The sequence below is a fragment of the Symphodus melops genome (assembly GCF_947650265.1).
Source record: "Symphodus melops genome assembly, chromosome: 13".
In the NCBI taxonomy this organism is placed as follows: Eukaryota; Metazoa; Chordata; class Actinopteri; order Labriformes; family Labridae; genus Symphodus; species Symphodus melops.
The window spans coordinates 3,874,895-4,422,478 of NC_136703.1; the positions used below are offsets into that span (position 1 = coordinate 3,874,895).

The 547,584-nt window shown below is 41.1% G+C and overlaps 23 protein-coding genes and 1 long non-coding RNA gene across 48 annotated transcripts; 14 read left to right on the top strand and 10 right to left on the bottom strand.

The window, feature by feature from the left end:
• The first annotated feature begins 3,400 nt into the window (after positions 1–3,400).
• mtor (mechanistic target of rapamycin kinase) lies at positions 3,401–93,687 on the top strand. Of its 5 annotated transcripts, none has more exons than XM_079360448.1 (60): positions 3,401–3,597; positions 4,047–4,189; positions 4,812–4,920; positions 5,039–5,271; positions 6,439–6,639; positions 6,766–6,900; positions 6,980–7,255; positions 7,754–7,862; positions 8,114–8,297; positions 8,497–8,625; positions 8,796–9,040; positions 13,365–13,574; positions 13,821–14,026; positions 14,514–14,636; positions 15,472–15,555; positions 15,795–15,971; positions 16,307–16,399; positions 17,322–17,456; positions 18,432–18,561; positions 23,859–24,109; positions 24,216–24,302; positions 25,859–26,026; positions 30,281–30,393; positions 30,745–30,907; positions 31,368–31,460; positions 31,819–31,965; positions 33,013–33,155; positions 34,720–34,882; positions 36,875–37,020; positions 57,787–57,862; positions 60,279–60,418; positions 63,000–63,100; positions 63,636–63,751; positions 67,200–67,277; positions 67,847–67,954; positions 71,618–71,743; positions 72,442–72,573; positions 74,611–74,726; positions 77,258–77,293; positions 77,901–78,018; positions 78,572–78,769; positions 79,162–79,262; positions 79,423–79,519; positions 79,671–79,769; positions 79,849–79,971; positions 80,339–80,521; positions 80,680–80,814; positions 82,757–82,931; positions 84,226–84,361; positions 85,535–85,682; positions 87,521–87,643; positions 88,173–88,255; positions 88,328–88,400; positions 88,482–88,556; positions 89,070–89,205; positions 90,209–90,274; positions 90,371–90,451; positions 90,711–90,791; positions 91,565–91,670; positions 93,103–93,687. In XM_079360448.1, the coding sequence occupies exons 2-60, from the start codon at positions 4,061–4,063 to the stop codon at positions 93,116–93,118; spliced, it is 7,764 nt and encodes a 2,587-aa protein (XP_079216574.1). In that variant the 5' UTR covers positions 3,401–3,597; positions 4,047–4,060; the 3' UTR covers positions 93,119–93,687. The 5 variants fall into 5 exon arrangements, with proteins under 5 accessions (XP_079216574.1, XP_079216575.1, XP_079216576.1 ...); XM_079360449.1 differs by having other exon boundaries at positions 15,804–15,971; XM_079360450.1 differs by lacking the exon at positions 77,258–77,293 and having other exon boundaries at positions 3,402–3,597.
• angptl7 (angiopoietin-like 7) lies at positions 40,402–43,993 on the bottom strand. The gene is made up of 5 exons (XM_079359720.1): positions 43,376–43,993; positions 42,007–42,107; positions 41,708–41,902; positions 41,261–41,456; positions 40,402–41,155 (listed from the first exon to the last, which is right to left on the bottom strand). The coding sequence occupies exons 1-5, from the start codon at positions 43,734–43,736 to the stop codon at positions 40,986–40,988; spliced, it is 1,023 nt and encodes a 340-aa protein (XP_079215846.1). The 5' UTR covers positions 43,737–43,993; the 3' UTR covers positions 40,402–40,985.
• LOC306834543 (uncharacterized protein) lies at positions 86,329–250,699 on the bottom strand. Of its 7 annotated transcripts, none has more exons than XR_013780503.1 (5): positions 250,563–250,699; positions 248,943–249,486; positions 248,637–248,703; positions 248,450–248,534; positions 86,329–86,340 (listed from the first exon to the last, which is right to left on the bottom strand). XR_013780503.1 is itself a non-coding variant. In XM_079360523.1 (4 exons), the coding sequence occupies exons 2-4, from the start codon at positions 249,484–249,486 to the stop codon at positions 248,168–248,170; spliced, it is 705 nt and encodes a 234-aa protein (XP_079216649.1). In that variant the 5' UTR covers positions 250,563–250,699; the 3' UTR covers positions 248,149–248,167. The 7 variants fall into 7 exon arrangements, 2 of the variants coding, with proteins under 2 accessions (XP_079216649.1, XP_079216650.1); XR_013780506.1 differs by lacking the exon at positions 86,329–86,340 and adding an exon at positions 248,149–248,261; XR_013780507.1 differs by lacking the exon at positions 86,329–86,340 and adding an exon at positions 248,149–248,370.
• On the top strand, positions 147,255–205,191 carry tafa5l (TAFA chemokine like family member 5, like). The gene is made up of 5 exons (XM_079359412.1): positions 147,255–148,433; positions 163,751–163,900; positions 180,206–180,333; positions 199,008–199,050; positions 203,304–205,191. The coding sequence occupies exons 1-4, from the start codon at positions 148,337–148,339 to the stop codon at positions 199,029–199,031; spliced, it is 399 nt and encodes a 132-aa protein (XP_079215538.1). The 5' UTR covers positions 147,255–148,336; the 3' UTR covers positions 199,032–199,050; positions 203,304–205,191.
• Positions 250,700–254,297: 3,598 nt separating the features above from the next.
• On the top strand, positions 254,298–266,015 carry mapk13 (mitogen-activated protein kinase 13). The gene is made up of 12 exons (XM_079358668.1): positions 254,298–254,540; positions 257,341–257,470; positions 257,631–257,689; positions 258,824–258,929; positions 259,387–259,416; positions 261,074–261,121; positions 261,890–262,004; positions 262,566–262,637; positions 263,068–263,147; positions 263,984–264,062; positions 264,508–264,681; positions 265,038–266,015. Exons 1-12 carry the CDS (start codon positions 254,428–254,430, stop codon positions 265,121–265,123), a joined length of 1,092 nt encoding a protein of 363 aa, XP_079214794.1. The 5' UTR covers positions 254,298–254,427; the 3' UTR covers positions 265,124–266,015.
• A 1,174-nt stretch (positions 266,016–267,189) lies between these two features.
• brpf3b (bromodomain and PHD finger containing, 3b) lies at positions 267,190–277,056 on the top strand. 2 transcript variants are annotated; one of them, XM_079358918.1, is made up of 13 exons: positions 267,190–267,545; positions 268,973–270,537; positions 270,867–271,029; positions 271,128–271,259; positions 271,381–271,509; positions 271,934–272,246; positions 272,552–272,848; positions 273,546–274,136; positions 274,690–274,771; positions 274,859–274,947; positions 275,105–275,199; positions 275,379–275,533; positions 275,683–277,056. In XM_079358918.1, the coding sequence occupies exons 2-13, from the start codon at positions 268,997–268,999 to the stop codon at positions 275,864–275,866; spliced, it is 3,771 nt and encodes a 1,256-aa protein (XP_079215044.1). In that variant the 5' UTR covers positions 267,190–267,545; positions 268,973–268,996; the 3' UTR covers positions 275,867–277,056. The 2 variants fall into 2 exon arrangements, with proteins under 2 accessions (XP_079215044.1, XP_079215045.1); XM_079358919.1 differs by having other exon boundaries at positions 270,867–271,023.
• A 1,795-nt stretch (positions 277,057–278,851) lies between these two features.
• Positions 278,852–287,428, bottom strand: nr1h5 (nuclear receptor subfamily 1, group H, member 5). Of its 2 annotated transcripts, none has more exons than XM_079359413.1 (10): positions 286,759–287,428; positions 282,577–282,975; positions 282,352–282,492; positions 282,111–282,235; positions 281,074–281,172; positions 280,889–280,985; positions 280,069–280,185; positions 279,892–279,981; positions 279,684–279,794; positions 278,852–279,411 (listed from the first exon to the last, which is right to left on the bottom strand). In XM_079359413.1, the coding sequence occupies exons 1-10, from the start codon at positions 286,853–286,855 to the stop codon at positions 279,209–279,211; spliced, it is 1,479 nt and encodes a 492-aa protein (XP_079215539.1). In that variant the 5' UTR covers positions 286,856–287,428; the 3' UTR covers positions 278,852–279,208. The 2 variants fall into 2 exon arrangements, with proteins under 2 accessions (XP_079215539.1, XP_079215540.1); XM_079359414.1 differs by lacking the exon at positions 286,759–287,428 and adding an exon at positions 284,138–284,330.
• A 5,221-nt stretch (positions 287,429–292,649) lies between these two features.
• Positions 292,650–300,065, bottom strand: slc66a1 (solute carrier family 66 member 1). Of its 4 annotated transcripts, none has more exons than XR_013780485.1 (9): positions 298,853–298,959; positions 298,150–298,340; positions 297,921–298,050; positions 296,940–297,027; positions 296,388–296,542; positions 296,204–296,296; positions 294,788–294,973; positions 293,384–293,724; positions 292,650–292,766 (listed from the first exon to the last, which is right to left on the bottom strand). XR_013780485.1 is itself a non-coding variant. In XM_079360252.1 (8 exons), exons 2-8 carry the CDS (start codon positions 298,335–298,337, stop codon positions 293,629–293,631), a joined length of 936 nt encoding a protein of 311 aa, XP_079216378.1. In that variant the 5' UTR covers positions 298,338–298,340; positions 299,890–300,065; the 3' UTR covers positions 292,791–293,628. The 4 variants fall into 4 exon arrangements, 2 of the variants coding, with proteins under 2 accessions (XP_079216378.1, XP_079216377.1); XR_013780486.1 differs by lacking the exon at positions 292,650–292,766 and having other exon boundaries at positions 292,791–293,482; positions 293,578–293,724; XM_079360252.1 differs by lacking the exons at positions 292,650–292,766; positions 298,853–298,959 and adding an exon at positions 299,890–300,065 and having other exon boundaries at positions 292,791–293,724.
• Positions 300,066–301,371: 1,306 nt separating this feature from the next.
• trim33 (tripartite motif containing 33) lies at positions 301,372–327,587 on the bottom strand. 2 transcript variants are annotated; one of them, XM_079360473.1, is made up of 20 exons: positions 326,955–327,587; positions 321,619–321,737; positions 320,653–320,806; positions 320,216–320,348; positions 318,641–318,757; positions 318,370–318,484; positions 316,969–317,115; positions 315,683–315,800; positions 314,990–315,324; positions 314,449–314,643; positions 312,320–312,520; positions 311,580–311,712; positions 311,312–311,375; positions 310,833–310,986; positions 310,104–310,516; positions 307,188–307,299; positions 307,028–307,102; positions 305,628–305,780; positions 304,205–304,255; positions 301,372–301,954 (listed from the first exon to the last, which is right to left on the bottom strand). In XM_079360473.1, exons 1-20 carry the CDS (start codon positions 327,529–327,531, stop codon positions 301,733–301,735), a joined length of 3,588 nt encoding a protein of 1,195 aa, XP_079216599.1. In that variant the 5' UTR covers positions 327,532–327,587; the 3' UTR covers positions 301,372–301,732. The 2 variants fall into 2 exon arrangements, with proteins under 2 accessions (XP_079216599.1, XP_079216600.1); XM_079360474.1 differs by lacking the exon at positions 304,205–304,255.
• Positions 326,782–328,657, top strand: LOC306834548. Its single transcript, XR_013780508.1, has 3 exons — positions 326,782–326,911; positions 328,092–328,116; positions 328,579–328,657. It is a non-coding gene; the product is annotated as an uncharacterized lncRNA (long non-coding RNA).
• Positions 328,658–329,204: 547 nt separating this feature from the next.
• On the top strand, positions 329,205–333,037 carry bcas2 (BCAS2 pre-mRNA processing factor). Its single transcript, XM_079358718.1, has 7 exons — positions 329,205–329,415; positions 330,483–330,575; positions 330,669–330,739; positions 331,621–331,782; positions 331,875–331,925; positions 332,010–332,090; positions 332,194–333,037. Exons 1-7 carry the CDS (start codon positions 329,323–329,325, stop codon positions 332,318–332,320), a joined length of 678 nt encoding a protein of 225 aa, XP_079214844.1. The 5' UTR covers positions 329,205–329,322; the 3' UTR covers positions 332,321–333,037.
• Positions 333,038–335,096: 2,059 nt separating this feature from the next.
• Positions 335,097–340,412, bottom strand: otud3 (OTU deubiquitinase 3). Of its 2 annotated transcripts, XM_079358920.1 has the most exons (8): positions 340,283–340,412; positions 338,731–339,036; positions 338,035–338,183; positions 337,388–337,500; positions 337,170–337,292; positions 336,683–336,815; positions 336,252–336,445; positions 335,097–335,810 (listed from the first exon to the last, which is right to left on the bottom strand). In XM_079358920.1, exons 2-8 carry the CDS (start codon positions 338,934–338,936, stop codon positions 335,646–335,648), a joined length of 1,083 nt encoding a protein of 360 aa, XP_079215046.1. In that variant the 5' UTR covers positions 338,937–339,036; positions 340,283–340,412; the 3' UTR covers positions 335,097–335,645. The 2 variants fall into 2 exon arrangements, with proteins under 2 accessions (XP_079215046.1, XP_079215047.1); XM_079358921.1 differs by lacking the exon at positions 340,283–340,412 and having other exon boundaries at positions 338,731–339,053.
• A 3,657-nt stretch (positions 340,413–344,069) lies between these two features.
• tmem240a (transmembrane protein 240a) lies at positions 344,070–362,388 on the top strand. Its single transcript, XM_079359225.1, has 4 exons — positions 344,070–344,886; positions 345,279–345,385; positions 350,774–350,982; positions 361,232–362,388. The coding sequence occupies exons 1-4, from the start codon at positions 344,830–344,832 to the stop codon at positions 361,384–361,386; spliced, it is 528 nt and encodes a 175-aa protein (XP_079215351.1). The 5' UTR covers positions 344,070–344,829; the 3' UTR covers positions 361,387–362,388.
• Positions 362,389–364,057: 1,669 nt separating this feature from the next.
• LOC306833937 (ATPase family AAA domain-containing protein 3-A-like) lies at positions 364,058–372,579 on the bottom strand. Its single transcript, XM_079359578.1, has 16 exons — positions 372,256–372,579; positions 371,300–371,376; positions 370,528–370,629; positions 370,356–370,415; positions 370,205–370,274; positions 369,734–369,899; positions 369,498–369,567; positions 369,211–369,366; positions 368,580–368,636; positions 368,327–368,452; positions 367,761–367,885; positions 367,512–367,563; positions 367,355–367,425; positions 366,998–367,165; positions 366,584–366,692; positions 364,058–366,506 (listed from the first exon to the last, which is right to left on the bottom strand). The coding sequence occupies exons 1-16, from the start codon at positions 372,452–372,454 to the stop codon at positions 364,770–364,772; spliced, it is 3,345 nt and encodes a 1,114-aa protein (XP_079215704.1). The 5' UTR covers positions 372,455–372,579; the 3' UTR covers positions 364,058–364,769.
• Positions 372,580–374,452: 1,873 nt separating this feature from the next.
• On the top strand, positions 374,453–378,875 carry LOC306834076 (succinate dehydrogenase [ubiquinone] iron-sulfur subunit, mitochondrial). The gene is made up of 8 exons (XM_079359838.1): positions 374,453–374,624; positions 375,679–375,812; positions 375,911–375,996; positions 376,122–376,258; positions 376,544–376,660; positions 376,854–376,955; positions 378,223–378,345; positions 378,433–378,875. The coding sequence occupies exons 1-8, from the start codon at positions 374,559–374,561 to the stop codon at positions 378,511–378,513; spliced, it is 846 nt and encodes a 281-aa protein (XP_079215964.1). The 5' UTR covers positions 374,453–374,558; the 3' UTR covers positions 378,514–378,875.
• Positions 378,876–380,177: 1,302 nt separating this feature from the next.
• Positions 380,178–397,782, top strand: atp13a2 (ATPase cation transporting 13A2). 3 transcript variants are annotated; one of them, XM_079358922.1, is made up of 29 exons: positions 380,178–380,350; positions 384,829–384,905; positions 385,301–385,468; positions 386,418–386,476; positions 386,569–386,644; positions 386,730–386,809; positions 387,555–387,632; positions 387,707–387,776; positions 387,876–388,010; positions 388,096–388,162; positions 390,730–390,861; positions 391,262–391,423; positions 391,857–391,967; positions 392,095–392,141; positions 392,238–392,426; positions 392,503–392,709; positions 392,927–393,037; positions 393,237–393,393; positions 393,556–393,667; positions 393,812–393,936; positions 394,033–394,211; positions 394,803–394,895; positions 395,098–395,177; positions 395,598–395,750; positions 395,836–395,932; positions 396,135–396,358; positions 396,673–396,824; positions 396,932–397,104; positions 397,456–397,782. In XM_079358922.1, exons 1-29 carry the CDS (start codon positions 380,338–380,340, stop codon positions 397,621–397,623), a joined length of 3,495 nt encoding a protein of 1,164 aa, XP_079215048.1. In that variant the 5' UTR covers positions 380,178–380,337; the 3' UTR covers positions 397,624–397,782. The 3 variants fall into 3 exon arrangements, with proteins under 3 accessions (XP_079215048.1, XP_079215049.1, XP_079215050.1); XM_079358923.1 differs by having other exon boundaries at positions 386,569–386,635; XM_079358924.1 differs by lacking the exon at positions 380,178–380,350 and adding an exon at positions 384,028–384,104.
• Positions 397,783–398,382: 600 nt separating this feature from the next.
• szrd1 (SUZ RNA binding domain containing 1) lies at positions 398,383–403,704 on the bottom strand. The gene is made up of 4 exons (XM_079358925.1): positions 403,533–403,704; positions 401,468–401,517; positions 400,779–401,048; positions 398,383–399,942 (listed from the first exon to the last, which is right to left on the bottom strand). The coding sequence occupies exons 1-4, from the start codon at positions 403,575–403,577 to the stop codon at positions 399,831–399,833; spliced, it is 477 nt and encodes a 158-aa protein (XP_079215051.1). The 5' UTR covers positions 403,578–403,704; the 3' UTR covers positions 398,383–399,830.
• Positions 403,705–404,722: 1,018 nt separating this feature from the next.
• On the bottom strand, positions 404,723–405,460 carry smim1 (small integral membrane protein 1). The gene is made up of 2 exons (XM_079360430.1): positions 405,286–405,460; positions 404,723–404,993 (listed from the first exon to the last, which is right to left on the bottom strand). Exons 1-2 carry the CDS (start codon positions 405,444–405,446, stop codon positions 404,870–404,872), a joined length of 285 nt encoding a protein of 94 aa, XP_079216556.1. The 5' UTR covers positions 405,447–405,460; the 3' UTR covers positions 404,723–404,869.
• A 2,037-nt stretch (positions 405,461–407,497) lies between these two features.
• Positions 407,498–419,596, top strand: cdk11b (cyclin dependent kinase 11B). Of its 2 annotated transcripts, none has more exons than XM_079360530.1 (20): positions 407,498–407,579; positions 408,850–408,980; positions 409,415–409,554; positions 409,637–409,764; positions 409,869–410,013; positions 410,139–410,314; positions 410,667–410,792; positions 410,903–411,001; positions 411,225–411,353; positions 411,458–411,532; positions 412,168–412,394; positions 412,470–412,560; positions 412,647–412,768; positions 412,859–412,964; positions 413,099–413,220; positions 413,723–413,830; positions 414,075–414,191; positions 415,286–415,434; positions 418,220–418,409; positions 418,982–419,596. In XM_079360530.1, exons 2-20 carry the CDS (start codon positions 408,864–408,866, stop codon positions 419,072–419,074), a joined length of 2,460 nt encoding a protein of 819 aa, XP_079216656.1. In that variant the 5' UTR covers positions 407,498–407,579; positions 408,850–408,863; the 3' UTR covers positions 419,075–419,596. The 2 variants fall into 2 exon arrangements, with proteins under 2 accessions (XP_079216656.1, XP_079216657.1); XM_079360531.1 differs by having other exon boundaries at positions 410,178–410,314.
• Positions 419,389–431,001, bottom strand: mmp23ba (matrix metallopeptidase 23ba). The gene is made up of 8 exons (XM_079360532.1): positions 430,484–431,001; positions 426,134–426,270; positions 425,248–425,387; positions 424,587–424,754; positions 424,296–424,460; positions 423,308–423,418; positions 422,186–422,312; positions 419,389–421,066 (listed from the first exon to the last, which is right to left on the bottom strand). The coding sequence occupies exons 1-8, from the start codon at positions 430,616–430,618 to the stop codon at positions 420,892–420,894; spliced, it is 1,158 nt and encodes a 385-aa protein (XP_079216658.1). The 5' UTR covers positions 430,619–431,001; the 3' UTR covers positions 419,389–420,891.
• A 3,124-nt stretch (positions 431,002–434,125) lies between these two features.
• ubiad1 (UbiA prenyltransferase domain containing 1) lies at positions 434,126–440,770 on the top strand. Of its 2 annotated transcripts, none has more exons than XM_079359226.1 (3): positions 434,126–434,495; positions 436,735–437,344; positions 439,801–440,770. In XM_079359226.1, the coding sequence occupies exons 2-3, from the start codon at positions 436,792–436,794 to the stop codon at positions 440,286–440,288; spliced, it is 1,041 nt and encodes a 346-aa protein (XP_079215352.1). In that variant the 5' UTR covers positions 434,126–434,495; positions 436,735–436,791; the 3' UTR covers positions 440,289–440,770. The 2 variants fall into 2 exon arrangements, with proteins under 2 accessions (XP_079215352.1, XP_079215353.1); XM_079359227.1 differs by having other exon boundaries at positions 434,126–434,403.
• Positions 440,771–443,864: 3,094 nt separating this feature from the next.
• On the top strand, positions 443,865–489,462 carry mib2 (MIB E3 ubiquitin protein ligase 2). 4 transcript variants are annotated; one of them, XM_079360353.1, is made up of 19 exons: positions 443,865–444,038; positions 457,714–458,112; positions 458,982–459,153; positions 467,299–467,405; positions 468,758–468,952; positions 469,397–469,539; positions 469,881–469,988; positions 470,076–470,180; positions 470,837–470,999; positions 471,605–471,738; positions 472,633–472,781; positions 473,335–473,491; positions 474,352–474,506; positions 481,983–482,109; positions 482,302–482,562; positions 484,904–485,082; positions 485,188–485,381; positions 486,273–486,338; positions 486,714–489,462. In XM_079360353.1, the coding sequence occupies exons 2-19, from the start codon at positions 457,890–457,892 to the stop codon at positions 486,953–486,955; spliced, it is 2,880 nt and encodes a 959-aa protein (XP_079216479.1). In that variant the 5' UTR covers positions 443,865–444,038; positions 457,714–457,889; the 3' UTR covers positions 486,956–489,462. The 4 variants fall into 4 exon arrangements, with proteins under 4 accessions (XP_079216479.1, XP_079216480.1, XP_079216481.1 ...); XM_079360354.1 differs by lacking the exon at positions 443,865–444,038 and adding an exon at positions 447,776–448,662; XM_079360352.1 differs by lacking the exon at positions 443,865–444,038 and adding an exon at positions 450,920–451,188.
• Positions 489,463–526,004: 36,542 nt separating this feature from the next.
• On the top strand, positions 526,005–536,307 carry ttll10 (tubulin tyrosine ligase-like family, member 10). Its single transcript, XM_079360365.1, has 13 exons — positions 526,005–526,643; positions 527,325–527,597; positions 527,785–527,941; positions 528,188–528,306; positions 528,463–528,583; positions 529,715–529,800; positions 531,098–531,287; positions 531,494–531,665; positions 533,207–533,347; positions 535,412–535,528; positions 535,611–535,704; positions 535,886–536,071; positions 536,138–536,307. Coding segments are annotated over exons 2-13 (1,608 nt in total). The 5' UTR covers positions 526,005–526,643; positions 527,325–527,374; the 3' UTR covers positions 536,140–536,307.
• Positions 536,308–537,529: 1,222 nt separating this feature from the next.
• Positions 537,530–546,886, top strand: LOC306834462 (putative pleckstrin homology domain-containing family N member 1). The gene is made up of 11 exons (XM_079360368.1): positions 537,530–538,477; positions 541,067–541,190; positions 541,801–541,947; positions 542,188–542,274; positions 542,944–543,031; positions 543,117–543,253; positions 543,335–543,481; positions 544,292–544,378; positions 545,304–545,379; positions 545,473–545,549; positions 546,158–546,886. Exons 1-11 carry the CDS (start codon positions 538,383–538,385, stop codon positions 546,284–546,286), a joined length of 1,194 nt encoding a protein of 397 aa, XP_079216494.1. The 5' UTR covers positions 537,530–538,382; the 3' UTR covers positions 546,287–546,886.
• The last annotated feature ends 698 nt before the right edge of the window (positions 546,887–547,584 follow it).

Here is a 547,584-nt window from a genome sequence, read left to right on the forward strand (position 1 = left end):
CAGCATCCAGAAGCAGATGTTACCTAATGAATCTCTACCCAGGAATCTGTGACTCATACTAAAAGCCTCCTTCTGCTTCATAAAAAATCCCTGAGAGCCGGTGGAGGAATGAATTTGAGAAAGGGATAAATTGGGGTGATGGAGGGTAAATCATGAAGTGCGTGACAGTGGGAGGGGAAGGATGAAGTTCGGAAGCCATAACGGATGGATGGACAGTCGATTATGGAGGTGGGTGGAGGACAAAAATTCAGGAGTGAGCACTCTTTTTCTTCCTTCCCATCCTGCATCTAGATAGAGTGACAGGCTCCATCATTGGAGGAAATATTTTAAAGGCACAGCTGAGTGAACAGGCAAAGCGGAAAGTAAACAGGAGCGACTGCAGAAGAATCAAAGGCTCGGACTGATGAAAGTGCTCCTAACATCCTGTCTGTCACTTAGCAGGGAAGGCTGGCTGCCTGTTAGGACATGAGCCTTTTTTTTGTAGCTAGCTGCCTTTTGTGGTGTTGGAGCTGAATATGTGTTGAAGTTTCTGAATGTTTCATTTCCTTAAAACAACCCCTGCACCAGTCTTTCTCAACTAAATCTAATTACATTTAAATCATTTTGATATGAAATCGAAGGCCTTAATAGGATTTGAAAAGTTACGTTTCTTTCTAAAGTGGCCACAGTTGGTCCCAGAAGCCGCTTTTCAACGAGCCAATTGTCGTCTGCATTTCCTTTGCACACCTGTAAAAGTAAGGCAAAAAATAAATAATGTGCTGTACCACAGTAGTAAACCACTACAGGCCCACCTCAGAGCACTTCTGGTAAGTTCTGACCCAGGAGCAGCAATTTTAGTGGTATAATGAAGTCTCTGGAACCTTATTAAAACCTGGTTCTTGTAGTTGTTGTCGTCCTCCAGCAATGAAATCTAAGCTTACTTTTTAGAAAGTAAGCAAAACGGTATGACAAAAAAACATGTAATGATGGGACATAATTTGCATCTCTTTATATATAAACCATATGTATATACAGTTTGTATTTTGCATTATTTTGGGGTCCTGAGGGTTGGACATACACATAAACACACAATGGGACACACACCAGTGAAAGGACCTGATGAAAAGAAAGGTGAGTGTTTGTGTTTGAGCTGATGTCTCATCAGTGAAATATGTTCGGCTGAGAGAGAGGGAGAGGGGCCCTTGGGTGTTAAAGTACAGATCTGCACCCCTTCCCCCGCTGTTGTAACATTTAATTTCTCTTTCCCTTACCCTCTCATTTTCTTCATTTAAAGGTATGTAATGATGCTGGGCTCTCTTTTTGTTTCTCCTCCCTCTGAAAAACCACATCATAAATATTCACTAAAAAAGGCACATAGATATGCACACTGCTGCACACCACCAACAAGCTTGATTTTGGAGTTTAATAAACGTTTATTTTACATTTTGTATACTCAACAAACAAGTCAGTATGCTTTTGACAAAATGTGTTTCATAAAAAAACAATTGATTCAAGTCAATCCTTCAACTTGGGAGGAACTTGATTATTTTAATCCATCTCAAGAAGTCAAACCACCTTGAGTTAAAGTTTGACATTCGTTTAACAGTGTAGAGACTCGTCCTCAAAGCGAGAATCCCAGGTTTGAATACGAATGGTGAATCCCAGGTTTGAATACGACCTGTGGCTCCTTTTCTTCCCTCTCTTTCTCTCTACCTCATTCCTGAATAAACTGTCCTGTACCTCTAATAAAGCCATAAAGAAACACACATATAAATATTTTAGAAAACGATTTAAAATCAATCAGGGTACATAGTTTTGGTGCAACTTACCTAAATAAACTTTTTTGTGGACCGAATCCAGATGCTTGTATGTAATTTTTCACTTTCACATCTGGTTGTGGTTTGTATGGATCATTTTTTTGAGGTTATGAAATATCACCTATTTTCTTACATGTTTCTCTATGCTTTAAAGCTTCTGTGATAAAATGCAAAACGACTTATGATTTAAATTTTTTTCTTCATGATGAAACCATGGATATTTTACTCTTACTAGAGTAAAATACTTACTTTATTCTTGTGAGATTGCTGAGACTGCAACATTCAGAGGAGTCTGAAGAAATGTTATCATATAGCTGTCACGTGTTAGAAAAGTGTTGTGAAAGAAAAGGAAAACGTTTCCTGCAATTAAGGTACCTTTAAGGATAGCTTTTTTCACCCCAGAAGAAACATACATTACAACTTTAAATCAGGGTTCACTGTTGCTTTGCTTTGGTTGTCTTAAATCAAAGTATTTACTTTTGTGTGTGACCTCCTCATGGTCCGCAGACCCCAGATTGGGAACCACAGGGCCTTCCTGTGTTTCTAACAGTTTCAGTTAGCCTAATTGTTTGTTTCCCAGAGGAAACAGTGATCACACCTATACTTTTAAATGTATGATGGCAGAAATGTTAAAGAAAGTGTAATTATGGTTCACGTCAACGATGAAAATGTTTTTGACATTTAGGGTTCAATTTACTACAAATGAAAATAAGAGGGCATGAGTAATTGATGTGTTTTACTGTGGTAAATGTCAGTGTTCAGACATTGCCCAGACTTTGAGGAAAAAGAGTTGCTTGTTTACAAGACAGTGTCTCCCTCTAGAGGCTGAAGTTTGACGGTGGCAAAAAAGACCACACGCATGCATTGACCTTAATATTTAGTCTATGGCATTGACAGCATGGACGCCTTTTATGAAGTGTTTAAATTATAATAACTCATAAATGCCTTTTTTTCTCTATTGTATCCCCTTAATGACAATTTCACTAAAACGTATTTTTGTGTTTCATAGTCACAATGTTGACAAATGGTTGTTTGTACTTTGTAGTGTAGTTTAATTATTTTTTATGAATAATGATAGTTTAATTAATTTAATTTGATTTACAGTGTGTCATGTATTACAAGACAATATACAGAACAAGAAAGGGAAAACATTACAGATAAAAACATTTAAGGAATCATTGACAGATCAATGGTGGAATGATGAAACACAGACAAATATTAGCCTAAGTTAGGACAATGTTGATCGAAGCATTCAGTACTGAAAAGTGTTAATGGAAAATAATTTCCATAAATCAAATTTAAAAATAAAGTAAGGATGTGAGGCAAGAGATATTAAAAGGGCAATAATCTAGATAGTTTTTCTGTTTATTTCCATAAATTAAATTAAATGAAACAGAAAGACACAAAAAAAAGAGTGGTGGATGTTTACCATTTACAAGTATGTATTTTCCGTGAAATGTAAGTATTCAGCGTGTCTATATAATAGTTAATATCATGTAAGAAAATGTAGGAATGTTATAAATCTTTAAGGACAGCCAGCTGTGGATATCCGTCCAAAAGATGTTACTCTTTATTTGGGACGTGAGTGTTGACGCATGCGCACAGCTCTGCGCAGTCTTCGGAGCGCAGCTCGGCGCTCGTGAAGTTTTCTGTTTGCACCCTTTTGGACACTTTCCACCTGAACACAGCGACTAAACAGTTAGCTAAAACATCGCCTTATGCTGCCAGGGCAGATGTACAATGAGATATATTTTACAGGAGCCGAGTAGTAATAACGTGGCCGACATATAAATAGAAACACGTAAGTGGTGAATTACATTTTCTGTGGTTTCAAACATTAGATAGCGTAACAGAAAGCGCTAGCTAGCATTAGCTAACCGAAGCCAGCATGATGATATGAATGACACTGGGTCCGACATATGTCACTTGAACGTTTCAGTTTTCTACCAGCAGTTCAAAAAAGTACATTTCTCATTCGTAATGGTAAATGTTACGTTGCCAGTCCACACTTTGTTTCGCTAGCTTAGCAGACTCGTTTGCTAGTCCTAACGTTAGCTGACAACAACATTGACCTGTGTAAACAGTTCAGGACACACACACTTTTCTTCCCAGTCTGGTAGTTTAACTTACATGCTATATGTTATAGTGAACGCATGTTTTAGTGAACGCATTTGTTCACTGTGTGTGTGTGTGTTTATGTGTGTGTGTATGTTTGTTTTGTGTGTGTGTATGTTTGTTTTGTGTGTTCAGATAAGGCCATCCTCATGGTGATCCTGTCAGGCACAGCCACTGTGCTGCAACAGTTTGTGAGTGGTCTAAAGAGTCGAAATGAAGACACCAGAGCAAAGTCTGCCAAAGATCTCCAACACTACGTGACTACAGAGCTCAGAGAGGTAAAAACAGTTTACACACATGGGCACACACAATTTAAAGATTCATCGTAAAATCGTCCTAAATCGGTGCCATGATTCACATCGATTCTCTGAAAAAAATTAATCGCAATATTATCGCAAGCATCAGCTGTAGAGCGAGATTGTGAAATTGAGTAGAAAGTACCAGGGATACCTGTGTAGGGAACTACACAAATATCATACCTGACATGATGCAGCATTTAATCGTCAGCACGATGAGAAGCTCCAATCACCTCCCCTTATTGACAGTAAATAAACATGAAAAGGACAAACCACACTGACGCAGATTCCTTGAAGAGCTGATAACCTGTTTGTCAGTCATCATTTGTCTACTGTCTCATTTTGTAAAATAAGTCGTGAGACAATCGAATCAGGAGCTGAGGGAACCATTACATCCCTACATGTGTATCCCGACATACATTTTTTTTAATTGCCCCCCCTTGGACAAAAAAAGTTATTTGAGTTGAACTGAATCCCTATTATTTAACTTTATTTAGAAGTCAATTGCGTAACTTCACGGGTATCATAAGTAATGTCTCTCTTCTCTCACAGATTGAGACGTCCCACTTCATGTTTTACGATCGTGCTTTTGTGCCTTTTACAGTTAAGTCAAGATGAAGCAACGACTTTCTACGATGAGTTAAACCACCACATATTTGAGCTGGTATCCAGCTCTGATGTAAATGAGAAGAAAGGGGGGATTCTTGCCATAGGTAAGATGAAAACATGAATTTTACAAGTGTGTAAGAATCTGTCTCATTAAAACATGTGCTATACTTGACACTATTCTCAGGAAACATTATTCTCATGTGAATCAATAATATGTTCCAGTGAGTCTTATTGGAGTTGAAGGAGGCAATGCCACCAGAATCAGCCGATTTGCCAACTACCTCCGAAACCTGCTCCCCTCCAGTGACTCGGTGGTCATGGAGATGGCTTCTAAAGCCATGGGCCACCTCTCTATGGCAGGGGACACCTTCACCGCTGAGTATGTGGAGTTTGAGGTGAAGAGGGCCCTGGAGTGGCTCGGAGCAGACAGGAATGAAGGCAGGCGTCATGCTGCAGTAAGTGACGACAGGGACGGGTTTATTTGTTGTTTAAACGGCGACATGCCGTGATGGAGATGAGGGCATTTCTGAAGACAGTTAAAGTAAAAAAAGAAAACCTCCTACCCTCAGTCTCTTAGGAGAAAGGAAACATTTATCATCTCTACCAATCAAATGACTTTTACATGAAGGGTTTGTCTTCACACTCTTTTTTATTTTGTTTGTCAAATAGAAACTTCAGTTTGAAAAGTTTACCACCTCACAGATTCACATTGAATGAGAGGATCTGTGTGTGTTTGACACTTTACTTCATGTAAATGATCCATCTGTTACATCATTAAAAATGTATTACCTATGTTTATCTCACCACTTCACTGTTCTCTTATTTAGCCTTGGACATCTCAGTCTTTGCTTTACACGTTTATTTTTACTGTCATATTTTTGGACATAGAGAGATAGTTCACTGAATACCTATTCTTCGTGTTTCGAAGCATCATGGTCAATAAAGCTGATTCTGACCAAAGAGTAACTGCCTGAATTTCCCTCGGGATCAATAAAGTATCTATCTATCTATCTATCTATCTATCTATCTATCTATCTATCTATCTATCTATCTATCTATCTATCTATCTATCTATCTATCTATCTATCTATCTATCTATCTATCTATCTATCTATCTATCTATCTATCTATCTATCTATCTATCTGTTGAGTATAAGTGAACACATCTTCACCTTGTTTAAATCTTTTCTGAAGTGATTGACTCGTGTTTAGGAGTCTGTTGTTGAAATTTAGCATAGTGATAATCATAATTTTTGACTCTAATTTAGACCCTTTTTATTATTTAAATTTCATGTTGAGCAGGTTTTTAACATGTGGAGTTTTTAGTTGATTAAAGAATAATAAAGTTTCGAATTTTAAAGCTTTAATTTTGCTTTCTGATGTTCTGCTACAGAAAGTATGGATCAATATTTTTACTATTAATGAGCTGAGATCCTGCTGAGGGGGAGCAGTGCTTGTAAAATTACATTTCAAGTACACATTTAATTTCTATGGTTTAACATTTAAAGCCCAAAGAAAAGTACGGAAAGTGTTGAGACTTACGCATCAAAAGGTTTTAACTAAAAGCCTGTCGAGCTTGACCAGCTATAACAGCTGGATAAAACAATTCTCTCCTTTTTCAGGTGCTGGTGTTGAGGGAGCTGGCTGTGAGCGCGCCCACCTTCTTCTTTCAGCAAGTTCAGCCCTTCTTTGACAACATCTTTTACGCAGTGTGGGACCCCAAGCAGGCCATCCGAGAGGGTGCTGTCTCTGCCCTGCGGGCGTCTCTCATCCTCACTACTCAAAGGGAGACCAAAGAGATGCAGAAACCACAGTGGTACAAAGTAAGACATATCAGGATATCATTTCAAAGTCCACTTTGTCTTTTACTCTTAAAAAAAAAAAGCACCAGGGGAACAGTCGAGTTCTTGTCATAGGCAATGATACAGTGTTCTTCTTTTGTCTAACAGCAAACCTTTGAGGAGGCAGAGAAAGGCTTTGACGAGACATTGGCGAAAGAGAAAGGTATGAATCGTGACGACAGGGTCCACGGGGCTCTTCTGATCCTGAATGAGCTGGTTCGCATCAGCAGCATGGAGGGAGAGGTGAGAACTTACTGCACTCCTCAAACTTTCTCACACTTACAAGCAAAACTGACCGCCAACTGTCCTGTCCTGGTTCCAGCGCATGCGCGAAGAGATGGAAGAGATCACGCAGCAGCAGCTGGTCCATGACAAGTACTGCAAGGAGCTGATGGGATTTGGAACCAAGCCCCGCCACATCACACCCTTCACCAGCTTCCAGTCGGTGCAGCCTCAGCAGTCAAACGCCCTCCTGGGCCTGCTGGGCTACAGCACGCCGCAAGGCTTCCTCACCTTCGGAGCTGCACCGGTACCTGCCAAGAGCTCGCTGGTGGAGAGTCGATACTGCCGGGAGCTGATGGAGGAGCGGTTTGATCAGGTAGATATTATGTTTACTCTGCAAACTAACACATAAGAAGATTATAAAATCTAAAAACGGCTTGAATAGAAACAGTTTTATGGACGTATTCACTTCAATGATCAACGTCTTAATGTGTTGTACAACTTCCTTTAAAGAATTAAAATTATGACATTTAAGTGAAAAGTCAGATTTCTCTGTACTCCTGAGAACCACAGAATGATTACTGCTAAAAAAGTCCCGCTATATTGGTAACTGATAAATAAATTGGGTAGAGATGTCACACACTTGCTGCGTGTTTTTCTCATTGTTGACAGTAAGTTAGGAGTTTTTGAGTTTTGAGCAAAAGACAAAAGAAGGGATTTTAAGATATCGCTCTGATCTCTGGAAAATGTTGAAAACTTTCACAGTTCCTTGACACTTTTTAAGCTAAAAGTTGGTGAAGTCCTTTTAGGTTGCAGCCTTTTTAACAAATAGTCGGGATAACATAATGAACTGTTTTTTATGGGACTTTTTTAGGTGTGTCGCTGGGTGCTGAAATACAGGACCAGTAAAAACCCTCTGATCCAGATGACCATCCTCAACCTTCTCCCTCGCCTCGCTGCCTTCCAGCCCAACAACTTTACAGGTGGGTCTCTTTCATGATTGAATATCTTCAGTGACACACAGCCTTATTTTTCCATCACTCTGTCAACCAGACTTTATCGTTTATAGGCAAAAAAAAAAAAAAAAAAGTGGAGAGATTTTGAACCCCTCTCTGCTCGTATTGAGGGTTTGCTGTGATATTGAATTTTTCCCCGTTAGTTGGCTTATGTGTTTAAGCACAGAGACATCTGAATCGCACTCTTTTTAACTGCGTGTATCCCGTCCACTGTTCAGACCAGTACCTGTCAGACACTATGGGCTACCTGCTGGGCTGTCTGAAGAAGGAGAAGGAGAGGACGGCAGCCTTCCAGGCTTTGGGGCTGCTGGTGGTGGCCGTCAGGACAGAAATCCAGCCATACCTGTCCAAGGTCCTTGAGATCATCAAAGCTGCTCTGCCACCCAAGGATTTCGCACACAAGTGAGTAACAAAACACATAAAGCTGTTATTTATTTATTCATGCTCTACACTTTAGGATTTTTCATCTTTGAATATTATTTGCTTACTTCATGAAAACTTTCCCTTTTCATGACTTGTCATAGTTAAATATTTTAGTCGGTGTCTGTGTAAGATAAGGAACTTATCATCTGGCCTTTTTTCTGCTCCTTCACGTTTGCAGGAGGCAGAAGACGATGCAGGTGGACGCCACAGTGTTCACCTGTATCAGCATGCTGTCGCGAGCCATGGGTCCCACTATTCAACCGGACATCAAGGAGCTGCTGGAGCCCATGCTTGCTGTTGGCCTCAGGTAGGACGCAAAGGTTTCCTAACCTATCGCTATACTTCAACTAACAAGGTTTGCACCTTTCCTCAATGGATTTTTCTCTGTTATTGTACAAGCAGAATGATTTAAACACGACTCAGACTCGCCTAAAGATGACGGGTTGTGACAATGCATTGTTTGTTCCATTCGTCTAGTCCTGCACTGACAGCCGTGCTGTACGACCTGAGCCGACAGATCCCACAGTTGAAGAAAGACATCCAGGACGGTCTGCTGAAGATGCTCTCCCTGGTGCTGATGCATAAGCCCCTACGTCACCCCGGCATGCCCAAAGGGTTGGCTCACCAGCTGGCCTCGCCAAGTCTCACAAACATCCCTGAGGCCAGTGACGTTGGCAGCATCACTTTGGCCCTACGCACATTGGGAAGCTTCGAGTTTGAAGGCAAGGACCTTCCAAAACACGAGGCTTTAAAGCAGCAGTATCATAACTCAGGGGTCACAGAAATTAAACCATGGACAGATCCTCTCATCTAACTAATACAACAAATTCTATTAATCTTAAATATGGACCTTTTTGTCGCTGTGTAATATCAATAATAATCTGCTAACAGCGACAACTTCTCAAAGTATGAAAGATTTCATCCTTCCTGACCGCCAGAGGCGTAAGCACTGACTGATACCATATTGCGCATGCGCAGGTGAGTAGCTAGCCCAACAAAGTCACGTGTGACCCCAGGTCTATATCTTGCGGTGTTATCAGAGAATCTGTTCATTTACATCGTCTCGCTCGCAGGTGTTGGACTATCAGAGTAGCATTGAATTTGAGCTTGTTGCTTGTAGCCTTGTGACTTTAGTCGGAGTTGTGTCTTCGAGTCGCCCTCCAAGGGCTGCAACAAGTTTTGGCATTCGGCATTTACCTTTGGATCGCAGTCCCTAAGGTTTGTCGCCGCCTCAATTGTAAGTGCTACAGTTTTCTTCTGATGCTGACGGTTGTGTGTTTTCGCCACAGCCAGTATAATTGAGTTAATTTGTGTACAGGCGGAAACAGCGCGGTGTGTCCGCCTGAGCTAACACGCTACGCGTGGGCTAGAAACTCGGTTGCGCCCAGCCGTATTTGTAGTGACGGCCCTTATTGTTTGGCGACAGCGTTCTCGCTTGCGCTTACTTATTATTTACCGGCAGCAACTGTTGGTGGTGGCCCTTTTTCTAAGCAGACTGAAGGCGGCGTTTACGCGCTTACTCCCCATTAATTGCGCCTTGTTAGCCAGAGCATAGACCCTTTGTCGGTGACGGCAGTGTGCGCGGTCCCTCTCCCGTCATAGGTGGGTCCGTTTCGTGGTCTAGTGAGGGTGTGTTCGCTCGAAGCCGGCTTGTAAGTGACGCGTTTCGCTTACCTTGTTGGAGAATAGTGTTTCCACTCTTATCCCAGCAAGCGTGCGTGTTATGTTGTGACCTCATCTGGCAATAGTGCTCCCGCTAGTGCCTGGTCATTATTATTGCGTAACAACTGGTTACTGAAGACAGTGTTTTCACTTTACCGCTCCCAGCTCGTTGTTTCCTCGGTCAATGTTGGCTATGTTAGGAAACCACTGCCCGGGGGCTACTACTCAAAGTACTTTCTGGGCACAAAGAAGGACGGTGGACTTTGCCCTATTTTAGATCTGCGGGGTCTCAACAGGTTCATAAAGGTCTTGCCCTTCCATATGCTCAGCACAGCGGAGGTTCTGCGTGCTGTGGACAGGGGGGAGTGGTTTACTTCCATCGATCTAAAGGATCCATACGTTCACATCCCCATATTTCGTCAACACAGGCAATTCCTCCAGTTTGCCTTCCGAGGGCGTCATTTTCACTTCCGGGTTCTTCCGTTTGGCCTCTCTCTTTCTCCCTGAGTGTTCACCAGGTGTGTGGCAGCAGCTCTGTCTCCCCTGCAATCCCAGGGCCTGAAGGTCCTCCCCTATCTGGACGACTGGCTGGTGTGTGCGCCGTCAAAGTTGCAGGTAGCCAGGGACACTGCAGCTGCCATTTCCCATGTGGCTCAGTTGGGCCTCAGGGTGAACTCCAAGAAGAGTTGCCTTGTCCCTTCCCAGACCATCACCTTTCTCTGTGTGGATCTGGACACTGTCCGACTTACCCATCACGTCGGCGGGTGGAAAGCATTCTGGGCCTCCTTCCCCTCTTCCAGGGGGGCAGGAAGCTCCCTTTTGTGAAATTCCTTCAGCTCTTGGGGAAGATGACGTCAGCCGCAACCGTAGTGCCTCTAGGTCTGCTGTCACTACACCCCCTCCGACGGTGGCTCAACAGCTTCCATTTAGATGCAAAGTGGCACAGGCCACTCACGGTGTCTCAGCGGTGAATCACGGCGCTGGCTCAATGGCGAAAGAAGTCATTCATGCTGAGAAGCGTGGCCATGGGCTTGATTCCGGCTCGCCGCAAGACTGGTTTGGCAGCACTGAACAGCTCAGGGGCAGTTGGCACAGACCAAATCAATGTCTTGGAGCTACGGGCTGTGCACCGAGCTCTGCAGTGTTTCCTGCCAGGCCTCCGAGGGAAGCATGTCCTTGTGCGATTGGACAACATCCCAACGGTCACTCAGATAAATCATCAGGGGGGCACATGGTCCGCCCGGTTGCTATGCGTAGCTCGGAATCTCTTGACTTGGGTAGCCCCCCGCCTGGCAAGTTTCAGGGCAATGTATTTACCTGGGGTAAGAAACCAGGTGGCAGATTTCCTGTCTCGAGGCAGGCCTTCTCCAGGGGAGTGGCGTTTGCACCCGGAGGTGGTGCTCAGCATCTGGGACCACTTCGGCAGGGCGACAGTGGGCCTCTTTGCTTCAGAGGCAACATCTCAGTGCCCCCTCTGGTTCTCCCGCACAGAGGTGAACAGCCCTTTGGGTCAGGACGCCCTGGCTCACGACTGGCCAGGGGTTCCCCTATATGCTTTCCCCCCGCTTCCCTTGATATAGACGGCGCTTCAGAGGGTTCTCCAGGAGGGCCACAGACTGCTCCTGGTTGCCCCATTTTGGCCAGGGAGGACAATGTTCCCACTGCTGTCTAGACTCTGTCACAGCCAACCATGGTGTCTCCCAGACAGAAGGGACCTCCTGTCCCAGATGCGGAGGGGGGGGGGGGGGGCGCAGATCTGGCACCCAGACCCCCGTCGCCTTCAGCTGTGGGGGCCCGATTCGTCGCTAAGGGATCGCTCTGCTGCGGTTCGCTAGACGGTGTAAAACGCTAGGGCGCCATCCACTCGCATCCAGTACGAATACAGGTGGCAGCTGTTCTCAGTCTGGTGTTCAGGCAGGAATTTGGGTCCTGAGTGCTGCTCTGTGCCATCAATCCTGGAGTTCTTATAATCACTCTTGGATACTGGCCATTCCCTCTCTACCCTGAGGGTTTATGTCGCTGCCATTTCTTCTCGACATGTTTGGGTAGAAGGCAGCACTGTGGAGTGCCATAGGTTGGTTTCTCTCTTTTTGAGGGCAGCTATGAGGCTTCGTCCACCTGGAGCCCAGAAAGCACCAGCTTGGGACCTGCCCCTTGTGCTCAACAGTCTGTGTTTGCTTCCCTTTGAGCCCCTGGCGGAGGCAGATCTGAGATGGCTATCAGCAAAGACTGCTTTCCTCCTCGCCATTACCACAGCAAAGCGCGTGGGGGAGCTCCACGCCTTATCTGTAGATCCTTCATGCCTGAGGTGGAGCCCCGATCAGTCAGGGGTCACCATGTGGCCGAAGGCCACATTTTTGCCTAAGGTTCTGTCAAGGGCCAACCTTGATCAGCCAATACTTCTGGCACAGTTCCAGCCCCCGCCAGGGGATGACTGCAGCAGGACAGCACTGCTCTTCCCTGTGTGGGCCGTGCGGGCCTATGTCGCGGCTACTGCCGGTATGCGTGGATCCGACCAGCTATTTGTTTGTTATGACGATCCCAAGAGAAGTCGTGCTCTCTCTCTCGAGGCAGCGTTTGTCCCACTGGATTGTGGACGTGATCAACCGGGCATATCAGGCAGCCAGTCGTCCTATGCCCTCTGGAGTGTGGTGCCACTCCACCAGGGGTGTCTCCACATCATGGGCAGCCCTGAGAGGTGTGCCACAGCCTCTTGGGCATCACCGAGCACCTTACTAAGGTTCTACAGCGTTAGCATCCCCAACCCCCATCCACTGGGTTTGGTCCTGCTACCAGATCATCAGCTCACTGAATGAGGTTGGTATGTGGGGATTCCTTGTGACTGTGTTGGTATGTGTCATCCAGTGCTTAAAGCACCGCCTCTGGCGGTCAGGAAGGATGAAATAGAACGAAAGTTACGTATGTAACTACGGTTCTATGAGTCCTGGATGACCGCCAGAGCTTCTGCTCCCTCGGAATCATCTTGGCTCGCAAGAAGATTCTAAAGGAACAGATCCTCTGATGACACCGGAAGATATAGATCTGTCGGGGTCATCAGGGGTCACACGTGATTTTGTTGGTATAGCTACTCGACCTGCACATGCGTGATATGGTATCATTCAGTGCTTAAAGCATCCAGGATTCATAGAACCGTAGTTACATATGTAACTTTTGTCATGTTATGAGTGCTGAGAAGAAGTATGGCTCAAATTTAAATCCAAATTATTGAAGTAGTGGTCCTTAAACACGACACTAGACGTGTGAGGAGTTTAGTTTGAAATGCTAAGGGCGTGTGGGGAGAGATGAATCATCGTCAGGTAAAATCAGACATTAAAGTGAAATCAAAAACATTCCCAGCTCATGAAGTGTTTTTACTCCCACCAGGACACTCGCTGACCCAGTTTGTGCGACACTGTGCTGATCACTTCCTAAACAGTGAGCATAAGGAAATCCGGATGGAGGCAGCTCGGACATGCTCACGCCTCCTTACCCCCTCCATCCACCTGATCAGCGGCCATGTTGTCAGCCAGACAGCTGTGCAGGTGGTTGCAGATGTGCTCAGCAAGCTGCTAGTTGTTGGCATCACTGACCCAGGTAACAGAAGAAAGAATAAAAAGGGGCAGGGATGGGGAGTTTTTTTTTTGTATAGCCTTCTTAAAATATCTGATAGATCAAATTCTCAAAAGAAATTGGAGCTCATTATTGCAAGAACTGGCATAGATCTTATTGAACTGTTTTTTGAGCTCGGCCTGGAAATACCCACTGATCTTATATTCTGCTGACCCATGATGATCAGCATGATAAAGCACCTGACCTTTTCCTGTCACTGCTCTCCTGCAGATCCGGACATTCGATACTGTGTACTAGCGTCTCTCGATGAGCGTTTTGACGCTCACCTTGCCCAGGCCGAGAACCTGCAGGCCCTGTTCGTCGCCCTGAACGACGAGGTGTTTGAGATCAGAGAGCTGGCTATCTGCACGATTGGACGCCTCAGCAGCATGAACCCTGCCTTCGTCATGCCCTTCCTACGCAAGATGCTCATCCAGGTAAGAGCGATGCGACGGATGACGCACCATGAGTAGTTTAATGATGAGTTTTGTGAAATGAATTTTATTCAAGATTAAATCATAAAATAACTTTTCCTCAGATTGAGTATTTCTTACATTTTTAATTTTTTTAATTTTTTTTTTAAATTTTGGTTATTTCTGTCAATAATGTAAAATAAAAGTAATTAACTGGGATTATTAGCTTCATCGGCATCAACCAAATGTTGAGTTCTAAATGCAAGGACTCCGTTTGTCAGAAGTTTCACATGCTTTCCTCTAGGGGGCAGCAAAGGTCCACTTTCTTTTTTCTTTTTTTTTTTTGGTCAAACGTCAAAACTCAAAGCATTTCTTTATGAACCTAGTTAAGGTTTACCATACTGTGATTCTTCCATTCCACCACTCTTTTACCTCAGTAGTATGTATTTCAGACGTAGAAGAGCAGAGATGTGTCATGTTAAACTAAACTCTGCTTTCAATTTTTTTGCAGATCTTAACAGAGTTGGAGCACAGCGGTGTCGGCAGGAACAAAGAGCAGAGTGCTCGAATGCTCGGTCATCTAGTGTCCAACGCCCCTCGACTCATTCGTCCATATATGGAGCCCATCCTCAAGGTACAGCTGTGACGGTTGAGTCTAAAGTGCATCGCTACATGAACGTTTAGACTTGGTAGACTTCTCAGAGCAGGAGAAGTTAGGAGCTAAAATTCACATCAGTCCATCAATATACCATTAGATCTGCTGCTCATGTGGAAAAAGTTAAGCTTGCAGCTCTTTCAGCTGGAGCTCCAAGTAATCTCATAAGTGACAAATCATGTCAGTGTGAAAATGAAATTTCACTCCTCACCCAAAACGCATTTTTCAAAACTTGAAAATCAATGACTTATTAGCTTATAGACACTTTTATGAGGCCTTTTTGTTTTGTATTGTAACATTTGAGCTCAAATTGAGTCAATTCATTTTAAGTAGTTAAAGTAATCACAGCTTCAGACATAAATAGTTTTTAATCAACAAACATTGTGCATCAAATTGAACCAAATCGATTAACTCCAAAACTTGAGTTAAGGTGAATTGTGTGGTAAAGAAATTAGTTTGCTTCCTACATCAATATAAAACAGATCTACTGAAAGCGTCTTGACATCTGTAAAGATTAGGATTGTTCTTAGTCAATATCAATAAAATCAATCACTTTAAAAAACATATTCTCATCCCTACGTCTCACCCCTGAGTCCACGTTGCCTTTTGGAAATTGGAAATGTAGACATTAGTGTTCAACAAGATGGAAAATGTATAAAATAAACCGGGCATAAAATGTTTTGCTGCATTAATTGTTTTGCTTGATTTCATTTCTGTCCTTCCCAACTGGGAAGCTCTTTAATTCTAGCCGTCATCAAAAATAAAATCCAGGAGGGCAATTAGTTCTTAACCTCTTAACCCTTTTTCTTTGCAGGCTCTGATCCTCAAATTGAAAGACCCAGACCCCAACCCTGCGGTGGTCATCAGTGTCCTTGCCACAATCGGGGAGTTGGCTCAAGTAAGATCCAGTTTAATGTTTCGCTGCCTTGAAGAAGATTATTATTAGCCTGTGCGTCGTATTCATAGATGTCACTGCTGGCTGTTGAGCAGCATTGTTTGCCCTGTGCACATAATGACACTATCAGAGTATCTCACACAAACAGTTTTGGTTCAGGCGCTTTAATCTTGTCAGATTGTAAGAAAAGTCGAGCGCAGTGCCCCACCCATCGATGCCTATCATTGCTCCTGACTGTCCAGGCTTTTCAGGGGTGTCATCAGAGGAGCCGGGAAAACAAAGGGAGAGGCAGTCAGACGCTGCAGTTCAGACACAGTGCAGGAGACGCTCAGGCACACCGATTGCTCACAGTTGGCTCAGTGCAGGAAGAGGCAGGATGCCAGCTGGTCAGGAACCAGCACAGAGAGACTCAGGAACATGTAGGGAACTCAGATGAAAGCGATTGAATGCAACATCAAAAATCAAAGATGTATCCGAGCTCGAGCCTGTATGTGTAGAACAAAAAAATAAATCTCACCGTAACTTGAGCTGAGTGCAGCAAAGCAACCCCCCTTTACCTTTTAGAAGGTGTTCAGTAGACAGCACAAAAAACAAACAGACGTGCTACCAGAATAATTTGACAAGGCTTATTAACGTTGTAATTCTACACATAAGGGCGAAGGTTTAATGTTGATGTACGACATCTAAAGATAAAACAGGACAGAATATAAAATCTTCTTAGTTTTTATTTGTTGTCTTCCTTCTCCCTGTTCAGGTCAGTGGTTTGGAGATGAGGAAGTGGATGGACGAGCTTTTTCCAATCATCATGGACATGCTGCAGGACTCCTCCTCTTTGGCCAAACGACAGGTATGTTCAGGAAAAGACTCATCTTCATCTGGTTGTAATTCTTTTTTTTTTTTGTCTCGTTTCTCGTCAGCATTGCTCCAAGTTCTGAAAAATATTTATTTCTTTGGTACAGTAAATGCATGACTTTTTCTGTAAACACAACTGGATAATATTTCTCTAAACATTTCAAGTCCCATCATTAAGTATTTGAGAGCTTTATGCTCCAGTTGTTTTCAGTTTAAACAGGATTGTGGGCCTGAAGCTAAAACACAGAAGGATCATTGAAAAAGGATTTAAGAATGGCTTATCAATGACTGTCTGAGATGAATGTATTGTTGACAGGAGAAGAAGAACAAAATACTCAGTTGTGATTATTAGAATACGTTGATACAGTAGTAAGGTCCCTCGTCCTCCTCGTGTTTTTATCCGGTCTGAAAAGCGCTGGCTGTGCGCTCAGGAGTGTTTGCATGAAGGGATTGCGCGCTGAGAAGAAAAACGCTGCACGTCCGTCTTGTCTCCATGACAACAGTCTGTTGACTGGAGCGGCTGTGGCTCTGTGGTAGAGTGGTCGTCAGGGTACGATCCCCAGCTGCTGCAGCAACATGTCCGATGTAACCCTGGGCAAGAAATGCAACCCTAAATTGCTCTGAGGCGTTTGAATGGGATTAGTTACATCACATAGTAACCACATCGCATCGTTGATGTCAACAACACCTTTCTGGAAAGTTGAAAGGTTTTTAACTTTTTAACTCAGCTTTCGCAAATAAAAGGCAGAGCGCTTAGAATAAAAGACGCTTGTCCTCATTAAAACTTGACAAAAGACACTTGTGCTTAGAATAAAATGCTTGGTGGACACAAGGCCAAAGAGTACAATGCATAACATAAATACATGTGTCTATCAGTCGCCTTTTAACAAGACAGTCTGCCTCTTATTTTCCACCAGGTGGCGCTGTGGACACTAGGCCAGCAGGTGGCGAGCACAGGTTACGTGGTGGAGCCCTACCGCAAGTACCCCTCCCTCCTGGAGGTGCTCCTCAACTTCCTGAAGACAGAACAAAACCAGGGCATAAGGAGAGAGGTAAGCACGTGAGCCTCCATCTTGGCGCCCAACTCTTCTTTTTCCCTTCAGTTCACCCAACAGTGTCGCTCAGTGACTTACTGTGCGGCCAGAAACCCAAACTGTCAACATTTAATGAACACATGAAGTTCTGTCTGGATGTATTGACTTTGACTGGTGACTTATAATAGAAGGAGAACATGTGTGAGTATAGTGTGAGGCTATACACATTTTCCATCATTATATGGAGCTGTGTCCTCAGTCTTGAGCTGTGATGTAAGTGATAATTGTCACTTTTTTTTGTTCCTCTGCGTATAACATCCTGTGGGTCTCAGAGAGCACATTGTCGCTGTGCGTGATGTGAGGCACGTGATCGTTGGCTCCGTTCTAATGCATTTAAATGTTGTTGGGATTATTAACCAATCGTATACGAGCACCAGCAGGCTAGTATGGCTTTATACTCTGTTCTACAGACATTGTATTTTTTAACCTGAAGATCATCCGACTGCGGTCTCACACTATCTAGCAGCTATTCCAGAGGGAACAAAATGTGCCAGAACATCCATTCTCACATCCACATATGCTCTATTTTCCCTTTTATTGGTTGTTTATTTCACACTTGGTTCCAACAGTCTTCACTTTGCTTCAAGTGACTCATTCGGCTACTTCAACATTGCTTCAGAGCTCTGAGGACACAATAACATTTTGTAACTATTTTGGGAAAAAAAAAAAAAAAAAGTTGGGAAAAGTGCGTAGATTTATTTTACGTTTCCTTTTTTTAATCGAGCCGGCTACCTCAACACACATCACTTTGGATCTTCTTCTCAGACTTTTAAAGAAATGTGGAGTACTAAGAGCACTATTCTATTCCATGCCATTTTATTCCATGCTATGCCATTCTATTCTTTTGTATTCTATTCTATGCCATTCTTTTCTATTCCTCATTGCAGTCAGTCTGAAAGTTCTCTAGCGTGGTGCGTGCTGTGTGTCTTGCAGGCTATTCGGGTTCTGGGTCTTCTTGGAGCTCTGGACCCCTATAAGCACAAGGTCAACATCGGCATGATCGATCAGTCCCGAGACGCCTCGGCCGTCAGTCTGTCTGAGTCAAAGTCCAGTCAGGACTCAGGTAGGCCTGTGATCACATAAACACTCAAAGTTTTTACAATCGTTGGTTTTATTTTTTTCACTCAAATATGTGGAAGGTGTCTAAATGAAAAGAAATAGTTCTTTAAAACCTTGGATGATAAATTCTATTATTAGTGCTTCTGACACCTTTCAGCTGCTCTCTCCTAAATGACATGTTTACAGGTTGGATGTGTTTGAACATCTTCAGGCCATGTATAGAGTTACATTATAGATGAATATAAACAACAGTAGCTGCAGGTTGCCTGGATGTAAACCCACTTCACAAAGGTTAACTGTGAGGTCATTTATGTTTCAGTTTGAAAGGATAGAATACTTGATTTAGAGAGAAGCATGTAAACGTCCTTTACAAAAGACTTCTCAGCTCCTCTGTTACATTCTGATCAACAAAATGCCAGCTAGACACAAACAGCTGATGTGGAAATAAGAGGAGTCGGATCATAAATACTGTGAAGTAGCTGACAATAGACGTGTGAAGTCTTTCAGTCGTTTCTGTGCAGAGAAGTGTGAATAAATAAACCTGCAATCCTGCAGTGCTTTTTTCTGTGGTAAGAATCGGATCGCTCTTGAGAGGAGCAGATTTCATCCTCACTTATATGATTTGTTGAATCTGGCTGACTTCAAAACCAATGACATCCTCTCCGGCCAGAAACACTTTACTGCTTGGCCGTTTAATATTTGATAAATCTACGGCTCATTAGAAGTGTGCACAGGGAGGTTATGCATCTGCACACTCTCGACAAAAACACACTTTTTAGAGGTATTGCCCGTGCATTTGGGTTTTCAATTCAGTGGAGGCCTCTTTCTTTCAGGATTGAATTTCTGGCTTCTGTCTGACCTGCACCCTGCTCATCTACCTCCAGAGTGAGGGTCTGCCAGTTCAGAGGGAAATAGCCCCACAACTGGATTGAATTTAAGATGACCCACTTTAGACAGACAGCTCTTAGAGGACTTAAAAAAAATTAGACGTGTCATTTTCATTTGTTTCAAGTAATGCCATGTGTGAGAGCAGATTGCTGATGCAGTCTACATTCATTTATGCTTAAATGTGCATCCATATCTGATCAATCTTTTTTTAAGTCCAATTCAAATGTTTTCTACTTGTTTTTTTTTCTATGCTGTCAAAGTCTATTTAGCCTCTATTTGTCGTCACACACTAGCACGGGCTCTCGTGAGGCATTTTCTTACCTCTCCAGTATCTGCTTGAAAAGATCAAATCTTGTCAAAATACCGTCCTCAGTAATTTATACAGGTTTCACATCTGGATCTAATTTTTTTCCCCACCATGCTTTCCTCTTTCCTGCTGTGCTGACTTTCACCCATTCAATAAACTATCAAACAATGAGGCTGCGATCTATCCAGGTCCTGACCCCTCTCCTGACCCCTGATGGACTTTGATGAGAGTCTGAGCAGACTTCATGATTCTGCAGTAATATTTAAAGACGTTTTAGATGTACATTGTTTAACAGTCTGATACACTGGGTGAACAGCACTTCCTTTCTTCTTTTTTTACTCCATTTGCTCCTTGGAATGACCCAATGAATGATATGTTCAGGACCTGCAGTGATAAGATGCTTCTAACTCTTCAATAATTGGCTCTATGAAAGTATCCCAGGTTACGTCTCACGAGACATGAAGTAAAAACAACAAAGCTGACCCGGACGACGCAACAGGGTCTATTATATGAGAATATTTGTCTTGATATCGATAAAACCTGTAGTTCAACATCATCACATTATCAACAATTAGAATAACATTTGGTGAATAGACGTGTCATGATAGTTATAATTACATGCACTTCACACAGTTTATGAAAGCGCCAAAGGGGCCTGGTAGGAAAAAATCAAGATTTAAAAAAAAAAAAATTCAGGTAAAGTCGAGATAAAGAGTGTCCGTTTGTATTCACAATGATGACTAACCAGTAAAATGACATACATTGAGTTTCAGGTGTTAAGTGCATTTGTGAAAAGAGTCTTACATTTGATTTAGCCCCTTTTTAAAGTCTTCTTCATGGTGGGGTCAAAGCTCTTACTGAAGGACATAGCAGCAACATCACATCAGAAATAAAAAGCCTCTTCTGTTGACTGTGACTTAATGCAAACACTCTGACGGTAGTTGTGGAGGCTTTGACATGGATGGAAATGTTTGACCTGATGGTGGAGCACAGTTAAAGTTCATGCTGTCACTTGAAGCTCGTCACCTGCCGGAGATTTTGGAAATTCATAACAAGGGCAATAAAACGGCTCATCTGTCTGTCGTCATGGGCGCTGTGTATGGAGAACGCAGGACTTCTCTTGTCAGATCCAGTCGTGTGTCTGCGACTCTGACCTCGGACAATACGGTAATGGTTTTACCAGGTTGTTCTCCTGCGAAATGGACTGTGACCAGAATTGGAGGCTGTGCATCTGTTGGCAGATTAGTCAGGGTCAGTGTCTGGAGCTTGCAATATTTGACAGCATGTCTTTTGTTATGTGGGAGGTCATTGTCTCGGCCAGTCTCCTCACCTGACTTCAAACAGGTCACGACAGGCAGAAGGGGTAATAAAACAGATGAAATGTTGTGTATACCTTCTGAGTGTTTACATAAGTTTTTAAGGCATGGAAGCAGTTCCGTTTTCTTTTCCTACACATCTGAAGCTTGAGTTACTGCAGTGCTGCCGCCTCCCTCGGCTGTTTGTGGGCTGTTAGGATACAGATGTGTAGCCATCTATCACGACCATTAATCTAGACTTGGTGAAGGCTAGAATAATAAAAGATCTAACAACAAAGCTACCCTCTTTAGCCTGACAAGCTCTGTGCCAATCTGTTATGTCTACAGCCCAGGGTCTTAAGGGAAACTGAACTGGAGCAGCTGAAACTGTACTCCAGCAGAGGGCCGGTGAAATGCTGAAAATCAGACGTCTGTGCTCTCAGATGCCTCGTAAAAGTCAATAGCTCTGCAGAGAAAAAGGAACAGGCAGACCCCATTTGCATTTTCTTTCACAGACAAACATGCCGAAAACTAGTCATTACAAAGAGAGAAATGCATTATACAAGTAAAAAGGCTGCAACTACCGTAGTTTGCTTAAATAAGGATTTTTTTTTTTGCTCTCTAATCCTGTGCACAACTATTCTTAACTCTCATGTGTACTGTCATTTCAACTGTCATGTCCCCTGCTCGAGCTTGAGTCTTAAAAAGCGTTATACACATTGTAGCAATCACTTTGACATCTTAATTTAAGGGTAAAAGTGAGATTACTGGGTGTTCCCTGGTATAAAGAAAATCAAAGGGTTGTCTTGGCGTGGGTGTGTTGATGAAGGTTCAGACAACAAGTCTCAAGTGATCTTAACACTGCAAATCATCTCAAGCCCTGCTCTCCCCCTGACTGCCCGTCCTCAGCAATCGAGATGTCGGTGTGCAAAGTTGACCCAGCTGTGGCCTTCTCAGCTGGATGACCTCCTTTTCTGCCCGAACATTGGCACATTAGGGAAGCACATCTGCATCAGTTTCTCTTGCTGTTCCATTGCAGCGGTCTTGTTAAATATAACAGGAGGATTCATTTTTTTACTTGGATTAAAGAAGGTTCTGTTAAGCTTTGAAGGGATGTATCATAATCAGTCATTTCTCTTTTCTTATTTGTCATATCCATCCACATCCTGTGCTTAGTGGAAATGGATTTATGCTTTAACTGACAACACGTTGAAGTAACCAAAAAGGTTTTTTTTGTTTGTTTATGTTGGCAAACAAAATATTTGTTCTTTTGTTCTTGAGTCTAAACAAGGCTAAATACATAGAGTACATTCATCAACTACTGTAATCAAGATTTGGCTTATTAGACAAAGAAAACTTTTTTTTTTAAATTTGTTGTCCAATGATATCATAAATGATTGTGCCAGAACCGACAGCAACAAGCCAACAATATCAGCTCTTCTCTCCCATCAGAATATTATTGTTGTCAGATTTTATGGCCAGCACCAGATGCATTTTCAGCAGTACTCCAAGGACGCCGTGTTGATTTCGATAGCACAAGGGGCCGTCAGAGACGCCATAAATCACCGTTAATACACTCAGAGCTGCACACTGGAGGACTGATGCCTGACTAATGGTCTTTTAGTGTGGTGACGGCACGATTGGCCATTTTATATCGTCACCAGGGTTGGATTGATGAAGTTATAGTTGGAAATGGATTTATAGTCATAAAATAAGCTCCATATTAGTGATGATACCATCACATTTGGAAAAAAGCGAGAAGTAGGTTATGTGGAAGCTTTTATTTTTAAGAATCAAGCTGGTGGAGCTTTTTATCGTCTGGCTTTGGAAACGGTTTATTCTACCAAACTCAAGTTGAAGCAAAAAAATAGTTTTGTTTTTTTCTATCTTCCATGATTCAAACCACAAGTTGCATGTCATGCACTAACATTTGACAGTATGTTCCTTTTGTAGGTCATCGTTTACCACGCTTTTTTAAAGGTCACATATCTTCATTTTCATTAAGTTTTAATAAATCCAGAGGTCAGTCAAACATGTTTGTGAAATGTCTTCATAAAAACCTATTCTGATCCTGTATTTGTCTATGCCTATGAACCCCTCAATTTCAGCTCTGCTCAGAACAGGCTGTTTCTGTGTCTGTATCTTTAAATATGTAAATGAGCTGTGTCTGAGAACGCCCCCTTTGTGGAAGCGCTCGGGTGGCTCGGGCTTTCTCGCTTCGTGACCCATTGTTTACGGTGAGAACGCAGGTTCAAACACTTGGCCTTGGGATAGCGCAGTGGCACTGTGCGCGTCCCCATGTATTGACGCTCAGTCCTCGCGCGGGCGGCCCGGGTTCGAGTCCGGCCTGTGGCGATCCTTCCTGCATGTCTCTCCGCACACTCTCTCCCCACCTTTCTACCCTATCCACTGTCCTCCACTCTAATAAAGGCTATAAAACACCCAAAATAAATCTTAAAAATAAACCCAAAACAACTAGCTTTGAAATGTCACCCACATGGGGGAGGGGCTTTGTGATGTCATGAAGGGAAAATCTCCAAACAGCCTGTTTGAGCACACATTTTCTGAAAAGCAGGGTTTGTAGACAGACTAGGGACATATATTATTTAAAATTAAATGTATAATAATAAAAACCTCCTTCACTGTTGTTTCATGCAGTAAACAATACATTTTGTCCGGGCAAATTAAGTTCCTGAATAAGTATTTGCATTACACACCATTTAACACGTTTGTCAATAAAGGAGATGTTATGTTGTTCGAGTCATATTTAGCAGAATATAAGTCATTCCCTTTGTTTCGTCTCCTCCACAGCGGACTACAGCACCAGTGAGATGCTGGTGAATATGGGCAACCTGCCACTGGATGAATTTTATCCTGCCGTGGCTATTGTCACTCTGATGCGCATCCTGAGAGACCCTTCACTCTCCAACCATCATACCATGGTGGTCCAGGCTGTCACCTTCATCTTTAAGTCTCTGGGTCTCAAGTGTGTCCAGTTTCTTCCCCAGGTCATGCCTACTTTCCTCAATGTCATCCGGGTCTGTGACACCAGTATCAGAGAGGTAGTTAACACATTACAAAGGATGCCCTCTGCTTCAATGCTTGTTATTTTCAATGCAAATCTCTCACTCTTTTTTTTTTTATTTTTTTACCGTTCTTGTCCTCCAGTTCCTTTTCCAGCAGATGGGAATGGTGGTGTGCTTTGTAAAGATCCACATCCGTCCCTATATGGACGACATCTTCACACTCATTAGGGTAAGTGCAAGAATCAACAACGATCACCCAACCCCTCCTGTGTTTTTTTGAGCCAGGCAAACAGCTGCAAACCCTTAATTGTGCTCAGTTGTGCTAGACACTTTTCCCTATTAGGAGTAATGTGTTCAGGGCCTGTGGTTAGTCTGGCCCCCTGTCACACAGCAGTGTACATCATGTGTGGTGTAGTATTTAGCTAACAAGATTAAAGAGGCTGCAGGACTGAGAGAATGAGACAATCATGGTGTTTGTGCTGGATAATATTCTCTTCACGCTGCTCTTTTTTTTTTTTTTTGGCTCATTGTTAAGAACGACACATTCTCAAAAACTTTCTCAGCCATACAGCTCTGTGCTGTGTTTGTATTCACACAGCGTGATTAATTGTTGAAGGGAAAATATTAAAAGAGAAAAATGGTGGCCCCTGAAATTCACTTTTTTCACGTGGTGTGGAACAGTTACTCAAATCATGGCACTTGCAGTTGCTCAAAGACACTTTCTTAACACATAATCATATAGCACGGCACAAAATATCATATAACTGTTCTCCGTTTGGAATATTGGTAATACTGTTTCTGACACTTTTGCGATGGCGGTAACTCCTCCTGAAGTAAGTAATGGAGAGAACTGGACCAGTGCTCCTCGAGTCCCCCTGAGTTAATAAATGGCGAGTGAAACAAAGAATCTATTCATTTTTGCTTCAGCTCTGCTCCTGCATCCAGATGAGAGGGCTGGAATAACCATTCAGGATGTACACTCACTTGCACTCTGCTCAGCTGCCACAGGCAGGGAAAGCAGGAAGTTGGGGGCTGCTCGAGACCTCTGGTCCCTGACAAAACACCTCTGCCAGATCTCACAGCTGAAGTCCATTGACTGATTGACGCATTGCGTGACTTCAAGTCTTCCACTGTAACTCCAACTGCCATTATCTCTAATGTACACACAGTTGCAGTGGCTAGTTTTTTTTCTTCTCTAAAACGGTGTCATAAGCCACACAGAGACGTGATGTCAGTCCCACATGACAGGAAATTGTCTCCATTCCTCGTCATCCAGTATCATGATTCTCCCTCTCTTCGTCTGGCACGTGAACATTTTGTATTTCCAAAGGGCATCCGTCCAAAAGTCACACTCACATTCAGATCATTGATTGGAGCAATTCTTCTGACCCAGTTCTTCACAACAAGAAAACCTTCTGTGTTTTAGGAGAGCGAAAAGAATGATGTAGTGCTTTGGATGTACCCGCTGAATGTTGTAAAAATTTATCTTCTGAAATTGGATGCACCTCAATTTAGGTCAGTCTTATCCAGAACAAGAGTTTAACAGACATGGGCAGCTGTCTGCAGGATTAGGTGATAGTTTACAGCGAACTCACCTTAAATGTTTTACCTGAAGGTCAGCGACTTGGTAAACTCATTTTCAAGTTCAAAAGCTCGTATCAAATCGACTCTCTCTTGTGTGCTTTATAGAAGCAAAAATAGAGATTTCCGTCCCGTTTATCAGCTGTAAAAGAACTAATGTGATGTCACTTGAACTGCTGTCACATATTGTGTTGTGCCCTGTAGGAGTACTGGACACCAAACAACCCCATGCAGAACACCATCATCCTTCTGATCGAGCAAATAGTGGTGGCGCTCGGCGGAGAGTTCAAGCTCTACCTGCCTCAGCTGATCCCGCACATGCTGCGTGTCTTCATGCACGACAACAGCACCGGACGCAGCGTGACCATCAAGGTGAGTGAGACATTCAGGGTGGTGAAGACACCAATGCTGCTGTGTGTCCCAGAAGAGTAGTTTCTAATCTGCCTTTGCTGTACTGTGGAGGGTAATACTCCAAAGAGCCTTGACTTTCATTCTGGAGACCATTCAGGTGACCTTTTGACCCATGAACAGTTACTAAACTGTATATTTTCAAGTGTAAGATAAGCACCAAGAGTACTTCTAGGTCAAGTAAAAGCTCATAGTTTGGCATTGTTCCAGGACCCCAGGAAGAACGGCTGAGCTCGAGGGCACAGCTTATCGGATCTTTACAAATGAACAGAACAATAAGTCAGCGTAGACACTAACCGTGGTCTCTTAAACTCAAAGTTAAAAGGTATTTCTGGGGGAAAGAAGTCTTTTATGCAAGAATCCCAGCTCGTCACAAGATGCATGAAGGAATACAGATCCCAGCCACTCCAATGTAGTTCATGCATTGGAACAGTGTTTTACCAAAGACAACGCGCTATCCAAGGAAACTAAGACGAGAGAATACAAGTACAACCAATTAGAAGATAGATTATGTATTAGTATCATTAGTGTCATGGCATGGGCGCATGACTATCAGAAACAAACAGTACTTTGTTTTTGTTTGTTTACATCTATACATGTGAGAATTTTAAGTTTTGTGTTTGTGCAGTTTTTAAAAAAATTTTTTATCCCCTCCATGATTAAAATAACTGTGGCCTGAGCCTGAAACTACGACCCCTGGAAGTTTAACATTTCAAAATCACAGAAGGGATTGAGTTCTTTTAACAGCAGTTATTACAGCAGGGACTCCTGACAGATTTAATCAGGGGAAGAAAAAGGAGAATTTAAACAGCAAAACTCAGACGAAAATCAAAACAATAAAGTCTTGACAAATTGAGTGGTTACAGAAATGAACTCGGTGAGGCTGAAATTGAAAGTGTGGTCACGGAGCTGGAACAGCTTTCACAAAGTCGCTCGCGAGGAGCCTCAGCAGAGACTCAACAAATAAAAACATGGAACTTTAAAACTGGTTACTGCTGCCATGAACGCTGACTCAGCAGAGTGCAGAGAAATAGCAGAAATAAAAAAGAAATCGAGACCTTATAAAATAATACTAATAAAACAGGCGCTGCTGCCTGCAGTGGTCGAGTGCAGTGATCATCAGCGTGTTGCTCTTTAATGATGCTCTCGCTTTTTGTGCCAAGTCCTCCAGCATAGCAACATTTTCACTTTTCTTGTCGCCGACTTTTACATTTTTAACAGCCAGTCAAACTTCTTTAAAATTCTTGCTTTCTAGTTGTCATGTAAACAAATAATTTAATCTTGCCTTTATCTCTGAGAAAACATGCCCACTTTTTTTGTTTGTTTTCTTTACACTGTCTCAAAGTGTTTGGAAATAAAAGCAGATAAGGAAGGTAATAAATATAAGAACATTCATTGGAAGACATCATGTCAAAGAAATGTAAACAGAAATAGCTTTCAGCTTTTCTAGTTGAATGTGTTCGAACACAAACCTTTCAGTCTGATTTCTGTCCATCGAAGTGTAGGGTGGGGTCAGCTGTCTGTACGTCCATCAAGGCAGCACTGTCTGGTCCAAACTGAACCTTGTCATTCCTTGATTTCTGTATCTTTCTGCAGCTGCTTGCATCCAATGTGATTAGACTGTATTTTGCTTTTGCCGTCTCCCTACAGGAATCTCACTGTTGTCATAATGAACGCAGGAGAATCTTTTGTGTTGATGTTTTTGCTTCCTGTCTCACGTTCAATCCTTCTCAAAACAAGACAAGAAAATAAGCCAATAACAAAACAAAACACAACCTTAAGTTTAGTGTTGTTAAATAGCTAAATGCGTCTCTTAGTCGAGCATGACCTCGTCTTTAAGATAATGCAGCAGGCTTTTCTTAATGGTCGGAGTTGATTACGCTCCTCTCTTTGACATTTGACAGCTGTACTGATAAATGGAAAAAAACCCGCAAGTAGTGAGTCATAAATCTGGTGGAGAAAGCTCACTAATCAGATTGAAAAGATCAAATGTTAGCTTTGAGTTGTTATTTGAGTAGACGACTTCATTTCGCCAAACTGATTTTGTGTTTAAAATGCCTTCCCATCGCCCCACACAGTATCAGAGAGCACAGGAGCTCAGTGCAAGGTTGACTTATTGGGGCCGCTGCTTTTCTGTTCACCGTTTCCGTCGATATCCATCAAAATATCTGCTCAGCTCCAAGCCGCTCACTTGTGTTACAGCAGTTTAAAGACTGCATAGACTTGTAGCTAGCACACTCTCACGTTTCAGCAGCTGCTGCCAGGAGTTGTCGAGTTTTCTCTCAAACTTTAAATCATGGTTTAGACACAAACCACAAACACAGAATCATAAGAAGCTCAGTCATTTAGGGCTCTCTAGTCTGCATCTGTTAGTTCTCAGAGTGTGCTGTATTAGATAACCCTGCAGCCCACAGTCTGGATAGTCTTTGACTCAGGCCAGGGTCTTGAGCTTAATCTTCAGAACAGGATGAGGGTCATGGAATGGTGGGGAGGTAGGAGTCGAGTTACCTTCGAGTCCAAAGGAGAAGAAAAGAAAAACATACTTCCATCATTCAAGAAGCTGTTCTGTCCAGCACACGCACACACACTTCTCACTCCTTCACCTCGGCTTCCTGCTGTCTCGCCGTGCACAATTTAGTTGTGGGGGTAGAAGTGCTGGGAAAGAGCAGAGGTGGTCATGATGGGTGTGAGGGGCTGGGGTGAGTTTGTTGGCTGCAACTTATGTCATGCTTTCAGACCACCATCTATCCGAGCACACGTGCTCCACACTACATGACGTGACAATTACACAGGAATACAAACTTTCCCAAAGGAGAAGCACACAGCTCACTCGGGAACACCGTGAGAATCCTGCAACCATAATGATTCATGTCAGAATGTAATATTCTCAATATTACATAAGGGTTGGGTCTCAGTACACAAAGTGAATACCTGTTCATCTTCCTCTACCAACAAGTGATCAGATGCTGATTCTTTTGAACTGCTGTATTTTGCTGAGTCTGTATTATTGTGACATGAAAGCTGTGATGTCTTCGTGGCTTGGCTGTGTCTCACGCCATTTGTAAAATATCAACAAATACTGAGAAAAAGAAGTGAATGCCCAGGATCTTTTATATTTAGTATGACAGTGGATCATAGCTGAAAAGAACTGTCAATAAATCTGGGAACAAAAATGTATTTGGTTGACGGCACAACATTTCCTTTTCTGAGAGAGAGAGAGAGAGCGATGGGACTCTGAGCCACAGGTCGGATTCGAACATGGACCGCCCGTTTGGAGGGACTAGTGTACCCCGCTAATGAATTCAACAATGAAGAAAAACGCGACACAGTAAATGACGAAGGCCAATGATGGAAGACATCCAGCAGTTTATCTACTCTGTCACTGGCATGTGGCTCTTTATTACAAAACTCAATCAAGCTTTGTTTCAGAGAAGGCTGTGTGCCCAGGGACAAATACAGCCGGAAAAAAAAAAAAAAAAAATTGTGTATTTAAACATGGCTGGGTTTTCTGCTGTCGCACGCAAAGTCACGATTTTTTCGACCAATCAACAGGCTGCAGTGTTCGGCTCCACCTTTCCCGGCTTTAGTCTCAGGGAACGCCACAAAATACGTATCTTACCGAGATGAACCGAACTGAACCGTACCACCGGTCTCCGTACATTGAGGCCCGTTCACGAACCACTGTGCTACCTGCGCCCCAGCCCAACATGCCTCACACCTTTTGTTGGCTTAAGTTTGTGAAAGCTTCGGATAGGGGGACAAATATATTTTCAATCTGCTCTCAGAAATATATATATATTTTTTTTCTTTCTTCAATCCTTAAGATGGCTTTGTTTTCACCCCCATTTTCCTACGTTTGTGGCCAAACTCTAAACCTCTTTACTCGTATAATATATGAGCACTGGCCCATCAGCAGGCCTGCTGTGTGTGTTTCTGTGTTGATGTACCTACAATATGCCTTTGTAGCTCCATCGCTCTTTGTGCTGTGTTTTATGGTCTCTGGGCTGGGAGGTGACACTCAAAGACACTCGCACTTTATTCACTTATAGCAAAGTGGAATTTTCCTGGAAGGCTCATATGTGTGCCAGCAGCATGCTGAATAATAAAAAGCCAGCCAGCTTTTCTTTAAGGACTCCTGAAAAAGGCTGTTTAACAATAACTAGCTCATTAAAAAGGACTGCTCATGTTTACTGTTGCAGTGTGTGCTCTACTTTGCAGCTGCTGCATGCGATCCAGCTGTTTGGTGCCAACCTTGACGACTACCTGCACTTGCTCCTGCCTCCTATTGTGAAGCTGTTTGATGCCCCTGATGTGCCTCTGCAGGCTCGCAAGTCAGTATACTCCACACGGTTGTCTCTTTGGTTTGGATCTTGTGTGAAGTTACCCTTATTTCTCACAGGATTCATTCAACGTGGATATATTGTTTTACTAACTCACATTTTAATTGAAATGATTGCACCGCCGAAATGGAAAAATCCAAATGTTGCAGCTTTATATTTCCAGACAGAGGACCTTGTGTCTGCTGGTAGAATGATTAACAGCTAAACATTTAATGATCGTCTGGCAACTACTTAAAACCTTCAAATATCCTGCTTTAAAATGTCATCTGAAGCAGCGATGGCCTCTGTCCTGCTAGTGTTCCAGTTAAACTGAGAGTTTTGTTTTTTCTCTGTGTGGCTCAGGGTTGCTTTGGAGACGCTGGACCGGCTGACAGAGTCCCTGGACTTCACTGACTATGCCTCGCGCATTATCCACCCGATTGTTCGCGCACTGGACAGTACGCCTGAGCTGCGCTCCACCTCCATGGACACCCTGTCCTCACTCGTGTTCCAGCTGGGCAAGAAGGTATTTTTGGCTGTCCCGAGGGCTACCTTCAGAAGTAGCTGTTACTACTGGACGACCGCTTCCAGCCTCCCTACTGCTGGCTTCTCATGAACAGCAGTTTCGGCAACCCTCACCCCCCACAGTCTTTATTACTTCCTGCCAGACTGCTGATGTCATTGACCGATAGGCGGCAGGGGGTTGTGTTTATGAGAGTGGATGAGGTCACATTTACCTCTTCTTATCCCTTAAACCCTCCTATGGTTTTCCAGCACGGCCACAGAACCACCAGTCCACGTGCAGCCACGTCTGGCAACCAATGTGCAGGGGAAAGCTTTTGATCTGGGACTCATAATGGTTAGATACAAGTGCAGGGTCCCGAGGTTTGTGGCTTAAGGCGAGGGAAAAGCGGTAGCCAAGCTTAACCACATAAAGAACAAACACACCCTTTTATTTACTCTCCTTCCCTTCCCTCTTATATCAGTACCAGATCTTCATCCCCATGGTGAACAAAGTGATGCTGAAGCACAGGATCAACCACCAGCGTTATGACATCCTCATATGTCGTATTGTTAAGGTAAGCCCCCCCCCCCCAATATAAATATATACTCTTTAAACACCATGCTGTTGTCATAACGTATTTACTGAATAATGTTCTTTGCCTTGTGCACAGTCAGGTCTAAACATTATAACACATGACGCAGGGTAAATGCACAGGGTCACGCCACAAATGACATAATCATAAATAAACAAAACAGTTTTTAGACACAGTGCGCCATAAGAGAGTCATTATGTTTGCCTGTTTATCAACAGTTATTCCCCGGAAGGAAATGTACTTCCTAAAACATGTTTTGAGAGCCTGAATCAACAGTCAGTCTGTGTGTGGCCTGTGTGTGTGTGGCCTGTGTGTGTGTGTGTGTTTGTGCCTTCAATAGGGCTACACTCTGGCAGAGGAGGAAGAGGACCCTCTAATCTTCCTGCACCGCCAGCTCCGCGGTTACCAAGGCGATGCTCTGGTCAGCGGGCCAGTGGAGGCCGGACCCATGAAGAAGCTCCACGTCAGCACCACTGCACTCCAGAAGGTCAGAAGATATAACTGACATTTCACTTGGCTCATGAATTCTCTCATCGTGAGAGGTGACACGCACACAACTGTTGTTTGTTTCACTCGCAGAGCTGCGACTGCAGGTCTTGAGATTATGTACAGTAAACAATCCAGTCTACAAGTCATTAGTTTACTTGTTTTGAACTTCAAACCAACAAGCTGCTGATTAATTAAAGGGAAAACAAAGGAGCAGGGAAACACGATGGATACAGATGCTTCCCTGCAGGCCAGCATGGGGTCACTGTATGGTTTGTAAAAAACCCCATCTAGATAATGTGAATCATATGTCCTTCAAAGTCATCAGAGGCCTTAACTGCACACAGGAGAGCTGATGAGCCAGTTAACTTAATGGCTTCGACAGCAGTTCACAACTTACGTCCCTATGGTAACTGTGTTGGAGCAAGTTAGCAGTGCAGTAAATGATACGAGAGACCCTTATTAAAGATCCAGCTACCGGCCATCCAATTATTTTAATGTCAGAGCTGAACAGCTCGTGAGAAAGGAGAAGGTTGAGAGTGTCGGGACCTTTTTAAAGTCTGTTGTGTTTCAGTGACGATGTCTTTGTGCTATACACTCATCTCTTCTTACTACACAGAGTTTAGCTTGTACTTAAGAGATAACAGAGTAAGCCTGCATACCCATTTAAAAGATGTTTTTGCATTCCTTGGGTTTCTCTATAAAACAGTCAGGGATGCATCTGAAGCAAGAAGGTTTCAATTATCACAAGTACAAGTCATTTAATCATGGAATACACTGATGTTATCATTATGAAATCTGCTGGTGTGCTAATGATTGTGCAGTCACATCATAATCCTAATTGAACTATAACACAGTCCAGCTGTGCTTACGTCTTGATTATGTGTTTAACTTCTATTTCATTATAATATCTTTGCTAAGTGTTCCGCTCTGCTACTTTTAGACTTGTCCATGTTTGTTATTGATGATATGCTGAAATGGTAAGGTGTACGTGACGGCTCCCAGTGACTCCTGAGATGCATGACTTCCTGTGTGTGTCTTTCAACAGGCTTGGGGTGCAGCCAGGAAGGTGTCTAAAGATGACTGGCTGGAGTGGCTTCGGCGCTTGAGTGTCGTTTTGCTCAAAGAGTCTTCCTCCCCAGCCCTGCGATCATGCTGGTCGCTCGCTCAAACCTACATCCCTTTGGCCAGGTACAACACTTCTGTCATGTCTGCCTCACTAGCTCACTTCCTCTTTGCTTCATAATGCCTTACATCCATGACAGACAGCTGAAAACATTCACATAATTCATAGAGCTCATAAAAACCAAAGAGGCAAAACGCATCCCTTAAACTCTGTCTTTGTACTTTGCACATCTCGTGTTTTAAGAGCTGAGGGGGCAAAGCAGCGAGACATCAGCTGTTGTTGTGATGATTCTCAGTTACCAACAGTACAAGACTTGGTGCACTAGCTGCAAGTTTCCAGATGTTACAGTGTGAAGCTGTAAATGTGAAGCAGATTGTTTCAGGAAAATATTTTAAATGCTCTGTTTTCAAATCTATTAAACAACATTACTTCAGTGATCCTTGCACACCAGAAAGAAATCTAAGTCCTGATTGATTTGCTTGCCTAAATTGATTCAAAGCCTGATTCAACCCAATAAATAAATGTTACAGTTGTGTCAAACACGGTAAGCCTGGGAACCACACTGCTCTGCAAGCTCGTGTTTTATTTTCTCGGTCTGATGTGTCTGCTCCCTTCTTATTTCAGACAGTCATTCTGTGCCAGATGAGCTGAGCTAATAGATCAAATGCAACTCTTTCCCCCACTTTCACTCCATATATTTGTCTTCTGTGTGAGCAAATGTCAAAGTTAACTCAGTATTTCACTTTGTTTTTGAGGTTTTTTCTCCAATCTAACCGAGTCATTTTGCAGCCGAAAACACATCAAGAAGATGGTTAACCATTTGGACACGATCACAGTTTGTTCAGGTTGAGGCACCAACTCTAGTTTCATTTAGATCAGGGCTTTTTATAAGGGAGAAACAAATTTTTTCAGAGGTCCGTACCAACGATAACTTGAACTCTGCTCAACGTTCTCTCGCTGTAAAATACAAAATTATATATTTTGAATAGCTGGTACTGGCAATCATAAAAATAAAAATAGTCGAAATAGGCTTTGTTAAATTGTGGTTTACAGGTCAAATAAGTAATATCTTTCAAAATAAAGTGTCAGAGTTGTATTGCATGCACGGTATAAATATACAGTATATTTTGATTTATGATTGGCATTGCGCGGGCAGGACAAGGACGCACAATGGGCCAGGTGTGGCCAACGGTCCGTAGTTTGCCCAGGTCTGATTTAGATCATGCGTGGTTCAATCAAAAGTATCCTTGACTACTTTGTGGAAGAAAGACGAGCTTCATGTCAGTGAGTAACAGGAGGTCACAGATGATTAGTATAAGCTGCTCACAGCACATTGAGGCTGACACTGAAAGGAAGGTCACGAGAGCTAAGTTCTGGCTTTTACACAATGTCAGGCCACACAAAGTGTTGGCAAGCTAGCTGTTTTGTACTTGAGACTTAGCAGCCTATCACTATGTCACACATCCTGTTGATGTGATTGGCTGTTGTTCTGTCTGATTATATCCAAAGGGATTTCACTTTTAGTTATGCGAGTTCTTCAAGGTCTTCAAGGTAGGCGTTCCAGACGTATACGTGTTTGTGATTTGCTACCTTGGTGTTATACGTCTATTCTACTCCTTCTGTCCACAGGGATCTGTTCAATGCCGCCTTCCTGTCTTGTTGGTCTGAGCTGAGTGAAGACCAGCAGGATGAGCTTATCCGCAGCATCGAGCTAGCTCTGACCTCTCAAGACATCGCTGAGGTCACGCAGACTCTGCTCAACCTGGCCGAGTTCATGGAGCACAGTGACAAGGTGAGCTCTGAACGGCAACAACCACTTCTAACCATAGAATCACTGCGGTACCGTTTGGGGGGGGATTCCTCTTTTTTGAGTTTTGTTTGGGTGAGGACCGGACTGGATCTTACAGATCTTGCATTATCCTGTTCAAGTTTGCCTCAAGCTTTTCATACAGTGCATGGATTTGACCGGGCTGATTAAGGAAGCATTTTCTGCAAAATGAAATGTAATCTCAAATCACCCCTCTAAAGCATCAAACAACAAATGAGGACTTGGACGTCCTTGTATAATCATTAAGAATGCAGTGGACACAGATACAGGACAATGCATGGAGACATTCTGATGTACAGCTAGGACATTTATTTGAAGCAGTCCTGTTTTTTCGCTTTTCATCTCCTTTCTCCTTTTGAAGCCACAACATAAAAAATACTTCTCTCCATACGGCAGATAGTGTCATGTTTATGAGGAGTAAACATGAGTATGAGGAGAAGCCAGCATTTAGTTCACTCTTTTAGCGCTTGATGTTATTTGTTTTCTACCAATGGCTGAACAACAACATTCCCCTATATATATATATATATATATACACACACACACACACACACATACTGTACATATATATATATGTGTGTATATGTATGTGTATATATATGTATGTGTGTGTGTGTGTATATATATATATATACACATACATATATATGTATATGTGTATATATATATGTGTACATATATAAATATTTTTTTCCTGAATATCTTTTTATTCGACTTCACACCTTTAATATGTACACATCTCACAATGTGAAACGACATTCCTATTATTAATAAAAACTGTCCATCCCCCTTAAACCAAATAGGGCTAGTCTGTTTTATATGATGTTGAAATAGCATTTGAAAACATGTTGTACTTACATGGGTCTCCAACGGGCAGCCACATGTAAACCTCATCTGTTTTGGTGTTGTCTTTGCAGAAACGACAACGATGGTTCACTCGGATCAGTTCATTTTATCTTTTTTTTTTCTTGTCGTCAACATGTCTTCAGACTACACTTTGTGTCAGTCTGTTGAATTTATGTGTTGAGCCAGGTGCTAAACAGTTTGTGATGGCAGAACGTGCAAAGATATAGTCAGGAAATGTGTCAATGTACAAACGAGTGAAGGACCCAAGTCTTAACAAAGGTCAATGATGTGCCAAAAGTTACTGCAGCCGAGTTTACCCTGTCACACTCCTGCATGGCAGCTTGAGGCACAGTAACATTCAAATACTACTTTTAGAAATACTTTTACTGACGGGTGTTTCCATATAATTGAAGACACCCTTCCTTGCATCGTACTACTGTATGAGAAAAGAACTGATGTACAATCCTTGAAGAGAAGGTTTGTTTTTGCTTCGGCTGATATTTATTAGACATTTATTTCACTAGGAAAGAAACTTGTTTGGATTAAAAAGCTCTTTTTTAAGATTGTCCTGGCCCTAATCTGTCTGTTATATTAGTCGTCGTTAACTATCAACCTCAAAACCTTTATTGGTTGGACTTTAGATTCATGCTTGGGTTGAAAGAAAATTCCTTTTAACAGAGTGCTTTCATTTTATTCTTTATTCTACGGTCTGACCACACATGCTGAGCTAATTAGTGACGATACTGTTACGTTGAAGGTGGAGACCTTCATGGTCTGATCATAATATATCAATTCAGCAGGGTTCCCTCCTGCTGTGAGACTGCAGTAAAAACACATATAAAGTGTCGTATTCCCAGCCAGTGGAAAAGAGGCTCTTTAGATGGTTTCTGTGGGCGAGCAGACGACCACTCGCAGGATAACTTGACCAGAGGTGCATTTGTACAAATCATTTCAATGAAGCAGGAAGTGTATTCAAGTCATTCATTGATATCAATAACTGTATATATGAGGGTTTAAAAGAATAATGTTGACGTTAAACACTACTAATTGCTAATCGAAGGAGATAAATGTCACCAACAACTCGTCATTTAAATGTTTCTTTCTCTTCAGGGCCCTCTGCCTCTCAGAGATGATAACGGCATCGTGCTGCTCGGCGAGAGAGCTGCGAAATGTCGCGCATACGCCAAGGCTCTGCATTACAAAGAGCTAGAGTTCCAGAAAGGAGCTTCTCCTCTCATCCTGGAGTCTCTCATCAGGTAGGCCAAAACCAAAAATTTTTTCTTTTTTTACAGTGTATTATGGTGGCTCAGTTGGAAGAGTCAATCATCTCTCAACCTGAAGGTTGGGGGTTTGATCCCCAGCTCCTGCAGCCACATGTCCTCGGGCAAGACTTTACCCTAAGTTGCTCCCGCTGCTCTTTGGCAGTGGTGTAATCAGGTGTAATAAATGGGATTACTTCTGATGGACACTTTACATAACCACCACTGCATCAGAGTGTGAATGTGTAGGTTAAAAGAACTACACAAGCTCAAGTAAATTTACCATATGAACAGTACATTCATGACTTTACTTAACAACCCGCCTAACCGCTTCAAACATACTGTGTTCTCTGTCCCTTTTTCACATCAATGTCCTGTCATCGTTTATGAACTGTAACGAAAACACAACAGTATGGGGGCAGTGTAGGACAAGGTGTCTGTCAGAGAATATACTTAGATCTGGTAAAGTCAGTTAAAAACATCATCTGACATGACATAACTTTTTGTGGTAGGTCAGGATCAGGGTCAGCTGTCGTGTTTGCAGGAGCTAGTAAGTGGCGAAAGTAGTAGAAAAGTACCATTTCTTTTTCACTGTTAAAGCCTGACAGAAACATAAAAACTGCTGAATAAATGTGTCTGCTACAAATGCTAAGTTTCTCTTAACGTCACCGAGCTATTTTGCTACTAAAGTAGCTTAAGAACTGAAGCAGAACCCTTTGTGAACGCAACTGGGAATAGAACAGGGATGTTTCAGGAACTGTTGTGCTGTGTTGACTGAGGCTCAAAGCATAGATGAAACTTTATTGCTACTGGCCGCCCGCCTACATGAGACAGTAAAAGGCCACACAGTGACTTTTTGTGACTATAGGCCATCATTAGGGCCATTGTTTATGCAATAGCTTGTATTGCATTTTTTTTTTTTTAAACCTTGTGTAGAAAAAACGCAATACAAACATTAGGCTCCAGTGTGAAAAGTAAGAAATGGCACATTTCTCTCTGATTCATTTTTGTGAACAATTCTCTGTGATTCATTGTTATCACATTAGAATTTATTGCTTCGTGACAACATTAAACTACACCCTCAAATGTCATTTTGAATGTAATACATTAAGCAATTGTATTTCACATATCCTCCCGTGCCATAGCCCTTTGATATCATCTGTCATATTTTCCATCGCTTTCCCCTTTTCTCATCCTTCTTTATTCTGGGCCTTTGGCATGGCATGGAGAAATCTGTTTTCCAGGCATCTAATTGGACGCTTGCCCCCTTTTCATCTACGAGTGTCTGGACTTGTGTTTCTCTGGGGCCTGTTTTCAATTTCTCAGGAGCCTTGATGATGATGAATGATGGGAGCCGGCGCTCTGGTGTTTTCAATATCCCCATCTGGTTCTCACCTCTGCAGGATTTCCCATAAAAGATCTAGAGGCTGGTGTGCAAAAAGCACTATGTAAACCTGGCTTTATCAAGTTGTTTCTGCACTTAAAACAATCATTTTATTTGATGCACAATTTTGATGTTGAGGGAGAGTGCTCAGTGCTTTTTCAGTGCCTGATGACTCATGATGGACTTAGTGAGTTTGCAAGAATTCAGGATTCAGTGCTATAAATACTCTCAGATGGATTCTTAGTTAAAAAATGTCAAACACTTACCGCTAAAAGGTTTGAGTTTCACCTCGTCTGAATAATGTGTGATGGACACAAATTACATACAAAAGGTTGGTGTTGTGACTTCATTTTAAAGTCTTTCCACTTCAGATGGAGCCATGCAATTGGTCACAGTTTCCCCCAAAACTCCCAATAGGAAAAGAGAACTGTTAGTGAACAGTTGGTTGTATGTTTCGATGTTAGTGGACTTTAGTGGACTTTGCAATTCATTCTTTTATTAAATGCTGTTGAGTATTTTGTACGATTTTAATGACAGGATCAAAGCTGTGTCTTTGATATGAGAGAGTCAGAAAAACAGTTGTATTCATTTTGGGCTTTTATTAACACTGGAGCAACTGAAGCTTTAGGCTAAGTATTATCGGTAATGGATGTCATTGATTGCTCATTAATTGAAAATAGAATTTTGTAAGTTGGTATAATTGTAATGAGCAGACCGGGGTTGACACAATAGTTGGATAACTTTGATTGAATTCAGTTGTATCTGTGTAGCACATTTCATTCAAATATAAACTCAATGTGCTTTACAGATGACAAAACTAAACAAACACGGTATACACTCCTACATTTCTTTTCTTGTTTTTCTTTTTTTTTTTTAAAGCACATTTTAAATCCAAAACATTTCTAAATGGACCCTGCCCAATCCCATGCAACACATACACCTGTTCCTACTCAATAAAACAAACCAGAACCATACATATAATATGTACAAACACAGATAATACCAGACTGTAGCTTAGTTAGCATATGATACAGTCACCAGAAGTACCACACGACTACATGAACACCTGCTGCTCAGGCTGAATTGAGATATTTAAATAAACTAAAGATAGATTTTTAGTCTCTGTTTCTGCACCATTGTTTCTTCCAGTCTTTGGTTTGAAAAGTGATTGTGGAGCTCAGAGGTCAAGTAACACTCAGTTCATACAAAGTCCCCATCCGTTTATTGCCAAGGCTATTGGCAGTCCTGTTTACTAAAGTTCCAGAACATATCGTCTCCGAATTTCAATAAATAGACTTTGGTACATTTGGGTTTCCTAAATGATGCTTGCTAATCATTAGTACTGTGCTGCAGCAACTACTTAGACTTACAATCTTCTGCCAGTAGTAACTTAGCTGCTGTTGTTGCACTTAATCACCCATGACTGTTCAAGGTCTGCGTGTGTTGTTGGAAATGTTTGAATACTTTTTAAAACCTTAGAATAGAATGACCGGGTCATTTGTCGACCTCTAAAGGTCTTTCTCTTATTGCACTGTGGTTAACTCTTCTTGTAGTAAGAAATGACTTCCCTTGAATGAATTTCTTTTATTTGATGTTTACGCTGACTAACACCTTGTAAACAGATGCGAATATGACTAAGTCTACCACTAAGGTTGTTTGTCGTGCTTTCTGTTTGTTGGTATTTGAATGCTTGTTGCCTCAGAGGGAAGCAAAACGGTGCCATTGTTTTCAAGGTCGTGAACTGAGAGGCATTTATCGTGATAGCAGAATGTGTGTGGTCTTCATTCCTGTGTTTGGCTCAGATGGCCCAGGACCTTTAGCCAGGATGTAAGGCGTTGGCCCAAGAGTCAGAGGTCAGCAGCTAAAGGCAAGTATGTCACCATCATTGGGCATGAATGGACACAAGACCTTGATGTGCTTTTAGACTTCTGTCACGCTTAAACCTGGCCTGTCAGCCTTTAAGGGGAGTAATGTAGACACGTATTGCACCTTGATTCTTTTAAAAAATATGTTTATTTTCTATCACATGAAAAACATAATTACAATACTGTACACATTTTACAAATAACACATATCCATAATCAATGGATATGGTTTCACGATAGAAATGCAGCGTAACTCATAGAAAATACCTTTGGTGATTGGTCTCATTCCAATCCTTCTTATTAGTTCCTACCATTCCTTGATGATTTAAACCTGAACCAAACCAGTCTGAACTGAGTTTTGGTATTATCCATAAATTGCTTGTATCACTAAAAATACACTGTAGTGCTTTCAAGACATATGAAAGAGAAAATTATAATGCAGTAACCCTTTGGGGACAGTGGTAAAAGAGCATCAATCGAAGCTTTTAAAAAATAAAATATCTTACTGATAAATACACAAAATGAACTACAATTTACAATCAAACACAGCTAAAAACACAACACATTCATCTGGCAGAAATGGAACCATCACAAACAACATTCTTAATCCTTTCGCAGTCAATGCAAAACCCACAACTTGTTAACACAAGTATCAGTGAGACCTTTCAGTATTTATGCCTATGATCTTGATCCAGGACACACAGCTGAAGCACTTATGGTTGGAAACCCACTGGCCTCACCTTCATCTCCACTTTTTTAAGGGAGTAGTTGGACCCATGCCAGCCATACCAAGTGATCCCATCTGAGCTCTTTGTGTGCTCACCGTAGCGGTAAAACACTCCGTTCAAGTTTGAGTCAGTGCAGCAGTTATACCAGTAACCACCTGGAAGGAAATGAAGAAGTATTAGACACTATGTAGAGAAAGTAGTGAAAACTTTTCGTGTACCAAGCACAGTCTATTAGTGAGATTAGTGCAATTAGAATTAACCTTTGCGCAGGGAAGCACAGTCATCCACACACTTGTCGTTGTCCTTGTGGAGGGTGCTGAAGTTGGTGTTGTTGTGGTAACGCAGTGAGTCTCCAGCATTCCCACTGTAGTTGGCGATGAAGAGCTTGTAGCTGTTGAGTTCATTTCCCACATTGAAGAAGCCATACTCAGCATAGCGTGTCTGTCCTTCCCAGTCCTGCATTGGAAAAGACATAAAAAAGGGATTTAGAGACTGACTGTTAAAAAAACCCTGAGAATATTGGCTCTCGATCTGCCTGATGTCTCTAGAAGTAAGTTTGATTTATTAAAGCTAGTCTTGCTCTCTATGTATAAACTGGCTCTGTTTATTCCCTCCTACTTTTGGCCATCCAATTGTTAGCGCATTTTGATTGCACTCTTACTCTTTCGCACCCATGCCTAACAAGTGCCATGCTTTCCGATACGTACCTCCATCTCAATCCTGAGCACGCTGGGCTGCCTGGTGAGACGGAAGATGTGGTCATTGCCAAGCCAGAAGTCTCCCCGGATGGATCCAAATCCAGTTTTGTACTGCTTCCATTCCCGGTTGAACGATGTCAGGCCAACCTTGCGTCTTTGGATCAAAGTCCAACCACCTCCATTTGTCTCCATATCACAGAAGACCTGAAAGCATTTTTCAAAATGTTATAGAAGGTGGAGACATAACCATGCTCCACCAAAAGGCGAGCCAGTAAGTCCTACTGCACACAAAGCCATGTATAACTTACGCTGATCTCAGGTGTACCCAGAAACTCATCCTTAGGCAGTTTGTACTCTCCAGAGATCTTGTAATTCTTGCTGTAGAGGGATGCACAGTCATATATGGCATCTGCAAAAAAAACAAAAAAAACAGTCTTCAGTTATTTCAAAACCATGTGCAGTTTTATGAGCAGTTTAAAAAATAAATTGACTGTCATAAATTCGAACAACTTAATGGACATATGAGTGATTGGACAGATGAAAAGAATAACCTTTACTCCCACCAAAAGCAAAAAAAAAGACCTAACCAAAGGGAATATGCTCAGCATGGCTCAGACTTTTATCTAGTGTTTCTCTTTTTGTCTTGTTATATCATTGATGCCATTAATGGGACTATGAGATCACTCTGAAATAAAGAGCCCAATACTTTAAAAAGTCTGTGTTAAAGGAAAAAGTAGTGGAAACCCTCCACTTCTTCTAATCTTTGCATCCCTTCCTGTTCTGCTCTGCTGCTTCCAATTTACTCAAGTTTTAAAGAGCCCTCTGTGTTTCCTTTGCCAGTGACATAAATGTGGCCCTGTTAGACCACACAGTTAAGGTATTGAAATAATAAACTACGTCATGCCTGGTTAACCTCTCGACAGCGGCCAGCGCTGATTAGTGGATTTTCAGAGTTGAGCTGAATGTCAGAGATGATTGTGCTTTGATGCGGCGTATTAGTGACAGCCTTTCAGATGGGACTCTACAGCTCTTAATTAATGCTACCCACCCAACTGATTCAAAGCAGTCGCCTGAAACTCACAAAGCAAAAGACAGTGCTGATTATAGGGGTTCACAGCTAAAACAAATTGTAGTGTTGTGTGTGCATTATAGTTGGCCTTTTTGATGAGTGTTTTGGGAAATGTTGGTACTCACATTCCAGTGAAATTATAGCTTATCGCTCGCACTTTATACACTAGAGTTTAACTTATCAGTGTAAAAATGAGTTCCTTTTACCAGAAGCAAAACTTACTTTTTAGTTTAAACTAAACTTCAATAACTTTAAGAACAAGCTGCAAAGAGTGGTTGGCCATTTATTTTTAGATCTATCATATCTTAAACCTGTCCATATGTGGAAATGATTTAAACACATGGTGCTTGAATTTGGCCAGAGAGAAAAGACACAGGTGGATCAAATCTGCTCTTAAGCCAGTGATGGATCATATTTACCATGTGTGAATGTTTAAAAGAAAACTCTTTTCAAGTGGTTTCACATGGATCACATTTAGTAAAATAACCGTCAAGTTCAAAACGTGTTTGTGCACATGTTTTAGATGTTATCACCACGACTAGCAGCACACAGGACTTTGCTCAGTATTTTATATTAATCCTATTTCTAAAGAAGCTGCTGATGCTCACCTGATGAAGTTTGGGTAGCAGACTGTAGAGTTTGCAGTTGCATGATCTCCACGCGGTTGTTGATCTCTGAGTACTTGCTCTCAGCCTCTGTGACCCGGGCTTCTTGCTGCCGGTTGTTCTTGTCCAGCTCCATAATTTGCCTCACAACATTCATCAAGTCGGCCTCCTGCTTGCGGCTCATCTCCTCGAGGATACTGGTTAGATTGGCCACCTGAACCTTGAGAGAGCGAACCTCGTCGCAGCACTGACCTTTGGGAGGCTTCGGCGGAGCCAATCTCTTCCTGGGATTCTGGGCCCCGGTCTCTGACAGCAGGAGAAGCGTGACTCCGAAAGCCACTAGGATTAAACTTACTTGAGCCATGTTCTATACAACAGTTCTCTATTTTCAAACAGCCCCAGGTGTGTTGGATTTCAGTCAGTCTCAGTTGAAGGTCTTGGTCTTAAATTGGAGCTCTTCTTTGACCGGCAGGCTCAGGCGTTTTTCCTCAATGAAACCCTGCTCTGCCTGAACATCTTAAATATTTTTGCATTTGGGTCCTCCCCCTCTCTCCCTGTGTGCACAACTCACCGGGCTGACCCTCTTCAACCTTCAGGGTGGGGGACAATTCCCGTCACTCCTCCCCCTGCACCCCCCTCCACCTCTCCCCTCATCTTACTTTCACTCATTCCACAGAGATTTGCCCACATTTTACCTTTTTTCTTTTTTCTCAGGTGTTGATGCTTTGTGGGCTGGGTGTTTTTTTTTTGTCTTTGCCTGGAAGGGTAACAAACCTCTGGCTTCTGTATGAGCTCATTGTACTGCCAGGATATTGAAAAGAGATTTCTTTGTAAATTATTGAGCTATACAGAAACATAGCTAAAACATTAGAACACTTGTTTTAAGCTCTAGAGCAGTTGTATGTAATTTCCCGTCCCTGTCTTCACGCCTAAATTGCCCTTGTAATGACAGATTTTACTGTATCCTTGGGCTGAACATTTCTTCCCTAAATTTGGTCTTCACATGCCAGGAGACGTGTGAAGTCACTAAGTACTCTTAATTGTAGGTTAAGTGTTCTATTGATGCTACTCTCTTTGGCAGATGTTGAAGCAGGCATGTTTTCTGCTGAGCAGCATCACATTTCAAACGGGGTGTTGATCCGAGAAGGCTTAGTAAAACCTTCAGGATAAAATATGACCCAAAGTCTGCATTAAGAGCTGAAGTCTAAAAATGGTTTCTACATGATGAGAGGATGAACAGTCTGCCACTAAACATGCACGGCTTGTTTAAGGGTCTTACATGGCAGAGGGCAACATGATATGAAATTGTCTCGTGACTTGCCCGGAATCAGCTGATGTACTTTCTCATCTGTTTAAGCACAGACTTAGTGTTGTTACCACGGCAGGATTTACATTTTGAAAACAATTTTACAAGGAACACAATAAATATTAGAAAGCACAGTAGTTACATGTATACTGTGTGATGCAGCCAATCAATCAAAAGAATAACAAACGTTTACGCTAGTAAGAGCAGAATATGAAAAAAGAGGAACGCAAAATAAAGAGAGATTGACAACTTGTTAAAGTCAAGTTTAAATCTAATTTAAATGTATGAACAGGATAGACCTTTAGGATCTTTTATAGTCTTGTGGAGGTAGATGGGCAGCCTTGGTGCACAAATAAAAAGGCTCAGCTCTCGATCTTTTATTTGTATAAAAAGAACATTACTTTTTTTATTGGGTGGAAAAACTCAAAAGAACCGACGATCATTATGCATTACTTTACAGCGACATCAGTGAAGAATACAAAGCAGTGTTGTTGTAGTGAAAGTGTAATCCTTCCTGCTGGCTTGACTTTGAACAGAACATTTACAAACTGTTACTGATTGTGCTACCTTTGGGCAGACTAATATTGCCTGCGAGATTTTTCCTTTAGGGTGGTCTTCTCTTTAAGATTTCTAACATGCCAGTCATTGGCTGGGTGAGACATCATGGAGGCTTTCTTTTATTTCCATTCAATGGAATCTCTATCTCTTCCCAAGTTCCCCGAGGAGCCGCCAGACCTGCCAATTTAGAAGAGATTCCTTTAGAGATCAGTCCAAGGGTGGGGGAGGGGAGGGGAGGGGGGGTGTTGTTAAAGCAACTGCCTATACATGACCTAAATAATACTCTGCCCTGCGTGATTATTGTAATGCAAGACAGAAAACAATGCCATAATGAAGTGCCAGACTGAGCTGTAAATACTGTGTGCTGTGCCTCGCAGATCTAACTGAGACATGGCTGAACCAGGACATTCCTGTCAGTTTTTACTTAAACTTTATGGGCTCTCCGTTCTCCACATGGACAGGAATGAGCTGTCTGGAACAGTCTGGAAAGATTTGGACCACTTGTAGTTCTATGGAGCAATGTTTTTACAGGAGAGTTGGTATCGCACAAAATCTACAGTCAAGGTATTTCAGGCTCAACTGCATGCATTCTCATCAATGTTTTTTTTTTTTTTTTTTTTTTAAATACCAGAAAGTCCCAGAAGATTTAAATGCCTCTTACAAGGGAGCGCTGGCCAGAATTGCACACTGTTAAATAAACTTGAGACAACTTACGTTTATTGTCCTACAACCTTATTGAAGAGAAATCACATTAGTACCACTCAGCTCCTGCTGCAGCAGGGAGCACTCTCAATGGATTCCACCATTTGCAGTTTAAGACACAAGATAATTCCACGTCTTGACTGAAATTTAAATTTCTTCTAAACATGCACGCTCATGTGCAGAACAGGGAAACCTTGGTGTGGTGAGTGTGACTTGCAGTTCCTGAGCAGTAATGTTATTCAGTTACATAAATTTATATAACCCATGAAATCACACAGCTGGGAGCTAAATTGTAGTTTGGTCTGATGGAACATCTCAACTGTGGAATAGAAATAAAACATGACACATCCACCCTCATGCTTATTATTATTATCATTATAATCTTACATAATCTGGCCTCCCCCGTGAGATCTATCTTTTTTTTTTTTGTTAAATCTTAAGCTTTCGGTTTTCCTCCTGCCAAATGTTTCGCGGAAAACCTTCCTAACGTTTCCTGACTTTGGTTAGATGAATAAATAAGGAAACACTTTAAATGGTTCTGCGCTTCATCGTCATCATCATTATCATGGTTGCCTCTGTGTGACGGGAACAGCAGTGTGGTTCAGAGAACACAAATAGCACTTCTTTCCTTGAACTTGAAAATATTACATAATGACGAGATGGTGTGTGATTGTTTTGATGCCTCATGGTGTCAGAATTAGACGTGAATTTGTTCATGTTCTCTTCTTTTCCCCAGACATCTCCCTGAATGATGCTGGCCACTTTCGACCGCTACTCACTGCTTTGCAATTTCCCCTTTTACTTTTTTTTAAGTGTTGACATGTGCTTTTAATTTTCCAGTATTTATTTGATTTTTAAGCTCCAAATGGAAGTCACAAACCATTTGTCATCTTTATACAAACATAAGACGCTCGCTTCGTGTGCAGTTTGCTGCAGCCTTTTAATTGTCCATCGAATTCTGAAGTCGTGATTAGACTCTAAACATGATCCTTCTTTCGAGTCTCCCATTTGTCAAAAAGGAATGACAACAACTTTCAACAATGTTATTGTCAAACTCAATATTTATGTGGCTCCTTCACATGTACCCGCTTGTTCCTCCTAACGTGAAACAGCGCACAAATGTGCTGATCGTAACATGCAGTGAGCTCATAATGTTCCTCTGGAGGTTGGGTTTGAATTTTCCATTACATGTTGCAGTTCTAAAGATGATATCTCTGAGAAAGAAAATGAAATGAAGGAACAAAAATGTTATTGCCAGAATTACGCTAAATATTTTTTCAGCTGAAGATGGGATACATTCAGCATCTCCACTCCATGTTGAGAATTAGGTGTGCAATTGTATTCAGGTTGGGATATGATTCCCAACATGGCTGCCAAAGTACAGACTGCCGAAAGTTTAATGTTCTTGCTTTTAAAGAATTTGAAATAATTTAAAGTATTTCCACCTTTCACCTCCATGCATCGTCTTAATGTTTTTTTTCCACAGCAGGAGGGTGTTTTTAACTCTTCAGTGTTGTAATGTTTGATGCTGGGTGTTGCCTTTTGACATCCCTTCGATGTTTTGCCCTGAAGTCATTCATATGCGTCAGTGTCTTTTGGAAAAATGTGAATAATTCACCTTCCTGGATTTTCTCATTGCCCTCGCTGCTCTGAGTCGCAGCTCACTCTCCAGCGATGCATCCCAGCGGCATCAGTTTCCTCTGGACCTGGACTCTGTCATTCAGCTGGATGCTGTTTTATAAGTTTTGCTTCACGCTGTTTTTTCCTTCAAAACAGCTCCTTTAAACACCTTTTACCCTCTAACCAAGTCTCACCAGGCTCTGTGTGAAGAATGCACGGCTCCGTTTAACATTAGAGAGATTCACTCAACTTTAACCAAACACCCCGTCTTTATATGACTTCCCCACAAACCCACACGTTTCTTTGAAAAGGCTTTTTTATTATTATTCCTTTTCCCAGTAAGACAAGTGTGACACCCTGCTGCGCTCATTACAGCAGTCTATCTTTGATAGGTGTGAGTGAACTCTAAAATCTCTTCAGACAGAATCCGCTCACAGACGGCTTTTGTGTCCCTAAATACACTGGAAAAACCATTTGCAATCAAACAGTGACCACCAGGGCCAAGCTGTCGGCAGAGCGCTCATGGGTTCAATTACAGGAAAGGCAGGAGGTGAAAGCAGGAGCCAGTGGATTCCAGGGCTTCTATCTTCAAACCTAAAAATTACGTAATCTTTATTAACAGTAACCCCTTCCACCTGTCAGATTTGTCCGCTCAAGAAGATCCTTATTTTTCCTTGGACAAATTTTTCAGTTGGTTTTGGCATCTTTAAAACCATTATGCGTACAATATGTATCATATATATCCTGCTGGGGCTTTTACTCAGCATTTCTTGTCTCGTTAAAGCAACAACATGTAACTGTTAAGTCTTGAAATAGTAGTTTTAATGGTCGATTAAATAGCACAATAGCATTCAACAAGGAGAATGGCGTCTCTCCCGTGTCCACAGATCAGCGGTTTGTTTACTGCTGTATGTAGCTTTGGCAGCGGGCTGAGGTCATCTTGTGAGATATGCACACGGCTTTACAGCTAGTTAGAAAAAGCCTGAGCTCGTATCTGAATGTTGTTTCCAAACATATCAATGGCTAATGATCTTTAACTGAATCGAACCTGGTCACGTAAAGGGGTAAAATAAACACTTCCATATTTCCTTTAATGAAGAAGACGCTATGCACCGGAGCGTCCTCCAGCACTCAGTGGACTTCATGCCTTGGCAGCCCCTCCAGAGGTCTGGTGTCTGAATCCAGTGATGGCTCCCAGGTGGCATCTGTTGTCAGACTCCACATGCAAGCCAGGCAGCGGGCATCTGCTCACCACGCGACACAACAGTAGCAGGGACAAACAGTACTGGAGGGGAGGAAGGTGGATTAACCACTATCCTTTTGGAATAGTTTCCCCTACTTTGGCTAAGCCTGAGTGGCACTGCTTCACAGAGACGTTTCGTGACACTGAGATGTCGAAACAGTCAGAAAACCCCCCCCCGAAAAAACACTCCTGCAATTCTTCAGAGCAGTGTTTTCAATCCCTTAAGTATTTTTTAGCTTTAGTGGATTTTGTGTAAAACTCACTATGAACTGTTGTTATGCTGAAAACTACAACAGCTGAATGGACTGCACATACTCATGTCTACATGGAGATGCATTTACAACCCATTTTATCACTGAATTAGAATTTCAGTGTTTTACCGGTGCAAGTTAAAATACCATAAATATGCATATTACTTCCTCTTTGAACCAGTACAAATTGTTTTCAGCTTCTTTATTTTGTGTAGAGATTCAAATAATGGATTGAGGTAACATGTTGAAAGAAAACATATTTGATTATTACAGAGAAGCCAAACGAGAAGCTATGACTTGAGTGATTGCTGAAAGCTAAAGAAAACAGAAGACCCTTCTGTTGTCCTTAGTTTCGTTTCTTTGAGGCCCTGTCAGAGCTTCTCAAGCTGTGGACAGATTTAGAAGCTGTTTAACTTGGGGCGCTGGTGGCACAGTGGTTAGTGCGCACGTCCCCATGTATCGAGGCTATAGTTCACGTCCGGCCTGTGGCTCCTCACCCGCATGTCAATCCCCACTCTCTCTCTCACCCTGATTTCCCTCTCTATCCACTATCCTACCTCTGAAATAAAGGCACAAAATGAAACTTTAAAAAGAAAAAGAAAAAAAAATCTGTTTACAATCAATTCCAAAATGACGAGATAGCCACTAAAGAGAAGCTGAAAGCGATAGATTTGATCATGCCTTTATGATGTGGTTAGACATGTCTTTATTTCAGACAGCCTGAAGCTGTGTAATCACGTGTTGACAAATACACTCCCTCCTTTCTTCCATTGTTTAGGGAAAAAAACAATTATTGCAACAATCAATTAACAGTGGGATTTAGTGGATGAAAAGCAAGTGAATATTTCAAAGAGCTGGCAGCTTCCATTGGAAATATTTAATGGATAATTTCACTGAAAATGTAGTCAATATGTAGCCTGCAGAAACTCAAGACTTTCCAAAACATTGTATACGCTTTTCTTTTTCGCCCACAAAGCCACGGCAGCTTTCCATTGAGGTAACCGTCGGATGGCTTTTTGTGTGTTTTGAGCCCACTGGAGACCCGTTGTTCTGTTGGCCTCTTGACCCTGAAGGTGAGGAACTCAGGAGACACATTCCGCAGCCGTGTCCCAGTGTGCAAACATGTCTTCCAGCTGATGTCTCACACGCTTCACTTATAAGAAAAGAAAAAGTTTTAAAAAAATACATTGAGCCATCATGCTATTTACTTTATGCTTCTTTAAGCTCCATTTTGTACGAATAAAATTTCGAGCAGCATCCCACAAATGTCTCATATTCAGTTTTTCCTGTAGGCAGCTTCATGATTCACCGAGAGAGCTTGGTCATTTCGAAGAAATAGTTTCAAAGTGAGCGAATACTAAGTGTTTCCCCATGCCGCAGCATCTGCTGATGGACCAAACAACCACTTTTTTGTCTTTACAAAAACGAGAGACAAAGGGCTAGTCACACGTGTCACACATGAGTTCAACTCTCCTTCAGCCTCACACGTCCCAGGAAGGAAGTCCGTTACTGAGGTAACCACTTCCTCTGCCTACATGCTTATTTCATGCATGGGATACTTCAGACACATGGAGGTCGAGTTCTTTGTTACGTAATCACATGTTGCTCATAGTGTCCAGAGATGTGCACCTAACATGTAGATTTATGTCGGTCTCATTTAAAAGGTGTTTGTTAAAACTCTTCAGAAACATTGCTGCTGGTTATGTAAGATATTACCCGAATGAGGGATGGAGCACTGGTCATTTCAAACCATTTATCTCCTCGCTGCAGCGCTCAGACTTGAGTGTTGTGAGAGAGCTGTGCTGATTGCTCGTTCTGGACTTTTAAAGCAAGATGTCAGAATCAAGCAGCAGTGCTTTGTGTCAAAATGTGCAGATTGGCTTGATCCTGTCATATTTCATTTCTTAACATGTTTTTATTCACTTTAAACCAGACTTTAGGTAAGTCCATCTCCTCCCGTCTTCCAAAGTATCTTTGGAAACTGAACTTGTCTTCTCTTGTCCCGCCTTCGCTCTTTTTCTGATTCACGTGTTGAACAGTCACTTGGATCAAATCATTTTCTTTCAAAGCTCAGATCTGCGGCGGAGAAAATGATCCAGATGTCAGTTGTTTTCTAATTGCCCATGGCTTGATGTTCCAATAGGATTATTAGCGAAACTTTTTCTTAACTATGAAGGAAAACTAAGCAATACATTGATCACTGGGTATAATGAACAAACAAGGATTTTTCAGAAGGTTAGTTCAGGTTAAAAGTCTGTTGGGTGAAATGTTCAGATTAATTTATTTTACTTTTTGAATCTGTCACAGATTTAACGCAGTAGTAAAATGCCTGATCACGGTGAAGAATACTGGTGTTTATATTTCCAACATGATTTGCAGAGTTCAGAATTTTACAGCTTTGCTTTGAACATGTACTTCTTTATCTGTATATTTTTGAGTGTCTGTAGGAGTTTAGATTTTTGAGTATTTCCTTTCATACGTGCCACCTGTTAGTCAGAATAGAATTATTCTTGTTTTGTAAAGCATGTTTTAAATCCAAGCATCACGTAAAGACCCCCCTGCTCGGTGGAGTTTCTCGTAAACATGAGGTCATTTAAGGTGGACTGTTTATTTACTTATCCTGATCATGGCCTGTCCCCTTAAGAGGTGTTTTGTTTTCGAGACAATGCTCGGTTAAAGTTGTGTGGAAGGTAATGTCAACAAATTTCTAAGTAAACCCTTTTTCTCATCTGCATTTCGCTCGGATAAGTTTGTGTAATGGAACGAAATCCACGTCTTAGATTGTTTCATTCTGCCTGGGAATTTGTTGATTGCGTTTTGGCTCCCCCACCGGTTGAGTTGTCCTTTACGCACGGAGGCTAGTCAAGTGTCAGGCAGCGGCGTCCCTGTTTTGTTTTAAATTTGGTCACATTTTCTTTAGTGGAGCAAGTGTAACGCTCAGGACTGTTATGGATTTACCCCAGTGATGGAGCAGCCAAGTTTGGCTGCTAAAGCAACAGGCCAAATTCCCACTTTCCAAATTCATGTAACCAGCAATCAAACAATGAAAAAAAAAATCATAATGTATATGTGTACACATTTTTCTCTCTTTTAAACTGACTCAACTTGCTGCTTTCCAAACAGCGCCAGTAGGTCAGCTACAACTCCAAGCTTTCGTCATGCCTCCTTCACTCTGTCCTTACCCGTCCTCCTGAGCTGCAGATGTCAAATCACAAACAAATGATAAACAATCATGATAATATAAATGCTGTCAGTTACAGAAAACAAAACACAATCATAGGAAGCAATAAAGCGAACAGAACATTGAGTTTTGACATCATAAATTGGGTCATATAAATATTAAATTGGGAATTGTACCACATTTTTGTGACAGGGCAGCCTGTTGCTCGTCTGCTGTCAGAGCTTGAACTTCTAAACAAACCAGAAAGCCAATAGTTTGCATGACTTTGGCTTATCATAGGTTATACAGCTGCATGCACAGGCAAAGGGCAGAGAGTTCAAAAAAAAAAAAAAAACTTCTCCTGAGTCGTATGTTGAAAATGACACATTTTCCATTGAACAAAAAAACCACTCATGACTGCTGATCCCTCACAAATGTGTTGACCACGTTCACATTTAAAGTAAATCAAGTCAATGTCCTTGATTAAGCTTTTCTTTGAACAGTGTTTAGACCATGTTGAAGTTATATGTTCAACATTAAGGATTGGAGTCAGTTCTTGTTGAGCAATGGGCCAAAAAAAATCAGTAAGGATCAAGTGGATATCTTCTTAATTAGATTAGAGCAGGTCCAGTAGTGAGGCCCTGGTTTTCCTTTTTTTTCTCTTCTCAATGAAGAAGCCAAGCCAAATGAAAACTGTTCAGCTGTTTTTTATTCTCCTATATTTGATTTATACATTTCTACTCCCTCTTGGTTCTTTCTGACCAAAGGTAATCATGGCTCGAAGTATTACAAATCTAATATATAAACGTTGGTTTCAAGTGTGCAGTGACATAAATTTCATCCATAAGTTCCACTCTGGAGACACAGAGTGAAACGTGAGTCGTTTCTCTCTCTGAGCTCCTGAGGTTTCACATTTTTATATTTCAAAACCATTGGCCATCGAGGTCCATATTTTAAAAGTTAAATGCCAAAAGCCAAATATAAGGACAGATTCTTTTCACCTCCTGCCAGAGATGTGTGCATGACAATGTAAACGTTCTTAAGTTTTATCATTGAAGAAGTAAGGTTTACTGAGTTAGAAATCAGTTTGTTCTGCATTTGGTAAAGAACATGTAAAGGATTTGTGTCTGTTGTTTAAAGTAGCCAGCTGTGTTCTTCAGGCAGTTTGGCTTTGTTTACACAATACACTCATTTAAACAGTGTTATTGCTGGATTGTTCATTTCAGATTGTACCGATTTATCATAATGTTGTTGTAGTTGTTGTTGGCTTTATGTGTAAGGCCACACAAAGATGTCGGAACACCTGCATTGCATGTCTTATTGAAAGTAATTTTAAAAAAAAAGAAAAAAATCTGCCTGGCAGACAAACAGGAAGCAGCAACAACTGTCCGTTTCTTTTTAAAAATTAAAGGCAGGGTTGGTAATTTTAGAAAACTAGCATGATTTTGAAGGTAGCAGTCCCTCGGCGCTCTGTCTGCGGCCACCCTCCCCCCTCTGTGCTCGCTCTAAAGACACGCCCCTCACATATGCACAAGCGGACGTCAGCTCATGCTTTGAGTGATGGACGGTGGAGAACGAGCAGGGAGACAGAGGGGCGTGTGATTGGTTCATCAGATTGGTACCTTGTGGCAGACATTGGTCAAAGCTTGTACAGGCTTACAGCTGGATGATGATTTTCTTGGTTTCTTTTTCAGAGCATGGGAGTTATTAATTTGTGTCGGGACCTATAGACAATTTCAACCAAAATCTTAAAAAGCCTATCTGGAGAAAAAAGACTTACTCTGCCTTTAATTGTTTTAAACTGAAGTGTAAGAATTGTACTTCTGACCATATAGGAGGAACTGCTCTTGTCTGAACGTCGTCATGGAGACGATTTGTGGGCACTTCTTACAGTTTATTCTTCAAAGTGAGACTGTCTGAGCTGAACACGTTTGTTGTTGTTGTTTTGACGTGGATCAGTGCCGTCAGTCTGGTCTGAAATATAAATAACGTCAACATCAGACCTGATACCAATGTTAGATCAGATCTGTTCCATCCTGTCGGTCTAGCTCTGATGGAAAAGAGTCACATGCTAACCTGATTCAGGGTTTGGAATGAAACCTCAAAGAAGTCTGATTTAGGATACACAGCAAACTGTCTAAAGTAAACGGTAATAAATCATGACAGTCTTTCTAGCTTTTAGTCACCTGTGCATCTCCGAGTTCCAGTTTGGAAGCAACACTGTGGCTCTGCACTAGAGAGAGACATGACAGGGACTTCGAGAGGTTTTCTGCTGGCTCATAGATTGATAGAGAACGTTATGCGAGTCTTGTCATCTGGATGTGTTTAGACTGCGCGTGCTTGGAGCTGGCAGCCAGATGGCTTTAGCTGAGGGACAATGAAATCTCCAGGGTAAGAAGAGAGAAAAGCCTTATTCTGATTTTTGCCTCCTCCTAAGAAACCACATCTGGGCGGCTTTAGCATACCTCTGCACCTTGTGTGGTGGGACACTGAATCTGTCGAGCTCTTTGTTCGACTGCTGCTCGAGCGTTGAATATTTGTCAACAAGCAGTCGATTAATAGTTTGATCCCAGTCAGACAGCATGCCTTCACGTTATTGTCAATGTAAGTTTGAATACTGGATGCGTTTATTGAAGACTTGGAGATAGTTATTTAATGGGATGCTGAAACAGTGCATGGAACGATCAAACCCCACAGGAGTCATTAAAAATGTCTATTTGCTGAAATGAGCTCATTTTCTCTCTTATGTAAGCACATTCTGTCCAATCTGATTTCCTTCACATCTTAACGTTTTGCATCCTTCTTCATCGGTTTCAAGCCGTGCATTTAAAAAAAAAAAAAAGACTTATAATGTCAGAGTTTATCAGAGGACACGATTCAGTCCCTGTTTGTGATGGTTAATGAATTTGGTGGATTACAGTAGTTGCACAGTTTAGTCCAGTTCAGTTTATTGCCATTTGCAGTATAAAACCATGTGAAAGCATGTGCAAGAGGTACAACAGTACAACTGGACAAAGACACAAGATGGTAAGTTAAAAAAACAGACAGTATAGATATAAATCATAAAAAGGAGAGACAGTAGGGCAACATGAGAAACAATTTGATCATATGTAACGTGTGGGGCAGGACAATGTCGCCGTGGATCTTTGGGTGTGAAACGATTCGATCTGATTTTGATTCTTGGGGTCACTCTTCGATTCATGATTCTATTGAAGTCCATTTTTGAATTTGCACATACTGCAGGATCATCTGTGAGACTGGATGCATTTCTTACTGATGATCATCCTGTTCAGAGTTGTATACTTAGGAAAGAAGAAAATGACTGTTAAAATCTCGGTTTAATGCTCAGATGGTTGACATCACTGTTATTGCCTCTCATATACAGTCTGTGTATATGACCAACACACAGCAGACCCTGACAAACTCCTGAGGTGGATGACAGGAGGATCATTTTGACTTGTGGGGAAAAAGCTTTTTTTCCCAATACTGGCCACTTCACAACATGCGGATAGTTTTGACAAAAAACCACAATAAGGAGACAACGTTACCAAAATAACTGCAGTGGGTTTCACCACAAGATGAAAACTACGTATAAATCATAAGAAACCAACGGCCAGGTTACAGTTCTCAGAGAAATACTTCAACAAATCCGTCGAGTTCTGGAACGAGATCTTATAGTCTGATGAGACACAGATGAACTTCTACCAGAGTGGTCGAAAGAGGAGAGTGTTGGAGAAAAAGAGCAGCCCATTATCCTATGCATACCACCACCCCGTCTGCCGGAGGGAATATTAAGTCCAAAGAAGCAGCATGAACTCTGAGGGTTTTACAGAGCAACCCTGTCTGCTCCACAGTCAACCCAGTGCATTTTAGAAGTCTTCTCCCTGCAGACGATAACCTGAAACATACTGCCACTTCAAAAGTAGAAAGTTCACTTGTCCTGAGTCCTCTTACCTTTGGTACCTTACAATGTGTATGAAATGACGTTTTATTTCTTTGTCATGTGCCTATTGAACACTTCTGTCAATACCCTCAAAATAAAGTTGAGTGTCTGCATTGAAAACACGTATGAACAGGTCTTACAGTTGGTCATATCTGTTGTCACTGACTCAGGTTGATGGTACATGATTAAAGCTAAATGGCTAAAATTGCCCTTATTGCATAGACAGGCACATATGTTATAGACTGAAGCAATATCTACAACCCTATGAGCTCTGGTTAAACTGTCGTGCAATGATCGTTCAGGAGTATTACTGGTTAAAGCTATGTTATTTCTGCATTCAGTCAGAATCAGTATCAGGGTTATGTAAATTCCTTCTTGGGTCAAACATTGACCCCTGAAACTTCAATATTTTTTGGGGGGTTAAAACGAGCACTACTTGAAAGTTGCTTTCAGTCGTCAGTTTGTCGTCTTTTTCCAACATCGTTCAGGAAGGCTCCTGTTGGGATGATTTGCTATTTTACCTGTCATCATGCCGGCCTGCACCAGCAGCTCCCAAAGCTTTGGCGTGGCCACTTGCTGGGCCGTTTCATCACATTTCTTGGCCTTTACCCTGTGTCAAACCAAGTTTCTGACACAATACACTGAAGCATTCTCCATCAACGTTCGCCTGCTGTCCTCAGGAACTCCACTGCATACCAGTGCTCTTCAAACGCTACATTTTACAGATGTATTGGCCGTGGCTGCATACAGGTTTAGCAGTTGAGGAAATATAATAGACTTAAGGTTCCTGCGAGTGTTTCCAGATGTGGTGATGCTGCGGCTGAGTGGAGGGTGTTCAAGTGTGAATTGCGTTGTCTTGACAGATAGCGCATCATTTGTCAAGAAAAGCATAACAAATGTCAAACGGTGCATTTACTGTAAACACCTAACGCACACTGACAGTGCACAGACAAGCCTCACTAACTTTAGGACGAACTTTGGGTCACTGTCTGGTCACAACTTGTTTATTTCTTTTTCTTTTTTGGGCATTTTTGCCTTTTATTAGATGTTCCAGCTGAAGAGCGAAAGGACATGTTGCGAGGAGAGAATGGGAGAGGCAGCAAAGGGTAGAGGTCGGATTCAAACCCACAACATACATTGGGTGCACGTCATAACCTCTCAGCTATCAGCACCCCCACAGTTTTAGTGATTTTTATTGGGGGCCTAATGAAGGACAAAAACTTCAGTCCGACTTTTTCAGACCACTAAGCTCAGCCGTCATCACGTCTTTCTACATCGTATTGACATCATGATGGTTGTTGCTCGGTCTAAAATAACCTTCATGTTGGCTGGTTAATTGCCTGATGTCTACACCATCTACAGGTGGAATTACACTGAACATTTGGCAGAAAAGATCAGTTTTATTATAATTCATGTGAACTCATGTGGCTTTGTGGAAATGCTAGAAATGTACTTTGAACAGTTTGCTGTTTTTCGGTGAATGCAATGAAAGAGCTGGACCACCTGAATGCTTTTTTTTTTTTTTTTTTTAAAAACATGTTACTTCCCTTGTAGTGACTCGGACACCTACATCTACTCATTGAATGTTGTCTTCAGGAGTCTGACTGTGTGTTTGTATCTTTATCTTGCAGCATCAACAACAAATTGCAGCAGCCAGAAGCAGCATCAGGGGTGCTGGAGTACGCCATGAAACATTTCGGTGAACTGGTGAGTTTTATTTTCTTCTTTAGGTCAATTTTCTTTTCTTTACATGATCAAATATTTAGTTTTATATGACGCTAAATAAGAATTACCCGGGGGACGTGCAAGCTTAGCCCTCTGGAGCTTTGCTGCAGCTTCGTCATCATCAGCTGAAATCACATTTTGTTTGTCAAATACAAACATACAAGCATTTATTCCAGCTGTAGCACCAGCATGTAAGTAGGTTTAAAACACTGCCTCATACATGAATGATCTATATTGCAGTCTTGCTGCATCTGTTCAGCCTTCACACATGGAGTTTAAAACAGGGCTTAGTGGCTCCAGATCCAGACCTTTACCAACTTATATGCACTTCCTCATTTCTTGAACCACCTCGTCATCATTTTTTCTTGGTTTTTTTTGCATGTAGTCTCTTGCCTTGCTGAACTTCTTCCCAGGCTCTTTTCTTTATACATACATTGAAAGATGGGAGTGAGCGTCATTGGAGATTCAACCACCAGAACACCGTGTTCTCTATGTGCAGCACGTGAGGAAACCATCTGCTATACTGATCAGTAGAAAAGGGCAACCAGCAGAATGATGGACGTCATGACAGGATGTTTGGGTTTTCTTTAATACTTTTATGTGACTCAGCTGTGTTTTTTGAAACTTACTGGGATTTTACTTTCTGCTTTTTTTTTTTGCACGTAATGATGCAATGTTTTTTCTTAAAAGAAAAGAAAAGGTTCTTGTGTTTTCAGGTCCCTAAAAAGCATCATTCACTCCAGCTCCCCATGTGACTTTGAAGTTGAAAGCCACATAATGTATCAATCCCAAATGTTGCTGTTGGTGCTGATATTGAGCTGATGCCCGGTCTTTTGATTTCATCATAAGAGCCTTATTGAAACCTATTTACATTCTCTTACGCCATGACTACTAGCAGTGTATCAGTCTCTGTTTTACTAACATTTCTCAAGTGTTTCATGTCTTCTTTACATGAACATGGACATGTATTGTATATATTCACACAGATTCTAAAATCTTCTCAACAACTGGACTACCACAAAATAAATTCTGCATGAACAAGATTTTAATTGAAAGTTTTTACAAGTTTTTTGGACTCCGTAAAAATCGTATGAATTTTTTTTTCTTTTTAAAATCATTTGCACCGTCTGCTTTTCATTATCTCCTATTTTTATTTTGTACTAGTTGTACTAGAGGTTGTTTTAGGAACAAAAACAATCACAAAGTAAATGAAAGACAAACGTAATATTCTCCAATGTTCAAACACTGATTTACAACCGTATGTTTTTTATTTTTTCTTTGACTAAGTGTTCATTTTCTTCTCCTTATTCCCTGTACTGACTCAGTGATAAAGCGTATTTTGCCATACCCCGTCGCTCCACTGTCTACAGCACTGGTTCTCAACTGGTATTCAGTGGGTCGAGAGCGTTTGCCTTGAAAAAATCTGCTCTCAAACAGTCTGTCAAGCACTTAAGACGTGTTAGTTTTCTTCAGCTTCCTGCTTCTGTCAGATGTTTTGCACCATCTGAGGTCCAAAAACAGTTGATGGAGACTGGTGACCTCTGAATGTGTGGACGGCTGTGCTCAGAGAAGCACCCACGTGTTTTTATGACAGCGGTCAGTTTTAGTACAAAGTCAAGTAGAACCTCTTTTTTTTCCTACCATAAGAGGACTCTTATGGAAAAAGGTCCCTCCAGCTGCCTTTGTGAACTGCATTTGTGTTTCTCTTTGAAAGCGTGGTAAAAGTGAAAAGAGTCATTAAAAACAGGTTCACTGTGCATTCCCAGGAACCTTGTTTATGAGGTGACCATTTGGAAAGCTTTACTGTGGGAGGATGTGATGTTTTTCTGTTTAGTAGACCAGTCAGTATTCATCTGTACAGCAAAGGTTCAAAGAGATCTTTGTGCTCCCTTCAGAATAAGTCAAAAGCAAGAACTCCCTTTGGAGAGGAGAGCTCAATGTTTGGATGAGAGACCGTCCACCGTGAACACTGTCTTTGTCCGACTGTAACTGAACGACAGACGAAGTTCGATATCTCTTTGATCAAACTAAGAACTGTTTAGCATATGTTGAAGTACACAAGATGTCAAATCATATAGCTTTTTTACCAACTTTTTTAAAATTGTTTTCACAACATAACAGAGGAACACGAAAAACTACAATTACATGTATTGAACAAACTTGTCTAACCTTTCAAGTGATTCCAAATCTTGTTTGGGCATCAGGTCAGTGATTATAGTCCATTCTGGTTTATTACATAAAGAAAAACAAAGACATATTTCTGCATTCTTCAGTACTGCAGAAAAACACTCTTTGTGCCAAATCTGTCCAATCATTTTGGTGATTTTGTGAAATACAGATATTCATATCCTGTAGTTACACATGAACCTCATCGATCGTTTTCCCCCCCCCCTACTAGGAAATCCAAGCCACCTGGTATGAGAAGCTCCACGAGTGGGAGGATGCCCTGGTAGCATATGACAAGAAAATCGACATGAACAAAGAGGACCCGGAGCTGATCCTGGGCAGAATGCGCTGCTTGGAGGCCCTGGGAGAATGGTACGTCAGTACAGATATACATGTTGTGATTTCAACACGACTGCAACAGTTTGTTTGAATCACCGCTCAGGCCTTCCGGTCACAGGTTCTTTGAAACGTATACATTAAAGTCAGATTACGTATTTGTTATGGTTTCTGACTGTATTTAATTTACATGAAGTGTGTTTTCTCTTACAACGCCTGGCCCTGGGCTCTTTGATAGAAACGCTGAAGAGATAAAATAAAGAGTTCTCTGTCTCACCTCCTACGATTCACTCGCTCAGGTTGTGTATGAAGACTGTTACCTAATGAATCCTGACGTTAGCTCTTTGATGACAGGACGGACAAAGAGACAGAAAAGTTTCCTTTAAGTTGACATAGGTCATTTTTTCCGGGAAATGCGTGAGCAGGCATCCAGTGCGAGCAAGAGGCGCCGCCACTCCCATGAAACCTCACCACAGCTGAGGCTCGACTTCAGAATGACCGCCCACCCTCAAAGAGCGCTTTTTAGGGAAAAAGAAAGTCACAAGATGTCAGAGGGATCCAAATATGTGGATCGTCATGAAGCTAAGCAGATGTTAATTTGCTTATGTAACCCGCAGTCCTTGTGCTATTGTTGTATACTGTGACGGATTCCTTTCTCAAGAAATGAGTCAATAGTTTTGCAAGAAAACCATTGAGCTGAAAAGAGGCTTTGTTTGAATGTTTGTGTGCACAGTTTAAGGTTGGGAGGTTATGTAACAATTGTCCGAGGCAGGAGTCAAAGGAGATTAGACTTGAAAGAACATAATGTCCCCTGATAGGTAAAAGAATATTGTACTTCACCTAATGTCTCTGACACTCAAACCAGAGCTGAGTGTTGAACAGCTCTGAAGCAACCTTCAGCCATAATGTAGTTATTCAGTCGCTTGATGGAGAGGAGTAAGAACACTAAAGGAGTGACGATCAGCTCGACCCTCCTCATTCATTCACTCATGTTTTCAGCATTCTCTACATGATGGTATTATATAACCATCTTTGCCAGCTGGGTTTGTGGGTGCATGGGATACTTGATCATTTTAAAAATCACCTCCCTGACATTGTAAATGACTGTGTGATTATGTTTAATATGTGTAGCATTTGTATTTTTGTTTCAACTGATTTGTCAAGATCTCATTTACAAACAGCCATTAGGTGCTACGGTTACTGAAACGTGGGCATTTTCCAGCTCGATTAGGAGAAAGCTTTATTTTTTTAGAACATTAAATATTGATGGAAAAGGTTTTACACACACACACACACACACACACACACACACACACACACACACACACACACACGTGCATGTTTTGTTAAGTATGATCTGAACAACATGGAGGTACATGTGAAGGATATTGGGTGCCAAGATCAACAAAGTCCTGTAACATTTAGTGCTCTGCCTCCCCACACAGTGTGGCCACTGATTCCCAAACACTTGATCCACCTTTTCTTTTCTCGACATGTCAAGTGAATGTTTCAATAATATTTTAGAGACGGATCAGCTACATGGCCTCCTCTCTGTCCTATCTCTACGATAAAGTCACATGTAGCCCAACAATAATAAAAAAAAAACAGTAATCATTAAGCGTACTTTAAACCAATTAAAGTCCCAGGATGTTTTGCCCATATTTTACCCCAACGGCCTGCTGAGTATACGGTAAACGGTGGCAGTTGTTTCAGTTTTTGCTGTAGAAATAAAACTGCTAGTTTATTTTTTGCTTTTGTGTCATTTGATAGTCTGACAGCTGGAGAACAGCTTCACCTGACTGATCCCCGTCCTCCCTTTCTCTACCTCATATAGCTGCAGCATCCTGCCTGTACAGCACATGTTGGGTTTGAACTTCTTCTGGACAATGCTCCACTGATTGTTGTTAATGACGAATTAGTCTTGGTTGGATGCACCTAACTTCAAGGGGAACAAAGCATCCATCTGTCTGCTGCGGTACTTGAGTCCATCAGACCGTGGCGGCACGGTACTCCAGTTTAAGATGTTCATCCTTAAGAGCAAATGAAGAAATAAATAATGGCAGATGTAATAAAAAACACAACTCTTATCTCCATCTCATCCTGGGCCAAAAGTTCCAGGCTGTTCTGGGGAATGAGTTTTTCCATCGATGCCAGGCACAGCAAACGTTCATTTATTGACTCAGCTTTATGGATGCTGATTAGGACTGGGAGTTTGATCTGATGAGTTTTCAAACCTACACTCGTCTGGTAATCAGACTCAGTCAGGAATGACTTCTTTTCTACCAAAGAATGTTTCACCATCTTGTAGGATGTCTAATTAACTGTGAAATACCAGCAATTATTCGCACCTCTTTCAGACACAAAGTTCTAAAAATCCTTTCAGACGTGTTTTTTTAATGGGCCGTATGGAGAATTTCTTTTTTGCACATGAGGGAGTACCTTGTTAGTAACCCATGCAGTGTGAAAAAAATGTTAGCTTTTAACTGAATTTCCTGATCAACTTCGAAGCATGTTGAAAGTTTCTGATTTACTGATGTCACCGCTCTTCTTACCTGGGGGGGAAAAAAATCAGGATTTGTGTTTCTGCCATCTGAAGCCTGTGGTTCATGTTTTTTAGGGGCCAGTTGCACCAGCAGTGCTGTGAAGAGTGGACACTAGTGAGCGAGGAAACCCAGGCCAAGATGGCTCGAATGGCTGCTGCTGCCGCCTGGGGACTAGGTAAACTAAAATCCACTTGTATCCTATATAAAACACCTCAACAAAAACACTATCATCCCCCCACGTGCATGGAGCATTAATGCGATCCTCTGTCTGACTCGAGCAGCAAAGAAAACAGCTCTTGCCAAGACTTGCCTCACACAACCAGATGGGAGTAGTATCCAGTCATAACATTGACTTATCGTAACGTGCAATGGTGGAGAAAGCGTGGACCACACTGCAAAAGCACCCTCTGAGGTTTGCGGTCTGTGGCTTTGACTTTGCACACTTAATCGTAAACCCTGAGACCAGGCCGGCCTCTCTGAAGAGCCAGACACTCGTTCAAACGTTGTTGTGGGAAACAAAGTGTTGACAGTCAATGCTGTACTACACCAGACATTGCTGTCTGGTGTAGTACAGCATTGACTGTCTGCTGAACTTCGATCTGTTTCAGTCTCGGGTCACAGGACGGCAAAATTAGAAGATCATTGCGGTCGCTGTTACAACTTGCTGTTTTTGTGCTTTTACTTCACTTTGCTGTTTTTTTTCTCTCTAGGGCACTGGGACAGCATGGAGGAGTACACGTGTATGATCCCCAGAGACACACATGATGGAGCGTTTTATCGAGCAGTGCTAGCGCTGCATCAGGACCTCTTCTCATTGGCCCAGCAGGTGGGTTACATCACAGCATAAAATTCCCTCCCATTTATTGTACATTAAAATTGTATATTTTTGGAAAACATCTCGTAAAGACAGGCAGCATGGGAACTTTCTCTTTGCTGTTCTAATGGTTTCTGGAATTTTCATCACTTTTATTGCATGTTATGAAAAGTGAAACTCATTGGAAACCGACGCTGCAAAAAAAGAACATAAAGTAGGTCTACAGCTTTTCCAGACAGGATCCAATTCCCCCATCAGCTCAGGCTTTTCATTAAAAGGAATAAAATGCACACCATTTGTTTGTTTTCTTTTCTTTTACAGTGTGCTACCTCCCTGGTGTGGAAACGTTACGTAACTTTTTAATTATAAGTCATCACGGCCTTCAGCCTGAAACAAAGAAAAGAGCCTATTACTCCTTCTATCAGCCTGTCAACAAGCTGCGCTGGAGGTTAGGGTGGTGTTTTCCTCATTTAATGAAGGTTGGGATATGAGATGAGCTCATGTTCCCTGGGGACGGATTTGTTCAAGCTGGATGCCAACATGTCTAACGAACACAAGCGCTGACACCAGTAAACACCTGCGCCTTCAATTTCCCTCGGCTCATCCTCCAACTCCTCTTTTTCACTACAAATCCCAGGAGCCCTGCTCCCTGTGCCCCCTCATCCCTCCACAACCAGCCTCGCTCTCTCCTTTTAATTTGATGATTAGATCCAGGTGTGGCCTATAGGATTGTTCATGAGTTGAATAGGGAAAGCAGACTCTGGACTCTTGGCGACAGTGTGTATGCTCAGAATGAATGGAGAGGAATGAAAAGCAGATGGTGCAAGGGTTAAAGCTTAAATGTCAACATGAGCTCAGTCTAGTCTTCCGGATGTGGTTTGTAATCCTCGCACTTAGGTTCCTTTGATTTCATAGGGCTGTTCTTTCCTCCCACTGTACCCCCAACAACCAGACGTGCTCCAGCAGTCTCAGTGTGTGGAAGGTTTCAGTAAACGCTGCTTCATAAATCTCCCTTGTTTGGTCTACTCCAGTGATGATGTTGACACACAGCAGTCATGGTCTCCCCAGTGGATCAGTCCCAGTCCTCCAGTGTGCATTACATTTCTAAATTGTGTCATGCTTTTCTCAACCAGAGAAACTTCAGCACTTGGTTTCATGTGGTTGATTTGGCTTGCAGGCATTGACATGGAGACCTTCATGCATCTCTGCAATGATAATGTAATATCACTGGACAGTTACCTAATTCAGTGTTGTAGTGCTTTTTATTGAACAGATCATTTTACCTTAAATAGTATAAATGTTTAAACTGATAAAAGCAAGCATTTACTGACGGTTGCCGGTTAGCATACGTTAGCATTCTTATCTTTTCTGTTTTGTGTTCATGTTGTTCATACAGAATGTTTTTTTGGTCAATGTTGCATCGTAAGGTTAGACATGTTATCTGGAGAAAGAAGGTCGGAGAGAAAGGGACTTGCACAACAAGTAGGGCTGCAGGATATGTTCTTTCAGCATGAACCTGCACTGATACTCCTTGACTCAAAAAATAATGCTGCAGTATTTTGCCACCTGATACACAGATATACATACAGATAAAGTACTGCTTTTCACCTACCTATTGAACATGTGCGTCATGCAGCTGCTGATACAAAGAGGCCGAGGTGTGCAGGCAGATTCCAGAAGCAACTTTGAGTTCATACTGTATATTACAGTTATCGGTGGCACCTGTCCTCTTCACCTGTCTATGTTAGTGTCTGTCTGTAGCTTAGGACTCACACAAGGGGTCACAGAAGTAGGAGGAACTTAAAGAATATAAGTTATGTTACAATATCAGGTATTTAGTGCAGAAACAAAAGTTACTGCAACACAAGTTTCTAAAAAGTTGCAACCCTAGCAGGAGGTATGATGAGCTCATCTTTGAAATGTTTCGCCTCTGCTCTAAGCGTTTCTGCTCTTTTCTTTGTTTCAGCCCTGGGAAGCGGCTAAGAGCACGTTCGCAAGAGATAACCCTGCAAGTGATTTGTTTTTCCATCATTTGTAGGAAAAAAATATTCAGAAAAAGTCCGACTTCTCTCCTTAGTCAGGAGTCTCACGATACACGAGCACACGAGTGCAACCTTTTATGTAAGAGATAGGAAGATTGGGCCAAGGTTTGTTTGTGATGCCAGAAGCCAGACACTGCATTTATCAGGAGTCGTCTGGACTGCACATTTCCAATGAGGCCCCAGCGCAGTAACTCAGGAGTAAACAAGACCCTGACTGTGTGGAGGCTGTAAAGAAGCAGCCTCATTGTCACTTCGCCCCAACCACCCTCCCACAGCCCTCCTCTTGTTGTGCATGCCTGAAGAGGCTTTGGTGCACGCCATTCCTCCTTTCCCTCCCCACAAGAAAATAATAAGTGGTGGGAGTCGGTCTGAAACAGCTGTGCGTCCTCGCCTCAGAGAACTTCCTTAAGTCATCCTACCTCATTTTATCTTCCCACTAATAACAGCTCCCAGGAAATTGGCCCAAGAAGTCGAAGAAATGGGCCGTAATAGTCTCGTCCTTGTTTGTCCCTTTTGCTGCTCTGGATCAGTTAATGTTTTTCCGTCCCTCAAGGTTCACACTGGTGGTCATGGAATGTCTGCAGCATCCTCGAATTTCGGAGAAGAGTAGTCCTGTTCGGAAAGTCAAGGATTTGGAATGTGTTAAATGACTCACTTGAATATAGTGACACTCTTTGAAATAGCAAGGAAGACATTTCTGATGCATGAATGTACTGCCACAGTTGGTTGAACATCAGGTTTTCAAACTTTGCGTCACAGAAGTGACAGGAACTATGACTAATAGCTCCATTTTGGTTTCTTCCTCATCGCCCTCTAATTCTTTTCACTTCCTCCTTGTATGCCTACATATCTGTGTTTTAAAAAGAAATTGAATATGACATCTACAACCACGGTTACATAACTGTCACATTGTTGCAGACCATGTAACTCATCCCATAAAACACTCAGACCATTCTGTTATACAAGCAGGCGTTCTTCTTCTAGTTGCACTAATGGGTCACTGTTGGCTGCTCTTTAAGGGAAAAGGGTGTGAGCAGCAAGCAATAACAAGCCTTCTTCGTCTGTACAAAGCGTTTCTTATTCCCTGGGTGAAGTCCAATCCAAGCTGGTCCTGATGCGAGGGGTTTTTACTGGAGTATAATATTGTGTCATGGTGCGTTTGGGTGTCATGCTACGTTGACATGGTTGTTTGTCAGCTTTCAAAAAGAGTTTAAGAGGCACTTTGGGAGTCGACAAAGTCAAGTCATGGAGTAAACCACTGCTTGTTAGTTTGGTAGTGAAATAAAAACTGTATCAATGCACCATTCATGAAAAATCCATTAAAGAGCTGGAAGAGAGAGATGGTTGGGAACAAATGTGCAGGCTAGGAGTGAGTAATAACTGTTAATATATCGTCATTGTTTGTTTTTTCTATGCAGTGTATTGACAAAGCAAGAGATCTCCTGGATGCTGAGCTGACAGCGATGGCCGGAGAGAGCTACAGTCGTGCCTACGGGGTAAGCGCTCCTCTGAGACAGCCAAAAATATCCAACACCTGGCTTCAGTCGACCGTCTCGTTTTTTTCCCCAGAGCATTCACGTGCACAGGAAGGATTCCTCTGTAACAAAGTGTTCCTCATAGGGACGACTTCAAAATCTGAGATGAGTTTCTCAGAGCACCACGGTCTCCTGTGTCATTATAAAAACAAGTGGTGCTATCAACAACATATTTCAATCACAAGTTAAACCTCAATGTCAATGCTCCGTCCAGCATTATGCAGTCAGGTAACATCATCATGAGGCCCATTTACTTTTAGTGGATGCTTTAGATTTTGACCATAAAGATTGACAGAAGGCGCTCTGAGGTTTTGATCGTGGATGATGTTCCAAATAACAGATATAAATAAAGTCAAGATGAGGCGATGGCAAGCCTTCTCCACAACACAAGGGAGCGTTCAGTGGATTTAACAAATCTATTCAGCTGAAGATTCAGATTAATATACCAGCCTGAATAATTAAATCATTATTCCCATCTCAGCACTAATGCAGCACTAAGGATAATAAATGACCTGTGTGTCTGTTCCTAGGCCATGGTGTCTTGCCAGATGCTCTCGGAGCTGGAAGAGGTGATCCAGTACAAGCTGGTACCAGAAAGAAGGGACATCATCAGGGATACATGGTGGGAGAGGCTCCAGGTAACTACAAGGGATGATACATGGACACACACACGCACACACACACACACTCTTTCTCTCTCACTCACTCTCACGTGTGCAACCTCCAATGCAAAGCAGATGTTGGCAAGGCTACTGTTACTAATGGGAAACACTACAAGGCCGACACCATGCATACATGCAGAGACGCACACTGACGACCTCTGAGTGAGGAGTCACCTTCACAGGCACAATCATATCTACTGATTAGTGTGATATCCAGTGCTTGTACACGCGTCAGGTCAGTAGTAATTAAGGCAAATATATTTACTTCATTTTCATCACATTAACACCAAAAGGCCACACCAACCCAAATGGCCCTTTCACTCTACCTTTAAAGTTTGTATTCCAACACTTACAGTAACTTGTTTTCTGACTGCTCTGACAATCCTCTGCAGAGCAAATGGAAAGTGGGGCAGACTAAGGAGAGTGGAGGTGGTGGCGTTAAAGTGCTCTGTGGAAAAACTACTCGAATAAGGAAAAGAATAGCGCATGATTAAAACGGGGATGTGAATTATAAACCAACTAGAAACAGGGTAAGCAGAGTGATGCTTCTCACAAACAACAGAGGGGATCATACCCTGTAATGATTCATGATTGAACCTTGAAGTAGACAGCATTATGCTACACACCCATATTCTTCATCACTCTGAGTGTTTGTGCTTCTAATCAAGCAACAAGCTGCACTGAAAGACTACACTGGTGCCAGTGGAGGTTGATGTGATCTGCATGGGTGCATCTCATTAAGTTTTGGTCCACAAGTGATGGTCATGATGACTACAGGTGACAACATCCGTACCAGACTGCTGTGTGGAAACGTGGCTTTGAATCTAAATGAAGCGGATCTGTTTGTGTTGAGCCAAAGTTTGTCCTGTTCAAACACGAAAGAATCAGCCCGCTGCCTTGAAAAGAAATAAGTCTTTTTGGCTTAATAATGCTGTTGCATGCAACGGCTTGAAAACTCTGAGAAACATTGTGTCTCATTTTGTTAAAACCAAAACTGTAACCAAATCGTCCTATTTCCTCAGTCTGATTATGATTACTGTTATTATCATTATTAAAGATGAGTTAAAGAACCACGTATCCTCAAGCAGTCGGGATGAATTGCTGCCTGCCAAACCTTTAGAATTAAAGAGAAATGCCATCCAATCCTAGATAATAATGTTCGAGTTCATCTTTTCCATACTGACCTTTTTTTTTTTTTTTTTTTTACCACTGAATGGAACAGGACAGCATCTGGAGTGTTCTCCAACGTGCATGTTGATTTCATTGAAGTCGGACAGATGTGCGTGTAAGCCCCCGATCGGTGATGCACCATTCCTGATTTTTCTTTTCATGGTTTTTAAGTTTAATACAGCATCCATTCCTCTAACAAAACAAAAACATTCAGCATGCTCTGCCTTCCCTTTAGACCCAGAAGATTGTTTTCAATGCTCAGTACTGTATGCATGTACCAGCTCAAAGGCCAACAGTGAACTCGAGAAATGTCCATAACTACTTAATAATGTGCCAAACCAGCTGAACACACAGATAAAGAAAATAGGAAAAACATGTTCAAGGTTTGTTCAGGTTTAGTTTTGAAAGCCATTAGATGATCTTCAGAAATGAGAGGCTGTCCAGCATTTTTATTTTGCATTTGGTTGCACTTGAAGACATTTCGAGGCATTGGAGTGGATGCTGCTTCATATTTTAGTACTGCTCTGTTGGCCAGGTCTCTCCTGTATTTCAGCCAGAAGATTTTCTTGCTAAAATAAGAGTTAAATGCTTCAATATTGCACTCACTCAATCCCTGTGCAGTGAAGTCAAGATGCTGTTGATCATCTTGACTGTTTTCTGTTTGTGGTTTTGGTCGGAGGAGGGGTCTCCCTGACCAAACACACAGGGTTCATGATAACAGCAGCGGGGCTGCAGAGGCTGACAGCTTTCTCCTCTCTTTAGTGATTTATTTGAGGTTGGCCTCTCACATCTGTCAGGGAGTCCCTCTCCTGCTCCTTTACATGTTCTCTCTCTCTATAGCTGCCTCTCCCTGATCAAAGGATCTTAGGTGTCGTTAAGAGTGAATCATAATCATGCCTCCCACTCTTCTTTTGTTAATGAGTGACTGCCAGCACTTCCATCACTGTGAGAACCTGATCGACTTCCACTCTCAAAGCTGGATGTTTTCCTTTGAAACTGTGGATCTTAATTTTCTCTGTACCCCTTCTTTCTTTTGTCTTTGCTTCTTTTAACTTTCCTCCGTGTGAAAGTCGAGTGCATGTAGTCCGTCCTCTCCTCTGTACACTTCTTCAAACTCTTGAATTGCTTCTACTCCACCTGAGCATTTGTTGTTGCTGCTGTAGTTTTTCTTCATATGTGCACATCTTTGCACAGTTTCTTAACATTTTTTGTAATTATGAATTTTTATTTTTATCCTTTATATTTTTTAATTGTCTGTTATTTTACACCGTGGGTCAAAGGCAGTTTTTTTTATTCTTCTGTATTCCAGCACATCTATAACATCTAGAAAAGCTTTAAACAGAAAGTCGATCCGAGTTTGGTTTTGGCTCTGAAGTCATTGAAAGAAAAAGAGAATTTAAAGCAACAACATTGTCCCACTTTAAAAGCAGCTCACTCCTTCATCTGGAGAACAGAGATCTGATGAAGTTAAAAATATAGTTGTAACCACAGAGGCAAAAATGCGTGTTTTGTTGTCTTAAGAGTGGGTGTTAATTTAAGGATAACGGAGGCTTTGGCTGAGAGCTATCATCTTTAATGATACGTTATTATTCTACCGTTCACATTCAAGAGGCAGCGAGGAACAAACAGAGGCTCCATATCAAACTCAAAGAATGGAGGAGTGGGATACTTGGTACAGGTTTCACACCGCTTGTCCGGTCAGTCCTCTCGGTCGAGCACGATGAACTTTCTGCTGAATAATGTCGCCGTCCTTCCTCGCAGTTAGATCCACTCTAAACTGTTTTAGTCTTTTAATCACATTGGTTCTTTCTTTCAAACTTCACCGCACTCAGCCCTTCATCCCATCATGTGAAGCCTCCTTTCAGATATTTTGCTGATTTCTCAAACACTCACTGACGGGCTTTCTCTCGGCATACTTTGCCATTTAAGGGAAATAGCAACATGTTGGGGATAGTTATCTGTGAAGCATCCCTGCTGAAAGGTTTTGAAAAGAAGTTCTGATGTGCTGCTACCAAACACGACCTCAACATGTGGCCCCTTCTTGTATCCGTTTGTAGTAACACTCGAGGTACATCAGCAGCCCTCTTTATGAAATGTTTATTTTATTTAGCACACCAGAATCCTACATAGTGGATCATACAGCACATACTGTCTTTCATCAGGTTACTTCAGTGTCTTGTGTTATATCTGGAGAATATTTAATAGAGGAGTAGTAGGTTGTACTCTGAAATATATGAAAACAGACTTGTGCTTTGTGTTTTTTGGCACGTGAAGCCGTGCTCACGTGGACATGTTTAAGACAGGGACCACTGGCAGCTGTAGTAGCCCCCCTGGGTTTCATCTGTACCCCCCCTCTCACGTGCTGGTCTTCCTCTTTTAACGAGGTGGTCCCTCTCTTTGAAGGGAGGACGAGAAGAGTCAAGCGTTTAAACCACCGCTCTCCCTCGTTATTTCTGTCTTTTCCTCCAGGGTTGTCAGCGCATCGTGGAGGACTGGCAGAAGATCCTGATGGTCCGATCGCTTGTCATCAGCCCTCACGAGGACATGAGGACGTGGCTGAAGTACGCCAGCCTCTGTGGGAAGAGCGGACGCCTGGTCAGTACATTGACATATGTGAAACAAAAGGCCCTCAGTTTTCTCTAATCTGCCCCCTGATCATGCCCAGCTAATCATAATCCCATACCGTTCAGAAGGAATAAATCAGAGGTGATTAAATCAGTCTCATGAAAAGGAAAAAGGGAAGTCGAGCTCTGACGGAGTTAAGTGCACCCATGAACTCCAGCCATGAAACTCGACTTCATTTCAACCTGTTCTCATATGGCCTAAATCAAAGTACCACACTTTCCTCAATCACACTGTTTGGAAACCTGAAGCTGCATATCTGCACCTTTTAATCGCTGCAATTTTTCCATCCTTTACCTCACTGTTGTTCTCATTGATTGCACAGGGGGGGAGATAATTGTTCAATATTTCTCTTTCTGCAGACACACACACACAAAACCCATCATCTGAAACTATGATGGCATTAAATAACCAAAGCTTATTGGTCAGTGTTTAACATAGAAGGAAATGTGATTGCATGGTTGGAAAGAATGAGACACACACACACACACACACACACACACACTCACTCCTTTTTTTAACTTCCTGTAAATTTGTGTGAAGGTAGAAGTTTTGACCAATCCCTAAATGTTTCTCAGCCGCTGAAAAGTTTCTGGTTTTCTTATTAAAATAGAAACCTCTTGGCGTTTCATTTGTTCCCTTCGCTTCTCTCGCCCTCTGTGTCCCAACAGGCACTGGCCCACAAGACCCTGGTACTCCTTCTTGGTGTCGACCCCTCCAAGCAACTTGATCACCCGCTGCCCACAGCCCACCCACACGTCACCTACGCATACATGAAGTACATGTGGAAGAGCACCCGCAAGGTAGGAGCAAACTTGAGTACAGTGCATGGCTTACTGATTGCATTTGTTCCATAAATGTTTGCTTCAATCTATTCAACAGTTTGTCAAAGTTAACGGTAAAGTAAAGTGAAAACTTTTGAGAAAACAGGACAGAGCTCAGCTTGTGTTTGTTCTCACATTTGTGTGCAAGCTTTTAGTGCAACATGAGGCAACAATCAGCTTAAAATTTGCCAGAAAAGGGAGAGCGTGAATTACTGCCATCTCAGTGACATAAACAGCTAATTAATTTAATGTTGTGAGAGAAACAGCCTGAGAAACATTAACACCAACAAACCACATCTGTGAATACAGGAAACCGGATGACTGTTAAATATCTATCTGGTGACAGTAAAGTCAAGGCCGAATAGTCATTCCCACCATGATCTCCAAATGTTTTTGTGATTAAAAAGTTTGTGACTGAGCTTTGAGAAACAACAGAAAAGGCTCAAGGGTAAAAATAAATGAATAAATACCGAGCTCCCTTTTTTCCCAATTCTTTCTATAAAAGCGTGACCACCCTTTTTGATCGACCTGTTCATGCACACAGCTCCGTGGGTGGAGTACAAACGGCAATACATCAAATGTCAAAATTGGCAGCAAGAGTTGTTACTGAGCCCGTTTTTAAGTCATTTATATCCACTTGAAAGCACCAGCTGCCCAACAAATCCCCCGCTTGTTAATATGCGTAAGATATTTGTAATGAAGTTTGTTCATTGCAGTTAATGTCAGATTAGATTTAATTCGGGAGCCTTACAGATGTCTGAATTTAATAGATAAAAACATTGTAGTGTTTTTTTAATGACATTCGCAGGTGGGTAATTCAGGAGTTTTCACAAACACAGTCGGGTTCACAGTATGCGTTCATTATGTCGTTCTTGGAGGGTCTGATATAACTCAGTCTGAAGTTAGTTTCTTAAAGGTTCGGATATAAAAGAGTCTGAGTTCATCAGTGAAACAAACCCAACTCAGCTTTCTGTTATTGTTATGAATCTGTCATGTCCATGGTGATGGTGGATGAAGTAAGCCTCAGTTAAAAGGCTACCAATAAATGTGAGTAGTTATTTATCAATGTTTGTGATCTTTTATTGTGACTGAACATCCAACTCAACACAACCTGCCAAACCTCCTGCAGTGTTGGCCTGAGCAGCATGGGACCTGCACTGTGCCATATACACCCATTCACAAACAATGTAGCTGCCCCCAAGCTCACATAAACACAGCCACTTTCATTACCAGGTGTTGAATAATGTTTGCAGCTCTCATTAGGGGACTTAGGTAAGTGTGAGCAAAAGCTTTGCAGTAGCTATGGCCAAGTGAAAAGCTCACCAGTCATATCAGAAGAAAGTGAACACACACACACACACACACACACACACACACACACACGGTTCAACATGTCATTCGTCACACTTAATAAGTATAAACCCTGTGATCGCAGGTCCTCACTCGGGGATCGTTAATATGAAGTTAAGATGAAATTCAAACTCGGAGACTGCTGTATCACAGTCATCAAACAAAGTAACCATAACAGAGGAGTGTTTTTAACCCAATGAGCCTCATGTGAGTCCAGAAACACCAATATGACCCATCAAGAATGTCCTCTGTCCTTCCTCATTCAGAAAGCACAGTATGCTCTTGAGAAGCAGTAGGATGACATCAACAAGTAGCAGATGGTTGTGCTGAGGATGGGCAAAGTTATAACTGGTGTTGTGAGTGATTGAAGGGTGGCCTGTAGTCCAGCGGTTAGAGTGTGAGCCTCTTGTACAGAGGTCGGAGTCTCTCTCCCAAGTGTCTGACTCTATCCACTGACCTCCCTCCATGTAAAGGCACAAAATATAATACATTATAAAGTAAGTGTGTATTTCAGTATTCAGGATTCTACATTGTGTAACAAATAGGAAAAAACAAAATATATTTGCTGTTTATTGCCAGCTGTTAAAAATACTATTAATCCCAAATCAGTCCTGTAAGTTGATCAGTGTCTCGCTTAACGTTGGTTCCTGTGTTCTTTCTCTGTAGATCGATGCCTTCCAGCACATGCAGCACTTTGTGCAGGGGATGCAGCAGCAAGCCCAGCATGCCATCGCAGCTGAGGACCAGCAGCACAAGCTGGAGCTCCACAAACTGATGGCCAGGTCTGTTCACTGATTCCCGTTGTGTTTGCAGCAGATGAGTATGCACAGAGCTGGATATTATTGAAGCTTTGCATGCTCGGTGATCGTTTTTATAATTAAACATGAAGTTATCTTCTAGTGTAGGATTTTTTTTGAATGCTGTAAAAGTATTAAAGGCATATGTGCATATGATTCAAACTGAGCTATTTAAAGAACTGCCAGGCTGAATGCCAGCGTACACTATGTTGTGTTCTGATACGAGCCATCGTGTCCACAAACTGACTCCAGCACAATGGAGTAAAAAAACAAAGCAGCATGCTGAAATAAGGAAAAAGTAACCTCATGTACTTTCTTGCCTCATGTTGTGATCACACAAGGTCGTGTACAGTGTGTTCTGCTTCTTTTCCATGAGCATGACCAAAGTCTGGCACATCACCTTTTTCCTCGTCCCATGGCGCCCCCCTTTTTTTTTTCTTCCCTTTTTTTTTAATGCTGGCAAGATTCTTTGATGTCTCACCTCAAACCTCTCACCAAAAATGTCCGCATGTGACAGTGTGTCCTGAACACCTCCTTATCTTCAACCTGACACAGTGAAAAGGTTTTTTTTTTATTTATTTTTTTTTTTTTTTAAAGCATCTCTACCCACTGGGTGATGTTCTCTTCAGCTGACAGGCCTGGCACAACTCAGCACCTTTCCACTATTATCACTGTAACTGATAGTCGGAAAAGATGCAGTCTGTTTCAAAAGGCCGTCAACGACACGCCCACATTTTGAAAACCTTGACATTTTAATAACCATCATGTGTATTTAGACAGTGATTAAAGAAAATGGAAATGTTCCTGATAATTCTTTGGAATCACTTCAGAGTCTTAAAAAAGTAGTTGGCATCATCTTGTCATGGAATGGAAATATTTGAGATGGAAATCAAAAGTGATTTATTTTGATTAGTTAGCTGCCTGCACGTTTAGCTGAGAGAAATATTCCAGTTAAGAGAAGGTGTCTGCTATACATTGTGTTGGTCAAACAACTCTAAACAAGCAGGACGTGTGACCTGGGAGCAGACAGGTATAATCACTGCACAGTAAATCATACAGTAGTCTCATCTGGCCTTGTGCACAAACATACACATGTGCACCCTCCCATTTCATAAATCATACATCTAAACACACAAGCGTGACAACAGACAGCATCTTCCCAGAAGTGACTGTGACTGCCCGAAGGAATGCATGTCAGAAAAAACACCTGTCAAATGTGAATCAGTACGACTTCTCTCCAGACATGCTGACACACTTTTTTGAATAAAGGTCGGCTGTGTGGTATGAAGCACACCTGGACTGCTCAGTCAGCCGCTAACGTACATGCGCACACGCACACGCACGCACACACACACACACACACACACACACACACACATCATATCGATGCCTCGACTCTTCCCCAAAAGAATCCAGAGACATTTGACTGCTTCTCAAAGTGAGATCTGTAACTGGCGTCTCCTGTGGAAATAAACATGTTGTTCTGAAGTTCCTGATCACCTCATCCTCCTGCTGCTTCTTCCCCGACAGTCCAACCTGTTACAGTTAGCTGAAACTCTTTTGGCATAGCTGAACTCACGCTACACACACACACACATGGAAAAGCACTCAGAACACATGACGTAACCCCCAATGAAAAAAAAATCAATTTATTGGAGGTTCTTAGCAAACAGTATTCAGACAGCTGATGACTGGGTGGACAACACGGTGCTTGCCAGTCACTCACTTGGATTTGAATGATATGTTTTGGCCCTGCAGGATGCGACTAGTTTGACTTTTGCCTGAAGCGCTGTGTTTGTGGAGAGATGGATGAAGCAAAGTCTTCCTCAGGGAAGTCATAGAACTTACTGCTGTCAGCTTAAAACCTGTTGATGTAATGTCCAAATCTGTCAGCAGATAAATGCCTGAAGCAGCGATCGTTTAGATGAATGCCTGTATGATTTTCTAACTAGCCCTGGCTGTACTGAGTGTTACTGCCAGCTCTTAACTGGCATGACAACACAGGCCCGTTTTTAAACTCTCGATCAGATGCTTCAGCCCCCTGCCTGCGTTTGTTGTCATACAGTCATTTTAAATTCATTGCTGAGCTTCAATTACAACATTGTCCTCTGACATCACTATCTTTAAGATGTGTGCTTTGCTGCCTCAAAACGTCAGTTAGTATTTCTTAAAGGGGGGGGGGGGGGGTCGGGGTACTCTAGACTACTTCAGAGGGTTCATGATTGTTGTTTTACGTTTATTTTAAAAGTATCAGCTTTATCCAGTGTTTCCCCTAACATCCATATGGACCCACCACCACTTAAAAAAGCCAACATGTGTGTGTCAAGTTTGTGTGCATACACACAAAAGATCATCATTACCAGCACGAGGACCAGGCACCACACCTGACTGATCAGCCGAGGAGAAACGCTCATCACTCAGTATTTTATGTTAAGAAAATGAAAATATAACTTGAATAAATCACCTCCTCTAACTATTAATCCCCCTTTTGTTTTTGCATCTTTAACTGTCAACAGTTGCAACAGTGACATCAGAGAAAAGGTTTCTTTACGGTGAGCTGGAAGCCCGTTGTCTTTGAGAATGATTCTCTTTTTGAATAAAGAATTTCACAAACTGATGAAAAGACAAACAAAAGAAAGAAAGAAGACAAAGGCAGATCCTGCAATACACTTTGAAACTTTTTACCAACAGCTGCATGGAGGAAACACGTCTCAATAGATGATGTGTGATGAATCAGACACTAAGCCCTTAGCAAATGGAGATTTTGCGCACACACACACACACACACACACACACACACACACTTACACACTTACACAGCACTGTTCAGTCCTTCAAGCTGTTCCGTCTCTTTTACTTTCTGTGATGCCGACTTAACAGTGGAAAACTTCAGCCCACCATAACACTGTTTAGACATTTACATTGCTGGCGAGGTGCTTGGTGAAGTCATGTAAAAGGGGCTCTTGATGGTGCAGCTCTTTATTGTATATTAAATAAAATCCTCTTTTCTATACTAAATATATTCTTCCCGGTCTGAGGGACTTTACTGAAATGACTAACAATTACAGTTTTAAAATAAAGTTGAATAATCCGTGATTTAAAAAGACTTGTTTTATAAATGATCCCGTCTGCTTTTCTGTCCCTCTTTCTGCCCTGCAGATGTTTCTTGAAGCTTGGAGAGTGGCAGCTCAGCCTGCAGGGCATCAATGAGAGCACCATCCCCAAAGTCCTGCAGTATTACAGCCATTCCACCGAGCATGACCGCAACTGGTACAAGGTCAGTCGATCCCACTCAACTCCAACCTTTCGCTTTGACTTCTCCCTGGCCTTGTGAAACGCCTGCTGTGACTCTGAATGTCCCCCTGACACTGATCTTTCACAGGCAAAGAATATATAAAGACTCTGTTGTATTTCCCTTCTGCCAAACATGTCATAAAATATTGTTGGATTATCTTCTGGGGGTTTTTCCTCCTCTGTTCGCGGCTTGTTTATTTTGCTCATTAGACTGTTTTACTCGTCGCGCCTCTTGTGAAACATCACAGTTAGGAATCGATAGCAGAGCTGAGAAGATGTGCTGCAGGATAAAAAGACTTCACTCACAAACCTTCTCACCAGTCACCCTCAACAACTCCCCGAAGCTCTCAACCTTAAATAGATGGTTGTTAAATACAGCTTACTCCAAACTCTTGCATTTAGTTAAGAAGAATAATGACGGCCAACTGCTGCCTTCTGAGTCTGTGTTGAAGTGAGGCGGGGAATCAGGCCATCAAATACATGGCTAGCGCTTCTCAGAGATTCACATAAACCCAGTTTGTTCCGTCTTCTCACAGGCGTGGCATGCATGGGCGGTGATGAATTTTGAAGCGGTGCTGCACTACAAGCACCAGAACCAAGGACGTGATGAGAAGAAGAAGCTGCGACATGCGAGCGGCGCCAGCGCAAACAGTGAAGCTAGCAACAGCGACAGCGAGGTGGACAGCACTGACCACAGTCCTGTGCCGTCACCGGGCCAGAAAAAGGTCAATGAGGTGAGAGTTGCAGGCCGGTGATCGACATCAGTCATGCAGTGTTGTCTTAGCACTCCCAGTTAAAATGCTTACATTATGTACATGTCGCCCTGTATGCAGTGTTTGAGACGGACAATCAGAATGCCTTATTCTCTGCAACTTAAACACTTCATATATTTTTTAAAGTCAACACATATCTGTAGCAAGTAAAGCACTCTGTTAGTCCGACTAAATATTCTAACAGGAATTTTTTTTTTCTTTGCAGTCCCAGGTAATGATCAAATGAGGCACTTCAAATGTTTTAAGGATGCCGACTGTGAAGAAAAACAGCCTCAGTACTGCATGTCCTCCTGTGAAGCTTTCTCTGTCATGCTTGATGTTGACTTCTTCCTCTCTGGTCTGTGCCTCCACAGGACCTCTCAAAGACGTTGCTCCTGTACACAGTTCCTGCTGTTCAAGGTTTCTTCCGCTCGATTTCTCTGTCCAGAGGAAACAACCTGCAGGATACACTCAGGTTAGTTACAGTTACATCGGAAAAACACATGCACCCACAATCATAACAACACATGGTTTGTGTGTATACGAGGACATCTAGTGGTCGATTGTGAATGTCTTGATATGTAAGAAGGCAAGAAAAGATTCAGGTTTTATTTCATCTCCTTTCTGCCTTTCAGGGTTCTGACTCTGTGGTTTGATTATGGTCATTGGCCTGAAGTGAACGAAGCTCTGGTGGAGGGCATCAAGACCATTCAAATAGACACCTGGTTGCAGGTAATGCATTCACGCATGCCCTATGAAGTGGAGTCATCTGTAAATAAAAAAACTGGATGAATTAAATTAAATAAATAGAATTTGGTTAATTTTCAAAATTAAATTGAAGATAAAGGTTCTCAGATCTTAAATCATTCTCCTGCCTGTTCAGGTGATCCCTCAGCTCATCGCTCGAATCGACACTCCTCGAGCTCTGGTCGGGCGTCTCATCCACCAGCTGCTCACAGACATCGGACGGTATCATCCCCAAGTGAGTGTGCTCACGTTGCTGCTAACGTTGATCCACTACTCGAAGGACAAGCAGGCAAACATTTATTCTCCTCCTCCAGGCTCTGATCTACCCGCTGACTGTGGCCTCCAAGTCCACCACCACAGCCCGGCACAACGCGGCTAACAAGATCCTGAAGAACATGTGTGAACACTGCAACACTCTAGTTCAGCAGGCCATCATGGTACGGCACATTTGATCATTTATCAGAACTCATTAGATACCCCATTTATTAACAAGACAAACCATCATGAGGTTTACGAACATGACCTGAATTATCAGCCTATCAGCAAGAGTTCCTCCTCTTTGTCTCTTTTCTTTTTTGTAATAGTTAACTGTGTTTGCGGGTCACATTAAAAAAAGAAAGTTGCAGCATAAGAAAGCAAAGAAAAGGACTGTTTAGAGCAGGTTTATGTGTGAGGTGAGCTCCTCTCTACTTGCTGATCTTCAGAGGGTGACGCATCGTGTTACCCGGAGCTTGATGTGTCATATCGTGAAGTTGACGTGCTAGTGCACACTCTGACCTGATCGTCTTTGTCTTCCACATCAAGGTGAGCGAGGAGCTCATCCGAGTGGCCATCTTGTGGCACGAGATGTGGCACGAGGGCCTTGAGGAGGCTTCACGCCTTTACTTTGGAGAGCGCAACGTCAAGGGCATGTTTGCAGTGCTCGAGCCTCTGCACGCCATGATGGAGCGAGGACCGCAGACCCTCAAAGAGACCTCTTTTAACCAGGTGGGTCTCCTCAGGCTGGGCTTTAGACTTACACATCTCAGACTGAAGCTTCTGAATGGCTTTACGTCCAGCAGAATGTGAAGCCAAAAACCAGGCCAGTTACCCTCTGTTTAAGAAAATACTGTCAGCTATTGTGTTGGTCTTCTTTCATGCTGCAGGCCTATGGCAGGGACTTGATGGAGGCTCAGGACTGGTGCAGGAAGTACATGCGCTCTGGAAATGTGAAAGACCTGACCCAGGCCTGGGACCTCTACTACCACGTGTTCAGACGCATCTCCAAACAGCTTCCACAGGTGAGAGAAACTTTTTTTTTTTTTTTTTTTACCTGTGACAGCCTTCTGATACGCATCGAATTGTGTTTATTATGTAAATCAACTTCTACCAGTGAAACAAAACCCAAGAAATGTGAATCAAACGAAAACCTCCTGTTGAGGCTTCTGGGAAAAATTCACCCTGGCATCAAAGCAGTCCTTGCATTCCTTTGTTCATACAAATCTGTTGTGAGATGTGATGACATGTGTTTTGTCTTTCATGTCCTGATTAGGTCTTTGGTCTGACGACAGCTTAATCTGTACACGCTGTCTGTCTCTTAGACATGTGAAAGTGAATTTTTGTTTGGAACATGCAAACAGAGAAACAAGGCTCTTCTTCCATTCATCTTTCTCCGTGTGATGTCATTGAATCACATGCCAAAAATAATGTTGAAAGATGTTAAAGGGATTGCAGGATGTGATGAGATAAAGGGAAGATAGAAGCCAAAGAGGAAAGGCAGAACGTCTTGGGAAAGCATCGCTCCTTTAAATATCATTCAAACAGAACATTAATAGACATCGAGTCAAATCCACAAAGGCCAGAAATCTTCTGGGATTCTACAAGTTGCTGCTGATTTTCCTCGGGGTGTCTGCCCTCTGATGACGACTGGTTTTTTGTTGGGTTTTTTTGGCATAGCTATTAGCTTGTTGTTGTTGCTCCTTGATGTACTATTATTACCTTTCTTTATCTTAAAAACGTTCTTTAACGTCTTAAAAATCACCGGTGAAATGTCAAAGCACAAACAGACAGATGTTCTCATGAGAATTAAACGCATGAGTAAAAATGCAGGTTGAATATTTGGGCTGCTTCATGTTGTTTTCATAATCACAAAAAAAAGACTGTAAAGTAGCCACACAATTCACTGACTTCTTATTATTTATATGTATTAAAAGAGTCTGAAATATAGAGCAGGTTGGAGACTAGTCCAGATTAAAACTGTCTGAACTCATTCAACAGCTCCAGTGTGAGTCTGCGATTGTAAACCGTGTGAGAACAGAAGCACCTCTGTGAGCTACAATACTGGGCTCCAGTCTTCTTGCAGTCATGTGTCAAAATAAAAGCATACAAAGACCGAAATAACACGCATAGCAACACACGTGAACAGTTTCCTTTCACAACCATTCATTTTCATACTAAATATTTATACCTCTGGTCTCGAAGCTGAAGAAGAAGTCTGTGTACGCTGACATCAACTCTCCCATAATTCTCTAGTCTTGTTGTGATCTTACGCACAGGGACGCTTGATGAGCCGTTTCTGTTTTAATAAATGTACATTATGTGTGTTCTGCAACGTTAACATTACCTACAGCAGGTCTGGTTTGCTCTTTTAGTAACCGTAAAACATGTATATTTTTTTATGTTTCTGTCAGCGACTCTCCCTTCACATAGAAAAATGTAGATGGCAATTTTTTCTGACACTCTGATATAGTCCTGCTCTCAGCCAGGCTCCCTGCTGGGACATTAATGTAAGCAGCATGAAATACACTTCAGCATAATAACACAGGGAGGAGGTGGGGGGGGGGGGGATTGCAAATATTCCCCCTCTGGGCATTAACATAGAAATAAACCCTCTCCAGGAAGCATCCAGACAGCGGATCCACAGCAGGTTGTGTCTCTGATGAAGTAACCAAACATTAGCAATGAGAATTGAACCGCAAAAGCAAATTTGAATCGACTGGCAGAGTCTGAATCGTTGCAGTTTATACGAGTGATGGGTGAACGCAGCGAAGCACAGATCGCATATTGACAAAAACATTGAGATTTAAATGTTCTGGAGTGATTTATTAAAGGTTGTGTATAAAGACCTTAACCTGGGCAGTTTCTGCAACACTCTGCATATTGACTGTGGCAGGAGCTTGGCGGTTTAGTAAAAGATTTTATTTTTTTTTGTCCTGTGTGCCACCTTCTCAACTCTCCCCACAGCTGACCTCCCTGGAGCTGCAGTACGTGTCTCCCAAGCTGCTGATGTGTCGCGACCTGGAGTTGGCTGTACCAGGCACTTATGACCCCAACCAGCCTATCATCCGCATCCAGTCCATCGCCCCCTCCCTGCAGGTCATCACCTCCAAGCAGCGCCCACGCAAACTCACCATCATGGGTAAGATTAGCACAGAACCTGAATGCAGAACGTGAACCTTTTCATTAAGAACGTAGATTACAGAATGCCTGAAGATAAAGCTGCACGATTTCAGCCGATGTGGGCATCAGGTTGGAGAACATGCTATATAATTACAATCTTCAGCCGAACATCAACTGGCTCCAATGACGCTCTTTATTCTGTATTCATCAGTCATGGTAGAGTTCTGTGTTTGGGTCAAACAAAGCACCATTTATTCTATTAATTTTTAAAATCTACAGTCCCTACCATGCAAGTATGAGGAGTCCTCCCACAATGTTGATTGGCTGTTTAGTGAATAGAAACATAAAAAAAGGTTTGACATCTTTCCCCTAGCTCTGCTTTTTGATTCAAAGTACAACACACAAGTGCTTCTTAAAAGGCACAGCGCTATAAAAGTCACCTTGTCGAGCAGCCAAATTCTCACGTTATCAATCACAAAGGCTTTACTGTACTTTATGACACCTTGTTCTGATGTCTCCCATCAGTGTTACAAAACGTTCTCTGTAAAAGATGATGCCGTATAAATCACCTGACCTCTGGAGCAAGACTCCAGATTAAGACCTGTCCCCCTACTCCAGGCTGCTAAGATTTACTGTCAGCGCTGCGTGCCCATACTGACACGCTATACGTCCTTACTGGGATCGTCATTAGCAGCAGACCTGGGGATATCGAGGGGACTGGCATGTTCCTATGGAAGGATCAGTTAACTCCATTAAAGGTAGCATGACAGTTACAGCCTTGGTGAGTTCATTCACATGAGGTCTGAAAAGATGTGGGAACGGAAGAATAATGACATCACATGTTCTTGATTTCAGTTGAACACTTTCCCCCCCCCCCTTCCTGTCATGTTGAGTTCTTCACCCTGTGAAGATGTCACAGTTCGTTTAGTGCATGCATCCGTATTTTCCACGCCACGTGAGGCAATCATCCAAAGTCCCTGCTTCACTGCGATGCACAAATTAACAGTCAGATTTCTCACCACAACATCTCACATGTGACGTTTTGGAGTACTATTCCAAGCTGAGGTTGACCATGAAGTAAGGGAGCCTACAGTAAGAGTGATGAGGTTCATGTGAAATCATTTATAGCCTGCTGAATCTCACGAGACGTTGCATCAGGCCAAGGTAATGGAGATGCAGCTGCAGCGCAGCAGGGGAGCATCCCTAGAGAGAACAGCCTGTACTGCCAAATCCAACTAGATAATTCTTCTTGCTTAATTGCTTAACCCTTTTTGAGAGCTGTGTAAATGTTGGGTTTTTGGCGCCTTCTGCAGGTAGCAACGGCCACGAGTTCATGTTCCTGTTGAAGGGCCACGAGGACCTGCGGCAAGATGAGAGAGTCATGCAGCTCTTTGGTTTGGTCAACACCCTGCTGGCCAACGACCCTGCATCCTTGCGTAAAAACCTCAGGTACACACACATCACCTACAAGTGACTGTAACACACAAGGGTTGTAAATATGCAGTAACAGTTTGAATGCCGCCATTAAAAAAGAGACGGGCGGTTATGTTTCACCTGAGATGCATCGCAGGCAGGAGAGCAGAAGGTCAAAGAAAGATATCTTACTCTGAAGGGAATCATTGTGCCTTTCATTTATATGGAAATGACTGCTAATGTCTTGTATGTGCTTGTTAATTTATTTTTATGTACCAGCAGTCTGTCAGGTTCATCACATTTTGAAATGATTTTTTTTTTCTGCTCTAGTGATGAATAAAAATAAAAAAAACTAAATGAAAGGTTTATAATCAAGAACCACCTGAACTGCTTTAAATTAATAAGACACTACTGTACATGTCAGCTGCACAGGTGTTCATGCATTCACTGATTTTCTCTAATTACTCATATTGTCTGACAGTTTGGTCTCAAGCTTTACCCTCTACTATCAGAAGTCTCTCATCACTCCACAACCAAGAAGATACTTTAAAAAAACCTGTCCGATGGCCTCACTGTCATGTTCTGAAAAGACACAACCTGCTTAGTTTAGAGAGCTTTATGCACTTGTGTTTTCACCAACTAGTTTTTAAATGTATCATCAGTCCGGCCCTGAGCCTCTCTTCTGATGTTTGTTTAGTTTATTTGTCAGGGACCTTGTACAATAATGACACTGAGCTCACAGAGAAAAGAGGCTTCGTACCAGATTATAGCAGTTTAATCATTTCCATCTGCAGGCAGGTCGACACAGAATACATTTACAATACATTAAAACATAAATTCATATCATATCATAATACACATGCTAAGACCTAAGACTCCACATATTTATGATAATGGTTAAAGACGGGACAGAAACAGGGGAACAAGAAGCACAGTGATACTTCTACTTGACTTAAAATTGTTTTTAAAAAAAGCTGAAAGCAAACTAAAAGCTGTACTCACTTTTTAAACGGTATATCAAAAGTGTGTTTTAAACCGGTTTTATTGTTGAACATGTACTTTGTGCTTTATATTGAAACTGTGTTAAATTTGATTCTTTCCTATTAAGTAAATAAATTCCACACAAACATGGCCCATAATGTAAAGTCAAGGTAACAAAGTGAAGAAAGAAAAACACTGTTCACTCTGACTCTGTCTTTCATCAAACAGCATCCAGCGATATGCCGTGATTCCCCTGTCCACCAACTCAGGCCTGATTGGCTGGGTGCCCCACTGTGACACCCTGCACGCCCTCATCAGAGACTACAGAGAGAAGAAGAAGATTTTACTCAACATTGAACATCGCATCATGCTCAGGGTGAGTAACAACAGGAACTGCTTCTTCTTATTTGTTGACCGAACAGCAAAGTGAGCCACCTTCAAATGTTCAAATGACGTTTGGATGGATTATAAAAGTGCTATGATATCTTTCTGTTCTAGCACATCATATCATTTACACTGATATGAACATGTGTGTGTAAATGAACCTGTATGGTTACATGTTCTTGTACCACACAAGGAGGCCCCCTTTCATGAAATGTTTGGAAAAGTGTACTTCTCATACAAACATCTGAACATTCAGAGAAGACATCTGCTGTCAGTGATTCTGACCAATCCTCATCGCTCCAATGAAAACAAACTCACATACAGTATTCTTGATCGTCACAAATGAAACACACATCTGAGCCTTCAAATGTCCTATGAATCAGAAGAGAGAAGAGAAGAGAACGGTTAGGAACCTCTAGTCGGCTGTGCAACAGATTTTGTTTGTTTAAAAACCAAAAACCAAAAATCACATCCATCCAAAGAAACATCAAGGCCACAGGGGATGACGGGGCAAGTTAAAGTCTCATTGGTCCACAAAAGCAAGGTGACATCATGTCAAAGCGTGATTCACAACTCAAGGGAAGAAAAAAAACACAGCTGACCTTGTCAGACTGAGAGGAGACGAGAATAAAATGGCACTCATCTCTCCTCTGTCCTCCAATCACAGGAGAAACAAATATGAGTCAGTTGTTCAATGAAAATAAAAAAAAAACAGCAGGGGATCATTTATTCAAAAGCCTGATGAATAACAAGTGTAGTGTTCGACAGAACAGGATCTGTGCAGGTTCTGATTTCACTCAGAGGAGCCGTTTTACAAACTGCCATGCAGCATAAGCTTTTGAAAGCGTTTATTGAATTTAATTTACTTTGCTCATAGTTGCAGTGAAGTGTACGCACGTCCGAGCAAATTGCAAACAGCTGCAGGAGATAAAAACGACAGAAAAAAAGAGGAAGGTCCGCACGCTGTTCTTTTCAGCTGCCAGTCAGCTCTGACTTTATTGAATGCATAATTTGATCCAAAGGCTCTTCTTCAGGTTTGTTCAGTCAAAGGTAAGATTTGAAAACTGACAGCCAATCAGACGGACCGTAGATGAATCTGTTTAAGAAAGACGACAATGAACCATTGTTATGTTTTATAGCGTTTGTTTTTCCAATTCTAAACTGAACTGTTCATTAAAGTCACTCTGAACCCCTGCAGGCAAAACACGGTCACTGACACTGAAACCCAAACAGCTATTAAAGCATTTACTCTCAAAATAATGAACAGCCATACTGTAATGTCTTCACACCCACTTGAATTCTCCGTGGCCTGAAACAGAATGATTCTTTAATTACATCCCTCTCGTCGTGATTATAATTACATGTGCAGCGTTTCTGGGCCACTTTATCTCCGTTTGAATCTTTGAGGACTGAACACAGGCGGCACAAAGAGTCCAAGCAGACACAATAAAGGCTAATTCATTGTTTTTTAGCCACTTTATGGAAATTGTCTTCACCTCAGGTTGTGTATTTCACAATAAAACTCCCGGTGACTAAAATGAATTCAGACTGAATAAAACGCCAACATTTAGAACAATCAGACATGGAGTCTACGGAGGTGCAGGTTTAACAGATGTTGCATTGGTTGAGATCTCTAATTCTCTTTCAGAAGTCTTTAAATGTGGCTGCGTTTCTCTCGTGTCCTTACAATATTTTCTATGAGCTGCAAAAACATTTTCCCCCAACTTTTTAACTGAATTCACTTTAATGCTCACTTGTCACAGGCATTGAAAAATAACCTTGAGTTTAATTTGTCAGCACTATATTCTTGTTTCCCTTCGTGTATTTCAGATGGCTCCCGACTATGACCACCTGACGTTGATGGAGAAGGTGGAGGTGTTCGAGCACGCCGTCAACAACACGGCCGGAGATGACCTGGCCAAACTCCTGTGGCTCAAGAGCCCCAGCTCCGAGGTGAGACGCTCGACTCGTCAGTCTGACGGCAACACGGGAGGATGATGGAGAGTACTTCATCCTCTCAGCAGCACGTCTCAGTGGCTCCGGGGTCAAAAGTTCAAAGTGGTCAGCTATAGAAAAGATAACACACTATGAACTAACTACGTTTTCGATGGAGTCATTTTGAAAAGGGATTTTTCGCTGCACAGGAAAGTCATTTTGATGCCGAAGTCTTTCCTTTTTCTCATTATCGAGTTAATACAGCAGGAGAGGAATGCGATGTTGTTTTCCCTGAAGAACCTGCTTTCTGGGTTGTGCGTCCTACTTTCAAACCACTGACTTAGCACAATGAGACCTTCAAATTGAATCCATTTTTAGGAACATTAGTGCATTGTGTACCTGATGTTCTGCAAGTTCCAAGTGTTTGGGAATATGTTTCAAACAGCCCGCCTGAGATCTCTGGGCCCTTTTCATCTCTTTTCTGCTAATGAAGCTAATGCCGTGGACCACAAGAGCTCTCCTAACGCAGATGTTATTCCCTGTTCAGGTGTGGTTCGACAGGAGGACAAATTACACCCGCTCCCTGGCTGTGATGTCCATGGTGGGCTACATCCTGGGACTGGGAGACAGGTGAGTTCCTTTATTTCCAGATGTTTAGTTATAATACAAAACAAACAAAGACGTCCCCTTTTTATTCTTTAGGCATCCTTCCAACTTGATGTTGGACCGATTGAGCGGCAAGATCCTCCACATCGACTTTGGAGACTGCTTTGAGGTGAGAGGAGTTTCTAGTTTTCAACACATTTTACTATTTGTGTAATCTATGAACTTGACCCTCATTCAAACCTTTCAACAGGTTGCTATGACCAGAGAGAAGTTCCCTGAAAAAATCCCCTTCAGGCTGACGAGGATGCTGACTAATGCGATGGAGGTATGCTCCTGTGAAGTGGGGGTATTAGAATATATGGGCGGTTTAGAAGCAGCCGCAGGGGGAGATTGGTTCACCTTTGAAAGTCAAACACTTTGTGGCAGAAAGTTTAAACTTCTCCAACAGTTTTTTTTCTTTCTTTTTTTTGCATTACATAACTTGTCTTCTGGTTAACCAGAAGGCTCCTGTCAAGGTTTCCTCTCTGTATCTTCTGTAGGGGTTTTTAACTACAGTGAGAATGAATGCGTTCACTGTTTTCACCAGAAGTTATGACTCCCTCCGGCTTTATTTGAAGAGCAGAAGAGCTCAGTAAAGTACAAAGCAAAGTAGAGACAGAAAAATATATCCAAGGAAGTTTAAGTTGTATCCATACTGAAATAACTGGAAAGTGGTTAAGAAGCTTTTTAAAGCACAACTCGATGATCTAATACAGCCGATTCTCCTCGTAATGACCAAATACAGACCTCTCTATACTGTACAAACACAACAGTGTTTAACGCTCTGATTGCGCCCCAGGTGACAGGACTGGATGGAAACTACCGGATCACGTGCCACACAGTGATGGAGGTGCTGAGGGAGCACAGGGACAGCGTGATGGCGGTGCTGGAGGCTTTCGTCTACGATCCGCTGCTCAACTGGAGGCTCATGGACAGTAAGAGTCGGTTTATGTTCAACACATTCAGCGGACTCTTCGGAGGCTTCAGAGAAGAAGATAAAGAAACATGTTGCTTACTGATATAACCAAACAGTCAGATGTAACAAAGATAATTCCCACGAGTGTGCGCTGTACTTTTGATACCTATGTTCCTTACGTGAAGAGCTGACTGCGTCCTATAAACCGGTGCCAAAAATACACCTGTTTAAAATGCTGAAACGTGCTGTCATGAATGGAAGTGTAGCCGCCACCCTCACGCACTGCCACGAGCTGATGCAATGAGAATTCGCCTCCGTTTTTTGTGTATTGCAATCAGCGGCTTTACTTAGCGAACGTGCTCAGCTGGGAAATATACGTAGCATGAGACCGGTCTCGTGACGTCACTTTTTCATCCTCATTAGGTCATAATCATGCATCCATAGAAAACAGCGTTACACTGTAAAGTAAATAAGGTAAATAAACATTGGAGTCTCCTCAACTAAAGATGTAAAAGTGACGACATGAGGAGGGCGTGACGAGGTGACGGTCCCAGAAAGCTCAGCTGCCGCGCAGGTAGCTAGCACGATTACAAACTCCACATGGACACAACAGACGGCACCAGAAAGAGCTTGTTGTGGGCTTTACTGAGCACAAAGTCCTCGTCTGAGATGCACTTTAAAAGTTTCATTTTGTGAATTTCAGTGAAAAGTATTCCTTAGTTTAAGTCTTTTTATATGACAGGAGAGCTTACTTATTGTAAAGAGCTGCACATTTTCTTCTGAAAGGCATCAATGTAGGTAACATTTTAAACATCAGAAACAGTTTTTTTTTTTTATAAATATCAGCGGCTTAGCGGAAAGGGAAAATAACTTCTGCGTTTGAAAAGGTCAGAACAAAGCTGCTTCCTGTGTGACGCACTCACAGGGTGCACAGTGCTGTTAGTGCTCGTACGAGGTAACAGTAGTAATTGTCAGCTCAGAAGACTACTTGTTCTCACACACCTCCTCTGTTTGACCCGCAGCAAACACCAAAGGAAACAAGCGTTCCCGCACCAGGACCGACTCGTACACCGCTGGGCAGTCAGTGGGTGAGTCCGCCGTACAAACTGTGGCCAGAAAAGCTTCCTGTTGTCTATTCAATCATGTAAAAATGTGTGTGTGAACCTGTCATCGTGTCCTTGCAGAAGCACTCGAGGGAATAGACCTTGGAGAGACCACACACAAGAAACCTGGGACCACCGTGCCTGAATCCATTCACTCGTTCAGTGAGCTCACATCTCGTTCTGTCATTCTGCAGATTACTTATTGTGGACCCCTTTCGTTTTTCTCTGCTTGTTAACAATACCAAGCTCTCGAGCTGTCATAAATGATTGGTGCAACTGCTGTGCTGTTTCAAGGCAGCACTTTGATTTTCTTGAGCTGCAAAGCAACACAGGGAGGGAGGGAGAGGAGAAGCAGACGGGGAGAGAGTACTTGAATCTGCCTTTTCTAAAGCTGATGATAGACTGTTGTTTGTTTTTTAAGTTGGAGACGGCTTGGTTCAACCTGAGGCACTCAACAAGAAAGCCATTCAGATTATCAACAGAGTGAGAGACAAACTTACAGGTGAGTAAGACGCATCCTGGATTTACAAAAAAGGTCAAAACTCTAAAATAACATTGCAGTTTTATCCACCACGAGTTCCTCCCGATATTCAATCTAATACATGCTTTATTTGATACCTGACTTGGAAGGAGAGGTTTTAATTGCCACTCATAAACTACAGAGTAGTCCTGAAGTAAAATTCTTTCTCCCTTTTAAAATATGTTTTGTTTTTTGAAGTGGCTCTTACTCTCACAAAGCGATCCTGATGAGTATCATCCTCAACGTGCAGTTTGTTCACTTCATGCACGAGCAGGGATGAAAAATGTTGCCATAAAGAAAAATCGATCCGTGCTTCCATAGTGGAGAAATCCTGTAGTGTTGTGACTAAAATGATTTAAAATAAGACTCAAAGTCAGTAAAGAAGCAGACGTGTTCTCTGTGTTGGTCTCTGATGTGGACTCCATTTTGCGTCTATATATTATTTTTGAGTCTGTCTTGTGAACTCAGCGCCCCTCATTTATGTAAAGACATGCATGTGCTGTGTTACGACTTTATGTACAAGAGGAAGGCCAATCAGGCTGAAGCTTAGCACAACACAACAAGGCCGAGTGTGAGTTAAGAAAAATGTGAAGGAAACTTTTGACACTTTCTTACTTCTTCAGATTTTTTTTTTTTTTCAGTGGATACAATCTTTTAATATCAGAGGAGAAGTTCTGGTGATGTTCATCTCTTGCTACACTCAACTTTCCTGTGAAGGATTAAGTGTTCTGATGCGAGTTCGTTCTTCCCTGCAGGTCGAGACTTTTCTCACGACGAGACGCTGGATGTGCCAACCCAAGTGGAGCTCCTCATCAAGCAAGCCACATCACATGAAAACCTGTGCCAGTGCTACATCGGATGGTGAGAGTCGCAGCTCTTTGGCTTTTCTTCATTTTTTGCATTTCAAATGTTTGAACTGTGTGGCAAGGTAAGTTTATTTCAGATCAGCATTCAAACACGGAGCCACTCAAAGCTCCTCACAGAGTCGAAACAGATCATGCAGATGTGACATTGAGCAGAATTAACACATTTAAATATCCCAAATAATAAATGACATTTTGGAAAATAATAGCATGAATAGTCATGCATACAAAGTTATTTCATACAGAATGTAGAAATAATTAAAATCAGTGATGCAGGCCAGCAGTAGGATTTTCTTTTAAAAACATACAAGTTTAATAAATCGTTTTTATAAAGTCCGATAAACTGAATTAGATTTCACCCTGTCCTTTAGAGCAGTGTACTTCTGCACCTCCACTCTCGTGGGATCATGTCCACAGTGAACGAGCTTACATGTGTGTGTACATTATGTTCCACCATTGTCATTTTGGTACACAGACGTTGTCAGTGTATTCGTGCAACTTGGACAGAGTGCAGGAGTTTGCTCACAGTTATTAACAAGAAAAAAATAAATATTGGATCCCTAAGACTTGTATGTTTTGGTTGCCGCTGTACGGAAACAGATGTGGATGTTTGTTTGATTTCTTATATCATCCTATCAAAGTTCAACAGTCTTCTGTCTCGATGACACAAGTGTACTATCGACATGAAAAGGTTGGTGGCTATCTTCAGGAGAACCAGGTGAATCGTTTTCTGCCACACACCTCTACTGTTCTACTGTCAAGGCGGCCTGAACCTGTTAACAACACCTAAGTAATGTTTGAACTCAACCTCCCAAAGCTCGAGGGCTTTCAGAAACACTGCACAGAATGTTCTCATGTCGACTAAAATCTTTGTCTCTGGATCAGACGGAGACTTTTGGCTTTAGCAGTAAATGAACATTTCCTTTGCACTCATGTTCATTTCCTTACGAGACGTAGACGTCCTAAAGGTCAACGCTCGTCTGCGGCTCATCAGGTTTCAAAGGGTTAACATTTCAGTCCACAGCTGCAGGTAGATGTTACATTTATTATCAGCGAGGGGCTTTTTTTATTTTGTTAGCAAAGTGTTGACCTTAGGAGACCGAGACCTTCTACTATTATTGAGTTTCCCTTCTTCTGTTTGATGTCCTGCTCTCTTCACTAAACTGACATGTGGTGCAGAGTGTCGTCTGTGTGAACTCACACTCAGCCGGTGTGTTTAGTTCAGCTACAGTCAAGATGACGGATCAGTCTGTTAAATGATTGATGATCAGGATCAGGATTGTTGCTTTTATCTTGCACTATCCTCATGAGCCGAGCATGCAGTCTTTTTTCTTTTCTTTTTGTCCACATCTCAAACGTGATAACCCTTCACCAGCACACTTCAGCTGGAATGAGTGTGTCTCAACGGATGTTTTGTTCTCGTCTTCTAGGTGTCCATTTTGGTGAAGAGTCGCGGCCAAGGTTACATATCACTGGTAACCACAGAAGAACCCTCGACTCAGACAGGCATCCACTGAAAGAGGTTGTGATGCCACGAAGCAGAGCCTGTTGATCCTTTTATCCCGAGAGAGAGAGAGAGAGAGAGAGAGAGAGACGGAGAGGGATCCTTTTTACCTGGAGACTATAATTTAACTCTAACTGTTGCCATTTCTCAAAATAATGTTTTCTTTTAACATCATATTTGCGCAATGCTTTCTACAGTGGCCATATTATTATTATTATTATTATTATTAGTTGTGACATTTCTTACTTCACTGAGTCTGACGCTTCATTGTATATGAATGTGAAGATTTTTAATAACATGGTCTACCTTTAACTAACTTAAAAGTTCTTTGCAGTTTACTCACGATGAGACAGAAGTCCAAATGTACTGGATGTGATGTTTGGGAGTGTGTGTGCCATTCAACCCTGTATATATAATCCCATGTGACCGCACTCTTTTCTTTCTGCACTGTACAAAGTGTCATTGTTCTCTACCTGCTGGAGTCACAAATAAAAAAGAGGCAACAAGTATGCAGGAAGAATGGAAGTGTTTTTTTTATCCTTCTTCTCTATGTAAAGACAGGCCGGCTACTCTTCCCTTGTTTTTCCCAAAGTGCCCACAGAGGGCACTGTGACTCCTAATAAGATCCTCCATCCTCTCAGGAAACACTGGGAGAGGATGCACTCATCAGCCGAGAGATGATCAAAACCAGACTGCATTCTTCCCCACAATCAGACTACTACTTTTTTTTTTTCTTTAAACATTCTCCAAAATCGGCATACGATTGCTCGTTCTCATGGCAGCTGCTCTATATTTATCCTCGTCTTTACACCACAGGGAGATGCAGTCATTTATAGCGAGTGCGTCCGCTGACAGAAAGAAAAGCGAATCAGATGTAGCAGATTGCAGAGGCAGCAGTAGAGACAAACTGTTAATTTGGTTTCCTGTGCTCTTATCTAGTCAACGTACGGTAGCTTCTGTTTTACTCATTGCTATTCACTCTCTTATTCCTCCTATTTATTTCTCCCCCTGCATTCTCCTCTGAAGGTTAATTACTTATAGATAGTTAAGGATTACGGATCAACAAAATGCAGCCCATTGATCTCTTCCCTGCCGTGCCAACCTCTGCAATGTCACACTCTTTACACACCGGGAAAGAGGCCTGGTGATTATCTGTTCATATTGATCCATTCCTCCTCTGTTTTCCCTCGCTTTCATTCCCCTCTTCTCGCTCCCTTTACCTCTGCTCTGTCACTTTCTTTCCGCCAAAAGCAGATTTTTGAAAATGTGACTTTTCATAGTCTGTGATTTTAGTCATCTCACTCGTCTAATTTGTTGTTATTTTTCTGCCTCTCAAGTCTGCAGAGGGGTTCAGCAAGTCAATATCTCAAGTTAAAGAGGTTGCATTGATTTGGAGAGGGATTTAGCTGTTTACCAACTGTGGAAATGAGCCCAGGCCTCAGAAAAAAAAAAAAATACTTTGGTTGTCTGCACGGAGTAAGTCAATGGTGACAAATGATCTCATTGGGAGACAATGCTCCTAAATGAGAGGAGGTGAAGGGCTTGGCTGCAGAGGCAGGGGATGCAGCAGGCCACGCTCCATCAGCCTTTAAGGTTGTCACATGTTGCTGTCCGTGCCCTGCACCTTGAGCCAAGACATGAGCAATGATGGGATACCGCAACACATTCACAACCATACACCCCCTCACCGCTGGGACCAGAGCCTGTTCGTGTTTCCTCCTCCTTCAAGCTTGTATTCAACCACAAGAGCTCCCCTCTCCATGTTATTCCACTTCCTTGCACTCTCTTTAGTTTCCCTCGACCTCTCGAGATTTCATAAGTGCTCTCTCCAAGTCTCACCGTTCCTTGAGTCTCCTCGTCACACAAAGCAAAGCACGCTCAGGATGAAGAATATTCCAATTGCAAGTTATAAGATTTCCATTTCCTTAAAGCAGCGTTATGCAAAAGGTGTTCTTTTATTTATTTAATTAGTTTTGGGAGAGAGGGGGGATTTGGTACCTTCAATTTCTCTCTCACTCTCTAATCTCTGGCCTCTTGCAAACTCACCGTCTCTTTACCTCTTCTGGGTCGACATCACCTCTGGTGGCTGCACCTGTTCCACGAAGTCCATGCTGGAAATACTGAGCTAAGAAAGGTAACAGGCTGAATTTGCCTTCGGGGCTTCCTGCCAGAAAGCCATGCTGTGTATCCCAGGAGATTGTACTTTACAGAAGAAGTTACATAGTGTTAGAACAGGTGTTCAGAGCGGGAATGAAAAAATGACTTCAACATGAGTTTGGCAAAGAGGTCAGGACAGAGAGAGAGAGAGACAGGAATGACATGCAGTAAAGGAGCGACAGGTCGGATTCCAACTCTGGATTTATGCACTTTGTGTTCAGTGTCAGGGTAAAGTATAGTGTCATTTTAAGATGTTTGCAAAATCAATGCTTACCCTAAGTACATTGTCCAATATTACAGGAAATAAAAACCTTAGTATCAGACGAATGAACCGGTTTGAAGTGTCTGTGCACTCGTTTGAAATTAGCTGTGGCTTTTCTCCACTTACTCTTTCAGGAACATTTCGCATAAGTCCGAGACTAAAAACAGCAAAACAGAAAGAAGCGAGCCATGTGGTTTTGTGGAACAGACAGGAGCAGCTCACATTTAGGAGAGTTTAAGAAACATTTGGCGAGTCTTTTGATTTCAGGAAAAAGAAAACCGTGACTGTGCATCCTTTTTACCCCCCTGGAGCTAAGAGCTGGAGGGATAATACTGGAGTTTTGACTTTCTGTGAGGCAGATGGAAAGGAGCTCATTACCTTTGTTAACGGTCACATCTTTACCAAAAAAAAAAGACTCCAGTTCAAACGTGGAAAAACTGACTTTGAATTAAAAGATTTTAGCCTCCTAGCTAAAACATCACTTAAGTTATCTTAACAAAGCTCCTCCTAATGTTGTACTTGTGACCACCGTCTGAGGAGTACAGAAAACAAGGCGAGTTCTTGAGGAAATTAAAAGAAGCAGGATCAGGCAAGGCAACCACTAAATGAGGGACACAATTAATTTCCTCTACAGGGATCCATGGATGATGTGGACGACGTGCTGGTCTTTGCTTCAGCTGGACGGCTGCTCTAATTAAGGTCTCGTGGAAATGTACAAGTCCTGTAAAAGTGTGTAGCTCAGGTTTGGAGGAGAAGAAACTTTTGTGCCCTAAGTTCAGTTAGAAAGATCCGTGTTCAGCTGAAGGAAACATACAGAGTGCTGGCTGGATTCTCTCTCCCTCCTGACTTTTTCCCCCCTCAAGAAATCCTCTGAAAGAAAACCCTCTTCAGTCTCCCGATGGTTAGAAGAGAACTTTGTGTCTCACACTACACAGCCTCCCTCCAGCTCTCTCCCTCTATCTGGCAAGGCTAGCAGCTGTGAGGGACGGAGGCAGTGGCGATATCGACGACTCAACATAGGAGTTCGATAGCAAGCTCTGGAGTCGTTTAAAGCCGGAACCCGCAGCCAGGACTCGGGCTGTCTCTGTGCACTGTGCTGTAAAGCTCGTATCGATGAACTTGACAGCAGTTTAGCCCGCCTGAGATGTGCTGCTCTCTAAGGACACTTCAAACACGTTCTCCCGCCAGCTTTACCCTTTTTCTTTCTTTTTTTTTTTTTACCCGGTCTGTTGATGTTCAGCAGAGCTGGCGCGTCAGAAATGTGTGTGAAAAGATTGTCTCTCTATGTGATCATCTGTTTGACACAAAACTGCATACTAAGAAGTTTTTTGAGTGACACAATGTGAGTTGTAATCACGTTTGTGATGTACTGTCGTCCTGCTCCAAGGATGGAAAAGATGAAAAATGTGCCATTAAATATTTGCACATGGCGTTTTGCATGTTGAGGGGTCCAAATGGCATTATGTAGTTAAAAGACTGAACAACTGCCATCAAGGGGAGTAGAAGACCCTTCTGGTCAGTACATCTTCTCTTTAAATTCACTCGTAAATGAATGAAAAGGACTGAATCTTTCTGTAGAGGTGACTCTGCCATCTTCTTCGTATAATTAGAAAGACAAAAACAGATTAATTCTTACTCATTTTCCTCTCTATGAAAACGTGCATTTAGAATAGTTTTATAGAAACAGTATTTGAGAGATCTCTGAATAATCTGCAAAGAACATGGTTGTGCCTGTCAGAGTGATTCCTCGTGACCCGCTAACCTTACTGTGACCTTTTTAATACTGACTCATTCTCTGGATAAAAATAGCTGCTGGAATGTTTTTTTCCCCAAACACAAGCGAGGTGACGTAGTGGCGAGGAAACACCGGGAGCAAAACAACAACTACTCACCTCCATATCATCATGTAGCAAGTACAGCTCATGCTCCCGTAGTCTCCGCTCTGTGACCGACGCCTCTTTTTAAAACTTTTTTTAATTTTTTTTTTTTCAGATAAAAACACAGCACAAAAAATCGCCATTGCATCCTCTTCGCCCGTTTGTTGACTCTGGAATCATGTTTGATCTCGAGAGGTTTTGCGAGATTTCCCGTCTGATCGGGCGACGGTTCGTGTGTGGTGTGTTGATGTTGCCGTGTGGCCGCACACCACACACTGTACGACCAAAACTGTAAAACCTCCGATTATTTATCGCCGTGTGTGTGGTCTCTAAAGTTTTGGAAATCGGCCGACAATTTTAAAACCCTGCCGTGTGACCCAGCCTTTATCAGGGTCGACACCCTCTTCTGCGTCTGGGTGTCTCTGTGGCATCAGCGGATCTCTTCTGGAACTCCAAAGATAAACAAATGATGGACGATGAATGTGGCCACTCGTTGTCTGCCATGCCTGCTCTTCCTGGGGTTGTGCTGCTGGGGGCGGCTCGTTGGGGCGCTGGTTGCATGCCTCTCTGATGGCCCTCTCTGGCCCTGCACTTTATTGCTGTGAAGGCTCTTGGTGGTCGGTGTAACGTTCTAGTTGCAGTTTATGATATTAGCACCTTTATTGTGTGATCTCTGTGCAGTAGTGTGTAAGAATTGGGGAAAAATGCATAAAGATAATTTCTTCCTCTTAGTCGTATTCTGTGGCCTAAGTTGTGAGTGGTAACTGTTCTTTTGCCTCACAGTTATGTGCATGTCCGAACAGATTTAGTGAAAATGACATCTGTGTGTTCTAATGTTTTCCCTGGGGTCTCTGTTCCCCGGTAATGAGAGGTTTTAACTCGCATTTAAAACAGAAATCAGAACATTTACATCTGAACCACTCCATGCTTTACCAAACTTTACTGAGAATCAAACCTAAACGTGCAAAACACGTGTAAAATGTTTAAATGTAGATCAGTGCAGCTGCCTTCCTGCCGACCCCTTTTTGCAAACCCTAATTCTGTATGGAATCAAACATTGGGATAAAATGTCTAAAAACCTGTCAGAGGCAAGCAAATATGAGATTTATAATATAACATTTCTGAAAATACGTCGTTAAATGAGCTTGGCACAGATCAGTGATCATCAGTTCACATCGATCCGGAGAATCCAGGAGATTTTTCAAAGACTTACAGTGAACAAATGTCAATCAGTAAAGTTAACCTTCAAGCCTCACCTGCCCAATCAGGGGTCGTTATTTTTTGGCCAAGGAGCAGGGAAACCGTGATATTGCCTTTATGCAAAGTTTGGGAAATGTTACTGAATGTTGCTGGTTTCTAGGACACAAGTTTTTAGAACAACTTGGAAGAAACCAAACCTATAAACCAACCATGTCTTTTAAATACTACTTATTAGCATTTAAATGAAACAAACACAAAATGCATTACCTCCCCAGTGAAGCTCAAACACCCAGACTCATTTTGCACACAGGCCTGTTGTCTAAGAAAACAGAATATTTGCAGGCAGTCCTCTCCTTCAGCGTTGACTACGTGTCTTGGTACATCACTATCATGAACTGTGAATCAGCAGTCTGAAGAGAAGTACACGTTACAGTTGTGTAAATCTCGTTTTAGCATGTCCTCATTCTTGGCCTTTATTTGTTTTTGCTACTTCACCTCCTCCTGATGATTTAACAACCACCGTAGAATCAGGTCCGACGTCGGTATTATCAAAGCAAGCATTCAGAGGATCAGACACTTGTCACGTTCACTTCATCAGAATCATATTGCTGTGCGGCGGTGTCAGGCTGCAGGTCTAAATGTAGGCAGGATAACAAACTGCAAACAACTAAAAGCAGCACGCAAAAGGCTGATGTGTCTTTCTCTTGTGTTTGCAAACATAAGCCATTAAAAACAATGTGTCATCTTTTAAACCAGTGAACAAACCTCAGCAAACGTACTTATTAAAAAAGTCAATAGAGACGTATCAAAGGGAAGCAACGGAAAACATTAGAGGTCTTTTTCAGTGTTATAAAGCCTGAAGGGTTTAATAAGGCAGGCTGAGTTTGTGAACACCTCGAGGGTCATTAGTCATGTCAGTAACATTAATAAACTAATGTCTGTGAATGAATCCATGCCTTAACTATAGTATTCAACAGTTCTCTGGGAACGCTAACTAGGAAGTGCTTTTAATGCTAACATTAGCTGTTCTCTAATGCTAGAAAATGTGTTTTTTTTTTTAAGCCTGTGTTTTTATTATTCCTCTATATTTTTAACTTTTAGAGAGAGGGTGGGAGGTGTGTGTGACCCTAATCCCCCCATTATCTGAGGTATCGTGTTAAACTTTCAAACAGTTATAGTAGTCAATAAGTAGAAACATTAGCCGTTGACTTACTGTCGCTAATGGGTAATCAAGCTTGTTGCTTTACCTTGAAATATGACCCCTCATCTTCCTGATTCAAAATGTTCAGTTGCTAAACAATCAGGAAGCTTTGATTTGGTGACAAAAACACTGACAGTAGCACTGTGGCGTTTTAACTTCTTTAAAGAATTGAGCATCTTCACCATACAGAGGTTAAGAGGAAAATTGCTGCCATGTGAATGTGGCGGTGTTTTCAATCATTGGACCCTAACTCCACAGTGATATTTGGCAGGTCAAGGGGAGGGAAAGGTTTCAATGAGCTTAAGGCTTCTTTTTAATTGACTCATTAGTGTATTTAATCCTGCAGTAACATTGTAGAGCTCAGAGAACCATGAGGCTGTGTTTTAGAGACAGAGCAGGGCTGATTATATTATTCCAAACGTGATTCAGTAATTGGACTGTCTGACCAGAAGTGACCTTAACTTTGTATGTGCGTCACCTGAGCTGTTCACCAGCTTGTGGTACATTGCAGGATGGGGGGTCGCCTGTGCGACAGCTCCCAGGTGTGACTTTATGGGCCTGTATCAACGTGCTCGGAGAGGTTGCATGCTCAGCACAATCCCTCCCTGGTTGAATAAAGATTGTTAAAACGTTGTTTGTCTCACTGCAGATGCAGTTGCAGCGCTGGTCGCTACAACTGACGCTATTCAGTTTGACATTTCTATTACATTTGGGCTTTATTGAATTGCAGAGAGAGATAGGAGACAGATGCCTTCACTGACACTTTCCCAACACATTTTCACACACCGTCTGAAAACTAAAACTCAGCAGATAAGCCTCGGATCTGATCAGAAAGCTCTGTGACAATAATCCAACCATACAGTGAGTGCACATTTCCAGCTGAACTAATCATTGACTTTCACTGTGATGTCCCTAAACGTGTGTGTGTGTGTGTGTGTGTGTGTGTGTGTGTGTGTGTGTGTGTGTGTGTGTGTGTGTGTGTGTGTGTGTGTGTGTGTGTGTGTGTGTGTGTGTGTGTGTGTGTGTGTGTGTGTGTGTGTGTGTGTGTGTGTGTGTGTGTGTGTGTGTGTGTGTGTGTGTGTGTGTGTGTGTGTGTGTGTGTGTGTGTGTGTGTGTGTGTGTGTGTGTGTGTGTGTGTTCTTTAGGCAGCTTCCTATCATCTTATTTTCCTAATTTTCAGGCACAATGAACAGAATCATCAAAAACTGCTGTGCTGTGCACGAGATTTGATTCATGTTCAGTTGTAAGACCTTGAATTTTAAAGTGTTTAAACCATTAAATTTATGGTCTTAAAAGCCCTCTCCCCCTAAAAAGAATATATTAAAATAAATATAATTTATTGAATATTTACTGAATATTTTTCAGGTTTTTTTCCCAGTTAATTGCAAGTGTTGTTGTGCAGAAATTAGTCCATAATTGTTTCCTTTCTTTATCCTGCTAAAAGCATCTATATCATCTATTAGAGAAAATCTGTGAGGCAGAAGTGGTTGCACCTGATCAGCAGCAGAGGACTCAGGTACACTGCAGCCTCCAATGATGCTATTAATGGCCGTCATGTGTGCCAAGAAAGCACTGCCCAGACCACTGCACTCTGTCTACCAGCGTGAACCTTTGACACAAAGCCACCAGCCGGATTTGTTGAGCCAGGAAAAAATGTTTTTTTAACCAAGGTAGTTTCAGTGGAGCGCTCCTGAAGGGAGGGGGCTCTGCTGCTCATTTCTCTTCATCCAAATATCCTGTTGGTTTAAACGATTAAACGAGCAGAGAGAGAAATGTAGAAACTAATGTGAGCTTTGTTTTGAAACAGGTGGTGTTGGGAGCTTGCTGAGATAGTTACTCTGTGGGTACTGCAGTGGTGGAGCTGCAGTTGTATACTAACTCACCTCAGAAGAGTTGAAGTAGGGATTACAACGGCCAAATTTTAATTTGTATCAAGCTCTAAATATCTATTTGTATGTCTATGGTGATTGGTTCTCATTTCAAGGATCCAAGGATTCAAGGTTGTTTATTGTCAAATATGCTCCATGTTAAACATACAGCACAGATGAAATTGCAATCCCCCCCAACCCCCGTGCAAACCTGCAGTGCAAAAAAAAGAGCACTAAAACCTAGCAATAAAAAACAATACTATAAAACAAATAATTTAACTAAAGACATTTGGACAACAAATAACGAACAACAGACAATCGACAGACAAGGGCACTTGTGAGTAATTCACCATGAGGTAGTAGTGTGTAGATAAATTAAAGTATTTTACAATATAAACAGAGTCCAGTTGCCTTTGGTGGACAGTCCAGAAAAATGTTTTTTTTTTTTTTTAGCTCTTTTGCTTTTTTGTAGTCACTTCGGTTTGCGATGGTTGGCAACATTAAGGTGCTATAACATCTGCAGTGTTAGAGCCCTCACTTTGTGTCACTATTTAAAACAATACGAGTTGAAGTGTTAGATTTTATCCATAAATATTGAATTTGAATTTGAATGGATTTGGGGCGATTGTAACCATGTCTTAACCTTCTGATCAGCACTGGGCTCATCATGAAACAGCTTCCTCCTCTTCCTCTTCTTTTTAGGTTGCTCGCCTCAAGCTGCCAAGTTCAGGAGAGGTGTGATGGGTTTATTATTTACAGACGTCCCTCTGCATGCCAGCATCGCTCTGAGCTGCTGTTAGTTCGACCTTCCTGGTGCTTTGAACAAGTCTCTGGTCATCCCCTGACCCGTTTCACAGACGAGGTGTTTTCTCCCACAGAGCTGCCACTGTGTGCATGCTTGTTTGTTCTCACCATTTTCTGAAGATGTGTGAAAATCTCAGGGGGGGCCTACTCTGACAGGCACCAACTAAACGAGGCAACATGCACGCACTGTGATCACATGTCTTGTCCATGTGTGGTCGAATAGAAGCTGTGAAAGTGTCCGCTCCACTGTGTGTATGAAGTTGCATCCATGTGATTGGCTGTGAGGAGGCAGTTGAGATTAACACAAACAATCTGCATCATGCTCGGATTATCAGTGGCCACTCTGCAGTTGGGGAGATAGTTGCAATACTTTTTACTCTCAGCACTCCACTAATTTTATATTGCCATATTTTGTACATTTGTAAATTTGTCTATATTATTATTTTTGATTTTGCTACTTTTAAATGTTACTATTTTTACTATTTATATTGTTGACATTTATTGTGGACGGCAAAGTAACAATTTCATTGTACATGTACATTGTACTGTGCATGTGACTTTCAAAATCTTTACAAAGACAGAAAGAACAATATATATATATATATATATATATATATATATATATATATATATATATATATACACATTCAAATCTATCCAGTTCAGTTCATTGCCATTTGAAGTATAACACCACATTGGAAAGCATGTGCAAGAGTTAGAACAGTACAACTAGACAAGGACACAAGACAAGTTTAAAAAACAGCCAATAAAAATAAAGGAAAGAACAGAGACAGTAGAGCAGCATGAGACACATACTCGTAGTTCATAAGTTTTTGATCAGGCTGCGTGTACGGCGCATGGACAAAAAAAAAACTATTTTTTTAAACATTTATTTACAGTTATTTAATAAATATATATATATATTCATGTATTCATTAAAAAAAAAACACACACATTTGGGTGCATTTCCAAACGATCCTTCAAAACTATGTAATAGCAGAAACCGGTTGTTTCTTTTATTATCATCTAAATGAGCATGTGCAGTATGAGAGCCATCCTTCTAGCAGCTTTCTGATTGGAGAGGTAAAACCTGCACTCATACCTTGTTGTACCCATCCCCAGTCTAAAGCAGTGTGTATATTAGTTGTTCTAAAGCTCAGGTTGGATGCAGGTCACCTCGGAAAAAAACCTTCATTTGTGATTGTTGAATTGCCGTGAGCCCTTCAGAGCCATGTACCCAATCATTCAGCCTAAGTAACTTGTTGACATGGGACTGTCCTCCAGCTGTCTGGGTGGGCCATCCTCTTGTCTCCCTGCTCAGATTTACTCACCGGGGGGAATAGCTATTACATCTCCTGTTATTATTTGCCATAAAAATGCACTGAATGGCGACCAACTCTGAGATGCTATAAAAAGCAGCGGGGTGTGAGATGGCGTCTGCACGTCATCAATCAGACACAGTGGTGAAACATTGGACCTCTCCACCGGCTAGTGGAAATTGATTTTTCTGTAAGTCTCAACGATTAGGGTGTGAAAGGGGGAGTGAGGGGGGGTGGGAGGAGGAGTGGGATGAGATGGGAGGGGGTTCAGTGAGAAAATGGAGGTAAAGCTAATATTTGCAAGTGGAGTTCAGAACTGTTGCGCTGCCCTTTTGCTCTTTTTCTAGACCCTTAAATCATGGTGAACTTGCTCCAGGGGGTTTCTGCAAGCTGTTGCAATCAGTGTTTGACAAAAGCAGGACTCTCTGCTCAGCTTGAAATGTGAACTAAAACATTCAGCAGCAGAGGTTGAAGTCAATGAATAGACTGTTTGCACAGCACACATTTATGTCCCTGCAGAAAAGCAAAGGTGTAATTAACAACCTCAATAAAAGGCTTCCATTCCAGTATGCGGTCAGTACCTTGGTACTCTGCATGCTGGAGCACCGACGTGACTTACACGAACACCCTGTTACTGCTGTTCTTTTACTGGCATGACAAGTAGCTTCATTATGTTCCTTCCAAAACAAGACATTAATGTGAAAAGGAAATGTCTCTTTGGTTCGAGAAAAGGCACAAAGAAACATGTTAAGGTTAGAGGCTGCTGCCTCAGAAAAATGTGAATATTAGTTGATAGTGATGAATACTTTACAGCAGCCTCAGACACCAGTGTGTGAATGTGGCGTGCAGTGAAGAAGCAAATGGCTATACATGTTCAAGTCCATTTACCAAATCCACAGCAGTGAGGAATGGACTCTGGACCAAGTTCTACAGACGGGTAAGGATGTTGGAAGCCCATTGTTGCTTTTTGCACCATGTCAAAATGACTCCCCTGTGTACACGATCATAAAAATAATGTATAGAAAGCTCTCTGTACCTTCATCTAGAGAGGCTTAAATCCACAAAGCACACAAGTGGTTGGTCTATATCATCCGAGCACTCTTCACTCTGCTTGTGGTGCTCAGGCGCTCTTGAAACTTTTATATTGTCATTGGAATTCTTGAGGAACATATGCCACAAATTCAAACGCTAAAATCAAAATGTCAGAAAGTCAATACTGTATATAGTCCATTGAATGCATGATTTCGAGGTGCCTATGGATCCTATCAATGTTTTATCAACATTTTTTTGAAGGGAATATACATCACAATACACGGCTCCTCTTTTAAAATCCTTTGTTAACCTGACCTTCCGACAGTAGCTGGTGAGGATCCGTTTCTTTTCTCTGTTTTCTATCAATTTTACTTGAACATCTTTGGGCTGAGCAGAAAAGCAGTTTGAATGTATCACTTTAGGCTCTTATGGCGTGCATATAAAACTTTTTTTTCTGACGTTTAATGGGCCAAATGATGCACTTAGCTGAAACATTAGCATATTTTTGCCTCCCTCAGCCCTTTCCAGTCACATTTAACCAGAGGGCTTTGTAAACATTTTTGATCGTCCACCATTTTCCTCCAGAAGACATAAATCCCGGAGAAGGAGAAATGAGGGGATAAATAAAGGAAATGTAAAACCCTCTTTCGTGTAATTCAGCTGTCCAAGAATCCTCAGGCCGCGAGAGCTGTTGTCCACGAGCCAAATAAGATCTGCACACACATATATCCACGGACACACAATGAGGAGAAGTGTAACTGTGTCCAGACCATCCAGTTCCCTTGCCTAATCTTGAATTCATTCACCATGCATCATCCATACACATAACTGCACTGTAAGCTATGATTCAGTGCACTATTCTTATCATAGCCCAGGCGCGGTGATGTTCTGAGGCATGCTGGTGCAGTGACCCCCCTCGCCTGCGTCTCCAATAAGCATAAGCATATCTGACAGGGCCAGAGCTATTGAAGGAGGGGAGATTCTCGCCTCTGTTAGATAGCTTTCCAGCCTTCTGTTCTCTTGGCATATTTCCAATGGCACTTTGCAGCCTAAACCTCCTCCTCTTTCTTCTTCTCCTACTTGAAATATAACACATTTACTTTTGCATCGAGTGTGCTCATGGGTTTCCTGTTACCTCTACCTCATTTGCATGCCGGGGCATTTAGCATCAACAGGCAGATGAGTTGACAATAACTACTCCGCGAGGAGATATGGAGTCATACCATGAACCAAATGGATGTGTGGTATAGGATATAAGCCCACTAATCACTCTCGGCATTCCTGTGTGAATACTCAGGAATGCTTGGGAGGTTGGCTTCAAGAGCTACACACGCACACACTTGAATGAATTTCATTTACTTGCCACACACTGCCTTTTTTTTTTGTTGAGTCGATCTTGTGTCTACAGAAATAATGTGCATGCGCCCATTATCTCAAGAAGCGGCCGCCGGAGCGTGAGGGGCATCTTTCGCCTGACTGACTTTCATTTACAAAGTGGCGATGTTACTTTTGTGTGGGGAAATGAGATAGCACTGCAGCAGACAGTGGGCTACATTATCCCGAGCCGGGCGCACATCCTGCTCTCTTTCTTTCCTTTTTTTTTTCTCGCCTTTATCAGCTGCTTTTTCTCACATTGTTCATCAGCCCCCGAGACACAAAAAAGCCTCGTCTCCTAGGATCAATTAGTCACTTCCAGAGAGTTGTCGAGTGGAGAGAGGGAGCTGAAAAGACAAAAGCCACGGCCATGTTGGCGTCGCGGCGAGGTGATAAAGTGACATGGTCTTCCTTCCAGGCCATTAACGTGACAAGCCGCTCTTGTCCAGGGGAAGGTGGACCTGACAGCAGAGTGGTGCCCCGCTAGGACATGAAGAGAGCTCTCAAAAGAGCAGCAGCTTTATTCTTTTGCATCTTTACTTCCTATCTCTCCAGCAGTTTTCATGCAGTCAGTCTGCTCTCTCTCTCTTTTTTTAACACTGCAACTCTGTCCTTTCCCCGGAGCTTTTTTTCCCTCCTTCCTCAATCTCTCCCTCCATCCCCCTCACTTTCTTAAAAGCCGTCCCTTACTTAAGCTCAGAAGTCCTCCCCTCAACCTTCCAAATTTCCCTTCTTTCATCTTTGACTCTGTCTCAGCCTCATTTCCCTCCCTCTAGTCTTTTCCTTTTTTTGGTTACATCTTTCTATCTTTGAGCATCTTCAATCTCATGTCTTTGTATCGTGTCCACCTTTTTCTCTCAGGCTCTAACTCATCTGCTCACTCTCTTCTCAGGGAAATGGAAGGTGACACTGGAAATGCAAGGGAAAGAAGAAAAAAAAAACAGTGAGCTGGCACAGGAAGTCACAGCAGGACGCACGCCCAACAAAACACAGGAGGGTAAACAGGAACTATTTTTAGGATGCTGTCGACTGTCCTTATGTAGAAAGAAGCAGTGTGGTCTCTGTGTATGACTGTAAAATGTAAATATCAGAGGAGCAGATGTATTATGTGTTAATGAGACATGGGGCGGACTGAATGAAAGTGGTCTCTGCTGGAAGCCAATTATCCATCACGTATACTTGAATATCAGGTGGCGCGACCTGTGCTGATGCTCCTTTAAAGATGGAGTAACGTCTCCTTATTGCTGCTGTATGAACACATACGGTTTTCTGAGGTCAGTTTTATACTTGAAAGTGCAACATTTTACAAATCAAGTAAACGTCTCTCCAAGTCGTGACTGTGTCCTATGAGTGAGAAGCGTCAGTCCCGCTGGCTGTGTTGATGTCATGCTTACATTCAAGCGACGGCCGGTTACTCACCTCGAGTGTAATGCCGTTATAAAGACTAGAGAAAAGAAGAATAACACTCATTGCTTATTTAAAATGTCATACATGTTTAGATCACGTTCATTCTGAGTCAATTTACATGCGATGTGAAGCTACGAGCTAACTAAAGGAGCGCTAACATTAGCCTGCTAATACAACAGTGGAGGCCACCGGCAATTGCAGATTGTGCAGAGGACAATTTTGAGGGTAAACTTCATGTGAACCCGAGGGGAGGGAGTTGGCGGTGTGTCGCTAGAGGAGAGCGGAGGCTTCAGGATGGCAGAACAGGAGTTTGTTTTGGTTTCATGCTCGTGCTCAATAGCGACATGAACTGGATCAGAAAGTCGCACATTCTTCCTTTGAGGAACCATAATGGACAGGAAATGTACATAATGACAAATGGAAATCAATTCCCCCTTGTAGAGGGAGCGAAAACAAACGACTACATCCATGAAACATACCTGGAAGAACTTTGATTCATGTGCACACAGTAACACCTGGAGTTGGCCTTTTGTAGTTTCCTTCACCCTGTTGGAGAGCAGGGTGGTGATGCTGTAGACCTCTGGAGACCTTTGCTGGGCTGAAATGACTAAAGAAGACGAACCAACTAGATGAACGTGTTTCACCTGCAGAACTACATTACTGTTGTTGACACTGTGGAGGTGAGTTTGTCATCTCCTTGCATTTCTCCGTGACTTAAGGTTACCCCTAACACCCTTCTTTGCATATGTGCGCGTGTAACTTCACAGATGCATAATTCCAGTTTAAACAGGACAGCTGAGGCCTCCGGTCACTGACTGAATTCATTGAAATGAGGGACCACACCAGAAGAGGTTTGAGCTTGTTTACAACGTTTACTGCAAATGACTGATGATTTTATATTTGGTGTTGGGTTTGTAAGTTGGAAATTAAAATAAATTACTCATTTTGTGCTTGTCACATCTCTTTCGTGTACCCCTCGCTGAGTGCACACAGCAGCACTGCAGTCACGCTCTCACAGTGAAGTGTCAGGGTTCATGGACCCCCCCAGCGCTGAACAGAACAAGGTACAACTCAAATATTAGCTTGATAGTTCCTAGCCTCCTTCCTTCCCCTCCAGCGCCACACTGAAGCGTGTCTGAGATCCATGAATATGTAATCACATCATTTTAAAATGATAATATCGTGGACACTGTTACTAAAAACAGTCAAGTTACACTATACAACACTACATTGTTGTCCAACAAAAGCTTAAAGCCCAACATTTATACTTTGAAAACAGTTTTAAGTTTCATTGACTTCTATTCAGTTAATGCGTCTCCAATACTTAAATCTCAACCCGGGCTCTGTCCCTGCTCTTGTTTCTTTACTGTCTAACTTGTCTTGTTGCTATGATAATGTATTAATGAGAAATTTAAACTTGCACCATGTTTTCAGACATTTCGGGATTTTGTCTATTAACAATTAGTTTTGCATTGGCAGAATCCATGACCTCAAATTTCAGAGTGCTCTATACTCTGCTGTTGCTAGGTTACTAAAGTTGAACTTCCATTCCCAATGAGTCTGTTTTAAATTGCTCTGTATGTCTAATATTGCTTTCATTCGAACAGTACAAAGAAAAACTTTAAATAATAAACCTGTCCTGTATCATTAGCAGCAGCAGCTCCAGACCTGCTAACTGTCCCCTCCAACAACACGGTCCAGTAGCATGAGATGAATTGAGCATGTAAAAGGATTCATTTCTCTTCTGACATTTTTGTTGATTGTGTTTATAACAGAAGTCCCACAACTGCTTCATCGTGACTGATCAGTGAGGAGAAATTCAATTCATTTTTATTTTATTTATATAGCACATTTATTACAAATGTGACAAACACAAGAAAAACTCTTTAAAAATTAACAAATCGATTCAGAAGCACATTTTTAAAAAAAGAGCCTTCAGCATGCCAAAACACACACACACACACACACACCTGTTCCTACTAGAGTGCACACAGGGATCACACACACATGCACACGCACAAGAACAAACAGAAAGCCTTTTTTTTTAAAGATCGCTCTTGAACAAGTGCAGCAGTGATCCAAAAGCTGACATTTTTTCAATCGAGAGCTTTTGTGCCACGACAAAAAACAGCTGATGCTCACAGTAATTCTTGTGCTAAGGATGCTGACTAACTGGTCAGAAATGAGACCGAAAATACAGCATCCTGGACATTGTCAGCACCACAAAAGGAGAGATACACTTAAATGTGACAACAAATAAGTAAAAAATTGAGGAATGATTTCTAGGAAATTTTGATTTTTTTTTTTTTTTTAATTTGTTTTAATCAAATTGTATTAAATGTGGACAGGAGTAAGAGTTCTTCTTACATTTATTTTGATTTTATTTTCTTATATGAATTCATTGTTTTTAACAAATTAACTGTGTGAAGGAAGTTAGGACAGACTTAAAATTAAGTTTTCAAACGTCCTAATTATGTAATTTTTTGTAATTTTAATTGTATTAAATGTGGGATAAATCGAAGCCCTCGGAGTAAACCCGTACCCCCCTTTGTGCCCCTCTTGGGACCTTAAGTCTTGCATCATATCCACCTTCCACTCTTTGTGCTCCTCACCAGTGTGAGGTGTCTACAGGCGTCTGTCTCTCCCTCTCTCTCTCGATCTCTCTCTCGAGCTGAACAAGAAGACCTTCAGTAAAGTGCTAAAACATCAGGGAGACAGTACAAACATAAGCAAGGACACTGGTAAACACCTCCAGTTCTAAAAAAAATAAGCCATAAAAGCCAAAACAAGAAAGAAATAACAACAATCCATCATTACCTCAGGTTTGTGACCTACACAAACACAACAATGGACATCATGTTCTTCCATTTCCTCCAACAGAAGAGGCCTATGAGAGGAAGAAACTGCGCTACACAGAACTGGCAGCAGATGCTCAACAACGAGGATGGAAAGCAAAAGTCCATCCAGATGAGATAGGACGCAGAAGATTCTGCCACCATCAGGCTGCTGAAAGACCTGAAAGAAGCTCTGCGGCAGACAATTAGATCAGTCCCTGAAGCGGCTGAAAGAAGCAGCCAATCGATCCGGATCAAGCGGAGGGACCCTTGCTGGGCTCAAAGAGCAACAACATAACATGCTGAGCGGGCTCTATCAAGCCAGCAGTATCAGCCGTCAATAAATAACAAGTGATACTCTTCCTCCCCTCATCTAGTTCCCAACCCTCCAGGAGGAGGGTGAACAAGGTATGCGGTCAGCTCTAAGCTTGACTCAGGGAAGAGGACGTCCCCTGCCTTGCATAGTCCAATGAGCTGCACCATTTAAACAACTGAGCAATAAGATATTTCCCTCCACAATTAAAGATCAATCTTTAATTTTATAATGCCAATTCATAACAAATCTTATCTCAAGACACTTTACAAAAACCTATCCATGCTTTTTACATCACATCCTGAAACCCCACTCCTTTCAGACAGGCAAAGTCTCCTGCTGTCAGGTGCATGTAGGAAGAGGCAATTCAGGGAGGTTTTTGGGGCAGACTGTTCTGAACTTTTCAGAAGTGCATGTGTGAAAAAGCCTTTCCAAAATGTAATGCCTTAGATCATACAATTTATGTGGTACAGACACATTTTGTCCAAACGCCTTCAGAATAACTGAATAACAGAATTACCCCATCAAAAGCAAGAGCTGCGAGATGTTACCACAAAGGGCATACAAACAGCAAACGTTTAAACTCTTGTAAACACGCTGGCAATTTTCTTTGGACATTTCCATGTCCTCTTGAGTGAACATGTCTTCACATTTGATGACAGAACCGACATTACTTCAATCATTCTGCTCATAAATAATGTTCTCAGAGCAGAAAAAAGACACCGAGAAAAACATTCAAACTGGATTGTGGACCATAATCATTAATTTTGTCCACTGAATTGTGTTTGAGCGTCTGAAACTGTTTGATGTAATGATGTGTATCCATCATAGCCTTTCAATTCAGCCACAGAGTTGTTTCTTTATCTTTCCTTCATGGCTTTGTGCTCCCAAAATGTTGAAAAAGGGAGGGGTATCCAGCTCTAATGTGTGTTGCATCAATCGGAGTGAGACGTCTCCGGATGTGAAGTACGCGTGTGTATGCATGGACAGGCTTTATTTGCGATGGCCCATCACACACTTATTCTCAATTGGGGAAATTGGTTGAACAGGGAACAAATCTCGCAACTTGTTAATTCTGCTTGGCATGTTCTTTTCGGTGAATAAAAACTATTATTTCTGCTTTTATGGGATTTATTCAGCCCATAACTATTCCATGCCTGCGGCGTTGGTCTTCGCGATGTGAGAAGTGAAAGAAAGGAAGAAGGAGTGACACACAAACGCTGCCCCCACCCTCTCTGTCTCCTCCTATCAGCATCACTTCCTGGAGTCCAAAAGAGGAGTGTGGCCCTGCAACACTTCCTCCATGGACTAAGCCCATGGCATGACCTGCTGAAGGTACAGTACTTCCATTTTACTTTTGTCTGTCTCTGGAAATAGGGGCATCTGTGTTTCATTTTCCTGGTGTTATTTTGCAACATGCAAAGTGGTTATAATGACTTCTCGCTGATCCATTTTTATAACAATTCAACTTCATGAAATGAACAATTGAAAGTGTCTTTACCCCAAAATTACAAACAGATTTGTAGATAGTTGGTAGCATTGTTCATTGCCTCACATCTCTGATCTCTTGTATCCACTCCCAAACTCCTCTCTGCATTGTGGTTGACTGTGGTAAACACACCCACTCCACGCCAGAATCCTCCGGAGTCAACCAAAACCAAAATACAGGCAGAGGACTCTGCATAGTTACTACCTAACATGTACAGTATGGAGACCCATGAGTGATGACTGAGCAGCATTTTCTATTATTCATTCTTTATTGTATTTTTTTTTTTTTTACCTGAAAAAGAAAAGAGAAACATCAGAGATGTCGATGTCAGTGCCACAGTAGGTGGACCTTTGTCATTCTGTGAAAAAGTTCCAGAACAACAGTTTTTACCACCATTTTGGGAGAATTCATGTTTTTGTGTTTGTGATGTTTTGCTCCGTTATGCTGTTATCTTTCTTATATTTTCTGTTTTTATTTAGTGATGCGTTATAATCACAGTGTGTGATGTTTGAATTGTGACCTGCACAGGGAGTGTGGATTCAGATCAACTGCTGTTGGAGTTTTTCACATGAAATAACCAACTGGAATTTGTAAATTAGGTTAGAAATGCACAATGTGGCCGTTTGAATATTTGCAAAATATTAACATGCTGCCGTGAAAGTCCTTTTAAAAGTTTATGCATTGAACAGCTCAATAGACACTGAAACGCTTGAAAGCTGTTTGCATCGCTCACAGAAAGCATTTTACTCCTATGGAAAATCATGAAGGATTGAAGATCCTCAGGCACACGGGTGAACTTTCATACTAAAGTTGAACCTTGTTGAATCACGTCTGACTTGTTGGACTGTATCCTTCTTGTGTGTGACAGAGACCGCAACACAATTTTCTTTGACCGCCAGTGTGTTGAGAAGAAGGCAGAAATGTCACAGATATCATGAATTCTAGATAACCAGTATGGCTAAATGCTACAGGCAGGAAGTTTAAAAAAGTGTTTTTTTTGCGATTTGGATGAGCTGACCCTTTAATGAGCGTCTCAGCTCAGCCTCAGTTTTTAGTAAAGCCTCGACTCTTGAGGCGCTGACGTCAAGCTGTTCAGCTACGGCAGCAGTGAACTCATACAGTAGATGCCGACACTTTCTGACACATTTCCTCCAAACTACTCCACAGGGCAACCCGAGCCTGAGTAAGCTGCTTACATTTGAAGCTCTCTATTGGCTGCTATAAAAAATAAAAAAAAACACACAAATATACTGTTGTTATTGTGAAACTCTGGAGAACTTCCCGCTTTCTACTGACAAAACCCATAGCCTGGGGTGGCTACGACACCAGCACAACACATACAATAGACATGATTGTAAATTCCTCTGCTAACTTCTTTTCACCATTATTCAATAGAGTGCACACACACTTATATATATACACTCAGTCTCCCCCCGCCCCCTTTACGCTGCTGTGACAGCTTTGTCACAAAGATGAATTCATCGTCAGCACTGCAGCCAAAACAAGTAATTTGATTGCCCCGACCACAAATTAAGTTAGTGTGATTCAATTTTCGATTTGGGCTTCTCCTGCAGCCATACATCAAGGGAGACATATTTCATTACACAGCGAAACCACAGGCGAGCAGGCAGCGGTGGCCCACTCTCTCCATAGAAAGACATCATGGGAGCATTATGGCATTTACTCGATGCCACTGTGGGTCCAGTAAGGCCATTGGTGCCATTGGTGGGCTTGTTATCCACAGGGCAACACAGCTATGTGCTGTACAGCCAACATATTTAGCCTGTTTAGATCTCTGCCAGTCCGGCTTTGACAATGTGTTGGCAGGTCCGCCTGCATATGAAACCACATGGGACTGGAGCAGATTTTCATTTCACCTGAAGAATATGCCAACTGATGTAACTGACTTACTCCTTCCTCTTGCTCTCGTAAGCTGGTAGACACAGATCATGGTTCAATGGAGAGCTGCACACGAAAGCTGAAAACTGAAACTGCTCAATTCTGATCTTATTATGTGTGGCTATGCATGCTATCTTTTTAAACACAGACCAGTGTCAGATTTCAATGTGCATTATAGTCAGTCCTCGATCCACCCTATCTACAGAAGAACAATAACAACATCATCAAACCCAGCATGTTGTAGTTCTGATGTAAGAGGCCACTGGGGTCAACATGTACTGTTTTATTTATAATTTGGTTTGCAGTGCTTTAATGTGCAAAGTCTCTGTCTCTCTCTGATCAATTACAGAAATGTGACAACAGTTCTTTTTTTCCCCCACACAATACTAAATCATTGGCTACATTTTACATAAGAGCGGGCCTAAAACTGGACTGTGCGTTACACCCAACCAAGATATATCATCAAAGAAGCAAACACATCATTTAAATAGGCACCAAACTCGATGACTGACAGCCATTTGAGTTGACTGACGTGCTTTTTTTAACTATAAGACAGTCCAGTATATGATTCAGGCCCAGATCACAAAGAAAAGACATAAGACATATATATATATATATATATATATATATATATATATATATATATATATATATATATATATATATATATATATATATATATATATATATATATATAGGCTGCAAAGCTGTAGCTGTATAAAAAAAACTGATCTCGGTCAAACTGGAAAAAAATCTAAAAACCCATTGGCTATAATTTGGTCAACACCTCTGGGGATGGTGGCCCATAAGATGGGGCTTGTGATTAAGCTAATGAAGATCTGTACAACTCATGTATCGCAGATATTCACAATTTTCTATTTAGCCCACTAAATGGCTCAAGTCGAAAGCTTGAGACACCAGAAAGAAGGTTGAAAGATGACATCGAGGACCAGATTGATATCTGCATTGATTTGTAATTACATGTTTAAGGGGATTAATAAAAGCTTAATAGAAATTCAATGATAGCTGATTGGGTACAGGATTGCATTTTGGTAAATATATTCTGCATCTGTGCTCTCCACACAGGCTGTGCTTGTTTACACTCAAATGCAATCGGTCAATACTGCTCAGACAGTAAATTGAAAAGAGAAGGCCCCAAAAAATGTTGCATCATTCTGACTGATTTTGCCTTTATATGCAGATACCAGTTTACTTATGCACGCTTTTTCCTGCAGTCCAAACATTCCTCCATACTTTACATGAAGTCATCTCGTCTTCTCCCTCGTTAGGATTCTGAAACAATCACACCATCTCACACTTCTCTGCCTTTCTTCCTCCTCCGTCTTAAGGTTTCTTCCTCTGCTCTATTCTGCTAAATGTGTTTGAAGACAGAGTGCTCAATCAGTGACGACTGTACCACCTCCTCCTCCTTCACTTTCCTTCCCCCCCTCACAATGCAGCCAAGAGCTTTCTAATTAAACTGCAGGCTGTTCTTCTGGGTAACCAAAGTTTGAAAGCTGTGAATTGAATATGCACCACTTGGCCATTCATTTAAATTAATATCACTGAGTGGTGGTGAAACAATCCCCTAGTTTAGCTTTTTTTTTTTGTCTTTTACATTATCGACAGTAGACTTTGTCCCTGTGTAGTCAGTTGTTGTACTTTACAAATTAACTTGCTGTTATATTCATGAAGTACGAGAGAAAAATGCCTTGGCGGTAATGGGCCATGATCAAATGCTTCCATAGATTAGAAGTGAACGCATCTGGTTTTCTTTAATGCTGAAATGTTCTCTGTGAGAAAGGACTGCAGCAGGGAGCAAAAGGAACTATCGAGCACATAACTTGTGTAGCTCAGCCTTTCTTAATGTTATGGGTGACTTGTCTGGATTTTGTTTTTTCTGTTCTGTAGAATAATGTGGGTGAAAAATTAACATGATACATTTTAAAGGCAAATGATAATTATTTGCAGCTGTCTGCAGATAGCTGCTCCATGCAATTTTCTCTTTAAGTTTAAAACATTTAATTTTGGTGTATGCCTTTATTGAATAGACAGGCCAGTAGATGGAGTTGGAAAAATGAAAGAGACGGTTGAGAATGATATAGTATGTGTGAAAGGAGCCTCAGGTCGAATTTGAATTTAGGCGGCCCGCTTAGAGGACTATAGGGCGTCAAAATAACCACTAATCCACCAGCACGCCTGGCCTACTTTTTATACATTAATGTTGTGCACTGCATTTCATCCAAATAATAATTTAGTTTTTTATCTAAAATAGTTTTTGCTAAGAGTCTTCTGACCTCATCAACAGTGACTTGGTTGGCAATTTACTTTTCCCCCCTGTGAACTCCAGTCCATCAACGTGTCCTCTGGTATCTACAGTGAGGCCTGTTTGCTGTAAAAATAGTAAATGTCTTATTTGTATTTGTTTTCTTTTTATAAGGCTGCAGACCCAAACAGCTGATCTGCGTGCTGTAGATGCAGGAACATGTGGTGTTCTGAAGTAGTGCTGAAACAAAGTGGCTTGCTCTCAGAAAAATAAAGAATGTATATATTCATCCTCAGTTTTCCTTAAAGTTAGGTAAATAATGTTGTACACATGATCCTTCTGCTTAGATGTATGATATAGCCAAGTTTCCATGCTGGCACTTGAACCAGTCTCCCCCTAAAAGGGACCACTTTGACCAGTGTCTCCTGTGGCTTACAGTACTATTTACAAGTTGTCCATACAAGCTCAATTAAAAAAACAACAACATCCCTTTAAAAACTTAAAGTAATAAAAATCTTGCAAGGTTTTCAAACCATCAGGGTGGAAGATAGACATATACACGATCTATAATGATAATTTATTCCTATAAAGCCTGGCAGGAGTGATCTGGTTTTCTGGCAGCATTAAGTGTCGGCCCCTCTCCTTACACTGTGGGCGCACAGGCAGGAACAGAGACAGCGAGCGACTGTGGGTACAGGGACACAGTGTCTCTGTTGCTCCTAAACTTTCTTGCTATTCTCACCTTCCTCTCTCATCTACCACCCACATAAGCTGCAGCGGGTAGTCTTTGTCATGCAGTTAGAAATTTATTTATCTAGATTCATGCCTGACGCAGGTGCCATATACTTGTAGATGGCAATATCATAATTTCTTGCATAAAGCATGCAGACTCTGTGAATCTCTGTCGACTGTGGTTGTCAACGTTTTTTTAGTGTATTCTCGAAGACGCCAAAATCCTTAAAAGGCCGGTTTGAAGAAGAAATGAGTTGTTTTGGCCAACAAGGCTGTGACTCAGGATGAGTCTTCAAATTGGGACAGAAGTGCGACCAATCACTTCTTCCTGAATATGGATGGATGGATATTTTCATGTCCATCACAGAGCGCCTCAATATCCTAATTTCACTCATAAAGTGTAAAAGAGAAAAAGTAATAGTGCAATGAAAGTACCATGCTTTATTTCTATTAGCTGGGCAACAAATTTAAAGCAACTGATGTTGAAGTGTGAGGACGGGAACAGCTGGTGATGCGATTAGAAAATCCTCTGCAGACCAGACCATCTCATTATGACGCTTGGTTTTATATACAGCAGAGATGTATATGTCCGTAAAGCTCCTATGTGATCGGCTTATTAAGTTAAGCTAAAATTATGAAGAAAGCCATTGATACTTATAGAAAAAATCTTCAACTGGTAAGTCACAAAAAAGGGAATAAAAATGAAGAATTGGACTCATTCTTATATTAGTCACATGGTACCTCTTCATAGGCTCATGCAATTAGTTTTATTCAATCAAGGTGAGAGTTGGCATTATTATTATGATTGTGTTGTAATGAACTCAGCTGGACCCACAATATGGATTGATCTGTGAGCGAAATATCCAGAGGTGAGGTCGAGGAGCTTGTTGAAGATTGTTGCAGGTTAAGAGGTAGAGATCTGGACAAAGGTAGAGGAAAAAGTTAGTAATGAGAAACTTTGGTTTAGAAATTATAATTTAGTGGCCTGCCTGGTGTGTACCATGACTGATAAACGGACGATCTGACGTCGTGTGGAAGATTGAGCCGGTCTTTATACTGTGGAGTGTGTCGGTGGCTTGATTGTAGATAAGAAGCAGCTTTGCAGCCTTGATTGTAAGCCAGGTGTGTAGAGCCAGCTCCAGGTAAACACACACACACACACACACACACACACACACACACACACACACACACACACACAACAAAAAGGAAACCTGCTTCACTTTTCTTTTTTGCCAGATAACCCTTGAGTTTTTTTTCTGATGGTTCAAAGTGCCAAAGTCAGTCTGAAATAGAGACCTGATGATAATGACAAACCAAGGAACATTATTAAAGGAAATATTATAATCATATCTAAAGGAGGTTATGGCAGTTGTAAGGCATTAAAGGGAGGTCGAACGTTCACATAGGAGGAGGGCCAAGGTGTAAGCTGAACTCACTGGAGGAAACTTTATTTCCCATCTGACCTATAGAAAACCTTTAAAGGGTCTCTGGAGGACCAACTTAGACCTGTACAAGCGGCTGGAATTGTTTGAATGGATCATTCTGATGAATGTAGGCAAATGTCATGGGCTTAGAGAGTTCATTAGCCAATTAAATTTGCAAATACATGTAAAGTAGATGGACTTTACTTCTGTGCTTTCTGCAGGGCCCTCCTGGGAAATAAATAGAACAATAAATATCAGCTGTGGTCTCCTCCTTTGTCTGGATTGCGGTGGCTCACTACTGGGAGTCTGCGAGTTACTCCGGGCCTAGTAGTAACTGGCCTCTTGGGACCCTGAAATAGTGCATATCTATAACGGCAACATGCACATGTAGGGCCCTTGGAAATGGGTAAAAGATTCCCTGGAGAACGTTTGCATGGATATAAAGTTGTCAAAAATTGTTACTCTAGGAGGAGAAAGCACAGCAGTTTGAAAGGGGTTTTACGTCCCCGAAAAGACAAATGTCCTTCTCTTTGTCTGCTGAGTCGATCAATTCACATTTTCCCTTTCTGCCCTCCACAATTGAAATGATCCCTCACGCTGTTGTGTCTTCAAGGCTGGCTGCCCAGGTATAGTAGAAATAGGCTGCCTGTCTTGTGACGCAGGTGGAGAATCACTCCAGAGATGAAGGGAGAGAGAGAGAGAGAGAGAGAGAGAGAGAGAGAGAGAGAGAGAGAGAGAGAGAGACGTGGAGGAAGAAGGGAGCAGTGATGGAAACGCCCACGAAGCATGGACTGTTTCTGGCAAATGAGAATCTGTTGTGCCTCCCTCTTCATCTGGATGCCAGAGCTGTGGGATTCCAAATTACCGGTGTAAATTTTGCACAACTGCGTCATGCTTGATTATCTCTGATCCGAGTCTTCGCTTTTTCATTGCAGCTCTTTGAGCCGACTTTCATTTTGTCTGTTTTGCTTTATATCTCTCTTTCTCTTGATGTTGCTCTTGCTTATTGTGTCTTTCTGTATTTATGTCCTAAATTTTCAGCCTTTGAAAATGTTATCGACTTTTGTGTGGCCTTTTTGTTTGACAAAATTCCACCATTACATTTCCATTCATTGATTGCTCATACTGTGGAGATAGGCGTCATTTGAATGCACATACAGCTGCAATTTGTAAAACAAACTTTCCTTTTTTGCACCCCTGCCAACATTTCTGATAGCATCTTGCTTTTGTTGGCGTCCACATTTTTAAATGCATTGTCCATTTTTCCCGCAGTTTATTCATTAGTTCCGATTCGGCAAGAGGGCCGGACATTTCTCATAATGTCCCCAACCTGAAATTCTCATCCTTTCATCTGTTTAGACACTGGCAGATTTCGCCGCTTGCTTCCTTATGTGGTCCTAATGCTTTAATATTTCATGCAGTTCAGGGCCTTCTTTGTAATCTGCAGGCACAGCACTTTTCTGGACAGTATTTGAATTATGTGCCTGCTGGCTATTCTCTGGTTCAAGCAGGAAGCCGTCGTCTCCATGAAAAGAAATGGGGGTCACTTGTCATAATGGTGGAACACTTCTTTGCTAAATGGATGCTAAGATTAGCTCTTCTGTAAGAGGATGAGTCATAATAATCTCTATGCAAAGTAACGGAAGCTGCTATTTGGCATTTATTAAGTGGACAGCGCTGGGATTCCAGTAACAATGGACCAGGAGCTCCGCAGGGAGGTGAAATGAACATCAATGGCCAACGTCATGATGGAAAAATGTTCCATCACAAATTCCAATTAACATTTTTTTTGGTAGATGCATTGACTGCTTCTTCATTAAATGTTAATGTGCGCTGCTGAGAGCAAGACAACATGAGGGGAAGCTGCAGAGACAAGACTGCTGTTCCAGGACCGTGGAGTCACTTTGCCTCCGACTGCTTGACAAGCACACTCAAACTTCCTGCTGTGGCTGCATGCATGGCTGGCTGCCACATTACAGTGTAGCTCCAGCTGAAAATCAACAAAAATAATTACAGTGGGCTTTGAGAAAAGATGTTTGTTTAAGAAACATCTTAAACATTTACTTACATTTTCACTCGCATGACAATTCTTTAAGTGAAATGTGTGATCAGACAGTGACCCAGCCTCTTGCTCCAAATAAAATCCCAGCAGAAAAATAAAAAGGCTACAGCATAAGGAAAGAAAAATGTATTATTCTTTCACAAAGACATTGCTTGTATATGAGGATGAAAAATAACATAACCCCATGCACCTTGCAGAAATTGTATTTTTTTGACATACACTTTCAGGTTTCCCTTCCAGACATTTATTTATTTGGGTTTATTTGGTTGGGTTTTCTCAACCAAACGATCATTGTTATTCCGTTTTTACTGTTCCAGAAAGTTGTTGACAGCTCAATTTGTTGCGCATGTAAGGATTTCTATTGGATATTTGTCAAGTATTTTAGAAGTCTTGGCAGAGGCCAGTTAAAGGTCATTTTTGTGTTTGTACACAGGGATGGCATGTTTCGTAGGTGGAGCCCAACTGGTGTCAGAAAGTCAGCAGTCGCCTGAGACCAATACACATCAGGAATGTCTTCAATTATTTAGATCATTTAGCAGAAGAAGACAAGTTGTCTTACAGTGACAAGCTAAGCCTTAACGTCGGGGTGAGAATTCTTGACCTGTAGTCACTTTCAGGTCAGTGGGTCAAAGAGCCAACCAAGTATCCTCAGTTACAGTGGACAGACATTTATTACCTTGTGGAGGATAGTGTCGTACACATTTTTTCAGCTGTTTGTTTGAATTATACATTTCAACAAACAATGTTGTGTAGTCTTTGAAGTTAAATATATTCAGTCACATTGTTCTCTTTCTAATGTTTCGATAACCAAGTGAATCGCTGGACAGAAAATTCAGTGCTGCAGGTGTGTTGAACAGATTCCCTCCCTTCCTTCTCTCATGATATCAATATTTGACTACAACAAACAAGAGTAGTGGGTTTGGCAGCTGTGACTCATCTCATGTCTCATGTCAACCCAAAAAAGATGACCCATGAGACTTCTTGCTCCGTGCTTCTCTCTCTCTCTCAGGCTCTCTCTCTCTCTCTCTCTCTCTCTCTCTCAAAGTGCCGTCTCAGGAGCACAGATTAAATTAGCGCCCGTCACTTCGACAGCTCTTACATAGACAGATAGCTTTTAAATTGCTGTAGAAAATCAAAGAGATCATCAAAAGCATTCCTTGTAATTCACACTTTTTACTGGAGAAATGATACACTGTAGCGATAAATGTAACTCTTTTTAAGACGTCTGAAGGAGTCAGAGCGTACCTAGCGGCTTTTGCTGTGGAAGAAATATGATCTTGTCTTTGGCTGAAGAATATTAAAATTGGACTGTGCAAAAAAAGGTGACTTTAGCAGAAATTGAGGGTGTGGAAATGTGATGATGCAACCGCTGTGACTGAAATCTTTTCTTCTCATCATCAGTATCTCGAGAGATAACTCTGTGTAATTACACCTCAGTTCTTGAGCATGAAAGTTAGTCTTGACCTTGGAAGTAGTAGACAAGGTTATGATGAAACAGAGACTTAGTGTCTGACGCCTTTGAGCCAAACATGTTATCATCTTCACCTGAGCTGTCTTCATGGAGACTCAGAAGTCCACCTGATGGGGTCACTGGTGGCCTAGTGGTCAGTTTGCACGCCCTATGTACAGAAGCTGTAGTTCTCACAGTGGGCAGTCCACGTCTGAATCCGACCTGTGGCTCCTTTACGCATGTCAATCCTCACTGTCTATAACTTATTCCCGACTCAATCCAATGTCCCGTCTCTACACAACAAGCATATTAGTTTTTTTTTTATTTTTTAACCAGGCTGTAACTATTTGTTTTTCAGATCTCATAATGGGTGTTTTTGAGTGAATGGGACTTTGGGGCTTTTGAAGGCAGCCTCAAGAGGACACTTTTGCTTTTGTTTGTATTGGTTTTTTTTGGTACTTGTCGCACCTTGAGATTTTCTTTTGAGAGTAAGATAAAATGTATTAACTGCATTTTTTGCGCTTGCTCATTGGTTTCTTTTTTTAAAAACATTTAACACTGTTACCACTATTGTTGATACAGTTAAACTTTTTAACTTTAGCATGTTAATTTCATGTTTATGTGGACCCATGGTGACATTTACTGAATTTATACCTTTAACATTGTGATGTAGATAATCTGCTGGTTTACAATCCGCCTGATTGTCTGTCTGCTTTTCTTTCATGTCCTTTTGACGTTTGGTGGACTGTACGTCTTAATGTTCCCAGATCTTAGCATTTACTTTGGTGAGTACAATATATTTAAAATCACCCAATGGGCATGATGGCCAAAGCTTAAACATTTAAGACCCAAGTTGAAATAAACCAGATTCATCCTTTAACTTTCTGACACTAAATAACTTAACAGTCATGCAAATACCTCCAGTTAAAAGACATCCCAACTTTTAAATCCTCTGCAGAGAAAGTTAGTCTATAGCTTTTGCTGCCGCAACTTCACCATGCAAGCCTCTTTTCTCGCCTGCCCTACATTCAGCAGCCATATTGTTTGCATTCAAAGGCTGTGCCCACACAGCTGGAGGATAAGCCAAGTCTCTCGGCAGATAAAGTACGGCGCCACTGGCTGCTGCTGCTGCACCCTCTTTTCATTTCCCTCTGTCTGCTGGGGTGTCAGAGCCTCCTGGCCACAGCTGGAAGATGAATAGTGCTGCACCACTCCACTTTGTCATGGTGTCCAAGAAGGCTCTAAATGGCATTGAGAGACTCTCAGGCTCTTACAAATGAGATCTCTGCAGCCGTTAGTAACCTTGTATGCACTGAACAGCCTGAATCTTTAAAGTTGTCTGATTCAAACAGTCCCAGGAGATTTTAAATCTCCTGTGGGTTCTGTTGCTTGCTTTGACTACAAGCTGTTTAAAGCTGGATTTGTGCAGTAACATGTAGAGCTCAATACACTTTCATTTCTTTGAAAATTATGCAGCAATGGAAGAGATAATTATGGGAAAATGTCTGAACTCTTTCTTTGCAGACCCTGACATGCCAAGATATTCCAAAGTGTATATGTTTGTGATGGTAAAGCTGAGCGCTGTTTTCCTCTGTTTGCACATGTTCAAGGCCGCACGTGTGCACAAATCATGCCATGTCTCGAATTGCCTCACAGTACTTGAGCTGGAGAGACACAGATAACAATAATCTTCCAGTACTGCTGCATCTCTTCTCAGTTTGGTTGTTCCTACACCAGGGGCAACAACACCTACCTGCTCTGTCTCGCTGTTCTCATGGAAACGCATCAAAGGAGCAGAAAGATAGACAGAAACTGAGAGAGGGAGAAAAAAACAAGCCTGATATACTTTGTTACTCTACTGTTGCACTCTTGATTGTCCCTGTTGCTTTTCTTGGCAGTGACAGTAAGTCCTGTCACACATCTCTTTCCCTGTCTGTTGGAGGTGAAGACCAAAGCGGAAAACAATGTGTAGCTGCTGTGATGCTATGTTAAAATTCAAGACAGCCGAGTCACCCGCTCAACCAGCACAAACTGCACACTTCTCGTCGGTTTCAGGGTACACCTATACATATTTCAGAGTTTTGAAGGTATTACCTCCATGTTTGGTTTTCCTCGTTGTGATGAAAGCTGGGCTGACACAATGGAGAGCTGGCGGCTGAGTTTGGAACCAAGATAAAACTAGAGACGGCCCTAGGCCTACAGGCGGGGATTACAACAGCACCAATTAAAAGGAGTCTTGATGGAAATCCAAAGCGGCATGTTTCTATGGGGTAGAGACAGGCGTGGGGTGCGTTCACGGACGCCTTGTAGACATAAGGCCGTTGTTCAACGTTTAATGCTCGAGTGTTAGTGATAGTGGGGCTTTTGCAGTATTAACATGCTCATTTAAACGTTTACATGCACAGTTAAGACAAGCTTTATTTGTCCATTTACCTGGACTACTACCCAGTATACAAGCACCAGGGAAGAATTTATTTGTTGATGGAAGTTTTTCAGACTGCGCTACGGTTGGTGGTGATATGCCTCCGTCACCTTCTTCAGTGTGACCTATATCACACGGCAAACATTCAACAAACAAGTCAGCAAGCGACACACTGGCTGTATGTTTAACAGTGAAAGCAACTGTAAAGCTCTGTTCAATTCTTTCAAAACAGCATAAAGTCTGACTGCTTGTTTGTCCAAAAATGCTTGATTCTCACTCGAGCACTGGACATGTCGATTCCTTCATTTTGTTTTCTTCTCAGCTTTCTTCTCAGTATTTACGCTGTTTGACCAGGGGTCAAAGCCCGGTGCTGAAACTGCAGAGCATGTGCAGAACACCAAGGCCAGTTTGAGTCTGATTGAGGTATGCAAAAGCAAATCGACTCCCAGACGCACTACAGTCAGACTAACACTTCATCAGCTTCTTTATAACATCATGTAAACAATACTGAATGTCACAGCAGCTCTTCCACAACAAATGAGACCACACAAAAAGACTTTTGAGGATGAGGCATCAGTGGTTCAACGAATAGTTGGTTTACCAAACTGTAATCATATTTATTTCTGCTATAATGATGGTCTTTTAATATCGGGCTCAATGGGAATTTTAGTTCTTTGCTTCTCTGCCTCATGTGGAAGCTGGAGCTTTTACACTTCTGCATTGACTTTATCTATCGATCCATGGGTTGGTGCGTGTGTAACACACACTTTCCCTGATGTTATGACTCCTCTTCACTAATAATGTTTGGACTGAGTGTTCTTTTAACATGTTGCTCGCGGATGAATAATTCAAGTTCACAACACTTTGAACTTGCAGACTGAACACTTGCAGATTTTGTTTTTGTGTTTTCATTTTTCAGTGACATGTTACACTTAGGGCACCTTTTAGAGCATCGAGTTGCAACGGGATGAGATGTGCAATATCCATTTCCAGACATGTAAGTGCCCATTGCAAACCCTTTAATTTAAGTATTTTTAGCATGATTCTGTAGGCTATATATACCTTTTCTAATTCATTCTGTACAAGTTCATGACCTTTAAATTAACTTTAAAGCCTAGATTAGCATTAACAATGCCTATAAAAAAATTAGTTCTAATGTTGGATGACGTAAAATTCAACCGCTGGCGTTTCTTATTTGCACGATTATTCATTTCTTTTATCATTACAGCCCTCGTAACAGTGTAGTCTTGGGAACTCTAAAAAGTGACTCTGGAGGTTAGTGTGCAGTTCATTTATGGGTTGTCAGCTTGGCCGAGGTAGGACCATGCTGACTTGGACATTTAGACATCCCTTAGTGCTTTAGGATTCCCCTGAAACACGCCTGTTAAGTCTGCAGGCTCAGACATATAGGACCAGTTCCACTGTCCCCGTTATGAACTCACAGACTTTGATGTGTAGTTTGGCAGGCCGACACAGTGTCCCTCATGATACCTGTAAAGTTGATGATTCTGCACCTCAGGATAAAACTCCAATGCATATATTGAGTACTGAGAAGAGTTACGGCCCTACATGGAGTTGTTTCAAGCCTTTCATGCACAATTTATTCAAGTCAGCAGCACAAAGCAAAAAACAACATTCATGATCATTTACGTCCATATACAGAGCTGGAGACAAAAAAAAAAAAATCCCTGTTCTACTATTTTTAGTTCTCTGTTTGAATAAAATGAATTTGCAAAAGAAAAAAATGATTGTATACAACATTTCTGCCAACCGCCCAACTTCCAGAGAAAGAAAAGCCTCATTCAGGCCTTTTATTGAATAAGAACGAGAATGACAGCTGGTTATGAAAACAAAAGCAGCAGTGTTTATACAAACTCAAGTAGTGCAAACGTAGAATAGTAATGTTTCAGAGGGCAATATTTGGTAAAAAAATAATCCAGATTTTGAAATCATAGCTTTTATGTATTGTGGCATCCTTTCCACCAGCCTTTCATATTGCTGTCGGGTGACTCTTGCCAAAAATTCAAGCAGCTCGTCTTTGTTGAATGGCTCGTCTGCTAATCATCAACTCAGTTCCTGAAGTAAACCTGTGTTGACATCGATCAGACGCTGGAAGAGGAGGGCTCCCATGCAAATAAAGATCTGAAGATGCTGATTTGTTTTTTTCTGTCTGAACTCCGTCCAAGTTAAAACATTAATAATGTGTTAATATGTGTTTAAATAGTTTCTAAATAAATGACTGTCCCGATTACAAAGTAACTTGTTTAGTAAAAGAGTGAAAGCTGAAGGTAGGCATTCTGATGCAATGAAAAATCCTTTATTAAACAATGATGTGTCGACTCGTTTCGACTCGACAGAGTCCTTGTTGGGACACTTCACTTCAACCCAGGTTGTCAAGCAACATTGTTTTTGTTGTATTATTCACGGCCTCAAGAACACTGCATCTTTTTTCAATCAGTTGTCATCTTCTGCAAGTAAGATTCCTTGGGCTTAATGTTGTATACAACAAAACAATATTCCTTTAAATCAAATGCAAACTTATTTATAGTAGAATCAGAGCGACTTTTTTCTTTTTGCATTGGTCATTTAAAAACAGAATGTAATCCCCAGACATTAGACCTGCACTCACACACTATCAGAGAGGTGGGAAAATATACGTTAATATATGTATATATGTTCTCCTCTGACATTTAGCATACATCCGAATTCACTCTTTTTTTACAACCTTAGGTATTGATTCATTTATTTGATGGCACTAGGCATTCTTTGGGTAGAGTGGCTTTTTTTCTCTATTAGCATTTACTGGATTGAGTTTTAATAGTTTTATTTAATCTGGTTCTGTTTATTGTTTCCTGTTTATTAGCTTTAGCTCAAAGAGATGTTTGTGTAAATGTCCTGCTTAACAAACCTTATAACTTGGTTTACAAGAAAACCAGGCCAACTCAGACTATTTAACAACAGACATCACTGTAACAACAGGTTATGGACAAAGAATGGTGTCCAATTAATTAAATGTTTCAACAAAGCATCCCTTCCTCCTATATCCTAATGGACATAGGAGCTTTGAGTAGAGGAAATGAAGGAGGCATAATGAATGAGTACAGAAAATGAGGAGGCGGTCCAAGGGGGAGGGAAAATGAACCAGGGGAAAAAAAACCTTTTATTGCCTGCCATAGTTGATGCTTCTGGTGAGTCAAGGCAGCAAGATGAATTGAGGTTGGGAGCTGTTGGACGTAGAAGAAAAATCCCTGTTCACCGCTGACATTTCCAGTACAATTAATTCTGACACAAAAACTTTGCACATGTAATCATGTGAATCCTCTCCTCCCAGTGCTCCCAGTTTGAGAGCTCAAACCAAGAGGCCCATAGAGGAACAATGGATGGTTGGCATTGTGCCGGGCCTGTCAGAGACCGTTCCTCTCAGTACTGACAATATGCTGTGTGGAGATGTGAAGGCTATCGTTTAAACCCGACTGTAGAGGAAAGCGTTCCATCAAGAGGAAGTCCTTCAGTTTGTTCACAAGTGAGTTCATTATTTCCACTTAGTGAAGAAGAGGGAAGGAGCCCAACACCCTTGACTGCCAAAAAAAGCAAAACTTGTTTAATTTATTATTCTATGTTGTACTCAACAAAAAGACATGCCATTGATATTCATCAGAGTCCTATCTGCATCTGCTTCACCAAGCTACAATTTGAAACTTAGCTTAAGGTACGTGAGAGGTAAGTAATATTTCAGGGTTTTTCTGAACTAATTAAAAGTGCACCATTTAAAAGTCACATATTATGCAAAATACACTTTACCATTATAATGCTCCCCTATGATCAAAAAAGCCCATCCTCTCAATCATTTTTGTGCTCCACTTTTCAGAAAATGTGCGCTCAAACAGGCTGTTTGGAGAATTTCCCTTTCTGACATCACAAAGTGCAGTAGCCCCTCCCCCAGATGGGTGACACTCCCACAGCTCGGTGTTTGTTCTGCCCTCTGAGTCTGCCCTCTCACCGTAAACAATAGGACATGTGTAACAGAGTTAAAAATGCACTTTTATTATTATTACTTTAAATTCATGTTTGTTGGCGTAATAAGTATTTGTGAATTTTATTTTAATGAGTCACTCTTATTTTTGATTGTTTGACTTATTTGCCTGTAGTCCTTTTTGCACTCTACCTAGTTTGAGCCTCCTGGGTTTCCGTAGCTCCTCCTGAGCTTCCGTAGCTTCTCCCGTCACTCCCCTCACATTGCTACTCCGCATTGCTGAGGGTAAGTTGTGCTAGATGTAAACTGCAGAGATATTGTGTTGTTCGCTCCATAAATCTAGCTATTTATGTCATAGCCTCTGGTGTATGTTGCTTACTGTTGTACAATATCGCGTTATAAAGCTGTTTTGTGTTGTTTTGACCGTTTTAATAAGTTTTATGGATGTCTTTGTTTCCACCGTTTTGGCGCGAATTTTGTGTGACGTATATTTTGCAGCACAGCTTGTATAAACGCTGTTCTTGTCTGCATGTTTAGGAGCAGAGTGCACATAGAGAAAAATCAGAAGACTATTAATGCGAGATTAATGTCTTCTACAGGTATGTGTATGTGTTTTTATTTTAAGTTGTAAAGTTTGTCTCTGTTTAGTTATTCCACCCCACTGCACTGTATTAATGTGGCCACCAGGTGGCATTTGTTTTTGATTTACTGTTATGAAGAGAGGTGTTAAAACCATTGTTTTAAAATGTTTTTTTACTGTGAGACATTGCTACTCCGCATTGCTGAGGGAGCAGAGTGCACATAGAGAAAAATCAGAAGACTATTAATGCGAGATTAATGTCTTCTACAGGAATAAAAGCTGGAGAACAGTGATCTGTGTTGTCATCTTTGAGCCCTAAACACGCACAAAATCATATCCGTTACACTGGTGCCGTGACCCTTCGGATCTTCAGACCAGCTTGACGCTCGTCGCCGTGGATGCTGTGCAGCCGCCCTGATCTACACTTCAGGATCCTTTTGTGGTTTTATGGGAGACTGTGGTTTAGGGCACTTTGTTTTAAATTCTTGTGATCTGTGAGCAGACTGTTTTTGTTTAGTGATATACGTGTTACTCTAATGCTTTTATTTTTTTATTTTTTTTTCTCTATTCCTCTCATTTAAAACACAACGCAAGTACATTTGATGGTTGAGATCAGCCACTAAATTGCAATGGATAGGTTTGCTAGTCCTACTTTGCCTAAAGGCAGGGGTGTTTGGTTCCATGATGTTGCTGACGGTGGGGCTGTAGGACATTCAAAGTTCACACCTGATGGTTGTGTAGAAACGGGTTCGGGTCTGAGCCCAGGTTGTACTCCTGTGGGTGGGTTAATGAGGGAGGGTCCCCTTAATTCCACAGCCCGCAGCGATGTTGATGCCATTCACCACCTTACGGACATGGTTGGACAGTTAGGTGCTCAAATAGGTGAGTCAATTGTCTCCAAGCTAATGTCAGCTGGTGTTGTGAACTTGACTAGTGACCACCAGACTGCCTCTACTGCCCAGAACTCACAATGTGACATCAGACATGACCTATCACATGTGACAGTCCATGTTAAACCAGATAAGGTACTCCAGACATACAGAGGTGACGGCACTGACAAACACTCGGTCCAGGACTGGATTGACATGACAAATACTCACCTCAGAAAACAGGACATACCTGTATGTGAACGAGCTGAAGAGATCATGGGCCACTTAATGGGCAAGGCCAGAGATGTTGTGAAGATTGCCTTGCGTAGTGATCCTACACTTGATGTTAAACAGAAACCTGAACTGATATATGATGTTCTTCTCCAATACTTCAGCGAAGCTCCCTCATGTCTCCCCCTTGCCGACTTTTATGCTACTCTGCCAAAACACAGAGAAAACCCAGTTGATTACTGGATAAGACTGAACAAGGCAGCAGACCTGGCTCTTGAGGGCCTGCGTAGACGTGGGAAGCAGACGGAGAGCATGAATGATGAGGTGGCTCTCATGTTTGTCAAACACTGCCCTGACCCGGAGTTATCCTGCACCTTGAAGTGTAAACCAATACATGAGTGGACTTCACGTGATGTTCAGCTGAGGGTTGATGATTATCAGAGAGAGTTGAGGGCAACTGGCAGAACCACTGGTGCTCCACAGCTGAAAAGCCAAGTCACAACCATCGCCTCTGAGCAGTCCAGCCTGACGTCGTCCAGCCTGGCAGCATATGAGCAGTGTCATAATGCAAGTCCATTACCCTCATCTTCCTCTCTCCAGGCTCAACAACAGGTGTGTCATCCTCCATGCCCCTCTTCGGCGTCTGTTTCTTGTCAGGGTGGTTCCCAGCATGCTCCAGTTGTACCAGTTGTGGCACATAATCTCCAACAGTCGGAGGAGAGGCTTCTCACTCGTGTGGTCGACATGTTTCAAGAGATGATGGAGAAGATGCAGCGGCGTGACGATTATCATCCAACACGTGGTGGGAAGTTCCGGCGGGCCCCTAATGAGCGACGTGCCAGAGAGGTGGGTTGTAAAGTCTGTAATGACTCCAGCCACACTACTATTTCACACTGCATGTCTGAGAGACTGTGTTTTGCCTGCCATGCTCCTGGCCACACCAGAATGAACTGTCCAGCTAATAACTCTCCCCAGCCACAGTCTGCGGGAAACTAGCCGACCTGTATTCGGAGGGAGGCAGTACAGGTCGCACCACCGACTCCCAAAGTGATGACATGTCAGATGCTGAAAGTGTTTACACTTCAGTGAGAGGCTCATGTGATGACTCTGAAGTTGTTGTCTACCAGAATGTTCACAGAGTTGGCAGCAGTGACAGTCTCTTCTACACGACTGTGAAAATGGGTGGGACAGTGAAAATGGGTGGAATGTTGGACAGTGGTTCGATGGCCTGCAGCATTAGTGAGGAAGCTGAGATGAGGCTGAGAGAGGCCGGAGTGATTACAGACCAAAAGCTGATTGATGTGAATGTAGTCCTTGTTGGATGTGGTGGACTTCGTGTTAGTCCTAAGTGTGCTTTTGATGTGGAGATGGAAGTGCATGGCTGTAGGATGTTAGTTCCCACTCTTGTTGTTCCAGGACAGCATGATGAGTTGATACTGGGAACCAACGTCATAAAACGCATCCTGCATCAGTCAAAGCTTTGTGAGTCCTACTGGAAGATAGTGTCCGGTCCCTGCCCTTCTGGAGACCCAGAAACTGAACAATTCCTGTCCATGCTGTCTGGTCTAAATCCCTGGAAAGGTGGAGAAGTTCCCGACAAGGTCGGTACAGTAAGGTGTAACTCAGCTACCTGCCTCGAACCTGGGCGCGAATATCTCCTGTGGGGGAGACTGCCCAAAAACACTGCTGTTTCTCCAGGAAGTGCCGTCATGACAGAACCCACGTCATCTCATTCGGCTCCCAGGGGTGTTTTGGTCGCAAAGATTGTGACTACATTGTGGGGGGACAGATGGGTCCCATTAAAGCTCATTAACACGTCTAACAAACCTGTGTTATTGAGGCGCAATGCAAAGCTGGCTGATGTCTACCCTGTCGTGGCACTTGAGGACGTGGATGGTGCAGAGCACTCAGAGGTTCCACTTGCTAGCTGCGCTCAGTCAGCCGTGCCTCCAGCTGCAGATGCTAGCTCAGCCAAAGACAAGCTCAGGTCAGTTGGGCTCAGTGGTGTCGATATTGAGTCTTGTGAAGTATCTGGTGACTGTAGGAGGAGACTGGCTGACCTTGTTTTGCAGTATGAGGATGTCTTTTCACGCCACAATCTTGACTGCGGGGAGGCAAAGGACTTTGTTCACCGCATACACCTGTCAGATAACAGACCATTCAGACTCCCATACAGGCGAGTGCCCCCTGGCCAGTATCAGAAGCTGCGTCAAGTGCTGAGTGAGATGGAGGAAAGGGAGATCATCAGAAAATCATCAAGCGAGTACGCATCACCTTTGGTGCTTGTGTGGAAAAAAAATGGAGATCTCCGCATCTGTACAGACTTCCGCTGGCTGAACAAGAGGACCCTGAAAGACGCCCATCCCCTTCCTCACCAGGCAGATTGTTTGGCGGCGCTGGGAGGGAACTGTCTGTTCAGTACGATGGATTTGACTTCCGGGTTCTACAATATGCCACTCCATGAGGACGACAGGAAGTATTCAGCCTTCACCACTCCCATGGGCTTGTATGAGTACAACCGTCTGCCGCAGGGTCTCTGCAACAGTCCTGGGAGCTTCATGCGTATGATGACCAGCATTTTCGGAGACCAAAACTATCTGAGTCTACTGTGCTATTTGGATGATCTGTTGGTGTTTGCACCTGATGAGGAGACTGCCTTGCAGCGGCTGAAGATGGTGTTTGGGAGGCTGCGTGGTCATAACTTGAAGCTGGCCCCGAAAAAGTGTTTCTTTCTCAGGAGGTCCGTCAAGTTTCTCGGGCACATCATTGATGAGGATGGTGTTTCAACGGACCCCAGTAAGATTGAGAACATCACAAACATGTTGACTTCTGACCTCATGGAGCCTGATGGTGTGACCCCGTCTCAGAAGCGGATACGGTCCTTTTTGGGGATGGTTAATTACTATCAGCATTTCGTGCCCAGGTATTCAGCCATCGCCAAGCCGCTCTTTGATCTGCTAAAGGGTGGGAGGAGGAAAGGCAAACACCATAAGATTAAGCTGTCAGGCAGGAGGTTGTGTGCCTCTGACTGGACGGTGGAGCGGACACAGGCTTTTGAACACCTGAAGTCCTCACTGATTCACAGTGTCGTCCTGGCTCATCCGGATTTTGCCCGTCCTTTCATGCTGTCGACTGATGCTTCCCTGGATGGCATAGGTGCTGTCCTGTCTCAGGTTCAGGAGGGCGAAACACAAGCCAGACCCATTGCTTTCGCCAGCAAGTCATTGTCTCAGTCCCAGAAGAATTACCCAGCTCACCGGTTAGAGTTTCTGGCCTTGAAATGGTCTGTCTGTGACAAGTTCAGTCACTGGCTGAAAGGCCACAAATTCACAGTCTGGACTGATAACAACCCGCTGACTCATATCCTGACAAAACCAAAACTAGACTGTTGTGAGCAACGCTGGGTAGCCAAGTTGGCGAGTTACGACTTTGATATCAAGTATGTCCCAGGTCGGCAGAACATTGTGGCTGATGCCCTGAGTCGTGTGCCATTTGTCAAGGAGAGTGTTGGTCACAGGCTGCTTGCTGAACCTTATGCAGGTCTCCTCACTGAGGTCAAAGACATGTCAAACTCATCCGTCCAAAATGCCTTCCGGTCATCCAGTGGTCACAAGCTGCTCTCCTCAGTGAGTGTCAATGCCCAGTCAACATGCAGCCCACTGCAGATGTACACTCAGTCTGTTGCAAGGGAGGATGTATCTGCTGTGTTACAGTCACACCTTGAGTGGGATGTTGGTCCGAGAGCCCGTGCTGTTGAAGTGTTGCAGCATCTGCCTCAGTTGATTCCACCTGGACAGGACGCCTTGCCCGCTTACACTGAAAAGGACCTCCGTGATAAGCAGTTGGAGGACAGAACTCTTTCCCGTGTTCTGTACTATGTTGAGAGACGTCGAAGACCCTCTAGGAGAGAAAGGTTTCAGGAGTCTGTCTCTGTAACAAAGTATTTGAAGCATTGGGATAGACTAACTGTGAGCAACGGTGTGCTATACAGGACTTCAAAGGACCTGAAAACCAAGGCGAAGCGCTTCCAGTATGTTGTCCCTGACTCACTCAAGACTGAGGTTCTGCATGGTGTCCACGATGGAGCTGGACACCAAGCCCAGTTCAGGAGCCTGAGCTTGACAAGGCAGAGGTTTTTCTGGCTGAACCTTGACAGGGATGTGAGAGACTATGTTCGCCATTGTCAACGATGCATCGTTAGTAAGACTATTGAGCCTGAGGGAAGGGCTCCCTTGGAGACCATAATATCAACCAGGCCGCTGGAGCTGGTATGTATTGATTTTTGGTCGGCCGAAGACTCCAGAAACAAGACTATTGATGTCTTGGTGATAACGGACCATTTCACGAGAATGGCTCAAGCGTTTCCATGTAAAGACCAGACAGCTAAGCAGGTGGCCAGGGTTCTCTGGGACCGGTATTTCTGTGTCTATGGCTTTCCTGAAAGGATTCATAGCGACCAAGGCGCTAACTTTGAGAGTCAGCTGATTAGTGAGCTCCTCAGGGTGTCAGGTGTCAGGAAGTCACACACAACCCCTTACCATCCGATGGGAAATGGGAGTGTGGAGCGGTTCAATCGGACCTTGGGTGGCATGATTCGTGCGTTGTCCCCTGAAGAGAAAGCTGACTGGCCACGACGCTTGCAGACACTCACCTTTATGTATAATTGTGCAGTCCATGAGACAACGGGTTATCCCCCCTTCTACCTCATGTTTGGTCGGGTCCCTCGCCTGCCTGTTGATGTCCTCTTTCATGCTGTCCTTCATGACTCTGCTGTGATGAACTATGACAAGTATGTGGCATGTCTTGCAAATGACCTGAGGGAGGCGATGGTGATCGCTCAGGACCATGCTTCAAGAGAGCAGAGGAGACACGCTCAACTGTACAACAGAAAAGTGAAGGGACCCAGTATTGATGTTGGTGACAGAGTGCTCTTGGCCAACAGGAAGGAAAGGGGCAAGAAGAAGCTGGCTGACCGGTGGGAATCGACCATCTACACTGTGGCGAACGTTAACCCCGAGACGCACACGTACAGGATCCGTGACACAGTCACTGGTCAGGAGAAGGTGGTCCACAGGAACCTGCTCATGCTGGCCAACTTCCTCCCTGTGGAGGCCACATGTGAAATGTCTGACCTTGCCTCTTCCATGTCCGCTACGGGCTCCTCATCCCTAGGAACTGATGACATCAGAGTGGATGAAGAGGTCTTGTGTGAGAGAGAGAATGAGACTCTTTGTGGAGCTAGTGGGAGCCTTGACAGTGGAAATGTTGAGATCTCACCTGTGACTGCAGAAGAAGGGCAGGACCCTTTGAGCGATCCAGAGCCCGTGGACTCTGAGGGGAGAACCATTGAATGGATCACACAGCTGTCTGCACCCAGTTTATCAGAGAGAGATGTTGCTGACTTAGCAAGCATGGACTCTGACCCCCAGACCTGCTCAGTCTCACCTGAGAGCTACACGACAGTTCACTCTGTGACTTGTGACTCTGTCCCTGTGACCGCTGTGGATGTCCTGGCAGGTGTGGGACAGCCTGACTCTGCTCTCGATACTATGACACAGACTGACAATGCCTCAGACATTCTGCACACTGTTGACCGGACCTCAACCATGCGCTGTGACTGTTCTGATGCACAGACACAAGTCAGGTCTAGATTTGGTCGATTGGTCAAACCTGTGAATAGGCTCATACAAACCATGTCCAGGCAGGATGTTGTTCAGGACAAGTTCAATGTTAATGCTGTTTGCAAGACTGTGTTCCAGGCTTTTGCTGACTAAAGTTTTAATCGGGTAGCTTATGACCCTTTTGGGCCTGTTAGTTTTGTAATGGTGTGATGTTCACCTGTTTTTATTTTGTGTTGTGTCATGGGGCTGGACTACACTACGTGTTGGGGTCTCGTGGGGTGTACAAGGCACCCTGTTAACAGTTGTTGGGTTGAGGGATAAGCACTGCTCTCATACCACTTCATCCTTATGGGATACATTTTGTTGTTTGGTTTCGTGATGTTGACCCCTGGTAATTTGTGAATGTGTGCTGTTTTCTATGGTGTATACTGTGTTGTCGGTGCTCATGTTCGATAAAATTCAGTGGGGGTGGGTGTAACAGAGTTAAAAATGCACTTTTATTATTATTACTTTAAATTCATGTTTGTTGGCGTAATAAGTATTTGTGAATTTTATTTTAATGAGTCACTCTTATTTTTGATTGTTTGACTTATTTGCCTGTAGTCCTTTTTGCACTCTACCTAGTTTGAGCCTCCTGGGTTTCCGTAGCTCCTCCTGAGCTTCCGTAGCTTCTCCCGTCACTCCCCTCACATTGCTACTCCGCATTGCTGAGGGTAAGTTGTGCTAGATGTAAACTGCAGAGATATTGTGTTGTTCGCTCCATAAATCTAGCTATTTATGTCATAGCCTCTGGTGTATGTTGCTTACTGTTGTACAATATCGCGTTATAAAGCTGTTTTGTGTTGTTTTGACCGTTTTAATAAGTTTTATGGATGTCTTTGTTTCCACCGTTTTGGCGCGAATTTTGTGTGACGTATATTTTGCAGCACAGCTTGTATAAACGCTGTTCTTGTCTGCATGTTTAGGAGCAGAGTGCACATAGAGAAAAATCAGAAGACTATTAATGCGAGATTAATGTCTTCTACAGGTATGTGTATGTGTTTTTATTTTAAGTTGTAAAGTTTGTCTCTGTTTAGTTATTCCACCCCACTGCACTGTATTAATGTGGCCACCAGGTGGCATTTGTTTTTGATTTACTGTTATGAAGAGAGGTGTTAAAACCATTGTTTTAAAATGTTTTTTTACTGTGAGACATTGCTACTCCGCATTGCTGAGGGAGCAGAGTGCACATAGAGAAAAATCAGAAGACTATTAATGCGAGATTAATGTCTTCTACAGGAATAAAAGCTGGAGAACAGTGATCTGTGTTGTCATCTTTGAGCCCTAAACACGCACAAAATCATATCCGTTACACATGGTTCAAGAAAGCTCGAGACATTTGAGTCCTTCCAGAGAGGGGCGTGGTCAGACACAGCTCATTTACATATTTAAAGCTACAGACACAGAAACAGCCTGTTCTGAGCAGGGCTGAAATAGAGGGGTTTAGAGGCATGATCAAATACAGGATCAGAGTGGATTTACATCAATAAATGTCACAGATAGTTTTAGGACGCTCTGAGACCTAATTAAACTGGTTGAAAATAATTATAATATGTGACCTTCAAAACCGATTGTAACCCAAGTACACAAGAGTTTAAACTGGGTCAAAAGTACATGAAGGTGACCATCTTAAAAGTAGACAGCATTTTTTGGAATTATTGTAATTGAAGTTTCTATTCACTTCTCTGACATCATGTTTTAAATGGGCCTTGTTAAGCTTTAATGTTTATACAAAATTAATTCTGTGCTTAAATCACGGGAAAGGTAACAACAATTTACATCCAGCATGTGTATTTTCAGTTTTGCCAAGTGTTGAAAGTGCTTTGTGTCTTTGTTGCTCTTGTCATAAAGAGACATCGTATTCATTTCAGTCTGTTTCATTAACAGCTAAAACTCTCATCACAGTGGCTTTAATTTCTTTCCTAACTTTGATTTTGTGAACCCAATTTCGCCAAATATCCTGAGTAATTTAATTTTTAATTAAAACAAAAAAAGTAATTAACAAATATGCTGAAACATGACAGAAAGGCAAGAAAAGGAAGTTAGCATCTTCCCCCATAAGGTTATTTTTAGCCTATACCGCTTCTTCTTCAAAATGCAGCCAAAGTTTCTGGTGTTGTTGAAATTCCCACCTAGGAGGATTTAATTAGCGCTTTGAATGAATAACATTTCAACCATTTCTCTTTTTGTCCCTTGTAATCAGTTCTGGGCCATTAATGTGAGGATGACTATCGACTGGAGGAGCAGGCTGCTGATAATTGAATGTGCGGAGGCCATTAAACATTCCTAATCAAAAACAAACACTCCAAAGCCATGGCTCCTGCCGAACAATAAGATGCAACAACAATTGAAGCATGTTTGTGGAAAGCTAACAAAACAAAAGAAGCTCACTATCTATCCCCGTCTGCATCATTTCAGTTTGTCTTCTTTATTCAGCTATCTGTGCCAAGGAGTTCAGAATGTGGGAGCCTAGAAAATAGACAGAATTTCTCAGGCCATGGCACCATATTGAGTTTTCTAAGTTAGTGTTTTGATGCAAACAGCTAAGAGGGGACACATAAAAACACTGTAATTGAAACGTTCTCAGAGGCTCCATTCCACATGCAAACAGGTCACTAAATCATTGATAGTGACCACACTGTTGGAAATAACTGGCCCTCTATTGACCTGCCACGATTGATCTGAATTCTACATCACCACATATCATGAAGTCTGGAGTCAATATTACTATCTGACACACACGACCCTGCACGGCCTCTTCTCCAGCCTTGTTTATGTCCAGTTGAAATGTGGAATGAACTCTGCCTGTCTTCAAGTCTTTATGGTTTTGGTTCTCTAATCTTAGTGTTCTTTTGTGGAGTTTCTTTGAATCCTACTGTACAGACAGGGCAGGCAAAAATGTTCTCTCTCAGTTGGCTTCTTAATCTTCGTCCCAATCAAGCGAGTTTCAGAATTTTGCATTGAGGGTGAATATCTCCCTGATGATGGCGAGGCATCCTGCAGTGGGGCAAACCAGAATTCCTGTCATTTCCCTCAAATGCTTTGGAGCTTCAGTAAAGATTGTGGTTGGAAAATTTCAGTGAATCACAATTTGATGGATCTAAATACGATCCTGTTAGATTTTCATGTGGCGTGAGCTTTGTTAAAAGTGATGCAGTCAGCTCATAAGAGCATTAGGGACAGACTGATGCCAAATCATAATTATTAAACACCTTTAAAATTTAGAATCTGATCTACTGGTGCATGGAGGGAAACTGCAGAGCACTCTCTCTACTGATTGTCATATGAACAAAACTACAGTCAATAAGAAAGTGAGCTGATTGAAGAAGGAAGCACAACCACTGCAGCAAAGGCATTTTTTTCTCACTTCCTGCTCGCGCTAAATGTACAGTATAACCTATATGTTAAAACTTTTGTGATCCATTATGTGTTATTTTCAAGAAAAAGGAACTCAAAAACTATGATTGCCAATTCCACTTTCTCATTGTCTGCCATTTGTTACCTAAAGGTGTTTTTATGTGGAAAAAAAGTGTGAGGATTTTCGAGAGAAAGCGCGATTTCCAGATTTTAGAGACTTGACTTATTTGTCATGTGAATCTGTTGAACTGTTTTGAACGTGTTGTTTTTTTCTCCACACACTTTACCAACAAAGCTGTTAAATGTATCGTTACCTGTTGATGTAAGTGAGGTCTCTCACATTTTTAATATATTTATGATACAAGACATTAAGCTCTTTCAGTGTACTTTAGAGATGATATTTTAAAACATCGGGGGTGTATTTAAATCTAAAAAATGTTAATTTTTGTGGGATGACTCACTGCACAAACAACTAAAAAGCTTTATTCGCTGCTCCCACCTCTGCCCAGAGATCCACAATTTGTCAAATGAAATGGGTATATTTATATTGAACTGTTGTGACACAGTCATTTGTTGCTTTTGTTGTTTCTTCTGTTAAGGTGAAGCTGTCAGGCAGCTGTTACATGAGTTCATATTGTTGTTAACCATCATATCTGATTAATTCATCACATGAGCATGTATAATTGATGAGTGTGTTATTCCTATTCCCACAATACTACTATAAATATGTTAATGCATGCAAATGTTGTTATATGCAAATCTATGGAGGCCTATTAGGCTTTTATGGTGTGCTGAAAGGATTATTGGCCCAGGGTTGTTGGAAGAGGAAATGTAAACGCCCTCACAAATTTCCATGTTGAATCACAAGATAAATCTATCAGCATGTGAAATCAGATAAAGAAATACATCGATATGAAAATGAAATATTTAATTAACCTTGTGATTGTCATTAGGTATGCACAGTTAGATATGTGTGTGAAGGACGCAGCAGATCGGCATTTTCTTGAAATCGGCCGCTAATGATCCATCGGAAGAAGCTTTAAAAGGGGGAATCTCCCTCAGTCTGAATCATTATGAGGAGCACGTTGCATCTTCAGTAATTACGTGAGGGACCTCACTGTTGCACTTGAATTTGTTTGTGTTGTTCTTTCAAGGTCCGCTGCGCCTCAAAAGGACAGACGCTGCTTTGCCTTTCTGCAGCAGCTTGTCAACATGACTCGCTATCCAGCCGAGCAGAAAAAGGGGTCCAGTCCGTGTCCTGTCTGACTGGCATGCAGCTCACAGTGTCCGCACGAAGAAGGCAAGGAGGGAATTATGCTTGTAAAATCCGAGCTGAAATCCATGTGGAACACAGAGTTATTTCAGAAGACAGAGTTGACTGCAGCAGTAGGTCAAGCTTGTATAATACTGCCAGGGTCTGAGGGCTCACCTGATCTGCAGTTTTTTTTATTATTTTGAAATATGGAAGTCCTTTATCTGTGCGCTGGAGCAGAGCTGTGTGGAAGAGGTTTGAGGTTAAGGGTGCTGGAGTTAGAGGTGCACTTCTTTTCTTTTGCATTTGCAATTGAAAGCCTATTGTCCTTACATTTATTTTCACACCTCGAGTTTGAATACAAGCTTTTTGGTGAACATTTCTTCATGACAGTCAAAGATACCAAAAGAAATGAGAGAAAAGGGTAAAAAAAAAAAAAGAGAGAAAAGAGACAACCGAGGCAAAGGTGATTTTTTTTGTTCAGCTTTAGGAGAGTCAATTAAAGTCACAGAGGGAGAAGGCACCAAATGTGCAACTTTACAGGAACCCTGTATCAGATATAAGAGGACATTTGGAATATAGTTTTGCAAGTTGGGTTTCAACTGGATCTGCTATAACAACCAAATTCGCCCTATTGGGGGATTAATAAAGTTTGTCCTTCTCCTTCTCCTTATCGTTGTCCACAGTTCTTTTAGAAAAATAGATGAGATGAGATGTGTATTCCCATTTGCACAGGTACAGGACAGAACAGGTACATTGGAATTGTTGTGCATTTCTCCCTGAGTCAGCTTTACAAAGCAAGTTCCAAGTGTATTCAAAAATAAAAACGATAATTATCAGTGGTTATTTTTCAGCGTGGATCAAAACATATGTCAACAAAGAAATGAGGTCCACTTCTTGAACTTGTGTTTTGTATAGCAATTTTTTTTTTTGGGAGCAGGTTAACGGGAGGATTAACAATGTTAGTTCTGGTGCCACTACTACAAATCTATCCTGAAGAGTGACTTCTGTACACTTTATTCATCTGAATCCTTTACTGACTCATTAACCATCACTGTACAGAGTCTGATAGGTATTTTGTTCAGATTCATGCATTCAGAAGAACTTTTAGTTTATGTGGATGTCGGCGCCCCTTAGGGACAAAGTAGTACCTTATTTCTTACACTCTCTTGTTTGTCAGTGCTTAAACATACACATCTTGTACCACTTTCTTTTAACTTAATTCTTGTCAAATATTTCACTCACAATTAATCTTTGAAAGTACCTTGTCTACAAACCTTCCCCATGGCAGCGGATTCAGTTATCAAAAACTACATTACAGCGATAATCAGTCTTTTTGCCGATGGTGTTTGGTTTTTAAAGCCAAGTGAAGGTATGAGAATTCAATTGAGTCTGTTTCATAATCATAACCAGCTGAAATAATTATGGGTGTTTTGACAGAAGATGAGGGATTGTCTCTATTTTTAGTATGTTTGAATGAATTCAAAATAATTCTGGAAGCTATTACACTTGAATTCACCCCAGCATGAACGACTGAGATGATGCGTCTGGTGAACATAAAAAAAAGAAGAAAAAAAAAGGTTTCACTTTGTAGAGTTCTGCTACAAAAATGCAGAGAGTTAAAAGACAAAGAGACTGAAACAGCAGAAGGAGGCCGACTTTTGTTGAGTTCTGAGTTCAGTCAAAGGAGGAGCTGAGCTCAAATGTTCTGACGGACTCCCACAAACTAAGTGAGTGTGTCTGTGTTTGTTAGCTAAGTTCAACCTTAACTCTGTGCAGTCAGTACAGTGGCTGTTTGGACTTAATTGGCCGGTTGAGTTCTGGAGTTACTGGTACAAGTTCTAACACTGACCAGTATCAGTATGGAGCCCTGCACTGCATGGCTGCTGGAGACTGCTGATGTCCCCTTAAACAAGGCACTGAACTCCAATACACTGGGGCGGTCTTCAGTGTGCAGCCCCTCAGTGCATGTTCACAGGATCCTGATTGTGCCTGTATTTCTTACCTCACTGTTTATAGCATGTTAAACAGATTACATTTGTGTAGAACTATCAGAACATGTACTTATTAAAAATGCTCAGACTAAAAAAACGTATAAAAACAACAACTTCCTGCAATTGGCATTTGTTTCCAGCATACAAAATGAAATAGGACTCGACCGCACAATGAACGAATGGAAGCTTTGTATTTAGCCAACTCTGTTCAAACTAACAGGACTCTCCTTAAAGGTGCAGCAGCAGTGGGTTAAAGTTTCTCTGCAGACAACTCCCTTCTAACAAACATTTTAGAGGATCTTTCAATGACTTTAGTATTACTTAGATATACTGTTGTAAAAACAAAAAAGACTCTTTAACTTGTTTAGTTTTGAGTCTTTTTTTAAAATGTACAGTAGTTCCAGCACCCACCCACCGTTTCAATATTTAGCAGAAAAAAGGTCCATTTGAACAGATGCTTTGAGGCACCATATGCTCCTCTCCGGCGTGTAAGTAGAGCCTGCGAACAGGCGGGGACTGGAAATGATTGGAGTCGTCTATATGCCTGTATATGCTAATGCCTGTGCTCTTTCTTTTGGGGTGTCTCTAAATTGCTTTTTGTCACCAAAAATGTTTCAAATGAACTGTAAGTAATTATCCACCTGTTCCTGTGAAACCATGTTTATGTGCAAATGGTTTACATGAATAATTGACAGAACAAAATATGAGCGAGAAACTAGACAGTAAAATATATGTATTCGGACTTTGCTTTCTAATGTTTCATTCTGAGCTCAAACCACTGTCACCCTGTTATCAGATGTACAGATACAGTGTTGGCGTCGACCTCTGACCTCCCTCCATTTTCAGGTACAAACACACACACACACGAAACACATCAGGAAATATCACGGCATTACTCATAGAAAAAGTAAACAAAGGCTGCATTTTGTGTTTTTGGCTCAGTAATGTGACTTTGAAGAATAACACATTGAACATTATCATTTCTCTTTCACTCACTTTACATCTTTTTATTTGCAACCATTTGGTAGCTGTACAAGGTGGACATGGAATTCAGTGCTGAGATTGTCATTCTTTGAGGCTTTTCATTTGTACTTAACTTTGTCTAAAGTGCAGAGTGAAATGAAAAGTCAGAAATTAAGACCTGCTTTCTTCTCAAATTGCAGGAGTGCCAAAAATATTTCCAAAAAAATATCCAGACTGGCAAAGTAACCATGCATGAGGTAATAAGCGACTCAACAGCAGCCAAAGTGAATCAATATTTTCTTTCTTTTTCTTTCTGCCAGCTTAATGTTGATTAATGAAACTTTACTGTGCCTGCAGCCACATGTATTTAAGTAACCAAACAAGAGGCCAAACTTCCAACAAAAGAGGTTAAAACGATGATAAGGTGCTCAACATTTTTCATAGTTACTGTGGAACAAGTGAGGAACTAACTACTGACACAAGTAGTTAACGGGTAGATAGTGAATGACCTCTCATCACATTGTAAAGAGTGGCTAATCATTATTTAAAGTCAGAATGTGGAATGCATGTGCTCCTCATAAATACAGCACAAATCAAGTAAATTCTCTGTAAACATCTCTCTGATTCATGACTGTCGACAATGCGTGAGAAGCAGAAGTCTTGTCAGCGGTGTTGTCGTTAGCGCTGTGTTTGCATCATGTTTACATGGACAGGACGGCCTCGTGTATGAAGCTGTTTTAATCAAGGATTACAGAAAAGAAGAAGAACATACTCGCTGCTTATTTGGATGTCAAATTAATGTGTCTTTAGATCACGCTCCTTCTGTGTCAGTTTTTGAATTTGAAGCCACGAGCTAACTAAAGTGTATGTGACAGTTCCACTTGTTAATGGAGCTTAATTATGGTGCATTCTAATTGATAACTCCTCTGTGCAAACGTGAGCGGAGGAGAGAATTGGAGGTGTGTCTCTGGAGGAGAGCAGAGGCTTCAGAGTAGCGGAGGTGTTGCCAAACAGAAGCTTGTTTTGGTTTCATGCTGGAGCTTAATGGTGACATCTACTGGATCAAAAAGTCACACATTCTTCCTTTAACAGAGAATGAAGTGAGGTGTCATTCTGGGTTGTTACTCAAAACTGAATCATGAACTGTTTATTAACCCCTTTTCCAAAACCAACTTGAGGATTTATTATGCGTCCTGTCTGCCTGCATTGTGAATGAAACACTAATAGACTTTGTTCCCATAGCTAAAATGATACAGTGAAACTTTTAATTGGCAGCAATCACACAGCAGCATACAAATCTGACAAAAAATATACCAAAATATATCTGAAGCTTGCTGTGCAAGTTTAAAAATACAAGTAAACAAATGTTTTTTTTAGGTTTGCTCTCCACTTTGGCTCTTTTAGGGTATTCACCAACCCATCCGTTTTTGCCTGCTTGTGCTCCATTATATTCACAGACTAGTCAATGGCTTTGTTTTCTGTTTGGTGTCATGCAGTGGGAAGTTGGCTTGTTTAAAAAAAATGTTGGTTCATGTGGTGAAATGTATACATTCAAATGTTGCAGCCACTTATGTTTAAAGGTTCAAGGTTTCTTTCTGAGTAACCAAAGTACATGTGGAAGGAATTCAGTGTTCCTGGGATGAATACAAGACATTATATCAAAGCAATTTAAAGGAAAAAATCATTACATCTGGTCATGGAAAAGTCCTCAAATTGGCATCTGTTATGAAGCTGAAAATATGCCAACATAAAGTGCATCATCTTGTGCTAGCTTTGTTCAACAGTGCTAGCTGCAGGTATAAAAGAGTTCCTGTAGCGTTTTGTCCTCCCTTTAGATGCAGCAAATCGACAGCCAGAGCGACGAAGCTGGGACTCTTTAAGGGGTCAGAGCGGTTGTTAAGAATAGTGCTCGCCACACGCTGCAGCTGTAAAGAATATAGAGATCCATGAGGTTGGATGGAGAATCTCCTGTAAGTGTGCTCGCCCACTTGACAATTTGATCGAGAGCATTTTTATTTTTTAGTCAGGTTACCAAACCATGAAAGGAGAAAAAGTACAGAAGCAAATGCATAAAAAAGTACATGAAGTAATAAAAAAAAGCTGTTTCAAAGTTATATAATGTCAGCACTGGATTACTGTTTGAGTTGGAAACAAGTTTGGACTGTTGTTCAATTGAAGCCACGTTTATCTAAAAGGCTTGTTAAATGTTAAAACATTCATATTCTATCATCATGTTATATTGTAAAAAGTAGAGGTGTAAAGTAGTGCAGTATATGATGGAATCAGATCAGTACTTTAGTATATTCACTGTAAATATCCTCCTCTGGAGAAATCACGCACACTGACAGTTTAGTCCTGATCAAAAATGGCAACCAAAGACACGCTTGCATGACTGACATAAGAAACACAATAATCACAATGACAGTTATAATGCGTGTGCTCAAGCATCGAGCATGAATAAATCATCATTTCACTCCATTCTTTTTCAAACTCGGCTTTTTTTGAAGTGCGCAAATGCAATTACAAATCAACCCTGTGTATTTTTGGTAAACACTGAGATAAATATGATGGGTGAAAATAAACTGGCAGAATTTTTACAATCCTGTCAGTCAATGTGATTTATGATGATTAATTACACAGCAACCCCAACTGGGACGTCAGTGTGACAGTCTGAAATTGTGGTTCTCAACTCTGATAACTGGCTGAGCCCTGCTGTAGACGAGACGAGAAAACAAACGTCCCCTCAGCCGAGAAACGCTCCCTGTAGTTATTCCACCATCGGCCTCGTAAAGTAAACTGCTGCAGCTGGTTACAGGGGTGCAGGTTTAAAGATATGACCCTCTGATGTGGCAGTAAGGTTGAACATCTTCAAAAAAATCCTTTCAAGACTCATCATATGCATCGTCTGTGCCGTGTGAGGCTCAGTCATTTCTCATATAATACAGTGGTGATGTGACAAGCCAATACGTCATCATAAAAGCCATTCAGTGGAAGGCTGATAGCACAGCAGCACACTGAGGGACTTTCTCCATCTGCTAATAAAGTGCACATTCACTGGTCATGGAATTTAGTGTGTGTGTATCTTTGTGTACGTGTGTATCTTTGTGTACGTGTGTGTTCAGTGTGTACGTGTGTGTTCAGTGTGGGCAAGAAGGGGTTGAGTTATTATAATGGTTCTCGAGTGGCAGGGGAGTCTTAAATGGTCCGCTTTCAGAAGATAGACTGGCATCTGCAGGGCTTTGGCTCTCTGTCTCTGTCCTTCTGTAACACACACGCACATGCACACATACACACACACACACACACACACACACACACCCAGTCTGCGTACACTTGAGACCTAATGTGATTTTAGGGCAGTAAATAAAAAGGTAACTTGTGCTGTAAAGAGCTCTGAAGATCTGCGCATGTTATACCTTTCAGACCTGTGAAGGAACAGACCTTTTACATTTTCCCAGAATGCAATAGTAATGCAGTATTGCTAAATGTTAACAGTATACCATGCAGCCCTAAAGGGCATTTTCCAACTTTGAGGAAAAGTCGTAATAAAGGAGGAAGGCATGGTGCTGCTTTGTGTTTGGCTGTAGGCTGAGATGGGACATGTAACTGTGTAAACAAGAATCATCATCTACAGTTTCGATGCATAGCCCGGGAGCTCAAAGTTTTCTTCTCTTCTCACTTTGCTAAAGGAATTAGGGCACTGTGTGTGTGTGTGTGTGTGTGTGTGTGTGTGTGTGTGTGTGTGTGTGTGTGTTTGAGGACGAGAGAGAGAGCTGGAGAGAGCTGGAGAGAGAGAGCAGATGAAAACAGTGTAACTCAAGGCGAGTCAGGGTGCAGCAGGAGAGGCAGCGTTTCTTTCCATGGATTGAAGAGGAGGGAAATCCTCTTCCTCATCGTCGCCTGCATGTAAATGAAGCTGGCCGGGACAGAAAAAAGGCTGGTTTAACACACTCATCTGTAACCAGCACTTGACTTTGTGAGGAGGAGAGCTTTTTTTCACTCGAGCCCGGGTGCCAGGCATCATCACTGACAATTCTTCAGAGCCTCCTCAAAGGCTCATACAGGTGACAAGTGTGACTAACTTCACCGCACCGCCAGGATTGACGCGCTCACAGTGCGCTTTGTCCAGCGGCACTTGCGCTGCGTGAGACCCGCCGTTTTTTTGTTTTGACGTGACATTTCACTTTCGCTGCTGTGCATATGTGGCCACATATGACGCATAGTCTATGCGCCTTAAGCTGTTTTTGCAATCATTTGTTTTGGAAGCTGGAGAGATGCGTTTTTTGAGGACAAGTTTCCGCGCTGATTGGTATGTTCGACATGTCTGCGCGGGCTAACTTGCGCGTTTCTCTTTAGAGTCACACACAGACCCGGGCTCTGCTCTGCGCAGAAGTTGGTTGGGAATAATAATAATAACCGTGCGGAGCGCAGAGGAGGGGAAAAGAGGTGACAGCGGCGTTAAGGGGATGTTTAGCGGCTAAATTTACTACCAGCATCATCATCATTTCCGAGTGAGGATCAAAACTGCGGGGGTCTGCTGCCGCTCACTCCTCTTCCTCGACACACTTCTAGTTTTAGCAGAAGCCAGTCTGTGAATTCCAGCCCCTGAAGCAGCAGCTGCGTAAACTTGGCCAGATCTGGTGACACTGTACCCCTGTGTGTGCGTCTGCCGATCAGCCCTGGATGGATATGCGTCTCACTGAGGGGATTTGAAAACCAAGGGGGGATTTCTATCAGTCCCTCTTTTATTATAACCTCAAAATGGATGCCGACGACAGGCTGTGGAGACGCCACTGGATTAGCCACTCTTCCACTGATCTGTTTGACATCTGAGCGGCTCCCGGGGTTCAAAGTTTGGATAATCAAAAAAAGGTTGAAGGTGTAGGATGCAGTCTGGAGCGAAGACGCTCTCCGCAGGTGGAGGTGCGTCACTCTGCTGCCTGCTGCTCCTCTGGCTCATCTACTCCCATCTGCTCAGAGAGGGTAAGGACTCTTAGAGCTATTTATTACTTTGTCAGCAGCATCATTCTCTCAAAGGGGTTTTTAATGTGATGCAGCTGCACATGGTGTGGTCAGGTTCCCTGAGCCTGCAGAGAAGTCCCTATAATGTCCAATATAACCCTCCTGCAGGGACTTCACGTGTCTCTGCTCATTATCTGTGAATCTATGGTGACCTTGTTCTACCCTATGATATTTTTGTAATCTGATCTAGGATCTCTATAATCATATGTGTGTGGGGAGTATATGATACCAAACGGCTTGATGTGGACAAATGTTTATTTTTTCATTACTGCACTATTATCTTTTATATTTGCAGGCGCCTGCAATATAATGAGGAGGCCAAAAGTTTTTGCATCATTAAAACCTAGAATTTTGTATTTGATATTTCCAACATTTGTGCCAAACTAACTACACGATTTTCAGTATTCTGACCCTAGCTCCTCACTCCCCCGTGGAATGATAATTTGAGAAGCTCGAACAGATCTTCAGGTGGAAAAGCTACAAGGTTTGCTCGTTTTAGTTCCAGGTGGAGACTGAAAAAAAGGTCTGACTTCTGCCTTCAGAGCTTTATAAATTCACTGGGGTTAAGCCTATATTCAACCATTGTATGCTTTCCTCTTGAATAATACATATGCTGGTGCAATTACACCTCCACCCTGACACAGAAGAGAAAGCAAAAGGATGTTTCCCTGCACTTCATTGGCTGATGTCCATGATGAAAAAAATGTGGATTCCAGTGTTGCAAATACACAGAAACAGGCTTAAAGCACTGGATCTTGTTGGGAGATGTTGAACACAAAGTTTGCAGATTAGATCTTTTAATCAAGCACTGGCCAGCAGCATAATTACTGCTGTGGAGGAGGGATAGTGCCTACATCAATGTGTTTGGCAGCTTGCCGAGAACAAAAGTAGACACTGATGTGAAAAATGAACTGCCTGTGTGCTGAAATGTGCTCCCTTTGCCTCTCATTTGCAGTGTTTTCCTCCCAAAATGCTGCTGTCCCCGTTCTCTTATTGCTGCACCGTGAACCGCATCTTATCCGAGGAGAAAGAGCAGCCCTCCCCTTCCCCTAAGCTATTTACTATTGACTCATTTTTGTATGAAAATGATCTCATTAATGCATCATAGTACGAAAATCATTCAATCAGCCTTTTCTGGACTTTACGACCCTCGCTGTTTCTTGATTAAACAGAGGCTCCTGATATTTAAAATCTCTGGATGAGATTTGAGCTTTGACATTCCCTATACGTCACAAACTCCTCATTCCAGCTCTGAGCTGAATATAAAGAATGGAGTACTTTTTAATTCTTACCTAGCATCTTCAGATCCTCTGAAAATCCTCTAAAATGGTCGCTTTGACCAGCACGTTGTTACAGAAGTTCTGACCATGACTAATTGTATTATTTTATCAGCAGGTGAACCTATAATTTTTACATCGCACCTCACTTTATAAGAGCAGCCCTTTCTTCAACACTCCCACAGTCCCTGAAAGCAGCAACCAGTGTTTTTGAATGGTGGGCAGAGAGGTGAAGCCTTGTGGTGGTGAGAGGCTGCATCACCTCCACCCACTCTGTAACCCATCTGTCATGGCGGTCAGGACAGGAAATCAAAGCGCAGCGGCCCTGTTCGCGCACGCCATTGGGCCAGTGGCTGCCACGATGAATGGCCTGTCAGCCGCTCTCAACGTTGCCAGTTTATTCAACGATAAATTTGGAAATGTCTGGATTTCCTCACTGGACCAGATTCCGGTTCAGTGGTGCAGTCAGAGAGCGATGGCAACTCCTCCCCGCTTTGTCAACCTCAAACCTTTGGGAGGGTGTGTAGGTGTGTGTGTGTGTGTGTGTGTGTGTGTGTGTGTGTGTGTGTGTGTGAGAGAGAGAGAAAGAAACGATGAGAGGTGGACCATTTTTAACCACATTTGTAAGTTGGAGGTGGACAGACAGTTGGCCTTTGCTCTAACTCAGCTCAAAGATTTAAAGTGCCCCGAATACATTTAAACTTGGAACAAGATTCATCAACATTCCTCCTCCTCATGTTTAAACATTATTGCGATCAAAAGCTAGCTATTAACTTTATCTGCCAATTGATTTGTTGGAAAGTAAAATGTGTTTTGTCTGATGCTTTTTGACTAAAATCAATAAAACAATTAGTGTTGGTCTAACCATCAGAGACACATGAAAATCCTGTGTTCTTTAAATCGACTAAAAGTGTGCCATTAAATAAGTGTATCATACGTAACCCTAACAGTATATGTCACTGCAGAATTATTTATATATATATATATATATATATATATATATATATATATATATATATATATATATATATATATATATATATATATATATATGTGTTCCCCCTGCCATTTAGATTAAAATAGAGAATAAAGCAGTGCACTGTCTACGCATCAGCGTGTGGCTACCTGTGATCACACTTAGGGCAACCTGTCAGACAGAATGAAAGAATGCTAATGCTCTGCGTCCTGTTAGCTTGTAAATGCACCATTGTTTGATGCACTTAAACAACTATTTAAAGGGATAGTAGGCCTGTTGTGTTTTCACCATGTTCTGCTGCCCCACGTGGAAAAAGTTATTAATTGCAGCTTTAAGGTTCTAATAGGTGACACTTTTTTTGTTTGTCTGCTAAGACATGAAATGCTATGAGAAGTAGCTAGCCCATTGTGCATAGTGTTTTTGACTTATTGACAATCCTAATGAATATTGATTAATGATTTCAGAAGTGGGCTAATGTTATTAATATTTCATGCGACTTGTATAAATCATATGACTGGAATAAGTCCACAGTGTTGTGTTCTGAACTCGGTGTCATATTAGTGCAGCAGACTGCAATGCATCTTTTACAACACTTGACACATGTCATAATGACACATCACTTTGATTTGTTTGAATAATTCAATCAGCGCTTCTGCACACTAATAACAGTGTCCCCAAGCTCAGATGCAGAAACTACAATCTGCTCTGCAGTTCAATCTGTCGATGGCAATGACAGCACACATTTCCTGAGATGCATCTACAGGCTGTGCCGCTAAATTCTGGAATGATTCACTCCAGCTCTACAATCAAAAAAGAGCTCCATTGATGACGATCTCACACAGCCAGTCTGCTCTGTGTGTTGAGCTGTTTCATTCTCAAACTCACTGAAAATATTCTGCATGCTATACAACAAATTTATCCATCTTTAACAAATTCGTTGTTGCGTGAAAGATAGCAAATCTTCATGGGGCGACAGAATGATGAATTTAAAAATCTTGAGTTGGTATTCTCTTTTAACTCAGGGAGCAGGGCCTATCCATCCAAGCATTAAACTAATCAGAGTAGCACCGAATTACGGACTTTCTGAAGTGAAAAGGATGATTTCCATTCCGGTCTTCTTCAAGGCAGCATTAGGCATGCAAAAGGAGCCCCGCTTTGATTATGACCTTGGTTGTAAATTCTAAGCAAATCATTGAGGCCTGCTTCTATAGGCGGCGGAGCTGTAAAAGTATGAGCATCTTTATGGAACAAAATGAAAAGAATTTTTACAGCTAAATCAATTTGGCAGCACACAAAGCTCATATTTCATAGCTCCCTGAATATGACTTCTTTCTCAGCATCAGCTCTGACCTCCCTTGTGGTTGAGCGTAGTGCAACGCTCAGGATTTTTCTGCATTGTTATTTTCTCTATGGAAAGCTTGAAACTGCTTCATCATTGGCAGAATGGTGTAAATGATTGTAGTTATGTGCTTTCAGTCTTGTGTACTGTTCTATTTTTTTGGCTGATGCCATGATGTTGATTTCTTGAGAAGGCTTTTCTTGAATACTAAAGCTGCAAAGACAAACACGCAGTACTGTACAGTACACATGGGGTCATAATAGTCTTTTGTTGCTTATCATTTTCTCTGTGTTTGCATTAAAAGAGGGCATCCTGGAGGGCTCGCTGAGTGAGATTTGAAGTGAGTCAGCCTGGCTTTACTGTCCTCTCTGCATTTCATTCAGCAGAGCCACTGTTTGCTTTTGCAAGGCATATTGCACAATCACTCTTTATGCCTCAAGCCTGTGTTCATCCACAACCAATTGTCTGAGAGTACTCCACATTATAATATCTCTGCAGCCCAGACTGTGCTGCATCACTGCAACAGAAATCCATCATAGGCCACCTCAATCATGTGTGCACTACGAGGCATGTTGCAGAAAAGACCTGAATTACAGTGTCAGTCCAAGCAGGGAATGCATGTATGGGGAATATTTTCTATTTTAAAGTAGCCCTCGGCAATGTCAAACAATGGCAAAGCTGATTGTTCAAGAGCGTTAACTTTGAGAAGAATTGTACTGCAAAGACCCAAAAGTCCTGTGTTGTGTTGTAAGCAAACTCTATATGTAGCCGCTTCTGCTTTCCAATGAGAAAGGAAACAATCTAACAGTGTTATGTCGGGCATCCTCCCAAGGGAGCGCCATCCTACTGCTGCTACGAGAAGTTTCAATTTGTCATTCCCTGTGGGTGAAGAAGTGCACACACCTGACACAAGAATTAAATTTGGGCAAATAGAGCACATTTCCTGCTTCTCAGTTGGTGGGGATGCTATGCTTGTCTCTGTCTGTCCCTGCTGTAGCCCCACTGGGTGTTCAGGATTGCAGAAAAAAATCAAGCACTGTGCAGCAAGAAAAATCCCCTCTGCATTTGGAAACAACACAGGTACACTTTTGAGTACACCAAGAGCTTTTTAGAGCAGAAAGTCCAACCTGTATTGTCATCAGGATATAAGAGCTGCTCCTCTGAACATTATTATGTGGACTGACTCCAGGCCAACACAGTGCTTTTTGTACTGCTTGTAGATAAATGAGCCTCATCCAGTAATGGCATAACATAGCGCTCATCTTTAGAAGTCACTCTGGCTGCTCCCACACTTCCCTTTTCCGTCGTTCCTGATTCATTTCTGGCAGCTTCAGATTAAATTGCATACTTAAGCACCATTACAGGTCCTTGGACCTCAGCAGAGAGTAGTTCACCAGCATAAATATTGATCGTTCTACTGTAGAGTATTCAAATAGCATGTGAAATCAAGCAGCTTTATTCGCTTTAAACCAGGCCCATTAATATAGAGCGCATGTTTTGCTCCAATGCTCTGCTGCCCTGCTTGTTTAGTGGCAGAAGATCACGGCGGTGTCAGGAAGCGAATAGCATGGGGTCAGTCAAACATCTGCCTCTCTCACCTGGTGTCCTATTACATGCTACCTGCTGCAATGCACGCGTCAAATGGTGTTAAGGTAATGAGAAGCACTTGGCTGTGGCTGCCTTGACGAGCATATGCTCAGTCCAATAAGATTTCTGTTTGATGTCCTGAGTCGTTAATAACACAGAGCTGTGAGATCAGAACGGGCGGGATGGGAAGATAAGGTCTGAGCTCGGCCATAAAACAAAGCAGTGGAGAGTAAATCCAGACAAACACGTTCAGATTAGCCATTTTATTTTCAGCCTTGAGATGATTAGCCTCATGATATTATACTGAGCAACAATATTGTGCCAACATTAATGGTAACAAACCTCAGCATGCCAAAAGAGGGTCTGACATCTAAAATCAATGAAATGAAAAGTAGATCTTGAGAGAAATAATGGTGAATAATTTGATACTCTATGCCTTTTTTTTTGTTCTCATGGGAGTAGTTTACAGAGCGAGCTGTTTTTGTCATTTGCTCCGTTTTTCTGAGTTAATGAGCAAGAAGATTGAGCTTTTAAAACCAAACATGCATGAAACAGACATATAAATTGGAATACAGATTCTCTGATTTCCCTCTCACAAAGTCAATAAATTTATTATAAACTCATCCCCTGAATAGTTTATTTGTTTTGTATATTGTGTCATTCCTTTCTCTGACCCTTGGAAAATATCAAAAGTTCAGAAGATGAATTGCAAAATATTTAATTAGGATAGAATTCATACAGGCATTTTTTCCTCAAGTGCCCAAACTTAAAGCCAATGTAGGTAATTTTCTCCAGATACACTTTTCTGGTTTAAATTGTCTTGATGTCTTGACAATAATTAATAATTCATGTGCTCTGAAAAACAAACAAAAACAATCCGTCATCTATAGCAGCTGTAAACAATGAAAAAGTTCAAGCAACGTCTGCACTCTGTACGAGTTTTAAAAACCAATCAAGCCTCTCTACCTCATGCATGCACAAGCCCACACTCAAAGCATGAGCTGAAATCCGCTCCTGGACCAATGTCGCAGAGGGGAGGGGGTGAATAAATATGGAGAATGGAGAGGATGCTTCTTTCACTCAGCTGGTAAGTAACCGTGCATGCACGAGCATCACTGCTCGACACTCTGCAAGCGACACTCTGAGAGTCTTCATGCCTGTTGTAATTCATATAGCGCCCTTTCCTGGTTAGAGAGAACTGCTAGTGTAATGTAATGAAACTCAATTAAATGCTATTTGACCGGTAAAGAAATCTAATTTTATCGGTACATATCCTCAATAAAATTAGACGTGGCCAAAAGTCACTTGAGCTCATATCGGCTGTTACTATCAGCTAGCCGTGAAATCAGTCAGGTACCAAGAGGTTTTTGTAGAGATGTTGAATTCAAAAGTGTTTTTTGTTGTGGGAAATATTTGAATACAGACCAAAATTAACTCAAAAATTCCTCTTTGTCAAACTTCAAGTGGAAAATGTGTCAATCAAATGATTCGCCACGAGAAATAATGTGGGACTATTTTATTAATTACTTAATGTTATTCTATAAAACACAATCCTCCCTAGAGCGTCCAAATTGTGAGGATAAGCTCCCTTTTGTTGTCTTAAATGCTAGTAAACTGAATGCTTTGGGAGTTTGATGAAATAAGAAGATTTTGAATTGTGTGACATTACAAAGACTTCGCCAGGATTGATTGTAAAGATAATCAGGAGATTATTTAATAAGGAAATATAATCTCTTACAATCATTCGCTGCAGGCTTACGTTTCATCCTTCAGAGCTCTCTGATCTTTTTTTCTTGAAAGACTTGCTAACGTCAGTTCACCTGTTTAACTGCTAACACCTGTCTTTGATCGCTTGTTTGCACCTGATGAATACCACCTGTTCACGACTGTTGCTCATTTTAAAACGTTTATTCTGCCTCTCTAAATGGTTTCATGAGGCTTTTTTGTCTTTTTCTGTGGGCAAGCTTCATTTATAAAAAAGTTCAAATGGTAATTCCTGCTGTGAGACACCAACAGATGAAAACATTGCAAACAGAAGTAGCATCAGCAGTTGTATTAAGAGAACAGAAAACATTGGCCATCAATATGATGTCCCTGCAGAGCTGCCGTTTTGACAGAAATGAAAGGGAATGCTTTGGCATGGAGCAACATGCTGAAACAATATTGAATGGTGTAAAAGGCAACCCATTGTGTGAGTCAGCATTTCTTGATCCAGATGAAAAACGTTTAATGGAGCAAGACAGAGTATTAGAGAAAAGAGAGAAACATTTAATGAGAGGCTGTGTTACACTGTATCCTTCAACCATGCTGGTATGTTCAGCACATTACATCTTAAAGCAAGACAATTAAACATGATTAATGCTCATATGTGTACTTTGATTTTTGAGGGGAAGCCAGTAGTCTCTCCTGTGTACAGAGGCTGACCTCCTGGAAGACGGGTGGCCCGGGTTAATTCTGACCTGTGGTTCCTTTTTGCACACCTTTCCTCTCTCTCTCTCTCTCTCTCTCTCTCTCTCTCTCTCTCTCTCTCTCTCTCAATAAAGGCATAAAAAGCACCCCAAAGAAATGTGGGGAGAGAAAGTAAGGAATAACATGCTCTTTAAGCAAGATGCTGATCCCTCAATTTCCCGGTGTTGGCTTGTGTTTGAACGCATCACTGAAAGTGAGTCTTTTTGAACTGTTCATTTAGTCCATAATCAATAATGATAGTTATGATAAACATCAGGTGTAAAAGCATAAATCTAAGCATTGTGAGGTCGCTGAAAGATGAAGATTTGTGGTGGAACTATATTAAGGTTAGCGACTGCTTTTCATATTTTAAACATCGATAGCTGCTGCCTCTACAAATCAATTGTGCTTGATTACCTGAGCTATTAATATTTATGTGGTCTCACACAATGTTTTAAATCTCCCATGAATGATCGCTTGAACACATCTGATTTGACGTGTGTTCCCATGATTGTCACGCTCTCTAAATTGGCAGCCCCATTTTGTTCTTTGATAACAGCTCTTCCTTCAAGACGGGCGCATACAAAGGAATGGAGATAATCAGGCTGACTTATTGTTTGCCAGTGTCATGATTAGAGTGTGTGATTGGCTCTCTCATCGGGGGAAAAACAACGGTTAGATTCAAAGCCAGGAAGTTAAAGCCAAGCCAGCATGGAACAGCACTGCACTATAGCTTTGTTTTCATGGGAAATTATACAGAATACAATACATAATGTTGTGAATAATTACCAGTGGAATTTTTAATAAATACGTTTGGAAAGTACTGGGATGTTCTTTGCAATAAAACATTGTAAAACCTGGCTTCTATCTTTAGCGGACCAAAAGTAATTACAATCTCTAAAGGAAGATTGTTTTAATATGGAAATGGAATCCTTGTCATAGTTCATTCATGGCAGCCTGTCATATAGTTTTATGGCAAATTCCCTGAAGAGAAACCAAGCCTTTTTCACAGCTCCCAATCTGGTTTCAGTTGTACGGGAGCGGTGCCGCGCTGAGTCTGGTGTGTTTGTCTGTTCTGATGAATCTGATGAAGTCATCTTTTTTATCACAAAGCACCAGCTACTTATACGTCGGCATCGCCTTAATTAAAGAGACAAACAAGACAAAAGAGATGCTTGAAAGCAGTGGGCGCTTTATAGATAATTATATCCTTCTAAATAGTTTGCCTCGATGGCAGTGTTTACAGGAGAGATGATAATTGGTTGTTTTTATGTGCTTACCATGAGTTGCCAGGGTCAACCAGTATCTAGAGTTTCATAACCTTGTTGTGCACACATCTTCTGAGCCCTGCAGTGACGCACGTTGAATCAAGAAACATTGAGAGAGCGAGTGTGGGCTCCATGCGGGGTGTATTTCCGTCAGGTATTAAGATATTTGTTCTCTTCTGCAGAGTGTCTGATCAAAGCGCTGATTTGAAGAACACAGAATCCCGTCTTTGCTTTTAGCTGTGTGCGAGTGTATGTGCCGCTGCTTTGCACTTGTTACAGTGTTGTGATGCACTGATAAGGTCATCAGGCTGCCAGTCAGCACTGAGAGGAATGAGTCTCCTTCTCTCGGGCTCTGTATCACCTTCCTGTTCTAGACGTCTTTCCTGATGGGATCCAGAGCCTGGACAGCAGCCTGGCGCCATCCTTCATTCTGTACGCTTATACCACTGCCGCCATTCGCACACTTCATCATGTGAAATAGAGACGAGGTCAAGTGTCTTCACGCTGCTGAGTGACAGAAACCCCCTGTCACATGAATTAACTCCTGTATGTGTGATGGAGCACCGGCCGTGGCTTTGGGCACTTTGCAAAGCCCCCCTTCCAACATGAACCCCACCCACACAACTCGCTACTTTAACTCCCCCATCCGACTTACTATTCTCCTCCTTCAGGCTCAAAACATGAAGCCTATTCATCTGTTCAGTGTTGAAACATGGCACAGAGCACTGATATGTGATGGCACCTCTGTCCTCCGAGCAACCACCAAGTGTGCACGGACTTGTCTCAGCAAAAAGGAGACGGGGGGTGGGCTGAGTGGTGGGTGGGGGAGGTCGGGTGGAGAGTCTGATGATATGAAATAAAATGTGCATAGCTGCTCTTCCTAGAGGTGATTACTTTTTATGAGTCACAAGAAGGCTCTCTGTAATTTTCTTATGTAAAAGTACCCCAATCTTATCAGTCTGAATGACAAAGTGCCACCGCCACATGCCTTCGCATGGCAAAAGAATATTACAGACAGTAAAAAATACTGAAAGAAAAGCTGAAATGTTTATTTCTGTATTTAATTCTGATGCCCCTTTATAGAAACTTTGCATTATTCACTGTTTTAAAAAAGACCCATACGCACATACGCTGACCTCCTGAGCAGCTCCTGAGTTCAGCCTCTAAAACAAGCACCTTTAGCCCATTTACTTCTGATAGGTCGGGCGTCTGGAAGCCTGCGAGGGGAGACGTCACGAGTAACCTCAGTGAGTACAGCTTGAAACTCAAAGAGTCCTGAATGGAGTGGTCAGAAACTTTCCTATACAGGCTGATGTGGAGGGTTAGCCATGGTTAGCTGTGGCTGGAGCAGATGACTGGATACAGAAGTCTGAGTTTTTGAAAACGCCAACATATTTTTATCACATTATTAAAACCTATTGTATGAAAATCCTACATTGTAACAATGTCAGAACATAAGGACTTATGGGTCTCCTTTACATGAAGCTTACAAGCCCTGAAGGCTGCACTGTTCAGGCAGCGAAACTTGAGGAAAACTTATAGAGCAGAGAAAATGAAAATAGTTTCACCTTGTTGAGTCGGCCAACCAAAGCAAAGCAGACATGAGAGCACGAAAGTAACCTGGATTGCTGTTATTTGATTCATCGATTTGTTAAGGGATGTAACAAATCCAGATCGAAGTCAGCTTCAATGAGTGGGTGTTAAAGAAAGAGCTTTAAGTATTCAAGAACATTTTTTATTATGTTTTATTTAGGCTTTATAAATCCTAGAATTAGACTTTACCACTACAAATGTATATTGACTGTATTTGGATGAAATATATCTCCTCCCATGCAGACAGCTGGAGCCTCTTCCAGCTGTAATTTGGCGGGTGGGGGGGTTACACCCTGGAGTCTGGTCCCTCGCCAATCACAGGGCTGACATAAAGAGACACTCACATTCACATCTACGGGCGTGTTGAGGGTTTTTCAAACAGATGCATTAGATAAAGCACTTTAACATGAAAAAAAGTCGTTTGGCGGGGCTTTGACTTTTGCTCCAGCGAAATCCAGTTCCACCACAGACGCTTGAGTCCTGACACGGTTTACTCCATGGTTTAACCTTCACTGTACCTGATGTGCATCAAGATGGTTTTATATTTTCATTGCACAGAGATTTGCTAGAGAACCGGGTCAAAAAGGGCTCCAATGGTGTTTTCTGCCGAGAAGACGTTTAGACAGATGATGTAGCTTATAAAAAAGTTACAGAAAGGTCACAGAATCAAAGTAATCAGAGGTTATCATCATCTGGAATACTTCCAAGATGTCTTACTCTGATACTTGGAAGTCTGCACACTTGGGGTAATTTTAGGAGTCATTTGTGTTGATCAACAACCCTTACAACCTTTGCCATTATTACAGCCATTTGAAGCCGTAGAGCAGTTAGCGGCTCGCTTAATGAACCTTTGAGGGTGTTGAGAAGAACAAGAAACAGCCGTATAAAGCCGATTGACCTTACCAGTTCTGCAGCACAGACGCTTCTCTCTGCACTCGCTGAACAGATTTTATTTCAGTGTCGGCCTGAGTGCTTTTAACTGGCAGCTCTCCATTCAATAAAGAAGGGAGAAAGTGTGTTACTTTTTCCACATCATTACAAGTTTCCTGAACTTTCTCTCCGCTGTATTGTTCGACCTGGAGTCAGTAAGTTGTGATAAGGTCTTTAAATGGCATTTATATTGTCCATATTAGGAAATGTGCTGATTTCAAGCTGAGTTAGCTCTGATGTTCTCTCACATATTATGTTTGTTCAGCTGCGGTTCAGCAGACTATTGATTCGTCTTTCGATTCTGCTTTGAGCCTGCAACAAACCTCCTTGTGACAAAGGTGACAAGGGAAATGTGTCATCTTCATGTAAGGCCACATTTGTTCTTCCAAATAGGTTTTTGAAAAGACCCTAAAGCAATCTACTGTGATTAAAGCCTATTTATCTTTAAAGCATGTGCGTATTAACAGTAAGTAGTTTCTTCTCAAACCCACCAGGAAGCCTTAAATAAAGAGATAATTAAGTATGTTCCCTTCGGTTTCTCAAATCATTTTCCCAAACAAAGCTGTTCCCGTAACAATAAGTGTTCAATCAAGTTGTCAGCAACAAAAGGCCACACAGAGGTTTCATTTAATGCATCCAAGCATTGAAAACATCATTGTAGCACAAGCTACATCTACAATTCTAGGCACAAAGCTCATTTCATCTCTCTGACATGGATTTACTTATGTCAGATATATATATATCTATAAATTAAAGCAGCTCTCGCTTCTAGATATTTAAATAAAATCTTAAATTAATTCTTCCAAGCCCATTAAAATTGGAATTTTGTTCATTTCATCACACAATCTGCAAAGTTTGAAAAGTGTTTTATCAACTCTTTAAACTCCCTTGACGTGATAAAGTCAAGATGAAGAACATTTATTTATGTTTTATCTTTCCCCTCCCCAGCAGTCCATTTGCAGCTGAAGCGCCCTGGTGAATTCTATGTTTCTCCGCTCTGTGTAATTAATTTAGAGATTACATTCTGACAAACTTGATACTTAAAAAACTTGCTAAACCAAAGGCTTCTGCCCCGGGAGTCATCCATCAATTTGTAATGCCTGGAGAACTCTAAAGTAATTCTCTGTGCTTGGAAAGAGGTATAAGAATAGCACGCACACACACACACACACACACACACACACACACACACACACACACACACCATGGCGATTTCAGAGCGAGGTAATCATCAGCATAAGTAATTCTGTCCATTTGCCATCTCAGTAGAGCTTAACTTTGCTTGAAAATTGGTCTGTTGAATGAGCCTGGCAGCCAGTGTCATGTCAACTGAGTGACATTATTTTATTTAGTGGACCATGCTTTTGTATCATGTTCAATGGTTCAACTAGTAATAAAAAAATTAAATCTAGATATCCGAGTCTTCTTTAAGCTACACCCTAAAAAAACACCTGAAGCTGCTGGGGCATTGTGTTTTATTATTTTCAATAGCTTGGTTGGGCCCTTGGCAAAAAAACAGTTTGGGGGCCGTCTCTCCTAACAATAGTAAAGACCGATAATTCCTTTCATTTTTCTTTGTTGACTTTCATTGACAAACTTTAGTTTTCACAAGAATAATGTATGCAATGCTTTGAAGGGCAACAAGAGTGAGTGCTTTCAGAGTGCCTCCCCTTTGGGATGTTTCCTGAAGTCATTAAAGAATTTTTAAACTTTGAGCCGCTCCCTTGGTTTACATTTGTTAGCCCTCAAGCCCCCCCGTACTGGTTGGGGTTCACAAGCAGGATCCTGCTTTGCCTGTTGACAAGCAGTGCCTCTGCTTATTTTGAACGTACTCTAGGAAAAACAAACACAATGTTAATAAAAGTATCAAATGTATATCTGTCGGGACAGATCTGTTGTGAATCATGGATAACCACAGCTATGAGAAATTTATTTTCTGGGTAACATTAACAATGCCAAAAAATTAAAATAAAAATGGTAATCTTTATTAGCAGGATTTTTTTTAGAAAGTTCTGTCTCATCTAAAGTGGTGGACCAACCAACTGGCATTGGGATTCCCATAGCTATTCTAAGAGCATAGCCAAAAATGTTTTGGCTTGTTAGTGTTGGGGTCTAATTATTGTGAAGTTGATTAGTCCTTTCAGCCATCTGTCTATGTGTATTTTTGCCCAACATCAAGGTTTCTAAACAACCACTGGCAAGGTTTCTGTGAACATTATTGTAAACAGAGGAAGTCTTATAATTTGGGTTCTCTTTGAGCTTCCTGCCAAGACTGCCAGCAGGCCATCTTTTACAAGTGAACACAGAAAATCTTAAAATGTATAAAAAACATTGCCATTGTATTTATGCACATTCATCATCTGCAGTTCAGGATGTAGGACTGCTCATCAACTGGTTGCAAGATGATATCAACAAAGACACACCGGGCAAGATAATTAACTTTGTTGCTTTGTTTGGTGGCATTGTATGTGTGGACGTTTATTAGATATAGTCCTGATGGGCTGGCATCTTGCATTGCATCCTGCAATCACACATTGGTGAAGACTAGAAAGGTGGTATAAAGTGCCATTTACCATTGGCTGTCAGAGGATGGAACTGTTTTCACTTTCCACAGCCCAAAATTAAGTTGTGTTCTTGTTCACTGAATGAACATATTTAACAAATATACCAAGTATTATTTTACTGAATACTTCAAACTAAAGTAAAAGTAATGGATGCAAATATTCCATATCATTTTTAGAATCTATAAAAAAGAACTACCCACCATAAGGACTTTTTTATGTCTGTATATTAACCTTAAAGTGATGTAAGCCAGTCCACAGTTGCTATAGCAACATCACTCACACAATACAATTGGAAAAATGGAGAACGCTGTTTTGCGGGTTCTGTTTGTTGTGTGTGATTGGGTTAATAAATTGAATAACTTGAATCACTCAAAGTCCCTCTTGTGCTGGTAGAGTACCTACTCTGAAGCATCCTCTAAATGGATTTTTAGGAACTAGTTTAGCAGTGTTTTGTAGTTCCTTTAATGCAGAATCAATAAAAATGGGGGGTGGGAGTGGGGGTTCCAACTGAGTACTTCAGAAAAGGCCCATCATGAGTATTTTAGTTTCCATTTACAATCTCAGTTTGCATTCACAATCATTAGAAATGACAATGTAGCAGACTTTGGTTTTATTTAGAAAAGCAGTCCATGTAAAGAACCAAATATTTATTTAAAGACCCAAATGAATGACCGTTTATTATAGCTGTGCTTAAAATGTCAGTATGCTATCACACCCATGATGAGGCATTTGGTGTATTTGAGTAAATTATCAATTCAGTTGTCCTTCTGTTGTGGATAGTAAACAACATCTCATAATGTATTGGCCTTCATTAGAACATTTTCTGAAAGCTTTGAAGCTTCGAGTGAAATATACCCTCAGATTTTATTCCTTTTTCTTTAAGACGAACAGTGACTGTTGGTTTTTCCTTTTAGGTTCACGTTCATATTTTGGAGGTAATTTTAATATAAGGAGCCTCTCTTTTTAACCGATACTTGACATGGAGAAATGTTTCTCCCTAGCATGAACAATAGGACAGTTTTATCAACAGCGTAGCCAGCAGCCATGCTGTGTTCAGACTGGATGAGCATTCAAACGTGCTGCTTGTTAAGCCCTTTAATCAGTCTTACAGTTTCTCTCCCAGACCTTAAATGAGTATTAAACTGTTGAGTGGTACACAGACCAGAAAAAAATATCCCTGTGTCCAGGCTGCCAGTTGTTTGTACCTTCGCACACCAGTTGCTCCTCTCAAATGTGTTCATTACAGTCTCATTATGCTAATGTGATGTACTTTGTTCTCGCTGCTGTGTTTGGCAGGCCAGTTGGCGGTGGGAACCTGTGAGATAGTGATGCTCAACAGAGACAGCAGCGTTCCCAGACGGACCATTGCTAGGCAGACGGCTCGCTGCGCCTGCCGAAGAGGCCAAATCGCCGGGACCACCAGGGCGAGGCCGGCATGTGTAGACGGTGAGTTGAATGACCTTTCTGGCATCATGAGGGTTGAATGTCCTGTGGAGAACATATTTTACAGATTCTATTGTGGCCTTTTTTTCTCTTGAGAAATGCAAGAAAGAAAAAAAAAAGCCCAACGGTATCAACATGAAGCTGGGTAAAACTAGAAAGGAGCAACCAACAGTGGATAAATTAATGTTGGATTAATGAAAAGGGCTCTTTAGGTGGCCCTTAGGTACATAAACAAACGGTTTAATTTCGCTTTAATTTAATTCACCTGAAGTAATTTCATTTACTGACAGTCCAACCATTATTATTCCTATCATACACAGCTCTGTCTCCTCCTGTAATAACCATATAATTCATCTCAAATGAATAACAACATGCTGGCAGCAGGTCAGATCCCTGTAATATTTGTCTTTATGGGGTCCACTGCATGGATCCCCATCTAACAGCACTGTATTACTCGCACAGCAGGAAGTCATTTAAACTACAATTACTCTCTGAACATTTATTTTGTTTGAGGCAAGGTTTGCCTTTCATGTGCATCGAGTGAACACTGAATGATTGCTTGACTCGTGGATTTATTTTGACTTAGTGGTAAATAAAAGGTAGATGATGTACTGTGAAGTAATAGATTTATGTGAGTTGAATAAATAGCTTTACTTAAGGGATAATGTACAGTGAGCAGGTTGTTAGAGTGGAATGGATCCCCACATGGTGAGACAAAAACCAGAAACAACGGGGTGCCGAACACCCTGAGTTCCTCCACTATAACAACCCACTCACTATACATTACTTATTACATGGACACTTACTTAATAAATCAGGAAGTGGACATGAAATATAGACTTAAAAATGAAACATTTTGTCTGCTATAGAAATAGTCCTTTGGTATCCATAGTTGGAGCTAGGTCTATCCAGTGAAGGTTGAATTAGCTGCTATTACTCACATTAATCTGAACACTTCCACTGATGGTGAAGTGAGACATGGTGAACAGATCCATATGAATCAGAGCAGCACCTGAATGAGTGTTTCTGTCTCATCACTCCTGGAACGGCAGTCTGTTTAACTTTTTATTTTCCGTTCACTATCCTTTAAAAACGCCATCTCACAAACCACACTCTGTCACACTTTTACTTCATGTACTACTTTTAGTTAAGTAGATTTCTCTATATTAGCATACAGTTTTTGCATTAAACCTCTTTTCCCACAGCAAATGGACAGATGTCATATTACCCGGATTACTTTCAGAGGATGGATATGATAACTGTTAGCCCTCCAGAGTGTGTGATTAAAGCTGCATCCTTAGCAACATCTGCTCTTCATAGTAACCGTTTGTTCTGTTTAACCAAGGTCTGCTGTCTTGGGATAGCACACTGTTGCTATGCATGTTCTGCCAAGTGTTAATTACAGGACAGAGTCGTGTAATTAATTTCTGAATTATACTTTCTTAAGAGAAAGCTAGATAAGGAAAAACACACCATATCCTCTTCTCTATACAGTAATAATGAAGCCATAGAGAGCATGGCTTGGCTGAGTTTAGCATGACATCGAGACTTGAACAGATTGTAAACAAGAATAAAAAGATCCAAAATCATACAAAATGATAGCAGAGTACAGCAGTGACTAAAACGACATGCAAGAAGGAGAAGACATGGCATTTAATGGCATGATGAATTATGACCTCTACAACAACATCAGTCATGGACCTTTTTTCACTGCAGACAATTTGACACAACAAGAACATCATGAAAAATCACAAGAGGAAGAGCACAGGTGTAACTGTCATTAATGATAACTCTTTTCCATTATTTGCCCCGTTCTAGGGAACCTGCTGGATACACAGCACCCTGTGCACCTGAATATATTGTAGTCATTAATGTACTGTCAGGCAGAGACACTTACATCCAATAATTGTCCATTTATTCTTCCTTAGTCCTGCCTAAAACACACAAACATGGCCATTAGTTCTTGTTTAATCAAAAACATGTGGGAAGGTGTACACAGAGCTGCAGCAGCAAACATTTTCATCATTAAGTGTGAACATCAGTTCTTAAGGGTCAGGGTTATAGGGTAAGGGTTTATTGGGGTTATAAAGTTAATGTTGTGCACCTACATGAATATGATTGGTTGTTTAAGGAACACCTGCAGCTCATCAGGAGCAGGCACTACACTAACGCTCTGCCTGAACCACAGAAACATTTTCATAATTCTGGGAACTGTTGGACCCCTCCCTCTTTTTATTGATTCCCCAATGCAGGACCTGTGAAGCTTTCTAGATCCTAAAACCTCATTTAGAGGAAAGAAAAAGATGATGCAGAAGCTGGCAGGGAATCATGGGAGTGTCTCTCTTTACTACTCGTGTTTTTATCACAGCAGCAAAAACAGCAACAGTACGGCAGCTTTCAATAGCTGCTCCTGCTTCCTTATGCAGCGGACTTTGATAACATTCTGTGTTTCCTTGGCAACCATAAACATTCCATGTCTGTCATGGCGGCTGCCGCGACAAGACACGTCCTGGTACAATCTATATCATAGGCTGAGTCACTGTTTATTTCATGAGATTTTACATGTTATATCTTTAAATCCCATTTCCAATTATGACACTTTAAGGTTCACGTCAGCCATCACCATGCTCGTGTGAATTCAGACAGAAAAAAGTTCCCAAAGTGTGTTGTTCACAGGAAACTTCACAGGAAAGTTCCTCTTTGAAAAGTCCAGAGAAAGTTTGGTCCAAAAAGCCCTATAGACAAATCATGTGGCAAGTTGTTCTAATAGTATATCATTTTAAAGAGGTCATTGTTAAAATGTTCAGACTGCTTTGCATACTATCATGAAACATAAACTTAGATAATCCAATTTGACCACGACACAAAAGTCAGCAACAGGGTGCAACCCAAAAAGATCCATTAGAATGAAATCTATTGGCTTCCCTCTTACTCTATTAAAAGAATCAATAATCACTTTGCGTATCTCCCTATTTCCATGGCTCTTTGACTGTTTGACTTCCAACTATGTGTTTGGTTGTTGGTGTTAGACCTTCTTCAGTCAGCTGGCGTGACATCAGCAAATTAGAAATCACTTGTCATTGTCTCTTGCTTTCTTTAGTTTGTATCTTATTGAATTTTCTCTTTCCCCCTCTGGTGTTTTTGTTGAAACCCCAGCCGAGTGCAGATAACTTGCAAGTTGTTCATCCACTTTATAGATAAGCTTTGATACTTTAGAGCCCTCTGTGTTATTGGACAGTATCTTGAGGAAGTTGATAAGACAGATGAGAGGTCTGGGGGGGGGGAGTCGGGGCGGGGGGCAGAGTCCATCTGTGATACTGATTGGATCTTACAATATCACAATCACACGCATCAGATGCACCATTAGTTCCATCACGCAATGATTCATGTTAGCCTTAATCTAACGGCCCTGACACGACACTGCAGTCCCACTGCCTATGTCATGCTCTCCACGCTGGTTTTAACCACCTCTCCCTCTCTGCAGATGCCTCTCCATAACACTCAACAGATGCTAATTAACTTACAGAGAACTATGATTACAGCAGCAGGAAATTGATTATTACTGGCTTCCCGCCGCACCACACCCTGCACTCCATTAATAGCCAGTGCATTAAAGATGGAACCTGTTGCTGGCAGCCTCATTTAAAGGCTTTCTGCTGTCAGCTGAAAGAGCGTCCATCATCACGAGGCTTTAAAGTGGAATTTCTGCATGAGTATGCAATGCCACTGTTCAGATATCCTCTCTGACCTTTAGCTCTGAGTTTATATCCAGTTACATTCTCTGCTTATATAAATTCCTATAAAGGCCCCTTTTGCCCCTCTAAGCATATAAACTAATAAACAGACTCGTAAACAAGTTCATTTGTATCTCTCACCCAGGCTTCGGCATTCTTCACTGAGCTGTTATTAACACAGCAAGGGCTCACTGTCCTCTGGGTCGATTTAATATAACTCTTTCACAGCAGCAGCAGGAGTGGATCACTGCCTCTTTGAGATGTGCGCTGATAGAATAGTGACCTTTAATGAAAGTGGGACCACCACTGGCTGATTGTTGTGAGTGAAAAGGCCAAAATTCATATCCTCACATGAACTTTGGTAATCTGATGATTCCTCACTTTCAACACATCTCATGTTGCAATCGAACTTGTAGGTCCAAGACCTGCTCCAGTTTGAAAGAGAGTGTGTCCTTTTTTTTATAATCTTAAAACTTCAAATCACTTCCCAATTTACGACCCAGTCCCTTTTACAAGCTTGGTCTGTTGCACGTTTTGATACATAAAGACAGACCTCAGTTAGAGGTCCAGATGTGTCACAGTTCAGCAGGTATGGAGGGGCTTTCGTAGAAAATTAGATGAAATCAGTGATTTGTAATTTGATTTGTTAATCGATATCCTAAAAAAATGTATATTCTATAGACACAATCTGTGAACTTTAAACTACAAAAAACTGCATTTGTTACTATTTTAATGTTTTATATTAAATATGTTTTCCAATGCAATCTTAAAATTGTGTAGTTTTTCACATCTTTGCTGTGCACAAGTTTTGTTTAGAAATATTTAAAGGCCCGTTTTGTATTGACATCTGTCCCAAATAATGGCAGATATACTGAAGTAAATAAAAGCCTGGGCTTTAAATGGACGTTTGTTGTAATATTTCCATTCACATAATCATTAGCTATTTATTCTGAGCTAATTTTAATAGTCCTCTGACGACTCCAAGCACTTTTTACACCGCGTGTCACACCTACACATTCACACTCTGATGGCAGATGTAACTAATCCATTCATACACATTCATACACCGCTAATAAAGCCGTGGGAGCAACTTGTGTTTAAGTTTCTTGCCCAAAGACACATCGGACATGTGGCTGCAGGAGCTGGGGATCGAAGCCTTCCTGAACTTCCTGTTGAGAGACGACTGTGTTTACCATTATCTTAGAAGAAGCAGTGCTTGGAGTTTTTCCTGACTATTTCTGTGTTTTTTTTGCTGTGGATAAAAAAAACCCATACATTTGGAAATGTTTCTTTGTACTTTACATCTCTACAATACAAAGTACTGCACATCCTGAAGTAGGCAAGGCCTCTCTGTGGTGAAACACCAAAACAAAGGGCAAACCTCAGCAGTGTCTGACATGAATTTTGTGAAACATATCTCAGTACAAAAAATGTGCTTCACTTTTCTAAGGCAAAAGGGAACATTGTCTTGTATTTCTGTTTTTGATTTACAAGTCTTAGTCATGTTATTGCGTTAGCAACTTCTCCAAAGTCCGAGTCGATAGCTCTCTTTGCAGTGTCGGTTCATTTTATTTTTCCCTCAGAAAATGAGGTATTTTTGTCCTTTATGTCCTCTAGAGCAGAAAAAGAACATTTTGGAATATTGCCTTGAAACCGACCCCCTAAAAATACAAAGCAATGTTCCCTTTCGATATTGCTAAGGCCAGCCGATCGTGACACATAAGAATGTAAATTAACTTTCAGTATCTGAAATCCAGATATTTGATGCGTTTCTATTATTCAGACTTTGTTTTAACGGAGGCTATATCTGATAAATGTTTCTCTTAAAGAAGAGCCGAGCAAACCAGCTGCACTGAGGGTACCAAGTGTTTACCAGTGTTCAATCCCAGCATTGGATCTATTGTGTATGTTGTGGCCTTGATGAACCGAAACAATAAGTATGTAATAAATGCAAATTCCCAATAACAAAACAACTAAACATGAGGATTTTCAGGTTTTCTGGTCTGTTTTTGCATGAAGAGCCCACTGTGTTAATTTGTCTTTGAAGGTATTTTTAATAAGCAAATGTTTTTAAAATTTGATGGTTCACAGGTTAAACAATGCCAGAAACAATACACTCCTCATAATCTGTTCTGCACAGTGAGTCTCAGTTTGCAGCACAGACAGAACCTTATTTTGTATGAAAAAAAAAAAACAGCTTGAGATCCCGTAACTGTAAGGACGTGATACAGGACCAGGGTGCAGAAAGGAAGGACCAAACACAACACAAACAGAAAGATTCTGGGGGAGTGGGTGTAAATAAATGACTAAACTTTCAGTAGATATCTGAAATCTGAAAAATGTTTATCATCCACCCTTTAGACTTTGTGGAATTAAGGACACTGAGAGGCTAACTAAATAGAAATCTAATGAATAAGAAATACACAATGAGCTGATTGGGTATGGCAGGATGATGATGCTCATCAGCTAAGGCAGCCTATTGGCCATCACTCCCAAACAGTGGGATTGCATCCTGCCAGCACGAATGTTCAACAAAACCCAAGTCAGCTCCACAATCAGCACCACGGACAGCAGTCACGACAGCTTCACTGAGTACAGACTCTCAGGCCTTTCCCACTTCTAAACTAGATGGATGCAAACAACATAATCATATCTGAGTATCTTGATTTTTGGAGCATTGTGTTTAGCATTAGCATAGTCTAGCATTACACCTTGACTTTACATTTAACTTATAGCCACACATAAAAAGGAATTAAAGTCAAGTATCTCTCTATATATACCTATGAAAAGCAAAATTAGCAGCTACAAGAATTGACTTTGTCAAAATGTATTCATGTATTAATCACATAACCAAAGTTCAGAGGAGGATTCTGTTCTTGCCCTTTCTACTCACAACAATCAGCTGGTGGTGGCCCCTCTTTTATTAAAGGTCACTTTTCTGTCACAACACATAAAAGCCAGTGATCCTCTCCTGCTGGGGCTGCTGCTGTGGAAGTACTGAAAGTGCTAAAAAATATACTAAAAAGACTTCATTAATGAGTGTAGTATTGATAAATATCGTCTCCCCTCAGTGTTTGTTGAAAGACAAGACAAAATATGCCCAATTATAAATGGTGCGACGCAGCATCAAGAACAGCATAATTAAGTATTAAAAGAGTCATTGATGTTGCAAAACGGGACAATTCTGTATGCAAATATGAAGTTTTAAACTGGATCAAAAAGAGAAAAGTGTTGAATTTAGTGATCCAACTTAGTCATGTTAGTTAAGCTGTGTAATCTTGCTGAATGGTTAGCAGAATTAGCCTCCATAAACTTCTTTTAACCATGAAACTGATGTGCTTTTAAAGATCATGCATCGAGCATTTAATAAAATCTACAATCTTTTTTGACTGTCTCAGTCACAGCACAAACTTATTTGTTCTATTGTGTTTTTGTAAAAAGTAGTCCTCAAAGTCACGTTTTAATGAGTAGAGCTGCAACTGATCACAGTTGATTTGTGATGCCTATGTGATCCACAGAAGGATGGAAAAAAGTTATGATCAGTGTGTAAGATAATTCCTTCATCATGCAGGTTCCGCTGGTGGCTGAGTGTAACTTCTATCAGACTTAACAGCAGCACAGTACAGCCTGTGAAGACGGTCGCTGCTAGCTGTAAACGTAGCCAAAGAAACGCTGAAACAGAGAGCTGTGTTTGGTCTTAAAAACAAAAACGGAAGATAAAGTCCTGATTGCACTCGCTCCGTCTGACTCACACGTGCTGCAGGTGCAAATTCAGCTGGTGTAGACAAACACACACACACATACACACACACATCTGCTAAATAAACGGTGTGTGTGTGGGGTAAACATTGTCAAAGCTCAAACAAAAAAAAAGTTTTTGTAGATTTCAGCAAAGTTGTTATTCACAGAAATCTTTCTATTTCATGTTTGTAAAGTTGTGTCCCTGAAGGAGGGAACACATACTGGTGTTGAAAAGATGCACCTCTAAAAATGTAGAAGAAAAAATCTTTTTCAGGGTAATGTAACTGCTTCTATTATTGTTTTTGGAATGGCTGCAATGTGCATGTAGTGAAGAAAATGTAAGCTGTGATATATTAAGATTCCTGAAGATGTATTCTGGTCTGAAATTCTCTTAAAAATTGCACAGTTTGAAGCATGATGAGCTGAGGAGCGTGAGAGGTATAATAGAACTAAATATATATATTTATATATTAGGCAATCTGAAAACGATGTCATGGGGTGATTAGTGATCACTTGCCAACATCCAGGACCTGTCATATAAAATATCACACAAGAGTGAATTGCATTTGTGTTTCCTGTATGAGCTGCATAAACATTATTCTATGGAGTTAAGTACGTGCTTGAAACTTTCTAATTGTGATATGAAACATGGTATTTATTCTGCCCCCAGCTGCTACTTGACCTTTCTGAATGTGGGAATAAATCACAAGGCACTATTGGGTCGTGGTGTGTGTGTGTGTGTGTGTGTGTGTGTGTGTGTGTGTGTGTGTGTGTGTGTGTGTGTGTGTGTGTGTGTGTGTGTGTGTGTGTGTGTGTGTGTGTGTGTGTGTGTGTGTGTGTGTGTGTGTGTGTGTGTGTGTGTGTGTGTGTGTGTGTGTGTGCGCAAACTTTTATGTGCAATATCAGGTGCCACTACTTGTTTCTGAAAAATAAAACTTGACACATCTTTAAATGCTGTTTGAGCGTCTCTCCTGTCAATCACAGTGACTGACGTACTTTTTGGGTGGAGGGGGGATTACAAACCTTTAAGGTCTGACTGAAGTGGATTTCTGTGCACATACATAAAAATACTTGCATTGCAAGCACACTTCAAAGACCATCACTTTATGACATGTTGATTTTTTTCTCACCATTTTGAATCTCTCTCCATTAGAAGGGAACAGTCGCTGCAGCACATTATCACCAGCTTTGTTTTCCATGCACAGAATTATGCTAATTCTGCTTTTTACATATTCCACTGATAAAAGAAACAACTACTTTATAATATATTTCTGTGTTTGCTATTTAGCTTTAAAATGTATCCAACTTTGTGCAGCGAGTTAAGTTTGGGAAAACCCATCACCAACAAAAGCTTGTGGATTTGAGTCTCTCTGCTGTTTTCTGTAACATAGAAACTCAAATCCAAGGCTTAGGTTTGACACAGCATTTGGGACATTTCCAAATATATAACAGTCTGCAGCTGGTAGTTTAAAAAACAACAACATTTGGACAAATATTTCTTTGTCATCCTGCAACATTCACACTTCCATAATGACACGCCAACAAGCGTTCTTAAGCCCTGCAGTAAATCAAGTTTGTGATGTGTCGCACCTTGCACAGATGGCTGCTGCTGTCCAACATGTTTTCTTCGCTGTTCTTTATTCCTTTCAAATAAAGAACGATTTCTCACCATTGGACAAGTGAGCAGTATTCTTCCACAAAAGAACTTCCTTTGTTAGTCTTTTTCAGGACACATTTCAAGCTTTCCTGCCCTCTTATTGTGCTGCTGTGTGTCACTGTTGTGAAGGTTTAGTCTGCACACTGTACGAAGGAGGATTATGTGCTTTTTCCTTGCTTGTCTCCCTGCTCTCACTCTAATCTGCTCCCTGACTCCCTCCCCGCTCCTGTCTCCCTCTCTCTGCCTGGCCCGTTGTTGCCATGCCACCACATCACACTGTAATCGTATGAAGCCTGATGGCCTCCGCGATAAGACTCTGCAGGCTGCAGGGAGATCATTCTTGTGCCCGACTGCAAGCTCCTGCTTCCACACAACCGCCGAAAAAATTATTGACACTAAATGAGCAAAAAAGGTGATACTAACAGGAGATTAAGCAAAAGCAAAGCTTTCATCAGATTTCAAAATATTTATTAAACTATATCTAAGCAGCAGAGAGGACATGGCCTTCCATTAAAACAAGCTTTTATCACCTTTACAATAAATGGCAGATGGACTTGGGCTTGTATTGCGCTTTTCCCTTCTTATGACTACTCAAGGTGTTTTAATAGTATTAGTATGCGTTTGATTTGAATATGATACTGATGGTGTTTAAAGATACTGAAAACGCCACTCTTTTTCTCTGTTTAACCGTTGTGGGGATAAGTTTAAAATACATTCACAGCTTTTAATCCACAACAACATGGTCATGGCTGGGATTGGTAATGTGTAGGGTTGTCATGTTAACAGAGTTGAAACTTTTAAAACTGAAGATAAATCAGTCCATGGGCTGTCAGCAGTTTAGTTGTGTTAGTATGATCATTCCTTTAACTATGTTTTTTTATTCTGAACCTTTAACATGAATGGTCATATTTGTTGTTGTGGGATTGGACACATGTTGGAGTTGCAGGCGGGAGAGGATGACACACTGATGAGTTAGGGCTCTGAGACTTGTTATAAACCTCTACGCTTCATGGTAAAGTATCCAAAGATGTTATTGAGAAGATGCATGAATGTAAACATCAAACTGTGTGATCAATCAGAGGTGTAAGAGTACCAGCAACAAGGGCTTGTTTTTGTTGTTGCAGCAATGGAAGACTTTTTCTGCAATAATAACCGAGCATCAACTGTCTTTACAAGTAGCTGAGTTAAAAAAAGAAAGCATATCATGAATTAGGAACCCAAGGAATTTACAAGATATTACAGACTCAATCACATCCTCCCGGGATATACAACCATAAAAGGCAGGTTCAGTGGCTTTTTTAAGTATCATAAAAATCTGGCAACCTTTTTGTGTAGTACTCTTTCTAATGCTGGAGAGAACTGGGAGGGTTTCAATCCCCAAAGCATGAAGTTGTGAAACACATTTATAGACCAGATGATTTCAGACAGCTTATAGAGTCTTGATTCAGCACTCACAAACATTTTACTTACTCTGCACCGTCTATGTCTCTTCACTGATATTCTTTAAGCATCATCATACACTTCTGTTAGTCTCTGTAAGCCTGCTTTCTTATTTTTGTTTGTCCACATGTGCAATGCCTTGTATATGTGTGCAATAAGCTCTTTAGAGAGACCTCTAAGATCCTTCGGTACACATGCTAAATCTGTGTGAAGCGATGTCTGCGTGTGCCTACATCTTGAAATATTGCCTGTAAACATCATCATCAGTCATTTTGAAATGTCTGAGATATTTGAACCTTTGACAGACATCAGGGTTATTATCTCCGTCTATGCCACAGAGGCCACAGTCTTCGTCAAGGTCTCCACCTTTTAATGCACGTCTACTCCACTCTCACTCCCCTGCATTTCCTCTCTCTTTTCAGTGTTAAAGACACTGACATTTGTTAACAGTGCCTTTATTGTGATAGGAAATACACCAATTCTTGAAGGAATAGATATTTGAAATATAATGTTTACGTGTATTTAGCTTTCATTGGAACAACAGCTTGTAATTGAGAATTAAAAGATGTCGATCTGCTGAACACAATAGCTAAGCAGCAAAGTCTTAATGTTTTATTTTGATCTTAATGAAAGTGTTTATGTTCCTAAAATGCTGAAAAAAAGACAAAGTGAATATGCAGTAATGGTAACGATGAGAAGCGACTATTGTTGAGTTTAAAGAACCTAAACTATAGTGATTAACACAAAAGAATTTCTTTGATTAAGCAAAGGTGAGATGCCGATGGCCTAGTGGTTAGTTTGGCACCACATGTACACAGCTGTAGTCCCTGAGACAGGCAACATGGTTTTGGGTCCAAAACACGTGGCTCCTTTCTTGCATGTAATTCCCCACTCTGTCAATCCTTGATTTCCACCTCTATAAACTCCACAATGAAACAATTAAAAAAAAAAAAAACAGTATTAAATCTTTAAAAAAGCAAAGGTATTGCAAAGGCCACTTACTTATTTTTTTTTTTTTTTTTTGCGACACCTGCCTTGCAATATATAGGTTGCATTAGCTCTAGTGAGAATTTCGTGGTGTTTTCCCCAAATCAACACATGAACTGCTAGTCAGGAGGAAAATCGTCATGAAGTAACTTGATAGAATTTTATCACTTCAAATCTGGCTCCACTAAATCACACCTCATACACGCATGCATGCGCACATGCACACTGTAATCACTAAATCAGTTAAAAAAAACCTAACCGCAACCACAGATTTAAGCACCTTTTATCATAGAGTGTAGTGTCATGTGTTGCATGGCTGCTGAATGTATTTGAAATGTGTTTGTGAGATTTTTCTGTTGTCATAATTAGAAATGAAAGAGCATCAGGGCTCTGGTAACAGGTTTTGCTGTATGGAGAACAGAGGGCTGAAAATCTGGCCGCTACAAATTGTTCCATGATTGAAGCTTAATTAACACAGAAAGCCTGTAAAAACCTGTTAGTGTTTGTGCTGCCCAGCTAAGCTAGTGAGCTAATCTAATGGATACTTAGCAAAAGAATCATCAGTATATTAGCATGATGAAGTGACTAGCAGAGAACTTAAATGTATATGTGATTTATTTGCTGATTCCTGCATCAATATGTTGTCTTCTTCTTAGTGCAAAGAGCATCCCCTCTGTGTTTCCCTTTTTAGCATCTGAGTTACTGTCACCAAAACTGTGTCTTTTTGTTTCTCATCTAAATACATTTTAAATGAGCTGCCTGTGGCTGTAGTAAAAATTTCATGTTATTTTTACGTCTACAGCGGCAGAGTTTCATCAGAATAACAGTGCGTGTGTTTCAGGGCTCTCTGCCGTGCCTCCTGCCCGGCTCTGAGTCGCGTCTGGCAGTGCTGTGTTGTGCTGGGCAGGGCAGGGCTTGGCACTGTGCACAGGGAGACAGATGGTCTTACATGTGATCTAGTTGGAGGTCCAGAGTCGTACTACCCCAGCAGGGACCCTGGCAGCTGACAAGCCTGGCCAAGGCATCCGCGGTCCCCGGGTGGGTCCCAGGCACTGACTTCAACAGGACGGGCCACCCAGGTGTTAACCAGACAGGCTGACTCTCTCTCTCTCTCGTCCAGCTGTTTCACCTTTGTCGCTGCCAACAACACACAGAGGAAAATGCTCACACACAACACTAAACAGATACCTATCATAATGAAACCATAACGCCAGGAATAATTCTCCTCCATTTGCACCAGTTGAGTGATCCAACAAGGCAGCTTTATTACAATAGCAGCATGTAGGAGATACTTCCACATGAAATATAACAGCCGACAGATATTTTCCGACACTTTGAGCCCAGAGCTTCGAGTCAGTTCAGGATACTGTTAATGTGTGTGTGGGCGGTTGTACCAAATAAGCTTTTTTAATGCGTCTTCTATAATGTGTGCCAACGTATCGGACAGATAAATGCGATGGATAGAGACAGGCTGCCGCCAAACTGCAGCGATGCCTCTTTTATTGCTGCTTGTGTTATTCATGATGTCGCTGTTGATGAAGTTATCACAGCAACACCCCAATCCCGATCCAAGGCGGTGCGACCTCTCCACGGCTTACGGCACCAGGAGAAATTCATCAAGTCATCATAGATCAAGTCACGCTCTCGTGGATGGCATTGAAAAAGAAGCAAGGGCGCGCCATCGACTGCCTTGATACTGTGGCAGCGGCTGAAAAATGCATTTATTTTAGCCAACCTCCGCGACTCTGGGTTGGCCGGGCTGATGCACTCCACGGTTAGTCAGCACTCCACCCGCTTTGCCAGCTCAGCTTTTATTCCTTGCCCTGGAAATTGAGTTTTGCTGGCCCTGTAATGTACTCAAAACTACATCTGCAACTGACTGATAAATCTACGCTTTGTTGCGCCTGACGGATGGCTGTGAAAATGAAAATTCACCACGGCATGTTGCTGTGTCAGGAAGAAGGTCACTTTAAATTTTCTCCCGCTCACTGAGGAATCTCTGCTCGGGGTGAAGCCAAAATGACCGTTTTGTCTCAGGTTTCAGTCGTAAAGCTTCGATATTTTCTAAGCGTGTTCGGGTCATTGAGAAGCAGGTTCCTGGTTTGTTTTGTGTCTCCCAGCTGCCTGCCTGAAAAAGCACCGCTCTCCTTACAATGTGTCAACAATATCTATTATTTGCTGAAGGAGAAAGGCTTTATATCAACAGAGCAGGTAATTTTGTATGTGTGTGTCCTTACATACAGAAGGGTGCAGCTCAGCCGGCTTGATAAATACCATAAGATGACAGATCTTTATAGCAGAGCAGCAGACGGGGTTCTGACACTCCAAAGACCAATTTCAGCCTGTTAACAAGGCCTGCAGCAGGAATACCTCACAGCAAAATGTCATAAGACCCCCCCTTCCCACACCTCCTTACGCTCCCTCTCCTCTGCTTCCTCCCTCGGCTCTCCCGTGGACATTCAATGAATTGTAGTTCCTCTCTTTCAATTTGCCGGCCATGTTACCTCGTTCCACAATGTGCAGCCCCTCGGGGGATCGTGGAGAGGCAGGAGCAGCGGCCCCGGCCAGGTCCGCAGAGAGCTGATAACCTTTCAGTGTTGCTTTAGCACACTGTGTAAAGAACAATCAGTGCTTATCAGCATCGACTACAGGTGCATGCTAATTCAATGTCATGCAGTCAGACTGCAGAGGGAGAACTAGTGCATCGCTGGATTTTACTCTGACAGCTTCATGTTTCCAGCAGACTTCTTGACGTTATGCTCATATGTAATCTGCTCCCTCTTATCTATATTGGAATTTATTTAATTATTATCAGTACTGAAAATGTGTGCAAATTAATTTCAAAATCAAAACAAGTTATTTCTTAAAACTCATTTAGATTTGTCATTCTTAGCCCGACAACTTTCATGGTTTATTTTTCTCTGTGTTACGCTACATGCTGGAAAGTGTGCAGTTCACCGATAAAAATAGAAAATATGGCTGGAAAAAGACCAACTGTAGGAAAACAAGTGTGCAGATAATTAAAAATGTATATCTACCACACACTGTAAATGCACTTATCCTTGAGGTTTGTTGAAGGGCTGGAGCCGATCCCATGTCGGTGTATGGAACAGATTTGTATTTTGTCCCCTGTGACACCTGACCTACTCTGGACAGGCTCACATCTAAACCTTATAAACTGCATTGCTAGAGTCTTAAAGTGCATGTTGCAGTGGTGCCTCGACAGTACTAAGTACTTGTATAGCATTACTTTCCTCATTACTTAAAGAGTCAGTAGCTTTGCCTTGAAAAATTAAACATAGACTGCTAAAGTAACGCCCCTCAATCATCAGTTATCGGCCTCCATACTGGAACCTGTCCTCTGACTGTATTTTAAAGTTTTGTGTTATTTTGGTTGACTCCGGAAGCTTCTGGATGGGGAATGGGTTTTTCTACCCCAGCCAGTGATGCAGGTGCAGGTGAATCTGGGAGATTAGACATGATAAAAAATAGGCGACTATGACAGACACAGAAATACGGTAGCTCCAAATAAGATAACAAATATAATGATTGTGAGGTGAAACTAAGGTGAACTTTGGGTTCGCTTTTATCTGCAGATGCTGAGTTGACATCCTTTCTGTAGGACAGCTTAGGTTGTTCTGGCATTAATTTATAATTTTCCCTTTACAACAAATGTATTATAGGACGAGGGGCCCAGTTTGAATATTATGTTTACAAGCTTCAACAAATGTTTTTACTTGCTGTAAATTTAAGACTTGCTTTTATTTATTAAAGCAAATTCATTCTTTTCTATTAAATGAACAGAAAACAAGGATGTGCTTTTAATCAGACATTGAACAATGAAGTTGTAACTTTAATCGTAAATTTAAGAAAATTACAATCTCATGACATCATTAGGTTTCCACATATTCAATGCATTCTCAGTTTCACAACAACTCTTCTTTTCAATTCAATTTAAAAAACTTTATTTGTCCCCGGGAGGGGGGCAATTCAAGGGCACACAGAGCAGCAAATGAGTGACAGTGCAACTATGCTAAAACATTTAACCAATCAACAAAGAATAAAGTGTCCAGTGTTTTGCAAGAAATTCTTCAGAACTTGGTAAATGTTGCAGCCAGGGCTGTTTCAGAAGTGGATACAAAGCGGTGTTCTTGTCTTTCCTGCCACATGCTGCTGCTTTGTGAGATACCAAAGATTCTTGTCATACACCATATAGTGAATCTGTCCTTCATGGAGAATAAACAGGCTGAGGTGAAATCATCTGAAGATCTCTCAAGGAAACTGCAGTATGTTGGGTTTTGGTATACCTAAAGAGCAGAAATCCAACACTATTTAGTTGTTTAATGGTACAAATGGCTCTTTACTGACACATTCTTTTCTAACATACAGAGAGAGAAAAATAAAAGTCCTTTTCGTTGGAATATTCGCAATAACAAAATGTCAGAGGGCGATCTTTTCATTCAGCTGCAGTGAGAGCTAGCATTAGCAGGAGAGTAATTTATGGACTGCCAGCTGGTCTGTAAAGGTTACTACCACAGGCGATTCAGACATGGAAGTTCAACGAGAAGCTCATTAAAAAACTACAGGCTTGTAGTCACATCAACATATGAAGATGTTTTCTTGTCTGGGGAGCATAACAAGGACAGTTTAGTTTCTTCTTCCAGAAAAAGTTGACATTTTGAAGCCTCTTACTCCGTGTCAATCTGTCTAATTTGCCTCTCTGCACTCTCGTCTTTTTGCCCTCCCCAGCGAGGATCGTGAGGAGCCGTCAGTGGTGTGAGATGGCCCCCTGCCTGGAGGGGGAGGTCTGCAGCCTCCTGTTCAACCGCTCCGGATGGACCTGCACCAAGGGCAGCGGTCGCATCAAGACCGTCACGGTAAGTTACAAGATATTATTTTAAAATGCTCCATATGCACTTAACAGAATCAAGCCTCCTCTTTTCAGCATCTGTGACCCTAGAAGCTTATGTGGAGCTACAGCCCAGGGCACGAGGCGGCACACTTCAGTTAAACAGCCGGTCAGCTCCCGGGTTTCAAAGGCTGCATCAAAGCTGAATCACAAAGGCTGGCAAACTTTCGCTGACCTGCTCTCTGTGCTCACTCAAATTATTGTTGCTTTTAAACCACCTGGAATACTGCTCTGATGTTTTTTGCAGACAAAGCAGCTCGATTAGCTCTACACTGCAAATATTGCGTTAACATTATTCACCAAGTGATCTCCAGCAAACCCTTATTTCATCATAAAACAGCTCAAATAAATAGAAATATCTTACTACTCATATCATTGTGAAAAATATTGCGTATGTGACCAGACTTCATGTACCGTAAATTCCGTACTATTGAGCGCACCTGGATATAAGCCGCACCGGCTAAAAATAAGTAAATAAATGTATTTGTACATATATAAGCCGCACTTGATTATAAGCCGCAGGTGTCCACGCTATAACAAGAGCTATTTACACAGACGTAGGCTACCGGTAACATCCGCAAATACTGTAGCGTCCGTACGGACGTTAAAGGACGACGAGAGCGTTCAAATAATAACTTTTAATAACCCAATCACTGTCGGCCGTGACCACGCCGTTTACAGCAGAGAGCAACACATAACTTGCCGTAACAATCCAACTCTCTCCCCCAGCGTTCTCTCATACAGCCACTCAACACGTTCTCGCTGGTGCATTCACTGACTCTCCACATAATCGGAATTATGAACACATTATCAACTACTGACTTTACAACATGAACCGTTACAATACGAAGCCTAGCCGACGGTGTCTGTAACACGGCTGATGAAAAAGATGACCGTAATATATTTCACAAGAAAAAGTCCATCCATTCACTGCCTCAGAATGACTTCATTACTCACTTCCTCAGTCTCTGTTGTCGCTGTCAGTGTCATCTTAACGTGCAGCAGCTCTGTTAGCTTCTTTGACAGCCAGGTCGATCGCCTTTAACTTGAAAGCTGCATCATATGTATTTCTCCGTGTGTTTTCCATGATGAGGGTGCGTGCATGAAGCGCAAAATGACTGATTATTAAGATCCGACGTGACGAAGTCAAATGTTTTTGCGGCAGAAGCTCATTGTCCCCCATAAAAAAACCATAAATAAGCCGCACCGGAGTAGAAGCCGCAGTGCTCGAAGTGTGAGAAAAAAGTAGCGGCTTATAGTCCGGAATTTACGGTATGTGTTTTGCATCATCTTCTGAGACAAATTTGTTAACACAGGAAAGATGATGTGGACCCCTGTGTTAAAGAGGTCAAGGATAGATGGTATACTTGAATGGACTCAAGCAGTTAGAGATATTTGTAGTGAAGTCATGCATGATCAAGTATGTTTTTAACATAGTGTTATGAAGTATAGCCAAGGTGCTTTTCCTTCTCACGATGCAGCGGATTTCATCATAAACTATTCACTAGAACAAGTTGTGACGTCACTGTAATCATTGACTATCAAAAGAAGCAGATGTGACCCTGAGCGGTCAGGTAGGGAATAACCAATCAGGAGACAGTATGTGGGTTCTGCTCCTTTAACTCTTAGCCAATGTCGTCACAGATGGAGAGAGATGCCTGAGCTGTGTGTGTGTGGGGTCTGCAGCAAGCAACTCCCCTGATAGAAAAAAGGTGCATCATTAATGAGGGGCGACGGGGCTTCTCGCTTAGCAAGGGAGCCAGCTTAGCACACTGTACTAACATAAGGCTGTTTACAGTCAAGATATAACGTACATTAGCAAGATCAAAACTCTGAAGAAATGATGCAGGATAAATGTAAATAATATAATGATGATAGAGAAAAAAGTCTGCTAGTGATTGTACTTACACGCTTTTTTTCCATTGATCCATTTTGCAAAGTGTTACATTTACATTTAATCCTACATTACATTGAATTCATCTGTATATGTATACATCTGTCATGTATAGGACTTCTAACCATGACTAATTTGCAGTCCTTGTCCCAGGTTAGGCTTTTAGGAAATGATACCCATGATACAACAAAGCTGCAAAATAAGCATCAAAACTGACGATTGCAGTAGACGTAAATAAGCAGCAAGAGACGTAGAAAAGCTTGTGAACCAGATTTGATGTTTTTATAAAAGATTGAACATCCAAATTCAAATTAAGCGCATATCAGCCAGACTTAATCCCAGCACAAACTTCTCTGATACAAAAAGCTTGAAATCTGAAGTGAAATATTGGCAGATTTAACATGCAAGACAAGATGCTTTGCTACACACCAAGGTCCTCCATCCCCCGTGTTGGCTTATTTCTGCTGTATTGCCCCCTTTACTGAACATTATTCTGCTTATTACACAGCTACTTTGGTAAGGAATCAATAATTAAATTCAGACTATTAACCCCCCCAACAGAAACAGCCTGTTCTGAGCAGGGCAGAAATAAAGACTATCAGCTGGAACATCAACAGTAAACTCTGTTTGTTTAAGTAAAACATTGTAAGACCCTTATTGAGGTTTTCTTTCTCTCTACTCAGAGTCTATACATAGTCAATTTCTGTTCGATGAACCAGTCTTTAAACACTGCCATAGCCCACTCTGCTTTCCTATTTGTTAACATTTGTCCTCTTCGATGATGTCTATTTTTCTGTCTTTGTTTTCTGCTCGGTTTTCTCCTCCTCATGTTCTTCATTTTCGTCTTGCTGCAGTGTTCATGTTCCCATGGCACTTTTCTAAAAAAGGCTGATGTTTAATTTAGTCCTCTTTTGCAGATTGACACTTTAGCTGTAGTCATAGAGTTTATGGTCACAGCTGCATTAGTAGGCAATGTTCTGTTCACCAATCCAGCTGTCTATTGTACAGAAATAACAAGTCCTTTATATTTAATATACGTATTACAAATGGCATATGTGCAGCTGCAGGGTGGGGGGGCAATGCTGACCAATGCTACTAAATGTCCAAGCGACTCAGTCAAAGCAGATGATTAAATCATTTTCTGAAATTACAGATCAGAAGTTTCAGGTATCTTTTGAGTGCTGATCTATAAATAACAATAGCTGACTGTCTATGACCTCTCGATGACTTTGTGTGAGAGATGTAAATGAACAGAAAACATGTTAAATATTTAAAACCTTCAATATGGTGTCATCTGCTCCTCTGTAGGCTGCTCTCGCTGTGCAGCATGCTTTCAGTGCCTCAGAGCTGCAGAGCTGCAGACTGAGGCTTCATTAGTGATTAAAGCTCATTTATTCCGGCAGTGAAAGAATACACAGGAAACACAAAGGCATCAGGCTGCATGAGGGTGAGCTTTCAGTACTTTTATGACTATAAAGAGTGAGCGTCATAATTAGTGTGTTGAAAAAGTCAGGAGAGAAAATAGCTCTATAGGCGCCTACAGTCAGCCAACAATCCTTCTCTCCCTGGTCAGCAGCTGAATCTCCATGGATACAGGTCTCACCAACGCTGTGTGGTTCATACTTAGCAATTTAAGAGTATGTTACTTTATGCTCCAAGGAAAATTGACATCTTTGTTCCTTTGTTACAGTTTCGAAGTTTTCACTAATTATACTTGTGGAGGTGCAGATAATTATATTTCCTCCTCACTTCCACGTCTATCCTGTCAGACTTATGGCTCATTTAGTGCTGGTATGTTCATGAGTTTGTGTTACACAAATTCAGCTTCTTCTTCTTCTTTTTTTTTTCTTTCAAATCTGGCCTGAATTGTCTCTGTTTCTTGTTTTCTTCTGCAGCCTCTGGTTGCTTGATCTCTGAACACAGTTATTAGACAGACTGTTGCCATCTGAGCCCACATTACATTCAAGGTAAATAACTCAATATACTCCCCTTTTTACCATAACCACCAAACAAACATCAGGCTGTCCTTAAAGGGGCGAGAAGTTTCCCTTTATTCTTTTTAAAATAGACAGATTGTAATCTCCATTTTTCTATCTGTCAGAGTTAGGAACATAGTGTGAAAACTGCCTGCAGGCATTACAGATACTCTCTGTGACTCTGGGGCGCAGCTGCAAAATCTGTTGTACTTCTGGCACCAGCACCCTCATTGGACTCAGCCGGTGGATACGAGAACTACAGCTGGGATTTTTATACTCTGCTTTTTAAGGGTTTAACAAACTGGATGCAAAAGTATACGCTATCAATGATGAAAAGGATGCAGTTCAGTTTCTTGGCTAACTGGTTAATCAGTCAGTTTATTCAAGACAAGAGTACTTCTAAGATATGTAGCGTAATGTGGCTGCGTGCATTACAGCGTTGCATCTTTTAACACGTATAGGCACCGCCGCCACGACTCCCAAGAGAACTTAGATGTCTCTGTCAATACAACACAGAGTAGAGACTTTATTACTCATTATTTATTGCTTATTGATTTTCTTTTTACTCTGTTTACCATCATCACTGATTAGACATCCACACTAAATTGTGCAACAGTATTGCAACCTAGATATGTGCTGAAACAGAGATGGACAATTTAACAACCGAAACCTAAATTTGTCTTTCTAAAAGCAGCAGAGCAGATTGAGCCATGCTCGGAAAAAAAAACACGCTCACTGGAGTGGACAAAATTTGGCACAGTAATATGCAGCCATGTGCTGAAAGACTGACTGAATGCAGAGCTAAAAACACAGGTTAACAGCATGTCAGCCGATTGATCAGGGTAAAAAGGTGTATTGACAAACTCAATACTGTCTTTCTTTCTCAGTGTCTATTCTCCTGTCATTGCTTTCTTTGAAGCAGTCACCCCATAGTTTCATACTTACATTTATTTGATGGAATCCTTAGATTCAATCATTTAAACAAACCAACATCCCAAACCAGGCTATGCTCTAAACCTCACTGTTTGTTTGACCAATTTATAAAATGTCAGGGTTCAACAGTTTTCCTTCTTGAAAAAGAGTTGGTCCTCTGTTGTCTTAAAAGCTCTGTTTTTCTGTAGACATGCTTATAATAACTTAGATCTGTGTTGCATTCTTTATCCTGGTGGTAGTGCACCCTCCCATAAAGTCGTTTTCAGCCTTCTGACTTCATTTAATGGCGAATGAAAGTGAGGAAAAAGCAGTTTCACACAGTACAAATAATTGGATAGCCTTCAATTGGTTTCTTTTGCGGAGGGGGTGATTTATTTTTTTTTTTTTGTGATCTAGTTTCCAAAGACATGACCATGCTGCTTTTAAACCGCCTCAAACTCAAAGGAAGTTAGAAATATTCCTCTCTTGGCTTATGCATTACCCCGGTTACTGTGCTGAAAAGCATTTTGAGTAATTTTCTACCTTTGTTTATGTAAAGTAGAAAAATCTGTTCAAACAGCAGCAAACGCACGGATATCTGCCTCAGGCGAAGGATGTCAAGATAAAGAGAGAGAGAGAGAGAGAAAATGGAAAGGGAAGAAGCAGAGCGATGTAACTTACAGAGACAGAGCAAGTGAAACAGCACAATACAGCATGTTGATGTCAGCAAGAGATGACAGGATGGACAGAGCAGGAGAGACTGCTGATCATCGTCAGGTACCTCAGACCAAAGGTCAACCTGTGACTGGCTCTGTTGCTTTTCACTCTCTCTTTTATCTCTATCTCTCTCTCTCTCGTCCCACCGTCTGCACCGTCCAGCCGCCCTGGGCAGCTGCGTCACATTTCACGCACGCATTCCCACTGTGCTGTAATCTACCCTGACAGCACACTTAGGTTACTGTTTGGCTTTTGTACATACATTTAGAGAAAATGCAGATTATGTTCCACTTTATACTCCCAATTAGCTGCTGCTGAGGAGAGTTTTATAGCAGAAGTTAATCACAAGTGATGCTGGTGTTTCTTTGAGCGGGCAGGGAGAGGGAGGATTTGGCAGCAGAAGAGAGGAGGTATCCAGAGGTATTTGTTGTAAGACCTGAAATGGGAGGAAAGCGCATTCTGGAAGATAAATGGAAATGAGAAATCTATAAAGAGGATTGATCAGACCGGAGTGTGGAGAGAAGGATGAGAGAGAGGGAGCAGGCTGTCGCTCGGCCACTGGCCAAGCTCCCTCTGCCCACATCTGTGTGAAAGTATCCATGAGAAATAGACACATAGTGTGTGCGTGTGTGTGTGTGTGTGTGTGTGTGTGTGTGCGCACAGACACTTTTTAATGTGTCTTTACTCAAACTGGTACATAAGACGTTTCAGTGTGATTTTCTGAAAGCTGATAGTGGCTGTGCTCATTATTCTCACTGTGCCGTGTTGGTTCGACGTGGGTGGAGTTAGATGCTAAAATGAAGTGACAAATGTACCTGATGGTGGATTGTACAACTAACAGAACAAACATCATAATGCTTCTATAATTTAAATATGCAGGACTGAGGTTGGACTGTATTTTGTAAATCCAGCAACATGTGCCCGATTGCTTCAAACTATTGTCTACTGAAACATATTAAACTCAAAAGTGCATCTCATACAGGTGAAATATAAAACCACACACAGTGTTATAAAATAAGTATACGAAATGCAAAGAAACACATCCAAAAAATAGAATGCACATTATAAGTGTTGATTGTCACTTAAACCTCCATCTTTAATTTCTGCAGCATCTGCTTTAACAATAGAAAAAGAAAGTGATTAAATTCACATTTTACGTGGTTTAATAAGCTAAATGGATCGCTAGTATTGCATAATTGCCAATCAAAAAGATTCATCTTAGATCTGAGATTCAACAATTCAGTTTGAGTGGCAGTTTAATTAATGCTCATAATGTGAAGTGTAGCTGCATCCTGACACGGGATGAGCAGCAAAAAGATATGAAATGCTGATTAATTTTATCCGACACTTTTTGCTCACATTGACGTTTACACTCTATTAGGAAAAAAGCTAATTTAAAAATATGACGTTTCAAATAACACTTTATTTTTTCATTCATATTTTCATGACGTTATCAGTCAAGTTCTTCCTCGTGATTTTGTACAATTAAAATGTTTAAGGCATCCCCAGTCAAACGCACCATGTTCTATACACACACACACTTTTTTGGTGGAAAAGGCTTTTGAGTTTCCTGAGCCTTCATCAGATGACATGACGCACATATTTTTTGGGGGGGAAAAATCGGGTCAATATTTTACTCGTGTTTGATTCTCACTGAAAGTCTGTTATTCATTAGTCCGTGAAGCTTCACGGCTTGTTTTGACAGTAGAGGAAAAAGATGAACTGGTATATTTTAAAGCAGCTGTGTCGTGTGACCAAAAAAGCAAATATGCATCTTCCTCTCGGGAAACAATCTCAGTTGTCCACTCTTATTTTTCAAGAGTAGCACACTTTTGTCTGCTCCATCTTTCTTGCATCAGTGTTTAAATTTTACATTTTGATATTGAGTGATGTTGGCATAAGTAAAAGTGACACAGATATTTGTGGAGTCCTTGAAGGAAAGAAAAGCAAAGCCACTGTCTTTTTCTCAGCCCTGATTTGAGAGATTTGCTTATCAAGACTCGATATGGATGGTCCAGTGTGTTGAAAACTAATGACTGATTTACGAGGAATTAGCGGTGAATATTCATGTTGCCTTTAGGAAATATTCAATTTTGTTGTTGATCTTCTGACTGTTCCTCTCGTATAGCTATCAGACTCAAATGTAGATGAGAAATATTAAAATATAAAATTCTCTATGCATGTATGTGTATGTTATTTATTTCATCTCACACTTCTTGCTATCCAGGGCTTTTCACTTTTTTATTTAAATGGCTCCTAGTGTGTGAAGTATTTCTAACATTAACATGAAAGCATGACTTCAATGTTTAACTTCCATAGATTGCTTCAACATGAAACAAAAAACACATTAATATGAATAAGACTGTTTTAATCGCTACATATTTCAAATAGTATGAGTGCACATGAATGAACATAAATATGCAACATCCTAGCCGTAGGTGTATTTCCATCTGACTTCCCCCAGCATGTTGACGGCTCATTAACGTACATAGAACCTCAATAACGACAAGTAGCACAACAATTAACAGAATCCAAACAAACCAACTTAAATTGGACATGAGTCTGAGTGAGACGCACATAATGCAAACGAGAGATTTGAGATTTTGCTTGCTAAAAACCAGGGTCAGTTAAAGTGCATTAAATGCTAAAGAGACAGGAGGTAAGGTGTCTCAGTGCTGATCATCATTATAAAGTACTGATGTACTGCACGTTTACCATAATGCCCATTGATGTAAAGTGCTGTTGTAATAGCACGTAGCCATATTACAGACCCACACTTTTAAACAGGGGTCAACATACATATGACATTGGAGTTTCCACCTGTGACTCTTGTTTCTCGTTCTATCCTTCTACCTTATGGTAGAAAATATTTCTTTCCTGACAGCAATCTCTTTATAAAGATGACTGGAACAATTTAAAAAAAATCATGAATAAACAATCAAATTGTCAACAGGCATCCGTTTGACTGTTTCCTTCATTGTTCAAGACCCTATTAAAAAACTAAAGCCCAAAACAGGGCTTGGCAGAGAGTATAATGGAAACCTCCCTACCTTCAAAGCACTCTGACAGTCAAACAGTCCTTGAAAACTCCCCAAGCTTGAAAGGCCGTGAAGATAAAAGAAAAAGTTCATTGTTTTAAATTTGGTGCATTGTGTTAAATGGTTAATTAGACCAATTTTATGCAAAAGAAATAATGACTTTTTCTGTTCTTGTCTCCTGGGAAAAACCTCTCCAAAGACTTTGAAACAAAAAATATCAAAGCTGCATATTTAATCTAAACTTTGTGGAATCGTTTGATCGTTTAGTTCAGGGTAAGGTCTTTGAATTTGTAACATCAACTGATTCTCTGATATCACAAAGAACGTTATTATAAAGATCTTTTAAAACATCTGTATTGATGAGGTGATATACGACACTATGTGCATCACACAGATATTTAACACTATCTGAACCTCTTCGTAAACACAACCACCTCCTCCTTCTGTCTGCAGCCGCCCTGCTGTGTGAGCAGCTCATGGTGGCACTGCCAGGTCACACACTCCAGCCTAACCTGCTAATGGAGTTTGCATATGCAACCCGCTCTCCTCTGCCAGCTAGCCATTAATATGAATCACTCTCTGGAGGCTCCCCCAAACAAGCTGGCAATTTGTCTTCACTAGTGAGCCGCTGAAAGGTCTACATATGATATTCTCCGAGGTGGGGAATGCAATTCTGAAGGGGTGGGGCGGGGTGGTGTGAGGTCGGTTTTATACACTTGACAAAGATGGTGGTGTGAGCTTGATTTGCTGGGTCGCATGTTAGCGTATACGTGTGTTGGGTGTGCATTAATGTAAGGAAGGTGGAAAAGGACGTCAGGTAGAAAATTGATAAGAGAGACGGACTGAATTCAGGACAGTGAAATGATTTTTCTCCTTTCAGGCATGCAAGAGGGGCTGTGAGATTGCATCACTTGCTCCCCGCTTTGTGATAGCTCTGTAGAGAGCACGAGTGAGCTCTATTATCAGCCTTTTCTAATCAAATGATGGGCAAGAAGTGAAACTAGGCTTCATCATTGCACGATAAGACTTAACTATTTTCACAAATATTACATGCTTTGCTGCGGGGAGCTTAAATAATGAAATGTAAGTCGTTGAAACTCTAATTTGATCATATTCAGACTGCGGTTTTTACATGTTCTTCCTTCCTCAGACAATATTCGACAGTAGCTGGGAAAAAAATGTTCCTACACCCACACAACAAATGCCACCGCTCTGCTAGTGTGTGGCCTGGAGGGAAGGAGCACGGTTGCCGTCGGGCTTTTTTTTTTTTTTTTTTTTTGCCAAACGAAGGAGAGTTGCAAAATGAGCAGCATGCACGCACACACACACACACACACACACACACACACACACACACACACACACACACATGCAGCACGACCCAGTAGGTCAGAGAGGTTTGCATCATATTATTTTTTAGCATTTTCTGTTTCTTTCTGCTCTGGTGGCCCTCCTCCAGCTATGCGCGCTTTGTTCCAGCGTCAGCCAGAGCAAAGAGCTGGTGGAGTGTGTGTAGTCCTGCCAGTGCTGCTGTAAACATGAAGACATCATAAACCCTCAGCTCGACAGGCTCTCTGAATGAACACCACACAACACAGAATCTTGATTTAAACAGGTTAAAAAAAAACCAGATGCCTCTTTCATAGAACTTAATAAAAAGAAAAGTGTTTCTTTGAGAAATGTCACTTAGGTGATGCAGACATGCAAAAGATAGAAAAACTATATGGCACCACTTTTAAACGAATGCTCCGATCTGCTGTAGTTATGAAGGAGCTGTTTAATTCTCACCTCTTATGAAAGAGGTGGGAAAATGACACAGACAGATTATCTATCTTCACAGTGTTGTTATGTAACATTTGCTCGCACCTCCCTTATAAAGGCTTCAATGTCTACGGACAAGTCATGTGTCTCCATGGTCACTGCTGCGCTGGCAACCCATCTGACCAGAGACTGACTTCTAATGAGCTCGCTGCTCAAAGGCAACGCGACACGCTCCTTCGTTCTGTCAGATACACAACTGTGAGAGTCCACACTCTGGTGGCAGATCTCAGTAGCTTTATTGAAAAGGGTTGAAAGAGACGTTGTGGCCATATAGGAAAAAGAGAAAAGGAATATGGTTTTAGATTGAGTCTTACATTCTCACTGACAGAAATGTCCACTGTCTTACTTTTTTCAAATTTCTTTTATATGAGTAAGATTTGTGTAAAACGCTATCAAACCTCTACCAACTATAAATGTCGTCTCTGCTGTTGTCAAATATTTTAATCATCCACTTTTGCCCTGAGCAAAGTATTTCTTAAGCATCAGGATGTAGAGGTTTAACATGCACCATCCTGCAGCTGTAATTCAGAAAGAGCTTTAAATGTGTATTCATCCACAGCTGAAATAAATAGACCCTATGATACAGGCACTATGTTCTTCTGTTTGAAGGGTTACGTCTGCCAAAAAACCATAGTTACCAGATGATTTTGAAACAGGTAATACTCCACTGCTGAAAATAGTCCCAAATTTACAGTATGCACTGTCCACTTCTGTTCGACTTATGTTTGCTAAAAAGATCTTCAGCAACCGATGAACTCCGGGCTTAAAGCCAGACAGAGGGAAGGAAGTCAGAAGGTAAATGTGTGTACTTAAAGTTTTAGTTTCTGAAGATATTAGTTGACTATTATCAAGATATAGAAAACTAGAATAGTCTGAAATCTTAAAGGTTGTCAGTGAAATGAAAGTCAGTTCACACAATGCAATTTCATCTGTGCTGTATGTTTAACATGGAGCATATTTGACAATAAAGAACCTTGAACTTGAACTTGAACAATGTTACTAAAGTCTATTGCTCAATGATTTAAGCCGCGACATTGACATTTTTTGGTTGCGATCGCCACTAAAGAGAAAGACACTCAGGAAGTCGTGATTCAGTGAAGGAACACAAATTCAACTGATTTCATATTTTTATCAATAACATAATGACCACCAGAAGAATCACATGTACTTCAGCAAATTCACTTATGTCATACTCAAATGATTCAGTCTCTAATGTGTGCAATGTTCAATGAACATTGGAGGGTTATTATACAACTCTGTGAGAGTAAACCTCCTGTCTCTTATTGTATCATAGACTGAATCAATAAGTGGAATAGTTGAAATCTAATAAACAAAATGCATTTCATTCGTTGTGCATGTGGATAGAAATGAGCATGCACTGACAATTAGGATGTAATGACAATTTACTTCATTCAGTCTTTACACGATTTTCATGAATTTGAGACAAAAAACAACTGAAAGTGATGTCATGAGATCAACAGCTAAATGGATGGGTTTTTTTCAACCAAGTTGCCAGAGGACAATGTTGGATTTTACATTTCTGCACTCCCCAGTGATCATAAAGGCCGACTGTGCATGGTGTGTGTCTGCATTAGGCCATAGTCCCGTGTATGTCCTGTTTACGGTAACTTAGAAAGGACGGATACAGTTCATAAACAATTCCTGTTATTATCGTCTCACAAAAAATCCCTCCTGCAAAACCAGTGGACTAGTGGTTACTTGAGGTACCCTATGTACAGACGGTGTTGTCCTCAGAGTGGGCGGCCTGGATTCAAATCCGAACTGTAGCTCCTTTCTCTTTCGTCATTCCCTACTTTCTCTCTCTCTCTCTCTCTCTCTCTCTCTATCTACTACTCTATCCACTTACCTATCTCTCTAAGAAAGACAAAAACAGCCCAAATATACACCATTTCCACATTCATTAAAAATGGCTTTTTAATTTTTAATTTTTAGGCCACAGCCATCAGAGGGAAAGCCAAACTGAGACTGAACTGACATCTGATATATTGCTAATTGGACCTTAAAGAAACACGGTTATGAAGGATGTCGAATAAATACACATGAGCCTGTTTCATACAAAAGTCTCAGAGAAACTACGCTAAATCTGTATGATTAAGAAGTCGTACCCTGGGGCTATATGCTCAAATTTGTCCTTTTTCAATATGCTTCTAAAATCAAGCAGATGTGGACCCTCACACAGATCTCATACATCCTGCATTGCTTTCTCGCTGCTGATGCAATATAGCGACTTAAGACCAAAATACAACATTATTCAGCCAGAAAAAAACCAGAGGTGCCTTTGCTCGACTGATTTATGGTCTGAAGAGCAGCTCAGACTCTGAAACAATGAATGTATGTTATATTTAAACCCCTGATCTGCATGTTGTGATTCATGTGTGCTTCATGTGTTTGCACAGGCTGATCCATTACAACAGCATGGCAGAAAACCTGTGACCACTGTTTGTTCCTGTGCTAATAAAAAATGATTATTGTGAAGTAAATTAAAGAAAAAGTTAGTGAGGTGACATGATGAAATCTGCTGATAAAGATGGAGTTCTGCTCGTGGTCACATCCCGCTTTTATCTGTAAATGTGATTTCATTTTTAAAGACATATTTTCCATTTTGAATTCCAGCAGATCTTTATCTAAACAACTCATCCCACGGAGAATATTATCTATTTTTCAAGAGGTCCTTCAGCGCTCTCTTGGCTTTTCGCCCAATTTGTAGCATGTACACTTTATTTCCCTGCTCTTTCCTACAATACCATTTGACTGTTTTTTCAAGGTTACATAAGTTATTACTGTTCCATTATAGCTTTTTATTTGTCACCAAGCTGTCTATTGAACTCCTTGCAAACAGATTCGTATTCTCAGTGGGGTCTCATCTTTAGATAAAGTTGGTCTTTCACTATTATCAGGTGTTGTAGTGCCATGACCTTCAGCACCATTTAGTCTAAACAAACGTGTAATAAGAGAGGTAGAGTGAGTGGTTTCTTGTACTGAAGGCTCTGAAGTCTGATGTGTTGAGAAAAAAAGGGCCTTGTTTCTAAAATCCAAGTAATCTCGACTGGGGGTTATTAGGGAAATGTTTGCGTCTCCAAAATGCTTTGAAAAACCAGGCCAACACATTTTCAAATATTAGGAATTCATGCTGTGCTGCGTGTCCTTCAATGCTCTGCTGGCTTTCAGTCTCATTTGCAGCAGAAATTATTAAATTCTGTGCACCAGCAAATAAATTCCCACAATTGTGCACCACTTATACAATCTATTTCAGCGGTGAGGGGCTGAAAGAAATAGAGTTTTACTTTTACAAGACTTTTTTTTTTTTTTTGCAGCAGTGTTTGGAAGAGGAGATGCAAATCTTTAATTAACTAAGACTAGCATTTTAAATTCATCGTTCATCTTATGCCTTGAAAGTGCCACCATTGTTTCTTCGATGCAGATCAAGACAAAGGAGCATCGGCCCATCTTAATGTTGTGCTGGCTCGACTCCAGGCTTTCCCATACGTTCCTGTTTGTGAAGTGACAGTGCTCCTGTCATATCGTATCTGACAGCCTCCTTCAGCTATAACAAGCAGCTTTGCCTTTAGATGTACATCCTATGAAGTGATTTACGTCCATAAAACATACATGCCCCTGCAGAACAGGCTGCACACAGGTTACACAAGATAAGCAAATATACTCTTTTATTTCAGTTTCATTTACACATCTTCTATTTATCAAGTGAGGAAGAAAAATGCCCGCCTTTGGTTTCGACTCATCTGTTTGTCGGATGCTGTGGCATGATCATCAGTCTTGAGCCGATAGCGTGTGGACTGGTGCAGAAAATATATTGAAATAGGTTGGATTGATAGAGACACTGAGAGAAGAGAAAAACAGCTAATTTGAGCCAACCTTTCCATTTCCACCCCTTTTTGTATTTGTGTTATCACAGGTGCTGTGTAATGGAACATATTGCAGGAAGCACAATTACGTTTTTGGCATCTAAGGTTTCCTTTGGAATGTGTTCACTGGGCGTAAAAAAGCATCCTTTGTTTTTTTTTTGTATTGTCGTGTTGTGCCATCTTCTATTAAAAGAGACTTTTTTTCCAGCCCGCCTTCAACAAGAACTCCCTACCCCTTCTCTCTCTCTCTCTCTTTCTCTCTCTGTCTCTGTCTCTCTGTCTCTCTGTCTCTCTTTCTCTGTCTAAGACCCACAGTGAATGTGGTCCCTTCTGCTGTCACTTCCAACACACTTTACCCTGCTCCTCTATTTGAAGTTCTGTCATTGCTGGGCTTTGAACTGCCATTTGTGTTTTACCCTGAACAATGCCTGTCTCCAGAGCTTGTGCTGTGAAATTGTCAAAGCCATAGGCCACATCAAGAGGATTCAGTAGTAAGTTACAGACTGGACACATTCAGGCATGTGAAGCAGCATCACTTTTTAACAGCCCTGATGCTTTCTGCGACCTCTGGAACAAATGTGTGTACTTATTAATTAGTTTGTGCTATGCAGTTGATGCAGTGATTATTTTTAGTGTTTATCCGTTGAAGTTTACACTCTTGAATCATGACCTGTGTCAGTGTTATGAAATATGTCAATAATTTTGACATGCTAGCACTTCTGTTTAGGTTCTTTTACATCACAAACACACTTCATTACATGTCATGTCAAAATGACTCTTGACTTCACAGTATATATTTGACGGCCATAGTAAACTGTGTTTCTGTAGGTTAACATATGCAGGACAGGCAGCAGCTTTGCTCCCTTGATTCTCAAACCGTTTCTATGCCGATGTCATCAGAAAGCTGAGCACAATTTTAAACATTAAAAGTACAATGTTAACATTGAGATTGGGCAATATTTTTCTGAGGAGTGCAATAAGAAATGACTTCATATATTGATCTGCGGACAGTGCAATACTTACTGTATTTTATGGATGTATTTTAATGTGTTGAATGATGCTGCTTTTATATTTTGTGTATGCACCACTCAAGGGAAGCAGCTAGTTTCTTGCCTAGCTGTGCATTGGCATTAAAAACATTCTGATTCTAAATGACAATACCAATAGTTTTCTAATTCTGTCCCATTTGCCACTCGTCAGTTTTCTATTTTGTATTCTCTGCTTTTAAAAATCCAAACTTTGTTTTTCTTCTTTCAACACAGGATTTATTTGCTTTTCATTTATTTTCTTTAAGCATGGACGTTCATACTTCTGTTCTGTTTAAGTTATTCATCAAAATAAACCGCAAGTCTGCATTAATATTTAAAAAGTGATTAATTATTGTAATTTTTCTAAATCTAGATTTGTTGAGTAAATCTGTGAGTAACATGCATGATTATGCACCAGTAGTTCATGTCATAATCACAAGCCAAGGGCCTTCTTGTTCATTTTCATACAACACGCAACTTGTCTCAGCCTGTGATGATTTCTTATTTTTTTAACATTCAACAAGAAGTATTAGGCTGTACATGTTTTACAGCATTCATTCAAATACATAGATGTGTCACCGTATGCAGTTCCTCAGTAACAGGCTCATGTAAGACATCTCTGGTAAACTCAGAATATATTACCTGCACAGCAACACATGACAAACACACAACGTTTGCACGCTGAACATAGTTAAGCTTGAAGACGCTACGCTGCCAAATGTTCCCCCCAGGATTTGTTGGAGACTACCGCAGAGTTAGGACAGTAAATGTTGGACTTCAGTTTGCCAGGTGGCCAGCTCCAAATGTGTTTTTTTCTGTGTCCACAGGATGTGTAAATGAGCAACTGCAAATAAGCTATTGTTTGCTGGCACATTAGCCATTACAACTTCATTATCCCAGAATGTCACTAAGTTTAGCTCGTGTGCTTAGGGTATAAAAAATGAAATCAATGAATGTAGCTGCAAGTTATGCAAGGTATCCTTTTTCATGCAGGGTTTTTCCCGTTATCGACTTTTTTTTACATTATAATGTTGCACCTTTGAAGTGACTATTGGTCAATTAGTAGATGTTGGATTTTCTGTGGCTGCCTATGGAAGGAAAGCAGCACCTGCATCCAAATACAAATGTGTTCTTTTTTACTTTTAAGTTAGATCAGGGTCTTCTGCTCTAATGCAGTTTGTACTTCAGGGTCATTCCCTGCATTAAGCATCCACCAAGGGTCTTCAGCTTTAGCTGTGCTTGTTAGCTTAATAGCAACAGCAGGTCTAGCAGAAAGTTTTGACTGGGACCTCCATCAGTCTGCAGTTAATAAAGAACAAACCAAGTCCTGTGCAGGAGTCCCCTTGTTAGAAGAGACCCCTGGGGGGAGATTTTTTTGGTCGCTGCAGTGATGGCACAGTGCCTGCCTCCGGGTGGGTGGGTGGGCTCACTGGTGAGAATCTTGAAGTGCTACCAAATATGCAGTGTCTGCTTTGTCTCCCCTGAGCAGCGAGCAAACAGGCTGTCTGCTGTACCTGCAGTGGCTCTGCCTCTCGGCTACGCAGGTTTCTAGGAATTGTAACGCCGCTTTGGCTGGGGATTTTATTTTGTGTAATGCGAGGAATACTGTATCTTAAAAGCTCTTTGATCCTGAAATATGTTGTGTTGATGATAAGGGACAGAGTTAATTGAATCCCTTAATATTTTCTGCCAATCTCCACTGGCACGCACTCAAAGATTCATGCTGCACACCTCATTTGAACTGTGAAACTTTATCATTCATGCGCAGCACTCAGTGTTTACAAGTGAGGATGAAACGAGGGCACCCCGAGCTTACAGACGAGGTCCAAATGTTTCAATTTTACCGCAACACAAGCAATTAGCCAAGCCCTGATTTCTCTCTCTCTCTATCCCTCTTTATCCATGGATCTGCCTCCTCCCTTGTGCCAGCGGGAGATGAATTTGTCGGCGTTGTCCTTGGAATCCGTTCTTGTAAACACCATAGGTGGTGAGCAGTGTTTACCGGTGTGCATGGCGAGCAAACAGGCCGCTCTGTTTCTTGCACAGTGCCTCCCAGGGGGCCAAACTCACCTTGTTACCCTTTTAATTAGTAAGAGCAGTTAATAGTGCCGGCTGCTTCTGCAGCCTCAGCAATCGCCTCTGACTTCAAGAACCCCTCCGATCGATCGTAAAGAGTCCGACTGAGACAGGGGAGAGGAGGAGAGAGGAGGGGGGTCCTGTTGTGGGGAGAAGCTTAGGACCGTTCATGGTAGTTTTTGGAGAGAAATCAAACAACATACTATTTTCTCAGAGGGAACCTACAGGGCGGGTGTATCAATAACTAGTCTTTTTTCTTTTTTCTTGTACAATTGCAGGTATAACAAGGTCTCTGGGCCCCTTATGCACATTCCTCTCAGCGTGTCTTCTCTCTCACATTTCCTCTCTCTTGAAAATGAATGTAATCAAAAAGCTAAGGCACATTCTATTGTGCCCTTATAAGCTTTTATCCCTCCCAAGCGCTCGCCCCTGTGCTCATTTCTTTTCTTGTTTTGATTTAAAGATGCAGTGGAAGTACTTAGCATTTAGATGACATGCTGCTGGAGAGGTGTGATAGATCAGCGCCTCTTCAGAGGACTGAATTTCTTCAACAACGTTGGGGGCCGGTCCAACGTCGGACGGACAGATCGCGGGACGACAGGCCAGTGGGCCGAGGAATACCAAGTTTGCCTCTGCTGCAGATAGCCTGGCACAGCTAAAAGGGAGCAGTGGCTGCTGGGAATGCCAATGCCTTGCCCAGACAGGCGTCTCGCTTTGGCTGCTCTGATTGGCTAAACAGACCATTAGCTTCCTGATTATGATTACCCGAGTCATTATCTACACAAAAGTGGCTCATTCACCAATATTAAGAAGGCAAGGGAGCTGTTCTCTTCCCCTGGTCAAGGGGGAAAACAACGTGTTTTCATGTGTTCTTCAATAGATGAATGCAAAAGACAAGAAGTTGTTATTCACAGAGAAACAAAATGTAACACTGTTTATCACTCTGCCCTACAGCTAGTGTAATAAACTGTTCTATCTGTGCGATGCCACTGATGGAAAAAAGGAAAGGTCTCTCAGTCGTTAACATGGATGATGAGGTGCCCATTACTCGCTCGTATTTTCTGGTCCAGAAGAGAAGCGGTCCTCAGAGGTCATAAAAACTGGGAGAGAACAAAATAACCTTCAGCTTCTATCGTCCCACCTAAGATATAATTGGAAGACATGCCATCTGTGCTTTTAAATGGACATATGCTGCTCTGCGTCCAAGGCCAATACGCAGAGAGAAAGTTGAATAAACCGTTAGTGAAGGCTGGCCCTCTGTTCCTGCCATGCTGACCTTCTACTTTTCTTTTTCAGCCTTTGCCCAAGGAGCCGTCGTAGGATACAGAAGAAACAGCAAGTATGTATGTTTTTTATTATGTATCTTTTTTTGACTTGTACTGAGGTTGGAGTCTGCTGTCGTCATTCACCAAGCCATGCCTCTGTTCAACGTTTTATTAAAGAGGAACGCGTGCATTTCAAATCTTAACAGGCAGAAACCTCGAGCTAAACCAAACTAATGTTGGACAGCCATCTGCCTAAACTCCTTGAGGGCAAACACACCTAACACATTCAGATGTGTTCTAAACGCCGGACAACAGAGAGCATCCTAAGAAGGACAGATCTTTCTTTGAATGTTTGACTTTAAAACATAGTTTCCCTGGCTCCCTTCAAAGACACCATCGACAAAAACTGTAATCTTACCTCTTGAAACACAGGAGGTGCTGTTCTACTCCTGACTCCATCAGGTAGTTTTTGTATAGTGTTGGGACTCAATAACCGTGTGACACTCAAGTCCTTTTCTAACAGCCCATGAGAGAGTTTCTGTGCAACAAATCAGGCTGAAACTGCCTGCAAGCGACGCAGCACAAAGCAGCGCGGTGTGCATCACGGCGCCCTTTTCTATTTTTCTCTGTCGCATGCGTAGACGAACGCTCTACACGGCACTGACACTCGCTTTTCACACTCAACAGAGCTTGTTAGCTTGTCTTACAAAGTGGAGACAAGGGTGCATAACTAATATCCACATCCGTGATTGAAATGTCGAGCTTTGACTTGTGCCAACAACATCGGAGAAAAACTTCTTTCAGCTCACCGCAAACCGATAATAGACGAACCTCTGAGAATGATTTGAGTCTACAGCTCCTCAATACAAAGCACCACACTTCAGCATTTCCAGCTTTAATACAAAAGCACTAGATGTCATATTGTTTGCAAGGGGAAACTGTTATTCACAGAGCAAAGAATTATATATTAAACAAATGCAGTGTGGACAACCAGCGTTCGATCATCCGCAATGTGACGCGATACAGTATATAACGCTCGCATGCTGCCAGGACACGGTGTAAGAAGACAAAGTAGACCAACACCTCCTGTGCTCTGGTTGGCAAACTTATAGTTTTTATAAATAGAGTTTGGTTGCTTGAAAAGATTGATGTAATATTTTGTCTGTTTAAAATGAAATGAAAGCTTAATCCTGAGTCAGAGGCAAGAAGGGACACTTCTTTGTGTCTTACTTTCAGTGGACACGGTTTCCCCAAAGCATTACATCAGTCATTTCTGCTACTGTTGCTGCAGGCTGAAATCTTTAAAAAATGTATGAACCTACAAGTCATAAAGACCCAGCACTGTATAAGAACTCAGGTTTCAAGAAAATACCAGAATCCCCCTATAAGGTTCAGTGTAGCTGAGACCTGGAATGAATCAGTCATTAGGATCTATTCATCATGCAATTTCCAGTCCTGCTCACTGCAGAGCTTAAATAAAGATTTTCCAGGTCTTGGAGAAGACACAATGGAATTCCCCATTTCTCAGATTGCAGTCACTTTGAAGTATCTGAGGTAGAAAAAAGGAGGGGGAATCAAAGGGGTTATTGGAAGTTTGAAATGCAAAAGGCTGTGGAACTAGAGCGCGCCATTGTTGTTACATCAAAGAGCGATGCTACTTCCAGTGCCCATGTTTCTTTTTAGGACGGAGGTAGACAACGGATGTGAACTGGGGAATGTTCTTGACAAAAACAAAAAGAGAAAATGACTTTATAAAAATCAGGTGGGCCACACAGATTCCAGAAATATTCGCCTCACAGTCCTCATCAACATTCACTTTGCAAAAAGTTGCCGGTAAACCACGACCAGGAGGAGGTTATCACGGCTTTGTTGCAGGTTAACTTTACTTCCTCAAACACTTTTGTTCTCCTAAAACAAGTTGTTTTGGGTTTTTTTCTAAAGATCAAACTGAATTCACCGTACAACATTGGCTGAGTTTCTACGAAGCTTTTCACAACCTGCACAACCACAAGCATTTGGAGTCTGCATGCTCTATGTCTCCAAGCCAATATTCTGAGATTGATTTTCCCTCTTCCACCGAGAAAACAAAATGAATCACGCGCAATTACCGAGGACAGAGAGAAAAGGGGAATTGGGGGCGTCATAAATATTTATTTGCATGCCCTGGGAATTTGTGCAATTCTTTGTGGAATTGCAGAGTCATATTTAAGTGTCTAAATGATTTATATGGGTGGTCCTGGGTGTCACATTTGTCCACTGTCAACCTGGATCATTTATGTATTAACATTTATGGATTTATCCATATAACATATTCATGGCAGAGTTCTATTATCATTCAAATGGGTTTTGTGATCACATGACTGGCTAAATGAAGTCATTAACTGCAGAATTTCACTGGAGATGAAATGTATTCCACGTGGAAAAGAATAAATTATCACCTTCACATGCGAGCCTGTTCCTTTACAGCGTCCGTCAGTTGTGTGTTCAAAGCGGGAAATGTTACGAAACAGCACATGAGGATAGCCGTCAAAGAAGAAACGACTTTGTTAAAAAGTCTGATTTTAAACATCAGCTTAGGAAAAGATCATCATTATTTTGACCTTTATCATAACAAAGAACCTCAGGACTAAACGGTGTTTTAAAACTGCTGGATTTAAAGAGCTATTTTGTCTTTTACCGTGAGCCCGACGGGATGCTCACCACCTTCTCACAGTGAAGCCCCCTCATGACATTTCTCATTAGTTCCATCATTTATTACATAAAGTTAATTACACAAGTGATGAAATGTGCTGAAAAGAAAGCCTGTTGCCTATTTCTCTTTTTTTATATATCCAATATTGCAGCAGCGTAGAATGACAAGACATTAATTTGGGGCTCTCATTTAATCCCTAATTAGCTCACATGCTGAATGTAAAGTGTTTTGCGGGAGCTGACACGGATGAAAATTGAAAATACACGGAGGGGGTGCTGGTCTAAATATTACTCTGCGTGTTGAGCTTTTTTTAATTTTCAGGCCCGGCACTGTGAGGGGAAAAGAGAACTGTATCCAGAACAGATTAAAACAGAGTTATTTTGTGTTCATGGGTTCATGAAAGTGTTTCATTTTTTACTGAAAAAACAAACAAATGAGGAGGTGCTATTTGGATTCGACAGTGATATGACAACACAGGTGCTCCTGTTGAAAAGGTGCAATTCAAATTTACTAAATCCGGTCTTCTTTAATGAGGTACAAACATTGAAAAGCTTTTTCACTACTGGCTAAATCATATATTTATGCTTTAGAAGTCATAATGAAGGTCATTTATACAATTATGCCTCTTCTCCTAAGGAGCCCTCTTCACCTAGTCTGTGCATTAGTTACCTTAATGTTACCTTAAAAGCACTGCAGTTAAAGTAAGCAGTTACATATTAAGAAATCATTCAAAGCAAATACAGAGAACACAACGAAGATTAGACCAAATCCTGGAGACACCTCCACATGTAGACAATACAGCCACATCAGGAGGCTTCAGGAACAAATACTAACAATACTTAAAGGGATACTTCAACCATTTACATGAAGCTGTGTATCATTAGAAACATGGTAGTAGTGTTGAATGGTTGTGAGTCCAGCCCTCATTTTGCCCTGAGACGAGAAAAATATGTTTTTCTTTGCCTGGTTTTCTTCATGTGATGCAATATGACGCTTTTTGCATCACATGAAGAAAACTTCCAGGCAGAGAGAGTGATTCTCTCTCCCCCCAGTACTCCATTTTTAATTTGAGTTACATATTTTGAATGAAACTTTAGGTTGCAATTCTATGTACAATACCTTTAATATACCAGAATTAATAGAACAGCTTTATTTCCTCCATGGTTGAGTATCTATAACTTGATTATCTACACCTGTTTCGATACCACAGCAACACAAATCGGACACCTAATAATGGGAGCTTACTTATTTTTATTAAAATGTTTGATAAGGTTTTGTTGGGTTTCTGGGGAATTTTTCTGCATGAAGTTGCATTGCAGGAACTTGTTTTTTATTTCACTGCTTTGCTTTTGTTGTTGTTTTCATGTTTGGTTGTGTGTCTGTTGTTTTTGACAGGTTGTCAATGTTTTGTTGTGTTAAAAAAAACAACCAAGGAGAGCAAAAGTCTGAGCTTTGTTGTTTTGGCTACGGTACTTTATCTGAACTTAAAATGCTCTTTCTGAACTCTTAACACAACATCACAACCAAGACGAACATTTAGTGCTTGTGTTTATTTTAATAATCAGTGCAGTTAGATGAAAAATATTGTCTGGGGTGTTTACTTACTGTGTTCTTTTTTCTTCCATTCCTCTGCAGGTTCATTGACATCAGCGCTACAAAAGAAACTGAGGCCCATCACTACTACAGAAAATTGTGTCCATACAACAACAACGAGGCTCCCAGAACTTTACAGCAGCCTTGACCTTCAGTAAAATAAAAAAAAAATAAAAAACAACCCCAGAGCTTTTCCAATCACTACAGCGAAAGACTCTCCGCAGACACTTCTAAGAACTCTGAGAAGTCTCAAGTGAGCAGCATGGTACACCATCGGCATCGAATCTTCACCGCAGCCAAATTCACAGACACATCATAGACAGAAAATCTCTCTGAGGAACAGTCATAACCAGGGCAGTGGAATAATCACTCAAGTCCGTAACCTTTTTTTTGTCCATGTTCTTTAACGTTAGGTCTGCAAGGGTCGTCTCCTTGAAGATTTTTACCTTCGTGGCTTGATTTAGACTTGTCAAAAGGTCTTTCAAAAGTCAGCCCCTTCATCTTCTTTACTACCCCCCGCTATGAAGCCTTCCAGGGTTTTATTCCAGCCAGGTTTCTTTAATGACAGCCCGCTGCTTAAGATTCGTGACTTGACTGAGGTTGAGCAAGGCCATGCTGTCCATTGGATTCTAGCCTTTCCCACCTTTTTCTCATTCGGCTGAGTGAAACTTTACAAGGCCTCCAAGATCTTTGCATACACACAGACGCACACCGAGGAAGGACATTGTGAAAATGCATGAAAGTCTTTTGAATGCTAACGAAGAGGCGACAGAGAACGTGACTGTCTTTCCTGAATGAATTAAGGATCAAAAAGGGGAAATATGGACATTTTTTGGGCGACTTAGCTTATAACTTATGTTTTGTATGTGGTGCCAACATAGACTAGAAGAGTAGTTTTTGTCAATGAACCTCACACATCCTGTACACACCACCAGGAGCTTTGAGCAGATGTGGACCCTGGTTCATTTAAATGATCTATACTTCGTGGGGGTGTATGTTTACGCTAGTGTGCCTGTGTATAAGTGTGTGAGCGCATGTTTGCATCTGTCCATGTGTGGGGACGTGTTTGTATGCTTGTGTGCCTGTGTGTGGGAGCGTGTGCACATCCTGAGATACACTGTGAAATAAGTCATGTCCAATGCATTATTCATACTCTTGTATAGTTTTGGGACACGCCGAGACCAGAGCTCACCATCTGGCAAAAGAAGCATTTGTGATTTTACAGATGTTGGCTCTCATTTAAAACCTTAACGGATGAATCCTGGGTTTGCCTTCTCTTCTCTTTCGCGTCTTTTCTTTAGTACATAGAGATATTTATATCGGGGGGTGAAATATTATTGAAACTGGGGACAGATCTACAGTACGTCACATAAGATCAATTCTGTAATTATAATAACTCATGTGTGATTAAATGTATTCAGAATACTTGTCTAAATTGACTCTATTTTGATATGAAATGTTTTGGCCAGCTGGAAGTGCTATTTACTGATTTCAGATGCTTGATATGTTTGAAATAGTGTACATGTATATAGATATATATATATTCAATTAATGTATTTTATGTTCCGTGTGTCTCATTCCAAGAGAAGATGAAGTAAAGGAGGGGCACAAGTGGTATTCTTCTGAGAGAAGTACGAGATGTGGACACAATAACAAGAACACCAGTAAGATATGTGGAAAACAAGAACACAAGGTAGTGATGAATCCTCGTCTCTCTAATGCAGCATCAAAGGAATCATTTTCACAGAGGAATTGTTTGTTGCTTGCTGGTTGCTATGGTCTACATTTAGTGTGCAGGTGTTCCTGTTAATGTGTCTTCATCCTGTTTCTTTTTCATTTCTTTGTACTGAAAACTCCTGTACATCTCCATCTTAATGTATGCATTTGAGGATATAAAGAGAGCGTCCGCTCCCCGGAGCTGTGGAGTGTGTATTCGCTGTGAGTGTGTGTGTGACTGTTTTCCAGGTCAACAGCAGTCTGTGTAGTGAGAAAATACCAATTTCCAGCTGATACCATATCTCTGAGTTCATGCTACTTTTATTTATGGCTCCTTTGGTTTGCACTCACCATAAATAAACTCGGTTTGGTTTGAGTCGCTGTCAGAGCAGGAACTGCTGCTAAAACAGATCTTACACTGCAGGTCAAATCTCACTAAGAACAGGAAAGATGAATATCTTGACCTTGTCCTCTTACTGTAAATTGGTCAACAAACTGTCAAAATGTGATGGAAGGTGCCGTCACATATCATCTAAATAAGTTTGGCAAGTTCACTGCTGTGAGCGGCTGAGTGTGTGGTGCACCGTGGAGAAGAGAGCAACTAAGACCCCGGGCTGTGTCCTTAAATTGTCAGGACTATAAATGCCTTTTGTGGTCCTCAAATGTCTTTTTTATAAATAATTAAACTTTTATTCCAAACTGTCCTTGTTTTGAAAGAGGCTTTGGTGGAAAACCTCAAAACTACAGTAAAGGCCAATTATTTCCCCAAGCATGACACAGCAACGGTACAACTGGGACAAAAAAAAAAAGAGAACATTTGCGCTTGAAGACTAAAATGAAACTCTGTAACTCTTTCTAGGAAGACCTTGAATCTTCTGTTGTATCATGTAAACCACTGCTCATGTATCCTATAAGCAGCACATTACTTTAGAAATGTTGATTAAAGCTCCTATATGGAGTTTTAGCTGGTTATGAAACAGACTGACTTTAATACTGTTGCATCTTCTTCAGCTCCACAGACAAAATATACTGTCAGGTAGACCAACTTGTTTCTATATCAATTTTTTAATCCCCAGAAGTACAGCTGGTGCTGGTTCAAGACGAGGAGATTAACAGCAGACTTTTCCACGGAAAGATGCCTGGTGAGTGATAAACTGTATGTGACTGAAAGCAGAATGAGTTTTCGGTTGTTTTTTACAATGTAAAGTTCCATTAAATAAAGATAGAGAAGGTACAACCTTGTCCACAGGGGGGAGCTCATACACAAAGCCGCAGGAGCTTTAAGAAATAAAAAGTGAAGTTATCAGTATATAACTTGCATTATTATTAATCATAATTTCATGTGCATCACATATATTTCCTCTTACACTGCCACACTATTCTGAAACTCAAATAAACAATAAAGTTTAACATTTATTGATTCAAATCTAATCAATTGCAATGGTTTTTTTTTTTTTATTTTTTTTTTTTTTACGAAAGACAGCATGGAAATACAAAAAAAAAAAAGGCTTGTTCTTAAAATCATGCGACAGTTCTCCGATAAGATTTTAACAACACGGCTTCAAGCCTTCACGTAAGCTGTTAGAAACCTTTTACATGCTGTCTTGTCCCAGCACTGGAGAGCAGCTCTCCCCTGACAGCCCTGCAGCATTCTGCCTGAAGAAGAGTTTCCCCTCTCTCAGAAGGCTTCCTAAGAGCTGACCAATCAGAAGAAAGTTGGCACATGGAGAGGGCACCTTAAAGGGCTTTCAGGACACCTTTATCAGGTAAATAAGGGGGTTCTTTTTTTCTGTAAATTATGAAAAGCTGCTCTAAAGGTTCAAAGACTTTGGACATGAACACAGAGAATAGTGCATCTTTATGAGGCTTTTTCAGTCTTTAAAAACAACTGCTGATAAAATCAATAGTAGTTAATGAAATCTGACAACCAGTATCACTTTGTCTCTGTATTCGTCTCCACAGTGATTCACAGTTCTCTCCGTAATAACCTTTCATTAAACCATCAGGAAGTAAGACGGCAATATATTAAAGAAATTACCATGGTTTCCATAACTGACATTAAAATCATTTCCTCTCTTTTCAGGATAACTGAAGGTGATATTAGCTTTAAAAAATAAAAAGGTGAAAATGTAACACCGTAGCATACAGTATCATCAAGAATATTATGCATGTGCTCCAGTTGGCTGTAGAAACTGGCCTCTGTGTTTGCTGCCGTGCCAGTATTCCCACTCAACGCCCACTCAGCTCGAGATGTTCTTTCAATGAGGACCTGCTGCTGCCTGCCTCCATTTCCAATGTCTGTCTCGCTGTCTAAGGGTGTTGAACGTGGGCTGCTGTCAGGACCAACAAATGGTATGAGGGTGGTATCATGCTCCCTGCCATCTATGATACACAACACTATCTGATATAAAAAGCTGTTACCCCGCTCAGTTCTCTCTAATGTTCTTTAGATCTTATGTCGCCAATGCAAATAGGGGGATTTCAATGAACAGTTATGACACTGTGATATTTCTCATAATACCATATGACCTTATATATGGCTTGTTTTGAATTATAAATGATGTGCTTATGCATATCAGTATCAGACATACAGCACACAGGGACTGCACAAGACATTTGAACAAGAATCACCTCACAATACAGATAATGATCGGAGGACTGAAGCAGAAAATATGATAATGTTCACAGCAATACTGCAAGAGGTTTTTTTTTATTATATTAGAGAAGTGATCAGATGTGCAAAAAGTAAATGTTCCTCAAAGAGAAATTAATTTTTGAGTCCATTACTGTAATGTCTAGAGTTTTATAAAGTAGCTAGACTTGTGTCAGTATCAATCCCTGATATAACAAACCAACGCAATAACACCTGCAGTTGATTTGTTTTGGTCTTTCAGGCTGTTTTCAAAAAGTAATTGTGTCCACACTTGTGTGATATCTTCCACATCTTCAATAAAACCTTCAGGTGCAGGAAGGACAAATGTTTCAGCACTGTAAGCCTTCAACATTGCATCCCAGTTTTGCTACGGAGCTCTCCACATCCTCAATAGATCCCCGGCCGAGCCTAATGAGACACAAACACACCCCTGAGGCTCCGGCTGACTTGCTAAACACTGCGTTGTTGAACAGCACCGCAGTGTTGCAAATTAGCATTTATGCCCACATAAAAATCCATTTACTGATCCATTAGCTTAGCATAGTGCTAATGAGTTGCTGGTGATGACACGCAAGGGACTTTGGTTAGCAAGCGGATCGTCATTAAAGGTAGGCACTTACAGGGCAGCAGCTTCAGACATGAAGACAGTACATGGCCTCAGCTGGAGAGAATCTGAACTTCCTTTTTGAAAAGTTAACAACAAATTCTTTCTTTCTACTCTTCTAAAATGCTGCCCAGACAGCTGCATGTCCAGCCTGTGGGAAGTGAAAGTGCTGCTGTCTCATGAAATCTGTTGAACCATCCTTCAAACTAACTATGAGGAGGCGGCAGCACTCAACAATTACAACCCGTCCCAGAAAAGCAGAGCAGCACTGGCTGCAGAAGACAGTTGGCAAGTGAAAAGAATACAATCAAAGGTATCAATCGACTGATCCCTAAGCAGCTTAGAGATTTCTGTAGAGATGTTTGACTTATTTTCGTTGCCCTTTCCTCTCTATTATCACAACAGACACTTTGATGTCAGATCCTGACCTGCTTAGCTGAAGTTAGCATATGTAAAGTGTAGAATCATCCCATATCTGCTTGACACCGATGACTGCGAAAAGCAGACATGCAGCTAAATTAAACGTCATTCACACCACTCGGTGCATTCCTATGAGAAGGGGAGCTGGCAGAGCGGTATCAGCATCATCTGGATAATGTTTCCCTTCTGCCAAAGCTTTCCAGTCCGGGTCCCTTTGCAGTGCTTCCACAATGAAAGGGAGACGGCTCCAGGGGGGAAGATGAAGGTATAAAATGGTCGTTTTGCTAGAGCAACACAAGCTAATTTATCATTCTCCAGGGGTCAGGCGACGCTCCCTTGGTTGTGAATTTTAATGTTGTTTTTTATGGGTCTTAATAAACTCTATTTTGCTGCAAGCGTTTATGCAGAAGAGCACAACATCCTTCACTCGGCTCATTTAGTGAGTCAAGGAGAGACGGGCCGGAGCCAAATTTAACCAATGGAGTCATCATTTTCTTACTCAAGCGCGACAGTCAGGTGAAATATGGAAGGTATTGGAAAAGTTATGGGAGTCATTCACATGTTTGCTGAAGAACCTTGCTGAAAGTTAGATTGTGCATAGATAATAGTGTGTATTATTCAGACGTAGTTGTCCTAATATTTCTTAACCCTAGAACACTATCGCCGGGTGATTTTCACCCAAGCAAATGTATTCTCATGATTTTAATTATGTTGCGTGTGTCTGAGTGTCATGGGTCCCTGAGTAGCTTCAGAATTGTCTTTGTCGTCTTTGAAGGCATGAGTGTTCACCTTCTCCAAAACATACTCTTCCTACAGGCACGTGTTTGCGTGATTTTCAACCGAAATAGTTTCTCGCTCCTGCAGCTGTTCATGTGTCAAGGAGACTGTGCCTTCACCAGGGAAGTCTCACATGTCCCAGGAAAGGGTGGATCAAAGATCACAGTTTCATTATTTTTATTTTATTTTTATTTTTTTTCTAATTTTTCTATAATTTTTGAGCATTTTTATAGGGTCCCCCCATGATACTTATTTTCATGTTGGACATGTCGCACTTGGAAAATAAAAGAACACCACTCAATTTTAATAATAATTTACACTTTATAATAATCATGTATTATTTATCATGTATTATCATGTATTATCAAGTCGGCCTGCAATTTATCATGTATTATCATATTTTGATATATGTTGATGACAAGTACTTTTTATTTGGGATATTATATCGTGTAAAAATCAATTAGTGATGGTGTTACTAATTTAAGCGTTAGTGTTCTGGGGTTAAATAAGAGCATTAAAAGCTGGAATTATGTGTGGTAAGAGAATCAGAAAAAATGTGGCGCATCCTCATTTTATCAGGAATATTCAGGTTGACCATACTTTAAAATCCCAAAAGCAGGACTCTGAATGGACCATTCTGTCTTTCACAAATCATGTAAGCATCAATTATGCATTGGAATTTTTTTTTGTAACCCGGTTACTGACAATTACTTTAGCACTTTGCACACCTACCCTGAGCACCTTTCAATGCCATGGACTATACTTAATATTCACAGCTTTTCCATTGCAATTCTCTTTACAAAGAGAGGAGTAAGCCTTTCGTGACCTATTTGGAAAAGACCAACTTTCTTTTCATCTTGACAGCCAACCATTAGCATACTGACAGGCTATGATTCATAGCAAGCAATGGCCTTGACAACAACACATTGATGGATTGACACACATACAGACAAATCAATGTTTCATTCCTGATGCATGGTGGATTTTATGTTGTTGTTTTTTTTCTATCGTCTTATGTAGACACAATGAGTTCAGAATATGATAAATGTTTGTAGAAGTGCATTATAAAAAGTAGAACATTACAAGTGTTGCCTTGATTGTTGGAAAAATCTCTCGAACAAATGTGTTTTTGTCTGTGTGAAACAGGACGACCACTGACAAACTGGGAAGTCTGATGCACCTTATCATACCAAGTCAAATGTATGTCTCTCTTTAAAACTTTGCTGTGGCCGTTTCTGCAACACTCATCATTTCACACGACACCTGCGCTTTCAGACACCTATAGTCACTATAGAAATTGGTGATTTGGTGGTTGGCTTGATCCTTGCTTGCTTTTGAAGACTGTAAAAGGCATCCATATTAATGTAAGTCTATTTCAACGTAAAGTGTTATTGGCGCTGCTAAAAGTCATGATAAGTTGTTCCTTCATGTGACAGGCTGCCCTTTGACCACCCTGATAAGATAAGTCAGGGGTCCTATTTTACCATTGACCCATTTATGCAGCAGGAAATTCTCTGTGATAAGGGTATGGATCTATATGCAGGCCGACTTGACTTGTTTATTGAATTTTAAAAGGTTGAACGGCACCATTTAACACTGGGGTCAATTCATCACACGATTTCTTCCTGCCACATCTGTCTAACTGATCCCCTGCCCTGCACGCAGACCATTAACAGGCCTACTGCTGAGGACACAACTGCTTATTTGAACGATTATTGCCTTTGGACTCGACAGCAGCTCCTCGTCTCTTGTAGCCACACAAAGAGAACATCCAGATGTCACAGAGGACACAGAGTACTCATGTTAGGGGAAGGACAAATGTTCATTTTATTACAGAGATAAATGAGAGACGTAGCAGACTCCAAGTCAAGTGCAAGGCCTGATAAGACCTCATCCGAATCACAGTACACTACTCGAGTACGGCCTTTAGTCATATTGCTTTTAATGAAATGAAACACAACTGAATAGGGAAATGAACAGCCCTGAAGCTGCAGGACACTGATTGTGTTTTTGCATAATTTGGTGAAGAGGTGCAGGGTTATATATTCTATTGTGTCAACAAATCTCGATAAAAGACAAAAAAATAACAATTAGTCCTGTACATACAAACAAATGATTTTTGCATGGCCAGATCTAGGTTATTGGAGTGTTTCATGAATCTCATTGTTGTCCCAAAAACGTCAAAATCACATTAATGAGCTAAGCTGTTAAACAAATTAAATGTTCCTGCTTTGTGAAAGACTGCAGTTTTTAAAAAAATGTTTATTCAGTCTAAACATATACCAACTTGGTGCTAAAAATACATTAATGTGCAATGCAAACAGTGCTCTACAAATGCCCCCTCTCCCCCATGTTAGAATATTTAAAAAAGTACAGTTCTTACTTTTTGACCTGCTGATAATCAGATTTATGTCTTCAGTAAGAAAAATATGCTTTAAATTGAGAGCCATATATAATCCATGTGCATGTCCATTGAAGTACTCTTAATGCCATGGTGTTTTATAATGAAAGAATCTCTTGGGTCTTTTGAGAAACAAAGATCACATGTATGACTGCCTCTTTGAATAACCATGATTGGTCCCCATTCTTCTCTTCTTTAGACTTGATTAGCAATATTACGTACCTTTTTGTGTTCTCCGTTCAAGACTATTTGTAGCTTACAGCGTTGACCTGCTATGAAAATCTGCTCCTGCATGTTCTTTGACCCAGAAAGAATGCAGTTAATCATAATAAAGATGGTTATTGTTCATGTAATTATAGTCAGTAAATACATCTGAATAACCTGGAGCTGTCTATCCATTCATACTTGCGCCCACAGTCCCACAACGGGTGATTAAGCACGATCCATATTCTCCCACCAGTACAAACTCCCCTTTCCATGCCTGCAACCAAAGTAACCAGATATCCTCAACTGTGAAATATGTAAACGTGGAAAAAAGTGTCCGTCATTGCAGGCAGTCTGTCATTGCCAGTCTTGATTAGCTCAAACTCTGCTGAGCTCAGTGTACTGTCCCAGCCCTCCTGACTCCAAGACGAGGTCCTTTGGGATTTAGCTGTGACAGATTGAGGGTGTCAGGAGGGACTCCCAAGGGTGTGTGTGTGTGTGTGTGTGTGTGTGTGTGTGTGTGTGTGTGTGTGTGTGTGTGTGTGTGTGTGTGTGTGTGTGTGTGTGTGTGTGTGTGTGTGTGTGTGCGTGCGTGTGTGTGTGTGTGTGTGTGCAAGTGTGCAGAGTCGTGCAAGTGTTTGATATCCGTTTAAGCGTGTGTGTGTGTGTGTGTGTGTGTGTGTGCATGCATTTGCCTTTGTGCAACAGTGCATAATCTAATGTGTGCTCATTTATGTGTATTCTCTGCCCACATACTGTCGTAGTGCATGTATGTGTGTGTGTGTGTGTGTGTGTGTGTGTGTGTGTGTTTGTGTGTGTGTGTGCGTACGTGCGTGTGTGTATTTGGGTGTGTGATTGGTTGGAGGCTGAGTGTACAAGGGCCAAGATCTCGTCTGTGAATCACATGTCTCCCATCAGTCTGACAGCATTAAGCCGAGCCCAATCAATACCCAGAGGGCCTCCAATCCCTCTGACTGAACGACACACAGAGAGACAGACACACCAGAGGGTGACTGGGAAAGGGTGAGAGGGGGAGACAAAGAGAGTGTGATAGAGAAATGACTTGTAAAGTGATGGATAAGACTGCTGAGTCCAAGGCTGCATTCACATTACAGTGTCCCTGATATCGTTAATGTCCTTGCATTGGACTCATACATTGTGCTGTTTTCTGTCTCTATGGCACAAACATGCAACCACATAGATAATTCTAATAACATGAGTGTCTAGTTTTCTCAATAGCATATCCTGAAGATTGCAAAACATGTTTAACATGAATTAAGATGCTTTACCAGAAAATAAAGAAATCAATCCTCTGTCATTTAGGCAAAGTTAAAATGAAAGTTAAAGTAATTTGCATTAGAATAGATGAGATTTAAATATACTACACACTGCCAAAACAATTGCAATTTAAATGAAATAGAATTGATATTCAGCTCACAAAACAGGTGCATAAGATGTGGAGACAGAAAGCAGACAGATGCAGAAATAGACAACAATCAATTTTGGAAAGTTTGAAAACTGACAGAAAAATTACATAGGCAGAACAACAGAGGAGCTACACACCTCACATCTCAACAAACACGCCAAACAGGCGGAGACTGCAGAAAGTTCCAGGGAAAAAGTTGCATCTTTAGTGACAGAGTAATTCATCCAGGGGTTTTACTCATTTATCAGTACGGAACTACGCTTCTTTTCTGGTTTGGGTTGTTTTTGCAGGAGGTGTTTTTCTTGCCCTGGGCGCAGACCTTCCCTCTGGCTACGCTAACAGTGCTGTCAGGGGTGAAGAAACACCAGAGAAGCTGCATGCCACAGTCTCCATGTTCTATTGAAAGATTCACTCTCTCAATGCCTGACTTCACTTTTCCATTACTAGCTCATGGTTCCTCTTGATGCCATTGTTTGAAAATGTAACAAATTTAATCATGCTGCAGTTTACTTAAGGAAATTGGATTCTCGCAAGTGAAAAGGAGCAGACATAAGTTTGTGCAGGGTTGAAAAATTTAAGCAAAAATGCATGTTTTATCAAAGTTGCAAAAAAAAAAAAAAAAATTATTTTTTTATTTTTTAGAGTTGTATAAGATATAGAACTGGCTTCAAATGGTCCATCCCTCTGAATCGTATGCCTTCAGGCCTATCAGTTCCATTAAGCAATTCATGGTCTTTTGACAGCTGCACTCCAAATCAACTATGAGCTGCACACAACTTGCTAAAAGGAGTGTTGTCATGTTCAATGATGACAGAATTGTCTGATGTTTAATGTTTTTTTCAATGATCATTTTATCAAGGGTGGTATTGCGTAGGAATATAACTTTATTCAACGTGTGTTTATTCCCCAGGAATGCCATGAATTTCACAGTCAATGCAACTACTTCACAACCGTTTACAAGGGTAAATATTCTGCACTAAACGTGGAAAAGAATGTCGTGCAAATATTCTCATTTCATCCATTTTAAATGATGACAGACCGCTGCTTCAGTTTTTTGCCACTCTGTTCAGGTAGTTGACCTGACTTGTAGGAGCATAAACTATTAAAGAGTTTGACATTTCCCTCAGGGGCTAGAAAAGGTCATTAGTGACAGTGACTGTAATTGTAAATTAAATAAATCTGACATTACAAGTTAAAGATGTCTACCTCAAATGGACAAACTAACAAAACAAACGAGGAGGAAAAAACACCTTAAACCGGACAGCTAAAACCAAATCAGCTGCTGATGAAGTTAAAGGAGCAAAATGTAACTCTGACAAATATCATTTAAAAATTGGTGCTGCAGTCCAAATCCAAAACATTTCAGAGAGCTGTTTCCCCCCCTCCCTTTACTCCCTAGAGTTCATGCACACTCAGGCTCCCATGTCGCAGATGCTGAAGCTTCATCCAGCTCTGCATCAGTCAAGAAACCTGTCTACGCTCTAACACTCCTCCCTTTTTTCAAAACCGTCTGCAATATTATCCTGGTTTTACCCCGATTCTGTTCATGGAGCTCTTAAGAAAAACTCAGAGGCTTTTTTATTCGGATAGAATTAGTTACCTCTGAACCAGCGCACGTGCCCGCTTCCATCGCTGCGACACCAGTTGGGTTTCCCATGATATCCGGCTTCCAAAACAACCGTGTGGGGGCGCCTTAATAATATAATAATAATATTAACTTTATTTATATAGCACTTTTAAAAACAACTGTTTACAAAGTGCTTTAAATATAAAAACAAATACAAAACCTTCAACATGTACAAAGCCTTAAAACCGTCTGTCTTGCAGCATTATTTTTAGAGAAGCCAGCTCTTCAACTTAACAGGTTTCTTTCATGTTTAATGATATACAGTAGTTAGGGTATGTTATAATTCAGTACACATCTTACATATTGGACGTCTAAACATTTGCATGAGTCCTACAAAAAAAACACAACTTTGAAGGTACTTGAGTAAAGCGTAAAGGGATATCATGACCTGACTTTTAACATGTTATCTCTGACGTATAATCACAGGTAGTGTATCCTGTTGCAGAATATGCATGGATGTTTTCTTCATGTATTATGTTAATTCAACTTATTTGTTATTATACATGAACAATTTGAACGTCAACACATTTGTACACTTTTGCATGCTCCTGTGACATTTTGTTATCCTAAGTTTGTATTCAGTTTTAGATTTTTTTTCTTAACTGAGACTCTAAAGCTGCTGTCACAAGTGAAGTGAAGTACAGTAGGTGTGGGATAATAGTTATTTTTTAATAGATACACACATACTATATATACATACACACACATGCAAACACAAAAATACATACACACGCATGCACACACAAAAATACATACACACACATGCACACGTGCACACATACACATATGCAGACATACATACATACATAGAGCGGGTGGATTATGGATGGAGAGGAGAAAGAGAGAGAGGGAGCAGAAGAGGAAGAGAAGCAGACAGATCAAGCATGTCTTGCTCAGTGTACCCGGGGGGGGGGGGGGGGACATGTCCAGATGGCGCATTGGAAAGTATCCTCTCTTCGTCCACAAGAGTCCTGTCTCTCATGCAACACAGAAGGCTTGACTTCCTGCATATTACTGTCTGCGGTGTTTAATCTTCAGGAGCTCTCGTACTTTAGTTTTTCTTTGCTCTGAACTTGGGTCACTTGCTGGTTTTCTTCAACCAAACACAATGAAGTAATTAAGCTACTTTGGTGTGTTGATGTGTGAAATCACGTCCAGGCCCAACTGTCTGCCCATAAAAACATAATGAAACATTTACTCCCTGCAAGTGTTTGTGAGTCTCTGCAAAAGATAAGGAGGCATATTTATCGTTTGGTTCACAAATGGCTGACTATTATTTTCATTTACTATCAAGAGAAAAAAATGGTTCTAGTCAGCAGTGCCGCTTTTCAATTGGGTTTATAATGTGTGCGTCTTTGGCATGCAAATCAATGAGTTAGCAAAGCGGTGATTGGAATTCCACACTTATGGGTATTTGATCAGAATTTGCACCAGGATCCACTGGGCGAGTCGATCAGGGGTAATTCACTATGAAATATCCAGAGTTACGCTTCGGTGGGTGCATCTGGCCCCCACCATTCATTTTGTTTAGCCATTCCAATGTGGCAATCAAAATGAATTAGCATGACAATTTTATTTCTGAAAAGGCTCAGGGCGGCCCATTTTTATTGATGAATTTCAATAAGGACTCGACAAAAGGTCCTTTGAAATTGACTGCCCCTCCCCCCCACCCGTTTCACTTGACCTTCAGGTATCTGTGTCTCTTCTGTGTATGAGTGTGGGCACCGTAAATGTCCATATCAGCCGTAATCGTTTTATATCACCGTCTAGAGCTGTATTAGTCAGGGCTTGAGAAGGTAAGCACCTGAGGTGATGAAAAGGTCTGAGTAGATGATGATAATCATCATAAATCTCCTCGTGTGTTGTGTTAGACGGTCGAACTGCTCATTCTAATCTTTTCCTCAATTTGTCAAGAGGGTTTAATATTTTGTAATTTGGATGACTGATGATTAGTTTTCGACGGTATTGAAGGTGATATAGGTGTATGAAATATCACTCCTGGTAATGCTCTAAGATTTAATGTACTTCCTTTGTAAGGTAGGAACTGAAGGAAGATTTGAGCCAAAAGAAGTTATATAACCAAAGTGCAACAGTCCACAGAAGTTGTTTAAGCAAACTGGATTCACAAAGTTAGTTTTATTACAAACAGAAATGCCAAAAAGTGCTACATTTCAGTTTATTAAGTGTTTTGTTTTCCTTTTAGTTCAGAACTGCTGCAGTAAGGCCCACTGAGATGTGGTAATTGGTTTTATAAATAAACTTGGCTGGACACCTTTTACCGAAAAAAAACCCATGTAGCTGGAGCCTTAATAGTCAAAGAAATGACGCTGTTTCATACACACATTTTTACACCCTCCTTGGCTAATGTGGGTTCGCAGATGAAGAAGTCCGCTCTGATTATTTACTCTTCAACGCAGTGCTGAAATGGTAATTAAATTAATCAAAAACAATCAAGAGAAAATGTATCCTCACAATTGGAGTAATTAAACTCTTTATCCTTTATCAAGCAGGGCTGTATTTGTATTCTATAAAACAAACTGAGGGTGAATTGTGATTGTGCAAGAGTGAAAGCAAAGCTTTCACCAACATTGATTGTGTGGTTTGATGTGGTTACAGGTCAAACACACAATCTCTATCTCACAGTTCATACAACCAATTAATGCCAATCATCCTCTCGTAACCTGAAACCAAATTCAACAAAAGACTGTCAAAATGTTTACATCTGTAAACATAGATATTTCAATGCTAGGGATACTTTGGCATTTGCAGCAGCCCTTAAGTGGACACTGAAGAATCAGAATCAGTTTTATTGGCCAGGTATGTTTAAAAAACAAGGAGTTCAACTTCGTCAGACTGTGCTCTTCAATGTACACATTAAATATTTACAATTAAGTAAAAAATATATATACAAGCATTTAGAGACTAATATGTACAAGACTAAATAAGGTAATTGTGCAGTGGTGAGTAGTGCAAAAGGATGATGAAGTTAACGTGATTAATTAATTGTCTTTACAGGATTTACATTATTGTGCGTAGATGATCATTTAAACTAAATAATGAAGGAGCTGCAGTTTCACACACTTTTGAATTGGGGGTTTCAACACCACAGGTTGCCACTTTAGATTACTGAACTGAACAACATTGCAATCCAGTCAGTTATACTTCTAGGACTGTCGTTGGTTGATCTTTTTTTCTGACCATCTCAGCAGTGATTTCCACCTAACCATCTAACACTGTCGTAGCACTCAAAGAACAGACTTGTAGACATGATAGGCAGTAAAATAAATCCTTTGGGCCGCACAACTAGATGTAAACATTTTCTATACTGGTCTGCCAGGTTGACCAACCAGCCAACAAACACTGCCGTTCTTCGAACCACGCAAACTGCTTCATAAATAAAAAATGAGAACTGCGAGTTTCAGGCATTTTTAGAACCTCTCCATTTTCCTCACTAAAATTTAATCCATTGCACCCAAACACATTTCAGAATATAAAATGAGTGCATGTGCATCGAAGTGCTCATTTCTACGCATTACAGATATTTTTCAGAACTGCTGCATTTGCCTGAACTTTAACTCTGAGGGCTTTCATGGGATGGATCAAACATCCATCGATCATTAAAAATCACAAACTGTATCTCTTCAGCACCTCCATCACAGCGTTTACCCCACTAGAGCAGCTCCTCCAACACTCCTGGAGGCATTACAGGCAGGAAAGTGTACAACCACATCTTGCGTCACCACAGCGAGACGGCCATTATTCACGGTGCCTCCTGCAAGGAGCTGTCAACAGCATAACTGCAGGCCTGCTGCTACAGGATTTTAGGGTTTTCCAATGATAAACCGAGGGGGATCTGATGCCCTGGGATGCTTAGCACTACCACTATCTCTGCTATCATCAAAGAGCAGCTGGTGCTTGATCCGGCCTGGATCAAAAGGTGAAGGACAGTACTGTCCCGCGGTGCTACAAGAGACCTCGGGATGCCATGCTGAGAAAGATAGAGAGGAAATGCTGTAGTGCCAAGAAGAGGACGGTATAATTGAGACCAAGGGGAGTCCATCTTTGGTCCAAGGGGGAATCCTAAAAGGACTCATCTTTGTTTCTTCAAAGTCGAAAGCTTCATGTCACTCTGCTCACAGATCTGTATCCCTACAACCCTGGAATCCGATAGAGATACAAGCAGAATCAGATCATTATCATAAGGGAGAAAAGAAGACTTGAGGGGTGGAAGCTCTAACAAGTTGGCGACTGCCCCTCATTGGTTTTCTGCAAGAGGGTTCTTAACCGACTTCTGAGTGAAACATCTTTTCTATCTTTTTAAATCTCAGCTCTGTTTGTGTCCAACTGGCTTTGTTCTATTGATGTTCGATGGCCGAGGAAGTAGCTGCTGGCCCTGATCGTTTGGAAGCACATCATGTGCCTCCCAGAGGCACGTTCTCATTAGCTTCAAAAGTGTATCAAAGAAAACAAAACGAAGACCATGAGAAAGATAGGAAGAAAGAGAGAGGGAAACAACAAGACAGAAAGACAGAGAGAGAGAGATCTGGTTTGCCTCACCATTCATCATCATCCATCTGTCTTAAAGGCTTGGCTCAGATCCCGCACGGTGGAATATGTTGATTAGCAAGAATGGAGGAACAACAGCAAAGGAGAGCGAGGGATGGAGTGATTAGTAATGTAAAAGGAGGATAGGAGGAGGCGCAGTGGATGAAAGAGGGTGAAAGGAAATGAAGCGAGAGGAACAGAAGACAGATGGATGAAGAAAGACACAATAAGAGACAGCGAGTGTTCTCCTTCAGATCAATGCTGCGTTGGAGGCCGAAGAGGCAGCACTGAATGCAGAGACTCTTTCTACAGTCAATTAGACGGGATGCTTCACCTCCTCCTGTCAAAGCCTGATTAAAGCCCCCAGCACTCACGGCAGGTCTTCCTCTTTCTACAGACTCTTACTTCCTATTGCTCCCTGTTTGTGTCTGAATGAGGTATGTGATGTGTGTGTGATTCAAGGTGTGAGTCTGTGTGTAAGTCTCAGAGACACAAAGTTACAAAGACACTTGTGTGGTTAGAGAAAATATTCAGCTGAAGCAGTTAAGACAATGGGAGTGTCAAGGCCAGGAACCACAGGGACTCAAAAATGCAGACTCAAAACGACAGATTCCAAAAAAGGGTAGTTTTAATACGGTCCAGGTCGGTACACAGAAGTCAGTCCTCACAAGCAAACAAATCCAAAAAGGGGCAGGCAGAGAATCAAACGAGAGGCAGGCAGAGGGGCAGGCAAAAATACCATATAATCTAACAGGGAAAATAATTGCTGGAACTAGGGTCACGAGAACACACTACGAACTGGCAACATGAGGAATGAAACACAGGGATATATGGACAGACAATCAGGGAATGACGAGACACAGGTGAGGGTAATTAGGGCGGAGTTGACACACAAGGCAGGAACATGAGGAGCAGGATCTGGAAGACAGAGACATTTGATGTATTCTTTGTATTTACAAACTGGCTGTTTTTCATCATCCCTGGGAACAATAACCAGCAAGATCAATCACCAAGAAGTGTTTGGCCTGAAAGCGGTGATCACTTCTCACTTTTGAATGAACAGTTACAATGAGCAAACAAACAAAGAAAAGGTTGTTGGTTACTGTTTGCAGCAACAATAGGAAATGAGATGCTGTCACATAAGATGCTGCCCCTGAAATCTTCCTGAGTCGCTTGTATAGTCAGGAAGCTTTTCCTGTCTGAAAGTTGGGGTGGGGAAGGGGGGCGTTGTCAGAAGGCAAGCCACAACATAAAATCAAGAAGAGGCAGAGTCTGACAATATAATGACATTTTGTTGCCTTCATATCGATAATACATTTAATAAGACATATTCACAGTATCAAAAACTGGGATAAAAGATAAAAAGAACTTTCTTGAATTTCCCTCGGGATCAATAAAGTATCTATCTATCATTCTGGAGAGCAGAAAAGCCTATGAAGCAGCTTCTTTACATGCATAAAAATCAAACCGTTCACAAACTGAGTGAACGATATCCAGAGCCCATCTCTCCCAGTGAATCTTGACTATTTTCTTTTGTTTTGACACATGGGCGTTCTTTCTGCCTGTTTTCATGTCAATCAAAATCCTGAATGTTTGTTTGTGAGGCTGTGTGGGTTGTGCAATACCGTCATGGTTTTCCTTTAGGTTTTTTCTTTCTCTTATCTTTCGTGCTGTTTTTTTTTTTGCAGATCTTGTGCAATATAGGTAATGTCCAATATACAGCATGTTGTGTTGTTGTGCATTGTGATGTGCCTTTCTGTTTACATTAGGGTTTGTTTTTCTATAGTTTGTATTACGTGATTCGAGTGGAAGCGGCTGAATGTCTGGCAGCCCTGTGAGTCCAAGAACATTTCCCCAAGGGGACAATTAAGAGTATCGTATTGTGTCGTATCGTACTGTATTTTACGGCTCACCTCGACTTCACGTTGAAATGTTATTGGTGGTGCTAGCTGGGAGGAAAACATCAAGTCACAGTAAAAGATTGTGTCCATTTGGAGTCACACATTCATCTCATCCATTTTCAGACGTTTTGTGTATGTGTCAAAAAACACCAATACAGTCAGAAATATCCCAGAGCAGCTTGAACTGTATTTGTTATCTCTGTAAGAGTAAGGTCCAAAACAGCTGGGCAGCCATCAGGGAAACCCTCTGGGTCAGTACACATTGCACTGAGGAATTTATGTTTCTATTGGCCACAAACACTGAATAGACAAACACACAAAACATCGAAACTTAACCATAGTCAACCATTTAAGCACAGCCAATTTAGCCAGACATTTTGTTCCAATGTTACAAAAGAAAAATAATTCAGCGAAGGAGATTAACTGATGAGCTGGCAAATGCACTTGTCATTAACCTCCCTGACCTCTGGTGAAGCACAATTGCCTCCCTAAACATTTTAATGGGAAGCATCCGCACAAGAAGGATGTGTAAATGAGACAAGGATGGATGCACTAAAATGCATATTCATTCCATACATGTCTGCCAAAAACACTGAGCTGAGTTTTACACTGAGGTAATGTTGTGGGGGATTTAAACAGCAAACCAACAGACTATATAACCCTTAAAAGGAAAAAGGAAAGTCAAATACGTCCATGTGAAATTTCATGCACTTTTTAAAGTCACATGAAGTCAGCTCAGTATTACTGCTGTATTCTGCTCGACTGATGTACTTCTCCATGAATCCCAGTGAGGTCCAAATCACACAGAGAAGTGTTGCTCGAACAGCATCACCAGAAGAGTCATTGTTTTCTTATGGTGCAGTACGCCTGCTATAAGCGCTCTTATGTGCTGCTGAACCACATGTTGTTCTAGCTGTTTTTGGACGTGCATAAAAACGAAAAAAGATTCAACTCATCATCTCTCGAGGGAAACTCACAGCGTTCATCAATGTCCCTTTTAGCAGCAAATCAAATCAAGTAGCTTTAAGACTGTTGTTTTTATGACGATTTCCACCCTCCTTGTCTCGGAGTGGAGCAACAGCAGGGCGCTAGGTTGGCTAAAAATCAACTTTTTCCCACTTGTTTTATTTTAACCTCTTCATGCAGGCCCACTTCACAGTCACTCCCAGTCCGTTTTTTCACCCCAGATGTGCTCAGGTGGTTTTGGAGCTGCCAGGCCTAGGGCAAACATCTCTGTTTGATTTGGCTCTTATAATAATTTACCTTAATGGCGTGTTATACTTGTTTTAAATGAATACTGAGTGGACTTCTGCAGTGTATGGCTTGTAAACACAGCATGCAAAGTGACCATTTCTCTCCAACTTAACCAAACGAGAAGGTCACAGCATCCTGAATTCAACTGCTACTGCATCACCATCATGTCATACCAGCATGAGCCTGAGTGATGAAGCGATACAGATAGTAACAGTTAATATGAATGTATTTTTATGAAGGTGTAAAATAGTAATAGCCAATCAGCTAGGTCCCAAAAAGTAAAAAATAAACACATCTCCAGCTTTCAACATAAAAAAATTGTCTTCTGTACATTTTAACATGTATAGATAAACAACTATAGGAAGTATTCTAACATCAAGGAAAGCGTAAATGTGACAATGATAGATGCACAAAAAGATATAATCCCTCCATACATGACGTCCAAAAGACATTGAACTGAGTTTTGCTTTGATATAATCTCATTGGTGAATTTTAAAGCGCAGTCCTTTCTAAGACGATGCAGTCTTAGGAAAGAAGACTATCACATAACACATTTATTTCGCTTGATACAGCTTTATTTGTATCTCTCTGATTAGATCATTTCAAACGCACTTGTCAAAAATGTCCTTGAAAATCTCATTAAGACAACTCAGAAATACTCCTGTCCTCTGCCTAATGTGGTTTCTGTCAAGGAGTCCCAATAAACCTGTCCATGCATTGAAAACAGGTAGAACAACTCCCCTTATTGGCTTGTTTTATTTGTTTTAAATGCATCCTGAGTGGATTTCTGCAGTGTGTGGCTTGTAAACACAGCCAGCAAAGTGACCCATCTCTCTCCAGCTCAACAAGACAAGAAGGTCACTGCCCCCTGAATGCAGCTGCCAGAATTCAGCGGCAACTGTGCCACAGACACCTTAGGGAGCTGCTGGAGAAGGACACACCTGACCGAGCCTGAGTGATGAAGTGATAAAGATAGGAACGGTTTAAATGCATGGCTTAAAATACTAACCATGAAGCTGTTTTCCAGAAAGCTAACGTCCAGAGATATTCTCGGCTTTCAACATAATAGCATTCATAGCACTTGATTTAATGCCACTAACTAAGGGGATTGAAAGAGGTTTCATGCACTGATAAGGACTACAAACAGCTCTGGGAAAAAAAGAGGCCACAGCAGAAATGTGTTTTTCTCTGATCATACTTTTATCAGTTTGTTATTAAATTAAAGAAAGAAAACTATGTTTTACTTAATGCAAAATATCTTCCAACCTCCAAATAATAAAATGTCTTTAAAGGTAGGGTTTTGAAAATTAGTAGCATTCCTTCAGTGCTCCATCTACACTTTCTGTCTTAAAACAATGGAGAAAATAACCAACCCTGTCTTTAAAGTATTAAAACAGATAGATGCAGTCTTTTTCAGATTGCAAATAACACCATGAAACAACAAACTAATGAACCAAATACTAATGTTTTGACTAAGGAAGGTGTAGCTGTAGTTTTGCAGTAATAGAGAGAAAAATAACTGAAGATTTTGCTCTGGACATTTTGGAAATAAACCAAGAAAAGAGTACAGCACATTCTCCCATCAGTGGAGAAAATCCAGTCATGGTTTAGCCTCTTTTATTATAAACCACTCTCACAATTAGATCAAACTCGTGTCATTATCTGGAGACACTTACACAGAGAAAGAAGTAAGAGTTGCATAGACCTAATGGAAGAAAATGAAAATTTACATTTAAATACAAAACTTAGCTGCATATGAAGAAGATAATGCTTGCAGCATCATCTCACTCAAACTGTATTATGCGGGTTTGTGTGCATCTGTGTATGGTCCAGCTTTTTTAGCATGGGTGGTCACCACATAGGGTGATGTGAGGGGCAGAACGTGTGATTGATTGAGAGAATGAGTGAGCCCGACTGAGTTTGAAGGAGTGCGTGCACACCAGTAGCCTCTAATAAAGCATTAGCAAGACAAGCAATTTGCTTCTTTGCCAGGCTCCTTGGCATGAAAAGAAGGACTTTTACAATAATGAGAGGAGCAGAAGAGGCAGTGGAAATGAACTCTTATCTCAACTAAAAGAGGGAAAGAGGGAGACTTAAATAGCATAATATATCAGCATAGCGCAGAGGAGGGAGAGAGAGATAAATAGAGACAGAGACAGAGGAAAAGCTGATTATTCACACGTTAGCCCTTTTTAACCTCTGGTTAGGATGAACCAATTACTCTGCAGAAGCACATTTGCATGGGGAATAGTATGTTTTAATTACATTTCATTATAACATCCACAATGAAAAGTTGAATAAGTCAAACACATTGTTATCGTTGTTATATGAGACTTTAAATTTTGAAGGAACGAGATCCACATCTCATCTCTGCAGCATGATCTAGTGATGTCATCTCGATTTAAGATCAGGAGGACTAAAACACAAAACACGAGCCTGATTTAATTCAAATCACGGAAGATTTTTAAGAAGGACCCACTGCAGAATCTGATAATGCACTGGAGGACACCCCGGGGTGTTCTTTCACCTTCCCTCATGTGTTATTCATACCTCTATTTATTCATTTAAAGGCAGTAAGTTTTAATTTGAGACAGAGAGTTTCCTTTCTGTATTTATTTTCTCTGTATTGTTTAACATCGATTCATTCACTACAACATTTATTCTTGGTCGCAATAGTAGTGTTGTAGTACTCAAAATCAGTCTAGGTCTCAAGACCAGTCTCGAGACACCTTTTCGAAGGTCTCTGTCTTGGATTCGAAAGAATTTTTGCTTTACAGCTTTACAGTCTTTTAAAGCTGAGGCTTAATCAGTGAGATTATTCTATATAGGAATCTGTGTTGATTTAGTTTTTACTTTCCATTAGTAAGCCAATAGGAATTCAGGATTCAAGCAATACTGACCGCTAATCAGTATATCTTGTGAAAATACTTTTAATATTTTGATGCATCTTGAAATGCTGGTCTTACATACACTCCTCTCAAGAAATACACAGGCTCGATGTTTCAGGGCAAAGTTAAAGCTTACTGTCAGAACAAACAAACAAAGGCTTAACTCACTGAGGCAGAGTTTATTTTCTTTCAAACACATTTTATCAGTTTCTTTTGCTTTAAAATTTGATGCATTGGGAGACTTTGAGGCGATGGGTGGGTTGGACCAGAACAAACACTGGATGTGACTCAGAGTAGTTGGCCTGCATTCAGTAAGAAAGGACAACAGGCCTCCTCCAACACCCATCACACCAGGTACTGAAAGCATCGCGCTGCGGGAAGCCAAGAAGGAGAGATGGGAGCTGGGAGTTTTGTCCTGAGTGTGAGGCCAAAAATAACTAAATGTTCTGCAGCAGCTTTCCACTTCATGTGTCACTTTGGAAACTGTGAAGCTGCAGGTGATTGGGGTCCGGGATTGGTGTTTATCACAAAAATCTGTGGTGGTATTAATGATAGGAATCTTTGTGTTCACCCACTGTTACAGCATATGGTGTTTTCTCATGAGGCTTGAATTTTGTTTTTTTTGCCATCAACATCTTGGATTTTTCGTGCCAGACATCCCTGTAATTGGATGACAGTGTTGATACATGTCTATCTTTGTTAACTGATTTCATGGAAGCCACTTGTCAGACAGGTCGCCTGGTCTCTAAAGTACACCTTTCTCGGTTGTCAAGGGACCAATATCCCTTCCCCTTCTGACGTCTGCTAATTTTTTTAATTTGTGTTAATTATAAGACAACACGAACTTTCATAGATGAATTGGACTAATTTTATTAATATTAAGAAATAATGATGAAATGTTTCTCTCATAATCCTGTTGTGCTAGATTCCATTCATAGAAGAAGATACCGCTCTCTCTCTGATTACCTTCACCTGCAGAGCATGCGTCTGCAGTGTAAGGGGGGTGCAGGTTGTCTCCTAGTTTATTGATCTTAGGAGGCAATCATACATGGATAAAATACTGCATTGATAACTATTATCTTAAAAATTGGCATCATTACTCATCCTCAGTTGGTGGTTAACATGACCTACCTATGAGCCATTTTGAACAGTACATTGCATGTTAACATTGAAAAGTCTGACCTTACTTTTGAAGGTGTGTTTCAGGGGGAAACATTTTTATATAATTGGGCCAATAAAGTAGTTTACGTTAGACCAAAAATACAATGTTACATATACAGGAATATGCCAGAGTTCTTACATTCATCAATGGGTTTGTAAGATCACAAGGAGGAGGAGGCAGCTCCATGATCTGGCTTCACTTTTTCTATAGTCTATGCTTAAGACTAGCAGAGTTGAATATAAATCTAGCAAAGTAAAAGGTGGTGAGAAATATGTGCACAAAGAAGAAGGACAGGACTTTGATGCCGTACAACCTCCCACCAGAATGTTTAATGTGAGTAAAAGTCACGAGTGATAAAAAAAAAAAAAAACCCACTTGCCAACTAACAACTACAATAACTATAATGAAGGAAAAGTTTTGCAGTCTTCTCTCCGGTTGCCGTCCTTCCAACGTCTTCGTGTCAACGTGCTGATTGGTTCGCTTTTTTTCTTCTATGGCCCTTCCAGTATTACAATACATCCGTAGCGGTAGGTAGAGGGTTTCAAACAAGCATCAAGTGTTGGACTGATTAACGCCGCCAAATAATTAATCAAAAGAATCTTATCAGATCAGATGTGGATTGAACAGAAAAGCAGATATCTGATCATTTATTCTTGAAGTTTCTTTGAGCTATATATCTCCTCCTCAGTAATATTGTACGTCCCATTGGAACTTTTTTTTGTTGCTTCAAACACATTTCCTTTGCAGTCAAATGAAGAGAAATCTTTGAAAGTCATATTAAAAAAGATGAAAACGTAGACCAGCCTGTGATATTGTACTCATACAATATCACATCCAAGCTAACTTTAATAGATAATAGAAGGAAAGGTCATTTTTCATGGCATGTTTATCCTTTCCCTCGTTTTCCTATCTTTTTTCTCTCTATCTGTCTCCATCTTTCTTTTCACAACTTTACAAATGTAAGGTTTCACCATCTCACCATCAGTCTTCCTCTTCTCCTCCATCTTCTCTGCCCCCCCTCCTCCTCCTCAGCTCATCTCTCTATCTCTGTCATCAGCTCGTCCCTCCTCCTCTCCTTTGCCCTCCCCTCCCTCCCTCCCCTCCCTCTCTCTGTCTCCCTCTTCATTCCTTTTCTTTCACGGCGTGAAATGTGTAGCTCATTAGTTTGCTCACCACACCGTCTCACGTCAGTCTGTCCTTCACATCTCGCTGCACTGCTAAGAAGTCATTTACGCCACTGTGTAGCTCTCCCCTCCCACCCCACCCCTGTCTACCCATTTCCCTCCCCGCTACCCCACCGCCACCAACCTCCATATGGTTTCATCATCATTTTGCAGTAGCACTAGAAAAAGACATCGCAGCCCCACCAGTCTCCTCCCTTCTTCCCCCAACTCTGAACACCCTGTAAAACAGAGGAATTTGAAGAGTGAGGCTCAAGACTTGAACGAAGAGGGAGGGGCGAGGGGACGGAGATTATCCCAGGCGTAATGATACAGCACTTTGATAGAGAAGGACAGAAAAGGCAGGAAGTGGGGGAAAGCAAAGGGAGTAGGGCATGAGGGGAGGAGAGGGGAGGATAGAGGAAGAAAGCTTAAGCTGCTCCCAAAAATCATGTAAATGCAGAGATAATAAAGGAACTGTTTGGCATTCATGGGAGTGGGTGGCGCATCAGTGGGGAGAAATCTCTGTGAGAATGTTGACTAATGCCAGCTCGCTCTCTCTCTCTCTTTTCTTCAGAGCCAGCGGGATGCATGAGTATTTTTAAGGAGGAGGTGGGCAGGAGTAAGGGATGGGGGGATTCAGGATGAAGGACTCGAAGACATAAGACTGCATGAAAGTCAAATCTGACCCAGATGAGTTAAAGTTTTAACTTTAAAGATGACTTTCTGCCAAATGTTATGGAAAACAGCGTTCCTGTTATAATTTATTATGTTTACAAGCAATGCTTGTGTACTTGTTTTTAAAGAGAGTGACACTCTGCTACTTTGCTTCTACTTAACTTACTCTATGATTTAAAGTCCAAACATTTCAATATTATCTGCACTGCCTTTATATGACAGCAATAGTTATGTAGGTTTTAGGATTTTAAAGGGGACATATTCTTTAACTTTTTTATATTTTCAAACAGTCCCATGTGGTCTAAATGAAACATCTGTACTGTGCTTTGGTCCATATATATGAAGAATCAAGCACCAGAGCCTGTAGGGACCCTGTAAAAACCAGCTCACTCAAACCGCTCTGTTTTGGTGTTTGTCTCTTTAAATGCAATGAGCCCCTCTGAGTTTTCCCAGTAGACATCACTTCTTTGCTAGCGAGAATAAAAATGGCAGCCCTGCACAAAAGTGTTTCTTTATTTAGGTACAAATAATATCTCAGAGTACAGAGTAGACTGTTAACCCTCCGGAATAAAGAACGCACATACATTTTTTCACACACACAGAAACGTCTCAGCAGTTTCACCCACGCAAACGTCCATGTGTGAAGGTCGTTTTTCATCATCTGAAAAGGTCGTGGGAAGCTTTGCACAGCATGGTTGCAGAGGAAGTTTTGTTCATCAAGGTCACCTATTAGTTTTTTTCCATCATATACTGTACTGTAAAAAAGACGTTTAACTTCGAAACTATGAGAAAAAAACCCAGAAAACACTTTTATACAGATTTGAGGAGATGACCCAGCAGCCAGGATGTGCTGAACCTTTTATTTTTCAGAAGAAATAGTTACTTTGGGTGTGGTTTAAGTTTAGAAAATAATGTCATGAAATGAAAGCACAATCACCATATAAATGCGGGATACATATTTGTAATTGTGTTATAATGTAAAAAGTTAAAGGTCCGTCTTCATAAGTTTCTGTTCACAATCCCAACATTTCCTCATCATCACGTTACAGTCCCACTCGATCACAAAGATAATGTAGCATAAGAAGAAGCATTTAACAACAACAAAAGATGTGATTTTCAAAGCAGGCTTTCACCAAAATCCATTAATGTGTCAACTTTGTTTATGATGCTCAAAAACAAATTATGCTAATCATGCTAATTAAGTTAATTAGGCTTGTAAGGAGCAAATAATTACCAATGCAGATCATTTTCTAAAAATACAAAACTTTCTTAACAATATTCAAGATAGTTAAAAAGGTGGTGCAATTGAAGCTAGTTTGAACGTATGTAACTTCCTGTCTTGAAAAATGAAGTCAATGTGGAAGTGCAAAAATCCTGCAGTGTCCACTTGAGGCTAGCTCCAGAAACCTCAGAAGTCACACACAACAGGCATAAATCTGTTTTTACTGCATAAATAAACATTGACAGTCTGGTACAAAAAACGAATGATTGACAAGGTGGGCGCAATGCAACGGTTCATCAAGAGGCTTGAAACCTGCCTCAGCTCTCCGGCTGTCATTAGGCGGAAAGTTCCGATGCGCCTCCGGATCCCCCAGCAGGAAGAGATGACTGACGTCAATCAAGCGTCCTCCATTAATATTACGTCTATGCTTAAATCTCATCTAATCCATGCAGAGGTAAAAGGGGCTTTATGTCCCAACACCTTTCAATAAGACTCTGCTGATGTGCTCATTGAAACATTTACTGACAAGTGTAACTCTACTTCATGTGTTAGGTTTTCACTTGTTGATTTAACGAGGATTTGTATTCATGTTTGTTTTTGTAGAGTGTAGGTTAGCTCTCAAGCTGACGTCTTAAGACCTCCTTCAAAAAGCAGAGACAAACCTTTTCATGTATAACAGCTTCTTCTGTCGTCGTGCTCGATGTGTCCCTGACTGAGCAGAAACCTTCATGTTAATGCTGTTAATTACTTACAGCCTTTGTCTGGTGAGCATGCTGAACAAAAACGTTGTAAAAAAGGAAACATGTCTACACATATATCACCAATGAAACTGTGTGATAGGACACGATGAAAAGCAAATTATCAATACTGAGTTGTGCAGCCTTTGTGATGCTTCTGGATGAATTTCAGAGTACAATGGACCTAGCACTGCTAATGTAAGAGAATATATAATAAACTTCCAACTTGCGATGCCCATGTTTGCACCAATGCTTTATTCATATGTGACTCAGCATCTGTAGCAACACGTCACTCTAAATGATGGTGTGCATCTATCGAAGGGGATACTCTGTGTGTTTCAAAATGTCAAGGGCAACTTTGCTTTTAAGTAAAAGAAAAAAAAAGAAAAAGAACAGCTGTTCCTTTTTTTTTGTACACGCATGGAGAAGATGACATTTTAGTGACACAGTCAACCAAACTAGACCCCGTTCACTCCAGAGCCAGGGTTCACTGACATTTAAGAATATTTTTCAGGCCTTTGTTAGTGTTTTGAGGAAACATTTGGCGAGTTCTTGCAATATCTAACTCCTAATAAATGCACCCTCTGTGTGCATTTTTCTTCTACTTTGCCAGAAAAACACAGCACCGTGGATTCTTCATAAAACGAACCTCTGAATTGCCCAATCAATCGCTGTCTAAGTAGAGCGCTCTCTCTCTCCCTGCCTGTTGACGAGGATAACATAATGACAGCAGTGTCTGTGCTATAAAACAATAAGATGCATATATATTGTATACGGTGTTATGTAGGACAACGTGTATTAGAACTACCTTACCTTCACTTTGACAGATGACCGTTATTCTGCTGTCTACCTGTTCCACAAAGAGGAATGTTTATGACTGTTTGTGTGTGTGTGTGCACTCAATCATGCGTGCATTCTTGCGTTGGCATGTGAGTCAATCACTGCAGCACTCTGCATTAGAAATAATAAAGGTAGAGAGTGTAGAAGAAAAGAAGTAGAAGAAGAAAACAAAATAATGGGAAAGCTGTCCAGTGAGGAGTGTGTGTAAACAGATAGCTATATTTTATGTAAATCGTAACCTTTCCACCAGTGCTGGCTATCAGGCTTGTTGACAGCGTGGTGCGGATCTGTCCTGTTGACAAGACGAGCAAGGGAGACGGAGAGGGAGAAAAAGAGGGAGAAAAGACCTGTCACTGCTGACTAATTACACTGCAAGCAAACAGTTGAGTCTTCTGTTTACATTTGGACAGCCAAGGGAGGCTGAGATGAGCATCATTAATCAGATTTTTCTATTGCCTATGACCAACACACACACACATGCATGCACTCATAAGATTATAAATAGCAATCAGTCATGTTTTTGATTTGACATGAAGGACGGTCTTTCTAATTTACCAAAGAGTTTGCAGTGATGAATCCCAATAAAGAGCGAGAGCAGATGTGGTTAATCAAAACTCTCAGGGGTTTCTAGAAGCTAATGCAGGGCTGCAAAGCTGCAGTCAAAGTCAATGGGGACACGGGCTATTTCTACCAAAACCATTTGCAAACTGTTCCATTATGTTGTTGGATTTGATTTGTAGACAAACTAAACAGATTTCCCATTGACTCACAGGGAACTACCAAGCTGTTGAATGGTTCTGCACAACTTAATCACTGCTGGTGTTTTTTTCTATGTATACTGGACTGAATGGATTCATCTTTTCAGCTCATCAAAAAGGCTTCAGAAAGCTTTGTCACTTAGAGTGCAGAATCAATAAAAAAGGACTGGGTTGTGAGTGGGAAGAAACAGGCTAATTACACTCGAATTTTTCATGCCATGATTAATATTTAAACGATAGACTGAATAAATAATGGACAACACAGCACCTCACCTCTAAATTATCTCGAGAACCTTTTAATGGCTCGGTGGTATCTCTGATTTGTGTTCAAGTCATTTTTGTATAATAACATTTTCTTTAGTAGTTACAATGGTTTGGTCAACGCAGAAGTAACTGAACATTCACTACCCTGAGTGTATCGTTGTAAACAACAGCACAAAGATCTGTTCTGATGTGGACTGTACTGACCTGAGGGATCGTTGCCTTTTTGAAGGTAGTTCAATGTGTGTTTTACAAGCAGAAGCAGTGTGACTTTAACACCTCAGCTCTTGATTCTGAACCCTATACCTGGCATGCTCTGTTCTTTCCAAAAGCGCAATTTATAAGCACCTGTAATGGTGGTATATGGCTTCATATTTTTATGACGGGAGGAGGTTGAGTTGTGTTGACCATTTCACTGGTACATCCAGATGAATGCATGGTTCCATGTTCAGTCTGCACCACGTCCTCTGGAGCTGATCAAGCTTTCACTCTAGTCAATGCTTGCACACAACTGAATATGCACTGAGTCTATTTTCCAGAGTGTGCATCCATCATGTGTCACACTGAACAGAGCAGATTAACACTGTCTATTTGATCCATTTTAGAACAGAATGCCACATACAGACTCCAGAAAGTATACCCCATTACTATACTCACATAATCAATAAACTTACTGTTTGTGTGTTGTTCCCTTCATGTGATCTCGTCGTTCTCCCGTGATCTTGTGATCCAGCTGCTCGGGGCTGCGCTCTGCTAAAAAAATCAAAATACTTTTCTATTTGCATGTAAAGAATTCTTGATTGCATCCAATTTGGGCTAAATAACTTAAAGGGATCTGGTGTTGCCAATGGTTATGTGAATTTTACATTTTGTAATATTTTTAAATGAAATTGTGTTGTATCATGTTATTTGAGGATCCGCAGATAAAGTGCACTAACTTTTGGGTCATTAAAGCATCTAATGTTTTCTGAAATTATCAAAAAATAAAAGAAAATTAAGGAAAAACAATCCAAATCAAAGGTGATGAGAGGAGAGAAAAGGAAGTACGACGAGGAGAGGAGTCCTCTGCCTTATCGTTTTAGCCGTGGACCACTGGTCATGGGTGGCTTTAGGTCATCTGGCACTAACACACTGGGCCTCAGAGAGAGGCACAAATACACACTTAGACAAGGGCCACTGGACAGCAGAGAGAGAGAGAGAGAGAGGGTGGAGGAGGAGAAGGAAGGGGGAGCTGATAGAGGGGAAGAGTGAGTGTAGCCAGGCTCATGTGCTTCAGGGTGGACGACAGAGGTTTGGCACAGGGCCATGGACAAGGACAGAGGAAAGGAGGGCTCAGATGGAGAAGAAAGAGAGTGATAAGATAGGAGGAAACCTTAATGATTGCCGTGTGGACACAAGGTTGCAGAAAGGTATAGATATAGTGAAGTTCAAAGACAAAAGGGGAAAAATGGAAGGTATTCAAATGAAGTATGTCCACAATCAATCTTGTTAAGAAGCACAAACATGCAGTATGAGAAGCTTCTTGGAAGATTGGGTAGTTCAACTGAATAAAAAAAACACTAGAAGAGGGCAATGGGAGCTTTTATTGTAGCATGGCTATTAATGCTACAATAATAATAATCATATTGACATTCACTGTTTCAATGTTTTAACTATTCAGACTGGGCCAACATTTTCCCTGTTTCAGTCGTCATGCTACAAAATGTAACCAAGTTTTTATTGACTCTGTCTGTCAGCCTGTTGGTGGTCGTAGTCGTACACAGCTGCTTGCTGCCGGTGAAATAGAGTTGAAGGGTGCTGCCTGGGTCTCATGACAAACATGGAAATAAAAATAGACTTTGTGACTTCATAGAGCTGAGGGGATGGAAGAGTTGACTTCTCTTTGCTGGGTCATTGCTGAAGCAAACCCTTTTGCAACACAGTCAGGGTGACAAGAAGGTGGTTGGAAATTGTCCCAGTTTTCAGCTGGACAGCCCAAGCCCCCCAAAAAATGTCTGTAAACAAATATATCCCCTTTATTAACCTTCATGCCAATTAGTTGTGATTTCACTTTTCATTTAAAGTATTAATACAATTGTCTATGGATGTGCTTTTTAAGGCATGATGTGCAAAATTCTAAATAATCACCTGAAGCAAAAATGTAAAATGGAGGATTTTCTCAAAAAGAAAGTGAACTAAAACTTCTGGATTTGTTGATATGGAGTCGGTGTTCACATGGACACATGTTTATGTTTCACTCAGAGGATCAAACTTTTTTTTTTGAGTGGACGCCTCCCTGTCAGAGGCACTATAACAGAGTGTCGTTGCAACAGAAGGAGAACTAACAGACTTTCCAAACTGAGGAAAAGGCCTCACGTAAGACAAACATATCACAACCAAATCAAGTTTGAGCTGCATATAATAATCTATTTCAGAAGGACAGGAGGGGTGGAGGATGTGTCAAGACAGCAGGACAGCAGGAGAGCAGGGGGGTCTTGGCAGAGTAAGTCTTAAAGGCCTTGACACACCAAGCAGACGGCAAAGAACAAGCGGTGACAAAGGCCGCCTATGGCGTTGCCGCACGCCGCCTTTTTTTCTTGGCTAGAAGTTGATTCAGAACATACCAGCAGACAGCGGTAGTCCCATGTGATGATACAAGAAGAGCATCTTACACCCCTGTCGGTCACCACTCGTAATGTGGTACTTCTAATCAAGAATAATATCTGAAGAAAAGTTAAAATGGTCAGGTCTTTTAGTGGAAAAAGAAAAGGAGGTGACAAATCAGGAGAAACCGCACTAATGGCTTAAAGTATGGATACTACTGTGGCACGGTGGAGCTTTTCTATTTCTACAAATAAAAAGTAGCATGCAATTTTAAATTTCAGCCTGATTGTATATGATCCCAGACTTTATGTTAAATCAAAGTCCAGTTTTGCAAGGTCACTTTCCGAGCAGGAGATATCCATAATCCTGTAATATCATGAAGTTTTAGAACAAGTGAAGCCCAGGGGAGGCCATTGGCAGAATGAAAATGGAGCAGGTGAAAATTGAGTGAAGCCTAAGGCACAGGTGAAGTGTCAATACACATTATAACTCTGTGGCATACATTCTGTGAGGTGACAGGAGGCTGCACTGTGGAATTTTACTAGCTCATGTGGCGTTAGTGTGTCCTCCTGTTGTTGTGGGGGGAAGAAAAAAAAGTGTGTTTTTGTGCATGTGTGTGCGTGTGTTGACAGGTGACAGGTCTTCTGGGCCGTTGAACCAGAGAGACAAGACACATCACTGTCACCTCATGGCTGGTCTGACAGGCAGCCAGGGCGGCCATGACAGGCGTAAGTAACACGTTTTAGCTTGGACGCTAACACACTGTGACATATGCTCTACAACACAGGCTGCCCACTCACCACTTACAGTTTCTATACTAATTATAGGCACTGCACCATGTTTTCAGTGCACTGCCTGTGAATTTGGATAAAACTGGGTGAAGAACGATGTCTCTATTTTGTTTTGAAGAGCAAGATATGCACATTTTTCTGCAGAACACTTGCATTCAGTGCCTCTAATGTATTTGTTACACCACTTACCGAGATGACAAATTAAGTATTTGGAGTAGAAAGATGTTACAAGTCATTGGTTTCTTTTAATCAAGTTTCAATTTGGAAAAGAGAAAGCCTACACGCTTTATTGTTGGTAAACTCAATCAACAAGCATAATGAGAGCTAATGGGCTCCATCGTCATGCATATGCAGACTGAGGGGACGGAAAATTCCACATTTACTGTACAGTTATGTGAACCATCAATCTGTGGTCTTTTAAATGTGCTTCAAATGTGCTTTCTCTATACATTTTCCTCAGCCTGCCTTTTATTCTTATTCTCTATTTCTCCCACATCCTTCTGAAAAACTGTCAGTGTTAATCATGATCATATATAGTCCACTTAACAGCTTTTTGTTCTGACCATGTTATTTATGTGTCTTATAATCTATCCATCATTCACTGAGCGAATGCCCACTTATCTCCAGAAAAAAATCTTATATTAAAAATGGACCGAAGAACTCAAGGTCTATTTCCAGTAGTAGTTGTAGATTTGACCAGGTCCACATTCACAGCTCTACAGTTACACAACAGCTCATCTCAGGGACAGATGGCTTGAGATATTCAAGTGCTCCAGACAAATGCAGTTACCTATGCAGCCAACCTGTCTTGTAGTCAAAACAACACTTATTGAGACCAGCGTGCTCCGAGACCAAGACAAGACCAAGACCAAGACCAAGGCAGAGTGAGATCGAGACGAGACCAAGACCAAAAACTGTATCATCTTGTGTTCAGTGGATGTGTCACTCACTTACACCATGACACAGGGAAGGTTGCAGCCATAGATGGGGGACATATAACACTACAGCCAACTATTCAATTCTGTTCTATGATCTCCTGTTTCAACACTATTATACATGAAGATGATTGATTATTTCAAATTGAATTACAAAGGTTAGGATCCCCAGTTGAGTAAAGGTGTTGTAATATATTGACATCATATTAAAAGCATTTAATTGATATCATTCATTAAGATTACAGTCCAGGTTCAGACCTTTGAAACCACCAACTTCATCGACCTGACTTATTAATCTGGCATCATTCTGACATGCAACAGCAGTTTCTCCAATCACAAAACCACTGAGCCAGTGAAGGCAGCAAGGATTATCTGCCAATCAGCGGGATGGGAAGAACTAACAAAACACTGTGACGCCGTATATAGACAGATTTCCCAGTATTGTGGTTTGTTAATATTACTATTGTTAGGGGTGTACATAGTTTTTACTTAAAATATATTAGATCCAGATATGCTCAATAGGGTTAATCAAACCCTCTCCTCAATGGAAACCTTTAAAGGTCTTAGTCATTGTCACTTTTATGTGACTCTCTCTAGTCAAACTTTCCCATCAAAACAATAAACTCAGAGTCCAGTCTCACTCACTTTCATAGACTGTATGAAACATGGACGTAGTCTCAGTGATGTCAGACGTTGGTTTCTCAAGAGCAGTTTTGAAGCAGTCAGATGAAATGTCGGAAATATCATCTCAACCGAGCTTTTGATCAACCTAGACACAGGCAAATGTGCAGACAAACAGTGACAAAGGGAGTGCCTTTCTGTTGAGTCGCCCATGCCCCAGTTGATGCAAATTCACAAAAAAGTCTTGTAAATTAAAACAGAAGAGTTACAAAAAAAAAAATCATCACCGCACCATGTGTACGATTGAAGAGATGAGCTATCCACACCAAATCCTCTGTTAGACTAGGCTTGGGTTTTGCAGACAGCCTCAGGTGGACACTTGAGGAACTGTTGTTTGTTTTTTTTGCAATTCCATATTGGCTTCATTTTTCAACACCAGAGATTACCACTTGCGATCTCCCCGAGCACCCCTACAGGAGCTGCTCAGCTGTGATGGCTGGATGCGCAGCAATTTTCTTTTGCACATTTTTTCTGCGTATCTGTGATGTTGTCGATGTATCTTACACTGCATTTAGTGGTTTTGGCTGTTTGCAGCACTTTTCTGATGTTCCATTTGAAGTTATTTTCCTTGTTTTAAATGTTACCCCTCCATTGTAAGTTGCTTGGTCCATTGCAGGTTGGGCCCTTGTTGGCTTCTGCAGATATCTGTTACAGAGAAGGCAATGTAAAAGTTGAAAAGTGGAAATGAAGTTTCACTTGACTTTGACAATCAGGTCTATTAATATGCAAACAGAATTCATTCATTCTTCATTGAAATAGTCAAACAGCTAGTTTTTGTCATTTCTGACATGTCTGACTGAGCTCCTACAAATTATTCAATAAAAACAAACTGGCAAAGTTTTAAACATTTGTATTGTTTGATGTGTTGAATGACTTTTTGTTCAGTGTCAGTGAGTAAGTCTTCTAGAAAATTTACATAAATAACGATGTTTCACAGAAGGAATTTAGATGAAGCTGCATAGAGTAACCTTTGCAGAATATCTGTGATTCTTTGACAAGCTCAACCATTGAAAATGTATTTATCCCACAAACACACACAGTTCTCTGCTTTACCATCTGCTTGTTCAAACGTCTGCTCTGAAGTGAAATGCAGACTTTTGAAAATAATGAACATTTTGTTGGTGAGGCGACTAAACAAGTTTACTGCTGTACAGCTGCTACAATCTCATGACTGATTTAAGTGTTCATTTTTTAATTAGATTGATCATCCACCGATTCTCTTGGGTGAAACAGAGGGGAACAGTTATTTGGCCTGTTTCAAACCCAGACGACTTCAGGTTATAAATGAATAAACAACAGTTTCCCTGCTGTACAATAACGTTATACATATTGATTGTGTCAAACGATAGTGTTCCTGTGAGGTCCATTCAGGCTGTTTTCTCTATACATTATTCTTTAATAATTGGGTATTGTCCCTGATTTGCTGATAATGCAAGCATGCAGCTGTCTCTAAACCACTGAGATATATACTAGCAATTAGCCCACTTGGACCTTTTTTTTGTACACTATAAATGATTTATTTTAGATGATTATGCATGAATCTGCAATTATGGTTATTATTTGTTGCTCCAGCCCGCATCTGATATTTTCTAACTGCAGAAAACAACAGTTGTGCAAACAATAACAGAGCATAACCAAGACAGGACTGTTGACAGCAACACTGTACGACTTGGCAAATACGATCTGGTTCTGTCACTGATGGCGTCTCTAGTGCCGAATGCAACATAACCAAGAAATGCCATCACTAAGATAAACAATGGTGACAACAGCAAGCAGAAAAAAACCTTTTTTTTGGGATGCTTGCAATTTACTTTGCAAGGTGAATGAAGGATATTATTACTGAATCATAAGGGGATGAACGGACAGAAATGAATAATCACAGCAAAGTGAGTTATGCATGGCGAATCCATCTGAATGTGATTTACAGGTTTACTGAATAACTGATTGAAGGTCTACATGTATGTGGTTTTGTGTTTTCAAACACGTTTAGGCTAATTACAACTTACAATTTATTCAGCAGAGATGCTAATGTCCTATTCTTCATAATTAAGCTCTGACTGAATACAGCCCAACATAATTTAGGACGCTCTTTTTGAGTCTCGTAAGAATTGCTTGACTGGTTAATAAATGATTTAACGTCCATATGAGCCACAGTTTGACAGATGTCTCTTTCAAAATAGTAGCCTTCAAAGTTACGTCACAACCTGTTATAATTACTGCATGGATTTACACTCTGCATCTTGCTTGGTGTATCCCTCTTTTTCTCTTCTTAGCTTCATCAGTCAACACTCTTTTTATTGTAAAGCCGTATGCACTTCTTATGAGAGAACTGCAGCCCAATGTCAACACTTATAGTGCTGTAAGCAGACGACCAGGGAATTTTAGGTACATGAGATAGACGCTTAATGCCCAATGTTAGAAATGCTTAATTCATTAATTACATGTTTGTTTTTTTTAATTTTGCTTTTTTTGTAATACAAAGAAATATAACAACAACATGCATGTTATATTGAGTAGTCATATTGCTGATTGTTTGTTGACAAGGGCCAAGCTATTTTGATATTTCTTTTTTGAAGAGAGTTCGACTTTTCAGCTCAGTGCAGAGAGTAAAATGTTAAGTCTGTGATGTTGTGTAAGAGATTTTCTGCCTTTGACTCACCGCTAAAACTGCAACCCATGGTTCTCCTTCATTACTTCTCCTTGGAAAGCTGTCCAACCAAGCAGATTATGTCCAGATTACAGTTTGTCCAGAACTCTGTGCTGCTTTCCTGATGGGAGTTAAATGGAGAAGACAACCTAATACTCCATTTTAACTTCACTTCATTGGCCACCAGAGCAATTTAGGGTGGATTGTAAAATTTTATTGATCAGCACTAGCTGCACTTTACTCCTCAGAGTCATCTAATAACACCACATTGTTCCACTGTTACTGCAATAAAATCCCCATGTAAGTCGCTCCGAATTTGTAGACAGAGAAACATTTTGCAGACGTGACCGACTTACAGTATAACATCTTCTCACTCACGTGGCTCAATAAAATCTGACTCTGTTTGGGTCATCACACTCTCAAATGAATATACTAGCCTGGCTAATGCTCATTATTGTCCCCCCTTTTCCTCAATCTCACACTCATGAATGAAAAGTCAATGTCCTGAATACTTTATAAGGACTGAGTGGGTCATTATGTTGAGGGTCACCTCGGTAACAGCCTCCTATAGCCCATTATTGTCGTACGCTCCAAAAATGCAGCAATTACATGGCATGTATACTATTAGCATTGGCCTGCTTTGCTACAGAGGCAGCCAGCAGACAAACAGAAGGAGAGCTGAGGTCTGTCATGTGCTGGCCAGGGAGCATCATTAATGAGGGGGTGAGATGAAACATGGCATGATGACTTGAAAGCCTGTGAGGTTCGCTAAAGTGGCACCGCAGGGACTTCCTGTACTGTATGAGGAGCTGTCATAGTCTGGGCAGCATACCAGCATCATACGAGATGGTAATCACTGTTTAGATGCGTACTAGTGTGTAAGCTTTGCCGACATTGTTAATGTGCGTGTGCGCGAATTACCCATCTGTTACTAAAAGTTAATCTGTGACAACACAAACAAACATCTGCAAGGCTGGGGGCTATTTTAACAAATTTATTTTCCTGTGCGACCTCATTAGAAGGCGATCTGTGCCGACCTGATGCTGGGTGAGGCGGAAGGAGAGCCAGGTGGCCGACTGAATGGAATGGACATATTTGGGATTGTAAAATGATCTGAGTCCACATCATCAAAGATGATTGATCTGCCATGACAGCTGTCGGCATGGCCAAGTTCAAACTTGACAGCAACACTGTTTCCTGCTACCTGCAGGTCATCTCAAAGCACACATGATGTCTGAAATCATCCAAAGTAAGGTATTTAAAGTAGCATTAGTCAATATGCTTTTATCAACAATGGATCCTCTGTCTGCTTGTGATATTACAAGGTCTGCTCTTGGTGATGAAAAGTTTAACGTAGACTCAACAGTTCCCCAAAGTTACACAGAGAAATGTTAGCTTCTTGCATTTTTTCCCCCTGCAGCACCAATCTAATCAAACCGATTAGCAATACACTTTGACGACATCAGCTAACATCAGCTAAATAAAGCCCTGATCCAAGCAGCTCTAAACTACCTACCAAGATTTTAACATGAAGCCTTTGGCTCAATCCTAAAAGACAAAAAAATGTGAGACAATTGGACAGTGCCTGAACCGTTAAGTCACAACTATGCACTTGATCTGTAAAGCAATCTGCACACTGAAATTGTTGTTTTCCCTGAACTTATTGTCTGTAAACAGTTTCTTAATCATGTGTGCTGCTGCCCCTCTTGGCCAGGTCACACTTGTGAAAGAGATCTTGATCTCAATGTTTTACCTGGTTAAATAAAGGTGAAATAAAAATAATAATAAAAAAGCTTTAAACAGCAGAAAGATTACTAGCTGGTGAACATGGGCCAGATTTTCCCCTCAGGAGATGATCGAATTGAAAAACAGAACTACATGGAGGATGAAAATTACAATCATTGGGTGTCCAGAAACATAGAAGACCTGTAATTGTTTCTTTGTGCCTTCTGACTTTAAAAGAGAATTTGCTTGTGAACATGTGAAGTTTGCCTCTAATTGGTAGAAAATTTGACAACAGAAAATTAAAGAATTCATATATTTATTATTATTTATAAATCTTAAATTATTTCACTAAATTCAAAGGATCTTATCATGAACGGGGCAAGAAAAAACATCTTATTATATTTGCTGAACCACTGCTAGAAATGTTCACAACGGATTCAAAACAGAGTAGGCAATTACACGATGCAGCCAATTTTAAAGTCCTAACAACAGGAGACAGCATGATGTGGTTGTAATATTTTAACTTTTCCAAAGATATATTTTAAAATGATGAAGAAATCTTACAATAAATCTAAAACAATGTGCTTCTAAATCCTCCAAAACCAAGACTTCTGAAAAACAAAATGAACTATATTAATCCCCTCGGTGGAAATTGTGGTTGGCACTCTGTTATTACTCTGACATGATTCTCACACACACAGGCCTAAATCACACACATGCACAAGCAGGACCTGGGGACATGCATTAATGGAGAGATGTCAGAGTGCCCCTCTTGCTCACTCGAGAAGTGGTCTAGCACCTCTCCAGCTACCAGATAAACTTCCATATTTTGTTCGGCATCGGGACTTGAACCGGCGACCCTCCAGTTACCAACCCAAGTCCCTACGGACTGAACTACTATCACCACCAAAATGTTAGCAGACACGTCACTAATCGTGAACCCCAGCGTTTTAGAAATCAATCTTTAATAAATGAATAATTTGTAGATTCATAACAAATGTTCTCGCAGGACACTTTACAGAACAGGTCTGGTTCATAGACTGTGAATATTAATTTAATGTCAACCATCTGTTACTGCTGGGGGCTTTGGAGTTTAATCGTTGACAGCCGCCATGCTGGAAATCCTGCCTCAGCCTTACTTTCAGTCAACCTAACGACAGGCTGAGAACTGTTAACGTCACGCCCATCTGCCAGTCAGGTCAGTCTTGCTCCAAACTATACATAACTCAACTCATTCATAAAATCAGATCCGTTGTAAAATAACTCACCCCACGCACATTGTGTTCCTAAGAGGGCGATAACTAATCTTTCGTACCAGGCTTTTGACATGTTAACTTCTGCTGCTAAAACGTGCATTTTTGAATGAGATGTGTATATTTGACTTCTGGGCCTCATGGACTGCAGAATTTTGCACTTCTGTAGGAGATTGCACTACTGCATTGGATTCATTTTTCAACACCAGAGGTTGCTGCATGCTTTATCGAGATGTACTTTTTGTAAAGGCCCCAAAGTCATCCACCTTGAGCAAAACACTTGGCAACATTTAGCAAAGTTACAGCTGCAAGTGAAGAACTTCCCTTTAACAGGCAGAAACCTCGAGCAGGAGCTCCTGGACTCCTGTGAAACTTTTCATTCATGATGGGACAACAACATGGAAGAGGTCCAAAGTCAGCCAACATTTGCGACACAAAGACTGTGCAAGATTTAAGCAAGAGGAGAACAAAGAATCACAGACATGTGAAGTGGTACATCTTCTGTATTTAAGAACTTATTTTACACTACTTTCCCCTAAGATTGGGCCAGTGGAGGAGGACTGTATATCTGCAAGAATCTCCAACATAGATAAAGAAAGAGATATCCCAGTTATGTCTGTGAGCTCTATGGTCATTATCTTTATCTAACCAGGCTGTAGCTGTATCAGCTTCAGTTCTAATGGGTCACTGAACACAGCCTTCTTCTCCATCTGCTTCTATCACAGCTTCTCTTTACCAATGATCTCTGTATCTCTGCACCATTCAAGGCATGAAATAAAAGCATCAAAAGATCTGCTATTTTCTGCAAACAACTCTGCAGAATAATTCAAGGTGTTTGTTGCCAAAAGAAAAGAAAGCATTGAAGCAGTCAGAATAATAGATGCTGAACACACACCTCATTATCGCCTGCATTTTCCTGTGATGTGCCAGAATTGACTTCAGAACCACACAGCATTTGCATGTTTGTTATGTGTGAGACCCTATACAAATAAACAAATAAATATTTCAATGAAATTCCTCATCATACTTAAATGTAAGGTGCACATTCACCGATGTGTGCAGGTTTGGGATTAATATTGGTTGTTGTAGATGAACTGCAATCATTGTTGGACGATTACAACATTAATGACGCTCTTGTTTTTTCTATGCAGACTTCAGGATTTAATTTGCCTGCTTTGATAATGTTTCCATGTGGAAGACGCTCTTCTCCCCTCCTGCTCTTCAATGTGAAGAATGAATTCAACTTCTCTGCTTGGCTTGACCTGTTCTAGTGGGAATGGTCCCAATATAAAAATGTTAATGCCATGCTCTACCAGCTGACGCCCATGGGACCAAAAATGGAAATTTCCTTTTGGTCTTTGGGCACCCATTAATATCATTATCATCACCACTACTTCTACCATCACATTTGCATGCCGCTGGATAATTCCCCGAACCTTTGAGGAGTCACTAAATTCGCTACAGTGAGGAACAATCTTCGGTCATATGTCAGGATAAACTGAGTATAAGAGCAGCTGACTGGAGTCTGATGCAACTTCCTCTGACATTAACGACTGTTCTGCATCTGGACCACAGTCCGGGCCCTACAGTATGTTGAAGGTCGTGTGTGTTTGCATGTGCGTGTTTAGTTGCATTTGGATGCTGAGTGTACGGGCGTTCCAACCAGCCGTCCCCTCCGGAGGTCACTTTGAAACGGAATAGATTTTTCTAGATCTCAGCCAAGGCTGTAGGGAAGGTCACTTCATTAATCACAGCTAAATGCCACTGTCTGCCCGTCCCCCCTTCTTAACCAAGTAACACCCACTGATAACATCATTGATTGATACTAATAATTAATTCTACTTCGGTACAGAACGACACAGAGTATCATTCAGCGGGGAATCTTTAATTACTGTGTAAAGACTCATTAGGTTAATGCTGTCGTGTGCTCCGGTGGCACGGGGGGCAAATAGATGTCTTCCTCTACCCGTGGCCTTTTGTGAAACAAGCTGCTGTCCTCCCCTCTCTCTCTCTTACTTTCTATGACTTCTTGTGTCTCTCTGACCCAATCCGTCTACGTGCTAGCCTACTTTCTCTGCTGATTCAGTGTTGCAAAATGTCAAGTCAGATTTAGCTTGAGAGGATTTTGGCAGATGGGTTGAAGCCCAAATGATGCAGGAAGGAACAGACACACATGCTCAGATTACTCCCTGCACAGTCGTATGACTATTATTGCGTGCTTGCGTTAGTTAGTAGTGATGTGAATGTATACATGTTTCTGACTTTGTATTGAGTCACTTATACCCCACCAGTCATGGAAGTTGTATCTGCATGGCAAGCAAGTATAGAGGACATGCCACGTTATTTTATTATCTACCGATCCAAGCTGTGTGAAGGAAGCTGATGCAATGCAGTGCTCAGAGGCTTTTTACTTTTTAAAATAATACTCTGTGACATGTTCACATAAATAAATGTGTCATCTACAACTATCTCATTCAGTCCCCTTCTTTCTTTTGCCAGTTATTAAAGCAGAGTAATGACTCAACCTATCAAATGTTTTGCATTGGATTTTCTTCGCAGCCAGAGAGTGGATCCTTCCTGGGAATCCTCCTCTTGCACAACGGAAGTGATGCAGTTTATATCTCAGATTCACCATGTATAAATAAACAGGACTTTATGCAATTTAGCATTAGCATGGATAGCCTGAAAGAAAAGAACAGCTTTGACAGAAACCACAAAATTAAATTCAAAGAGAACGGCATTTACAGAATAGCTGCCATCTTATTAGGGCATTACAAGCCCAAACATGACTTTTAGTGTATTTGTAAGCCGCTCACATGTGGACAGATTTAAACAGCAAACAAATACTGTATATGTCTAAACAATGCTGCACTGGTTACTGATCTGATTAAATGGCCTGAATGCTCCGTTCACATCTTTTAACTCTCTGCTAGGTGCTAGCTCCATCTTGTGGGCTGCTTTGAGATTCTTCTCTGGACAGTTATGAGCTGCAGTCTTTTAGCTGCAACATGCCTGTGATGGGGTTTTTTTCCTCCCACATTTGTAGCTTTAATTCCCAGTGCTAAACTGAGCTAAAATGGGACAGGGAGATGTGCTTGCCATAAAGGATCAGGAGCAGCTGATGCCATCTGCAATCTGCCACGTCGTGTAAAAGTGCTTTTCAAAACAAGCTTAAAGCTTAAAGCATATGTGGCTGGCTTAGCAGGCTTTAAGACCATATGATGTCGTGTTTTTAAAAAATGGGATCAACATTTGATTGTTGAAGTGTAGCATAAATCCACATAAATGGAGATGATGATGCAGTTTGCAGGTATAATAAATAAACAATTACTGTTTGCCTTATAACAAATGTGCATTAGCATAACACCATTTAACTTAATCCGTCTGCTCTATTTGACACAAAGACATGGTATGAATATCATTGGCTTAAAGTCTAAGCTATTATGTTCCCATAAACAAATCCTACATTCCTTCTCGCAATAGCCAACTTGTAAATTGCACATCTGCACATCTAGAAGTTCATCAAAATCTTTTGTATTCTGTGTCTCAAATCCCCCCAAATATATCTCTGAAAGCTGGCATTTCACTGACATTTACCCAGACAGTGATAGACGCCCGGCTCAAGCGGTTGATGAAAACTATTTCTGGAAACGACCCAGCAAGATTGACAAAATGCAAATAAAAAGCAAAGAGCAAATGGATTTATGATCAATATTGGCAACGGCAGATGGAAAGCAGATGTCTGTCAAATGGGATTTCTCAATTTTGAATGATGCAGTTTTATAGAACAATACAAAGCATTCAGACTTAAGCATAATGTGCATCTACGGTAGATTGAATTCAATACATCAAATACATACATCCCAAATTCCACAGGACAGAGGGGCAGATCGCGTGCCAGAAAATACAGAAAACTTTTTATGCCTTTGTTCAAGGTGAACAATAAGGAGACAAAACTTTGAGCACGTTTGGTTCATTTTACAGTTAGTCTATTAAATGAAGTCTGTGCCAGCCGCTAAATTGTCCTTTGAAGATTGGCTGCAGTCATTAATGAATTATTCTTTTAAATGTTACTTTACAGGAGCGAGCCCATCGTAAACCACATGCACCGAGGTTATTTTGTGACACCGGGCTCATATAAAGTGTTTTATGAACTGAAATGCATCAGAGACCTCTTCGGATCAGGCCTCAGAGAGTCCTTTTCTGTTTCCGTTTTTTTGCAGGTATTTAATGGTCTCAAGGTGCATGGTTCGATTGTATAGTCCAAGGACATTTATTTATGACTGAATTTATCATACCCTCTTAAAGACTGGTAACATGGAAAATGTATTATATGCAACCTCATAGCCTCCATTTTCTCATAACCCTGGAAAATATTGCTTATAAACTTTTCAATAATATATCATGCAATGAAGGTCTGAAGTTGTTGTTAATATGTATGATGTAAATGAAACCCTCTCAGCATTTCTGAGATGTTGAATTCATTAGGCATTAGGTTGCCAACAGTTTTTCCTTAGAGCCCTTTTTAATATCTGAAAGTACAAGTTTATTAAAATGTTATAGTTGGTTGTTTTAGATTTATATAGAAAATAGCAAATGTGTTTCATAGGTCTACGTATGCCATGCACATTTATGCATATTATTATTTGTCTTTTCCTGAACGCTCATGCTTTTGTTGTTTTTTGTTTTTATTATACTTTTTGTACTTATATTCCTCATGGAAAACTGTACAAATAAATTACTACTATTAATACCACACGCTCCCTTTAAAAGACCTGTTGTCATCAGGGCAGGTGAGCTGCAGAGACAGTGGCAAACAACAACACACAGTGTGTGTTGCTTAGTGACGGACACTATTAGAGGGACCTTAACACAGTTTACAGTTTAGCTAGAAGTTGGAATGTAAAACCAGAATTAAACGGGGAGGCTCCAAAGTAATCTGAATGTTCTGATGACGAGAGGGTCAAGTCCGTCTCAGACAATCATGAGTGCTTTAATTGTAATAGTATAATGTGTACATTGTGTCCTGGACAAAACTTTTTTTTGATTTTCAAATCTTATATTGTTAACCATATAAGGTTAAATGATAGAGAGATAGAAAGTGCAGGCAGGCAGGCAGGCAGGCAGGTTGGTTCTCTTGACTTTGGTTCACTGTAGAGAAGCAAACAGAATCTTTTCAGAACACCTATTCTCCACTGTACTCTCCTTCCACAGCTTCACAGATGCTCTATTTTCTCTTCGCTCCTCTCCTCGTCTCTCCCTGAAACACAAATAGAAGTCCAGACATGTAATGCTTAACAATCAGGTGAATGAATGTGAATTTTGGCCATCATTTTTACCTTTTTCATTAAGAGTGCAAACATATTGCCCTCCCACCTCCCTTCTTCTCCTCCCACCTTCTCTCCTCTTTGGGTCCTCTTCTGTCTGTTTGAGACAAATTGCAAACTTGAATTAAAAAAAATTCAAACTTCAGGAGAACTGCACTCAATGCATAAAACAAATGTAATTATAGATAAATAGACCTACCATTCTTGAGAGATTTCATGCTTAATATCTTCCTCCTCCTCCTCCTCTCCTCCTCCTCCTGTTTGCTCTAGGAGACAAATGAAAGGCAAAATAGCGAAGTGAACACTTCATGAACTCAAAAACAGATGGCGAGATAAATGCACTGTTTAACATGCATCTCATGTCATTACAGTTTCGAAATACCTTTGTATTAGAGAGTGCAAACTTATTTTTATATATAAGAGGCTTTATATCTGCAAAGAAAAAACAAGAAAACAAACATTTAATTTTGAGCTGAAGACCTGAAGCGTTTATCTGGAGACTCACCTGAGGGAACAGTCTGACTCTCTCTCCACCAGCTGTTGAACCACTGTTGCCTCCTCTCCATGCACCGACTCAGGTTTCTCGACCACTCCGGCTCAGGGACGTCCCACAAAGGCCGAGGCTCACTGGGACCTGCGGACACAGGAGAAGAAGGTTTAGCAGGCTCTGTGGGTGTGACAGGAGAGTCAGCAGGTCCAGTTGCATCATTCACTGGCTTCTGGGGGCCTGCGCCTGAAGACTCCCTGTGCACAACAGTGGCATGAGGAGGGAACTCCCTGGGTGCCTGAGGTTGGCTGGGGGAGATGGAGGGGACAGAAGGGGAGGATTGAGAGGACGAGCTATGAGAGGAGAGGGAAGGGGTGGGAGAAGAAAGAGGACTTAAGGTGGAGGCTGGAGAAAGGGCTCGAGAGAAGGAAGAGTGAGAGGATAAGAAGGAGGCAGGGAGCGGGGCCGGTGCCAGGATCATGCAGATGATGAATCTCGGGACGCCAGGCTGGTTCGGGGTCGGCATCAGGACGTATGTGCAGGTCCAGCGTCGATCCATCATCTAAAGATCAAAAAGAATAACAACCCTCACATCACAGCTCATCGTCATACATAAAACAAACTTTATACTGACTTTATTGAAAAGACTATTATAGATTATTTGTGTTAAATTCAGAGCAATGTTTGCTCAGTTAGAGTAAATATCATGGATTGGATTTGAAACCAGCAAAAACAGAACTTGCACTAAGTGTCTCAGGTCAACATTTGCTTCACTGTGTTATTATCCAAACATACTGTGTGTACTGTGAAGCTGGTACAATGTTACAGCACACATGGACATTGTTGTTTGCTTATAATCACTTCACACAATAGCAATAACAGAGTGAACTAAATAGTGTAGCAGAAAAGAAAATACAGTTTACATTTTCTCACTACGTAAAAGGCAAACAGAATCAGAATGTCACATCCTCATTAAATAAATAAATAATAATAATAATAAAACATGTTCAGTTGTCAAAGTCAGGCCTACATCTAATCAATACATCCGATTTGAGGTCGTATCATTTCAGGGAGAGAGTGCAGCCAAATTAAATGTCAAGTGTGTTATTTTCAACTGAATTTCTCAGCAATAACACTTTCATTCATTTTCAGCATGTTCCTCTGCTGTCTCGTTCACTGTACAACTTATATTATGAGCCACATTTAATATATGAAATAGTGTTGTAATGCTTTTCTTTTTTTGCTTTTTACTACTAATACATGAAACAAAAATATAAAATAATAATAATAACAATTAATGAATTGAATGTAAACAACTTCAGACCAAAGTTTAAAACGACATTCGTTGCTAGGTCAGGTAAAGTTAATCACTGTTTTTATTTAAAGCAGACCCGCTATAGTAGCATTAATGGTGGACTTGTTGTGGAGAGACAAAAACAAAATAAATAAAATTAATTAATAATAATAATAAAAGAAATTAAGAAACCATATTTTGGTTTCCTTAACAGTCAGATATCACACCTATTTGAAACACACAAAAACTAAAAATATAAAGTGTAATCTAATATTATTTTCACATGTGATTTTAGGTTTTCTTCAGAGCAAAATAGCAGGTATTAAAAAGTAGCTAAATCTTACTTTGTCGATGTAAAATCAGTGGTTTGGTCAGGAAAGGTCGTCAGTGAAGGTCAAGGTGGTTAAATCATCATTTGAGCTTCTTTTTGCAAGAAAATGTTCACTTTGAGGCAGCAAGAAAAATCTATGTGCTTTTCAGAGTGCTCGAGGATTTGTGAGTTTAAATAAAATTAATTTCGAAATAATGCACCTGGAGACAAAAACAATTAAAAATAATTCTAATTTAAGAAGCCCACAGAAGAAGTTCACATGATGACTTCTTCTTACCTGTTCACAGGTGCACACATTGTTTCCCCATGTTTTAAACAAAAACAACATAAAAGGATCCTTTTAAATATAGTGGCCATGCACAATTATGAGGATTAGTTATATTGGTATAATACTAAATAACTGCAGTAGAAACTGCATAATACTTATTTGAGGGGAAATGTTATTTACATTAAGAGGATATCAGAAAATTAAGTAAGAACCAAAGGTATTTTTTGATAAATATCAATGTAATAGACATATCCTATGTATACCTTTTTCTTTCACTGACTTGTTGTTGGTCGTGTGACTGTGAAAACATCCAGGAACTCCATTGTTGTTTGCAGCCCCTCCTGTTCTTCTTCTTCTTCTTTTGTGTTAATATTTAACTAACTGCTTAAGGAAAGAGACTTGAAGATGACAACCATTGCATCGACTGTGAGTCAACATTAACAAGGAGTGTTGCATTAGGGCTGTCAGAATAACGCGTTGATTAATAATAAATAATTACAGAAAAATGGAATTCAGTGTAACCTTATTATACCATATGCAATAACAATGGCAATGATTTATCACAAATAGCCTGTAATTAAGTACAATGATTTCAAATGCGCAGTTGCCTACCTGTTGATGAGTGGAATCTCTGTCCAGATTTGGAAGAGCCTCAAACTAGTTTGGTTTAAGTTCCTGAAGTAGTTTAACTTATGTCAAGTCTGATTGCAAAGCAAGGAAATGGAAAGTTTTTTAGGTCAGATGTTTTGACCTCATGTGTTCCTGATTGACATTGAATTGTATTTATGCATGTGTGTAAGTATGCTGCTATTTGATTAGTTGAATAAACTAATGGGCTTATTTCTACAAAAACAATAATTGAAGTGGAAAAGCATCTTTGGGTAGCTCAGTCTGTAGGGACTTGGGTTGGGAACCGGAGGGTCGCCAGTTCAAGTCCCGACACGGACCAAGTCCGGATACTGGTCTGGTAGCTTCACTTCCTGAGCACTGCTGAGGTGCCCCTGAGCAAGGCATCGAACCCCAAAAAACTGCTCTGGAGAGCTTGCTGTGGACAGCCCCCTCACTCTGAGACCACTCCATTAATGCATGCCACTAGAAACCTGTTTGAGCATGAGTGTTTATCTCGGCCTGTGTGTGTGTTCATTAGACAGAGTGTAAACCGAATTTCCCCTTGTGGGAAGTCAGTCATCTCTCAAAGAAGGCCAGCTCCTGCCACATGTCCAATGTGTGCTTGTGCAAGGCACTTAAACCCATGTGGCTCCTCCTGCTCTGTCGACGGTTTGTGAATGTGTATGAATCTGATCATATGGTCACTTTATATAGCAGCCTCTGCCATCAGTGTGTGAATATGTATGTGTGACCTGCTGAGTAAAAGCGCTTTGAGTATCAAGAAGAGAAAAGCACTATACAAGCTCAAGTCCTTGCCATTAACAATTTACCTCCATCAGGCTAGACTACTCCTACTTTGCTCCTACTGGACTCAGCGGAAATGTATTAGGACAAGATTGCATAACTCCAGTATAGGTGGGAGGTTTCCTCTCCAAACCAGATTTGCCCACAGGATGGAAAGTGAGTTTTGAAAGGTGAAAAGTTAAGCAGCCGGCAAAACAATGGCTGAGTCACAGGTATTGATTCACAACCTTTCCATCCTACACAGATGTATTATTGTCCTCCAGCAGTAAAAATGAAAAATCATCTTGCACATTAAAAGAATAGTCATCTCTTTCTTCATCCCTTTTTCTCTTTAAATTCCTCAAACATATGATACAACACCTTAACAGGTGGCATAGAGCTGACTTTAACGTGCTATAGATGCCTTTTTTATTTTAGACTCAAACACGAAAACTTCTCTTTATTTCACCCATGACCCCAAGCAGCCTCTCAACCACATCTGGTCTAACTAAATATTAAATACCTGGATTATTATACTCGCTTACTTTTTTTCTATTCTTTCAGATTCAAAATAAATGAATTTGACCTGAAGCAAAATATTTCTTTGTGGCATTCATACCTTCACTGAAAGTAGAAAATCTGAAAACTTCTCACCTGATGCCCCTATAGCTCCACAAATACATTCACATATTACTTTCATTTTCGAAAAACAAGTAAAGTCAGTATATATATTTAAGTAGTCTGTGTTTGCTGTAATAGGATAGCCACGGATGGGTGTGAAATTCACACGGTCAGTCTTTATTGGACTGCCAAGAGGGTAGCTGCATGCAGGTTAAGTACATTTTTAATGTTGGTGTCGATGTTCATCCTTTCGGAGAGAAGCATTTCCTTAAAGCTACAGTTCAGTGAAATATTTTAAGTAAAAAAAACATTCATGCATTATCTGTAAGAGGTATTGTCAGAATAAAGGGGGTTTTAATCTTGGGAAATCTATTCATTTGGATTTACTGTAGATTTGTCTACAAAGTCACCTGGTTTAATGAACATGTTTTATAGATGTTAGAGTGAATGTTCTCCTCTACGCTGCTGTGATTCACAAACTCATGGGAATGTACAGTAATTATTCATGACAAGTAACACCTCCTATGTGTGGGTGGGAGCTAACCAAGTCATATTGACATGTTTCAGCAAGCAAGAAAGCCCTCTGATTTCTCCCTCTTGATTTGTGCTCACATCTTCTGGTTGTTTTCCACACGGCGACTTAACCTTTTTCATGGAAATGCTGAAACACTTCAACATAAGAACATAACAAGAGGCTTCACGTAAAACCCAAAGCTGTATAACATATTAACCACATAGTAGACCGACTCTAGCTCACTGACATCATAACACTCTGTAAACGAGTCAAGGCAGCTATATTAGACCGGAACATTAGTGATTTTTCCTTCAAAATAAAATAAAATTCAAAGTGGAAAATACATCTCTGTTTAGCCTTAAAATTACCTTTAAATGAGAGGTCAATATATTTTGACGAAAAAAAAAAAAAAATAAACATCACAGACAAAGTTATGATTGCTGAATATTTTTACAGATGAAATTTATCTTTTGCATAACACTTTAAACATCATATTTAACAATAAAAAAGAAAAGTTCCTTTTACGTGTATCAAGATTCAGGTATGATACATTTGATTATTAAAAAGAAAGCAGGCTGGTGTTTTTGTTAAAACGGACTAGGCCTATCTACAAGACAATTCAAAGATCCGATGTACTGCAAAAACAACACAAACCAATAGTTCCTTACAGTAGCTTCAAATAGAGAAAAAAGAAGGACAAAAATAAATTTAGTTTTTACAGTCTGCCTCTCACATACTTGGTCAATATTTATAGGTTTTGCATAGCATATTCCTAATTCTCTCATTTTATTGTAAATATGTATTTCCTCATTATACATGCCCCTCTAAATTGAATAGGTAATTAAGTGTATAATTAAGTGTATAATAACGTTTAATTGAATTGAACAGTCAACGATGCAGTCATTTGGTTGCCTGTTTCTGCTCCTACAGATGAACTGCGCATTATTTTGAAGAGCCACGCCGGAAGTAACTTACTCAGCACATTGCGTTAAACTTTGCGCAGTGTTTTGCTTCACCTCCTGAACAAGTGACAGTCGTACTGGGGGGAGAAGTTGTCTCTAGTTTCGCCGTCTCCTCTTCGTCATGCAGTCTCAGGGATGTTTCTCCCGAGAGGAAATCAACAACACGGTGTGGGAAGTCCCGGAGAAATACACCCGGCTCAAACAGATAGGCACCGGGGCGTACGGCTCCGTGTGGTGAGTGACGTGACGTTTATGCATGAAGTGTGTTATGTCGTAGTAGAGACTGAAGTGTGTGTGAATGCTGCTCAGTCTCAGCCCTGCACTCATATATGTTAGCTGGCTGCACACAGTCTGTGGTGGGCCTGGGCTACATCAACACGGTTACAGAGGACACACACACACACACACACACCCACACCCACACACACACACACACACACACACACACACACACCCACACCCACCCACACACACACACACACACACACACACACACACACACACACACACACACACACACGTATGTTAACAAGTTAATAACATCTGGCACCTGTCTGGCATCATGTCTTATGGCGAGCACTCTAAAGCTCATTACACTAACATGTGTTTACCTGTCTAATAAAAGAGGGGCTCATACGTTGTACACATGTCAAATTAGTAACAAGAGAGAGACTTATAAATGTGTTTCTGGGATCAAAAGATCAAAATAAATCAAAGATAGATCAAAACTTTATTAGAATTTATGTGTTGCTGTTGTAACATTCAAATGTGTGTTTTTGTTAATATTAGATGTGTCCTCCAAATAAAATATAATAATTCACCAAATTCAGCAGGTTTGGTGATACACACGTTGCGTTTGTCATATATGACATGAAATGACAATGTATATATATATATATATATATATATATATATATATATATATATATATATATATTAAGCTATTGATACAATAAGGAGACAGAAGGCTGCTGTCAGCGTCCATGGTGAGACTGTACAAAGTTACAAACAATCAAGGCCAACAATCAATCAATCAATTAGGATGATGGATCCAGGTTCCCAGAACAGAACCCCATACCAGAGAGTGTTTTATGTCACATTTACGGTTTTATGTATTGATGTAAATAAGAAATTATGTTTTAAAATGTAGTTTGTGCTTCTGATTTATTCTTACTTCCTTTTAAATTGAGATAATAATGATAACAAATTTAGTCTGGAATACATCAGACACTCCTAAAACTGCAATAAGTGTCTTTTTTTTTTTGTCATTACGTAAATTGAACTCCTCATGTCATAAACCAATTAGGTTGCCGAAAATAATTGGGTACATTACCTTCTTCCCCTGCAGTCTCACAGTGCTTTCATCTCATGTCTGTGGGAGACCACATGCACTTACGTCAATTACTGTAGACTTCAATTTGTGCCTCCATTTCTTTCTCACACTGCAGGAAAATTGTTTTACATTTAAGTATCCTGCGATTTCACATAAATTGTTTAAATTATTACGGCTTTAGATCGGCATTGCACAGAACACTGGATGATGCTGTCTGAATATTCACAATGTTTTATGTGGAAAAACTAGTTGCTGCAAAGAGGCAACCTCAGGTGTTGAAAAAATGAAGTCAGTGGAGAAGTGCAAAAAAACCTGCCGTTCTTTTACTGTCCACTTGAGGCCGGCGTGAATAACCCTATATATAACACCCATATTAAAATGCTCATTTTTACAGCAGAAAGAAACGTTTAGAGCACTGTTCAAAATGTGTGTTTTTTTTGTCTTAATCAGGTAATTTTATGCATATTTAGGGCGTGGCAGTTCTGACTGACAAGCAGACGCGTTTAGCACTTTGCCAGGAGGCTGAAGGCCTGTCTCAGCTCAAACTATTCCTGCCTCTATGTTGACCAAAAGTTAGTTTAATGTTTCCAATATGGCAACTGCCTTCAAAAGTCTGCCAATGGGTGATGTCTCTGAGACGTCGCCCATGGTACATCTATGTTTTATACGGTATAAAGTCACGGCATGATATCTGGTTTACGTGTCAGGCCAAACCAAATGTCATCTTAAAAGTTGAAAAATATTTATTGCAATTTCCCAGAGACCAAATCGACTTCTTCAGATTCCTTCTTTTGTTGAATAAAGTGTCTTTATCGACTCTCCTGCGTGACATTCAGGCTTAGAAAAAAAAACCCAACACTGGAATTGTTGTAGAGTACAAATGAAAATTCAAAGGGCCCTCTGGGGGGTAGAAAAAACGTATCTGAGAGTCAAAGTGGTTTAACATCCATCATCTTTGGTCTTTGGCCTCTGTTGTCAGAGCTGTACTTATTAGCATGCTAAACGTGGTCACTGGGGTTTTAAGCTTCATGGTGTGGGAGTTCTGGTCTATTAAAGCTTAAAAAGTCTGGCCTTTACAAAAAGCATCTTCTAATGAACTGGGGTCAGCCCACCAACATTATCTCTAATGATTGCACTGAAAAATCGTCTTGTGGGAAATAAACCAAATCTTCAGCTACAGTCTGTATGTGTGAGATTTACTGCTTTCACATATGTACCATTGATGAGCTGCTTTGTGTTTTATTGACTGTGATATTCTACATTAAGGCCTCCGAATTCTTCACAGCATTATTCACAAGTGATGTGTGTAATGCGTGTTGGTGGATGTGGCTTCAAATAGCCTAACAAGCTGGTCCTCCTACGGTTTGATGCCCTGCAGATCACTGCAGACATGCACACCACGAGTTGCCAAACATTAACATGTTGATGCTCAATAAACCCCACACACACACACGCACACACACACGCACACATACAGAATCAGAGAATGAGTGTCACGTACAGTACAACCTTAATCTGACGGAGTCTGTGTTTTTGATTTGAAAACTTCTACGTGAGAGTGAAACCTCAAAATAGGCCCCCCTTGTTGTTTCCCCACCGCTCTGACTACGAAACAGTGAAATCATAGTGAAACTTTGAAGGCGCATGCAGCCTCAGAGTGCAATGCTAATGTCTTCTTGTTTTTTCCATTATTCACCACAGCTCAGCAATAATTGAAAAGACTAAAGAGAAAGTGGCCATTAAGAAGCTCCACAGGCCCTTCCAGTCTGAGATCTTTGCTAAGAGGGCCTACCGAGAGCTCCGACTGCTCAAACACATGAAGCATGAAAATGTGAGTAGCTTATTCAACCAAAACATTTCCTGCTTCCTCCATCGGACTGCTTTTTTTGTGTGCACCTTTTAGCCTTGAAATAGCACAGTAATCTTGCTTTTAAAATATGCTGGAAATACTTGCCCTTCACGTCTGCTCTCATGTCTCTGTGTCCTTCTAGGTGATAGGACTTCTTGACGTGTTTACAGCTGCTACAAGCCTCGACGACATGCAGGACTTGTGAGTATTTAATTCATCCTCAGGTCGAGTCGGGAAGCCCCTCGGATGTTTTGCAGGTTTGGTTTTCACCGGTAGAAATCCCTACAGGATGGCAGAACCTTTGAGATAATAGATTTAGGGACAGACAGAAGAAAGAGAGAAAAATGTGTGTAGCCGAAATTCTTTTTTCGCTCTAATGACAGAGGCTTATCTGTTGATTTGGTTTAATATGTGTAGTTATGTCTAATATGCCATATGGACACAAATAATGGGCAAAAGTTACCCTTCTTATGGGTAACTTTTTTTAACCAAAAAAAAGTGTTGATTCGTGAAATAAAGTCCTACTGTCATGTCACACACCAGTGTATGAGACCATCCTAACTATTACACCCATGTGTGAACGCTGAACATGTACGCAGTCTGAAATAATGAACACAAGCCCCACTGCTCTGTCAGCGCTTTCCACCAAGTAGGCACTACCATCCTGCCTTAAAGGTATTACAGAGGTAAGCTACTGGCTAAGCTCTTTTCTGGCATTTCAATTTATCAAAAGTAGCTGGTTGAGAAACCAAAATGTTCCACAGAAGGTCGAAGTAAACAGACTAGACTAGTATACAGTATGATTGCATGCTAAAGCGTCAGGCTCATATTCAAATCTTCTTCCTATATGTTTGACATACATGGTATTTAACTTTGGTAGACTGTGCTCTCAAAGGCAGACATTAAATATTATTAGAGACTAATATGTACAAGACTAAATAAGATAATAGTGAGTAGTGCAAAAGGATGATGAAGTAAACACAAGGTATTTATCTTTTACATTATTTACATCGTAGAGTAGATGATTATGTAAATGAAATCATATTAAAACATATATTGAAGGTGGTATAAACATGAGCGCTACATGAACATTGAAAAGCACTCTAAGCTCCTTAATGAAAGTATGAATAGATGGATCATTAGAGCACTGTCAGGGGGAGGAACGTAACAGCAGACAGCAAAGGAAAGCTTTTCTTCAGGCAGGAGCTTAAACAGTGTCTGGACAGTTTTCATATCGCTAATTAGACAGTCCATCACCTTCCATTTATTCTCTTGTTGCTCCCTCTGCCTCTCTCTCTCTCTCTCTCTCTCTCTCTCTCTCTCTCTGTATCTCAGCTACCTGGTGATGCCTTACTTGTTTACTGACCTGTCGAAGGTGCGGGGACATCTCTCCGAGGACAAAGTCCAGTTTCTCGTCTACCAGATGCTCTGTGGACTCAGAGTGAGCTTTTCATCTTTCCCAAACTCCCGATTTTGTTTATCAAGCAAAAGGAGAAGTGTTCTGATGTACAGCTATAAATCCTAAACACCTTCCAAGATCAATTCCAAATAATTGTTCAATTAACTCCAGTCTGAATTACACTGTAGTATTATATCAGGTTCAATGAACAGCTTATGTAATGAAGGAAGCTTTTAACAGGCCTAAAAACTGATCTTACACAAACTTGTGATGGATTTTATGTAACTAGAAATGAAAAGAGTCACTTAAACTTGTGATAAATCACTGTATTACAAGTATAAAAAAAGAGGTTGGGCACCTCCTATTTGTTTATTTTGAGCACATCTGTAATTTCCCGACAACCATGATAAGATCATAATGTCAAGATATAATTAAAGAAAATATTAAATCCAGGACATATACTGTACACCAATAAATCTCTGTTTCTCTCTCTGTGCAGTACATCCACAAGGCTGGAATCATCCACAGGGTAAGAGCAAGTCAATTACATAACATCTGAAGAGAAGGCAGTGATTCCAAAAAGTGGCAAAGTGGGTTCCTTTAATGCGTCAAAGGGGGCGGGGCAAACAATGCACATTGTTCTGCTCTTCTATAAATCCCTACCAAATATCACAGCTACTAAAACAAAGACAGGAAGTTATGGCGAGCCATAACTTTCCCCCTCGGCTTCACCGATACAACGGTGTATACACTCACGACCAACCTGTGTGAGAGAGGCGTTTCTCTGCACTCGCCTCAATCAACACCAAATACAGATGAAAGCTAGATATTGAAAATGAAATGAGAGTGTCAGTCTCACAGCTGCACCCCAGACTGGAAAAGATCTGGAGCACAAAACACGCCCGCACTAGTCATCAAAGGAATAGCAGGGCTAAAAGTATAAATCCTAAAAGAAGATTTTCTGGTCTCACACCTTTTTTTTTCTTTTTTTCTCTTTTTTTTTATCTTCAGGGTCAGGTTTAAGAAAATTTTGTTTGAAGATATGACTGTGAACATTTTCATGTTTCATGATGCAGAAAAACTTTTAACTGACCTGGAAAAAGCTGCTTGTTCGTTTGTTGTCAAACACTGACTTTGCTTTTCTGTACTTTTTGAAGACAATGTTTAAGACTTAGACTTAGACTTAGACTGAACTTTATTGATCCTTTTGGGATGACTCCCTCAAGGAAATTTAGGTTCCAGCAGCATATACAATAAAAATAAAAATAAAAATGTAGCAGGTAACAATATAAAGAATAATATAGCATAGATAATATAACACTCTTCCGTGTTTAAGATCACTTATAAAAATATTGAAGTTTGACAGTGACTGACAGTGTGTCATGTGGATATTAATATATACCAGTGTGTTGATGTGTATAGGGAGAAGTGGGTGGGTTCAAAGCGAGGTCACTGACTTAATGAAAAAAGCTCAATAATGGGTCCATTGTCTCTTTCTTGATGAAGAAACCTTCACAGATCACTAGTGAGACACACTTTTTTTGTATGCAGTAGTGTGTACCACACATTTGTCTGACTCAGATATACTCATGCACTTCTTCCTGCACTGCAGAAGTCCATGGGAATGTTGATATAATTTGTCATTGTTATTGAGTCAGATCAAACTCTGCCCTAACAGGTAGGTTGAGTTTACTCCTCTCTGATTTCCCAAAGCATGTCTCGAGATGTCTGACTACACCCTTCAGCACAGGGCCTAGACGTGGAAGAGTGTGTGTGTGTGTGTGTGTGTGTGTGTGTGTGTGTGTGTGTGTTTAGCCTGTTAAAAACATGCTCATTCTGCTTCAGTCCTCTCTTTAAGTGTTATCCAGCTTTTGCTCTCGTAATTCCAAACAAAGTCAAGTTGTTATCAACACACAGTGCCCCTCTTATCCCTCGTTATGTCACTGTATTTTAATGAACGAGTGAAGAAAAGCTGCAGCGAGTCTCATGGTGAGCAAATCGTTGAGTTACAGCATTCAGTAGAAGTAGTAACCTTAGAGCTGAGCCATGTGTGGCTACAGGAAGTACTCGCACTAAAGCCCTTCTCAGACCCTGATTTCATTGATGTACAGACCCTGTAATTTGTTGTTAATCACTATGTGCAATAAATACTGTAACCATCACTCAGCTCATTTTGTCTTTTACAGGATCTTAAGCCGGGAAACTTGGCTGTGAACCAAGACTGTGAACTGAAGGTTTGTACATTTAAGGATTACACAAGAAAAACAATTTGATGCTGTATTAAAAAAAACATTTGAATTCTGTAGGTACAGGAACATCTAATATATAGGAAACAGCACAGATGTACGTTAGTTATTCTGCAGCTCACACGCCCTGATGTAGAAGCATAATGTATGTGTTTGGATAAAGTATGAACATATCTTTTCATGAGGAAGATAGTGGCCAGTGATTGATTGGGACCAGGAACATTTCTGACAACCTGCACCTTCATTGTCTCCAGTTGCATGTTGACAATTGTCCCTCACAGGGGGGGTGAGGGGCTGTGTGGTGGTGGTGGGGGGTTGTTTGAGAAGTGAGCGTTACGAAATGTGAATAAAAAGGGGACAAACAACAGTGTCTGACCGTTTTTGCCTCTGTATCAGTGCTTCTTGCAGTTTTACGGCTTAACAGGGTCATTGAAAGAGCAGGGAAGAACACACTGACAAGCAGAAAACAACAAACTATGATGTGCATAAAGATCTCACCAGCCAATTGCTTGTCATAGGATATAAAGCTCATTCGCCCCTCCTACTGAAATCTTCCACTTCTTGTGGAAATATTTCTACGGGGCGGCTGGTGTGACTCCAGATAAACTAAATGTGCATCAGTGTCAGCATATGACAGATATTATTAGCCTTAGCGGCTCTATGGCAAATCTTTCCAATATTTTTCAAAGAAAGCCAGATAACAATACAGATGAGTGCTATATATTAATCATGTTCCAAATTATGCTTCCGTTTCAGATCCTTGACTTTGGGCTCGCTCGCAGCACAGACGCAGAGATGACAGGCTACGTGGTGACCCGTTGGTACAGGGCACCTGAGGTCATTCTGAACTGGATGCACTACACCCAAACAGGCAAGACATTCAAAGCTGTTACATATTCTTACTGCCATTGTTGGTGCTGTCCCTGTAACTTTGTTTGTTTGTTTGTCATCGACAAAAACATCCCAACTCCAGGTAAAGCCGCAGCTTGTCGGCTACATGCTGAGTCAGCAGTTTTTGTAATCCTCTCTTCTGTGCATGAAAAGCATTTAAAGTAGCATGGCTCTCATTGTGACTGTAAATCTTTTTCAACCTCAATCTGTAAGCGGCTGACACGGATGGGTCCGACAGCAGGGCGATAGTGATAGAGCTGTCACTGCAATGGACAGACTTTCCCAGGATTTATGTTTCTATAGGATGTTGTGCTTCTTCATTCTGCAAACAGCTTCAACAGAACCAAATGTAGCCCAACAGCCCTTTATGGGATAGTATTACTCATCAGATATTCCCCCAACAGAAACAGCACAACAGATCCTTCTCTGTCTCCTGTGTCATATAAATGTCACCTTCCCCATTTTTACTTCACTGAACTGAAAACTATTTGTATTCTGCTCATGTTTTCACTGATGTCTTTCTCTGTCTTGTTTATTCTAGTGGACATCTGGTCTGTGGGCTGCATCATGGCAGAAATGATCAACGGAAAAACCCTTTTCAAAGGCAAAGACTGTATCCTTTCATCCGTGTTAGACTTGTTACTTTTTCAGCCGGTGGAGTGCAAAAATAATGACGGCAATGCTCACGACTGAAACGGTAATATTATTAGAGCGTTGTAGTAATGAAGGTGGTTGAAAGTTGTTTGATTAAATTTGAACGGTTGTATGTTAAGAAATGACTGTTACTGAAGAAGAGCTTGGAACATGAAGGTCATTCATATATTTAGTGTGCAGCAAAGACTCATGTTACCCCAGGCTTCATACAATGCAGTTACTGCTGCTCTACTTTACTTACCTTTCTGCACACCTTTCTTTTTATCTACTGATGCACTTCACTAAATTATAATCCCTGTTGGTAACAGCTTTATGAAGTGGCGTTCAGGTTCCTTTCTATTCTGAGCCTTCAAGACAAAAATCCTTGATTGTTCCCCTTTTACTACCAGACATGGATCAGCTGACTCAGATCATGAAAGTGACAGGAGTACCTGGACCGGAGTTTATCCAGAAGCTGGACAGTCCAGAGGTAGGATCAGTAACAGTGTGTGTGTGTGTAAGTCATCCATATACATACATATATCCATGAAATAGAGAAGTTAGACTGAGATGATTTAAACTGACTGAACCGAGAGCTGAAGGTTACCAAATAATCAACAAGTTAAACATTTTAGAAAATGTGGTCAAAGAATATTCAGCTCTCCCTCCAACATGGAAGTGAAGATACTTAACATCTATCGGAACCGTTTAGAAAACAGTTAAAACAATCCCATGAGAATCACACAAACAGGCTGAAATCCCACGAGCAGCTGAGTGAGGCCTCAATGTTATCAGAAGACAGTTTTAAAGGCAATATGAAACTTGTCCTGAGGGGGGCACCAGAGGGAAAGTCAACAACAAAACATGAAGCAGGAAGATGTGTCAGATAAAGATTTGTAGACATGAGGGAAATACAAAGATGATTCTTTTCTACAGTTTACAGTAAGTAAGAGTTTCAACACGTTTACACTCAGTGTATCAAGTTCTTTCTACATTTCATCTTTTATTTCACAACCTAGAAACAAAGACTGATAAATCAACACATCTGAGGCCGTTTTCATTTTCTACACATGCACGTTACTAGGATTTATGCAAATCAAATGTTACATTACCTTTTAACATGCAAAGTCATTTAAATAAAGTTCTGTTATGGCTTTTTGGGAGCTGCTTTCCCCATTCTTTTTAAAGAGGATACATGGATTTTCGGACTTATCCTTGGTTGTCACATTAAATCGGAGGTTCAGTTGTGGTTTTAGCAGCTACCAAAGGGGGATGAAATAGGATTTTTGACCTTTAACAACAAGCGTCTTCTATCTGTCAAAACAGGCCAAAACGTATATAAAGGCTCTCCCTCGGTATCCCAGAAAGGACTTCTCCACATTGTTCCCAAGGTGCAGTGCAAAGGGTGAGTTCAGCCACAGCTCTCCTTCTATATTCAGTTGTTCCAGACATGTCCAATGTTTTATGTTGTCTACAGTTTTAGTAAAAGCAGAATTCTGGACTATCTGTGCTGCTGTGGACCAAATGTTTTATTTTATTTGCACATAGCGTTTATTTTGCTACCCTCTGAGACTCTTTGTTACATTTTTCATGAAAGCGTTTTTACTTGCTGCTCTAAAAAGTCTATGAGAGGAAGTCTAAATGAGGAAGGTCAAGTTGTGCATTTTATATAACTTTTAAAGTCAGCTTAAAGGTTTCTATTGAGTAGATACAAAAACATCAACCTTGCAGCCCTTTGGCTTTTTGGCTTTTTGTTCGTCATTGAGCACATCAGCTGATGTAAAAGTTTAAGGTTTATATGTTTGATCAAATTGTTGTGCTCTGTGCTCTGTGCCACGGACCGTTTGCAGGTATTGACCTGCTGGAGAAGATGCTCGTTCTGGACGGAGACGAGAGACTCACCGCTGAACTCGCTCTGGAACACCCGTATTTCGAGAGCCTGAGGGACCCAGAGGACTTCCCTGAGCCCAAACCGTACGACGACAGCCGTGACAATGCCACTTTAACCCTGGAGGAGTGGAAGCGTAAGTCAAACATATCAGGCAAACACTAGTGGAAGACATGCAGTGATGTAATCAACTCTGAATTATAAGATCAATAAAATCAAGAGAAACTGTGATGCAAACATTATCATGTTGCTTTTCAGATGGCTGCAAAGGAAGTTTTACTATTTTAATGGTTTACCATGTCGGCCATATTGGATGATTTACAATTACACAATCACTTTACTGCAGGGCTCCTGTTAATGATGTAGTGATTAATAATTCATGTTTAAATGCCATGCAATATGTGTCTCTAATAGCCTTGTGTTTAATGATGACTGGAGTGGTAGAAGTGCTGCACATGCAGAAAACAAATGGTTTTCCACTTTTGCTTACAGGGTTATGTTTCAGAGAGGTGAAAAGCTTTGTTCCATTCCCCCGAAGGGACTCCAAGAGGAAAAACACTCTGACTATGTCTCCCTGATCGGATGATGCCTGTCTTGTAACTGTAAAGCCAATAGTGCCCTTGTATATTACAACCATGAACTCGCTCTATCTCTTGTACCCTGGATTTATTTTGATTTTCAGCCAGTGTTCAGTGAAGTGGTTAAAAAACACTTTTTTATGTGCAATTGTCTCCTTAGATTAGATTGGCCTTCATGTTACAAACGGCATCCTTGTAGATGTTTGACACAATGTCACAGGGTTTACTGTAAGATTTACTGTAATTTCTTTTCTTTCTTTTTTTTTTCTTCAATTAAACAATGAGATAAGACATTTATGAAGTTTTTGTGTTTGCAGCTGAGTGTAAATGTTGCTGCCCAGCAACTTATTCCATTTCAGGCTTACATACTACAAATCTGAAATGGAAACTGCACCGTTGAATGTTTTTTTAGAAATCATTTAGGGCTAAAATTTTGGATTTGCCTCCCCATTGAAGCCCTCTAAACTTTAATAACCCAAAATATTACCACTGTCATCTGGAGCATTCAAACATTGCAGTGTACATGATGCAGAAATGAATTGTGTTTTCCCTTCTCACGTGGCCAAGTCATTTTCAAATATCAATAAATTGTAAACGTAAAAAATATCTGTCATACAGGATTCAAACCTGAGTTGCCAGTACAACACCATGCACAAAGACCAAACGCATTCATGAATATATAGAACATCCTCTGTAATAATCTTTGAATGCTTGGTATTTGTTTCGGTCTTTGCAAGAAATTAGTAGATATGCATGGTGTAAATGCTTATGTGAAACATTACAATATGCATTAATGAATGCATTCGGAAAAAAAAAATGAAATAGGTGAATGATACTGTGATGTATAACCAATAAATACTTCATATTTCATTGCACTGAAAAAGTGTCTTAATTTGGCTTGAGTTCTGTTTAACTCAATAAATTGATTGGTACTTTTGTATTTGAGTTTCAAAATATAAACGTTTGTATTTATACAGAAGCTGTGTTTATTCAATTTGTTAAATAAGTCATTATATTTGTCTCAGAGTTTCCTACACACTAAGAATGTGTGTGTGTGTGTGTGTGTGTGTGTGAGAATTCAAATCTAATAAAACATATTTTGAGCTTGCATGTGTGAACAGGTGTTCTGAGTACATGTGAAGACATGTGGCAGGTTTCCACTGAGGAGAAAACTATCTGGATGTTTTTTCACAATACTGATAGATTTAACTCCTCAAGATCAACACATGCCGTGATCTGACTGACCCCGTTAAGTAGCTTGCGCGCGAAAATCAAGCCCTAGTGACGTCAAAGGGGGCGGGCTAAACTTGTATCAATCTGCTTTTAATCAAGCGAGCCAAAAGGCTAACACGGAGGCGGAAGTGATAAATCTCCCGTAAAGTTAAGAGAATAAAGTAGGTTATAGTGTATAAGAAACAATTAATTCGAGTCAGCACCCTATCATTTATTTAATTATCATTTTAAAAAATGGCTTATTGATAACCAACAATATCAAAACTTATGCTATGCCTACTATTGGTTACTTAATAATGTCTTATGTTGGAAATTATTTGTTCTAGTTACCTTGTTTGTATTAAAAACCCGTATTTGTTGTGTATTTTTTCTTTTGTCTTTATAATAATGAACATAGGTAATGGGTCACATTTTATTCTATAATGCCAAATAACATCTGGCAAAGGGACTGCTGATAAAAATTCGGCCAATTTGGGTACATTAACATCCATCTGAATGTTGATTAATGCAGTTTCCTATCCCAATGACTGAAATAGAATTAATTAATTAATAACACAAAGTTAAGGACTGTAAAAATCTAATGAAATCCAACAAGTGTTGTATAGAGTTTCTTTGTGATGATAGACAGTTTTAGGAGGTGTGATTAAATATTCTAAAAATAGAAATATCTTTGGCGCACAAGTTTAATATCTTTTTGCTCATAAAATAATTGTGTTGTGTCAGAACCATAATCAGCTTTATTGTGTGCGTACACACAAATAATTTAGATAAAATAATACAGTCAACACAAATTAGAACGTTATTAAAAATCTATTGTGAAAAGCTTATCCGGAAGTCTTTGGGTTGTACGTTTGCTTACTTCCAGTTAGCACATAGGCTAGACCCAAATAGCTAGCCGACTAGCCGAAGGAGGCTAATATCTCCTTTTCAGAAAACTGGGTCGACAATATGCTTTATTAAAAAACAAATTATTAACTTAGACAAACCACGTGTGTTATCCGTGAGAATTTTGTATTGTCTTCCTGCCTCCCTGTCGCCGTGTTGTGAAGAAACTGGAGCATTTTAAAATAGTGAAATATTACCGGCTGTAGCGGGCTAACGGTTAGCTTCGGGGCGACGAGCTGGGCAACCATTACTGTCGAAGGGCTACAGACCGCCGGCAACTTGTGTCAGTCGGTTGCCATAATAGGTAGGTTTACTCCTCTCATGTGTCTTGATTTTTTTGCCAACTTAAATTCAGTTTAATGTAGAAAATGTTTGATTTATTCTACGTGTCTGTCAACATCGGTGCTGCTCATCTTTTAAAGTTAACGTTAGCAGGTTAGCTTGCCTGGATCTCTGTACGTTCACGTACGAGGACCAAAAGCCTCACAGAGTTCCGTGATTTTATTATTTCCTCATCCAGAAATTTGCGAGATGGATCACTGAGTCAACATTGTAAAAAACCGTAGAATAGCTTTTAACAGTGTTCAAAAACTGTAAATATGGCTGACATTTTACTCCCGAAATAGGGACGCTGATCTGTTGAGCCCGTGAAATTCTCAAACCTGATTGGCTCTGGCGCGGATCAGTCAAATTTCCTGAAAGCTGATTGGACGTCACCGTTGTGTTGTGGCTTGCCCTGTTAGTAATTGCCAGCAGTTTTGAGATAAAGTCACGAATTATCTACTAATAGCTTAATAGCTAGCTAAATTTTCTTACACTGTTTGCCTCCCTGAATGTTTTTTAAGCAGTATGTTTAAACTTCAGTGTAGCAGTTGGTAAGCTTTTTATGACTCTGTTATTTTACAGATGATTGGATGAGCGAGCTAGTGCAAGTTGAGATGTGTGAAGGAATGTTTACACTACATTGGATGTTAACAACATCACGTAAAAAAACAGAATATATCTATAAAATTTAAAAGCATTTAAGTGTCTCTTTGGCCATGTTTTGTTTTTTTGGCATTTCCTTATTTGCTTTAAATCACACTCCTTTTTTGAAACATTTAATTGTAATCATTAAATTAATCTGATGAACAAGCAGATATACATCTGGATGGATTAGAATAAGTAATTACTGAACAACAAACCTAAACTTATATTCACTTTGAAGCACCCTGATTGATGTCAGAAGTAAAGTGTAAGACTTTTAAAATAATCTCTCTTATTGTTTTGAATCATTTTATTTTGAAGGGAACTGCTGTTTTGTTGCAACATATTGTAAGCTAGGGATTTTGCCAATCATCAACCATTTTTGGATAACGTGATACCAAATTACACAATAAATGACCATGACTTTTCAGATATTACGTGGGTTTATACAGCTATCATTGACTAAAACATATAGTAAACCGTTTCTTTCATGCTTGGTGTCTGTAGGTCATCTTTTGGTCATGCTGACATGTTTTAGTTTAGCACTGCTGAGAATCACAACACACCTTTACATCATGTTTATTACTACTGAGTTGATGCCCCATAACTGTGGTGGTATGAACAGTTTAAAGGGTTGGAACATGACACACTTTGACATTAATCTTTTGGATTATAAATTGCGTAATTATTTAATTTTAAATGTTGATTATTTTGTCCAGTCAACAGCATTTTTAATAGTATTTTATTCCCTTTCTAAACCAACAGGAGGGAAAGTGAGATTGGTGGCCTATGAGGAAGCCACGTCGAAAAGGCCAAGTGGCAGCAGGAGGAGCTGGAGACGATGTCAGGAAGTCCAACGGGACAGTTGGTGGGCGTGGGGGTGCCCGCCAGCGATCCCCCTCCCCGTACAGCCTCAAAGCCTCTCCAAGCAGGGATACCCTCACATACGCTCAAGCACAGAAGGTGGTGGAGGTGGAACTGGATGGTAGGCTCCACCGCATTTCTATTCTGGAGCCCTTGGAGGTCATTACTGAAGATGAGATGAAGGCTCAGGACATCAGTGAGTGTAACAGCAACAAGGAGAACAGTGAGCAGTCATCACCTCCCACGAGCTGTACCCAAACAGTCCGCAAACAATCCACACCTCGAGGTCGCAGGAGAGACTCCAAATGTCCTCCCGTCAAGTCGCCACCACCTTCCAAGAACCACAGCTCCAATTCTCATCCACAAACACCTGAAAAGATAAATCCATCACCGAATCACCTCATGACCCTCCCTGAACCTAAGTTTCACGTGCTGGAAACCTTCACACCTATCAAGGCAGAACCTCTACCTACTGCTTATTACCGTTATATTGAACGCCCGGCTGAGGATCAGGAAGCTGAGGCAGAGTATGATATGGATGAAGAGGACACTGCCTGGCTGGAAATGGTGAATGCTGGCCGGACATCAGAGGGTTACAGCGCTGTCTCGCAGGACACCTTTGAGCTTCTGGTGGACCGGATGGAGGAGGAGGCGTATCGGGAAGCCCGCAGCAGGGCTCCCTCTCAGAACACGATAGACGACGATGCCTTCTGCTGCGTGTGCCTGGATGACGAGTGCCTCAACAGCAATGTCATCCTTTTCTGCGACTCCTGCAACCTCGCTGTGCACCAGGAGTGTTACGGAGTGCCCTACATACCTGAGGGCCAGTGGCTGTGCCGCTGCTGCCTCCAGTCCCCTCAGAAACCCGTTGACTGTGTTTTATGCCCAAACCGTGGCGGCGCCTTTAAGCAGACAAGTGACGGCCGCTGGGCCCATGTGGTCTGCGCTATCTGGATCCCTGAAGTCTGCTTTGCCAATACAGTGTTTCTAGAACCAGTTGAAGGAGTCAATAACATTCCCCCCGCACGCTGGAAACTGACCTGCTACCTGTGCAAGCAGAAAGGCCGTGGTGCATCAATACAGTGCCACAAAGCCAACTGTTACACCGCGTTTCATGTCACGTGTGCTCAGCGTGCCGGACTGTTCATGAAGATAGATCCGGTGCGAGAGACAAACATCAATGGGACTACATTTTCTGTAAAGAAGACCGCCTTCTGTGAGGCCCATTCACCCCCAGGACAAGAGAGTAACTCAGACGAGGAGAGTGAAGGAAGAGTGGTGGGCAGCAGAGGAAGGGCTGGTAGAGGAAGGAGTGCCTACACTCAAGGTCCTATAACACCTAAGAAAGGCCGGAAGTCTGAGGATGATGCCAAGACGGATAAAAAGAAAGGGAAGAAGGGCGCAGAGTCGACAGCACAACACACCACATCACCTCAAGTGATAGTGCCTCCTATACCGACAAGCAGGTTAGACTTTCTTTTTCATTTATTAAAAAATAAATAAATAAAGCAATGTGCTTGTATCTTTTCTAAGAGAAGTTAAAAAGCCGTTTGTTTGGCCAAATATTTGATCCAGACTTTTGTCGTAGAATCTGAAACACATCTTGTGAAACCCAACGTGATCAGAACAGCATACGCAATTTTAAAAAAAAAGGGCAATACATTTTGTTGGAAGTCTCTGGATTTGCTTCCCAGATATAATAAACATGACTTTGGTATAATCACACACAACAGATCAGCAAGATGTCAGTTTAGATTACAGGATAGGTCAACTTGAATCTCTTTCTGTTGCACAGGCTGACCACAGTATGCAAAGGAATAATGGTCCAGAGGAAAAACCAGTTCATGCAGAGGTTGCACAGCTACTGGTTACTGAAGCGTCAGTCAAGGAATGGTGTGCCGCTGGTCCGGCGTTTGCACTCGATTGTCCAGTCCCAAAGGAATACGGAACAGGTCAGGGTAGGAAACAGACCTAAAGCTTTTGATTATTATTATTATTGAACTTTTTTGGTTCAAGAAACAGCAAGTTTGAAATATTTGTTTTTTGTACTTTGTAGCCTGAGGTGGATGAGAAGGTTTCTGCTGCAAAAGAAGCACTAAGATACTGGCAGAAACTGCGTCATGACCTGGAAAAAGCCCGGCTACTGGTGGAGCTCATCCGCAAGAGGGAGAAACTCAAACGAGAACAGGTAACTCACCTTTTCCATCCTTTGTCTTTTGCATTCAACGGCCTGTAAAAACACACGTCTGAATGTAATCGCAACCGCCACTCATTTCTGACATGCTATACAAATCTTCTTACATCTGAAGGTCAAGGTTCACCAAGCGGCTCTGGAGATGCAGTTGACCCCAATGTTGGTGCTACTCCGCTCCACCCTGGAGCAGCTACAGGAGAAGGACACGGCCCAGATCTTTGCAGAGCCAGTCAACGTCACAGAGGTCAGACCAGAAGCATTCTGTATTCATAAATATAATTGATTATTTTGTCGGATTCAGTCAATGCACGAATCAGAGAAGTTACGCACTCTAAACTATAAAACAAAAAGTTTCTTTTCAGCCATTTCAAGTCTAATTGAAATTAGAAAGCTAAATCTGTACATTAGAATTCATTTTTCTTAAGTCGACTCGTCAGGGATACGTGTGACAATATTTTAATCTCAGTGACTTTACAGCAGCATTTTTTGTAATATTTTTTTTAAGCCCACTTACAGGTAGCGTCACAGTCAGTTTCCTAATAGCCTGCTGCTTTTCACCGGTTTTGGACCTCGCTTTTCTGGATTTTTAGGCTTCCACGACCTTGTATTTCACATGCCAGTATGTTTATTCTGGTCATTAAGTTTTTTAATTTCTGTTTTGTCCTCAGGTCCCAGACTACCTAGAATTCATCAGCCAGCCGATGGACTTTTCCACTATGCGCTCGAAGCTGGACAGTCATGCCTATCGCTCAGTATCTGACATGGAGACAGATTTCCACCTCATGGTGTCTAACTGCCTCCTCTACAACAGCAAGGACACCGTCTTCCACAGAGCAGCGCTGCGTCTTCGAGACTTAGGAGGAGCCATACTGCGGCATGCTCAACGACAGTGTACCAACACGGGCCTGGACCTGGACACGGGCATGCTCCTCCCAGAGTCACCGCAGAAGAGAGACTTTTACAGCTGCAGCTGGGAGGACAGTAAGTCATCGTTGTGATGTTCAACAGGAAATGGAAACGTGTCTTTTGTTCTGAAGATATGTGTCCTGATTCAGTAGTTTTCTTTTATTCCCGGGTTCAGCATGAATTAGACGCCGTGTACTATTGTAACATTTTCATGGATTAAAGACAATAATATAATCATATCACGTAGTAGAATTATAACTGTTCTTCAGCATCCTCAAAAAAGGGATTTTTTTATCATTTGGATAATTAGCACTTCAGTTAATAGTGAAACTTACATGCTAGCTTCACTGTTCCCTTCTCCTCGTCTGCTTCCTGTCCAGTTGACAGTGTGCTGGACCCAGACAACCGGCTTCACATGACCGTCGAGGAGCAGCTGAAGGAGCTTTTAGAGAAGCTGGACTTCGTCACCTCCATGAGAGGCAGCGGCGCACGAACCAAACGCATACGCCTGCTACGTCGGGAGATCAACAACATCCGCAGACAGGGACAAAATCCCCGCCACAGCCTTCACAATGGACATCTGAAAGATGAGGACGAGGAAGATGATGATGATGACGACGACGAAGCTGACGACAGAGACGCCAAGGCAGACAACGGCGTGCCGTCTCCGGACAAAGGTGGGTGATACAAGCACCGACGTGTCAGCAGTATGAAATTGCAAATGCATGAAGCTTTAAAAACCTCTTCTTTTTTCTATGAGACCAGTTGTGAACATGAGCTAACGGAACATTGTCCTCAGGTAATTGAGCCAGGGTCCCCCCCACGCACCAACCCCAACCACCCCACTGTCTCCAGTCTAGTAAGTAGGGGCCCACAGAGTCTCGTTAGCCATGGCTGCCTCACAACTCCTCTCTCCCAATGCACTCTATGTCTGCACCTCTTCTTTACATCACTGTCATGGACTCACCACTCTCCATTGGCCATGTACAGTCATGCCATGCCATCCCACTTCTGACTCCAGGCTGGTCCAGTAAAACAGTCTCTTACTAGTGTAGAAGGAGGGCAGCACAGTCCCTCTGATGGGTGTCAGTCGAGACCTAAAGTACTGCCATGTCACCGTGTCGCGGGTGTTCAGTTGTGAGAGCAAAGTTATCTACTCACTCGTCTTGATGGTCTTCCATATGGACAGAAAACCTCACCTTCCTCTGGGCTGTGGTTAGAATATTAGAAGAAGAAAAAAGTAACTCATGAAGCGACACCATTTTCCAGTGTGAAGAATACACCACCACATCACACTACATACTGAATGGCTGTTCATTTTCAATAAACGCTGAGTGAAAGTAAGCTTCATTTTTCCTCCCTTTCATATTACAGAAGATCTTAAATCCACATCGCCACCGACTTTGGAACCAACGGGTCCAGCCCCGCCACCACGACAAGGGGACGCACCTCTGGAGCCTCCCACCCTGCGGCCAATCACAGGAGAGCCCAAGCCCCGCAGCTGGCCCTGCAAACGCCTTAAGATGGATGAAGACCTCTCAGACAGCCCCACAGAGAACAATCATTGCACTAAAGCTCCGGAGCTGCCAGCGTCACCGCCTCCTATTTTGCACAGCCAAGGACAGGCGGTGGCCAACGGCTTGCCAGAGCTCCGAACTCCCCCGCGGCCCACCACGGGGGGCGTCGGACGCAGAACCTCAGTGCTGTTCAAGAAGGCGAAAAATGGAGCGAAGCTGTTCAGAGAGAGAGACAGTCCTTTGCAGAATGGAAAGGGACCTCAGGACGACAACACCAGCAACACCCCGACAGGACCCGACTCTGCAGCCAGTACCCCATCCTCAACACCCCTGTCCACTCCATCCAAGACTCCACAGAAAAGCCCAGGACCCCCCACCATCGACTCCAGTGAGGACAAGTGCTCAGATACAGAGCTGAAGAAGACACCGAAACATACAGTAGGAAGTGGTGAGTACCTTCACTTAGTCACTGCGACTCCTTCTCTCGGGAGGATACTTCAGAAGTGGCTCTGAGGACACTCGCTAACGTGATGATATCAGACTAGCGTTTCACTGAGATTGTTTTAAAACAGTTTGATCTAAATGTTCAAGCGTCGGCGGGCTCAGTGACCTTCCTGGTGAAACAGTTTTCTATCGACATTCTGTTAACCTGCAAAGGAGTTTATTCCCTTAAAATAAGATTATATCCTGCTGCGTTCACTCTCATATCAGCTCATTTCTGTGAGGAACAGTACGAGACGGCTGGCATGAGAAACTTTTGCAGCTCCTCCTAAAAATCGTAGGACCTTTTCAGGAGTTTGGTGCAGGTTTGAAAACTGAAACGGGTCATTTACACCAACCTGCATGATCTGATCTTGGTTTGTGCCGTACTGATTGTTGTTGTTTAAAATGTACTGTGGTGTTTTGATCCCTGGGCTCAGATCCTTCTCTGTCGGCCTTTCGAGCTGGTCTTGCTGTTCATCCTTCGGCTGTACTGAGATTGTTTTTGCTTTTTCTGTCAGGACTGACCAACGGCTTCAACAAGCACAAAGACGGCGGGTCCGACTCTGACGACAGCCCTTGTCCAGTCCTTTGTAAAGAGATGTAAGACGTGCTGTTGCAGTTGTCTGTTATTGTTTGTTTCTAGTAATGATGAAGGAAACATTGACAGAGTAACATGTGGTCTTACAGCATCTCACCACCCAAACGAAGCCTTGGAAAACCTGCTCTATCCAAAGTTCCCTTCCTGGACATCGTCAACGGAGACTCAGATTACACTGGTGTGTTTCTTTGTTTCCTGTTCCAAGTCCTTCTCCTCTCCTTGCCAATTTAAACGGAGACGTTTGCATCACAACCTTAAATGTCTACATGCGCACAGGAATCGGCAGCTCTTATTTTATCAATAAAATGATTTCAACAATTTCTGCTGTGTTTCAGGCAACGGGAGCCAGACGTCTGAGGACGACACAGAGCTGGAGCCGTTAGAACTGGTGTGGGCCAAGTGTCGAGGATATCCCTCCTATCCTGCTCTGGTAACTCCTTATTCTCACCATCTTAGCTTTGCTTCAGATCAAAGTGTCCCTTTTCCATGAATGATATTTGACTGTTGATCGTTGATTTGATGGATTCATCCAGATCGATGGATAGTTACACCTCTGAAATACAGCCGGCAGCTAAACAGAAAACAGTAAATAGACTGTGTTTGTTTCAGGTGATAGACCCAGAGATGCCCGAGGAAGGCCTTCTGCACAATGGGGTGCCCATCCCGGTCCCACCCAAAGAAGTCCTCCATCTGGGAGAGCAGAGGCAGGAGGAGACCAAGGAGAGGCTCTACCTGGTGCTGTTCTTTGACAACAAGCGGACGTGGTAAGAGTGACACAGACCAGCTCAACCATAACACTGATGTTCTACAGTTGTTTGAGACTTTTAACTCACACATGTAGGTCCAAATGAAACACACCTGAGTTATTCCCCTCAAAGGCTCTCAGACTAAATCAGTGTCTTTGCTGCTGTAGGCAGTGGCTGCCACGGGACAAGGTGACACCCTTGGGTGTAGATGACACGGCGGACAAGCTTCGCATCATGGAGGGCCGCAAGACCAGCATCCGCAAGTCTGTCCAGGTGGCGTACGACAGAGCCATGATCCACCAGAGCAGGGTCAGCCACAACCATGGCTTCGTGGCCTCCAACTACCTGTAGAGGGCGACGGTGAGCCCTGTGTGCACCCTCAGGCAGCCACTATGCATTTCTCCTTCGTCTTAAAGCAGCAGGTGCGCAGAGTCCTGCTGCCAGCTGAGTTTGTATTCACACTGTGGTCTGAAGAGGTTGCCATGGCAGCCCAGAGTCCTGGACCGTAGTTCTTTACCAAACCACTAGTGAGGACACTTGCAGGGCTGTGCTGTTTGCCTTTGTGTCACCGTTTTGGATGTGGAGCTCCAGTGAATGAATTCACCTTCAAGTCCCTCCTTGCTGATGTCAGTAAGAGTAAAATCAGGGGTGTATGGGGGTGTGTGTGTGTGTGTGTGTGTGTGTGTGTGTGTGTGTGGAGGTGTGTGCTTACTCCACCTGGATGTGTTGAAGGCGTGTGTCTGGATCAAATGTAAAAGAATTCCCCTTTATTTTGTACAATGCTACTGCCAAGGAATCAAACTGTCAGAAAAGAGATTAGACATATTTATATGAAACGCAGAAGACTTATGAATGGATCACTGCCATCTTTTATACAATAGCTTTTTACATTTTAATCTTTTACAAAGACACTTGTATATTATAAGAGGCACACTTTGTGTACATATGTTTGTGTATTATCAGACCCAGTTTAATTTAATGTTGCTGTTTTAAAAATGCGTATTTCAATCAAGCCACCAGGGCAAAGCCAGGCTGTGTATATTTGTGAACATGAAATAATTCCTGACTTGCTGCAACTTCTTAGCTCGTCTCTGATGTAATTTCATTGTGCTGTGTGTGTACATTCAGAGCATACGACACAATGAGCCATTGTTCTTTATATTTGAATTCTCTTTTTGATACAGAGAGAAATAATTTATTTATGGAAGACAGAACTATAGAAATAAAGCTATATGGGTGTTTAAGTGGAGAATGAAATGTTATTTAAAAACAGAGTGAGGTTTTAAAAACATTCAGCCAACATTTTAACAGACGACTTCACACCTTCGGTTTAACGTTAATGATTTGGATCGAGCCCGACCACCATAATTCACTGATGACTCCCCCAGAAGATTCTATTTATTGTCAAATGGAAAATTACACCTTTATAAGCTTGTACAACCTGCATATTTTACCTGCTCACCAAATATTTTGTCTGAACCAGTATTTCCATATTTTGGGAAATAAATGATCTCTATTAAAAACCTTTTGGGATACTTCAACTGCACTGGTGTTTTTTTTTTTTTTTTCTTTTTACAACCGAACATGAAAAAAGGCTTTTCCTGTGAAGCAGGATTTTGGTTTGGGGAGGAAACATCAGCTGTAATCCTGCGGTTTCAGTGCTAAGACGGGTTTTCATTTCTTACTGAGTGTATCACCATGGTAACTCATGTAGCACACATGACCTGCTCTGGATTTGGATATATTGTGCAGAATAAAGGGAACAGATCAGAGAAGGGAGGAAGAGACACTTTCCTGGATACTTTCCTGTTCTTTTAGTGACATTATCAAACAGACTGATAGAGGCTATGAATTTATTTTTTGGATATTAAAGTCAGCGGCGTGTCCAGATGTTTTTGACTGGGGTGACCAACCTCAGACTTTGATTTACACGGGGGCATGGAGTATTTAGAGGTGCACTCGTGAATTTCATTGAATGTGAATTTTCTTTTACCCCTTCTATCCATATGAAGGATATGTGCTTATATGTACAATTCATAAATCTTATTCTAATTTTTTTTAGGGATGTGCAAAGTCTGATTTTGACTGCACTCAGAAAACTGCATGCAAACACTAGAGATCTGTGTAACTCGCAAAAAAAAAAAAAAAAAAACTTGACTAGCAAGCATATCAATCGTTGCTTAGGGTTTTGCACGGAAAGTTTTATGGAAAAAGCAAAGAATGCAAAATATTTATTTACAAATGGAAGTTCCAACAAAAGCAGTATACCACATGAACAAAGAAAGAACAGGATTTTATCTTACATTTCACCTCTGATGAGGCAAATAGCCAACCATAGGTCTGGATTATGAGGTGGCACCTGGGGCAGCCAATCAGATTTTAAAGGAGGCCCCTGATTATAGTCGTTCAGGTTTATTTTTTATCTCCATTCGAGATTGGGCAGTGGATAGAGTTAGTAATGAGGATGAGAGAGGGAGTGGGGAATGACATGGGGAGGGGAGAGGTTAGCACAGGTCAGATTTGAACCTGGGCCACCCCATTAGAGAACTACAGCCTCCACACATGGGGTGCACACACTAACCACTAGGCCACCTGCGTGGTTAGTCTTTTCTAAATTTGTAAAATATGTTTTCTTTCTGCTTCCGGATGACTTAATGGTTTTGTTGTAGATGTGTTAGAAAAGTTTCCCTTTCATCAAAAGAAACGTTTAGTTGCTCCTGAGTTTTGTGATTTCCTGGGACTGTGGATCTTGCGTAGAGTTTCTCAGTCGAGTTTTTTTATGATAACCACTTGAAAATATCGGCTGATCAGTTGATCTGGTGAGTGACGTCATCCATTGTTGTTTTTAAAAGCTTAAATTTGGTATTCTTGCACATGACATGATGAGGGGTGACTTTATTTGGATTTAATGATCAGGCATCACACTCTGCTTTCTCATTTCTTTTATCTAAATGGGTCCATGGTTTTGCAAAATGAGCATTGTGCTGTATTAAAGATGACTTAAAACTAGTAATTGAGACCATAAACCCAATAATTAAACTAAGTGGAGTATGCCTTTGGGGAATTTTATACTAAACTGGTATTTTTTGCAACCACCAATTCGAGGCCATTTTAAGAATACAAGTCTGAGGCGATTCTGCATTTGGACTCACTTTAAAAACTGCAAAGATATGTCCACTTTTTCTGACAGACTGTGCTTAGAAGATTTGCATCACATGCATGAATGTTGACCTACAGATAGGTCACTGGTAAGGTTTCAGGTATGAAGATATAGACGGCTATTTAGTCCCAATTTCAGATGGAAAATTCTCTTCTTCACTGACAAACTGCATGTCGTCCAAAGTTAGCATTTTATTCAATGTCACATTGCTCAGCTTATTCAAAACCACTGTACTTGTTCATGTCAGCTGTATACAACATCTATATAAAATACTGCAAAAGTCCATCATGACATTTAAGTTCCACCAGAAGCTAAAACTCTTCAGTGACTGCAGGACTGAATGAGCTGCAGTCACTGTTTATGTGTCAGTATGTCATCAACAGACCAACAGATTGATCAATAACAGGCACAAACAAGTTAATGGCCAAATGTTTGTTCTCAGCTCAAACAGGACCCTCCTTACATTTGGATGGACATGGAACTCCTCAGAGATGACTGTGCTGGTTTTCACCATTTCCCTGTATGCGTCTCCGTCAGAGTGCAGTCTGCTGTCTCATCAGGAGGAGGTAGTTGTGACGGAGGGTTCGTAGCTCCGTCAGTCTGCCCAGCAGGCGGCCGAACCTCTGTGGTCCCCCTCGCGCAGCTCCAGCCTGGGCCCCACACACTCTGGACAGCAGGTCTAGAATCAGTTCTTGCATTTTCTCAACGCAGTTTGCTGCATGCAGAGATGCACGGTCTGCAGGACACACAGAGGGAGGGAGACAGGTTTAAACAAATCTCTTGATACCCCCCTCTTGTAGAAGAGGGAATCAAAAATGTAAGAAATCTTTAATCTGCCTGAGTGAATCATTAAAAGGTGTTATTTCTCCGTCACATCCTGCTTAAGCTCCAGATAAGTTATATTGCTTATTTACAGTTGAATAGAGCGTTTGTATGTGTTTGTGTGTACAGTTGAATGGATTAATTCAGACCAAACATCCACTAAAGATCACAAATTGCTGGTCTAACCTGAGCAGAGCAGAGCTGTAGCTGTAAGCAGCGTGTATTCAGCCTCCGTCACCCGCAGCGTCGCCATGCTGTGGAAGAAGTTGAGCACGGGGCCGAAGAGATCCTCGCTGCCTGTTCAGCCCAGAAAATTGTCCATTTAATTTAAGACGTCTTGCTTTAAGTTGCCCGTCCAAACCTGTAAGAGGAGCTCTGAGAGGGTGTAATTTACCTGAGCTGACCGGCGTCCTGCTGTGGATGTTTTCTTTTGACTCTACGTTATTCAGCCAGTTCTGTGGTGACATGCTGAAAAGCTGCAGGGCTGATAAAAAGGGAGGACAATTTACCTTTCTTTATACAGGTTTGAGTGCATGCATGAATCTTAAAAGCGTGTCTGTCGTGTATTCACCTGGACTGGGGCTTGTTGGGTTGTGGGAGAACTGCTGAGCTGAGAGCAGAAACATGACCTCCAGTGAGGAGACGGACAACAGAGAGCTCTGATCTGAGAAATCCAGCAGGTCAAAGCCTGTGAGTGGAACAACAACACAGTAAGTTATAAACAATGTCTCTATGGACATTTGATTTATTTAGGATTTCGTGGGAGTTTAATGGTGTAAATCACAAAATGTATGAAGTTCTGCTCCCTTTGATTGAGAAATGAGACCACCATCCCCATATATATTTTATTTTTTAAGATTAATCTCACAAAATCACAAAGGATTACACAGTCCTAATTGTTTGATGACGTCCACATCTCGTTTTGGGCTTTTTCTTGACGTTTAAAAAAACTGTACTATAAAAAAAACAAATTCATTTCACAATCCCCATAAAAAAAAACATTTTTATTTCAGAGTCCATCATCTAAGAGGATTTTTGCTTTTTAGATGTATTACTGTATTTATGAAACAAAACTTCACAAGAGCAGTACTCGTATATGCATTTATTATGTATTCAGATACTCACATTTATTTCAAACCAGAGTAAGGTAAAGACTCTTTACATTGTGCCAGACTTGATATGTTAATAGATTCAGATTCAGACGTTATTCATCCCAGAAGGTCATTTCAGTTTCACAGCCAACAGAGTATTTTTTTTTTTTTTTTTTTCAGAAGTAGGCTGCTGGGTCACACACTGTGGACCGCCAGATTATAAAAATATGACCACATGATCATCTCATGTGAACACATCATGGAGCAGATTTTAATTCTTATTATTAGCGTCCATCTTACCTGGAACTGTCCTGGCGAACTGTAGCAGTCTTTGCATGTTTGGAGATAAAACCTCAGACAGACTCTCCCCTTCTTCTGCACACGGCCACTCGAACAACTGAGCACACAGACAAGAACCCATGAGGGCAACAGAAGATATAACACACACAGTATATAAGTGAAAGGGAAAGTAGCGTGTAGCGTACCCTGCAGTGGCTGCTGTCCTGAGCTCTGTACTGTCTGTGGGCCTCCACCATCCTGTCCACTAAGTACTTCTGCTCTCTGCTTAAACTGGCAGACAGAGCCTGGTGCAGATGGAAAGTAACACAACACACGATCAAACCAGTATCAGGATTATTCTATAACTTCACTCCAACACAGCGACCTGCTCAGGGGATAGAGGTAACATTTGTCTTTTTCATCAAACCAGCTCCCAATAAATTATTCAACCATCTAACTGACTGATCAAAACATGTTCATGGACAATAACAAATTAGCCTGAGCGATACATTCCCATCCATCTTGAGTGAAACATTATTTTATGTTGCACAGTCAAACTGCATTTACTGAAAAGCTTTCAGGAGTAGACGGTGGTTACTTAGATAAGCTATGAAGCTTTTGAGCAAGGCACTGAACCCCCAACCACACAGCCTAACATCTCTCCGCTAATGCATGTCCACAGGTCCTGTTTGTGCATGTGTGTGATTCGGGCCTATGCGTAAGAAGCACGTCTCTGAATAACAGAGAGTATTAAGAAAATATATACTCCTTTCATTGATATTAATTTGTGCACTGCCGTAGTTTTAGACCAGAATCACAAACATATTGTAAAAGTCTAAACACATTTGTTAATCTAAGATTTCCCTGTTAAGGTTCGTTTGTTTTTTTGTTTTTCAAAAAGGAATTGCATCTGTGTTCAACTTTATTATTGCACATTTAGATTTCATTTGTGTAAATATGACTTATCTTATTTTACCTCATTTTATTTCATATTTTCACCGTACCTTATTTTATCTAATGTTACCTTCCTCGACTACATTGCACCGTGGGGAGGGGGGGGAATGTAACTTCGATTTCACTGCATGTCTGACATATTTTTGACTTGACATTAAAGTAAACCTTAAACCTTGAACCTATTTAAGTCAGTCTTGAGACACCTTTGAAATCCAGACTTGATAAATGAACTCTAAGCTCCATTCTGTCTTTCAATCAATAACACGTTATCAGCCCTTCTTTGTCGTACCTGAGCAGGTAATCTGCTGGTCGAGCTGACCCTCCGGCTGTCTGTGTGCTCCTCCTCCTCTTGTCCTCTTCCCTTACCTCCTTTTCTTAGTCGCTTTGACTGGCACTGCACCTCCGTCAGAAGGCCTGAAAACCAAAGATGAATTTACTTTCACAGATCACATCAGCCGAGTCAAATGTTTGTTTGTTTGTTTGTTTTTTATTACACGATGAGCAGTTTTGTGTTGTCAGATGTTAATTACATTCTGCGAGCATCCCCACAGCTTGGCACTTCTTCAGCCGGCAGTCCTGGCACTTCCTCCTCATGTACATGTCCATCTCACATCCGCCACCACTCTTACAGTGATACACCGCCTTTTTAGTCACACTACGCCTGAAGAAACCTACAGCATCCAGGGTGGAGACGAGGAAAGAGTGAGCGGGGGAGGCTAAAGGGAAAGATAACACAAATAAAATTAAAGAAATACCTTTGCATCCCTCGCAGGTGAGAGCGTTGTAGTGATACCCTGACGCTTTGTCGCCACACACCACACACAGCTCGTCCTGACCTCTGCCCTTCCCTCCTAACCCCAACCGAGTCCGTCGCACCAGAGGCAAACCTCCAACACCGAGCCCCTGCACCAGACCCCCGCAGTGAGGCTCGGGGCTGGGGTCACAGGGGGGCTCCAGGCAGTGAGGGCTGTAGTGGTACTGAGGATGGCATGGCTGCGAGGAGGAAGAGGAGGAGGAGGGAGAGGAGGTGGAGGAGGGGGGAGAGCCATAGAGGGGGAAGGGCAGGTTGGCAGGGTTGTACTGTTGTTGGCTGTAAGGGAGCAGCTGGAGGTCCGGGTCCTGCAGAGGGTACCCCAGAGGGTCTGCCAGCATGTCTGAAATGGAAAAAGATGAAAGTTAAGTGACTTTGGGATTTGTGGGTCAGGGATGTAGGCTCCGTCGATTATCTTTACCGCTTTTCCCCATTTTTTTAGTTGCAGGGGGCTGTGATTGGGCGAGAGGCAGGTATAGGTAGAGTCACCAAGTACGGTAACTAAATAAGCATGTTTTTGGATTGAGGTAGGAACCCTGAACACCCGAAGAAAAACTCATGCATGCACGGGATGTAAGTTGAAAACTAAAAATGTGGTTGGATCTGCAGAAAGAAAACAAAGTCATGGTGGATTTGCATTTCAGTGTAAACGTTAATTGGATTCTTTGTTTTTGTTGTTGTTTATATTAAAAGCATTTTGAAAGCATTTTCAATTGCCCCATTGTTTGAATTCTGCTCTTTACAGAAATCTGCCTTCCCTTAGAGAGATGTGAGCTGATTAGGTTTTTCCTAACATTGCTTCCTGGAAAAAAAAAAACAGACTCTGTAGGAAACCTTGGAAAGAGATGCAAGCAGGATTATTTTTAGGTCTGACATTTAAAGACCATGTGGATAGAGAACTTAAACTCTTTCAAACTTAATGTCATTGAATGTTCAATAATGAGCCCTAGACTACAAGTATCCTTAAGGTGAATAAGCTCTGAAGTATCCTAGATATGCTGCTTTTCATCCTATTTGTGGTTATAATGGACATAAGTACGTGTGCACACCATTATCCTGATTGGGTGGATGGATTAGTTAATTAATTAGTTAGATATTCAGGCATCAAGTAGCAGTTTAACAGCAGTGAACATATACAACCATTTAAATTAGAGCCCTACAAAGATCAAAATGTATGCTCGGATGATCCCACACACACACACACACACACACACACACACACACACACACACACACACACACACACACACACACACACACAACTTCAGGACACAAATATAATTGATGAGCATGTCGAGCAACACTTTTACGAATCCAAAGTGCGTCACTGAAAAGTGTTCTTGCATGAGTTGTGTGATTGCGCTGCCTATGTGACTCTTGGGAGACACAATAAAGAGCTGAGAGTGACATCTTGTGAACTTGCTCGAACTGCTGAAACCGGATGCAGCTGAGAACTACAAGTGCCATCACAGATGTGTTGATCCCTCTTTTTCTGGATACTTCACCCTTTACTGCTTGTTCAAAGTTGTGACGGCCTGAGAAGTCTTTGACGACCGGTCGGCAGTTTGTTGTTTTGTAAATCCAGTGTCCTTTGAGAAAACATGTGTGACCACTGGCAGCCTCCTAAAGCCCAGCTGGACCAGATTAACTGTGGGATCTGTTATTAAATGATGAAACTGCCTGGTTGGCGATAGGAAGTTAAAGACATGATGTCTGAAGATTAAGGGGTAACAATTAAAAAGAAATCTGATAATGTGAACAAAATGTGTTTTTTTAAAACTGTAGCTGGAGTGTTTCTGCAGCTTTGGCTGTGACACCGTCCTCCTTGTAGCTCCTCTGTAGGGTTGCTAAGGGGTTAGCTGTTGGCTAGATTGGCTGAGCTGTTAGGCTAGAAAACACTGAGGTCTCCTAAAAGCCAGAAACATAATCCACTCTCCGGCACTTCTGAAACTGGATACTTTAAATGAGCGGATGCTCCTGAAACATGTCATGTTATATTGAACTATAAACCAAACAAGCTGGACGTCTGCACTAACTACTGCAGCGTGATGCTGGGTTGCATGTTTTGACGCTCCGATTTTCACGTCCAGAAGTTTTGGTGAAAACACAACTTGTAAATAAAAACTGAACTGAGATTTTCTAGGTTAATTTAAAGTCTTCATGTTAAGCTAAGCTACACGTTCATGGTCATAAATGTACATCTCAGTGGCATCGACATTAAAATCTTACAATAGGCAAAAAACGTGAACTGGCATTAGAAGTTCTGCATTAAAAGTGTAAATGGACTTGTATAGCTCTTCTCTAGTCTTCTGACTACTTGAAGCGTAGGTCAAACCTGCACATTCACACATGATGGCACAGGCTGCTGTGTAAAGTGTCCGTCAGTATTAACTAATGTCATTCAAAAAAAAGCATCAGGAGTAACCTTGGTGTTAAGTGTCGTATCCTCAGACACATCAGACGTGGCTGCAGGAGCTGGGTAACAAACCCTCGACCTTCCAGTTAGGAGATCACCAACTCTACCGCTGGGCCACAGCAGTCCGCTTTAAGAAGGGGGCCTTTTACTGTGTTATTGATAAAGGGTGATTCTTTGAATAGTTTGCCTCTGCTGCTATTTATCAGACACCAGTCTTCAGCCTTAACGTATTTGAGACTGATGACTGTTCATATCTTAAGAACTGACATTATCCTTACACAATCATTTGTTAAAGTACTCAGGAAGTGTGGCTGACAGTGAATCATCACTTAAGGGACACCTATTAATCCCTTCTTACTTTGTCCTTTTCTCTTTCTTTCTCTCTCCAGATGTTTCCTGTCTGAAGCAGCAGGTTTTGAAGGGGGTCCTTGTTTTCTTAGTTTGTGACAGAGCTGTGATCCACACTGTTTGTAAACCATGTGAACACTGTCTAAACACTCCTCAGCCTCCCTTCCATCCCACGCACGACAGGGAGCCAAACAACACCAGCAAACTACCCCCCATAGCTCCCCCCACCTCCCCCCCTGCCCGGCTCCTCGGGGCAGGAGGAGAGACAACAGGGGATAAATATAAATTGTATAAATAGATCCTCCACTGCATGCTCAGCCTCCCTGCGTGCTGTGAAAGCAGCGAGCCGGCTGAAAATCTTCAAGAACTTATTTGTTTCATGACATCAAGTCCTTGAACGCATAAATAAATGTTTGGCGCCATTCATTCATCAGCTGTGTGAGTGAACGGGATGAGGCTGCGTTGCACACAGAGTGCAGTAACATTGTTTTGTACAATGTATGAATGAGTCACTTAAGGGTGGGGGGGGGGGGGGCATTGCATTGCAGAACAGCGTTTTGCAATGCCAGCTAAGTATGGCACGTTTTGTGAGAGGACTCCCAGGTAAACAAATGGCTAATAATTAATCTACAAAAACATACGACGAGTCATCTCGGCTTCCCCTGTGAAACCGCCACACTCCTTCCTCTTGTCACATCGTACCTGTGCAGCTTTACTTATTTCTGCAGTTGGACCAATCACCACAGAAAATACAGAAATATCAAATCAGAACCCCAGACTTCAGAAGGTCTGTAGCACAAAACACGGCCAAACTAAATTATTGTAGGACTGGAAGTAAACGTTTGAATTGAAGACTTTCATCTCTTATTTTAGGGAATTGTTCATCTTCATAGTCAGTTTTTAGAGAAGCTGCCGTGGGTTAGAATCCCCTCACTCTCTCCTCCCAACGTTTGCTGTCTCTCTTCAGCTGTCCCATCTCAAAACGCCTCAAAATATGAGTTAAAATGAGTTTTTCCATATGTGCCCACCTGTGTTTGACTTTAGAAATATCCACCTGCCAGTCAAGGGTCAGCATCATTTGAGTCAGTTGACTCTTGACTGAGCTTTTCCAAAGGAAAGGTCATCACACGTTCAAAGAGACAGACTCTAAGGCATTCGTACTGATGGGATTTTTCTTCGGGAACTGCGGGAAAAAGTTCTCACTCAAATCATACTTCAGTGGTTTGTTTATTATCTTTAGCATGAAAATGTCACACAGAAAATTTTGGAGGCAAATAAAAAAAAGAAGAAGAAGAAAAAAGGCCGGGTGGGGAACGTGATGAAGGAGGAGCAGCAGTGACAGAAGCGTGACTGTGGACTCACCGTAGTACTGGAGTGGCTCTGTGGAACAGTATCCATCCGTGGAGGAGAGAAACCCTCCCGCTGAAAAGTTCATCTCCCACTCAGTCCACTCTCTCATCTGGACAGAAGATCTTCTCCTTTGCTTCTAGTGCTGGATCTGACTTCACACACGCACATGTAAAGACATAATCACACACAGACAAAGAGAATTCCTCAGAGGATTCACGCAGATATGAAGGATCTGGGAGACATTCCCCAATCCCCAGGATGCATCCAGGTCTCTTAGCTGTCCAGGCTGATGTCCCAGCCTATTTTTAAAAAAGGCAGAGAGTGAGAGAGCAGCTGAGGCTCTTGGTCTGTGGTGGATGAAGTGCTGGAGGAGGTCTTAACCAATCCCAGGGGGAGCTGAGACGAAAGGGAAAGCAGGGACACCCAGGAAGCAAAGGGATGGGACTGTGGTCCAAACAGCTGGATGTGGACGGGACTTAACAGAACTGAAGAAAGCGAGGATGGATTGAATGAGGGAAAGATGGAGACTTCATTGAGTGACACTCAGTCTGAGTGTGTGTTGGGATTTGGCCTGAATGGATGTGTCCCAGAGGGCAACAGCTGGGTTGGATAAAGGAAATCATATTTTTTATTTGATCTGATGCGTCGAAAACAAATCTCTATCGTTGAATCATTATTTAAAGAACACTTTCTGAGCACTCGTTGAAACTTTTTTAACTTTAAATGATCATGAAACAAGCCCTAAGATTTCAGCCTATGTGTGTGTACGTGTGTGTATCTGTCTGTGTTTGTCCTTCAAGCCTTGGGAGTGTGTTTACTCTACCTTTTGTTTACCGCTGTTCTGTTTGTGCTGCAGTTAATATTTGACAGCCATTAGATTTAAGGCGCTCAGGGACCTCCGCCTCCCCAACAGACATTAAACCAAATCGGCTCAAAGTGAAAGGAGCCGAGGCCTGAGCCACCCAGAGGAGACAGAGGAGTGACCTCCACACTGGCCTGTAAATCTCTGAGCAACGCTGTTTGACATGCAACATGCTTACTGAGGATTAACAGCATCTTCCCACTCGCATATCACCCCCCCTCTCACTGGTTCATTATGGGAACCAGGACTGACTCAAAGAGCTTCAGAAGAGCCGGTCGTGCTCTCTGAAGCTGCAGCCTTCAGAGGAGTGATCACGATCGATCTCAGTGACAAATAACACAGGAATTCTGTTGCAGCGACACAGTGTTGTCCTTTCGGAGATCATGTCCAAAGGGTAAATTGGTACACATGTGATCACTGTGCTCGATGAAAACAGGGCTGAGAGATAAGCTGTACTAGAGGAACAAATGCTAACCAGAACAAATAAATAAAACCACATGTCAATTACAGTAAGTGTTGTTGTGATACAAAAACCAACCAAATGTTTGCTTTGTGGATGCATGATTCAAAAAGCCAAATATCAGACTATTAAGTAGTTTGTATTTAATCACATTGCAATAAAAAAAATCAATATAATTCAAACCAAACTAGAAAAAACATGAGGAAAAATCCAATACTTTTTAAATTGAAGGGACATTAAAATTGTCGACAGCTCAACGTCGAGAAATGTTGTCAGCTTGTCATAATTTGACATCAGGCCACCTTCATAAAATGATGTGAACTCAATTTCATTATTAAGTCAATTAAAATGCCAGGAGGCTCGAGGCCCACCTGGACTCCACCTGTTGCTTTGTGGACCATGTGGGGACTGTCATGGTCGGGCTTCAAAGCTCTGTTATAGAAAGCAACAGGTGACGTCGCTGAGACTATGTCCATGGTTTATACAGTCCATCTACTCAAAGTTCAGTAGTTGTATGCCAACATTTGATAACCAGCAGCAGTGTAGTCTCAACTGATGGGAAGTTGGTTTGTTTGGCATATATTTTATATTTTATCAAAGAATGGGAAAAAACACAAATCTGGTATAATGTTGGCGCTTACCAAAGCAGCTAGGGTACCCAGAGTTTTTCATGCTAGACCCCTAGTTAAATTCCCCATTACATATTGGGTGAGCCAATGTGTGAAAACTGCAGGCATTGAAAGAAAATCTAGTGAGCGAGGTGGTGCGCAGGTTGCACGTGTGAAAAAGGCTTATGATAGATTTGTGATACTTTCTGGAAATGCTTAACTCCCTCGCTTGGAGAAGAGCTGGTCTGTTGTTTCGAACACATCCCAACACCAGTGGCAAAACAAGCCATCAGCCTTCCTCCAACCGCCTCTGACCTCTGATGAACGGAAGTGGAGTAGAGTGCAGGCAGCAGGGCGAGGGGTGACACTAAATGATTGGGACAGTGACTAAGAGCGTGCAAATGTCACCATGGATCTTCCGGAGGTGTCACACAGTTGGACACATTGTTGGATTCAAACACACACAGAAGCCGGCTCACCCCAAGGGAGAGGAGTGTTAAAGAACGTTCACATCAAGCGTGGTGATTTGTTAACTTGGACATTAGAGCAAATCGTTCAAGAGTTTCTCAAAGCAAAGTAGATGCACCAAGATTACTGACAGCGTGTGCAAAAAAAAAAAATAGGAAAAGGGTTCGATGAGATGAAAACAACACACACAGGGCAGCAAAGTGGATTTTTTCTTTGTGGCGCTCGTGGGCGAAAACAAAGTCATGGCGTGCTCAAACCCTTAAACTCATCAGTCCTCGATCACTCACAGCACAAGCCCGGAGATAAATTCAGCACATCATAAATCCTGTGAAGAGCTTCATCTCCATGTGGCAAGCTCACCTCTTTATCAGAGAGCTGCAGCTTGATAACTCCACTGTTTACAGATCCCTGCTGGAGACTGACACTTACATTAATGTTACTTTAGCAATCTTGAGTGAAGCCCATAGCTTGTGTTTGATCATATGTGCATGAGTTAGGAAATCATGACAAGGACTGAACATTTTTGAAACAATTATAGAAGTATTTGTGTTAGCAGCTTTCTCGAGATCTAAAGATTTTAACGTACAATTTGACTTTTTTTTTTTTAATTTTTCCTCATGTTTTGTCTTTTTCAAACATTGGTAATGTATGCCTGGTTTCGTTATTCCCTGTAAACAATTACATTCCCTACATAATGCTGCATGAAGAAAAATCTAAGTTTTGAAATAATACTTGTAATCCAAATCAGCTGGTGAGAATTGCGTTAAAAACCCAAGCTTTGGACAATTTCATGTTAAAATGTTCAACAACTTTGCAAGGAAAATCAGAGCCACATATTTGTGTTTATTAAAGCCTGCATACGAGACTGTTACGAAATGCATCGCTACAGAGCTTTCAGCAGAAGATCACACTTCAACATTGTCTATGAAGAATTGATTTTATGTTTAAGCTGTTAGCCAGGGAGCTGAAGATGTGGACTCACCGTTGATGGTGCTGCGTCGAGCTTCCTGGTGTCCTCTCGTTTTGTCTAACGGTCCAACTTTTTGCATTGTTGGCTTCAGCCCAGCCTTATCCCACACTTTTCAAATATACACAAACACACACACACACACACACACACACACACGCACACACACACACACACACGCACACTCTAAAGTAAACAGAGAGAAAAGAGACAGTCACTCTTGATGTGTGTTTGAGTTTGAACCCGACCAAAGATCTCCTTTCCCCTGTAAATGTTCTCTTTAAGGATAGAGGATGTGAAAATACTCGAGACATGTTAAGGTGAATACAAGAAGCCTTATCTGGAAACATGTGATGGTAATGTGTGTCATCGTTTAAGTCAAAATTGTACAGTTTAAAGCGTCATATGTAAATGTAATGCTTAAGGCCTCTTGGCTGCATTGTGGGATTTAACTTGCAAACACTTAGTCACAAAGGCTTCCTCCCAGTCCTGCTGCTTATAGGAATCATCTCATTAAGAAATTCCCAGTATGGAGTGTTTATAAACAGCTTCTTGTTCATCCCTCGTGATGGATGGATGTTCCCTATCACTGGCTCTTCCTGCTAACTCCCTAGCCTGCTTTACAAGCTCTCTGCCACTGTTTCACAACGGCACACACAAACACACACACACACACATACACACACACACACACACACACACACACACACACACACACACACACACACACACACACACACACACACACACACACACACACACACACACACACACACACACACACACACACACACACACACAGAGAGCTCCTGATTTTCTCCTAGCTTTCTCTGTGTGTGGGCCCTAACATGTTTGAGTGAGGGTGATGTGATTGCATTATGTTTAATACAGAGGTTAAGTTTGTGTGTGTGTGTGAGTGAGTGGGGGGGTGGGGGGGCGGGGATGGGGGAGGAGGGTGCAACTGAGAGGCCAGTGTGAATCTGCTAATGAAGAAAAACAACATGGTTGTCAAGGCCTCCCAGGAGCAGGTCAAACAGCCGCTGGGGGGGTTTTGGGGTCAGCAAAAGACAGAGGGTCAAACGTCAAGGCCAAGAGCAAGCCTTGACCTCTGCTGGGCTTAAAAAGAAGTCAGTGTTAAAGAGAGTAAATGGTTAGTCAGGAAGAGCTTCCAGATTTTGTATTTAGTGAATATTATACAAGTCATAAATACGAGAGAAATAAAAATGTAACACCATTAGTCAGAAATGTATATGGAAGCCTATCAGGGCCAGGCATGATGGGAAAAAACTATCAGAAACACAGTAGTTCTGGGAATTACATGAAATATGTCAAAGAAAGATTTTATTTTTTTCAAATTGGTGAGAAGTCAAAAGTCTTTTTCTTCTCCCTGGCACTAACACTAGCCTCTTATTCATGGCCAGTTTAAGGCGGGATATTTAAGGTCCTTCTACGGCTTGTTTTCAGGGTGCAATGGATCAAGGATTACAGACAGGTTTCCGATCATTTTTTAGATGAGCAGAAAAAAAAGAGAGAGAGAACACTTTAAAATGTCTAGCCAGTTTTAACACAATGTTAATCACGTGTCACACACACACACTGCTCATTTAGTGGATGTGTGTATCATTGCACTGGGTGTCGTGTGAGTTAAACCAGGGATCGTAGGTTTAGGGAGAACGTGTTTAACACGCTGCTGTTAAAACAGACTGTAGGCCTATTCATACATTTACTACTATTTACTGTTTGTCTGTATTTGCTACAGACTAGAACAGGCTGTGGGAGATCATGGAGTAAATTAGTTCACTGATTGTTGTCATAGGCGACCACGATCAGATAGCTGCATCACACATACATACATGGTGAGAGCGAACGAAAGTGAAAGTCGTGTTACATATTAACATATCAACACTTTACGAACCAATTCTTTATGAAAGTGGATCAGACTGTCTTCTAATTTCTTCTAATGTTTAAACTCTGCTTTCTTCTCACTGAGTCTGTACAAGAAGTACATTTATTTTACACCATGATGATAAATCAGTTTGTGGATCACCATGGTGATCTGTTGGTACAGATCATTAAACAGTTGTTTCATTGAAGCACAACTAAGTTAGTCAGTTTGTACACACAGGATCTTGAGGCGAAGTTTCTGATCCACCATCAGAGGTAGTGACGGGTGGTGATGTATGATGGCAGAGCAAACAATGTGTGTGTGTGTGTGGAGCTACTGCTGTTTGGCTACACTGTGCCTGTCATGCTTCTGTAACACTGTAATGCTTCAGGAAATCACACAGTGGGACACTGTGATGAATATTCATGAATCAGTGTTGTGACATGCTCCGTCGTTGGTTGCAACATTAGTAATGACACTAACGGTATCACACCCTGCATATTTATATGTGGGGACAATATTTCCTTTTTTTTCCCACACTGTCGAGTATGTAATGTAAACGAACTTTGTTACAGTGCTGTTGCAGAATTGTATTCCTTAAAGGACCACAGTTTGAATTTACTAATCCTGGTACCAGTACTGAAAGTTCAAATGTATTCTCCATGTTCAGACTTTTTAGACAATGGTGTGAATTTTTATTCCAGTTACAGAAGAAACTTCTGGCTTCATATTTGTTCTGGTGCTCTAACTTGCGTCTGTAGGACTGCCACCTTAAATGAGAAGAACAGATAAAATAGGTTTTATATTTTTTTAATCTGTGCAGTACAGTTACCAACTGAACATTTGTCATACTACTTAAAGTAAACTTTTGTTGTGCAAAACTGAGAGTGAAATTTAACATTTAAGTGAAACACTTGGTTTATCTGCAGTGCAAACAAAACTGGTCAAGAGTCTGTGATGAAATAAAATAAAACTGAATGACTTTAATTAAAAAAATACACCCAAAAAATGCTTTAAAGATTCTTGTTGATTACAGAACTTTAAAAATGGACTAATTACAATTTACATTTGTAAACATTTTGCCGACACGTCACTGAAGCCCCTAAAAACAAACAGATTCAAGTTACTCCAGATAGTTGTGAAGAGTGTAAACGAGATCAGACGGGGCTTATTCTAGTGGTTAGTGTCATAACCGTTGCTTTAAGTATTTGGCAACTTAGAAACACAGATTTCTAAAATAAATAAAAACTCTGTGTGGTCTGGTAAACCCTACCAGCAGGTTTGAGGCCTGGCTTAAGATTGAGGTCATGATCTAAAATCTCGAGGAGTTCAGGTTGGCATCAGGTGTTTTGTTCCGTGTATGAAACCTGAAACCTGAGAGACCTACCTTCAAAACTTTACAGAACACTAAAGGTCGCTTTGAGCACATCACTGCAGCTGAACCCCAGTTCACAGTCCATCTTCATTTAAAAACGCATCATAAACACTAAAAGAGCATAATAAATAAAATCAGAAAATGAAGCTAAAAATGTACAAGTTGTTCATCCTGATTTAGTTTGAATTATGATTTTGAGGGTTCACTTGAAGTGAGTGTCTGCTCGTGTCCCTTTAGTGCACTCATGCTCGGTCGCTTCAGCTCGTCATCAGAGGCGTTCTTTCATTGATTTCGCTGTCGATTTTGTTGACCACCTGGGGAGGTTTGCGGTACATCAAGAACTGGAAGGAGATCTGAACCACGGCGTTAAAGAAATCAAAAAGGACATCACGTCTGTTGGAGCATTTCCAACGCCAACACACGCTACAAACCAACACATCTTCCACTCTCGCATGACCAGTTTGAATATTACTATTTAATTAGTCCACTATGAAAATAAATACGTCTTCTTATTTAATTTTAACAACCACTTTCCCATGTTTGTTAATGAAATGAAGCTACAGGCAGCAGATGTTAGCTTAGCAGCACATGAAGACAGGACGCAGTTACACTCTCGCTGCCACTAAAAGGGAAAAAACACCTCCGAAGAAATGTATAGAGGTATTCCACATACACTCGAGCTGAAAATGTAATGCTTGAGATTATATTTACAGGATATTTAGAGAACTATGACATCTGTTCAGTCAAAGCTGTATACCGTTACCATGGCGACTGACTGTAACTTGAGCCCGACACAGAGTGGAAATTGATCCACTTATTTTCTACCGTTTGAGAAACCCTCATCAATTTAGTCTGCACAGGAAGTACATTTATTTTACACCAAACCAGTCAGTCTTTGTCTTCATACGCGTTAAGATTTCATTTGTCTCTTTAGGCTGAGAATGGGAAAACTATGGGATCCTGATGCTCAGAAATTGGTGAAGTCAGCCTGATTTAAATCTCTGTTAGGTCATTGAATGATTTATCTGCTGAATAAATCAAAGTATTTTACCTCGGTTCTATCACTGGGAGGGTGTGACAGAACTATATTGAATTTGTTAAAAAAAATCTAAAAGTTTGCGACGATAATTCTTCGTCATGCTGTAATCTATTCAGAGCAGGCACCACACAAACGACATTGAATGATTGTGAGACAAATGGTGCTCTCTGCAAAGAGCAATTAACCATGTGGGCGTTTGCACCATTGATACTACAGATTGTGTTTCCACGAAAGCAGTCATGAGACTTGAATGATCCCGTCCTCACTGCAGGCTCAGCACTTACTAAAATGTAACATGTACTTGATATGAAGGAGAGCCCTGAGGCCCGGCGGCTACAGCTGCTGTGGGCTTTTTTGTTTTTTCTTAAAAAGGATACGATGACGTCCAAGGAGAGGGTGCCGAGGCTGCCGACGAGCCACGGCAGGTGGTGGACCAGGTAGCTCCTCTCTCCGTGGCCATCGTCTGGGTTCTTTAGTAGGACACTCAGGCCGTACAAAGTGTTTCCCAGGATGACCAGAGCGAACAGGAAGTAAGACACCCCTTCTGTCGACTTCCTCTTGTACTGTGGGGAGAAATGAGAGGACAAAGGGTAAATGGGAACAACAAAAAGAGTTAACACACTTTACATTTTAGGCTCCTTTACTCACTCAGTTTATTCTATTTGCAAGTACGAGATTAAAATGAAATGTTGCCATGCATTGTATTGTACCAGAGCTGGCATAAAGCTTGAGCAGGCAATTTCATATGTATATAAAATACTAATTTACAATTATAAATTAAGCTACTTCTCATCTGCAGGGCATAGTTACAGACCATAGTTACAAACTGCACAGAGTAAACTCGACAACGGCACACAAATTCCTCATAACAACACATGTACAGCAGTACATCACAAACACGCACCTTCACACCAGAAATAAGAGTGTTGGTTCAGAGCGATGGAAAAGTGGTGTTTGCAGAGTTGACTGCATTCAGATGAAGAAGACAACATCTGAAGCTGCACTCTCGTTTCTGTACGACCGATGTCTGACTGAAGACATGTTCAAAAACCAAAGCCGACTTTCTTTGCACTTCCCCCATACAGTGGGATGTGTCACTTCATCGGTCATACACGAGCTGCAAACAAGCAGGTCATGCATTTAAAAAGAAAATTGTTTTTTGTTTTACATTTTAAATGATATTTTGTTATAATGTTTTGTGTTTGTCTTTAGCTAACCGAGCATGATCTCTGCCTCTATTTCAAAGTCTGCACTATGAGCTAATGTTTAAGTTTGGTTGTGGTTTTTTTTGTGTCAAACACATGATAAAGAAGACACTGAAAAAAGTAAAAGTCCATAAATACAATAGGTTTAAAAAAATAAATAAGAAGAGCCGATGGCAGCTGGGACTAATGATTTGTTTGGTTTATTGTCCATTTGATCAATCTGTGGCTGGGCGAAGGCAACTGAAACTCTGGAAACAAAGGATGAGTGCGATCAGCCAGGACTGACGGGGCCTCCTGTAAAGTCTTTGTTTCGTACAGGTGTGTTATTTCACTGAGAGTCGAACCATACCCTGCAGCCTGTTGAGATTCCTAAAGCTGAGTGACCCGTACCGATGACCAAGCAGAGAGTTGAAACAGATTCACTGACCTTAGAGTCAAACAAAATGTTGAGGTTTGCTAAAAAAGTGAACACACTGACGAGCTGTTTAAATGGCAGCTTCAGCTTGACCTTTGCTATAATCACAGTAAACATCTATCACTTACAGGATGTAGCCAAAGAATCCGCACAATCAGCTGAGGCATACTCACGTTAGTGTACATCTGTGGAAGTCTGGAAAACAGGTAGAGCACCGACGACACCGAGCCGATGGAGAATCCAATAATCTCTTTAGGGGTAAACGGCTGAGGTGACAGAGGAGCGGACTCATTACATCAAAAAGGCTGACATCACTACACTACCTCCCACTGGACACAACAAATGAAGTTCACCAACCTTGATATGGTCATTGTCAATGGTTGAGAGCAGCGTGCGACTCCTGAACTCTGAAGAAATGACTTCCTGTTTGGATCCCAACCCGGGAAGGGTGAGGAGGCTGGTTGTGAAGCCCAGGATGCACGCTACACCCACCACATTCATAATCGTACTGTCTGGAGAAGAAACAACACCTGCTTCCATCATCAGTATAAAGAGAGATACCACAGCACAACAAGGGTTACTGGGTCAAAGGTCACCAGAAAAGGGAAGAACATGGCCTGTTTTAACGTTGTTGCAGGGTTCAGAGATTTCCCTCTTCCTCTGTCTGGACCAGCAGGGATTTCAGATCTCTTTTAACTACTATTTTAACTACTATTAAACAGCTGGTGACAAGGAAACATTAAGACCCTACTCAATGCAGGACATGTGGGAGATAACAGACGTCACACCAGAGTGCAAACATAGCAATGAAACTTGCACAGCAGAAACATTGAACTTAGATTCTAAATGGCACATTTTGAAAATAAACGTATCGTTAAACAAATAGGGGAAGAAAAAAAAAAGACTCACTGGAATCCATTTTGTTCCTAAATTTGTAGTAACAGTACATGGCCAGCATCACCAAGTCAGCAATGACGTAATAAATGGCCGTATACGTCTGGAAGACAGGCAGAGAGAGACAAACTTATTCAAAACTTGACTTTTCCCCCCACAAATAAAATCATTTCTATGAATCTGAAGTCAAATTCTAAGCTCCTTATCGTTTGCCAGCAAGTGCGAGAAATGGCTGATTTCTTTGGAATTTCATTACAAAAGAAGTTAATCTTGCAATCGTGGAAAATTGACACTGTGTCCATGTATGATTATTGGTTCTGAAAAACGGGGATTATATTATATCTGAGGGAGCGTAATGTTGAGGATAGATGAACTGTGTTCACAAAGTTAAGACTAATGTCTCGGGTCAACTTGATTGACTGGTTCCTTTATTCTCTTTTCCCTTTATGTTTAAATTCTGCATATCCTCTTATTTGCCTCTGAGAAAGAAAAAGCTTTGTAACAAGATCAATTGCTGCTGTAGCTGCTGCTACCCTGGATGTTGTTTCTGCTTTTATTGTTAATAAAATTATGCAAATAAAAAGTGATAAACATCTCAAAAATATATCAGCAAAAATATATATGATGCATTCATAATCCAAGTCTGTTTTTCAAGACATAATAAACATACTCTAAACTCTTTGTTTTAATGGCTTTGCTTTGTTTATGTTAGTCTTTAAATGAAAGAGAAGAAGATTTATCGGCACTCTTGCTCAAATTACACAAATAGTTCTCATTAAACCACAATGTTTCGGCACCTTCTTCTCTCTGCTGTTTTTGTGTTGCCCTGTTGTGACGTGTGTGTAACTAGATCCCTTATTATTTAAATGAAAGAAAATCTTGTTCCTCTTTAACACTGAATAGATCACACAATCTTAAAAACAGTTTTTCATGTTTCTAGTTAACAATAAAAGAAAAGGTTTCAGTCCTGCTCTGTCATGGGACACACTGAGTCACCTGAAGTGGAAGCTGGTCAGCTAAGAACGAGCCCACCAGATTGCAGGAGTCGCCTCCTAACCACAACAGCAGGAACCAAAAAGAAATGGCACTGTCCATGTTCCCTGTTTTCCACGAGTTGTAGTACTGTCTGCAATCACAAAAGAAGAAGAAGAAGAAGAAGTGTAACTGGTGCCTGGAGAAGAGAGCACCAGGTTTGAGAAGCCTCAAAGGCGAAACCAAAACTTACGGGAGAGAAGACACCATGAAGCAGAGGATGGACACGAGACCCGCGTAGATGCTGGCCATGTCTCTACCATCCCGGGCACATTCTCCGAGCCCCTTCCAAACCCATTCAGAACCATTAGGACACAAGGAAGTAAAGTTTCCATCTGGGGATCCAAAGGGACTCTGTGTAGGGACTGCAACGGCCCCCATTATCTGTAAGAGAGAATAACCTTTGTAACAATCTGATCCATTACAAAAATACAAAACAATCATCCTACGTTGTTTGATTCCCATGACACATACTAACAATGTTTAAGACCACCACACATCTGTCCTGACCATATGGCACAAATGTGGAGCTTCATTACTTGAATCAGGCCTATTGAACATCAGAAAGAAAGCATCATGTGGATCACACATATCGACAAACAGCATGTTTCTATTTGACATGGGAAGTCTGTAAAGCACTTCAAAACAACACGAGAAGAGCAGAGCTGTGCAGACAACAAATATACTCTGAGAGGATATAGCTACTCTGTAAAGCTAATGGAAAACATATACAAAGAAACCTTCAACAGAAAACCTTCAAACAATAAAGACAAATCATCTGTTAGCGCTTCAGCAAACAACAACAATAGGTACTACATTTTAAACAGCTGGGTTTCGTTTGTGGCCTTTTCGTTGACAGAAAAATAAAATAAAATGAGCGCAGTAATTTCTCTTGCCTGTGTAGCAGCTGACATGACCCGCAAAAACCTCCTCAGCAGAACCAAAACCACCCCGAGACTGAGGGAGGCAAAAAAACAACACACACACGGAAGCAAAGCGTCTACAGTGTCCGCGCCCTGATTGGTTGTTTGCACGGTGCGTCAGTTAGCGTCATGACGTTGCGACAGTAAGCACGTGACAATCGGCGCTCGAGTTCCATAACAACCCAGCCAGACTTTCAAAAACAAGGAAATTAATATTTTGTCATGTAATGAATTTAATGGAAAACTATAGATTTTTTTTTATCTGCTCACAAATAAAGTATTCATGGGTTCACCTTTGATCCGATTATTTTAATATCGACTTTAAATCTCGGCTAACACTGATCCTGGGCTCTGAATTTTGTTTTGATCCGATCAACATTGGTCTGAGCAGGGAATCCCTCAAATTCGTGGAAGATTTTTTAAGACCTTGGGACAAGCTATTGGTATGCTTTCATGTAAATGTGACTTTTATGTGGAAATGGAGGAAACAAAGAGTCGCCCATCTGAGGTCCCAGTGCTCACACATTTCACATGGTCTCCTCACATATCTATAAGCCTTGTTAAACTGAGCCATTTCTCTCGACATGGTAAATCAGTAATTAGAGAGGCCTCCTACATTCTTTAACAAGCATTGCATTTTAGTGTGCAGCCGTGAAAATCAATGCACTTCTAAAATCCAGATCTATAAGAGTAACTCCTTCTAGAAATGGCTCGTATGCAAATTTTTGCACTCAGAGGTCGTTAGGCTGTCTTTAAAGTTCATTTTATAGCAACAGATCATTTTTAATATAAACATGCTGAGCTGGATAGTTGACGTCATCACCAAAAAAAAAAGACTTTGCCTTTCACCACTTCAACTTCTGCAACGTTTCTTGTGTTTAGGGGGAAAAGAATCAGTTTTACTTTGTGTGACTCAAGTCAGTAAAAACGCAACCATTATTTAAATCATTGTCACAACAACACTAGTTTAACAACATGTAATATAGTCAAATAAAGAGAAATGATCCTACCTGGAAACGGCAATTAAATCCACGTCAGACTTTAAATGAAATGGAAAAGAAAGGATTCGAGATACTTCCGAAATAACACCGTTTGTCATCTGACTGTATGTCAGTCAGCATTTAACCAAGCTGATGTCAGCTCATTTAAAGTTTACTGCAAGCCAAGTGTCTTCTCCGTCATGTGCTTCAAGTAGACAGGCAGGACCAATATCGAACTCTTCCTGACGTCCAAGAACCCACTGGATATTATCTATTGGCCAAAGGTCTTCGTCATATCGTTAAAAAAAATAACAAGAAGCATTGACGACAAATTCAAGGAGTCGGACCCCTGTTGAACATGTCGGGCTAAAATCCCCTCAAGTGTTAAATTGATTAATTTCAAGCTTAATCCAATCAGTGACGCCTCCTGTCTCGAAGATGGGGGCCTTTGTCAGCCTTCAGAGATCTACAAAATGTATCATAGGCTAAAGGGAATCCCAACACATTTCTATGATCCGAGGAAACCCAGACCATTTGTCTTTAAGAGTCAATCATAGTTCTTTAATGTAACACAAGTGAACTCGGTGTGTGTGCGTGTGTGTGTGTGTTTCTAGTTCACTACTACTAGCCCAGTGTTTTCTTAGTGTTGCAACTTGTCATGGTAGCCTCTTAAAGAGAGACTGCCTTTGCTTTTTAATACCAAATGTATTAAGATTTAATGTTAATCTGAGCTTTCAAAAAAGAAAAAAAAAATACAAATTTCAGTCATATTTTTAAACCAAAGAGAAAGAGGGAAGGTAAGAGCCCCTTTTACACTGACAAGTTCCGTAACCATGCCAACATATCTGTGCAATTCTATGCAGCAGTTTGCTCGCCATCTCTGGTTATTAAAAGCTTCCTAATATTCGAAACCTCGATATCTATTTCAACGCGTCTCAGATATCCTCTGAAGACACATTTTCTCCCTCTTCCCTTTAACTGACAAACTTTATACTGAAAAAGTCAACAGGATGAATACAAACAGGCTCTTTCTGAACACTGCAAAATGCTTTCTGTATCAGATAAGGCAGAAGGTGTCAAAACACCCAAAACAAGAAGTCTATCTGTAGTTTATGGATTTGTTTTCATTTCAAGGTTAATTGAAGGGCATCAGTTATTCCAGAAGTGATATGCCAGGAGCTTCTGTCGTTGTGCGAGCTCAGAGATTTTGAAGACATGTTTCTTGAATCCTGGAGAAATCAAAAAAGAAAATTATCTTTGTCGAGCCTTTGTCAGATTAATTTGGGTAAGCAGCATCTTAAGATGCCATCCCGCAGACTCCAAACTATTTCACACTACACATTATTTTCTTGATATATTTCCAGAACAGGTTTTTATTGATGACGCACCCAAACATCTATACTGCAGGAAAACCTTCAGTAGGCTAGATTTCTCTTATTTACATAACGCTTCCACAAGTTCGTACAAATACTCGGGTCAAAGTATAGATATAACACATTAAGAATTGGAAACTGGGAATTTAAACGTTTTATAAAGCAACTTTCACAACAATCCTACAAATGAAAATGGATGATAGAAAAGGAACAACCAATCGTTAACTACTGCAAAACAAGTCCTACTTCAAACGCAGTACAGGCGAGTTCTTGAGTGTCCATGAAACGCGGAGGGATGCTGCTCTTCTATGTGTCCGTCCTCCAGAGTTCGACCGAAGGCAGACGTCTAACGGAGTTCAATTATTCTTTTGAAGGCAAGGATGAGATAAACCAAGCAGTCTGTACAAGCAAGTCTTGTCCTTTTAATATGCCGCCTCAAACAAATAAGAAGTGTGGTGCATGAGGAAGACAGTTTTTCCCTTCTCTTTGTGGCTTGTTTCTCACTTTATGTGGAGCACTTTCTCATCTGTTTTTAATCGTTTGCGCCTTGGCTGTATGAAGTCCTCCTCGGAGTCTTCTGTGTCGTTGTCCTCCTTTGCCGGCGTGTCCACGGACTCGGGTTCCGGTGTTTCAGGGAAGTTCTGTCCCGGGAACATCTCCTGTAACTTCTCCTCAAAGTAAAGGCTCACTGCCTTGCCGGATATCGCCATCTCTGATCCCACCTGCCAGAGGAGGAGGAGGAGGAGGAGGAAAGATGGAGGGGAAGTAGAGGGTGAAGAGTGGAAAGGAGGAAGCAGGTGTTAAGGGGGTACCGTTGAGCAGCAGGGGTGAATGGGTTGAAGTAGGGAGGAGGAAGAAGAGAATGAGGAGACAAATTAGATCTGGTTAACACTGCTGGTGGCAAGGCGGCTCTGGCTCAACCTTGCTGAACAGAGCAGAGATGTCCTGCCGCTGCGTCCCACTGTGGCTCCATGATGCATTTCCACAACTCAGAGTAAGGCCTCAAAGTTTTAACAAGGCCGGCTGCAAACAACTGACATTAAAAAAATAAATTTAAAAAAATCATTCTGGGGCCTTTCAAATAGAGAAAACTGATCCACTGAACTGGAAACAGATCATGCATGAAGATTCAAGGTGGCGTCATGCACGAGTGCAAAGGCTCCTGGCTCTCCAGTTCAGTGTGTTACTTCTACACCTCTCTGTATTTAACATGCTGGTTCTGACATCGTCAGATTTATTAGGATGTGCCTCCTTTTATGAAGTTTGATGGATTTCTGTTAATCTTTTGGATTTTGTCCTTCCACCTTCTTCCACCAATCAGGAGTAGGCATCTAATTCTTGTTTAATCCCATCATGCAATGACAATAGAGGCTTCCATTTTAATTCAGCTGTGATGATCATGATGATGTACTCAGAAATCAAAAACACACAAAGGGGGCCTGGACTGAAGAGAACATGCAGCTGTAGGAACATGGTGAACCAACAGGAACGACGTTTCATCACAGAGCGGAGCAGGTCAGGATTCTTTTAAGGTGTCAAATGTTCCTAAAAATATTCTGCGTCCTTCACCAGTGTGTTTGTAAGTGACTATCACACAGACAGTCGCCTGTGTTTAAATGTCATACATTCCTCCTTCCTGCCCTGACGTTATTGGTGACTTTGGGACAGTTGACATGACAACCCCTAAGGCTGATAAGTGTGAAAAATACAGATTCCCATCGTCATAAAAAAAAGCTTGATCTTTTAAGAAGCAATCTCCAGGCTTTTGGAGGGTGTTTAAAAAGTTACAAATGTCTGAGCTGGAGCAATAAAGCATAAAAAGAGAGATTGTGGTTTCTGCATGGCAAACAAATGATAGATTGAATCTCTATACGGTTCTGAAATCTGTGATTAGAGAACACGTTTAGGCTGCTGCAGCAGGTTTGTGATTAAGGTGTACAGCCGCTATGTAATGCAGTTATTCAGTTTAGTCTCAAGCATTGCTGAAGAAACAGTCACATATTTGTTGTAATTATTTGGGAAATGCTTAACTCCCTCAGGAGGGAGGGAGGGAGAGTCTCGAATTTGGTTCGTGCATACATTACATGAGACCACTCTGGATAAATGACTGGATTGTTTTTATTAATTTAGCGTGTTTTTTAACATAAATAACTTCCTCTTCTCTACACAATGGCTCTTTAAAGAGGTACAGAAGAATTCAGGAAATAGTCCCGTCTCTCGTTTGTACCTCTGTCCTTCCCCTAATAAAACCTGTCAGATTGTTCTTTCACTGAATTCTGCATAAACATTGTTATTCTATCCAAATATGTTCATCTCGATAGAGTCTGAATCTCTATCACATAAACAGTCACTTTGTCTTTATGTTTTAGATCAACTATATACTGATAGCAGACGTCCAGGAGTCGAAGTTCAGACCCTGCTGTCGTGACGTTCAGGTGAAACAGGCCTGACGAGTCAAACTAGAGAGAGAAGCTCAATTCTGATTTTGACTTGCTGTTCAAAGTGTTTCCAGTTTTGTAGCAAACCCTTTTTTCTTTTCACTCATGTTTATCCAATAGATGCATCTATTTTCACTCACACATGCACTTCTCCTTCACTCATCAACATGTAATATTCATTCATATCTACTGAGCTATCGGTACATGTTCACGTCACATCGTCCCATGTTAAATGTTTGGTGGAATCACTTCAGTCACACATCATGAAATCATGACAATTAAAGTGAAAGCTTATCAGATGTCATGTGACTACGCTGAAGGTGATGCTGGATAATAAAGACGTCACCTCGGGACACCAGGTGTCATACAGAGGAAGAACACCTGATAGAGTTTAAAAGGCTGAAGTCAATGTAGCTAAACATCACACAGAGTAACTTAGAAATATCATCATCTTGATTCTCAGGGAGGAAAAAGATTTAGTGCAGCCTCAGTGGGAAGGGACAGGACATCTGTGCTCCATTTGAAACGGCTTACCTGATTATTAATCTGTTTCTCTTCATCATAAACCTGGATAATTCGAGACATCTAAAGAGGGGTAATAACATTATAACAAACAGTGAAGCAGCAGGAAGAAAGAAGAGTTGACAGCACAGGCAGGTTAGATAATAACAGATGAGAAATCTGTTCATGACCAGCTGTGCTAAGGCCCATGAGGCGTGCATCACCAAGCTGTTACTGCCCAAATCAACAGCAAGTGAAGTCTGCGCTCAGAGAGAGAACGGAGCTGTTGTGCGTTTGTAAAGGTTCTCATCATAATCACCTAACCAACACTGACAGACAGAAATGTCCTCTTCTTGAGAAGCAGCTGCTTCATTAATTGTACATTTTCAATTTGTTTTAAAGGGTTCGCTTACAGACGAAGATATGATCACAAAAGTTTAGCTTTATTTTGAAAATACTGAGCTTTACTTCTTCTAGTCTAGTCTTTCTCTGGAGTACTTCTGTGATCACGTAAGCCCTCTGCAATGATTTACTAATTCCTTTTTCAACTTTAAACAAATATTGTAAGATTACTGTGATGATGTCCTCCGCCTGTTATGTCGTCATTCAAACTTAAATGGCACAAGATGCATCGAGCATCTACCAAACAATAATGAACCAGGAATCTTTCTCAGCTGAGAACCCTGGCTGCTGTTCATTTTAGCGACACATTAACATCTTGTGTTTGGTGAAGTTTCCAGCAACACTCACAGCTGTTCCTATGAAAAAACTGTCCTAAAAAGTGAGGCCCTCAGGAAGTGAAAAAAGAGCTCCCTCGTGTGGTGGAAAGGTGTAAGACATCATATCATTTTTTTTGTTGTTGATCAAGACAATCGCAGAAGGTACATGGTAGAGGAAGTAGTCACAACTGATATCATGACAGGCATTTAAACGTTAAGGTCGACAGAAATACTTCAAATGTACATTCACGAACATCATCACCCCATTTACAAACATGACATCATCAAGTGATAACAGCCAATCAGGACGATTCAGACTTGGGCATTGTCGTTGAGAAGCAGACAGCGTTAGCAGGGTTTAAGAGAGACACCTTTACACACCATCCTTCAGCAGCCAGTGTTAGTAAGTGTACTAAACGGTTTAAACACCGCAGAATATAAGCAACACTTTCATTTTAGGTATCAGGCTGTCTTCATATGAGCTTAGACTATACACTGCTACAACAGCTCTGTCCTCATTGAAGTGATATATGATGCTTAACACTGACACATTAACAGTTCAATCAATCCTTTCATTGTTGACTCTAAATGAAAGCGAAGCACTAAAATAGTCAAATGATTGAGTGCAAGTGATATAATTAGCTTGTTTTTAATTCTAACCTTCATCTGCATGCATGCACACCCTCACCCACGCTGAAGCCATTCCCCAAAGCAGGCTCAGGACTCATGCTGCTCACCTCGTTGTAATTTGCACAGTTCTTGAAGACCAGACGCATATCGGACACAAACTCCTGGATGGAGCGGTAGTACTGCGAGTTCCGTAACTGAAGCTTCTTCTTAACCCTCTTCAGGTCCATCGGCTGCTTGATGATTTTGTAGTAGTTTGGCACCTAATCGGTGGAAAAGGGTTTTAAATTATTTCAGATAAATTCTCGTTGTCTTCGTAATGAAGAGGCTGAGGATCTCTTTGCATGAGGTGGTGGTGGTGGAAGCACAACTGAAGCAGGAGGATTTGGTGTTTTTAGATTTGCAAAAAAAACTTCAGAAAATTTCCCAAAGGTAATTGTGTTAACGCTAACATTTATTCACCCTGACATTTTCCTGCTAGAAGTCGGGGTGAGCTGATATGAACACAGGATGTAATATTCAGGTAAATTCACCACTAGTGAGCAGGGTTGATAACTTATTTCACGTGACTGATGCATGACCTTCATGCGTGTAAAGAAACGGATCCATTCTCGACAGTATTCATATCAAGGCTAAAAAAGTCCTCATGGTGTTGGACTCTGCCATCAATCAGCATCACCCCCCCCCCCCCCCCCCCCACACACACACACACACACACACACACACAAAAAACTCGACACTGTGAGCGACATGTGAATAAGCAGCCAAAGAAGACTTCAGGCTCAGGCTGCTGCACATGTCTAAATATTTTCTACACTAGAAATGTTGCGCTCTGATACTTTGTGTACTTCTGGTGACGACTCAGTTCATTCAGGCTGGATTCTGGCAAACATGAGAGAATATACCAGGAGAAGAACGTGGCAGAAGGAGGATAACACACACACACTTCTCAGCAGCTTCAGAAATAAATGAGCCCTTTCTACCTCTATTTAATATTTTACAGACAGAAAGCAGATCCAGGGGAGATCAATGGGGAGACACTGCAGCTCCATGCTGTGTGCCTCAGACAACAACACCAGAGATAGGTTATACTTGCCAGTTCGAAAACACTGCAGAACACTGAATACTTTTCCTCCCTTTTCAAGGTCATAAATCTTTATTATTGTGCGCTCCCTGCTCAGGGGAAAATATATTCATTAGTTCTGTTCCTCATCCTGAGCATGCAGGATATTAAAAGTGCGCTTAGCAATGAGCTTGGAATGATTATGTCGATTCTTGTGTATTAATAATGAATCAGTAGTTCTTCAACTAATCAATTATTTAGCACAGACAATTATAAAATGCAGGTTTCAATTATGTGAGAAAAAGAACAAATACCAGGACACAAATGTGGTTCCTCAAGGTTTGTTGTGTGCCTTTTAAAGGTGCCAGTAGAAGCTCAAGTTTGGTTTATTTTTCAATGTAGAAGAATAATCGTGCTTGGTTGTTTAAGTGGTGTAGCGCTACTTACAGAGCTGGGGACAGGTTCCCTGAAGCCCACGCTGAGCTCATGACAAAAGACGTGCAGCAGGAGGCGTTCACATCTCTGCAGAGAGAAGATGAGGACAGAGGATGAGCTGCTTGGTACTGATCAGTCAAAGTCCTTTGAGATTATTGGTTTCAGTACTGACCCTTTGGTCCTCTGGATTCAGGCTCTGCGCGGCTGTGATTTTCTTACTGTCGTCACAGTACTCGATTTCAGGGCTGTTGACACTCCGGCAAAACGTGCAGAGAAAGTCACCCCTAAGAAAAAGAAAACAGAGAACATGAAATGTTTTTACATGTGTAATCATTAATAAACTGCTGGGAGGCTAGAAACCATACTACAATGAAGTAGCTTATTTAGACTTCAAGTTCAAATCAACACATCCATAATATGATCTACTTTTAATCATCATTTACACCTCCTATCAATGTGCATGCTTGGTTTATTTAATCCCCCTTAGTTCAGATGAGAATGACTTATTCAGAACAAACTGATATCTGATTCTTAGAGCATGAAGAAGGTGACGCCTGCACCTCGTCTTTTATCAGGCGAGAGACGTCTTTAAAATAATCCCCCATCATGTACTGTGGATTAGATTGGCTTCAAGAAAATAGAGAAAAAGGGTTCCCAAGCCATTCATAAAGGGACAGTTCACTTAAAAAGGACAGTGAGTGACTCCCATAGAGCTTTCTTCAGACTGTTTACTGAAAGAAAAAAGAAAAAAAGCCCCCACAATAAAACTGTGCTTCTTTTGCGTCAACGATGGCTCTTTAAATCACACGGGAGCACCAAAGTGTTAAAAAACAGAGGCAGCTAACGGAGGTGATCAAAATGAATATACTGCCAAGGCTTCTGTATCTGTTCCAGAGTTTACCAGTGGAGGTAACAGAAAATGAATTCAGGGAATGGGATAAATTGATCTCTAGATATATCTGGCAGGGGCAGAGACCAAGGATCAGGTACAGAACACTGCAGTTACCTAAAAACAAAGGAGGACTAGCACTCCCTTGCCTGAAAAGCTATTATCAAGCAGCACAAATAAAAATATTGTTGAATATATACAATCCTTCCTACTCAGCAAGATGGAAAGAAATTGAGACCACCACAACTGATGGTGTTCCTATACAGGCTATAATAGGGGACAATAACCTGAGAAAACACATTAGAGAAGGGACAAACCCTTGGCTGGATATATCACTGAAGCTTTGGTTTGAATTAATTGTGAAAAATGACTTGAAAATACAAAGCAGACTATTAAGATGGATTGGATATGATTCCGAATTCATACCAAATAGAACAGATAAAAGTTTTAAAAATTGGGACAGGGGACCTACAATATTCTGGGAGCTCCTAGGAAAGAAGGAGATCAAACGTTTTCAAGAGCTGAAAGACCAATATAGTCTAACGAATCTGGATCATTACAGGTACTTGCAATTAAGGCATTATTTAGAGCAGACAAGAAGGGGAATTATGGAGGGGAGGGGATTTGAAGTCATAAAGATGTTCACTTCGGCATATGAATCAAAACTGGGTAAAAAGCTAATTTCAAAATTATATAAGGGAGTGGAAGACCTAAAGGGAAATGACACGGAGTATATAAAAAAGAGGTGGGAGAATGAGGCAAATATTATTATATTGGTGGAAGAATGGGAGGAGATACACGAACAGCAGTGGAAAACAACTTGCTCCTTAACATGGAGAGAACACGGGTGGAAGAACATGATAAGATTCTTTAAAACACCAGCACAGACAAAGTATCATGACACAAAGTGTTGGAGACTATGTGGTGCTGACAAAGCTGACCACTTCTGTGTGTGTGTTCTGGGGATGCCCCACTATTGGCTGTTACTGGCAGGAGATCAAAAAGTGTATGGATAAAATACTGAAGGTAGACCTTCCACTTACATTTGAGGTACTATACCTGGGAAAACTGGACATAAATTTTATAAGATTTGGGGACAAACACATTTATAGAATAATGCTGATTGCTAGCAAGAAAGCGATTACCAGAAGATGGACGAAGATAGAGGCACCTAGGGTGGAGGACTGGATTGAGGTAGTACACGACATATATGTGATGGAAAAGCTAACTTTCTCTTTGAGAATGGAGAGGGATAGATTTAAAAGAATTTGGGAAAACTGGATTGAGTTCATAAAACCAATTAGATCTGACTTTGTTTGAGATGTGCATTGTGAAGAGGAGGGAAAGAAAAAAAAAACCCAGTTCATAGCTACAGAAGTTGGAAATTTAGTTTTTTTCTTTTCTTTTGTTTTAGTTCTCATTTCTTTTTATTTTGCTATATTCGCTACACTGGTAACATAACAAAACTCTGTTAGATTGAACCATTTAAAATGAAGGATAAAATGCAAATACCCACTATGTCCTGGGCATAATTTCATTTGTTTACATGGAAAGGTACAGACACTCTCTAAGGGGATTTAAAGTAAAAGGCTGAAGACATTTTTATTTCCTTTTTTTCTTGTATAATTCATGTATCTTTTGATTGTCATGTTTAATTCTAACTTAAAGATACCTCATTTGCATTTGGAAATATAAAGAACTCAAACATTATGTACCAGCTGTATGTAGAATGTAAGCTATAATGTTCAATAAAAAGAAAATTAAAAAAAAACAAAAAACAGAGGCAGCTTCACATACACGCACAACGGTGTTCTGTCCATAACTCCATGACAATGATGGCAAGGCTTCAATAGTCAAACATTACCCACTGGGAACAATGTGAAAGCCACTTTTGATTATGCACAACCGTAAAGTAATATCACATGATCAACTGATACCCTATTATGAAAATGATGCTCATGTTTATTTGCATATAATGCCGAGGAGGGAGACCCGCTCGCCGTGTTCTCTTTTGGACTTTGTGATCCTTTTTGTGTGTATTAGCATTTTACAGTTTCAGTAGCTGTTTCTAAGCCTTAACACCAGCTCCAAGCTCAGAGTAATCAGACTGGTCACATTCAGAGATATATACATATATATATATATATATATATATAATATCATATATAAAATAGTTCCATAACTCTGTGCAATACTTACTTTGGGAAGATTTTGATGGTGGGCACATGGCATTTCATGTGAAACACTTTAGGACAGCGGTCACAGCAAAGCAGGTCACCACCATTAATACAGACGGCACACCAGTCTTCATTGGGGTCATCCTCTTTCCCACCAGAGTTGCCCGTTGCAGAAGCTGCGCTGCTTACTTTGGCCTCCGTCCCCTTCTCAGCGTTTCCATTAGTCAGCAACATGCTGCCTCTTTTCTCAGAGGACAACGAGGTAGTGGTGTTGGAAGAAGAAGAAGAGGTTGTGGCACTGGAGCCGTTAAGCCCCGAACAAGGAGTGTCAGACGTGGGTTCTGTTTTTATGCGGTCTCCTAAAGCCCTGAGAGCATCTGAGGCTGCAGACACAGGGCCCACCAAAGGAAGGGGACTGTTCTCCGGACTGCTCATCTGAAAGAAAACACGTCAAAAGTAAACACTTTGAATTTTGGTTTGTTAAATGGTTCTATTAATGTAGCTCCTAGAGAAAATGTTTGACATTTTTGAGTTTCCCGCTGAACAGTTTTTATATCATTTGAACATTTGACAACAACTTTTAGGCAGGCGACTCATCAGGACAAAATGAATCATATCAAGATGTAGGAGGTTGTATGTTGACCACAAGCACAATGTAGTTGGGAAAATAAGCTTGAGTGAAGTATGCTGCAGTCCCAATCTAACGCCATGTGTTGAATTGAAACCACTAGAGGAAGAGCAGTGCTCATACCATGCAGGCACTTCTCCCGGCATCTTTTCCTCGCTCTGTCTTCATCGACGTAGCTGGGCAGCTGTAGCTGTCGTCTGTTCCTGGCTCCTGCTTCACCTTCACCTGCTCCACAGCTGCTCCACTTCCTGCCCCAGCCCGCCCTGCAGAGCTGCAGCTGAAACACACACCGCAGCAAAGCATTGACAAAGATTGGATGCTTTTGTTTCAAAGGGTATTATTAAACAAACTCAAAGGAGGTCAATACTGCTAAAGACCAGTGAGCAAATCTCGTAGGTGTAAATCTTTTCTTATTATTTGTTCCTTCTACCACAGAAATGTTGACTTTTCTCTGCTGCCATTTTCAGTCTTATAAATTAATAAATTGTTTTGCGTCCCTCTGTCTCTTGTTGCTGAGGGTCGTTAAGGGAGCAAGAATGATTTTATCCACTTGCTTATGTCCTTTTAGGTTAATGTTGTAAAATACCTTGATGACTTCTTACCTGCCTCGGCTGCCTGTGCTCGACGTGCTGGAGGGTCTTGCTGGCGTGTGGGCATTTGACAGACCTGCAGGCAGAGAGAGACAGCTCATGAAGCAGCAGCGATGAAAGCATGTGAACACTTTGGAAACACTAATAAAGTTTAAATTTATAAATCATGGTGATCACGTGGTTCTCAGTCAATTAAATTAGGATCATAGTCTGAAGCAATCAAGGATCTCAGGAGCAAAACTTCAGAAATACGGACGTTCAACAGTGAACGTGAGGGCACCTGAAGATCCAGAAGAGTGAGACGACAGTCCAGGAGACGGGTTCATGTCCACTGCGCCGAGCTGCTGCTGCGTGCTGGCTGTGATGTAGCGAGTTAAGATGTTTCCGAGGGTGCTGGAACCTGCGTCCTCCAACTAGAGATCCACAGAAGCACAGCAGAGTGGAAATAATGAAGAGAAAAATCAAGTCAAGTTCCGGATCAGGGGAAAAAGATCACAACAACGAAACTGTTGAAACCGCTCCACCACATCACTCCATACAGTCACATTATCAACTTACATTTTCTTCTCCTGCTTTTTATTCTCCCATTTGTTTCTCTTTCCATTTCTCATTTTTCAAAGATAAAAAGAAAGCTGTTGATATCTATTTGGGTGATGTCCAGGAGGGGGATGAATTCACCTCAAGTCCAGTCTTTTAACATATCCTGGATGTTTCTGAACTGCACGTCTTATCAGGCAAAAGAAAAGTAACTTCATATGCAGGGGATTTTTTGCAAGTAGATTTTCTTTTTTTTGCTCTTAAGCTATATACGAAATAAACACCGCGTAAGAAGAGGCTGTATGAAGAGAGAGATGCGATGATATGAAGCACACAAAAAAACAAAACATTTGCATAAGCGAAAGATTTGAATTTAAATCATGTCATGTGGCTCAAGTCAGGGATGTGTGAAAGATCAGATTTTGACAGCGCACAGACAGTCGACAATGAGGAGAAATCAAGTAAATAAATAAATGTGCACACCTGAATAGGCGGGATCTCAGGTAGACAGGGCAGGTTCTCTGGATTGGTGACGGAGGGGATGAGCTCGATTGGACCGATGATGGGACTGGCAGGGCCACGGTGGGCGTGGGCACCAGCCATACTGGCACTGGTGGGACTTGTGGGGTTGGCATTATGGAGGGACGCTACCGGAAAAGGGCCTGCGTGCCCCGGGTTGGAATGCTACACAGAAAAAGGAGAGGGATGGATGAAGAAAGAGAAGAATGTAAACAGGAGAGAAGTACAGACGCCAAAGGAAAGGAAGACAGAGAAAAATGAAGATCGTCATAAATGTTTGTTTTAATTAAGTTTCCTTTGTGAAACAACATGGTCGCATGCTCATGCATGATTTGGGTGACAACACATGCTGCACAAGACAATGACAAAATAGGAAAAAGTGCCAAACCCCTGATTGTAGTAAGAAACGAAACCTTTGGTGGCTCATCTCAGATTCTATAGACAGCTGGACACAAAACAAAAGGAGGCTGGATATAGTGGGGGTTTCTCACCTAGTCTGACATGCAGGCAGTAAATGCTGTTCCACTTAAATAACAAATAAAATAGTCTGCTTGGTAATAACACACAGGTTCAGGTAGTGTGAAGCAGGATTGAAGAAAAATATTCTCACCTTGCTGTGAACATTTTAAAGCAACTTTTTAAAATGGAACAGCTATGTTTTCATTTGGTCATCGATACCAAGAGTAATCATGCATTACATTTTTTATTTAATTTAAAGCTTTTGAGCAAAAAAACAAATCAAAACTGTTCAGGGCCCTCCCAAGTAGGGCCGGGAAATTAATCGAAAATTAAATGGAAACATTCAGAACCTCTAACCGATGTAATCTCGCTCATGTCACAGAGTCGCGTGACGACATGTCCCATCTGTTACACATCATTTGGACACATTTTGTCTTTAGGGAAGGGTTAGGGTGTTTTTTTCTACTGTTAATTTTTAGAAGAGAAGTTAATTTCTTAAAACTAAAATGTGTCCTTTTCATTTCAAGCGATGCTTTGATTTTAGTTTGATATATTCAACGCATAACCACATCTCATCAGATATTCACTCTGTCATTAGAAAACATATGCCAGCTTTAATAGTTGAGCAGATTTAAAGTAGAGCCCATGCCTGTGAACTATGAGGGCCAAAAATAAACAGGAAGTAATCGTTCATTATCGTAATCGAGCTCAAATGTTCAATTAATGGTGATGATCATGTGAGATCATATCGCCCGCCCGACTCCCACGTGTGAATTGTTGTTTCAATGTTCCTCCTTTGACCTCTGGTAACCCTCTGAAACAGTTTAACTACAAGTGGGCTTGTTGTGTTAATCTCTTGCACGCACACGTGGACACACATGCACACAGACACAGCTGATGGGACACACTTTTAAATATGTTGTCACACTACTCCTCCTCTTCTCACAGGTGGCAGTAACATGTCGGTATCAGCTGCACAGTGCCAACAACATCATTTTATTAACATCAGCTGAATGAAGAGTCTCTACATACATCAATTAAATGTTAATAACACTATTACTGTTTATTACACATCTTTAAGACATTTTCTGATGTAGCTGCAGCCTCTGACAGCAAGTCTGGCTCACATACATACTGGGAGGAGGAAAGATTGAACACCATGTCTCTTCATAAATCAAATAACTGTGTGGCATGCAATCTTGTTTCTAATGCGTCATTAAGCCTTTTCATGGTGTCCAAAGTTATGTTTAGTCTAGATGACCGGTCCTGTGATCCTAACTTCTTCTCAAAGGGAAGTTTTTTGTGACTCATCACTTCACTGTGTGCACACGTTTTGTATGCAAATATGTCTTGAGATGTTGAACATGAGGCCCATTTATGCTCTTTGGTCAAAAAATACTTTTTAACTTTAATGTCTGTATTTTAACCTTGAGCCACAAATAGACCTACAAACCTCATGCTAGAGATTCTTCTGCTGATTGTAACTCACTTCTAAAGAAGGTGAAAAAGTCACCAGATGACACACAGTTTTTCAAAGATTTCAATCAACAGATGTCTTGCCAAAAAATAAAAAATAAATAAAAAAGTTTAAGAAACTAGCTTTACTTGAAATTTAGCGGTGTGCGTGGGCTGACCTGTCTTTGAAGCTGAGGCTGCATCATTGATGGATACTGCTGTCCATTATGTCTCGGCTGAGCTGTTGGCATTCGGCTCTGCGTTGGACCCGGGAGACGCATATGGTGAGAAGAAGGGTACATGGGGGCACCTGGCCCACCATTCATACCCGCAGGCCCTCTCGTTAGCTGCTGCATGCTGATGAGCCGTGGAGGCTATACAATTGCACAAATGCATAAATACCCAGATTTAATGAAAATCTGACCACAGAATAAAGACTAATATGGAAATGTATGCAAACAGCAGATGATTTTAAGGTTCATGCAATTGGAGGATGAGCAGGGCAGGGCCATTATTAAACAGTAGCAAGAAAAAGGAAGAAAAAGTTCATAAACTTTCTCAATGCCACAGAAAATAAAAAAATGGAGACGTAAAATCCCAATCCAATTCATCCTCATCGACACTGTTCATCGTCTATGTCAGCACAGCTATACATGTTTTTATTGGTGTTTTAAAAACTATCTTCCATAATGGTACGTTGATGAACAAACATTTGCATACCTGCGGCTGCACCATGGGTTGGCCGGCCTGTCTGGCATGCTGCTGGGACATTTGAGAGGCTATGCGCATCTGTTGCTGGATCTGCTGCTGGTGCTGCTGCTGCTGCTGCTGCTGCTGGTGCTGCTGGTGCTGCTGCTGCTGCTGCTGCTGCTGCTGTTGGTGTTGCTGTTGTTTCTGTTGTGCATAGGCTGCCTGATGCATATGCTGCAGCCGGAGCTGGGCCAGATTGATCTGTCCCGGGTATTTGCCTTGGTGACTCTGGCTCGGTGAAATGGGTGGCCCTCCTACCATTACATTGGGTGGCTGCGCAGGTGCTTTTTCAATCATCAAATTACCTGTAATGAGATTAGAACAACTTGAACGGAAGTAAATCGCAAACACCTTCAGTGCATCTGACAGATTTTTTTTCCAGGTGTGAGTAAATGTGCATTTTGTGCCGAGCCCGACCCAAAGAGGCATGCAGCTCAGCTTCCATTTTGGTACTCCAGCCATTTTCCCCAAACAGGATCCTTCTGACTATCATCTGCTGTATGTGATACACTGACTCTTCATAAGTAACCTCTGTGCTTTGTAATATTCCCTTAGTGCCGTAGTTTCCTGCTACTGAAGACCAAACTACAGTAAGGCAGGACTTTATAGCATTATAGTTAATACACATTGAGGAAACATTAGAGGGCCATATGCAGGTCTCACCAAGATTCACAACGTTTTTGGCCCAGAAGGTTGGATCACAGAAGAAGCGCACGACACCGTTGGCCTTGGGCACTGGCTCCAGTGCTGCCTGAAGGCGCTGATGAAGCTGGTACAGGATCTATAGGCAAACGCAAACACACACGCACAAACGTATTATTCATTTCTGAGCCCGGATATATCAAAACAACAAATAAATCCCTTTGCCAAGATGCCCTTTGGGAGCATAAACCCAAAAGATATGCGTCTTCTCATGATCTTGTTTGCTGACTGTTCTTGTGCCGAGTAGTAGAAGTGAAAGAGAGGAAAGCTGATCTGCGATGCATTTGTTTCACCCCTGAAGATCTAACCGATGTACATGAGTAAATAAATTCAGTCTTTTAAATGTAGTTTTAGGCAAATGTTTTGTTGAGTTTCACAAAGAATGATGTCATTGATATGAGTTGATATTTACGTCGAGTATGGCGACTTTGTTTCAAACGCTGCTTCAGCTTTTTTCTGTTTCATCTCAGCGTGTCTGTTTTCATCATGCAGCGATCAGCCGGTGGACGTGTGTGACATCAGTCAGTAGCTAAACGTTAGCAGCCTGTCAGCCTGCCCTGAACTGGTTTCTGTAGAGTAGTAGAAACTTGTTCTTCAAAGAGAGATTCGTTTTTAGTGTTTGTAAAGGAGAGGTCACTGATGAGGGAAATTCAATAATAATAATACAGTCTCTTTCTCAATAAAGGTTCAGCTGCAGATGGTTTGTAACACAGTTTCATGGCTAGCTTAGGAGTCTAAAAAACTTTTTCCATGATCTGTCGTGCATCATCTGTTCTGGTTTACTCCCTCAGTACTCTCTGATTGCACCTCGGATGTTGAATGTGACATGTGCTGTCTTTGTGCTGTCTTTCATGTTAACTGTATGAACCGTGCTGCTTTGTTCACAACTGAAGTTCCTAACGGATAAATAAAGTTATTTGAATTGAATCAAACTCTCTTTCTTTCTTTTTGCTTTCATCTGAAATTCAATGATCTGTGATAAAAATCTGTGATCCGATCTGAAGCGTGAGATGTGTGATCTGTTGCTCCACTGGCAGTCCAATAAATCATAAGCCATCCATAAATACTTCAACATGAAGATCAGAGTCAACTATGAACAACATGTTATGATTTAAGAAACCTGCTTCATGGAGACAACCTCACGCCTGGTAAAATATGGGTGTTCACCAAACCAAAGCCAAATCGAGCTCTGTTCAGTGTTAACGCCTTTAACAGTGCTGAACATCTGGAGCTCATGACAAACATACCAGCCTCTTGCTGTAGAGCAGCGCTGTGTGGCTGCCACTATTGATGGCCCATTGGCAGAAGTTTAGCACATGGTGGATCTGTTGGGCCAGACGGGCGGTATCTTTGTGCTGAGCCACGAGCCTCATACTGCGCTCTTTGGTCACACCCTGGATAGAAAAAAATAAATAAAATAAATCGGATTATTATGGCAGATACTGAGAAAAAAAGAGTCAAAGATGTTGCCATGGTATTACAGAAATTAAAGCATGGGTAAGATGATTAGATCTGTTTGGATAAGAATTTAATATCCCTGTGGAGAGCTTGGCTTATTGCAGCAATTGATAATAGAATCCAACAAATGAATAGACTAGAGCATAGAAAAAGGGGGAAGTAGCCCCATATATCAGATTTAACAAATTAGATTCTGTGAAAGAACCGTGAACAGACATGCAGCAGGAAACAATCAACGCATTGTTCTACATATTTAGAGATCATTTTTTATTTAGAGATCATTTCGAATGACGCTGCCCATTCAACGTCAGCTTCATGACATTTTCTTCAAACTGCTGAATTATTTGCAGCTTCGTCCTCGAATCAATGAATGCCAATGTTCTTGTGAGTTTGAAAACCATAAAGCTGTTTTTGTAATGAGCAACAGTTATCAGCCCTTCAACCCCGTTAAAAAGGCGCATGACTGCAGACCGTGTTCACACAGACAGAGAGAAACGGAATAGTATAAAGGCACCAGAGGACTGGGCATCAAAACGTTGTGAAATGAAGGAGTTAATGCGGTCAATAAAACAAGCGGACATATCAAATAGCATAAAACATAAACACAAAACAGATAAATAATATCTAAAGAGGTGCATTTGATAGAGTTACTCTTTAAGGTAAAGCTGTATCCAAAGAGGAAGAGGAACAAACAAAGAGAAAGTTGGAGAACCAATTTGACACCAAATGAGACGAGAGTTTCAGATCACTACGGGGAACAAGTTTGATCACAGAGCTGGTCATGAACCTCTACCTATCCCAGGGTCACGATGCAAGCTGCTTTTTCAGAACCAATATCATTTGACCGTAGTTTAAATTCAAAAGCTGGAGCTGTAAAAGCACAGATTAATTTACACATGAAGCGTCAGAAGGTGTGGCCTTTGTACGGAGTTTTGACAATTTCTGTTTGCAGCTCACACAATAGATAATCAAAGTAAAGATTATTCCAGAGGATTTCTTCTCTGCTCTCAAATATGCATGTGTGCTCTCGAGTGTGAGCCGATTTTGTTCACCACTAAGACAAACCCCCACATTAGACACATTTCAGAATCTCCTTCATGGGTTTTAAGTAAAAACGTGTTAACTGATGGAGATTAAGTCCCACTGTACTCAATCATGAAGTCATTTATTCATGTTCATGTTTCTCTTACCTCCAACTGCTGCAGCAGAGACTTGCCCTTCTTGTTGATCTCATTAATGAGAGTAAATACTGCAATTTTGATCTCATGCTCCACCTTCTTGTGCGTCTCGTTCAGCTCTTTTAACCTGCATGCCCAAACACACAGAGCCTTCATTTAGAGGCCGTGGCCACCTGTACATATCCTGACAGTGTATGTTAGTCCATAAACACACACCACGCTATTTCAATCCAAGCACAGAAAAGAACTTCGAGATGGAAGAAAGAAAAAAACAACAACACACCTGCTTTGCACCTGGTTGATCGAATAATGGACGTAGTTCTTCTTCTCTTGCAGCTGAGCAACCTTGCTCTCAATGAGGCCTTTGTGGTTCTGACAAGCCTCCTCCAGGAACTGGTACCTGAGAGATAATGGTTCAAACTCCAGATTACATCAAACACTTTTTACTGTTCAACTATTAAAAAACAAAGAGGCACATTTCTTTGGCTGAGTCCGATTTCTGATTTCCACCTGGTCTGATCTGCAGATACAGATTTTCTGTCTTTGAAGCACGAGAATAAAATGTTTTTTTGCTAACTTTTCTTGAATGTAAATGTATTTATGTATTTTCTATGTATGTTCATAGAAAAACACTTAACAAAGTTTATTACAAAAATCTTAAAAACTTTTTAAATACAGGAATAGCATTCTCCAGATTAAAATTTCACATTCTAGAAAGACCGAGACAGCCATTACTTACACTCTTTAGAGGTTTTTAATGTAACTCATTAATAAATCCAGTTATAAAAACATGGACGTTGACTGCTTCAGCTGAATTCTCCCTTTAAGTCCAGAGCAGTGTAGGGTCACTGTGTTTATCCTCCTGTATAAGTCAAAGCTTGTTCTCCTCATGTCCACACTGCTGACGTGTGCGTGTGCGCGTGTGTGTCGCTGTGAGCACAGCAAGAAAACTATATTTGTGAAGACCAGCAGATCACCAGTCAAGGTGGAACCTGCTGAAAATCTTCAGATTCCTGTCACCCACATGACCCGTCTGTACACCTTCAGCAAAACTGCTCCGCTTGAATTACTTTCTTTCTTAATAATTATCTCTTTCTTTCAAGTGCAAAAGATTTACGAGAATCTGGCAATGAATTGTTTTTCTTGACTCTGTAATGACGGCCTGTGCCACAAGGCTCACCTTGAACATGTTCAGTTTGAAAATGATTTAATGAAATGAACTACAAGAAGGGCTTCAGATTCAAACCATGAGGACTTCAAAGTAGAGCATACATCTACTTGTTGCTTTGCTGGAAATCACTCTTATGCAGAAGATCGCCTATGATGTTAAATATTCCTTTAAGAGCAGAAAACTGAAGTAAGCTCCTGTTGTCCTGATGTATTGAAACATAGACCGTTTTTTTTTTTTTTTTTTAAAGAAATGACAAGCAAAGACAAAATGTTTGGTTTGACATGCTAATTACTTTATCTTTAATTGAAGTCAGATATTACTGTATATCTGTTTTTTCAAGACAAACTCATGTTGAAACCTGATGTTCAGAGAGTTTAAAAGTGTTCACCTTCAAATTCACAGTGAAAAAAGGGACAGTAGGTTTTCAGAGGGAGATCTGAATGAGCGTGATTATGTGACCTGGTGCAGATTTTTAGGATAAATGCTGTCAATTAAAATCATTTAAAGAAAGAAAACTGAAATCAGCCAAAATGAGTATTTGCAAGTTTGAACCTTGAAAGAAATCAGAGATTGACATCTGTGCATCTGTACAGATGACGTTTCGTTTTAAAAATACAGGTACCGTTCCAGTCAAAAAGCTGACAAAAGGAGGCGTGTGAGTGACGTGTGCGTTGCTGAGGTCGCTACCTGTGCTCCTTGTGCTCCAGCAGCTGGCAATCCCTGCAGGTCAAAGTGTCACAGGTCTCACAGAAAAGCTTCAGTGGCTCCTGCTTGTGGATGGGACAGAAAACAGGCCTCTGTCCTGCAGCACCTACAGACTCTACGGGAGAAAAGACACCAACAAACAAACCAGAAAAAAATCAATGAAAGAGACGAGCACAGAAGACTACAACGACAAGAATAGACTGCAAAGAGAGATGTTCCCACAGCCTGGTCGTAGCTTCAGGGTATGTGGTCCCCCAGGCCAGTGCTACCATCCAAGCAGCCAAATTCTGCAGTACTGTTACCACGGCAACAGCCTATCAGCAGCACCACACTCACACTGCTACAGGATGGGCTTGTCTTACAGAGGCTAAAGCAGTGAACCTCAGTGAGGTCTTCGCAGTGAGGGTCAGTCGTCTCACCAGAGGCAGTGTCAGCGTCCTCCTTTGTGTGAATCTTGTGGTCCTTTGTGATTTTCACCCTCTGGTGGGCCTCCACGCAGGTCTTACATAGCCACTCTCCGCACTCCACACAGAAGCCGATGGTTCCTGCGTTGTCCTCACAGCTTGTGCACACCTTCAGAAGACAGACACCGATGAGCCTCTGGAAGGACGCGACCTCGAGTCGGAGGCAGACTCGCAGCCTGTCCCAACAGCATGCTACACGAGCTAGCATCCACGAAAAAGATCAGCTTGATTCAAATGTTTCCTATTGGAGGGTCCTCACCGTCTGTGAGCTACTATGTGCAAAGCGACACGCCGCACTGTTTTTAGCCCGATGCGCTCGATCTATTTGACTCTCTGAGGCTAGTGTATCATGGGCGTGGAGCAAGGAGGCTCCACAAGGCATTTTCTCATTCAACAGAGCTTGTTAGCTTGTTTTACCCATATCCTTGTTGAAATGCTTTGACTTGTGTCAGCACTGGAGAAAATTTAATATGGCTATCAGCGAGCTGTTTATTGATGAGCCTTTGAGTGTTCTGATTTGAAGCTTGTCATTACAAAGCTCCCCCCCCCCCTGTTTGTCACCAGCACTACATGTCATCCTGTTTGCAATGGAGGACTAAAATTCAAAGAGCAAAGAATTAAATATTGAACAGATGCAGTGTGAACAGAAAGCTGACGATCATGAGATGAGTGATGTGATACCCAGTGCACGTGTGCCGTTAGGACAGTCCGGTATTAGAGGCTGAATGATCCAGCGCCTATGAAAGCGTGCTCGGGTCGTTTAACGAGGGTGCCCTGATGACGCTGTACTTTAACAACATATTGCGCTGCGGCTGCTTCCGGGTTGTTAAATTTAACGCAGTGTGTCCCTCTCCTAGCCTCCCAAGCAGTGTATGTTTCCTTTTCTGTTTATGACATTCAAGCTAACCAGTTTGGACATACCTGAGCAGACTTCTCATCAGACGAGTTGGTTGCCTCTGAGGTATCTTTGACAAAGTAGTTATCAATAATGTCCGTTTGTCTGTACTCTTCGTGACACACCAAACAGTGCATAACATTCACTAGAGAGAGAGAGGAGAGAAAAAGAGGTTAAGTGAGGAGAAATTAAGTGTCAGACACCGGGGTAGAAGTCCAGTGGAGTTACTGATGTCGAGTAAAGAAGTCAAATCAAACAAGTAGAGTAGTCTCATTAAGGTCAATCTCTTTTCTGACTCCTATGAAGCCCCGTTAACTCCGGACCGGGAGTATGATGCTGATTGTTTCTGTTACCTTCAGGTAAATTCCTGTTCTTTAAATTCTTGGCACCACAGATACCTGATATCTATTCATGCTAGTTCATTGATTGAGCACATGCCAGGAGATTCATTCTTCTTGTCGTCATCCTTGGCATTTTCATTAGTCTATGAAATCACATGGCTGAAAAATTAGGAATGTCTCACTTTATAGCTTCACGGGATAGGTTAAACCTCCGCTCTGCTCTCACTAACTAACAAACAAACAAACAAACAATTACCACTAAGGAGCCACTTATTTTTGTAATACTTTGCAAAAGATTCAACTTCACATTTAAATGTTTAAAATTAAGCCCCTGAGCACCCCCTCCCCCCAATAAATCTAACCCCCCCCCCCCCCAATCCTCACCCAGCTGAGATAAAAACCGGTTTGAGCCAGTCTGAACTGGTTTGAGCAGCACACAGCAGGTTTGTGTAAGCTCCAGCTGCATGGGTCTGTGAGTGACTGGTGGTGAGAGCAGCTGGATGGAGATTGCGTTGAAAAACCAACACAGCCCTTGCACACGTTCTCTCTCTCACGCACACGCACGCACACACACACACACACACACACACACACACACACACACACACACACACACACACACACACACACACACACACACACACACACACACACACACACACACACACACACACACACACACACACACACACACACACACACACACACACACACACACACACACACACACACACACACACACACACACACACACACACACACACACACACACAGCTGTCACTTTGAACTGGAGCAGCCCACACTCAGCTGGACCTTGATGGATAGCCCCTCCCCCACCACCAAAAACTAACACTTTTACATTCTTTGCCTTCTGATTTAATCAAATGTATAAACTTGCTAAATTGACATTTGAAGGGAAACTCAGATATGTCTTGGCTTTAACAACAGGTGAGCTTGACTGAATTGGGCTCTTGCATAGCCAAATATTAACCTACCAATACGTGTTATTAAAGTTCTCTGTCCTGGCACTGTAGTAAAACAAACAGGCCTAAGAAAGCTGCCACATCAGCACAAACGTATTAACGTAAAGTATTAACGAAAAGTGTCTGAGGACAGTATTCATCTGGCAGAAATGATCTTAATCTGAACTTTTTACAACAAATCATATCAGGGAGATGTGATGAACCCTGCTACGCCACATTCAGGTAATAAAACAAAGAGGAAATAGTGGTAAATGAAATTACTTTTCATATCTGAGTCATAATTAATCGTAATAAAATGTGTTAGATAAAGCAATGAGTCATGCACTCAGTAGGACTTTTCTGATTAAGAAGTGCAGGTCATGTTCATTCAGCTACGTGCATGAAAAATCATTTGGACCCATCTGGCAGAGCCTTTAGATATTTCAGGGGAACAGATGCTAAACAACAACAACACGCCCTGTTTCGAGTTTCTACGAGCTCTAACAGCTGACATGGCAACAGAAGAGTTTAAGAGTTCATGTATGAATTCATGAATCAGAAGTCCATGTAGGAAACAGTCAAGTTGCTCATGTTCTCAGCATGTTCATCTTCAACATTTACAGATTGTTCTATCGAGCTAAAGCTCTGGCACACTAACATGAGTTCTGATAACTAATCACAGTCCTGCTGTTCTCTAAGCAGGGATCCAGCTGATCAGTCAGTGGCCTACCTGTGTGTTATAACCAGGGCACAGTGACATAATAAATAATCCTTGGTAAACAGCAGTGTTAATCAAAGTTATTAATCCAGTTTCTAACAAACGCTTGGTAGGATTTAACTATCGAGGTGGAAGTGGTGAGTTACTATCTGAGGTGCTTCTACAAACCTGCAGTGGACACCCGTTTAAAAAACAACAAAAAACAACCTGCTCCAGTATATTGAGCTCAGGTTCGACTGGCTGTCGTCACAAGTGTGGCCAAAGTAGCAGCCTTTCAGGAATCAATACTGTCCCGCCACCACCACTTTGAAATGAAAGAGATGACAGAGATCTAAATAATACGAAACAGAAGAAACTCTCAGACACAAAACATTGTCCTGTTCCCTCAGAAGCAACTCTTAGTGATGACAGGAACTCTGTAAACAGTTCACGTCATGTGATACTGACTCTCTCCTCAAGCCAATACTAATGTAATTCCAGGAAAACCACATTGAGACCATGTGATAAAGAGACCATGACTAATACAATTATTCTTATATCGAAGCAGGTAAACACATTTAATAACAGAAGCATGAGGGCTAACATGAGACACCTGTAAGAGTTCCAGCATTAAAGTGAAATCTGACATTCGTTGCAGACTAACAGTGCTTCAGGTCTGGAGGAGACTATCGTAGCCGTTCAGCGTTATCACTTGAAGCTACAGAAAAGTGATTGTTGTGACATTCACATCATGAACTCCGGACACCTCTCAGTATGCTGTAAATACAGTCGCTCTAAAAATCATAAACCAAGGTTTAATGTGCTCGACTCTATGTACTGTCTGACCGTCCAGTGACTATTGGTGTCTGCACATTTAATCACAGATATGCACCAATATTACTAGTTTTCCCTGTCAAATAGCACGTCATGTGAGTATCCTTATAATCTAGCAGTTCTCTTTCTGGCTGCCACCTGCAGGGTGCTGTATGGATTACATCAAGCAGCAGGGACGCACATAGTCGTGCACAGTTACTCTCCAGTTGAGTGACCATCAACGCAATAAACATGCATTTCTATCTACCTCTACAGATCTAAGAAAGACATCAGCCAATATATTGGTTATTAGATTTTTTTCTCTCCACAATATCATTATCGACCCCAAAAATCCAGTGTTGGTCATGCCCTGACGATTATATGTGTTTACTTATCTGTATGAACATTAGTGAAAAATTGGAGCCCAATCATTGCATCCGTTGATCAACATTACACACACGTCACTTTAAATCTTCACTGGTCACTTTAACCTGCCATTTACTGCACATCATTTCTTCACTGTCCTGTTGAGCTCACCCCAGTATGTATAGTCCTCTGTACATATCCTGTTCTACTATATATATATATATATATATATATATATATATATATATATATATATATATATATATATTACTATTTTATTCGTTTTTTACTTTTTTGTTTCTATACTGCTGCTGCTGCAACGCCCAAATTTCCCCATTGGGGATCAATAAAGTTATATCTTATCTTATTATCAGAAGCTATGGGCAGCCTGAGAGATACATCAGTATACTCATAAAACAGTGCTTGGGGTAATTAAGAAGTGGTATAAGCACATCATCAATGAAGCTGAATCATCTCTGAATGTTTGCAGTTCATCATCATTTAAGCAGACCAGAGAATTTCATGAAAATGTGTAATAAAGAAAAACCTGTCTCGCTTGAAAAGAAACTACAACAATGGTACATGGACATGGTACGGATATTTCCTCTCTTAAAACAGTATTTTTCTTTAAAATCTCTTCATCAATCAGACCCCTGATAATATACAAATCTACTTTTCAAGGGTGAATACAACTTTCCTACGTGCTCTATTTTCACCAAGGGAAGGTGAAAAAAAATGCCAGAACTGTAGTTTTAATTTAGATTGCTTGAAACATAATTTAGCAAATCAGCTGCGCTTTAGCAGATTGACTCGAGGGTCTTTTGCCAGGTATCTAGCAACTGAGATTTCTAGCAGATGTGTGTATCTTTAAAAAGCAGTAAAGGGACAAATGTAGGCAAAGGAGCGCTTCTTTATGATGAATGAAAAGTCACTTTGAAGTCCAGGATATGTCTCACATTTATGACTTTTAAATCCAAATGTTGAGAGAAAAAGACAATGATGATATCTACATAATGACAAAGAAATGTGCAACAAAAAGTAAGTCAGAACAAAACTAATATTTTTATACATGCCTTTTAGAAAACAACAAACCATGTATATAACAAACATATTTATATTATGCCTACTTGAATAGTTGATACACTTTTTCATAAATATTTACTACTCTAGTCTTCAATGACCACTGTGCTGTTTTTGACTAGTAGTCCTGACAGTATGAAACCTGACTGAAGAAATTTCTGGAAGAAGGGGGGGAAATAGAACACTGGACGATCGACAGGCCAGAAGGCCATAAAGAAAGGTGTCAAAAAAATAATTTCCATCTATTGCTATGGCAACAACGATAACTTAGAAAATCGAACTCAGGCTCTGTTGCCATGGTTTCAGCAACTGATTTGATTCAGCATAAATATGATTTCGTAACAGCATCTTCCAAATTAAAACTGGACTAATTTTTGCAGGTTGATGTTGACCACCTGTTCGTACCTGTAATGGAGGAAGAAATGTTTGAAACGGATTGGACCAATCATAGTTTTCAGCGAAGGGGAAATGGGTGTGTGTATTAAACAGCCACTGTCAACTGTCCGCTGAAATAAACATCAATCCCTTACAGACACAAACAACCACATAGAGCAGGGGTGTCCAAAGTGCGGCCCGGGGGCCATTTGTGTCCCTTGAGTGGATTTTTTGTGGCCCTTGACTTCAAATCGAAGAATCAGAAGATTTTGGTCCCAGGCCTCATCAGATGGCATATTTCGTTCTTTTTTTTCTTTTTCATGTTAGCGAGGGAGACCTATAAAAGCCTGACTATTCTTTCCAAAAAATTAGAACACAACAGTTTCCCACAGCAATTAGTTATTGTGTATTTACATTATTTTTTGAAGAGGTCAAAATACAAAAAGTTCCTTCCAATATTTAAAAAAAAACCCAAAAAAACCCTGTGGCCCGTGAGCGATTCTAACGCGACAATTTTGGCCCGCAAGAAAAAAACTTTGGACACCACTGACATAGAGGATACTCGACCTGTCTGAATCCCAATGAAAATACACCTGTTTTTATCCCCCACCTGTACTAAACCAGAACCTTTAGGGGGACATACTCTCATGTTACACCTGGTGGCAGACTTGATGACCCTTTACAGGTAACGCCTGATCTGGCTTAACGTTCATGCTTCTTCTACTCACCTATGTGTGTGTCAGGTTGCCCGTGTGGTCCAGTCACCTGCACGCTTACTTGCCTGTCTGGTTGCGGGATACATTTTAGACAAAAAGAGTGCAAACATGGCAAAAGTTTTGGTTCACAGTCCCGGCTCTGGAGACTTTGTTTACACACTGCGCACGTATCCAGTAAATTAATAGGAGCTGGTGCCGGTGTGGCGGCCGGAGCCGTCGGAGGGGGGGACATTTCGGTAGTGAGTCCTCCGGCTTGAGCATCCCCAGTGGCCACTGGTTCAGCTGCTGCGGGTTCTGCAGTGGTGTTGCTGGTTCCAGGTGGACTGGCGGCGTTGCTAGCGCTAACATCGGCTTCCGCTCCCGCTCCGGCAGCCCCGCCGCTGCTAACCTCCCCTCCGCCGCTGGTGGGTGTAGGCGCCTCCGTAGCGTTACTGCGGGTCTCCGTTTCTTCGCCGCTATTTGAAATCGCTTCTATAACTATTACCGCATTGTCGGCTTTCGTCTCCGGTTGGTCGTTCTCTTGCGCTGAAGGCACTGAGTCCGAATTAACAGACGGTTCCATATCCTCCTCGCCTTTGTTATCCGCCATCTTCCTTCCTCTTTGAACCGCTGCACGTCCTGCGTAACTTCTCGAACCACGAGTACGTATGACTACGTCGTGACGTTGACTACAGCCTGACGTTTGTTTATTTGCTTGTTTGCTTGTTTACTTCAATAATGAACCACCTGTGAGTTAGTAATAAATCAGGCATACATGCCAGTGTTTATTCAATGGAAACACAGTTCAACTATGTTTATAAGCAATGTTTTTTAGATTGTTTTTGGTATAACATACCAAATATAATAAGATTTTATTTACGATGTTATATTCTTCCTTCAATTCATTTTATTTCAATTATTTTTACTTAAACATATTTTAAGTTTGAATCAATTTAGTGATTTCTAAATGCTCTTTTCTTTCATGTCATGATGCGTTTTGATGCCTTCTGTAAAGCACTTTAAATTGCTTTGTTGTTGAAATGTACTATATAGATAAATGTGAAACTTGCAATGTATTGATGTTTTTAATTGCCAATACATCACACATTAAATATGCATAACAATATGATGGATTGATTATGACACATTTTTCCATCCCTCCACAAATAGGAAAAAGAAGGGGCAGGAAGGGAATGTAAGTGTAATTAACTCAGTTGGCCTGCATCTGCATAATAATAAGCCAAATGGCCATGAGCTAAATATATTTGTGGTTCAAGTGTAAAAATGTGTATAAGGTGTTAGAAACAGAACAAGAAAGGAAAAGGTCAAAGAGCCGGGACAATTTCAATTGGCAGCTGACAGTAGAGGAAATGTGGCTAACAGGACCAACATGAATGTTGGCTTTGTCTTTAATGATATACTATAGTGTTCTAGTTGTTTGTTGAGGCAACAAAAGTTAAGGGCAAAGAACTCAAGAGTGCATGCAAATAGTCTTTAATGTTTCAATCACTTTACAAAATGTCAAGTGGTTGATCCCTCTTGGGTTGCCCCACATCAGACTTAAATGGGGGTTTTAATGCATATTTGATGGTTGCCTTGAAAAATAATACTGTCTGAAATTCAGTAGGTAGGTTCATGTTTCATGTACTTCTTCAAGCACGTATGGAGAAGAGGGTGCTCGAGAGACAAGGACACTGCACTTAAAGCTCCTTCTTGCACCACTTAGTGACAGTAGGTTAGTACATATCCATTCTGTTTTCTTTCTACCTGAAGTTAATTTTCAATTTGAAATGGTTATTATACCAGTCCACATCCAAAATACAAAATCCATTAAAATCCTGTTGATTTTATGAGAAAGACCTCCCCTGTCCAAACCATTTTTGTGCAGGTGAGGTTTATATACTTGTCCTCTCTACAAGCCTTAATATCATGATGTAAACAGCTGCGTGCACAAGTGAGATAATATCTGTATAGGTTTGTAATATAACAGGCTATTCCTGTAGAACTGGACTAAACTTAAACAGAAAATATTTAAAGGTTGGATTAATATACATGTTTTAGTGAATGCCGCTAAATCAATTAAGATTAAGTTTAATAATTGATTTTTATATCTATACATTAATGGTAATGGTGAACATATAACATAGAGTAAAACGTAATTTCTAATTAACAACGTATATATTATATTATATTTAAAATCTGCCCTTAGAGCTTGGTTTCACCTAACTGCAGTTACATTCCACTCCACTAGTTGTCAACAAACATAAAGTTACGGTCATTGTATGCTTTTGTTTTGAAAGTCTTCACCGGAAATTAGGACTGTTGGTTAGCAGTGGAGTCATTTTAGCTTGGCGAGACAAACCAATACTTCAAACTTTGTTACAATAAAGACTGATTAAACATGGCCGGAACGGCGTCGGTAGCAGGAGAAGTTTTTGTGGATGCGTTGCCATATTTTGACCAGGGATATGATGCGGCAGGTGTGAGAGAAGCGGTGAGTACGCGGGCTTTTATTTGTGTTAGATCTGGAAGATGCTAACTGCAGCGTGTTAGCTAACCACGCTTTAACATGAATACGCAAGGCACACTCTTAATATTTTAGTTTTACTTCAACAATCAAGAAAAAAACAGTTACGAGGTTAATAAGCAGTGTTAGTTTTGCATGCTTAGCTGTTGTGTGGATAAATTATCACCCAGTTTGTGTTTCAAAATAGCTTCTGTTGTTAACTTCTTGAAAAGCTGTTTGTGTCTGAGTGTGGATAAGTGAGTAAATAAATAAATTAATTTATTTTAGTTGCTTTATTAGTTTGTTATAAAAAAAAAAGCACAGGCAACCAATATCTGACAACGTGTAAATTATAAAAATAGAACTTGTCCTTTACATTACTGTGACATGTATTTGCATTTTTATCTAACATACACTGAACAAAAACATTAACTCAACACCATCACTACACAGAGATGGAAGACTTTACCCATGAACATGCATACAAGGACTATTCCCCTCAGATTATAATTACTAATGTTTTAGGGAGCATTTTCCTGTTGGTAGAGATGATCCACCTGACAGGTGTGACATATTAAGACTATTTAACAGGTTTACCTGAGGAAAACCGTGGTTATGTGTTTTTCTTCTTTTAATCATCAAAACAAGAAAAGCCTGTTAATTAACATTGAAATAGTATGAGTAGTAGTGGTGTCATAAAGAGTTAGACTTTGCAGATTTAATTGACTTTTTTATATTGTCAGAAAGCCGTTTCATTATTATGAGATAAGGATCCACTTGTAAGAAGTGGATTCCTCCTTAAGAGCATGTATGAAATGAATTAGTACAGCACTTCTGTGAGTTTATCGGTATGTAAAATATTGCTCTTCTTTCTAGCGTCATAGAGCTATTCAGTCAGATTCTAACAGACCTTTTTTTGAATTGATGCTGTTATAACTTTATTATTCTGCACCTTGTAGGGATTCTTTTTTAGGTTCTTAAATGTTGAAAATGTCTTGATAGCTGCAGTATTTCTGCAGTGGAAAAATAAATAGTTTTTATTTGTTCCCCCTCAGGCGGCAGCATTGGTGGAGGAAGAGACCAGAAGATATCGACCGACTAAGAACTACCTGAGCTACCTGCCCACACCTGACTTCTCTACTTTTGAGGTGACAAACTCCTCCGACTTCAGAAAATGTTTTCTCTACTTCACACAGAGAGACAGAAATAACAGCTTTTTTTCACATCTTGTCACCCTTCAGACAGAAATAATGAGGAATGAATTTGAGCGGCTGGCGGCTCGGCAGCCGATGGATCTACTCAGCATGAAGAGGTAAACATTAACACTGCAGGAGGGCGCTAATAAATTAACGGCAACATCCAGTCATGTACATTTACTCCTGATTAACATGCTGCTGGCTGTAGGTTAGCCTAAACATTAAATTACTGGCTCAAAGAGAGTAATGCATGCCTACAAAGACCTTACTGAGCATGTTACTAATATATTCTCAGTGACGGATCTTAAGTAATCATTAGATCTGCCAAAGTGTGTGTTAAGTTTCAAAACACGCACAGAAATCCTGTCACATTAAATCGAGAGGTTCAGCTGAAGTGCAATAATGCTTTTTTAAATTAAGATTAGTTTACAAATAATCAGTTTAATTTAAATTGGCTTATAGGACATAAAAATTAGGGCTGGGAATCTTTGCCTATCTCTTGATTTCGATTCTTGGGGTTAGGGTTCAATTGTGAATCATTTTTTTAATTCATTGGATTTAAAGTCTATTTTTGAATTAGTACATACTTCAGGATCTACTTGATTGCTTGTTGCTCCATTTGGCATTCTGCTGAGTGAAAGAGCTAGCCTTAACACTTAGCAGGGAGGGACTAATTAACCCTAAAAAAAGTTAAGTTATGAATCTGGATGGATGATGTTGAGGCTTGCGGGGAATCATGGGAGTGATTATAACGGTGCTCATACTTGTCAAACTGGACTTTAAGGGAGGAAGAGTGCTTGGGCACCGTACGGATCATGGTGTGGTCGTGCCTGAATATAATAATTTGTTCAAAATTAAGTGGAAGTAAATCCTTTTTTCTAATTATCTTGGACGTGTTTCATTTCTATTTCAGTTGGGGACAGAAAGTGTACAGTGGGGATTGAAAGTGTATTTTTTTTTTTTTCCTTTTTTTACTCTTCTTTTTTTCCTCGTGTAGATACGAGTTGCCAGCACCTTCAGCAGGACAGAAGAATGACATCACAGCGTGGCAGGAGTGTGTAAACAACTCGATGGCACAGCTGGAGCACCAGGCGGTGCGCATTGAGAACCTGGAGCTCATGTCGCAGTACGGCACCAACGCGTGGAAAGTCTACAACGAGTATGTGACTGCAGCATGTCGCTAACTGTCAAGTCAATGCTTGATAAGAAATCTCCAGACTGCTTACATTGTGTTCTGTCTTTCCTCTTTAGTAACTTGGCCTTCATGATTGAGATGGCTCAAAAGGAACTACAGAAATTCAGGTGACAATTGCAGGAACATTTGTGTCGTGTAAGTGTTGTCAAATAAGATTTAGAAGATTATAAGAATTCTTCTTTGTTGTGCAGGAAGCAAATACAGGATTTAAACTGGCAGCGTAAGAATGACCAGTTGGCAGGGGGAGCCAAACTGCGAGAACTGGAGTCCAAGTACGTTCTTTGAAGAGTTTATTAGTTTAAAGTAAATGGGGGGGGGGGGGGGGGGAATGTGGGTTAAACTTTCCTCTAAAACATCTGTGTATCCACATAACAGCTGGGTGTCCCTGGTCAGTAAGAACTACGAGATCGAGCGAGCCATCATCCATCTGGAGAACGAAGTGACAACGCTCCGACAGCAGCAAGGGGACGAGAACAAGGAGAACATCCGACAGGACTTCTAAAGCCTCCAGCCTTCACTCTCAAACACAAAACGGATGAACTTTGAAGCTCACAAATGTCCTCTCGTTTCCAAAAGTCTGACTAGATGAACACACAACCCACGGGGAGCAGGTGACCTGTATGGAGGAGATTTTATGTTCAACTGTATCTTTGACCTTTAGAGTGAACTTACGAGAAAGCTCAGTGACCAAACACATTAAGAGATTTCACAGACTGAAAACCCCGGTTAAAAACAGAAGTGAAATATGGTTTATTGCTGAGATGCCTTTTCACGTTACAAATGTTTAAATTGAGAATATGAATGGTTTGCAACAGGACATAACTTATTGATCCTCCTACGAATGAGAGTTAAATGTATCTGCAATAAAACATCTCTGCAGCTGATCACGAGTCTGGTGCGACCAGCAGCAGGTCATGCTAACTTTGTAAGTGAAAATGAACTCCATGTACCTCAATTTACCGGCTGAGTTAGTTGGCTTCAAGATTCGTTCCTCCTTGTGCTACCTGTAGCATCTGTATCAAGGTTATTACATGAATTACATCCAGCAAAAAATACATACGATTGAATTCACCAGCATGTATGTTTGACTCTCAGGCGACGTACCAACACACACGAGTATTCAGACATGAGTATAGATATTTGGTCAAGTCTGTCTTTGTGCTCTGCTTTGACTCCCGTTCCTGCCATTTTATACGATGTAATAAAACAAACTTTTTTTTTAACCAATCCTGTTCGTCTTCATCGAATGAATTACAGAACTTCTCAGTGAAGTAATGACTTGGTGTGTCTGGATAATGTTTAATGGACCTGAGCTTGTAGAGAACTTTTCTAGTATTTCTACTCAAAGGCTCTTTTACACCGCAGGTCGCACCTACACATTCACACTGATGCTAGGGGCTGCGGTGTCAAGTGACCATCAGAAGTGAATCCATTCATACACACGTATACACTGCAGACGAAGCCGAGGGTGCAATTTGGGGTTTAGTGTCTTTCACAAATACACATGGAACAGGAGCTGGGGATCGAACCTCTGACCTTCCAGTTGAGAGATGACTGACTCTACCAACTGAGGCAGAGCCGCCCCCATGAAGTCTCAAATAAAGGCATAACATCTCATTGCATCGGGAGCAGCTTTCATAAAATGATAGTGTGATGTAAAAAGAAATAGTTACACCTTTCTCTTTCTAGAGACTTACATAATACTTTTTCATCCTGTTGGCAGAAATGAAAAGTTAAATTTGTAATTTCCAACATTTGCAGCTTTTTTTTAAGGATTCCTGTTTATGATCGTAAATCTGTTCTCTCTCTCCACGGTGACTTTTCTTTTCTGTTCAGTTCTTATTTTACAAGAGTCTATCATGCGACTGGCCTGTGTATTGATTAAATGAAAAGTGCGGTATATTCAAATCGTAATCCCCACTCGATATGATAAAATGGCAGTTTCTGGACAACAGATAACTGAAAGGCTCCCCACCTGCAGTAATGGCACAGGCCTGTGACACTTTAAGACTGAAAATGTAGGTCAGAAAACATCCAAAAAAAGTCACAAATACCAACAGGATAAGAGTTGGAGACCTCATCACCTTGTAACGCTTCAGTTCAACGATCTGCAACATGACAATAGTGTAAGCGGATGTGACTGGAGTGTTTCCAGCAGTTGGGCTTTCTGTCATTCATCTACCTTGGATTAATAATTACACATCTCCAAAAAACTGCCAGTCAAATACTCGATCACATGTTAAGTGGTAATAAAAGCCAGACAGACGTTCTTTGTTCTCCTGTTGTAAAATATGAAGTGTTAAATCTTTATAATTTCATCCCACTAAAAGATGATTATATGAACTCACCACCACAGTCTTTATCTGAAGTGACAGTTTGACAGAGGTCATTTTCTGATAATGAGTGCAAGGCATCGACTCTTATGAAGGGAAGCCAGTTAAAGCCACTTTAAACTGTGAGGAATCCAGTGTTAGTTAGACAGATATGCATGATTGGAAGGATTTGCATCGTGTCAACAGACCGCTTTCTGGTGCCGGAACTTTCTGGTAGGACTTCCTTCAGGGGAGAACCCACCACTGGGTTTCCACCACAGGGACAGGACCTTAATTATGTTTCAGGGACAATAATTAAAACCACATCCCTGATTGGAGAGACTTTTTGTGTTGTTTTGCAGTTCAGCTCATTGATTAATTGAGGACTACCAAGCGTTTTATTTCACCCACTATTTTTTCTTTTAACAGCTGTGGGTTTGTGTTTAAATGATTTCACTGGAAGACGTCAGTGGAGTTACACAACAAGGCATGCGACAATGGATTTATGAGGAAGTTATGCTGAAGGTGAATCATGAGAACTGTTGACACATTTTTAGACAATGAAACCTGTGATGTCAAAAACAACTGTTTGAAGGAACCTTTTTTTAAATGTTTTTGAGCCTTCTGCCTTTTTTATAAAAACTATTATAAAGTGTAATTGATAGACATAGAGATATATTATACTATTAATATTCATATTGAATACATTAGAATTAATTACAATCCCAATTATAACTTTAGCTAAGGGGTAACAGTGTTTTTCTTGTACGTGATGAAACCTCTGCCCTTTAGCTAAAACATTGTAATGTCACATGTATGACAAACTTGTGCTTACACACCAGAGAGAAGAGAGTATTATATTCTAAAGTCACCCTGATAAAAATGTCTGGCATTGAATCAAATGAGCTTACCTTTCACTTAAAAAGGTCTTGGTCACACAAAGAGAACAGAAAAAAAAGTTCAGTGTATAATTAATGTTATTTTATTGCCACATTTCGTACACAGTGTGCACAATAACCATTCATCTGCCGCTCTTGCACCACTTGGTTCCTGTTCAGATCGAAACAACGGAGTGATCCGAGCATCTGAAGGAATGCTAACTCGCTCTGTGGCAAATGAAAAAGAAATCCCAGCTGCTTGAGAGTATCTGCATGATTATCATGGAAAGCCGGTTGTCCTGCGTGGAAAGGAAATGTGGTGGGTAGACCAGATGAGTGGGGTTTCTACTTTCACCATCACCAACCGGGGATTGAACTCAATCGAAATCCCACAAAAACACTGAAAGTCATGCTCTTTCACTCTCTCTTTCACAACTTTCACACACAGACACACACACACACACACACACACACACACACGTTTGCAGGCACTGTTATACCATTTGCAAAGAACTAGAGGGTTGTCTTCAGGAAAAGTCATTACTGTGACTCAATCAATTCTATGTGCAAAACATTTTGGACAGCGTCCACCACCGGTAGCAAGAGTAACAGAAGGTTATTTTGGCCATGCTCCAGTTTATATACTGAGAGTGTTGAGAGCTGGAACTAAAGTAACAGCATCCGGCAGGTTCTGGTTCTGGTCCTGATCCTCTTTACTCTGGAGAAACTTCTGCCGATGCCTCTCCTCCTGACGCTTCTTCTTTTCTAGCCGCTGCTGCTCTTTCCTCTGCTTGTTAGAAACCTGAAAAGAAGAGATTTCACTCAATATAAAGACTGGTCATTTATGAGAACCGAACATGTTGATGTGAAATCTGAAATAACACAAAGCCTTTGACTCCAACCACAAATTTTCTCAATTTTTTTGGCAGATTTCCTTAAAAACCTGCTGCAAAGAATGTTTGGTTATCTTGCAGAGTGTAAGTCACGCAATACCTTTAATCATGTTTCATATTAAAGTTAATGTGTCAATAAATAGTAGCTACCGACTCAAAGACATACTTTGACAACATGCAGAAAAAAGGAGCACAATGGAAGAAGACACAATTCATTTTAACACGGTTATATAGATTTAAAGACTTCTGATTTGAAGAAATAAATATGAAGAATTTTACAGATTGATTTTCAGCGATATGTACAGTTTCACCTGTCATGCCAGTGACTGTCTGGGTATGAGTGGGTCTACCTTGAGTTTTTGTTGTTGTACATTACTGCCCTCTACAGGCGGTCTTTGCTCACTGCAGTCTGCAGCTGCATCTCTGCAGGCTGCACAGGATCCTGAGTCACACTGACCCTGGCAGGACTGGCCCAGCATGGAGCCAACAAGCCACTCAGCATTGATTGTTGCTGCGCTCAACTGGAGCAGGTTCTCCTCATCACCTGAGGATGAAGAAAGACGTACAACACATGAAAAAGACACTCAATGTTACGTGATCACATCTGTTAATGTCAAACAGCTAATACAGGCTACAATCTTTGTGGGAACAGAGGGGAATTTGAGCTTAATAGACAACCTTGAGAGGCACAGTGGTTATGAAGTTTGTCATAAAGTTGGTTTACTTTCGCCCTGACAGTCTTATTATTCCTGCAGCTAATGAGACAAGAGTAACTCCTGACCCTGGATTCCTCGATTCTTGATGGAGCTCAGGATCACATTGTCCTCCTCGGAGGCTGTGGGAGACGGGTTTTTCTGTCTGTCCCTCTGACCGTCACCGAACTCACGCTGCTGTCCTCGTGAGTTCTGCAGATTCTGTAGGAAGTGAAAGCAAGAAAACGTCAGAGTCATATCAGAAGCACAGGCCTCAAAAGATGTACCACAATTATAATGAAAATAATAATAACAGCATACAATAGGGTTTACAATGTGCTTCAAACAATAAAGCATACTTCAACACACTTCTGATATGTAATAGGTCAGGGATTTATTAGATTAGTTCAGCTATAGGAGATGAGAGGTAATTGTCCTTTAATTGAGTCTATAGATTTTCCTTGATATACAGGTACAGTACACCTGGAAGAAAAGACAGCCAATCAGCTGTTCAAAGAGATGATATGATGGGAAGAGTTGTCTAATCTGTGAATGAATGCTTTCATCTGAACTTACCTCTATGCGGAGCTGAGCAGGACTCTCAGAGTTGTCCCCAGTTCGCCTCACACTGTCATAGTGATCTCCGTAACGGTAAGCAATATGTAGCTCCCTGCACACCTGCTTCTCTGCACCGTTTATCTGCAATGACAAGGTGTGCCAAAACACTATTAGATTTCACATCATAATAGCACCTCAGACTATGTGATAACATTTGAAGGTGCCTCAGTCCCTACCTCCCACAGTGGTGTGTTGAGCTGATGGATGACCACTTTCACCTGTTGACTGCGAGCAAAGGCTACAATTGCATCATTGCCAGCAAAGGTACCGGGCTGAGAGAGGTTAGACACTGGGTAGAGAGAAACATGAAAGCACATTACTCAAAGGAAAATCTTTCCCTGTAATCACACACTTCTATTTCTAGACTTCTTCGATCTAAGCGGATCAAGTTAACCACCTTCACTTGTTTATTCTCCTAACTGTCATTTCCAATCTTTTCCATTTTTAAATTAATTATAAAACGGGATATGAATATTTAAGTTTTAGTGAATTTAAAAAAGCTGTCAAAATCAGCCAATAATTCATTTTTTTAATCATCGAGGGGATACCACATCACACGTTGATACCATGGGGAGTTTTTTCCTTCATTTAATTACTGAAAAGGAAAAGTGATCATTCATTACACAGCCACAGTGACACCACTGCAAACAGTACAGACAGCCACCAGGGGTCACTGTATTGTTGTGGTGAAATTCATATCAATAAACATCCACCATGAAAGTAAAATGACAAAAAGTCATTAGTCAACCAGGAAGAGCTCGATCTGTATCTGAGCAAATCTATTTTTTATATATCAAAATCAACTACTGGCTCATTTTCTTACAGTGCTGTGTAAAGGGAACGTCATCCTCCACAAAGGGTTCAAAGTCTTGACGATTGGACATCATATACTGGACAGTCTCTTGCCGAAGCCGCAGGTGACCCCGGGAGTGACCCTCCAACTGGTCGCCTAAAGCTCTGAACAGGCAGTTCCTGCAACAGAAACAGGACAGCTACTTATAAATCTACACAATGACTCATTGTAAATGTTTTTGAACAAATTAAGGAAGGTCAACTCTGTTTACATCGAGGGCTTGATTTCCACTAATGCATATATTTGAGGAGGCATTTGGCACATTTCTAGGTGTTGGCCACTACCAGTGGCTTAAATTGTCAAGCCTGTCATAAGGCGAATGAGTAGATATGACTGACAGCTCATCGATTTAAAATGTAACGGTTCATTTAACGAAAGAGAACTTTATATATGTTCCCTCCTTTATTCAAATCTTAAAAAGAACCATACTTCATTATTTTAAGCATATTTTTTTCAACCAGCGTGAAATGTCAAATCATGACTCTAATTACATTTGTCTGTAATAAGCAGCAGTCATAAAGCTGCTGACTGTGGGCTCAGGAGAGCTGACCTTGGCACTTAAAGACTTGATGTCCTTAATTGTAGACGAGACAGTTGTTCCAGTCACGGCAGAGGAACAAAAGGTGAAAGTGTACCACAAGACATTATAATCTTTTTGAATCTTACCCGTCTCCAGGAACTTCTCTCAGCCTGAGACCAAGAGCTTGGAGCTGATTGGAGAAACTGACAAACTCGGCTCCCTCATCACAATCCTGAGGTCTGTTCTTGCGGTCCTTTGCGATGGCCTGTCTTGCTGCTCGCTCGTCCCTCTTGCGTTCCAACTCGCTCTTTTTATTGCTTCGCACATGTTTCTGTGTCTGTTTCCTTGACATGTTGACTGTGGCCTTAACCGTGGGCCAGCAACACCCAAATATGTCTTCTTACAGGAAGGAGCTGGCACTCGCATTAACCACTGCCACACACATGAAGTCTCTTTAAAAAGATACACAGCAGAGACGGGGGATGAAAAGTTTTCTAAATTGATTCAGCATAAACACAAACAAAGCTCAAATTAACCTTGTGTATTATTAATCTATGGTGAAGCTCTCATTTAAAAGAACTTCAGATGTTTTCTGTACCTGATGAAGATATTTGCTGACATCCTCAGACTATAAATTAGTTAGACATAGGGCTAGGTGAGATTCTGTTTTTTTTAAAAATACATATAGATATATTTTCAAATGAAATATAGAGTAAGATAATATATAGTGTTTGCCAATGTGTTATATGAAATTGAAATAACTAAACATTTCATCTGTTGAACTGCCAGATCGCCTTGCTCCCTCTCGTACTAAAGCAACAATCAAAAACTGACTTATATAAATACACAGCTGTTTGTATTTTCATGTGAAGAACATTTTTAACCTACATGTTTAATTTAAGGTGCATTTATTTCCCAACATGTACGTTAATTTGATGTTATTTTACATGTCGATGTTGACAGGTTGTCTAATGTTCCTGTTTGACATATGACATGTGGATTAAGGACTGACTCAGTTTTTATTTATTTACGAAAATGTTTGAACATGATTGATAAAGCTCAAACCCTTTATGGCCTTATTTTAACAGCACATTCATCTGCAGTGGTTTACATGAAGATTTGAAACATTACAAAGTCACAGTTTGAGTAAAGTTACTAAGTCATACATGGACAATATGTGTTTCTGTCTATTTTCATACTGGCAAATTTAAATTACCGATGATTTAAAAAAGAACATTACATTTGTTGCAGTGTGATCTTGGTTCACACTGCTGTATGACCTTTCATTAAAGCAGCTTACAGAAACATTTAAAACATAACATAATAATAATAACTTCAGCTGCCTACTCACTTGTTGAAGATATAAAATATTTTTTAATTCACATTTTGAGATAAACTTTGACATGACTAACACTGAAACAATATCTATGTCGTTGTTGCCCTATTCGTCTGGACATCGTAACTGTAGCTGTATATTATATCTGACGAGGTATACAGGTAGCTAACTATTAATAGTTGTCGTGACTTATTGTGATAAAATAATGAGACTGAAACAAACAGAGGCTAGCTGCTTACAAGTTCAGCAGCTACAAGCTAGCTAGCATTCATCGACGGTAGTTACGTAATAAATAATACACACTGCTTTTTACACATTCACAGAAACTGGCTAACACGGCGCACAGGATGATATATGCTCACCTTTAACAATCTTTGTTCAATACGTTTCACGTAGGTTTCGTTTTTCCACTCGGAAGTTAAATGTAGTGATTGTCCGTTTTTTTTTTGTTTACAACTGAAGTTCCGCATACGTAGGTCTACGAACGTCATGACGTACAGTGGCTGGGATTGGCCAATCAGCAGAGTCGATGTGAAATTGCAGCAATTTTTCTTTAAATTAAAACAAAAAATGTCTGTGGCCACTACAGCTGCCAAAAATATCTTTCACATAACCTCTTTCTATCTTATATATGTCTATCTATGTATGTCTCTATGTGTGTATGTATCTATCTAATTATCTATCTATCTATCTCACCATCTATCTAACTATGTGATAACAGTGTCAAGTCAAAAAAGGCTCTGAGTCATTCTATATTGCAGACTGTGACTCAGGACAAGGTAGGTGGCTGAGCTATGTTTTTGAAAGAAATGTTGCTTCTGAAAAATCACTCCACCTTCTGCTCTCATGAAACTCTTAAAAATCTACTCTCCACAAACCAATAACTTCTGATGACTCCACACAGTTAAGATAATGTGGGGGAGGCGTGGGCTGGGAAGCAATAAACAGGATGTTTGCTATGTTAAAAGAACAGCAGACACACTGAGACAAAAAAACAACATAGCCCCAAGACATAAAACTGCATCAGAAAACAGCAGGAGGCAGAAAGACTGTTCTATTTCCTAAATGTGGAGAAAATGAATTTCTTTACCCAACCAGCTGGCCAAAAAAGAACAAGGACATTCATCAGATTCATCAGCAGATGTCAGTTGTTGTGTGGTTCACTATAGAACCCAGTGAGTGATGGCAGTGTGTGTGCACAGATGTAATGGCCTTAAGGCTATCCATGCATGTGTGCATGTGCAGCAATCAGCGTCAGTCACCTGCGTGAAACAGAGGAGGAGTCAGCCAAGCGTGGACAACATATCATTCATAATGTGTGTATGTGTGTCAGACCAGCAGGGCACATGAAACCATTAGGACATGCAATTTCAGCTTGATATTGAATAAAAATAGTACATTATGTCAACTGAGTTCACACTTAAATGCATGCTGTTTTTAGTGAAACGTGCTATCGTAGTCCAATAGGTAAACGTTTGTGTTTTGACAAGGCTCTGCAGGTTATTTGTACCCAGTATGAGAAAATACTGTCTTGGTACACGTAGAAAAAAAGTAAACTTCTAACTATGGAAAACTAGATTCTGCCAAATCAACTTAATGCTCAAATCGTAAAGAGGCTGCATCGCTTATTTAAAAACAGCCAACACATAAAAATGTACAACTGTAATAAGTAAAAGACTTTATTGCCCAGCCGACATCTTCAGGTTCAACACAAGCGTTGTTGCAGATCTTAGAGTTCCTGGTCATTGTTGAGATTTAAATGCAGAGAGTAACACACATCTACTGTAGTTACACACATAAGAGGACGAAATCGTCAGTTTATCAAGTTAAAATGACCTATTTTTCAGACACACTGCTTGTTATTGCCATGATATGCACATATAGGATTTCATATTAAAGTTCTCAGAAATGTGCCCCTTTAAATCTAGCTCAAACTAAAAGATAGTTCATACATGCATTTCAAAGATGTGACGAGTGAAAACGTTGCTAATATAGTATCTCTCCTGAAACAAGGTCATTTGATTTGTGGGGCCCTTGACCTGTTATTAATCTGTGCTGTTTTTAGTGAGCATGTTTGGGTCTTGTATTTGTGGCTTCTGCAGTTGCCCCAGTTAGTCGAATAACTCATGCATTAAAGTGACAGCGATTTTCCAATCCAGTGATCTGCTGACCACTTTTCAAGCCAACAAATGCTCTGAATTAGAATCTGAGTCTGTTACTGCATTTATGATTGTGATTGCTTATCAGTCCTACTACTGATACATGTTTACTTTAGCCCCATCTGCCCCCCTGTAGATTTTAATTAGAGCCTTCTACATGGTGCCATAAGGCTTGGCTGTAACACCAACAGTGTGGTTGTGGATATAAAAGCTGATTTTTCAGAGTGCGTAACCGCAAAATGCTTTAATAAGAATACCGTAGCATTGATCGTTTTGTCACAGTGTTTCAAATGAGTCATTTGTGCAACTTGTATGTTAAGTGGACTGTTGTTAATTAATAACAGTTTACAAGACCATTTACTGATTGCTCGTTATACATTTCTAATTACCATTTTCTACATCTATTTGACCACCAAGTTTCCTCTCAATGACAATGGAGACACTACTTATTGAGTTTATGTAAGAGAGTTGTTGTAATTGAATTAAGATTTGATTTAATCAGTATTGTGCTTACCGGAAGGTTATTAAGGACTGACTGAAATGTACCGGCTTAGCAGCTTCACGTTGGGGTCTTAATGGGAAAAAGTGCTTCATACTAACTAGTAAAAAGCTGGTACTATTCATGCTTATGAGCAAATGATATACATTGAGGTAAATGTGTCCACCTTTATTAAAAAACATTACCAAGAATGTATTCCACTAAAGTAGTTTATGAAGTTTGGTTGCTGTCCATGGTGCTGATTTAATTCAGTTGTCTTTGTCATAATGTACATTTCTACAGTTTTTTTAGGGGATTTTAATGTTTTTTAACAGAATGATCGGACAGAGTAAGAAATCAGGGAGAGAGAGTTGGGGAATGCCGCGACACAGGAGCCACAGGTCGGATTCAAACTTGTGCTCCCCGCTTTGATGACAGTAGCTCCTGTTCTTGAAGGTGTGCACACTATGTCCACTTTATGATTGAGTTTAACAATAACACATTCAGTGTTTTCCAAAATATATTTCACTGATGCAGTAAATGATGGTTGGTTGCTGTCTTTGGTGCTAAATCAGTGTTGGTCAATATTTATTCAAGAGGTAGGAGAGATTTTTATTTCGTTGTATCTTTGTTATTATTTTCATTTTATCAGTAAATCAGAAATATATATGTATATTCAACTGTATGTTAAAAAACAACAAAACAATGGTTTGGTATGCCACTAAAACAGATGGTACGTGTTGTACGGTCACTGTCCATGGTGCTGGATTAATGTGTACTATTTGTTCAAGCGATTGCAAAGAATACATCCCTCCCATATAATCAAGTGTTTTGTTTTTCTATTATTTTGCTTCCAAACTAATGAGTTGGGATACCTTTGTGAATTGGTGGCCTGCATCTTACCAACACATGTCTTACTGTATTCACATCTCAATGGATGGTTTGTGGTTTTTCACTGAATAAGTAATGGTTACAGGAAGCTGGAGGACGACAGAAAGGCATGCATGGGTTTTTAGTGTCAAAAAGGTTCACCATCCATATTTGAAAATGTACTTTTAATACAATAGCTGTTAAAAAATTCAATCAGAGAGTGCTGGTGTAGGATTTCTGTGGCTGCCACTTTATTTAAAACGCAAGTGTTATTTTCCCAAACCAGGCTTGAGATTCACTTTTGACATTATACATGTAGGATAGTAGGAATGAATACAACCGAAATGGCGCAGAAACAGAGAATGAAAAGCTGCAATGTCTGAGAAGGAAAACAAGGGCGTCTGTGTGTGTATGCATGCGTGTTTGTGTGGGAGTGCTGTTGAGGAGTGAAAAGGATTAAATTTCTGGAGTAAGAAGGAGGTTAAATCATGAAGAGGGCCATTCCTAGAGCCATCCAGTCCATCTGCAGGTATGAACCACTATAAATAATGAGCCTATAGGCCGGTTCCATAAAGGCAGTTTGCAGTTCTCCCCTCTCATACCGCCCACCACACACTCTCGCTCATACACACACGCGCGTGCACGTACACTGATAGATGCACGCACACACGCACAGGAGGTGGGAGTGGATGCTCGTGTAGCTGCTGGAAGCCAGGATGGGATAATCATGCGTGTCTGGCTCCGGGCGTTGATGCAGCTGCCGTTGCGGGATCCGGACTGGACTTAGGGCGCAGGGTGGGTCTAGTTCCCGATCTGGACCTCATGTCGATGTTGTCAAGCAATCCGAGAAAGGCGAGGGCGATGGCCGAGAGAGGAGTTGGTGTATATTTTTGAGAGCGAGAGAAATCGACCGTTTTTGCCGATGGAGGACAGAATTCGCCGGTTTTAAAGCGCAGCCCCGGTTTGGAATAACTTGAGGACACCGAGGAGACCAAGACAGGATATCGACGGAGCCCTTCACTTGTTTTCCTTATGTTTCTTTTTTAATTTGGGCAAGAGATAGATGCTCATCAGGGAGAACGGATCACTTTTGCATCGGTAATTAGGATAAGATTGCCTCCGTGGAGCTGTAGCGGCAGTCGCATCCGATCGGCCAGGCATAAGGGGGGGACAGGATACTTGGATGGAGAGGGCGCAGTGAGGGCTTAGAGAGCGGCTCGCCGTGTGTAGGAGGAGGACGGTGGGGAGACCGGGCAGTTTGAAGGGACGGGGAGCCAGGAGCGGCGCGGCGGCTCCATGAGCGGCTCCTGCCGGGACAGAGCGCCCAGAGCCCAGCCGGAGCGTCTCCACTGCCGCGGGTAGAAGCCCGGGCTGAAGGACGGCGGCCAGTTTGGAAGTTTTGATGCATATGATCACAACCACCATGATTTTTATGATTCTTGGTGCATCAGTTGTTATGGTAAGACATTTTCGTCTCCCTCTGCCACAATAAGGTTTCAAAATGCACCCACTAAGGCTTATATTTAATTACGTTATCACAAATTAGCCTCACATTGATCATATTTTGCAAGACACTAGCCTACAGCAGGCCTATCAATGACATGTGGAAGTAGGTTAGCCTACCTATAATTACCTGCTGTCATAAATAAATAATAAAGTCCGTTTTGAGAGAGTCCCCCTCTTTTAGAAACGGGAGGATGTGCCAATGCTATTTTCTCTTATTTTCTTCATGATCCTTAAAGGGGTTTTCTTAATCTAGATGATAATAATGAAATTAATTATCAGCTGTCTGCAGGATCGCCTAGTCTTATTGCTTGACATGTCCCAGCTGACTTGCATGCTTCTTTGCAGGCGATAGCCTGTTTAATGGACATGAACGCACTACTGGATCGCTTTCACAACTACATCTTACCGCATCTACGAGGGGAGGACCGCGTCTGTCACTGCAACTGTGGAAGGTAAATGCCATCACCCTCGCACAATATTTGGGATAAACATGGAGGTGTGTGGTTTTTTTTTCAGCGGCAAATTCTTAATTGCTGAAGAGGCCTCGAAGATTTCTGGTGGTGAAGCCCCGCAAAGCGACCACTGAGTGTGTCGTCGCGCTCCCGGCGGCTCGTGTTTTTCTACAGATTTGACGTTATTCCTTCGCTAGAGCAGAAATCTCGAGGACACGTTTGGTCGCGGTGCGTGTTTTTGTAATACAGCTCTCTTCTACGACGCTTTCGGCTTTGCTGCATATACGAAGGTGTGTGTCGGAGCCATAAATAGGTAATGAACTATGAGCAATCTAAGGCCGTTCAAAAACAATCTGAGCATCAAGTGCGCTGCACACAGGCCTATACACGGCGAGATGAGAAATCCTGCTGGGGCAATTATGACCATATGAGAGTATAAGTGATGTGGTTATATGGCTGAAGCAGCTACAGGGCTGAGGCTGCTCATGAGCCTACCTGCTGTGTGCTGTCACAGTGAGAGCAGGGCTGAAGTGGGGGAAAAACAGCAGCAAGACACTCATTAATAAATTACTCCGGATTTAATTAGCTTTATTGTGCATTTTCGACCAACTGTTAGCATGCAATACATAAGAGGATGAGTAAGAGGGCTTCTATTTTTTTTCTTTTTCTTAAGTCTACAAAGCCAGAGGGTATGCCAACAGTGTTAGGGCAAGTTTTAGCGTAAAAGTCCTTTTATCTCGTCCTTTAACACCTGTATTGTCCTTAGATATTCCCATTAACCCATATCCTGCAGCCATTTGAGCCGAAGAAGTCTCTATGTTGGTGCAAGCTGAACAGATGCACATTAAAACAAAACAGCAGTCTATACCGTGCACACTGCAGTGAGGGGGCTGATACAAGCAGTTCATTAGCAGCATTAAGAAGCCAGTTTCACTGTGTGTTTTTTAAGCCTGTAAATCCACAAATGGGTCATCATCAGGTGCAGTTAGAATATGATTGTTAGGCAGGGATAATTTGAGTCAAAGTTTGTAAAAGGCTTGTCACAAATGAGATATGACAGGATTTTAAATAAGAAGATGCATCACAGATAGTCTTATTTGTAATATTTTGACAATCCTGTCATCCTCACTACTGCCAAAAGGGGCCTGGTTACACATGTGAAAGGGATAGAAAACACACTCATAAATGCAGCAGTGATTTTTGTATCATACTGCCAAAGTGAACTTTTTTCCTGATTCAAGCATAAATACACCGATTTAAAGTAAAACTCAATGTACACATCTCAAACTTTGATTACTGGACCCAACAGTGTCTCTCGCTGACCTGGAAACACTACTGAACGAGAGTCAGTCACCTGTTTTCAGATAAACAGAGCAGACACAAGCTTGGGCTTCACTCGCCTGCCCTTCCATCCATGAGGTGTGGAGGTGTCGTGCCGCCCACAGCGCTCACCTTATCAGGCTTGAGGACACAGCCAGTGTCATTTTTATTTGGCAGCCTCTGCACTTTGATTTGGATGTGGTTGTGGCTCCTCTGACGGGCCAAAGCCTGGCCTACAAGATCTGCCTCTGAGGCAGGGGAGAGATCGAGCAGTGGACTGAGTGAGTTGCTGGGTGCACCCTGCTAATTGGTGTCATGCTGTTGTAAAAAGCTGCAGGACAGATGTCCTAAGATGATCTAAAACACTCATTATGGAAGTTTCATTCTTAAATAGAAAAGGAAAACTACCAAGCAAATTCCATATAAAATGAGAGACCTGCAGGAAGCGAACAGGACAGGTCAGTGCTCGTTAGGTTTAATGGTATAAAGGCACTTTGAAATAATCCTTTATTTTTAGAAATTTGAGCAAAATATCCCAAATTGAAGAACGTTAATGTTAATAATGTTGAATGTCTGAGGGAGAAGATGTTCCTTTGCCCATTGCTGCTTGAAATGTTCAATTCTTGCTTGATTTCAATCAAACAAATGTAAACGTTTAAAATATTGGGAAACAATCCTATGCAGCATAAAAGTAAAGAGGTCAGCTGCTCATGTATGGAGGGAGCGTGGTTCGAGCCCCAGCTTCTCCAGACCATTTGTCACAGTCAAGACTGAACTCCTGAATGGCAAAGCCAGTAGATTGTGAATTCATAATAATTAGATTAGTTTATAATGAGGGCCCCTTATATTGCATCCTCTGCAACTGGTTTGAAAGGCTAGAAAAGCTCTAAACCATTTACCATTAAACAAAGCACAAACTCTACACTTCTGATCAGGAAAATAGCCGGTTTGACTTTAGATTTAAGCGGGCACATGCCAACCAATCCCACCCCTTCAGTTACCACCTGCTCCCCTACTTTGGTTTTCAGAAGTAGATGGAGGAAGATCTGGTGTCTTTAGATTGGTACATCTTTGTATTATATAAAACACATGTATTCGTTATTCAATAGATGTAGTGATCACCACAAACAGCTCTTCTCACAACATTTACAGCATAAAGTTGTCAAAATGTTCAAATCTTTCAAATTTTTCGATACGCATTTTTAAAATGATACACTATCTGTTATTGTAATGATTCATGGTATCCACAAATACGGAAACCCTAAAACGTTTCCATCTATTTCACAAGACAGTTGTGGAGGAGAGGAATGAATCCAGTAAAAACTGCAGGCAAATACCTAGGCAATGTCTAAACTACACAAACTTTAGCAATGATTTAGTACCCAAGAATTTACCTAGGTGTCGAGGACTTCATCAAAGTGGGTATTAATATACATAGTTTCTTTATTATAGGCTAGCATATCAAAGTTATCATGACAACCCTTGTTACATGTTCCTGAGATAGATTTTTCTTTCTGCAAATAACAAACCAAAGACTTGGTCTACTAAACTCCTGTCATCAACTAACTGTTGGTAGATTATTTGGGGGTTGCCGTACAAATCTGTCACACAAACTGTGGATGTAGAAGCCTAAAGGTGTGGGTGTTTACCAGGCAGGGAGCGTTTAACAAAAACACACCATCATGTTGTTGAGTGAGTTATTTTGGAGCAATAGTAGAAACTATCTCAGTTTCTGCTCTTCAATTCCTACTAGTTATTTTAAAACAGACTGTTGCACGTCTATCTTTTGCGTAGAGGTGCAAATGTAAATCTCCAGATTCCTCTTTTATTATGAATTGTTTGATTGAAGATAAAAACTTGTATCAGTTCCAACTTGTTATGAGTGTGTAAACAGAGGTGTGTAGTGCCAGATTCCAGCAGGTAAATCTCTCAGCTCCCCCAGTGTGTGGTCACTCACACGGTTTGTCAGTCCACTCCCCATATTGTTATATTCACAATGCCTTCATCGTCTCCCAGGAGGTAATAGTAGGATTTTTTACAAGGAGAGTTTCACAATGGAGCAGAGTCAACACTGGACAATGTGAGAAAAGCAACTGTAGAGGCAGATGTTGGGGGGAAAAAAATCCTTCCTGTGTCAACAAGTTGTAATACAACAGAGTAATGCATTCACTGATCTACACACATCAGCTGTCTTTATATTAGTCTTCAATCAGCAAAATATTTCCATATTTTTCCTTTTTACTCTCTTAGAGATATGGGTACCTGGATGGCATCAATAGAACATTTGTAGAGCAATAATTACCATTGGATTCAAATTAAGTCCTTTTGTGTCTCTTGTGAGATTTTTTTCCATCTTGTATTATATTATTGTCTTCCAAACGATGTTGAAATTCTGGAACGATATAAGCAACCAGTTCATTTTGGATGATGTTTTTTTTCCTTTGCAAAATTGTATTCACCCAGAAAGGCTTTACTCAGCAGGCATGGACAATATATGTGAGATATTGGAGGGATAACTAAGGAGCTGGTGCAGTGTTGCTTTCGGTTATTTTAAGTCCTTGAGTTTTTTATTCCTATGAATTTACAAGTAGCAGCCAGTTTCCTTCAACTTTTTTTTAAACCACAGCTGCCTGGAGTGCAGCCTGGGGACACCCTGCAAAGTGCGGATTAGTGCAGTCTGATTAAAATTTAGATAGAAATCTCCAGACATCATCTAAGATAGAGTGGGAATATGAAATATAAAATCAGCACATGCAAGACAGACAGACAGTCAGACACTTCTTCCATGTTATTACACACACACACACACACACACACACACACACACACACACACATACACACACACACACACACACATACACACGTACACACACACACTTGCACACTTGCATATATAAGCTACATGAGTGTGAATATCCCCACATGGCTTCGGCAGAACAGGTTATCAAGTAGATTCTGTGATCCTCAGGGTCAAGGCTGTTTGGAGAATCGTGCTGTAATTAGACCTGCACCATATGACGAAAACCTTCAATGTGTGTCAATACTGTTTAATATTGCAATGATACAATTACCCGAATGATTAAAGAATTATTCTTGCCTGCATTTTAGTTATGATGTTACAGATCCTATGTCTTCTTGCTGCTCTGCATGTCCTAAACAGAACCTGGATTTTCAATGTTCATTCTTTTCACAGTTTCCTCATTGTGCTAGCTAACCAACTATTTGCCAATCAATTAAATTCAATTCAATGTGAGTTGCCTATTGGCTAACCGGGGCTTGAACTGAAATCCAGTCTTTGCATCTGATAGAACAAACGGCAGGGTGGGTGACGCTCAGTGGTTGAATCAGCTGTCTCTCAATCAAAAGGTTGGCAGTTTACACATTAGAGCGTCCTTGGGCAAGACACTGAGCCCCATTTGCTGTAAATGTTGTATGAGTGATGTAAGTTAGCACCGAGGGGCACTTTGTATAACAGCCTCCACGATGAGTGTATAAATGTCTGAGTGAGTGGGTGAATGTGACATGTACGGAAGTGTTTCGAATGGTTACTTCTTTTTCTTTTTCAAAGGTTTTTTTTGGGCTCTTTAGAGTTAGACCTTTACTTCAGAAACAGGACAGTGGATAGAGTCAGAAATGGGGAGGAAGAAAGTCAGATCTGAACCTGGACTTCCCTCTTGATGGACCACAGCCTCCGCACTAACCACTAGGCCACTATGGTCATTTTGCGATTATGTAGTCCTTTCTTTCTATGTTCATTATACAATAATGATGACTGAATCTAATACTTTCAGCCTCCACATCAAAACATCGATGTGGAAGTATCTATTGTTAGAGGTGCGATTATGGCTACATTAGCGATCGAGAGAATCCTTCCCTGACAGTACTGAAGCTGTATTTGAGAATCACTGTATCGCTACTTCATGTTGTATTTGCAATTAAAAAAAAAAATCCCATTTAAAACCCTCAGTGTTATAGAAAGCTAAGAAATGTTTGTTCTTACCTGGGATTTGTTGGTTTATGGCTATCTCACACTCGCATCACCTTCCCCTGTCTGTCCTCCCCGCAGGCATCATGTCCACTATGTAATCCCATATGACGGGGACCATTCTTTGGTGGACTCATCGGAGAACTACTTTGTGAGTGACAGTGTGACCAAGCAGGAGATGGACTTGATGCTTGGGCTGCTGCTGGGCTTCTGCATCAGCTGGTTGCTGCTGTGGCTGGACGGGGTCCTACACTGTGCCGTCAGGGCCTGGAGGGCGAGCCGGTACTACGGTAAGTTAAACATTATCTTCTGGTCTGCCGCAGAAACAGCTACAAACGCAAGTTCAAGTTAAGCTCAGTCATCCCTAAAAGTCATACAGATCTATCACTTTCCTCTTCATTATTCAATTTACTGCAACAGAACATGTTACAAAAAGTTTATGAGAAAAAAAATCTGAAAATGGTTACTCTAAAACATCTATAACTTAACGCAGGGACTGTTGTCACAAATCATTGGCCATTACGAAAATGTACTTATCTCTATCCACCACGTATCCACACACCAAACACTTACCATGTTAACACAGCAAGTGGCAGAGCTTCGGTTAGATGAGCTTCCACCCACTGCTTGGTCCATTTTTTGACTTTTCACACAGATTTTTCTCAGTTTACGACGACCTCGAACCCCAGCAAACCTTCCAACATGAAAAGATTCAGACAGTGGATATCATTTGAGGGTAAAGTAACCGTTTTCTTGGGTCAGCCGTAATCCCTCAAAAGTAATTTCACTAATAAGCTTCCAATTTGTATTTTTTTTAAGGAAACAGCATGCACCACCATCAAGTGTAATCACCATGTTGGAAGATGTGAAACTCAGTATTTAAGAAGTTTTGAAAAACCCACATAAAGTCAAACCTTAATGAGAAGTGCTATGGTATAATTCTCAACAGAAGCAGAGAGGGGATTACTTTATACAAATGAAGACCTTTTATGGCCCGGTCTTTGGGAATCAACCAAAGTGTGCAACAAAAATGAACTTTTGTTGTTTCTCTCAGTGATTCAAATTGAATCACTTTTTTCAAATTGACTTAAAAATATCACAAGTGGTAAAGACAGAAACATAGCAGGTTATACATTTGATGGTGATGTGGGGAGACTTGTAAACATAAGTTGAGAGGATCTGAATAAAAAAAAAAAAATCACACAAATAAATATATAATAATAATAACAACCCTTCAACCCTTAAAATCAAGTTCACAATTGACAGGCAGTTTAAGACGGGAGACACACATTTATGTAATGACTTTAACTCAGTGGTCTGTGTTTCATGTTGATGTTTCTCAGACCATTGTGCTGCACAACAATCAAGCCTGGAAGAGATGAAAGCATGAATGACCTTCTCCGGCACTGAATCATTGTCACATGCTTCAGCTGAATAAAACAAAATGACCACACTTGATCAGCTAATAACAGAACAGAGCTTGTGGCCGCGTCTCCAAGTATGTTTACAGGCTGACTACACATCCAACACTTTCAACATGTGGACGACAATCACATGCTACAGCAGAGACATGTCTGGAAGGCTTCATTGGTATTTTAGAGAGCAGGTCAGTTGTGATATAGCCAAAGGAGAGCATCTAAATATAAAATAAGTAGGGCCCCAGGATAGACTCTAAAAAACAAGGAGGGGCCTTCAACCTCAACAGTAAAACGTCATTAATCAGTGATGTAATAAACTTTTTTTTTGGTCATATTGAATAAGACAACAAAGCTTTTTTTAAGTAGTTCAAATACCAGTGCCACATCTAAAAAAGCACATTAAATCAATCCTCACAAATCCTGTGCAAACTTGCAATTTTGTCCATTCATTACTACAACTCCACTATTTTATGATTGCTGCAACAATAACACAAAAAATACTGACTAGCTTAAGAGGGGGGGATAAACAACTCTTCACTTTGCAGGAAAATCTATAAGCTATTACTTCATTACTATTTTAGAAGTTGCCGTGAGGCGTGGTTGAATGGAGACAAGATGACCTTCAGATCGCTGTACCTGGAATAGTACCGTATTGATGATGCATGAATTAAACATTGAGCATGAGGCCTTGGTGTCATATATTATTTTATGGACAGTACACAATATATATATATGATTCGTGCTGACTATTCCCATGTTTAATATAATGTTAAAGAAGTTATCGTGGGTGAGAGAGGTAAATGTGATTACTGGAATTGAACATTTGTCTATGTTGAAGAAGTGTTTGCACGTTCAAATTTTGTGAGACCCCTATTGTGTCTGAAGGTTTAGGTTTTAACTATTGATGGTTGACTTTTTTCATCTTTTCATATGAATACATCAATGCAGAGTCATCCACAGATGAAGCCCTAAATATCTGTGAATCTATCTTTTTAAAGAATGGAGTTACGACTTTAAGGATTTAAGTATTTTATAATCTATAATCTACTGATTGTGTCATATATGTAGGGTAATTTATTTGTTTGTCTCCATGTATGTGAGTAAATTGGTTTTTGGTTTATTTGATTTCCTGATGCACTTTTGTGATTTGATGACATTCGGACTTGTAGCCACTCCCTGCTTAAGATGGTTTCTCATTGTCAGAAACCATTTGCCTGATGAAGGTCTAGTACCGAACGTTGCAAATAAATGTTTTAGTTCAGGTTGGACAGCAGGCTGGCTCTTGCTCCATAGTTAATGCCCAGACACGAGAGTTGCATCTCTCTTCTCAGAAGGCAAAATCCCATAAGCAGTGTTTCTATAAATATATGACTTTTCCTTTTTTCTTTTTTTTTTATAATCCTACTGCAAATATTCTTATAATAGAACTCAAAACTGTTCTTTGATCTTTTAAAACTAAGGCTGAGCAGAGCGAAACCCGAAGTGAAGATTGAGAGCAGGTCGCTGAGCGAGGATGATGTGTTTATTCACTCGTGCTGACGGAAAACATTGTGCCCTTGCTTTTGGTCAGAAAGATATTTGAGTGTAGAGCTTTGTCACAGCAGACATTTGAAAGACGTAAAAAGGTGTTGCTTACATAAACGATGACTCGTTGTTGTACGTTAAGTGTCTCAGTAAGCAATGAGTGTCCCGGTTTATGAGCCATATCCCGCTTTGGCTCATATTTGAAATATGGCGATTACATGCACACAGAGAGACCTGGTTATTTATATCCCTGTATTCGTGATAAATACTAGTGTCCTGGTTTCTGAGTACTGTATATTATATGTGCAGGCGCCTGTGATGTTTATTGTATACCACACGGATATCCACATTGTGTATTCTGCAGTGCTGTATGGTGTATCTACTTCATTTCTGGCACATATTAAACATGTGCTTACCTGTGACTGGTGACAGCATGTCACTACCAATGCTTCGGAAACAGGAGCAATGGGCGAAGCTGCCCAGCAGTGGCTGGTGGGAACGGTTCATCATAGTTTTTCACCGATACCGAATGGATAGAAAACTTTTGGATGAATAGGGCATCCTATAACTGGCTGAGGTCACGTCTGGGCAAGTTAGTTGGTAGCTATCAGACACCCGGGCTAAGGTACATTGTACATTTTCATAGGCTCAAAGACGCTTTACAGAAGGAGGTTAATGGATAAAAACAATACAATAAATAAACCAATAAACATGAAAAAACATGTGTGTGGGCGCCAAAGTATACTGTTTTCTTAAAGAGTTCTCAATGTAGCAAAATCGTGATGCTCAAAATCAGGATTTGATGTTTACATGCACAACAAAAAAACAGGTCAAAACAGGAATACTCAAGTCTAGGTAAACACATTCAATAAGAGTGTGACAATAAATCAACATGCAGAATGAACCCTGAAACTGAAGCAGCTTAATGCAAGTTATACATAGTGCTTTTTTTTAATTTACTCTTTTGAGTGCTGGAACATGTGAGAGAAGTCTAAAGAAGGCCGTAGCTGTGTCCCAATACTTGTCTACTTATCATTAAGGCATACATTTTCTCAACAATGTTTTATTCATACATCTAAACTGGGTGTATGTTTGAGAAGAATGTGTAATTTGAAGTCGTGCCCGGCTGTTTTGAGAAAGTAGTCTCCTCAAGTTGTATGTACAGTGCATGCAAAGTACATGTTAAGGGCAGATGAAGGACGTGTTATATTAAAAAATATTGTATGACTTTGCCCGCATCTGTTGAGATGGAGACCCTGCACACCCACACATGCTTCCACTTGTGTCTTCTGATCACACATCCTCTCAGGGTGAATGTGGGCGGAGCTATGCTTGACATCTGTGATGTCACCAGACTTTATGAATAAAAAAATAATGGGTCTGCTCCATTTGGCTGTGCCACTTCTTTTTATAGCAACAAGAGTGGCAAAAGCTTCTTAAAGGGAGGGCAGACGACAGCTAAGACACCGAGTATGACGTCGAAACTAAATCAGAAGGAGCAATTAAATTAATCTTCTCACAGCTTAAGTGTGCGGCACAATCCAGACCCTGCCAGTACAATGTGTCGTATAGCTCACCCTGTGATTAAGGTGTAAATGTCCCACCTGAAAAAGCCAACCAGCCAATGAGTTACTCCTTCACAGTCCTATAAAGATCAACCACACAATTCAAATCACCTATGCGGTTGAACCATGTCGCTACAGGGCGCTCAACTAATAGACTCACTATTGCCTCAGGAGTTACTGCATGTCCCAGAAATGTCTGCGTCATCATGCACAGTCATGGAGAACGTTATGACGGCTGGGTGGATCAGCGGTAAGAACTGTCACATCACTGCAAGAACGCCCAGGTATGAACTGTGGTCGGGTGACTCTGTGGATTTACTGTAAATGTATGCTCTCTAAGTCCTGCTGTCTTTACTTTTTGTTCAAGGCCAAAGACAGTTCAGATGAAACAGAAAACTAGACATTGTCTCGAAGTTGTTCCAAAGTAAAATAAGTTTCTATTGATTTTGTGACAGCTGCTAAGCATGTTGGTTAGAATGAGGATCACATACACCTCGACACAGATTGTTCTGTTAAGTGCACATTTCTCAGAACAGCAAAGATCAGGGATCAGTAACGACCAACGTCGGCCATCTTGACAAACTGTCTGCACGTAACATGGCATGCACTGTGTCCCAAGGTGATGCTTATCTATCTGTTGGGTTCACATCAATTAAATGCTGGAAAGCTAACTAAACTTCAGTTTGGGTATCAGCCTGGATTTAAACAATCGGTGCATCTCCACCAGGAATTTATGTGCAGTGCTGCCTAAAAGCTTGCACAATGAGAAAATCTGGCCAAGCTGTTGTTTGTTTCTAACAAGCAACGCTTTTGTGTGATAACCAACACTATATACAGTATATGTGGAAAGAAGAAAATAAGTTTCCAAGGCTGTTTCAAACAAGGCTCTAGATTAAGAAATGACTTCACTCCTACCATCTGCTGTGCTGCATCCCCACATACCATGTGTTTAAACCCAACCGAGTGTGATAGTAGCTCCTTAATTTCCTGTCTCCTGTCAGCGCTCTCTTGCTCTCTCTCCCTCTCTCTCAAATGTCTGTTTCATTTCTCCTACCGTCTCCTGCTGACAGATGAAGGATGCATGTTACTTTAGCAAGATGCAGCAGATTTAATGAGACAGAACTTGAGGGGTAAGAGTTCACCAACATCGTTTGGTTTGTGTGGTTTCGCTGAAAAGAGCAAAGAAATAAAAGGCGTTCTAAAATAAGCCGATATTACTCACAAGTGTGAAATCATAACATAGCAGCATGAGATTCCTCAGTCTGACTCTCTGCTGAGGAGACATGACCCTCCATCAACAGGGAGACTTCATCTCTGCAGCATGAGAATCCTGATTTAAGTTTCTTATAATCGTTGAGGTTTCACAGGAATGTTTTTCCCAAGTCAGGATGAGACTCCAGGAGAAAAGGGATAAAAAAAAGTTTAAGCATTCATTGGGCACAAATTAGATACTGAATATTTTAAACAAGCTTTTAAAGTCAGGATTTGGAGCCTGAATGTTCTTTCTGCCCTCTGCGTTTTTCGGAGCAGGTCTGTATAATGGAGGTGGCCTGTTTAAAGGGGGAACACTGAAGTAGGTGAAATGTGACCTGGATACTTGGAGCGCTATGGAAAAGCTCCTCAGGCAGGGTTGGACATTTTGAAGTAACAATCTAAGAATGATGCTTGACATGAAAAGTTAAAGGAAATCAAACTGGAAGCACACAAAGAACAGATTTAAAGATGATGTTTTACTTTTAAATATGACCTGTTGTCCCTCCATATCATCAGGATCCACTCAGCCTTTGTTTGTATGATAAGTGGAAACAGTTTTTCAACCAATCAAAGAACAAAACACAACTTTCAACTTGGGATTCCGATTCCTGGGATTACATATTACCCAGATTATATTTTATCCTAGTGTATCATATTGAACCATGTGGTGTTGAGTCATGTATTAACACATAGTATCATATTGTAGGAAATCATGTAGCAATGGATGGCATCATTGTGGATCGAATTGTATAGTAATTTTGTTATCGCACATAGGAAAAACAAACAAACATTGGAGAACAATAACATGTAGTACATAATGACTACAAAGTAAAAAATAAAAACCTATTTTCAGAACGAAAGGTGCAGGAGGTGCTTGTCGAGTCACCTTCCTGACTAATCTGATCATACAGAGAGCTATAGATTATCAATCATACCAACCAACCTTTTTCCTTTAGCTGCCCCACCCTTTAATTAAGTTCATTATAATCTGAAATACAAGTGGTTAACTCAGTTGCCTTTTTGAATTGTTTTAAGTGAAGAAAGATGCATTTTTTTACACAGTTTTAAGTAAAGGCCTTAAGAGGAAGCGTTATCATGACTTAAGTAATACGTGCAAATCTAATTTGGACAGCCTTAGAGCAGACAAAGACTTGTGCGCACCATTACATCTTTGGCGTCTGTCTTCGTGGGTACCAATGACCTAAACAGTATTTAGCAGACATAGCTATTTATCTTGCATTTTCACAAATATAATCCACCTCGATATGCAGAAGGTCATATACTGCTACGTTCTAAATTCATTTCTTTGGAGATATTTTTTTCCTAAGTTCTTAATTTTCTTCTAAAAAAGATGACACTATCTGTAATAGCTGCATGATATCATCACTTCTGCTTCCTACCCTGAGCACAAAGCAGGAGGAAAATGGCTACGGTGTGAGTATGGCGAATGAATAAGGGTCTTGACTTGAACGAGCTTTGATAGTTGCCGGCTGCTGCTTTGCTCAGAGGTGTGGACGCTTTTTCAGCAACGTGTGAGACAAGCGCTGTTTTCTCCAACACCCATATATCAGTGTAAAAAAACACCCAGGGAGGAGAGGGCATCCATATTCATCATCAGCAGAAAGGAGTGGGGGATATATGGGCTTCTTCTTTTGTACTGGGAGGGAATGCCCCTCGCTTCTGTGTGTGTGTGTGTGTGTGTGTGTGTGTGTGTGTGTGTGTGTGTGTGTGTGTGTGTGTGTGTGTGTGTGTGTGTGTGTTGGCTGTGAAGTTGATGCTAGGTCAGGCTCGTTTAGCCTCACCGAGATGAGGAGTGAAGGTGAGGCTGACAGAGCGGGGATGGGTGCGTGTGTATGTGTGTGTGTGTGTGTGTGTGTGTGTGTGTGTGTGTGTGTGTGTGTGTGTGTGTGTGTGTGTGTGTGCGCGCGTGTGCATGTTATATGGGCTCAGGATGGAGATGCTGTCACATCCCCACCCCCACTCACTCACACACACACACACACACACACACATACACACACACTTTTTCCTCCGGAACTATAAATAGAATGAGAGAGAGCAGCTGGAATGGCAAGTGAGACACACACACACACACACACACACACACACACTGCATTGAGATGCACATTGATTCCCATTGCTCCCCCCCTCCTAATTCTATCTCTATCTCTAGCTCCCTCCTTTCCCCTATCTCTTCACTTATTGAATCTACTCCTGGCCATTTCCTTTACAATGCTTCCTGCTGCAACCATTTTTTTTCTTATCTTTAATGCTCTGTGACTATCCGATACCGATAAGCGTATTATTTTATTTTTTTTACAAGAGAAACATAAAAACTATTTAAATAATCGGAAAAATGATGACTGTTCTTTCAGCGCTAACCCCCCTATCCCTTCCCTCACCTTTAAAATAGCATAACAATTGTGCCTTCGTCTCACATTCTGCTGCCTTGCATTATCATTTCTCCCGACCGCCATCCCTATCGCCATCCTTTTATTCAAATGAGAGAAACCTGTCTTAGTTGCCCCTTTTCCTTTGGATACCCTTCAGAGCAGTCCTTGTGGACAGCATACCCATTCACAGCTATAAATAACTCACTCTCCCTCCTCCCCAACTCCACCACCACCAACACACCCACCCCCCCTCTCGCTCATCCTCTCACAGGGCCATTTGCTTCTGGGTTTGCAGTCTGGGGTTCTCCCCTTCTTTCTCTCTCTCTTGTCCTGCTGTCTTTGTGGACATCGCTCCGCCTGACCGGCTCCAGTTTATAACCCGACAAGCACAAATGTCTACTCTGCCGATTCCCTCCTCTGTTATAAACCTCAAATTCATGAAATACCCCTCAGTTTCCAGACAGTGGTTGACTTCACAGTGGGTCAGCCTATCAATTATCAAGCCTGTGTACTCTGTATGTACAGCACCGAGTGATAAGAGAGAACTAGCCGCCCCTTAAAAAAAAAAAATGTTGCACGTGTGACACTTTTATTATCCTGGCATGTTTTTTCACTTCTGACTGTTGTAAAAACATGCCATGATAATAAAAGTGTCTCACGTGCAAGATCCCAAACACAAGTGCAAAGAATCAACGTCCTGTTGCCCTTGAATGGATTTACGGATTTTACTATTTCTCATCCAATATTTCAATGAAGCAATCTTTTATCTCGTCTCCATCCCTCTGACCTCACTGTAAAAATCTCACCCCTACTTCCTAGAATTAAAAGTTGTTAAGGCTTTGATAAAGCTGGTGGCTAAAAGACATATCAAACACCAGGTTTCACAGTGTGGAGCTCATAACTCACTTTTATGATGCTCAGCATTGAGTTCAGGGTTCTGCATCTGAGTCTTTTTTTTCTTTTTCTTCAAGGTAGCTGGCCCTTTTTTTGTTTCGAAATATTGAATGTTTGGTTTGTTGAACTTGAACAGCATTTTCAAGGTTGGTTGTTCTTTTTCTTTGAAGTTTGGTCTTACAAATAATTGTGCTCTGAATTCTGTTCTTCATTGGACAGAAAAAAAGATTGGTCACACCATTAAGGGCCAAAGCGATCTTATTTAAGACAAAGGCAACATAATGGAGCCAATGTAAGAAATATTACACCAGAAAATCATGAAGTTATGTGCTTCTGCTTGGCCACAGATATCAGTCTTGTGTGGGGCTGGCTGTTGTGTTTAGTCGGTCTCTAACTGGATTTAGAGGCAGAACATCAGGCTAAGAAGGATTTTACATTTTTGTGTCTTGATCTCAAGAGGGTTGCGAGCTAAGTCTTCAAAAGCCTGCATTCAGTTGTTGTCGCTCATGTCTGCACAGTAACAAATGCAACACAGTGTTGGTTTACAACAAAACCACATCATTGATTTCAGTGGTGTATGCTAAAATCAAATAGCTTTAAAGTAGGAGTGAAGCAAAGCATATAATATTGTGACTAATGACTTTATGACTGTGGAACCAGTACACTAACCATTTGTTTTATTGCATCCCTGCTTTGTCTTGGAGCATATTTTCCTCGATAGGATGATGGATGTTGTACTAATGTGCTAATCGGGTGTTCCAAGTTTCCAGGTTGGGAAGTTTCAGAAATGAGTCTTACAGTGATATTTGAGGAAAACGTTGATGTGCAACAATAAAACGTATTTTAACATTCACAAAACACATTTTGCCCGCCGCCCATTTGATGACGTTACTGACGTCAACTCGACATTGGCATTGACTTTTCAGGATGTCATTTCCCACTCCCTCTCCTGCTCTGTATTAAACACAATATTTAACCCCTTGTCTTAACAGTTTTCTAAGTCCCCAAACTTGCAACATAAGGACGTAAGATAGACATCTGGCCTTCCTCTGCCCGAGAACAAAATCTACATTACGGCGATGGCTCAGTTTTAAACATGCTGTTGTTTTTTTCGGTTGCTGTTATTTTGATGAAAAATAACCAAAAAAAATTTCCAGGATATTAAAAATATCCCATTCACCTCACAGCATAATATAATCATAATCTATTTTATGTTCTTTCAAACTATGATTGAATTTCATTACATGCTGGATAGTCATAATTCAGATCCAATTGTGAGTTTTGTAAAATCAAAATTGAGTATTATAACAATCTCAAAGTAACAATTCCACAGGTTACTTGTTTTTTAGCCAGTTTATAATACATCCAGTGACATATTAAAAGGGCTTTTACATCTATCAGAGGTTTATACCAAGATACCAGTTATTCATGACGAATATAATTAACACACCTGAGCCCTCACAATGTTATCTTTTGTGTCCTTCTTTCCAGACACCCCGTCCTGGTCATGGCTGCCACAGTTTTGCAACCTTCGAGACCTCCGTCGCCGGGCCCAGCTCAGACAGCTTGAAGACTCCAGCGGCAACATGGTCCACATCAAACAGAAGCTCTACCACAATGGCCACCCCAGTCCCCGCCACCTCTGACTCTAAAACAACAAAAATTACAGCAAAGAAAAAACAAAAAGACTCCCCTTCCCTAAGACTCCTCTTATCTTCTCCAAATCCCCTGAATTCCTCTTTCCAAACTGCCCCATGGCCAAATGTTGCCTCAGAGACCCTGGAAAACTGCCCTCCAACTGTTTATGACATGGCCCCCTAAAACCCTGACGACAGGACTTTCTTATGACTAAACCAGGCCCCTGTCAGCACTAAAAAAAAATCCTCCCAAAATGGAGCAAGATGATTATTTGTTTCCACTGAAATCTTGTCTTATGTCCATGTCCACTGTTTGGGGAGGAGGGAGAAAAAAAAAAAACATTTTTAAGGGTGTTTTTTCTGTATAGAGACATTTTCTGTGTTCATTGTTAAACTTGGCATGCTCTTTTAGAACAGGGTAAGATGTGGGCAGCGTATGGAACGGGGCGGCAAGACGGGTGTCAGGATTTTTTTTTCTCTATGGGTGGGAGTGGGACTTTGTTGGTGTGGGGAGGGGTGAATGAGACTGCCGGGTGGGTGGGTTTTTTGTGATGGTTAGATTGCTGCTTCTGTAAATAGTTATAAATAAGGGAAAGTGGGATTTAACAGTCTTTAAAGAGGGGGTGCGTGGGGGGATTTTTGTGTGAGTCTTTATCTATAGAAACCTAATGATGGACTGTGTGCGTAACGATTAGAGGAATGAAACGAAGAGATGAGTTTGTTTGAAAACTGGATGTGAAACAATGTGATTTCTGCTAAAACACAGATTCAATTAGCTTTGTTACTTAGTGAATTAACTGAATGTATTAATTTTTCCTGTAAATATGTGAGGGGGAGGGGAGTGTGTCGGGTTCTGGTCGGGGTTCTCTCTGCTATAATGTCACTCTTTAGTGGACACGAGGAGAAATAAATGCCAGCCAAGATGAGTCAGTTCAATACACACACACACACACACACACACACACACACACACACACACACACACACACACACACACACACACACACACACACACACACACACACACACACACACACACACACACACACACACACACACACACACACACACACACACACACACACACACACACACACACACACACACACACACACACACACACACACACACACACACACCTCCATCTTCCTCACACTGTGCTCCACAGTTCAATTTTCTTTATCCAATTCCCTCTCACTTATCAGAAGCAACCAGCCTATCAGCAGAGGGAACCCTCGCCCAGCCATCCCCTCGTCCTCTCTGTCCAGACATTGCTGTTGTGAGGATGAAATGTCTGTTTTATTAAAAGTGCCATTGAAGCACAACAGTGACCTCTGATGTTTGATTGTGTCATTCCAATCATATGAGCGGAGATGAGAGCACGTTCTCATGGTGAGAGGTTATTTCAGAGCAGCAACAACAGACAGATTACTCAGGGAGCTCCCGCTGATAGCTTCCGTTGCGTTTATTATAATTCAAATTTCACGAGCTCTGACTAACAACCCTTCTGAGATGACTAACAATGCCAATGACATCCTGACGCCACCGAGAAAAGCCCTCCAATGTTGTTCACTAGAACAGTATGACTTGTTCCAGTGACAGTGAAGGCATTTCAAACTGTTTCACCTTGTTTTTTGTTTTTTTTAAAGCAAATAAACTTATATGAGGCCCAAATATGATCTGCCCTAGGTTATGATTTAAATTTCTTAATTCCCAACATGAAACAAAACAGATTTTTTTCCTTCCCAAGAATTCCAGTAAACCTGTATATAAATTATTCATTTTCAAGCACAAAGCAGCTTTTTTTATGAGAGAAAAGACATTGGATAGAGTCACAAATCAGAGAAAAAGAGAGAGTGGGGAACGTCAACCAGAAAAGGAGCCACAGGTCAGACTTTAACCCAGGCCACCGGCTCAGAGGACTAAAGCCTGGGTACATGGGGCACGCACACTAACCACTAGGCTACAGGTGCCCCCAATTTTCAAGTCATTATTTATTTATTAATTAAATGTACTTTCAAAGTTCTACCTGCAGTCTGAACAACAAATACAATATGTTAAAAATAATAAAATAATGAAAAGGAAAAATTCATCACAATTAGCAATTGGATCGAGTGAGATTAAATTGATTACCTTAAACGGAAAGATATTTCTCCATGTTGAGTAATTAATTGTTTGACTAATCATCGAAGTGCCAAAACAAACAGCAATGATTTTATTCTTCATTCTGCACGTGCGTTAAAAAGGTTTGTATACCTTGAACGTCCAGCAGCAGTAAATCAAACATGCCTGAAACCTCTGATGTAAACTGATTCTCTGGTTACTTTTTTTATTATCTAGAATCATATTCAGGCCTCCAGAGGATTGAAAAAAATACATTTGGAGAAAAGCTGGCAGAACCCAGAGTCCTTTTACGAAAGGTGAAAAGAACATTCGTCAAGGACAGTCCTCGACTGCACGGGCGCTCCTGCTAACAAGAGCCAGGAAGAGATGTTCTCAGAGAAGATTTATCAGACTGGTGGTTGAACTCTTGCTAGAACTTGTCAGCTAACATGCATGAAAATTCCTTTCAGAGGGCAGAGTTTTGAAAATGTCAGACGGACACAGACTCTTAAAATGGTACAGATGCCCACAGGAGAGAAAGTAAGAAAGCGGGGAAGCAAGAGTCGGGTAGTCTTAGTTGTCCACACATATTTTTACTCAGACTTCAACATTTCTACAGCCCATAAACAATCACTCTCAATGAAGGCAATTACAGGTATCACACTACAAGCAGATTGACAACAAAGTGAATGTTTTAGATTCAAGTGTTTAAAAATAACAAAAGCCCTTCATTTACAACAGCAGTTCATCAGATCATAGATTGTATGACGAATGGACAGCACAAAATCTAGCTTAAAGTCTAGCCACAGCTTATTTAGAGCTCCTCCTACTGACTGGTTGCAGTATAGATCATAAACCTACCTCCTCTATGTTAGCAGATGGGCCATGGGTTCAACCTTCTCAGACCTGTTCTGTAGTGGTAGCAAGAAATAATGCTGCTGTGTGTTCAAGTGCTCTTTTTTTTCTGAGAAGTTTCTTTAAAGTACTTATTTGATGTCATAAAAAGGTATAAAATGACTAAGGCACCGTGTGCACTGCAGCAGAGGAGACAAGGCGAGACTAAACATAAACTAACTAACACAGGAGTCACTGAACTTCTGTAACGCATCTGTGCTTTCGATTTCAGGAGCGACGTCATGACAAAAGCTCTCCCAGCCGATACCTACTATGGAGACTCTCAATGCACATCATATCAGTGGAAAGGATTTTAGCTTCATCTTTGTACAGCAGAAGGTTGAGGCACGTTGTCCATCTTTATATTTAGTTTATGCATCAACTACTTGAAGAGATCATTTCTTTGGATCAGGCTTGTCTTGTGGTTTTTTGCCGTCGTCTTCACTCGGTTTGTTTGAAAGAGGCTTCTCAGTTGGACTCGATTCATCTACCTTCGGTTCCTGGGTGGCAACAGCTGCTGGATTTGTCTTACTGGGGACTTCGGTTACTACGGTCTTGACTTCTTCTGCAGACGTTGTTTCGGATTCAGCTTCCTTGGCGGCAACCTCAGGAGTTACGGGCAGTTTCCCATCTTCTGCAGGCAAAGTATCTGCTTCTTTGGGAGCCTCCGTTGCAGGGGCCTCTGCATCTTCTGGAACTTCGGCTTCCTTGGAAACTACTGCAGGGACGACTTCTTCTTCTTCTTCCTTGGACACCTCTGCTGCCATGACGTCTGCATCTTTCTTGACTTCGGCAGAAATGATTTCTTCGGCTTCCTTGGAAACTTCTGGTGAGGCGAGTTCTGCTTCTTTGGAGACTTCTGCTTCCTTGACAGCCGTCTCTGTGGTCAGACTCTGACCCTCTTCTGTACCCTCGATAGTTGTCAGCAGCTCCGCTTTGGTTTCACTTTCTACAGCAGATTCTGTCGTGATAACCTCAGCTTCCTCAGTAGCAGTCTCAGTTACTGCAGTTTCAACCTCTTTAACAACCTCGGTAGCAATAATCTCTGACTCCTTGACTGCTTCTGTCACTACTGCTTCAACCTCTTTAGCAACTTCTGATGTTTCAGACACGGCTTCTGCCACGACCTCACTTGCTTCCTTTGCAACTTCACTTTCTGCCGCCATGACCTCCTTGATGACTGCTGCCTCAATCTCTTCGGTCACAGTTGCTACTGCGTCAGCCACCTTGGCCACATCAGCTGCTATAACCTCAACCTCCTTTACTATGCTTGCTACGGACTCAGTTGCTTGAGCTACATTGCTGGCAATTTCCTCTACAACCTTTGCTGCATCAGCGCCGGCTTCCACGGCAGACACAGGAGCTTCAGTTTCTAAACCTTCAACCGGCTTGGCTGCTGATTCAGTTTCTTGGACAACGGCCTCCTCGGATAGAGCAGCTACTGTAGCTTCTGACTCCTGAGCAACAGCTGAGACAGTCGTTTCCAGATGTGCTTCAGTATCCTTTTCCTCCCTGGCTAACACGGCAGCATCGGTCTCTTGTACGGCTCCATCAGAAGTCGATTCTTCTTTACACACAGCAGCAGTTTCTTGAACAGTGGGAGCTTGTAAACCTTCGGCTTCTGTAACCTCCGTGACTACATCCTTCACTTCAGGAACAACAATTTCTGAAGTTACAGCTGTACTCTGAACCTCCTCAGTGAGGTCTTTAATGGCCTCAACCTCCTGCACCAATGGCACAGCAGCAGCCGTCTCTGCGATGGTTTCAACTGTTCCTACAACTTCACTTTCTTTAAGCATAGTGGCAGCCTCTTTGATTATAACCTCTGCCTCCATCTCTGGAGGCACAGCGGCTGCTTCTGCCTGGGCCGCGCTGCTCACAGCCTCTATGATAGGAAGAACCTGTTGTATAGTTGGAGCTGTATCTTGGCTGTGTGCGGGAGAAGCAGCCTCCTGAGCTGAAATTCCCGCAGCCACTTCCTTAGGGACGACGACGCCGACCTTGCCGACCCCTGCGCCTGCTTCCATCACCAGCCAGTCCATTTTCTGTGCGTGCTGTGTGATTGCATCATCGACTCTGGCGTCAATCATCGCTTCGGTCAAAACTCCATCTTCAGAGGAGTATGCAGCCGCCTTCAGAAAAACCAAAATTGAATAAACGTTTTGGTTTTTGTTTACGAGTGGAATCATCAACAGGCTTTTCTACTCACCTGCCAGGCCACACCCAGTTTGGAGATTTCACGGCCGGACATGCCTTCAGCTCGCTTTGCGATGTCGGAGCACTTCTGGCCATAGTCGAACTGAGCCAGCTTTAATCTCCTGTTGAGTTCAAGCACAAGAGGTTTGAATAGTAAATGAGCCTTGAGCTCAAACTCCTCTCAGAGATCATCCATTTATTTTTATGGTTTCAACTCATCAGTACACTCTGTCTTACTTCTTGTTGACTTTAACACCATTTCATAAAAGCATTAAGTAATGAAGCATAAGCAACTTTGGTTTCAGGACTACATACATCATTATGCAACTTGAGTTAGCAAGGCTACTTCAAGGGACCAAAGCGCTCCTATGTGGTAGTAAATCACCTCCGCCATTGAGCAGACACTCCAGTATTGAATTACACTCACTGTCTTCCAGTAGTGGCAGGACCCAGCACAAATTTGTCGAAATACAGGCGCACCAGCCTCTCCCTCTCCTCGAGACCCGGTAATGCAAAGTTCACGATCTCGTCAATGCGATCATTAATGGCCCAGTCGAACTGTTCTGGCTGGTTACTAGCAAGCACCAGCATGAACCTGACGAGAGAGAGAGAGAGAGAGAGAGAGAGAGAGAGAGGGAGAGAGAGAGAGAGAGGGAGAGAGGGAGAGAGAGAGAGAGAGAGGGAGAGGGAGACTACTTAGACCTGTGGTCAGTGACCTTTTCAGTCATGGCAGGGACATTTTCATGCCCGGCCATGCTTAGTGAATTATTTAAAAGGTACCGACTTGTTGCTCTGCTCCCCAGTGCGGTACAGGAATGCGTTGAGGGTGGCTCGGAGGTCCTCGCTGATTTTCTCCTGCGATGCAAAAATCATGACTCATGAATATATGATTAAAACACAGGGCGTCATCACCATGCGCATGGCACTGCAGCTGAACTCACAGTGGATCGCTTGCGCAAGAACGCGTCAGCCTCATCCACGAAGAGCAAGACGCTGCAGAGAATCAGAGAACATCAAAGAGAGTGAGCCGCTGTTTTTCTTTAAGGCCTTTAAAGTAATTAGTCAGTAGAATTAGAGATGCTCTTGATGCAGCAAAACCTACATGTTACCTTGGGTGAGTATAAAACCGCTGCTAACACATTATGGCACATCATCTTACGATGTTAATGGATCACATTAAAGTGCTCTACCCTCTGCCGCTGGTGCTGGCCCAGTCAAACACCTTGTGCATGGCAGTGACTCCATCGCGCCCCATGGGTGCCACGTCCCCTCCTGTCATGATGGCAAAGTCCATCCCTGAGTGGAGAGCCAGTTTCTGAGAGTTCATGGAAAAAAGGTGTTTTTAATGAAGAACCAGTGAGGCAGACAAACAAATACACAACCATGTCAAAACAAGCTAGCTTTACTAACAAAAAAAAAGGCGACCAAACGGCATGCTAACAAACTAATTAAATGAATTCAATCATTAGTATGGTATTCACTGTGGGCAGCCAATCACGGCTTACTCCTCATTTATCCAAAACGCAGCAAAAGATGTGATGCATAAAACCACGAGGGCAGAGATTTTTTGTCTGAAGAGTCAATCTAATTTTTTAACTGTTAAGTCAATGAACGTTTTCATGAAAGAACACCGTAGACTGAATCATCTCAGTTTCATGAAGATCAGAAGAAAGCCGGAGCAAAACACACACTTTCATTCATGTAAAAAGTCACCGTATCATGTTATTTATTTTTATCAATGAGGAGTTTGCCCTACCTTGGCAAAGAGTGTTTTTCCAGTTCCAGGGGGCCCGTACATCAGGATGTTTCTGTACAAGCCTTTGTTCTGCCTCGTGTTGCGAGTGGCGATAGCAATGTCTCGAACCCGTTCCTCCAAACCTGCCTGTGAGATCCACGGCACAATGACGAGATTAAACGCTTCTCACGGTTATTACATGAATGATACATTCAAAAGGTATCAATTTACAGTTTATGTAAATGTAAAAAACTACAAGCAGTTAATGACTCACGCTGAGCACCACGCCGTCCAAGGCATCCTGCGGTCTGCTTCTCAGACGCTTGGTTGTCTAAGAATGATGAAAACAGAGAATGACACAGTGGGCACACAATCATTCAGGATGGAAAGGCAGAGAAACTTTGAGCTGAAAGCTAAATGCAAATGTTTTCTCATAACATTCAGACAATGTGCTTCATTTTCACACTTCATCGAAGACTCTCCTGCTCTGCAAAACAGATTCAAGTTCTTGCAAACATTAAAAGACTCGAGGACTCAACCCTTGAAAAACAACTATATCTATCACTTCCCTGTGTTACGTTGAATACAGGTACGTATTCACACACTCACATCGCATGATGATGTGCTTCTACATCAACACACAAATCCACTCAACACATTTTTTTGCCAGAAAATATCTGATGCACTGATTTGTTGCGCTACCAGCTGTTACAGGATGATGCCCAAAAACCTCATCCAAAGCAAGGCTCCAGACAGTCCACAGTTTTTCTGCATGGTTGCTATAACAACCAATAATTAAATAATCTCGGTTTAAAATTCATTGATTTACCATGCATGTACAGTACCGTACATAAGTTGGACTTTATCAGCAGACAAACAGACTACATATGGTGATAAAGTCTGACCTTGATCGGGTGCTTGATGGCCTCTGCGATAGTTAACCTGGAGGTCTCTCTGACCAGAGAAGGTTTACCCAGGCGAGCCTCGATGTAGCGCCCGGCCACAGACGTGGCATTCCTGGCTGAGTAAACTCCGACTGCCAACAGCGTGAAACCAGCAACCTGTGGGCGGGAAAAGTGCAAACACACACCTCTTCAAATATACTGTAGGGCATTGCAAATATGAAAACTATTATCTGCATCTCTCCTGTGGTTTAAGTGTTAAAAGTTTGACAGGTCTGAAATGGATTTACCGTGGCTGTGAGTTTGTCCCAGTCAGAGACAAAGGCCCTGAATCCCTCCCCGAACACCGCCCCGGCCGTCCTGCCAGGAACAAAAACACAATTATCACACCGACCGCCTCCACTGTGGCAGACATGCTTCACTCCAGCCCTCTGAGACGTTTGTTGAACAGCTGAGAGAGATAGCAGGAGATAACATGCCAGTTACTCTCAGGATTAAGGAGAGACGAATGTCATTTCGCCCTCACTTTATAGATTCAAGGACAGTTTGTCTGTGTTCAGCAGCTTTCAGGCGGATCTGTTCCCTGATCAGGTCGGCGTTCTCTCGCTCCACCTGGGCCCGGGCTTTGGCCTCCGCTTCAATGCGAAGCAGGTCGTTCTTGTGTCTCAGGTCCATCTCGTGTTCGATGGTAGCTGAGAGGAAAAGGAGCAGAAATGAATTTCTACCAACTTACATCCACTTCTCATATTCAAATAAATTAAGACTAACACTATTACACTGTGAAAAATCTAGATTTGACTTATTAAAAAAGGACAGATCACTTAATGGCTCCTGTAATAAACATACAACTTATTATATGTTGAAGGGGCCATGAAATAATTTACAACTTCTGTCAGCCTCGTATGACAGTACGATGCCGTTTGAACAATTTTACTGAACATTGTGAGGAGATGATGAATGTGTAAATGCACGAGTTCATTCTGTTTTCTTCATCCACCTTTTCTCATGCCCTCTTGCTTCATAACAGACTCCTCTTGTTTGCGAAGGTTTTCGTCATTGACGAATTGCTGTTGATAGAAAAAATGACACATGAACGCTCCGTTGTGGTATTCAGGTACTGATTCCAAATGTTTGTTTCAAAGGTTTACCTGCTGCCTGAGCTGATCATCATACCTCTGTCTGGCAAGTTTGTCTTGATATTGTGCCCTCTAGAGGGGATACAGAGAATGATTGGTTCGGTTGACATGTAAAACGCCTTCTTATGAGTAACGTTTGTATTTCGCTGCCTGACTAGAGTGTCGTTCAGCGTCATTTCTTTACCGCCTGGTTTTGTTTGGTCTCCTCTGCGAGTGTTTTCCGTCTCTCCTCCCCCTGGAGCTGGATCTGCTCGCCCTTCAGCTGCTCCAAAGCCGCCTCATATTCCTGTCAGAGAGATTCAATTGGGTTGTGTTTACTGACATCAGGATCAAGTAGTAAACACTTCTGAGAGAAGAATCAGAGGATGGAAGAATTACACCAAAGGCAGCCCTAAGGCAGTGGAACTACGTAGCATGCAGGAAGTAAGACTACATTTATGTCGAGCAGTTTTATTTCTTTTACTTTAAAACAACAGATGCAAACCCACAAGTTTTAAGTGTTTATTATCATTTTTTTAACCAAATGTAAAAAATATAGGTGTCAATTTGTCACAACTTATTTTTGCTAATATAGAAAAATGGGAGAGATGTTCCGGCGAGCTCATCAATATCTTGATAGTGTGAATATCGATTAATCATGCTCTTTGATGTTTTCTTGCATGTTTTTCATTGTTATGCTTTGTAAAAAGTAAAACATTGTTTTCAATAATCTCTATGGCGTGGCCTTGTTTCCCTTGCATATGACATTTGTTGTATTATCATTTCATATGCATATTGAATTAAATGGAAATAGTTCTTGTTTTGTTTTGTTTTAATTAACCGGTATCTTTCACTATGTGCTTTCAAAGTGAATTTCTGTCACTAATCAAACAAATGTTAGATAACTGCCTGTACATTAGAGTTCTTGTTATACAGTCTATTGGCTAAGCAATTAATACCCCTCCTCCAGCACCTACTTTCACTTTACTCTGATGCTCCAGCTGTACAGTCTGCTCCTGCATACGAGCCAGCCCCAGAGCTTCCTTGGCATGTCCTGTGGTTATAATTAAGAAACAACTGCTTCATTCATTCAGCAATTTAAATTTAACAACCCGGACAATGAAAGCAGGGCTTTTGAGCATAATACACTTTACATCGCCACCAGAAAATGATGCAAAACTAAACCTGCTTGTCAGAAATGTCAGCAGAAATATGAAGGGTGCATATAAACACAAACAAAAAAATACGTCTGTACAGACAGAACAGGATGAAACATATTCACATGCCCATACTGGCATGAAGGGAATGATATGAGAGACAGGTGAAAGGCTGCAAGGACACTTTGTTCCCTCTTCACTGGGACACGCCCACCAAACCTCTACATGTGCAGTGTGGAGGTCAAATGGGCTGGCAGGCATGTTGCAAGCAGCATGTAGGCTACTGCAATCTATAGGAGCTCGATTCGGTCGGTTCCCCCGAGTTTAATAAAAGGACATCTGACAAGCCAAAGCCCGGTTCAAATCTGAGGAAATGTGGTGGCATGTATGCATGTAGTTATGGCAGCACAGAATGGGTGAAACTTGTTGCACGGTTTTCACCAGTGCTGTGTGGAGGAAAAAAGTTTTAAAGTTGACAATGCTTTGCTTCTCAGGCTGTCAGTCTGTGCTGAATTAAATAATGACACTGGACAGTGAAGCAGAGCTCATTAAAAAAGTGACTTTCAAAGTGTGTATACTGGTCAGCACTCTTTCAGGTGCAAGTTTTCTGTAAGGAGTTCTGCTCGTTCAAAAAGAACAGCAAGTCCCAACACAGGAATGTTTCCTCCATTCTAGTCATCTTGTTGACTAAAACTTTTCCATTTAAAATTGGATTAGATATGGAAATACACATGTCGCTTTAGTTTACACTGTTTTAAATGATCATTATTACGCACGTGATTTGTCGAGATCCCTTGCAGCTTTCGCAGCTCTCTCCAGCCCAGTCGGGTCAAAGTTGCTCCACTTGTCCACGGGTTTGTTTCCCCCTGAACCTCCAGGGGCCCCCCCGCCACTTTCCCCCGAAGCAGCCGCTGTCTGCTCCTCCAAGGGCGGCTGCGAGCCGGAGCTCTTCCCCCAACCAAAGAGCCACGACATGCTGCTTCAATGGAGTCCGAGCGACAGGCTGCACTCAGTGGCTCTGTAGTACCCCAACTCCCCGGTGATACACTTACCCATGCGGTTGTTGAACTACAATCAAGTGCAACATATGATGCAAGGTGATATCCGGTTAAAACTTTCAAAATAAAAGAAACTTAAACGAAAAAGCCTGTCAATATAGACCTCCACATTACTTTATACAACATTAAACGGAAGAGTGGGTTTATAATAATAACTTTATTTGTTGTAATTGATTACGTTGCACTTGTGTTTTGATGCAACATGAAATTCAGGTTTAGGTTTTCTGTCAAAAGATTTTAGCTTCTTTCTTTTATTTATAAAATGGGGGGCTATATACCTATGAATAATACAATATACTCATAAACCATGCACAGTTAACAACTAGATGTTTATCATAAAGTGTATTTAAATAAACACCAATTTCATGCATGATGAGCAATTTATCACATTCCTTATTAAACTTGACTATTTGTTCACAATTTGAAGGAACATGTGATTTGTTTGTTTTGACTATGTGTTTAGCTCTGTTGTCCTTGTATTTAGCTGTACGCCTCTTTCTGTCTTCCTGTAAAGTGTCAATCAGATGTGCATGTAAGTTGAGAACAACTTGAAACTTGATGCCAGTTCCTTCTATATGTACACATACACGCAAAGCCTGAAGGTGTCTTTACGTCCATGCTTTCTCCCCATGTTAAGATTTATTACTGTGATATGCAAGGAGTATGTTGCCTAATTGTGTATATGATACACAATTTACAATATCATATATAGATGACATGAAAATGGATCTAATCAGAGAACAGGGGTGTAATATATTCTATAGTCTGAGTCAAATGTTTTGGTGCCCTGTTGTGTTAAGTACTAATCTCCCAAATGAGGTGCAGAGTTTATCTCAGAGAGAGAGAGAGAGAGAGAGAGGGGGGGGGGGGGGGGGGGGGGGGGGGTGAATGTTCACTTTTATTTGCTCTGTGGACTGAGATCAATGAATAAATTAAAATCTACATGAGCATATACAATGTTCCCTTGACCTTGAAATTCTTTGCCTTCAGAAGAGTTCAATGTGTACATCTCTGTACCCGTCATGTGATGCATATTAAACGAACACAGATGGGAATCATTGCATCACAATACATCAAATATAAAAGAAACTAAAACCACATCAATTAATGTCATTTATCAAGGCAACATTCATCAAAGCGTCTATCAGAGGTAAATGCTAACAATGATAAAGTATAAAACCTAATATTGTTTTTCAGACTATACTATAATACTGTATCCACTGAAGCTGGACATCATTATTTTTTTTAATAAAATGAATAAAAAATCGAATAGTCAAGGACTGATTGAGCAACAAAAAAACAGTTAAAGTACTTTATTATGATTACCTAGAATGAACATATTGAGACAAATAAAATATACAGACTAACCATGCAATACATAATGTTTCGCTTTAAAAAAAAAAAAAGTATAGTAGGGGTTTTTTTTATATAAAGAAAACAACATCTCACTAATAATAACATGGTAAATAACTGCTGGAAGAAAGGTAAAAAATAAGAGGTTAAATTATGACTATTAAACATATAGAACAGTTAAAATTAATAGCATATAAGACACTGTTTTTCATGTACGGCTATGTAATTGACCCCCGTGTACTGTACATCTATATGACAGTTGCGAAAGAGGCTTTACGCCATATGGAGCATTCAGGAGCTCTGGGATACATATAGCATCCATGAGTTGTGTGTAAATGTATTGCAAAGTTCAGTTTACATTTATATTTTATATAGTGGCACGACAAGTGTCAAATTGACGACTAATACTAATTTAATTAAAATTCTACAAGTGCAGTGTAAAAAAACATTTGAGGGGAGATTTTTTGTTGTGAAAGTCGAATGAACGAGTTGAGTGAGAAAACATGAAGGCAACAATAGATACGCAGCACAACGTACCTTACGTCATGTGAACGTGTACGTAAAAGGCGGAGCGTTTGGTTACATAGAGTGCAGTGGAGACAAAAGTGAGCAGTCTAGTCTGTGCCTGTAGTGTTATTACTGAAATAAAGGCGTGAAAACTCGGAAAGATGTCAGCTGTTTGTGTAGCTTTGAGTCGAAATGTTTTGGCTATTAGGAGTTGTGGCTCCATGGTGGTAAGTACAGAACAATTTACCAGTGTGTTAAGTCTCCACATACATGGCTCATGTGTTTCCTATAATGTACGTAGAATAATGTGTTTTCGTGTTAATTTATCAGCTGTTTGTTTAAAGAAAGGCTGTAGTAGACCTATATCATCCTCACGTGCATTATGTCATTGCAAAACGTATGTCTGTAAATGACCTGTAGTAACACACCTTTCTCCAAGGCCAAATGTGAATTAATGCCTCATAATACTGAACATACTATCTGCTGTAGTGTTAATGTGAACGAGAGTAGTACAAACAAAGTCTAAGTGTTGTTATTAATATAAGATAATTATCTTCTACTTAGTAAACATTATCTGACCTATTGTGAACCTCCTTACTCCTGTTAAAGACCTTCTGTTTGTACCGCAGAGTATTTAGTCTGTTTTATCTGTCTGAGTACACAAACATTTATTGACATCTTAATACTACAAGAAACAAAATTCATTTTTCCTACTAAATGTGTCTTGTATTGTCCTTAAAGAGTCAGTTAGGTAATCACAGATTTCACAGTGATGTAACGCTTGCATGTCTGTTCTTACACGCGTCCACTAGGGGGCGCACCCACACCTACTGTATGTATAAGACACTTACGCAAACAGGTTAAATAGTGTTTTAATGTGCAAACATCAAGTGACTGGTCATTTTTAAACTGAAGAGGGTGTTTACATTTTACAAAATGTGTATTGTATTGTGTTGTTATGATATTTTATTTTATTTGACTTATTTTGACCTCTGTGTAACTTTTGTCTCAGTATGAAAGTTTGTCTATCTGTCCTTCCATGAAGGGATCATTTTCAATATTTTAAACTTTCAATACAAATAAAGTCCCATCATTTAGTTGTGTGTGTATCAGCTGATGAACCAGCACACGTGGTGACAGCTGAGCTTTACAGGATATATTACCAAGGACCTCCTATTTTAGCCTTGGTTGACCTAACAGGTCACATTTTACTTTTCTGTTTTTTAAGTTTATTCATATACATTAACTCTTCTGTTTGTTTTCATCTAATCTGTGATTTAGATGGTGCGTTATGCCCAGACTGCTGCCGCCCCAGCTCCTGAACCCAGGATCAAGAAGTTCCAGATTTACCGCTGGGACCCTGACACTGCAGGAGACAAACCACGGATGCAGACTTATGAAGTTGACCTCAACACGTAAGGACACATTGTGTCCATGAACAGAACATTGTCTGAGCTTTTATTTATTAATCAAATTGATTTGTTAATACACTGACATCTTCTTTTTGAAATAGCTGTGGTCCAATGGTTCTGGATGCTCTCATTAAGATCAAGAATGAGATGGATCCTACGCTCACATTCAGACGCTCCTGCAGAGAAGGTAAGAAACAAACAATCAACTAGTACATACTAATAAGAATGACTCATTTGAAACATATTAACATATTTGTTTGACTGCACCTTTGTGCCTGACCTTAGTAACCAAGTGATTTTGTATTTCTGTAGGTATTTGCGGCTCATGTGCGATGAACATAAACGGAGGCAACACTCTGGCATGTTTGAACAAAATTGACAGCAACCCGAGCAAACCAACTAAAATCTACCCGCTCCCACACATGTATGTGGTCAAAGATCTGGTGCCTGTAAGTACTGCAAGTCATTGAAGTGGATTTTTCAAAAAACAACAACAACAATGAAAACATCACAATGAATTAGATCGTTAAGATTATGAAACACAAGATAAACAATAAAAATAGAGTTATGATATTACACACAAACAATTATTAAAAATGTAAATACATGTTATCTCTATAGTCCATCTTAATAATCATAGAGCATTAGGATGACTGAATACTTGAAATAGCATAAATTGAAGTCCAAACTATTGGTCGTCTGTTTTGATTTTTCTTTTGCGTTATTTCCACTAGGATATGAGCAACTTCTATGCTCAGTACAAATCCATCGAGCCCTACCTGAAAAAGAAGGATGAGACTCAGGAGGGGAAGGAGCAGTATTTCCAGTCGGTGGAGGACAGGCAGAAACTGGTAAATAAACCCAGATAAATGGATGCAGATAAATAACTTCATTAGGCTTCCTGTCATCTTACCTGTCTTGTGCCACTTCAGAGTTATTACATTTGAAGGAATGAAACCGTCAGTGGTATCATTCTGCTTTGCCTGTCAAGTCATATTAGACCATAAAGATGGGGAGAATAATATGTTCTTCTTCATCCGACAGGACGGTCTGTACGAGTGCATCCTGTGTGCTTGCTGCAGCACCAGCTGCCCCAGCTACTGGTGGAACGGAGACAAATACCTGGGACCTGCTGTCCTCATGCAGGTGGGTACTGACACTGTCAGAACCTTTTTCTTAGTCATCATGAAATTATTTGGTGGATGAAATATGGAAGGGAAACACTGGTAGTTCCTGGCAACTAGTGAGGTAAGACAAATGTGAAGTTTAGCCTGAGGGTGAAGCCAAACCCTGGAGATGTAGTTAATATTTAATCACATTCTCCTCTGGTTGGTTGCGTTTGTTTATTTCTAACTCTCGGGTACACTTTATCAGCTCACCTGAGGCCGAGGCTGTTCTTTGAGCTTTGAAGACTTAACTTCATCGATGTCTCTCAAGAGTTGGGACACATTCCACTGCTTGTTTTAGAGCACTGCTGTGGGTATTTCTGATTTTTCTTTTTGCTTGTTGAAACACATCAGTCACGCAAAAATCGCCCAAGTATAAGTGCTAAAATACGTTTAATTAAATGTAAATATTTGTGGCAATGTTCTTTGATTTATTGTTTTCAGTGCAGCTTTTGAACAGGGTCAACTGTTATCTGTCAAAATAACCACAGTCATTGTCATCACTAACCCAAAATCAAATGTTCTTTATGGGAGCAAATCCAGGTTCGATATAGGACAGACTAAAATTACAAAAATGCGCTCTTGGTTGAAACATCTCAATAATACATACAAAATGCAGATTCATTAGTAAATATAAAAGTGGAAACAGGCCATACAAATAATGGAATTTACCTCACAGGTTGCAGGATATTAACCTCACTGATTATCCCATATGCACTTTATTGAAGCCTGTGCAGCATTTGGCAGATGTTCAGAGACAGGGTTGCTGTTTTGATTAAGAGCTGATGTCACAGAGATGTACTGAACCTTCATTTATCAGCTGTTTTTCTACCAAAAATATGAATCCCTGGTCAAAGACGTAATTGATCGATAAACTGTAGTCAAGGCATGTATTTTTTGAAAGCTGAATAATACCTATAAACTATTGGATGTTAAAATGCAGATGTCAAATTCAGGATTTTTTCTGCTGTATTTTGAGAAGCTTCATTTCCCATTAAAAATGTGTTTTGAAGTTTAGGAGGACAAATGTAAAAAAACTGACGTGTCAAAAATGCTGAAATTCTGAACTGGCAGTTTTGCAAGTTTCAAGAAGTTTAGCCATTCAGAAAGTGTCCAGTTATTTTTCCTGTAGTGGTTTTTCTTTGGATCATTTACCACCAACATATGGAAAACAATAAATAATGGAAAACAAAAATGACCCCTAACAGGTCAGACAACATGTTTGATTCCTGTCCTATTCTCCACAGGCCTACCGCTGGATGATTGACTCCCGTGATGAGTTCACTGAGGAGCGTCTGTCAAAACTTCAGGACCCCTTCTCTCTCTACCGCTGCCACACGATCATGAACTGCACCAAAACGTGCCCCAAGGTACTTAAACACATTTTCACAAATACATTTTTCCACAGATGTTGGATTGAAGTTTTCTCACTGTCTGTCTGACGCGCTGCTCCACAGGGACTGAATCCAGGAAAGGCCATTGCAGAAATCAAGAAAATGATGGCAACTTACAAAGAGAAGAAGGCAGCAGCTACATGAAGGTCCTGCTCGCCCGAGATCAGCTAATCATATCATGACCTGAGTTAAGACGAAGAGGAGAGCAAACAAGGACATTTTTATTCAGTTGGCACCTTTTAAGAGTTTCACGAGTATTTGAGATGTGAGTGTGAGCGGGATCGTGTAAGGGCGCAGCAGAAAGGGTGTAAGCAGACGGAGCTGGACAGAACTGTAAGCTTTATAGTTTAAAAGAGGCAACATGTTGGACCACATTTCTGCCATTTGGCTGCATAATGAAGAAACCAGGCCTTGCTGTATTTATTCATTAAGAAACTCTCATCAACTTGTATTCACACTGTAAATATTTAAATATATGTTCATTAAAAATGTGCTGTGCTACTTTGGGATGATTCAAGTGTGAGTAGTTAAGTTATCTCTCATAATCAGTATTGAAGGAGACATTTTTGATTTCCATAAAAGGCTTTGCACAAAATAAACTAAGCAAATAAAACCTGCATGCGCGACAGAAAAGTTAGTAAAGTATGCAGATGTTATCAGCGTGTGTCACATGACTCGTTTTGTAAAAAATTATAGGCCCATGAAATATGTCACGTTGCATTTACTCATAGCTAAAGGGTTGCTGATGACTTTATCCACGCTACCACGACAGTGCTCAGTGGGACACATAGTGACTGAACCCATACATTACAACTACAGTTTACACTTAACCTACATTATCAGGTCACAATGTCTACTGTAAAATAAGGGTTTATAGAGGTGTGTCTCTGAGGGAGCAGAGGGGGATTTTCTGTCACAACTTCACCAACTAACAATGTGCACGAACGTTTCTTGTAGTATGAAGATCTTGTGACTTTCTTCAGGGTCATCGGCCTTAAAGGGATGCAATATGACGCTTTTTGCATCACATGAAGAAAACTTTCAAGCAAAGAAAAACCCATTTTTCTTGTCTCAGGGCAAAATGAGGGCTGGATTCATGACCATTCAACACTACTACCATGTTTCTAATGATACACAGCTTCCTGTAAATGGGTGAAGTATCCCTTTAATAAGGAAACTGTGCAACAGTGCATGGTTCATAGACTTTTAACGAGAAGTAGATAATTACTAAAATTGTTACTTTGCATAGCTTTCTGCATTAACTCCTTAAACTTGATTTTTAAAAGAAAGCTGGTTTCCTTTAATTGGATTAAAAGATTAAGAGAAGTCTAAGCCCCACAGTTGCAAAAATACGATTTATAGGTCGTGAATATGTTTAGAAGGATAGGAAAACATTTCTGTAACTTCTTCAGAATTATGAATATTTAAATATTGAATAATAATGTCACTTTGCACATCTACGAAGTGAACTTTTTTTTTTTAAATCTGGCTACCCGATTGCATTATTCATTGATGAAAGGATTTCATAGATAGTCAAAAAGTGGACTAACTTAATTAGTTTTATGTGTTTTCACTATCTTGAGTGATAATTGTAAGTTGTCATGGACTACAACGCATATAAATACATTATTATATAATACTTACATGAATAAAACACCATTTTTTTTAAATCATCCCACATTCTATTCTGTTCAAAAATTAATTATAAGATTATTTTATTTACTGTACAGAGACTAATGGCCTGAAGTTACACTGATGGATATAAAACCGGCCGGGCTGTTGTTTGTCATATGCGAACGTAGCTGACGTTCGCGTTTATCTATTTTGGCCCACGTGACTTCCCGTCGAGAGGTACAGCGTGTACAGTGTTGGGGTTATAAACAGTAGTAAGGCTGGGTGACAAACCTGCCACTGGGGTAATTATGCTGTGAAATAAAGTGATGTGGAGGCCGTCATCGTGACCAAAGGATGGAGAGGAGAGGTAAGTGTGTCTGACAGCTGTGAAGTAAACCAAACCGGGAGATGTGATGCTAACTGTTAGCCTGTTAGCTCACATATTGAACCCTGTCCTGTGCTATCAAGATGTAGACTGAATGCTGTTTTTAACTTGATAAATAATGACAGGAAGCAGCTGTCAGCTTGTACAAAAAAAAAAAATTCTATCTCGTCTTTGCTCCTTATAACACAGTCAACAATTTCCGTTATTACCTGTGTATAACAGCTCTTTATGATATATTCAAGATCACTGAAGTCCAAGTATGGAAAGAAAGACATTTAGATAAACACTAGGGGTGCAAGGATTCATTCAACTCACGAAACGATTCATGATACGATTCTTTTACGATTTATTTGACTTAATGAGACTGAAGACAAATAATGACTGAAGCAGATTCTTTTAGGAGATGTGAACCTGTTTGTCTGTGTGGTTTGGATTTATATTATTCTCTCAACAGGAGGAGGTGATTGGAGCTTCTTGTTAAATGCTGCCTCATGTTGGTTTTGCTATTTGTGTAGTTCCCTGTCTTGCGATATTTGCACGAACACTTTTTGTCTCGCCTGTTATCTTCTCACCTCTTTTCGTTTTCCGTCTTGTTGAAGCCTAAATGTTTCCACACCTCCAATGGTGCGTCCTCAATCTTTAAATCTTGCTCTGCAGCGGCTGACGCTCACAGTGTTATTGTGAGTCATTTTTCAGAGAACTGATGTGAACTTTGACCCCTTTGAATCAATTTTAACCTGCCTCACGATTAATCTTGACATCCCTACAATGAACTGTTTTTAATCACATCCTCATAAAATGACAATGGGACGGAGCTCAAGGTTTGTTTTTCCATACATTTTTAAAAATTATTTCTAGTGGCAGGAAGCCAATCAAATGTGAGGACACATTTATACTGTCGAGAGTTACACTTCTGCTTTCTTTCAGTCACCGTCTTCAGCTCATCAAATTAGGGAATAACGTCGCTCACCACCTGAAAAGTATTACAAGCTACCACGATGTTTAAACATAACGCTTTTGCTTTTGATAAAGTGAGGAACCGGCTTCAGTATCCTTTAGTATCTTTGTCTCTGGTAGCTAAAGTGTGTATCCTTTACTGTCCCTTATTTAATGCTGTGAACACTGACAGTCTTCCTGTTATTGATCATCTTAAAATGTCTTTATTTATTAAAATTTCATTTGAGGTTTTATACGTTGTACTGAGCAGGACAAACTTGTTGTTTTCTACAGTATTTCATGTTGTAGTGTTTGTACTTTGTGTTGTCAGGTTTGCTGTTTTCTGTCCTTTCTCGACAGAGGTTTTCTTGTATGTCCTGCAGCGTGTCTGTTACGTTGGACTACAGGTGGAAATGAAGGATTGACTTAATTACTCTCTGTAGAAATGGTTTATGTCTTTACACACTGTCCCATGATGAATACAACACCATGCAAAATCAGAATCAGAAGTTGGAGGAATTTATTTGAGCCCTGAAGAATAGTAATTAAATGAGCAGCACTGTGCTGGTCAGAGACACGGTCCCTCTTGTTTGGATCATACAGATGATGTTCAAGCTGCTGCGAGAGGCCTCTGAATCTGTAACATCTACTCCCCTGATATTGAATGAAGCTCTTTTGTTATTTCAGTTGTGAATAAATAACAGCTTTCTCTGTGCCTAAAGAATAAATTGTCCTGTCAACTCTTTGTAAGTACAGATTGTTTATATATGTATGCCAAGAAGGAGCAGAAACCTGCTGAGCCGACGACAATAAGAGTCTCCATTGCAGTTTTGTTCTCCAGAGAGAACAGGCTACTGTGTAACCATTCAGTTCCCTTCTACTCACTGTTAAATGGGCAAAGAGGTTTAAACCTGCAGTAAGTCATTTAAATACCCAGTAATGATAACATGCTGGTTGCTTTTTTTTTAAGTGCTGGGTATCTTACAGTTGGTCTGTCAGCGTTTTTTTTTTTTTTTTTTAAGTCTTGAGAATGAACAAAAGTTGTGATTTTTTTGTGCCAAACACACAAAAGACACGATTTACAGTAAATATGCTGATTGACATGTCGAAGGTTTTTAACTGTAACACTTTTTTGCAGAATGTTGTTTTATCTACAAAAGAACAGATTCACGCAGGTAATGACTCTTTGAAACATTCACCACTAAAACACCTGAATCAGTTTTTGTTTTAGTCGATATATTTCACTGCTGCTGCCAACAGTACTGCTTGGTCACCGGCTGCTTTCTACCGCTATGACCGACTAACAAAGACGATAATTTAGTAGAGTGAAGTAGTGTCGGAGTCAGGACAGTCCAGCACAGTACAGACTCGTGGCCTTGAGAGAGCCCCTGGATAAAGTAGCTGCTGTGCTTCCTGAGGGGGAGGTTTGGTTTCTGAGAATTTCTCCTCATCAGCTCACATGACTGTCTCGTGTTAGTCTAGTCATTAGTCCATCCGTATTTCCCTTTTTTTTCACATCGTGGAACGTTTTTTGCGTAATGATCTGGTTGAAGATAAAACTGAAAGCCTGGACTAAACACGGGTTTTATGATGTCATACTGTGAGGGGTATCATATCCACTGAGGCTTTGTTGCAGGCCTGCCTGTCCTTCAGGCCGCCGCTTGTGCAGTCATGGATTAAATCACAAGATCATTTTCGGGTTGTTTAATGATGACTCACTTTCTAATGCCTGATGATTGAAGAGGCCTCTATAAGTTTGCAAGAACATGCAGTGGAGAGAGCGTGACTGAGTGCCCTCTGGATCTCAAGGAGTGGACAAAATAAAGTGATAAAGTGTTAATTAGGATGCCTTTCCAGTGGAGAAAATATCACAACGTGAGCTCCAGGATGCACGTTTCTTTTTAAAAGATGTAAATGCCATCAGAATATGTGGTTGAGTTTCCTATGGGTGCTCATCCAGAGGAAATAAACAAGTGCCCTTTCAGGCAGTGGTTCCAAAAGTGAGAGTTGCAAGAGGTCTTTAAAAAAAAAGAATAGCAAAATAAATAACTATAAGTTTGCATATATGGCAGCAACAATGACAGTCTCTGTTGCTCTTTACACATAAGGGGTACAAACACACCTGTGTGTATATTTATAACGTGTTTTATCTTCACTCAGTACTGAAGTCTGTAGATAGAAATGACTCTGCCTATAGTCTTCCTGTCAAATAATGGTTGTAGGCTATTTTATTTTTTTGCTTGTTATTTGGTGTGACAGTTTTGGGATGTACATGTGCTGACTCAACCATCTGCATTGACAGAGGGGGCATCCCTTATTTTGGGGCCACAAGCTTAAAACTTTGGGAAGTCCTCCTCTAAGGTGTTCTTACAGTGGATAGAATACTAGAAGGGCTAAATAAAGGCATTCATCACCGAAAGAAAAACCTGTATAGTGCAGTAATGATGCTCCTCATCTATGCTGGTGGCCTGCCCCTCTCACAGTCTGAGTCCGCCCCTGCTGCTGCTCTCTCTCAGCGCGTGCAGCTCCATCAAGGCTCCTTTCAACAGTCCATGCTGTAAGCGCATTAAAACTCCTTTCTCAATGCATTATGTTTGCTACCGACGGATTGGTCTGCGGTTAAGTGGTCCCCCTTCCCTAGAAGCCGGTCAAACAGGACCTGCAGCCTCGTCAGGTGTCAGAAGCTCGAAGCTCCGCGCGCAGGTAAAAAGCAAAGAGGGATTCAGCAGCGACACAACTGAACTGTCTCATCAGTTTAAGGAATACTTTTTTTTTTAGAAATTACGGAGTCAAGTTAACGGTAAGCTCAGTGTCCTCAGGGGGTTTAATATGTTGGAGGTGGATTCTGTTTGAAAATATACGTCGATATTTTTCAGGTCTTTTGAAGCGGAAGCGGGTTAAACAAACAACTTACCTTTTCTTCCTTTAATGACATTTTGTTATCTTCGCGGCCATTGTGTAGTTTTAGTCTTAACGAGGCTATATTACTTTATGGGGTGTTTTACTCCCCTTGTAGCCTCTTAAAGTGACTGTTTCTTCAGGTGTTTTGGTTTATGTCGTACTCAGGTGTGTTCAGTGTCTTACCTGCATTTTATGAATCTTCCACCATTTAACAGACCGGTATTCTCCTAAAGTTTTCCTGTGTGTTGTTTTTTGCTTCCTTCATCGATCTGTTTCTGGAGGCAGCGTTTGAATTACATCCAACATGACTGTAACACGTATACTAACACACACACACACACACACACACACACACACACACACACACACACACACACACAGTTAAAGGGACGACTGATAACTTGGTCTGGCGGTTCCTCCGCAATGTACCAACAAATCTGCCATATTTTCATTGATCATTGAAGGAGGTAATTTAAAATCGTTACACTGTTTATTGCATTGACTTATGTGGACTTAACTGTATCCCTGCTGTGTGTCGTTTGTTAATATTGACTTTGTCTAACAGCTCTTTGGTTCATGTGCACGTCATAACTGAGAAACTGTTGTGTTTGCCTGTCCTGTAGGTAGTGTTGCGGATCCGCAGAGCGGACTCCCCTCACCCAGTCCTTGGGACCCCCTGCTCAGTCCTGAGTCTCACATGGTAAGAACCCCTACAGCTGTTTTGCACAAAAGAGTAAAATTGAAAATAGAACTTAAAGGAGAAAGATTTGGAAAATCAAGCTTGTAAAAAAAAAAAAACGGGGGGGGGGGGGGGGGGGGGTTAACTTCAAGCGATTTAAAAACTTGGAAGAACACTTGAGATGTGATTGAGTTAGAGTTTTCCTTTACTATATTTACAGATATCAGTTTAACATAATCCTTTTTTATGTTTCTGTAAGTTTCATTTGTGGAAATGGAACAAGCAGCTGTCACCATCACTATCAGACTGTGGCTTTTTATCATGTCATTTGCAGGCTGTAAAACAATGAGCTATATGGAAATAAACCTTTTGTTTGAATGTAACACAAACTCAAACGAACTCTCTTGTCCCACCAGGATGTTCAGGGATTTAAGTGGGTGCGATGGCGTGTGTGGTTGTGCCGTCTCGGTGCCCTGCTGTCCTTTGGTCTCCTCCTGATTGTGTTTCACTGGCGCCCGCGGCTTGCTGTCCTCGCTCGCTGCTGCTCCTGCCCTCTGGCTCTAGCAGATGTTCTGCTATTAAAAGTGAGAATAATATTCATTCCTTATCAGATTTGAAAGAGACAAAAATATCGCCATAATTACTGAAACTCTTTATGATTTTGACGCCCTGCTTGCCACTTCTTCACAGATTAAGGTTGGGTCTTGGCTTGGTCCTGACCAAGACAAGCACATGATTAAGCTGTAATATCAATAAACTAGAATGTACTTCATCTGACCTATATATTAATTTTAAAGGTAATTCCAGTATTTATAAACCAGAATCCCACTTTGGCCCATTTTGGCATGAGCCGTACAGAACCAGGGCCAAGAAAGTGTATCGTGGTTGAGCAACAGTCCAACAAACTGGGCTTCAATGATGAAGCGTGCTTGTGCACTGTATGGATTGGCTTGTGTGAGTGCACCCTGAAAAGCCTTCAGACTCTATTTACAAAAACAATAGAAAGTATGAAGCTACTCTTTTTTATGAGTAGAGTTGAGTAACTTTAAAGAACATCATACAGGCTGTTAATATGTTTGAGATGCTGGTATCAAATACATTTCACAGGAAACACTGGCTGTTTGTAATGTTTGGCTCAACAACTTTGCAATAACCACATTTTATTTGGTCTTTGGAAATCAACATAATTCTGGCTTTGGTTTATAAGTCTCATTGTTTCATCATCTTTATTACCAGTCTATCACATGTTTAACACACATTGACTTACTGGGTTCAACAGGGGATTACTTAATGTCTGCTTCAACAGTTGCCAAATTTGTAAAACCTCCTGAGCTTGTGTGGGTAAACTGAGCTTTAATACAAACGTATTTATACATGTTGGCTAGTTCTTTCTCGTTTCCCTTCATGAATAACTCCACACTAAAGGAAAAGGACCATGGCTATGGGGGTATTCTGTGTTAGGCTCTGACTTACTGCATCAGATGCTCTGTCATCTGCTTGTTCCAGCTATCACAAATGTATTTTATTCTGCAGGACAGTTTTGGTCAAGAGCACGTGGTGGAGGTCCTCGCCGAGGAGATGGAGGAGGGCAGGTAAGCTACATTTAGACTTTAAGACGCTGCCCTCAACTGAGTTAATTGACATAAAGATAAAAGGTGTCACTTGTTTTTTTTATCTCTTCAAGTTTGGATTTAATGGGAGAGCTGGAGGACACTGAGTGGAGAGATACAGTTCAGCTCTGCAAAGAGGAGGTAAGGAAGGTACACGGTTGCTATTTTTCTAGCTGAGTCATGTGCCGAGCGATCCTCATTCTCTTACAGAGGTTTGACCTTTTATGTGTTACAGAAAACTGTGATGCGCTACTATCTGTTTGAAGGACTGCGCTTCATCTGGCTGGATAGAAAAGGAGCTTTCTGTCGCGTTAGGTACTGGAGCAGGAAAACCACACCCTGCATTCACCAAGTGTTGAGAATTGTTGTCTTTGTAAAGTGACCTGGATTGATTCTGAGCGATCAAATAGAGCACTTTGCTTTGGTCTGGGTCTAGATCAACTCAGTTAAATTGATAATCTGAGAACTACGGGAAAGCAATGATATTGTAGTACTGAATATTAAACGTTTTTTCAGGCACCACCACTTTAAGCTAATATCTACAGTAGCTGCAAAAGTGCATAATAAAATTAAAAACAAGCTTGAGGCAAATGTTAAATTTGGAAAACAGAATTACATAAGCAAAATACTTTTACCATGGAGGAAACAAATGAACATATAAGAGAACAAATTTAGGAGACGCAAAACACTTTAACCAGTCCCCAGTCTGTTTCTGTAAAACAGGCAAAGCATCATTTGATAACCATAAACTCAACACATAAACATAAGACTTTTCACACAGTCTTTATGCCGAAACACTGGACGACTCACTTAAGGCATCTGTACATTCCATTTCCTGCCAGAGTCTGTGACTTGTAAATGTGTTTGTCATGTGTAAATTTGTCACTGTGCTCTTAAAATTGTTGTACATTTTAAAAAATAAATTTAGAAGATTTAAATTTGTCTCAAACTTTTAAATTTTGGTTTGCTCTTTCCAGCCACCGTAGATATCTAAAGATGCAGTTATTTCCTTTGGTAATTCAATGAACTGTGATATTAAAACCATAATCTTTGTCTCCAGTGTCCTCAATGAGGACTGGACCTGCAAGGACCTGTACGCTTTCCAAAAGGGCCTGAGTCACCTGGAGCAGAGCTTGAGGTAGGAGCAGATCAAATAAAAAGATGTTATCAGCGAGGAAAGTGTTGAGTTATTGATGGCATGGATTCTTTCAGGAGACGCATGTTTGGGCCCAACCTTATCGATGTGCCTGTGAAGCCTATTACCAAACTGCTGTTTGAGGAGGTGAGATGGAAGACAGGTTTTCTGTTTGACTTTCTAAAAGTAAAGAATCAAAGTGAACACGCTCCTTCCCTTTGTCTCTCGCCATGTCTCCTTCTTCAGGTCCTCAACCCTTTCTATATGTTCCAGTTGTTCAGCATTTGCCTGTGGATCATTGATCATTATTATATTTATGCTGTATGTATCTTCCTCGTCTCCTTTACGTCCATCAGTATCTCACTTTATGAGATTCGCAAGGTGAGTCTGTTGAACACTCAATCTATCTATGAGTCATCACAGTTTAAGCTTATTACGTATATTGATCATGGTTTGAACTTAACAGCAAAGTGTCACTCTTCGCAACATGGCTCGGATGGTCATTAATGTCACGGTACGGAGGCGGTCAGGAGGTGAGTTTCTGCACATGTTTTCCTCTCTCACTTTTTAAATATTGTGTAGTCCGATATCGATAATCAGATACTGATTTATCTTTCCATGTTTGATCTGTAGAGACGGATAGATATAGATTTAAACATTTAATGTGTTGATCCCTTAAATGCAGTTTTTAAACACACGCAGAAAAGATATAAAATATAACAAAGACGATGGTCACTCAACTGGAGAATAACCGCGCTTGACACTGGAGAGTGATACACTTGAGTCTTGAAAGCCAGAAAGAGAACTGCTAGAGTAATACAATGAAACTCAAATGAAAGGCTCTTTGAAATCTGGTATTATCGGTGCATATCTGTGATAAAATTAGCTGATAATGATAATCAGTATGTGCTTATAGCAGCCGATACATCAATGGCTGGCTGATTAATAAGTTGGGCTCGACTCGACATATAAAGCAGGTCTACACTGCTCTCTTTTTAAGCAAGTAATGATAGCACTGCTGTTAAACATGTTTTTGATTTGCTGTCGAAATTCTTCACCCAGGTGTTGTTCGAGGAAAACATTTATAGCTACCACATGTTCTCCATAAATAGTTTCCAATCTGGAACCATTAAAGTTTCAATTCCCCCTTTTTCAGGTCAGAAAATGTAAACTCTATAAAAGAGATAGAAGAGTAGAACTTCAGACAATCAGCTGATTTATCCCTCAGATCAACCGATTACATCGTCTGAACAAAAAGTTCCACGGCTCAGAAGTCTTCCTGTTCATTTGAGCAATTCTCTAAAGAGTCACAAAGGGATGTTTTTAAAGCGGGTCTCCATATATTGTGCCCATATATTGCACTATGTGTTGCTCTTGTATGTCCGTCCTTTTTTGTCATTGTGATATCTTAGGAATGCCTAAAACCCACTTGGACTCAGAAAACATGTTTTAGGTGATAACTCAAGAAGTCATACTCCGGTTATGAGAACATTTGAGAGGAATTTATGTGGGTGTCCATGAGAACTCCAGGAGCTCACAGCCTGAGGATTAACTGATTAAATTTTTGATGTTGTAGTTTAAGGTCACTGGGACCTCACATCACGTCTTGGAATCGAAAGAATTTGAATCTGTCTCGGTCTCAGACTGGGTGGAATCTGGATTTTTAATCACTGAAAGACTTTTTTCCTCCATTGTTACTGTGATACAAAGGAGAAAGCCTTTTTCTAAAACAATAACTTTTCAGTTCAATTCATTTGTAGTTTGTTATTTATCTTCCACTAATGACCGCAACCTTCCCGTTGTCACACGTCCACTGCAGACAAGACGATGGTTTTTCATCTATACTTATTGTCTTGGTCTTGGATGGTCTTGGTCTTGGTCTTGGTCTTGACACTGTCTCGATCCCTGAATGTCTTGGTCTTGGTCTTGGTCTTGGATGGTCTTGTCTTGTCTTGGTCTTGGTCTTGGTCTTGGTCTTGACACTGTCTCGATCCCTGAATGTCTTGGTCTTGGTCTTGGATGGTCTTGGTCTTGACACTGTCTCGATCCCTGAATGTCTTGGTCTTGGTCTTGGTCTTGGATGGTCTTGGTCTTGACACTGTCTCGATCCCTGAATGTCTTGGTCTTGGTCTTGGTCTTGGATGGTCTTGGTCTTGACACTGTCTCGATCCCTGAATGTCTTGGTCTTGGTCTTGGTCTTGGATGGTCTTGGTCTTGACACTGTCTCGATCCCTGAATGTCTTGGTCTTGGATGGTCTTGGTCTTGACACTGTCTCGATCCCTGAATGTCTTGGTCTTGTCTCGGAGTCCTCTGGTCTCGGTTAGTACAGTCTTGTCTACAACACTAACCACTAAATCACAGTATCTTTTGTTTTATTCCCTTAAAGTCTTCTATACAAATAATATGACTCAAGACAAATGGAAGTGCCACCTGATGCTTTTAACTGTCAGGCCCTGAATATATGTTTGTCTTTTAGAAAAGAAGGCAAGCAAGTAAAAGTATGTTGATTCAAATAATGGGCTAGTCAAACCCCCCCCCCCCCCCCCCCCCCCAAAAAAAAAAAAAAAAAAAGCTTTAGGTTAAGTTGTTTAAGGAACAAAAATACATTTCAAATGTTTGTGAGGCCATGAGAATGAACAATTTGTTTTAGAGAGTGATACTTAATGTCAACAGAGAGGTTGTAGAAAGAAACCTGAGGGCGACTTTAAGCTGTGTGACAGTTTCACCTGGGGGAATAACCCAACTGAACTTTCTGTGCTGTCTCCCAACCACTTCAGCAACATACTTTAGAAGCTTATCCCTCACACACACACACACATAAACACACACACAAAATGTGCTTAATGTAACCTCCTGCTGCGTTATATGGAAAGTGAATCATACAGGTGTAGTGCATGTAGAGAGAAGGATGTGTCGGCTGACTGTGGTTGGAGGGCAAACAAAAGCATCAGAAGAAAAACTCTTTTCCAATAAGTAGAGGAAAAGTAGGAAGAAGAAAACACTATCCACACATTGAGACTTCAATCGAGAAGAAACAAGAGAGGATCGTGTTATTTTTGGACAAAAGACATTGAGTCCTGGATGTTTTTTTTCCTCTAGCTGAAGAGTACGTGAGCTCGGTGGACCTGGTACCAGGTGACTGTATCATCATGCCTCAGGAAGGTCTCATCCTGCCATGTGATGCTGCTCTGCTGGCTGGGGAGTGTCTGGTCAATGAAAGCATGCTGACAGGTGACCAAACCCCAAACACACCACAAAATCAGAACTTCACCGGACAGAAAGTTATTACGCAGGAGAAGTCATTCACTCCTCTGAAAAGTCTTTACCAATAGTCTCATGAAAAACCTTCAAAGCTGGGAAAGTTCAGTGTTTTGTTGCAGCAGTTTTTAACTTCTGATGAAGGATTTATTTTAAATCTCTTTCAAGCTGGGGCCATTTCACATCTCACAATCTTAAAGCGGATTAAAGTCACAAAATAGCCATCGAACAGGATTTTAAGGATGACTGCATGCTGGAGCTGTTTGATTGAAAGAGTGTTACTCTCGGTTTTTAAAATCATAACGTAGGTTTTGATTAAAGTCTGCCACGCTTTGTGCCTCCAGCTTGTTTTAATCAGCCTTTCTGTGTCCAGGTGAAAGTGTCCCCGTTCTGAAAACCCCACTGCCTGCTGGTGACGGGAAATACAGCTCAGAAACTGAGCGCAGACACACCCTGTTCTGTGGTACACACCTCATCCAGGCCAAAGGGGGAGGGCCGGGCGGCAGGGGAGTCGTCGCTATAGTCACGAGCACTGGTGAGGGGAACAACAGTCTGTGGCCTGAACATTTGAATGAAAGGCCACCTGTGCATGTTTAGATTACTCACACAATGAAGCACATTTTTTACTGAGAGGTGTCTTATTTGTTTTGTACACATGGACTTTACTACTTCTATAAAATGCTAACATAAAGTATGGAGGGCAAAGACGACCTAGTTGCAAGTGAACTGTCATTTAGGTTTTCCAAATGAAATGTAAATCCACCAATCTGAATTAATTTGGCTAGTTGAAAAATGGTTTCGTCCGTGTCAAAAAACAAAGAGGTGGAATAGATCCATTTAACACATTCTCAGCACTTCGAGGGTGTGTGTGTGTGATGCAGTTTAGAGAGAGCACTTTGTGTAAACATTTCAGTTGGTTGGCGGTCTAACCTCACGGTGAAGTCGTCCTGCTTCGTCTTCCTCTTCAGGGTTTTTCACAGCCAAAGGGAACCTGGTCAGCTCCATTCTGTATCCTCAGCCAACAAACTTCCGCTTCTACAGAGATTCGGTGAAATTCCTGCTTATCCTGGGCTTCATCGGTAAGAGCTTTGGCAGAGGCATTGCGTCGAGAGCATTATTGACTTTCTCAGATTATGTGTGCCAAGCCCTTTGAGGAATGACTTAGTAACCTTTCAACTTTTCCCAATGTTTCCCATCTTGCTTCAGCTCTTTTTGGCACCATTTACAGCTTTGTGGTCCTCTTCAAATCCCATGTAAGTGCGGATAAATCATTTGAAGTCTGAAATAACTGTGGCCTTTTTGTGCCAATGTTTAATGTAGCACTGACTTTTGTCTGGCTGTGTTCCCAGGCCACCTGGCTAGAGCTGGTGATTAGAAGCCTGGACATTGTGACCATTGTAGTGCCTCCTGCACTGCCTGCTGCCATCACCACTGGCATCATCTACGCCCAGCACAGGCTGAAGAGACAGGGCGTCTTCTGCATCAGTCCACCACGCATCAATGTCTGCGGCAAAGTCTCACTCTTCTGCTTCGACAAGGTGAGAAGCACGCGAGAGGATAAGGGCTTTTGACGTGAACGAATTGTCTCTCATTGGAATACGTCTGTTTCTCCAGACAGGAACTCTCACAGAGGAGGGCCTGGATGTGTGGGGAGTGATGGAGGCGGGACCTGCAGGTTTCTCAGAGCTGGTACCGGAGCCCAAACTTCTGCTGCCGGGCAACATGCTCTCTGGCCTGGCCAGCTGTCACACTGTGACTCTGCTGCAAGGTCAGCCCCTCGGAGACCCTCTGGAGCTTAAGATGATCGAGTCCACTGGCTGGGTATGACAGTAAAATTCTTCTCTAAGAGTTATTTGATTAGGAATAGTTATCGCTTAAAATGTTCATGAACAGTTGTTGATGTTATTTTTTGTACTGTTACTGAAATAATACCTTTGATAACTCAGCCGTACTTGTGTCCAAACAACGACAACAGACCTGTGTACCACTAGGCCACCAGCGCCCCGTAAATCAGCATCTTGACTCTTTACTTTCCCAGACACTCGAGGAGCCAGAGGGAGGTGGGGATGAATTGGATGCAGAGTTTGGAGGACACAAGGTTTTGGCTGTCATGAGACCACCGACTCCACAGCACCAAGCTCTCGGCCCTGTGAGTGTCATCTCTCCTAACGAGGAATCCTACATCGTCTGATTATTAGATCGCGCTTGTTAAAACATGAACCGTGTTGTTGCTCTAACTTTGTTGAACGTGAAGGGATTTTTTTTGGGATAATTTTTGCCTTATAAACCAAAGAAGTCAGTTCACTGCATTTCAGTTAACGACTGTTTTTCGCCCCTTCGTCGCTCAGCCCACCAGCGAGCCTGTGGCCATTGTTCAGAGGTTTCCCTTCGCCTCGGCCCTGCAGAGGATGAGTACTGTGACGGTGGCCGCCGGAGGGCGCTGGCCTCTTGCTTTTATCAAAGGATCCCCGGAGATGGTGGCGAGTCTGTGCAAAGCAGAAACTGGTGAGCAACTTCAGTTTGAGAATAATATCCAGTCAGTGTGAAAATATACATGACACGAGAACAGCATTTTCAAGGGATTTACAAACATAGAGGGACAAAGTTTTTCGTAGATGAAAGATGATTTTCTCAGTGTATATCTGCATATTTACTTTGTGTTTACAGTGCCAGCCAAGTTCTCCAACAAACTGCACGACTTCTCCAGTGAAGGCCTCAGGGTTCTTGCACTCGCTTTTAAGCCTTTAGACGTGAACACTGACTTAAAGAATATTGAACGGTGAGAACACAGCCTGTCATTCATGGCTCCTATAATTATTTCTTTTTCACACCTGAAGTATGCCGTTGGTCTTGTTGTGCTGAAGTTGATCAGAAGAGTCCAACAGTGAGTTTGAGTGCGTCTTTGTTGTGTTTTTCTTCACAGAGGGGAGGTGGAGAAGGACTTGCATTTTCTGGGCTTTCTGATTATGAAGAACCTGGTGAAGCCAGAGAGTCCCAGAGTGATTAACATCCTGCGACTGGCAAACATTCGTAGCATCATGGTCACCGGTGAGAGACATTCTGTGTATTTGTGTGGCTCTACATTGAGCACTTCTTCTATCTTACCTTAAAGGCCGTCTTTTGTTTTTGGCCTTTCTCACACAGGGGATAATATCTTAACAGCAGTCAATGTTGCAAAATACTGTGGGATGATGGGATCTGATGAGAAGGTGATATTCGTCAACGTCATCCCCCACACCAACCAGTCCCTGCCTGTGCTGAAGTTCAACCTGGAAACTGGAGGCACGACTGCGTCCCAAAGCTCTGTCGAGGTCATCACTCAGGTCGGTCCAGCTCAGATGACACCCTGCAGCTGCATGTTCCTCAGTCTGTTTCAGTTTCAGGTGTTTTTCTATTGCCAAAGATATTTGAGATAATTCAGGAAGAGAAATTGAATCTGATGACACAGGATTTTCTGCCTTAAAGAGAGATGATTCCTGCATGTGTTAGCCAACCAGAAGTGTTTTGTTGAAATATTTATCACATTACAGTAAGTTGGGATTTTTCACTAGCTGCCGTGCTGTGGGGCTTGAAAGATAACACTAATATGATTTGATTGTTGGTTAGGTTATCTCTCATTATATCTCAAAGTTTTAGCTGTGGGGGCGCTCTGGTGGCGCAGCAGTAGCGCACGCGGCCCATGTATCGAGGCTCAGTCCTCGCGTGGGCGGCCCAGGCTCGCATCCCCCACCCTCCCTCCCCGATCTCAGCCTCTATCCACTTTCCTGTCTATAATAAAGGCCAAAAATAAATCTTTAAAAAAAGTTTTAGCTGTGGTACGAGAACTTAGCGATGGTTCATTATAAAACATTAATTAATGATAATGTTGTTGTGCCATCTTGGCTGACCTTTCTGTCTTTCTTTCTTCCTCTCAGGGTCTCTACCAGGGAGGCTTTGGATATCACTTGGCTATTTCTGGCAAGTCCTTTGCTGCACTCTGTGAATACTTCCCTGAATATCTACCGAAGGTAATGCATGTTTCCTCTTCAGAAATATTCTGGGAAGGGGCGATGAGAACGCATCATTGACACATGCATAAAGTAACAATGGGGCAGTGGGAGTAGTACTGACAGAGACTATGATTAAACTAAATTATACTTGGAGGATCCAGCAGGCTGTATTTTAAAAATATTTGCCACCTGACCTTTTTTTTAATTGCTGTTTTTACAGGTTTTGTTGCGAACTACAGTATTTGCACGCATGACTCCGGATCAGAAAACCCAGCTGGTGAAAGAGCTGCAGAAACTTAAGTGAGTTCTGGCACAAAAGAGGAAGTACGGGAAATGCCAAATTACAACAGAGCAGAAAAAAAGAAAGAAATATAGGGCTTTCACAGTTGTAAAATCTCCTGATAACTCCAGAAAACGGCCTCACAGTTCTACTACTATGTCAAATATGAGTTAGAGGATGAATAGAAAAATTAAGAAGCCATAAGTGGGAATGTTGAATTAAAACACATCCAGACCAATAAAGTTCTAATGCTTGTTATTGAAACAGAAAAGGAATATATGTTTGTACAGTTAATGTCTGAAGGAGAACGGTTGAGTGTTTTCCAAAACGACCCCTAGTGGCAGTAGGAGGAGTTGCAGTTTAGAGCACATTTATATCTTCACCTCCTTTCGCCTTAGCTGAAATAAGACAGGTTGTAAAAACATATTGTTTTATTTCAGCTATTGTGTTGGCATGTGTGGGGACGGGGCCAACGACTGCGGGGCCCTAAGAGCTGCTGACATCGGGGTTTCTCTGTCTGAGGCCGAGGCTTCAGTGGCGTCCCCTTTCACCTCCAAGACGAAAAACATCAGCTGTGTGCCGCTGCTCATCAGGTGAGGAAGAGAGAGGTATTAAAGTGATGAAGTTAGAAAGAAAGTGTTTAATGGAGTCAAAGGTCACATTTCCACGTGTGTGCAGAGAGGGCCGGTGTTCCCTGGTGACCTCCTTCAGCCTCTTCAGATACATGGCTCTGTACAGCAACGTTCAGTTTTGCTCCGTCCTCATCCTCTACACGGTGAGTACCAGTGGAGCTTATCACATCCTCACTTTCAAAGTCACCATTTGTCTCTGCAGCGAGTCTGACTCATCAGCTTTAACATCCTTTGATTTAGATTTCAATCCAGGATATGATACAAAAAAATACAGGACTCTTTTTTTTTTTCTGGACCGTCTAAGAAACTCCGAGTGAAACACAGTCCTTGTCTTTGTGTGTTTAGATCAGTACGAGCATGTCGGACCTGCAGTTCCTGTTCTGCGATATCTTTGTGGTGACTCTGCTGGCCTTCATAATGGGAAAAGGAGGTCCCAGCAGAGAGCTGCACCCCCGCAGACCCCCGGCCAGTCTGCTGGGTCTGCCTGTCCTGGGCAGCCTTTTCATCCACAGCTGTACCATCGTCCTGGGCCAGCTGGCTGCGCTCTTCATCACCGCCTCACAGGACTGGTCAGCCAAAGAGGATTGCTTTTATTTGCTCAGACTTTCTATGATGAAATGATGAACTTGTAAAAGACTAAATCACCCACCAGCTATCTGGGGAATTGATAAATTGGTTTGATTAAATGAAAAATGTCTGTACTGTATTGCTGTAAGCTGAATATCTTTGACTTCTGGGCCATTATGGACATTTTATTGACGTTAAAACTATGTTATCCATCGAGATCATTGTCTGCAATCTTAAGAATCCTCTATAATAAAATCCTGTATCTCAGATTCAGTTAAAGACCGGGAACTTAACGCTCTGTTTTTTTCTTCTTCAGGTACGTTCCACTTAATTCGACTGTTTTTGGAACAGAAAATCTGCCCAACATGGAGGACACCAGTGTGTTTGCCCTGTCAGGTTTCCAGTATATCATCATGGCTGTGGTGGTCACAAAGGGATACCCTCACAAGAAACCTCTCTATCACAATGGTGCGTCTTTACAAGATGCGTCCAATCACTGATTTATTATAGTCAGCTTTATTCCATATAAGGTGAAACCTATTGATGGTTATGAAACGTTCTCCTCCTCTTTCCAGTGCTTTTCCTCTGCATACTGATTGTTCTCTTTACCCTGATGACTTGGCTGGTCGTGTACCCGGGGGCTTTGGTTTGCAAAGAACTCGAACTGTACGACTTCCCTGACATGGATTTCAAACTGCTGCTGGTTGCCTTGGCTGCTCTCAACTTCCTCCTTTGTTTTGTTGTAGAGGTGAGTGATGGTTTAGAGAACCTCAGTACAGGCGCTCCCTGCTGTTTTTCCCACAGATGTGGGTTCCTAGCGTGACCCCTCTCATTGTGATCAGATCCTTTTACACATATTTTGATGTGAAATTGCTACTCACAACTTTTCATGTTTTCGTCAAAAACATGGGAGCTAAAGCTATTTTAAAAGTTTTCTTTCATGTACACTTAAAACCGCTATCTGATTATGGAGGATGATGCTTTTTAAATTGTATGTCCATTTTATTTCTAAACATCCATTTGGAATAGCACACTTCACATGTGGACGCACACGGATATGATTATTATTGAAGAGCATTATGTTTTGTTTTTTTTCTAGGTGCTGATAGATCTGGGTATACTGAACTGTTTGCGGTTGCTGCGTGGAAACCGTCAGTCCAAGAAACAGTACAAACGTCTGAATGTCCTTTTGGCTAACTCTCCGTCATGGCCGCCTATCAATCAAGCCCTGTACCCCACAAATCAGACAGTCATCTTCCTTAGCTAGCGTCTGCTCCCCCCGCCCCCCCAAGTCGGACACTGTCAGTCACATAAACCAAACGAGGCTGTTGATGTCTGAATGGCAGCTCAGCCCAACAAACAATGCAAACTCCTGTTTACATATGTGAATAAAAGTATTTTATTAAAGTTATTGACTCAAACATTATTATGGAGACGTGCTGTGTTTTATAGTGTGTATGTAGGATATTGAAGGCTTTGAGAATTGATGAAAAGTTTCGATAGAAACTAAGTTCAACTCTTATTAAGTTCATCCACTTATTGAATCTTCTTTGGCTGAAAAAAATAAACATCAGAAAATGACTTTTTTTGTAAATCATTTTATTAAATCAGTATTTACAGGCAGTTTGTGTTTCCACTCAGAGCTCAGCGTTACATATCTCTCTTCTGCTGCTAGATTACCTGAACTAAAATCTCTTGAAAGTATTTTGCATCCTCCCTAAGATCTTCAGCTTCTTGAACTACAGTAATATAAAAATAACCAGGAAGTAAAGATGTGATACAGGAGGCACAAGCTGAATTGAACCATTACAAGGACCTTTTCTACTTGATGATGTGCACCACTGAATATGGCTTTATTTAGAGCTTTTCTCTGGACAAATGAAAAGGTGAAAAACGTTAAGTATCGGGCACATTGGCTCTGGTCGGCCAGATAGTCGCATACAGCGGTGTCTCCATGTTCCACTTCGGCAGCGGACCAACCATTTGACTTTCTCACAACAGCAACATGCCAACAGTCAAACACGAATAAAAAGAAACTGGCATTCATTCATCTTGGGACATCTTCAGTTACATTTCACTGCACACTCTGAATAGCACTGTTTCAAACAAAGTGCCGACCCGAGGTTTAATACATTTGCTGTTTGAGCGGCAAACCGTCTGGAGAAAATACAATCCTTGTTCATTTCATTCATTCAGTCTTGTTGTTCCTTTGCACCCGAGCTGCTACGTCGGGGGAAGGACACAGAGAGACGAGCACACCTGCTGACAACGTGGAGATGTGATGAAGAGGAGAGTGGAGTGCAGCAGTCCATTCATCCCCCCCCCCCCGCCCGTCTGACCTTCCTGTGACTGGCTGCCAGCACCACTTCCTCATGATGACATCTTCATTAACTGATGTATACACATGGGTCGATTTTTAAAAAGGGGATTTTGGTTTGGTTTCTATTAAAATACGGCTCTGACATCGCTGCCATCTCGTACAAAAGGCAGAAAAAGCTACATAAAAATTCACCGTCATCTCCAAATCTCATTATTTCTTTGTTTTTTTTCTCACCTTTTAGGTTTTAAATAGAAATAATAACGTGACAGTCCAAGGAAGACAGCCAACAAGATCAATCAAAAAACACAAACAGAACACATCAGATAAAAAAAAAAAAACAACCTTAACAAACATTACCCATACCCTCGGATTATAAAACAAATGGCGGCTTGTATATTAGGGTTGGCCTGATCGTACCTACAGCTCTGTAAGTAGGCAGGTAAGAGAGATGTACTCGGCATTAGAGGTGACTTGACTGAAGCCCAATGTGCATGTTTACTCAGGAGAGACCAAAACTACTTAACCAGCAAACCAATCAAAGACTGCAGATGTGTGGAGTTTGTTTTGTATCTTGAGTATTGTTGTGCTGTCGGTGTGACATGATGCACTTCTGTAGACATCAGAGCATCCCTAATATACATCATTAAGGACAAGCGAGAAAAACAAAAGATAAAAACTTAGTCAGCCGGCGCTTGAAAACCTAAAAACGTGAAGAGGGGTGAGAAGTGATGCCTGGTATTATTGCTGAGGAGATGCTGCTGCCGAACAAAGTACCAGCTCATCTCATTTCTCTATGGCCCAAAACTCCTCCTCCTCCTCCTCGTCCTCCTGTAAGTCTGTGCTTCATCCTGAAACGCTGCTGGGCACTGAAGGAGGAGGGAGGCGAAGGTGAGGGTCCGTCTCTTAAAGGGATCATCACAGTGAGTCCAGAAGAAGTTCATAATCACAGTGTCAAACCGACAGGAGGGGAGGGGAGAGAGGGCAGCACGTTTCCATTTGACTTCCTCCCAGAGTTCCTCGCTCCCTCAAAGTCCCACATGACTGCTAGTTTAAGGAGGAGTTAAGGAGTTTTAAGACGCGAGTGCTGTCTTCGCTATAAGGTGGCCCTCCATCGATCTCGCTCCCCTTAATGGCTGGGCGGCTCCAGGGCCCGCTTATCTGTGCTGTCGGAACCCTTGGGTGCCGTCTGGGCTGACTGGCTGTCTGACAGTGTTATTGTTTGATCTGGTGTCCTCTGAAGGCAGTGTAGAGTTATTGCGGCCTGACCTGACAGAAAGAAAGGAAAAAAGGAAATTAAAGGAAAGACAGCAGTCGGCCTTGTTGACAGGATTCCTGTCGTCTACACACAGGCTGCTTTTAGAGAGCTTTGTTGCACCTTTACTGCCGTTTTCAATTAATGAACTTCAAATGTAAACAAGAACCAGTCGATCAAGTTATACAAAATGACATCATGGAGCTTTCATTTATTTCCCAGCTCCACCTCCTGACTATCAAATCATGTCAAGCCAAAAAAAACAAAAAACAGACATCATTCTCTGCCAGCTGTCGTCTGACAAATGAAAACAAAAGGCCAAGAGGAGAGCTCAACAAGCCGCATGACTATTTATCTCAGATTCAGCCAAAACACATTTCCTTTCATACGGTGGCCATTGCCAATTGTCTGATTGAAAGCGTGTGTTTCTTCCATTATGTCTAGAACATATTGGGGCTCGATAATGAACTGAAATATAAGACATATCCCAATGCACCTGGAAGCACCGTTCAAATCCAAGAAGATGCATCTTTTTATAAAAGGTTGGTGTTTCATTATGAAGATTATGGTGAAGAGGAGAGGCTGTAGCTTACGTGACAATATGACGTTCTTTTAACTTCAAAGACTACAGAGGCTGTAGTGGCCTGGGTTCAAATCAGACACCCCCATCTCCCCCCACCTCCACCACAAAAAAAAAACTACAAACACAAACTCAGTTGTGTACTTAGTTGTTGAAAAGCAAAAAAAGTTGTCAGCATAAGGTGGAGTTCAAAAACTGTGAGTGCCTTTCAGCAAGGTCTAATTAAGCTGTGAGAAAACATCTGAAGTGTCAATATTTGTGGGAAATTACCTGTCAGTGTTGGGTTTGTCCTGAGGCGTCTCCTCCGGGCAGGCGCTGCCCAGGATTCTCTTCCTGGCCTCGGCGTACTCTGCCTCACGCTGGGCCAGAGACTTGACCTGTGGTGTGGGCCGGTTCTGATTCAGAGGGGATCCCAGTGAGCCGTTATTCACGGGCCTCTTCAAAATGCGGATCTGAGGTGGGGGAGCTGCTGGCAGAGAGTCATCCTGTATCACCATGGTTGTCTTTAATGGGGTTCTTGGAGCATTATTGCTGGACTCCCTGAGAGCAGACCAATAAAAAAAATAAAAAATAAAAAATCAGTGATATAAGAAAGAGGAGGGAGAGACAGTTACATGAACGATGCATCCCTGGACACATGACACACACAAAACACATTTAGTATTGTTGATGTTTTCTTCCTGTAAACCAGCAGACTGCTCTATTAGGTCAAATGTTACAACAGTTACCAAACTATTGGAAAACACTCTTCAGCTCAGCTTACATGTTAAAAAATGACTGAATTCAATCAATAAAACAAATGAAGTTTGAATCATTGCCACAGGAGAAGACTTTATATTTGTGAACTTTAGAGTAGCTCTGGTTTCTTTCAAAGAGTCTTGTGTTATGTTTCAGTTTGTGAAAACGAAGCATCATTTTCTAAACTCATAAATATGGGACACGTCTCTTCAGAGTCTCACCGTTCTTTTTGGCTGATCCTTAGTTTCTCTTCCAACCGTTTTTCCATTTCCTGCAGAAAAAAAAGAAGAAGAGAGCAAACGTAAATTCATGTAAAAACAAACAACATGGGGAGGGAAACGAGTGTCGCAGGTAGAAGAAGCAAGTGGGAGAGGGGATGGAAAGCTTGGATTCAGTTACAAGCTATTTATACATGTGCAGGGCAGCTGCCAAGTCACAACAGACAGAGTGCTCATCAAGCTAACATTATCCGCACGCCGCTGCCAGTGAAAGTTACGAATGCAGGTTGTTTTTAAAAAAAGACCCCCCCCCCCCAAACAACCACCCCTACCCTGCTCATGGGTAATGGCAAAAGACGAGAGGAGTCAGAAATGTACAAAATAAAATTAATAAATTTGTTTCAAAACAATGGTCACATTTGATTCCATTTGCCAAATTAACATAATGTTAGTTTCTGGGGATACGCTGGAGTCCTGTCCTTTCTTTTACTCCTTTCATAAAAGTTTAAAATATGCAGCAGGTCATATTTCAGCAGTGGTGCACCTCAGCTGCTGGATGTATATCGGGGAATCACTGCATTAGGGCAATTAATTGAAATCGACATTCAGAACCGCTAACCGACGTAATCTTGCCCATGTCGATAATTTTCAGGGCGATCATGTGACAACACGTCCAATCCAATCGCTTGGACACATTTAGACTTTAGAAAAGCTGACGCTGAACAAAAACAAGTCAATTGTAAAGTCGGAAAAACTGTTTACAAGAAATGCAAGTTATTTTTTTCTCCCGTTTTAGAGAAATTCATTTTTAAAACTAAAATGTGTCATTTAATTTCAAGTGATTTCTCTCTCTCTCTCTCTATATATATATATATATTTTTTTTTTTTTTCAATAAATAGCCACAAACAGTTCATCAACTAGTCACTGTCATTAGAAAAACAATATCAGTAAACTATGAGGCCAAAAATACAAAATAATCATTCATTAATTGTAATCGAGCTCAAATGTTCAGTTAATCGTGATATTGATTTGACTTTTGGGTTTTCCAATAATTGAAAGTAGTGATCACTAATATCTAAAAGACATGAATCAATACGTGATTGTAGAAAAAGTAAAAGAAATAATTCTGTTTTTTCTCCAAGTTTCAGTGACCCCCTTCAGTGCCTCCCTGCACCCCCCCCCCCCCCCTTAAAAAAACAGAGACACGTTTGTGACGTCATATAAGCACGCCATGAAACGACAGTTACCGGTAAATGTTAGCTAGGTGTTTATAACTTTTAATAAATCTCTCTTTGCACAAAGTACTAAACGAGATGATTACCTAACATCAACTCTTCAGGATACATTTAATCAAAATAACTTTGGGCCAATTTTTAAGCAAGTTTCATTAGAAAAATATGCTTCATTAAAGACCATTTATCATTTCACTTTTACGCATTCACGTTAAATAAAGTCATGTTTATTATGAGGGTTAATTTATTGATCTTCTAAAGCTGGTTTATAAAGCTCAGAGAGGCTCAGCTCGTTTATATTAAGTTTAAAGTAATGAATAAGAGTCATTAAAAAACTGATTTTGTGATGGAATAATTACAAGCTACTAAAATGGGCTCAAGTGGTTTACAGGAAGGTTTTTAATCAAATAAAGACAATTAGAGATATAATATGATCCACTGACACATTGAGCATGTTAGCCACACAACAACTAGCATTAGCTTAGCATTAGGCTAACGTCAACCTCAGCTACTGAACAGGAACACTTCGTTATCTTACATCATGTTTACAACATTTGAGTAACTGTAAGTTAAATCTGTGTCTGTTTAAAATATATAAACAAACAGCATTTAGCTCGTCGGCTATCTCAGTCCATGTTGTTGAGCTACTTGACGTTAGCTCGCCAAGTTTCTTGAAGCTAACGCTAGCTTTAGCCACATTGTTGGCCCTGTGGGAGTCCTGATCATGAAACCACGTCGTTATAACTTCTTATAGCGACAATATAAAACAATGAAAGCTGCCAAAAAAATAACAAAAGGTCGTTAACTACAGGTGTGTTGAGCTTTCAATACTTACCCCACTGTCAGCAGCTTCCTCCCAACTTTCGGAGATCTCATCCATGTTTCATTTTGCTCAGGCACGCTGTGGCGTGATCTGAACCCCCTTCAGATCCAGATCCGCCTCTGTGACGTCACACTGACGGATTTCCCCAAAGCATGATTTCCCCCTCCCTCCCTTCACGCAGCTGATCAGACTCAAGCCAAGAGGAGAATCACAATCAGCTTTATTGGACACATACAATGAATTGTGTTTATGTTGTTTGGGACGGTGCCTGGTCCAGTTTTACTCGTGTTAAGTTGTTCACATGTGGCTAAATATATTAACTAACAAACAAATAAACTTAAATGTAGTAATAGGGTACACAAAAGCGATTCTAGACTATGTTAGTGCCACAAGCGACAATAATTGGGGGCCCTGCACCCCACATTTATCAAAATAATAATCTGCCGTTGTCCAGAATTATACTCCTCTTCCTGTTTTTTTTTTTCCTGTTTCTGTTTTCTCTCAGATAATTCCTCTTATTTTTTCTTTTGATTGACTTTAATTGATGAACGTTGGTTTACACAGCAATAATGCCACCTTTGCAAGGTAACAAGAGTGAATGCGTTTAAATGGGGCCACTGCTTTGAAAGATTGTGAATCCTGAAGCAGTTTCCTTCCTTGCTTGTTGATGAGCAGCGCCTCTGTACATGACTACAGTAGATATTACATTTGTGAGAAGTGCAAAGGAGATGCCGCAATGGACATGATCATATAATCATTAGGTAACAGACAGGTTAATTTATGAGGTCGAAACAAATACTAATCCAGATGGTTTTTGTTTTATAATTATATCACGACAATTAAACACCATTAGGCTACTCATTGATTTTACAACATCTACGTCACATTTGTTGAGTATGTATTGTTGGCTGCTCGTTGTCTTTCTGAAACTCTGTTACTTGTGTTGGTGCTTGTTTTGTTCAGGACACTCTTAAAAAAAAGAGAGATTTAGTTTTTTTCTTCCTGGTCGAATAAAGGTTAAATAAATTATATATATATATATATATATATATATATATATATATCAATCTTAAACACTTTGAACAAGAAGATATAACTAAAAAAAAAATACTTTAAAATAAAAGGCCTATACAAATGAGAATTTTATGTTGCTCTTGCGACTCCTCTTTCTTTTCCTCTTATAAATTCAGTTCACTCTCAGATCATGTTTGCATCATGGCAGTTTTATAAAGAAATCATAATAAAAATCAACATTTACAAAGTTGTACATTATCTATATTTGACATTTGTACAAAATTTAAAACAACCATTATCTTGCAGCTCTTTTTGCTCCTCTTTGGGCTCCACCGTCAGCACCTGTGGACGTAGTATCCCGTCACGTATCCTATGATGTAAATCGACACCAGTGCAGCCAATGCTCCTGTTACTTTTATTGCTAATCCAGTGCTGCCAATACACACTCTGTTGTAGATCCTGTCAGTGTTACATAGAGGAGGTTAATAGCATTCTTTTATAATTTCATGACCTGATTTCCCCACACTGTTACTCTGATCGTAAGTCTGTTAGGTTCAGGTTGAAAGACATATCTCATAACCCCATCAAACACACAATAGTTTAGTCCATTCATGACCCATACACTTTTACCAAATCTTTCTATAACTTTATAGTTCTTTTGTATTTGTTCCTATAGCATTACAAAATAAAATCTCAATTCTATGAACATTTAAACTTGACCCTAACATCTTAATAAGAGTCATCCCATCACCTTGTTAAAGTTGGCTGTGACGCCTCTACGTTCATGTTGATGTTGTCTTCGTTCCAGCGATCATACTGAACGTTGCCTGCACCGTTGGAGTCCATGTGGGAGATTTTTTCTTCTTCACCACTGTGGTAAAATCTGCTGACTGAAGCCCGACCTGGACACATAAAGCTTGACGATGAAGTCCATACAGCCTTTCACAGTATCAAGACAATGTTTATAAAAATGAGAACGTCCAGACTCCAGGGTTTAAAATAGAATCAGCGGAAGTAAACATTTAGAAAAAAGAAATGTTGTTTTAATTCTGTTTTGTTTAAACAGATGACATCACCTCACCTCGATTTTAGCATACTTAATGTGCTTCCTATTAGTTTTATTATTGATTTTTAGATTTTACAAATCAGTGTTAAAGCACAGAGGGGTCCGGCTCCAAGTTACATGACAGAACCCCTATGAGCCAGCCTTACATCCTCGGATGGGGGTCCAGACTTAAATCTAAAGGTGGCTCTTTCCTTTTGGACCCCCTTGACTTTTGAATGAGCTGCCCGAGCAGAAAAGGAGCAGATTCAGTGACTTCCTTTAAACCTTTTCTTAAAACCCACTTTCATAGATTTGCTTTTACATGATGTTGTCTTCTTATTGTCCTCTATCTCCTTATTCCATGTTCATATTTTATCCTATAATACTTACTTCATTCATCTAAAGACTTAATTTTCCAGAAAAAGTCACTTCATTTGTTTGCTCTTTTGGATTTCTTTATGGAAATAGCAAATTGTGATTGTTTTGAACCATGCAATTGCTCTTTTAACTCTGTCTAGTGTGTTTCTCTTCCCATTGCCCTTTATCTATTTTATCTGTTTTTACTTTTTTTTTTCAACTTAAAGCAAATACAATCCACTCCTTCTTGTTTTGATCTCACTTTTTTTTTTTTTAAGATAACTGGTATCTCTTTGATCTTCTAGCTACTTCTTTGTGTTTCTATCTCTGCTTACTTATCTTTTTAGAACTTCAGTTCTTGTGGTCTTGCCTGGATTCCTGTGCTGCCTGAGTTATTGAGCTATTGTGTTGCTGATTATGTTTGTGTTCTGTTGTTGGCTGGTTGTTTCTATGCTCCTTCTTGTATCAAAGCACTTTGTAAAAGCCTTGGTTTTTTTTAGTGCAATACAAATAAAGTTACAAGTCCTATCATTAATCAGCCTCAATAACTTTTAAGTATATCATTGAGTGTCACTGCGTACATATAGAGAACACAGTATGCCTTTAAAATTTCAATGAAGTAGTTGTAAAGTTTTAACAGCCAAGAAGCAAAATCAGATGGTTAATCTAATGATTGTCACATCAAGAAAAAATCTTATATCAGCCATTCAAATACACATTTAGTGCTCACCTGTTGGAGTCTGAAACGGTCAATGTGTTGTTCTTCCAAACGCCTTTCAACCCACACTGAGACTGAGGGAGTAAAGTTTGCTGCTTGGTATGAGACTGTGGTCATAGTTCATGTGTTCCCTAAGCTATGCCATAAATCCATTCGCTGAATTCCAGGATTTGCCTTTCACCTCCTTGCATCACCTTATAATGCTCAGAGATAAGGAGCGATTTAGGCCCTGGGGTTTTTTTTGTCAGTGGTTTCACAGTACCCCTGTGAGTTTGTAGAGGAAAAAGGAAACAACAATAACCTCACATACTAACTTAATAACAGGTAACACAGATGACATGTGGATGAAAATATGAATTACTGATCATGAAATATCCTGAGAAGCCTGTTCTGTTTAAGAGAAGGTAACATTTACTCGAACATAAGGTAAACATTCTGCTCTTTTGGTTAGACTTTGTTGTGCAATTCACTGGACATCACGGTGATGGTTACATGTCCCTTCAACTCCACACAAGGGGAAAAGTTGGAGTAGGTCCAGAGTCCTCTGATTACCAGGTAGGCACTTTAAAACCATTGTATAATCAAATACAACACAATTTTTTTGGTAGACAACAGTCCTGTACAGTAGGAGTATCAATTGTGATTAATAAAGGGGAAAACATTTAAATATATAGATGAAAACGTCTACATAATCTAACAAGGTCCAGATGGTGGGTGAGCCTGAGTTCCGTGAACTATGAATCTGTCTTATTTTATATATTTATGCATTAATATTATTATTTATGCATTATATTCCCTTGGACTATATAATATCATATCACATTACTATGAGGAAGTATTTGTTTCACACCGGAACTTTTTCAGACGTAACAAACACGTTTTGAGACTTCCGGTGTGTACCAGAATACCGCTGCGCGTATTTCAGGTTTGTGTAGCCGTCTCACATGTCCTCTACTTAAAGTGATCATTTACTGTAAATACGCTTTAAACTAAAGCTGCACACACACTCAGCCTTTCGCCCATGTGTCGCTCGTCTTAATGCACTCCGTGTTTTTATTTAAGAGTCGTTTAATTGGCTTCAGAAGTTAGCGTCAGTCTGCCTATGCTAATGTGAGAGAGCTAACTTAGCCACACTAGCTGTTAGCATCACCGCCTGTCCTACAACAACGCGGGTCAAAGAGAGAACACATTAATTTAAACATTTATGTACTGCACCGGACAGTGCTGCTGCTTTACTTCTGTACCTCTGGGTTTGACCAGATACAGATTACACCTTTATGAAACCGTTACGTCTGCATAGCCTATCTTTAGCTAACGCTAGCTTAGTGTTGTGATGCTAGCAGTGTAATGCTGCACAGAAGTTAATTAAACAAATAATATTTCAATTTTTATCTGTCAAACTTAAGAGCTTTTGTTTATCCTTATCGTGTTAGTTGAATTTTTGTCGTCAAACATTGGCGGTAACAGCGCGTGCTGTTAAAGTTTTGCAAAAATGACGTGACGTGACGTCATGACCAGCAGCGAATTTGTCAATGTCACTCTTTTTTAAATCACCTTTAATGTGTATATGTTTTTCTTCTTCTTGTGCTTTTATTGTGATAGAGTGAACAATTACAAAACAAAAATGTTCACAAGAACAAAACAATTCCAAGAAAAACATAAATAATTAAATCAAAATATTAGCAACGACAAATACAATTAAAGTCGATGTTGTGAAAGTAACACGTTGAGGTTGTGTACAGGAAAAGCGTCAATGTGTTTGTGAAAGTGTAATGCATCAAAGTGAGCAGCTGAGTGGAAGAAGAAAATAAATCAAAACAAAACTGAAGATAAAAAACAAAACTAAAGATAAGTGAGAGAGCGAAAAAAAGAAGCTATGTCAATCTTCATAGAGAGGACATTTTGCTGATATTTTTATAAAAAAGTAATGATAAAATTAAATGTTTGATGTTAATTATTAAAAAGAGGGAGGAAAAGATTATATAAATATAGATAAGCACACACATCTTGTTTGTATTTGTGCGTTTCTTATTTTTTGTGCAGCAAATTTTGACTTTATAAAATCTTCTTGTCTGATTCATCTATTTGCCTGAGGGTTGTGTTGGATCAGTGTGAACTGCATGTATTCAGCTTATGTTACCTAAAACTAACCTGACATGTCATAAACTCTTCTTCTTTTGTTGTTTGTTGAACAGGCGGTGGAGAGTGGATGCTGATGGGGGACGAAAAGGACACCTGGAAAGTAAAAACACTTGACGAAATCCTCCAAGAGAAGAAACGCAGACGAGAATTAGAGGAGAGAACAGACCCCAAGCGCCAGAAAAATGTAAAGTATTTCAAACCTAATATTTGACCTTCGTAAACCACGAGGCACATACGATAAGTTAATTAATAATCATAACTCATAACAGTGCTTTGATTTTTATGTTGTACACTATTTATACCAACCCTTGTCAGGACCAATAAAATAACGAATGAGAAAGCCTTTCGCACTGTGACAACACAGGACAGTAACTTAGACTTTGAAACATACTGCACATGAGCTTCAAATAATTCTACGAGTTTGTTTCCGTCTGTATTTTGAGCTCTAACAGAACAGGTCAGTGTCCAAGTCTTATCGTAATAAAACGGTTTAGACAGGAACAGTATATGATTATTTAACTTTATAGGTGAATGCATGACACTCGTTCAGTCATTTGTACTTGTTCATGTTTACTTTATTCTGTTACCCCATATTCATATCCCTCTTGTCTTGTACAGTTCACCCAGGGCCCTGTTCCACAGGCGGATGATCGGGAAGCCAAACGAGACACTCCGGAGGAAGGAGAACTACGGGATCAGAAAATGGAAATAACAATTCGTAATTCCCCGTACACACGGGAAGACTCAACAGAAGACAGGTATGTGAAGCTGCTGGAAACAAAATCCAGTGATAATGACGACTAATACACTCTCACAATGTTGTCTTTATTTTTTTTGTAGGGGAGACGAAGATGATTCACTTGCAATCAAGCCCCCACAGCAAATAGCAAGAAAAGACAAATCTCACCACAGAAAGGAGGAGAAAAGAAAAGATAAAAGACGTCATCGCAGTCAGTCTGCTGAAGGAGGTGCGGGAGTGCGGCTTATTAAAACAAACAGAGACATGTGTTTCACAGCTGTTTTGAATTTCTTTCTGAAATCTGCTTCCACTTACATTCTTTTTTTTTTATAGCAGGGAAACATGTTCGACCCAAAGACAAAGAGAAAGAACGAGAGAGCGAGCGCAGGAAGCGTCAGTGGGAAGAAGACAAAGCACGACGAGACTGGGAGAGGCAAAAACGGAGGGAACAGGCCAGAGCCCATTCACGCAGAGAGAGGTGAGCGCTGATCCTGAACATCCAACTCATGTTAAACTAATGTTCCACTTAACTATGAACTGTGTGTTACATAAGCTTTAACAACCCAAACAATGAAAAGATTGACCTTTTGGTTGTCTGGACAGACCTCGATTGGACTCTCCTGGGTTTTTTTTGGACCACAGGGACCGGCTGGAACAGCTTGAGCGCCAGCGCGAACGCGACCGTAAGCTCCGTGAACAGCAGAAAGAGCAACGAGAACTGAAGGATCGTGAGAGGAGAGCTGAGGAGCGACGCAAAGAGCGAGGTGGCCGACGAGAAGGTCAGTGACTAAAGCTCGGCTAGCTGTTTCCCTCTGCTGCAGTCTTCATGCTAAGCTAAGCCAAACACTTCTTGGTTCCAGCTACTGACAGACAGAGTCCGAGTGCTGCAACTGAACCAGCTCAGAAATATCATCAATGAACAAACGTCATGATATTCTGTTATACCAGTATATTGCAGCGACCTTTTATAAGTCTGATCATGATTACTGTTAAAAAGTCAATAAGATTCATCAAACGATGAAGCAGACTTGTAGCATCTGGGAATTGTTTTTTTTTACCATGTGTGAACTTTTATTGTTACTCTCTAAAAATTCATGAAACACTCTTTTTACACTCTCTCCCTCTCTCTAGTGCCTTCTCATCATCGGATGCTCCCCGATGAGTATGACGAGAAGTCAAAACAAAGTCACCGCAGCCGGAGTCCCCCTTCTGTTCCCCGAGACAGAGGCGAACAGAGTGAACCTCGGAAAAGTGCACGTGGGTTTCCCTTTGTTTCACTCTTTTGGGATTTTTGTTATTCCTAATTGCATTCCGTGCAAAGACTGCCAATCGTTCAGGATAAATAACTCAGTGATTTTTTTCTGCAGCATCCAAGGAGGAGAAGCCAGAGGGCAAAGACCTGCTCACAGACCTGCAGGACATCAGTGACAGTGAGAGGAAGACCAGCTCTGCAGAGTCCTCCGGAGGTGAGTGATCATTATCAGCCAGCAGACGTGATCACTATACAACAAATGTGTTTGTACTCCATGGTTTTAAATATCTAAACACTTCAGTGAGGCCTGAACCCTCTGTGAGGACATTACATACTCATCATTACTCAGACTTTTATCACAGCACAGGACTGTACCGGCACTCACACACAGCCATCAGGTGACCGTAATGCTTTTCCATCCTGTTCACCTTCGATAGCGTCTGGATCAGGATCTGAGGAGGAGGACGACGATGACGAAGAGGAGTCCAGCAGCCAGAGTGAGGGTGAAGAGGAGGAAGGGGAGGAGGAGTCTGTATCGGGCTCTGGGAGGTCGGAGCAGAGCGCAGGTAAAAACTTGTTCAAGGCGGCTTTATTGTTTGAGTTGGTTTCATCGTGTGTGGTCCAGTTAGTCGTGGTCACAGGTCTGACACAGAGGCTTCCTTCTTTTCAGAGGACGTGAGTGAAGATGAGCAGTCAGAGGAAGACTTTGAGGAGGAGAGGGAAAATGGAAATCACATCCCTGCAGGTGTGTACACCGAGGTGTCTGTGATACTGAACTGGCAAGTCATCCTTAGTTTGAATGAATTCTTTGTTGATTTTTTTAAAATCTGGAAATAGTAGACTAGTAGAAGAAGAAAGTTGCATGGCCCACGAGAGGAAGTTCACTGGGTACATATGGGTCGGAAAAAGCTTTTTCTCTGCTCTTCAATGTCGATAAAAAGGACTTTCTAGTTTTCTCCTTGGAGTCAGTCTTGGCTCTTCAGCTTCCTTAAAGGAACATCAGTGATCCAAATGAGAGGAACGATCTGTTTCAGATAACCTGTACATGTCAGTTTTATCAGGACTGACACTAGACAACATTTTTGGAGGACATCAAATATTAAGTTAAATAAAAGATCAAATTAGAGCGACAGCCAAAACAAAATGCTTGTTTTCAGAACCCCCCAAAAAAGATGTTGCAATTGATGTCTGGCAATATGCTAGATGAATCCGGTAAATATATTCTATGAAATATCGGTATCTTGAAAGTAACAATGAGCCTGGCGAAGGCCTGAAGCAAAAACATGTTTTTTAAATCTCTTCTGGTCCTTGAAATCAAAAAACGAAGCAGCTCAAATTCTCTCTCCCAAAACGTAATGTATCTCTCTGTTCGTCCTGCAGTGCCAGAGTCGCGGTTTGATCACGACTCTGAGGAGAGTGGTGAAGACATGGGGGAGGAGGAGGAAGAGGAGGAGGAGGAGGAGGAAGCAGGGGAGAATGACCCCACGCCACAGTCTCAGACTCACTCTCGCTCGCCCACCCCTGAAGAGAACTACATCCCTGACTCGCCTCCCATTTCACCCGTGGAGCTGAAGAAGGAGCTGCCCAAGTACCTTCCTGCTTTACAGGTAACGTATCACGGCACAGATATATTGCGAGTTAGCATGATGTCGGGGTTTTAAGTCGTGCGTTGTTGTCGTCAGGGTTGTCGCAGTGTTGAGGAATTCCAGTGCTTGAACCGAATCGAGGAGGGAACGTACGGTGTGGTCTACAGAGCCAAGGACAAAAAGACAGGTAGCACAAGACACCACGTCGGCCCCTTTCAGGGTTCTGTTTGTTCAGGTGGATTTATGAATGAAGTTATGGTTTCCTGTTTGCAGATGAAATAGTGGCCCTGAAGAGGTTAAAGATGGAGAAGGAAAAGGAGGGCTTCCCCATCACCTCTTTGAGAGAAATCAACACAATCCTAAAAGCTCAGCATCAAAACATCGTCACAGTCAGGGTGAGAGGATTCACTCCCAAACTGCGATTGGCTGATTCACTCCCCAACACATTCTGGCTAAATCCTAACTGTGCCCGTTCTCTGTGTTAGGAAATAGTTGTTGGAAGTAACATGGACAAGATCTACATCGTGATGAACTACGTAGAACATGACCTGAAGAGTCTGATGGAAACCATGAAGCAGCCTTTCCTGCCAGGTCGAGTGAATGTTTGTGTGTGTGTGAAACGTCCGTACTGATAGAGGATGTCTTGATTAGCATTTGATTAGATTGCTATTGGTTCAGCATGTGACGTCAGCAGCTGCGTTGACGCCGGATGTTTCTCTCTTCAGGTGAAGTAAAGACTTTGATGATTCAGCTTCTTCGAGGCGTGCGACATCTCCACGACAACTGGATTCTCCACCGTGATCTGAAGACGTCCAATCTGCTGCTGAGCCACAAGGGGATCCTGAAGGTGAGCTCAGAGAGTCTCACTCAGCCCTGGGAATGACGCCCAGGGAGTCCACAGCAAATCAACATTCAAATCTAAAAGAGTTTAAAAAAAAGAATCTATTTTCTTGTCTGAAAAGAGCGAACAAACCTCCTCACACAGTCTGACCGATAAAGCTTTGCACAACCTTCTGCTCGGCTGACAGCTGCAGACAGACGCACATGAAACACATGATTACTTAGAGCCAATCAGAGCGTGACTTCTGGCAAAACTGAGCCAGAGAGTCTTGGTGTAAATAAACCAGAGTTTTCACTGACATTTGTCTGTGTAACATTTAACCAACGTGACAACAGAACATGTGAACTGCACACGGCAGCTTTTAAAATCTGTGCAGCCTGAACAAAATATTTAAAGGTTTGATATTCAGTTAAAGACCAGAGAATAAACATTCCTTGGAGATTGGTCTTATTGTCACTACCTTGAATATATTTTGGCATGAATGTGAGTGAGATGTCTTCTACTGTAGATTGGTGACTTTGGTTTGGCGCGGGAGTACGGTTCCCCCCTGAAGCCTTACACCCCCGTGGTGGTGACCCTGTGGTACCGATCACCAGAGCTGCTGCTTGGAGCCAAGGTGAGAGCCTTTTTTTTCCCTGCTCTTTACAAGTCCCAGATGAGTGACTGAGACCGTAGATATGATGATTTACTTTCTTCATCAATATGTTTACCCGTTTTCCTCCCCCGAAAAAGAAAACATCTGTGAAGGATTTAGCTTTTAAGAAATCTTAACAAGCACTAAACGCCACTCTGACACAGAAGGAGAGTGATGATGAAGCATGCCAGGCAGACTGTCACTGTGTTTGTTCTTTTCTCCACAGGAGTACTGCACAGCTGTGGACATGTGGTCAGTGGGCTGCATATTTGGGGAGCTCCTCACCCAGAAACCACTTTTCCCTGGAAAATCTGAAATTGACCAAATCAACAAGATTTTTAAGGTAAAATCCCTGAATGTTGCTCTTTGAAAATCCAGAATATAGAGTGTAAAGCTCCTCAGTTAACGGCCTCCGACTGTTTTGGAAAGTGTAGCCTGTCAGAGTAGGTCAGTGTGGAGTTCTGATGTGCACCACAGGGTGGAGCTGTTGGAAGCCATTAACACATCTGATGCAGTTATGAAACGGAGAAATTAAGCATATAAGGTTTTTCCATAGTTGTGCCGAACCATGCCGTGCTGGCAGGTTCGGGTGTTTTTCCATTCGACAGAGTTGTTGACCTTGATGACTTGTTGAAGGTGTTTTCATCACGAATCACTTTTTAAGAGCCTCTCACCTTCTGACTGAACAAATCCTCCCTTCAAAGTAATATCACTATAGGAATCCCATCTTGTGCCGCTGCAGTACTTCAAAGTTGTCTTGTGACTGAGCAGCACAGAATATGTCCATGTGAGCTCCTCACACAGTTTAGTGAAGCTGAAATCAGACAGGCACACCGAAGTCAAATAAACACTGAACCGCAGTAGTTTGGGTAGGAACTATAAAAGTAATGAGAGCTGAACGCAGACCTTTAGAAACAGAGCTCTCTGTCTGTCTGCTCTGCAGCACAGACGCACGTTCACTCAGCCGCTGTGGCGAGGAGACCATCATCGAGGCTTGGCTGTTTCCGCCGCTCGATGCGGTTCTCCTCTGAATGTCATCACAATGCAGAGAAAGTGGACTGACCCGGGCCTGTGGAAAAACCCTATTAAATGGCTGAATGATTTGTTAGTGGATGATGTGCGTTATACATGACAGCTGAGGTCATTTAGTCCTCACAAGACATCCTGCAGTCTTTACCGCGGATGAGTTACAGTATTGAAATGCACTTAGGACTGCTCCATGTCTGTGGTTGATGAATATGATTATATCTCACATCCATCTCGTGTGTGTGTGTGTGTGTGTGTGTGTGTGTGTGTGTGTGTGTGTGTGTGTGTGTGTGTGTGTGTGTGTGTGTGTGTGTGTGTGTGTGTGTGTGTGTGTGTGTGTGTGTGTGTGTGTGTGTGTGTGTGTGTGTGTGTGTGTGTGTGTGTGTGTGTGTGTGTGTGTGTTGCCTGTAGGATCTGGGGTCACCCAGTGAGAAGATCTGGCCCGGCTACAACGAGCTGCCCGCTGTGAAGAAGATGACTTTCACAGAGTATCCCTACAACAACCTGCGTAAGCGCTTTGGAGCGCTGCTCTCTGACCAAGGCTTTGACCTCATGAACAAGTAGGCTCCTTCAAGGCTTTCTTATTCGACACACGCGACACAACGTGACACCTCACACACCGTTACACTGCAGCTTTAGACCGACGGATAACTTTGTTGATCTCGAGGGAAATTTACTGACCGTCATATGACCACATGCGAGTCATGATATTGAGATTTTCTGATATCTGATATGTCAATATCTTCCAGCTCACTTTGGCAGACGTCAGTTCTGATTTACACACTCGGCATATTGAGACAACGACTTGAACATGAATCACTCTGTGGAGTTATGAAACAGACTTAAAATTAAAAACGGTGGTCTTTTACCGCCTACAAAAGCAAAAGAGAGCGTCGGCGACCACAGGATTGAATATTTCCATATCGTTATTATTTGTGCCAGAGAAAAAGCAGAGGCGGAGTCAGGAGATGAACCACACGCTCCACAAACAGCGCTTTTTGTTTTACATTGTTCAAAACAAAGAGTCATGTCGAGTGATGTGTTTGACTCAAAGAAAATCTGGATTCGATTAGTTGAAGAAAATTGGCGAATAAAAGATCCACAGGGGTCGCCAAAAACAACTCGAACCTGAAGTTCCTCACACGAGATCAAAGCTACAAAAGTCACTTTTTGGGTTCACAGCAAAATTCAAGATTATCAGGAAAAAGATGCAATAAAGAGCAGAAAGCAGTTTCAAGGAATTGCAGCACGGCGGTTATCTTAAACCTGCGTCTCATCGATGGCAGAGCTCAGTTGGTGCAGTTTGTTCAAAAAGTCCAGAAGACTCATTTGTTCCTTGAAATAACCCACATAGGCGTCATAATGATTCATCCTTTATTGATGGAAATGAAGTCAATGAATGGCAAACATCAACCGCTGATATCAGTAACAATCAGCATGACAGTGGAAATTGCCTTACTTGGATGAACACATGGCTTTCCTGTCAGAGTCCGCCACGCTTTCCAGCTCAGGCAGCGCATTTCTGGCGAGCAGACTTAAAACATGACAACGACAGCGGGCTTGTAATTCATCAACATGCCTCAGCAGTAGTCCTGTTCCATCTCCTTGTTCCCCTCACACACGCACTCACCATGGTGACGCTCCACACTACAGGAAGATGTTTCACTAATAACGCACATTTAATACGGAAAATGATTTTCGCGCAGCGAGCCACCGGGGTCATTTCTCTTTCACACACATTCAAGAGATCAGCACTGATCAGCAGCTACAAAGAGCAGACGCTGCACTCTGAGGTCCTCACCCACCCACAGAGCTGTTTTTTTCCTACACCTGGAAAACGACAAAACCATACCGCTTCGCCGCCTCGCAGCTGCAGAGGACGGTAACCTCGTGTCCTCAGTGCAGCAGGAGGAATCACAGTTGAGTGACGCCAAGGCTGAAACCTTCCAGCTGTCAGGAGACTCGAGGTGTTTACCCGACTACAGATAAAGACCGCAGGAGGTCGACACATGAGGGCTTTTTTTTTTTTTTTTGGGTTGAAAAACCTGGGACAGAGCAGGATAGCAGGGATACAGATGAAGAGTTTACAGGGAGATACCACACAGATGTTTGGAATATCACACCGCCCTGAGTAAGGAAACGTGAGACGAATGGAGGCCTGTGGTGTATTTCTGAGAATTTGCTTTTGCAATTACAAGGTGAGCCAGATAAGAGACGAGATCGAGGATTCTGCTTCTTTTCTGTTCTCCAAGGTGACTTACAGGGATCACCGCGTGTCCTCGATATCAAAAATCCAGCACAGCTCTTGGGTCCTGAGAAGGAATGAGAGTGTTTAGAACAGATGCCGACCCTCTAGTTTGAGAATCTGCGGCCCACATGCCTCCTGAGCCGAGATGCACCAATCGTGGTGAACCGGCAGATGTCGATACCTGATGTTGACTTTTTCATAATTCTTCATCTTTAATCTTCCAACGATATGTGGGTGCATACACATGTTTGTAATGGAAAATATTTATGTGAGGATACGGATAATAACTGATCGTCTTTGTTTTCTTAGTAAGAAGGAGTGAACCTGCAGAGTGTATCCTTGTGTGATTCAGTCTGCAGAGACAGAATGCAGGGTGTCAGGGAGGAAACAAAAATATTGACAAGCTCTGATGGAGGGGGGAAAAAAAGCCATTTAAATGCAATCAAGCGAGACCGAGGAGAGTCAGATGTCCATGCAGAGTCATCCAGCCGCCCTCATCTGTTCATCCAAACACATCCACAGTAGAGTCACATGATCTTTACAGCTACTTTCTGTCTTTAGAAGTGTCACACAGTTCACGACAGCCGCATGCCAGCGTCGTCTGGTTACTAACAAAGCAAAACAACGGGTCTGATTTGTGTTGCCATTGTGTATTCTCTTTGTTTGACAGGGCTAATAACACAGCACACATGTCTGATTAATCCTTTCAATCACAGTCATTCACCCGTCCACACGTAAACAGAGCTTTTTTCAGGGTGGTCTCGGTCGTTCAAGCCACCAGCACGGCTCGCATGTTTAGGGTTGTAATCAGACACACTGAGGAGGCCAATTATCCTGATTTAGCAGCTTCCCATTACGCTGTGCTGAGCCTGTCAGAGACTCCGAAAACAAAACTGCATCCCGGCTCAAATCGTGTCTCGATGAGAACTGGAACTCATGTTTACCAAAACAGTTGAAATGATTTTCCACCCTTAAAACATACGCAGACGATACGCGTTGATGCGCACAGTCATCTGAGACGCTTGGCTACTCGTTGCTTCTTCTCCTCCATTGTTTTGACGTCTCTTAAAATGAACCGGTTCATGAACTTCTTCCAGATTCCTGACCTACTGTCCCAGTAAGAGGATTTTATCAGACGAGGCGCTCAAGCACGAGTACCTCCGCGAGACGCCGCTGCCCATCGAACCGTCCATGTTCCCCACCTGGCCGGCCAAGAGCGAGCAGCAGAGGGTGAAGAGAGGCACCAGCCCTCGCCCACCCGAGGGAGGCCTGGGCTACAGTCAGCTGGTAAGGACATTAGGCTCCACTTTCTCCATGACATACGGCTACCAGGCTCTCTGAACGCCGTCTGTGTTAAATAGATTACAGAGGTACGGCTTTCTGCTCTGCGTCCGCCTATTTCCTCCTCGTGTTTTCCATGATGAGCACCTTCGAACCCCCTAATGTTTCCACCAGTGGGCTCACCCACCCAGAAGCTTAAATCTGATACGGATATTTTTGAGTTACGCTCGTGTTTATTTAGGTTCCTTACGATAAATCACACCATTTAAAGACTGTTGGTTTGGTTGTTTATCTCATTTTTATTTTTCTCAAGAGGGAAAAGCTTGTTAAACAAACCTTGGAACATTATATTTCCACAAAAACCAGGAAATCAATAATAACTAAGATAATGTTGTTAATAAAATCCATGCATGCTTGTGTGGATCACGACGATGAGCCCTTTCAGTATCAGGGTTTTCCCACAGTAACCAGTGTAGTATCGATCAGTTCTACAACAAATATGCAAGAAATGTAAATCTCTGATGTTCACTATTGCAGTCAGTATGAATGAGTTGATTTTGTTGCCATATTCTCTGCAGGGCAACGACGACCTCAAGGACACAGGCTTTCATCTGACAACCAGCAACCAGGGAGCGTCTGCAGTCGGTCCAGGATTCAGCCTTAAATTCTGAGTCCAAACACAGCAGGACACTTCGCTGTCCAACTGAGGAGAGGAGCAAAACGTTCTGGGACCTCCTCCTGGAACTGGACTGTCTCTGGTTTGCAACATTAAACCGGATCATTCTCTAAAAACGAACACCAAACAGGACTGTTTCGCAGCAAGGACTGGTGACAACAAAACTCTCATTTCTGAGACGTTTCCCCCCCCAAACTTCACTGCTTCTTCTCTTTTATGTGTTTTCTTCAAGCAATCCAAGATTTTCAATGTTAGCTCCCGATGAGGAGATGCACAGAACCGTAAATCTGTTGAAAGTTGAGCTCTGTATTTTCTTTTTAATTTTAGCGTGTATACTTCATGAGAGGACCAGATTTTCTAAGTGGTTGGTATTTCCTGGCTGCCTGAGCTACTGTATAATGATGCAGCACTGGCTGTGTGCTTCTTCCAGCATTATGTCAGAAAGTAAGTTTGGGCTGTCAGGTCACTTCATGAAAGGAGGAAACTGTTTTTGCTAGAAATAAAGTTTGAAACTTTGTTTTGTCTGCTGTTTTCTCTGTATTTATAAACTCTGTCCAAACTATGCAAACATGACCGCACGCTGCCAGAAAGAGAGAGAGAGAAAAAAAAAAAAAGGAAGTCGAGCTTAAAAAAAAAAATCCAGCCTTGAACCCAACTTGGTACTCGCTATCCAAAAGTGATGTCATTCTTTGAGCTGCACACTTTGTCTCAGTACTTTGTTCTTTTTCGGGGGAAAAGAGGCCCAGACGTCTCTCTGCCTTTGTTTTTAAATGGCTCTACGACTTCAGAATTAAACCAATAAATTCTTTGATTTTCAGCCCAAGAAAAATAAACAGTACGGTTTAATTTCCTTGCAAGACCACTTGCCGCTTTCACTGGAACAGGCGCTGAAAAGTCCTCTTGCTTTGAGACGTCTAGAGCCAACGCTAAATGGAAATGTTCATTAATCAGTTTTATCTATCCCCCAGCCCCCACTGGAGCCCTTCTGCAGATTATTGCACCTGATGTGTTGAATAAGCTTGGAAGGAGAGCTGCTAGTGGAACTGACGGCCCAGTCTCTGGAGGCAGCCTGCTGGCTTCAATGTGAGGCTAGTAAAGTAAGCTAGACGTCTGAGGTGTTCCATATGTGGTTTAGAGTCCAAATCGTTCCAGAGGCTGTAGACAACATTGCTTACTCTGGCTTTCGTAGCTTACTTTGGTCAGTGCGTAAATTATTCAAATGGCACTCCTCTTAAGAAAGAGCTTCTGTAACTTTTTCATACACCTGAAATGATTGATATTTTTTGGGTGACACTTTTTTCCCAGGGACCTTTAGTGGAAGATTTCTGTGTTCATCTGATACTTATATCTATCTTCAACTTGGCTTATATCTTTTGAATGAAACCACAATATTATCTAAGTTGATCCCATTTTGCCGAGGACTCCCCGAGAAGCTCTGGCTGCCTTTGGAAACCATTAACGACCTTAGCAGCAAGAAGCACACGGAGACTCCAGAGTTGATGTTATTGTCTCAAACAGATGAGGGCGGCTGCAAGGACCCTTCATCACAAAATGAAATGCAGACCGCACGTCTGTCTCGATAGCTTTTCACAGTCAGGTAGTATATTTACTGAAATCTTACCGGTCACGGAACATTTATTATTTATACATATTAAATCGCAGTGACAATCAAAGTTAGACAGTTATATCTGCAAAGACAGTTCTAACAACAAAAACAAAAAATACCAGAAGTATGTGCCCTAGTGAGTGAGGTCGTGTTGTGACCATGAACAGAATGACTCCAGTTCAGTGTGGAGAGCGCTGAGATGGCCTTCAGAAGCGCACACGTACCCTCCATGAGTAGTTTGTGAGAACTTTGTCTTTTTTCTTCACGATGCAGGTGTATGTGCCTTCGTTGATGGCGTTGGCCACTATAGTAATGTGGTCGTCCTTCAGTGAGATGTAGTTGGGGTGAGAGAACTCCAGCAGCTCCCCGTCCTTGTACCAGCTGAAACAGAAGTTTGACGTTAAACGGTGATAAGTGACAGAACGTTAAAGCTTCACCGAGGTTGGGAAGGAAGGCGTATGCCGAATATAAGAAGTGATCGAGTGACAACCTCTGGGGTTAACAAACGAAGCGAACGCAGTCGTGTAGAAAACCGGCAGTTTTTGAGCAAACAGTTTTGTTTTTGAATCGCTAATTCCTTTATTTGTACACACTGAACAGGGCTGAATTTGCCTTTAAACTTACCTGTTTCGATCAAATTGAGACTAAGAGTTATCCATACAATTTACTAACGAGTTTACTGACACATGGGTGAGTGTCAGTGACTGTTGTTTTTTGTCCCCAGAACACTTTTTGAAGGTCTCGGTCTCCTCTAGGAATCTAAAGCATATTACTCGGTCTTGTGGTGGTGTCGGACCTGGCGGTATTCGGATTTAAAATCATGACTGTTGAAGACCAGCACTGATTGGCTGTTATTACACGTTATTACTGTGATTAGAAGGAAAATGCCCCTTTCTAAAACAACAAAGAACTTTTCCATTAATGGTCATGGTCTTGGTCTTGACTCGGTCTCTATCCCGAATTGTCTCGTTCTCAGAGCGATCCGATCTTGGGTTTGTCTTGGTCTCCGTTAGTGTGATCTTGACTACAACAAGAAGGCTGAAGACCTGCCTTAACTCTACCTGTCACTAGACTGATCGATAATTAGGTGGCGATAGAATTTCCAATATGGGCGACAAGCATCGTTTGGCTTCAAAATGCCTCTTCAGAAAAAAATGGGTGCCGTAACTGACTCTACATCCATTTTTATACAGCCAACAGAAGGGGCTTACCATGTGATCGGAGCAAGGAGTGATTATATTTTGAAGCGTATCCTCTCAGCTCTATTTTGTCAATTTTGTTTGAAAATTATCATCACGCTATAGTGAAGAAGAAATCAAACTATAAGGTAAAAAATCACTCCTCTGACTCGTAAGTATTGCTATACTGCAATGGATCTGCATACATGGAATTGCTTCCTGCAGGATATTAGCAGAGAATGGCATTTTCTGCGTTAGCTTAACTTTTGGAACTACATGGCTTCATGCTGTTATTTACGGTCTGCAGGCGGCAGATACTCACTATACTTTGCCTTTCTTAGAGGCTATTTTCTTCCCACAGCGAAAAGTGAGCTTCTTGCCCTCGACGACAAGCTTGTGTTTGGTCCTCGGGGGTGTCGGAGTGGGAGCCACAGTGGGGAAAGGGAATTCTGAAAAAAAAATAATAATAAAAAAATAGACGAAAACATTCAGCACATGAAACATAGAGAAGTTAATAATGAAGCAACGATCCTGTTCATTCAGCAAATATTGGAGAGACACAAAGACATTATCCTAACTCTCTGTGCTTTCGTTAATCTGGAGATCAACCGCTCTGCTTTGGAAAAAACTAATTAAATAATCACATATTTTGATAAGAAGCTTATCAAAGCAGACACTAAATACTGTTTTCACGCCCTCAGCAGCCTCGTGGGCGTCTTATTGATATAATATGTCCCATCTGTTTTCTGACAAACAAACGTGATCAACTTAGAGTCTGCTTTAAAAACAGTTGCTCTCGTTAATGCCGCAAAAATCCAAATTGACCTTGTGTGTCTCTAACCCTCAAGCCACAGTCTGAAATTCCAGCGGTTTGGAGTCACTCAGGAATTTTCCACAGCCGTACAACGTCTCCCAATCAACAATGAGGAACAGATTACTGCGAGCCAGGAATCGTATCCTCTTGCCTCTCTCCACGCTGTCCCTTGTTGCAGACAAAAAACTTGCAGAGCCAAAACAATTTATTGTCTTTGATGATGAAAAAGAGCCATTTTCTGTTGTGCAAAAGTAGAACTCCCAACTGCATCCCACAATCAACCTAAAGAAGCTGATGCTGCCAAATCGCTGACGTGTTATCAATGCTTTGAGTGGAGACAACATTCAGCAGGTACCTTCTCTAATCAGCTCTGTCAGTGTTCTGGGATGAAACCCACACTGCCTCCCAGGAGATTCTGGTATTCTCAAGAACTAAACACACTCCTGCAGTGGCAAGTGTAATCTCACTTCAAATCAGATTCTTGAAAACCTCCATCGCAGCTCTGCATGGCTGGACCTGTTGGCTCCCGTTGCTCCATTGGCAAACGGTTCACAGCAGCTCCTCAATTGAGAGAAAAGATTTCCTTTTTTTCCCCCTGGACTGCTTGGGCTTTCTGCTGCTGCGTCTTACCGTAACAGAAATCACAGCTGGACGGGCAGTGCTTCTGCATCAGCTTGCGCTTGCTCTCGCAATAGCCTTTCCGAGCCCAGGCCGGACAGATAAATAACCGGTCCAAACATCCTGGAGGAGAGGGGGGGGATGGGGTGAGTAGGAGAGCAATAGACAACAGTTTTCAGTCAGCGGCATGAAAACAAAAGAACTAGATCCCTGATCTACGTCTAGTTCCAATAAAAAAATGACTCCCCATAATGCATACCAATAATAAGTAATGGGAAGTTTACACAAAATTCATTAATGCCTCGTTGGCTTTAAGTGTACTTCCTAAGAGAAGCGTTGGTGGTCTACATTCTGGCTGATTGAGATCAAATTGACCAAAGGATTTCATGCTGCACGCTGTTTGACTTCCAAGATGGCCAATGTGTCAGAGCAATCCATCGCTTCATTCCCTGAGTTCTTGCCCTGACTTGGCTGAGAGACAGTCTACAATCAATCGTAGCTTGTTCTCTTTAATAATCTTGAAGACGTGCAGGTTGTTAGTGAAGTCAGTGACAGGTTTCAACTTCACTTTTCCACCTCACAGCAGCAAAAACATCATTCTTCTTTTGCTTTGACATTATCATGGTTTTAACGCCAACACCACTCTCTGTGAGAGCTGTCGAGCTGGGCGTCAAAGTGCAGAAGAGTCCTGGTGCTGTTTTGGTTTTTGAAAGGTTTGAGAGTTTCCAGTTAACAAACCAAGTCTGTCAGGTAGAGTCATCAAGATCCAACAACTCAAACTTGTATCGCATGAATTTAGGTCTTTCATACAGATGTTCACTGTTTGCATGAATTGCAAAATGCCTTCAACACCAATTAAGTCAATTGATCTGTTTACTACTTTTGGATTTCCTGTGTCCTGGATAGCTGACAACATCCCAGATGGTTTTTTTTCAAAGCCCACTAAATGTTCATTTTGGTTTTGGTAGAAAAGAAAGCATCATAAGGACTGTTAACATACCGTAGAGACGGTGCACACCCCACACATCATCCTGTGTGATAAGCTTGCGCCCTGTCAGAGTTGCATTTAGGTGCATTATAGCTTTTGGGTCCATGGAGTGCATGAGTCCCAGAACATGGCCAATTTCATGAGTTGCCACATGAACAAGATCTGTCAACCAAACCCCTGAAAACAAAGGTGATTACTTTTAGTCGCTGTGCACTCCAGGAGCTGTTCACTTTACAGTCTGCTACATCCATTATTTATGGGTTATATATGAGCAATTTCCACAAATATGATAAAGACACATGCCTTTCTTCCAGCTAAAGCGCATGTTTCCCAGAATCCAGTACTCATGGTCATCAAAGTGGATCTCGCCAGTTGGCGGGAAGAATGCGTGAGCCAACTCTCCAGTGATGCCGTCGAAACAATGGTGCAAGTAGGACTGCAGACAGTCTGTATGGTTGACGGGGTAGAAGCCTGCCAAGACAGACGGAGAGAAACACAGCTACACTTAGAGCCGAGGAGGGAAACCCTTGATCCATTATTTCTGCTCTGTGAAGACAACAGCCGGAGGAATGATTAATTACAAAAGTCAGAACTTCAGCTTCAGCTTTCACTCTGCAGGATGACAACCATTCCTCGAACTGTCACTGAAAATTTATGCAGGACCCTGGAGTTTGCACCCAAAGGGACAGATAAAGCATCATTTCGACTGCTTCAGCATGGGCTGACATGTATGGAAGTTGTTAAGCTTCTTCTTTTTTTTTTAAAGTCAGAAAGAATTATGAATCACGCAGAATATAAGTTTGGTAATATAGTCGCTGAACAGTGATTTAGTAGGTTTGGAGGATGCTGAATTTTCTGCGATGACAGGACGGAGAGAAAAACAGCAACGACAAAGCTGAGGTCTGGAGCTCCGAGCCAAGGAACATCTGTTGGGGATTGATGCAGCCACATGCAGAGTACCCACCGATCTTAATGTCTGCTTCTTGGTCAGCTGGCACCTCTCTGAAGCTGAACGGCGAGACGTCGCTCCACATGCCAAACGCCTTGGCAATGCCTCGGCGTGTGTCGCTGGTGTTTATCAAGTTTGTAGGGTAGGAGAGCAACCTGCTCAGAAACAACAGCATTGACTAGTTAATACCGGCCTCTACACACATTCCTCTACAGCAGAAGGATCTGCCAAAACACAATGGCTACTGTTCAGACAGACCAGGATTCCCACAAGCACTCCAAGTACAGCTCCATTACTGAGACTTGATATTCTCTTATATCTTGGCTCGACTGATATGGATACTTTTAAACAAGAATCCGGTTTTGATGAACTAGTTACATCCACTGTCAAAACAAAAGACAGGAAATATATCAATGCTAAATTTGGATGACTGAATGTAAGATTGATAATTACCGTTTGTCTACAGTCCATGAACTGTCACCTAAAAGCTCCAGTTTAATTTAACCGTCTTGTTCAGGACTTGGGGGGGATTACATTACATTTTTTAAAGCTTCAGAAATATTAAGAATCACTCGAGCCTCTTTAAACAGACCATGTCAAAGCCACCCTGTTGCAATTACATCTACTCTCATTTGCTTCTTTACCAAATGCGAGCAGAGTTCCTGAAGGCGATCGATCAGACACTGTGGTCCGACCACCTTCAATGTACGTCTTGAATGGCTTCACATGAGAAGTAATAATCTCCACTAATAAGTCAAGTTTCTTTGTCTAAGTTGGCAAAAACAACTCAAATGTTCTCTGCTTGTGTTCTCCGTCAATATCAGCCTAACTTCTATAATCTTTTTTTTCTGTTTTCTGAAACCGTGCCGCGTTGCTCAGAGGAGGGGAGGTTACTGATTACTTGTATGTTAGCTTGAACTTGTCCCATTTGAGCTGCTCCGGCGTGAGGGTGTAGCGTTTGTTCCTGGACAGGTGAAGCACTTGTGTCCGGGCCTCTTTGCGGATCCCGATGAGCAGCACAGTGGTGTAAGCTTCTTCCTTGGACAAAGAAAAACCTTTTATTAATCACCTCAGACTGAAATCCTACACCCTGGGCTGTTATTGGGTCATAATCTGAAAACAGTCAATGACATGATGCTTCCAGAAGAAATCCATGAATGATTGTTCTTAACATTTTTAATAACATAGCTGTTCCATTTGCTCTGCCACTGTTGTTTGAATGTCAGAACTAAATTGCTATTATATCCGTGAATCTGAATGCTAATTAGGACATTTTCAAGCATAGAAACAAAAATGGTTTGCAGCAAAAGTACTAAACAATCTTTATATGATCTTTTTAAAGACAGGTTGTGTCTTGTCAACCCCAATAATCAAGCCTGGATACCAACCATTTTTTTCAATTCCTTATTTAAAGGATGTTTGAGACATTTTACAGAGAAATGTTGGCAGTGAGGCACAAATTGGCCTCGCATGCCACGCCCAACATGCAGGCTTTAGTCCTGGGTTTAAATCCCAATCTCACAAATCTCCTACTCCTATTCATGTTTTCAGCAACTGTTGCTTGAATACACTTTCTTTTTCTAAGCAGTATGCATCATATTAAATTCTAAATAACTTTGTCATTATATGAATGCACATCGGTATGTTGGTGTAAAGTTCAGTATATTTTTTAAATGTCAAATTTCATAAAACTAAAAAGAAGTTTGATTATATTTCAAAACATCTCAAAAGCTATCTGTGTGTACTTTTCATTTACTGCTTTCACAACTATTTTATGACTGAGGTGAAGTTGGGGTTCGACTTGGCAGCAATTTTCCCTGACAGTGATTGCACCAGTTAACTTTTATGGGGGTTGGTTTAGCTAATAAATCCACTTCTCAGCACTTTTTCTATTCTGACTTAACAGTCCATTTTGTGCAGGATTAAGAAGATTTTTCAGGTAGATTAAAGGAGACTTCCTTGTTTATTTAAACTATGTACACATAGACATCGACATACATCTGGCTGCAATGAGAAGGTAAAACTTTCGTATGCATCAAACTAGGTCCTGGTTGGACTGTCAAAAGGAAAAGACATTTCTTCCAGTCTAACAGACATGCTCACTCTACAGTTTGACCAGCCCATGTTTTAAAGTTGTGAAATTAGGCTGATTTTATTATTTTTTTCTCTTAAGTTCTATTGTTTTTGTGCTCTTACAATTGTGTCTTTCCTTTCATGTATCATGATGAAAACAAGAAAAACTGCAAGACTGTCCCAACCCCACTTACTGCCAAGTAAATCCAGATTGCAATGCTGTTAGTCTCTTCTTTAAGACATCTTAGCGGTGGTCATTGATAACATGTTTTAAGACTTTGCTGGTGCCAATTTCTTTCAACCATCCCGAGGCCTTAATTTGAAGATTTTCTGTCGAATGCCTTTTAAATCACTTCCTTTTTCCACATGAGTTAACACAATGGTGAATGAATCTATGGCACATGAGTGAAGATGAAAGCCATATTGGAAAAGGCTACCTCCCCATACATTTTGATCAGGTTATCAGGTTATTAGAATTAAGGCAGGTCTCTGCCTTACAATCAATCCAACAATCGAACTTACAAAAACTGTCAAACAGCTGCCATGTGCTCGCCTGTCAGTCAAATCAGATCATGCAAATGTTTGCATAATTAGCTGTAAAATAATCAAAAAAGAGGAGTGAGGAATGAAGAAAGGAGCTGACCAAAGCTGTTGTTTTGAACTGTCAGGGCTGTAAACGTGATTTATTCTGGTGAAAACGTGGAAATGTTAACATGCATGCTATTGGAGCTTCCTTGGCTTTTGGCAACCTCAAATGGACACTCTGGGAAATGCAATTTCTCACTCTCCCGCATTTGCCTCATTTTTCAACACCATGTGTAGCACCACTTGGTTGCTACATATGTGGTGTTCTCTGTATGCCAGGGTGAAATTAATTAAAACGCTTTGAAGGCGATTGTTCTCTCCTACACATGGTTGCAAGATGATAAAGAGCAGTGGCAAGCAAGTCTATTTCTGCTGTACAAAGTTATACCAACGTATTGACTCTTCTCAAATCTTTGGGCTCTTTTTGTGTTCGATTGTTTCACATTTTCAGAACACAGAAATATTCAGTTTAAGCTCATGCATGGAAAATCAGACTGTTGTTAAAAGCAGGGACCATTGCAACCTTTGCTCCTGCATTTCTCAAGGGCCAACACATCTTGAAGAAGGGAAGCAAATATCAAAGCTGCTCACTCCTTTTTGTATTCTACACCCTATCCTCCGGTTCCCGTTCCTGCTTCGCCCAGTCAAAACAAATAGATCCAGCACTTCCTTCATTTCCTCACCAAAATAGTTACACAGGGACAGGCTGTCTGAAGGACTGTCCACACTGCTGCAGAACCCAATGACCTTTCTCTCTCTAAAGTTTTCTATAACTTCCTGCTTTGCATTGTACTAGTCACTGTTTTATACAAAAGACCTCTGATGACCTCAGTTGACACAGCTGAGTCTTGTGTTTAGAGATTTATGGGGTGTTTAATGTACTAAGGCCAGTGCAGATCTGTATGTATCTTGTGTTGTAATAATCACTGCAGATCTAATCTCACTTTGGCACGACTAAAGACAAACCATAAACCATGAGGGCTCAAACAAGCCGGATAGACTAAACCTTGAGCGCTGACACGGACAGTGAAACATCCAAGGATAAATCCCAGAGGATCCTCGGGAGAGTCTGGAAGAGTTGGATGTGAGACTGCCAGAGACATCTTAAACAGGGATTAGGATTGTTATCCTCAGTTTCAGAACACTGAAGGTCCAATTCATCAACAGATATCTAATGTAGCTTTAAAAGAAAACATAAGCTGTCATTTTAACCTTTTTTTTACTGAGCAGGCACCTTTCTTATCTTTTCTGTTTTACATGATAATATACTTCTGTGATAGTTGTATTAAAGGTTTATTTTGGGGCTTTCTACTCGAGATAGGACAGTGGATAGAATCAGAAGGATGGGAGAGAGAGAGAGAGAGAGAGAGAGAGAGAGAGAGAGAGAGAGAAGAGAGAGAGAGAGAGAGAGAGAGAGAGAGAGAGAGAGAGAGAGAGAGAGAGAGAGAGAGAGAGATCACATGCAGAAAGAAAACAAATGACACAAATGTGGCAGTTTTTTTTCTGTTCAAACAAACCAACCAAAATGTACAATATTTGATACGTTTTGATTGGTTTGTTTGAACAGTAGCTGTTATTTTCTCATTGCTTAAGCAGCAAAATACATGGATAAAGTAATTGTCAAATAAATGAGTCAAAAAAGGTTGGCAATCAGCAAGTACACAAAGTCAAAAAATACTTTTGAATACCCGTTTATGAATGCATACTCTCTATCTGAACACATGAACGCACCTTATTAATGCTTTACTTCATTTAACCTCACGTTATTCTTTCCTCGGTAAATATGAGCCTTTTTACTTGTGCTTTATAGCTAAAGAGGCTTATCTAAGGCCCTTATGTAATCCACACACTCTTGATTGACACGTTATGAGAGTTTGTGGCGAAGGAAATGACATAAAGTCATCCCTCCAGCTCTGCAGCGCGGTGGGTGGGTGGCAGTGATAGAGGAACACATTTATCCAATTGACTCAAGTTATTACTGCACAGGGATGAAGGATCCGTCCCAATGCTCTAATCCAAACATGATACTCCTTTAACTTCTCCACCAGAGACATTAATTAAATCTGATGCTTAGGCTGTGGGTATTAACGCACAAGTATTGATACGCTTTTAAAGAAGCAGGACACAAGATTGAAATTACAGTCTGCGACTTCAAATCTAAAAGCCTCGAAAGTTGAAAGCTTCGGCGTTATAAAACTGAAAGGAAACTGTCAATGTGATGTGGAAATCCGAGGTTAGAGGACCCAGGTTACACTATCTCTTGATTATTTGAATCATAATATTAATTAATTGACATATTTCAGATTGAGAACAATTCACTTTAATCAAGTTCGTAACAATTTAAAAACTACTCTTTTTATTTTACTATCGTCCGAATTGTAGAGATCATTCTGTTATTGAAATAATACATACATGAATTCAAATCATATCATTCAGCTTCAGCTCAACCCAAGGCGATTTTTAAACGCAACATTTTGAATGGAGTTACTTTTTACCGTGATCTATAATTTAACAATTAAAAAACCCAACCATAAATCCGACTTGCAGAGCTGCACTGACAGTTCTGACTGGTCATAAAGGGCTCACAGCATACCTCTAACCTCCAGGAGGGAAACGCTGTGGTTTGTTGCATCCCTGCGAGCAGCAGGCTGAGCAGCGCAGCAGCCAGCAGAGGAGCGCAGCCCAGCTCTCCTCTGCGTAAACCTCTGGGAGTCTGACAGCACACCATGGCTGCGATATCACACCTCCAGGTGCAAAGAAAAACGTAAATAATCCCTCAGCGAAGGCAGCACCGGTTAAACATCTACGCCAGCGAACACTCGGCTATTTCTTTCCCATTGCACGGCTCGGTATTGAGTTACTACTACTCCGGTACAGCTTGTGTTGCGGAGTGCAGCAGCAGCAGCAGCGCAGTCCAGCCTGCGCACCGGGTTGTGGAAGCAGTGCAGACTGCATCAGCTCTTCTCGGCTCTCTTCCGCACGATGCGTCTGCCAGAAGGCTGGTTTCATATTACTGTATGATGGGGCAGGGGGTCAGTGTCGAGACAATCTAATGAAAACCAAACGCGCTCCGTCCATCAAACCACTTGTTGCAACCACCAGGGCACGGTTAAAGCAGAATCAGATGGCTGCTTTTGAACATGCTCTTTTGAGGGTTATGTAAGGCTGCAGGGGGAAAAAGTACTTAGTCTTCTATGTATTTCACAGTGTGCACACACACACACACACACACACACACACACCAACAACAACAACACAGATGAAAACAACTCATGGCACCACACTGGACTGTTTCACATTATATTCTGTCCAAACTTGTACTTAGCAGAACAAAACAAGAATCCAGTGTACCATTCCTTCATCTTACAATGCAATATTTAACTTCACAGAAGTGCAGCTGCACTGCATTATGAAGCTTTCTGTGAATGCAGTCATTTCCTTTTCTTTAATTTTTTAAATGATGGACATTTGAAAAACATTTCAGTTGTGTCCTCTCCAACTGTGAGCAAGTGATACAGTTCAGAAAGGAACATTTCTGGGTCCACAGTGAGTTTGATGAATGATTCCTTGTGTTGGCAATCGGTCTGATTTAGTTTGCAGAGATGCCATTTGTAGAGGGGAGTACATGGAAATGACACCTTACCCTTCAGTAAGGTAGAATGTGCTATAATTAAAAAAAGTTCCTCCAAAGTGGAGTAGAAATGTGATATATTATTATTTTTGGATAGAGAGAATAATGAGCAAAGACTGAGAAGACTTAATTATCATCATTATTTGGACCACAGTTGTCAACAAAGTTGAAAGACTCACAGGGATGATTATTGAATTAAATGTCTTAAACAATTCCCAAAAAGACAAAGCAGTTCTCTTTCTTTCCACACCGCAATAACAAACTGAAATATGGTGGACAATAATGAGGTCCCTAAAGAAAGCAGCTGCAACATGTGTCACTCTGCAGCGTGGCAAACGTGAGTGGATAAAACATTTTAAGATGAGAGTATTCAATGATGTGTGTCTGCTTCAAAGTAGATTATTGTTTGAGCTTCTTTTTCAGTCCCATATTAAACAACCAAAGGAGTCCAAAGGGTCAAAGCAGCTGCATGAAGGAAGGTAAAGTAATCATTACCACTACGCTTTGTTCACAACCAACATTTTGATTTGTTATCAAAAATGCGTTATCTGCTGGTAGCCTAGTGGAGCGCCTGCCCCATGTACGGAGGCTATACAGTCCTCCAATTGGGGTACACTGGTTCCAATCCGATCAGTGGCTCCTTTTCCCACTCGCCCTGATTTCTGACTTTATCTTTTGTGCCGATCACTCAAATAAAGGCCCAAAATAAACCTTTAAAAAAAGAAAAGTCAGCTAAAACGAATGACATCATAGAAAGCTGCATATCATAATCTCAGTTTCAGGGCCTTGGCATCTTCTCTGACTTGGCTTACATTAAAGGGAGCCATCTGGTGAGAAGTGAAAATGCCTGCTGTGAAAAAGGAGCTTTAAACTGACGCAGAAAATATTAACCTTTTATTTATAGTAATTAATCTCTAAAACCCTGAGCATATTATTTTTAAGTATCACCGCCTTTTTAAAAAAAATATAAGAACACAATACTGTTATTGTAGCTCATGGTTTAAAACTAATCTACTTGATTTATCACTTGAAATTTAAAGTCATACCCTTGTAAAACAGAAGCCATGATAAGCTACTTCACCCCCCCCCCAAAAAAATAAAAAAAAATAAAAAATGCACCTTTTTGCATTGCCCAATAAAAACCTGTAAGATGACTCAATCATCTTTGATCTAAATCATATCAGCTTCCTGGACTCTTGCAGATTCACTTCCACCCACTCAGCTGCATTTTCGGACAGTTTTCCATTTGTTGAAACTATTAGTTTGTTCTACCTCTGCCAGAGTATCTGAGGTGTGCTAAAACAGTTGAAACATTTCAATCAGGGCCCAAAATATTTCTGTTCAATGTTGCTTTTAAACAAACCACCGTGTCTGTTATTAAAGACATTTTACTTGCTTTGTTTTACTAACAGGTTTTTTAAAGTAGAAATATGGTTTATTTATTTATTTTTTGTGAGATTTATTTTGGTGCTTTTCATGCCTTTATTGTAAAGATACTGTAGGACAATGGATCAAGTCTGAAATCAGGGAAAGAGAGAGAGTGGGCGAAGACATGCAGGAAAGGAGCCACAGGTCAAATTTGAAACAAAGCCTACTTATTCAACTTCTTTGCCTCTAAATCTTCTTTTGACTTAGTCTTTTAGCCTCAACTTTTTCTCCCTGTGAATTGTTATCATCTTAGAATTGTATTTTATTATTATCTCACAAAATGTTTGAAATGATTTAAGTTCCGGTGTGAAGCACTTTTAATTGCCTGGTGTCTGAAAGGTGATATATAAATAAACTGTCCTAGCCTTCTTATAACTATTATTCCTCTCACTAAATGTGCAGCAGAGCTCATTTGTGTTAGCTTGTTGGCTAGGTTTACTTTTTGGTAGACCAAAATCCCAGTTAAGGTGAAACTTCACAGCGAACTTGACTGTCATGTACTGTAATGTGCAAAATTTCTGTTCTATAAAAGGCGTTAAAAAAAACAACAACAACTAAGCACTTAGCTATTTTCAAGTGTTTCTCCCCTAAAAACATTTGAGTGCAAATGGGATAAATCACCGTGGTCCTGTAAAGACAGCTTAATCGTTGAATTTTATAATAATGCAGCATAACATTTTGTTTTATCCAAACATGTAGCAGCCAGTTTAGTGGATAAAGGACCATTTTAAACCAACTCATCTGAATAGAAACTTTGATCCAGGAAAACTGAAACCTTATTGTTTAAAAATATTTCCTTTTAAATGTGCCATGTTAAGGATTAGAGTGTTAGATTTATATAACCTGAAATATTTCCGTACACGTCATGTCAACAGGCGTTGCTTGTCAACAGTGGAATGCAGGCAACTGCTTGGGGTTTCAGGCCAGTGGTGGGGCCCCCAACAGCTGACAAACCTTAAACCACAGCAGTGCCTCAAAATGTGCAAATTTTGCAATGACAGCAGGAAATCTCCCTAATGGGGCCCCGTCTGACAGCACTCACTCTCAATGCCCTGTGTGCACTATTGCTGTGAAATTATTAATGGATGCTGGTTGGAGGGGCCCCCAATGATGTTTGCCTAGCAGACCCTAGAAGCGTGCCTGGAATTAAATCCTCTGTTGCTATTGACAATTCTATTATTTTTGTTATATTTTAAAAGCCTCTCTTCATTTTCAAGCGTTTACTTCCTTTATTATCTTGGTTTTTCGAACAGTGCCATCATTTAATGTGCAGGAAGAACCGCAGACTGTAAATGAAAAAGGAGGGGAAGAGACCTGAGCGGTCGGAACCTTTGTGCGACACGTTGTTTCTTCGACCTCCTTACGACGCTGCACTTCGCGCGGAGGAAATGGCGCCCGTCAGGTGCAGCAGGGTTTACAGTGACCAGCCAGTCAAGTCCCCTCGAAGCTGACACGTAAGCCGACTCACCTTCTCTCCTCTTAGCTGGCTCAGCGGGCACTGAAGTATGTTTTTAAACGGAGAGAGACGCAGGTGAAGACGAGACAGGTAAGAGAGCTGCAGGCACACAGCGTTAGCTCAGCGGCTAGCCATTTAGCTTTAATCCCTTAATCTCAGGAGTTAGTCTGAGGTTGTTCCCCCCTCCCGGGTCTGGTGCCCTTTTGTAGGAGGCAAGTGTGTAGGTTTTTTTTTCCGAAATGACACCCTGCAGAATGTGAGTGTAGGTGGTATTTCAATATAAAACACGTGTGTTGGCAGGAGAAACAATCCTCTGCTTGTTCTGCACTGAAACCTCCCTCTTTATCCCGAATCCACAGAGACAGCCAGGCTGCACCTCTTCACTTTTTTTTCTATTTAAAGGGGACATATTATTTTTTGTTTAAATCTTTTCAAACAGTTTCCTGAGCTCTGAATTAAACATATGTGCTGTGATTTGTTCCAAATATAACATGACTCAAGCACCAGAGGAGGATTGTGACCCCGTAGAAACCAGCTTCCAGAACGCTCTGTTTTGGTGTGTATGTCTCTTTAAATGCAATGACCCTGCCCCCTGAGTTTCCCCGGTAGACGTCACTTCTCTGGCTGCGTTTCGGTTCTCTTATTTGCATCGATTGTCCTCCAAGTTGTCTCCTCCACTTGCGTCTTAGTCCCGCCCACCAGAGATGCACGGAGGAAACGAAGCCGAGGAGAGAGGACTGAGGAAATCAGTTTTAAGAGGCATGAAACGTCCTTTCCTCGACTGCGTCACATGACGCGACATCAGCTGATCACGTTCCGCTGTCAGTCAGCCTAACAGCTGTTTATGTCCGCACAAATAGACTAATCAAATACACACAGTTTCAATGTTTAGTCTCTTTACCTGATAACAAACACCTGAAGAACAACCTGCACTCTGCTTCGAACCAAAAGGACAATTTCTACTGACTAAAAGATTTCCTTTTGTCAGGGATACTGAAAATGATTGATTAGAATCTAAATGAAACTTTCTGAAGATAAATAAGTGTAAATGTAAAATGAACAGATTTTGAACAGAACATGAAGGATGTATTGATTTTATAGAAGTTATAGCTTCATATTTGGTTGTTAATCTTCACGTCAGACTCTTTTTTAATCCCAGCTCATCACAGAGCGACTCTTTACAAACTCACTGATGTTCATCTTCTGTTTAAATGTCCCACGCTCCGTTTAGCATCTTTTTAATGTCCGTCTTTTCTCCCGTATTAAACTCTGCTCATGTTGAGAAGTTTCACTGAAGTCTGATCCTCTGCAGCGTCCAATCAATGAGTGATATACGAGAATGGCGCGTGTCTGTCAGTGAAAAGACTTCTGTGAAGTCAGCTCTCGTGTCTCCTCTGTCATCGCTCCTCAGATTTGCCTCCTCGATCCTCTCTCCTCCGTTCACTATAAGAGCTTTGGGACGATTCTCAACATGGCGGTTCAGAAACTACTTCCGGTTCGGCAGAGGACCGAGGTGATTTGCAAACAAGAGAACTGGAACGTACCGTCTGTAGAGACAATTTTGCTCGTTGGCTGGGGGTGGAGAAACCAGGGGAGGGGATATTCTTTACCAGAATCCCATTTATGATGTCACAAACTGAGAAAATTTGAAACGTAGCATTTTTCTCTGTGTGGTAAGAATTATGCAGACCGCGTGGATTTATTTCAAATTATGTGGGTTAATAGACACTCAGGTAATTAATGTTTAAAAACACTGTAAACGTGGGTTTTATAATAATAATATGTCCCCTTTAAAGTTCCAGCACTGAGTCAGAGAGAGAAACTATAGGCTGCTTTACAATGCCCCCTCTAACCAGCTGTGACTGAATGATACAGAACTTACTCTACTGCTCCTACCCCTACTCTCTGGCACTCTTATTTAGACGGTCTTGGGCTGAAAAGTGTGGGACCCCCCACTTCTGCTTTTTAAGCTTCAATACAATTACAATACTTTGTAAGAAGACACAGACTTGATGAAATGTTAAAGCTTTTTATTTTGTATGTAAAATGTTTTGATAAGTGGCCTCTTGTTTCTTTCTGTCTTCAGGAATGATTAATGGTGAACGTGGAAGCTGCACGTCTGCTGTAATAATGTCGAACTTTATCCCTCATCATTAAATCACTTGTGTTGTTTTTTTTTTTATACAACAGACTCCAAAATGAATCATTTTTCAATAACAGGCTGGATGTTTGAACATGAATTAGTAAAGTGTATCTCAGGGCTGTGATACATGAATGTCTAAACTGTCATTTTGATCCTCATGGGTTGTTTTTTTTCCCACTGCTGCAGGAACGCCAGGCTGACGATTGGATTATCGCTCTATCTGTAGACTCTGTAGACACAGGAATGGCCAAAGAGCAGAAACAAAGCAGGGCAGAAACATTCGTACTGCACGGGTCAAATGGTCACAATGGCCAACAGTGGCAGACTGCTCTGACCGCCCACTCTCCAGGCCAAACCCACACGTCCAGGATGGCCCGCGTTGCCTTGGATGTGAGGCACAAGTGTGCGGCCTACGTTCTCGCGCTGAGGCCTTGGAGCTTCAGTGCCTCGCTCACGCCGGTGGCGCTCGGCAGCGCTTTGGCGTACAAACTGGACGGCTCTGTGGACCTGGTCATCCTCATGGTTTGCGCGGTGGCGGTCCTCGTGGTTCACGGGGCGGGAAACCTCGTGAACACCTACTATGACTTCTCCAAAGGGATCGACCACAAGAAGAGTGACGATAGGACTCTTGTGGATGAAATCTTGGCGCCGCAGGATGTTGTCATGTTCGGAGCGTTGTTGTATTCTTTGGGATGCGTGTGCGCCACTCTGCTCTACTTCCTGTCTACTCTGAGACTGGAGCACCTAGCCCTTATTTACTTTGGTGGACTCTCCAGCTCTTTTTTATACACGGGAGGTGAGTAACATATGAACCTAACTCTTAGATTGCCCATTCGATGTCCAACTGCTGTCCCAGTCAATTAAACCACCAACACATCACAGAGTTTATGTTTCGCCTGGCGTCGCTGCATGTCGGTGGCTCCATGTGCAACCAAAGGTTGGCAGTATAAAGATTGGAACCTTTGCACGAGGCCAGGAAAGTGCACGCAGCACATTCATGTTTCCCATAGTGTTCACTCTGTCATGTGTTTTTACAGAAACAAACACTGCTGAGCACGTCTTTCTTTGGACAGAGTATGTACTCGCTACAGTGGAAAGCTCCGCTCACCCAAAACGGAACATTTCTGTCACCCTTTAGGGCAAATAGTTTGGGATTCATGCTGTTATAGCCACAACAAAAGAAAACATTCAGTTCAACCCTTTGATGAGCAGAAAATAAAGATGTTATACCTGGAAGAAGAAAAAAACAGCTAACACGCAAAAAAAGTCTGTAGTGCAGGCCGTAGAAATCGCTGAAGGTTGGAGCGACTCCAGGCCAAACACACACACGGTCTTCAAAGCTTGATCCGAAGGCTACTGGACTTTGTTAGAGATCTTGAAGCTGTTTCGGCTCCCCTCTGAATGAAGGCCATCTTCACTTCAGAAGGAGAGCTGAGGTCCAGCTGCCTTTGGATCAAGCTTCAAAAGTACCAGGACCTGGATGACTGAGAACCAACACAACACAACACAACACAACACAACACACACACACACACACAGTGCTAGTCAAACCAAGAACCTTTCAACTAAACTGAGGAAGAAAGTTGAGACAGGTGTACAGACCTTCATCCTCAGAGGGAGAGAATGAGAAGAACAATGTCAAGGATTTCAGATGGTGACCTCTGAAAGACTTTCATTTGTACCTCTCGTGCACTGATGTGTCAGATGTGAAACCTTCTGCAGCACGGTGCCTTTTAAGCGTGGCGAGATATGGAGTGAGGAAACGCTGTAACATCACGTTCCTCTTATGGCCGACGCTTCCAGTTGCATGTTCGGTCAGTTTGGGGGAAGTGTGTGTGTGTGTTTTTCAGACATGACACTGACGTGCTACATTTCTTCATGAGCTGAAGTTCTTCTCTGAAAGAAGAGTCAGTTCATCAGCGTGTGTGTGTGGAGAGCACACATCAGAAGGAGTCTGGAGTCTCCGAGCACCGCGTCCTGACAGCACGCTGGATCCCACGCTCTCTGCTCAGTGAATTTCCCTTCACGATGTTGCACTCCATGTCATGTTTGAAATTGGGAGGCTAATATCACAAAGCAAAGAATGAAATCTTTAACGGGTGAGGACAGCGAGCTCTCATTCTGTCAGGACAGCCTGTACGTGTGTTCACAGAGACGACTCGAGGGCTGACATCAGAATCTCAAGTGTTTCTCCTTGATGTTCACATCACGATTATCAAACACCATTACTCTTTGATTTGACGTCTGCATCAGGCGAGCACTGACCGGCTCAGCGACGGAGAAAGTGTTTCATCATTTGTCAGCCTGAGAAATCGGTTTTAGTGAAACATGTTTGGAGCCAAAAACAGCGGGTCTCGACTTGTGGGCCGTGGAGCCGTTTTCAGCGGGTCGCTGTTCTGTGCCAGGGGAAAAAAAAGTGTCAATAATTCTATGAAGTGCTTTTTAAATGTTTGTTTTATGTCATTTCTTTGTTCTGTCACTTTTACCGGATTGCTTGAAGGTGTTAGTAGTGGGTCCCACAGCTCTAAAGGGGGAACATGACACAGTTCAGTATCCAATCCAATCCAACTTTATTTAATTAAGCACTTTAAAACAACCACAGCTGACCAAAGTGCTGACAATAAATTAACAAAGTTAAAAAAGGCATAATTCTGGTGGGTATATGAAGACCCCCGACTGTGTGGGATTAAAATGACTGAAATAAGAAATGTACATTTCAGCACCAGCTCAATAACAATACTAACCTCCATATTTGTAGTCGTATAGGGTCCATTCAAACAATCCTCATTTCTGTAGCTCCAGTTCATGACGCACGATCTCTCGGAATGCTTTTACAAAATCCACCGTGAGCAAAATATTGGCAACATTTAGCAACGTTGCTGTGTCATAGAGAATGTCCTATCAGTACATGTAGGCGGCAACCTCGGGTCGAACCAGACTCGTGCTGAACAGCCATCTGTCCCGACTGTTTCTGGCGTTTAGAGAGAGAGAGAGAAAAACATTAAAACCAAAGAACAGGTTTCTATTGTATCACCAAAGTGACGCTTCAAGGAATGCCGCTCTTTATCAGAGCTAAATGGCTATAAAACACACACATGGAAGATGAATATACTTAAGAACCACACGTACTTTAATCTGCATGTCCTGTAGGTTTGAGATCTCCAGCCAAAGACATCCAAGAATAAAAACCAATGAGAGCCTCCCGACCCTTTGTTGAAAGAAAATGAATGTCTTTTTCTCTCTCGTCCTCAGGCATCGGCCTCAAGTACGTCGCTCTGGGCGACGTGGTCATCCTCATCACCTTTGGCCCTCTGGCGGTCATGTTCGCTCATGCGGTGCAGGTGGGCTATCTCTCCGTGCTGCCGCTGGTTTACGCCGTCCCGCTGGCCCTCAACACAGAAGCCATCCTCCACAGCAACAACACCAGAGACATGGACTCAGACAAGCAGGCGGGCATCGTCACCCTGGCCATCCTCATAGGCGCCACGCTGTCCTACGTCCTCTACAACCTCCTGCTCTTCGTCCCCTACGTGCTCTTCTGCATCCTCGCCACCCGTTACACCATCAGCATGGCGCTGCCTCTGCTCACGCTGCCCATGGCCTTCCCCCTGGAGAAGCAGTTCCGCAGCCGGTGCTACGCCAAGATCCCTCAGAAAACAGCCAAGCTCAACCTGCTCATGGGACTTTTCTACGTGTTCGGGATCATTCTGGCGCCTCCTGGCAGCCTCCCGCTCCTGTGATGATTGAGGTTTCAAATTGAAAAAATATCCCTTTAATACAGACTAGTTAATGTACCTGTTTGTATTTGTACAAAGTTTTCTGAGAGCTTTCATTGGCTTTAATTTATTGTCTAATTTATATGTTGAACAGAGATTTAGTTTAGCTCCTCCTCTGACACTGAAGGTATAATCGGACTGATTATTTGTTCAGTATTAAGCCCGCTGTAACATGTTGCTTAAAGTAAGAAATGTTGGTGTGACAGTGTCGAGGTAGGCAACATTTTCATCATGTAAGCAGACAATAAACCCTCTGATGCCTGGTGATGCTGTTGTTTCTGACACAGGTCCAAACACTAACGGCTTAAAAACATCAATAAAGCATCATTACTAAATTGTCAACATTACACTTTGTACGGTACACACCGCTGAAGTTCTTTTTTATGTTTCATTTTGGAGAGCCAAATAGTATTTTGTTGAATTGTAATAAAACTCACAGATGCTGATGTACTGTGTCTTTAATTTGGATCTTTTTCCAATCTTCATAGATGTTACAGAGCTTTTTATAAGAAGAAAAAACCTGTTTTACACTCAGTTAAACATGCGGCACAATTTGTCTTGGTGTATTGGTGCGAAAGAAAAACAAGGATAAAATAACTAGTACTTCAATAAAATAAAACAAGCAATGCAATCACCAATATAAAAAATGAAATGTCAAAGAATTAAAAAAAAATGTACAAAGGGTGCATTAAAGAAAGTAAATGTAAAGTCCAGTGAGCGTTAATGTAATGCATAAAGAAACAGTTTCAGTCTTCACATTACTGTGATGTTTTCTGACTGTCGGGCTGATGAGACTCAGGTGTGTTACAAGGACTTGTCTTTGAGTTTCGATTCGTGACAAAAAAAAACCCATTCTATCAATCAATATCAACTATCAATAAACATTAATTTGGTCTAGATAGAAGCTTAAAAAAATCTAATACAAATACAGAAAAACGTTTATTAAAATACAAGTGTAAAGAAGAGCTGTCATTAAATGTGTTGTCAGGGAGCGATCAGATATTAACCAGAGACTATTAGAAATGAATACAATTCCACGTTTCTCGTGTGTAAAGAGACAGAACACAATGGTTTAAAAATGTTTTCAGGGTTATTTCTTTGTGTTTTCAAATGTGCAGGGAATAAACACTCCGGAAAAAGGTTTTATTTCCATATTTTTTTGTTAGTTTTTACACAATCTGTGACGTGAGTGACACAGTTCAGTCACAGGGTAACTTATTTCATTTAAATAAATCAAGTGTCCAAACTAATAACAAGGGGTAACAGGATTTAAAAAGGGAAAGTGAGTACACTCCCTGCATTCAAAAGTGTTACTAAGTTGTGTTAGTGTAGCAGGATCTCTTACCAGCAGGGGGCGGTACTGGACAGACATTTAGCCAGCCTACACTGAAACCTTCACAGGTTCTCTGTAATTCACCTAAAATGTTCTGTCTTCGGGGTCAGAAATATATATATCCCAATTCTCTGATTTATTCTGTGTTTTTATTATAATTCGTCATTATAAGAAATAAAATCAAGCCAATACACGATCATCATCTTCATGTCATCTCATGGCTTGTCTTAAAATAACCACTAAAACTTATAATACCAACAAGTCATATCAACAACTAACCATATGTTTTGTTGAAAAAGTTACCTGACGTTGCTGAGTGTCCTCTGAATTGTTCAGTGTGTGTGAACATTAAACTTTAACACTTAATTCAAATGAGAAGCTCATTCAGACATCAATGTAATTATTTTAATGATTACCTGTATTTGGGATTTTCTGAAGGTGTTTATTATTAGACAAGTGGGGCTAATAACTCATGCTGTAAATATTGTAAAAAGTCAAATCAACGTATTAAGAAGACATACATTATGTCTGTGTTTCTATAAAAGACATTTACATTTGGAAAGAAAATAACAGCTGAGCTATATGGTAATTATTATATTCAGTCATGTTGAAAATGTGTCTCCTCACTGAACTTAGATTTATTTAACTTGATTATAAAACAAGATTGACAGCTTGTTTGCAATTTCAAGGGTGGTTGTGTAAAATTTTCCATTTCCATATAAAACAAACTCACAGACCCATATATTTCTTTGGTTTATGTATTTTAACGGATTTGTACAGATTGCTATTTTGCACTTTTTAAAATTACAGCATTAATAATTAAAACTATGTATGTTAATTCCTCAGTGGTATAAGAGTTGTTCCTATTGTTATACTGCATATCAAACAATATTTTAATAGCTTTTTGCCCTGTTTAATTATTTTCCCTGTTATGTTGTTGTAGGCTACTTATCTTGTTGTAGCCTACTGTGTTTACTGTTTACTGTGACAATGCTTCCTCTGCGGGATGAGAAGGAGGATCAAACGTGTCACAACTCTCAAGTGAAAAACAAATGGTTTCTTTTATTTAATATCATATATGTAGAAGTAAACTTTGACTGCTTATGTCACTTATGTATTAATCTAATCTGAGAGTGTTTTTCCAAGCAGGTATTTACTTACATAGATTGAACAGAAAGGCATACGAACAGTAATAGAGAGCCTATATTTTTTAATTACTTTTATGATTAATAGATAGATAGATAGATAGATAGATAGATAGATAGATAGATAGATAGATAGATAGATAGATAGATAGATAGATAGATAGATAGATAGATAGATAGATACTTTATTGATCCCGAGGGAAATTCAAGTAATGCATTTCTAATAACTTCATTTTGCATCACACTGAAAATACTGGCACCCATGTTGCATTCTTTTCTTCACTATAGCTAAAAAGATGATGTAAAGAATATTCTTGCCTACCTGTGAGAGTTTTTTGCCCCTTCGTATAGGTAAATCAAACCTCGAGAGGTCAAAACCCCAACACCTGCAGTCTGCCCCACAAACACATTTTAAGACTCGTGGTGATTGTGCGGTTGACTCCATGACACCAATCAGTCAATCACCAATCCATGCCCATCTCACGACGTCTTTCTGACTCTGTGGAGTCTTTTAAAAAGAAATTCAAAACATTGATGTTTAGACAGGCCTAAGTAACCGGTTCCACCCAGTCTACCCATTGATCAATGGTTTACTCTGCCATGTGTTCCTGATTATAGCAGGTTTTTATAATGCTGGTTCATTAAGTTTTTTTTTTTTCTTTAAGTTAGTATGTTTTTTTTGTTGATTTAAAACACTGGGTTTTTTGTTTGTTTTGCAACTTTGTATGTATAGTGCAATCCAAACATAATTCATTTCATACATTATATTTTTTATACTAAATTAATAAAGTATAGACAAAAGTAATAATAATAACTTTTTTTGGTCCAATATTTTTTTTTTTTTACAACAGAGGAAAACAAAATGACAAACACCTGACATAAATAACCACACACACACACACACACGTCCAACTATAACAGTAACAACTAGGAAAAATAAAATATGACACAAACAAAAACACTGTGTGACCTTTGTCGCTGAAAAGTACTGTATAAATAAACTGTACTTGCTTACTAGTTGAGTTCAGGCTTAGTTTTGATTATTCCGAGGAGCACCTGAAGGCAGCATTAGTAGTGACGCAATGCATGGGCGTGTTGTCATGGCTGCGGACTGCAAAACCTTCAGATGTAGTAAATGCTTATTTGTCCTAAAATAGGCCAAATGTCCGCGTTAGTTGTGGACGGCAACATGGATTTACTTTTTCCCACAGAGTAAACAGTCGTGACAAAGACCCGGTAAGTAGCTACAACGTGAAATAAATAATTATTATATCAATAAAGGGTGGACAAACATGCGTTTAGCTAAGCTAGCGTGGACGTGAGACGAGCTAGTGTCCTTTCACGCCACGATGAACTGTGTGATCAATTTGAACAATTTGATGTTTTTGTCATCATAATGATATTATACTGTTGCTTGCTTATTATATATTTGCATCCGAGGCACCCTGCACCGGCTCTTTTCGGTGAAGACAACGTGTCAAGTTTCCTGTCACTGTCAGATATGTCAATAATAATGAAGTGAAGTGTTATTATTGGGGTTTTAAGAGGCGGATGTAACGCAGATTAAATGTTTGCTGCTTATTTGACAAACAGATACTTTAGCTCTGACTCAACATACAGGTGGCTATGTATTGTGCTGTTTAACCTATATGTTTCGTCCTTCAATATGGTACAAATATTCCCCTTTAAATTATATAAATAGCTTTTAAAACAACCGGACCTACGACATGTGGATCATTTTTAGAACGATGACTTAGAGCTGTGATACAGGGATGACCATACCCTATATTTATATAATATATTGAGCTATTGTTAGCAAGGCATTATTATTTATTTATATTTTCTAAACTGTCTATCTTTGGAAAAATGCACATAGTATAAAGAACACAATAGAAGTTGCATAACAAAATGAACTTTATTTTTATGCATTCAGAGTCAGACTTAGAACAGGTGGACCAAATATTGTCTTTCTTTGACAGCCAACATCAGAATATCTTTTTTGTGCAGTCCGATCAGAGGAAACATCCGCTTCAAACGGTGTGCAGGAAGTGTCTGAGTTTTTACTTGACGAGCAGGTTTAGCAGTGTATGAATGGTGTTTGAGTGTTCCTGTCATCATTGGTCATTTTAGCAGTCGGCACTTTACATAACGTTGTACAGGGTGAACAGACATTGTCACCCTTTGCATCACTCCTGGAGGGAGTACTGGTGGTCTCTGGGTCCTTGAATGCAGCACAGGACTGGCATGTGTTGGAAGTATGACAGTATGCTGTCGATGACACATGGGACCTCACCTGTCATCTCTCCGGTCATTTGGTGGTGGTTGAAGCCGAGCCCAGCAGCAGCAGCTGCCTCACACTGGAGCTGCAGCTGGTCATAGCCAGGATCGCTCGCAGCCACACCCACTCTGGGAGCAAAGTTTATCTGTGTTTCTTTGTCTTGATGTCCCCTCTTCACTCAACAAATCTTAAACACACACAGCTTCAAGTGCTGACTCACACCACTAGTGACCAGTAGTGTATCAAAGAAACCTATAGGTGATGTGTTGATTGCTAGTTTGGAGAAATGGGGAGAATCTTGCGTGGAAGTTTTCAAGGTAAGACTTTTATAAGCTTTTAAAAAGAGTGTACTTCTGTGCCCATCCCTCTGTTTGCAATTTAGAGGCAGTTGTGGAAAAAACCTGGGGCCCTTTTTTGTTTGTGTTTGTATTTTAGTGTGAATTCTCTGAGGAGACCTTTTCTCATAAATTCTTGTTACTCTTTTGTCTCAGAGCGTGTTTCTTATTAACTGATGAGACTTTAGGAGGAAACACTCTCTTTATACGTTGACTCTATGTGTCGAGCGTGTTCTGTAGACATGATCCAGTTTTAACTCAACAAACTTCCATCTGAAAGTGCACGTTTATCAGAATGCTAACTGGTTTCACATCCTGTGAAACCTACACTGTGCTTATTGAGAAAATATCAAGTTTACATGTCAATAGAAAATAGCTTCTCTGGCTGAGACACAGGTTTGTTTATAAGGAAAGCTGAAGATTACATGTCGCCATACAAAGTTTAAAGGACCAATAGTTGAGATGTCTTCTGATTTAAATCATAAGTTGACCTTGGTATATCTGCAGACATTGAGAAACATGCTATGTGGAAGTGCTGTCTTCTCTCACAACAACAACGCAGCAGCGGCCAGTTTGACCTCTTAAGTTTCGATTCCTGTCTTGTTTATGTTTAGACCAGAAGAAGTTCGCTGTGAGCTGAGACGGCAATGGACTTACACTTCCTATTCCACGATCTTTTCAGTTGTCATAAGCAAGTGTAGTTGTAATTTACAAAGATGGTTGTTTAAGTTGCAAACATAATTTTTCCCTCCTAGATGCCAGTATAGTAATATCTGAACATTTTCATCCATTCATTTATTTTCATTTCCAACATGTAAAAACAAAAAGAACAGAAAAACAAGAGAAGGAAGTGAAAATGTAAAAAAAAAAGTAATATGGACAAACAACGAATGAGATATTCAAAACAAGCTCTTAAATGTTTCTATATAAATGTGATGTACACGTCCGAAAAGGAGTTGGAAGAAGTCTAAACTTCATTCATAACACTAGTGGACTGATAACAGCAGATATCACAGCTAGAAACCATGTTTAAAAAATAGTGAACTACTTCTTTATTGAGTTTGTGAATTATGAACTCAAACTCACGAGGAACACGTCATCGGCATCTCATCTTTAGTCTCGTGTCGGCCAAAGATCACTGAAGTGACACTTGCTTTATTTCCAGTTTAACACTGGATATTAATGTTTTAGAGATGAGCTGTGATGTGGGAAATCCATTCGAATGCAAAAAAAAAAAGGCTTTGAATGATGAACACAAGGAAAATTATTAAACAGAGCATCATATGAAGCATCAGACTTGATGACAGCACAGGGACGCTTGTTTAAGCAGAACTTATTCCAGGAGATTTCTTTTTAAATTTGAGTCAATAAGAAATCTATTTGGATTGGTATAACGACTAAATTGTTCACCTTTATCCAATCCAACATTTTAATCAATAATAGTATCTGTCAGAGAAGAATGAAGTGTGAGCCATGCTTTCTGTTGTGTCTTGGTGGATTAGATTTGTCAGGAGGTGAAACTTGAAGTCAGCCTGAGCAGCAAGGATTGCGTGCTTGTAATGCAGACCAGAGTACATGGAGCAGGACGACAACCGTGAGTGTTTGTGTTGGATTTTGTAGTCTGAGGCAGGTTTGCAGTTCCCTCTAGTCTTTTGTAATATACCAGAGATTTCCCACAATGCTTGCTTGCTTTACCTGCCGAAATGATTGGTGGATCAGACACACCTTGCACTTATATCCCAACGTCTGAGCTTTGTGTTCCTTCCCTGGTTGCATCAAGCTGTATTTGAACAGTGCCGTCAGGCTGATGATGATGATGATGATGAATATGTGTGTGTGTGTGTCACTGTCTGTTTGAAGAGGAGCTGTGTGTGAATGAATGCCTCATGTTTTCTTTAGGATCTACGTTGACCAGTCTATTACATGGACAGCAGCAGCGATGGGCGAGCGGTTTAATAAACTTGTAATAAACATGCTTGTGTCTCAGCCACTTCTTCAGCTCCTGTTCATTCATTGGCCGTTCATGTGCTGGCATTACCATCTGTACATACATGGGTGTGTGCCAGCATCAACAGAGTGCCATTTTGGCTTCATTTTTAAACCATATTGTTAACGTCACCCACAGCGGTCACATTAAGGAGTATTGTTGAAGGCGAAGGAAAGCTTTTGGAGATACACACACACACACACACACACACACACACACACACACACACACACACACACACACACACACACACACACACACACACACACACTGTGAGTCTGGAGGAAACCGTTGCCAGCTCATCTGCAGCAGTCGCACAAACCAGTTTGCGACAAAAAAAATGTGGATCACGGCAGGTGCCCATTCATCAAAATCTCCTCCAACCCCACCCCTTTTTTCTCCCTGAAGCCCCCCTCCACATCCCCCCAAAAAATAACAACACCAAGACCCTCCCCCTGGAACGTATCGCCCCTCCCCCTCCCCTCTGTCCTGTGCCTGTCTGCTCATTGGCAGCCGAGCGAGCAGTGTCCCTGCAGGCTATGAACGAGGGCTGTACGTCCTTATGTAGAGCGGGATGCGCATGTGTTCCTACATATTGATCTGTAAACAGCGCGTGTCAGCTTCACACGCATGGCGCTGACACATGCGTCGCCCGGTGTGATGGATTACAGCATCAGAGGAGTCGTATGCGGAGCGAGGAGCCGTTTGGCTGTTTTTCTGTGAGGACGTGGGAACGTCAACCTGAATGCAGCGCTCATCGCCAAGCAGCCGCTCTCACCGGCCATCCTCCTCCCTCTCCTCTCCTCTACTCCTCCACGGAGGTAATCCTTGCTGACACAAGGCACAAAAGACTAAATGCTGGCTGCATCCTCCAGCAGCAGGGCTCTCTCCTCATCCTCATCTCCTCATCATGGCCAGGCTGTTCGCTAGCACAGCAGGATGCTATTTCTCTAAGACTGTTTAATACTGTCGATCTCATCTCTGGAATACCGGCCTGGCTGCTGTCCTCCTCCGCCCCCTGTATCTCCTCCTCCTCCACCTCCTCCTCCTCGGCCAGTTCATTCAGGGAGCACATCAGCACGGGACTTCAGCCCAGAGGAGGCGTTTTAAAAAAAATTTTTTTTATAAATCTCGCTGGGTTCTTTTAGCTTTTTCCCAGCATCTGATGCATTTGCTTGGCAGGACGTAGGAGCGTCCTCCTCTTCTTCCCTATTTTGAACATCTCTGTTTTCACCCTGCTGCACATCACTGAACAAGCAGGTAATCCAGCTAAACCGGCTATGCTTTATTCTATCAAGTGATGCCATTTCAGTCCTTTTGGACAGTGCCCGGCATGTCTTTCTTGTAATACAGTGAAACCAGTGAGGTGATGCTTTGATATTTGGAGCTGGAACAGCATTTGTTACAGTTAGCATCTTTTAGATTTGTTAGATAAGCGCTCCTAATTTCAGATGTCCTCCTTTTTTTTTTTATTTAAACAAAGTTCCGCTGCTTCTATTTTGACTGGTTAATGTATTAGCTCATACACGATGTACTTATCAAGAAAGTCTTTGCAAGGACAACATGCATGCAGCCGGTGTGCCTCCATGGCCATGCTGCTATGATTGTGCCACATGTCACTGCAGCCTGTAGTAAAGCTAAGCACTCAGGCAGACATCTGGCTGGCTTGCTGTAGCTGTTTGTGTAACAGACCGTTGGTGATTAAAAGTGAAAAAAAAAAGAAGAAAGATAGGCCCTGAGATGCAGACACAGCAATAATGTTACAAGCGTGTTGAGTTCTGGCTGTTTATGTGTGAGGATGTGACGGGAGGAGTTACAGTATTCAGGGTGTCCTCTGGGACTCTACCTGACACACGCCGTAGGTCCGTGTTCTTTGAGTTAGCGTTCATATTCTGTGCTGCTCCTGAACAATTCCTGAAGTTTTCCAGGTGGGCTGCATGTGTGGCAGCCACCTTGTATTTTTCTCAGAGGGAGGTGGTGTGAGAGAACGCAGCAGGATATTATCAGGATCTTCACCCTGCGATCGACGCACAGCCATAGACTGTTGCGATCTCCATGCACATAATCAAACTCTGGCATTATAGCTGTTTTCACATATATGCACTCTGTAAAATATCTCCATAGTTTCGGGAGGACTGCTCCGGAGAGATTCTCTCGACCTGGTCGTTCACAAATGCTCCTCACAGCTGGAAACTGTCCCTGTGCTTACAAACATCTGACCAAGATCTTCCAATCACTGGCCAAGTATTCATCTACGCGGTGTTGCTGATACTCTTGCTAGAAAGTACAGCCCACAAATTCCTGTCCATGTGGGTACAACTTTATAAGGCTAGAAAGAAGACATGGGCTTTGACTTGAACATGTCAGACATTCACATTTCTTCAGTGTCAGAGTCACATTTCCTTCACAGCTCACAACAGACACTTGGCTCCGATCCGAACCGAACTCTGCTGCTATCAGGTCTCTTACACAGATGTAGTAAAGTTACAATTCAAAGATTTACCCACAAAAGGATCAAGGTGAATGAATCCATTCTAACAAGCCTCATCCACACGAGTCTCACCTGTTGTGATGACAAACAATATCACATGGAAAATGTTCAAAACATGAGCAACGTTGTCTGTGGCGTGTAAAACACACTGCTGGGGGCCGCTGTGGCAGTGCGTGTGTCCCCATGTATGGAGGCTATAGTCCCAGGTGTGTCCAGCCCCGCGTGTCTATCCCTGGTTTCCGACCCTATCCACTGTCCTCCTCTATAATGAAGGCTAAAAATGTCCAAAACAAATCTTTAAATAAATAAACACACTGCTGATGTTAAGCCTCATGTCGAAGGATCAGACGTACGGACGTAGAACATAGAAGGAGCAGTCCAGACTGAGTGGATTAAGAGAGACACTTCAATAAGCAGAGGAATGAAGCACAATCAATACACCGAGCTCTTGTTATTAGATTACATGTCATATTATATATGTGCTAATGCATTTCATTGCCTTTAATAGCCAGCATGGTTTCCACCTCCACAGCTTGATTCTGTGAGAAACACTGATTTGATTTAATCCCACAAAACACAAGACCACAGTTAATGTATGGTAGCATCTCTTAGCATATTGTCTTGTATCGGTCTGTATCAAGTTTAAGGCCCCTGTGAAGACATTTGAGTGTATTAGAGTAGACAGTGGTGAGAGTCACTATCATAAAGGTTTTAATCAGACAGATTCTTTAAGGAGAGTGATTGTATGGCAGAGAATACAGTAGATCTGATTAACATCTTTGAGTGAAATGATCCTCTCTGGGGTAGCCTTGATAAGAATGAATAGTCTGAGTAATGTTTCATCACACTGCTGGTTATGCAACACGACTACCCCATCATTATGCAAAGCAATGCGTTCATCTTAAGGTGAGTTTCACACAGTCCTTTTACAGAAGTGAGCGTCGCTCTTCTGTAAGTTATCTCTCGCTCAGCCGGCGTTTGTTATTTCCAGATAAAGCATTAGGATTGTCCAGTCCTTGAGTAACATCTGTCGCATACTCAAAAAAAAAAGAAAAAAACAGCCAAGCAGAGGAGAAAAGAACCACATGTTCCTAAACAAAGAGCAAAGTTCAGAGCAAACCAAATACTGCGAATGAGCCAAAGAAGAGTTCACTTGGCCCGTCCGATGACTGCTTCATAGCTCTCAGGCTCTCAGATGCTCCTGCTGGCTGATCCAGGATAATATCAGTGTGAGAGGGCACACTGGAATCACACGGACGCCAACATGTTCAAAAGTGGGCTGAAGATCATTGGGAGTGAGTATTTTAATCCCGGGTATTTCTGCGTGATATTCTCAGCACAGTGGCATCGTATGTCCAGCGTTCTTAGAGGAGGACAGTTTGCTGTGGTGGAGTTTTTTTTTGCAAAAGGCTGCAGGGGTGAAGTTTGCTGATGGGAACAATTCTGACGGTATCAAGTTGCTTTTTAAATCTGTTGTTGCAGCCTTTACACTTTGTAAGGTTGCCTTTGGACAAAGCTGACGAGACAAGAAATGTCTGAAGATGTCAGTGCGGTACAGTTTGAACTTGTTGTAATATTGTTTAATTTAAGGTGACCACGATGAAATATTTTCCCAGGCTGTCTTTGTGAGTGATTCCACTAAAGGAAGGTCATCTGATATAGAAGATGAAGAGTTTTATTTTCGGTAACCTTTCTGAATGTGTTATTTACTCTTATTGATTTTCCTTAAAGTCTTCACTCTGGCAGTGGACGCCAGTTGTTTCTGACGTGAACCAGTTCCAGCAGGTCTCTCATATTAGGGCTGATGGGGCTTAAGTCAGGAAAAAGGCATCTGTAGATCGCTGCTAAGCATTAAGGTCCGTTTGCAGGTATAGGAAATAACATTTGCAAACAGCCTCCTCCTTTACCTGGACAATAAAGTGGAGAAACAAAGCAGTCGGAGCATGTATGAGAGAACGTACAGCCCGAGCAGGCCTTCACACTGTATCTGATTGCACAGGCTCTGCCGGTAAAAATACTCCTGAGTCATTTTCCATTTTGAAACTGTTCAATTTGTATATAGGTCAGCCTGTTGTTGGGTGAAGACTTCTAAGTTGTCTATACGTGATGAGGGAAAGCTTGAACGTGTGTGGAGGGTTTTGTAATTCATGTCAAACTGAGAGGACGAACAACATTTCTGCGTTTGTTGTCCGACTGTTTTTCTGTCCTCCTCCCTCCGAACAATCGCGTCGCTTCCTCTTGCTTCTGTTCAGATTTAATCAGGTGGACCGGTCTCTGTGTGCTACGCTACATTTGAGTGAGAGGAAATGAGTTATCCTTCATATAGTACAGAAGAGTGGTTTAATACCAGCAGGGATTAACTCCTCTCCTTCACAAAAAGCCAAATAATTCATTTGGATTTAAATAACTGATAAGAAATTTACCTTTCAAGTTAATTGTTTTTTAATGATTCCCACCTCATCTAATAATGCTAAAACTTAATAGCTATGACACATTTTATACCAGAGGAGTCGTAGCTTGAATTGCTTTTAAGTGAAGTGGAAAAAACAAATCATATTTAAATGAAAATATGCAAATATTGGCCATTAAACCATCAAGACGGACACCATCAAAAGAACAAACATTAAAGATTATTAGAAGGAAGAGTGAACTCTATAGTTCACTCTTCCTTCAGTTTTGTTTATATAACTCTAGTTATATATTGTAAATAATGATGTATTCATTTGTTGTTCATGTAGGTTATGGAGTTTGCATGTACTACTGTAAATGTTGTAAAGTGGTTGAAATGCTTTTAAAAATACTGTGAGCCAGTTCAGAGGAGCTGACACTGGGGTGATGTGCTCTGTTTCATGTTCAAGCTCAACACTTTGCATTTATCAACAGATAACGCTTACATCGTGATATTGTCTCATCTTTTCTCTTTTTTGGCTTCAGTCTTTATTTAGGCGACGCAGCTATAGAGCGACATGAAATAGAGAGAGAGAGAGAGAGAGAGAGAGAGAGATTCAGGGATGCATCAAACGGTGTCAGGATCAAGAACAGACCTGTAGACTGCAGCCTCCGTACACGGGACACCTGCTCTACCAACTGAGCTCTTCAAAAAAGCAGCATAAACACCTCTGTGGAAATGACATCATATGCCTGAGCATCCATGGACTGAATGTATTTGTTTGTCCCTGTGTTTATCGGTGTTGTGGCCAAACGCCTGTCTGGTTGTTTCTGTGAAGGAGGTTGACGCTGCCCTCCCAGATTGGCCCTCAGCAGTGTGTATGACGGAAGCCGGTCCATCTGTTATTGCAGGCAGAGAGCTGTAATCCTCCTCGCTGAGGCCTCACTCCCTCTACGAACTGTGATTTGTCTCATTTTTACGCTTTTAAGTTCCTGCAGAGCCATGTGAATCAGCTGACTCTGACTCAAATAATTAATTTAGCACACTGCTGTTTGACATTTGGAGGCTATATGGTAATTATTGGTTTCGAATCGTTACATAATACCATCTCAAACAACATTTAGAATATTATCAAGGAAGGGTTGTGTCTTGAATTCAAAGAGTGCCTCTGTAAATCACTTTATTATTAAGTCAATGAGTAGCATTATCATGGACGCTTGTAAAAGTTGTTGATGGCGTCAACATCTTAGCTATCTCTGATTTCAGAGAATTCAGGTTCAGACTTGTGCTCCGCCTCCGAGTACACATGGGAACACATACTGTCATCAAGTCCATCACCACAGTCCTGGAGTTTGGCCTGCTGGTCGATGGAAGATAACGTTACACACAAGAAAACAAGATCTGGAAAAAAACAGCTTAATATAGAAGTGTAAATTTACACAAAGTGAAGGTTGCACCCGGGTTTGTTTGCGTTTTATCAGATTGGGATCGTTTTTGACCTCGCATCGCACTCAGACACTCAAACACACACAGTGGACATGGATTCACTCATGTGCAACCACATCCAAATAATGTAAAACTACTGTACAATAATGTTAGGAATGTATGAGAAATTCAGTCACTGTGTTTGACTTCCTGTGACCAGTGTGCTCTCACTGTACACGCTCTGTTGTTTGTAACTAAACTCTGAAAACGTCCCCATTGTAGGATAGAAAACAGGAAACACCAACTTGAAACCAGCTCATGTTGTCGGGTTGCTTTTGGATGTGTTGTTGTTCTTTTAACCTACGATGAAGTGCTGTCATCGGTTAAATAGACAGCTGACTGTGAGCCTCCAAACTTTAGCCTGAAGCGACCATGTTGTTACGCCACGCTGACTAATTAAATACAATTCAAAAATGTTTCATCAGTTGGCTGATACGATAGTCGAACTCTACTTTCAACTTTGTCATATTAAAGTGACTTTGCAAAGACAGCTGTGTTTAATTAAGTGCTGTTGCCTTTACAACATTGTACGGCTCTTAATGGCTCAGGATATATAACTTTCAAATATTTGCATCGGGTTCTGAAAAGCTTGTGTGCTGTTCTTTCCTTGATGACTTGAGCTTCTTCGACCTCACGTGGCTGCTTAACTTGCTCCGTTTGTCCCATATTTCAACGAGAGGTGATAACTTGGTTGGTATGCAGTAATTGCATTCTGCTGCGTTTTTGGGATTCACTTACATTTTCTGGCAGCGACCATCTGTCAACACGATAAAATAACGTGGAGTGGGATTAGGATGATAAGTATATTATTATTAGTCAGTGTTTTTCCAAGCGCAGCTTGAGCTTCTTTTTGAGTCTTTCAGTCGTGTTATTGTTGAAGAAAAAGATGAAGCTCACTGTTAGAAATGTTGACGTTTTTGGTGGGTGAGGTCCTGTCCTGAATTCCCCAGTGTTGTGTCTACCTGTCAGCCCTGGTTCTGGTCTATGTAATAATGATAAGATATCAGTGTGGTCGGACTGAATTCCCTCTGAAATGATGCGGTGTGGGGGCAGCAGAGAGGGAGGTGCTGGGGGCTGCTGAACAGTTTCAAATGTAGGTGGTAGGTTAACATTTTTCTGTGTCCGTCACAGTTCTTCTTCAATCCGGTAAATCCAGTGTGAAGCTGCTGGACAGAAAAACAAATCTGAAGTGAGATGATATTCAACTGTTCCTTCCTTTAGGTTTAGGCATGAGCTAAATGATTTGGTATTTCCTTTTTCCTGTGCGACAGCTCCTCTGTTCGCAGTTTGCCCGCTGAAATGCTAAATGATTAGGTGGGTTATAATTCCACTGTAAAAGAGGCTAAGCTGTCATTTTGGACAGAAAATGGAGCATAAGCAGCCGGCCTCTCATCCCCGACATCCCATATGTTAGCATGCTTAAGCAGATGCCTTTAATACCAAAATGACATTGTAATCTTGATAAGCAAGTGTAATCTGAGCCACATGACCAACATCTGTCTGCCCTGTTATTGTCACATTATTAGTAATGCTTTTGAGGCTGTATACTCTGAAATCAATAATTCTCTGTAAAAATTTCAAGTTAAATGGAGCCTACTTATTATGTTCTTAAGGCTGTAAACACACAAATAAGTATGCACTTTGAAGCAGTCTAAATATGATGTTTAAAGTGTTTCCTTTTATAAAAGCTTTTAAAGATCGTTTTCTACTTTTTCCACTCATATAAAGAAGCTGAATTCCTTCCAGTTGAAGTTAATGGTGACTGCAAACAGAAAGGATGGATTAGCATCACCATGTGTTGAGGAATGTGGTCAGATGTGGGTTCACTGTTTGGACACGCATTGTGGTTGTGTGTGTCTGTGAGTTCACAGTTATTCTACTCAATGAACACCGAGCCACTCACTGACATCACTGCTTTTAATGATGCATGCATCTCCTTCTAAAATGTGACAACCGTGCAGGTAAACAAGTAAACAGGAATAACTTGATGGAGGGTCCTTAATGCTAATCATGCTAATGCTGATTTCCAGCAAACGTTGTTGGAAATTGAACCTTGGTTGGTGTATTGTGGAAAGGTTATGAAACAATGATTTGTTGGTGTCCTGGATTTTTCAAACATGTCTTCGTATGGACAGCAGGAACACGGAAACTGAGTGAAGTGAAGCCCCGCCCACAGGAATGATGTGTGCTTTACTTCCTGTCTATTGTGTGTTTGAAATCACCTGAAACATTAGTCATTGGTGTCTCCCCCCCCCCCCCCCCCCCCCCCCCGCCACCGTCTGGGGGGTGACATGCAGCAGAGGTCAGATTCAAACCTCCGGGCCCCGCTGTGACGAGGAGCGTATCCTCTGATTATAGGGCACTACTACATTATCACTAGGCTATATCTGGCGCCACAGAACCCCCTTTTTTACACACTACGCTCATGTTAAATTGTGATGTTTTGATATATTTTTTTAAAGGTTTAGAGTTTTTCAATAAAGCATCTTGACGTAGTATTACGTCTTATTCCTCATACTTCCGTCGTGCAAGAACAGAAACGTTTTAATTGGATCAGTTGAGTAGCTTCTTTGAGAAGCGTGCTGTAATGAGGAAACCTTAAGCACTGACACGAGTCAAACAAAATGTCAAATTCACATGAAACTGTTGTGTTTTCTGTAGAATTAATATCTCAGTCAGTGGTCATTAGTAACCTTCTTGTAAAGGTCGTGCAGTCGCACGTCTGCTTCCTGACCTCTGATGTGTTGTCTTCCTGTCATTCCTCTGTAACCTTGTAAGTCAGCGTCAGAAGGGCTGTTCGGTGTCTCGTTACAAAAGATTAAAAGAGTCGTGCTGGGAGTGTGATCACAGTGACCTCACGACCAAGCTTCTAAATAAAGCCTGTTGTCACATTTCTGCTCGGACTGGATCTTTATTATCACCGTATGAATCACAGACTCAGACCCACTTTGGACTGAGAAAGGAAAGAATTTAAATATTGTTCTCCTTCAGTTTTACAAACACAGAAACACGACTGCGACTCACCGAGGATTTCTTTAAACAAGTTTGAAGCTGATTTAAAAAACAAAAAACAAAAAAACAATTCACCAGTGAACAAGAATATTTCTGATGCGTCACTTGTGATTAATGAGCAGGAATAGATTTCTGCTGATGGTCATGCTGTTCAACAAAAGTTCCTTTCTCCACTACATTGCTGACTCAAGCTGCCGAAAAAGTTCATTTTCCTTCCTTCCTGTATGCACCCAGCCGCTTTCATTCACAACACTGGAGTCATCAGTCAGTGGTGTGAATGTGTGAGATCACGAGTTTTGTCCTTGTGACCAGATTTGGACTTGTTGATGTCATCTTGTGAAGACGTGAGGATTTGTAAAACAGCTTTGTTTATTTCTCTCGTGAGGATTCTCACATGTTGACATCTTACAATTCAAGGACACTGGTTTGGGTTTCGACTTTTATAGTTGACTACGATTGGCACGAAAAAATGGTTTTATTGTGCCAAGGATGTAACTGTAAGTGTGTGTGTGTGTGTTTTGCTTATTTCGGGTCAGGGCTTGATTAGCGCGGCGGGGCGTAGCAGTTGTGTCCAGCTGCTCTCTCCAGAAGTGTGCCATGATACGCAGCAAGGACTCCAGTGAATGATCCACCTGCGAAGGGAAAAACACTGCTCAGATTTTAACGAGACATATGGCATGTTGCTTACTGAGTCCCTCAGCAGCCTCTAACAAAAACACACCGGTTGTTTGGTTTGTTTTCTTGTTTGAAAGCAGAGGGATGAACCCAAAAGTCTGTGCAAGTTGGAAAAGAATGGACTTCAATTCACATGACAATCCCAATTCATCAGCAGCTTGTGTTTCTGAAGGGGAAAATGTTCTCTGTGTTCATGTGTTGGAATAATGCTGCATTTTTTACGTGTTTACACTGAACTTCAATCTTTCCTCTCCTCCAGTCACCCCTGAACTGTTCCCTGAGACCCCCCTGGTGCCGTCCCTGCCTGCCATATCTTCGGCACGATCCAGCTCCGTCCCTCAGAAGCCTCGGAGGCCCAGTAACAGCGGTTCTGACAGTGCTGCCAGGCCCCGGCCGTTGCGCTCAGCCCCCAGGCCAGGCCCCGGCAGAGGCAGCATGGAGGTGGGCATGCGCGTGGTGCGTGGCCTGGACTGGAAATGGGGAAACCAGGATGATGGAGAGGGCCACGTAGGCACTGTGGTGGAGATCGGGCGGCAGGGCAGCACCACCACGCCGGACAAGACAGTGGTGGTGCAGTGGGACAGCGGCACACGGACCAACTACCGCACTGGCTACCAGGGTGCCTACGACCTGCTGCTTTACGACAACGCTCAGATCGGTAAGCTCGGCTTTATTGTCCTGTAAATGAATTTGCTTCTCTTCACTAAAAAGAAAAAAGAGTAATAGAATAGCATAGACCACATGCATGCATTCATCCACACGTCAAGGCAATGATATTTCTTAGAAAAGTAGTAAAGAATTATTTAAATAGGAGAGTTGGAAAATGACATGTCAGACTTGAACCCGTGCCGCCTGTGTTGAGGACTATAGCCCTCTGTACATAGAGCACGACCTAACCACTAGACTATCAGTGCCCCTCGAAAAACCTTTTTTTTTTTGTTCTGCTTTTGAAGAAATTGAAAAAACAAGGTCATTTCAAAAGCTTCTCTATAAGCCTCTTGGGTCTCATGTTTTTTTCTGAAAAACCGGTTCCACATGTCTATCTTTAAAAAGATTTGCCTGAGTCTCCGTCTGCACAAAGCCTGTTTTGAGAAAGTCTGATACAGTGCAGTCTGCCATCATGCTCTATTTTGGACTTGAATGACACACACACACACACACATTAATGCAGGACTCATTAGCATTTTGCTCTATATAAAGCGACATTTTTCTGCCTCAGAAACTTGCCCTTCAATTAATGGAGCGAATGAAGAGGAGGAGAAGAGATGAGGAGCTGAGGGGGGTTGGGATATTTTCGTCATGCTGTTTGTGTCTCAGTTCTTCCACATCTCCTCATATTAGCTATTGTGAAAAGTTTCAGCTGTACGTGACATATGCACACGATGCTTCAGCGAGCTGCATATCACAGATACACTAAAGATCCTACTCACCTACAAGAGACGACAAGTTCCTTACTATTTGTTTGTAGCAAAATGGTACAGAAATGAAAACGTGAAGCCCACTCACTTCTCTCCTTAACCCCCGCAGGTGTGCGCCACTCCAACATCATCTGCGATAGCTGCAAGAAGCATGGCATCATGGGAATGCGATGGAAGTGCAAAGTGTGCTTCGACTATGACTTGTGCACCCAGTGTTACATGAACAACAAGCATGACCTGGGCCATGCCTTTGAGCGTTACGAGACAGCACACTCTCAGCCGTGAGTACTACTAATTCTAACCGGCTTTGTTCACCTTGTAGGAGGTAATGACTTCTTGACCTCATTAGCATTGTTTACGCAAATGAACTTCAGGTAGTCCAGTGTCTGTCTTCACATGCCTGAGTTATGGACAGCTACAGTGAAGTACTTTCAACAAGGAAACATGACATTGTGACTCCAGACGGCATTAATAGTGTCTGTCCGGCTGATGTCTGTGATTAAGTGCATGCAAACAGGTGATAGCCAATGATCTCGTTTTGAATATAACCAATATCAGACTGTCTTCGACCTTCCTGCTTTACGTCAATGTAATAACCTGCCTGATGAAATGTCCTGGACTTGAATTTAGTGTTTGTTGGGGAAATGTTCACTTTCTTGCTGTCTGAATCATCTTCTTCAGATGTCTTTACGTCGTTTCTTCTAGTTTGTACTAGAAGGAGTAGATCTTTATTTTAGTATTCTTACAAACCTACTGAATGAGCAACATTCCGGATAAATATGACTGTAATATCACGGTCTGCAACGTAACGATCTATTAGTGGGAGAAGTTGATCCGTTGTTTACAGCAGAGCAGTTTCAGTTGATCTGAAGCTTTTGTTTATGAGCAGCGTGTGGTCATGTGACCTGTAATAAACTTTTCACAGCTACAGTGAAGACAGATTTGAGTCAGTTGTTGCGTCGATTTCAAGGATGAAATTGGATGTCGGATGTCTGGTTTTCATATCTTTAGTTTACACTCACACACATTCTTCTTCGCGGTTGTGTGAAGATCGACTTAACCTGTGTTAGTCTCGGCCCATTTGAACATCTGCAGCTTCAGTTTTGGAGGGTAAATAGTAAACAGAGTTAAACTGTGAGTCTTACTGTGCTGGAAAATAAAAGTTTTTAATCTATTTCAGCGAAATTTAAAGTGGAAACAAAAAGTGCATTTGTTTCTGTGTTTAGTCAGCTTAGACAAATCCTGCTTGGGCCCGCTGAGGATAAATGTTTAGTGAGCTGATTCCAAGTGTCCTGCGTTTCCAGCTCTCCCTTCAAAATCCACTCTTCTGCATCAATTCACAGTAAAGCTCCAAACTGCCTCCAGCCACCGTCTGAATGTCAGCTGGATGGCCTGTTCTCTTTTTAACGAGGTGATATGTATGACCCAGATTTCTTCTATAGCTATGCCAGGTCCTGGTCCAACTCTGTCCCATCTACGTGCCTGAGCCTGCTGTCAGAGGAACGGTAAAACAAGTGGTGGTTGAGTCAAGACCTGTTTGACTCTATTCATATTCTAGTTATCTTTACTTTTTTAGATGTATTTATAATTGGATTCAAATTCAGTCTCGTTGAATCCAAATGTTTATTCAAAAAGAGGACTTTCCCCTGATTTTAAAAACGTACCTTAACTATGGATTTCGACAAACAGAATGAAAATCCCCTTCTGCCTTTCCTGACAGTCTCTGTGTCTCTGGCTTCAGATCAGTGCAGCGTCACATTAGTTCTTCCCTTGACACCAGCATCATTACTTGTCAAAGTCAGTGTTCCTGAATACCACAGGCAGCTCCAGTAAGGATATGGTGAACCTTCAAGTTTTACTCTTGTGATTTAGTTCCTTTAGATTTTCAGGCTTATTTGCACCAGGCAGAGCACACAATGCATCCTGGTACATGTAGGGCAAGGACTGCTAGCAATTCAGTTTGCTTTGACAATATAGCATACACTAAAGAAATAAAAAGATTTACCATCAGAGCTGATTGTATGAAAACTCCCCCTTTTACAAGTTATTCGACTTCAAATGTCTGACTCCGAAAGTGAGACATAAAATCGCTTTGTACACAGAAGGGACAAATATATCGTTAGGACTGTAGCTCCAAATCATGGGATGACAGGAATCGAGTTTCATCTCTCTACTGATTTTATCTTGACGTCCTAATATGGCTTTATGTTGTGACATTCTGTCTCCAATGCAAACATTGTCATCAGATGCATCATGCTAATAATCAGGGATGCCATAGTTTAATGATGTGTTTGATCTAAAGCCTCTTTTTGTATGCAACATGAATGGTATTCTGATGTTCATGAGTGCTACTGACAGGCACAGAGAGGAGAGCAGCCGGGAGAAGGGAGGACAGTCATTTCAAAGTCTTGTGTTAGAGTTTCCCAATTTTTAAAATTTTTTTAAAAGAAAGATCTCAGTTTTCCTGTTAATGCATTTTTGTTCCAAATATCGTTTATTGGTCTCATGACCTTCCAATAATCTGTGTCGGCCCTGGAAAACCAATATTGGTCGACTTCTTCAGTGCAATGATATCTGCGTGCCGTACATGATGCACCTTAAAGGCTGGTTTACCGTTCACCTGTAAAACTCAAAGAAGAGGAAGAATCAGTTTTTTTCCCACATTTACACACAACTTATAAAAAGGTTTACAGAACCCTTCATCATTTTGGACTTCTTACTCTGATGGAGAACGCTCATTCAAGTCAGAATTTCAAGCCACATAATAATGAAACTAGTCTCTGGACTCATTTCAAAGGGCTTCTTTGTGAGTTCCACTTTCTTATTAAGCGTCGCTTGTTCGGCTCCGCTCAGCATAACAGTCATTTCTGTTGCTCCTCCCGTCCGTGTCGTATTTGAATGATACACTCCCTGAAGGTGAAACTAAATTGAGCCTCTTTGAAAAAGTGTTTTTCTCAAGTATTACACCGAAATGAACAAATTGAGTTTTACATAACAGTGATATAATTGAGTGACATTCAGCCAACCGTTCTTAGATTAGGTGACATTAAGTCCCATGATGACTAAATGAAGTGATTCATTATATGTTCATTAACTTCCTTTCAGACACTATAGGTGGTGGTGATTGAAACAGTTTATTGGTCAGCTTGTATGTTTGAGGTCACGGCTAAACAGGAAGTTGGTGGGAGCATATGATTCTTACCGTAACGTAAACAAAGGACGACATACATATTTATTCTCAACATCATCATCGTCACGGTTTGTCTCCTTCGTATGTGATAATAAGCGTGAACGTCACACAAAGTCATTTTCTTTCTGACGTTTGTTTGTTTGTTTTTTCGATTCAGGTGAAAATATTTTTAACAAACAGCTGCCATGAGTCAAAAACGGAGCGCTGAATGAATCACAAACATGTGATACATGACGCACGTTTTTGTAATTGGTCATTGGAAAGAAGAAATTAATGCAGTATTGGGAGCCTAGGACTTCTTCTTTTGTTGTCGTGGTAACGATACAGGCATTGATATTCAATTATGACTACCCTAAGTTTAGTTTTGACGTATTAAATCTGCCCTTCGTTTGCAGTGGCCGTCCTCAGGCAGTCGGACTGGAGCTGGTTGGGTGTGATGAAGAAACATAAAATGTGTGGATTATATCATCAGTTTAGTATCATTCATACTTGGAAATTTCTCATGATTTGACAACTATCAAAAACTTTTTTGCGTAATGTCCGTGAGTATACAGAGTTATATTTGTAGCTCAGACGAGGGACGGCGTGTTCATCTGGCTGATCATCACATGAAAGTCACTTTTTTTTCTCATCAGATAACAAAATAGAGAACTACACTACAGTCTCTCCCTCCGCCCCCCAAACACACAGTACTTCTTTATATCGACACAACACTGACCCATATTTCACTGAGAGCATTTCAAAAGACTTATTTATAATCTGGAAGTCATGGGACTCTCTGTGGATATCTGCATGGAAAGTCAAATTTAGCTTGGTTTCGTGATGACTGAGACTTGTTTTTGTCCTGCAGTGATTCGTCTTAGGGGACTGGGGTTTGGCTTTCTGGTACTTAAGAGGGGTTTCTTTCATGAGGACCAAACATGTGTGAGGGTTTAATAGCAGCTTTGAGCAGGCTGGGTCTGTTTGTAGTTTACAGACATGCTGTTGGCAGGAACTTGGCGTGTGTCCTGAGGGGACAATGGGAAGTCGTGCTGACACTCCACAGTCCTACCATCACAAACATGTTGTGAGGCCTGAGCCGGATGTACTATCAGCATCCCATTGTCAACACAACAGATATAATTGGATTAGCATGCTAACATCCTAAACGCTGAGGATTAGCATCTTAACATATTCAACTTACTTTGTGACAGCTATTATTACAAAACAGGTGTTGGATATGTGCGGCTCTTAAAGCCTTGTGTGGCTGTTACATTATTGAGTGTGGACTCTTTTAGGAAATGTTTGTGAATATCTGTGAAACTGTGAAAGGTTTGATAACTGAAAGATCTTTACTGGGGATGTAACGATTCACTCAACTCACGATACAGTTTTCTTGCGATTGATTTGAAGAGAATCTGGAGGTGGTTGGAGCTTCTCATCGTGTTGTTGATTAAATGCTACATCATGTTGGTTGTGCTATTTGTGAAGTTCTCTGTCTTGTTGTAATATTTGCACACAGTTTTTTGTGTTTTTGTTTTCTGCCTTTGGAAGCCAAAATGCTTCCACTGTCATGATTAGGTCTGCTTTTCACAACCAACCTCCTCCGCTCTACAGCTGCTGACGCTTCACGATATTTACTGCGATTCCTTTTGTCAGAGAACCGATTCGACACCTTTGAATTGATTTTTAACTGCCTCACGATGAACCTTTACATCACTAATCTTTACAATAAGAGAATAAAATCACTCGCATAGAAAAGAAGGAAGGTAGCATCAGGAGTGTCGTGTCATAAATACAAGTTGACTGACAGTAACACTCACTGAGTAAACAACATAAACAAGGTGGAAAAAGAAAGCTTAACTTACAGTACGTCACCTCAAAAAAACACATGAATTAATATAAAGTAAGAATGACATAAGAACACTGAATAAAACAAAGATAATAAGAGACACAAAGTTGTGAGAAGCCTGTCGCAGGGCAGTCGTGACAAGCTAAATGAGTTAAAGTAAAAGTAACTTCTATGATGGAAAAGTTTGAAGTCTTCGCGACAGAAGTCTGCTGGATGTTGTGAATGGCTCACAGTCCTGCATTTGTTTAACACCCGTTGGTTGTAGTACACAGGGAGGCGTGTGTGTGCATGCTGACAGCGCTCAGGGCAGCATATGCGTGTACCATATGTTTACGAGGAGATGGTTGGTATGCAGCTGGTTAATCGGCTCTTCAACACACAAACACCACACGCACGCAGTTCCAGGCAACCTGTCGGCTCGACTCCCCGCTTAATCCTTCCCTCGCACATCAAGCCGCACTGCTGCAGCTGACCTCCTCAATTCTCCACCCTGTTGTCTCGATTACGGCGCATCAATCCAATCCCCACCACGGAGTTTCCAGTACTTTCTCCGGCTTCGAGCTAGAGTTTTGCTCTTCACATTTTCACTTTTGCTTTGTTCGAGTGGGTTAGCTGGAATGTTTGTGCTCATTCCTCACGACAAATGTACGTGTGTAGATTTGCTCACGTCACTCGTATCACTCCAACACAAACTAGTTTCTTCTGTAGTGCTTATTAAAGTCTTTACTTCTCTGGTAGGTGAAGTCAAGACCCAATGAAACCTGTTACATGGTAGTCTTCTTCATTAGTGTTAAAGTACAGTAGTAGAGTCAATCAGTAATATAAGCAGACGTCAGTACTTGAGTTTACATTTTGTGAAACTGTAGCCGTTCCTAAAATGATCAAATTGATTTTTTGATGATTTTTTTTTAAATTAGCACAATGGGGTTTTCTTTCGCACGTATTAAAGTAAAGGTCCAGGACTTTATCAAAGCTGACCAAAAAAACGTGTGCTCTGATGTTCCAGGCACTGTGATTGTTAAAGTCATTTCTACTCATTTATCGAATGTGACTGTCTGCTCAAACATTCAAAAATCTTATAGTCAGACACCACAAACAGACCAAAGTAAAAACATGGCTGACACTTGATCTGGTTGACTGAACCTCACTGGGTATTCCTATTTACTTCCAAAAGTAAAGCTAACCCTCGGCAGCTGTCATGTCAGTAGGTGTAGGTTTCTCGTCCTCATCCTGTCTGGGAGCTGAGGTGACATTTGGCCGAGCAGGATTAGAAAGCTTGATCCTCTGAAAGAGCTGTTGTCTTTCCCGGAGAGGTTAACATTGAACATCAACAACACCGAGGTCGTGTTAATATCTCGAGAAGTAGTGACATCTTTATGTCCACTTTACTATCGAAATAAACGTGGATCAAGTTTTAGTCTGAGTCTCTGAATGAACTAACTTTCCTGTTGTTATCAAAGTTCAAATCAGGAGCTGAGGTCTGAACTAGATCCGCTTTGTGCCATCAGGACGTTGGCACTGTTTGCCACACGCTCCATGACCTTTAATACTACGAGTTCAGGAAGTCTGGGCAGTGCTAAAACCAACACCTTTAATTTGCCTTCTCACAGTTGAACTATTTATACCCTGTTTTCCAAGAAAAGAAAAAGAAAGCACAACACAATCTATGTAATGTATCGTGGCGAAGCAGAAAAAGGCTATTCTTGAATACACACATTTTGTACTGAACAGCAAATGAATCTCCACCTGTCCTCTTGTATTTAGATGTGGGAAATTCAACATCCTATCCGTGCTCTGTGCTCTGCCCTAAGGTGGCCTGCTTCCTGGTAGCTCTGCTTTTCAGGGATTAGGCTCAAAGCTTTATACGCAGATTCTCACCGTCCTCAGCACAGACCTGTCCAGGCTCAGTCCCATTCGGACATTGACTGCGTGCTGGCTCTCTGAGCCTCATGTGCTGCTTTTTGCTGCTGTAGCACCAATCCAGCCAGTGACAGGGGGATGAAGTTAGCTGAGGCTAACTTTAAGCAAAAGCCCATCACAAGAGAGACATGTAGGAGCAGCAAAGCCTCCATGAGGCTCCCTGAGGACGACAGCTCTCCAAAGGCTCTTTTTCTTTTGATCTCTGTGGATTTTCTATGTCTTTGAGTCAATCCGAAAAGCTGTTTGGGTTGAAAGGAAGCTTGGTTTTGATCTCTTCAAGAAAGTATGGGAATAGGCAGCTCCTTTGCACCAAGATCTGATCAAATCTTTACTATAAGGTATGTCAGATATTGATGATTATTTAACTATGTGTGAGCATGTAACCTGACTCTGAACTACTATTATTATTATAGGTCAGTGCCAGCTAAGAGGACTCAGACACTGGTGTCTGTGCTTTTGCATATGTAAAAAAATGACTTTGTATTAAGTACACATCCTGCTTAAGTCTTGGACACACCGCAGCACAAACTCCTTCTCGACGCAGAGCAGGAAACTGAAGAGTCATATACCTAACAATATCATTCTTGATAGATTAAAATAAAAGCAGAAGAACAGTGCGTGGTTTTTAGAGAGTTCATGTTCTTCAGCAGTAGGAAGCAAAAATACATCAGGAACTCGACGTAACACTAAACAGGAAGCACTGTGCTAATGGGAGAGGAGAAGAAGAAAAGTGATGTTTACAAATCAGGTTTTAAAGCGTTCTTAAACGTTTTGCAGATTTCTGTTTGGTAGACGATTGATTTATAAAGGTGAAGTAGATCATGTGTTTCAGTCGATTTTAAAGAATTAATATGTTTGTTGTTATGGTGTCAGGTGTGATTTATCCAGACACATGATATCATACATCTCAAAACTAAGATGTATGATATCATGTGTATGATGTCATGTGTCTGCTCATCAGAGCACTTCATCATGACTTTGATCAGGATTAGATTTGTTCACCTTTATGGTAAAAAGCAGTAATAGTGTATGATGTAGATCCCAGTTTGCATAAGATAGTGACATTAGACTGATGCATACGCTGGGATTATATTCTAATTTTGCTAAAATAAGTTTAAAACAATTTCAATACCAGCACATCATCAAACTGCCTGAATAATCATTTCTTGCAGTGTTTTGAATAATGACACTCTGTATGGTGATTTGTATCGTATCAGCAGATTTGTGCAGATCTGAAGCACGGGACGTGTCAATGGTCGCTTCATCGTTTAGTTAATCTGACTTAGCGTTAAATTATCAAACATTTTATGGGAAGTGCAGTCAATGCAGCTTATGTTTAAAAGCACTTCAGACTGTTTTTTCATCAGAATTTGTTTGAATATGTAAATTTGGATTAATGTGTATGAATTTCGTGAACAGGACTTGACAGTGTGTAGTGGTGCGTTGAACCGTCTGTTCAGCTGTGTCTTCATGCTCCTATCACAGAGTGAGCTTGGCACCGAGGCAGAACCTTCCGCGGATCATCCTCAAAGGAATCTTCCAGGGGGTTAAAGTGGTTCGTGGACCTGACTGGGACTGGGGAAACCAGGACGGTGAGTGCTGGTTCTGCGGGGTGGACTGCTCCTAACCATTAACACGGCTCTGCCGACTCAGCAGGCCCCCCTGCCTTCTTAAGCATGAAGCTGTACCTCTTCAAAGTGTTTCACCGTTCACAACCCACAATAACATTCTAACCTCACGTCTCATTAACCCACACAATGTCCTGTTCGTATGTGTCTGTGTGTTCTTATATTGCTGGTGACTCATGTGAGTCTGCTGCACAGATGTGCCCGTCAGTGTGTCTTCACAGTAACATTTGTCTTTGTTGTTCTTTTCTTTGTTCCAGCCCCGTGTGGTGGCATAAACTGAGAACCACACTCACTTAAGACAAAGTGTTTGTTGCAGGTGTTGAGAAACTAGAGATCTGCTCTGCCCTGATCTTGTGTCCATAAAATGTCTTTACTTTGTCACGTTCGTGCTGTTACAGTTTTGAACAGTTTCTACATTTCACATTTAAACAATCTGCCCTGGTTGATGTCTGAAATAGTAATTGAGAGCATTCTTCCACATCAGTGGGCTACATTGAAGACCCCTGACCGTTCCCTTTAGGAGGAATGCTAATGTATCTTTATGTGTTCTTTGGTCTGGGGTCATATTTGTGTCTGAGAATAGAAATGTTCCCTTTTTTCTGGGCTGAAGCGAATGAGTCAAAATGTCCTTTTGGTGTCTTTCAAATCAACGCCCCGGGGTTTGGTTAAGTCACTCATCAGGCCTAAATAGTGTAAGCGGTAAGTGCATACATAAAGCTCTGAGCATGCTCAGTAACCCCCAGCTTCCCATGTGCTCTCCCGGGTCACTGGTTTAGCTGGTGTGGTTATGCACTAGGGCAGCGTGATGACTTTAAAGGTTTAACAAGGACTCTTTTACACCATCAAACATGATGTACACTTCTTTACACACAGGGTTAAGGAGGGCCTTGATAAGGATGTGTTTTGATGGAAAATGGGAATTCTTATATTTTTGACCTGGTGCTTTTGTGTTTTGTGTTGAAGAACATTTCAGGACTGAGCAGGCTCTAGAAAAAGGCAGAACATGACTTGAACTCTTGGCAGCTTTTGTGTCTTCGGGGGAAATTGTCTCTCACTTGTCTTGGCCATTGTTTGTCATATCATTTGTCTCATATGTTTGCATGCTGCTTGTCAAATTTTACATAATTACACATGTCGACAGTTCTCCACACATTTTGTCCCGATCAAAAACACTGTTTCTTTCATCTGCTGACTCTTCTTTCTTCAATGAGCTGATATTTTTCCTCTCCAACCCAGTGATGTATTTCTGTATATGTGTGTATGTTTGTTTTTATTTATTTGTGTGTGTGTGTGTGTGTGTGTGTGTGTGTGTGTAGGCGGGGAGGGTAAGGTTGGGAAAGTAGTGGACATACGAGGCTGGGACACAGAGTCTGGTCGAAGTGTGGCAAGCGTCACCTGGTCTAATGGCACTACCAATGTCTACCGAATGGGACACAAAGGCAAAGTAGACCTCAAGTACGTGTCTGACGGCCAAGGAGGCTTCTATTACAAAGATCACCTACCCAAACTAGGTAAGACACACTGATTCCTGTTTCTAATGAACATTATGAGTTATTGTAACAGTCATGTTAAGGCTCCCATACCAAGTTAAGAGTAAAGCAATACTTAATTTGTACAATGTCGTTTTCCCAACTCTAGACTGTAGTCTTTGTTCCTGAGCATTTATACAGGAAGTTCAGACCCTTCACTTCATCTGGAACAAAATCTTAATTAATGTTTAAGTATGTTTACCAAAAATGCATTTGGTTAGAGTTTGGAAATCCTGACGTGATAGGTTCACCACAAGTCCTGTATTGTTTATACTGTTTGTGTCTTCTGCCTGACTTTTATAATATGATTTTTTAATCAATCTAAAGTCTGCTCGGAAATATAATGCTGATTGAAACCAGACTGTGATTGTTGTGGGCTCCATGTTAGTTCTACGTTTTCGTTGACGCTAACACCTGTCCGTTCAGGAGAGCATGCGGAGCTGCAGCGTCAGGAGAGTGCTGACGGACACTCCTTCCAGCAGGGGGACAAGGTCAAATGTCTGTTGGAGGTGGACATCCTGCGACAGATGCAAGAAGGGCATGGAGGCTGGAACCCCAAAATGGCCGAGGTATTATTATCAGCTTCACATGTCGCCCTGTTCTACAATGTAAAGAGAAAAAACTGAAGTTCCCTTATTGTTCCCAACTTCTGATAATGACCTCCTTTATACTGTGCCTATGGTATGTGCTCTTTACGTTTTAGACGCACATAGCCTCCCAGTCCAAACACGTGTCCCTTTGAACATTGTGTACAGAATATTTATGTAAGTGGCTCAGATGGATGTTGGCTTGCAGCAGAGTGAAAAGAAACAGAGCATCCAACTCTCGAATCACAGCTGCTAAAGGGAACATTAAGGTCACAGCAATGCAGACAAAGGCCCAGAGTGACACAGTCTGTTTGTGTTCGCAGTACATCTGCCGGATCGGGACTGTTCACAGAATCACTGACCGAGGAGACGTACGAGTCCAGTACAGCAACAACATCCGCTGGACTTTCCATCCGGGGGCCCTCACCAAGGTACTGAGCTCCAGATAAGCTTCTTTCAGAGCACTTACGTACATCTGAGGGTTCTCAGCTCATTTTAAATACATCTCTTTCCGCTAGGTGAACACTTTTGGAGTTGGAGAACTAGTAAGAGTACTGGAGGACATGGAGAGTGTGAAGAGACTGCAGGCCGGCCATGGAGAGTGGACAGACAGCATGGCTCCTGTATGCTCACTAAGCCTTATAATGAAAAGTCTTTATTTTTTTGGCACTTTTTTCAGAAATGAGATAATATTAACGGTAACTTCCGAGTTGACTTGACAAAATAAAAAAAGAGCTTTAACTTGCCATTGGTTTTCTCACCAAGAACTGATGACTTCATTGTTATTAAAGCCTTCAGATTTGTAAGCACAGAATCTTTTCATGTTTCCTCAGTTCGTTGACTATTCTTGACCCGTGATTTCGTAACCAGAACTAAACTCTGACCCGAGACTTTCAAGACAATCACTTGTTCCTCACCTTTGTGATTTTGTAGTATCTTAAAAGTACTCGCTGCTCTGTGTGCATGATGCTAGCTACGTCACATGCTACAGTTAAGCATTCTTTTGGCAGACAACGCCCTAAATTAGGAGTGACCTACTTCCTAAAAATATTCATTGTATGTGAGGAAGTTCAGAACCATTTCCCAGAATGTGCACGGGCTTATATTCACCTGAAATTAAAGACGCTCAGAAACTGCGCCTTTATAGTACATACCATACTATACATAGATTTTTGTTAACTAGATTTCACACTTTTTTGTCAATGCAAACCTCCCCTCTAAATGTTTAGCCCACCTTAAGACCACAGACTGCTTGCTTAGAGTTTTTTCCCCTCCCTAGGTGCTCGGCCAGGTCGGAAAGGTGTTAAAAGTTTATGCAGACGGTGACCTTCGGGTGGCGTTTGGTGGTCAGACATGGACGTTCAACCCAGCGTGCCTCTCAGCCCAGCCTGTGGAGGTGGACGCCAACCTCATGACAGCTGAGAACCCCAACGATTCTGGAAGTAAGGCCTCTGCCGGGACGAGGGGGCTCATCTCTAACACTACAGCAGCAGCTTTGCCTTCTGCGTGCATCCATTCATCCTCTCCCTTTCTCATTCCAGCTCTGTCATGCATGCTTTCACATACACGCTGCAACTGTGCCACTCATGGCCACCGTCGCAACCATTCCCTGTCTGTTTCTTTTTCAGCAATGTGTCTACAGGGTGTCATTTCCTGAAATGTGCCTCTCTGTGGCTTGTCATGAGCCTGCATGTTGACAGCGGGAGGCTTTGGCAGCTCAGCCTACATTTGTCATCTTTTCTGCAGCCTTTTTAATCATGACTAAATCTGTTGTGTGCATGTGTTTATGTCAGTAGAGGGAAACGTATGTGTGTTTATGGGAAATGTGTGTGTGGGGCCAGAACACAACGCATGGGGGACATTTTGACTCATTCTCCTGGTTTCACTTTGAGTTCAGCTTTGAAAATATAAAAGCTTTATCCATGTGTTTGTCCTGGGATTTGGGTCCTCTGGAGGACTCTTGACACTGTTTCTGATCGTGTTGTTCACATTAAACGGATTAAGTTAAATTAATCCTTTTGTCTCCCCCCCATCTGTCTCTGTTCAGGTACTGTCATCTCAGTGTTGGAGAAGCTGCTGTCTCAGTCCACGGAGCAGGACAATCCTAGCCGGCTGGTGATTGAGGCAGCACACGGCAGTGCCAATAAAGTACGGGAGTTGGTGCAGAAGTATCCTGACAAGGTTAGTGCAGCACTCCTTCTCTTTGCTGCAGTCCACTGCGCGTTCCAAGAGCTCTCAACAGGGCGCCAAGAGAAATGAAGGCCCAGAGAGACGTAGTGAACTAAAAAAAAGATAGATGCCGTACACTGAAATCTGTAAATCTTCACCCTGTCAAGGTATTTCAAGTGTGCAGTTGCATTTTCAAGTAGATTCTAATCGAGCTAATTGAGTTAACTTCAGTCAAACTACAACCACTAAACAAATTGTGAATGTTTCCCACAATTAAATCGGCAAGTATGTTAGTTATTCATCACTTACTCATTATTATTTTAAACAACTTTCACTTCTTTTTCACAATATGTCTCAATATGTTTTAGCTTCAGCTTTAGTCCTTTTTCTTCTTTTCTGTTACTCTTTTCCCTTATTTATTTCAATCCTTATTTTTATCTATTTTACAAGTTTTATTTGCTGTTATATCGTTCTCACCTTGATGCTGCCAATCTACAGCAGTTCTTGGCACTTACAGGCCGTTTATGCTCTCAAACACAATATCACAGTTTGAAATATGAACTAAATACTTTGGGATTAGACTAAAATACAATAGATTTGATAGTTACCATTACACAAGTAACCTTCATCAATGAATTCATGTCAGAGATTTACACTTTTTAATATTGAGAGAAATATTAACTGCATCATTTCGTCATAGTTGGTTACATCAGTAATCATTTAGCTATTAATATTCCTACTATGTGATGACTACTATATTAATAAGGATTACATGTGTAAGCTGTATGACGAATGCAGTTGTGGTTCATGCTCAGGCTATTTCCAGTCAGTCTGCGTTCAGCTCTGTCTTTGATCAGGCTGTCAGCGCCTCTAATCAATCTTCTTCCACGTTTGTGCTCTCGGCAGGTGGATATAAAGAACCAGGGCAAGACCGCACTGCAGGTCGCTGCCCACCAAGGCCACATGGAGGTCGTGAAGGCCCTGCTGCAGGCCAACGGCTCCATCGAAGTCAAGGATGAAGATGGAGACACGGCATTGCACTACACTGCCTTCGGGTGAGGATACATGTATAGAAACAGACGTTTGAACAGAAGAATTGGACAGAAGAAGACACTTAATCGTGCAAATTGCTCGTGCTCTTGTCAACATTCGGCTCTGTTTTCTAGAAAATCCTGGAGACTGACAGATGTAGATAAGAGCTCTTACGTGTCTCCTTCCATGTAATGTGATAATCCATTCACAGAAGGGACAGCATTAAAGTGTTGTCTAATCAGCCACCCACATCCCCTTCTCCATCCACATTAACACATAATCAGGAAGTCAGCATTTGACAACATCTCCTCTGGAGTTGGTTCATGTTAAATATAACTTTCTTTTGTTGCTGGTGGGCTTTAGTGGTAAACAATGGGACCAAAACAGCAGGCTTTTAAAAAGATTGTTTGACTTTGCATGCAACCCTTGAGCTTCTTGAGCTTCAGAAAAAAAAAAAAAAAAAAAAAAAAACTGGCATGAATACTTTAATTGAAAGCATTTTTCCGACATGTTGATTCACTCAATGGAAATGGATGACACTGAGGACTAATCTGTTTGTGGTTTCTCTTTGTGCAGTAATCAGGCAGAGATCGCACGGCTGCTGTTAAGCAAAGGAGCAAATGTCAACCTACTGAACAACTCCATGTGCACGGCGCTCCACATCGCTGTAAACAAGGGCTTCACAGACGTGGTGCGTGTGCTGACTGAACATTCGGCTGACGTCAACCTTCAGGTGAGAGAGAGCCTCGCATTACTGGCACTGAAGACTGGGCTTGATTTAAATTATGTCCCCCTATAAAGACCAGTTGAAAACATCTCTTTTCTCTCTTTCTTCTCTTGTACTTTATTCAAAGTAAATAATTACATCACTTAATATATAATAATTATCTTATATTTTTTATAACATAAAGTGACAGGATGATGTGCATGTGGAGTAGCCTGTGAGCTTCTTTGAAAGTCAATACTATGCACATGTCACAAGAAACTCAAATGTCTCCCTTTTAAAGCAGCTGTAAAGAGAAATAATCAAATATTTATGATGTTTGTGTGCGACCTTGGCTGTACTGTGGCCCTCAGCGTTATAAGGGGCTTTTGTGTCTCTTTACAGCGTTTGCAGAGAGTGTAACACGCCTGCAACCAGGCCTGGAATCCACTTACTGCTCATTTGTTCTGCTTGAGTACAGTGGCTACTCATCTAAGAGCATGGAGCAGACGCTACGAGTTTGTTTTTGTTTGTGAGGTATACAATCTCATGCAACCGGGGCACATTAGAAATAAAGACCCAAAAATATTATGAAGACTCGATTTCAGATTTACAACAAATTCTAGAAAACAAAACCATGCAGTAGCTGCAAATATAACTAATGTGTTGTAAATGTTCAGGGGTTAATGATGCATTCTGGTCCTTTGTACTAAGACACAATGTTTCATATAACTGCCATCATAAAAATGATTAAAGTGACACTTTGGCATTTTGCTGCTTCATGTCTAAACAGGTGTCATTTAAAGACTCCAAAACCTGAAAAATGAGTCTCTGCCCAATTTAGGCCACAGCCTCGCTCAGCCTTTTTTTCCCTTCTCTCCTTAAATTAGGATTCATATGGGGACACACCGCTCCATGATGCCATTGCGAAAGATTTCCGCAATATCATCGAGATCCTGGTGTTGGTGCCAAACATTGACTTCACCCAGCAGAACCACAGAGGCTTCAACCTGCTGCACCACGCTGCCCTCAAAGGAAACAAACTGTGAGTCTATGTAAATGTTCTGCAGCTGAAACATTTTTGAAACCTGCATGGTGACAAGGTTGCCGTGCATGTTAAGATCTGTGAAACACTTGCATAAAATTAGGCGCTCATCTCATCTCGACAGTCACATCCAGGTTTTAGATTCAAGACTGATGAAACAGATCTTTGTAAATGGTTCTGAAGTGTGAGGGGCTGGCAGTTACTTGTCTGAAAATATTACCACCTGGATCAAATTCTCCCCACTTACAAATAAAAAAATAAAAATACTGCTGTGTGAAAGCAACAAGCTAAAAACCTGCTATAACCGAGTAGAGCCAACTAACCAGGAAGTGGGCAGAAACCTTAGCATGAGCTTGCTTCAAAATATATTTTCTCTTTTCAGCCACAACTTCAGCCACTCATTTTTCCTTTTTTTGTGGAATAAATGCAAAAGACAGAACACGCAAGTCTGTTTTAGACTGTTGCTTAACGTCACAGTCGATAACACAGTTGTGCAAACAAACCTGTTAAACCTTTTTTTTGTCTGTTCAGTCCCACAATCTGAAAAAAACCTTTTAAGATTAGGAGATTCTTTCCTCATCTTCAGCATCACAGATCTTTTGTAATGGCTCCGAATTTTTGGCACCTGAAATTGAGTTTGAGAAACATTCATGTGTGACTTAATCATCCCAAAGCAGGGACCAATCGTTGTTAGTTTGGAGCTTTGCAATTTCCAAAATTCTTTTAATCAAATGTGTGCAGTAACGTGAGCTTGTAAGTTTCTCGTCACAGACATATATTTGTTTTCTCCAGACGTTCACTCCAAAAAAAACCTTCTGATATGATGACACCGAATAAATCAGGCTGTCCGGGTTGTTGCTCATCTTCCTAACTTATATGCATGTATGCCATGTGAGGATGAGAGGTGACGGTGCTGGGTGTGTGGGAATCTCTCCTGCGTGTTCAAATTCTCAAAACTATCACTTCCAAATAGAGCTCTTCTCCCACACAGCTTCTGCTGCTGTCAGCAGGCTGATCATCAATAGCAACCAAACATGCAACATTAACTTCTGCATCCCCTTTTTCCGCACGTTCACTTGTCCTCCAGGTTTTTTGCTCAGTCAGTCTTTCGCCATGTGGTGCCTGAGATCCGGATAGCAACTCGTTAAACTCGTAGAATCCTCTCAAAATGGCTCCTTCTGTGGAACACAAGGGAGCTGGTGAAAGATGTCAATACTGAGACGCTTTACGCCAAACGTCAAGGCTGCCTGGCTGACACCTGTCACAGAGGCTTCTTTGTCCCCTGACTGTGTTGCTTTCAGGCTGATTGACACTGCATGTGCTTCACCTAAAGCTAAGCCTCGAGAGGGCACACTGATCAGGCAGAGATGCAGAACATTACAGAACATTACAGAACATTCTCACAACAGTAAGGTTTCATCTCCCCCAACACAACTCTGGCTCCTTTTTTGTGTTTGCCAGATTCCTCCTCTGTTCATGTTGCATCATATCAGCCTCCACTTACCCTGAATAGCTTGGAAATGTGAGGGAGGGCGCCAAAAGTGAATGGGCCCTTTTCTGGGAACTCTATCATACTTCTTAGTGCTCTGAATTTATTTTAAAAAACTGTATTATTGATGTACTTTGGAGGCTGATTGTAGTGAAGAGGCTCTCAGCTCATATGATTTGTAGGCTAAGGATTAAAACAATCTACTTATGTTCTCGTGCAGATTTCCATCTAAGTGACATTTGTATATTTATAAAAGTGAAATGTAAAGTTATTAAAAGACTTCTGACTGTTTCAATGCTGTTTGAAACCCTTTTCAAACTACTTGAAATGTTAAATTATTGTAGTTTGAACTGGATTATTACTGGCATGCAAGGGGAGCTTTAGCCTCAGGTGCTTTCCGTTACGCGTTTGCTTTCCGCCTTTATCGCTAGCAACTGTCACTATTTTTGTTTTGAAGTTAAATACATTATTCATGAAGAAATTGTGTCTTTTGTCTTGTGGGCTCAGGCCTTAGGTAGTCAGTGGGAAAGTAAAATATCCTGAGAGTAAATGAAAAGGAGGTGAATTAGTTATTGTGTTTGAGCGTCTTGTATGTATCACTTGTATATCCAAGCGTGGATATGTTCTGAGTCTCTCCAGTGCAGTCAGGTTCTGCCAACATGTCAGAGAGAGGCAGGTTCCTTTTAATAAGAGCAAGAAAATCAAACTTTTACCACCTTTTTGAAATATGAATAGGAAAGTCAGTCTCTCACGACTCGGAGTGACTTCCTAAGAGTTCCTATTTTTCACAGTGCACCACGTCTGCCTGACCATGTGGAGGCTCCTGCTTTTTTCGCTCCAGGACTTTTATGACCTCTTATGAACTTTCCATCCCAAATATAACAAAAATCATGTCATGGAAAATTGTCCCTGGCTCTTTTTTTAAATTTTTTTAAGAGGTGCCATTAAGTAAAGGAAGCAGGAATGAAAAACAGCAGCAGAGAAATACATACATCTTTTCCCTGAAGGAATGCCACTTCATTCAGAGATTCTGTTTTTGGTGTGATTTGATGGAAAACATCTTGAAAATGTATATCCCAAAGGGTGTCCGAGCCCTGTTACTGTCATCAGCAAAGTTTTTTTCTAGGCTATGAATGAAGTACCATTTCTCTACAGTGTCTCCATCATCTACTTATACCAGTCTGCCAGCTACTAAAACAGTCAAAAACGAGCAGTCGATACATTTTTCCAGTGCTAAATTCGTACCTCCTAACTTCACATTTCCTCATCACTCCATTAACCAGACCACTTATAGCTCCTACTGTAGCCACTGAAAATGATCCTGTAACCAATAATAATGTCAGGACCACAAAATGTGGACAAATGTGGACTAAGAAAGGGCGGAAAAAAAGACAGTCGGTGAGTAATCGCTGGAACGCGAGAGGAAAACGAACAGCAGTAGAGGCCACAGTGGACACTCATTTAATAAATGTCCAATCTGTTCTGGCAAGTGTCGTATGTGCAGCGCTGGGAGTTTAGACTGCACCGCGCACCCTTCATTTAGCTTGTCGTTCCAAAAGTCGAGACCCAGGATTTACAGTGTTCAGGATTAGCTCGGTTCCCCAGTTCCACCATATCTCATCCTCAGGCCTCCGGCGCATCGACACAGTCCAGGTGCTGTGTAATTCTCGACACTTTTCTGCTTTGTTTTGGGTTCAATTCTTGCAGGAATAAACACTTAGACTGTGCATTAGATTGAGAGAAAACAGGAAGCTAAGATGAATCTTGAAGTTGTAAATTCAAAACTGGTTGTATTTATTTTTCTTTTGGAGTTTATGTTTGTGGACTCCCACCTCGTTGACTGCTCGTGGATTGCTTCTTTGACCTTTCAAGATTCAAAGTAACCATCATCCATTAAAAATAGTTTCATTCCTGATGTGACATTGTTTAAAGTAAGTGCAGCTCTGGCCCACTGTTGGGGGTTTTTTTTGTGACAGAAAGATGAGAACGTTTTGTTTATTAGTATTTATTTATTGGGAGGAAATGGAAAAAGAGGGCCAGAGGCCAAGTTCACAAACAGTCCTGGGAAAAGAAAAGAAACAAGGCAAAAAGCCAGATTTCCTCTCGACTTTCCAGCTGGGCCAGAGAGGCAAATGAATGTACTGTACGGGGTGACTGGTCTGTTTGCTGTATTCTTTGAGTAGAAAGGATTCTTGGCTGGATTTTTCCCCCTTTCCAGTAAAATCACAGCGTATTGCCTCATTGTTTCTCCTCAGTCACCAGATGTCTCCTGGTTTTTCCACCTATTGCTATTGTTGCTATTGATTCCTGTCTTTCTGGAATTGCAAAGCACCTTTTGACAATACAGTGTAAACTGTCGGACACAAACCAGATAGATTTAATTCATCACATACTCTCAAGGCTGTTTCTACAGAGGCAAAGAATAACTGTGGTGCATTTCTTCTGCTTTTATCAGAAGCAAGTTACAAAATAGGAAGAAAGAAATCCCCAAAATAACCGAATGATGACTTCAGTCGCCTGAACAACTCAGAACCGCTCTGCCCTCTAGCTGTTGTGTGTTTGAAGGCATGATTGTACAAAGTGCCTCCAAATGTCAGCCCAAGCCTGAATATTCATGAACACACAGGAGTAACGATTATGGAAATCAAGCAGAGGAACAAGGCGGAGAGGGGACAAAGGTGACACGGATATGTCTGCCTCAGATCTGTGAGGGTGAGCGCTTCAGCTAATGAAGCTGCACTGGAGACAATATTTCCAACCATCAATACCCCCCCCCCCCCCCCACACACACACACACACACACACACACACACAGCTGCATTGCAGGTACCAATGACCTCCAACGCAAATTCTCCCTGCTAGCCTGAGTCCAGACATTGCACCCAGAGGAGATCCCAACCATATGTGACTATACATAAACCATGCATCCTGAACCTGCAGCAATCACACCCTTTGAAATGTGTTTAAATAAATCAGCTATCTACTCTTAATTAGCCTGTAAATTCTATCATTTGGAAGTTGTTTTTTAAATCGTCCTTTCTTTTTTTTGCAGTTCTCACTTTTCCTTAACTGGACATGGAGCTGTTTTTTTACAGTGTGCTACAGAAATTATTTTTGTTTTTTGTTTGAGGGTTTTAGGATCATTTTAAGTGTTGTGGGGTGTATGAAAGGTATAATGTACAGTGAGTGTTGGGGGGGCTCTGTTGTAAATGTTTAATGATAAAATGGTGAGACAGACTGTCTTAGAATTGACTCGTCCGAGGTCGGACAACAGATACCGAAGACACGTGGCTGACACTTTTCATGCTAACAGTCTTCCTCATATTCTGTTCGCAGGTTCTCTGTGGGTACACTTCTCATAGGCTACAAAGAAGAGATTACCTTGACTTGTAAATGTCAGACGTACTGTACGTTTCTTCAAACTCAGAACATCACATGTCTTACACACACAGTAGTTTATTTTAGCTACACAGACCTTGGACGGATTGCCCACAGATTCATGAAAATAGGTTCTAACATAATGGAGAAACATAATGGAACCCTGATGAGCTGAGCTGTTGAGGAGTCTTGGTCATCCTCCGTTATAACAACCGTTCACTATACATAATCCTGATGATTACATTATTACTCTTAATTTGGTTTTTGGAAATTATTTCTTCTGATTCACAAATATCTCCAGTTCGAGCTGGGTCCATAGTGACGAGCTAACCTAGCTGTTACTACTCGAGACTGAACATTTACAGTGATGGTGGAAATCAAGGTGAACTGTTGTGCATGAATCAGCACGGTACATGAAGGATGTTTTTAAAATGAGCCTGTATCTGTCACCACATTGCGTTCCATTTGTACTTGACATGCCAGCTTCAGTTTTGTTTGTTTCCATGTCATCGACTCCAGTCTTTCCGACGGTTTCGTCTCCTTCTCCCCCCCTATCAAGGAATAGCAGACTGTTAGGCTATGCTTTATTTGCCAATTAGCCAATCAGAGTTAAGTACGAACACAGCAGTGTCATAACGAAACAAGAACATGAGCAATAACAGAAATATAAAAGATCCAATCCAGTTATTACTCTGTTAGTTTTGAACTTTACTGATGTCCTGCTTGTTTCCTGTATTATATTATGATCCTCTAGTTTTCCTTATGAATTAGAAGTTGTCTTTCTAATGACTTTTGAGATCAGCCTTCCCGAGCAGAGAAGTCCAGCAGGGCTAACAAAAAAGAAACCACATTGTCCACAAAAGAAATGTTTGCTCGTGTGGCACCGCAGCCTCCATGGTGGCATGCCAGCTTCCTGGGTGCTCAGTGCTCACTAAGGCTGTCGGCTTCAATTTCACACGTCATAAAGCAGGCTCAGCTAGAAGAGCAGAGGGCAACTCGACAGGGTAGCCCGCTTCGCACTGCAGCACAGCCCGCTGCATGAAACACAGAAGAACTCTAATGGTCTCACCTGACTGAAAGTGGCTTTATCTTTTGAGAAACTGATCCTGTACCCCGCGCTAACTCTCAAAATAATGACAGCAAAGTTTAATCTGACAGAAGACGCCACAAAGGGTGGTTTAAGTTTCGTACGTTGAAGGATGTTAGCATCCTCAGTTGCGTCAGGCATCGAGTTGTGCGATGTCGATTGTATCTATCTATTTGTTTAATACATCCTATCATGGTGAGCTTCAAAGACACGGGGATTCTTAAATTATTTACGGCTCCAAGCAACAATTGACCTGTAACATTTGAGGTAGGTGAGAATTAAAGAAACATCAGGAGGGCGCTCAGCTGTATTTAGTGAGAACTGGCCGCCTGTGGTGCCTCAGTGTTTTCTTGTTAGATCAGCTTGTTAGCAGCTCTGCAGCAGCTGCGTCTCATGCCAAGTCCACTGTGGCAGAGGATAATATGAGCTTTAGAGGGTTATGCTTTGGGCATGTTATATGGTCTGTGATGGTTTCCATTGTAGATGTGCTTCTGCTGTTTCTGATTACATTCATGTGCAAAGCTTCAGTCTAGATTTAGGGATGAAAGTGGGCTACACCAGAATGCTTCCATATACTGTAAGTCATCAGAGAACTGTTGTAAGAGTTTTATAAACTTAACCCTGACTTAAAGAAAAGAACACATAGGGAGATTTAAATGTGTTTTTCATGTACTTTGTTCAATAGAGAGCCCAGGATTCTTGGACTACAATACTTTTAGTGCTGCTGCAAATGTTAAGCTAATAACAGGGCTTACATTTTTCGGGCGCGGTGCCTGAATTCAGGCGTGAGGCTTGTGGCGCGAAATAATTAACCCAATAAATAGAAAAGAACCCGTTATTTCTATCTGTAAATATTGCCAATACTGCAGTACTGATTCAAGAAAAGAAAGATGTCCTGATCTCCTATGGGCCTGAGTGGCAGCAGGTAGTCAGCATTTGAATGGCTAACTGTGCTGTGACGAGGGGCAAAAAGACAAGAGACACAAGCAAGGAAAAACAACCCTCACCTACTCGACATCTCAGACACTGTCCACATGGTGCCAAATCCTGCCATGGTTTTGTTGCACCTATTTAAGTGCAAGTGGACATTTAAGAATTATCCTTTGATTTGTACTATGATATCGAGAAATCACCCAAACAGAATTTTCCACGAATTTCAGAGCTGTTTTTGCCAATTGCCCTTGAAGCAAAATTTTTCAGGCTCAGGATTTTTTTTTCTCACTATAATCCCTGTAGTAATATTATTTACTCTTTAATGAAGTTATTTGTTTCAGGTACAGAAGGTACCTTTGTGTGGCCCAATTAGTACCAAACCAAATCCACATACAAAGGCTGCATTTTCCATCCAGCTCAAAAGTTCACATTATTGTTAAAATGTAATACTTATTTGGCAACATTCAGCCGTGTGTGTTAAAGTAAACGATGGCAGAAAGGGATCCCAGGCAACTATCAGTGTTCTCTGCCAGGAGGAGTGTCGTGTGCTGTGCCTAATTGAGTCTTGTGTTGTTTGTCCTGGCGGCAGGGCCACAGAGAAGATCATGGCTCGGGCACGGCAGCTGGTGGACGTTAAGAAGGAGGACGGATTCTCCGCTCTGCATCTGGCTGCCCTCAACAACCACCGTGACGTCGCCGAGATCCTCATCAAGGAGGTGAGTTTAAGACGGAAGCATATCGGAGTCCTTGTAATGTGTTTTTATGACTTGTTTGTCGAGAACAGCTCGTAAAGTTCAGGGGAAATACAGAATACTACAAACACATTGTTTGTTTGGTGAAGAGGTGAATAGCTTTTTTTTATCTTGCAGAGAAAAATGACCATCATTGTCCTTTTCTTTCTTCCACAGGGACGCTGCGACATCAACATCCGCAACAACCGCAATCAGACGGCGCTGCAGTTGGCGGTCACGCAGGGCCACACCGAGCTGGTGCAGCTGCTGGTGGCCGAGGGCGCCGACGTCAACATGGAGGACGAGGACGGCGACACGGCCATGCACGTGGCCCTCCTCCGCCCACAGCTGGCCAACGTTATGCTCAGCCCGGCCGTGGGAACCAGCAGCACTGAGGAGAGCAGTGAGGGCTGCTCCTCCACGTCGCTCCACTGCAGGGTGAGAATCCCTGGAGAGAACTTTCTGTTACTTATTTTGTTCTTGGAGGGAGCAGCAACTAACAACCAACATAAGAACCCAAACATCATCAGAATTCAGACAACATAATCATTTCTAAGTACTCAGGCAAAACAGGAACTTAGCCAACTTAGGTTGAGACCAAGAGGGACGAGGATATAAGAAGATAAAAGAGCAATTAACAGAGAAACAAGAGGGAGTAAGAGCCTTGAGAAGAAATGGAAACCCTCGTGCAAAATCTGAAAAAAAGAGATAAGATATATCTTAAAGAAAATTAAAAATGAGATACAAATGATAGGAGGGGGGTATTAGCTATTAATTAAAATATAATGTAGAATATTGTCAGTGAAAACACAAAAGCAACTAAAAGGAACTGTACTCAAAGAAAGAGAAACAAGTAGTCAATCGGGAAAAAGATGCAACATAAAAAATAAAAAAATAAACATTTTAGAAGAATAAAACAGAGAGAACAGTGGAGACTCAGAAACCGCTCAGAGAGCAGGGAATGGTTCCTGATTTGTAGTCAGTGTTTTCTGTTGTTGTGTTCTCATGTGACTGCTGCAGCTGTTTAGGGCTGCAGCAGTCACACATTACCTCTGACTTCTTGTTTGGACTGAACAAGCCAAAGAGGGACAACACAACTTTGTAAAGACGTAAACATGTGACAAAATCACGGCTAAACAGAGACCGACAAGTGTGTAAACAGAGTTAAGGTTACAAAAGAGATAATCCACAATAAATAAGGGACTGAGGGATGATGAAACACTCAAAGAGGAGTAAATATAGGCTGAATGGGAGAGAGGTAAACAGACTTTATAAGGTAACCAGGGACTAAATGTGGGTTAAAGGGATTCATATGGTCTTAAGTAGGTAAAAGACGACTTATAGCGGGATTAAAAGACCTGAGGGATAGGTGGACTTAATTTGAATTCAAAGAAGGCATGGTAAACAAAAACACGCGCAATAAATGCAAGGTTTACATTGAGGGGGTTAATCCAGGATAAAGCAGCTGACTTTATGAAGGTAAATGAAGAGTGAAAGGTAGGAGGAGGAAACAGACATCTGTAGGTAAAGGGTTATCTGAGGAGAACGTCTCTGCACAGGGCGTGAGAGGGGTTAACTGAGGAGAGAGCCGTCTGATAGGAGGGCAGCTGAGTGTCGCTACACTTTACAGTTTTTACAAAGAGCCCACTACGTAAAGAGTGCATTATGACAGCTGAGGAGTTGTGTTCCAAGTGACATAGTTGTTTTTTCCACCAAAAAAAGAAATAACCTGTTGATTTGTCTTACTTTTCTTTATGTAATGAGACACCTGAAGAGAGACAGGATATGTGCGGGAGAAAAGCTTGGGTTGACCTGCCTATCTACAAAAAGAGAGACCTGCTCTCTCTGATATTAGTTTGAAATTCTTGCATGTCTGATATCGCCTAAAATCCAATATTCTTTATTCCTATTGTAGTCAGAGCAGAGACTCAAAACTCTAAATAAAGTGAAAAGTCTCTAACATGTTTGTTCCAGCTTTGGAACAATTCAGAGCTTGGTGATAATTCATGGTGTATTCATTCATCTCTAGTCATGACACCTTTCACTTGACACATCATAATCTAACACATTGTTAACAATAAAAAAAAGAAGACAGGAGCAGCTTTCAACACGTGCTGAAGGTCGCCACATTTAGTAGTTGTTAATCATTACAGAGATCAGGATTATAATGTCGCAGCCTCTTTTATCATCATTCTTCAAAAAGAGCCGCTGACTCAGCAGGGATAATATCCCTCATTAGGAATCCTTCACTCCGGCTTTGTGCAGCACTTTTTATACCAGCACTTATATCACTGTTACATCACATCGTGTTGATTTCATTGCACCAATGAAGAACGTCCTTTTCCAGTCTCCATGACCGCGAACACTGCGGCCTCTACTCAACATCTTGGACACCTGCCAAGCCAACACACACACACACACACACACACACACACACACACACACACACACACACACGCATCCCTTGTAGGTGGCCAGACTTAAGTGCTCAGGGCTGTTTTGCCCGCTGTCAGCAAATGAGTTATTGTGGGAGTTCTTCAATGCTGATTAGATTTCGGTTTATGTATCCGCCTGAGCCGGATTGTGTTGGTTTTAATTCAATTACCGTTCCCTTTTTGTTTTTTATAATCACCCTTGTCCTTGACCGCTAATTATTCTCTCATCTTATCCTTCTTACGAATGTTTGTAGATTAGGGTCTGCATCAAAATCCTATTTGTTCTAACTCCCTCTTTTTGTTTTTCCATCCTCTGTTGCCCACGTCATCTTGTTTGTCTACAGCTGAATGCTTCAGGTCTTCTGGGGAACACTGAGCTGAGTGTCGGCGCAGGGATTGCTTGTTTTCTAGCGCAGGAAGGAGCTGACATCAACTATGCCAACCACAAGGGCAAGAGCCCCCTGGACCTGGTGGCAGACAGCACCATGATGCAGCTCATCAAAAGCTTCTCTGAGAAACACAGGTAGGTGTCTGTAACAGCCGGGAGTCATTTCATCTTCATTATGTTGGAGTTGAAAAGTGCTCCAGGCATGATGATGGGTCGTAACAGCTGTGTGTCCACTGACAGGTTGCAGCGTCTACAGGCCATCACATGTGGACAGGGCCTGAGCAGCGCAAGCCTTCGGAGAGTCCACACTACACCAAACACCATGACAAACCTGGTTCTTCCCACACCGCCGGGGCCCAGTGAATGCCTCATCTGCTCTGAGCTGGCTCTGCTGGTTCTCTTCTGTCCCTGCCAGCACAGCGTGGCCTGTGAAGGTAGGTGGAGGCTTGAGTTTGTCGAGTGCTCTGAGATTTCCCCCTACAACATGCATATATCTGTTAATATGAGGGGTACACCTTGGCAGCTTTGTCTGAAACCAGTGTAAGACTAGGATGTAAAGTGTTTGTAGGATTTTGGCATCATGACATAATTGTTACATACATATTATCATGATACCACAAAGCTGGCTTTCTATATGTCACTCTTTTACTCCCATAACAAAACCCTAAAGACTTTTCTACACCTTGTTCAATTGATGTAGAAGGTCCTGACATATTTCATGATAATAATTGTATAACTCCCGAACGAATTCACTTTCTGTCTTTATATATTTTAAAGGTCACATGTAAAGCCAAATAGTCTTTAACAAACCCCCCAATGATGAGAAAAGTCCATCCCCTTCGTCTTTTCCCTTCTCCGCTTTTTAGAAAATGTGTGCTCATACAGGCTGTTTTGAGATTTTCTCTTTATGACATCACAAAGGGCAGTAACCCCTCCCCCAGGTGGGTGATACTCCCATAGTTAGGTGTTTGTTCTGCCCTCCGAGTCAGCCTTCTCAGAGCAAGGTGAAAGAAAGCCAGAAAAATGGCTGCTTTAAGAGAGGGGGCATGGTCACACAGCTCATTTACATATTTAAAGCCACAGACACAGAAACAGCCTGTTCTGAGCAGGGCTGAAATAGTGGCATTTATAGGCATGATCAAATACAGGATCAGAGTGGATACTTAGAGAGAAACTTCACAGACATGTTTTAGGGAGGTCTGAGACTGATTTAAACTTGTTGAAAAGGAGGATAATATGTGACCTTTAACCTTCTTTACAGCAGATTTAATTTCTAGTCACATTGTTAATACTCTCGTTTCCCCTTTTTGTCCTTGTCTCATCAGAGTGTGCCCATCGAATGAAGAAATGCATCAAATGCCAAGTCACAATCACCAAGAAAATTAGACAAGGTAAGAAAAGCCTTCTCTCTTTTTTTGGCTTTTATGTTTTTATTATTGAGTTTGTTTTCTTCAATGAAGCAGATTTAGAAAATAAATAATAATCACCTCTCTCTATGCATGTACTGAATGCATCCTTTTCTCTTTGTGTTGTTGCCCTTATATCCCTTCACAAAATATACATTATGCTTTTTAAAATAATTTAAACATTTCAGTAAAAGCTGAGTTTCATTCTTACATGCACGGACCAATAGACTTCAGGTGTCAGATATAAAAGCACCTCTGTGTTAATGACAAACACTTTGATAATTATACTTTATCCTTATTGAACTTATTGAGTGCCTGTGAGTCATTTGTTCCTCGATTTTGATGACCGTCTTTCCACAGACCAAACAGAGGTGGACGTCAGCCCTGGCAACGAAAACTCGGAGCAGCACAACCTGCTGGAGCAGCTGCAGTCTCGCTACCGGCAGATGGAGGAGCGGATCACCTGCCCCATCTGCATCGACAACCACATCAAGCTGGTCTTCCAGTGCGGACACGCCTCCTGCATTGACTGCAGCGCCGCGCTAAAGACCTGCCCCATCTGCCGGCAGACCATCAGAGAGCGCATCCAGCTATTCGTCTGAGCTTCTGTGTCCTCTCAGATCTTACACACCCAAAGAGGATGTCAGAGGAGGGGACTGTGGGGAAGTGGGAGGGGAAACCGTTACGTTGGAAGACCCAGTGACCTTTATCTGCCTGTCACACCCTCCCGCTCACCTTTCTCAGCTCTCATTGATACACTTTATTCATGACCCTGTGTTACACCTCTAAGAGTCCTCTGTTACATTTTCACAAGTTTCCCTCTTACTCAGCACAGACAGAAACTTTATAAGTTTATAACTAACTTTATAAGTAGTTTCAGCTTCAGAACTGATGTTCCGCCGAGCCCTGAAGGGAAGCAGACGAGGTTGAAGTTTCGAGGTGATGCTGCCACTTTGGAAACGCTGATCAGTTAGCTGGAAGAAATTAAGGTCCTTCTATTCTTCTTTCCCTTACGCCCGCTCAGCCTCCACCTTCTGTGATCTGTCCTCTCTTTGCTGCTTTAAGTGGATGTCTGTTACCCATCATCCTCTCTGGCTGTCTGGCCTCCTCTGTTTACAAGTCTGCGCAAAGTCAGTCCCGGTCTCCTCGGCTCGTCCCGTGAATTCTGTTTGCTCTCATTTGTACCAATCTCTTAATAATCAGTGTTAGTCTCTGCAGAGGGAGTTGGCATAACTAAAGGCTCTCTATATAGTCCCCAGCCACTCGCCTGTATGCAAGGGGAAATACACACTATATATGCATGAAGATATGCATATTGTAAAGCTGAAAATGACTGTGTCGTCATGGGTGGTTTGTCGTCGTCAGTGTTTTATTTCTCTCTGGTTACATTTGTGATTTTTATTGTACCCATAAGTACAACTTTTTATTTATGTGTGAAAGGTGGTGTTGCGTCGTAATGTCCATTCTTTCAGTTAGTGTTTGCTTGGCAGAAATACTTTTGTTTGTACTGAAATTCACCCCAAGCCTATGTCCTCTTCTCAGGGTATCAAATCATTGAAAGCACTTGTGATATCCATAAAAGGTTAATGACCACACCCACCGCAAGAAACAGGAAACATATCAGTGGATATAGGATTGTTTTAGTGAAGAAAAGGTAAAAAAACGATGGGCAAAGTCACTCAAATTATCTGCAGAAACAGTCAGTCCAACATTTAAAATATCATTCGCATCAGTGAGATGAATGTTTGCAGGAGAGTTTCTGCAACAAAATGAACATTTTGCACACAAAGCAACATGAAATCAAAGCATCCCAGATCCAGCAGTTCGCTCTTTTCTGTTTTTGTTGAATTTTAAAAAGAGAGCATTGTGTTGGTTTGCTTGTTTGACCACCGTCTGTCGGGTGTCGAGACCAAAACCAGCACTGGGTTTAAAGGAGGATACCATGTTTTTGTGTTTGATTCACCAGATGTATTGTAAAATGTAGAATCAGAAGGACAAAAACATGATGTAGTTGTGTTGCACCTCTAGTTCAACGTCTGCTCGAGTCAGAAACCTTCTCCTTCTCTCCTCTCTAGTTCTGGATTGTACATCATCATCCTTTCTAATGTGTTGATGTGTTTTCTTGAAGGGCTTATGCATAAAAGAAAATATACTATTTTAATCTTTATTTAATTTTTATTTTCTATGATAAACTTCCAGAGACAGGAGGGGTTGGTTTTTTTTTGTCGTTCTTCGATCCCAAATTTTGGGAGAGCCAATGTTAAAGATGTACATTTGAATGTCGGGGAAAAAATGTATCCTGTCTCACTCTGCCTTTTTTATGTGTAAAGATAAACAGATGTAAGAAGCTGGAGCGGCTGAGAGGTGTTTACCACAAGGTTTACTTTGAGGAAAGAACTTTTACATCAGTGCCAAATCGCATGAGGATGTGCATGGGCATGCACGCCCGAATTTATCTACACACACTTAGCTCAACCCCTCCATGATCAAAAGAGGGTGCAGTTATTCCAGCAATGTTAAGGAAACTTAAACATTCACATTTTGTTTAGTTTGAAATCAGAGATTTTAAAAATCAGCCCACCTGGTTCCTGGTGTTAGCAGTGAAGCTAATGGTGTTAGCATCCTAACTTTAGCCGTAGTGCTCTGAACCTCCTCATGTCCTCAGTGACGAGTGATGCAACATTCACTTTGAGAGTATTACCAGTCCTATATTGTTTGGAGCTTTTTACAAGTAAATATATTTATATTTTATGAGACATTATCAATCAAGGGACAAGTTTCTTACATACAGTTCAAACATTTTAAGGATTGTGCGACGGTGTTCAGAGTTTAGATGGATTTTCAAGCAAAGGCAATAATGTTTCAGAAACATGGGTGAGATGTTTGAGTTCTTTCTTTTGTCCCTCTAAAGGAGGCGGCTGTGAGGGCGGGAACCAATTTATGTATAAAAACACTATAAAAGCAGCAAATGTTACTCTTGGTGTTTGTACAGTTCAGCTCTTGGAGTTCTGATGTTGGCCTTACTGTCCATTCCTCCTCTGTTGATGTTTTTTCAGTTGTATTCTGTACAAAAATATTTTGCAATAAATATGGAACTGTTTTCTAAGGACTCAGCGTAAGATTGTTATTTTTGTTGGTTTGGTTGCGATTGATTTTTGGTCCGTTTCAAAACGTCTGCGGGGAAAATAAAATGTGAGTGAAGTGGATGATAAATTCTAAAAGATCAGAGAAGAGTGAAACAAAATGTTGGTACAGAGCAAGAGGAAACCCCTGCTGATGAGAAATGAGGCCAATATGGACGGGCAAAAATCTGCACTTCCTCAAGTGTCCACTTGAGGCTTGCTCCAAATGCTAAAAAAAACTCCATTGATCCAATGTGACAATTCTAATGTTTGCAGCAGCGTTAAAAACAGACAGGTACACATAATAAGTTCTGATCTGAATAACTAATTTCTTGATTTGTTGGAACTCTAAAGGGTTCATTTTACCCATAAGTGACATGCTGTTTGCTCCAAGGCTAATCACCAACCTCAGCTCCATCTCTTTGTCAGTTATTCGACTGACAGAAAGTGACATAGACTCAACCCTTTTAATTTGCAGAGTGCCATTGTTCTGCTTCAAGACCCGACTTCAGGGAGTCGTCACTGAGGCTAAACGTCCATGTGTTTATACAGTCATGGTACCGAAGAGAACAGCCGGAGCTGGATGTTCCAGTCTGACCCTGGCTGTAAAAAGTGAAAACACTTGACCCGTTTCATGTTTCCATATGTCTCTGCTAGTGACCCCAGTGTGATGATGTGCAAACTCCCTCCATTACTAAGTAATTATAAAGTGCCTGAGGTAAGATTCTGGCACACAGCAGAACATACAATGAAGAATTCCTTAATAACTGTATACTAGTCTCATTTATTAATCAGCTCATTCTCGACAATCAGATGAGTATGTATGCATATTTATTATTACAGTGTACCTTCAGGCGTTTGTAAAAGAAACATCAAAATGAATCTCTAAAGATCTATGATATAAAATCATCCCCTGACCTATTTTCCATTCACCTGCTTCTTCAGATTCTCCCCTATAGAGACAAACAGCAGCAGAGCAGGTTTATGTTTGCTGTAACCCCTTTGGTCTCACTGGTATCAGTGCAGCATCCCCAGTTAGACACTGCTGTGTGCCACTTCTTAGTCCTAATTGTCTTACAGCTCAGATGGCTTTGGCATATGACTCAGCGCTTTAGCAGTGACGTCCTCTCTGAGGGCAGGCAGCTCTGAACACTGTGGGGAGCCACAATGCAAAAACAATCTACAAAAAAAAAAAAAGAAAGAATCTGTTTTCATTATGTCATCTCAAAACTGGAAGGAATTCATGTTTAAGAAACGTGCAATGTTGCGCACACATGTTTCAGTGTGCTGTGTGTTACATGCTGAGTATGCAGAGGTCTGTCAGTAAAATCCAAAACAAACAGAATAAAAGATTCTTTTGTTTAAGAAAAGATTTGCACGTTACAATATATTTACAAGTTAATTCCCCTTTTATATGCAACATTATATCCTACTTGTATCATACAACCTGTTTTTATTTGGATTTAAACTTTGAGATAAGACATGGGATAAAACATGACTTATAGATCTGATCTCAAACAGTCCTTTGTGCTCCTCGGACATTGATGGCAGTTAGAGGCAGAAAGGGAAGATGATTAGCACAATAGATAGATTATAATATCTACAGCCCCCACTACCCTAGACAGAGATGGGCTGTTGTTTTGGCTTGCATCTTGTAATAATCGTATTTTTGTTAGGACTTTTTTGACCCTGCTATTGACATGAATTACTCAGCCTTTCGACTACACAACATTAACAGTGACTTTCCACAGAAGCGCTAGCTTAGGGGCCCCCTGAGCCCTCGGGCCCCTGGTCGGCCCGTGAGGTAATCCAGCTTTGGTTAGTACTTAAGTGGATAAAAATTCTACAGGAGAGAAATACCAACAACTTTGAGAGCTTTACAAGTTATTATCGTATTAAAAGAAAATGAACAACTTTAGATCACTTTGACAAAGTTTTCTTTTGAAAGGCTGTGGTACATAATTATACTTTATTAAATTGCCTTGTTCAATTAGTTAATTAACTTTTACAATTTTATATGATTCTACATCCCTCTGAATTTATTGATTTAATTGATTTTTCATATTTGAATGTTTCTATTCTGGTTTATAAATTGGTTATTCAATTCGTCACCTTCTATCTTTTATCATTTAATGTATCACCTTCAGTTTCTGTCTTTTGTCTGTCTGAAGCTCTTTGGGCTGCATGTTTTAATTTATAAAAATAAATAAATCTGTTTTAAGTTCTCGAACTGATTATAAAAGAAAGAGAAAATGTAACCCCGGTTTAAATGATTTAATCACCTTGTGTTCCTTCTGTGAACAGGATGGGACTAGAGCACCATCTAGTGGTACAGTATGTTATTAAAACACAGCCAAGGTGATGCATTTTGTTTCCTGTTGTCTATCAGCACTGATCACAATCTAACTAACCAACAAAACCACATTCTTAAAAAAACAAACTCACAAAGCTCGAGTCATTGTAAATATGAAAAGTTTTTCATGAGGGCGTTTTTTGTTCGCTGCATTTCCAAACACTAATTTTATGTTTTTTATTCAGCTTTTTTAAAAGTATGTTTGTGAAGCTGAAAATATCTTTTGAAAAGATAAAAAAGGAGTTGAATCTGTTCAATCTCTCTCTCTCTCTCTCTCTCTCTCTCGCTCTCTCTCTCTCTCTCTCTCTCTCTCTCTCTCTCTCTCTCTCTCTCTCTCTTTCTCTCTCTTTCTGTGTGTGTGTGTGTGTGTGTGTGTGTGTGTGTATATACATGTCTTTGCTATTTATACTAATAATTAGTATAAAACAGCTGGAAATATATTTATGCAGTGAATGATGAGACTTTGGTTTAAAGTTGGATGGTGAAATGGAGAAATGACTTGCACATCCCTTACTTATCTAGAAAAAAATATTGACTTTAATCTAATACTGAGGTTGTATATCAACTTAAACCTGCTTGAAGATTATGTTATTCTGTCACTTTTTCACGTTTTTTGTAGCCTTGATTTTCGTTCTCCGTTTTTTTGCTATATGCAGCTTTCAGTAAAAAAACCCAAAAAAAACCCCATATATCATCCTCTCCCACAGGGGGCGCACTTCCTCACGGCCCTGCTCCCTGGACCTCACCTGTCGCTGTCTCTCCATTCAACACTGAGTTTCTGTAGTTTTCTTTGTGTACTTTACTATCAGGACTAACTGCATCCTCTCAATAAACACTGAGGTAAAGAGTTCAATACCTCAGAATGAAGTCAGGTGTTTTCATTCATATAAATTCACGTTTTCAGCCTGTTGGAGTGACCGTACAGTCAGTGAGGTGAATTACATGAACCTGCACTACAGGTCTGTGTGTGTCTAAGCGTTTCTCTGATTGTGCCTGATAAATGTTGTGTAATCTTCCTGTCACACCTTACAGGAGGATTAAAATGAAACTTCAAGTATGCTTATCTTAATGCATGACTTGTGATTATTTGTTGCATGAGGTATGCCAGGATGCAGATGACTTCCTGCAGTTCACTGTTTGCAAAAGATGAAGATGCTATGGGATGTAAGGTGTTCTTTTACAAACACTACAGGTGCAGTTTTTTAGAGGAGACCGATTTTTGGACAGATTCATGCCATGGGTTCCCCTAATGACAGTTCACAAGCTAAGCTACACTGTAAGCTTTGGTTTTATCTAATACACAGACACAGTGAATAATATGTTTTAATGTTTTTAAGTTCTGTTCCTGTCACATTACATGAACATATTGATGTCATTGAAGAGATGACTTCTCCAGGATGTTACAAAGTGAGACACGGGCGGTTACTTTTCTCAATGAAACTGTTTACTGTTGGGCTGCCATTTGTTCCTGTTTTCTGTCTGAGAAAAAAAGTCCAACATGGATGTAAAGACAAAGAGGGGAAATCATTTAGGTGAGGTTTGGCAGCTGCACTCAGAAGCTTTGTGAGGGATCAATAGTCCAAAAAAACATTCAGAACACCTGTAGAAACTGTAGAGAGACATGATCCTCTGAGAATCGGCTGTTTGTTACGAGGTGTGGCTCTACGAGAGAGTCCACCATTACTCTTGTGGCTTTATCACTATCGTGAGAGATACACATCCAGAAAAAGGGAAATGAATCATTTGAAAGCTACGTCCATAAAGCAGTTGCCTTTCTGTGATTGTTCATTAATCAAAATGACAAATCTTTTCAGTTCAGTTCTCAACTAACTTGAATTAATCTGTTTAGATATTATGGTGGAGAAAAGCCTGAAATAATGTTGGAGTTTATTGTTGGTTTCCAGTTTGCTGAATTGACTGCACCAGTAAGAAACCGGCAATTCAAGATGAGGAGGCTTTGTTTACACTGTCATTAAACCCCTGTTGTTCCATCAACATGCAGCACTGCATCGGGGGATTTTTTTTTATTCCCAATAAGAACCAGAAATCAACAGGAATCAAACAGATTTGCTGATGTATTGACTGATATAAAACTGGTTTGTAAAGGTGGAGGAAGGTGATGTTGAGGCCAACGTGAAAGCAGATAATGAATGTTCCCCACAAGCTCCATGTTCCATTATAAAGTCACTATCTGAGGGAACACAAAAAGAGATGCTGATTATTCAAGAGGGTAATAATTATTTTGTGTAGGTGATTTGACAAAGTCAGAGCAGCCTGATTATATCATCATATTTACATTAAACATAGGAATGAGAACGATGATCCCAACAACAAAATAACACCGAACACACACTCACACGACTTGACAAAGGCTTGTCATATTTGAACATAGATCTATTTTGAGTGTGTGTTTGGTGGTTTATTATTAAGTTCACATTTGTGCTCCTGTATCACCTGTGTGTATTTTTATTAAATATTATCATATTTCCAAGTTTAGTCTTTAGTGTTTCCTGTTTTATTTTGTAGTTCTTGCCCCAGTGTCAGACGTCTGCAGTAGTTGTACTTCCTGTTCCAGCCCACGTACGTTTCCGTTCACTTTGATTGCACTCATCAGTTTCACCTGTTTCTCATTTTTCACACCTGTTTGTTGATTTCCTCCTGTGCTTTTATTCTCCGGCTGTTGTTGAAACAAACCACATACAGTAATAGTAGTACTTACTGGTGCAGTTTGCAAACAAATTTAAGATCTGCAGTTTGTCAAATACTCTGAGCATTAGTCGCCTGACTCTTCGACTCTTCGACTCTTCGACTTGATCTTTTTTTTTTGTTCACGTATTGCGCATCATCTTTTTTCTGAAATCTGACTTACAACAGTGACACTCGTGTCTTCGTGGCATCCACGTTGTTAATTGTGGAACTGAAAGCATGAACTGAAAGCATGAACACATTAAAGTCGGACGAACTACTTCCCAAATTGGAAACTGGAATCGTCTGGGATCACATGAATGAAGAGTCTTGTCAAGGTTGACCAAGGTCAACCGGGAAGCTCCTCGCCCCACATCTAGGTAACTCAAGAGACAGAAAAAATGAGCAGTACTAGAGAAATGAGTGTTTAACCTTTATAGTGTGCACTAAATTTAAACAATGCAAGACTAAATGCAAAAAGAAACAATTTAACTTCAGATCTGTAATATATATTCAGGTGTTGGTGGAAAACAAATGAAGTGTGAGTGTGGTATTCACACAGTTTTGCTCTGCTGTTAATACAACACAACAGCCAAGTCATACATGTTCTGACAAGGAGAACGTCTGCATCCGTTTACTCAAAAAGCTGTGCACTGCCAAAAGCTGCTTCATCTTAACCTTCCTAGAATTCTTCCTTTGGTTGGTCTGACTGTCAGCCCTCACGGCTAACTGGTGGTTAATGATTAATGACTCTCAGGCAAGTTTCAGTGCTTTGTTCTACTTTATTGTTTCCCAGAGTAAAGTTATTAAAACAGAAACTGCATATACAATAGGTTAGGACAATACAGAAGGTGTTCAGTGGGACGCTCCGTCTTGTTTGTCTCCGTCTCCTTTCTCTCTCCATCCTCCCAGGTTGGCTGCAGGCACCTGGTTGCCATGATGGGTTCCCCACTGATGCAATATTAGCCAAGCTCTGCTCAACTCTCTGGGTACGCTTGCATGGTCTAATTTTTGCTGAAGATGTTTTTGCTCATGATGTACCAGCAGTTATGAATGAAAAAAAAAAAAACACAGTAGACTAGCTTGAGGTATTTTCTCTCCTGCTTTCACAACTTTTCACAACTCTGTCAGTCGCTGTTTTAATGCATAGCCTTCTTTTAACTCCCTCAAGACCAACCCCACCTTTATGCTCCTGCTTAACACTTCATTAGGCTGCCCATGACACATGTACCCCCCCATCCCAGCCCACCCCACCCCTTCAACCAGGCCTCATTGTGGTCGACCTGCTGTCGCCTCGGCCCAGAGTTCCTGTGTTTCTGCAGATTTGTTAAGAAGGTGGTCATTACATTTCCTATAGGAGAATATAGCCCATATGTAGAGGGACGCACCACAGCAGATGGGTTAACTAGGTGGGAAACCGGTTAATTAAGGCCTGATGACGAGTATTTGACATGTGGTGGCCCTTTGTTTGGATATATACGTTTAATTTGTTAAATTGCTTGAAAAGTATAGAATATTTAGAAAAATCACTCATCAAGATTTGACTTGCAAGATTTCCAATCTTAATAATGCAGCTGTATAAAATAAATCATGTGACTTAATAAAAAAGACACCACTGAATCCTTACCAAAGGTCAACTCTGTTACGAGTGATGAGTTCAGTCAAAAGTCACTGCAGGTCGTCTGTCGGTTTCTTGTACAAAGTGTGGTAACAAAAGTTGTCTTAGTCATGTCTGTAGCTTAAGCTGGTTTTGCATCTTGGATTGGTTTGAACAAAAGAGTTCAGGAAGAGACCTGAGCCCAACAGAGCAGCCTTGTCTCCTGCAGCTGGCACTGCATCCGCTCTGTCAATGCAAAGTTATTTGCATAGGGAAATATACGTGAGGAGTATGGGGAGTGTGACCCAATGAGGACAGTGTTTCCAAAATGAATTTGACGACAAATGGGCATTAATATACCTTAAATGGTCAAATGTGTTGCTTGCATAGTGTCTTTTTTTAGAGAAGTAGTTGGACATTACCAGTAAGCTCGAAGCAAATGCTTTTAACCTAAGTGTTTGAAATATACAGGTTCCATGTGGTGGGGGAATTACTGCTAGTTCTCTGTCACACTAACAAAAACATAATAAGAAACCCATTTTGGGACTCCTGTAAAACACAATGATTTATAGCAGCAGTTCGTCCAATCGACACACCTTCTCCGCCTCACACAGGAGGACTGATTTGCCTCTGATGCAAATACGAACTGAAGTCTCTCTGCAGAGACGCTGCAGCTCAGACAGCATCTTCTTCAGGAAAAGGAGAAACAGATTTCACTTGCGGTATCAGACGGGGAGTTTTCTCTGCACCGAGACAAACGTAGCATTTATTAAATGTTTTGTCCAATGACACCATGAGTATTTTATTAAAGTCTAAAAAAAAGTGGGACCAGATGATGTTGGGAAGATTTAGTGACAAAGTTTGGGTTGATGGAGGGCAAAATAGGGAACGAATGGAAGAGGAGGAAAAGAAGATGATGCATATTTAATCCCTGAAGATCTTGATGAGAAGACCAAAGATGGCTTCATGCTCAACGTAATCGTATCGTATTAGATTCTTTCATTCTGTTACTGGACATGCTACACACACAGAGACCAAAATACACACACATGCACAAACAGGGTCCTATGGACATGCACAAACTGAGTCATGCACATGGAAAGAATACCCAAACAGTAAAGTTGCTCAAGGACACATTAGCAGAGCTCAGGAAGCAATTTGGCATTTCATGCAAATATGTGATGCATTACTGTATGTTTGTAACATGACATTCGATTGATGCATCAAGCCTGTAGCATGTGGAGCCAAAGAGACTCAAATAACTTTATACAACTTGTAAAACACCATGTATACTGATAGCCTGTGAGTGATTGGGAAAACAATTTCCTCACACCCAGGTCTGCTTTAATTGATGATGGACACATCTTGTAGCTATTTTACAAAAGAAAAAAGAGCTTCGACAGTGACATGATTTGTTTCCAGTCTTTGTTCTGACTCAGGCTAACAAGTTCTTAATACTCTACACAGAGATAGAAGTGTTAAGTTCTTACACAGGGCAAGACAATAAGACAATAGGGTTTTTCCCTAAATATTATTCTGCTTCTTGAAAGTGTGGAGCGTGTTTAAGTACAAAACCCACAGAGGGTTGTCAGGTACACTCTGGATATGAGAGGGGGACAGTGAGGCTATGTGAATAGATGTACATTTTATGATGACCTAAACTCTACAATGATAGTAACGGTGTGAATCTGTTGGTAGAAGCTGAGCTGCATTCACACACACACACACACACCATCCTTTGAAGTGTGTGTGTACATGTTGGCGTGGTCTCTGTCTGCGGTCACCCCCACATGAATAGAGCCGGGCCTTGTGCAGTCGACAGCTGTCTCCTTTGAACGCCCCAAAAAAAACAAAAAAAAGAGACCTTAAATCCAGAGACCTGCCTCTTTCATGTGTTCACCTGATACCATTCTTCCTCACCTCGCTGTCACTGCAGTCAGCTCTGCCGCCCGAGGCTGCAGCATGTTGACACACTGTGTTCCTCCTCTCCAGTCTTTGGAAAAGTTAGCTTCCTCTGAATGTTAGAGAGACAAATAAAGCATTCAGGGAGAACAGTGTGCAGTTGTGTTGGAAAAGAGCAATACTGTTGAAGAAACAAAACTCAGTTCAGCTGCCGATGGTGAAACTTGTGGGTTGTTTGCTCTCTAGATAAAAAACAAACAAACTCTGAACTCTCTCTGAATATGAATTTAGAACCTGCAGGCAACTGTAAACATGGACTGTCTCCCCTCGAGGCTTCGTCTCTTTCATTTAGGCTGGAAGGACTTAGCTTGAGCAGTCATTGCTGTCAGCTCCTTGATGTAATGTCCTCAAAATTCAAATACAACTGAAAAAAATTGGTGTTCTTTTTTTCCCCCCTTTTCCAGTCAAGTTAATCTAGAGATATCGCAATGCCAAAGCAGAATATCAACAAAGACATGCTTGTAATGTTTCAGATTTTTGCTGGTATGATTGTTGGGTCACTGGCACTCTTAAACATAGGCTACTTTCTGTATCTATGAAACAGACAATAACTGGAAGGTGAGAAAACCTGGTTGTGAGATAGACAGCTGGCTTTAAGATAACTTGGATTTGTTATCTATGATGCAATCAGCATCTGTCCTTGAATATGTGGACAAACTATGGCCAAGGCGCTTCTTTGAAACTCATCATGTCAGCTTTGAAAGAAAAAAAGCCTTAATGGAAATTAAAAGTATTGGTGCATTCCATCTGTAAAGGCAGAAATGTTTGTATGTCAGTCGGATACATCTGGAAACATCCATGAAGTCAGAACTCTGACTCAGAAAATCTGAGCAACTCCAACAACCCCCCCGCTCAAAATCCAAGAGTCCATCCACAGTAGAGTGAAAGCTGTTTTTTAGCAGAAGAGCATTGTTTTTGTGTAATTAAATCAATCACAGCAGTAGTATTGTGTAAGCTCTATCTGTTGACATGTTGTCGTGTTACTTTCCGTCACACAACAGGTGTGTTATCACCTGGTGTTAGCTATGACAACAAAGCTACTCCTGGAGGTCGTGTTGTTTTTCAGACTTGTTACCAACTCTTAACTGGAATGTGGCGTTATTTTCAGAAACACATTTTGTATTTTGTCAGTTTTTTTCTGCTATTATTTTGTAAAATGAAATATACATAGATATAAAAACAAGTATACAATGTCACTACTGGAGTCTAAGTATAGATATTCCTGATCAAATATTATTCCAATAAAAGTGAAAGTAACTTATGAGTGTACTTTTAAAAATAATTTAGTATTAAACCTTTATTGTACTTCTACAATGCATGAGTGCAGTGAAGAATACATGGGTGTAGGACAGTGGGCTCCAAACCTTTTTTCTTCCGGGCCAAAATTGTTGTCTTAGACTTGCTCGCCTTACAATAATATTGTTCCTTACAATATTATTTTTGAAATAAAATTGTAGCAACTTACTGAAGAAACATCTTACTGACAAATTGCAAACGTAATGCAGCTGATCACTTTGTATTAAGAATTTACTGGATAGAGTGGGTGGACCTACAGATTACACTTACTTCAGGTCACTGTATCTCCCTTAAACTTTAACTTTCCTGCTTTCTAAGGAAAAAAGTCACAGATAAAAGCTAAAAATAGTGCTATGAAGAAGATCAGGGAGTGTCGGTGTGTGCGATAACCCAGGCGGTGTGCCCTCTCTGAGTCGGGCAGCCTCCCGTTCACTCAGTAATTAGAGGATCTTAAGGGCAGGATCCTCTTGGCTTTCTGTGTTTTGTGTGTGCACCCGCATGAGTGTGTATTTTGCCTGTGCACAAGAAGGCCCAACACTGTACCAGGCAAAGGTTTCCACCGAACCGTTCTTGCATAACTCAGTGAGTGATAACAACGGTGCATTCCTCTCAACACACATCACAGCTGCCAACATCTTAGCCTTGGTTTTTCCCAGTTTAGTTTTAATCCAGTTCTAGATGGGCTGGAGAGTATTTCCCATCCTGAGAGTTATTAGAGAGGAGAGAGCAGACTGAAGTTTCCCTCTCTGTGCGTCTGCTTTGTCATGAAGAGATGAAGAGATTGAGTGGATCTTTCAGGCCAGAGGTGGCATTCATCAAGAGGTAGGTCAGCTGGGGTCAAAGCTGGAGGTTTTCCCACATCTATTGTGTGATGTCAAATGGGCTGTTTTGGGCCTATTCTGTTTATACTTTTTCTTAGGGTAGCTGGTCTGCAGTTGGATAAATAGAGGTTAATTATGTAAGTTCATCAGCCAAAGTCGAGCGCTTCTTCCTGCAGCATGTCAACTTTGTGCTTTCTTGACTGCAGTCTATCACATGGCTAACTAGGATATCATTCAAACCATCTGTAAAACCAGCTATGTAAATTCTGCTTGCTATAAAACACCAGCTTTACCTGCACCCTCAACTTTCCCATCACAGCTCAATGAACAGCTGGTCTCCATGGCACCTGCCCTCCTATAGGCTCTCCAGAGACTGCACCGCGCAGAGCTGCTTGTTTTTGATTGGCCGAAAGGTCGACTAGCTCGGCGTCTGGAGACTGCAGTGTTGACAGAGCAGCGCCCAAACCCAAAGGTGTGTTTGGAGGGTTGTAAAAGTCAGTGTGAGCTGTGAGAAAGCTAAATGTGTTAATGTGTTAACTCTCCTACAATGACTCGTCTGTGTAGCACAGAGGCTCACATAATGTTTAGGCCCGTGGACTTTGATACTCATTTCTTTCTGATTCATGCAAAATGAAATCTAACAATCATTCACTTTTGTATGAATTCAGGATAATGCAGAGTCATTCGAGGTCTTAGCTGGCGTAAATGACCCTGATAGTAAACGGGCTGAACCACTTGCGAAGTTTTGGTGTAACATAAGGGAACTAGGTTTCAGGTGGAGTACTACTCTGGTAAATTGCATGCAATCAATGAAAATGGTGATTTGTGCCCTTACTGACTAAGATTGTGAGATATGTGTCCAAGAGAGACGTGTCATGTTTATCTCAATGACGCGACTGATTTTAATGATATAGAAGTCACAACTTACTGTATGACACACTAGGACATGAGAAGATACAATGCGGCACAATTTGAAAGTACGATGTTGTATCCACAAGGAAATGTCTTATGGCAGTGCTACACTAAATGATTTCAGGATGATTTAGACAACATTTTCAAGTCGGGTACGACTTTGAAGTTGTTCCAGATTGTGCATCAGTAGGGCAGTGTACACTGAGGTCGACAGCCAATCACGACACAATTAGCTGCTCCTGACCAGGGAGGTTGTTTTTTTTTTTTTTTGTGGAGTGTTTGAAGTTATGATTGTACAATTACAGATAACCGCCCAGTTAGGGTATAACCACGATTCATGATATATTCATGATTGTGCATGATCGGCATGCCTGTTTGATCTCTCTTCTACATCTGATCATGAAAGAAACATATAAGGACCTCCAACTCACAGGGAATATTTGTTAGGATTATCTGCTCATGATCTTGTGTTCACCGGTGATGAGAGAGAGAGAGAGAGAGAGAGAGAGAGAGAGAGAGAGAGAGAGAGAGAGAGAGAGAGAGAGAGAGAGAGAGAGAGAGAGAGAGAGAGAGAGAGTTTGAGCCGTTCATGAAAAAAAAATGAAATCCACATAAATCTGACTGTCCTGTGTCTTCCAGTTGACAAAAGGAAATTCTTGCTTCTCGCTCGTACAGTGTGAACACTTAAAATAAGAGAACAATGTAAGGATAGAGTTGTACAGTGTAAGCACTAAAATCATGAGTTTTGGACAAGCGTCGTAAACAAGTCAGTCGTACAGTGTGAGTTGACAACCCGATAAAAATGTTATAGAATAGTCTCCTTTGTTGCACATATCTAGCTGCCTCTAAAGTAGTACTAATGAATACAAACTGGGAAACAAAGGACAATAATCAACACTCCACATGTGGTGTAATCTTTGCTATAACTGGGTCAGGTTTGGTGCTAAACTGGTGAAACAGGCTGCAGATCTCTGCTGTTTGTGTGACTCCAGATGTAAATCCTGCAGGCGAATGAATCGATACGAGCAGGTGAAGCTTCATTGCTGTTGCTCTCATTATGGATGAAGCTTGAGCTAAACTGTATTCTTACCAAAGGGCAGTTTCTTTTCTGTAAGTACCATAAGTTTACATTGATGGACTAAGAAACAATGCGTCAGGAACACAGCAGTGCACACGCTGTATCAACTCGACACCCTTTTTATCATTTACTGTCCAAAGAACGGAAGCATTGTCTGAATCAGGAACACAAACTACAGATGTGGCCGAAATGATTCACTTTATCTGCGTAGATAAGATATGTGGCACTTTCACTTTAGGTCTTGTGTAATTCTGTGTGTAGATCAAAGTTAGCTTTAAAATCAGCGCTTTTCATTTCACATCAGATGAGGTTTAAACATTATAATCATTCAATTAGATTTCTCAAGGATCCAATGCTCTCCTACTTTAAATAAAGTTGACATTTGAGTAGTCAGGCTGAGGACTTTAGTATCTTCCTCCCCTCCACACAGCTTAGCTCAGATGTATATTTTGGCCGTGGCTTTCAGCTTTACAGATTTCTCTCAGCTATAAATCGCATTTAATTGCAACCCTGTACATTGCTCTGCTGTAATTTACTACCAACAGACAGTGATAGGAAACAGCTCTTTTATGATGGTTTTATATGCTTTGGCCCTTCAAGAGCATAAAGCACTTACAACAGCAAGAATGAGTTGAAGAAAAGCAGTTTTGAGTATGCTTAAATGTAGAGACAAACATTGTTTAGATTGCTGCCATGACATGATGACATGAACCAAATAAAACCACTGACATTCGCTATATGTTTTTATTTTATTTTTTTTAAATCAGAATTGAACAGCACGCCATTTATTTTATCTGCTCCAAAACACTTAATCATCTCCTTTTGTGAAATGAAGGAGTTAAGTATAACTTTTTTAATTTGACAATGATTTAGTTTTGTTTTTGTCAAGGCCCTAACGTGAACACGCAGAGGAAGTGGTACAGTGTAGGTGGGGGTGGGGGGGTGGGGGGGGGTGGGGAGTGGTGTGTTTCTGCCTTGGTAACTGGTCCCAGTGGGCCTCTCTACCTGGCTGAATCTTCACCTGAACCCTGCCTCCCCAGAGAGCTTCCACATCACAAACATGTCTTGCATCATTAGCAGAGCCTGCTGTTACCCTGCAGCCCGAGCCCATGATACACTCAGTGGGAGAGATCAGTCGTTACCACACACAGAGAACATAAACTTTACATATCCTGCCTTTAAATCAAACAAGAACATACAGATGTCATTATGCTAATATAAAGTAGACATTTCAGTCTGCTGAGGTAATGCTAAATTGTCCGACCTGTTTGGTTTGTTGTCCTTCAAACTTCCTCTTTTTTTGCTGGTTTTTGTGTCCACAGGCCGACAACAGTTTAACAAAAAACCTATTTTAGCTTCACATGAACATTTTAACTGGCTCAAAATCATTCAGTAAATCACAAGAGAAAACGGAAACAATATAAGTTTAAGTCTTATAAGTAAAGTTTGTTTCATCAGTAAGTAGAATATACAGTTTGACATATGAGACATACTCGTTTAAAATCTGAAAGTTAGCCAGCTTATCCAACAACTCTTCAATACATAAGCTGACCAAGCAAGCTTCTGTATATAGCTGATGGAGCAAAGTAGGTGTTTATGTGTGGTAATGAAACTTATAGATAAGTGACTGGCCTAAAGGCTCTGACACACCAAGCAGAGGGCAAGGAACTCGTGGAGACGAAAGCTGTCTGTGGCGACGCCTGACGTCACCTTTTGTCTTGGCCAAAAAGTCGTGCTTGGACACACTGCGGACACTACAGCAGACAGCCAATCACCACGTACGCTATGTGCATGTGTAAGAACATTTTGTGAAAAAGGACGTGGTAATAAGAACACAAAATGTTTTAAGCTTAAAAAATGTATTTCTGTCCTGTAGACAGTTGAAGTACACTTGAGAAGAAGACACACAACACAACAGTAAAAATGAGCAAAGTTCTTTTTGAACCATATACAAAGTACACAGAGCTGGGATGTTTTCCCTCTTGGACTGTGATGCTACACAAGACTAGGGAACTAAGTCATCAGGTGTGTGATTTCTCTTGAATTATTGAAGTATGTTGCCTTAAAATCATCTCTTACAAATCACTAAACAGGTTCTCTTTTGTGTGAATCTGCCATCTGCATGTGGCGTCTCATTTTGCTATGTTCAGGATGTTTGTGACCTAGGATTCAGAAAATATCCTCCAGGATAAATGTCTGTCTCCACCCGTCTCCTCAGCACTGTCAGACATCTGTTCAACACCTGCAGGTTTGGTTCATACTTAAAACAGTCTGTCGGCTCAGCAACATGCGTTTGTAAAGAGCTATTCAGTTGCATTCACTCAGGATCAGGCAACGTACTGCAGGATAAGGAAACTGTTTTAAAGAGAAAATAATATTTAATTTCTCTTTTTAAGCTCCGTCTTCTCATAGATCCCTCTTTTCTTTCAGTCTCAATGTTGCTCCACTCCTGCAGCTTAAGTACATCTCCTGTCAACATAGCGGCCTTTAAAAAACAGATTGTAGATCATTGTCTTTAATAGCTTCAGTATCCAAAAAGTGTATTGATGTCCAGTATACTTTTAAAAACCCAGTGAACTGGCATATTCTCATTAAAAAGGAACTCATGCTGGAAAATGGTTTCTTTGGTTGGTCACCTTGAACCTGATCCCTTATTCACTCAATATAAAGTAAATATGAACTGCCAGTAGTGTCAATATTAGAACTAGGGGAGGACATTTCTTGTAATATACAGTATATTGACAATAAACTAAGACAACAATGTGCAGACTTATGAGGATATGTTCTTGTTTCATCAGGAGCAGAAACTGCAGCTCAAACAAAGCTGTTGTAGCTTTATTTGTCGTCATGGTTTTTCAAATCTGGCGGTAACACAAACAAGATTGCACCAGAAGGTTTGAGTTCCTGGCTAACTCAAAAGGACTCTGTAGTTCCCTGTGCTTTAAGTTTAAAAGGCCTAGTATTTACTGGAAAAAGAAGCTCAGCTGATATAGACTGGACACAGTGTCACCGACAGAAAAAGCTTTAAAATAATGTCATAGATGTGTATTTGCACATGTTGACTATTGACCCAGAGGATAATCAGCTGAATGTCTCACCGTAGAAAAATCCCCCCAGAGGGTTCAAAGGGCTCATGTAATGGGCAGTCATCTTCTGTTGGCGCCATTCAACACTTTTCATGGGCGGTTGACTTTGACATGCACAGATGCTGCATCATATAGCCTCTCCTCTGAAAATCATTGTCAATCGTTGTATGCTAATGCCTCAGCAAACACATTACACGGCGAGATAATTACACGAGACAAACACATTTTCTTTTAGAAGATGCAGGCAGGTGTGTTTGGAGACGTGTCCCTGTCATAGCGCCTCATAATGGAATCATACTGAGCACACACAAACCCTTTAAAGTTTGACAAAGCCAGGTCTGGCCGTAAGGCAGGCGAGGCCAGCATGCTATTTAAAGTATAGCTCATAATAAACAACCTTCAGGTCAGCGTTTAGGTTCATTTCCTAAACAAACTACAACGTCTCGGATGTGAATGAGTGAAACTTGAGCTGCTCGGCATCTCTGCAGCTGTGTTTGACAGCCAACGAAAGTCAGACACTGGTGTGTTTGTGAGTGTATGTGTGTGCCAGTGTGCCAGTGTGTGACTTAAGAAAGACAATTGTGCTGTTGCACAATAGTGTGAATGCAAACTGCCATTATTTTACTCTGACTTTACCTGGAATTTTTTCCACCAGCCCCTGAAAATGTTTAACGTCAGGGTGAGCCAATGTGAGAATTTAGCAGGTAATGTAAAAAAAAAAGGATCTGGAGGAAGTGGGAGGGTTGGTGACATTTATATCCTGTAAGCAACACGTGACCACTATTTGCACTACGCTCAAATGTTGACCCTGTGAATATTTCAAACTAATACATGTATACTGCAGTGACAGTGAGGCCATAATTATAATCCTAGCGTGGGACGAGCATGAAGGAGGTCTGTACCATTAGCCTTAAACACACATTTCTTCTATCAGTCCCATTTTGGGAAACTGTGAGTCCAGTTTTCTTTTCTTCAGTCATGATAACGGGTGTCTTTTGTTTACAATAACTGAGGAGTTTATCTCCTGAAAGTTCCCATTATGATTTCATTATCAAACATAAGCATTAAAGGAAACATTACATGATTGATAACAGTGGTTTTTGCAGAGACTCGCACTATGAACAGCTAGCTTCATATTCAACAAAACATGTCAGATTAAACTATTAATTTGGATCATGCTAAATTAATTCTCTGTATCGTGAACCAAACGTGAATTACATTTGATCAGGAATTAGCATGTGCGTGTAAAGTCAGGTTCATGTATGGTTCAGTTTATGGCAGCATTTATCTGTTTGAGTGTCAGACTGATCAGAGCAGCAGTTTATATTCTAACCCAGCAGGTGCGTTGTGGAATAAGATGCAGTAATAATTGGTGTGCCTCACTCTTCTTCTCTATGGTAACTGCCCTGTTGAAGATTATGGGATACTGTGCGCCATCCACAAGTAGCATCCCGCCCTTAATCCTCCGGGGCCAATTACCAACTATTGGTGGCAGGCCGCAAGTCAGAGCACGGCTGTGGCTGCTAGACCGCTTGTTTGCACGCTGCTCCCTTGGTGATTCTCAGGCTTTGTGAAGAGAAATGATGCTTGTTTCTTGTTACAACTCAACATAGACTTTTAAAAAACCCCTGACATCAACTGAACGATCGTAATGTATAAAATGAATAATACCTGGAAAATGTCCAAATACTGTGTGTTCCTTATTTTCTTACTGTGAAGAGGGGGGCTCTGCTGCTCGGGTAGCAAGGCAGACAAGGAGCTAATTGGCAAGAGACTTGGTCGAAATCAGGGGTTGAGTGCTGATCAGTTTAATGAGGGGCCTTTAAACATCACACCTGGGCTAAGTCCTCCAATTTCATCTAAGACAATGTAAATCTCTGTAATTATACCAGAGTCACCTGAGCAGAAGGCAGAACAAGGAGACAGGTGGATAAAACAACAGAAGAGACAGATGCTGCATACTGACTGATAAGACCTCTAATTTGGGTAAACGTACAAGAACAGCATCTATAGGGGCTTTACATTGTGCCTGCAACCATTAACAAGTCATGAACATATTTTGTTATTTATATTTTTTAAGGTTAATATAATATAACTCAAAGAATTTAGTTCAAGAACAGCAATACGGGTTGTCTAGTTTACAGCTCCTGTTTGGCGTTTTGAGCTGGTTATGTTGATGTCTCTGTATGAACTACCAAAGAAGACCAGACCCCCAGGTAGAAGAGTTAGTATCCCAGTATTGGCAAACACTTTCACTGGGTAGCTATCAGATCAGGAAAGTTCCTGAAACACTGTGTCTTCATTTTCATATTTAAATTAAACATTCACAGTGAGTTGTATATTTTTGCCTGTTGACAGACAGACAGACAGACAGACAGACAGACAGACAGACAGACAGACAGACAGACAGACAGACAGACAGACAGACAGACAGACTGACTATACACGTTTATTTTCCTGAATTATTGTTTGCATCTGTCCTATTGTACATGTCAGAGACAGACCCATTGAGGAAGGGGAGGGAAATGGGTTGAAGCAAATTGTCATGATAAACTGCGTAACTCAGTATGCTGGTTTCAAAGACACATATAAAGGACATTTTCTCTATAACTTTATTGCAGTTGGTTCTTGAAAACAGATACAGTTTCAGGTATATTAAGTTTTTTTGTTGATTTATTTTAGTGTCAGTTAATGAAACTCTATTTTTCATTATAGTTTTTATTATTTTGTTAATTTGTGTTACAGATGATAAACTTCCTCCTGATGGAAAGAGTGTCACAATGAAATTAAAAGAATATATTATGACCATTATTATAAATAATCGATTCATAGTTGTTGGATATATGTCATAAATTAAAAGCACCGGGGTGGTTCGAAGGTCGGGGGTTTGATCAGCTCCTGTACCCACATGTCCGACGTGTCCTTACGGGCAAGATGCTTGTATAAAGTTGCTCCTGCTTCATGAAAGTGCATGAATGTAAAAGCACTCTACAATCTCAAGTACAGTTTACCATTACCACTCACTTCGACTCTCTTGTGCTTTGTGAGGACTTAGTGAGACTTACATTTGTCCTCCAAGGTCACCTCTAGTGCTCATTGTGATTCTCAGTTGGCTGAGCAACACAACGCTACATCACAACGTCAGTTAGAGGCCTGAGGGAAGACACACATCCAGCTTCACTCACCTTAGATACTGAATGCAGATTAGTGCAGGGCTACATGGAAAAGTTGTGCAGCAGCACGAGGCCAAAGATGAAACAAACACGATTCATTGTTTTCCCTTTTTTCAGTTGGCACGCTGTGGCACAGGTCCAGGCTGTGATCACACATCAGCTGTAGGGTGACCTCTCAAGACAAATACTAATAAACCCTGCTGTGAACTCAGTGTGTAAAGATGTTGACGCGTTTAGAGTGAGCATATGTATATCCAGTACAGAGACTCAGGATTATACTGAATCAGTGAAGACAAAATAAATCAAAAGCTGTGGGAGGTGAGAGAGAGAGAGAGAAGTCACACAGGCCAGAGAGAGATTTTATGAAGGTATCTATCTATTTAATACACATGCTGCCAAGTGTAGCAAACCAATAGAAAGGTACTATTTCCTATGAAATAAATAATGTTCTCAAAATATTGATAAGGATTAATAAGGAAATAACAAACAACTTTGTGACACAGATACAGGAAGTCATATAAACATGGCTGCACCGTACGGCGTGGCAGCACGTCCTTTAGGCGCCAGACAATCCATCAATACATCAAGTGAAAAAAAAGTAACATGGCCGAATGTCGTAGACACTTTATATCACAGAAGCTGAGTTTTATCATCTGTGGAACATTTCTTTTTCAAATTCATAATTTGTCACTTGATGGGGTTTTGAAAGGATTTCTAACAAAGCTATAAATACAATTGGGTGAAACATCAGTGTGAAGGATGCATGAAATATAGTGGCTATAATCTAAACAACAGTGCTCACATGAATAGCTCTAACGGGTCATTGCTTGATCATGTTGCCGTTTGCTCTGAAGTATGTAACTACCATGGAAATTGCTTGTATTTGTTTATTTTATTTTTTTGTTTTGTTTGTTGTGTTTTTGTTTTATTTGTTTGTCTTCTTCTTCTCTTTCCTTTCTTTCTATTTTGATTGGTTTATCCTTTCAAAAGCCACCTGTGGACAAGTGTTGCAAATGAGCTAAAACACTCAAATCAATGCATCTGGTTTGTCCAATGTAATTGCTTTGTTTGACAAATGTATCTCTAGTTCATTGATTCACTGACATCATTTGCTGCCTTATTGTTAAAGTTACATACGAGTATTTGAGTGAGAAGATTTTTCCATACAAGTCTATGTCTACAATTTACAGGCAATGTTTTGCTGTGATTAATCCCTTAAACAGTTACTATGTTCTTGTTCTGTGGGTAAATATACATCTTATTTATAAAAAGACCCCAAGACCAAAAGCCTAAAATACACACTTTGCAACCAACTTTGCATTAGCATTGCCGATTTGTTGTCATGAAACAAACCTCTGTATCTGCCCTGATTATTAAAACTTAGTAAATTAAAAAATTAGTAAACTTGAATTAAGTTGTCTTCTCAAAAATTCTAGGTGTCATGGAGGTGTCTCAGATTTGGAGCATTGTCCTTGTCAATTATATGGCCATATTGCCTCCTCTCTCACAAAACAAAGCACTTATTTCCTCAGACTCTGACTTTCCCTGTTTTCCCTTTTGAGCTTTTGATGCAAGACAAATTTCTATGCAAATGATGAAGTGTTACATCAGTACAGTATCTTTTACCCTGTTGTTTTCATGGTTAAATTCAACTCTCCTTTTGTGTGTATTCTTATGAGAGCTGACTGTGCTCACTTGGTGCTTCTGACAAAGTCCTGATATTATGCACACACCACAAAATCTCTATCTCACACATTATTTTTTCTTATAATTTATCAATCTTAAGGGATATAATTTTCTCCCATGACTTCCCTCTTCCTCACCTGGTCATTTTAATACTAAAGGTGACTTCTCTCCCTTGAATAAATTGCTCAGGCTCTAACTCAAGTTAGCAGTTGGGAGTCTTAGCGTGTGTATGCAGACAGATATTTGCCTCAGTGTGTTTGTAGTCTGGGGCTGTTTGGTCAGTGCTGCTGATGGATGTCCTTACATCCTGCCTTGCGTGACCGGCGAGGCAGATAGCCATCAGTACCCAAATGAGTTCAGGTCAGGCCCCTGCGCTTCACTACAAACCTCATTTGGTATGCAAATGAAAAACCCAAACAAAGCAAACCTTTCAGAGAAGAGTAATTCACTAACTGCTCCCTTTCAAAAGACTCGGTTAAAGACTGAAAAGCTAATAGGTTAGCTTTTAAGGCTTACGTATAGACTTGTAGCTACTTTGAACATGTGTCTGGCAGACCGTTAAACCAGTTCAATCAAGTTTACTACAGCTTAATTTAAATACAACATAAAATGACATTCTCAGAGGCAGTGCATAGAACGGGAGTCTTTCATATAGAAAGTAAGGCCTTACAGATATTTTGGGCCTGTGCAGCAGTCCTTATAATGGTTTTCTGTTGAGTAAATCCTCCCACACATCATGAATCAGCTCATTATCCACAGCTCAATTTGACCTTTAAGAGCTTTATTGTAATCACTCTCTTTGAATTTAAGGGTACACCTGTTTGATTTGTGCACAATGGGTGATTTTATTGCAGTTCAGGCCACTTTTTTCACAGCCTGCTGTTTATTTTGTGGCCTACAGATTCAGATAATCATCTTTTCCATTTTTTTCTAACGTAGTTCAGCAGCAACCTGCGCCACGCCCCTGCTGAAACAGGATACAGCTCTGGCATTGTGCGCATTGTTGAGAGACTAATCCCGACAATTACACCTCGAGACCGAAAGTGGCTGCCTTTCCTCGCATCCATCCATCCAGGCCCTGTCTGGGCTTTGGGATTAAGCCCCCCTGTTTGCCCCTGAGGGTCGAGAGCCCCACCAGCCCTGTTGTCACTGCTCCCCCATCTCCTACTCCTCAAACTGCCGGTGTGTCTTTCTAAAGTTTTACTCACCTGCACTTCGTTCACCTGCTGCTCTCGCTGTAACCCAGCTAGGTTATTGTGAAGACAAAGAAGGTGTGTGGACACAAAGGGAGGCATGAGAGCAAAGGGCAGGTATTTCAGGTTGTAGCGGGCTTACTGTATAGAGCTTGGAAGTAGGGAAAAGTTTATGCATGTTGTCGAACCTCACAAATACATGATTTTTGAACACTTTCCTCCACATTTTGTCGGCCTGTTGAGTTAATTTCCATGCTTGGACAGGATGGGTGTGTTTGACAGTTGTGGATGATGGTGTTTTAGCCGTCTTCTGTGTTGTAACAGACGGAGGAGGTTGTTCCCACAGAACAGAAGCCTGAGCTGACATCATAAAAACAGACACACAAGTTACCTGGGGGCTGCGAGGGAGGGCGGAGGTGAGCGAACCGGTGAGGTGGGAGCGCGGGGAGCGGGGGGGGGTTTCGTCTTATCAACTATTGGTTAAAGACAGCGCGAGGGACACACCTGTGAGCGCCAGAGGCTAAGGAGATTGGCTGCGACCTGAAAATTACACCTGTGGGGGAACGGGGGAGGAGGAGGGGTCAGGCTACAAGTAAACCAAGCCCTTTACAAATTCAGGCTCTGTCTTCTCGAGGAGCTTAACCGACTCACACCTCCGACAAGAGAACTCCTGGAAAAAAACAAGTTTCGCTTGGGCGACAGGAAGAGAGCTGACGCGTTTCAAAAACTGGTTGGTTTTGTTCCGGGGTTTGGCCCTTCCTCCTCCGACTCCATGGCTGCATCTACCTGAAGGGGACGGCTTTTCTTTCTTTCTAACCGCCACTCCAGAGGTCGACTGTCCTTCAGCACGAGCAGGAAAGAGGAAGACTAGCCAACGGGGCGTCAAGAGCCCTCATACAATGATGCCTCTTGTCTTGGGTTTCTGGCTCGGTGACCACACCTGGGGGAGACTGGGTAATTTCACATACGTGATCCCTTCTTTGTCTTCATTCTTCACCTTTAAGACTCCAGCTGTCGTCATAACCTGTTGCTCGGCGACGATAGAGTTTTAATTTTAAGGAGTTGCTCATCGGCTAAGATCAGGAAATGTGCGGCAACAAAATTAGGCCATCGTGCGAAAGCCCTCTGCGATTGTGTGCTGACATAGGAGGGTCCGGGTAGTTTCGATGGGAAGCGAAAATAACGTGTATCGAATTCCAGCTCCTTTTAACCAGTGAGAAAGAAGAGGAAACAATAGAAGCCAACGCTCATTCCTAAACTGGATAGACCAGTCGGGGCAGGTAAAGGCAAACTGCCAGACTTGTCAAAGGATACGAAGACGGAGGCTGAGTCCGTCTTTTAGAGCATTTAAAGGTTCTTTAACAAGGAGACATGAACGGTAAAGCTTTCCAGTTTTCTAAAAGTATTATCTTATTAGTTCAACAAACAGTGCTGTTCGGTGTTGATTCGTCAGTTCAGAACGCAATTCGCAACTTTCCTCAACAACCTGTTGAACTGTAAAGCCATTTTAAGAGACGTTCTCAGTAGTTTAACCTTGTTTTATTGCTAGTGTTTTGGCTTTTACTGTACGGTTAGAATAGATGATGTCTGCTTCATAAGCATATGGGTAGAAAAAAAGGAAGTATGTGGAAGAGTGGATGTGTGTCGGACATAAAATGTCTGCTCATCCTTTTTCCTCGCCTCTTATGGCTGCATGTTGAGTCAGACTTATCGCAGCTGCACATTTCTATCTAAATCAACAATCTTTATATTTTTAACATTGAGATAACTTTTAGGATATTTTTAAGAGACAAGGAAGAAGTTTGGCTAAAAGAGAAAATGGAGGGAAAATGTCGACCGTGTATCGTACAGTGGCGAGTGCAGAGCGAGGTGGAGGATTGTGATTGGTGGAAAGAGCAACATTTGTTCACTTCTTTCATTCACCTGAATCGTGCAAGTCACATGAGTGCTCGTCACTCTGCCTGTGTGTGACAACGGGGCGGGAAGTACAGAGAAGGTTTCATGAGGAAGGCCAGACATTATGGTGTTCCAGTTTTATGACGTTTTGTCCGTGTTTGAGTCTCGGGTTTTAAATGAAAGGGGACTGCAGGTCTTATCTCTGTGAGGTGAGAGGTTAAGTTAGAGCTGCAGCTCGATTGAGCTGATAGGGTGAATGACACTGCATTATGGGACCAGGCCCTCATCTAATTAAAATGTATTTACGATTTCTAATTTCTAGAATTAAATTTTTTTAAATATATTTTTTCTTTTTGGTAGATACAATTTAAATCAATTTGAACAGTTGTGATTAAATCATGTCCCACTGGGGATGACCAATCACAATCACTTGTTTTCTCAAGTGAAGTTTCTTTTACATTTAAAATTTCATACACATTTTTACTTTACCCTTTGCAAAATATACAAATATTTCAAAATACTTTTTTCCCTTTTTAAAAAAACAAAAACCAAACAAAAAACATTTTAATTACTCTGGAGTAAATTCCTACATATTTTAAATGTTTCTGGAGATTTTACATTATTTTCCACTCTTGAATAGTTAGACCATATATTCAAAGGAAACTGACAGTTTAGAGGGAGGAGTTGAAAGGCGATGTACATTAAAATAAATGTAAAAGTCCACATCCCTCTTTGCTAACCAAATTAGTTGAAATATTCAAAACAGGAAGCTTGAAAGATGTGATGTAAAAAGGGGGAGGAGCTACAACCTCTTACTCTTTAATCTCCACATTTAAATAGGGTCTCTGAGTTTACATTCAAACACAGCTGAGGAGCTGCAGAGGCTCATGGATGATAAGCAGTATCATGGCCTATATATCAAGGCTGCACCTCTGTAGTCTGAAGGGCCAATTAGGTGGAGCAGAGATAAGGTCCAGAGTTAAATAAGGTTTTGGGTTTCCCTGCCATTGTTTCCTCACAAAGACAGCAACTATTGATTAAGGGCCAGGCCAGTTTACCTATCTGGTTGTTGACTTCACGGTGGAGTCACATTCCAGCGCAGAGGGCAGAGTTACCTGATCACGCCTCACTTCCAACAGGCAAAAAGCGTGGGCAAGCGGTTCACACTCCCACAGAGCTCCACGTACAACAATGGGAAACTTTCGGACGTGAATAACTTTGAGAGGAGCCGAGGGAGGAAGTTTTTGGACTAATTGGGGCAAAGTTTTCAGACATAGGAGTTGGTTAGATATTTCGACTCGCCTACTTTGATCAGGTACTGTTCTTTACACTGCTTGTTTCTACCTGCTTGAATTTTCTGCTCTAATCTATTTGTTTCACTCTTTCTTTTTTTCTCTGTCTCCCTCTTTTCTTCCTCAGAGGGCCTGCAGCACTGGTTTATATGATGATTAACTAAATAGAGTCTGGGAGAGCAGGTCTGCTTGGCTTTCTCATTTCATGGGGGCCTGACTGACCGGGAGGAAGACGGAGCGTTCTCAGGCAGCGGGTTGGAAATTCAAGATCTTTTTCCCCCCCTTTTCTTTTTCTTTTTTTTTTTTGGGCCCACTCCCTCCAAACACACTCACTTTACTTTGGTTTTGTTACATTCTTTCCTTGGGGTACCTTTCATGACGGTAAGGTTACAGGTGCATTCTCCCTTTTCCTTCTACACCTTGTTTCCATGAACTTTTCCCTCCCTCGTACTCTTTTTTTTTTTTTTTCCCTTCTCTCTCCTTCTCCCTCCCCCTCCTCTTTTTGTCTTATGTTCTACTTTTCATCCTTTGCAGGATGACTGGAAACCTTTTCTTTTTCTAAGAGTTCAAAAGTCTCTCTTATCACAAATCTCGTTTTTATAGAAATTTGGTTTTGCCATTATCAACCCATTAACAGAGAAATGTGTCTGTGGATCAAATACTCATTTTAATTTAAAGTACTTTTAATTGTGGAGTATAGGGTGTGAGGATTTCACGCGGTGTACCTGTGAATGATCCACGTTGTTCAGTAAACGGGGACTGTTTCAGTGACCTTCTGCACACACAGCACCGGCTCAGGTCGAGCCTAGCAGCATTCCTTCAGCCTTTCATCACTCCGCAAACACAAAGACACAGACCGAAGAGGTCTACCCATGAACAGTGGCTTTTCCTTTCTTCCACTCTGTAAAACATCTTTTGAAAGTGCTTTATTAGCGACAGTCACGTTGTAACAATAACCCCATCTGCAGGGATATGATGTGAAACAGAAACAGCGCCCTGAGGCAGATGGGCTTTCGACTCTGTGGTGTTTTTGAGCGTGTACTTTTTGAAATTTGTAACGGCCATGTATTGTGTGAAACGCAGCCCTCCCAACCTTGCCGTGCCATAGATGTAGACTAGTTGGAACAGGTTTGGGCAATCATTAACAACCACTGTGGCCCAGTCTTCTGTGACGGCATGTTTAAGCTGAAAACCCCAACCACAACAAGGGATCTGCAATTTAACTATGGAGAGGTGGTCTCCCGATATGGACTTCCCCTCTCCCATTTACAATTCTATATTTGGGCAAGACGTGGCCCTGTCTTAGTCTCAACTTTGCCACCATTAACTATATGACCAAAAAGAACATGGGTGAAAGGAAAAGCTGCATATTTCGGGGTTCCCCTTCTGTCAAATAGTTGATTACTTTGAGTGCCTTGTAATCAGTTTAGGGTTGAGTGCTCTTCTTTTTATAGACAAAGCTTTTGGAGTTAAGTAATAACTATTTCATATCGGTTCATTTATTAACTTTTAGTTACTCGCAGAAATAAATCATGACATATACAATGTGATGTTTTGTGTTAAGGTGATCATCTCCATCTTACGAGGCAGCATTGGATTGCACTACTTTCTCTAATACTGCCTGGTAATGATGATGATAGTCATCTGTGGACTACAACCAGACAAACCACTTTAGCAATGTCAGTTAGCTGCTCCATGCTACCTGATGTGGACTCAAACACTTGACAGAAATGTCTCTCAGGATCCATCTTACCTGACAGTGCTGGATTGTACAATTGTTGTTCTAACACTGTCTGGTAACGATGTTTTCTGGGAGACTCTTTGGTCTCCGCGGTGACAGTGAGATTGTGTCCCATCAAATATTAAACCCAGAAATGTTAATGATTTTTACAACCTGCAAGACTCTTTTTATGTCATCACTAAGAGGTTATAAGAAGGGTTGGCTCTGTACTCTGGAGTAGTAAGTCTGGTAAATATTCAATTCTTACTCGGAAGTTTATTCCAGGAAAAGTTGAGCTATCTTTTGTTATCATACACCTGTCTTCAAAGATGCCCCAGGCTGTCTGCTGATCAGTCATAAATGAAAGAAAGAGCGGAACAGATGGTGTGAGGTGTTGCCAGGGAGTACTTTATTATTATTTATTTTGTGTAAAAATAAACAAACACTTATGTTAATGTTAAAAGATGTTTATTGCTGGGGTGCTTTATGCTCCTAATATTAAGTGTTAATTTTATTTGATATACTTCCCTATCTTTTTTCTTTGCTTTTATGGCAGCGCCACCACACCCATGTTAAAGAATAGCAGTCAGTTGATGGTTCCACCGGTCCTGCAGGGCCTTACTTCCTTGTTCCCTCCCCTTGAACAGCCTCAGCCTTTGTGTTGTGTGGCAGTGATTGGTCCAACATGCCGTACCTGCGTGGCACATCCTGAAACTGACACATGAGCTCACCTGAGAGTGCTTTACCGGTAGAGAAACTGAGCAACCAACGCTTTGGCCTCCTCCCAGCTATCCCAGCTTTGACCTACAAAAGGACAATGAAATGATACCTCAATTAGACACAAAATAGAGTCTGTATAATAACTTTTTTTAAAGAGCTAAAATGGCAAGGTTTCATTTTCCTCTGTGTGAACTAAAATGTGAATTTAATGGCTTAATCCATGAAACGGATATGAGTCATGAAAGCATATCACAAACACAGAGCGAGCAGAAACATTGTGTTTGTTTAAGGAGGGAGAAAAACCCTGCAAATATACAGCCGCACCTTTATTTGCCCACCCTGCTCAATTATACAAGCCACAGAAACATGAAATACCTTTTTTCCTCTCTGCGTAATATTTAAGTTGTATATAATGTTGTAATGTCAGAACAGAAAAAGGCTTATCAAGCTTACTTTGCTTCTTCCCCTCGTCTGTTTACTCATGGCTTTCTCTGCATGCTTTGCCAGTTTAAATGTACAATCAAACTTAAAGTACAGTTTGCAGATAAGAATCTGAGACTGCATCTAAAAGAGGAAGTGCTCATTTCATCCTGTTTCTGCTGCTCTGTTCTGTTTCCTCCAGCTCTATTCTTCCTTCTTTGCACAGGTGGAAGCTCAGACGTCGTCCTTCCAGCCTGTTGATAGGCGTCTTACCAGACATGGTTAGATGTAATAATTGGTGTCTAATACTGTCTGGTAATGCCGTCCATTAAATGGCATTACCTTCTGCTCTCTTAACTTCCCCCTCTCTTGCTCTCATGCAGTATGTTGACAAAGGGCAGTCCAGGAAAGCACATCAACATATTTATAGTTGTGGCAGATGGGGCTGAATGATGATGACTATTGAACTATGATCCTCGCACTGGAAGAGTGATTGATTTTATTTTAAGGTTTCTTCCATGTGACTTGAGTCAGAGTTACTCCAATGAGCAGCAGTCCAGAAGACCTTTTTTCCTATTAAGTTATTTTTTAAGCAGTAATTTTAACATGGACGCCATGTGAAAAATGTAAAATAGAAAATGCTGCTACTTTAATCTTTTCACAGATCTTTCTTCAGGTACAGTAGAACAATGTGCTCATTTTCTGTAATGTAATCTGTACATATTGAACTCTTTTGTACTGTGTGATATGTTGTGTGATGTCAAAGAAAAGATTGAATAAAAACTGGATCAAATGTGAAATGTCTATTGTCCATTTTTCCCTTTCCAACTCTTTATTCACATCCTCCCTGCACCCCGTCTAGCAACCTCTTTGGTCGTTGTGAACTCTTTGCTCGGCAGGACCGGAATGCCGAGCCTCAGTCAGGTGTGGATCAGGTTACCGCTGAACAGAGCTTCTTTTTAAATGCCTCAATTTACCCATGAAGTCCCCCCGTCAGCTAAGCCCTCATTGTATCCCAGTCTATGGCGGTACACAGAAGACTAGCTTGATAAACCAAGAAGCACAAGGCGTGTTTTCACTGCCAGGGCCTGGGTGACTTACAGCATTGAAATCCATACATTCAAGTCTGCTTGGTCCCATGGTTACATTTGGAGGGTTGGAGGTTGTTTTTTTTGTTTTTAAAGTGCTATTCTTCCTATCTCAACAACACACAAACAAACACATAGAGCAAATAAAGTGATGGCTATGGTGTTTAATTATACCTGTTCGCTCAAAGGTTCAGTTGACTGGTTAAACGCAGCTTTGATTTTATCAGTTGGAGCACAAACACAAAACCCTTTTAGCCGTTTAGCATAATGCCCCCCAGGCCACTGATGTGTCATGCTCTGGAGGCTCAAATTCAACCTTTTTTTAAACAAAGAGTGCTTTCTTATCAGTATTAATAAATCACCCTTTCACAATATCTCAGAAATTCACAAGTTTGTCTGTAATTTTTATTTGGAAAGATTGTTTTTTTGTCTTCCCTGAAGCTGTTTAGCATGGTTAGCCAGTTTTGAGCTAGCAGGTCCTAAGTGAACAAATAGGATAGCTTTTTCTAAATATAGTTAGCTGTTTAGATTGAAGATAGTCTGAGGAAACCAACAGACATTATGCTTGGACTGTACACCTGAAGTGGGTGCAGTGTGCTGCAGTCCACTGTCTATAAAATCTTCATGAACTCTATGACTCCAGGGTAATTAAACATGGTTTCCTGTAACAGCTTCTACAAACACAGAAACACATCCTGACAGGAAGACAAAAGCTCACTTAATTATTAATCTCTAGCTAATACCAAGAGAGTTACATTTCACAAGAAACCAATCAAAAGACAAATAATAGCAATTATTTAAAAGAAACTACAATGCAGAGAAACATCTCTGCTAAATTATTAAAGGGCCTGAATAGTGTATAATCATCTAGGCCTACATTATGTTTTTAACATATACCTAGGCTTATGTTGGTGCTTTCAAAACTATTTAAAAATGTCACACTTTAAAAATGTTTTTTAAAAAAATGAAATAAATGGGATGGGATGTTATCATACTGTGTAATTGTACTGTACACCTTCAGACTATCTATTGCTTTAAAAAGGGCTCAAAATGTCTTAAGCATGAATAGATACAGTACAGAATAGTAGGTATAATAGCTGACTGGGAGCTAACTTCTCATAGTTAGCGTAAGTTAGTCAGTGAAGCATTTACTGTTGCTCGGATAATTTATAGTTACTGGAATTACTACAACTGTTTTGATAAATGCTACTGTAAATATTGTCTTATTGAAAACAAAAATGTGTCAAACCTTTGTGTGGGTTGGTTGTGAATTTTGTAATTTAAAATACTGATTTTAAATAGCTGCAAAGAAAGACACTTACAAAATCCCTTCTTTAAACACTGTATAGTCACAGGAAGTATAACTGTTTAAAGTAACTTCCCTCCTTGTGATGTCACATCTCTGGATCACATTCCTGACAGGCAAAAAGCCTGTGGAGGATTCCTGCGCTGGTCTGTGCATGCTTGGTGCAGTCAGACCAGATTCCTGCAGTATACTGCAGGCGCTGGATGAGGAGGCTGGATTCACCTAGCTGGGTTCTCCACTGGGGCGGAACAGGAGCAAAAAAATAGGCTAAAAGGCTTTGAGAGACCCGCAAGTATGTGGACGTACTAGAACGAGGAGCAGTCACATAGTCGTGTATGCGGGGAACTCCTTCAATAATCAGTCATATAGAATTCTTTATAGGTTATAAGGCGGGGGCATAGTAAGATTTATGTATGACATTTTGATCTGCTCCATGTCTAATAACGACTACACATGGTTTTCCTTGTCCACTTCTGACCATTATGTAATCACAGGGCTTACTCTACTTAAGCCAATACCTTGCTCAAGGACAAATGAAGCTCCACCACACAACACACTAAATCAGTAGCTAACAGTTGGAGAAGCACTCCAGTGTAAAGACAATAAACAGTTTTAAAAAGGCACATTTTCAGTCCTTTGCGTTTTCCCAAAAATATTCAGATAAGGTAATTGAATCAACAGCTTCATTGATTTCAATGCAAAGACAGAGTCCACTCCCAAACCTAAAGTTGGTAAACTAAAATAAATGTCTTAAACAATGCACACACTTTGCTCATTTTTAGAGAAAGTTGTGTGATGTAGTAGGATATTGATGGAATACTTAAGTCAAAAATATCATCAGCGAATGAAGGTTACTCACATATTTAATTTTCATCATCCATTATGTTCTATGTGTGTGGAACTCTGTGTCACAGCGACAGTGTAGCTAAAATCCACCTGTCCTACACTGTTATTTTGTAGGACTTGCTGCATCTCAAATTACATGTTTAACTGTTACCCATGTTGTTTTACTGCCAAAACTTGACCCCTCAATAATAAACCTGTGGATGTTAACCTTTATGGATAAAAAAAGACATCATTTGAGAATGCTTTCATTGAACTGTGTTATGCATTTGCATAACGCTGTTAATTAACCTAAAAAGGTCTAAATAAATACTGTGAAGAAATCGTTTTTAAACAGTGATTAATGCCCTTGTGGTCCTTGGTCTAGCATGAAAAAGGAAGTGAGGTTTTGGTAATGTTCAATCAAGTACAATACACAATCAGGAACAATTCAGCAGCTTACTGTGGAGTCATTTAAACAAATGAAAACTACATGTACTAAACCAACAACTGCTAGGAATAATATCTCATTTCTTACATATTTTGTTTTTGTAGGCTATATTTTTAAACAACATCCCTGCCAGATTTAGCCAATATGTACAAATCTTGCAGAGCAGCAGTGTGTTCGACTTCAGCCCAGCAACAGTGTAATTTGTGACACTATCACCTGGGATATGGACAGCAGGAGGCAGGAGGAACTAATTTAGCCAAGTTGACACGGAAAGCAAAGATAAACATGATGAGTTTGTGAGTGAATCATGCAACGTCCATGGGGTAGGAGATCACAAAAAAAGGGAGTTTGGGCTGGATGCAATTTTGCCGTTCGCCGTTTGTTGCATTACTTGTGTGAGGTGTGTCCGGAGCAAAAAACAATTCAATCCAAACCTACTGGACTCGTCCATATTGGTCAGCTGTCTGAAATGCATTTGACGTCACACAGCACCTGAAAAGTTTAAACAATTAAAATGAAAAATGCGTTGTGCGCAGCGCTTTTTGAAAAGGCATCATCCTTTTTCCAAAGGGTTTTATGTAAAAAATGTGCTGGCAGTTGAGAAAAAAGTTAAGTGTGAACATGGCCTAAGATGTCTGATACACATAAAATGTGATTATTCACTTAAGAATAATCACATTTTATGTGTATCAGACATCTTAGGCCATGTTCACACTTAAAATGTGATTATTCTTAAGTGAATGTTTATTTCATGTCAACTGTTGCTATTATGCCTTTTAGTTTTTTCGGCTGTAGCAGTGAAGCTAGTGAATTAGCAGCAGAGCTAATAAGATGAGGTTATCTATTTCTTTTAATCAACACTTCAAATAGTTTTTACTGTGTATTGTTGTTTTTTATTTTATCCTACTGAATGTGTATGTTACATCATCATAAACTGTATTCTATAAAAATATTAAGTATGTTAAATGTCATGAAAGTTATTCTAAAACATATAGTTGCCATGCTAATTTGTGGAAAACTACGTTTGATTAGATTTGTTCTTTTGGCCTGAACTTTGTGTTAAGACACTTGCAGCGGGCCTTACAAGGAGGGACTCTTACAAACTCTGTTGTAGTTTAACTAACCAAACCGCCACAGTTCATAACAAAGATAATTGGTAGTATTTTTGAAAAATACCACCAATTATCTTTGTTACACATTTCATGCGTGACTGCACTAACAAGAAGTCAGTGCTGTCATTTTCACACAGATGGTTGTAAATTTCCCATTGAGGTGTCTGAGGGCAAAGCAGGAGCTGCAACAGAGACGTGTTTGGCAGGGAGGAGAGTTCAGCCACAGCACCCCAGTTATTAAAAGAGGGGCTGATACTATACTCCTGTTTAACAGAGCTTTGTGTGGAGCCAGTGTCAGCCACACCTTGATAAAGAGCCGCCATCTGATAGACACACTATGTAAAGTGCCGCGTAGGTGGACAAAGAGAACAGGCTTGTTTTACAGCCCCAGCGACCTCATGGTTTACCATCTGCCAAGAGGCTGTGTGTGTGTGTGTGTGTGTGTGTGTGTGTGTGTGTGTGTGTGTGTGTGTCTGTGTGTAGGTGTGTAGGTGTGTGTGTGCGTGTGACAATCTGTGTTCCTTCTTGTGTGATTTGATGATTTCACAATTTATCTTTCACATTTTTTTTATTTTATCTTAATATCTGTCAACTGAAAGATATTGACCAAAATGTGTTATTTTCCACTTTTCCTTTTCTTTGTTCAAATAGTTTTAAGATTTAGCAGGTGATACCGATGATAATGCACCCTCAGCTCTTCACCTATTTACTCCAATAAAACAAAGTGTGAAATAGATGTTATTTCCTTAAGTTTGCTGTGTTCAACCCAATAATTTAAACATGTACTCAGGTATGTTAAATTAAACCTTCGCTGAAAATTTATCATTAGATGAGAAGCGTGTTTGTGTGTGTGTGTGTGTGTGTGTGTGTGTGTGTGTGTGTGTGCGTGTGTGTGTCTGTGTGCCTGTCTGTCTCGGGGCGTCAACACCAACAAAATGTGTGTGTCTTTGGAGACTCGCCCATTCCCATGTCATCCCAACTGCCTCTTGCACCAGGAAGTGCTCCGCAATTACAGGGATGCAGCCTGCAGCAATGGTGTCCCTGCACAACCCATTATTTGGAGGGATTCTCCTTGTCAAGGTGTTATGGTGGAAGGGATGGAGTTAAGTTACGATGTAAAGAAAGGCTTGCCTCAATAGGGTCTCTCTGTCTCCCACTATTCATGATTTCCTTATAGAATTACATCGGGGAAGCAAAGTGGGCTGATTGAGAAGGGGGGCCACTCTTTGTTCCCAGGGTCTGTATTCACTCATTCACACTCCCAAAAGTATGATGGAGCCTTGAAGACGTTGCGTTTCTCCATGGCTGACTCAAACAATGGAAATATTAAAATCAAATATGCAAAGTTTGTTTGAGAAATGTAAAACTTGTAACTTAATAACACAGGATAATTGATGCCTCTTTTGGCAGCCCCAGCTGTGGACAGAAGCTGTACAATTATTGTTGTAATGTTTGATTGGCATATACATTTAGTTGGGGGCCAATGAAAAAGAAATCTTTTCTATTCACTATTATTTTTCTTTTTGAAATATAGCTGCTAGCAGGCCGCCTAGTGATAACATAATGTATACCTTTTGGTTGTTAGTTCAACTAACAACCGTTTTATACGAAGAGTCCACTTTATTGTATCATTTACACACTCAGGTTAGACTGTAGCTAAGAGACTCGGGCCTGATTCTGTGGTATTTACACCTGCTAAACGTTTTGCAAATTGTAGTTCACAAAACACTAGCAAAGGGTTAACCCCTGTGCAGCTTTGATATTTCTAACTTTCATCACATAATGATTGATGATGAAGAAATAGTTCCTCAGGTGAACTCAGCCCTGTGATAACTTTAAATGCCGAGCCATGCGTGGTGTCGTTTGCTGCAGTTGATTTGTACGGATGGAAACCTCTTGGATTAACGTCATCCACTTTCTTGGTCACACCCACTAGAGCAATGAAAAGGCACAGGAGGAATACCACTTGAGTTCAAGTGGAAAATGACTCATCAGTAACAGACTTTGACAAGAACATGACAGAATTGGAAAAGGGAGATGTGCTCCAGGTCAGGTTCAGAAATCCCTTTTATAACTCACCTGCAGCGAGGACAGGTCACTGAACAGGCTGCTCTGCATTTGTCTGCAACTGACAAAAAGCAGAACTGCAAACGAGACACTTTTTTGAAAAAATATTATACAACAGACTTATCTGCCATAGCAGGATGTTTCATTTTGACCTGTCACAGGCAACATTTGATCCTTTTACATGGCAGCTGCTACATTTTTCCTCTGCTCTTGGTTTAAAATAACTTGAAAAAATACTCTGCTCCAAAAAAAGAAAGTAAAGTCACAAAGTGGAGATAAAAAATAAACACATTTAATTTACATGCAGTCAAACAAATAAAAATATTTGATTTATCATGCATTATTATGTTCGCGTTTAACTATAAATGTTGCTGAGGAATTTGACAAGTGCTGATGAAGCGACAGCAGCCAGACAAGTTCAAAATGAGATCAGGAGCATGTTCTGAAAATAATGACAGTGCTAATGCCTTAAATATTTTTGGCTTTGTTTGTGTGCAGTAGCTAAGTGAAAATTGGTCTCTTTGTCAAATGTTAAAATGTATTTGCTCTGTTGCACAAAAACAAGACAATGATGTGCCCAAAGAACCTGGGCCTGTAGGTGTCTATTTTTTGGACGAAGCAGTTCTTATTCTCTTTTTGATGATGCGTGCGAAGGTGTTTCCTGACGAAAACACAATAACAAATAAACTCATCCAGCTTTCTCTTAACCATCAAATATTCTCTGCAGTTATTCACTCATTTTGAGTATCTGCTGTGGAAAATGTTTTCAAAGGTTGTTTCCTTGTCATGCTGTATATTTTGTCGCCTGAAACCGAGCTCCTTGCAGCATTAAAAATGATGCCATAGAAACAGTCAGTCTCCGTTTTTTAAGACCCAGTTTTAAGGTCATAAAGAAAATCATTATTCCTTTAACTAATTTTTTTAAACTACTTAAAACTTTAAATGGACTACTATATACAAATGGCTCTCCATTCTTTAGAGCTCTTTGATGAATCGAAACAACATGGGGACAGTTGTCTCTGATTGCATTGTATTGTCTATGTATTAATATCTCCTCCAACCAGACTAGAGAGCTCGGTTTAACTGAATATTTTTAAAAAATCACACTTTACAGCTTTGACTTTTTAGGTCTTCATATCAATAAAAAACAGCTTAATAAGTTAGTGTATGTGCTGTAACTATGAAGCCGTTTCAGCTGTAAGCATCAGCATCAGTATTAGATTCAAAACAATGAATCTAAACACTTTACACCGTAACATTTGAACTTCTCCCTGTTTTACTGATGATCCAGTTCAGTTCATGTCTGGAAAAAAAATCCTTAAAGTTTCTAAGTGTGAATGCATGCTTTAAAATCTCTGGTGTTAGGAGGTCTATGTGTCACTATATGAACTGCATTTGTGATTATATGGTTGCATGGATTCGGAGTATAAGAGGTACCCACCCCTGTCAATTATCTGACTGCTCGGAGGAAGAGAAAAGATTATGCATAATTGCCGACTGTGGCTTGGTCTGGGTGTTTCCTCCTGAGTCGAATCACTGAGACAGAGAGGTGATAAGTAGATTTGGCAAGAGAGCAGACAGATAATATGTTGCTCAACTGAACACATGCTACTGGATTTGGCTGTGGACAATTTGATTAACGATTATGATTGCTATTTATTTAATGATTTCAAGAGTGATTTAGCTAAATGACCTAGATTTTTCCAGTACTATAATATGAGAAGAAAATGTAGAATAGGCTGAAATCAAGCTATCATAGAGGGAATGTTTGTATTTAAAGGCTTGAGGGTGAAGTTAATGTTGATTTTTGAATTTTCACCTTCGACTTTTGTCTTGCACATTTCAAAAGTCACAGAATTTTGTTGGGAGAATTTTTATGTCACTTTTCAAATCAGATTTGTCACAGAGCCACAGAGTACAATAGTTGCCTTTCTGTCAGGACACAATACCCTGAAACACAGGCAACCCCATTGTGATTGACACTCTGCTCTTATGTTACCATAGGGTTCACACAACAGAGGCTTACAGGCAATTAATAGTGAATGAGGCTAAAGTTAGAGGTGGATAGGGTGTGGGATACACAATCTTGAGCAGTTAGTTTGTCTTCTTGAGCGGCTGTTGGTGTAAGATTCAATCTACAAAGGGAAACTGTTGCTAAGGGTCCCATTACCTAAGTAACCAGTGATTGCTTACTTTGGTCACATCATGTGGGTCTGCTTTCTGGCAGTGTGACAGAGTTTGGCTCTTTCAGTGGGTTAAAACGACTGTTAGACAATGTGAATCTGGCTCTGTCGAGTTAGTCTTTCAGTCCGCAGGTTTGCTGTTTGTCTGGGCCTTGTAGTTGGTCTACAAGGTTGAGTGCACACCACAGAGGAAGAGCAGGCTGAGTGGGTGGAGTCTGGCTGTCCATGTGTGTGAAGCTGGAGTTTAAGGTAAAACTTTTTGATTTTGAACATAGCTTGAAAGACTTGTTTTTCCATATCTGTTTAAAAAAACACTATATGTTTTCTCTTACTATATGTAAGATTGTACATATTTAAAGTTTGAAAGTTTTAATTACATTTGATGCAAGCAAAAAAACAAACAAGGATCTGAGTCTCGAGCAGTTTACAGGTGCTAGCAGCCCCTAGAGGATCAAATGCTCATTACAAGTTTAAGTAGTTATGAGATATTACATGTCAGATTTTTTTTCTGGCGGTTGCTTCAGAGGAGTGATAATGGAGACCCTCAATTACAATGTGCCTTATATATTTACAAGAGCAAATATATATTAAGGTGCTTATGATAGTTATGGAGAGGAGAGGCACATACACTTGTATAAATACATAATATCAGCCTAAAAATAAGGTTTGGATGAAGACGTTTAAGCGTAGCCAGGGTTATATATTAAGTTGGTTAACATGCTTTTATCTTATTATTTAGCCAACACAGAAAAATACGACTTTGTTCAAGTGCTGTGGTGGTAACGTTGTGTATTTAAAAAGAAAAACACTGGACACTTGACAGTCTTATTGTGCACTAAAAATCAGAATCTGCTTGTGTCTTATGTAGAAGCATTTCTTGCCTTCCCCCACAGTTTTTCACTGTCTGAGGTTATGTCATCTGCTCTGCAGTGAGGGCCCGGGCAGAGGAGGCAGGACTGATCGAGCAAAAGGAGGGAGATATGGACAAAGAGGTAGTGGAGGTTCACTGTGGGCAGAACCAGCCTGCATGTAGCTTGAGGGAGGAGGAGGGGGAGGAGGAGGAGGGAGAAAAGCTGCAGTCACCTGACCGTAGTAGCATGCAGGAAGTGACATCAGAAGGTGGACTAGAGCAGCACCAGAGAGAGGAGACGCTGAGGTTTTCCCACATGACCAACATCCAGGAAGCCAAGGATATAGAGTCAGGTGTGATGGCAGTTGTTGTTGTTGTATTTATGCTGTTTTTAAAGAGCAAAGCATATCAAAATAAAATTCAGCAAATCAAAATGTACTTCCAATGCAGTAACATTTGACCCTCTAACATACACAAAAGTGCTGAATTTATGAGTGACTGTGTGCGTGCATTATTTATGAATGTTTCTCTGTCTAACAGTACCGGCTGCCTGCATGGTAAAGCGAAATCTCCGGAGGTCTTTCCCCAGGGCTTATTCCACCTCCTCTCACCCAGACAGGGACAGGGAGTGTCGGGTGGAGGAGCCCCGGGGGTCTGGGCCTTTCTACTTCATGGGAGGAACAAATGGAGCGGAAATGTAATTCAGAATTTGGAATAAGGGAATAAAGAGAGGAGAGAAAAATGTTGTTTTAATGTTTTAAAAAATATGTGATTACATTCAAAGGGGACATATGGAATTTAGTTAACATGGGGTTATATATCAAATAAATAGACAGGAGGGATTTTCTCTTCTGTGAGCAGAGATGTCATATACCTGGTTTTACATGTGGCCTCTGACCTCTGGGTCTTTGTGTTATTAAAGTATTTGATTGATTTTCTTCAGAGTGAGAAGTTACTGTGAGAGCAGAGGATGGAAAAGGATTTACAACAAGCACAGGGAGGATTTCAAACTAAAGTGGTGTGAGACCAAATCTCCTACCAACTACAACAACTTCAGAGAAGGTTCCGTATGTCATGTTAAAATATACAATTATCTATATAAGAAACATTGTAAAGATTAAATGAAGGAAACTGGACTTATACAACTTAAAAGTTTACAAGCATTTAATATATAATTTGCTTTTTGTAAGTATTATTCCTCTCATGTGTTGTACGCAGGTGAACAGTTGATGTACCAGATTCCCAACAACAAGGTGCTGACCACTAAGATCGGCCTCCTCAGCAGTCTGCGGGAGTACGAGCGAGTCAGCAGCAAAGTTGACCACGGCAGAAGATCAAGGTGAAACAGATGACAGAGTATCTGCTTGGTTTTTTAAGCGACTGATTCCTCAAACACACAGGATGCTTGAATTCAAATCCGAAAGATAACAGAGAACTTTTTTCACACAGTTTACACAGACATGATTGTGTTTGTTCACTTGTAGGAATGGCAAACAATACTCTGTGGCACATGTTCATGCAGTCCAGACATGCTCTTATCATTAATAGGATTTTTACAGGGTTATTTTTTTGTTTATCAGGCACAATCAGACCTGCCTAAACATACTGAGCTTTTAGTACTTCTATCTTCTAAGCAAACATATAATACAATTATAATCTTGAACCACATCAATAAGCAGTAATGAAGACAAACTCTTAGATAATGGCCTATGAGCTTTTGACTGGGATGATATAGAGGTAGGTGTTAGAAAGCCTAAGAGTTAATAATGACTAATAAGCAGCTAGCATGCTACTATTTGCATGCTAATAAGAAACTAGTTTGACGGTGAATGTTGGGAACTGGGCATTTCTGGCTAACTTTGGTGGATCAACATCTGTTTGAATGTAAAATGATTCTTCTTGTGATATAAATAAATATCTATAGTTTATAATACTACTTCAAATTTCCTAAAAAACACGAACATTAACAGTAGCCTATGCCTTTGATTTTAAACAAACCTGAACTTAAAATGACACCGTTACTTTTTAAATGTTAAGCTCAAACATAATGGCCACTGAAAAACGTATTTGTAGAGAAATATGTTGGGCTGTTTTTTTGAGTGTTTATTATTTTCTCTTTTCGACCTCTTTTTGAGTCTTTAGTTTCAAACGGGCTGGCATAATTTTTGACAAGCTAGCCTGAAAAAATAATGATCTGCTTTCATTCTGGGACTTTGAGGGACTTCATTGGTTATTTTTCCTTCATCTAGGTCATAAACAAAGAAGAGAATTTAAACAACATTTAGAAAATCCATCACTACATGTCTTTATCTCAAGCTGGTCTCTGTCGATCCTCCTGAATATTTTTATTTAGCTAGATTACTTTTCTTCCAATTTTCAATATGTGACTTTTTAAAAAAAATAAATTGTAGACCTGGCAGTTTCTAACACACAAACTTTGTCTTGTTCCTTATTTTGTTGTCCTGAACAGGAGGCTAAAAATAGAGGAGTTTATTCCCACTACCTTTCGCATGGATATGAGGGAAGAGAGGGAGGCTTTCTTTGCCCAGCAGGAGGGTAAAATGCTTCAACTTCTCACCTGTATTGACCTCACACATTTCATATACTGATGCAACAACAACAACGCAGCACAGGTCAGACCGGATCTGTGTTTGGTTAGCGGGCTCCAGATTAAAATAAGATAAATCAAACTCAACCTGTTCGACTTTCAGTGATGTAAAAGAGAATAGTTTGAGCTCAGCAGCGTTAAGACAACAGTAGTCTTGGTGATTGCTCAATCAAACAGGTTGAGGGCGTTGGAAAATAATGCACTTCACCTCCCATAAGGCCCTGATAAAATCACCAGGGGAACATGTTGTTGCCATAGAGATGAGTCAGCAGAGGGCAGGGCTGAGACACAAACACGAGGAGAAACTCTGAGCAGGATCTTAATATAGAGCTGCAGCGCTGAAAAGAAACGCTGTTGGATGTAAAACCAGACAAGCCTTTATCTGAAGAACAGATGACAATATCCACTGTACATGATGTTGTCTTTAGACATACAGACTCTTTGTATTATGATAAATGGTGCACATGTTAAGACAAACATGCTTATCGTTAAATAAACAAAAGGGACATGGACAGCTGGATTAGATCTCTGGGTGATGACCATGTCGTAAAGAAGATAAGGGGAACAAAACAGACCAGGGTAAAGAAATGGCAGTGAAATCACAAACAAATCTGCGTAGTTCTTTGACTTGTAAAGGTAAAAGTTGAGACTTAAAATGCACACAGTCAAGGAGAGAAACTTACCCAAAAAATGTCCTGAATTAGCCACAACAGCAAAATTTATGTTAGATGAAAATCAGCCTTCATCAGAGGAACTGATCCAACAAGTAACATAGTAGCAGGCTGAGTTGAAGCACTTATTTCTCAACATAAATATCTTATATCTCAACATATTTTCAATCGAAAGGTTTGCAGCTTTCCCACATGTTTGTGTTTGCTTTTAAGACTTTGACGACCTTATATTCTGTTGGTTTAATTTATACTTGATCGTATCACGCTGCATCATGTTTTTTAAACTAGGATGGCTAAACAGAGAGGGCTATCACATAAACATTGGTTGAAGTTTTTACAGGCTTGTAACTGCTACAGATGACACATTTTCTTTGTTCCCTTTTCTAAGTACACAAATGATTAATTTCTGTCAGGACCTAAAGACAATTTCAGCGAAAGTGTATCTGGAGAAAATGACCAACCCTTAACATATCATCGTAGGATTGTTTCTTATGATGTAGTGTCAGATCTTAAGTGTGATTTAGGACGCAGTTTTTTAATATTATTCTAATTTGTTTGTATGTGTGATTTTTAGCAGGCGTAAGCAACAACAGGAATCAAATGTGGATCTGTAAGCCCACAGGAATGAACCAGGGTAGAGGTATTTTTCTGCTGAAGAGCCCAGAGGACGTCTCTGCTTTCAGACTGAAGCTGGAGCAGGGAGAGGGACGACAGGCCAGCAGGAGGACGCAGCATCGTCAGCCGCAGGCTCGTATCGTCCAACAGTTAGTAAATATATATATATATATATATATGTATATATGTATATATATATGTATGTATGTGTGTGTGTGTGTGTGTGTGTGTGTGTGTGTGTGTGTGTGTGTGTGTGTGTGTGTGTGTATGTATGTATGTATGTATGTATATATATATTTTTTTTTCAACTTATACTTTGATGACCACATCCATCAGACTTGCATTTGTCTCTCAGTTACATCCAGAAGCCGCTGCTCCTGAAAGGCAAAAAGTTTGACGTGCGCTCTTTCTTTCTGATCGCCTGCACCACACCTTACATGGTCTTCTTTCGTCATGGATATGTACGACTTACCTGTGATCTCTACGACCCCAGCTCCAACAACCTGTCTGCACACCTGACCAATCAGGTACACCATAACACTGTCACTATGCATTATGCAGTCCAAACCAACTCCTTTATGCAGCCTCCAGATACATATGAAAATGCTGGTTACATATGTGGCCTTGAGTTACTGCTACAGGACGATCTCAGTCCTCTGACTTCATGACAAACTGGTCTACATTTTATTTCACGTCTGCCCTTGGTGTTGCCTCCATGCAAACAATCTTAACTTCTTTGCGAGGTGAAACATTTCTGGACTGAACACTCATCTGTTTTGCTGGTGTTACATCTAAGACTTATGCATATATTTGCATAATTGATTGACTGACCTGTTTTAGCTGTTTTCCAAAACGCTGAATGTTGGCCGAGGCTTCACCCACGTGCCTGTGTTGTGGAGGTGGAATGTAACTTTGAGAAAGGTTTCCCAACGTGTTGACACCATAATTTGGCTTCATGACGCTTGTACAGAAAGCAAAGGGTCACACTACGACTAGGTCCGTGCTTGTGCAGTCTATGGTGAGACTCGAGTCAAAAATACAAGGATTTGTCTTAATAAGTATACTTTGAATACTTCTATTGACTTAGACTTGAAACAATAGACTCCATAAATTGCATAATATTAGATTTTTTTGTAGCAATTATAGTTGAATGCATGCAAACCTGGCAACATACTCGGAAAACATAGAGAGCGGACTAGACTCAAGAATTAGGTTTAGGTTAGGAATCATCAGTGAAAAGAAAAGTAAGAAGAAGTTAACAGGTATGCGGTGCCAAATCGAGTTAATGATCTTCTCAACTCAACTCAACTTTATTTATAAAGCACTTTAAACAGCCGTAGCTGGGACAAAGCGCTGTACATACATGAAGAGCACAAAACTTGATTGCTTAGTGGAAATTCTGAATCAGGGTTGAATTAAAGTTGCTCTCACTGATTGATTAGCGTGATTAAAATATGATGCTGTTTGATTTAAATTTGATAAATTTGATCAATAAAAAAATATGTTTAAGCTTTTGCAAGGAACTCAGGTTGTGTTTAATCTGATTGCCCCCTGTGGACAAAGTCAGACATTTTTTCTCTTTGCAAATTTTTTTGTGATGATCCTCCTTGATTGATAATGTTTAACTCTCCGATGCTCTCATTTACACAATGAATCTGTGGCGTGGGAAAATTAAAAGAAGGCTGTTTCTGCAGTCATTCTTGTCTGTTACTAACTCTGTGGTAGGGATGAGAGGCATATAAAACAACTATTAAATCCTGTTGGTGATGCTCTGTTTGCTTTTCTCGGTCATGAAGAGGCGGCTGTATTCATTTAGCAAAAATCTTCGCAGGGGAGAGTCAACCTGTTCATGACACTGTTAGCTTCACTCCAGCACAAATGAAAAAAATAGAAACACAACAATATGATTCATGATAGTATTGAAGATATATTTGCCTCCTATTTTAGTGGAAAAGACTTTTCTTTATTGTTTCCAGAGAGGTTGAATAAATAATCAGGCTTAACGTTTGGCACTAACTGTCTCTCTCCTGCTTCATGTGTCTGTGGTCCCCCTGCTGTCTGTCTGCAGTACATGCAGAAGAAGAACCCTCTGTACAGCCAGCTAAAGGAGGACACAGTGTGGTCCATGGAGAGCTTCAACACCTACGTCAACGACAGGTTTCAGGTTTCCAAGGGTCTGCCCAGGGACTGGGTGCTGGACGTCTTTGCAGTGAGTGCTGCTGTGTGCTGTAGCTCTCAGGGACCAATTAACATCATAGTGAAGGCTGTTGGTGCTCGCAGCTAATTGAGATTGTGGTTTAGGCACGGATGATCTCACTCCTGTCTGACTACAACATGTTATTACCAGAATCAAATATTAGCTGTTTGGGGGGGTCATTTTAAGCACATGCTGCCTTAAAGAAAAAATACACATATTTAACCTTTTTTCCCTGTTGTTTGTGTTTGTAAAAATGAAACATCGAACTGCATCTTGTCTGTTTTAGAGCCATCACACTCTCCGATTATAAAGATGCTCTAACAGCCTTACATCTCTATAAATCACAGCTTTATTACCAGCAACATTTCTTTAAAGGGACACTTCTTGAAATGTTCTCTAATGTTAAAATACGTTCCCCAGTGATGGGACAAGACACTGCCTGTAAAAAACAGCCTCATAATGACTTCTGTGACTCCGCCCGTGTAGGAGGAGTATAATCAACACCTGCTCTTAATGTAAAGCTTTTGTTATGAAGTCTGAGAAAATAACTCACTTTTAGGCTTGCAATAAACTGCTGCCAGTAACTTACAGTATGAAGCTGCACTATGGGATTCACACATGTCAGGGTTTTAATTTTGTTCTTGAATCTTATTAGGGACTAACATCAGAATATATCATCCTCTGCTGAGCAGTTTAAATGTTTGACTGTTCCTTGAGAATATCCTCCGTTTTAAATCCCCCAGACTTTACAGAAGTGTAATGCTAATGTCCTGGGAGAAGAACGAGCTTCTTGGCAGTCATATCCAAACTTATTCAACTTCACTGGAATGACCGAGTTCAGCTCAGCTTCCTTAAGTTGCTCTCTGTTTCACTTTGCACTAACTTCTCTGACAGCTTATGTGAAAGCGGTTAAGATGTCAAACTAAAAGCTTCATTTTGACATTAAAGGATGTACGATCAACTACAACAAACCTAAATATCAGATTTCCCATCCCCCCAAAAAAATTACAACAATAATCATTGTAGTGACTATCTAATGACCACTTCTCATCGTGCTTTTAGTCACTTGCTTCCGTGTATGAAAAGGTATCGACACAAATAAACAAATGAAGTTCCCGTTTATTGTCACATAAGAAGCAGACACACCGTGATGATCATATAATGCAATATTGTTCCAGAGATTATAAATGTTTGTTTACGTAACGTTACAGTAAGAACTGTATCTTCCCTCCACTGATGATGCCATCACTTCCTCATCAGTGACCTATAAACACTCAAACATACCAGCTGACACATTAACCCACATTATCAATTATCACCACCTAGTGTCCAAGTAAAGTTCATAAACGTAGAAACCAAAACCTTTGAAATACAATACACAAACACTTTAAAGTGGCTCCTACAATAATTATGAGTAAAACTGTGTTTGAAAAAACAAATTAAATTCAGGAAGCACTTCAGCTTCTATTTATTTATATCACTCATGTCAGCCTGATCACTTTTTGGGAACTGTCCAAAAGTGACTCACATGTCCCCTCTGACAGTATACAGTGTACACACACCAAAGAAAGACAGCACGTTAAACCTTGAGTCATGGCAGGCAGTTGTCGGTGTTGACTGTAAATTCCTGTGAACTTTCGCAGCATTTTACACTGCTGAACATCCCACTTTTCATACAGTGGCAGGTGTCGCAAATAAACATTTCTTTATTCTGTCCGAGGTGTTTGAACTTGTTCAAGCTTGTTGTTTTTTTTTTGTTTTTTTTTGGTGCATTTTCTTTCTCATCTGCTGCAGCTCTAGCATCAGGAGGCAGCTGTTTTCAACCAAGCAGCACTTAACAGAAGACAAGCATCTCAAATGATTACTAGCACTGCTCAGTGTCTTTTGCCACACATGTTTATTTGGTGAAGAAACATAACATGCGAACAAATCCATAACTGCTCCTTGATTATAGTTGCAAAGAGTTGCAGACTTAGATAGTGGCTGCTTTAGGTGGTGTTGTATCCTCTGCTGCTCCTAAATCTAATCAACAATACATTGTCCGACTCTTAGTCGTGTTTCTTTTCTATACACCAGAAACGCATGCAGCAGATCATGATGCAGTGTTTCTTCGCTGTCAAATTAAAGCTGGACCGCCGTCTCGGCTACTTCGACCTTATTGGCTGCGACTTCATGGTTGATGAGGAATTTAAGGTTTGTGGTGACTATAAAAAGTTTTTTTATATTTTTATTTTTATTTTTTTGGATGAATTTTGTCTTTATGTGTTACTGCCAGGTGTGGCTTTTGGAGATGAACTGTAACCCTGCTCTGCATACAAACTGTGACGTGCTGAAAGAGGTGATACCCAGCACTGTTGTGGAGACACTGGGTGAGCTCATGTCATTTCCAGCATTGATACAGATTTTTAGGTTTATTAGATTTTAGCATCTTGCTTAAACAGGTTCTGACATGAAGTGTATGCACTGTGCTGTCATAGTTCCCTTTATCAAATATTTGCAGATGTGTCTCCTGTACAGGTTGATGTACCTTCTTCTTCTCTGCTCCTCTAGATTTAACTCTGGAGATCTTCAACAAGTGTCGTCTCAGGCAGACCCTTCTCCCTTTGGACAGCCAAAGAGAGTTTGTGCTGCTGTATAATGGAGTGCTTCCTCCCGAGACAGCGCAGGCCTGCAGCAGAAGAAACACACACAGTCAACTGAACCAGAGAAGAACCAACAAGACTGAACGCAGGAGATGTAAGTCAAAGAATGAGAGCAGAGTTTTTCCCTCAGCGTCCCCTGATACATCTGTGAATGTTTCAGAGAACAGTGAAGAGAAAAGTCAATCGAAGCTCTCCTCATCTCGCCATCGAAGCCGTCTCTCGCCGCAGACATCTTCACATCCAAGCTGCAGGAACAGCGGCACACAGATTGTTAAATGTAAGAAGGCCAGACCTCGTGTTGTACTCAAGATGAGCAAATGCACTTTTCATCATCAGATGAAGGCTGTGGACGACCGGCAGCACTCAGAGAATCAGGAGAGGATGTGGGTCATCATGTCGATATCATCACCATCAGTGAGTGAAGACGTCTCTATCAGCGAATCCCCACAGACAACAAAGTCAACATCCCCTTCCTACGCTGGATCTCCAACTGTATGTGGAGGCAAACCTGAAAGAAAAGAGGAGCTCGGGGAAGAACATCCCGGAGGAGACATCTGAAGTTCAGTTATGAAACCAAAGAGGAGATGTAACGAGTAATATGCAAACTGCTCGGATCGAAATAAGCTCTGAAAAAAGTCAACAGTGTGGACTCTCATTGATACTTTATTTTCAGTGTTACACAAAGAAAGGCTGAACGTGACAACAAATCCTCTTGTTCGAAACTTGAATGTGATGAACCTCATCCCTCTTCTTTGGCCTTCAGAGAAATGTGACTTTTCTGAAACCAGTTTCTTTACTGCTGTTCTTCTTTGACAGAATTGTCCTTTATTTGTTTTTACATATAGTTTTCTTACACACTTTCTCCTTAATTTATGTACGTTATAACATAAGCTTTCATTGACCTCCTGCATTATATTTGAGTGATTGACAGTTTTATTTTTTTATTTGATTTTGTTTTCCCCCTGATCGCATTCTTTACTTTATTTACTGCTTCATGTGCTTTTATTTTTCTTATGAATAAGCACTTTGAGAATGAAACTTTCCATACATCCATCCATCATCTATACAGCTTTTCCCATTTTGGGTCGGGAGCTGGAGCCAATCACAGCTATCATTGGGCGAGGGGGGGTTACACCCTGAACTGTTTGCCAGTCAATCACAGGGTGAAGATAAAGAGTCAGACAAGCTGCCATCACTCACACCTTCAGTCAGAGTCGAGTCAATGTCTTTGGACTGTTTTTTATGACAGGGTTTTTCCAAAGAGCCACAGCTTTGACGCTGATTTATAAACAGATTTGACCTCTGATGATGGAGGGCTCATAAGCTGTAAATGTCTGCAATGTTTCACAATGTATTTAGGTATTTTACAGGCTCGCACCACAGCAAATTTTTAAATGAAGAGAAATCATCTTGAGGGAAGAGCTGGATTATTTATTTTAATATCATGATTCAAGTATTTTTAAAATTAAGTATCAACTGAAGAGATCCATGTTTTTGTTTTGTCTTCTTTTTGTCCTGTTTCCTCTCTTGCCTTTTTAAAGTGCACTCTTGGTGCTTGGTTTTGTGAGGTTTTACTTTAACGTCATCCTACTGTTGGTCCTGTTATGTATAATTTTTGTCCGAGAGCAGCTCCTGCCCTGTGAGACACTCAGACATGATCGTGTCCAAACCCTGCAATGCAACACCTCCCTGTAACTCTAACCTGAAATATCAACACGAAGCTCCGCTCAGCAGTTGTTGTGGCTTGTTGTTTTGACTGCAGCCCTTCACCTCTCTGTTTCATAATTAATAATTATCTCACCTCCATCCACATTCAGACTTTGTTGCATGTAAACACGGGCGGGTTTATGGTCCCATCTTTCCCAACAGGATGCTTGCTTCATCTGCAGTAAGGAGACTGAGAGCATCATGACTTATCCACATGAGGAGGACGATGCATTTTTATAATCATCAGCTTGTCGTTGAATCACACTTGTTTTTGTCATACTAACGCGACAGTGTGGGTGTTAGAAAACCAAACTGAGGAAGCAGCTCAGTCCTCTGCAGACAGCCAACTGACAGGAAGGAACTCTATGCTGCGACTTGACTAAAACTTTTGTCCACTTTTATCTTCAATTCCTCTTCAAAAGCGTTTGCACCTTTCGTTTTGAGCCTGTCTGGAAACATGAACTACATGTTGCAAAAAGGGGGAACTAGAGCTTAGCACTACCCCCCCTCCTCCCTCCCTCCCTGTCTCCAGCACACAATATCCTCTTTTGGACCCAACCTGCCCCCGTTTTTGTGTTATCTCTTTGGTTTTAGTGTGGCACACACACGCAGCAGGGATGATTGTCTGGGCAGATGGTGCTCAGTGTGTGAACTGAGAAGCTGAGACAAGGCAGAGAGAGACAGAATCTTTGTCCACCATGGGATGCTGCAGTGTGACCCAGAGGCATATTGGAGTGGACGAGGTGGGACCGGACGAGATCGAACTCCTGGAACTATCTGGAGACAATTTAGGGTAAGACCTGAGAACAAAATCTCAGTTTAAAGATAGAAACTTAAAATCGAAAACAAATAGTGGGAAATGCTCACAAGTATGGGAACACTTGTGGGAACTAAAACTCAATATATTGTGGGTGTTAGGGGATTATCTGATCTAGAATGTGAATTAAGTCAGATTTATTTTGCTTGTCCTCTGCTTCAGAGATTTTAGTTTGCCTGTAAGGTTTTCTTTAATGTGGTTTTGTGTAACAGAAAGCTCTGCAGGAGGAAGTGCTCACACTCTGTGCACTGGAGAGAACACTTTAGCAGCTTCTCTTTCAACCTTTGTGGTTTACTTTTATGACTTTTTTTACACAGAAAGTCAAACAAAAGGAGAACAAATTCCTTTCAAAGCTTTCTTTTCCTCTGAACCATTTTTTGCTTGTGTGTTTTTTTTTTACACAGCAACATCATTACTTTTAAAACAAAATCTTCCAATGAATCTTAAAATAGTGAACTGTCATGACACAACACCTGCAGAATAACAGATGTCCTCAATATGATTTTCACCCATCTGCACCTTGCAGAACAACAACAAAGTAGAACTAATTGGCTCTTGTTTACCAAACATGAACTTGGGGACTCAGTGATGCTGCACTGATGTGATTAGCAGATTACTATAAGACAATGGCTGACGCATGGAGGCCCTTAATACAGTCAGGGCGGGACAAATCCCCCGCTCATTTTAAGGCAGGGGGGATTACAATGGGCTAATGACAACAGTGGTTAACAGTCCTTATGTGTGGCTGCTAAATGATCGCTACATGGTCACAGGCCTGTTACAACACAGAGTGTTATCAAGAGGCAATAACAGATGGATTAGACTCTATCAGAAATGTGTTAAGTGGGCCGGATTCAAAAAGGACAAACAATGTCTTACATACGTAGCAGCAAGTGGTCCCCTACCTTATTCATTGGAGCCCCCCGCAAAAGAAAAGGGTGAGACCCTCAAACACCCACACAAAAAAAGAGATGAAAAAGAGATCATCTATAATTTTACAGAGGCCACATTAGAGCTGTAGCTGTCTGAGTACACTGATCATTTCAGGTGAGGAAAAGTAGTTTCAGACATTTTGATCTACAGACCTTTGAATAAATCCAGTAAGACTTATCTTTATGTGGCAGGCTAATGTTGTGTTATGCTATCAGGCTAATTTATGACCAATGGGATCAATACCATACCATACACATGTATTTAAAGGCATCAGCACTGTAAGGAGTTTCACAGTGTCATCCCAAACAGAAGAAGTACTTCTGCCTATAGACGGGTTTACTGAAGTGCACCCATCACCTCAAAGACCAACAGAACATCATGGCACTCTAATTATTATGGCATCAATGGGAAGGTTTTTAACAGTAAATAGAATAAAAACTCTAGATTCAGATTCAGGTTATTTGTTGTATGCATAAAGAAATTCCTTCACAGTGTGTGCAGGCTGGTTGGGGCCGGGAGGACGCTGGAGCATGTTGTTAGACGAGGTCACAGGGGATTGTGTTCTATGATCAGCACTCTGTCAGTGGTTGCAGTTTTAATGAGGGCCAGCGGGTCGGAAAAGCAGAGAGGGATTTATGTAGAAGTTATGGACGTTCAGGATCTTGTTTCTATCAGTGAGGTGAACCAGCAGGTGGTGACGTTTAAAAGAAAGAGTCAAATAAACGTGGTGCAAAGAAGAAGAAGGAGGGAAAAGAAAAAAGAGCTCAGGCAGAAGGGGATCTTAATGCTTCTTTTAATTTATTTTACATGAACATAATAATCAGTTTATCATCTGAGCATTGAACTGGATATCATAAGCAAACTTATTTATTTATTTACACTTAGTTACTTTTTAACTGGAGTCATGTCTGCAGTTTTTCCTGCACTCATTTCAAACCTGCTTTGAAGTATTTATTTACATATAAAAACTGTAATTAGTGTTGCCATGTCTGGTTATTATAAACCTCTCTGGGCTTTTCTGTGTAAGGTCTCTTACAAATATTGTAAGTCGTGTGGATTGGGGTTTTTGGGGGGCTTGTTTCTAAAGTATAGTTGTTTATTTGGACTTGCCTTGATCCCTGAATGTGCCCCTCCTTTTTCTTTGTCAGCTCTTTCCAATAAAGAACAATTCAATAGTTTTTCCTGATGTAGGATACAACATCCATATTTCTCAGGTTACCCCGATTTATCCCCCTCCCTCTTTCAGCCCCCCCCCCCCCCCCCCCCCCCCAACTACTTAACCCCAAATTGCTGCGTCTGGGGCGTATGAATGTAACATCTTTCAGTAGACATGAGGATGATGTGGGTCTATCACAATATTTTGTGTAGAACCTGCAAGTCCAAGCACCAACCATTATGAAACATATGCAAACAGGTGCTCACAGTTTTGGACAGCGCTGAGTCTGTCTGACTGGCCTACATTAATGTGCAGGAAACCACACAGAACAGGAGCTTTGATATTCATCATGCGTGTCAGAAACTGAACCCACATCCATGCTACAATGAGGCCATGAAGCTAACCACCGTCAGCTCTGACTGCTGCTGCTACGTGACAAAGTGTGGTAAAATGTGTGAACACATTTGTTTGCTCAGGGTGTGGAGTCTGGGAGAAACACGGCTTCAGCTGTCAGTGAGAAGCAGCAGAGAAGAGCATCATCTACCACCACCACCTCCGCCTCCACCGCGCTACCCCTCAATACGACACAAGGAACAACAGGTTATTCTGTGTGTGTGTGTGTGTGTGTGTGTGTGTGTGTAATTGAACATTTTGATGCCCAAGCAGAGCATGCCGATATGCCTCTTACTGTATGAACATGAACTGTTTCCACACAGAGCTGTTATTTATGATCTGAGGCCAGACACACTGTGTACACATTCTGGGAATTTCCATGACAAACCTGAGAGATTCTGTAGTCCCTGTTTGGGGTGATTCAAACTTTACATGCACACACACACACACACACACACACACACACACACACACACACACACACACACACACACACACACACACACACACACAAAACAGGAAACACTGCAGTGTTTCCACTTGGATGATCAATTGTCTGAATGTTATCTGAAGAGCAATACACAAAACACAATCACTAATGTGTCTGTTCATCCAAGAGAGATACAGGATTATGCTCAAAGAAACAAACTCAAACGTCCCGTGTAATGCATGACTCATCATATTGTGGATGTTGATTACTATTTAACCGAAAAACAACTTACAGTAGGCTACACAACATTGTGAAAGCAGCAACACTAGAACAGCTTCCAAAGTTAAAAAAGGAGCGATATGTGCTGATACAGTTTTGTGTCTGCAGGTGGTGCTGTGGGGCAGGAGCAGAGAGGAGCTGCACCACAGGATTTACTCCCAGCAGCCAATCAGAGACTGGGAGGGCCAGCCTCCACACATGTATGGAGAGATCATCCACTCCTCGCTTGTGTCTCTCTACAGCAGCTACACACAGGTAACAGAGGGAGTCAGATGGGACTTTAAAACACAAACCTACAGGGGCTCGTTTAAAAGTTCACATTGAGAAACACCTCATGGGTCTGTTATATTTTTGTGAAAACACACAGACTGAAGCTCGGATCAAACAGTTGGAGAACTAAACACATTTAATTAACAAGCATACATATAGAGACCCTCAATGATCTGTCAGTGCTGTCTGATTGTTTTCTTGTTCTGTGTCTCTGTGTTCTGACAGGAAACCAGCGAACACTTCCTGGTGTTGTTCTCTTTCCACCTGCTGATCCTCTCCCTCGACCACTCAAGACAAGACTTCACCTATGGGGTATAGTTTGTGCATTTTACTTTGAAAGGACAATTGCATCTTGTTCTTGTCTTTTTCAGCTATTATGTGAGTTTGATGCAAATCCTCTGCAGCATGAGTAATGTGCAGTATGCTGTGTGATGAGATGCTGTAGCTCAGTGGTTGAGTCGGTCTTCTCTAAGGAGGTTTGGAGTTAGATCCCCTGGTCCAGCAGCCACATGCCGAAGTGCCCTCGGGCAGGATGCTTAACTCTTAGTTGCTCTTGCAGCAGTGCATAAATGTGGCATTCATATTTAAAGTGATGGACACTTTCTATACCGCAGCCTCAGTCATCAGTGTGTGAATGCGGGCTGAATGAGTAAGTGTGACATGTGGTTTGAGAATGTTTTGAGTTGTCAAAAGATAAGAATAGAAATATACGAGCTCAAGTCCACTTTGACCATTTGTTGGTTTGTGCTTCTGTGTTTTCATGTGGATTGTTTTTTTTTTTTCATGAACTGAGGCAGCTTTATTTATGCAGTATTTGGAGTCCAAGATAAATTGCATTATGACATATTGCATTATATTATACTGTAATGTAGCATATTATATCAAAACAATGACGGCCAGTATCTCCACTGGTCGGTTTTGTCTTGAGAATGTCTGCAGCACAAGTTTAAGACTTTCTTTCTTTCTCCTCCCGTCTCACAGGGCATCCTGCCCCTCTCTGGACTTTCCCTACAACCTGTCTCTCTGGATTCTGACTCGCCACATTCACCTCACATGTTCGAGATCAGCAGTGAGTCAGTGATAATGACACAGTACGGCTGAGGCTTGCTGACACAGTTTAAAGCATAATGTATGTTGTCGCTTCTTTTACTCAGGTCCAATGGTGGACTCCAAGGTGTTCATATGTGCCGGAGCTGCAGATTTACAGAAATGGATGCAACATATAGAAGACAGAAAATACAAATCAATGTCACAACCCATGAGTCCCTCCCACTGCGCACTCTCCTATCTGGTAATGAAGTGTTTACAACTGTCTATAGAAAGCAGTCTTTTAGAAGCATCAAAGTGACTGTATACTGTTTTTCTCCCCCAGTTACCCTGTGATGAGCACTGGAAACGAGAAGAGCTGAAAAAGTACTTACTCCAGGCTCCCATAAGGCAGTGGGAGGGTTCACCGATACAGCACATGGGTCAGCCAGCATGTATTTCTTTAGTTCATATCATCAACACACACAGTCAGGTAATACACAAACCCCTTTCATATCATAATTATAAACTGAGAACTAAGTGCAACTTGTTGTTGAGCCATGTTTACATCATGTTAACATGGATACAATGGACCTTTGTATAAAAACAATAAAACAGCTTATTTAGATGTCACATTAATGTATCTTTAGATCACAGTCATTTCGTGTCATTTTATGTGCAGCATGAAGCTATCAGCTAACTTAAGTGTGCTAACATTAGCTTCAAGCATGCCGCCTGCACTTAATGGTTCTTAATGTAGGTGAGTTCTAATTTATAATGTGCAAACATGATCAGAGGGGGTTGGAGGTGTGTCTCTGGAAGCTTCAGTCTACTGGAGATGTGGCCAAACAGCAGTTTGTTTTGTTTTCATGCTGGTGCAGAAGGGCGACATCTACTGGGTCAAAAAGTTGCACTTCATTCTTTTGAGATATAAATTATATCCAGCTACCTGAATGTTTGCAATCATCTCCCATTACCACAGAAATCCTTCTTCTCCATATTCTTGCCTGATAGTTTGTACATGACCTCTATAATCTTTTGACACAGTCTGTTTCTGTAAGAGAAGAAATGTTTTGTTAGCCTGTCAGCAGTCAATAGGACAATAAAATGTCCTTGTTACTAATGATTATTTTCTAAGCTAGAAACATTCGAAAACTAAGACTCAAGCTGTAACAAACTATATTTTGAGTGGATACAGTTTTATGGAGCCTTGATTTGGAGCAATCCTTTGTAAAGTGTCACAGTATTTTCTATGCGTAATGATCTGAACAACTTGTAGACATCGTGAGTTTTGTGTTTTTAGGGACTCCTGGAACGACTGATGGTTCTCTTCCCTCAAGAAGTCCTGCTGCTGTCAGTGGACAACAAACGACAGAATATAAGATATGAGGTAGTGTAAAATGACTCTATGGGAAAAACCCATAATAATACCTCCTCTAACACTGTGGCATGACTGTGAGTCCCACTTATGTTCACACAGCACTTGTTCTCTTGATACATAACCTGTAGCGTGGGAGGAACATGTTGTAACTCAAACTTGCCGCTTGCAACGTGACTCAGCTTTTCAGTTTGAAGCTTAAATCAGATTCTATCAGTCGACACCGGTACCATGATGTGGCTTTCTCCACATGAAACCTTGAGTTTGCCATTTTGGAGTCACCATGTATATTTTTAGAGAAAACACAAGTTAAGGCTAACACTCGCATCAGTAATCCAAGGCAAATTATTATTATGAGTAATTATAAAGCAAGCAAACACAAAATAAACATTTGTGTTCATTTATCTGCCAAATATATTTCAATAAAGCATAGCTGAGTATATTTAGTACATTTTTAAATGTCTGATGGCTCATCCTGCACTCGTTTACTTACTTTTTGACCAATTAAAAAGCTTTGTGGAAGCTCATGCTCATATCATATTCTTCCAAACGTTCTGATCTGATTGAAAAGACTCAACATAAGCCTCAAAGTCAGTAAAAAAGCTTTCATGCCAAATGCGATAAAAAACAGTAAATAAGTAAATATATAATAATACTCTGGCTGACCCACACCCGGAGGGTTCAGAGGTCAGGCTTTAGGGTGGACATTAGGATGAGGCCATAGACTACCTCTATGTTGTGGGGAACAATTCATGGATTTATCTCCTGCTGACCTGTTCAAAGAATTAAGACACATGTCTAACTTTTTAAGACATGGAGGTTTACTCCTCTTATATGGTTTTTATTTTTCTTTTGTTACCAGAGTTCAAGCTTATGAGAAGTCAAAATTCCATCACAGCTCACTCTGATCATTTTTCTCTCGTGTCCTCTCTCACAGGGAAGGTTACCTCGACACAGCATCAAAGCCGTGGAGAGGTCAGCGCTGCCTGGACGACTGGAGTTTGAGCTCATAGGTAAACTGTTAACATTGATGCTTCTTTTATGAAACGTAGCTCCAGATTAAAGTCAGAATACATTCACTGAGGAAACTTTCTGTTGTGTCGTAGGTGAGCTGGTGGAGCCCCTGCTCGTCTCTTGTACCTGTCAGGAGGATTATTGGAACTGGATCTTCCATTTACAAAAGGTAACAATGCACCATGTGACACCGTTAAAGGAGTATATTTGTAACAGTAAAGGAAATGGTTGAGTGGCAAAATAATTAGCCTAAAGAGGCTTAAAGGGAAAGTACAGCTGTGAGGAACTGCAGGGTTGTTGATGTCTTTAAAACAAAACTGGATCCATTCCTAAATCAAAATCTGTCACTTCATAGAGCTATAAGGATTGCTATTATTGATCTTCTCTTTTTATTTACAGTCAGCATAAAACCTGTCTCAGTTTATAAAAGTCACATTTCATGTTGGAAATAGATCAGCCAATACGTGGAAGTGCTGCAGTTCACATAAAAACAGACTTAAGCAAATTTCAATAAGCTCAACAAAGGGCTGTGATTCCCCCCCTGAATGTTATCTTGCAGTTGTTGAACAGAATTGGAGCTAGAAGCACAGATTATTTAAGAAGTCCTCGGGATAGTAAATTATGCACAACACGTTGGACATGTGACATCAAATGGAAAAATAAACTATTATTTAAGTTATACTGTCAGCGTCCACAAGACGTCATGTGCACCAAAGGTGATATTACCTTTGCATGTAAAGCCACTTTGCATCAACACGAGTTTCGTTTTCTCTGCAGCTGGAGAAAAGCAGCCACATCACTGTGAGTCCTCCTGCACCTCCCATCAAGCCTAAAGTGCAGAGGAGCAGGAAGGAGTCTCAGGAGCCAATCATATCAGACCATCATCACATCAACGGGAGCAGCTGACTCCTCAGATTCAGATAAACTTGGGAAATCGAAATGTAAATGTATACTCGTAAATATAACACTTTCATGACTTATTTTGAAGGTGGTCCTGAAAGGTGGTCCTGAAATGTACTCACACTGATTTTGACATCATGTCGTCACTCGGAGTGGCTGAACGTAGTGTTGTACAACTTGAAATCTTTTTTTAAGGTCTTGTCTTGGAATGTTGTAATCAATCGTGTCTCGGTCTCAGACTGGGCAAACTCTGGATTTTAAATCAAGACCACCACAGACAGGCTATGAATTCATGTAATCTCTGCACCTCAATTCATTCGTAATAGTTACAGTCTAGGTCAGTGACATGCCTGCTGCACATGAGATATGATTTTTTTCATTGTTTTTTATATTCTTGTCTCTGTGTCAGTTGAAACTGCTCTCTTTAAGGGGCGACAAACAGAAACAGGGACATGTAAAAATGTGAGTCAAAAGCTAAGATGAAGAAATGTAGATGTAGAGTTTCTAGAGTTTTATGTGTTATAAAGAAAGAAGAACTTATAAATATTTTGATGTTTTTACTAATAAAGTACGTTTGACCTTTTCAGGTCAAATAGTTTCAAGGTTCGTCAGAGTCATTCATTACACAACACGACATAAAATGTGAGTATTTATTTCAATGATTAAACATTTACAGTAGTGTGCACAGATCCAGCAAACATCCAGTGTAAAACAGGTTTTATATTTATTGCCGTATTAGAAAAAAATCATCTAAAAAGTTAAAGATTGTGATAATATTTGTCCGATCTTTGTTCATAAATTACAGAAACCATTCTCTACTCTTTATACACGAGACCATCTACAGTAAAGATCATTTACACAAGAATCTCCTGAAAGAACATCCAGCTAGAGGAGTATAAATATACACGCTGCGACAGCAACCACTTCAGTTACAGAAAGAGAAATGAGACGGGCGTTCGACTCTGAATGGAGATTATAGTGGTTCATTTAAGGCCGGTCTCCGCTCAGTTACACTGAGCTTTGGTTTGTTTGAGAATGCTTGATTAACTTATTCAGGGAATAATGTGGATGTTGTAGGTCTTTATATCATTTAGTGCTAATATCTCAAAATGTCGAGTTTCATTCAGTGAGGACTGAACAAATTTAAATGTTAAAGTAAATGTGAAGCTAAACTTGCACTCATACCTCACAGACAGTCAACATAAAGATGTCCAAAGGTAAATTTGTCAGAAGTCTATTTTCTGCTTTTAGGAGGGACATGGCGGATTTACAGACTCTCTAATATTTTCTGAATGTCAACAAAT

What these genes read in the sequence shown, in the direction of transcription:
- mtor (XM_079360448.1), top strand. Translation starts at nt 4,061, where the DNA reads ATGGTGATCCTGTCAGGCACAGCCACTGTGCTGCAACAGTTTGTGAGT. An exon ending in AGGGGGGATTCTTGCCATAG is followed by an intron (nt 4,921 to 5,038) that starts GTAAGATGAAAA and finishes AATATGTTCCAG; the next exon opens with TGAGTCTTATTGGAGTTGAA. An exon ending in AAATAGACACCTGGTTGCAG is followed by an intron (nt 79,520 to 79,670) that starts GTAATGCATTCA and finishes CTGCCTGTTCAG; the next exon opens with GTGATCCCTCAGCTCATCGC.
- angptl7 (XM_079359720.1), bottom strand. Translation starts at nt 43,736, where the DNA reads ATGGCTCAAGTAAGTTTAATCCTAGTGGCTTTCGGAGTCACGCTTCTC. An exon ending in TGGGTACACCTGAGATCAGC is followed by an intron (nt 41,903 to 42,006) that starts GTAAGTTATACA and finishes AAATGCTTTCAG; the next exon opens with GTCTTCTGTGATATGGAGAC. An exon ending in CTGTGCTTCCCTGCGCAAAG is followed by an intron (nt 41,156 to 41,260) that starts GTTAATTCTAAT and finishes ATTTCCTTCCAG; the next exon opens with GTGGTTACTGGTATAACTGC.
- tafa5l (XM_079359412.1), top strand. Translation starts at nt 148,337, where the DNA reads ATGCAGTCTGGAGCGAAGACGCTCTCCGCAGGTGGAGGTGCGTCACTC. An exon ending in CTCCCATCTGCTCAGAGAGG is followed by an intron (nt 148,434 to 163,750) that starts GTAAGGACTCTT and finishes TGTGTTTGGCAG; the next exon opens with GCCAGTTGGCGGTGGGAACC. An exon ending in GAGGCCGGCATGTGTAGACG is followed by an intron (nt 163,901 to 180,205) that starts GTGAGTTGAATG and finishes TGCCCTCCCCAG; the next exon opens with CGAGGATCGTGAGGAGCCGT.
- LOC306834543 (XM_079360523.1), bottom strand. Translation starts at nt 249,486, where the DNA reads ATGATGGATCGACGCTGGACCTGCACATACGTCCTGATGCCGACCCCG. An exon ending in GAGTCAGACTGTTCCCTCAG is followed by an intron (nt 248,704 to 248,942) that starts GTGAGTCTCCAG and finishes TTTGTCTCCTAG; the next exon opens with AGCAAACAGGAGGAGGAGGA. An exon ending in CATGAAATCTCTCAAGAATG is followed by an intron (nt 248,262 to 248,636) that starts GTAGGTCTATTT and finishes GCTTCTCTACAG; the next exon opens with TGAACCAAAGTCAAGAGAAC.
- mapk13 (XM_079358668.1), top strand. Translation starts at nt 254,428, where the DNA reads ATGCAGTCTCAGGGATGTTTCTCCCGAGAGGAAATCAACAACACGGTG. An exon ending in CTCGACGACATGCAGGACTT is followed by an intron (nt 257,690 to 258,823) that starts GTGAGTATTTAA and finishes TCTGTATCTCAG; the next exon opens with CTACCTGGTGATGCCTTACT. An exon ending in CCCAAGGTGCAGTGCAAAGG is followed by an intron (nt 264,063 to 264,507) that starts GTGAGTTCAGCC and finishes GACCGTTTGCAG; the next exon opens with GTATTGACCTGCTGGAGAAG.
- brpf3b (XM_079358918.1), top strand. Translation starts at nt 268,997, where the DNA reads ATGAGGAAGCCACGTCGAAAAGGCCAAGTGGCAGCAGGAGGAGCTGGA. An exon ending in CCTCCTATACCGACAAGCAG is followed by an intron (nt 270,538 to 270,866) that starts GTTAGACTTTCT and finishes TCTGTTGCACAG; the next exon opens with GCTGACCACAGTATGCAAAG. An exon ending in TTTGACAACAAGCGGACGTG is followed by an intron (nt 275,534 to 275,682) that starts GTAAGAGTGACA and finishes TTGCTGCTGTAG; the next exon opens with GCAGTGGCTGCCACGGGACA.
- nr1h5 (XM_079359413.1), bottom strand. Translation starts at nt 286,855, where the DNA reads ATGAGAGAGTGGACTGAGTGGGAGATGAACTTTTCAGCGGGAGGGTTT. An exon ending in AGGACAGCAGCCACTGCAGG is followed by an intron (nt 280,986 to 281,073) that starts GTACGCTACACG and finishes CTGTGTGCTCAG; the next exon opens with TTGTTCGAGTGGCCGTGTGC. An exon ending in TACAGCTCTGCTCTGCTCAG is followed by an intron (nt 279,412 to 279,683) that starts GTTAGACCAGCA and finishes TGTGTCCTGCAG; the next exon opens with ACCGTGCATCTCTGCATGCA.
- slc66a1 (XM_079360251.1), bottom strand. An exon ending in TTCATGGTGTCTTCTCTCCC is followed by an intron (nt 298,051 to 298,149) that starts GTAAGTTTTGGT and finishes TTGTGATTGCAG; the next exon opens with ACAGTACTACAACTCGTGGA. An exon ending in CCCTCTCCTTGGACGTCATC is followed by an intron (nt 293,725 to 294,787) that starts GTATCCTTTTTA and finishes GCCGTGGTTCAG; the next exon opens with ATCTCCTTCCAGTTCTTGAT.
- trim33 (XM_079360473.1), bottom strand. Translation starts at nt 327,531, where the DNA reads ATGGCGGATAACAAAGGCGAGGAGGATATGGAACCGTCTGTTAATTCG. An exon ending in CAAAAACGTTGTGAATCTTG is followed by an intron (nt 315,325 to 315,682) that starts GTGAGACCTGCA and finishes ATCTCATTACAG; the next exon opens with GTAATTTGATGATTGAAAAA. An exon ending in AACCCATGGTGCAGCCGCAG is followed by an intron (nt 314,644 to 314,989) that starts GTATGCAAATGT and finishes GCAATTGTATAG; the next exon opens with CCTCCACGGCTCATCAGCAT.
- bcas2 (XM_079358718.1), top strand. Translation starts at nt 329,323, where the DNA reads ATGGCCGGAACGGCGTCGGTAGCAGGAGAAGTTTTTGTGGATGCGTTG. An exon ending in GCGTGGAAAGTCTACAACGA is followed by an intron (nt 331,783 to 331,874) that starts GTATGTGACTGC and finishes TTTCCTCTTTAG; the next exon opens with TAACTTGGCCTTCATGATTG. An exon ending in AAGGAACTACAGAAATTCAG is followed by an intron (nt 331,926 to 332,009) that starts GTGACAATTGCA and finishes TTTGTTGTGCAG; the next exon opens with GAAGCAAATACAGGATTTAA.
- otud3 (XM_079358920.1), bottom strand. Translation starts at nt 338,936, where the DNA reads ATGTCAAGGAAACAGACACAGAAACATGTGCGAAGCAATAAAAAGAGC. An exon ending in CGTTCCCTTTACACAGCACT is followed by an intron (nt 337,501 to 338,034) that starts GTAAGAAAATGA and finishes CTCTCTACCCAG; the next exon opens with TGTCTAACCTCTCTCAGCCC. An exon ending in TACAACAACAAAAACTCAAG is followed by an intron (nt 335,811 to 336,251) that starts GTAGACCCACTC and finishes TCTTCTTTTCAG; the next exon opens with GTTTCTAACAAGCAGAGGAA.
- tmem240a (XM_079359225.1), top strand. Translation starts at nt 344,830, where the DNA reads ATGCATATGATCACAACCACCATGATTTTTATGATTCTTGGTGCATCA. An exon ending in TTGGTGCATCAGTTGTTATG is followed by an intron (nt 344,887 to 345,278) that starts GTAAGACATTTT and finishes GCTTCTTTGCAG; the next exon opens with GCGATAGCCTGTTTAATGGA. An exon ending in GAGGGCGAGCCGGTACTACG is followed by an intron (nt 350,983 to 361,231) that starts GTAAGTTAAACA and finishes CCTTCTTTCCAG; the next exon opens with ACACCCCGTCCTGGTCATGG.
- LOC306833937 (XM_079359578.1), bottom strand. Translation starts at nt 372,454, where the DNA reads ATGTCGTGGCTCTTTGGTTGGGGGAAGAGCTCCGGCTCGCAGCCGCCC. An exon ending in TGGACGGCGTGGTGCTCAGC is followed by an intron (nt 368,453 to 368,579) that starts GTGAGTCATTAA and finishes TGGATCTCACAG; the next exon opens with GCAGGTTTGGAGGAACGGGT. An exon ending in GCCAGCACCAGCGGCAGAGG is followed by an intron (nt 367,564 to 367,760) that starts GTAGAGCACTTT and finishes GATTCTCTGCAG; the next exon opens with CGTCTTGCTCTTCGTGGATG.
- LOC306834076 (XM_079359838.1), top strand. Translation starts at nt 374,559, where the DNA reads ATGTCAGCTGTTTGTGTAGCTTTGAGTCGAAATGTTTTGGCTATTAGG. An exon ending in TATGAAGTTGACCTCAACAC is followed by an intron (nt 375,813 to 375,910) that starts GTAAGGACACAT and finishes TTTTTGAAATAG; the next exon opens with CTGTGGTCCAATGGTTCTGG. An exon ending in GACCTGCTGTCCTCATGCAG is followed by an intron (nt 376,956 to 378,222) that starts GTGGGTACTGAC and finishes TATTCTCCACAG; the next exon opens with GCCTACCGCTGGATGATTGA.
- atp13a2 (XM_079358922.1), top strand. An exon ending in GCTTATCCTGGGCTTCATCG is followed by an intron (nt 391,968 to 392,094) that starts GTAAGAGCTTTG and finishes ATCTTGCTTCAG; the next exon opens with CTCTTTTTGGCACCATTTAC. An exon ending in CTGTCGAGGTCATCACTCAG is followed by an intron (nt 394,212 to 394,802) that starts GTCGGTCCAGCT and finishes TCTTCCTCTCAG; the next exon opens with GGTCTCTACCAGGGAGGCTT.
- szrd1 (XM_079358925.1), bottom strand. Translation starts at nt 403,577, where the DNA reads ATGGATGAGATCTCCGAAAGTTGGGAGGAAGCTGCTGACAGTGGG. An exon ending in AGGATCAGCCAAAAAGAACG is followed by an intron (nt 401,049 to 401,467) that starts GTGAGACTCTGA and finishes GTCTGCTCTCAG; the next exon opens with GGAGTCCAGCAATAATGCTC. An exon ending in GACAAACCCAACACTGACAG is followed by an intron (nt 399,943 to 400,778) that starts GTAATTTCCCAC and finishes TCTTTCTGTCAG; the next exon opens with GTCAGGCCGCAATAACTCTA.
- smim1 (XM_079360430.1), bottom strand. Translation starts at nt 405,446, where the DNA reads ATGTGTCCAGGTCGGGCTTCAGTCAGCAGATTTTACCACAGTGGTGAA. An exon ending in TCACAGCCAACTTTAACAAG is followed by an intron (nt 404,994 to 405,285) that starts GTGATGGGATGA and finishes TAACACTGACAG; the next exon opens with GATCTACAACAGAGTGTGTA.
- cdk11b (XM_079360530.1), top strand. Translation starts at nt 408,864, where the DNA reads ATGCTGATGGGGGACGAAAAGGACACCTGGAAAGTAAAAACACTTGAC. An exon ending in TGGAAATCACATCCCTGCAG is followed by an intron (nt 411,533 to 412,167) that starts GTGTGTACACCG and finishes TTCGTCCTGCAG; the next exon opens with TGCCAGAGTCGCGGTTTGAT. An exon ending in AAAACATCGTCACAGTCAGG is followed by an intron (nt 412,769 to 412,858) that starts GTGAGAGGATTC and finishes TCTCTGTGTTAG; the next exon opens with GAAATAGTTGTTGGAAGTAA.
- mmp23ba (XM_079360532.1), bottom strand. Translation starts at nt 430,618, where the DNA reads ATGGTGTGCTGTCAGACTCCCAGAGGTTTACGCAGAGGAGAGCTGGGC. An exon ending in GCGCTTTAGCTGGAAGAAAG is followed by an intron (nt 424,461 to 424,586) that starts GCATGTGTCTTT and finishes CTTTGTTTTCAG; the next exon opens with GGGTTTGGTTGACAGATCTT. An exon ending in TCTAAGAAAGGCAAAGTATA is followed by an intron (nt 421,067 to 422,185) that starts GTGAGTATCTGC and finishes CTTCTGTTTCAG; the next exon opens with CTGGTACAAGGACGGGGAGC.
- ubiad1 (XM_079359226.1), top strand. Translation starts at nt 436,792, where the DNA reads ATGGCCAAAGAGCAGAAACAAAGCAGGGCAGAAACATTCGTACTGCAC. An exon ending in CTCTTTTTTATACACGGGAG is followed by an intron (nt 437,345 to 439,800) that starts GTGAGTAACATA and finishes TCTCGTCCTCAG; the next exon opens with GCATCGGCCTCAAGTACGTC.
- mib2 (XM_079360352.1), top strand. Translation starts at nt 451,158, where the DNA reads ATGTTCAAAAGTGGGCTGAAGATCATTGGGA. An exon ending in TTGCACTACACTGCCTTCGG is followed by an intron (nt 472,782 to 473,334) that starts GTGAGGATACAT and finishes CTCTTTGTGCAG; the next exon opens with TAATCAGGCAGAGATCGCAC. An exon ending in CGGCTGACGTCAACCTTCAG is followed by an intron (nt 473,492 to 474,351) that starts GTGAGAGAGAGC and finishes TCCTTAAATTAG; the next exon opens with GATTCATATGGGGACACACC.
- ttll10 (XM_079360365.1), top strand. Translation starts at nt 527,375, where the DNA reads ATGGACAAAGAGGTAGTGGAGGTTCACTGTGGGCAGAACCAGCCTGCA. An exon ending in CAGGCTCGTATCGTCCAACA is followed by an intron (nt 531,288 to 531,493) that starts GTTAGTAAATAT and finishes TTTGTCTCTCAG; the next exon opens with TTACATCCAGAAGCCGCTGC. An exon ending in GGGTGCTGGACGTCTTTGCA is followed by an intron (nt 533,348 to 535,411) that starts GTGAGTGCTGCT and finishes TCTATACACCAG; the next exon opens with AAACGCATGCAGCAGATCAT.
- LOC306834462 (XM_079360368.1), top strand. Translation starts at nt 538,383, where the DNA reads ATGGGATGCTGCAGTGTGACCCAGAGGCATATTGGAGTGGACGAGGTG. An exon ending in CTATCTGGAGACAATTTAGG is followed by an intron (nt 538,478 to 541,066) that starts GTAAGACCTGAG and finishes TTGTTTGCTCAG; the next exon opens with GGTGTGGAGTCTGGGAGAAA. An exon ending in TCACATGTTCGAGATCAGCA is followed by an intron (nt 543,032 to 543,116) that starts GTGAGTCAGTGA and finishes TCTTTTACTCAG; the next exon opens with GTCCAATGGTGGACTCCAAG.